The sequence below is a fragment of the Halichoerus grypus genome, chromosome 12, assembly GCF_964656455.1.
Source record: "Halichoerus grypus chromosome 12, mHalGry1.hap1.1, whole genome shotgun sequence".
In the NCBI taxonomy this organism is placed as follows: domain Eukaryota; kingdom Metazoa; phylum Chordata; class Mammalia; order Carnivora; family Phocidae; genus Halichoerus; species Halichoerus grypus.
Genome location: NC_135723.1, coordinates 36,613,710 through 37,146,098, shown reverse-complemented (window position 1 = coordinate 37,146,098; position 532,389 = coordinate 36,613,710). Strand labels below are relative to the sequence as shown.

General features: G+C 39.6%; 3 protein-coding genes, 2 non-coding genes and 4 pseudogenes across 12 annotated transcripts; 7 read left to right on the top strand and 2 right to left on the bottom strand.

The window, feature by feature from the left end:
* The first annotated feature begins 25,780 nt into the window (after positions 1 to 25,780).
* SAMD9L (sterile alpha motif domain containing 9 like) lies at positions 25,781 to 44,628 on the top strand. 2 transcript variants are annotated; one of them, XM_036113303.2, is made up of 4 exons: positions 25,781 to 25,984; positions 26,466 to 26,831; positions 29,314 to 29,516; positions 39,396 to 44,628. In XM_036113303.2, exon 4 carries the CDS (start codon positions 39,416 to 39,418, stop codon positions 44,168 to 44,170), a length of 4,755 nt encoding a protein of 1,584 aa, XP_035969196.2. In that variant the 5' UTR covers positions 25,781 to 25,984; positions 26,466 to 26,831; positions 29,314 to 29,516; positions 39,396 to 39,415; the 3' UTR covers positions 44,171 to 44,628. The 2 variants fall into 2 exon arrangements, with proteins under 2 accessions (XP_035969196.2, XP_077915391.1); XM_078059265.1 differs by lacking the exon at positions 26,466 to 26,831.
* Positions 44,629 to 68,565: 23,937 nt separating this feature from the next.
* On the top strand, positions 68,566 to 72,651 carry LOC118549073 (sterile alpha motif domain-containing protein 9-like; annotated as a pseudogene).
* A 63,258-nt stretch (positions 72,652 to 135,909) lies between these two features.
* On the bottom strand, positions 135,910 to 144,315 carry LOC118549075 (glyceraldehyde-3-phosphate dehydrogenase pseudogene; annotated as a pseudogene).
* A 9,250-nt stretch (positions 144,316 to 153,565) lies between these two features.
* On the bottom strand, positions 153,566 to 154,352 carry LOC118549019 (chromobox protein homolog 3-like; annotated as a pseudogene).
* Positions 154,353 to 238,984: 84,632 nt separating this feature from the next.
* LOC118549103 (U6 spliceosomal RNA) lies at positions 238,985 to 239,082 on the top strand. Its single transcript, XR_004923899.1, has one exon. It is a non-coding gene; the product is annotated as a U6 spliceosomal RNA (small nuclear RNA).
* Positions 239,083 to 254,971: 15,889 nt separating this feature from the next.
* CDK6 (cyclin dependent kinase 6) lies at positions 254,972 to 495,315 on the top strand. Of its 2 annotated transcripts, none has more exons than XM_036113304.2 (8): positions 254,972 to 255,100; positions 257,936 to 258,542; positions 320,353 to 320,488; positions 367,292 to 367,459; positions 423,596 to 423,705; positions 473,581 to 473,631; positions 479,172 to 479,307; positions 484,932 to 495,315. In XM_036113304.2, exons 2-8 carry the CDS (start codon positions 258,310 to 258,312, stop codon positions 485,076 to 485,078), a joined length of 981 nt encoding a protein of 326 aa, XP_035969197.1. In that variant the 5' UTR covers positions 254,972 to 255,100; positions 257,936 to 258,309; the 3' UTR covers positions 485,079 to 495,315. The 2 variants fall into 2 exon arrangements, with proteins under 2 accessions (XP_035969197.1, XP_035969198.1); XM_036113305.2 differs by lacking the exon at positions 254,972 to 255,100 and adding an exon at positions 257,684 to 257,825.
* LOC118549102 (U6 spliceosomal RNA) lies at positions 294,099 to 294,201 on the top strand. The gene has a single exon (XR_004923898.1). It is a non-coding gene; the product is annotated as a U6 spliceosomal RNA (small nuclear RNA).
* Positions 314,782 to 315,814, top strand: LOC118549076 (ubiquitin-like modifier-activating enzyme 5 pseudogene; annotated as a pseudogene).
* Positions 495,316 to 506,589: 11,274 nt separating the features above from the next.
* Positions 506,590 to 532,086, top strand: FAM133B (family with sequence similarity 133 member B). Of its 6 annotated transcripts, XM_078059263.1 has the most exons (12): positions 506,590 to 506,731; positions 512,912 to 513,099; positions 514,462 to 514,559; positions 516,318 to 516,396; positions 517,723 to 517,797; positions 517,929 to 517,961; positions 518,405 to 518,467; positions 519,071 to 519,163; positions 520,428 to 520,478; positions 525,500 to 525,592; positions 527,359 to 527,406; positions 530,514 to 532,086. In XM_078059263.1, the coding sequence occupies exons 3-12, from the start codon at positions 514,468 to 514,470 to the stop codon at positions 530,598 to 530,600; spliced, it is 714 nt and encodes a 237-aa protein (XP_077915389.1). In that variant the 5' UTR covers positions 506,590 to 506,731; positions 512,912 to 513,099; positions 514,462 to 514,467; the 3' UTR covers positions 530,601 to 532,086. The 6 variants fall into 6 exon arrangements, 5 of the variants coding, with proteins under 5 accessions (XP_077915389.1, XP_035969203.2, XP_035969202.2 ...); XR_013442754.1 differs by lacking the exons at positions 512,912 to 513,099; positions 530,514 to 532,086 and adding an exon at positions 523,842 to 524,060 and having other exon boundaries at positions 527,359 to 527,404; XM_036113310.2 differs by lacking the exon at positions 512,912 to 513,099 and having other exon boundaries at positions 527,359 to 527,400.
* Positions 532,087 to 532,389: the final 303 nt, after the last annotated feature.

Genomic DNA, 532,389 nt, shown 5'->3' with positions numbered 1-532,389 from the left:
ATTTTACAACCTCCAGGGGAAATAACTGATTCAGATCACAATCGTCTTTAGCCAAGACTGCTAGATAAATGACACCAGATAAAACTAGATGACCAAGGATCAGGTTGCAGAAACTCTGTGAAGGGAAGGTCTGAGACCTAGAGAGAAGTAGGTGTACGAAGTAGCACAGAGGCAACTGTGCAGGATGCAAGAGGCCCAGGGAGTGGGCACAGAAAGGTCATCTGAGTGTTGTAGGTCTTGAAGATGAAAGATGAATATTTATGTGTAATGACATTGGCTACAAACACTCTGACCTGACAATACCACACTTTAAGATTTCATTCTGGCCAAATAAAGGTAGAAACAACCCAAATATTCAACAATAGGGGATTTTTAAGTGACATTAGATCCATACAATGGTTCACACTGCAACTATTAAAAAAGAAGGTATACACCTGTATTTACTGACTTTAAACTATGTCTCATGACCTATTATTTTATACACGAGAAAGAAATCACAAGAAGAGCATTTCTTTTTCAAAGTGTTTCAAAGGAACCACTGTATTTACACTGTACTTCCCGCCTTTTCATAGAAGCACATGGTGAAAGGAAAATTAAGACAAAGTCCCACAACCCCTTTCTGGTCTTCTTTCTCTACCACCTCATGTATTTCTCTGCTGGAAAAGTCCACCAGTCCTACCACAAACATTTTCTTTTGCATTTGGTATAATATATGATCATATATATGTGATATATATTACATGATTATATAATTAGATTATATAGAGAGATTTTATATATATGTATAATCAGAAAAGGAATTAATGCCCACTATAAATAAATATATAATATATATACATACATACTTGGAAATGCAGATGGCTAACCATAAGATAATTAAAATCACCTACAGAGAGTAGATCTTAAACAGTCTCACAACAGCAAAAAAGAAAATTGCAATCATGTGAGGTGATGATTGTGTTAACTAACCTTATTGTGGTCAATTATTTCACAGTATGTACATGTACCAAATCATCACACCTTAAACTTACACAATGTTATATGTCAATTATATTGCAATAAGGCTAGAAAAATAATATAAAATCACTTGTATTCTCACCTCTCAGAAATAACCTGTTAACGTTTTCCTAAACTAGTTATGCATGTATTCTTTCATACACCTTCTAGTTCCAGAAAGGATTTATGGTAGCTCATATAAATGCATAATGTAACAAGATAAAATACACCCAAAAAATAAAGTTGATAAAGAAAACAGGGTGAAGGAACAATGAGAGTTTACAAAGGCAAATTGAAAGCAGAAATGAGGTTAATAACCAGTATGATGAATTCCCCTTCATCTCTGAGTATTATTTTATTACACCAAGATCACACAGCATATGCAGTGGATGTCTAAGGAGGGACTTCTAAACTGAATGCAATTTGTAACTGTCAGAGCCAAAGAAAGGTTGCAATCCCCTCACAGGGCTGGAAAAGAGCAGGTCAGCTTTCCCAGCCGCCACTCACCGAAGTTCCATCTGCCTCTCTCCTTCCTCAATCTTGAATTCCCTCCCTCCCCAAGGCTCTTGCTGGTCTTACTTGAAGAGCAGATTAACTACAATGAGCAACAGCTGTATCTCTGTGTTCGCCTTCCAAGACCCAACCCTGGAACACTTTCAGTCACAGACCATCTTATACAGCCTTTTCTTGAATAGGTAATAATACATTCACATGGCTCACAATCAAAATCTTATAAAAAGTATGTGCCAAGACAGCTGTTTGTATTCGTTTTTGGTTTTGGTTTTTGGTTTGGCTAATTTTGTATCTCCCTCCAGAGTATCTTACCACAAACCAAAGGAAATACAAACACATATTTTTATTTTTTCAAACTCACTTTTCAGTCACTTGTAATTCCTCTCATTTTTGTATTGCTCTCTCTCACACACAAATATACAGACTCTCTTAGAGCATGGTTCCACTCAAAGCAACAAGGAATTGCTTAAGGGAGAAACGTGAAAGGGTCTAGAATCCAATTAACTTTTGCCGTCAATGGTGTATAACACCGGGTGACTCACTGCTTTTTTAGTATATGGGGATGAAAATCTCATAAATTAATCAAGGTTTCCAAGGCAAGTGATGAACCAAACCCAGATGTTTACCTAACAAATTAATCTTTTAAAACCAGCCTAAAGTTCTTTCCTTATTACTAAACGTAATCTTAGCTGAGCTCTTGTTAAAATTTTTAACTTTCTATTACTGCTTCTAACTTGGAATAGAATTGTATTCCTAGTGTTCATTAAAGAATATATCCTACTGATAGACTTTTAAACAAAAATAAATAAAATACTTGTGAATAAAAGTTTCCCTTGTTTTTGACATTTGTGCACTTCCATGTTAATAAGACAATTTCAGCTAAAACAAACTGCATACATACACTCAAAGATAGTCCATGTGATCACTCAGTTTTATGAGATCATAACACCTTATAAAGTTTTGTTAAAATAATAAAATTGAATGATAACACAGTGCATGGCATATGGGTAGTAGTTTATATATTATTAAAGATTTAATTTATTTTTAGGAAGTTTTTATTTTCTGTTTCTATATTGCTGTGTATCCCTGTGAATTCTTATGTTATTCTTATATATTCCTCTAAAGTTCATGTTCAAATATACATGAATGTGTATGTTTTAATTTCATGAGGCAGTAAGAAAGCAAAAGTTTCTATCTCACAAGCAGATGTGGAAATCAGACAGAGCACTTGGATTTAACACTGTTACTCTCATCTCCGAGATAGTGTTTATTGGCATTACCATGTTAGCCTTGAGGTTTATAAACATTTTCATATTCATTACTGACTTTGATCTTCACAAGAACCTTGTGGGCTAAAACAAGCATGCCCATTTTATAGATGAAGAGAGATTCAGGAAGTGAAAAGACTGAAAATCACCAAACCATCGAGTGGCAGAGCTGATCCTTAAACTGCACTTCTGGCTCCAAGTCCAGGGTCTTTTCCATTGTACCACATGATTTCTCTGGACAGGGCACCATGGAGTGGAGTGCACACAAATTTTTCTTCTGTTATCCCTACTTTAGGAACTTCATTAGTTTCAAATACCACTGGGCCTCCAGTGAACAGGTTATTTCCTTTTTGTGTCTGAGAACTTTCTCACTTGAATATGCTCCTAAGAAAGATGACAGCTCAATTGCTTGCCATTCAATAGGGCATAAACTGGCAGATTGCTTCTTCCCTGCAGCAGAATTCCACCTTAGGTTAATGACAAGGTTTCTGAAGCTTCATAGCAGTCCCTTATATTCTACATAAAGCAGTTGTCCCAGGAGGTGGGGACTTCAGAGACCCCCATGATAGCATACTCTTCTGAGTGTCCCATATGGCATCCATCCCAGCATATGTACTTTAGAACACAGACAATAAATGTTTTTTTGAACTGTACTGAATTAGATTACCTGCCCTCTGTATATTTAATGAAGACTCCATTTAAAGGAGGCAAATAAATTACTGTGTTTCCAATAACCAAGTTCCTCTGAGACTGATTCTCAGGGGCACTTGATAACTTTGAGAACTATTTTTCCTGCAGTTCACTGAGACCCTATCAAACTATTTAGTTCTTCAGAAAGAAGAGTTATCAGGGTCTGACTGTAACTACAAAATTTTATTCTTATTACTTATAAAATAACTAGTTTATGACCTACAGATCACTTGTCAGGACTAGTTTAGGATTCCAAATAGAAATGCCTGATAAACAGTTGTATATGCAACATGAGACTGAGGAGAGGCCTGGGTTTAAGAAATAAATTTGAATCATTTTTATATACTTACAATGCCTTTGGCAGCAAATAACAGAAAATTCTGACTAAAACTGACTTAAATAATTTATTATCCCAAATGACAGGAAGTTCAAATGCAAGGTAGACTCCAGGATTGGTTAATTTAATGACTGAACAGTATCATCAAGAACCCAAGTTCTCTTCCATTTCTCTGCTCTCATGGTTACAGATGGCTGCAGCAATTCCAGAAATTATATCTAGACACCACAAAATCCAGAACATGGAAAAAAACCACCTATTCCTAGGTTGTTTTCTTATAAATAAGAAAACCTTTCCTGGCAGCCTCCACCAGAATTCCAGTAGTTTTTCCTTGGCTATACTACATGTCCTCTCCTAAAGGAATTACTGGCAAGAGGTATGAGATTAGATTGATACAATACTCAGAATTTAATCCTCTGGAGATGGAGATGAAGTCAACAGTCCCAGAAGCACATGGCTGGATGGAGGAAGAATGGACATCCAAATAAAATTGAAGTTTTTTATGGAAATGAGCAACAAGTGGAAATGGATGCAAGAGGATGAGATCGAGAGCAAACAAGGAGGGAAACACCCTTGGAAAGACCAACTTCAGGAAATTAAAGAGAAGCCAAGGAAGGTTAAGAAGCAAGAGAACTTTTTTTTTTTTTTAACATATAATGTATTATTTGCAGGAGGGGAAGAATGAAGGGGGGGAATCGGAGCGGGAGACGAACCATGAGAGGCTATGGACTCTGAGAAACAAACTGAGGGTTCTAGAGGGGAGGGGGTGGGGGGATGAGTGAGCCTGGTGATGGGTATTAAAGAGGGCACGTTCTGCATGGAGCACTGGTTGTTATATGCAAACAATGAATCATGGAACACCACATCAAAAACTAATGATGTAATGTATGGTGATTAACATAACATAATAATAAAAAAAAAAGCAAGAGAACTTGGAAAGAAATTTTTTTAAAAAAAGATTTTATTTATTTATTTGAGAGAGAGAGAGCACAAGCGGGGGGGAAAGGGGCAGAGGGAGAGGGAGAAGCAGACTCCTAGCTGAGCAGGGAGACCAACACGGACCTCTATCCCAGGACCCCGAGATCATGACCTAAGCTGAAGGCAGACGCTTAACCAGCTGAGCCACCCAGGCGCCCCAGAAAGAAACATTAAGGATAATCTGGGCACACTTTAAAAAGGCAGTGAGAGAGAGAAATTGAACACAAATTTTATCATTGTGTATCTATAAATATCTAAGAAAGAGGGTGGTCCTATATATTTGTGTCTCTAGTGAAGGAGGTTCCTGGATTTACAGTGACCACCACCTAAAACCACATTTTCTCAGTTTCTTTTATTGAAATTTTATTAGTCTAATTAACATATAACTTAATTTTTTTAATTTAATTTTCTAACTTTATGATTTTTCATTTTAAGAAATTTACCAACCAGGAGTTCTGATTCTTAGTTTCAAGCCCTCAGTAGTAGAGACTAACCAGCCAAGTAGTCATAATTGGATGTTGATGGACAAAGATATTTGCTTGATTCTATATCCATCAAATAATCTCAAACCTTGATTTAGTTTCCCATCTCATGAAATTGTTCATCACCTCTCCAATGTTCCAGCATACACACTTAAAATTGCATTGTTTTAAGATGTCTACTCTCAAAAATGTCCCAGTAAATGTCCCATGATAAAATATATCATGACTGTACATGGAAAACCTCCATGATCTGTCTCCTTGTCCTTCTGAAAATGCCTGTTCATTTTTCAAGAATCTCAGTGCCAATATTACCTCTGCTGTGCAGCTGTCCCAATAACACCCAAGACTCTTATGTAGGCCCATAGTGCTACCCACAGAACTCTGTTGGAGCCCTGGTCTTATGTCTGCTTACCCCTGCAAGACAATGGATGAAATAATTTTAAATAAATGAAATATTCTCCCTCTCCCACTCCCCTTGCTTGTGTTCCCTCTCTCGCTGTGTGTGTCTCTCTCTCAAATAAATAAATAAAATCTTTAAAAATAATAATAATCAATAAATAAGTGAAATAATATTCAGTTACTAGGTTACAAACGTAGAAATGATATTAGCAAAATACTAGTGTATATGTCCAGGCAAAACCAAACACAGTTTTTCTGTGCCCAGCCACAGTTGTCTAATCTCTAATATGAGAGGGTAGGTAGGACCAAACAAGCTCTTTAATTTCTTTAAATTCCGTAGCCTATGATTTTAACTTACTAAAAATATCTATATCTTCTTTTTCTTTTTTTAAGATTTTATTTATTTATTTGACAGAGAGAGACACAGCGACAGAAGGAACACAAGCAGGGGGAGTGGGAGAGGGAGAAGCAGGCTTCCCGCTGAGCAGGGAGCCCGATGCGGGGCTCGATCCCAGGAACGTGGGATCATGACCTGAGCCGAAGGCAGACGCTTAACGACTGAGCCACCCAGGCGCCCCTGAAAATATCTATATCTTCTTAGCAGACAGATATTGTCAGATCCAAATCTTAACTAAACTGCTGCCTTTGTTTAAATAACTGAACCAGGAACTAGACATAAAAGGTTTGTTTTCTCATTTGAGAACTCAGCATGTCACCTCACTCGTACCCTTCTCATTTTTATGCCCACTCCTTAGTGGAGACACTGGTAAGTAATTATACACACTATAGTGTTGCCAAAAACTTATTATGTCAGTAAAATGTTCAGACGTTTTCTAGAACATTTTTGGATTTTTTTCCTTTTTAAATTATTTATTTAAAGGAAGAGAACAAAAAACCAGCCTAAACACTTATCAACAGGTGACCAGGTAAATCCTGGTCAAATAGAGTTCAGGTACTCCGTGGCTATTAAAAAGCAAGAGATAAATCTATATGTAATACATGGGAGAAAGTCCCGTACATATTTTTAGCTGAAAAATAATATGTCACAGGTCAGTTTTATGCTATGATTCTTCATGTGAATAAAATATTTTATTCTTTATGTGAAGAGAAAATTCAGTAGGAAACATACTAAACTATGAATGGTTAGCAACCATTGGAAAGAAGAAAGGAGTAGTGGGTGAAGAGGCTTACATATTTTTCTTTTTTACTTTACATAAATTTGTACTGCTTGATATATATGTTTACAAAAATAAAAGACAAAAACATTTATATAAGGAGAATCTAACACTCTAAATCATTTATTTGACTGGAATTCCATTTGTTTAACATTGTTATGTCCTTTTCATTTACTTTCTTTTCTTTTTCTCCATTTTTCTTGTCCCTTTCCTCCTGGTTTTCCTTTTTTTTTTTCTTTTCTGATTCATTTCTTCTTGTTTTAATTCCTGCCTTTAATTCCTTTCTCCCTGCCCCCAAACTGGATCCCAGAAAGGTAGAAATCAGAGACTGTGAATAGGGGACATTTCTGTCAGCTGGTGCCTCTGGGCATGGAGGGCTCCCCGAATGGAGGATTCTGAACTATGTGGTTCTGGCCACCTGAGAGGAACTGTGCCCAAGAGGGAAGGACATCAAGATTCAGAGCACAGCAATAAGATATTTAAAACAAAATTTTATTGCTGAAACCCAGAATTTTCTTTCTTCATCAGAATGTATAGACATTTGGCTTTAACGGCCTGGTCATTTCTCCTACTGGACTATAGAAGAAGGAAGAAGGGTGAAACTTGGAGTAAAGAAGCCTCTGTCACCAAGAGAGGATGGGCTATTGGCTACCAAGGCAACTGCAAGGTTAGTCAGAGGCTTAGTGAAAGATACAAAATAACTGGGGTCTTGCTTCTTATGGCTGAAAGTTTATGTCATTGAAGTGAATTGAGCTAAATTGAATTGAAACACTGAATTGGATCCACAAGACTAACCTGAGGAAGAGGCCTTTCATAGATTCACTTAATTAATTTATTGTTAAATAAATGCCATCCTCTTCTGGGTACTTAAAATATATTCTCCCCAAAAATTCAAATCAAAACCACAATGAGATATCACCTTACACCTGTCAGAATGGCTAGTATCAGAAAGACAAGAAATAACAAGTGTTGGAGAGGATGTGAAGCAAAAGGAACCCTCATGTCCTGTTGGTAAGAATGTAAATTGGTGCAGCCACTGTGGAAATCAGTAGGCGATTCCTCAAAAATTAAAAATAGAAATGCCGTACTATCCAGTAATTCCACTACTGGGTATTTACCCAAAGAAAATGAAAACACTAATTCAAAAAGATATATGCACCCCTATGTTTATTGCAGCATTATTTATAATAGCAAAGATATGGAAACAACCCATAGATGAATGGATAAAATGTCCATCCATGGATGAATGGATAAAGAAGACATGGGGCATGTGTGTGTCTGTGTGTGTATATTACTCAGTCAAAAAAGAATGAGATCTTGCCATTTGCAACAAAATGGATGGACCTACAGCGTATTAGGCTAAGTGAAATAACTCAAACAAAGACAAATACGGTATGATTTCACTTATATGTGGAATCTAAAAACCAAAACGAATGAACAAAGTGGAAATTTTGGGGGAAGAGAATGGGCAAAAAGAAGTGAAAGGGAGTAGGAGGTACAGGCTTCCAGTTATGGAATGAGTAAGTCACGAGAATGAAAGGCACAGTATAAGGAATATAGTCAGTGATATTGCAATAGCGTTGCATGGTGACAGATGGTAGCTACACTTGCAGTGAGCATAGCATAACCTACAGAGTTGTTAAATCACTATGTTGTATACCTGAAAGAAACTAATATAAGACTGTGTGTCAACTATACTTCAATTTTAAAAAGGCAAATACATATATATGTATATATATAAATGTATATATATTTTTTCTCCCTTAATCATCAGAATAACGTTATAACTTAATCATCAGAATTTCTCCCTTTATCATCAGAATAACTTTATGAACTTTTCCCCCTTAATCATCAGTATCATCCCTTAATCATCAGAATAACTCCCTTAATCATCAGAATAACATTATCCCTACTTTATAGATGAACAAACAGAGTTTCAGGGAAGTTAGGTCACCCATCCAATAGCATTAACTGGTGAGTAAATGTCTGTGTCTCTCTCAGCTCCCTCTCAGCCAATCCAGCAAAGACTGCTTTGTGAAATTGTATGAGAGGTTTCATGAAGCCATGTGTTTATTTACAATGTCCCCAGCTAAAGCCTCTAAACTCTCTGGAATTAAAGAGTTGTGGAACTGTTTAATTTGTTCAGTGCTCAGGTGGTTTTCACTTTTCAGAAGGAAACTAGAAAACGTGGAAATGTTTAAAGCAGAATCAACAAACTAATCAAAAGGAGTGTATCTCCCTTGCTATGTGTATAATACATACACATATATATATAAATATATTTATTTCCATATATAATCATCTATATGCATATTTATATGTATTCAGGCAATGTTTCCATTGCAGTTAAGCAGACCTGTAAACTACTTTGCCTGCAGAGAGAAAAATAGAAGGCAGTGTTCTTGAAAGTTCTAGAATTGGGTACCCAGAATTTTAACTTACATTTCTGATACCAAGCTTCTCCCAGAATGTTGTCAGTAAGCCCTTTATTTATACAGAAACAAGAAGGCCCAGCTGAAGGATGTGTGTATGTGTGTGTATTTAATGTGACTCTGAAAGATCTCTGAAGCAGTGGGTACTTGTTTAAACTAGTGTAAAGCAGTTTTAATGGGTAGACTCAATTCCTGTGTCCTCTGAATCTAATGCATTTTTATTGTAAGTGGCAAGGTAGTAAGGGTTAGCATTTTGTGACATATCTTTGAAAAGGCATTAACACAAATGCTTCCTATTGCTTCTCTTCCCTTCCTGTCTTCCAACCATAAATCGGTGGTGATAAAACCATTTTCTACTGTCATCCCTGAAGGAAGTTACAGAGGGAAAGCCAACTACGAGATTCTCGTTTCAAACTAGGTCAAGGCAAGCAGTATTTAATGCATGTCCCATCTATATCAGTAGGAGCCATTTGGTCTTCTAAGAAAAGCAGGTGCTCTGCAAGCCTGTTTGCTTTTCAGTCATTGGCCTATTGAAATCCAGAAGTGTTGGGTCAGAACTCACATGGATGGCAAGAATAGCTGAGCAATTCCCACTACCAGTATAAACAGTGGACAGTGGGAACATGCAAAACCATTTCTACCAAGACACATCAGTTTGGCATTTATATGTTTGTTTAAAACACAATTTTCACACCGCAAAACTAGAAGGTTACTATACAATTTAAGAAATTAAATATATCACATGAATTCGTATTCAGAGTGGTATAGTGCTAATCGTTATGACCAGGTCATGTGAGATTTCTTTGCTTTTCTGACCCATGACTTATGTTTTCTTCTTGGAACAAACAAAAGTTATAGAAGCAGAAGAATGAAAAATACCGCGTAAGACAATTGGCATTTTAAGGAATAGTTTGCAAATGGTATGGTGAAGTGTATCCCACAGCCTAGAGGACGAGATCCATGCAAGTAGGCTTACATTGTAAAAAGTCTCAAGTATGTCAATTAAGACTAAAAGTGTAAGATTAGAAGGTGGTTTTTAGATAATATTAAGAACAGAAAGGATTTTTTTTTCTAGAAATATAGTTTGCCTGCTATAAAATGTGGCTGAGATGTCCATTCATAATCCCTGCCAACCCAGGATTCTGGAAGTGGTTCCTTTCCTCGATGCTTTACTGCCACCTATGGTTCCAAGTTAGAAACTGGAAACCGTATCCTGGTTTTAAATTAGCATACTTATCACTCAATTACATTTTGCCTTTGGGGTTTGACTAGATGAACTGAATATCTTTCTGGAGGACAATTTGACAATATGCATTATGAGATTTTAAAAATGTTTAGTAATTTCAGGTTTAGGAAATGATGAGAGACAAAGACACATGTATAAGAATATATATTATGGTGTTATTTAAAAGAAATTAATGTCCAAAGGATTATAATGCATATATAAGATGGAACATGATGCAGCCATTTAAAAATACATCAAAAAATCACCTTTAGTTGTAATTTCTATAATTTTTCTCCTTACAGAAAGATTTTAGGTCTTTTATAAACTGCTAAAAACCTAAAGAGGTATATAACTCTATAGTGTGCAATAGTACACCAAAAATAATATAATCCATAAACCACAAAACTAAACTACTATGTATCTAAAAAGTTGAATTGATAAATATGCTGGAAGAGATTGCTTTATTTTACATATACACCAGTCAAGATAAATGAGATTAAAGTCCCTACTTTGTAGAGAAAACAGCAGTCATCAGATAGAAACTTCTTCATCTTTCTAAAATAAAACATACACACCTCCCTTGTGTTTCTGTCCTGGTCTGCATCTCTCCAGTTATCATAGAGGGACCTAATCTCTCCACCTCTGCTTGGAGTTCTTCCCCTTCTCCTACTCAACAACTTTACACTATCCATTATCCCTTTTCTTCTGATTAATATAGTCAACCTTTCCTCTCAATTGGACATTTTCCACCAGCTTTAAGAGATACTCAAGTGTCTGTTATTTAAAACAATAATTCCTCACTCAAACTCATGTTCTCCACCTCCCAACTTCTAGCAAACTACATTTTTCTCTCTCTCAATTCATAGTGTTCTTAATTTTCTATATTTGTTATCGTAATTTTCACACCTTCTGCTCAACCCTATGAGTTAGGATGTGTTCCCTCAACCTCTGTTTTCTGGAAAAGATTGCATTACCACCAGTATTGTTTCCTTTTAAAATGTCTGATAGAAATCACCAATAAAACCATCTAGGTCTGGTGCTTTCTTTTTTTGAAGATTATTAATTATTGATTTGATATCTTAAAAAATATATAGGCCTATTCTGATTATCTGTTTCTCCTTTTGTGAATTTTGATAGTTTGTCTTGCAGAAATTGGTCCATTTCATCAAAGATCCCAAATTAGTAACAAAAGAGTCGTTTGTGGTATTCTTCTATTAACTTTTTATTGTAAGTGGGATAAGTAGTGATGACCTCTCTCTTTTTTGTTGTTCACTGTTCTTTCTTTCCTTATTTATTTTGAAGTTTTTATTTTAATTTCAGTTAGTTAACATGCAGCGTATGATGACCTCTCTTTTATTTCTGATATTATCAATTTATGTTTTCTTTGTTTATTATTTTGTTAGTCTGTGTAATGGGTTGAATTGTGTACCTCCAAAATTCATATATTTAAGTCCTAATCCCTAGTACCTAGGAATGTTACCTTTTTGGAAACAAGGTCATTGCAGATTTAATTTGTTAAGGTGAAGTCCTACTGGAGTAGGGTGGGTCTCCAATCCAATATGATTGGTGACCTTGTGAGGAAGCAGAGACACATACAGGGAAGACTATGTGAAGACACAAGGAGAACACCATGTACAAACCAAGAGATGCCTGAAGCTACCAGAAGTTAGGCTAGAGGCATGGAACAGATTCTCCCTTGCAGCCCTCAGAAGAAACCAACCCTGCCAACACCTCCATCTTGGACTTCTGGCCTCCAGAACTGTGAGATAATAAATATCTGTTGTTTGTAAGCCACCCAGTTTGTGCTAATTTGTTTCAGTGACCCAGAAAATTAATATACTGGGCCCTGGGAATGCATGAGCTATATAGATTTCAGAGGCTTTAAATTCCTCTAGTATCCTTGATTTTGCATCCTCCTTAAATTAAGTTAAATTAAATTAAGTCTGTATTTTGAAGTTCTTTTAGCTATAATCCACTGTGATTATAGAGGAGCCCTGTTAATGTGGTGCTAAGGTGTGGAGGAGAAAAAGCATTCTATAATTCTGTAATTAAATCCCAGGCTTTTAGTGGGCCTGTGTTCCTTGGCTGTGACTTTCACAACTGTTTCTTAACTTCTCCCCCTTAGGTAAGACAGGAAGGCAAAAGTGAGCTGGAGTTGGGTAAAAGCCTTTCCTAGTAGGTGGGATAAGACCCTGAAAAAGTCTTTTCCACTAGAGAGTAGGCCTTTGTTTTGAAGAGTGCTCCTGGTGTATTTCAAAATGGTTGCTTTTCTTTTCCCCACCCCCCTCCCACCCTCCCAGCCTGAGCTAGGAGGCAGAATTTTCTTGGCTCTTCACATGGAGGTAAAACCTATGGAAGTGTGGGTCCCACCTAAGACTTGAGAGTTTCTCATTCTCATGCTAGTCTACACTTAGCCTCTAGCAGTTCATCAAAATTACCACTTAAGTGTCCTCACCATTTTATGGCTTCATTAGCTTCTGCTCCAGGTAAGCAGATCTCAACTATGATTCTCTGTATTTGCCTGTGTGTCTAGATTTCAGTTTGGCAATTTGCCCTGTGACCCCAGTTCTTTGGTGGGTCCAAGAAAAGTCACTGATTTTTATTTCATTCAACATTTTTCTTATTGTAAGGATGGGAACAATTACTTCAGAGCCTTATACATGTCAATGCTGAAACCAGAAGTCAGAATAATATTTTAAACACAATATAACACCTAAAATTTCTTTTTTTTTTTTAAAGTAGGCTCCATGGGGCTTGAACTCATGACCCTGAGATTGAGACCTGAGCTGAGATTAAGAGTCAGATGCTTAACTGAATGAACCACCCAGGCACCCCCACCTAAAATTTCTTTTACATTCATTTAAGATTATAATGTTAAAAAGAAAACCACAGGTCCAAAATGGCATCTCTTTGGCTGAGTCCCCATGCTGGGGCTTAATATGTAATCTGATTTCAGTTTCAACGTCCGCCCAAAATCTAGTCTTAACTGGTCTGTCAGAAATTTTCAGATGGGTGCCAATGAGTTTACCACATGGGCCTTTTCATTCCCCAAAGAAAGATGAGGTAATCTTCATGATAACACCCCCTTTACTTGCTAGATGGGATACTTACTGCCTGATTCATGAATCAACTAATAAAGCCAATTATGTCTTTAAAATTTATTCAGTCGAATTTTTGTTATTTAACAGTAATCATAAGCAATTTATAGTATTGTTTTCAAGTTTTTAAAATTTTAAATGAATGGTGCCATATTATAGATACTTTCTAACTCACCTTTATCATGAATAATAAATTTTGGAAATTTATTCATGTTGATACATGTCAGCCTAGTTTATCCATCTTAATTGTTGTATAATATTAAATTGTATGAACATCTCACAATGTATTTATCTTTCCTCTGACTGTTGCATGTTTGAATTTTTTCTTTTCTTCTCTAGAACAATAAATATTCTCATTCATTTATTTCATGAACTTACGTGAGAGTTTCTCTATGGTATAAACCTAGAAACTGAAAATCCACTTTAGGGTCATTGAAATCTTTGGCTTCTCTAATACTGACTAATTGCTCTCCTTACAACTTTTATTCCCACCAGGAACCTATGAGTGTTTTGTTGTACCAACTCTTTCTATTATTTTTCTTATATAATAGATGTGAAATAGTACCTCATATAGTTTTGATATATATTTCCCTGATTACTAGTGAGGATGAAATCTTTTCTTATGTTTATTGGCCATTCAGATTTTCTCCCCTTCACATCTTTTTCCATTTTTCTAATAAAATGTCCTTTTTATTGATTTGTAGAAGCTCTTTGCATACTGGTTATTAATCCTTTATTGATTTTATAATCTTATTTTGATTATGTGACTTGTGTTTTCTCTCTTATATGATATATTTGTTAGCTAGGGTGCAGTGGGAAGTTACTCAAATAAGAGGCCTGAAAGCTCTAAGCAGAAGGGAGAAAGAGGAAGGGACAAAGCAGGGAAGGAGTGTGTTTTGGTTTGCAGAACCAATAGCTGCAGCCGAGGAGACCTCATGTAGGTGTTTCACCTGATCACCCCTTGCTGATAGCACCCCTGATAGCCCCTTACATGAGCCAGTTTGAGCCAGATTGGAATTGAGGACCTGTGCAGAAGCCTCTCTGAGTTGTCCTGAAGTTACCTTTAGCTCATTATAATACTAAGATCTCCTCCTAAAGGTGTGAAAACTAAGATTTTTCTGCCATTTTTTTTAATATACAATGTATGCAACTAGCGTGTTGACATGCTAGGCATGCACAGTTAAACCGAAGTGTTTGTGCAAACTTCCTGCACCCACCCTCTAATACACTGAATAAAAGCTCCCAGTACTAACCCCATAAGAGACAGTGCTTTGAGAGCTATCTCCCTGTCCCCTTACTTGTAACAAGTACTAAAAAATTTCTTTGCTTTCAATGTTTCCTTGGGTTGTGTTCAATTCAATGCGCCCCAAGTGATGAACCCCTTGAGTTTGGTCACATCTTCTAACAAGGCTTTTTTAATGTAAAAAAATTTAGTATTTTCCTTTATGGTTTGTGTTTTTGTGCTTTGTGACGAAAATCCTTTTTCAAGTCCCATGTTTTAAATATTTTTCTGAAATCCTCTCATGTCATGTTTAGGTTTTTAATTCAACTACATCGTGTTTTGTCAATTTCACCATGTAATTTAGTTTTTGCTTTATATGTAAGGTTATATTTTTAGATGCCCACAAATTCATTATTATATTTTCTTGGTAGAATGTTCTTCATTCCTATCAAAGTCTTTTGTCTTACATTCTATTTTATTTTATTTGATATTAACATTGATATATCCTTTGGTTATTTTCCTGGTATATTTTTAAATAATTTATATTCAATCTGTGTGATTTTTATTTTAGTTGGGTCTCTTGTAAAACTACATATAACCATCATGGCAGACAATTTCACTAAGTGAGTTTAATCCATTCATATTCACTGTGATCAGTATATATTTGCATTTTCTATTTTGATCAGTATATATTTGCATTTTCTCTTCATATTTTATGTTTTCTCCTCATCATCCTTTCTCTGTTTCTTTTTTTTGTTTTCCTGTCTCCTGTTAAATTGATAAAGTTTCCTACATTTCTTATAACCCCTACTCTCATGGAAGATGTAGAAGGTATTTCTCTTCCCTTAGTGGTACCCTGTATTTTTTCAATCACTTTTAAAAAAAAAAATTGAAGTTAATCCGTATCTTTATAGCCATCCCTGAAAAATACAATGCTTTAATATTCCTTCATCAGAACACACACACACACAACATACACACACACCTTATTATTGCTGGCTAGAGTTTTAGTTAGAGAATTAATTTTTCAGCATATTTTATCAATTTGTGTGCCTCCATATGTTTCTCAATGTCCTATGTGTTTCCAATTTTTTAAGTTATGTATGTTCCCTCTAGGTTTACTTCTCTTACTATTACAATTCACCATGTAATCATTTTTTTTCAATAAGAATCAATTAGTGACAAATTCTCTAGAAATTTTATGTCTGAAAAATGTCTTAATTTCATTTTTACCTTTGAATTATGGTTTACCCGAGTGTACGTTTCTAGGCTAAAGCCTACTTTCTCTCAAAATATTGAATATGTTACTCCATTGTCTTTTCTCATCAGATGTTTCTGATGAAAGTTTTGTCCCCAGTCTTTTGTAGATTATTTGGGACTTTTCCTGTGGGAGTTTACATTTTTTGTATTTATACTTCATGTTTTTCAGTTTCATTTATGCTATGTCCAGCCATAGATTTATTTTCATTTCTTCTGCTTTTGTCATTTTTCTTTATATTCAACCAAAGATGTCATGTTTTTCTCCAAACCTGGAAAGTATCTGCCATTATCTCAGTAAATATTACATTGCCATTATTTTCTCTCTTCAGTTTTTCTAGAATAATTAGACATATGTTGAAGTCTCTCCAACTATTCACCATGTATTTTTATGGTTCTTTCATATAGTTTTATTTATTGTTTTCTCTGTGCTTCATTTGAAGAAATTTCTCAAAACTATCTTTCCATGCACAAATTTTCTTTTTTACTATAATCAGAAATTATCATGTTTATTGAATATATACAAATATACATAACATACATATTAAATGCATGTACATATTCAGTTATGTATAATACATACATAACATGTATGCATAGATCATGTATAACATAAAATGTACATATACAACAAAATTGACATATGTATTATTTATGTATTTACTTATATAATATGTAAGTATTGATATATATGTATATATATGTGTGTGTGTGTGTATAATTTCCAAGATTTTCAATTAACTATTTCCTCCCTATTTTTTCTAACTTTTTCATAAATTCTTATTGCATTTATGGGTAGTATCTCTTCATTTATCTCTTTAACAACCCTAAAGATGCTTGTCAAAATTTTGGCTACTTTTGTTTGGAATGAATTCATAGTCAATTTTCTTGTCTATCTTTTTGACATTAGCTGCTTGGTGCATTGTGGAATTGGGGTTTGTGACCTCATTTCAAGTGGACTCATTCTCTTTCTCCCTCACTCTCACTCTCTCTCTAACTCTCAGTTTCTCTTCTCTCTTCACCAGTTTACCAGTCCCAGTTTGGCAGACTTGCAATTGCCTCCATGTGGCATTCAAGATTCCCATTGTATTATTGAAGTTGTCACTGCTAGAGTCCTAAGCCAGTTGTGTCGTTTCAGTTTCTGGTTGTGAGATGATGTCTGGGTTCTCCCAATTCCCTGAATAGGCCCAGCTTCACAGAAAGACTGACAACATCCCTGTCTAATGTGCAGTGGCCCTCCAATGATTGTGGCCTGTTCTTGCTGCATGGGTGATTCTGTGTTGGCTAGAGAGTGGCCCATGGAATTTCTTCATAGCTCCCTGGTGGGAATGATTCAGAGCATTACAGCAACTCCTCTCTCTATGGGCAATTTGAGTTCATTCCCCAGTGCCATCCCTTAATTTACCAAATCACCTCGTGGCGTTGACACAGTGGAACCCTTGGCCAGCTCACTTCACAACTCTTGAAATTATGATCCTAGGTGGCCTGGACCCTATTCCTACTGTCTATCAATCCTCGTGCCCTGTGCCCCACCCCTATTGTCCTAGTGAGTGGGAGGGAGCTTCCCACTGCCCTTTACTCACTCTACTGAGAGTATGTTAGGCTCTTTCCTCCAACCTCCACACTACCTTCTCCCACGAAACTCCTAGGCAACCTTGGTCCCTGGGCAGGGTAATTTTTTAAGATAGTCTGATCTGATCCCATCTTTTTCAAATTCTCAAGGGTCTGCACTGTCCTTCAAGGTATGACACAGGAAAATTGAACTTTTTTGAATACTGAGAGTAAAGTGAGTAGTACCTACTAACTGCTGGGTTCTAATAACTACTACCCCCAACATATGCCCTCAGAAAACAGTGTCAATAAATCCCCTTTTCTCCACAGATAATAATTTGGCTGGGATGATGCAAGGAATAAAAACACAACAGATCTTTTTATTTTTCCAGTTATTTGTTTCTGCATAGTTGTTCTCTGCCATTTACATAATATCTACACAGAAGCTTACATGAAAAGTTTAATACATATCCAACCAAACACTTTTCTGCTCAGTATGTTCAAGGATAATTCAGGAAGAAGGACATATGTATGACTATTTAAGGAGCTGTAAAACTGAGGGGTATGGTCATTAGGAGCCTCTGGTGCTCATAGGCTCTGTCCTTTGGAAGACCTGGGTCAGATTGTGCAACCTGAATGAGGCAGAACTTCAACTATGAACACTGATTCTCATGGGCTCATGACTCAGCCAGTCAATTTCAAGCTCCAAAATTCTTGAATCCCTGAGAAAGTTTTCATTTACAACAGAAAGAGACAGCCTCCAAGATAGTTCTTTTGCAGGAAACTGGACAGAGTCCAGGTATTCAGAGAAAACAAAGGGAGCACACCAACTTGGAATGATTACTATACATGAAAGTTGCCTGAGAAAACAAAGCAAAAACCTGCCTCCACCTGGAATCTGTTCCTAAACACTAGAAGAAACCACAGGATCTCAGGGCCATAGGAACTGCTGCAGGCACATTTCCTTCCCTTACCAGATGGCAAATCCTGTAACGGATAATACCACTTTCCCCACAAGCTCCTCCTGTAGACCACAGCTCCACATCCAGAATGCATTCCTATCATTATACCTGATGGTATCTGAAGGGCTTTTTTACACATTGCCTCATCTCACATGATCTTAACAGGATCCCTGTCATCTTCATCTTAATAGATGGATAGACTGAGACAAAAAGAGATTAAATAACTTGGCCAAGATCACAAGGCTAATATATTGTTGGGTCAGAACTTCCTAGGTCTTTTCAGGACAATAAATCTTCTCTGTCTTAAAATGGATCTCTTGAGTCTGATGCATTTTTGTGTGGAATCCCATGTCAGTAAATCATACATTCTTAATCGCTATGATGGTATAAACTCCAGAGGCACTTTAGTCAGGAAGACAAACACATATGCAAAAGGGTGTCAATTTCAGGATAAATAGTCCAGGGTGGAAAAGGCTTGATATAATCAACCTATCCCTAAGTGCCTGTCTGGTATCCTCGAAAGATGATGTCATATTGAGGGCACGGCACTGGTCTATGCTGTGGGCAGTTAGGTCAATAAGCAGGGGCGGTAGCTATACCCAGCTTTCTAAGAGGAGTCCATGTTATTGGGTACATGAATAGCCTCCAAGCCTGCCATTATGGCCACTCTATTCAAGGGCCTATTGTATAAGCACTACAGTGGCTGAGAACAGAAGACCTGACATGAGTTGCCCTGTCTGGTAAGACTCTTTGGTTGTTTAGTGCCTTCTCTTCAGTAGATGCTCCCTGGTGGACATAACATAAGGCAAAAGGATCCACAGAGTTTCTGATCTCTCCCAGAGGTCCATCCATATGCTTCTTCCTCAAATTCTCTTGTTTCCAAGATTCCATTTTGCTCTTCCAAGGCCCTGAACAGCCACCTAAGCCATTTGTCACTGTTCGGGGGGAGGTCCATGTATATCCATACTTTAGATCATTTCCCCCTCTATACAAATTAATGACCAGCTGTGCTACTTTTACCTCTGCCCACTGGAAGGATTTCTTCATTTTTTTTTTTGTCAAGGTTACATTGAGTGTAGCTGTAGGGTGGTGACAGTCCATTTTTGATTAGCACCAATACGTTGAGCTGACTCATGAGTACCACCAATATATTCAGCCAACTTATTTGTGGACTGAGCCTTATTTTCTACCTTTTATCTCAGTTTGTCATGAGGAATCCTCCATGATATCAGAAAGATAATTTAAGGGAGAGGCAACAGTGCAATTGGGATAGATGATGTGGAATTCTGGGCCTGTTTCTGATACTAATACACCTGTGTCTGTAATTACTTGTGAACTCTGGACCTCCTCCAATATGATCTAAGTGTAGCATTCCAATGTTTGACAGAGTGCTGTTTCACCAGCTTGACCTCATGACTCCTTGGATCTGATGGCATATATCTTGTGTTGTGAAATTCTGTTCACATAATCACTCAATATCCTGTGGTCAGGCACCCAGTGTCTTTCAGGGCTCTTTTTCAAACATCAGGTAGTCCTCTGCTGCGAAATTCCTGCCACTAGTCCACAACCCTGGAGAATCTACAATGTGTCTCTCATATTAGGCCTTTCTAGGGACTCCACGAAGTATTTTTACCTACAATGGATAGCTCTAGCATCATGGGATCTGTTGGGCAACATGGCCTGAATAGCAGGACAGCTTACACCACAGTTTGGATCTTCTGCAGAGCTTCTTCTTCCTCTAAATTCCCTAGACCATATAATCCTTTAAAACTGTTGATGTGACAGGGCCCTGAATTTGTGTGGTATATCTTCCACCTCTGGCCTGTATTTGTCTTACTAAAGAATCCAGAGTACTTGCTATGTACCGTACACTAAATCTAATTAGCATGATGTTACCAACATAGTGGACAAATGTGATGTTCTATGAAATTACAATATGATCTGGGTTCTCGCAGGCCATATTAAAACTACATTAAGAGACTTATTATAACCCTGGAGCAACTGCATGGATATGTACTGCTCTCCTTCCAGTGTAAAAGCAAACTGGTTTTGATTGTCGTTACTGATATAGATTGAAAGGAGTACATTAACCAGATCAGTAGCTGTATATCAAGTCCCAGAGGTTGCGTTGATCAGTTGCAGTAAAGATACCAAATCTGGCAGAGCAGCTATGGTTGGGACTACCACATACTTAAGCTTATGATAGTCCACCACCATATGCTTGATTTATCTACTTTTGCCAAGGTCATATAGGAGATCTGAATGGAAAAATGAAGACCACTACTCATTCTTTTGTTAAGTTTTTGATAGGAGTGCTAATATCTGCAACTCTCTTCAAGATGACATATCGCTTCAGGTTCACTGTCTTGGCAGAACGATGTATGGGCAATTTTAGGAGCTTCTACTTGGTCCATTCTACTGTAATGGATCTTGTTCAATAGGTCACGAAACCAATGTGAGAGTTTTGCCAGCTGATAAGAATATTTATCACAGTTATGTACTCAGGTACTGAAGAAATAACCAATGTGAGTTTGCAAATGCATTGAACCCCCCTGTGAGATGGACTTGTGCCATGACTTTATTAATCTGTTTTCTCCATAAGCCCCCACTCTAACCAGAGCACCACAATGACATTTAGGATCCTTGACATCAGTGTCAGCTCAGAACTTATATCCAGCAATCCTCAAGAGGCCTAGGTAATCCCCCTTTCTTCACTGCACATTCAGGTAAATGTGTGCAGGTCCCCGTGGGGAAGAATTGAGAAAATATTTGTCATATTTATTTGCTGTAACATTGCAGGGCCTTTATGAATTGAAAGTTGGCTTAGATCTCAAAACTGGCTATAGGGACATAGTTATCTAATGTGCTGACTGACATCTGCTCTCCAGCTGCTAATCTTCTGGATTATGCAAGTCTGGTTATACTTGTCATAGTTATCATAGTTTTGGGTTGCTCATGCGTCTTCTTCCTAGGAACACACTGAGATCTCTTAAACGACAACCATTCTGTTCTTGCTGCTTGCTCTTATTTTTTTCCACCTTGCTTCTCCGTATAAGTGCTACCCCTGGGGCACTGCCATTCCAGAACTCCATCATCTTTCTTGAGCCCAGGTCTATGGTTGTATCTCCTCCTATTAATGCTGATTTTCAGCAGACAGCTATCACTGAGTTCTTAAAGATGCTGGTTCCACCTTTAGCAGTGCATTCCATATTGCCTTAATTAAAGGAGTGTCCTCTGGCAAGTTGCCAGGGAAAAGAAACAAATAGTGGGTTCTCTGGGATCATATAATAAATGTATTTCCTCTGTGAACCTTGTGATCTCTTTTTCAATATTCTTCCAAGGTAATTCCATCATTTCTACCTGTTTTACTATAGAATAAGACATTATATCTTGACCAGGACATTAAATCTAGAGTCTGGAAAGTGTCCTCTTGGCAATGAATTTCCCCAGTCAGGCTTATATTCTGCCATTCTCACACCACTATGCAATGCCCTTAAGATCTACTATCACATGTGTTACCCTTGTTTCTGATGGTAAATATGACAGATACTTTTGGGGGGTATGTATTCTCAGGCTCTAATTTTCCTGCTCAATCTATATTGAGACCTGACTCTAGCTATTGGTCCTCAGTGTACTGTTTTATTGAGTCTGAGTTTGGCCCATCATAATGTGAAATGTAAAAACATTCTGTCAATAGTAGTGTTGTTGTATGGTGATAGATGGTGGCTACACTTATGGTGAACATAGCAGAAGGCATAGACTGGGAAAATCACTATGTTGTACATCTGAAACTAATGTAACATTGTGTATCAACAATACTTGAATGACAAAAGTTTAAAAAAATTTTTTTAAAACACATTTTGTCCCAACTTCCCTCTTCACAGAGGCCATCAGTACTTCTACTCTCTTCTATCTTTCCACATGCTAAAAGACTTCATTGTACAAACCCCAACTTCTTCTGTGTCATGTGTTCTCATTTTCTCATCCCACTTTTTACTGCACTAGACAAGCATATTGGACCTGAAAACTTTGAATCGTATGGAAGGCAGTTTTCATAGATTCCAATCTCACTTAAGGGAATATATGCAATTGAGGAGTCAAAGAGTTGTGAATAGACATCTCTGGAAGACATGGCTAATTGTCTATTCTCCCTTGATACATAGCAATAGAATATTTAGCTGCATTGCTAGATGTGACCCTGTGTCTGTACTTCTCTATTATGCTCTCAAAATAAAGTAGTGCCTGCCATTTCCCTATCCCACCTACCAGGGCTGTAACACAGACATTATGGTAGCAGTCAGAGCAGCCAACTTGGGTCCCACAATGGAAGCCATGCATTGAGGATGACAGAATAAAAAGATGGAAGTTATGCAGTTTCCATACCAGCCTTAGTCCATCTACCTGGATTTTTATATGAAAAGAAAAATAAACTTCTATCCTTATTAAGCCTCTGTTACTTGGGGTAACAGTTTGAGCAAATGAACTAATGTTCTATCTGATCCAACAGCATTAATGTACACTGTCATTAATAATAAATTCTATGGCTAAAATTAACAACTCAAGAAACAACAGACATTGGTGAGGATGCAGAGAAAGGGGAACCCTCCTATACTGTTGGTGGGAATGCAAGCTGGTGCAACCACTCTGGAAAATAGTAGAGAGGTTCCTCAAAAAGTTAAAAATAGGGCTACCCTACAACCCAGCAATTGCACTACTAGGTATTTATTAAAAGGATACAAACATAGTGATTCTAAGGGACACGTGCACACCAATGTTTATAGCAACAATGTCCACAATAGCCAAACTATGGAAGGAGCCCAGATGTCCATCGACAGATGAATGGATAAAGAAGATGTAATACACACACACACACACACACACACACACACACACAATGGAATATTACTCAGCCATCAAAAAGAATGAAATCTTGCCATTTGCAATGATATGGATGGAACTAGAGGGTATTATGCTAAGCAAAATAAGTCAGTCAGAGAAAAACAAATATATGATTTCATTCATATGTGGAATTTAAAAAGCAAAACAGATGAACATAGGGGAAGGGAAGGAAAAATAAAATAAGGTGAAATCAGAGAGGGAGACAAACCATAAGAGACTCTTAACTTAGGAAACAAACTGAGGGTTGCTAGAGGGGAGGAGGTTGGGAGGATGGGGTAATTGGGTGATGGGCTTTAAGGAGGGCACTTGATGTAATGAGCACTGGGTGTTCTATGCAACTGATGAATCACTAAACTCTACTTCTGAAACTAATAATACACTATATTAATTAATCAATTTTAAATAAATAACAAAAATAAATAAATAATAAATTCTATACTTTCTGTCACAAAGTGTGGGCAAGAAATTCCACAATTTATTTCCCTGGTACTACTACTATGAAAAGATGAGCCCAAGGATAGATTTTTCTCTAAGGAACATTACATATAAAAGAAGCAACAGGTAAGACAATTGACACAGGCTTAAAATAATCTTGAAACTTAACTCATAATCCTGACCCCCCCCCCAAGATGCTTCTCCCCTGTATTCCCTTCCTTGATTTGTTGGACTACCATTCAACCTGTTTCTCAAATTTAAAAATTTAGAAATGATCCAAGACTTCTCCCTCTCTTCACACATGTATATCTAAGCATACATTCTAACAAGTCCAAATTTTTCATAAATAAATAAAATATAAATAAAAGTAATATATGACATGAAAAAAATAGAACTGAAAAAAATATAATTAAAAGTAAATCTCAGGGTGCCTGGGTAGCTCAGTCAGTTAGGCCTCTGACTCTTGATTTCCGCTCAGGTCATGATCTCAGGGTGGTGAGATTGAGCCCTGCATGGGGCTCTGCGCTCAGCGTGGAGTTTGCTTGAGATTCTCCCTCTCTCTCTAAAATAAATAAATCTTAAAAAAAAAAAAAAAGTAAATCTATTCTTACCCTTAAGCACCAATCTCTTTCCTCAGATGCAACCATGTAATTTCCTGCTCTCTCTCAAAAGTTTTCATGCATATACTAGCTTATGTGTACATGTTTATGTGCAGTCTATATTTATGTACTGTTACATTCTACAAAAAAAATTTTTTCATGAATGGGATTATACAATAGATCCTATTCTACTCCTGAATTGTTTCCCTTGGATTCTGGAAATCATTCCATTTCAATAGGGATATATTAAAATTATTTTTGATGGCTATATTTTAGTTTTATGACTACACTACCAATTCGTATTTATGGCCAATTAGGTTATTGCCAATTTTTCTTTGGAATTACCAAAATGCTTCAGTAAATATCTTTGTAAAAATATCTTGAAATTTTTCATAAAGTATTTTGAAATACTTTGAAATTTTTCATAAAGTCTTAGCTGGAAAATCACTGGAAATTTTCTAGTATGAATTCATAAATAAAGCATCCTAAAACAAATAGGAGAAACATGACCAATTTGATAGAAAAAATATGCAAAAGAAATGAATGGGAATTTCATAGAAGAGGAAACATAAACAGCCCTAAATATATGAACAATTTTTCAAAATTTGAAATTTGGATTTTACTGAATGCATATCACTTTTGTACCATTGTAAACATTTTTGACCTCACTAGTAATGAGGGAAATGGAAATTAAAACCACAACAAGATATGATTTCACATGGACTTGAATTACAAAAATTAGAAAGTCTCATAATACCAAGAGTTAGCAAGGATGTAGAATAAGGAGAATTTATAATCCACTACTAACTGAGTGTAAACTGGTGTGACAGTTTTGGGATTTATAGATAGCTCTCTTTTCCCTGTATTTTCACGTGGTCTTTTCTGTTTCTGTGTGTTTGTCTGTGTCCTAATCTCCTTTTAACTGTCTCTTTAAAGACCAGATCTCCAAATACAGTCACATTCTGTTAGGACTTCAACGTACGAATTTTGGAGGAGCACAAGTCATCCCATAACAGGCACTTAGATTGAGATTTTAATGTTCTCCCCTGTATTTATTTTTTTTCCTGTAAGTGTCTTCCCACTGCAATTTCTTAACTTTTATGACTTAAAATTCTGTCTGATGAACAGTTTCTAAACAATGGTTCAAATTTTTTGATAATATTCTGTGATGTTAACTTTTTGATATTTACATCCTTCCAAATCCAAATAAACCACTCTTAAGCAAAACTGAAACTCCCTGCATTTCTACTTCCTCATTCTATCCCTTCACAGCACATCTTACACACCCTCAGAGGAGTCAGAGTATCCAGACCAGAGAACTCCACAACTTAGTTTGCTTAGTTTTTCAAAAGGATCTTACAATCTTTTGTCTCCTGGCCATCAGGAAAGGATTAAGAAAACGAAGGTTAAAATCAACTGCTTCAAGTTCCTGATATAAAAAGAAGGAAGTTTTCAGGAAAATCCTGGTAAGTTACTGCATCATTAAACCTTTATATTTTCTGCCTATGGGACAGCTATTTTTTTTTTTTAAACTCCAGCTGTACTTTTTATATAAACACATGTGTTCCTAGATAAATGATTGCTTGTAAAGATATTGAAAGTAATTAGAAATATCAATAGATTAAATACATACCGATATATTTAACTGAGGCTAACTTTGTAAATGCTTCTCTAAAAAGAAATGTACTGTTACGTGTACTCGGAGTGGTGAGAAGTTTTCCCGGATCGTGGAGGGCAGTAGGAAAAACAACGGAGAAACAATGCAAAGTTCAGGAATGGAAACCTTAAACGTTGTAAAGGAACCTGTGGTCGTGTACAATTATACAAAATTCTGTCTTCCATAACTTAAGATGTTATTAGAGGTTTTACATTTAGTCAAAGATCACACTCTCCAAAGTGTTTTTTTTCTTTGTAAGAATTCCCTTCACATTCGTTTTTTTTTTACAGCAATCTGGTTGAAAACTGAAATGGAAACTTAACTTCAGGAAATGAAACTTAACTTGCTTGTGTGTGGTTTCATTTCGTCAGACCTGCAGAAGGGGTGTGTGTAGCCCTCCCAGACTAGCATCAGGATTCTACAGCATCTCTCCCCAGGGTCAGCTCTAAGAGTCCTGCAGAACAGAACTCCTCAGGGCATCGATACCTGGGGTGCTCCGAGGACCCCCTGAGATGAGAGTGGGTGGGCACCAGTGCTTGACCCTAAGTGCTCTGATGATTTGGTGCTTCTTGCTCGATACTAGAGAGAGAAAACTGGAGTAGTTGCTGGAGAATGGCATTCTATAACTCCTTTGCCAATAATTAATGTTATTACCGGTAAGATCTGTGTTTATCATTGTTTCAAACAGGAAGATGAGGGCCCCTCGGAAGCCAAGAATTATGTCAAGTCAGCCTCAAAATTTGACCACACCAGTCATTTTGATCTTTACTTAGCTCCAACAATATATATGCAGATGCTCTTATGACTGATAGAGTATAAACTATTTTAAAAGTATTATTGAATGTAATAGGTTCAAATCGTTATATGTTTACACTGCTGTCATGAGCTGGAGAGGGGGGTTGAGAAACTTTTGACATTATAATAGGTCCAAGGATATTATTAAAGAGTTTAGTATATCATATTAAGACAAGGTATTGCTGATTTTTCCATTTAACAAAAAAAGGCTCCAGATTTGGGGAATAAATGTCTGCGATCTTATCTGAGGAGAGTGTTTCTGTCTCCCTGGTATCTATTGGCAGAAACTGAACAAAAAGAAGTGAGAGAAAGCTGCGGTCTATTAGGTAGCACAAAATTCCCCCTTGCAGCACTGAACACAGCACACAGTGAGTCACTGGCTGTGTACAAAGGCCTGAAGGCTATAAGAAAAAGCGATGTACTGCAGAGGGAAATCCCTGATGTGCTGCTTCATTTCTAGCATGTTAGGCCTTAAAAAAATAAAAAAATTAACTTTAAAAAAAAATTAAAAAGGGGCACCTGACTGGCTCAATCAGAAGAGTGTGCAACTCTTGATCTCTGGGTCGTGAGTTTGAGCCCCACGTTGGGTGTAGAGCTTACTAAAAATTTAAAAAAAAACAAAAAACAAACAAACAAAAAAGTGTAGAATGTTGGGCCTTATTGGAAATAATCACCTGTCTAAAACAAAAGAGAGAATTTGGAATCTGTCCTCTCAGTCTTTAGGATACCCTGAGAGAGGGTACTTGGTTAAAGTACTGCAAGAGGACTCTGGCTAAGAGAAGGTATTGCAGCAGATCTGAAAAGACCGTGTCTATGGGAAGGGGTAAGGCCCTCCCCAGGAGATCCGCTCCCTGGAACACCAGCGGCAGATGAGAACGACAGCGGTGCTAAGGCTCCAGAAGAGAGGCCCAGCCCAGTATGAGAAATGACCTTATTTGGGAACTCTGAGTGACACAGCAGAAATGTTACAGGATGTTGTGAAACTGGGGTACCTAGAAGGACTGCAGGAGACACATACTTATTAAGTTTTCTTTCCTTTTGACAAAATTTCCTTTCCCTTCTTTGTGCCCAGATGATTGAAGCTAGAGTTAGCTGTGGCCTAATGAGCAACACAGTAAACAAATATTCTTAGATTTCTGTCTGGGATTCAAGCCAAGTGAAAGAATTGCCCTAGTGATTCAACCGCCCTAGTGAAACGAGCAAAGTCCTTTGGTCCTTTGACGCACAGACCCGGCTAACTCAAGAGTTTTCAAAAATTCCTTATTTTAAACGACCCCGAGAAAATGTTATTCATTCAACAAATTTTTGTTAAGCAGCTACTCTGTGCTAGGCACTGTAAGATAGCGAACAAAACGAACAAATGTACAAAATTCTTGTCCTCATGAAGCACACAGAATAATGGGTGGGGACAGAAAAAGAAACAAGATAAATAAGTAGGAATATTTGGAATACTTTATTGTGATAAATCCTAAGTATATATATTTAAAGGAAGAAAAAAAAAGAAAGAAAGAAAGAAACCAGAGGAGGGATCAGAAATATTGGAGATGGAATAAAGTTTTCTTGTAGGCTGGCCAAGCAGGCCTCAGTGAGAAGATAGGAGATGAAAGGCCTGAGGGAAGGGAGGGAAGGGGCCCCACGGGTATCCAGGAACCTCCCGGGGAGACAAAAGGAACTGGAGGCCAGAAGCAGTAACAACAAGGGGGCTGGACCAGCTTTAGAAAGGGAAATGAAAGTAAGATGTAATACCAGAAGGGTAGCAGGGTGCCAGGTCATGTGAGGCTTTATAGTTTATAATAAGGAGCTGGGCTTTCACTCTGAGTCAAACGGAGAGCCACTGGAGGGACTGAACAGAGTATTGGCATGTTATTTACATTTGGACAGGGCCACTCTGGCTGCTATTTTGAGGAAGTCCCCAGCAGGATCAATAATAGCAAGAAGGAAACAAGTGAGGGAGCCACTCTTGTCATCCAGGAGAGAGGTGGGGGCTTGGACGGGTTGGTAGCAGTGGAGGTGGTGGTTGGTGGTCAGATGTGGGATGTGTTTTGAAGAGACCACATCCCTACAGGATTTGTTCCACATTGAATGTGGAATGTGGGAGGAAAGAGAATGCCTGCAACATATATTGGACATTTATCTAATTTATTAAAAGTATTTAAATATAGGAAGAGATGCCCTCTCCGTGGAGGATGTTCTTTTCGTTATTCTTTCAAATCTTCTATATGTTTGAAATTTTTCACAATGGAAAGTTAGTGGGAAAATCTGTCTCATAAACATTTCCTAAGCAATGGTCCAATCAATTGCATTTTAATTTTCTGTGATATCATTTTTTTTTTAATGTAACAGATCCTCAACAAAAGGCAAAACTGGAAAAGGACCAGATCTGTTCTGCCTACATCTTTACTTCCTCATACATAGATGTTTTCTAGGACATGACTCTTGCAAATTTTCAAGAAAAGACAACTAATCTAACAGCTTGAGATCAAAGCACCTCATAAAGACTTATTTCAGGTTGCTGATATAAAAAGGAAGTTTTCAGAAAAGCCCTGGTAAGTTTCTAATCATTAAAGATACCTGCTTCATCAACTTGCTTTAAAAGTTTTCTTTAAAAACGGATTCTAAAAACTAAAGCAGAACTTTGAAAGTGAATATATTTTCAAGTGTACATGAGCTCCTTCTAATGAAACAATTCTAAAAAGAATGAGAAATCTTGCTGTTTTCACGTTTATCTATCACTAGCTGTAACTTACACTGACTGTAGAATTCTTTAAAAAATGGGTGGCTCAGTCAGTTGGGTGTCAAACTCTTGATTTCAGCTCAGATCGTGATCTCAGGGGTAGAGTCATGCTCTGTGCTCAGCAGGGAGTCTGTTTCTCTCATTTTCTCCCTCTGCCCCTCCCCTACCTCCCTCTCTCTCAAATGAATATATAAATCTTAAAAAGAAAAAAAAAGGAAACCTTCCAGCAACTGTGGTGCACAGTGTTTCTAGATTTGGAACACTCTGGAGATGAGGCTAGAAAGACCTAACCAAGACAACACTGGTTCTATTCCCACATTCTTATACAATTAAAACAGGTTGGCTGAGAGGAGACACATTTGATCGTGATATTATTTTCTTGATCATGACCCCTTCCCCTTTATTTACACTATGTAGCTTCTTGCCAAACATAAATGTCCCTCGTGTTTAAAAAATATGCCAACACTCCAGGATGTAAATCTAATCAAAGAATGTTCATGAAAGGCCTTTGAACAGTGAAACACATTAAATTCTATATAAATATTCACAAATCGTCACCCAAAACAAGGTTGAAGACACTGATTGGGCCACAGAGTTACACCAAAGCATTATTAAAACGTTTTTGCCCAAATCCTGGTCACCTTGAATTAAATACATAGTTCCAGCCAAATATGGATCATAGATTAAGATGCTTGTATAACTGACAGAGTGGAAAATTCATGTGACGGTGTTACCAAATATACAGTAACCTCAAATCATTATGTATCTTCTCAGTTCCCATCAAAGCAGTGAGCAGCTGAGAAATGTTTTGATGTTATAAAGAGTCTTCATCTTTGGGGGCGCCTGGGTGGCTCAGTTGTTAAGCGTCTGCCTTCGGCTCAGGTCATGATCCCAGGGTCCTGGGATCGAGCCCCGCATCGGGCTCCCTGCTCGGCCAGGAGCCTGCTTCTCCCTCTCCCACTCCGCCTGCTTGTGTTCCCTCTCTAGCTGTCTCTCTCTCTGTCAAATAAATAAAATAAAATCTTTTAAAAAAAAAAAAATAAAATAAAGAGTCTTCATCTTTGAACAGTGGGGGAACCTGTGAGATAGAGATAAAAAGACAGATTTGGGGAGGACAAATGCCATTCCGATTTGAGAAGAGTGCTCCCATAGCCCTGTGGTTCCTAACAGAATTCAAACAATAAAGGAGAAAATGAGGGGGATGCTGTCTCCCTGGGAGGTAGCACAAAGACAAGCCCTCCCACCATCCCCACATTAAACACACACACACACAAACACACACACACAACTCTGAGCATCTAGTAGCTGATAAGCAGGAAACCCTTCATATGTTGCTTCTTGGAGAGTGCTGGAGTCTAGTGGAATTACTGTAATCACTGGCCAAATCAGAAGAGAAAATCTACAGTTTTTCCTTATAATATTTGGGGTGCCCAGAGGACAAGGTGAGAGAGGACTCTGACTAAGAGAAGATATTGCCACAGACCTGGACAGAGCAAGTCTGTGGAGAGTGATGAGAACATCTCCAGAGGAGATGCCCAGAGATGTGCGGATCTCCTCTCCAGAGCAAGAGGTGTGGACAGTCCATTCAGAGAACAGAAACTAAAATAGAATGTGTGGACCTAGTAACAGAAGAAAAGTCAAGAAGCAGGACAGTGGTAGATACGGTTTTAAGAGCTCGGGGAAGCTCTCTTCTGATTGCTTTAATTTCCCAGTTACAATAGGAAGCAGGGTTACAGTGGAAAATGACAACGGTGAGGAGGTGTTGGAGATTTGATGAGAGAGGAGAATGTGTGTCAAGCTAGTTACAAGGGAGAGGCAGTGAGGAGATGCAGGGACAGGGGGACAGGAGTGAGAGAGTAATAGAATCTAGAATCAGTAAGTTATAGGTCTTGGTGTTAAAGAAATATTAGAATTTGAGCACTAAAGGCAGTGAGTCTAGGGGTGCCTGGGTGGCTCAGTTAGTCAAGCATCTGACTCTTGATTTCAGTTCAGGTCATGATCTCAGGGTTGTGAGATCCAGCCCCACGTGGGGCTCCCTGCTAGGCAGGAAGTCTGCTTGAGATTCTCTCTCTTGCTCTCCCTCTCCCTCTCTCCCTCCCTCCTCCCTGCTCCCTCTATCTCTCTCTCTCAAATAAATAAAATTTTTTTTTTTTAAATAAATAAAGGTAGTGAGTCTAAGGGGCAGGAGATCCTGGTGAGAGGGAGATATTTGAATCTGAGATGCTGGAAGGCTGGTAGCCACTGGTGATTCTATTAGTTTCCTAGGGCTGCTGTAACAAAGTACCACAAACTGTGTGGCTTAAACCACAGAAATATATTGTCTTATAGTTCTGGGGGCTGGAGTTCTTCGAGATCAAGATGTTGGCGGGGTCGGTTCCTTCTGTGGGCTGTGAAAGAGAATGAATTCCCTGCCTCTCCTTTAGTTTCTGGTGGTTTGCTGGCAACCTCTGGCATTCCTTGGCTTAGCGATCACCCCCCAATCTCTGCCTTCTTCCACATGTGGCATTCTCACTGTGTCTGTGCCTCTGTGGCTAAATTCCCCCTTCCTATAAAGATACCAGTCATACTGAATTAGGGCCCACTCTAACAGCTTCATGTTAACATCTGCAACGACCCTATGTCCAAAAAGGTCACATTCCAAGGTACTGGGGCTAGGACTTCATCACATCAACTAAATTTGGCAGGAGGTGATCATTAAGCAAGAGAGTTTATTTGGGATCAAAGAGTTGCAATTTGGAGTACACAGATTTGGGTAACAACCAAATAGTGTCCCACTAAGCAAAAGTCAGGGATTTTTCAGACAAAAAGGGAATGCCTGTATACATGCTTACAAAGAATTTTTGATTGGTGTTGGCAGCAGAAAACTAATCTTGACTGAATATAATTGATTGCTGTGGCTATCACTAAGCAAAAGCCTCTTGCTAGCAAGTAGCAAATTGTAAGTGTTAGGACTGAGTCCTTGGAATATTTTCCATCTGGCACAGTTTAAAAGTTCATGGTTCAACCAGTGAGGACATGTGTAAGGCCCATCTCCTTAATGGCCTCCTGACTCCAGCTTAAACCCCTTGACACAAGTGACCCCATTTCAACCTATCACAAACACATGAGTTTGTGGGGGGGGGGGTCACAATTCAACCCATAACAGTTTGCGATAAGGTCAATGGTGTGACCATAACAGTGGAATTGGGGGGCGGTCGAGATCATTGGACGAGAGGCAGTCAAGAGGGAGAAAGGCCAGTGTATTGAAGGATCATCTAGGTGTCTATGGAGCCACCAAAAATTGTGATGAGAATAGCGTCTGAGGCCATGAGTACCTCTTCCCCTCAGCTGCCTACAGAAAGGGGGTCAAAATATATTAAAAGATGTAAAAAGCAAGTATTCAGCAAATTTTTAAGGTATGAGACATTTTAAGACTAAATTTAAAAATAATACAACAGTCATTTTTTTATTCAGCCTTTTCTCCAAAGTGACTTCAAAAACTCTTTCATTAGGAATATGCTTATTAATAACTGTTTATCCTATTGGTTCCATATAGTGCTTGTAAAGAGGTAAGGCAGAATCTCTCCCTTCAGTCTTATCCGAAATGACACTTAGGGACTCTGCAGAGGCGACAGGAGGATCAGGGATGAGGCTCCAGTCTCCTGGGTTCGAAGAGTCATCTCCTGGTCAGTAATTCCCTCTGCCCAGGAATTCTTTTTGGCAGGCCCAGCACCTGGCTCTGGGGGCAGAAGCAGGGACAGCCCACTGCAGAGCACCACCACACCCATTTCCTTGGACCCACTAGATAGGCCCTTGGAAATCCCACCAGGTAGACTATTCCTTATTCCCTTCACTCTGTCCCCCAGACTTGCTCCCTCTACCTTCCTCCTACCCTACTCCAGAAGCTCCACTTTAACTTCACCTGCCCAGTGTCCCCACTTTCCTCCTAGTGACACTCCTCTCCTCCTCACAGATCCCAATCCTTTGCCCCTTATTGTGTCTTACACAAAGCGCTATCGCAGTTTGTCATGATAAACTGTTTTGAATATATGTGTGTATGGTTCTTCTTTCTTTTTAAAATTTCCTCCACTGGACTCTAAGTCCTATGAAAGAACTTCATATCTCTTTTAGTCACCACTAGTTTTCTTGAGCATGATGCCTAATACATGCTCAATAAATATTTGTCGAGTGAATAAACAAATGATATTTATCTCTGGTTGCAATATGTATGCTAATTCTAAGACCTCTTCCATCTACACTGTAAGTGAATGGAATTGATAATCCAAAATATGTTTATAATGTTCATTGTGCCAGTTGCTTAGTTCTGCTAATTGGCTCAGGACTAGGTGTGTCCTGCAGAATGAAGCCAAAGTGACTAAGAGGATTCAGGATACTAAGGCACTAGGAAAAGTTTTATACAAGCAAGCAGAAGCTGCTATGCCCAGCGGTAGCATGCCTATAGACAGGGTAAATTATTCTAAAGTGCCTATGGTATTCACACCATAAATGACTGGCATGGGTTTCTTCTCTGGCTGGTCACAAGGCTATAGGCTGAGGCCTCAGTTTAGCTCATCCTTCACATACGACCTCAAGAAGACCTTCTGGAAAAGCTTCTGCAAGAAACCCCAAACACAGATGGGTCAAATTTACAATTTAGCTAGACTTTGTGACTTATTATATAAAAACCTAGGATCTATAAATCTTTCATTTAAAATGATCTTTTTTAAACTAGGATCTGTAAATCTTTCATTTAAAAAATTACAAATCTTTTTAAATGTTTGTATTTTCTCTTTATAGTTTAATATTTTTGTTTGATACTTAATACTTTTAATCTACTCATCCTCATAATATTTTCACCTTCTTGTTTTCCCTTATTTAAACCATCCTATTGATTCCCTTTTTAATTCTGATTCACTAGGTTGGGGGTGGGACCTGAGAATTTACATTTTTACCATGCTTCCAAGTGGTGCTAATGATGCTGATCTGGAGACTACATTTTGAGAACCGCTCTCACCTCATCTGCACAAGAGAATGTCACTGACAGATTTTAAAAAGTACTATGCTTGAACTCTACTCCCACACACTCAACCAATTAAATTATCAGAATGTGGAGTCCCAGGCGATTCTAATGCTCAGCCCAAGTTGAGAATCCCTGCTCTAGGATGTTCCAGGATATTCAGTTCTTGCAATTCAGCAAAGTCCCACAATTATGTGGGACCTTCATTAGTCTCACATCAATAACTTTGGCTGAAATTGTTTTTTTTATTTTAGTTTAATTACAGTATAATTTTAATTCCAGTATACTTAACATACAGTGTTATATTAGTTTCAGGTATATACTATAGTGATTCAACAATTCTGTACATTACTCAGTGCTCATCATGATAAGTGTACTTTTCATTCCCATCACCTACTTCACCCATCCCACCTCCCACCTCCCCTCTAGTAACCATCAGTTTGTTCTCTATAGTTAAAATTCTGTTTTTTGGGTTTGTCTCTTTTTTCCTTGTTCTTTTGTTTTGTTTCTTAAATTCCACATATGGGTGAAATCATATTGTATTTGTTTTTCTTTGATTTATCTCACTTAGCATTATACACTATCCCCTCTAGATTTATCCATGTTGTTGCAAATGGCAAGATCTCATTCCTTTTTATGACTGAGTAATATTTCATTGTGTGTATATACCACATCTTCTTTATCCATTCAACTATCAATGGACACTTGGATTGCTTCCATAATTTGGCTATTATAAATAATGCTGCAATAAACATAGAGGTGCATATATTTTTTCAAATTAGTGTTACCATAGTCTTTGGGTAAATACTCAGTAGTGGAATTACTGGATAATATAGTAGTTTTAATTTTTAATTTTTTGAGGAACCTCCATACTATTTTCCAGAGTAGCTGCACCAGTTTGCATTCCCACCAGCATTGTAAGAGGGTTCCCCTTTTTCCACATCCTGACCTGTTTCTTGGGTTGTTTAACCATTCTGACAGGTGTGAGGAGATATCTCATTGTAGTTTTGATTCCTATTTGCTGATGATCAGTGATGTTGAGCATCTTTTCATGTGTCTGTTGGTCATCTGGATGTCTTCTTTGGAAAAATGTCTATTGATGTCTTCTGCCCGTTTTTAACTGGATTATTAATTTTTTCAGCATTGAGTTCTGTAAGTTCTTTATATGTTTTGGATACTAACCTTTCATCAGATAGTCTTCTCCCATTCAGTAGGTTGTCTTTTAGTTTTGTTGATTGTTTCCTTCACTGTGTGGAAGATGAAGTCCCAATAGTTTATTTTTGCTTTTTTTCCTTTGCCTCAGGAGACATATCTAGAAAGAAGTTGCTACAGCTGATGTCAAAGAGATTACTGCCTGTGTTCTCCTCCAGGATTTTTTGTGGTTTCAGGTCTCACATTTAGGTCTTTAATCCATTTTGAATTTATTTTTGTTCAGTGTAAGAAAGTAGTCCAATTTCATTCTTTTGCATATGGCTGTCCAGTTTTCCCAACACCATTTGTTTAAGAGACTTTTTCCCACTGGATAGTCTTTCCTGCTTTGTTGAAGATTAATTGACCATATAGTTGTGGGTTCATTTCTGGGTTTTCCATTCTGTTCCACTGATCTATGTGTTTATTTTTGTGCCAGTACCATTACTGTTTTGATCACTAAAGCTTTGTAATATAACTTGAAGTCCAGAATTGTGATGCCTCCAGCTTTGCTTTTCTTTTACAAGGTTTCTTTGACTGTTTGGGGTCTTTTGTGGTTCCATACAAATTTCAGGATTGTTCGTTCTAGTTCTGTGAAAAATGCTGTTGGTATTTTCATAGGGATTGCATTAAATGTGTAGATTTCTTTGGGTAGTATAGACATTTTAACAATCTTTGTTTTTCCAATCCATGAGCATGGAATGTCTTTCCATTTCTTTGTATCACCTTCAGTTTCTTTCATCAGTATTTTATACTTTTCAGAGTACAAGTTTTTCACCTCTTTGGTTAGGTTTATTACTAGGTATCTTATTGTTTTTGGTGTAAATGGGATTGATTCCTTAATTTCTCTTTCTGCTGCTTCATTATTGCTGTATAGAAATGCAACAGATTTCTGTACTTTGATTTTGTATCCTACAACTCTACTGAATTTGTTTATCAGTTCTAGCAGTTTTTTGGTGGAGTCTTTTAGGTTTTCTATATAGAGTATCATGTCATCTGCAAATAGTGAAAGTCTTACTTCTTTCTTAAGATTTGAATCCCTTTACTTCTTTGTGTTGTCTGATTGCTGTGGTTAGGACTTCCAGTACTATGTTAAATAACAGTGGTGAGTGTGGACATCCCTGTTCCTGACCTTGGAGGAAAAACTCTCAGTTTTGCCCCATTGAGGATGGTATTAGTTGTGGGTTTTTCATATATGGTCTTTATTATGTTGAGGTATGTTCCCTCAAAACCTACTTTGTTGAGAGTTTTTTATCATGAATGGATGTTGTACATTGTCAAGTGCTTTTTTTGCATCCATTGAAATGATCATATGGTTCTTATCCATTCCTTTCTTTTGTTGCGGGGGGAGGAAGGAGGGGTAGAGGGAAAGAGAGAATTTTAAGCAGGCTCCATGCCCAGCTGAGAGCCCTATGCAGGGCTGGATCTCACAACCCTGAGACCATGACCTGAGCCAAAATCAAGAGTCAGACACTTAACTGACTGAGCCACACAGGTGCCCCAGGTATCCATTCTTTTATTAATGTGATGTATCATGCTGATTGATTTGCAAATATTGAACTACCTTGCAACCCAGGAATAAATATCACTTGATCATGGTGAATTATTTGGGTCCTTTTTGTTTTCTTTTTGATAAGTCTGGCTAGAGGTTTATTTTATTTATTAATTTTATTAATTTTTTCAAAGAACCAGCTCCTGGTTTCATTGATCTGTTCTATTGTGTTTTTTGTTTCTATAACATTTATTTCTGCTCTAATCTTTATTATGTCTTTCCTTCTGGGGCTTTAGGCTTTTTTTGTTGTTGTTCTTCTAGCTCCTTTAGGTGTAAGATTAGGTTGTTTATTTTGAGATTTTTCTTGCTTTTTGAGATAAGCCTGTGGTGCTATTATTTCCCTCTTAGGACCACTTTTGCTACATCTCAAAGGTTTTGGACAATCGTGTTTTCATTTTCATTTGTTCCCATGTATTTTTTAATTTCTTCTTTGATTTCCTGATTAACCCATTCATTGTTTAGTAGCATGTTATTTAACCTCCAGGTATGTGTGATCTTTCCAATTTTTTTCTTGTGGTTGACTTCTAGTTTCATACTGCTGTGGTCAGAAAAGGTGCATCGTATGATTTGAATCTTTTTGTATTTGTTGAGGCCTGTTTTGTGACCTAATATGTGATCTATTCTGGAGAATGTTGTGTGTACACTTGAAAAAAATGTGTGTTCTGCTGTTTTAGGTTGATTCCTGGGATATTTAGGATGATTTGATAATTATCCAGTTGTGTTCATGGGATGTGACAAACCTAGGTCCTCCTATTCTGCTGCCATCTTCCTCTTCTTTCTCATTAGAGTTTTGATTTTCATTTCCCTGATGATGATGAGCATCTTTTCGTGTGTCTGTTGGCCATCTGTATGTCTTCTTTGGAGAAATGTCTATTCATGTCTTCTGCCCATTTTTAATTAGATTATTTGTTTTTTTGGTAATGAGTTGTATTAAGTTCTTTATATGTTTTAAATATGAACCCTTTATCAGATATGTCATTTACAAATATCTTCTCTCATTCAATAGGTTATCTTTTAATTTTGTTGATTGTTTCTTTTGCTGTGCAGAAGCTTTTTATTTTGAAGAAGTCCCAATAGTTTGTTTTTGCTTTTGTTTCACTTGCTTCAGCAGACATATCTAGAAAAATGTTGCTACATAGGCTGAATGGGTTTTAACAAAGTTAAAAACTCATATTATTTTCCTTATCTAATTTCAGTCAGGCCAGGCCAGTTTGAACTACAGCTAACTCTTTTGGTACCTCTGAGAGCCACAAGAATTAGCAAACCAAATTGATTATCCTGACATTTTGCTGCCACATCTCTTTCCACCTTGGTGGCCTAACAGCTTGAGTTCCAAAAGACAGTGGGTGATGAGGTAACTGGTTGCTTCATCACTGTGTAACAAAGATGGCCATCTTCCTAGTTGAGAAGGGAGGTTCCTGTTCCCCAACCCACCTCCACTTACCCAGTTTTTTTTTTTAAGTTTTCTTTAATTAATCTCTACACCCAATCTGGGGCTCAAACTCACAACCCGGAGATCAAGAGTCACACACTCTACCAACTGAGCCAGCCAGGCACCCCTCCCCCCACTTATCCAGTTTTATATTTTAAAGTTTATTTGCAATATTCAGCTATGGGAACCAATGCCTGTGGTACTTAAGATTCTGGGTTTAAGTTACAAAAACCCAACCTTCACCAAGTTAAGCCTAAACAGGAAAATTACTATGTGAATAAAGGTATATGTCACCCTAGTTAGCAGCTGCTGCTCATTTCACAATCACAATTATAATCATCTAGGGAATAAGGGCACTAATTGGGACTATAAAACATTAAGAATAAGTACCAAGTAGTTTTAAAAGTCAGCCTTGAACAATATTTTATATATGTTGTTTATATCAAATTACATACATAATTGAATATGTGATTTCCATGATAAAGTATAATACTAAAATACTTATTGTATTACTTTTTCCAAGGAAGAAAATTGCAAGTTGACATGAGTGAACAAGTAAATCTACCTGAAATTATCAACGACTGGACCAAAGAACATGTGAAACAATGGGTAACAAAAGACCTTAAGATTGATGAAAAATATGGGCAGATTCTGCTCACTGAAGAAGTAACTGGATTAGTCCTGCAGGAATTAACTGAGAATGACCTTAGAGAAATGGGACTACCACGGGGTCCAGCACTTTTGATAAAACGTACATATAACAGATTGAATAACAGTTCCTCTGAAAGTAACAATCAGGATTCTGGACAATTAGATCATACAAAACCCTCCAAAAAAGAACACCCAAAAAAGCCACAAAAGACAAAAAAGGAAGAGGAAAAATCAGTGTTATCCAATATTGATCATGATCTCAGAGAGACCAGAGATACCAAAGAACAAGAATCGATTCTTATGAAAGAAGATGCATTAAATGAAGGAGCGACCACTGAAGACCAAAATGAGGATAGGCTAGAAACTGAACAGTTGACTTGTATGCCATATCCTTTTGATCAGTTCCATAACAGCCAACGTTACATAGAACATAGTATTCTACAACCTGAAACTGGCCCACTCAATCTCATAGACCCAATACATGAGTTCAAAGCCCTCACAAATACAGAAGCAGCCACAGAAAAGGACATTAAGATGAAATTTAGCAATGAAGTCTTCCGATTTGCATCAGCTTGTATGAATTCACGCACCAATGGCACTATCCATTTTGGAGTCAAGAACAGACCCCACGGACAAATTGTTGGTGTGAAAGTCACCAGTAAGGATGCCTTCATTGACCACTTTAATATAATGATCAGACAATACTTTGAAGAAAGTGAGATCAATGAAGCGAAGAAGTGCATTCGGGAGCCAAGGTTTGTGGAAGTCCTACTACAGAACAATACACCATCTGACAGATTTGTCATTGAAGTAGATGTTATTCCAAAACATTCTGTATGTGAAGAAAAATATTTCTTAATTAAGATGCAAAATTGTAAAAATGGAACATGGAAACCTAACCAAGATTCTTCACTGTTTGTGAGAGATGGGCCCAGCTCTAAGGATGTCCTGGCCAATGTCAAACAACGGGACATAGCTTACAAAAATTTTTCACAAAATCTTAAGTCAGTAGTAGCATCTAGAAAAGTGGCTGAAGAAGAATATGTAGTGAAGGCAAATAAGGAGAGTGAAGGACAAAAGCTGGTTAAACTTCTCATAGGCAACCGAGACTCACTGGATAATTCATACTACAGCTGGTACATTCTTGTAACAAATAAATGCCATCCAAATCAAATGAAGAACTTAGATTTTCTAAAGGAAATGAAATGGTTTGCTGTGCTGGAATTTGATCCTGAATCTGTGAGCAAGGGGGTGGTCAAAGCTTACAAAAAAAGCCGAGTAGCAAATCTTCACTTTCCAAATCAGTTTGAAGAAAAGACAAATAACATAAGGGAGAAAATTTCTAGTTTGAATCTTTACGAGCAGACCAGCTGGATCTTCTGCAATGGCAGGTCAGACTTGAAAAATGAGAGCTATAAGCCTCTAGAACCACATTTATGGCACAGAGAAAGAGCTTCTGAAGTCAGGAAGTTGATTTTATTTCTCACAGGTGAAAATATAATGACAAGAGGGAAGTTTTTGGTAGTGTTTCTATTACTCTCTCCAGTGGAAAGCCCAGGAGATCCCCTCATTGAAACTTTCTGGGCTTTCTACCAAGCTCTCAAAGGAATGGAAAATATATTGTGTATTTGTGTAAACCCACAGATTTATCAACGATGGAAAGATCTGCTACAAACAAGACTGACAACAGCAGATGAATTAACAAACCACAGTATTTCCACTTTAAATTTAGAACTGATAAACAGTACTATCCTTAAACTAAAACCAGTGACTCAGTCATCAAGAAGATTTTTGCCCTCCCATGGACTTTCTTCGGTTATCTTAGAGAAAAAGGAAGAGGATATCTTGACTGCACTAGAAATCCTCTGTGAAAATGAGTGTAAAGACACAGACATAGAGAAAGACAAATCTAAATTCCAAGAATTTAAGACATCAAAAGAGGAACACTTTTATCGAGGTGGCAAAGTATCCTGGTGGAACTTCTATTTTTCTTCTGAAAACTATTCTTCAGCTTTTGTCAAAAGAGATATTTATGAAAAGCTTAAAGATCTGATACAGTGCTGGGCAGACTCTCCTAAACCAGTATTTGCAAAAATTATCAATCTTTATCACCATCCAGGCTGTGGGGGTACTACATTGGCTATGAATGTTCTCTGGGACCTAAAGAAGAATTTTAGATGTGCTGTGTTAAAAAACAAAACAACTGATTTTGGAGAAATTGTAGAACAAGTGACCAAATTGATTACCTATAAGGCAACCAGCCATGAAGATTACTTTCCTGTTCTTCTCCTTGTAGATGATTTTGAAGACCAGGAAAACATTTATGTCCTGCAGAATGCCATCGATTCCATTTTAGCAGAGAAGGGTTTGAGATATGAAAAAACACTAGTTATTATCTTAAACTGCATGAGATCCCAGAATCCTGATGAAACTGCAAAATTAGCGGACAGTGTTGCCCTAACCTACCAACTTTCTCCCAAGGAACAAAGAGCTTTTGAGGCCAAACTGGAAGAAATTGAAAAGCAACACAAGAACTGTGAAAACTTTTATTCCTTCATGATCTTGAAGACCAGTTTTAATGATATGTATATAGAAAAGGTAGTCCGGAATATCCTAAAAGGACAGAATGTGGACAGCAAGGAAGGACAACTCATTTCTTTCCTGGCTCTACTCAACTCTTATGTCACTGATTCTACAATCTCAGTATCACAGTGTGAAATATTTTTGGGAATCATATACACTAGTACCCCCTGGGAACCCGAAAGCCTAGACCACAAGATGGGAGCCTATTCTACACTTCTAATAAACACGGAAGTCGCAGAATATGGGAGATACACAGGTGTGCGCATCATTCACCCTTTGATTGCCATCTGCTGTCTGAAAGAACTGAAAAAAAGCTATAACTTGAGTACGTGTCAAATTGCACTGAAGATCTTAAAGGAGGATTTATTCTATGTTTCTGGAATAGGAAGAGAAAAATTTCAACACGACGTGCAAACTCTTCTGCTTATAAGACAGCGCAAAGAGTACGGGGATGAAACAGACACTTTGTTTGCTCCATTAATGGAAGCTTTACAGAATGAAGAAATTGAAATGGTCTTGACCGCCGGGACTCATCGATTCCCACAAAATGCGTTCATTTGTCAGGCCTTAGCAAGATATTTTTACATTAAAGAGAAGAATTTCAGCAATGCTCTGGATTGGGCAAACGAGGCCAAAAAGAGAGCACCTAAAAATTCCTATATCTCAGATACACTTGGTCAAGTCTACAAAAATCAAATCAAATGGTGGTTGGATGAAAAGAAAAAAGCCAAGGATATTACAGTTAATGATCTAAAATACCTCCTGGAAGCCGCTGAAAACGCCTCAAAAGCTTTTAAAAAATCCCAAGAACAAGCCGAGAGGAAAGCCTGTGAAACGGAGGCCTGGGCACCACAGAAGTTGCAAAGAAAATATGACACATACAACACGGCCGGTTTCGTGGGTGAAATAGAAGTTGGTCTTTACGCTATTCAGATTCTCCAGCTCACGCCCTGTTTCCTCAAAGAAAATGAATTATCTAAAAGAGATATGGTAGACTTTTTATCAGGAAAGGGGATGATTCCCACAAATCCAAAATGTGAATATTATTTGGCTCTTAGCAAGTTCACATCCTACTTAGAAAATTTACAATCAGATTTGAAAAGGTGCTTTGACTTTTTTGCTGATTATATTGTTCTTTTGCAAATGAGAAACACCCAAAAAGAAACAGTAGAAATCTCATTAAACAAGAAAATCACTCGTTCTTTCAAGAAATATGGGGAACTTTTCTGCTCTTCGGATTTGGGTTTGCTACAAAGCAAAGAGAGTCAGTTACTCCAAGAGGAGAATTGCAGGAAAGGTCTAGAAGCTTTGAGAGCAGATAGGTTTTCTGGACTCCTGGAATATCTTAATCCAAATCACAGAGAGGCTGCAACCAACATGGAAAATATAGTGAACAAGTATCTTTTCCTACTGAAGCAAAACCCAAATAAGCAGCTGACAAAGGAGAAACTAAATTTCATTTTAGCCAACATTATTCTTAATTGTCTAAAACCCCACTCCAAGTACATCCAACCACTTAGCATGCTGAAAAAACAGCTCCGAGAAGTGTTGCAATCCATAGGACCAACTCATCAACATCCAGACCCTTATTTTTTGGCCTGCCTTCTGTTCTGGCCAGAAAATCAAGAACTAGATGAAGAGTCCAAACTCATGGAAAAGTATGTTTCATCCTTAAACAGAACCTTCAAAAGGCAGTACAGGAGCATGTGCGGGTCCAAGCAGGCAAGCACCCTGTTTTATCTGGGGAAGAAGAAGGGGCTCCACAGTCTTATTTGCAAGGCCGAGATAGAGCAATACGTTAATAAAGCACAAAATGTAAATTCCCTCTTGTCGAGTGGAGACGCGTGGAAAAAAAAAGAAGTCAAAGACCTCCTGTGCCGTCTAACTGGTCAGGCGGAAGGCAAGCTGATCTCTATGGAATATGGAACAGAGAAAAAAATTAAAATACCAGTGATACCTGTTTATTCGGGTCCACTCAGAAGTGGTGGGAACATAGAAAGAGTGTCCTTCTACCTAGGATTTTCCATTGAAGGCCCCCAAGCATATGACATAGAAATAATTTAAGAAGCTACATTAACTTGAATATGTTTATTCATAATCTATGATTTTATTCCCTCTCTCTATTCCCTTGGCATTTGGATAACATTATTGGCTTACCTGTAAATCACAGATTTTGCTTTTGTGTCCCTGAATGATTTATAAGGTTTTTGAGGGCATGAAATGTGTCTACACACAGAGTTTGGCACACAGTAGAGTTGATTGTTCAATGTCTTAAAATGCATTTTCAGACTAACATATTCAGTTGGTATCTGCTGGTCACATCATAACTGATTATAGATCAATAAAATCTGTTATGAATATTCTGAATTGTGAATTATTTAGTCACTGTGAAAGCAGAGATTTAAATAAGATGAATATGGAAGGAAAAGCCCCTCCTCAGTTTTTGGAAATCAAACTGAGGAAGCCAGACCCGTGTGCCACTTACCTCATCTTGGTATCAATAAAAATGTATGGAAGATAAATATTTTGTTCTCTTCCTCCATCCACCCCTCCACCTATACACATACATACACAATTCCTTGGACTCCTTACCCTTCTCCCAACTCCTTGCTTCAGGAGGGGGAAGAGAACAGAAAACAAAAGAGTCACAAGCCTGGACTCCCTCTGCCCTCTCCCTCCCATTTCCAGATACATCTCTTTCTTTGGCCATTCTTGCTTCCTATCAATGTGGTCTTATCTCCACCTGTTCTTTAGAGCCCATCTCTCCTGTCTTCTGTTTTCCACTGCCCTCTTTTCCCTCATGCTATTCTCTCTATCAAATATTCCCTTATTTTCATCCTTTCACACTTTCCATATGGCTCTTCTGCTTTGTCCATCACAACTCAGTTTGAATCAGCTCCACCAGAAAATTTTCCCTGACCCTTATAACCTATGCCTGACTTCCTAAGATGACTTCCTTGTGGCAGTATGCGTGCCCAACTTTCCAGTGCCAGGAATGCCATCCCAGAACCTTGTCCCTAGACTTACATGAGCCAGAACAGCCTCGAGCTTGGATTTTAAAGAGATATCCATTGCCTATAAAGCGAAACACATGTTAATGTAGATTAAGTCAAATACTTAATAAATAGATGTTTATTTACCTACTTCTTCATATCTCCTTATAAGTAACTTAGGTATTTCAGATTTCAAATGCAATTCCTCCTGTCATCGAGATGTCTATTCCCTATCAGGGTTCTTCTCACCAATATTTCTATGAATCTCTGGGGAATGCTCCCGTGGTCCATGAACATGTCTCTGTTGCTGGAAGCCACATCTACTGCTGCTCTCGCTCCAAACTGCTGCCTCCTTCTTCCACGGCCCACCTGTCCATCTGGTAGCAGCCTGTCCCACATGGCCGCACCCCCTGGACACAGGCCCAACCCTTAAACCTTCACAACTCAGCTAAGACTGGGCTACAACATTTAGCAAGACTAAACTAACAGCTTGACATAAAAGAAAAAGGTTATAATAAAAGGAGGAAAAATTGTTAAATATCCCTGTTATTCATGAATATCCTCCTAGTTCACAGACCCAGCTCCTCTACAAGGTTTTTTAGGGAGCTTCTCTCTTCTCAGCCCCCTTTCAACAGCCATGTCATAGGATGGCCCTTGCTCAGCTCTCCCACATGAGACAACCCCTAAACAGGAATCATTGACTTAGAGATTAGGCTACCAACCTTCTGAGGTCTCCAGAAAGAATTATGTTTTTTTCTGAAAAGAACTATAATATGCAGAGATGTCACCTACACAGTAGGGTGGACAGAGTTTTACATGATTATATAGAGAAGTTCAACTCTCTATTTCAGAATAGATTCTTTGCTTTACCCTTCTAGAATCAAAGAGCCCATTAAAATGTTTTCCCCAAAATAAATGCCTAGTCTTCCTTCAAAGGTGAATTTGTGTTCTACCTATAGAAAATCATGAAAATTTATAGTAGCCTTAAATTCCAGTTTACCCCATATCTACCATCTATGTTTCAAATATACTGGGATCCAATTTCTGCTCAGGGAAGTCCACTGAAAAATAAAAACAATAACTTTTAGCATATTCTTTTATTCAAACATCCTCCTTTTTTTCTCTCTTTCTCTTTTTTCCAAGTTGCCATCAGGGAAAACTGAGTGTAAAAACAAAAAAAAATGTTGGGTTGAGCACTTATCAGTTTGTGATACTGTGTGTTTCCTCAGCTCCCTACCTGTGAGGCTCCATGCCCTCATGTCATCTCCTGCCTGTTCAGGGTTCCACCTAGTTCATAAATCGCTAGCCCTACCCGCACAGGTAAATTACCTCACCACTAGTAGCAGCGCAGCAAATGATTACCCAGTAGGTCTTATCACTTGGAAGGATGATTCCAAGACAGCCACTGATGAACCAAGACCGCCAATGGGAAAAGCTCATACTTAGAAAGTAGACAGGCTTTCAAAGCAAACCTCATGGTGCCAGTCATTCCTCAAGTCAGTGTATACAGGTGACTCAGAACCTGATTTCTCATTTGTTTGTTTGTTTTTTACAGTTGATACAGATACATTTAATTAAAGGGAAGCAGAATTTTATTATTTTTTAAAATATTTATCCATTTATTTTAGAGAGAGAACATGCAAGTGGGGGGAGGGGCAGAGGGAAAGGAAGAGAGAGACTCTCAAGCAGACTCCCCACTGAGTGTGGAGCCTGCCGTGGGGCTCAACCTCAAGACCTCGAGATCAGGACCTGAGCTGAAGTCAAGAGTCAGCCGCTCAACCGACTGAGCCACCCAGGTGCCCCTAAGTGAAACAAAATTTTAAACAAGGTAAAGAAAATTCTGAGTTATAAACTTAAAAACTATGTTTAGGCCCCTGGATTTATATCTATTTTTGCTATGAATTTGTGGTTGATCTAAGACAAGTTATCTGCTGTTTTTAATTTCAATATACCAGTTTACAAGTTTATCTTACTGGGGTTTTATGAAAATTTCGTAAGGATTTCAGGTTATATTTTTTTCGATAGGTGTGCTTATATTTGTATTTCTACATACAATAAAAATGACCAATAGGAAAAATGAAAAGTAGGGGTGCCTGGGTGGCTCAGTCGTTAAGCGTCTGCCTTCGGCTCAGGTCATGATCCCAGGGTCCTGGGATCGAGCCCCACATCGGGCTCCCTGCTCAGCGGGAAGCCTGCTTCTCCTTCTCCTACTCCCCCTGCTTGTGTTCCTGCTCTTGCTATCTCTCTCTCTCTGTCAAGTAAATAAATAAAATCTTTTAAAAAAATGTAAAAAAATAAAATAAAATAATAAATTAAATTAAATTAAAAAAGAAAAATGAAAAGTAAAGAAAATGATGAGTTAAACTAACCCAGTACTTGGAACTTAATTCAAACTTGAATTGAATGAAGTTAAGTCATTTGTACTTTTCATATACAATTAAACAAGCGTATCTTTCCCCTCCTCTAGAAGACAACTGTTTCTCAAACTATGGGGAAGTGTTGTTTCACATCCCTCCATTTTTCTTATTTGCAGTGTCCTTATTTTGTGTGTGTATTATTTTATCTTATTTTATCATTTTATCATACATACTTTTTTCATCATGATAAGTGTACTCTTTAATCTCCATCCCCTATTTCCCCCATTCCCCCACCCACTTCCCCTCCCCTCTGGTAACTATCAGTTTGTTCCCTAGAGTTAAGAGTCTGTTTCTTGGTTTGTCTCTCTCTCTTCCTCTCTCTTTTTCCTTTGTTCATTTGTTTTGTTTCCTGGTTTCCTCATTTGTAAGATGAGGAAAATAAACTTTGTTTGCAAGCATCTGATGAGGATTAAATTGGATAGCATAAGTCACATGTCTGGCACTTATTAGGAGGCAAATTAAACACTTTTATTAAAATAATTCACATACCATAGAATTCTCCCATTTTAAGTATACAATTCAGTGGTTTTTAGTATATTCTCATTGTACAGCCATCAGCACAACCAATTTTAGATCATTCTCATCACCCCCAAAGAAACCCTGTACCCAGTAGCAATCACCATCCACCCCTCCTCCAGCCCTTGGCAACCACTAATCTTCTCTCTGTCTCTATGGATTTGCCTATTTTGGACATTTCATATAAATGGAGTCATATAATATGTAGTAATAATTTTTTGTATGTGTGAATGGCTTCTTTCACTTTGCATAATGTTTTCAAGGTTCATCCATGTTGTATCACGTGTCAGTACTTCATTTCTTTTTACTGTCAAATAAAATTCCATTGTGTGGATATATGACATTTTGTTTATCCAGTCACGAAAGGCCATTTATTTTTATGAATCACTAAATGAGTGAGGTTTTATTGATCTAAGATGGGTACATTTTACCAAGTTTGCATTATTTCTTCCCCTTTTTTTTTCCTTTGAGAGAGAGAGAGCAGTGGGGAGGGGCAGGGGAAGACGGAGAGAGAATCTTCAGCAGGCTCCACGCCCAACACGGAGCCCAACTCAGGACTTGATCGCACAACCCTGAGATCACAACCTGAGCCGAAACCAAGAGTTGGATGCTTAATTGACTAAGCCCCCCAGGGGCCCCAGGCCATCTTGAATTTAAATACTAGCCATCTTTGTCACTCTGCGTCAGTCTTTGGTTAAAGGAGCTTATCCAAAGACACTCTAATTCGAGCCCTTGCCCCTAATCATACAACCTGGGTATTCTCACACTGTATTGTTTATCTCTTTTCCAATATTCATCTTCACAAGTAGGTACATTGCAGGATATCAGTTTATATAATTTTAAATAAAAACATTTCCCCAATAGTTGAAAAACTGTCACATTGGGAACAAGGAACTGAATAGTTAGACGAAAACAAAACAAAAAACAAAAAAACCCATAGTTCATTACTCATACCCAAGTCAAGTATGAACTGAAAAAAAATTATATCCCAGATGTTTCTTCGGACTATTTAAAATGTTTTATTTTTTCATTCTTATTTGAGAGAGAAAATATTATTCCTGAGTATCAAATACGTATGAGTGATCTGAGAGGCAGAATGTCTTTAAACACGGTTGGCTTACACTGAGCACTGTGAAGCCACCTTACACTATCTCCTGAGGGGTCGATAAACGCTGACCCTTCAGATCACCAAATCCCTTGGGGTACAATCATTCCGCTTTCCAGTATTAGCAATGCTTTTCGTATTTCCTCAGAACATAAGACTTGATAAACAAAGAGACTGGGTTAGAGAAAATTAAATTTACATTAAGCCAGGTATCACTCTGAAGGGATTACTGGTATATTAGTTGGGAAACACCTATCGTATGAAATACACAACCAGTGTGGGATTTATAATCATGTGAATAGTACTAAAGTTACCAGACTCTTAACAAACAGAAATGTAACAAGCAGGAAGAAATTTTTAAAGAGAAGTCAAAGGTCACAGTTTTCTGCTTAAAGCTGAATAACCCTTGGGTAATTAAAGCATACTGATATGCTCTGACTCTAACTAATCTTTTTTTTTTTTTTTTTTTTAACGTTCTGTGAAATAGAGACTCTGTTGTCCGAGCATGACTTGCCCTTGTGGGAAAGTTGGGCCTTCCAAGATGGACAGTTGGCAATGTTGTATCTGATTCTCACAGGGCACAAGCCAGTTCCTAAAGGGAGTCAGCTCCTCAAGGAACCTCATGTGTCCAAAGACTGAAAGTATGTCCTGGCCATAAATAGCTACAGGAAAATACAGTCTTAGAAAAGTGGAAAGCAGCATTACAAGTAAGTCATGACACACAATTTATAGTTCCATCTAGAAAGTATAATCAGTAATAGCTAGAGAATAAATAGGCAATATCCATGTGGTCTGCTATTATTTAAAAAGTATCAACGGTGTACAAAGGAACAATATCTGCTTGGTAGGATACAATATCCATATGTGACCCTCCTAACATCACTTTACCTTGTTCTTTCAACCAATTGTATTAAATTTCTAACTGCTCACTCAATATGTTTAAAGCACATTCGTTTTACTGGCTCATCTTGGGAGTTCTGAAATGATGTTCACTACAGATACTGTAAAAATATAAACATTTGCTAACATGGTGCCACATCTTACCACTCCTAAGATGGTAAGAACATAGAGACAATTCTAACATCAGGCCAAGTATTATGGGTACCAATTAAACTAAAACATCTGTTACTCACAGATGTGGTGGGGTAAAATTGTAATGTTTGGCAGTCTTAGACTCTTGATGTGGATGTGCTGAGTATAATTATTTCTTTATTTCAAAACTTGGCAGGTGAGATGACATCAGTTCCTTGTTTCATTTTTGACTTATACAAAAGATTGACACAAAGACACCATGTCTTAAAGAGTCTTGCTCCTGGTACAAATTTAGACAAAGGCTTGACAGTTTCCTATAAAGTTAAACATGTGCCTATTTTGTCCAGTAATCCCTTGCTAAGGTATTTACATAATAGAATGAAGACGTATGTCCACAAAGAGACTTGTACAAAAATAGTCACAGCAGGTTTATGTGTGACTGCCAAAAATGGGAATAACTCAAATGTCTATTTAAAGGAAATTGGATAAGCAAATTGTGATATATTGACAAAACACAATACTACTCAACAATAAGAAGGAGCGAACTACTGATACATGCAACAGTAGGACCAATCACAATGACATTATGTTGGACAAAAGAAACCAGCCACAGAAGAATTCATACTATATGCTTCCATGTATATGAACACCTGGAAACTAACCTATGGTGAAAAAAAATCAGAAGAGCGGTTTCCTCTGCAGGGGGTTGGTTAGTAGTAACTGGGGAGTGACATGCTATTACAGAAATATTCTATATCTAGATTGGGGCATGGGTTACTCCAGTTTGTCAAGCCATTTGTCATAATTTTACATTTAATAAGCATGACTCCAATTTTACCTCAGGGGAGGTATAGTTAAAACAGGAGTAGAAGAATAAAAAAAGAGAGAGAATAGCAGAATATTGATAGCTTTGAAACTGGGTGATATATCCAAGGGGGCTCATCACGCTATTTTCTTTCCTTTGCTTATATTTGAAATTTTCCAAAGAAAAGGGTTTTTAAATTATGCTGTAAAAGTCTATTTAATGATGTAAGAGCAATTGAAGGTATATTATGCTGAGTAAAAATCTCAATATTGAATGGCCCATGCTTCTACTATTGGGTGAATATTTGCCTACTCTTAAAAAACTGGGAGATTTTATACTAAAGTGTTAATAATTTTGAATGGGGAATGGGATCCAGGTGTCTTATGTTTTTCATTCTTTCTAGTTGTTTCTGATTTTTTTTAATTGAACACATATTCGTTTTTTTTAATTAGAAAAATATAACATAAATGTTACTTAAAAGAAATAACCAAGAACATAGGCTAAGAGGTTTCTTGGTATTATAATTTGGCAATACTTCCTTCATCAAAGAGAAAGAGGAACATGATAAAATGCAAAACCTTTGATGGTTCTGTCTCCAAGATAAATTTCATATAAAAACAAGAGAAAGGAATAAAAGCAAGAGATATTCTACAAGGTCTTTCTAGGTCATAAAAAAAAATTTCTGTGCTTGCTATTTTATAATTTTGTAATAAGGAAACATATTATAAAATTATAATTTTATAATAAGGAAACACCTCCTTACGCCAGCCCCCCCCCCCCGCAAAAGACCATAAATGAAATAAAAGAAAAAATTATCCAGGGATGTTATCCAGGGAGCTAAACTTTAAACAATCTTCTCTTATGAAAGGGACCTCACTGTCTGGGTTATGAAAATAATTTCTAAAAGATAACATGCACCCTGATGTTTATAGCAGCATTATCTACCGTAATCAAATTATGGCAGCAGCCTAGTGTCCATCGATAGACGAACAGATAAAGAAGTGATATATAGGGGCCACTGGGTGGCTCAGTTGGTTAAGTGTCTGACTATTGAGGTCATGATCTCAGGGTCGTGAGATTGAGCCCCACCGCTGGCTCTGTGCTGAGCATGGAGCCTGCTTGGGATTCTCTCTCTCTGTCTCACTCTGCCCCTCCCCCTGCTTTCTCTCTCTCTCAAAAAAAAAAAAAAGTGGAACATACATATATACAATGGAATATTACTCAGCCACAAAAAAGAATGAAATCTTGCCATTTGCAACAATGTGTATGGAGCTAGAGAGTATAATGTTAAGCAAAATAAGTCAGTCAGAAAAAGACAAATGCCATATGATTTCACTCATATGTGGAATTTAAGAAACAAAACAAATGAACATAGGAGGAAAAAAGAGAGAGGCAAACCAAGAAACAGAGTCTTAACTATAGAGAACAATAGAGGGTTACCAGAGGGGAGGTGGAGGGAGGATAGGGGTGATGGGGTTAAGGACTGCACTTGTGATGAGCACCGGGTGTTGTATGGAAGTGTTGAATCACTATATTGCACACCTGAAACTAATAGTACCCTGTATGTTAACTCTACTGGAATTTAAATTAAAACTTAAAAAAAAAACCAGGATAACAAAATCTCATTCCAACAAGTCGCTTATAAGACCTGGAAAAGGGAAGGAACTTCCCCTGATCCTTAACAGAGAATTTCCCTCAAACACAGAGCATGGGCACACCCCCAAATTAAGCAGAGGCTTACTCAAAGTGGGAAATGGCTGATGGGTGGAGTACCAGGCTAAGGTCCAAAATGGAGGGACAGTGAGGTGGTAGATAACCTCAGAAGTCAACAGCAGAACCCATTCTCTCCCATGGCAAGGCATAACTGGTGTTAGTGCAAAATGAACAAACTTTTTAGAATTACTAAAAAAAAGGAAAAAGTTTTATTTGAGCCTCAGCTAGGATAGCTGCCCAGGATACACAATCTTCACAAAGAGAGTGCTCTGACCAATTTCACTACTAGGAATTTACCCCAAAGATACAAATGTAGTGATCTGAAGGGACACCCCAATGTTTATAGCAGCAATGTCCACATTAACCAAACTATGGAAAGAGCCCAGATGTCCATCGACACATAAATGGATAAAGAAGATGTGTCGTATATGTATAATGGAATACTACCCAGCCATCAAAAAATGAAATCTTGCCATTTGCAACTACATGGATGCAACTAGAGGGTATTATGCTGAGCGAAATAAGTCAGTCAGAGAAAGACAATTATCAAATGATCTCACTCGTATGTGGAATTTAAGAAACAAAACAGAGGACCATAGGGGAAGAGAGGAAAAATAAAACACGATGAAATCAGAGAGGGAGACAAACCATAAGAGACTCTTAATCATAGGAAACAAAACTGAGGGTTGCTGGAGGAGAGGTGGGTGACAGATGGGGTGGGATGATGGACATTAAGGAGGGCACATGATGTAATGAGCACTGGGTGTTAGGTGTTATATAAGACCAATGAATCACTGACTTCTACCTCTGAAACTAATAATACATTATATGTTGATTAATTGAATTTAAATTTTAAAAAATTTTTAAAAAGGAGAGTGCTCTGGTAAGGGAACATATGGTGTAGGTTACATATATTTTTACATAAAATGTTGCAAATCATTAGACAAAGAACATTCAGAAAGTTGCAGTTCTTAAGTTTCTAGTATATTCAGAGCTGTATGACTTTAATCTTATGGGAATGAGGGAAGTTTATTCCTTTTTCTTACCTTTTGTGTTCAGAATACTCCTTTTTGGTTATTTTCTTTAATGAAGCAGATGTTCAATGTGTGCTTGGGGCAGAATTAAGAGCCCATGCTTTGAGGTTTTGCTGAGTCATTTTGACCTTGGTAAATGTTGAAGTATAACTTCTCTGGAAGCCCAGGAGCAGGGCCCACAAACATTAATAGTTGAACATGTCCTTTATCACTGGTTTCCATTTCCTGCAGGATTGTTTCAGGAAACAATTGCCCCAAGAAATTTATATGCAATAGCAGGATTGAGCCAACAGGGTGGGTGAAATAATAAGAAATCCCAACAGTCGATATATGCAAATCTAGATCATGCATTCTCAGCTGGGGCAGTATCAGCTTCAAGGGGGTGAAAATTGGTTCTTGGGAGCAAAAAAATGTTGTACCTTTTTTTATAGACTTTCTTTTTTAGTATAGTCGATACACAATGTTACATTAGTTTCAGGTGTACAACATAGTGATTCAACAACTCTATAGCTTATGCTATACTCACAAGCAGAGCCACCATCGTTTACCATGCAATGAATGCTATTACAATACCATTGACTACATTCTCTGTGCTGCACCTTTTATTCCCGTGACTTATTCATTCCATAACTGAAGCTTGATCTCCGACTCCCCTATGCCCATTTTGCACAACCTCTCACCCCCTTCCCTCTGGCAACCATCAGTTTGTTCTCTTTATTTATAGGTCTGACTCTGCTTTTTGTTTTTTTATTAAAAAATGGGCAGAGGACCTGACTAGACATTTTCCCAAAAAAGACATACAGGGTGCCTGGATGGCTCAGTTGGTTGAACAACTGCCTTCTGCTCAGGTCATGATCCCAGAGTCCTGGGATCAAGTCCCGCGTCGGGCTCCCGGCTCGGTGGGGAGCCTGTCTCTCCCTCTGACCCTCTCCCCTCTCATGCTGTTTCTCTCTCTCTCTCTCAAATAAATACATAAAATCTTTAAAAAAAACCCAAAAAACAAAAAAGACATACAGAGGGCCAACAGACACATGAAAAGCTACTCAACATCACTATTCATCAGGGAAATCCAAATCAAAACCAAAATGAAATATCACCTTACACCCGTGAGAATCGCTAGTAGTAAAAACACAAGAAACAAGTGTTGACAAGGATGTGGAAAAAAGGAACCCACATGAACTGTGGGTGGGAATGTAAATTAGTATGGCCATTGTGGGAAACAGTATAAAGTTTCATCAAAAAATTAAAAATATAAATATGATATGATCCAATAATTCCACTACTGGATATTTACTCAAAGAAAACAAACACAAATTCAAAAAGACATATGCACTCCTATGTTTATGGCAGCATTATTTATAATAGCCAAGATATGGAAGCAGCCCAAATGTCCATCAATAGACAAATGGATAAAGAAGATGTGGTACACACACACACACAAACACACACACAATGGAATATCACTCAGTCATGAAAAAGGAAAGACTTACTTTTCAGAGCAGTTTTAGGTCCACAGCAAAATTGAAAGGCAAGTACAGAGATTTCATATACCCTCTGCCTGCCCACCACCCCCTGCACACACACAACCTCCTCCATTATCAACATCCAGCATCAGAGCAACATGCTTGTTATAGCTGATGAACATACACTGACACATCATCATCACCCAACGTCCATATTTTACATTAGGGTTCACAGTGTTGTATATTCTATGGGTTTTGGCAAATATATACCATATATATGTATATATGTATGTGTGTGTATCTACAGAAAGGTATCCACCATTAGTATCATACAGAATAATTTCATTATCTTAAAAATCCTCTGTATTCCACAAATTCATCCCTGAGAACCACTGATCTTTTTGCTGTCTCCATAGCTCTGTCTTTTCCAGAATATCATATAATTGGAATCATATAGTAAGCAACATTTTCAGATTGGCTTCTTTCACTTAATAATATGCACTTAATATCTTTCCATGTCTTTTCATGGCTTGACAGATCAATTCTTTTCAGTATTGAATAATGTTCCATGGTCTGGATGCACCACAGTTTATTAATTCATACACCTACTGAAGGACATCTTGGTTGCTCCCAGGTTTTGGCCATTATAAATAAAGCTGTTACAAACATTAGTGTGCAGGTTTTTGTGTGGACATAAGTTTTCAACTCCTTTGGCTAAATACTGAGAAGTGCAATTGCTGGGTTGTATGGTAAGAGTACGTTTAGTTTTGTAAGGAACCACCAACTGTCTTCTCAAGTGTCCTACCATTTTGCATTCCCACCAGCGACGAATGAGATATCCTATTGCCGCACATACTTGTCATCACTTGGTGTTATCAGTGTTCTGGATTTTGGCCATTTTAATAGATGTGTAGTGGTATCTTGTTTTAATTTGCTGTTCTCTGGTGACATATGATGTTGTCCTTTTTATGTGTAAAGCACAGATATATAGTATATCTGTAGCATTAAAATTTCAAGGGGGTCAGGGAACAACTAAGTTGTTCCTTAAGGGGCAATAATGGGATTTTTTAAAAATTGAGAAGAACTGGTCTGGTGGTGAGAGAGGCAGCATAAGGAAAGAGACACAGGACAGAAAAGGGGGCTCGCTCATACTGAAGGCCTAGGACCCAGCTTCGCAGGGAGCTCGAGCCACTGAATAAGCTACTGGAATAAAACTCAGTATGGAGAGCAGAGCAGATGTTAATTTTTATAATCTTGATTGTATTAGGGTTCTTCAGAGAAACAGAGTCCATAGGATAGATATATAGATATATGTGTATATATATACATAAATGCATAAACATTTAAACATGCATATATAGAGAAAGAGAGAGAAAGAGAGAATCACATTATTTAACATCTCTGTGCCTCAGTTTCTTCTGCTATAAAATGGAGATAATAGTAGCACCTACCTCAGAGGATGGTTGTGAACAGTGAAGATGTTCATATAAAACACCTGGAACAGTGCCTGGTACATAGTAAGTGCAAGATAAATGTTTAAAATCCATATAAGAGCAGTGTGAATCAACAGTGGAATGAGGAAACCAAAAGCTAATTGAGCATGCACCACTAGCACTTGATGTTAATCTTTAAAATGTTGACTAGTTTTGTCGCTCTCATTCAGGCCATTCTCTACCTGGCCCTGAGGCTGACCTTAAAAAGAGAAATCCCTGAAATGTGGCCATCTAACCCTGGTCTGCCCTCCAGAACTAACACAGAGGACTTTAGCATGTATAGGGACCTCAAAGAGTCCCCAAAAGCCATTCCTTTACACTTGAAAACAAAGATGGATGATTAGTCCACTCTGGAAGGCCGATGATAAACCAACATATGCTGTTCCTTACCCGGAGCTCCACAGGCTCCCAAGGGCAAGGAAAATCATTATCCCAAAGGGATCCACTCAGAATATCTGGGACTTTGCAGCCAAGACAATAGGGCTCTCTGCAGTCCTCAAAAACTCTCAAACAAAGAACAGATTTTAAAACCTTTGGATGTTGACCAAATAGACCAGACTGTGACAGAATAATTAATGACTTATTGAAAAAGCATTTCATAGAGAAAAGTCACTTCTGTAAACTCAGATCTAGGAAACCAAAACTGAAATCAGCTCTGCAGGCTTCCTTCCCCCCACCTGCCAGTTTTCAGCACACTCATTTCTGAAACACACCCCATAGTTTCTAAGCCAACTGACGTAGAAGCAGAGGATAAATAAACTTTCATAAAAACTAGAACGAAGAAAATATTTTCCTCTAAAATTGTAGGAGGAAGAAAACACAGATGTTAGATGTTTTCTGCACTGACATACATGGTTTCCCCCCTTATTTATGCAGAAGAAATTTGCAAGACAGTCTGGATGAGTATAATATCTATTATTAATATTATTGTTACTATTACAGCATTTCGTTGAATAGGAAGGAGTCTACTTCTCAATTAGAAGATTGAAATACACCCCGAAACAAAAAATAATATTTTAAGCCTAGAAATTCTAGACTATTCATTACTGTGACAGGAATCTGCTTTGCATTAGTTGAAAAATGAGTCATAACATTCCATAAAAGATGTCATTGAAAACTAGAGGCACTTTTATTGATGAAATCCCCCAAGGCATTAGCAGCATCTTCAGAAAGAACATATGATGACAATTTAAAGATGTATTTCACATTGATCAAATGTATCTTCCACCATCTACTCTAAGGAGTAGGCAACTGCTGGAAAATAAAACTCCCCAATAGCTTCTCAGATGTTAGGATCATATGATATATAGAGAGGGACAGACAGACAGACAGAGGCAGAGACAGACAGAGACAGAGACAGACAGACTACCACAGGAAGTCCTTGAAATTATGGCAGCTTTCTCTTCCTGGTAAAAAGCCTAGGTTTATGTGTAACTTCCCCCAAAGCAAGGAACAAGGTAATGCAAGGGGTGAGAGGGTTACATTTCTGAACAAAGGCCTGATCTTCAACTGACTTTAGAAAAGCTAGCAAACCCTACAGTTAACACTAGAGTTAAAAAATGTATGGGGCAGTTGTCTAACAAATTGTGTGTCCTTTTTTATTTATTTTTTTAAAATATTTTTATTAACATATAATGTATTATTTGTTTCAGGGGTACAGGTCTGTGATTCATCAGTCTTACACAATTCACAGCACTCACCATAGCACATACCCTCCCCAATGTCCATCACCCAGCCTCCCCATTCCTCCCACCCACCCTTCACTCCAGCAACCCTCAGTTTGTTTCCTGAGATTAAGAGTCTCTTATGGTTTGTCTCCCTCTCCGGGTTCATCTTGTTTCATTTTTCCCTTCCTTCCCCTATGATCCTCTGTCTTGTTTCTCAAATTCCTCATATCAGTGAGATTATATGATAATTGTTTTTCTCTGATTGACTTATTTTGCTCAGCATAATACCCTCTAGTTCCATCCATGTCATTGCAAATGGCAAGATTTCATTTTTGATGGCTGCATAATATTCCATTGTGTATATATACCACATCTTCTTTATCCGTTCATCTGTTGATGGACATCTAGGCTCTTTCCATAGTTTGGCTATTGTGGGCATTGCTGCTATAAACGTTGGGGTGCACATGCCCCTTCAGATTGTGTTTCATTTTTTTATACTGTATGCTGAGCTCAGACCCAAAATTTCAGGCCACTTCTAGTAAAGCATATAGAATTGCAAACAGTTATTTTAGGCACTCACTTTACTCTATGGCTTTCTTTCCCTTCCTAATTTCCCCCTTTAGCCTTCCCCTGATCTCATTACCCAAGGGTTTTCATATATGCGTGATCCCATATCACTTCCTAAATTATATAAAAACTCTTTTGGGGACAAGAAGGGTATAAAGAGATCATGACTACGTGAAATACCTATGAGCGGTGGCATAAATGGAGAAAACCCAGATGGTAGACAGCAGTTATTCTTCAAGGGTATATTCGCCCAGAGTGGCATCTTCAACAATTTTTTGAAAAGTTAAGTTATTGAAACGTAGGCCTATCAAGAAAGACTCTGACAAAGCCTATAAGGGAAGCAGCGCGAAAGTGAAAGCTGTTCGATTGCAATGTAAAGATCCATAATCTGGTAGAGAAAATTGTCGAAAGTCATTCCTTTTTCATTTGCTCACATTCCCAACCAAACATTCAGGCCTAGCTCCCCATCGCCCAACTCTTATTTGAGAACCTGGCTTTTTATGTTTACATGTGTATGGTATGCAGTTTGTGCATAAGGGCTGAACTCATATAATTTCTCATGAGAGAAAGTCAGGGAGACCCCAAGAGATGTATACTGGTAGGATGGGGCAAGAGGTGGGGCATACAGAATACAGGAGTCTGATGAGGCAGCAGAGTGATCAGGCTCCCCGCTTCAGGTGTTACAGTGGTGTGGGTGCAACCGAAGTGAGCTGTACTTGATGGAGCAGAGTAGATGGCACTTAGCAGATGGACAAATGAAAATGACTTAGATAACAAGTATCATATGATCTCACTGATATGAGGAATTCTTAATCTCAGGAAACAAACAGAGTTGCTCGAGTGGTGGGGGGTGGGAGGGATGGGGTGGCTGGGTGATAGACATTGGGGAGGGTATGTGCTGTGGTGAGCGCTGTGAATTGTGCAAGACTGTTGAATCACAGACCTGTACCCCTGAAACAAATAATACATTATATGTTTAAAAAAAAAAAAAGAAGATAGTAGGAAGGGAAAAACGAAGGGGGGGGAATCGGAGGGGGAGACGAACCATGAGAGACTATGGACTCTGAGAAACAAACTGAGGGTTTTAGAGGGGAAGAGGGGTGGGGGGATGGGTTAGCCCGGTGATGGGTATTAAGGAGGGCACGTATTGCATGGAGCACTGGGTGTCATACGCAAACAATGAATCATGGAATACTACATCAAAAAAAAATTTTTTTTTTTAAATGACTTAGGGGCGCCTGGGTGGCTCAGTTGTTAAGCGTCTGCCTTCGGCTCAGGTCATGATCCCAGGGTCCTGAGATCGAGCCCCGCATTGGGCTCCCTGCTCGGCGGGAAGCCTGCTTCTCCTTCTCCCACTCCCCCTGCTTGTGTTCCCTCTCTCACTGTGTCTCTATCAAATAAATAAATAAAATCTTTAAAAAAAAAATGACTTAGATAGCAGAGTAACTGGAGGAGGGTTGGGTAAAAAGACAACTATAAGACCGGTATGAATCAACAGTGGTATGTGAAACCAAGAGCTTTCTGAGGCCACAATTATATCTGCATAATCTGAGGCTGCAATTATAAATCTCCAGGGAAACTTTTAGTCCTCAGATGCCCCAAATTGTATTAATCATTATCCTTGATTGCTAATACATCATCATTTTTTTTCTATGCAAGTACCTCTTTTATTTTATTCATCTGTTTATTTTATCATGCATTTTGGAGGATTGTTGCCTTTGAAATGAAGCATAGTGTTTATGAAAGGAACAAATCTGCAGGATACAGCGCTACAAATTTTTTATATGTATTCATCAATGTAACCACTGACCAGATCAAGACATAAACATTTTTATCCTATCAGTTTTCCTTGTATCCTTTCCCAGAAAATATCTTCCTCCCAATAGGTAACCACTATTCTGACTTCTGTTACAATAGACTAATTTGCCTGTTCTTAAATTTCATATAAATGGAGTCCTACAATATGTTTTCTGTTGTTACTGGCTTCTTTTGCTCGACATCATATGTGTGCGATTCAGACTCTTAAGTTTTTTCTTTATAATTGCTCAGTCATAGGGTTGGTATACACTTAACTTTATTAAAACTGCCAAATCATTTCCCAAATTGGCTGAAACAATTTATATTCCCACCAGCACTGTGTGAGAGTTCCACTGACTCCACATTTTCACCAACATTTGGTACTGTCAGTCTATAATTTCAGCCATACTGCTGGGTATATAGTATTACCTCATTGTAGTTTTACTTTGCATTCTGTTAATAGTTAAAAATTTTGGAGCACTTCTAGATTCCAATCCATCATATCCACCCATGTGACTGTCAAAAACCCTACTGGTTTCTCCCTCTCCCAGTAGGCCAAGTCTGGTCCTCAACTCTAGCCCAGAATCAACAAATGCTCTAAAGCTTACTTACCTAGGGAGGGATCTCCCCTCTCTGGAATTTTAGCTCATCCAGTCCTTGTCATCAAGTCTGTGATAACTTCAAAAATAAGTTTTATAATTTGTCTGATTTTTTTCTAGTTGTTGCAGTGGGAGTGTTGGTGGCCTGCTGTGATCTATGATATCACACTGGGAACTGGGACCTTTTCCATTTGTTCTTGGGTCAGTTTTGGTAAGTTCTATTTTTCAAGGAATGTTTTCAGTTCATCTCAGTATTCAGACTTATTCATAAAGTTGTTTGCAATATCCTCTAATCCTTAGAATTTTTACAGCATGCAATATTGGTTAGTTGTGTCATCATTTTTATTTCTTGGTTACTCTTTCCACAGATGTGTCAATTTTATTATTCTTTTTTAAATATATTTTTTAAATATTTTATTTATTTGAGAGAGAGAGACAGAGAGCACAAGTGGGGAGGTGAGGGAGAAGCAGGCTCCCCACTGAGCAGGGAGTCCCATTGGGGGCTGGATCCCAGGACCCTGGAATCATGATCTGAGCCAAAGGCAGATGTTTAACTGACTGAGCCACCCAGGCACACCTCAATTTTATTACTCTTTATCAAGAACAACTTTTGGGCTTCTTTGATTCTATTGTAACTTTTTTCCCCGTTCTGCTCTCATCTTTATTTTCTCCTTTCTCTACTTCCTTCAGGTTTATTCTATTCTTCTATTCTATTCTTTCCTGAGTTTATTCAGTTGACATTTAGTTCATTCAGTTGAATGACTTTTCAACCATTCTTCTAAATTTATAAAAGCATATAGGCCATAAATTCTCTCCAAGTATTGTTGACGCTGTATCTTACAAGTTTTCAAATGCAGCATTTTAAATAAAAATTGTACATATTTAGAGTGATCAACATGATGATTTGATATATATATACACAGTGAAATGATTATGACAGTCAAGCTAATAACATATCATCTCTTCACAGTTACCATTTATTATGTGTGATAAATGTACTTGAAATCTACTCTCAGCATATTTCCAGTGTTCAATGCAGTATTATTAGATACAGTTGTCATGCTTGTACATTAGATCTCTGGCATATTCATCTTACAGAACTACAGATTTATACCTTTGATCTACCTCTGCCCATCCCTTCTCCCTCCAGCCCCTGGTAGCCACTGTTCCATGATTTTTACTTTGTTTTGTTTTGTTTTTAGATTCCCCATAAAGGTGAGATCATATAGTATTTGTGTTTCTCTTTCTGGCTTATTTCTTATGTCTTCCAGGTTCATCTATGTTGTCACAATGGCAGGATTTCCTTCTTTCTCATGGCTGAGTAGTATATAGCATATCTTCTTTATCCATTCATCCACTGATGAACACTAAGTTTGCTTCCTTATCTTGGCTATTGTGAATAATGCTGCAGTGAATATGGGAGGACAGATGTCTCTTCAAGATCTTGATTTCATTTCCTTCGGATATATACCCAGACGTGGGATTATTGGATCATATGGTGGTTCTATTTTTAATTTTTGAGGAATATCCATACTGTTTTTCATAGTGTATGTACCAATTTACATTCCCACCAAGAGTGCATAAGTGTTCCCTTTTCTCTACATCCTCACCAACACTTGCTGTCTCTTGTGTTTTTTCTTTTTTTTATTTGGCATGGTGCTGAGGCAGGCCATGTGCCTGGGTCCATGGGAGCCAATCTTGAGTCTGGATCTTATGGGCCCTGGCCCCACACTGAGGCAAGCTGAGAGCCTAAGTCCACAGGAGCTGGCCTGGCATTGGGGTGAAGCAGGAACCTGGGTCTGTGGAAGCCCTCCTGGAGGCTGGGTCTGCAGGGATTTTGCTATCAGGATTAAACTACAGTATAAAATAAATTTGGAAATATTCCCTCTTTTATTGTTTCCTAGAAAAGATTGTGTAGAATCAGTGTTAATTATTTAAATATTCAGTAGAATTCTCCAGTGAATCTATCTGGGCCTAGAGAGTTTTCTTTGGGGGGAGTTTTTGTTTTGTTTTGTTTTGTTTTAACTTAAAAAAGTTTTCTATGAAGTTATGGGACTATTCAAAGGATCTATTTCATATTGAGTGAGTTGAGGGAGTTGAGTTGTGGAAGGTTGTGGTTTTTGAGGAATTGGTCCATTTTAATTGGGTTGCCAAATTTATGTGTTTGAAACTGTTCATAATACTCCCTTATTGTCCTTTTGATGCCTACTGGGTTTTAAATGATACCCACTGTTTCATTTCTGGTGTTGGTAAATTGTGTCTATCCTTTTTCATTCTTTGTCATTCTTAGAGGTTTATCAATTATACTGATCTTTTCAAGAAAGCAAATCTTTGTTTCATTTATTTTCTCCGTTATTTTTCTATTTTCAATTTAATTGGTTTCTGCTCTTTATTATTTCCTTCCTTCTGCTTGCTTTGGGTTTATTTTGCTCTTCTTTTTCAAGCTTTTCTAGGTTTTTGAGGTAAGAACTTAGATGATTGTTTTGCAAGTTTTCTTCTTTTCCAATTTATCTAATTTCTATCTATCTAATCTCTTCTATCTAATTTATCACTATAAATTTTCCTTTCAAAACTGCTTTAACTGTGCCGCACAAATTTTGACATGTTATATTTTCATTTTTATTTATTGCAATGTATTTTTTAATTTCACTTGAGACTTTTCTTTGATCCATGAATTATTTAAGAATGTGTGGTTTTAGTATTTAGCAGTTTTCCTCTTATCTTTCTGGTATCCATTTCTAATAAGATTCCATCATGATTGGTAAATAAATTCTGTATGATTTCAGTTCTTTTAAATTGTTGAAATTTGTTTTATCATTTAGGATGTGGTCTATCTTGGGCACTTGAAAAAAATGATTTTCTGCTGTTGTTGGATGAACTATTCTATAATTGTGGTTTGGAACCTGTTGGTTGATGATGTTAAATTCTTCTATATCCTCACTTACATTCCGGCTTCTTGTTCTATCAGTTGTTAAGAGAAAGGTGCTGAAATATCCAACTATAATTGTGGATTTGTCTAAAATAACAAGTTTTATCACTGTTTCCTTCAAACATTTTGCAACTTCCTTCTTTGGCATATATACACTTTTAGGATTGCTGTGTCATCTTGTTGGATTGATTTATCATTAAATAATATTCTTCTGTCTCTGGTCATTTTCTTTGCTCTGTAGTTTACTTTATCTGACATTAATATAGCCACTCCTGTGCTTATTACATATCTTTATCTATATTTTTACTTTCAACCTACCTATATTGTTATATTTCAAGTGAGTATCTTACAAAAAGGATATAGTTGGATCATGTTTTTAATCCACTCTACTAATTCTGTCTTTTAATTTCTGTCTCTAGGCAATTTATATTTAATATAATTGTTGGCATTTTGGGACTTATGTCTACCATTTTATTTTTTCTTTCTATTTGTTCTCTCTGGTTTTCATTTCCCTGTCTTATTTTCCTGACCTCATGTGGTAACTTGAAAATTTTTTTACAATTCTACTTTTATCTACAGTGTTTTTTTTTTTTAAAGATTTTATTTATTTATTTGACGGAGAGAGAGACAGCGAGAGAGGGAACAAAAGCAGGGGGAGTGGGAGAGGGAGAAGCAGGCTTCCCGCTGAGCAGGGAGCCCAACGTGGGACTCAATCCCAGGACCCTGAGATCATGACCTGAGCTGAAGGCAGATGCTTAACGACTGAGCCACCCAGGTGCCCTACAGTGTTTTTGAGTGTATGATTTCATATAGCTTTTTCCAGCGGTTGCTATAGATGCTACATTATATATGCATAACTTACAGCAGTCTAATGGTGTTATCTTACCAGCTTGAATGAAGTGTAAAAAACTTACTTCCCTTTTTATCCCCTTACACTATCCACTTACAGTTATCCCACATATATAATTATCTTAAATATTTCCACTACATACATTTAGAACCATATCAGACGGTGCTTCAACAAACATAATTTAGAAAATGGAAGAGGAGAAAGTTTATTGTAATTACCAACATTTTTGCTTAGTGTGTTCTTTTTTCCTTCTTCATGTTTCAAGGTTCCTTTTCTTTTTTTTTTTAAAGATTTATTTATTTTGGAGAGAGTCGGGGGGGGAGGGGCAGAGGGAGAAGGAGAGAAATCCTCAAGCAGACTCCCCGCTGAGTGTGGAACCTGATGTGAGGCTTGACATGGGGCTTGGATCTCCTGAACCGAAATCAAGAGTCTGACGCTTAACTGGACTGAGCCACCCAGGTGCCCCTCAAGGTTCCTTCTCTTATCATTTCCCTTCTGTTTAGAGAGCTTCCTTTGAGCATTCTTTTAAGGTAGGTTGTGTAGATTACACCATTTTACATTTCCACCAACAGTGCACAAGGGTTTCTTCCAGTTTCTCCATATCCTAACCAATACTCATTATTTACTGTTTTTTAATAGGAGTCATCATAATGGATGTGAAATGATATATCATTGTGGTGTGAGTTTGCATTTCTCTAATGATTAGTGATGTTGGTCATTTTTCATATGCTTGTTGGGCATTTGTATATCATTTTTGGAGAAATGTTTATTCAAGTCTTTGACTATTTTTAATTAGCTTATTTGTGTTATTGAGTTGTAGGAAGTTTTTTTATATATATATTCTGGATATTAACCCCTTATTAGATATATAATTTGCAAATATTTTCCCCCATTCCATAGCTTGCCTTTTCATTCTGTTGTGTCTTTTTTTTTATTATGTTATGTTAGTCACCATACAGTACATCATTAGTTTTTGATGTAGTGTTCAATGATTCATTATTTGCATATAACACCCAATGCTCATTACAACATGTGCCCTCCTTAATACCCATCACTGCTCTACCTCCCCCCCAACCCCCGAAACTCTCAGATTGTTTCCCAGAGTCCATAGTCTCTCACGGTTTGTCTCCCCCTCTGATTTCCACCCCCTCTCCAGTTTTCCCTTCCTTCCCCTAATGTCCTCCATGCCATTCCTTATGTTCCACATATTAGTGAAACCATATGGTAACTGTCTTTCTCTGCTTGACTTATTTCATTTAGTGTAATCCCCTCCAGTTCCATCCATGTCAATACAAATGGTGGGTATTCATCTTTTCTGATGGCTGAGTAATATTCCATTGTATATATTGACCATATCTTCTTTATCCATTCATCTGTTGTGTCTTTTGCTGAAATTTTTTAAGTTTGATGTAGTCCTACGAAAAGGGTTTACTTTAAAGATTAGTATACCTAAAGCAATTTTCCTCCCTTCATTTTCTTTTTTCTCTGCCCAGCCTATTTTAAATGTGAGCTTCCTGATCTCTATAGGCCAAATTACTGAAAGAAATTTCACCTAACTCACTTTTTTTAGAAGGCATTAAATCTTCTAGGTTTTTGGTTGTCATCGTATTGTAGGGAATCAAATTTCCACCCGTTTTGCATACCTTGGCCTATTTGGCATTAATGTAGCTGTAAGGTATGTTTTTTTTTATTCACTTTCTATGCATACAGGAGTTACTAACCAAAAAAACAATAGCCTTTAGCTTTGGACAATTGTTGTGTCACAGGAAGGTAAATCCTAATCTGAATTTATATCTACCACTGGGAGGCAATATTCCTATATATTATTTCATGGAAGTGGGCTTATATAATCTATTTGCCATAATTCTCCAGGCTTATCTCCTCTGTTAATTTGATTTCTCTCATGACTGATTCATTGGAATGGCTCATATTTTTTGAGCCATTTTTGGATCATACTTAAAGCTAGCTAACTATTATTATTTGGATTTTGTTTATTCTAACCATTGCTATGTTTCTTTCTTTTTTTTTTTTTTTTAAAGACTTCATCCATTTATTTGGCAGAGAGAGACACAGCGAGAGAGGGAACACAAGCAGGGGAAGTGGGAGAGGGAGAAGCAGGCTTCCCGCGGAGCGGGGAGCCCAATGCGGGGCTCGATCCCAGGACTCTGGGATCACGACCCAAGCCGAAGGCAGACGCCTAACGACTGAGCCACCCAGGCGCCCCCATTGCTATGTTTCTATAACCCTGAATGCCACTAATTTTCTAAATAGCAGACTGCCAATTTGCAGACCAAATATTGCCCAAGAATCAGCCATTATCAGTTATTATGTGAAAAAAGTAACTCTGATATAGTAGTAGCCTCCAAGACCACTACCCAAGAAGCTATCTCAGAAATCATGGGACAGAATGGCTCACAGACCAAATTAAGATGCTTGAGACATATGCTTTTTAAATCAATTAAAATACACAGCAAAAAGTAGGGGGGAAGATATGGGTAACATGCTTTGGATAAGGCACAAGAGGGGTAGAAGAATCTTATTACCAGAGTTATGCAAGTTCATATATCCTCTCTCTCCCTCTCTGCTGTATCAGCATTCTCCACTGATTGTGAAATTTTGAGAGTTGAAGTCTGTCCAAGGAGCTTCCACAGGTGGAAGTCAATGCATACATTTGTCCTAATCAGAGAGATGCAGAGAGGCACATATGGCTGACCACAGATATAATTCATCAGTTAGCCTGATAAGCTACTGTGGATCTTGTCTATGTTCCTTGAGTAGAGGATACAAGGGATCAGAATGGGTGTCACCAATGGGTAACCCAATTAGGACTTCAAAAATATCAAATGCTTCAAGTGTGTCTTATGAAAATTTGATATCTATTTGGTGCTTCCATCCCTTCCTAACTATGTTTAACACTCATATGCTCTATTTACTTTATCTACATCTACCATAATATAATTCACAAATTATTTGCTTCTACACTTAGTTTCTATATCCTCCTTACTTCATACAACCTTCTCTATTCAGTTTCATATATCTTCCTTTGTTTCTCTTATTTTCCATAGCTGAAATGAGTATTTTCAAGTAATACAGCTAACACACATTATAGCAAACAACCATTAATAAGGATAAAACATCTATTTATATTGACTAGAAGTATCCCCAAGGTACAGTTAGTGAATAAAACAAGTAAAGGGAATTGTGTATAGCATATTGCCATTTGTGTGGGGAAAAAAAAGTGCTTATGTATTTGTTTGGAAGTATTTTTCTGATAGGATACAGAAGAAACCAGTAATGGTAATTTCCTCTCAGGAGGAGAAGTTGATGGCATGCATATCTTTTAAACATTCTGAATTTTACAAGAAAATTTTATAATTATACATATATTTACATATAACCTATTAAAATTAGTTAATTATTTGAAATTTTATTTATAAAAATACTAAATCATTTTTCTTTTTCTATATACAGCTCTCAGAATGGCAGCACAACTGAGCCTGACAGAAAACACAGATGACTGGCAAAAAGAGATGTAAATCCATGGTTGGAAAATCATAGAATTCATCAAAAGCACAGGGAAATGTTGACTGCAAAAGATGTGCATGGAGCAATCTTGGAGTGGTTAACTAAAAATTATCTTGTTGATATGGGCATAACACATGGATGAGCTATCCAACTAGAACAGCTATTCAAAGAATTGCAGAAAACATCCTCTGAAGATCTTATTCAGACATGTAAGATGAAAAAGGTAGTAGGGGCGCCTGGGTGGCTCAGTCGTTAAGCGTCTGCCTTCAACTCAGGTCATGATCTCAGGGTCCTGGGATCGAGCCCGACATCAGGCTCCCTGCTCCGCGGGAAGCCTGCTTCTCCCTCTCCCGCTCCCCCTGCTTGTGTTCCCTCTCTCGCTGTGTCTCTCTCTCTCAAATATCTTTAAAAAAAAAGAAAAGAAAAGAAAAAGGTAGTAAAACATAAATACAACTAAACTAAAATACAACTTTGGTGCAAGAGGAAAATGGAGAAATTTCAAAGCAAAAGCAAAATGATGAAGAGAAATCAGCAATGGCTAATGCCTCTACAATTCGTACAGTTACTAAAGGTTCTCAGCCACTAAAAACTAAATTTGTGAAAGATTAAATAGATGACACAAAGGAAAAGCAGTCATCCAGAGAACTGACATGTGTATCATACCTTTCTGATGAATTCGTGACCCATATTACTACAAATTGAATTTTAGTCTACAGCCTGAAACAGGACCACTACTCAATCTCATTTATCCAATACATGAATTCAAAGCCTTCACAAATAAACACCCACAGAAGAAATGTTAAGGTGAAATTTAGCAATGAAGTTTTTCAATTTTCTTCAGTTTGTAAGAAAATTCACTTACTAATGGCACCATTCATTTTGGAGTCAAAGGCAAACCTCATGGAAAAACTTTTGACATGAAAGTCACCAATTGCACCAAGGAAGCTCTCATTGACCACTTCAAACTGATGATCCACCAGTATTTTGAAGACCATCAGGTCTCAAAAGCAATGACGTACAATTGAGAGCCAAGATTTGTAGACATTTTACTGCCAAACAGTAAGTATTCTGACAGATTTGTTATTGAAGTGAATGTCATTCAAAAGTACTCTGAATGTGAACATGATTACTTCCAGACTAAAATGCAAAATCACAACAACAGAACATGGAAACAAAATCCAAAATACTTAGTCTTCATGCAAGAGAGGGGCAGATCTAAGGACATCATGAAAAATAATGCAGATTTCAGAGCATTTAAATTAGATTTAAAAGCACTGGCAGATCTAGAAAAGAGGCAGAAGAAAAATGCAAAATAAAAATGAATAAAAAGGAGAGTAAGGGACCAACACTTGTTAAATTGTTGAAAGGAAATCAGGGTTTGTTTGATAATTCATACCACAACTAGTACACATTCTTGTAACAAATAAATGCCATCTGAATCAAATAAAACATCTAGATCTCCTAAAGGAAATTAAATTGTTTGCTCTGTTGGAGTTTAATCCCAAGTCTGTGAGCAAGGGGTCAGTCAAAGCTTACAAAAAAAGCCAAGTAGCAAACCTTCACTTTCCAAGTCTGTACATGGAGGGGAAAGCTATACAAAATTCAAAGATTTCTAGTCTGAATCTTTTCAACAATGCAGCTGGATTTTCAGCAATGGCAGGTTAGACCTTAACAGTGAAAAATATAAATCCTTAGATCCAAGTTCCTGGCAAAGAGAAAGACTATTACTCTCTATTACTCTATTATTCTCCTCCATGGGTGACCCAAGAGACCTCCTCCTTTCTACCAAGATCTCAAACGACTGAAAAATATATTGTGTATTTGTGTACACTTACACATATGTCAGGGATGTAAAGATCTACTTGAAGCAAAATTAACAAACCAGTAAAATGAATTATCAAGCTAATGTATTTCTGACTTAAATCTTGAAGAGATAAATGGCACTATTCTTAAACTAAAATCTGTCACTCAACCTTTAAAGAGATTTTTGCTCCATTGATTCATCTAACTGTCCTTCTGAAAAAGGAAGAAAGTTGTCATGACCACTCTGGAAATTCTCTGTAAAATGAATATGAAAGTACAGTCTTAGAGAAGGACAAAAATAAAGTATTTGAATTCTGGCATGAAAAGAGGAAGACTTCTATCGAGGTGGTAAAGTATCACGGTAGAACTTCAATTTTTCTTCTATAAAATGAATAAATAAGAAAGGCTTGAAGCAACTACTGGGTATTTACCCCAAAGATACAAATGTAGGGATCCGAAGGGGTACATGCACCCCGATGTTTATAGCAGCAATGTCCACAATAGCCAAACTATGGAAAGAGCCAAGATGTCCATCGACAGATGAATGGATAAAGAAGATGTGGTGTATATATACAATGGAATATTGTGCAGCCATCAAAAGGAATGAAATCTTGCCATTTGCAACGACGTGGATGGAACTGGAGGGTATTATGCTGAGCGAAATAAGTCAATCACAGAAAGACATAGGGGAGGGTATGTGCTGTGGTAAGCGCTGTGAATTGTGTAAGACTGTTGAATCACAGACCTGTACCTCTGAAACAAATAATACATTATATGTTAAAAAAAAAAAAGAAGAAGAAGAAGAAAATAGCAGGAAGGGAAAAATGAAGGGGGGGAATCAGAGGGGGAGACAAACCATGAGAGACTATGGACTCTGAGAAACAAACTGAGGGTTCTAGAAGGGAGGCGGGTGGGGGGATGGGTTAGCCTGGTGATGGGTATTAAAGAGGGCACATTCTGCATGGAGCACTGGGTGTTATATGCAAACAATGAATCATGGAACACTACATCAAAAACTAATGATGTAATGTATGGTGATTAACATAACATAATAAAATTTTTTAAAAAAGAAAGAAAAGCTTGAAGCAATGATTCAAAACTGGACAGATTCTCCTAAACCAACATGTGACAAAATTATTCATCCATATCATCATCCAGGCTGTGGTGGGACTGCCTTGGCTGTGCACATTCTTTGGCAAATAAGGAAGAAATTTAGATGTGCTATGCTGAAGAACAAAACAGGATTTTTCTGAAATTGGAGAACAGTGACTAATTTAATCACCTTTGGGGCAACCAACCATTAGGAAAACTTACTTGGACTGCTCCTTGTTGATGATTTAAAGAACAAAATAAGGGCACCTGGGTGGCTCAGATGGTTAAGCGTCTGCCTTCTGCCCGGGTTGTGATCTCCAGGTCCTGGGATTGAGCCTCGAGTTGGGCTCCTGGCTCAGCAGAGAATCTGCTTCTCCCTCTCCTTTTGCCCTCCCCCCCCCCCACTTATGCACACACAGCTCTCGCTCTCTCTCTCCTCCCCTCAAATAAATAAATAAAATCTTTAAAAAAGATAAAGAACAAAATAATGTCTATCTTCTCCAGGCCTCTATTAGCCATAGCTAATAAGTACATTTGGTATGAGAAACCTCCAGTGATCCTCCTAATTTGCATGAGATCACAGAGTCCTGAAAAAAGTGCCAAGATCTCATGATAACATCCTAGTATAACAACTATCTCCCAAAGAACAGAGCTTAAATAGAAAAAAATTGAAGCACAACATAAAAATTTTAAAGATTTTTATTTCTCCATGATTATGAGAAACAATTTTTAATAAAAAGTACATAGAAAATGTGGCCAGAAAAAAAAATAAAAAGAAATTTAAAAAAGAAAATGTGGCCAGGAACATCCTGAAAAGACAAAATACTTCCACCAAGGAAACAAAACTCTTTTCTTTGCTGGCTCTTCCTAATTCATATATGCCTGATAGCACTATTTTACTATCATAGTGTGAAAAATTCTTAGGAATCACAAACAAGAAGGTTTTCTGGGGAACAGAAAAACTTGAAGACAAGATAGGCACTAACTCTACAATTCGGATAAAAATTGGAATGTGGGAAGTACTGTGTAGTGCGTATTATTCGCCCTTTGAATGCCATTTGCTCACTGGAAGAACTGAAGATAAGCTATCATTTGGATTAAAGTCAAATTATGCTGGATATGCTAACAGAAAATGTGTTCTATGATACTGGTATAGGAAAAAGTAAATTTTTCCAAGATGTGCAAACACTGCTGCTCCCCCGACAGCATAATGAACATGAAGGTGAAACTGGAACTTGATTTTCCCCATTTATTAAAGCACACATAAAAATGAGGGAAATATGTCAATCAAATAAGCGTTGCTTGAAGGTATTCAGTCAAAATACATTTGTTTACCAAGCTTTGCAAGACACTTGCACATTAAAGAGGATTTTGCAATACTCTAAATGAGGCAAATCAAAAAAAAAAAGAGAGAGAGAGAGAGAGAGATAGAACCTGAGAATTCGTATACCTCAGATACACTGGGTCTTATACCTCAGCTATACTGGGTCAAGTCTACAAAAGTAAAATAAGATGGGGAATAGAGGATAATGGAAGAAACAAGAACATTTCACTTGATGATTTAACTGATCTTCTGGATGTAGCTGTATATGCCTCCAGTACATTCAAAGAATCTCAACAGCAAAGTGAAGATAGAGACTATGAAGTGAAGGAAAGGTTTTCAGAAGTAAAAAATATGGTACGAGACTTACAATATAGCTGGATATCAAGGGGAGATAGAAGTTGGGCTCTACACAATCCAGATTCTCCAGCTCATTCCTTTTTTTTTTTTTTTTTTTGACAATAAAAATGAAATGTCTGAAAGAAATTTGATCAATTTCATGTCAATACTGACATTCCTGGAGATCCAAAGAATGAATTTAAATTTGCCCTTAAGAACTTTATTCCTTATCTAATTAACTTGCAATTTTCTTTGAAAGAATCCTTTGACTTTTTTTGATGGTTATTCTGTCCTTCTGAAAGTGAGGAACAACATTAAGCACAAAGAACAGGCCAAAACTCAGAGAAAGATGGCTGTATATTTTAAAAATTTGCAGATATATTTCATCCCTTAGGGAAAGCACAAAACAAAGATCTCAAATCAAGGCTTAGTTTGCCACTTCAAGTAGAACTGTATCAGAGAAGTCTACAAGTTTTAAAAGCAGACAAGTTTTCTGGGCTGGTGGGATAGATGTCTTATTGAAAGTGAAGAAGATGCTATGAATGTATACTCTTGTCCACTTCTGATCCTTTTTTCTGATAGGGCTAGAAAACAGGCAATAGCTAAAATACCTGACATCATTTTAATGTTCTCTAGCAAAGATGCCACAATTGTCAAAGAAGTTGCAATTAGGGCTAGTATTTGGTTGAGTTTGTGGTAATTTATTGCCTAGAGATGAAGTCTTAATCAGCTTCAAGTAATAAGCTTAATAGAGACTCACATGCTCTGACTGTAATGAAAGAAAGTTTGAAATGGATAATAAAAATAACTAAATAGAACGACCACTATATATTTGGAAGTTAAAAAGAGCTCATGAGGTAAAGAGAAAATCAAAAAGGAAATTTTAAAGTGCTTATAGCTGAATAAAAATTTAAAAATTACATTTCAAAATTTATGAAATATAGCAAAAGTATTGCATGGTGAGAAATGTATGGCCTTAATTATTTATTCCAAATAATAAGAAAAGAATGAAAAATAATCAATTAGGTATAAACTTTTGAAATTAGAAAATATAGAATAAACCCAAAGAAAATAAAAGATAGATTATAATAAGGATAAAAGCAGAAATTAATGTTACAGAAAAGAAGAAAACAGAAGAGCTCAATAAAGCAAAAACTAGTTCTTTGAAAAAACTAATAAAATAGGAAAAATTCTGATATAATTAATCAAAGACTATTAAAGATACAATGAATGAAGAAGAAACGTAATTACAGTTAAAGTGAAAAAGATAGATTTCATCTTCTAGGAAGATGGAGTAAACATACTTTTTCTTATTCCTTCCGCTAAGTATAAAAGTTGGCTCTGAAAGGTAGAGAAAGAAAGGTAAACTAACTAGACACTTAGAGATCAAAGAAATAACACAATGCCAGGGCGTTATCAGCACTTATTGGGAAACCAGAACTTTCACCCTTATTCAGTAATAATGTCCCCAATCAAGTGTCAATGGAAACCAAGGAGGAAAGCTGGATCTCCATCCCCACTTGGGAGTAATGAGGCAAGGGACACCCCTCTTTCTCTGACAGAGTGGTATCAAAAAGCCAAATAAAACATGTTTAAATAAGATTTAAAGCCTCAGGACATAATACCCAGATACCAGGTTTTAATGTAAAAATTATTCATCATACCAAGAACCAGGGAAACATTAACATGAATGAAAAACTACAATTGGTTGATGTCAACACCAAGATAACAAAAAGATTAGAATGTTCTTTCTTGGGGTGCCTGGGTGGCTCAGTCGTTAAGCATCCGCCTTCGGCTCAGGTCATGATCCTGGTGTCCTGGGATCAAGCCCACATCCGGCTCCTTGCTCTGCAGGAAACCTGCTTCTCCCTCTCCCACTCCCCCTGCTTGTGTTCCCTCTCTCGCTGTCTCTCTCTGTCAAATAATAAATAAATAAATAAATAAATAAATAAATAAATAAATAAATAAAAGAATGTTCTTTCTTTCTTTCTTTTTCATTTTTAAGTAGGCTCTACGCCCAATGTGGGGCTTGAACTCATGACCCCGAGATCAAGAGTCACATGATTTTTCAATAGAGCCAGCCAGGTGCCCCCAAAATTAGAATTTTCTAACAAAGATTTTAAAACAGCTATCATAAAAATACTTTAATGAGGAATTATGAAGATGCTTAAAACAAATGAAAAAAATAGAAAGTTTCAGCAAAGAAATAGATTCAGGAAGGAAATGGAAGATATAAAAAAGAACCAGATGGAAATTTTAGAGCTAAAAACACAATACTGAAAATAGAAAACTAAACGGATGGACACAGCAGTAGAGTTCAGGGGACAGGAGAAAAAATTAGTGAACTTAGAGATAGAACAATAGAAATCACCCCCTCTGAATAAGAAAGAGAAAATAGACTGGGTGGGGAGAGGGTGGGTGCAGAGAGACTCAGGACCTATGGGACCATAACAAAAATATCTATTATTTCTTTAATGGGAATCCTGGAAGGAGTAGAGAAAGAGGGTGATACTGTAAAAGTGCTGGAAGAAGTAATGGTTGAAAACTTTCTAAATTTGGCAAAGCGAAGAAATCTACAGATTCAAAACACTGAGCAAACTTCAACTGAAAACCCAAAGACAACCACAGCAAGACATACTATAGTCAAAGGTAAGAGCAGAATTCAGTGAAATTGAATGCAGAATAAAAATAGAGGCAATCAACTTTTTTAAAAAGCTGGTAATTAGGGGTACCTGGGTGGCTCAGTCAGTTAAGTGTCTGTCTTCAGCTTAGGTCATGATCTTAGGGTCCTGGGATAGAGGCCCCCCACCCCCACTTCCCTGCCCCAGGTGAGTCAGGCTCCCTGCTCAGCAGGGAGTCTGCTTCTCCCTCTCCTCCCTCTGCCCCTCTCCCCAACTCATGCTCTCTCTCAAATAAATAAATAAAATCTTTAAAATAAATAAATAAAATTAAAAGCTGGTAATTAGAAAAGATCCATTAAATGGACAAAACTCTAGCAAGACTGACAAAGGGGGAAAAAAAGAGAGAAAAGAAATAAATCACCTATATCAAGAATGAAAGAGGCATATCACCACATATTCTGAAGACATCAAAAGAATAATAAGGGAATACTACATACAAGTAAAATAAGGGAACACATAAATTGGACAACTTAGATGAAGCAGATCAATTCTCGGAAAAGCACAAACTCTTATATCTCACTCAATGTGAAATAGATCATTTGAACAACCCTATAACTCCTAAGGAAATTGAATGTATAATTTGGAACTCCCAAAATGAAGTCTCTAGGCCGAGATAGTTTCACTGGAGAATTCTACCAAGAAATTAAAAAAGAATTAACACCAATTCTAAACAGTCTCTTTTAGAAAATAAAAGATAAAGAAGATGTGGTCCATATATACAATGGAATATTACTCAGCCATCAGAAAGGATGAATACCCAACTTTTACATCAACATGGATGGGACTGGAGGAGATTATGCTAAGTGAAGTCAGTCGAGCAGAGAAAGTCAATTATCATATGGTTTCACTTATTTGTGGAACATAAGGAATAGCATGGAGGACATTAGGAGAAGGAAGGGAAGAATGTGGCAGGGGGAATTGGAGGGAGAGATGAAGCATGAGAGACTATGGGCTCTGAGAAACAAATAGGGTTTTAGAGGGAGGCGGGAGGGGGATTGGTTAGCCGGTGATGGGTATTAAGGAGGGCACGTACTGCATGGAGCACTGGGTGTTATATGAAAACAATGGATCATGGATAACCATATCAAAAACCAATGATGTATTATATGGTGACTAACATAACATAATAAAATTAAAAAAAAAAAAAGACAGCACTCAAACATGAGAGCTAAGAAGGGTTTCAGTTAAAAAAAAAAAAAGAAAAACTCCCAATTTATTTTATGAAACTGAAATTCCCCAACACCAAAACCAGACAGAGAATGCCTTCCTCCAAAAAAGTAGAGACTGATATTCCTCATGAACATGAACACAAAGATTCTTAACAAAATATAAGCAAATACAATCCAGCAACATATGAAAGAATCATATACCATGGCAAGTGTGGCTTATACCAGGGATGTAAGGCTGATTAAATACTCGAATATTAATCAGCTACCAAAAAACATGAATCAATTGCCATTATTAGCAGGCTATAGTGGAAAATCACATGATCATATCAACTGACAGAAAAAGTATGTGATAATATTCAACATTCATTTGTGGTAATCTCACAGAAAACTAGGAATAGAGGGGACTTCCTCAACCTAATAAAGATCATCTACCAAAAAAAAAAAAAAAAGCCTACACTTAACACCATACTTAATGTAAAAGACTGAATGAATCCTTTCCCCCTAAGACTGATAACAAGGCAAAGATCACTGCTCCTACCACTCTTATTCAGCATTAAACTAGAAACCTGAGCTAATGCAATAAGGCAAATAAAAACATACAGATCAGAAAAGAAGAGATAGATTTGTTACCATTTGAAAATAACATGATTTTCTACATACAAGATCCAAAGGAATCTATTAAAAAAAAACCATCTTGAACTAAGAAGTGAGTTCAGCAAGGTCGGTCACAGGATACAAAATAAACCTACAAAAATCAACATCACTAATCATCAGGGGAATGCATATTAAAATCACAATGAGACCTTACACTTACCAGAATGGCTAAAATAAAAAAGATAAGAAACAATGAGTATTGATAGAGAAGTGGAGAAAAAGAACCCCTCATGCACTGTTGGTGGGAATGTAAATTGATAGAGCTGCTATGAAAAACAGTATGGAGATTCCTCAAGACTTTAAAAATAGAAATACCATATGATCCCATAATTCTACTACCGTGTATTTGCCCAAAAAACATAAACCTTAATTCAAAAAATATATGCATCTCTATGTCTATTGTAGTATCATTCACAATAGCCAAGATATGGAAGCAACCTAAGTGTCCACTGGTAGATGAGTGGATGAAGAAGATGTTGGGGTTAGGGGCGGTGCACATGAACATGATGGAATACTACACAGACATAAAAAGGGGATGAGATCTTGCCATTTGTGACAACATGGATGGACCTGGAGCATGTTATGCTATGCAAAATACATCAGACTGAGAGTCAAATACCACATGATTTCATTTACATGTGGAATCTAAAAAACAAAACAAATGAATAAACAAAGAGCAGAATCAAACCTATAAATACAGTGAACAAACTGATGGTTTCCAGAAAGAAAGGGGTGAAGGTATGGCCTAAATGGGCAAAGGCAAGTGGAAGACACAGGCTTCCAGTTACGGAATGAATAAGTTGCAGGAATAAAAGACACGGTACAGGGAATATAGTCAACGGTATTGTAATAGCATTGCATGGTGACAGATGGTGGCTATACTTGCGGTAGGCATAGCATAACATACAGAGATGTTGAATGACTATGTTGTACCTGAAAATAATGTAACCCCGGTCAACTATACTCAAAAAATTATCTTTCTATATATGAAATCTATATCTTTCTATACATGGACACTAAAATAAAACATCAATACCTTTTGTAATCACTCAAAAAAACTGAAACACTTAAATGTAAATCTAACAAAATATGTGCATAGCTCTTACGCTGAAAATTATAAAATGCTAACAAAAGAAATCAGAGTTCTAAGTAAATGGAAAGACACACTATGTTCATGAATTAGAAGACTGAATGTAGTATATGTATGTATCTATTCTTCCCAAATTGATATATAGTTTTTTCTATCAAAATCTTAGCAAGATTCTTTGTAGATATAGACAAGATTGTTGCAAAATTTATATGGAAAGGCAAAGGAAGTAGCTAAAACAATTTTTAAAAAGAAAAAAAGAAGGTGGGAGAAATCAATATATCTGATTTCAAGATTTATACAGTGGTCAAAGCTGTGTAGTGTTGGCAGAGAGAGAGATACATAAACCAATGGGACAGAATAGAGAACTTATACATAGACCAAAATAAGTTTTTGACAAAGTTGTAAAAGTAATTCAATGGAGGAAGGATAGCCTTTTTAGCAAATGGTGCTGGAGTGATTGGACATCCATAAGCTGAAAAAAATGAGCCTCAACCTAAACTTCATACCTTATGCAAAAATTAACTCAAAATGAGTCAAAGGTTTAGGTTTAATAATAAATACTTTAACTTTATAAAATTATAAACTTTTAGGAAAAAAAATAGGAGAAAATCTTTAGTATCTAGAGCCAGGCAAAGCATTCTTAGACCTGATATCAAAAGCACCATCCATGAAAAGAATTGATAAATTGGACTTAATCAAAATAAGAAAAAACTTTGTATATGAAGGTGAAAAGACAGGATACAGAATGGAAGAAAATATTAGCAAACTACATGTCTGACAAAGGACTATTATCCAGAATATATAAAGAACCCTCAAATCTCAACTGTTGAAAAACAAAACACCCATTTCAATTAGAAACAGACGAGGGACATAAAAAGACATTGAGACACTTCATTCAAAGATGACATACAGATGGCAAATAAGCACATGAAAAGATGCTCAACCTCATTAGCCATTAGGGAAATGCAGACTAAAACTACAATGTTTTATCACTACATACCTATCAGAATGTCTAAAATAAAAAAAAACAATAGTGCCAACACCAAATCCTGGCAGAATGCAGAGAAACTCATGCATCACAGATGGGATATAAAATAATAGCTACTCTGGAAGACAGTTGGGTAGTTCCTTAAAAATCTAACTGTGCAACTATTATGCAATCCAACAACTGCACTCCTGGGAAGTTATCCCAGAGAAACAAAAACTTACTTTCATCCCCAAACCTGTACATAAATGTTTAAAGCAGCTTTACTCATAATATTCCCAAACTGGAAATAACCCAGATGTCCTTCAATAGGTAAATAGCTTAACAAACTATAGAACATCCATACTACGAAATATTACTCAGCAATAAAATGAAACAAACTATTTATACACTCAACAACTTGGGAGAATTGGCAGAGTATTTTCTTAAAAACCTGATCCCAAAAGCTTATATACTGAGTGATTCGATTCATATAACATTCTTGAAGTGACAAAATGATAGAATTAGAGAACAAGTTTATTGGTTGCCACGAGTTAAGTCCCAGACTGGGGAAGTAGGAAGAAAAACGGGTTATAAAAGGGTAATAGAAGTAATCCTTATAGGGATAAAATTATCTGTATCTTGACTGTATCACTGGATCTCTCTGTATTATTTAACAACTGCATGTGAATCTCTAATCTTCCCCTCCAGAGTTTTTTAATTAAAAAAAGTTAAGAGAATACTATCAATAATTTACACCAACTGTGAAAACAATTAATACATTTGTATATATAAATTTACATTTACAAAACTTATTCACACACACATAAGTTTATATACATATGTATATAATTTATAATTTCCTGAAATTGTACGTAAGCCTGTTTGGCTTATCAGTTGTCTTAGTAGAAAGACTTAAAACCATGATTTCCGTTTCCTTAGTGGTCATAAGACTTTTCAAACTTACCTTTTTTAGTCAATTTTGTAAGTTTTCTATAACTTAGGTAAGCTCAAGTAAATGAATAAATGTGTATATAATTGCACATACGTGTGTGTGTCACACATGCATAATATATATATGGAATATGACTTAAAATAACTATTAATAGCCCCTGGAATGTTATAGCACTGCAGTTACTTTCATCTGTGGTAAATTTGGATGGGCTACAGTGGAAGGAGATCCACTCCCCTGTATCATACTTCTGGCATTTGAGACATAGCGGGAAAACAGTAAGGATGAAGCTTGCGGGATTAGTTGGTGCTCTGGGCTCTATTGACGCAATGAGAATGGCATGCTCATGTCACCGCGGGGCTGTAGAAGCTGGAGTGCACTGGTCAACACCCCAAAGCCCAGCAGTCCTCTCATCTGAATCATTGCTGAAGGTTTTGGAAAACTGAAGAATAATTTCCTCCTCTGCTCTATATTTAGTGCATTCTTTTGGACTAGCCAGCATTCGAACCCTGTTTGCTAGTCAGTAGATTTTATTCTCCAACGGTTTTTATTGTCCTGATAACTTCCATTTGCCCCATGGGTCTGCTCTCCACCTTCTTCACCCTCCTTTCTGCCCAAGATGCTCGCTTGTATGGACCACATCAAGAGGCGTACTCTCACCCGCTGCTCTCCAGTTGGGCTTGGCTGTTAGGATGCCTCAATAAGAAACTAGGGGGAAGGTCAAGAGTAAGGGTATTTATTACCCTGCTTCCTCTTTGCAAAGTCACCTTTCTGGCTGTGTTCCTGACTAAAGGGAACAACTTTCCAGTGAGCCTGCTTGACAAGACTCTCTCCTTTTGGGTTCTAAAACCTTCCCCTGTATTCATTTCTTTAGGCCTCAAGGGGAACAGCTCTGTTGACGTGAAGTCCAGGACAGTGCTTATGGTTTCCTATACTAACACCTCTGTATATGTTCCCTTTAATAATCTTCCCCAAATTATCCTAGTTTGCATGTGTCATCCATTCCCTCCCGGGATCTTACTGATGCATGTACACTCTTTGCCTTGCCCTGAAGCATCTCCTAGGGGTTGGATATGATTAACTTGGAACGAGGTGCGCCAGTTCCAAAAGGGATGCAAACGTTAAAGCGAAGTCTCGTTCTTGGCACTAGGAAGCCTAGAGCCTCAGGCTTACCAAAATGAGAAAACAGGAAAAATTTGCATCTGGCTTTTTTCCTCCTCCCCACCCCTCATGTCAGACATTCTGTATTACCCTCCCTTAACTGATTGCTGACAGTAATTCTGTAGACTGTTTTCTAATCTTTACCCTGAAGAACCCAAAATTTTGGTGGAGGGTCTTTCAAGAATAAAGTACAGTGAAAAATGAAGACAACCTCAGTAGGTAGAGCTTTCCATTTTATCTAGAACACTTCCCATTTTTTAGAAAAATATATATGCTATTGTCCCATATAAATTTTTATTTGAAAAAAATTTTCATTCCACCAATTAAAAAATTTTTAAGCACTGGTTTAATTCACTTTAATAAGTAACCACTGATGAATAAAAACTGTTTAAGATTTAAAAAGAAACTTTAATGGTAGAATTTCAGGTAACAGTGGATCTGGTGACAATGTAGAGATTTAGAGTCAGGTTATTCCAGTCCAGTGTATTTCAAGTTATGTCTCATAAGGGGCTGCTTATTAGGAACAGCCACTCAAAAGCTCTGATGATCCATTTCTTTGTCAACAGAGATGCCTCCTTGGTTATTTACAAATCCTGACCTCCAGCTGAGTTGATTTGAGTCCAATTATTTTTATCTTCCTCTAGGAACCCTACCTAGGCTAAGTGGTAATTAGGCTTAAGCATACCATCTGGTATAACTTAGTGGCTTCCAATTTGTGAGTTGTCGAATCCCAGAAACCTGGAGGTAGAACGGGTTTTTCAAGACCACTTAGCCCAATTTCCCTTCCCTGCTGGAAGCCCTGCTCTCATTTCCATGACAAGTGGTCATTCAGCCACCTGAATGCTTACTTTGGCATTATTATTTCGCCAGGCACTCCACGTGTGAGAGAGTTTTTCCCTGTATGAAGTTCAAAATGTATGATCCTGTGTATGACACCAGCTAGTACCAAGCATTCCTTCTAAAACAAAGAACAGGTCCCCTCCTTATTTACAGGGCAGTTTAAATATTAGCCAACAGTAATCATGTCTTCACTTAAAATCATCCACAAAAATCACCCATCATCACCAGATCTCAAACTATGAGGACACGGGATAGTTTCCAGACCCCTCACTATGCTTGTAGCTCTTTCCTGGCCGCACTCCAGGGTTCCTTCATTCTTAAAAATTCATGCTCAGTGTAAAACACAATTCAGGAGACATGTTTTAACCAGTTGAACCCACAGGCTACCTTGCTATACAGACATTAAACTGCTTAATGTCACCAAGACTATACATGCCTTCTTTTTTAGCAGCCAGTCCACATCATCATCCTGACTGATACTGAACCAACTACAACACTCGCATCTTTTTCATGCAAATCATTACAAAGCCAGGTAACTCCTGTTCTATATTCATATCTAAATTCAAATCTCACAAGGTAGATACACTCATCCTAGTATTCAGGTGGGGAAAATGGCACTCAAAGAAGCTAAGTACTTCGCAGGGTCACACAGTTACTAAGTGGCTTAACAGAGATTGATTACAGATCAAAATCTGTGTATTTTTTGCTAGGTCATACAGACTCTTCATTCATTTACACCACTCATTATTCCAAGCCCTGAGCTTAAGTGGTGATGAAGACATGTCCCTTATGGAAAGTATATTCCAGTAGGGAATATAATTTACAATCTTGAAAACATTTAAATGCATGTAGGAAAGATATCCAAAAAAACAGGAGAGAAAATGAATAGTAAAAAATGTAAACAGCCAAAACACATCAAATTTTATACTTTAAATGTGTACAGTTAATTGTGTCACTTAACCCTGAATTTAAGGGGGAGAAAGTGCAAGGGAGTTCTACTTTCAGTTTAGATGTAGGATATAGAAGACCACCCTATGCATGGTAACAGGAAAACACCAGAAAATTTAAGAGTATTCTTTTCATTAAAACTATAAAGAGCAATGGATGCTGTTACTCTTAATGAAGTATATTCTTCAGAGGAACAAGCCCTAATAGGTGAGCAAAGAATAGCAGTCACTTCCACACCTGGAGAAAAGTGATTGGGCCAGGTACAGTCAGAGAAGCAAACTTTCCAAAGACAAGGAGAAACCAGTCATGTTTTCAATGACAATGTGGAGGAGCATGACAGATTAGAATCTGGAAGACCTCCAAAAGCAAAAAAATAAATAAATTATTCCTTCCCCATGGTAATTTTTGCTGAGTAAGTGGCAGTAGAACTAGAGCAAAGAGCAGAAAACAGTTTTTCAGTCTCATGTAGTCTTGCTGTGTTTAAATTCCTGGGCCATTCTGAAACTGAACTCCATTTTTTTGTGCTAATAACATTTAAGGTTTACTATCTTAACTTTTAAGTATCTTGTACCTGTTGAGGTACATTCCTTCTATATCTAATTTGTTGAAAATATTTATCATGAAATATTTATCTATTGATACACTCATGATTTTTATCTTTCATTCTATTATTGTGGTATATTTTATTTTTGATTTGTGTATGTTGAACCATCCTTTCATCCCAAGGATAACTCCCACTTGATAATGTTGTATAATTCTTTTAATGTGCTGTTGAATTTGGTCTGCTGGTATTTTGTTGAGAATTTTTGCATCTATTTTCATCAAGAATGTTGGCCTGTAGTGTTTTTATAGTGTCCTTATCTGGCTTTGGTATCGGGGTAATTCTGGCTTTGTAAAATGAGTTTGGGAGTGTCACCTCCTTTTCAATGTTTTGGAAGAGTTTGAGAAGAATTGGCATTAATTGTTCTATAAATGTTTGGTAGAATTCACCAGTGAAGCCACCTGGTCCTGGAATTTGCTGGGAGGTTTTTGATTATTGACTCAATCTCCTTACTCATTATTGGTCTGTTCAGATTATCTATTTCTTCATGATTCAGTTTTTATAGTTTCTAGGAATTTCTCTCTTCTAGGTTATCCAATTTATTGGCTTATAATTGTTTGCAGTAGTCACTTATGATCCTTTGTATTCTGTGCTATCAGTTGTGATGTCTCCTCTTTCACTTCTGATTTTACTTATTTGAGTCTTCCTTTTCTTTTCTTAGTCTAGCTAAAGATGTGTCAATTTTGTTTATCTTTTAAAATAAGCAAAATCTCTTTGTTTTATTGTTTTTCTGGTCTCTATTTCATTTATTTCTACTCTGATTTTTGTTATTTCCTTTCTTCTGCTAATGTTGGACTTAGTTTGCTCTTCATTTTTTAGTCCCCTGAGGTGTAAAGTTTGGTTGTTTATTGGAGATCTTTCTTTTTTCTTAATATAAGCATTTATTGTTATAAACTTCCCATGTAGAACTGTTTTTGCTGCGTCTCATGAGTTTTAAATTTTTGCATGTTATATTTTTGAATTTGCATGTTGAGCCTTTGAATTTTTTATGTTGTGTTGCCAACTTCACTTATTTCGAGATATTTTTTGATTCCTCTTTTGAGTTCTTCTTTTACCTCTTGGTTGTTCAGGAGTGTGTTGTTTAATTTCGCCTTATTGTGAATTTTCCAGTTTCCTCCTGTTATTGGTTTCTAGTTTCATACCATTTGGATCAGAAAAGATACTTGGTATGATTTCAGTCTTCTTGCTTTGTAACCTAGCATATGACCTATCCTTAAGAATGTCGAATGTGCATTTGAGAAGAATATGTGTTTTGCAGCTGTTCGATAGAATGTTCTGTATATGTCTGTAAGGTTCATTTGGCCTAAAATATATTTCAAGTCCAATGTTTCCCTATCAATTTTTGGTCTATATGATCTGTTGATTGTTGAAAGTGATATATTGAAGTCCCTTACTATCACTGTATTATTTCTCCCTTCAGATCTATTAGTATTTGCTTAATATCTTTAGGTGCTCTGATGGTACGTGCATATTTAGAAAAATGAATTTCAAAATAATAAAAATGTTTTTAAAAATCTATGAGAGTAAAAGTGCTATCTAAGTGGGAGGAAATCTTAAGACAGGAAACTAGAAGCTATAAAAGAAAATATGCATATATTTGTTTGTATAAAAGCAAAATATTTTTTATTTACTCATTCCAAGATTGTTGAATTCCTACTCTGCATTAGTTCTAGATGCTAGGAATATAACAGTGAACAAAACACAAAATTGTCAGATGAGTGGAATAGAGAACCCAGAAATGGACCCTCAACTCTATAGTCAACTAATCTTCGACAAAACAGGAAAGAATATCCAATGGAAGGGAGTCCTGGGTGGCTCAGTCGGTTAAGTGTCTGCCTTCAGCTAGGTCATGATCTCAGGGTCCTGGGATCGAGTCACACATCAGGATCCTTGCTCAGTGGGGAACCTGCTTCTCCTTCTACCTGCTGCTCCCTCTTCTTGTACTCTCTCTCTCTGACAAATAAATAAAATCTTAAAAATAAAGAATAAAGAAGAAAAAATATCCAATGGAAAAAAAGACAATCTCTTCAACAAATGGTGTTGGGAAAATTGGACAGCCACATGAAGAAGAATGAAACTGGACCATTTCCTTACTCCATATCCAAAAATAGACTCAGAATGGATGAAAGACCTCAATGTGAGACAGGAATCCATCAAAATCTTAGAGGAGAACACAGGCAGCAACCTCTGTGACCTTAGCCACAGCAACTTCTTACTAGACACGTCTCCAAGGGCAAGGGAAACAAAGGCAAAAATGAACTATTGGGACTTCATCAAGATAAAAGCTTTTGCACAGCAAAGGAAACAGTCGACAAAACCAAAACACAACCAACAGACTGGGAGAAGATATTTGCAAATGACATACCAGATAAAGGGCTAGTATCTAAAATCTATAAAGAACTTATCAAACTCAACACCCAAAGAACAAACAATCTAATCAAGAAATGGGCAGAAGATATGAACAGATATTTCTCCAAAGAAGAATCCAAATGGCCAACAGATACATGAAAAATGCTCAACATAACTCGGCATCAGGGAAATATAAATCAAAACCATAATGAGATACCACCTCACACTGGTCAGAATGGCTAAAATTAACAAGTCAGGAAACAACAGATTTTGGCGAGGATGTGGAGAAAGGGGAACCCTCTTACATTGTTGGAGGGAATGCAAGCTGGTGGAGCCACTCTGGAAAACAGTATGGAGGTTCCTCAAAAAGTTAAAAATAGAGGTACCCTACAACCCAGCAATTGCACTACTAGGGATTTACCCCAAAGATAGAAATGTAGTGATCTGAAGGGACACCTGCACCCCAATGTTTATAGCAGCAATGTTCACAATAGCCCAACTATGGAAAGAGTCCAGATGTCCATTGACACACAATTGGATAAAGAAGATGTGGTGTATATATATATATATATATATATATATATATATATATATAATGGAATATTACTCAGCCATCAAAAAAATGAAATCTTGCCATTTGCAACAACGTGGATGGAACTAGAGGGTATTATGCTAAGCGAAATAAGTCAATCAGAGAAAGACAATCATCATATGATCTCACTCATAGGTGGAATTTAAGAAACAAAACAGAGGATCCCAGGGGAAGGAAGGCAAAAATAAAACAAAACGAAATCAGAGAGGGAGACAAACCATAAGAGACCCTTAATCATAGGGAACAAGCTGAGGGTTGTTGGAGGGGAGGTGGGTGGGGAATGGGGTAACTGGGTGATGGACATTAAGGAGGGCACATGATGTAATGAGCACTGGATGTTAGGTGTTATATAAGACTGATGAATCACTGACTTCTACCTCTGAAACTAATAACACATTATATGTTAATTAATTGAATTTAAATTAAAATATAAATAAATCTTTTAAAAAAGAACAAAGTTGGAGAAAAAAATTAAAAAAAATTTTTAAATAAAGATTTAATTTTTGTTATTATGGTTTATAGTTTGCTATATTATTTATGTCATCTACCTTATTTATTATATTTTAGTCTTTTTATAGCTTTTTTGAGGCATAATTAATATATGAAACACCACACATATATAATGTATACAATTTGATGAATTGGGACATATGTCCACACTTGTGATACCATCACCACCATCAAAGTAATAAACATAACCATCATGTACAAAAACAAAACAAAACAAAACCCCACAAAATTGTCCACCCTCTCAGTGCTTGGGTTTTAGTAGAAGGAGTCAGAAAATAAACAAATAAGTTAATTATCTTATAGTGTAAGTCTAAGGAGAAAACTAAAGCAGAGAAAGGATATAAAGAATGGCAGGCCAGAGAGTGTGGGTGGAAGGTTCATTACAATTTAAAACAAGGTGTTCTGGAAAGGCATCACTGAAAAGGTGATTAACGTAAACTGAACCCAAGCTTTGCAGGAAATAAGAGAGCAGGTTATGTGGGATCTACAAAGCAGAAGAGATGATAAGTGCAAAGGCCATGAAGCGGGAACAGACTGGGCATATTTGAACAACAAAAAGGAAGCCAATGTAGCTGGAGCAGAATAAGCAAGTGGGAAAGTGACAGGGCATGAAGTTGGATGGTAGACAGAGGCCAGACCTGAGGAGTTTGCATAAGCCACGATAGGACATTGGATTTTACTCTGAGTAAGATGGAAACCATTTTGCTTTTAGCAAAAATTATCATATTAGCAAAGCTTTGTTGAAATTAGCCATCTTTTTTATTTTCCCAAACCTTTATTTTGAGAGTAGACTGGATTTAGAGGAGAGGGTGTGCAGGAACAAGGAGGGAGAGAGACAGGGAGACAAGCTATGGGCTATGGACTATTGTGATTATCCAGGCCAGAGATGATGGTGACTAAATGTAGTCAGATTCTGGTATATTTTTAAAGTATAGTTAATAGAATTTGCTGCCAGATGCAATATAGATTGGGAGAAAATGAGAACAGTAAATGATAATTCTAAGAGTTTCAGCCAAATTGGAAAGATGGAGCTTCCAGTAACTGAAATGGGAAAGACTGCAGATGAAGTTGGTATTGAGGGAAGATCAGGAATTCCATGTTGGCCATAGTAGGTCTAAGATGAATATAAAAGAAAGATATCCAAGTGAAGATACTGAGTAAGCAGGAGGATAAATGAGGCATATATATGTTTGTATATATGTAAAGGTATAATACAAGAATATTTTACACATTGACAAGAAAAAGACCCCTCCCCCCAAAAAAAATCTATGGGAAAAAGGGACAAAAGAAACAACAATTTACAGAAGAAATCTGAATGCCCAACAAAGACATGAACAGATGCTCCAACTCAGTAGCAAGGAGAAAAATGTGAGTCTTACTATAACAAAGAGATAATAAATCACACCTATCAGATTGGCAAAAATTTTGAAAGACTGCTAATAGTAGGTGTTGGCAAGGATGTAGGACAAAGGGAATGCTGATTCACTGTCAATGGAAGTGAAAATTGGAACAAACACTAGTGCAGTCATTTAGCAATATACTACACAGTTGAAGATGTACATGTTCTAATCCAGCAATTCCACTTCTAATTATATTCTCTTGAACTGTGGATCTTCAAACCAAGGTACTTGTGTTTTTTGAGGGTATATGGAAGCCTTTCAATGCATACCTGGGCAAGGGAAAAGAAATTAGTTTTAGACTTTCAATTTTCATATCTATTCTTTCCTAAAAGTGATCTACCTAAAAACAATGCCTGTTTCACTCACTCTAAGACTCATTTAATGTTTCCTGTTCTTCCGACCCTTTCACAAACGTTCTTCCCACTTTACAAGGCTCGGAGCATTGACTTACCAGAGCAAACCACTCCAGAGCAATTTTTCCTTTGCTACAATGACTGGCGACACCCCAGATGGAAGCAGCTATATCAGCTTGGGGCCCGGAGTGGGGATAATGTACAGCAGAGCCCCACTAACCCAAGATGGAATGTGGAAGGGGAAATAATGAAACTTTGTTGTTTTAAGCCGCTGAAATGTGGGGGTTGTTTGTTACTGCAGCATAAATTGACTATCCTGGCTGATACAGAGACATGGCTCTTCCCATTCTAAACTTTATTATGGTGTCTGGCCCCCAGTGTAAAAACCTCAGGGGCACCAAACAAAGAAGCAATTTGAGTTATTGGTTTCTTCTTTAATAACTGACTAATGTACCATAACCCAAAGGTCTTTTAGTGCCTTCTACATAATTGTTTTAAGATAGAGAAGCAGAGTGTAAAAAACAGGATCTTTTGGCTCATGCTGGGATATTGTGAACTTAAATTGTGGCGGAGGAAGATGGAAGAAATGACGTTCATTTGACGACTTCATCTCTTTAGTCACGCTCCCGTCACCACACAATCCTTCTTGAGGAAAGTCCCATAAGAGCAGTGCAAGGAGAACATTAGTAAGAAATAATGAATGCCAAAAAGGGTTTTCTCACATATTTACATAAAGTTAACTCTTTTTTTAAAGATTTTATTTATTTTATCTGAGAGAGCATGCATGCCCATGAGCAAAGGGGTGTGGGGTGGGAGGGGCAGAAGGAGAGGGAGAGAATCTTAAGCAGATTCCATGCTGACAAAAGTAGGGCTCCATCTCAGGACCCCGAGATCATGACCTGAGCCGAAATCAGGAGTCAGATGCTTAATGGACTGAGCCACCCAGGAGCCCCACATGTAATTAACTCTTATCAGCTAGTCTCAAAATCCTAGGAAGTGCCTTCATCTGAAAAGAAACGAGTCTTTGAACAGCTGAAGCAGAACAAGTTAGTGATGTTGCTTCATTTACAAGAAACTGGAAATATATTTAAATTACCTCATATTTCAAAATATACTGCAAGGAATTAGGAATGACAATTGAATGGCTGTCTTTCAGATTCAATGTACATTGTTCAATATAAACTTACTGTGACTCTCACTACCTGTGTAAGTGGTCAAGGTACTTCTCTGTGTCTTAGTCTCCTTGGCTATAAAATGGGAATAAATAGGGGCGCCTGGGTGGCTCAGTCGTTAAGCGTCTGCCTTCAGCTCAGGTCATGGTTCCAGGGTCCTGGGATCGAGCCCCGCATCGGGCTCCCTGCTCGGCGGGAAGCCTGCTTCTCCCTCTCCCACTCCCCCTGCTTGTGTTCCCTCTCTCGCTGTCTCTGTCTGTCAAATAAATAAATAAAATCTTTAAAAAAAAAAAAATGGGAATAAATACAAGAGCTGTCTCATAAGATTGTTATGAGAAATAGATCAGTTAATATTTGCAGAGCGCTTGGAATAGAATAAACACTATTTTCTCTTAAACAACAAATAAAGTAGTAAAGAAATATTCCATAAGATAGTTAAAACATATTTATCAAATTGTATTATGAATTATACCACTTACATAATTGTATAATTATTATATAAGATTATATAAGATGATCTGATGTCACCTTATAAAATGTTTCTGGTTCCTATTAAATTGTGGTTCAATGTATTTACAACAAATATACCCTTTTTTTTTAAAGATTTTATTTATTTGAGAGAGAGAGAGAGTGTGGGCAAGCAGGGGGAGGGGCAGAAGGAGAGGGAGAGAATCTCAAGGAGACTCCGCACTGAGTGTGGAGCTGAAACCAAGAGTCAGACACTTAATGAACTGAGCCGCCCAGGTGCCCCAAACCTTATTTTTTTAATAGTGAGAAAAAACATGATGTCTATTGAAAGTATTAAAATTATTTCTAATTTTTTACATGATTCCTAATTATTTCCAGAAGATAAAAATGGGAGTTTCAACACACACACACACTTTCTTACCAAAAGAAGTCCCATGTCTTTGCTTACTCCTTCTCACATATATCATGTTATTTTGGCTACATATTACATTGTGTTACTTCAAATTAAATAATGAAAAACATTGCTACTGTCCTACTTTATATTACGACTTATGAAAATAATAATTTATATTAGAGCTATATATATATAGTTATATATATCACAGTGATATATATATCACATTAACCTCCTCTTCTTCTATTAGTCTATTTTACAAGATGCATTTTTATTTCTCATTGGCTTTCATAATATACCTTGAAACGCGTATTAACACACTTATAAATTTTTTAAAATGAAGTCACATTTTTCTAACAGAAGCTTTAATTGGCTGATAGCTTTGCAAATTAAATTTCAGGTTGCCATTTTCAATGAATTGCATTAGATAAATAGATATTGATGAAAATATCTTTAAAACATGAAATTATAGCTGTTTATAAAAATTATCATAATAGCAAAGCTGTATTGAAATTAACAATATATTTATTTTCCCCAAACTTTCTTTTTTTTTTTTTTTAAAGATTTTATTTATTTATTTGACAGAGAGATAGAGAGCGCAAGTAGGCAGAGCGGCAGGCAGAGGGGGAGGGAGAAGCAGGCTCTCTTCTGAGCAGGGAGCCCGATGCGGGGCTCGATCCCAGGACCCCGGGATCATGACCTGAGCCGAAGGCAGCCACTTAACCAACTGAGCCACCCAGGCGCCCCTATTTTCCCCAAACTTTCTGATTATATTTGTTTAAACAAGATGCCTCTAAGTAAAACAGCAACAGGTATGATTTTTCCATAGGACCGCTAAAACCTTTCTGGTATATTTCCCAAAATCTGAGAAAGTAAATGACTATAGTAACTGTATGACAAAATATTTTGTAAGTCGGGGTGTTTCCAAATCTTTGCTTTCAACAAAATTGAAGGCAGATCTAATTGAGCTGTCAGCTGATAGACCATTAACATTTATGATAGATAATTACATTATTTTTTACAGTATAACTCATCATAAGTTCAAATAATTGACATAGTTTTGGCAAAATACTCCATTCTCATCCACTTCTTTATATAAACAAGATTCTCAGCAGCTTCAGCTATAAAAATAAAAAGCAGGAATAGGATTGATGCTGATCTCATAACTTCCTAGCGATAATTATTATTTTTTCATAGATATATAAACTAATGGAAAAACACTCAAATATATTTTATCAAATATGCTTTTAGTAAAATTTTAATATTTTTGCTTAATAACCATTCGCCAAAATAATTATTTTGTTGCCTTGATCAATTTTGTATTGCTTATAATGGTGCTAATAACTCAATTCAGAGTAAAAGGTTTTAATATTCAGAGTTTTTGGTCACAGAGAAAAAAACATTTTTAAATTTTTGACGTATATTTTGTTGTAGAGAAATATGATAGGGCAATAGAGAAAATATTTTCAAACAGCAAAAAATGTATTAGGATAAAACTCTGTAGCGTGCATTGGAAACCTGAGTTGAAGCTGGAAAAGGAGCAATGTGAAATTTCAGATTATATAATAGAACTTCTTACGTATCTTTATATTGGTGGTGATGGTGCCTATCAATCTGCTTTGACATTTATATATTTTGAACAGCTGTATTTTAAAATAGTGATATTTACAATAAACTGAAAATCACCTCATTTGCCACTATTCATATTTTAAATGAAAACATATAAATACTATCTTTAAAATGTCCAAGAGGGGCGCCTGGGTGGCTCAGTCGTTAAGCGTCTGCCTTCGGCTCGGGTCATGATCTCAGGGTCCTGGGATCGAGCCCCGCATCTGGCTCCCTGCTCAGCGGGAAGCCTGCTTCTCCCTCTCCCACTCTCCCTGCTTGTGTTCCTGCTCTCGCTGTGTCTCTCTCTGTCAAATAAATAAATAAAAATCTTTAATAAAAAAAAAAAATGTCCAAGAAATTACATAGTTTGTCAAGACTATTTTAGGGGTACATAGACAAAAACAGTTGCTTTAAAGAAATTCTCACACGTGTGCACATGGAGAAAGGTGAAAGAACATCATTCTAACATTACTTGAAATAAAAACTTAGGGAAAAACTATCCATCAACAGGAGAAAAGGTAGAACAAAAATGTGTATATAACAAATGGAATACTACAACTTAGGAATTAAAGGGGTAAAACAGATGCATATCAATAAACACAAATGGATGTCAAAACCATAATGTTGATAAGAAAGATATTCATGTAGATGTTTAAACCAGAAAAAAAAAAACATTTAAAACTAGAAAATACAAAATAAAATTTTAAAGCAAATGTAGAATTAATAAACATCAAATTCATAATAGAGGTGAGTCCTTGAGAGAGAGAAAAGGAAAAATGAGATTGAAGAGGGGTATACAAAGACTTTAACTGAATCTGTAATTTTTTTCTTATTTAATAAACCTGAGGCAGTTACAGCCAAATCCTAGGGCTATTAAAACTTCTTCAACCTCGGAGGAGGGCACGGGGGGTGTCATATACTTATCTTTATCGTTGAACAATTTCATGTTAAAAAGAGCTAAAAGAGGGGCACCTGGTGGCTCGGTCAGTTGAGCACCTGACTCTTGATCTCAGCTCAGGTCTTGATCTCAGGGTCATGAGTTCAAGCCCCATGTTAGGCTACACAGTGGGCATGGAGGCTACTTAAAAAAAAAAGACAGCTAAAAGAAAACTAGTAGTACAATGTATCCTAAAACGGTAGAGAAAAGAATACACACACACACACACACACACACACACACCCAACAGATCATAGGAAAAAAGAAAAATAAAGTACAAAGAAAAAACAGTAAATAAAAAAACCCACAAAAATAAGGTGATGGAAGTAAGTTTACATATATCAGTGACCACTATTTGTAAAAAGAATAAGATCACTATTGAAATCACAGTATTTGTAAAAAGAATAAACTCACTGTTGAAAAACAGATCCTCAGATTTTTTTTTAAAGCCAGCCATGTAAGGCTTACAAGAGACACAACTTAGATAAAAGGGCATAGAAAGGTCAATAACGATAAAAGGACTTAAGAAATATAGGCAAATGATTTCCCAAGGGAAGCTATTGTAGCAATACTAACAATATATAAAATGGAATTTAAGGCAAAAGGCAATAATGGGGATAAAGAAGACACTACATAATTTAAAAGACCATTTCATTAAGATTTAAAAACCATGAATTTAGGTGCATTTAACAATGCACATACAAAAAGCAAAAGACCTGACAAAAGTGTAATGAGATTTGGATAAATCACAATCATGGGGGAAGACTTTTATCTTATTTGTATCACAATATAATAAATTGAGTAACTCCCTCACCCCCCACCCCATCCTTAGGATATAGAAACCTGGACAACCAAATTAGTATTTAGACTGCATGGTTATATATAAGAACTCTGCAGAAAACAAAAACAAACAAAAAGAAACAAGAGTATATTTTCTTTCAAGCGGACATAGAACAATGACAAGAAGCTAGCACAGGTTAGCTTTCAAAGGAGTCCCAACAAATTCCAAGTCACTATCACATAGATCACATTCTGTTCCCACAGTAAAATTAAATTAGAAAACAACAATAAAATAACAATTCTTAAGTGCTAACATATGTTTGGAAACTTTTTTTTAATGTACTCTTAAAATAAGAAGGGACTCTCAGGTCCAATCCAGTCCAATTTCTGACACTGGAGCTAAATTTGAGTTTAAGCTCCACCTCAAACAATGGCAGTAACACAGGGAATCCACTAGATGTCAGTGTTACTTCATATTTATTTTCATTTGCCCCCATGGTGGAGTAAAATTACAGGTTAGACGACCCAGTCCAAAGAATTAGGTTTCGGACCCAGTCCAAAGCCCTTTTAGGTTTCATTCAAATATCTATAAATAATAACATTTATAATAAATAATTCTAATGTGCTATACAAAAGTAAATTTTTATCACACAATACTTTTCTAAATCTCTCCCTGTGTATTTCCCATGGATTATTTTTTAGCTTGCTAAAGCTGTTTTGTATGATTTTATAGGCCTTTAAAGAGACAAAGTCAAGACAAAAAGTATTTCCTATTGCTTTGGGAACAAATATCCCTCTATATTCTTTAATTCATAAATGTGCATAAAGTGAGTGCCTCTTAGAAACACAGCCTGTGACAAAAGTAATATTAATATTAAAAGAGATCTTGAAAAACCGTCTATTCTAACTGCCTGCATCTTAAAAACTGAAAAAGTGGGCAACTATTCTATTTTTAAGGACTGCAGGGAAGGAAATCATCAGTCAGGAAGTTCTTCTTCCCGTCTAATCTAAATCCCTCCTGGTGAAAATAATCCCATTTCCTTTAGCGTGAACCTTTCTAGAGAGGTTGAAGGAATAAACTGCCCACCATCCTCAGGTAGAGAATAACCCTTTACATTCTGGAATAGGTGTACATTAGTCCTCCCACCCCTTAACCATGGGGGATACGTTCTAAGACCCCCCCTAAAACTGCGGACACTACTGAACCCTATACATACTGTTTTTCCCTATGCATACATTCCTATGATAACATTTAATTTATAAATTAGGCACAGTAAGAGATTAAAAATAATAACTAATAATAAAATAGAACAATTATAATAGTTACTATCATAGAAGTTACGTGAATGTGGTCTCTTTCTCAAAATATCTTATTGTACAGTGCTCTCCCCTCTTCCCGGGATGTGAGATGATAAAATGCCTACGTAATGAGACTAAGTGAGGGGAATGACGTAGGCACTGCGGCGGGGGCGCCTCAGTAGGAGGATCATCCGCTTCCGGGTCGCGGTTGTCCGGAAGTGCGCGGGAAATTGAAACCACAGAGAGCCAGGGGCGGATAAGCCGGGACTACTGTATGTAAGGCTCTCCTCAACTACAAAGTGGGTCCCAACACGGGAGGCAGCAGTGAGCAACGGTCAGGTAAGGTAGTAACAGCCCGAAAGTTATCGTGGTCAGAGACTCTCTAACAGAAACCCTGTAAGGTAGAGACCAATGCTTGACCTAGAGATGTGAGTTCTGACCTCCGCTCTACTCCACTAGCGCTCTTGGTTACCTTAGAGGGTTCCCGATTGAGCGCCTACTACGAGCAGGTGCTTTAACCAGTTCTTACAATTCTTACAACTGGCCTGCAAGGTAGAAGGGATTATTACCACCAGCACCATCACCATTATGATTGTAATCACTTCCAGCTGAGGAGACGGAGGTTTAGGAGCGTTCATTGCTTTGCCCAAGGGCACGCAGGTGTCGGAGACAGAGCGGGACTGCAGGGCTGTGCCTGTGCAGTGCTTCAGGTTCTTGAGCTTTGCAGTGATGGACTCTAAAAAAGGAACCATGAAAATAGGAAGTGGGGGTGCGTTTCCTTATCCAAGTCACTGCTCCTCCCTTAACCTTAGTATGGGTAATTGGAAGTTAACACTGTGTTAACATGTGGTGATCAGCTGTTCCGTTTCTACACTAGGGACAGAGGTACTCAGATATAAGAAAGTAATATTCATTGTAAAGATCATTACAAATGGAAATGGTGACCAGGGTGCCTGGGTGGCTCAGTCAGTTAGGCATCTGACTCCTGGTTTCGGCTCAGGTCCTGATCTCAGGGTCGTGAGATGGAGCTGCGCTCCCTGCTCAGCGGAGAGTCTGGGGCAAGATTCTCTCCCTCTGCCCCTCCCCCACTCACTCTCGCTCTCTCTAAAATAAATAAATATTTTAAAAATAAAAAAAAAATGAAAATGGTTACCAAGGGAAGTTGTGGGATCTCCTATTCTGTCTTTAAAAACAAGAACTATTTGCAGTTGGGATAGAATCTGGCCCTACCTGAAGCCATTCTTCCAAGTCCTGGTCAATCACGAACACTGACGATTAGGGGTCCTTTGGCTCTGCAAGTACAGATAACCGTCGTCTCCTTTCCTCCTTCCTTCCATCCTCTCCCTTCCTTTCCTTTTCCTCCTTTCTTTTTGAAACAACCAGAGGTGAGGTGGGGCCAGGAAGAGGGGGTGATAGGGAAATGAATGAAAGTGGTCAAAAGGTACGAACTTCTAGCTATAAGATAAATTAAGTTCTGGGGATGTAATGTAGTGTGGTGACTATAGTAAAGAATACTGTATTGTATATTTGTAAATTGCTAAAAGAACAGATCTTAAAAGTTCTCATCACAAGGAAAAAAAAGTCTATGTGAGCTGATGGATGTTAACTAAGCTTACTGTGGAAATCATTTTGCAATCCGTACATATACCAAATCATTCCGCTGTACACCTTAAACTAATACAATATGTCAATTACATCTCAAGAAAATTAGAAAATTAGGAAAAATGTTAATTACAAAACAACCATACATTCATTGAGAAGAAAAATTAAAGTATGTAGGCATATAGAACGTAAAAAAAGATTAAAGTTCTCACCTGCCATCTTTCCACTCCCTTTCTCCAGGTGGTAACCACTGATAATATTTTGATGTGTATCCTTTATGGCATTTCCTATGCATTTACAAAGAAAAAGGAAGGAGAGAAGCAAAGAGAAGGAAGGGAGTTATTTTTACAGAACTGAGATAATATTATTCATGTTGTTCTATAGCCCGGTTCTTTCACATGAAACTATCTCATACACATAATATTTGTACTTTCTTGTAGCAGCTGCACAGTATTTATTAACCTAGATGGCCATAATTTGTTAACCATGGCCCTATATTTTTTAAAGATTTTATTTATTTATTTGACAGAGAGAGAGACAGCGAGAGAGGGAACACAAGCAGAGGGGGTGGGAGAGGGAGAAGCAGGCTTCCCGCTGAGCAGGGAGCCCGATGGGGGGCTCGATCCCCGGACCCTGGGATCATGACCCGAGCCGAAGGCAGATGCTTAACGACTGAGCCACCCAGGCGCCCCAACCATGGCCCTATTGATAGACGTTTAACTGTCTCCAGTTTGTTCTTATTCCAAGCCATGCTACAGTGAGGTCATTGCCCATATTTCTTTTTGTACTTAATGTGAATATTTCTAGGGACAGGTTTCTACAAGGGGGATAGCTGGGTCAAAAGTATAGCAGTTACAGTTTTGATAGGCCCTGTCAAAGTGTCCTCCCAAGTCTCTAAGAAGTTACAGATCTACCAGTTATTAGTTTAGGGGTTTTTTTCTTTTTAATTCTTTCTGTGTAATAGAAACAATTCTTACTTCCACAAAACAAGCAAATGGAAGTGATGAATAGAGAATATACAAAGGCTTAAGGATCATCATTTAAGAATCCCTTTACATCTTTCTTTCAATGTTTTATGAAATTGTTACTTTATCTCATAAAGAGTGGCAAGGAGGAAACTGGTTTGTTTCTTGGCTTTTTTTTTTTTTAAAGACTTTTTTTTTTTTCAGAGTAATTTCAGGTTCACTGCAAAATTAAGGGGAAAGTACATAGATTTCCCATATATTCCCTGCCCCATAGACTCCCCCATTATCAATAGCCCCAACCAGAGTGGTACATTTGTTACAACTGATAAACCCACACTGACACATTATAATTACCCAAAGTCCATAGTAGACGTTAGGGTTCACTCTTGGTGTTGTATATTCTATGGGTTTGAGCAAATGATAAATATCCATCATTATAATTTCCCCCCTCCCCAATCCCTGGCAACCAGTAATCTTTTTATTGCCTGCATAGTTTTGCCTTTTCCAGAATATCATATAGTTAGAATCATATCGTGTGTAGCCAATTTCAGACTGTTTCTTTCACTTAGAAATATACATTCAAGGTTCTTCCATGTCTTTTCATGGCTTGATAGCCCTTTTTTTTTTTATTATGTTATGTTAATCACCATACATTACATCATTAGTTTTTGATGTAGTGTTCTATGATTCATTGTTTGCATATAACACCCAGTGCTCCATGCAGAATGTGCCCTCTTTAATACCCATCACCAGGCTAACCCATCCCCCCACCCCCCTCCCCTCTAGAACCCTCAGTTTGTTTTTCAGAGTCCATAGTCTCTCATGGTTCGTCTCCCCCTCCGATTCCCCCCCTTCATTCTTCCCCTCTTACTATCTTCTTCTTCTTTTTTTTTTAACATATAATGTATTATTTGCTTCAGAGCACTGTGAAGTGTGCAAGACTGTTGAATCCCAGATCTGTACCTCTGATAGCCCATTTATTTTTAGTGCTGAATAATATTCTGTTGTCTGGATGTACCATTATTTATCCGTTCACCTACTGAAGGACACCTTGGTTGCTTCTAGGTTTTAGCACTTACCAATAAAACATCTTCATGCAGGATTTTGTGTGAGCATAAGTGTTCAGCTCCTTTGGGTAAATGCCAAGGAGTGCAACTGCTGGATCATATGCTAAGAGTATGTTTAGTTTCATAAGAAATCACCAAACTGTCTTCCACAGTGCCTGTGCCATTTTGCATTCCCACCAATGATCAATGAGAGTTCCTGTTCCTCCAAATCCTTGTCAGCATTTGGTGTTGTCTGTGTTCTGGATTTTAGCCATTCTAATAGATGTGTAGTGATAGCTCGTTGTTGTTTTAATTTGCAATTCCCCAATGACATGTGATGTGAAGCATCTTTTCCTGTGCCTATTTGCCATCTGTATGCCTTCTTTGGTAAGGTGTCAAGGTATTATCCCATCTTTTAATCAGGTTGTTTTATTATTGAGTTTTAAGTGTTCTTTGTATATTTTGCATATATATTTTTTATATAATGCATATTTTGCATTTCTTTATCAGATGTGTCTTTTGCAAATATTTTCTCCCAGTCTCTGGCTGGTCTTCTCATTCTCTTGACATTATTTTTCAGAGAGTGAAAGTTTTTAATTTTCATGAAGTTTAGCTTATCCATTATTTCTTTCATGGATCATGCTTTTGGTATTGTATCTAAAAATTCATCACCATACCCAAGGTCATCCAGGTTTTCTCCTACATTATCTTTTATAATTTCAGTTTTATAGTTTCACATTTTACATTTAGGTTTTTGATCCGTTTTGAGTTAATTTTTGTGAAGGATGTATCTGGATTCATTTTTTTTTTTTTTTTTTTTTTTGCATGTGGATGTCCAGTTTTTCCAACACCATTGGTTGAGGAGATTATCTTCTCTCCGTTGTATTGCATTTGCTCCTATGTCAAAGATCAGTTGACTCTGTTTATGTGAATCTACTTCTGGCCTCTCTATTCTGTTCCACTGATCTGCCTGTTTTCTCACTAATAGTACACTGTCGTGATTATTACAGCTTTTATAGTAGGTTTTAAAGCCAGGTAGTGTCCATCCTCCAATTTGTTCTTCCATGTTGTGTGAGCTATTCTGGGTCTTATGCATCTCCATAAAAACTTTGTAATCAGTTTGTCAGTGTCCACAAAATAACTTGCTGGAACTTTTGGGGGGTTGCGTGGTATCTATAGATCGAGTTTAGGAAGAACTGACATTTTGACAATGTTGTTGGCTTTTTAAAATTTTTTTTGAAGTAAAATTCATATACAGTGAAGCTTAATATCTAAAGTGTACAATTCAATGAGTTTTGATAACTATAATAGAGAATATTTGTATCACCTCAGAAAATTCCATGTCAGCCTCTTCCAGTAAATCCCAACCTCCATGCATATTCTCTTACACATCTTTTTGTGGACATATTTTCAATTCCTTTGAGTAAGTACCTAGGAGTAAAATTACTGAATGATACAGTAGTTGTATATTTAACTTCTTAAGATAATACCATATAGATGGTGCCATTTTATATTCCCACTAACACAGTATGATAGTTTTAGGTATTGCACGGTCTCACCAAGATTTGGTATGAAATGATATATTACTATGGTTTTAGTTTGCAATTCTCTGACAATGAATGACATTTGAGTATTCTTGTACATATCTTTTCTTTTGTGAAGTATCTGTTCTAGTATTTTATGAATTTTTAAATTTTTGTCTGGTTTTTAATTGTCGATTTGTAGGAGTTCTTTATGTATTCCCTATATAAGTCTTTTCTCAGACATGTGCATTATATTTTTTCACAGTCTGTGGCTTATTGTTTTATTTTATTAATGGGTCTTTTAGATAAGCAGAAGTTTAGAAATTTTGACAAAGTCCAATTTATAAATTTCCCTTTTATGTCTAATGTTTTTGTCTCCTCATAAGAAATTGTTGCCAACCCATGGTCTCAAAGATATTCTCCTATGTTTTCTTCTAGAAACTTTTCTAGTTTTAGATTCTAGATTTAGGAATATTATGCAGCCATCAAAAGGAATAAGATCTTGCCATTTGCAACGACGTGGATAGAACTGGAGGGTATTATGCTGAGCGAAATAAGTCAAACAGAGAAAGACATGTATCATATGACCTCACTGATATGAGGAATTCTTAATCTCAGGAAACAAACTGAGGGTTGCTGGAGTGGGGGTGGGGTGGGAGGGATGGGGTGACTGGGTGATGGACACTGGGGAGGGTATGTGTTCTGGTAAGCGCTGTGAATTGTGCAAGACTGTTGAATCTCAGATCTGTACCTCTGAAACAAATAATGCAATATATGTTAAGAAAGAAAAAAAGAAGAAGAAGAATGTAGCAGGAGGGGAAGAATGAAGGGGGGGAAATCGGAGGGGGAGAAGAACCATGAGAGACAATGGACTCTGAAAAACAAACTGAGGGTTCTAGAGGGGAGGGGGTTGGGAGGATGGGTTAGCCTGGTGATGGGTATTGAGGAGGGCACGTTCTGCATGGAGCACTGGGTGTTATGCACAAACAATGAATCATGGAACACTGTATCTAAAACTAATGATGTAATGTATGGGGATTAACATAACAATAAAAAAATTAAAAAAAATAGATTCTAGATTTAGATCTAAAAACTATCTCAATTAATTTCTGTGCGTGGTGAGGTGGGAGCTGAGGTTCCTATGGTTTTGATATGTTTATCCAGTTGTTCCAGTACTATTCATTAGCATAAAGGTATAATACTCCCTTATTTTCTTTTATTATCATTTTAATATCTATAGGATCAATAGTATTATTCTCTATTTCATTCCTGATATTGGTCATTTGTGCTTCTCTTTTTTTCTTGATCAGCTTTGCTAGTTTATAAATTTTATTTAATCTTTTCAAAGTAACTTCTTTTGTCTTTTGTTAACTTCTATTTTCTATTTTATTGATTTTTGCTCTTTTAAAAAATTTTTATAAGTGAAATTTATATATATGGCTTAATTTCTTCTTTTTTTAGAGCAATTTAAACTGAAATCTTACATCATTGGTTTTATCTCTTTCTTTTATTAAAATATAATCATTTAATGTTTATTCCCTCTAAACACTGACTTAGCTGCATTGCACACATTTTGATATGTTATATGTTCACTATCATTTTTTTTAAATAGTTTCTAATTTTCCTTTTTTATTTCTCCTTTGACCCACAGTTCCTTTTGCAGTCTTCAAAGTATCTTACTGTTAAGTTCTACTTTAACTCCACTGTGTAAGAAAATAACTTGGTAAAATGTCAATCCTTTGAAATTTGACTTACTTTATGGCTCAGCATATTGTCTATCCTGATGAATATTCTATGTGTACTTGAAAAGAACATGTATTCTGAAGTTTTGGGGTGTAGCATTTTATAAATGTCCATTAGGTCAAACTGGTTGATAATGTTCAAATCTTCTATAGTCTTGACTTTTCATCTAGTTCTTCTATCAATTACTGAAACCGTGATGTTCAAGTCTCTAACTGTGATTGTTGATTTGTTTATTTCTCTCCTTAGTTCTGTCAGTTTTTGCTTCATGTATTTTAAGACTATATTATTAACTGAATAAACATTTATGATTATTATGTCTTCCTATTGAATTGAGCATTTTGTCATTATGGAATGCCTTTAAATTCTGGTAATACCCTTTGTGCAAAGTCCACATTTGCTTGGGTTAATATAGCCACACCATATTTCTTTTGCTTATAGTTTGCATGAATGTCTCTTCATTTTTATTCTCAACCTACTAGTCTTTTTATAGCTCTTATAGACTACATATGGTTGAATCTTGCTTTTTTTAATGCTATTTGGCAATATCTATCTTTTAATTGGTGCTGAGTTTATTTATATTTAATATTGATATAATTGAATTTAAGCTTACCATTTTTCTATTTGTTTTCTATTTGCCCTGTTTCCCTTTGTTTCTCCTTCCTTACACTATTTTGGGTTAATCACATTTTTAGAATATTCATTTTAATTCTGTATGGATTTAAACTCTACCTTTTTGTGTTGTTTAAGTTATTGCTCTAGGAATTAAACTATGCATTCTTAACTTACCATGGCCTTAGAGTGAATATTTTACTCCCTCATGTAAAATGTAAAAATCCAGCAACAGTAAAATTCCATAAATGCCCAGTTATATATTACATATGTGTGTATTATAAATACCAAAATACAATGTTATAAACTTTGCTTTAAACAGTGAGCTCTTTTTTTTTTTAACTGGAAGAAAACATATTTTACATTTATCAACTTTTGTATAACTATTTCTGGTATTCTTTCTTGCTTCCAGTGATCTGAGTTTGTCCCTGTGATCATTTCCAATTAGCCTGAAAAGTTTTATTCAACGTATCTTTAGGAAGTCAGACATTACCTTCATTTCTGAAGGATAGTTTTGCTGGATGTAGAATTCTAGATGAGCCAAATTTATCATTCAGCACTTTAAAGACGTTCAGTTGTTTCTGTTGAAAAGCCAGTGATAATCTGCATCACTGTCCCTTTATGTGATGGCTTTTTCCTCTGACAGCTTTTCAGGATTTTCTCTTTATTGTTGGTTTTCAGAAACTTGGCTAAACTGGGCCTAGATGTGGGGTTTTTTGTACTTACCTTGCTGAGCTGCTTGGATCTATAATTTGATGTTTTCTAACAAATTTGGGTGATTTTCCTCTATTTCTTAATTTTTTTTCTCTTCCTCTCTCCTCTTCTTCTGGGAACCCAAGTAAATTATTTTTAGACTGATATTTTCCTACAGGACCCTAAAGTTCTTTTCACATGCTTGTAAAACTTTTTTTTGTCTATTCTTCAGATTGGATAGTTTCTATTGATGTCTTTAAATTTCCTGACCCTTTTTACTACTCTTAAGCCTATCTGTTGAATTTTATTTTAAATATTATATTTTTCAGTTCTAGAATTTCCATTTGCTTCATTTTTATAGTTTTCGTATCTTGGCTGTAATTCCCAACATGTCTGCCCATTATTATTATCTTATTCTTTAAGTCCTTTTAAAATTTATAATAGCTGCATTAAAGTCTTTGTAGCATCTTGGTCATCTTTCGTCATTTACTATTTTATCACATTTTTTTTGTTTCTTCATATGTCTAGTAATTTTTTATTATATACTGGACATTGTAAAGGATTCATTATAGACTCTGGTTTCTGTTATTTTCCTCTGAACAGTATTGAATTTTGTTCTAGTTGGTAATTATATTGCTGGCTGATCACCCTGAACTTGGAGAGACTTGGTTTGAGGCTTTGATGGGGTCTGTTTCAGTTTTGTCATTAGGCCTAGGGCAAATCCCTTAAATATGATATCTAGTCTTTACACGTAGGGTATGACTTTCTAGAGTTTAAGTAAAAATCTTGAAAAATTACGAAGCTCCTCAAACTCGGCATGACTCAGATTCTACACTCTGTCTCCATGCAGTGGACAGAAGCTGAATCTCTGTTCTATTCTTTCAGCCTCCCAGCTGTAGTTTTCCATGGGGCAACTTGGAATCTCCCCTGCATGTGTGTAGTTCAGGGGTTAGCCAAGGATTTGAGAGGATGATATAAGTAGATTTGGGGACTACTCCCTCTATAGTCCCTCTTTCTGGGATTTTCACTCCTCAATTTCCAATCACTATGATAGCTCCCAAACTCCATTGTCCAAATCTTCAGGCCAATAAGACTATGACTTTCTGCTTGAGTTTTAGTTGTCTTGTACCAAGTGGACTCTAGAGCATCCTCAAGAAAATCCATAAACATATGGATCTTATCCGGTATGGTTCCTTACTTCAAGGATCAAACTCCCTCTGGTTTCTGCCTGCTTTTGTCTCTGTCCAATACGTTTAAATAGCTGTCCTTTAATATTTTTGTCTAGACTTTATAACTGCTATCTGTAGGGAGGATAGTCTAGTACATGGTACTCCGTTATGACCAGAACCAGAACACACACCCATAACTTTTTCATTTGATTTCATCCAAGTAAGAGCTGTCTTCTTTACTTGCAGCAAAGATTGCAGCAGTTTGAAATTTGGGATGAGCCTTTCATTTTTCAGTCAGTGGTTTCCACTGGTAGATCATCATTGCTTTACTAAAAGGTAGATGCTCCAAACAGAGAACCAAATGCTTGCCTTCCTTGAGACAAGCTCAAAAGAAATACCAAGTCTGCTTTTGCTTAATTTAGAATTTGTCATAGGGAGAAGCTGAGGACAATAGCCTTCTAAAACTCTTCAGCCTGAAAGATGGGAGTTTACTGTCCATGTGGCCTCTCCGTTTTACAAATAATCCTTTGAAAGCATCTCTATGACTGACCATTTATGTAAATAAGGGAAGCCTTTGTTTTAATTCGTTTTACTGGGTATACTAGACAAATTAAGGGAAGGAGAGCCAGGTAAAAGAATTTAGTAAGCTGGGAAGTGCCGGGTGTTTCTTTTGTAGGATGTGGTTTAGAGATTCCTGGTTGGAATGGCCCATACCATAAGAGTTCCGGGTGGGTGCCATGCCACACAGGAGACAATTGTACCCTGCCCCTGGGAGTAAGCCAGAGAGCTAACAAATTCAGTGTGCATTGAAATGCTTCATCAGCAGGCCTTCTGCAGGGCCTGCCCTCTCTGCTGGGTCACTGACCTTTATAAGTGCACAGTCATGGCCACCGCCTGACAGGCATGAAAAGAAGACAGACAATGGACGAGAAGGAGACATGCACAGAGGGGGAAAATGCACTCATTCAAGGGATTTACTGGTCAGAGATGTCATGTCCTATGTCCCAACTCCAGAAGGCAAGTGACGGTGTTTAAACCGTGCACACCAGGCCAAAGAAGTATAAAAAAATGATTATTATTAACATAAAAATATCTCTGAAAATCATGATCAGTTTTGCGGCAGCAAAGAAAAATGTAGAAAGTTGTTCTTTGCTATAAAATTCTTTTACCAACTTCTAAAAGCTGTAGATCATTAAAATTGATTAGAGTGTCATACAGTCTGATTTCAAAGGCATTCCAGACTCCAAAGACAGCATCATACGGTGGCTTGCAAGTGGGAGAAAAAAAATGAATTTGGGTCCTGCGTTTGTCACAAAGTAGTTGTGTAACCTTTGGCGACTTGCTGCAAACCCTCGTTCTCCGTCTCTGTATTAAGTGCTCATATAGTACAACGACCCTATTTCCCTAATATTTGAGGACGTCTGTTTGTTACTGTCCTTTTGCATTCTCAGGTGATTTGTACAGCTTCCTGTTCAGGAAGTTTGAAAACCATGTTCACACAGTGGTTTTCAAAACAAGCTTCTGGACCCTAAATTTTTCCTCATTCAATAAGATGCCCTGGTGTTATTTTACATATTAGAATTCCGTGTAGGCCTGTATTTATTTTTATGTTATTTTTTAAAGGAATCTACTACGAGGGGGAAAAGCATCTGAAAACCCATTCTCAAGGATGTTCTTTCTATCTCCAAAGGCCTGTAATTCCTGTAGTAAAAAAGGAATGCATAAATTTGTACCTTTTATTGATAAACATTTTTCAGAGACTTCTATCAGTGATAATAAATTACATGGCTCTATTATTCTTGGGCAAAATACTATTCTGATAGAAAAATAATGTATTATAGATCCATATGGAGAGAGACGTGTTCTGAGAAGCCTAGTCTGGAATAGGAGCCCTGTCCTAGATTGCTTTTACACCCCTCCCCACTACAGAGACAGGTCCCATCGAGTGATTTTGTCAGCTAGTTCTGTCCATATTTCATGGTCTCTAAGTCTCACCACCCTCATCTGGTTACATTAGCCTAAGGACATCTCAAAAATGGCAAGATGCCTGGGCTTCCACCCCTCACAACCCACCTTGCTTCTTGGAGAACTTCTCTCGATGATCAGTGATTCAGGGAAAGTAATCTACTTTTAACACTAACTGAACCCAGACATAATTATGTGCATATGTCTGCAGAAAGAACGAGCATATGATGCATTTCAAAACCAAATACAAGTGATTTCTATTATTGATCATCAAGAAATAATCTTTCTTACTACTCCCTTCTACAAATACATGGTAACTAAAGAGGTAAAGTGTGTGAGCAATCTGCAAGTGGGTTCCCAAATCCAAAGCACATAGCTGATACTTACAGTAGTTTTCACCCAAGAACCTACTCCCATATGAGGTAGTAATTCTTTATTCCCAATGTGCAAAAGTAAAGAAATTTAGTTCTGGAAAGGATGACGTCCAAGTTCATTTTAAGATGCAGGTAATCATCCTTCTCTGCTAAAGAGACTGAACCATCTATGACAGAACAGAACTGTCTGATTAAGAGTTAAGGTGAAAGCCTTGTTCATCTTCTGGAAGAAGAGGATGATGCTTTCTTGTTAGTCCCTAAGCCTGTGTGATTGGAATAACCATTCCCGGGGCTTCATGAGAAATGCTGGAAGGGCAATCCTTGTCTTTAATATCTTTAGTCCCCAGATACAAAGGTGCTGGACCACCCTCTAGGAGCTTTTATTCTGTTGCATGAAGACTCTTGGAAGATTCATGTAACCTAAAATATCACAGTCATATACTGAATACTTTGCACAGTTAGGTTTTTTAGATACATTTTCCGTTTAGATACAATTTCTCCATTCCTTTTTTGATTTCTCTATTACTAAAGATTTTCTTGCTGGGGCAGAGGGGGAGCCGCATTTAAATGTAATAGAGAGGACTGTTAGAATTCTGAGGGAAGTGAGTATGCTAACCCCACCCACGTCATCAGGAGAAGCTTCCTGTGTGAGGTGGGATTTAAGTCATATTAATTTGTCCCAGACCACACCAAAATTAAGCTGTTCACATCCAAAACATTCCATGAATTCAGTTGCGAGGAGGAATTTTTTCAGCCATGTTATGGATTCATATTTCTCTCCTCTCCCAAGAAGGTCTGGGTGTCCTTAGAAGGGAGAACGCCCCTGTTTCCCACAGTGTGGAGAGCTAAATAAATACTCTCTCACAGTCAATGCAGAGGTAACTTTTTTTTAATGGATTAGAAAAAAAAAAAAAAGGCAGTTCTGAGAGCCCATCACTGTTTCAGCATCCCCATTCAGAGAGGGGGCTTTTGTCTCTCTCTCAGTGGGAGCTGCCATTTTAATGGGGCCTCCAGCGGGGGCCCAGTTTGATGATGTGAAGTAGGTCTGGAAGAATTGAGGGATTTTTTTTTTTTAATTTAGATTTTGCTTAATTTAACTATCCCAGCTTTCAAATGAACTGAAATTTTAAAAATAAATACATGGTAAATGTCCCTCAAAAGCTGCTACCAGATAATTTCAACAATTTCTCATTTCTGAAGTTCTCTCACTTGAAAACCAACTCCTTGAAGTTCTGACAAGCATTAGGGCACCCCCCCCCATTCTGTTTGCAAAAATGAAAATCAAGAGAGTTCATTCTTAAAAATAGGCCTACAGTATACACACGTCCTTGGACACAAGCATGCACTCCTAAGCGCTAGATGAAAGCATCTTCCAAAAATTGCTTTTAGCTGATTGGTGATGCCAGGCCAGAACTGGAATGGCTTTGTGGTAATTCTGGGGTTTCCCTTTGGCCTGAGTCAAGAGCACAGAGGTACGCTGAGTCCTCCCCCGCCCCATAGCCCCAGGCATGCCAACGTTACACCCCGAGCCCTGGTCCCACGGTGGGGGGGGGGGATTCCAACCCCCCACAACACACTTTCTAGATAAAACTGTTGCTCTCGGTAACAAGGCCGGAACCTGTAGAGCCAAACCGGCCCACAGGCGGCTTTCTGAACGCCTTAGCCTGGGGCGTGCCCTCCTCCCCCCCCCCCGCTCCCCACCCCGGCCCACGCCAAGACCTCAAGGCCACACACTGGCTGCTCCTGGCAGCTGTGCTCCCAGATGCCAACCGCTGGAATGTGTTTTATGTTCCTGAGCCTCTGCCTGGCTGGCCTCACTGGCTTCAGCGCTGGGCTGCGGCAGCAGGCGGACTGGGATGAGATCAGTTTACAGATGGGCCTTTCACCCTCCCAGGAACTGCCTGCCTGCACAGATTCTGAGCAGGGGGCACACGTGAGCTCCTCCCTGGGGCTACAGGACCACGGTCCTCTTCGGCCTGAGTTTCTGTAGTACGTGGCTGACTGCGTGGGCCTGCCGCACCATCCCAGTACCCGGGAGAGAGCGTGTGTGCGCGCCTATGTGAGCTCATGTGTATACATACAGGGGCTCGTTCTTTGCAGAAATGAATGAATGGATGAATTAATGAATTTTTTTAAGTCCAGTTGGCACATAATGTTACATCAGCTTCCGCTGTACAACACAGCGATTCAACAACTCTGCGTTATGCTGTGCTCCTCACAAGCGCAGCTGCATCTGTCGCGGTGAGACACTACTACAGAGTCGTAGCATTAGCTCTAGTCCCTGTGCTGTGCCTTTTATTCCCGTGAATAATGAATTTTTAAAAAGAGAGTGGAAGAACGGACGCATTTCTGAAAAAAGCAGATACCTAGGAAAGTGCAACAGGCCCATATGTGTTTTTATAACCTACCTCTCCGAGACTGCATTCTTGGGGAATTCCCTCCCATAAAGATATCTTGCAGTCAAGCAACCCATAAACAAGAAAGCTCTCCTTGATGGGGTTGAAAGTGGGGAGAGAAAAACAAAAGAAGAAAAACTGTCCCTGTGAAATAATTTGAAATTAACTTTGCATGTTTCTCAGTAACTGAGTTCCCAGGAATTGGGGGATGAGAGTGGCAGTGGAAAAACCCATCGGTCTTAGTGCTGCACGTCTTAGAAGCAACGGTGACGTCTGGCTGGTGGTCTGCAGTACGTGTTTGTGTCACACACAAAGTTCTCACTCATCATATATAATAACATTTGCTCTCATGTCATTGCATCATGTCATCCATTGGCAAGTTGGTCCAAAGCTTCTCCTGCCTGCCAACGTAGCCCTTTGGAATGTTAAAGTATGAGGCCTTCCACCAGCAAGAGCTGGGATGATGATAAAACAACCATGTTACCTCTTTTTTGCCTTTTCTACGCTTCCCATAGAAAATGACAGTGGCAGGGTCCGGACGCTAGGAAACAGCTGAGCGAGGGATGAAAAGTCAGGCACTGCAGTCCCAGTTTCACTCGCAACGCACTTTTGGAGAAGACACGTAAAAGTGGACATCCACTCATAACGCACAGCCTTGCCAGCGGATATGCCACGGGTAGTATCTTTAAAATCCAATTAACTGTCCATCACCTGTCATGCAGGAGCCTGGATCATTTCTATACTATAAATACTGATTTCGGATTTCAAATACCTCTGTAGTAGGTTTTAGCTTATCATTATTCCTGGTTTGTGTGGTGTTTGGCATTATCAAATGCAATACAGGTCTGGACATATATCCAAGGTAAAATTGGTCTATCACATTAGTTTCTGCACTGGATAGAAATGGAAATTAACAGGTTATTGTTTGCACATACTCGAAACCAAGTGTTATATATTTCTAGGACTCATCCAGAATCTTACCATGTTGTGCAGTTTTAGTTTGTGTAGGAGTATGAATACAGAGTATTAAGTTTCAGCGAGCCTCCTACTGTAAGAAGTATCTGAACTCTAATGCCCACTCTTTTCCCAGTGAAGAGTCCTGATACCACTCTAGCTGCATTCCCAGTATAAAAGTTTATAGGGCCTTCGTGAGCCTACATTAGGCAGGTAACCATGTCCTGAAGGACTGAGTACGGGTCTCTCACTCATTCATTTGGAATTTCTCATAGGAATCAGAGTACATTACTCCTTGCTGCTACACCAAAAGCTTTTTATTCTCTTTACTTGCTCTTTGCCCACCCTTCCCCTCTTTTTTTTTTTTTTCTTCTTACAACCCAGGATTCACATCATAATGGATTTTATGGTTTTGCCATACAGAGGTGGTTCAAACTCCCTTTAAACCAGACTGATTGCTTCCATGGAATAACTTCATCCCCATCCTTTGCAGATTATAAATCATCAGAGAATAAACTATAAGCCATTTTCAGATAAAAGGGAAAATAAACTGCCAGGATCGTTAGCCACAGAGACTTGTGTACCACCGCTTGGTTTGGTGAACAAAACCCTAGGCTGGAGGTGTAGGTGCTGGTTCTCCCACCTACGAGGCAGGTGACCTTGGGCCACTCTTAACCTCTCTAAGCCTCAGTTCCCTGTCAGTGAAATGAGCATAAAATCTACTTCACTGGATGATGTCAATGATTAAATGAGATTAAAAGAGAAAAGCTCTATAAATGTGCCTACCACAGTGCCCGGTCCACTGTGGAAGGGGCCAATAGTGTTTATGAAATCTAATTCCTTTTAAAAAACAATCTCATTTAGAGAATAATAAAACTACACGTTGCACGAAAATGATTAGCCCTTCCAAAGCTCCAAGATTTTGATTTATAATAAAAGATTTTGTTCTTATATAATACCATTTTAAGTGAAATATGGTGGTTTTATACAAAGTAACTGGTGAAGGTTTGAATAATTTTGTGAGTGTTTATGTAATTTCATTAGGTTTTTGTATATCCTAATTTAATAAGAGAAGGCAAAGGAAGTACACTCATTTGATTACTGAAGGAGAAGAGAATTTTTTCAATCAAGTTCTTACAAGCCAATTTTCATTATTCCAGAATATTCATTTTTATGGAATGACTCTAGTCCTCAGTCAGGTCATAAAGGTGTGTTTGACTGAATTTGAGACCCAGTTACTTTCGGGGAGCTAGTGTGCAATCTTGAATCTCAATCAAGAGAGGATTTGAAATTAGGGCTGCTTGTATGTGATTATTTTCACCCTGTCAGAATGATATTTTACTTAGAATTCCAATTGTTCACTTAGTTTTTTTCCTTTAATCCATTATTCACCATCTTTTTTCCTAATTCCTCTAAAACTCTCTCCTCTATCATCCCTACCAAATCATGAAATAAAGTGATTTGTGAGAGGAGGATGCTCGGGTGTCCTTCACATACCGCACTATCATGGGTATTTGAAATCCCATTCTTCTCATTTTTTGGTTTGTTAGATTCAGAGTTCCACAAGTACAGAAATTTTATCAGCTTCTAATACTTCTGTACATATAGTGAGCACTTAACACAGGACCTGATATAAAGCAGGTGCCCAATAAGAGTTTGTTGAATGAATGAGACACTTTTAAGTTTCTTACCATGATTTAATAATGCAAATACCTTCAGTAATAATAATATAATCTGCATATCCCTCACTAGAACCTCAATGGACTCAAGGTATTTAGATGTCCACTATATGCCACAACCATGCTAGTCCCCTCCGTACAATGCACTTAGCAGCTATGATAAGGAATCGTTTTTTTCTGAGAGCAGGTATTATTTGGGGGGGGGAGGAAAAGGATGTGTCTAGGGACCCAGAGCATCTTGGGAGGGAGAATCATACAAGGGAAAGCTAATAATAACAATAATGGCTTTCATTTACTGAGTTCTAACTGTGGAATAGACATTATCCCATTTAACCTTCGTGCCAACACTATGAGGTTATTTCCATTTGACAGATAAAGAAACTGAGGTTTACAAATGTTAAGGAACTCCCCAAGGTCATGCAGTTGATCTATGGCAAGGCTTAGCTTTGAAACAATTTTCTCACCCCAAAGCCTTGTCTCTGGTCACAATGTTCCTGGCCTTTAATTCTATGGGGTCAGAGGGCTCCCGGGATAGGGTGAGGTGGGGGTAGAAGCAAAGGGAGGTGTAAGCTGCTGGTGCCACCAGACCAACCTCATCTACATCATAAGGTTGTTTAGAATATGCTCCATTCAGGAGGGAAGATAATTAATATTCATAGAGTTTAATTATCCAGTCTTACTCTTTCTGAAAGTCACTTGGGACAACCCAGGATACTAGACAACATGCTCACCCTTGGAGGCTTATAACTGAACCTTGGGATTTGCGTGGGAAATAGCAAGGTCCTGAGATCTAGAACTATTTTAGCAAGTATGTATTAGCCATAATGTGAGAACCTTATATTCCCTACCACTGAAGTTGACTCAACTGCTTACCTCAGCTGCTTCCCAGTCTTCTGAGAAAGCAATGGCAAATTCTAGAAAGTTACATGTGTTAGGGCAGTGAGTACAAGGTGTCTCCTGCTGTCTACACAGATTCTGAGGCTTTAAACCAAGCCAGCGAATGCCTGCATATGGACGTAAACCCCAGAAGCAGAGAGGCCTGACTTTCCACACAGTGGGATAAGGCGTATCAGCTGTGTCTAATGAAGCAGTGAAACTGGTCCCAGGAATTTGTCTGCATGAGGGTTTGTGTCTGAAGAACAGAGAGAGTGGGCTTTTGGAGGGAGAACACAAAGAAGAATGTGGTGTGAATCGCGGGTTCTAGTTCCTTACCTCAGCCCCTTAGACTCATATCTGAGCCCTGAGGAGGCAAAACTTGAAGGAAGAGTTTTCCTGAGAAACTCTGTGAGGCTGGAGGTATGAGCCATACTGCTTGGGGCCTGGTGGCCAAGTAGGACAGTCAGATAGGAAGAATACTCTCTCCATATTGGGGGGTTAGAGACAGCAGCATTCTCTCCTTCACAGAGAGCTCAGGGCACTGCACCTGCCCTGGCACATTAAGGACTGGCAGCTTGAAAAGCACTGAGGGACCTCTGTCCCAGACAAAGGCATCAGTGCCCGCAGGTGGGCTATGGCCTTGGGATGGTGGTACCATTCAATGCCTTCAGAGGTGTCTGAAACCAACAGAGAAGCTATAGAAATATCCCATGAAGATATTGGGTGTGAGTTCCCATTAGATAGCCCTACAGCCTTCTGTGAATAAATTCCAAAGTTGCTGAAGATTCTGTGTTGGGAGGTAGTTCAAAGAGCCAAATGCCTTGAATAATGACTTCAAATGGGACCCACAAAGGCTTGTGTTATCCAGAAAATGGAATTTTATGCTACTAAAAATAAGTTTTGAGAATCCCAGACCCACTCATAGAAAAATGGCCTGGAGCCTCTCACTTCCTTACCTTTCTTATCAACTCCTGCCCCCTTCTATCATCCCAGCCTTTCTTGTCCTGGGCTATCCATATCCGCTCTTCCCTGATGAAGGATGCACTGGGCTTCTCCCGATTTGATCTTTCCCTTTCTTGAACACTGTTGACTATGGATTACTCCACCCCTCCCCAGTGTTGGTCCCTCTCAGAAGGAGCCCCATTCCTCTGCCTCGCTTCGTCCTGCCTCTCACAAGGGGAATCAAACATATAGAGAGAAACTTTCCACACTAAGCTTTAGTGAAAGCAGACAGCAAGTAATTGAGACCCTCCACATAAAAGCAAAAAAACAGACATCTGTAGTTTACATGATACATGCTTCTAGGTTAAAGGACAGTATATTACAAACATAAATGACACTTTCAGAGAAGCATATTGTATATATTATAATTCTTAACATTGTAAAACAAGAATGTTAAAGTCCCCTAAAGAGAAAAGAGACCATCTGTTGGTTTGTGACGTGAAGCAGAGGGAACAGTATCTGAGAAGGGCTTAAGTTTCTATTCCTAATATTGTCATCAATTCAGTCATAACTTGAGTGGTCTGAGAAGGATGTTTTCAAATCCTCAGGTGACATGGTATTTAGGAGGCGCCACAGAAATAATGGAGTACTTCAGAATTCACCCCAGTGATTGAGCATCAGTTGTGTTCCTGGCATACACATCATCCCATGTGTTGTCAAATGTCACCCTGTACCTACCCAGGCAAAGAAATTATGAGAACCAAACTTTTTCCCTCCTAGTTTTTCCCTGATGTCGCTGTTCCCATTATTGTCTGGCACAAGATTATTTCAAAGCTTTTGCATTGCGTTCCGAGGTCTTCCAGTGGAAAGAATCAAATAAGGGAAGCCCATAATCTCACCCTCTCATCCAAAGGGACTTTGGCTCTATGATACAGACTACTTATGGCTGTCTTAAAGTGCAGCAGCCACCAGCTCTCCCATGGGCCCTCTGAATGAGAGCCCCGAGGGTCTGGGAATCTGCATTTTAACGTACTCCACGGGTATTCTGAAATTCGAAAACAACTGCCCCAGAATATCTCATTTGCTATAAAAATATGAAACAATGCTCCACAAACACCATGTTATTATGTTTTCATATAATCTTAGAGGTTGAAATGAATAGAATCAGGATATTTGTTGTTTTGTTTGTGAAGCTTTGTTTCTTTTTTAAGGAGTGAAAGATATGCGAATAGTTGGAGAGGAAAGCATGTATGACGAAGATCTAAGGAAATGAATTGTACATGTCCTCCAAAAGGGGATTAATACAGTAGGACCTACACATTTTTACAACCTGGATTAAGCCTGTTCTTATGGCATCATACAATTAGAATTTGTGAGAGAAGGATTACTTCACTGGGAAATCAAAGCAAAACAGCTTTCAAAATATCATATGTCTTTTCTCACAGACATAATACACAAAAAAAACTAGGCAAATTCACCCGGTGGACACTGTTTATTACAACATACTTTCAGTAAAGCCTCTTTGGACTAGATCAGCTCATAGCAGCTTGACATGAATGCCCAAACATCGGAACAGCTGCTCTATAAGTAAAAGATCTTGTTACATTTTCGTTAACCAACCAACTGTTCAGAATATCTCATCAGTGTGTCCCACAAACATACAAAATCCCACGAAACTATTCAAAATCTGCTAAATTCCAATGAACAAGAATGGATACTTCTCCAAAGATGGTTCACATTCAGTCACAATGCCCTTTCCACCTTACTTTGCTCAGGTTTACAGAATGAATTAGCTTGTTTGTTTGTTTGTTTGTTTGTTTCACCTTGGACTACAGCTAGCCTCAGAAGCTCTTTGAAGCTCCCTGTAATGGTCTGGCCTGTTCCTTGGTTCTAGGGGGCCCTACCAGGCCTCAGAGTGGCACCTGATTTCTCCTGCACCAAATGGTCTCACCCTCCAGCTCCAAACCCAAAAGATTCAGGTTCTCTTGTAGAAGGTTCCCGGAAAGACTATGACTACCCAGGTGACCCAATTTACCCCTGAGCTTCCCTGAGAAAGAGACTCTGAAGGCACTGACCATTAGCCAAGCCATATCTAGTCCCTTCTTTCCTGCCTTTGGAAGGAATTGTAACCTAATGCAGAAATCCTTAACAAGGGCTTCGTGGATGGGCTTCGCTGATTTCATAAAATGCTTGAGATAGTGTGTGAAGATTTTTTGTGTAAACGTGCATATGCATTTCCCTAAGGAGGTTGTCTACAGCTTCCTACAGTTTCTCGAACGGGTTCGTGACATTAACAGTTATGACATTCACTTCCAAAGGTTGAATGTAATAGCACCAAGTTAGAACCTACCGCTTATGTTTATTCACTGACTTTATAGTCTGAGCAGTCACTTCTTTGTGTTCCGTGTACTACCCATGCACCGAGAAAAAAGTAAGCAGCTTGCCTTCTGTACCAGTCAAGAATTGGCTTTGCCTGATAGTAACGCAGATCCTGTCACAGTGGCTTAAACAAATCAGGGATTTATTCTTTCTTGTAAAGGAAATCTGGGAAGGGAAACCCAGAGTCTTTATGCAACCACCGAGACACCATTAGAGATGCAGGCTTTCTGCCTTCCTGCTCTGGCATCCTCAGGACCTAGCTTGGTACTTTACAGTGACAAGAGAGCTGCCATCTGTCTGTTTTCCTAGATGTTCCACCAAATAAATTCACTTTACATCCTATTGGCCAGAACTCAGCAACAAGGGAGGTAGAGAAATAAAAGCTTCTTAGGCAACTTGCTTCGACCACACCCCCCAAAATCAGGTTTTGGTTACTAAGGAAGAAGAGGAAAACATGTTCAGTAGGCAACTAGCAGTCTTCTTTATCTTTTATGAGAACAGATGTTAATGAAGTGCTTATTTTCTGCTGAGGTTTCTTTTTTGTAACACCTATCCATTCAGGAAGGCAGAAGCATGTCTATGAAATACCCTGTTCCACATGTTTGTGAATCTGTCTCTCTGCCTCTTAGTCTCCCTCACAAGCAGGCACATGCTCACAGCCACACATACAACGTACACACATGCACACGTGCACAACACTGCCAAGGCACTTGAGGCTGATTCAAGAACTGCTGACAGAACCCAGCACCCACATTCACCTGCCCCAAGCTCACCTGCCCTCACATAGCCTTCCACCTGCTGCCACACACCACTGAAGGAAGGAGGGGAGACTCCCCTCCTCCTGCAGCTCCGTTTCTCTATCTTAGAGAATTCCTTTGCTTTTCCCCCCATACCATGGATGTGCTCAGCCTTTCCTTGGATCCACCTGAGCTTCATGAGTTGGGATCACTTTATTCAAAGCCAGCTCAGCCTATTTGTAGGATGGGATTGGAATCCCGAACTCTGGGTCTCTTTCCATATTCTGCCTCACTTACTGGGATTTACACGGTGGACCAGATGGGTTGCTTTCCTGTCTTTTGTGAGAAAACACCCAGAACCCCATTTATCCTTCTTCCCCTCGAAGGCTTCTGATTTATTACCCAGAATGAGTTCTCAAGATGACATCAGCCAGTCCATAGGAGCAGGGTGCTTGTGGCCTCCAGGGGCCAGACGGGATAGGAGTGTTCTAAGGCCAAATATTTCTGCATCCTTGAGCAAATCACTGCTGCTCACTAAGCCCCCTGTTTCCTTGTAGGTAAAATGGCAATGTTGGTATCTGCTCCACAAAGGTGGGGAGATGAGCCCTTTCACCTGAAAGGTAGTATTTTCCACGAGTGGTTTCATCCTTGTAGCTCCGTCAGTGTGCAGAGAGCATCCCACGTGAGTGCAGGCCCTGGGGCTGTGGAATTTGTCCCACAGAGTTTCACTTCCAGTCCTTGCAAGTGAGGGGAGCTTTGGCTTCTGCCGGGGAAACAGGGGAGAGGCCAGCCCCCAGTCCACTGGGCAAAGGACAGACCGTGTTCCGAGCTCCGTGGGTGGTCTGACATGTCCTCTCAGGCCAAGAAACTAATGGCCGTTAGGATGAGCCCTGAGCACCCCGAGAGGTGCAGTTAGGGGAGGAAATGGTACCCCCTGGAAACGATGTGGTCATCCTCGGGACAGATGGGAACGGCTTTCATGCAGAAGGGTTTCTCTATTTGGTTTTCCGCCTCGGGAACTGCATGTATAAGGGTAACGAATGCTGCATGGAAGGGGGCTCTTTAAAAACAATTGAACTGCAAGTCCGTAGATGCTGCCGGCTGAGCGGTCTCTCCTCTCTCCCTGCCAGAGAATCCAAACCCTGTCTGACTTCCTGTGAAGCTAGTCAGGGCAGAACATCTTTGCTCCGGATCCTCTTCTCAGCAGAGGCCTCAGCAGTAAATCTTCAGAGGCCTCATTAGGCAAGTTCCTTTTTGAGCTCCCTCCACCCCCCAGACCTCTCGAAACCACCACTGCCACTCCAGCATGTTATTATTTTTTCCTTCTAAGCTTGCATTTTCCTCGATCCTGGCACCTAGGCCTCCCCACACTGCTCTCGCTTTCCTTCACGGACTCTTCTCTAGCTGGAATCTCTCCAAAGGGTGTGTTCGTGCAATCAAAAACTTCCCTTTTTGTTTTATCGCATCACTGAACATACCAGATAAGGCCCAGCGGAGGGAGGGAGCCAGGGCGAGTGGGAGCGAGTGAGAGAGGGGGGTCTGGTTGGTTTGCGCTGGGAAGGGGGGGGCAGGTGCAGGGTGCACAGGAAGAAAGCAGGGGAAATCTTCACATCAGCTCTTAGGACCAGGAAGGACAGCAGACAGACACATGGGTGTCTGGTGTGGGCTCTCCCCACAAGACCCCGGCCGCCTTTCAGGAAGCTGCGCACCGGCCTTCAAACCTGCAGCCGACGACTGTCCACCACTTGAAAAGAGCCTGTAGAACAAACCAGACACAAGATACAGTGAGACGCAGACACCAGGGCATTCAATAGTTAATTTTTAGCAAACCCAAAATTGCATTTCCATCATGTGCAAGCAGTCAGCTGCTATTGTAGGTCACCGAGATACAACGCATTATTTCTACAGTTTGTGGAAAACATTAGGCAGCTGTAATAAAGTCAATGGTATTTCCTTCCTTACTGAAACATGACTTCAGTAAATCCCTGTTTAAATTTTTTCCCCTTTCTAAACATTTCTCTCCATCTGCACGATAAGTCAATAAAAGAAATTAAAAGTTAAAATGCCTAATGAAATTTTATCAGGCATGAAATGGCCTTTAAACCAGAGTTGCCATCCGGGCTTAGATGCATGAAAGCTGACCCGAACTTGAGGGGTTTATAAAAAGCAGGGGGAGGGTAACAGCAAGTTTCAGTGGCCTTTATGTATTGCAGCCACTGAAAAAGAAAATCATTCCAGAGAGGCATTCCATGAAACCGAGACTCGTGGAACAGTTAAGATTTTTACAGGAGGTACATCATTTCTGTAAACCTCTGCGTTCTTTCAGGCCGCCATTCGGTTTTTCTTTATTCACATCTCTGCGCCCACATGCTTATTTTGAAATCAATCTTCATCTGTGTTCCTCTGTCATGAGCCCAGGAAGAGTGGCAGGAAGAAAGCCTGAGAACTTTTTTAAGAAGAAGAAACAGATGGAAAGGGTAGGGGACTTAATTCTTAACCTTCCTTGAGGAAGAGCCTTGGGATCTGCCAGGTAGGCTCAGGAAGGGTTTTAAATAAATGGGCACAGAGGGGGGAAAAATCATTCTCCTTTGTATAAAATTGTTTATTTTGATAATTACTTATCCCCCCATACTTAGGACATAACAGACATCTCATTTTCATAGGAGTCTGAAAATAAAAGAAGCCATTTGATGGGTGTGAGGATGGTTCTCAGACTTATCAACTGAAAACATTAAACTTCTTTAAAAGTAAATCCCAGAGTCTTCCTTCATGCAAAACATCCCCTGAAGTCAAGGAGCATTCCATCTAAGGAGAGACAGCAGTGGCAGACTCTCATTGGAGAACATATTCAGAACTTTCGAGAAACTTCCTATAGTTTGTAGCCAGAGGGCTGGGTTTCAAAGTGGTTGTCCTTACTGACTGTCTTGGCAGAAGGAAGCTGTTGTCCAGCCCGCAGAACAGGGAGAGGCACTGTCCCTTTCTAATGGCTCTGCAAATCAGCCTGGGATAGTGGTTTTCTCACACTGTGTTCCATTCAGCTGCACTTGAAAAGCCAGCTGTCGGAGTGCCGAGCCCAAGCAATGTGGAAGAGAATCCTTGTCTCTCTCCGGACCCTGGCCATCAGGTAGATAGGGAAGTATGTTTGTAAACTGCTAACAGCATCACAGCACCACCACGATTATGAATGGATCTTACCAGCACCCACCTAAACTGACAGTATTAAATTCCCTTAATTCAGACAAGGTGATACACTTTTCAAATATTTGCACCAATTTCAGTGTCTCCCAAGTTTTTTAAATCATCAAAGAAAGCTGGGTCTGCAAGTCCAGAAAGATGTGTTCAATTTTATTAAAAAAAAAAAAAAATCCTGGCTTTCTGTCATAACAAAACAACATGCCCTAAATTTTCCAACTTTTGCCTTCCCAGTCTAACCCCAGAAATCCTATAGTATTAGGGGTTCTATGACACTGAAACACACAAAACACTTCCAGCGATGTACTTGGTAATATTTGGAGGGACAGTTGACTCAGAGAAAAATAGTTGCAGATTCTATGCAACAAGTACGCACAGCTCCAAGGATGAGGAGCACGAGATATTTGCACATATGCACAAAGTCTCCCATGTTTAACAGCCCAGACACCAAACCCCACACAAGGCTGTCACCCATCTGCACCAGACCAGCTTCGAGCAGAATGCCTGAGCTGCTGCCGACTGCGGGGGAGATTCATGACTTACCCTGAAATCTAAGAGGCAGAGGGACAGGTCTGACACACAGAAACTCTGACTTAGGGAAATGTTTTTTTGGATGGTGTGAAGATAGTTGCAGACTGGGAGGCAACAGTAGGGGCAGAAACAAAACCAAGTCAGACAAACAGTGGAAACAAAAGGGTGATGTTTAGATGTGCGTGGCGTAGAGAAAACTGTTACTCACAAATCCACCATTTCTGTCACATCCTCCACAGGTAGAAACCCCACTAGTAACAGCTGGGCGAAGCCATGTCTTATGGACCAGTTGCTTGTATAATATTGGGGCCTTCTTTCAGGGAAAAAAAAAATTAATACAAAATAATGTATTAATGTGAAAATTTATTTAGAAGGGGCCCTTGGAGGGGAAGAAGGGCCCTGAGGTTTAAGCTTCATTGACTTACCAGTACATCCACCACTGGTAACAGACAAGATGAAGGCTGCGTGAACACAGCGGGAGTCAATTGTGCGATGCCCAGACTAATGAGGGGCTATGTCTCTGCAGGACGAGGTCTGCTACAGTTTTACAAAGATTCAGGTCCTGTTAACATTTCCATATCGTAAGGTTACCTCTTTATCAAGTCTTTCCAACTGACAGGGTGGGGGCACTTAATCTCGAATTTGAGTCCCAGCGGATATCTCAACCTCGGGATTATTTTGATTAGAAGGACATGCAAATTTGGGCTGTTGAGGGCTAGATCATCCAAGCGATCAGAGATTGTCTGAGGTTTCGAGGTGGAGTCTTTCAGGAGATGCTGTATTCTGTGTTCTCCCTCCCTGTAATCTTTTCCCCAAGGATCACAGCATGATCCAAGCAGTCACTTGGGGCTGATACAACTTGTTGTCAGTAAAGTAAGTTGATTCAAAATCAGAGTCAACTTCAAGCAATTTGGAGATCTAAACTAGTCATTTTAAGCATCAAGGTACATTAGCATAATTTAGAAGAGGATATGAATGCAAAACCAATCTAATAAACATTAAAAGGAGAAGTATTACAGATACCATTGGAAATAACTGGTCCTTCATGGATGAAGACACCCAAATATCATTAAAAAAGGATAAAAAATAATGGAAATAATTTTTAAGCAAGACTCCATCAAATCAAATATCTTATTTCATGGTAGAGACAGTCTGATTTTATTATTCTTAATTTTATTATTTATCTTGGATGAAATCAGTGGAATGTGGGGGCCCAGATCCTCCTCCACTCTCAGACCAACTGTGTTTTACTGGTTGATTCCAGGAGGAAAATACAGCTAATTGCTTCTAAATCATTACATTCTACTTTCATTTCTTGACTCAATAGCATTAGCAGTTAGAGAATCCACTCCCCTTCAATCCAACAGCGGTATGAAAATCTTGGTGCTGCAACTGCCTTTGATATTAATATTCTGAATGACATTTTGTTAACTAGAAAGTGGCAAATAAGCTTTTTCTTTTTTGAGGAAAATTAGATGGAAGGCGCCCCTGGTCCCTAGAGAGGGGTTTTGAGCTGGGTGGGCACGAGTGGAACAGTTAACACCCTTCTACACAAAGCTAGTTGCCTGGAAGTTTAGCCCCCAAAGCTGGTGTAGCCAGTGGTCATTACAATGTTAAAATAGCCATCTCTCTTCCAGAAGGAATTGGGGCGTCATTCCAGGGTGACAGAACACATTTCCCACGTTGCAGGAAGAATTGTAAAATTGTCAAAGTTGCTATGACTATTACCTATCAATACATGCCAAGTCTAAACATTTTTTAATTCATTCAACTAACATTTATTGAGGGATTAGTTTATACCAGACACAGGTATGTAGAGATACTCTTGAGGAACTTAAAATACATATTAATTGTATATATCCATGTATTTACCTCTCACATATTTAGCACACAGATACCACACCAGACCTTCTTACACACACACACACACACACACACACACACACACACACACACAATTGGTTATTTCCAGTGATTTTCACTATCTATTACAAAGCCAAGAACCTCTGAGTCACTTGGGAAGCAGAACATGTCACAAAGTTTAATGAAAAGAAATCATGAGAAGCCTTTGGGCCCCACACAGAACCCATGTGCTCTTACTTCTCTCACAGTTCCAGCAAGCTCGATTATCTCATGTCCAATATAGCAGTTTGCAAAATAAAAGGCCAATACCAAAAGGAGGGGAGGGAAGCTATTAAATGAACACAGGAAGTAAAAAGTACAATAATTTCACACGAGAACAAACACCAGTACATCCTCAATAGTGCCTGAGTTATCAGGCAAGATTAAATCTGTTCAGCATATTCCATTATGAAGACAAGGAAGTGTACAATTCATTTTAGAAAAAATGTTTTGAAGCTGGTACTTTGTTACATTTCTTCAACAGAGTTGCTAAACAAATGAGCTGTTATTATGCAAAGGCATTTGTCACATTTATTAAGTTTTGTCTGTCACTAGTTTGGGGTGAGAAAATTATGGGTAGGAAAATAATTATAGAGTGGGAAGTGTGATATAATATACACTTCTTCCACTATGAAAATGCTCTAGCCAAAAAAAAAAGTTTCTGTCCAAAAGAATCCTTTGGTGACAGAGGGGAGGTTTCGTGCATTCAAAAGACAAGGCCAGGGCTCTGTCTTCAGCATAAATCCCCTTGCTTTGTGACATAATAGTTTGCATGACTAATGTTTTTGATTCCTCATCTCCATGGACTGAATTGGTGCAAGTGATTCTACTTTCCCTGGAATTCCTAAGACTTAAAAGTGAGCTCTTCGCCATTTCAAATGGAACCTGCACAACCTGTTTTGAAAGCCTCTGAAATGAGGCGCCAGGCTCCCATGCGTCAGGAAACCATGGGAGAGCAAGATAACCGGACAGTCTGAACAGTAGAGCTGTTCCGTAATGCTGCCCACTTGCCTCCCACAGTGCTGGATACCTGGTATTAGTGACTCTCCATGACAAATCGCACGCATCATGGACATGAAGTGATTCATCTAAGGGGTTCATTCGCAAGAGAATATGAAAGCAAGAACTTATAATGAATTCTTAGGATACTTAAGGCTTAATAGCAACTGATGTAAATTATTATAAGAAGCAAAGGGAGGCTTCCAGAATATGTACAAGTGTTCAGAGTAATTATGTGAGAAAAAGTTCCGCTCTCGGTATTTCCAAATTTGACGACTCTATAAAGAGTATAGTGAAAGCTAAAGGTTGTCCACCATCTGATTTCAAGATTTAGGATAAAGCTGTAATAATTAAGGTAATGTGGTATTTGCATAAGGATAAACAGAAGACTGTCAGAAATAGATCGACACATATACAACTGATTAATTTTTTAAAAAGATATTATTTATTTGAGAGAGAGCAAGAGACAGAGCATGAGTGGGGGGAGGAGCAGAGAGAGGGGGAGAAGCTGAGCAGGGAGCCTGATGCAAGGCTCGATCCCCAGACTCCAGGATCATGATCTGAGCTAATGGCATACGCTTAACTGACTGAGCCACCCAGGTGCCCTTATAACTGATTAATTTTTGACAAAGATTACTCAATGTGGGAAAATAATCTTTTCAATAAATCGTGTAAGAAAAATTTATATCCATTGGCAAAAATCATGAACATTGGTCTTTGCCATCATATACAAAAATTAACTCAAAACGGTTCAAAGAATTAAGCATAGGTGCTAATACTATAAAACTTCTTGGGAAAAAAGAATGGGTGAAAATCTTTACTTGGGTTAGACAAAGATTTCTTAAGACGTAGATATCATGAACCATGAAGAAAAAAAATTGGTAAATTGGACTTCATTAAGTCACTTCATTAAAGATGCCTCCTCTTTGGGGCACCTGGGTGGCTCAGTTGTTAAGCATCTGCTTTCGGCTCAGGTCATGATCCCAGGGCCCTGGGATCGAGCCCTGCATCGGGCTCCCTGCTCAGCAAGAAGCCTGCTTATCCCTCTCCCACTCCCCCTGCTTGTGTTCCCTCTCTCGCTGTCTCTCTCTCTCTGTCAAATAAATAAATAATATCTTTTTAAAAAATGCCTCCTCTTTGAAACACAATGTTAAGGAAACTAAAAAGCAAGACACAGACTGGGAAAAATATTTACAAATTACATATCTGATAAAGAACTTGTATCAGGAGAACCCTCAAAACTTGTAAGAAAGCAAATTACCCAATTTAAAAAAATAGGCAAAAGATTTGAATAGACAATTCACTAAAGAAATATAAATATGGCAAAAAGAAATATAAATATGGCAAATAAGCATAAGAAAAGATGCTCAGTGTCATTAGTCATTGCAAAAATACAAATAGTATCACAAACCAGGATGTGATACCATTACACAACCATCAGAGTGGCTAAAATATTTTTTAAAGATGTATTTATTTATTTATTTATTTGAGAGACAGAGAGAGAGAGAGAGAGAGAGAGCACGAGCAGGGGGAGGGGCAGAGGGAGAAGCAGAGAAACAGACTCCCAGCTGAGCAAGGAGCCCAATGCGGGGCTCCACACAGGCTTGATCTCACAACCTGAGATCATGACCCTGAGATCATGACCTGAGCCGAAAACAAGAGTTGGTTGCTTAATCGACTGAGCCACCCAGACACCCCTAGAGTGGCTAAAATTTTAAAATAGCAAGTGTTTAGGCTTTGGAACAACTGCAATTCTCATACAGTGTTGGTGGGAATGTAAAATGACACAGCCATGTTTAAATGAGTTTAGCAGTTAAACATTAAATTTAAGCATAAACTTACCATATAATATAGGAATTCCATTCCCAGGAATTTACTCAAGAGAAATAATGTACCTCCACACAAAAACCTATATACAAATGTCTATAACAGGTTTATGCATAGCCACCAAAAGTTGGAAACAACTTAAATGCTCAACAGCTGGTGAATGGATAAACAAATTTTGGTACCTCCATACAATAGAATACTGCTCTGTAATAAAAAATATCAAACTACTGATGGGCAAAATGGTGTGAGTCTCAAGAACTTTGTGCTGAGTAAAAGCCAGAGGCTTCCTACTATATGATTTCATGCTTCTGAACTTAACCTCTTTAACATAATTAAAATTGCCACACAACACAGACACATTGCAGACTGCAAGGTTTTTGTGTTCATTTTCTTTTTGGTAAAACTCATAGTTGTTGTTTTCTCCTTAATTAAATTGCTTTTCAACGGAAGTTAAAGAGCTTCTCCTGAAAGTCAGCCAAAAGCTTTTTACCCTCAGATGTTCAGAGCTTAAAATTAGTTCTTGGCCAGTTCAAACAGCTTCTCTCCACTTTGAAAATGCCCTGACTTCTACCTTGTTTCTGAGTCTAATCCCATCAAAGAAGACAAATGGGGACAGTATGATCGATAAGGTTTGGGAAGAAAGGAATTTGAGAATTGAGAAGAAAGATGGTAGCTGGTACCAGATTGGAACTTCACAATTTAGAATAGGAAGATCTGGTCTGGTGGTGGTACTTGTCACCCACCAAATCTTCAGTGAACTGTCCATTTCTAGTTAATGTCCTAGGCAATTTAACCCATTTCTACAAGGCATCTAAGCACTTAGTCCTTCTTCAAAGTGGGAGTAGAGGAAAATGAAGGTCACCACTATGGTACAGTCATGTGCAATTACAAAAATAATACAATTTGCTTCTCTAAATTATTTTGAGAATTAAATAAGATATTGAAATACCTTGTGTAATACCAGGCACTCAATATATGTTTACCAAGTTTTTATGTCCTTTAACTTCTTTTAGAAAAAGGAGAATGTTTTTAAAAGATTTATTTATTTGACAGAGAGAAAGAGAGAGAGAGAACAAGTAGGCAGAGAGGCAGGCAGAGGGAGAGGGAGAAGCAGGCTCCCTGCGCAGGGAGCCTGATGCGGGGCTCGATCCCAGGACCCTGGGATCATGACCTGAGCCTAAGGCAGCCGCTTAACCGACTGAGCCACCCAGGCACCCCAAGAAAAAGGGGAATATTTTTAGAACTGGAAAGACCTTAGAGGTTATCATGTCCAGTGTTTTAACTTTACAAGTAAGAAAACCAGATTCAATGAGATTAAGTGTATTGCTCAAGCTTACACAGAGTTGGAAGTCCAACTTCCAGTTCACACAGATCCTTTTCCTAAAGCACCTGCCTTCAGTAGTAACGCTGCAAGTAGCAAAGCCTGAGGGAGATCTGAGGGACAAGAGTTTTGCTCTATATTATTTAGGGAGCATGGACTGCTTTGCTTCTGGCTCTATGTTTGCTTTAGCTATTTTCATTTATTCTTTACTTCAAGAATGGGAGGAATGGGAAGCCTTTCTCCTCAGAGATTGCCAGATTTAGCAAATAAAATACAGTACACACGATAAGATTTAGATTTCAGGTAAACAGTGTATAGTTTTTAGTCCCATGAAATATTTAGAACATATTTATACTGGCAACTTATCTGTCAATGCTATTAGGAATCAAACAATATGTTGCTCACAACTGTAAAGATTTTTTTTTTTTTGCCTTAAAGCAAATGAACAATGACAAAATGGTCACCAACCTCATGCATAAATCTTGGCTTCATGACCATTTCCTCCCCATGAACAATTTTTCCTCACCTAGGATCAGGACAACTATGATGAGCAGACTCTGTGGCTGAGGCTGAGTCTGATGAGGATGGTGATGGGGCAAGAAAAAGTTGATGATGTGCCTGAGCAGCAGGGGGAAGACATGTTTTGCCAAACAGGAAGGAGTACATAATTGTAGTCAGACAGACCAGAAGTCAAATCCCTCTCTTACTAGCTGTGTGGCTATAATGACTTTGAGCAACTTACTTAAACTCCACCACACCCACCCAGCCACCCTTGGAGTCCACAAAATAAGGGTACCTTAAGATATTGTGAAGATCAAATATGATAATAGGAAGAAGGCACTGTGATCACTGTGCCTAGAATATAAAAGCCACTCTTACAATTACCCTATCTTAAACTGTACATATATGTTTTATATACTTTTCTATGCATTTGGTATAGTTCACAATAAAAAATGTTTAAGCAAAATTGCTAGATTAGAGACAGACTGGTGAGGGTCTTGAATGCCAAAATGTAGAGTTTGGATGCTAAATTTTATCCTGTAGTTATGGAGGAACCATTGCTGTCTGCACAGTACTTGGGGTCCTGAGTCCAGGAACCTCTTTCTAAGTTCCCTTAAAAACTACCTGGAAAATGTTGTAGCATATGATTTCCAAGCACATGTTAACTGACACAGGGTGAACTGACCTGCCTCCTGTAAGCATCTTCTGCTGCTCCATCTGCTCTAATCTTGACAGAGAAGAAAATGAGAAGTTGTACCTCTTCCCATTAGTCTACTTTGTGGTGTATGCGAAATTGACAAGCATCAGATACAACCAGGAATAATTCCTATCCATCACTTATTTATTACCAGAATGGCCCCATCCAAATCAACCAATCCTTTCTGAGGTCTATACAATAGGGATAACATCAGGGTAGGTCTTAGAATTAAGACTCTAGAGATTACCTATTCTAGGAGATGCTTTAGATCTATATTTTTATTTTCCACTTCGTTAGAACACTACCCTTAAGTTATGAGTCATAGATCCCTGGAGTGCTCTTTCTCACACCTAGCATAAAAGTCTGTTGGGCGCCTGGGTGGCTCAGTCAGTTGAGCTTCTGACTCTTGATTTCGGCTTGGGCCATGATCTCAGGGTCATGAGATTGGGCCCCTGCACTGGGCTCCTGCTTGTCAGGGAGTCTGCATGGGATTCTCTCTCCCTGTCCCTCTGCCCCACCCCCAGCTCACATGCTCTCAAAAGGAAGGAAGGAAGGAAGGAAGGAAGGAAGGAAGAAAAAATCTTTAAAAAATAAGTCTTGTGACTCAGTTTCAGAAGACTGTCCAAAACTGAGAACTAGTCATTTAGACCAACTTTGTTTAGAAAACTGTTTTACCTAGGGGTACCTGGGTGGCTCAGTCGGTTAAGCTTCTGACTCTTGATTTCGGCTCAGGTCATGATCTCAGGGTTGTGAGATTGAGCCCCTGCTGGAACTCTGCGCTGGGTGTGGAGCCTGCTTAGGATTCTCTCTCCCTTTGCCCCTCACCCCCACCCCCACCCCCATGGGCACACGCTTAGTCTCTCTCAAAAAAAAAAGAAAAGAAAGAAAACTGTTTTACCAAAATATCTTAGACAGTTGACACCTGATTGAGTCAGATTCTTACTCAACCTTCCATGTGTGTAGGCTGCAGTCCTAAGGTTCACCCTTCCCTTGCTCATGCCTTTAGAACCTGCAGATGTGTGTTATCTGCTCCTTCTGTTTGGTTAACTTCAAGAGCTTCTAATCTTTTTATAACCAGTTCTGTTGGCTGTTATCTAGATTCCCTGTAGTGCCTTGTCTATTGTACAGTTTAACAGATCTCCACCCTCCTCCCTGGCTATTAGAAGAGCAATATAATTATTTAACAATGTGGTAGAGTCTTCTGTCAGATAAGCTCCTTAATTGGACCTTTATAGCCTTTGCTATTTGTGTGTGTGTGTGTGTGTGTGTGTGTGTGTGTGTGAAAAATATCACCTGAAGGTTTTTCTTAAAGTTGGATTTTTACACAATTTTCTGGGCTAAACACCAAATAAGGGCCCAGAGCACCCTTCTGTCAATAATCCCCCCTCCTCCTCTCTCCATGCTTGGAGAGACAGCTGTTGTTTTCTACAACCTGAAAAAATTAATCAGACCTATTATTTCAGTTTTGCAGCTCTGTGTTATTTTCTCATATAATCTTACCTCTTTTTCTATGCTGGTGTCTTTATCTGTGTGGCTCCAGAGACACTGTAATCTCCAATTCCATACCTCATCACAGGATAACATAGGATACTGGAAAAAGTAATGGGCTTTGGGTAAAGAGAGGTAAGTGTTCATCCAGGCTCTGCCCCTAATGATGTGACCTTGCCAAGGCAGTTAACTGCTTTGGCTTTCAAATTCCTTACTTATAAAATACCTAGAGAACACATATTCTCCTTTAGGTTTGTACTCTGTACACCTTCACCTCTGAAACACCCATCCTCACATTTATGGGTTTTCTGATTCATTCCCAATCACCCAGCAGAGAACTGCTTTTACTTTAGTTCAGTATTTGACTCTTAATTTTGCCAAATTTCTACTCATATGCTTTCTTACTAACTCCAAGTGGCTCAGCTTAAACTTAACATGAAGCATCTCATACATATTTCTAAATATTAGTGATAGATCTGCGAACTATTCTCTGTCATTTAAAAAAAGTAGTCACAAAATTTTTTAAATAAATAAAAATGTTAGTTATATAAATTTGGAAGTATAATTCATAATTTAAAACTGAAATTGTATATTTCTTGATCAACTTGTGAAGTTATTGACAACATTTTTTCTTAAGAAAAACAGGTGGAGTGATAGAGGAGGGTTAGCTATAAACTAGGTTAGTTATCCTCATTCTATACAGGATGGATTAGGAGGGCAATAACTAGGTGTATTATGTTCATGGAAAGGCAAAAAATAAATTCCAAATATGAATTTGAAAACCCTCTCAGTCTCTGGAAAACAGTATGGAGTTTCCTCAAAAAGTCGAAAATAGAGCTACCCTATAACCCAGCAATTGCACTACTGGCTATTTACCCCAAAGATACAAATGTAGTGCTCCGAAGGGGCACATGCACCCCAATGTTTATAGCAGTAATGTCCACAATGGCCAAACTATGGAAAGAGTCTAGATGTCCATCAACAGATGAATGAATAAAGAAGATGTGGTGTATATATACAATGGAATATTATGCAGCCATCAAAAAAAATGAAATCTTGCCATTTGCAATGATGTGGATGGAACTAGAGGGTATTATGCTAAGAGAAGTAAGTCAATCAGAGAAAGACAAGTATCATATGATCTCACTGATATGAGGAATTTGAGAAATAAGACAGAGGATCATAGGGGAAGGAAGGGAAAAATGAAACAAGATGAAACCAGAGAGGGAGATAAGCTGTAAGAGACTCTTAATCTCAGGAAACAAACTGAGGGTTGCTAGAGTGGAGGGGGGTGGGAGGGACAGGGTGGCTGGGTGATGGACATTGGGGAGGTTATGTGCTATGGTGAGCACTGTGAATTGTGTAAGGCTGATGAATCACAGACCTGTACCCCTGAAACAAATAATATATTATATGTTAATAAAATTTTTTAAGAAAGAAAGAAAAGAAAACCCTCTCAGTCTTTCTTGAGACTTACAGGGTCTTTTCTCCTCAGAGCCCATCTCTCCCTGGTTGCCATTTCAAGGAGAGCTGATTAGAGTATAGCAATAGAGCTCAGTGTTCCAGGAAACTCCCCAGGGTCTGGGCAGGAGCCTTAAGATAGGAGGTACCTACAACTCGAGTCCAAATCCTTGCTTTATCAGATACCTCCAGCCAGGGTGAGGACCAGCTAACCACAGTGACACGCAGAAAGTAGCCCACAAATTTTACTGACCACAAGCTACACCCAGCTCTGGAATAACAGCCTCCTACCCTCATCCCCTGGTTATTCTAGGGGAAACAAAAAGGAGGGGCATCTTAACTTCCAAGGCGAACCTATGTGAAAATTGAGATAAGTGTGTCCTTGGTGGTGTCTTCCTTTGAATGTAAGTGTATATCATTAAGTTAATCCCTATAAACTTGAGGAGAGGTGATGCAGAAACTCCTTATTGCTCTGGTTGATCTCCTCTCCAGCCCTTCTTTCTTGGCTAGATTCGAGCCCCCTCCATCTCAGTGGCTCACCTGTAGTGCTTGAGGGGTCATCCGGTCTTCAGCCTCACCTGGCCTTCAGGGTCAAAGTGCTCTCCCTAAAAACTGTAATTCAACCGGGATTTCCCCTATCCTTCACTCACTCCTGATCACCCTCAGGATTCAGTCAAAGGTCTTCACCATTACCTACCCAAAGTCCTCTATAATCTTGACCCTTCATACTTACCTTGGCTCACTCTACATTCTTCTTCTCCCTCTTGCATAGTAAACTCCAGCAGTGTAGTACTTTTCAAGTACTACTTCAAACTTCTAGTACTCTAGATCTTCTCTTGGATCCTCACCCTCTTGTCCACTTCATTAATTCACATCCAACTCATCTGATAGATATATAGATACAACTTATACACAAACTTCAAAACCCAATTCATAAAAAGTTAATGGGAAAAATAGTATTTTGTTGTTATTTGTAGTTGCAAAAATTCTTACTAGTAATATTCAAGGTTTTTCATGTTTATCAGCCACATACGTTTCTTATTTGAATCATTCTTAACTTTTATCTATTTTTCTATTTTTATAGTATTTTTTTTAAAAGCAATGCATATGAAAAAGTAAAGTAAAATAAAACCAGGGGCGCCTAGGTAGCTCAGTCGGGTAAGCGTCTGCCTTCGGCTCAGGTCATGATCTCTGGACCCTGGGATTGAGCCCCACATCACACCGAGCTCCCTGCTCAGTGGGGAGTCTTCTTCTCCCTGTCCCTCTGCCCCTCCCCGCCTGCTCATGCGCTCTCTCTCTCTCTCAAATTAAAAAGAAAAAAAAATCTTAAAAAAAATAAAAACAATGCATATGATATTTCTCTACAAAGAAGATCCATTTGTTTGCCATGTATGGACAAAATTTTTCTTCCAACTTATTGTCTTTTAACATCCTATTTCAGTGAATACTTTTATTTCACTGTGAAGAATTTGCTTGTAGTTAAATTCTATCAAAGTTCTATTGCTCATGTTAGCTGCTTTGAATTATTAATTATAACAGTAATAAAGCAATTATTTTCTAATTTTTAATAAATTGATACATGCAATTGACAAGAATAATAACAAAACCCAATTTATAAGTCACAGCCCCAACACAGAGTCAGGGTTCAATAAACCATTGCTGAGTGAAATAATGCACAGAAAGCCAGAATCCAAGTGATGAAGTTACAAGCTTTCTGTTTTTGTTTAAATCCCATCTTTCTTCTGACTTCCATGGCTTCAGAAGTATCAAATACCAGGTGCCAAAACAAGTATCTAAGCAAGTGCTATTTTACCTCCAGTTCCTAGTATCTCTCAGAAGATGACTGTGCCATCTGGAAGAGACCTTAAGTTTTCTCCATTCTGGAAGAACACAGGAAGTACAATTTCAACCTTACCTCAGCTGGTCAGCCAAACTGTATGGATATTTTCCTTGTTCTTTTGATTATACTTGGTCCAGAACTTCTAAAGCCATCAGTTACTAGTACCTGCCCCCAGACCTGCTATGATAGTCTGGCCTCTTGAGCATTTACATAGTTAAATTTGGGCGAACTTGGCCAGAATTTTTAGGGCTGTTTCCATCCCACACACTACCAGGACCTAGGTCCTGCATTAGGTCATGACTGGTATCCACACTGAGTGGGGGAAGGAGGTTCAATAGTGGCCTCTGGCCTCAGTTTTCCTCATGTGATAGATTGCTTAAGGTCCTGAATCGTATTTTCCCAATACCTTTCATATAATGTGAGAGATTAGCTTTTCTGGGAGAAATTTAACATCAAAGATATTCACAAATCATACCAAACAATATAGAAAACCTTTTGGATTCCATTTTAAAGATGACACAAAAACATAAAATTCATGCAATTACCGGATATGTGTTGAGCACTTCTCTGGGGATAGAGTAGATCTGGAGATACATAAAGCATGGATACTTGTAATAAGTCATAGTAAATACATATAAAAGATGAAAATAAAAAAGCTAAAACTTTTAAAGTATAATAGCTTAAGAGTCTAAAGTAAAAAAGGCAGCTCAAAAGGATGTAATATAATAGTCTTAAAAGTCACCTTTTTATAAGCAATGCCTTCGCCAATATTCTCCAGCAACATGACATGCTACACTGTTTGGATCTGACCCAAATTCTTATCTCCAGCCCCAGCCTCTCCCCTGAACTCCAGACTCCCTGAGGAATTGAGTCTGTACGCCACCAAATGCTGCCTTCTCCACTCGGGAGCTAATGGGTTTCTCAAACTTAACACATCCAAAAGGAAACCCCAAATCTCTATCCTAACGCTTGTTCCTCCAGTGACCTCCTTCATCTCCGTTAATGGCTACTGTCATTTTAAGTGCTCCAAAAACAAAACCTTATCCTCTTTCTCTCTAACATCCAATCCATCACCAAATCCTGTTGCATCTATGTTTAAGGTATACCCATACCTCTCTCCACCTCCATTGTTATCATCCTGGTCCAAGTTATCTTTTTCCTGGACTATTGCAGTCTTCTCTTAACTGATCTTCCTGCTTCTGTCCTTGCCTTCTATAGTCTATTCTTAACGCAGTAATCAGGGTGGTTGCTTTAATATATAAGCCAGGTTATATCACTCCTCTACTCTGACCCCTTCAGTGGTTTTCCACATCACTCAAGGAAATATCCAATGTCTACAGCCTACTATCATCCTCCACCACCTCCCAAACCTATTTTGCTCCTTCTCTGCTTTGTGAAGAACTGCTATGATCTTGATATGTTACTACTTTCTAGAATATAAAGTTAGTCTTCCAACTAAGACTAACCATATAGCACAGAGTTGCATATCAGAACAAGAAATACATGTCAACTGAAACTAACACTCCTGGTATAGGAGGATAAATAAAGTTGTATCTTGTGTTATCCGATAACATACATTCAAACTTAACAGGGACCTTCAGAGCCAGATGGGAACAACTCATCAAACTCTGCTATAGCTTTTTGGGGGGTAAGGGACAGAGTCATCTATTAATTTATACACACACATACATGTCATTTCTTTTGTATAGTGAAAACATGTAAGATCTAGTCTTTTAGCACTTTGGAAGTATGTAATAGAGCATTGTCTATAATCAGTATGCTATGTGTTAGATCTTCAAAATTCATTCATCTTTTAGTTGCAAGTTTGTATCTTTTATCAACATCTCCCCAGTTCCCCCAGCCCCTGGTAACCATCATTCTACTCTCTGTTTCTACAAATTTGTCTGTTCTACAAGTTCCACATATAAGAGATACCATACAATATTTATCTTTCTTTGGCTTATCTCACTAAGCATAATGCCCTAAAGGTCCATCCATTTTGTAGCTAATGGCAGGATTTTCTTTTTTCTCATGGCTGAATAATATTTCATTGTATATGTACCACATCTTCTTTATCCATTCATCCATTGATAGACATTTAGGTTGTTTCCATATCTTGGCTATTGTGAATAATACTGTAATAAACACAGGAATGCAGATTTCTTTTCTTCTTCTTCTTCTTCTTCTTCTTCTTCTTCTTCTTGGCTGGGTACAGTATACTTTATTGATGGTACATGACAAGGCAGGGTTCCTCAAGTCCCTCCTTTTCTTCAGGGGGTCTGGGATGAAAACTACGGAGGTTGGAAGATACTCAGTATGTTGGAGGATGAGTTGGGGCAAGGACTCCCCAACAGCTGAGGGCCTCTCTCTTCCTCTTACTCTTGCTAGGCTGGTGGTCCCGGGGAGGCTTTTACTCTTTGGAGGCCATGTGGACCATAAGTTTTACCACCTGGTTGCTGTAGCCAAATTCATTGTCATACCAGGAAATGAGCTTGACAAAGTGGTCATTGAGAGCAATGCCAGCCCCAGCATCAAAGGTGGAGGAGTGGCTGTCACTGTTAAAGTTGCAGGAGACAACCTGGTCCTCAGTGTAGCCCAGGAGGCCCTTGATAAAGCCCTGTGGTGCCTGCTTCACCTGATTCTTGATGTCTTCATATTTGGCAGCTTTCTCTAAGCAACAGGTCAGATCCACAACTGACACGTTGGGGGTGGGAACACAGAAGGCCATGCCAGTGAGCTTCCCATTCAGCTCAGGGATGACCTTGCCTACAGACTTGGCAGTGCCAGTAGAAGCAGAGATGATGCTCTGGGCAGCCCCTCAGCCATTACACCACAGCTTCCCAGAGGGGCTGTCCATGATCTTCTGGGTGGCACTGATGGCAAGGACTGTAGTCAGAAGTCCTCCCCATGATACCAAAGTTGGCATAGATGACCTTGGCCAGAGGGGCCAAGCAGTTGGTGGTGCAGGAGGCATTGATGATAATCTTGAGGGAGTTGTCATACTTCTCATGGTTCACACCCATCACAGCAGAAGGGGCAGAGATGGTGACCCTCTTAACCCCATGCTTCAAGTGAACCCCAGCCTTCTCCATGGTTGTGAAGACCCCAGTGGACTCCACAACATACTCGGCACCAGCATCACCCCATTTGATGTTGGCAGGATCTCACTCCTGGAAGAAGGAGATGGGCTTTCCATTGATAACGTTCCTGTTCTCAGCCTTGACTGTGCCATGGAACCTGCCATGAGCGGAATCATACTAGAATGTGTAGACCATGTAGTTGAGGTTAATGAAAGGGTCATTGATGGTGACAATATCCACTCTGCCAGAGTTAAAAGCAGCTCTGGTGACCAGGCGCACAATATGGCCAAATCCATTTACTCCAATCTTCACCACCGTATCTTGGGGATGTGGCTGGTACTGCACCAGAAGATGCGGCTATCTGTCAAACAGGGAGGAGCAAAGAGCCCAGATATCTTTTCAAAATCCTGTTTTCATTTCCTTTGGATACATACCCAAGAATGGGATGGCTGGATCATATGGTAGTTGTATTTTTATTTATTTATTTTTAGAGAGAGCGAGCATGAGTAGGGAGGGGCAGCGGTAGAGGAAGAGAGAGAATCCCAAGCAGGCTCCAAGCCCATCACAGAGCCTGATGCTGGGCTCTATCTCATGACCCGGAGATCTTGACCTGAGCCAAAATCAAGAGTGGGCCACTCAACCAACTGAGCCACTCAGGCACCCCTGGTAGTTGTATCTTTAATTTTTTGAGAAACCTCAATAATATTCTCTACAGTGACTTAACCAATTATATTCCCACCAATAGTGCACAAAGTTTTCTTTTCCTCCACATCCTCGCCAACACTTGTTAACTCGTCTTTCTGGTGATAGCCATTCTAACAGGTGTGTGGTGATTTTTTAATGTGGTTTTGATTTGCATTTCCCCGATAATTAGTGATGTTGAACATTCTTTCATGTACCTGTTGACCATTTGGATGTCTTCTCTGGAAAAATATCTACTAAGGTCCTCTGCCTATTTTTAATCAGGTTATTCGTTTTTTGTTGTTTTTATTGAGTTGCATGAGTTCTTTATATATTTTAGATATTAACCTTCTACCCAATATGTAGTTTGCAAGTATTTTCTCAGTTCTATAGGTTGCCTTTTAATTTTACTATTTTTTTTTTCTGTGCAGAAGTTTTTAGTTTGATGTAGTCCCACTTGTTGATTTTTGTTTAGATTGCTTGTGCTTTTGATATCATGTCCAAAAACTTATTGCCAAAACCAATGTCAAGGAGATTTTTCCCTGTTTTCTTCTAGGAGTTTTACATACCAGGTCTTTCTTATGCTTAAGTCTTTAATCTACTTCAAGTTAATTTTTATGAGTGGTATTAAGATAAGGATACATACTTTCCTTTTATCTTCCTTTTCTATAATCCTTCCTTCTCCTTGCCTCCTTCCTTCCTTCCTACACTCCCTCTCTCCCACTCATTTTCTTGTTCTTGTTCTTCTTGTTCTTCTTCTGTTTATAAAGTTTTCTTTTTGTCTTTAAATCAAAACCGTGTGTGTGTGTGTGTGTGTGTGTGTGCGCGCGCATTTGTGTGTTGGGGGGGGTAGGCTTTTTAAAGGGGTTTTCCAGTATTTACTTTATGAAAAATTTTTTAAGTTTTTCTCTAACTTTTAATGAAAGCCAAATGTTAGAAATAGTAATTAAAATGTTTACATTGAAGTAGATTGCTAGATCTGCAGTGTAGCCAAGCCTGGCAGGTTTTGATAAATTAGAATGAGCCACACAGGCTGGTCTTTTTTTTTTTTGCTAAAATGCCACAGTGTCCAGAAAGCAGTTCCACCCCACACACCACCCTTATTTCAGATCAGATGAACTGAGCAAAGAAAATGCCTCCCAACATGGCAAATTACCCACTGTATCAAAAGAAACCGGAAGATGTTATCAATGAGACGGATGGCTTTAGAGAGCATGAACATCAGGATTTGATGTAAAGTGTGATCTTTGGGCTTTTACCAAACCGCCATTCATTAGGGGAAACATCATTCCAGGTCATTCATGTGACTGTCATTATACCTTGATCAGTCCAGTTTCCAAGGACACATTTCAGAAAATAAAAACAGAAAGGGAGGCAAGGAACCTTTCCTAGCTTCATTTCCCATAAATGCCCTATGTAAAAAGCTTTCCCAGACCCCCAGAAGCACTTGTTTCATATGCTCCTGAGTGAATAAACCTTCTGTAGTCTGGAAACATATCATTTTGAAAAGTTTCCACACTTTCTGGTGCCACAGACTTCTGGCAAAATATCTATGGAGCCTTCACATAACCCCCCATGCAGCACTGCCTTCTTAATGAAATAAAGGAATTGCCAGTGAGCAAACCTTGCTGATTGCCTTCCATATTTAAATCAGACCTTCTGATCAAGGAATAAATCATTCCACACTTCCCCAGAATTTGTAATGTGTTGAGAAATTATCATGTAGATCTGTGGTCCTTAACACTGGCCACACACCGAGATTATCTGGAGAGCTTTGAAAAATTTGTTGTCTCGGAAGGACAGGTCATCAGTATTTATTGAAAGCATTCACACACACTCCCTCCCACTAATTCTGATAGATAGCTGGACTAAGAAACGCTGACTATTGAAGGATTTCTAATATTTAGAACTCTGTGTTTTCATTGTTGTGAGATCTTCTTTGCTGTCGCCCACTAACGTAACTAACTTAAGCCTCTCATTTGGCCAAATCAGTTTCATTATGTATGGTAGGGCCAGAAACTTGAAACTATTGTTTTTCAAGTGATCTTTAGGTATACATGTCATTACCGTGTCTGTGGAATGTTCTAAGTTTCTCTAATGGTAGCCAGGTTCTTCAAAAGAAAGAGATATAACTTGATTATTTTGGAAATATTCAGTAAGTCCAGGTGTTAATATATAAATAGTTTTCAAGTCCATGTTTAGCACCTTAAAAATCTATCATTCATTGCATAAAAAAACCAAAAATGGCCAAAGACTCATTCTCAGATATTAGAGGGCTTCTTCTCTCAAGGAAACTCAGTGAGAAAAACACAGGTTTTAGTTTGGTTTACATAAATATGTGTGTGTGTGTGTGTGTGTGTGTGTGTGTGTATGTGTGTGATTTAGATTTTGTTAAAAAGAAAAAAAAGAGCAGTATCAGCAATATTGTCCACACTTTCATAAACATGAAAAAATATATAGCCTTATGCAGGTAAGAGTCATACAAATGAAATGTGTCTTAATGCTGCTTCTGTGCATTTGGGGCAGATTAATTAAATAAACCGTGCCGATCCATTAATGCTTAAGCAAACCAAAAAATGATGCTCTCCCCCACAATAATCATAATCCTTTTCAAATTCCATCTGAAAAGCTATAAGAGAAAAATTTTAAAGGCAAATTTTTTAATGAAATAAAAGGTTTTTGTTTTTTTGTAAAGATTCCCACGGTCTGAGTTTTGCTGATTGCACACTCATGATGTAGTTCAACATTTTCTCTGCCCTCCATATTTCCGCAAATTGGAAGCTGAATCCAGAGGCTTGATCAGACTCAGGTTGTACACCTTTGGCAAGTTCATAGGTGGTGATGTATTCTTTTATCAGGAGGCACATGATCTAACTCTTTCTGTGATGTAAGTAGCCTTTTGATGCTTGATGCCTAGATACATGAATTGATTAGGGATTGAAAGATGATGATATTCTACCTTTATCATCTTTTACATTTATTGGCTGGAATACTTATATAAAGAAATACTTCTTTCATCTACTTTAGATTACTCAGTAGTAAAATTCATACAGAAAAGACAGGGTAATTGCTTGATTCTTTCCTCTTACTTACCAGTGTTCAAAATAATTAATTGACTCTTTATCATCATTTAAAGGTGACTAATTAGGGGTTTTGTTCAGATTATTATGAACCCATGAATTTAAACATATTTGATGGTTCTGGCTGTTTTTATCAGACTGTTCCCATGTGTATCAAGCTACCCGTCCAGTGTTTTAAAGACAATGATTGATACCTATGCCAGATACGTATTTATTTATTATGTCTTTTCTTGTATGTACCATCAAAAGGTTGGAGTTGGATAGATTTGCTAATCCTTGATAACACAACTTTGATAAAACCTAGTTTTATGAACCTGTCCTTCTCATTTGTGCTAAATAAAATGACAACTCTTCCAAATACTGGAAAACATACAATATCACAAATCCATTCTAAGTTGGCCATTCTCTAAAAAAATACACATAATTTTCAACTTCACTCAAGTAAGTAAATAAGTCAATTATCAGTTAATTAATTAATCTTAGTGCCTGAGAGTCATGGAAAGAGAAATATGAGCCATTCAACCAGCAGAGGGAGTACAAGTTAACTGACAAATCCAACCTCTCAAACTCTGCTTTCCTATTGGTGAACTCACTGATAATGTTTTGGAGAGAAGGAAGATACCAGGAACAAGACAGGACATATCTGTGCTTCCCTGCTCTCTGTTGGATGCAAAGAAACAACACTGATTCTTAATGAAGGGAAAATACAACAATAAGGGGAAAAAAGTATTCCCCTGAATTTCATCAGAGCCTTCTTTCTCAGAATTCATTGCCTATATCATCATTGCCTATAGCCTGATTGATAACTGTCTTGGTGGATTAAAAAGGAGGAAGATATGATTACCTCTCTCTTTGTAAATTTAAACAATAGAGGCATCCAGAGGTGATATGAATTCTCTATGGTCACATCAATTCAGAAGTAGAGGCAAAATTTAATATAAATCATCCAAGTCCCATCCCAGCTTTTCTCATGGGGCGTTAATCAATGACAACTATTTTAAAGGGAAAGAAGTTACAAAAATATTTTGCAGATTTTCTACTTCCCTCTGCTAATAATGATCCAGTCAAGGCAAGAATAAGAGCTTGAGAATATAGAACACAAGAGCGCTCCCTGATTTCTTTGCAAATTTTCCTCTGGGGTTGGTGCGTTAATTTCTAATCAGTCTGAGTCAATAACATATGGTTGTCAGTGCCATTGTTGACTCTCAGGATTTCTTGTCTCAGTCCCATAGATCCTAAAGCTTGGGGCTTGGGGTCACTGGCAGGGGTTTCGATTTGGGGCTTTCTGTGTTTACACAATAGGGCAAGTCAATATCTCTCCTGTATCAGTGAATTCTGGACTAAACGGATCTATCAAGCATTGTAGACAAATGAAGACCTTTAGGGATGGAAAGAAGGCTCTCTGGAAGTCTCCTCTGCTTTTACATTTCATTGAATCCACAGACTCTCACTTGCTCCCCACAGAGATCTGAATGCAGCTGAATAAGAAAGGAAGAAAAGTCTCATGAGAAGAATGGAATGCTCTTACAATATTTTTAGGCTGCAGTGTATACTGAATTCCATTCACACGGTCCTGCAGGAGGTTTGGCCCATCTTCACAGAGCATGCCACAACTCCTGCTTATTGCAACAGATATGTACATTTCTCAAGGACTAACAATAATTAAAGAAAAAACAAACTGGGAGGTTCTTTGCATAGGATTGTTGAGGCAGGCTTTCCCTTTTTTCTTTTGTTGATACCTGTTTTATAAAAAAGGATGATAGGGGCGCCTGGGTGGCTCAGTCGTTAAGCGTCTGCCTTCAGCTCAGGTCATGATCCCAGGGTCCTGGGATCAAGCCCCGCATCGGGCTCCCTGCTCCGCGGGAAGCCTGTTTCTCCCTCTCCCTCTCCCCCTGCTTGTGATCCTGCTCTCACTGTGTCTCTCTGTCAAATAAATAAAATCTTTAAAAAAAAAAAAAAAAAAAAAAAAAAAAGGATGATAAAGCGGTGTTGGAAAGTTCAAATTTCTCTCCAACTTGATGGACTCCTAATTGTATACCTAATTCAAACCAATTTTGGAGATAATGGGGCTACTTCTAACTTTCCAAGAAGCTAATAAAAAGACTAAGAAGTTTTTGAAAAATCGACCATCATTTTTAAAGAAATAAAATTAATGTGGAAATAACTTTTTTATGAAAAAAATGAAAATTTTTCCATGGAGACACAGGTTGAATAAATGAGGACTTCTTGGTGGAGGCCATAAATGAATGAGTTCCATTCTTGCTTTCATTGAACTCAGAGGGTGCAGGTTTCTACTTGCATGTTCATTTGCCTTTATTCTGTGAATCTAATTTGTCTATTCCACATCAACAGACAGCAGGGCCTCCTGAAGTCCATTCCTTCCCAGCCCAGGAGCCTTCAAACTAGAGGCAAGACTTTAATCACTTCCAAGTGTTCTAAGACACCCAAGTCTGTGTTAAGCTCATTTAGCTGTGTGAAATACTGAGTTAATGAAGTCAAAGTCATTGGTTCAGCTATACATAAGATGATTCTGCTAATCTTGTCCTCCTATGTGTCAAATAAACACATTATTACCAAACATATCTATCCCCCCTGGCATTGTATATCCATTACTCACTAAGAGGAGAGGATAGGTAGATATGGATGTAGAGAGATTGTACTAAACTTGTCTCAGCCATTTATAGCTGTGTGAACTTATGTAGATTTTTTGATGCTTCTGTTTCCTCACCATAAAATAGGGATAATAATAGCAACTACCTCATAGGGTTGTTGTAAGGATTTAGTAGATTATTCATGTTATGTGTTTAACACAAAGATAGGTACATAGAAAATGCTCAATAAATGTTATTTTAATTTCAATTTAATGCTGTTGGTATTGTTGTTGTTATTACTGTTATTCTTGTTGGACATTTTAAAGCCTGAGTTCCAATGTGCTAATTGTCCATAAGTACATATATGTTATTATATGTATATTATAGCTCAAGTTCCTTTAGCATTAGTACATCCTGGCTTTAAAACTCAGATCCACAAGGTACACAGAATCCAGAGAAGGCCATACACATTCACGAAAGCACAAGAGAGGCAGTAAACCTCTACTGTCAGAACCACTTCACATATCACACACTTAAATCAACTAACAAAGCTGACCAGCAAGTAACTCACTGGTGCTCACTATGACTTTTCAATCTACTGAGGATGTCTTCTAGTGATGAAGCTTAAACAGATATTTAGTAATGAGGAGTGTGGGTATAAATAGAGACATGAAAAATATGGTCTCCCCTCCTAACAAATCCAGAGTACAGCCATTTATCTGTTTTGCCTTTTGGGAGAAAAAAAGAAATGAATTAGAAGAGTTTTCTGTTTTGTTTTCATTTGTCCTCTTTTAAAAATAAAACATGACATTAGTTCTAGAAGTCACAAAAGTCCAACAAGGGAATGAATAATTCCCTGATGGTTTAGAGAAGTATCAATATCTATTTTAGATCATCCCCATACCATTTTCAAGTGCACATCTACACAACTTAATTGTAGTCAATAATTGTTCACTCTTCTTTAGCTTGGGTGTGTAGCCTAGCTGAGAAGTGCCTCTTTAAGATAGATGGAAAAAGAGAATATTCCAAGTACTTGTTTACACTGTAGTAGAAGCAGTGACAAAAGGGGAGCAGTCATGAATACTATTAAAAATACCAATTTCTAGACAACTCCTCCTCTAAGTGATTCTGATTCAATAAGAATGGGGGAGCACCCAGGAATCTGTTTTCAACACTTGTTCTGTGATTCTCATGATCTGACATATCGGGGACATCGATCATTTGATGCTTCTGCTTGCCCATCATCTCTTCTTTCTTCTGATAAAAGCACCTCAATTTTCCTTTGAGAAAGCCCTCCTCCCCAGCTCTCAGCTCCTGTGGGTGGTTGGGGCTGATTCCACCACCAGCTCCATAGGCGGTCTCGGTCCCAGTCCTGTTCAATCATTCTAATCAATCAGTATCTCTGCTCACACTGGTTCAGAGATAGGTGTAAAACTGAATCCTGGAATGTTGAAACCATTGAAAAAAAAGACCTCTTTTTTCTCTGGCTTTAGGAAAATTTACCCACCTGAAAAAGAAGCCAACACCAAGATGGAATAAATGGAAAAAGGAAAGAGAGATTGATACAGAGAAAGAGAGAGAGAATGAGAGTGAATATCTAGATGACTTTGTTTAGATTCCCAGATTCAGGCAATTTTTGTTTGTTTTCAGGAAAAAACACAACCCACAATGACAGCAATCAAAGAAACAAAATGGAAACATAACTCAAAGTTTACAAATTCAGATGGAAATGTAAAAGACTTAAGCTATATGACCCATTAATGACTATTTTCTAAGAGTTTATTAAATAAGACATAGGAAACTATGGTGATCAGATATACAACATAAGAATAAGTGTATTGTGGGTTTTTTCTTAAATATTTTTTAAGTTTATTTATTTAAGTAATAAATAAACCAATGTGGGGCTTGAATTCATGACCCAGAGATCAAGAGTCACATGCTCCTCGGACTGAGCTAGTCAGGTACCCCAAGAGTGTATTGTGGTTTTCATAGAGTTTTTCAAACAAGAAAATTGCATTTAAAATGAAATGGCAAAATTCAGATGTAGTATGTCAAAAAAATATATGTGTGTGTATATGTGTGTGTGTGTGTGTGTGTGTGTGTGTATATATATATATATATATATACACACACACAATAACAGAGCTCCCAAATACATGAAGCAAAAACAGATAGAAATGAAGAAAGAAAAGCACAGTTTAATAATAATAATTGGAAATTCCAATATCCCACTTTAAATAATAAATAGAACAAATAGAAGATCAACAAGGAAATAGAAAACTTAATGCTATACACCAAATAGAACTAACATATATCTATAGAACAATCTAAACAACAACAGAATACACATTCTTCTCAAGTACACGTGAAATATTCTCCATTATAGACCATATATTAGGGCACAAAACAAATCTAAATAAATTTAAAAGATTGAAATAATACAAAGGATGATCTCTAACCACAATAAATTGAAATTAGAAATTAGGAACAGAAAAAAATTTGGGAAATTCGCAAATGTGTAGAAATTAAACAACTCACTGCTAAAGAATCAATAGGTAAAAGACTAAACCAAAAGCAAAATTAAAAATACTTCGAGGTGAATGAAAATGAAAACAGAACGTGTCCAAATTTAGGAAATGCAGCTAAAGCAGCACTTAGAGAGAAATTTATAGCAATAAACACTGGTTAAAAAAGAAGAAAAGCCTCAGATCAATAACCTAACTTTCCAGTTCAAGAAACTGGAAAAAGAAGAGGAACTATATGCAAAGAAAGCAGAAGGAAGAAAATAATAATGATTAGAGCAAAAATAAATGAGCTAAAGAATAGAAAAACAAATAAAACCAATGAAAGTTTATTCTTTGAAAACATCATCCAAATTGGCAAACCTTTAGTCAAACAACCAAAAAAAGAGAAGACTCAGATGATTTTTTTTCCTTTTTTATGACTCAGATGATTTTTTAAAAAAGATTTATTTATTTTAGAGAGAGAGAGTGCAGGGCAAGGGGCAGAGAGAGGGGGAGAGTCTTAAGTAGACTCTGTGCTGACCATGGAGCCTGACGCAGGGCTCAATCTCACGACCCTGATATCATGATCTGAGCTGAAACCAAGAGTCAGAGGCTTAACTGACTACACCACGCAGGTGCCTCTAAAAATAAGATTTTAAAATAGTAATTACTTTCTGACCTATAGAAATAGGAAGAATTATAAGGGAATACTATGAATTATTGTATGTCAACAAATTAGATAACCCAGTTGAGATTATCACCAATCATTCACAAATTCTTTCAAAAAATAAGAAAGGAAACACTTCCAAATTCAATCTCTGAGGTCAATTTTACTCTGCTACCAAAACCAGACAAAGACTTCATGAGAAAACAAAAAAGTCCTCAACAAAAATACCAGCAAACTGAATCCAGCAACATGTAAGGAGTATATACCATAACCGAGTAAAATGGATCCCAGTGAGGCAAGGTTGGCTCAACATATAAAAATCAATCAATCTAATATATCATACTAATTGAAGAAAATACAAAACCACATGACTGTCTCAAATGATGCAGGAAAAGTATTTGGCAAAATTCAACACTCTTGAAGGATAAAAAAAAAAAAAAAAACAACCTCAACGGATTAGAAATAAAAGGCAGCTTCCCCAACCTGATAAAGAACATCTATGAAAATTCACAGCTAATATCATTCTTGGTGGTGAAATCATTTTGCAGACCATAATTCCATCAAAGAATACATTGAAAATGCTGCAAGCCCTGGAGTTTTCTAGGTCAAGATTTCAGATTTTATTCTGATCGTGATGAGAAGTCATTATAGGAATTTCAAGCAAGGGAGGGTTATGATGTGATTTTTATTTTTATAAAAAGTACTCTGGTTACCACATATCCATTCCACTTGGATTCCATTTGACCTGGGGGTAGGGAATAGGAGAAAGCCCTGGTATGGTTAGCAGATTATGGAAATAGTCCAGAAGAGAGATTCTGGTGGGTGGGATGAAAGGGTACAGTGGAAACAGAGAAAAGTGGAAGTTTTCAGAATACTTTTAGAGAGAAAGTCAGTGGGATTTACAATGGGTTCAGATGTGAGGATGAGTGAGGAAGGAGAAGAATCAATGTTGACTCCTAGAATTTTGGCTTCAGCAACTAGGTAAATGGTGATGCCATATACTGAAAAAAGAAAAAAGACCCAGTGGGGTTGTACTTGAGAAAGAAAAATAAAAGGTTTATTTGGTCCATGTTAAATTGAAGATACCCATTTAAAATTAATGTGGAGATGTCTAATAGGGACTTAGATACATAATTTGGAGCTCAGAAGAGAAGTCGGAGCTGAACATAAAAATTTGGAAATCATCAGCATACAGTATTTAAAGCCATGGGATTAATGAGGTTGATTTGAAGAATTGCATAAATAGAGCAAAGAAGGAAGACCAAGATAGAGCCCTGGATTGCTCATACCTATAGCATGCAGACACAGGAGAAGATGGAGCTCACAAAGGAGACTAAGAAAAGTAGCCAGTGAAATAGAAGCAAACCAGGAGAGTATGGTGTCATGGACTCCAAGAATAGTAACTGTTTCATGAAGGAAGATGAATACATTCTCGGGATCTGCTGTAAAACATTGTGCCTATAGATAAAAATACCATATCCTATACTTCAAAAATTGGTTAGGAGGGTAGATCTCGGGTTAAGTGTTCTTACCACATAAATTTTTTAAAAAGATTTTATTTATTTATTTGAGGAGAGCATGAGAGAGAGAAAGAGAGCAGGCACACACAAGCAGTGGGGAGGGGCTTAGGGAGGGGGAGAAGCAGACTCCCCACTGAGCAGGGAACCCAATGTGGGGCTCGACCCTGGAACTCCAGGATCATGACCTGAGCCAAAGGCAGACGTTTGACCAACTGAGCCACCCAAGTTCCCCCACAATAATTTTTTTTTAATAAATAAATATTTTTTTTTTAGAAAAAAGGAAGGAAGTGGTGATCAACTTTGCTGAATACTGCTGAGAGGGCAAGCAAAAAAGGAATGGTAGAATGGCCCCTAATGTTTAATTTGCAGTGGTTATCAATAATCTTGACAAGCACAGAGTCGATGATGTTATAGGGACAGATGTCCAATAGAGGTCTGTTAGGAAAGAATGTGAGTTGAAAAAGTAAAGGCAGCAACTCTAGATAACTCTGAAGAAAATTTTAATGAAGAGGAGCAGAAAGATGGAATGGAAATCCAAAGGACAGGATCTGAGAGCAAATAATTATAGAAACTAAGTCACCAGCAAGCATCTGGAACACCGTGGAAGTCTTTGACCAGGCTGTCTTTTGATGTGGGCCAAGACACATCATCGATAGCAAAGAGTAGGAAGTTGTAGGAGTCACGAGGCAAGTTTTCATGGGAGAAGATGAGGGAGTTCCTGTCTAAGTGCTTCTGCTTTCCTAATAAATATAAGCTTACAGTGAGCAGGAAGGTTGTGGAGAGACTGAGTAAGAAAAAAAAAAAATAACAGTTTCAAAGAGAAGGAGTGAAATGATCACTTGAGAATTGCTATGGACCGAATTGTGTCTCCCCTGAATTTTTATGTTGAAGCCCTAACCATCAGTGTGACTCTATCCAGAGATAGGGTCTTTAGGAGCTAATTAAGCTGAAATGAGGCCACAAATGTGGGACACTGACATGACAGGACTATGGCTTTATAAGGAGAGAGAGGGAGAGGGAGAGAGAGAAAGAGGGAGAAAATCTGTGCCATGTGAAGACAGCAAGAAGGCGGCCATCTGCAAACCAGGAAGGATGCCCTCACCAGATACTGGAATTAGCCAACATTGATCTTAGACTTCCTACCTTTGGAACTATGAGAAATTAATTTCTGTGTTTAAGCCACTCAGTCTATGGTATTTTTTTATCTTAATAGCCTGAGCAGACAAAGATAGGAATGTAGGAAGGTGAAAATATTATTCAAGTTGAGTGAGATTCTGGACATTTTGAGTGCCCAGCTTAGATTTGCAGCTATGGAACTTCAAGAGAGACCAAGACACACAGTTGTGTGTGTGTGTTTGGGGGGGGGTTCCAGCCATTTCAGCTGCTCAGATGCCAGCACAGCGTCAGCAGACAGATGGGTTTAACCCAGATCATGACTTTGGAAGACAAGTCCAGCCAAGAGAAGACAGAGAATTAAGGGTATTCATAAGACAGTGTTTGGTCTGATGAGGTGAGATGAGACAAAAGTATTGATGATGACAACTTTAGAAATAAGTTCCTCTGCCTCCTCTCTGATATAAAGATGAGCTTTCTTTTTTTTTTTTTTTTTAAGATTTTATTTATTTATTTGAGAGAGAGAGACTGAGAGAGAGAGCACATGAGAGGGGGGAGGGTCAGGAGGGTCAGAGGGAGCAGCAGACCCCCCGCCGAGCAGGGAGCCCGATGCGGGACTCGATCCAGGGACTCCAGGACCATGACCTGAGCCGAAGGCAGTTGCTTAACCAACTGAGCCACCCAGGCGCCCCTAAAGATGAGCTTTCTTAAGAGAGCTTAGGCTAGATATTCTTTACCCATATTTGCAGTGCAATATATAAAATTTTGAACCTATGGCCATATTAATACCAAATAACGTCATTACGACTGATAGTGCATCACTTTTAAATAATAATTGATGCAATTCATGTGTATTTTGCACTGCAAACTCCCAAATAGATTGGAAATCCAGGTAGACAAGAATCAAGTGAGTACGTATTTGTTTAAGAAACTCTTTCAGAATAGAACTTTGGGTAACTCTATCTCTCCTCATCCATTAGATTTTTCACTTCTAACATTATTTTTTTTTCCTTCAGAGTTTAATATGTTTGATCTCAGACTGGTATCGGTATACATAAAAGGAAGTGAAATTTTACAGATGAAATTTTGCCTTGGAAATCAAACTATCTTCCAGTCTTCCTTCCTGTCCAAATTTTGAGCTAACATCCTGAAAATGAAAATCATTTCTAGACTCCATGAATGCCCAAATCCTAAATTCTTCCTGAATTGTGAAGTGGAAAATTAAATCATTTTTGTTGGAAAACTCCCTGTTCAATGGGTCCAGATCAACACTCAGATGATGTCAGCAAATGTTACATTTTTTTCCAATTATGAAATGAATTATGGGGCGCTCGCTAACCACAGTCAGTCATTAAATAAAGCTATTTTTGCTGATACATTGTTGTCCTGCCAGAAAACACAGGTGTTTTGTTTTTAAAGAAGTTTTTAAAAATTGCTTTAAGAAAAGATTGCATTAACAATCCTTTAGCACAAGCAATATAAGAGCATAAATAAGAAGGTGCCATTTGTAGCAAATTTGTGCGGCAAGGGTAGAGATTCTATTTTCACACACGAAATAAAGAGCTGCTTTATGTCCATGGAATTGAAACATTTGGGCTGTGATGTACGAAGACAGTGATATATGACCATGCATATTTAAACACATCTATACACAGAGTCTTAAGAGTTGAATGAAAGGCACCTTATAAACATGAATTATTATTGTGAACAAACTTCCTTGGACTGGTATTTTCAAAGACTGTTAGTTCACTCATTCTATGATGATTCCTGAGGGTTTCAAATTCCTAGTCTCAAAAATGATGACATGTACATGTCAATAACAAACATGTACTTGTTAATAGTGGAATTAGAACTGTACTTTCATTTGAAAGATGAATGAGCATAACATTTTTTAATTGACCTAACAGTCATAATGATGATTTTTAATCATTTTGCTTTTTCAGTAATAACTTTACACTGATGCATTTTTTCTCTTTCAATCAACTGTCTTCAATTTACGTATCTCCAAATCATTTCTAAACTAAGCAGCTGCTTTCAGTTGCTTCATCTAGGAATCTGATTATCTCATCCAAACTATGACATCCTGGATCATGCATTAATGGCATGCTTATGGAATGAAGCAGTTTTCCATTTCAAAATGACTTTTTTTCTCTGTGTGTGCAAGAGAGTATAAATGGCACATATCTATAATCCTCAGAACTCAAAAACTAATGCAACAATCAACTTCTCATCTGGGTTAAAACTATGTTTAAAAAGAATAATGATCTATTGACAAGCATACCTTAATAAACTGTTGTTGGAAATAAATCCTAGGGTTTAATGTTGAAAATGCCATTTTAAATGTATTCTAAAATCCATTTCCAAGAACTAAATTGCCCAGGTTTTATTTCAGAGTTCCTAAATTCTTTTATTGCAGACTTCAGAAAAATCCCCTCCTCAAAGTAATTATGGACATCTCATTTTTGAATACTGATACCAGGATTCTTCAAATTTTCAAGAATTTCTTAAAAACACATTTTAATCAATATTCCATTTAGAATTTCACTAATTAGTTATTCACAAATATGTGGAATTCACCTGAGGTACAAAGATATTTTTAAAAAAATATTGAAAAGACTTAAATTATTTGTGAAACAATTATTGCTCATACAAAATTGAATGATTCAGTAACAGCCTAGTAGAGAGAACCACAAGTTAGCTGTTGTTCAACTAAATATTAAGGACAATTTGTAAAATGAGAGAACTCAGATCAATGACCAGATTTTATACTATGGTGACATGATTAAAAAAAAAAAAACCACATTATTTTTCTCTGAACATGTAACTCCTCCATCACTTCATCCTTTCGATTTTAAGTGTGGCAAATTCTGTCATCAAGTGTAATTGGCAATATGTTCTTAATCAAAGGTTCAGGTTAAATGACCGTGTAACAAAAGTTTTATATAAAAATATAGTATATAACTAGATACATAATAGATATGTAACATATATGCACATGTATATAACAACTTTCAAAGAAGTTCAGTGCCCAGGTGAGCCACTAAGACTCACTTAACCACAAATAAGTGGTTAAACACTATCATCCTAGTATTCTAGAACTTAATCTACATGTATGACAATGTTCCCAAGGAAAAACACATATATAATAATTCTTGTCTGTGGTGACTAAAACTTTGTTCTTAGGTAGAAGACTTTCCTTACTACTCCCTGTTCCACTTGCCGCCCCTGACCCTAGGCAGGCAATGGGGACCGCCTTCCCATAGTTTCCCAATGATGGTAGCCTCTACGGCCTGATGACCCAGTTGAGGAGGTGCAGAGGTAAAGGGTGAACTCCAGAAGGCTGAAGAGCTATGATGGAGTGACCAGTGGTTTTCCTCAAAATTCCAGGGAAATTTTAGGGGAGGGGGGCACACACAAAATACTTAACTACCTAAAGATAAATTTGCAAGCTGATAGATTAAAGGATGAGATTATTCCCATAGCAGAAGAGTTATAATGGGTCCCAGGAACATTTGAAGAATCCATTTTCAAACGTTTGCTTATAACTCTTTAAATAATTAACAAAGGAGGACATTAAAAGCAAAAATGTTAGAAACTACTGATGATTTTCAAAAGTAAAACTCACATATTCATTTTTTAAAATATAAAACTATTGACCACTGTTCACCACTATTTATAATAAACAATACACAGTTGGAGAGCATTCTCATTACTACGAAGTTATGTTTTTCCAGGCCTCTGCTGAACCAGTAACCCAAATACTGAAAAGATTGAGCCCACATGTAAAGAATGAGTTGTGGGTAAAGAAAAACATGCGGATCAATAGTTTAGATTACAAAAGTTGGTTCACTCATCCATTCCAGCAGATCCTAAATTGCCAGCATCTCTGATCATCTGATTAGGTTTCCACAAACTAAGACTAATACATTAACCTTTTAGTGGTTATAGCACAGAGATTTCAACTCCTTGTAAAAGAAAGTTTTGCTAGAAGGAAACTTTAGATGTCCATTTAACTAAGTCTTGATTGGATAATTAAAACACACTGGGATTTGTCTAGTGTTCTCTTCTGGGGGTGGGGGGAGATTGTTGGTATTGATCAAATTTTCCTGTGAGAGGTTTTGCAAATAAACTTGCATTTATATGACTGTAGATATAGATATGAATTCTGATAAGGCCATTTTTAAATTGTCCAATTTGAGTTGTCTACAATACATTTAAGTTGTTCAATTAATGACAGAATCATCTATTTAATTTGAAATATTAAGATGCCAGGAAAATTTTCCATGTAGCTCGAAGTGATTTATTTCTCAGGTTGCTTAGAGTGATGGCATTCCAAAAACACAGGCTTGTCCATGGTTGCGAAAGGGTGTTTTTGTTTTAGCTTTGGTGAAAGTTAAAAAAAAGAAAACCATCTACATGTGTATTTTATGTGTATGCCCACAAAAAGACAAATAAAAAAAAATGTCAGACTGGTCCTTATGCATATATGAGTTAAACAAAAATTCTGATTGAGTAATGACCATGGAGATCTTCCCCAACATTTAGAAAAATCTGTTCTCTAATGCAGAGGAAATAGTGTACCATGGTATCAAATGTTCTTTCCTGATAAAGGAAGCAACTAAGAAAGTTTTATTTATTTATCCAAAGCAACCAGTGCTACAGATAAAACCCCAACTCCCACAATACTACTTCAGAACAAAAATATCAAATTTGGCTTTCATTAGAATATAGTTATTTCTTCACACTAATAAATCAAAAATTAAGACCCAGATTTTATGTATAATCAAATAAATAATTATATAATATAATTGCATATATAGTTGAGAACAATTATTGAGCTTCATTTTCCAGACAAGAATGCCAAGTTAGTCTCTCTTCTTAAACTGGGATTGCAATTTTTTTTTTACAATAGTATTACTTTAGAAAAAAAAAAGATTTTATTTATTTGAGAGAGAGAGAGCATGAGAGAGAGTGAGAGAGAGAGAGAGAGCATGAGCAGGGAGGAGGTGTAGAGGGAGAAGCAGACTCTCTGCTGAGCAGGGAGCCCAATGCAGGGCTCGATCCCAGGACCCTGGGATCATGACGCAAGCCGAAGGCAGACGATTAACCAGCTGAGCCACCCAGGCGCCCTAAAAAGGGATGGCAATTTGACAACATTTCATATTTGCCTCTTTTGCTGATACTAAGTCTGCCTCATCTGATCTTCCCATATCATGAGAAACATTAAGTCTCCACTGCTGACTGTGACCCCCATTATTCATTGGAGACCCTGACCTCTGGCAAAGCCTCTTGTTTTGTCAGCAATAGTTCTTTATCTGATTTGCTATCATCAGATTCACTGACAGATAAAGATCTTCTTTGTGTACCATCTTTTTCTTTACCCAGTTCTTTGATAATTAAGAAATATTTTGACGAACTCTGGACAATCTGTTTCTTCAAGTTGCCCATATTGTCTGCATGCCTAGCACCTTCCACTTCAGGAAATACCCCTCTCCCTTTCCAGTCACTACACATCGTCGGTCCTGTGCTTTTTCCACCACAAGTTCTTCGGGACTTTTTGACTGTTTCCATTCTGGTTCTTTCCCATTTTTGGCAGCGTAATTTTATCAGAGGCCATGTTTTGTTACAAACCTGAAAAGCTATTATTCTCCTTCTCCAAGATGCCTCGAGGTGTGACACTTCTCCAGCCCATTTGGAGCTCACACTCCATTTTATTTTTAATTTTCATGTTACTGGACATCTTTTTTTAAGATTTATTTATTTACTCGAGAGAGAGGGAGAGAGGCGGGGAAGGGCAGAGGGAGAGGGAGAGTCTCAAGTCTCCACTCAGAGCAGAGCCTGATGCAGAGCTCGATCTCACGACTCTGAGATCACAACCTGAGCCAAAATCAAGAGTCAACGCTCAACCAACTGTGCCACCCAGGTGTCCTTGGATATCTTATTTTTAATTTTCTTGTTTCAGGCTGTACGGTACAATCCCAGCGTCCTGGCAAAGCAAGATATGAGGGCTACCTTGGGTCTCGTCGTCTCTCCTTTGGCCCTAGCCCCACGCCCCCTGCCATACCACACCTCACTGCTCACAACATCCAGTCACTGCCTTTGTCCACACAGGCAGAAAAGCAGAATGGAGGGCTCTTAGGACACGTGTCCCTCATATTTTGGGGATAGTAATAAAGTCATCTTTATGCAGAGAGCTCTCCCAATTCCTCAGACCCCTTTGACCATCACTTTCACAGGCCTCCCTCCCTCCTCCGCCCTCACACTGCAGGCCTACCTCTACCCTGGTTTTCTTTCTGATTCAAGGCTCACCACTGGACAGAAACCTGAGGAATTATGTACATTTCCCAGGAATACCCGTGTACAACTGCTCTCCTTTTCTCATCGGGACATCTTTGGTGAACATTTCCTGACAGAGCTGCGCTGGGAACAGCCCCGGGAAATTTATCCTTCTTGTCTTTGACCTTGTTTTCTCAAGAGACTGCTAGGGGTCAAATGATAAAGGTAAGCAAATTCCTGAAGCTTCATAAAACATATTTATAAGGAGGTTTTTTTCCTGCTTTATCGAAGATTAATTGACCATATCGTTGTGGGTTCATTTCTGGGTTTTCTATTCTGTTCCATTGATCTATGTGTCTATTTTTGTGCCAGGACCATACTGTCTTAATGATGACAGCTTTGTAATATAGCCTGAAGTCCAGAATTGTGGTGCCTCTGGCTTTGCTTTGCTTTTTCAAGGTTACTTTGGCTATTCGGAGTCTTTTGTGGTTCCATACGAATTTTAGGATTGTTTGTTCTAGCTCTGTGAAAAATGCTGCTGGCATTTTGATCAGGATTGCATTAAATGTGTAGATTGCTTTGGGTAGCATGGACATTTTAACAATATCTGTTCTTCTGGCCCATGAGCGTGGAATGTCTTTCCATTTCTTTATGCCCTCTTCAATTTCTTTCATTGGTGTTTCATAATTTTCAGGGTACAGGTCTTTCACCTCCTTGTTTGGGTGTATTCCTAGGTATATTATGGGTTTTGGTACAATTGTAAATGGGGTGTTTCTTAATTTCCCTTTCTGCTGGTTCATAATAAGGAGGCGTTTCTAGGCTGTGTAGCACAGGCCGGCTACAGGCTGGAGCTGCTGTAACTGCCTTTCTTTCCAGCACATTCAGCATCCCAACTAAAACCCCTCAGCATTTGGTAGCGTGTTACTGGGCAAGCGGTGCAAGAAAAGATGCTATGTGGCTCAGTTAGACTGATATCGTTTCTAAAAATGTTTGTATCAATGAGTTCCCCGTGTGGGAAGGAATCTTTTAAAAGAGCATTTACTAGGTTTTTGTCTGCTCGCGAAAGTAATGGAAGCTCAACTTTAGAAAAGCCCCAAAAGCATAAGAAGGAAAATAAAAATCATCTGTCATTCCACCTCACAGAGACAACTGATGTTAACATTTTAAAGTATTTCCTCTCAGCTGTGAGAGACAAGAGAGAGAGTTACCACAATTGGGATCGTGTTAAATTATAAATGCATGTTGTACACGGGTATAAATGCATTTTTCATAGCTTACTTTTTTATTTAACACTGCAGCATTCATTTAACATTCAACAAATATGAATGGACTGTTGTTATAAATCAGAACTGTACTTGTCTCTAAAAATTACAACCATTTTCTGATGACATTAACTACTGTTCAAAAGCATGATTTTTAAAAGCTATAGTGTTCAAAAAATTTACTTTTATGTAACATAATTAAATTCTTCTCCGACTTTTGAACATACATGTTCTTTCTTTTATTGTAACAGGTTTATTGAAGTATCATAAACTGCACGTATTTAAGGTGTACAGTTTGTTAAGTTATGACCTATGAATGTACCTGTGAAACCTCACCACAATCAAGACAATGAACATGTGCCTCATCCAGAAAACAAGAGTTTTCTTTTTTTTTTAAGATTTTATTTATTTATTTGAGAGAGAGAGAGACATGAGACAGGGGAGGGTCAAAGGGAGAAGCAGACTCCCCGCTGAGCAGGGAGCCCGATGCATGACTCGATCCCGGGACTCCAGGATCATGACCTGAGCCGAAGGCAGACACTTAAACAACTGAGGCACCCAGGCGCCCAACAAGAGTTTTCTTGTGCTCTTCAGTAATCCTTCCCTCCTGCCCTTTCCCACCCCTACCACTATCTCCAGGCAACCTCATATCTGCTGTCTGTCGTGCTAAATAGGTTTGGATTTTCTAGACTATTTTATGAATGAAACAATACACTGTGTACCCTCTTTTGTCTGACTTCTTTCACTCATCGTAAGTGTTTGAGATTCATCTGCTGCTGTGCAATCAGTAGTTTATTTCCTTTTATTGCCAAGCAGTATTCCATTGTATGGATATACCATAGCGTATTTATCCATTCACCTGTTGATAGGCATTGTTGTTTCCGGTTGTTGGTTATTACAAATAAAACTGCTATGAACATTGCATGTGTCTTTGTGTAGCCATATATATGTTTTTCTTTTAGATAGTCTACACAAAGACTTCTACACAAATGTTTAGCATCTGAGGATGAAATATCTTGGTCATATGATGTGTGCATGTGCGTGTGTGTGTGTGTGTGTTTTAAGATTTATTTGTTTATTTGAGAGAGAGAGAGAGAGAGAGAGCAAGAGGAGGGGCAGAGAAAGAAAAAGAGGGAGAATCCCAAGTAGACTCCCCACTGAGCACAGAGCCCCACACAGGGCTCAATCTCATGACCCTGAGATCACAACCCAAGTAGAAATCAAGAGTCAAACACCCAACCAGTTGAGCCACCCAGGCACCCTGGGTGTGTGTGTCTAAGAAACTACCAAACTGTTTTCCAAAGTAGTTGAACCATTTCCATCCCCCCAGCAGTTCGGGGGAGCTCCAATGCTCCACAGCCTTGCCAGCACCTGGCATGTTCAGTCTTAAATGTTAGATATTCTAAAAGGTATATGGTGGTATCTCATTGTGGTTTTATTTTGTATATCCCTGATGACTGACTAATACTATTGAATATCCTTTCATGTCCTTAACTCAATCGGTTGAACAGATTTCTCAAATCAGGTTTAACCTAAAACGATGACTTTCGGTCGCAGAAGAATACTTCAAAATGTAAGTTCTTAGAACATTCCTTCTTTAATGATACACTTCTGCCATTTTGTCTCATTCCTATTCAAAGCACTCAAGGATGCAGTATAAATAAAAGATTAATGTTATTAATAGATGATTATCAGGTGATGATGATGATGATTTAAAAGTCTTACCTAATCATCAGGTGGGACAGCTCCAAAACAAATATATTTTAAGGAAGAACATCACCATTATGCATACTGACTACCACTTTCTAAAAGGCCAAAGATCCCAAGGTCATGGCAGTTATGATATTACTTTATGCCTTTCCTCAGAAATCTCCCCGTTTCTTCAAGGTGAATTTTACTTAGCAATTCTGATATGGGTCTCTGATCACTTCTGGCTCATTTCCCCCAACCTATTTCTTCCTCAAACTTCTTACCCCACCCTATTTTACCCCCAACCCATTCTCCCTTCTCTCAACAGATGGTCTGTTTCTTCTATCATCAAGAATATCATCTATTGGCTATGATTTCTACTTCCTTCTTTTCCTCAATTTACAAACACATCTACTTCTTCACTCATGCTTTCCTCCTTTGCCTTGTGTAAGAAACACATACTTCTCATCTTATCTAAGGCCAGCCTGCCTCTAAGACTCTGGATCTTTCTCCTCAAAATCTGTAGGCATCAGTATTGAGTACTTGTCTCTTTCTTGTATCTTGAAGTCTTGCCTAACCATTGACTCCTTTCCTTCTGCATCCAAACCTGCTTAAGATTCTTGCAGCTTAAGATCAAAATCTCCCTCCATTTTGTGTTCTTCAGATAAAACCTTCCTTCCCTTCAGAGCCAAACTCCCAGAAACCACAGACTACCCCTGCTGCAATATGGCCCCAGTTCACCCCTTGGCCTATTTTTGCTAAGGACATCAAAGGTCTCCTAAAGGTCAGAACCACTGGACATGCCTCAGCACTGATCTTACGTGACATGATAGCTGCTTTTGATCCTGTTGATCCTGCTTTTGATCCTTCATTTGGTTTCTCTTCCACGTCTCTCAACAATTCTGTGCCAAAATTCTCTTAAAATTGCTGAAGTAGTTTCTGTTATATGCACCTGAATTCTAAATGATCCCGCCTCCTTCTACACTTTATACTGCAAGAGGACTAAGCAAACTCTGTGCTGCCTCCACACACCACGCTCATACTTCCCAAGCTCTGTTTATGGTGTTACTTCCACCTGGGAGGCCTTTCCCTCCTGATTTGCCGAGGTTACTTTAGTGAAATGGGAAACTTTGCACACAATTAAGGAGCTGTCAAAGAACTATGGTAGGTAAATGTGTCCTTGGGCTTGGAAAGCTAAAAGTTTCCCTGTACCATTTCTCCTAAATCTTTCTCCTGTTCCTGATTTACTAGTGACAACATGTCACCTCAATCATCAGTTCCTTTTACATCCACAAAATTCTGGCTGATTTTCCATGGCTAGCTACCATCCAATTACTATCTCTTCTTTTAAAAAAAAAAAATTATGTTTTTAATTCCATTTCTATTTGTCTACCTCAAATTCCTAGGAACAAACCAAAAATAAAAATCTCTGAGAAATACCTATTTTTGTCCCAGAAATCCATTTTCTATGGTATTCATGGAAACCTGCAACAGCACAAAGAGAAATAGAAGTGACTAGAGGCTTTTTGGAAAATACAAAATGAATTCTTTCATTCAATTCCCTGTGACCATGAACCTGAAGATTTCATTCCTGTGAAGAGCTAGATCTCTCAAGATCATGACACGGCCTCTGTTGTATGTGAAATTAAAATAGATTTTTCACTGAGTAGTAGAACATTAGTGCTAGAAGGAATTCTAGCAACCGTCCCTTTCCCTCTATGAATGAGGAGACAGAGACTGAGAAGAGAGAAACACCATACCTGTAAAAGTCTAGCACACTTATGGCAGAGTTGTGTCCCCTAATGCCAATTAAAGTATCATTTTCACTATTTTTCAATGCCTTTCTTTTTCAACATTTGCAATACTGATTAATAGTCTACAGGATTCAGTTGTTAAACTATTCATTTTGGAGCAACTGAGAAATGGAGAATTTTACGCCATGCAAGCGAAAGCAAAGAACAACATATTCAAAACCTGGAAACCAGATGAATCTTTTCAAATAATCACTCATTCTCTCCTAGGCTGGGAGGGAGCAGGCCTTGGAGAATTAGTACATGATACAGGACAATTTAATTCAATCTCATCTTCTATTTCTGCTGAGCTGGAATAGGCAGACTTTCCAGTGACTGCTTAGATTCAAAGCTATCCTTCGTATGTACTAAAACATGAGTCTCTGACTTCTGTGATTTCAAATGTATTTTGGGCTTTCCACAAGGGTTTCCAAATATGTATTATTTCTCAACTGAATTAACATAGCCATCATGTGAGGCCTCTTGCTTAACCAAGTAAAAAGTAAATCTCTTTCAACCAGACCTGTTTTATCACCATTCCCACTGCCTGATTTTGGAGCTTCCTAACTACCTAGGCATCAAGACAAGATCGATAATAATTTGTGAACCTCCACAAGTTAAGAAACTGGGAAAGAGCCAGGGAAAGTAACTTGGCACTGTCCCAGAGGCTCACGTGCAATCTCATACATATTGGTCCCTTAGAGGATCAAGCCTGAATTGCCACCCCAAAGCTGAGGGGTAGGTCACCATCAGACTCCAACTCAGATAGCAGTTTTTACAGATCTAATGACTGTTGCTCAACTGGGTGTCCATGGAAACTAAAAAATTGGTTTGTTGCCTAGAGAAGTGGAAAGAAAACCAAGTCATTTGGTTTCTATGTGGTTTCTATGAAGCTAAGGAAATTTTTTGGCAAATGATAAAAACAAGGATGGCTAAAGCTACATGATTCCCTTGGTCAATTCTTGATCTTATCAGGAAATATTCCCTATGTTTATTATTCAAAAATATGAAAATATTCTAAATGAAGGAGTACCAGATTCTCAGTTTATTTGATTTTTGGCTGAATTGGAAACAATTCCTTAAAAGAGTGACCAATATATGCAACAAAATCTAATAGGTTAAAAAGTCCTTGGATTCATTACATATGGAAAATGTTTCTCATCCACAAATTCAACAGAGTTCCAAGTATGAAAGAAAAAGCTAGTATTTAATAAGGGTGGAGGAGACTGAAACACCTATTCATTAATCCTATGGAAATATTTGTCACTCATATGTGGTTTAGGGAATTGGGTAAAAATAGCAACTACCTAAGAATTTGTTCATCTGGTCATAGACCTTTATCTATTTGAGCAAGTAAATATGACATAACAGTAGACAGGGGACTTGTACAATGAACCCCTGATAAACAGGGACACAGAGTGACAACTTAGCACATGTGGGCATGATTTGATAGCATCTGTTGGCTTGCCATCAGATCAAAAACAACCCCTGGCACAAAACTAGCCAGGCCAAGAAAGGTGGTATACATGAGTTACAACCGAGAGTTGGCCTGACCTTAGCTGTTCAGAATTTAGGATAATTAATACTGCTTTTTAGCTTGTCTTAGAATACTTAGAAGAAATACCTATAAAAATTCAACTTCAGACAGGAAAAATAGAAATTGGTTTTATCCATGAGTCATGAGCTAACATGCCCACAGGGCCAAGTAAGGAATGGAAATCAATATATGGAACTGAGTAGACACAAAACAATAGCACTAGTGTGATGATAAACATCATTGACACGGAGGCTCAGGGTTGGAGAATAGCAGGAAGTAATGATGAAAACTGTAGCAAAGTATGGAACACATTTCTTCTCGGAAGGAAACAGTCCCTGTTCCAGTCTAGATATTTGATGCCACAGCTTCACATATTGCAAAGGAGGCTAGTTTTCGCTTGCCCACATCTTGCTGGAGTCCCCACAATGATCTATTTACTTAAGGAAAGAATAGTAAAAGGGATGTGGACCCCACCAACTATAACAAATTCATAAATCATTAAAATTGCTGTGTAATTTGGTACAAAGAACAAGTTTGTATGAAACAATGTAATTTTGCCTAAATTTATACACTGCTAAAAATATATATATATGTATATATGTATACAAACACACAATACACACACACACACACACACACACACACACACATACACACACACACTGGTTCATGGCTTAGAGATAAAGGAAAGCTGACTTGGTTAAAACACCAAAAATTGAAACATGGGCTCTCAGTCCAATGGGGAGAAGGAAGACGTTCTCTGGCTTCACTTTCTTTCTTCATGCTCCTGGGCCTTCTCCTATGTGTGTCTTGGCTTTGTGTTTTGGGTTTAAGTCAGCAAGAGGTTACAGTAAAGGAGCACCTGGGATGATTGCTTATTCTTCTCTGCCTATAGAAGAGTTATTCATTATAAGCCATCCCATCTCATTCACATTAATTCCCAATCTGAGATCTTCCCTGGTTTATCAGTGCCTTTGAAACAAAGTCCCAACTCCTTGGTTCAGGTCTCCGTGAGCTTTCCATATGGGCTGCACTACCACACACACCTTCACCTTTCACCTGACCCTCCTCTTCACAGTCCCTGGTAACCTCCAGCCACAGTGCTCTCTTCTAGCTCAGTATCATAACGTTACTCTGTTCCTCTGCATCAGACACCTACTTGGCCTTTAAGATCCACTTAAAATCTTATGTAGGAATCCCTCCTAGACCAGCCCAATCCAAGATGATATCTCTCTCCTCTAAATTTCACATGCAATCATAACAATGATGGTGGTCCCAGCTGGAATCTGTGTTAAATGCTCTATTTGCTTTACCTTATTCACTCCTAGCCCCTGCTTCTCTATGAAACAGATACTATTTTTTATCCCCATTTTACAGGTGAATAATAGGTGAGGATTCTGGGAAACAGAGATATGTAAACTAGTGATCTCTTCACTGATAGAAAAATAGGGGCTCCTGGGGGCTCAGTCGGTTAAGTGTCTGCCTTGGGCTCAGGTCATGATCCTGGAGTCCTGGGATCAAGCCCTGTGTCTGGTTCCCTTCTCAGTGGACAGTGTGCTTCTCCCTCTGCCCCTCCCCCTGCCCGTGCACTCTCTCTCTCTCTCTCTTATTATATCCTGATAAAGCTGTATAAAAAAAATATTTCTAAAACCCATAAAGTTGGCTTAGAAATTTTTAATTTGGAATTCTCACTTAAATAAAAAACTGTTAAGTGTAATATAAACATTTATTGAGATGATCTGGATGACCAGCCTATAACCAACACCAGGAAATCTTAGGTCCCATGCTCTGTTCTTGTTTACAATCTCATTCTCACCACATGAAAAGCCAATAGGCCTCAAAGTAAATAGCACAAATTAGAGGTTCAGAGTCATTTAAGTAGTGAAAAATGGTGGGAACACCCAGCCATGACACAGTGTATGGTAATAAAGGGAAACCAGGCTCCCAGAACCCACCCGCAGGAGCTGGGACCACACTTACCCTGGTGTGGATCTACTGTGGGTTCCTGGTCTGTCCGTACCCTCTCGTTAGCTATTAGCAGTGAGAGTAATAGCAAACCTACTGTGAAGGATTTGTTATAAAGCAACTCTTTCAGAGTCTTTAATGTTGTTTTGGGGGTATATTCAAATGATTGGGATTCAAATGATCTTGTGAAAAACAAGGTCATTAAGAGGAAAACTAATGATATTGATAATGATAATAATAATGATTCAAACCATGGTTTGTAGTGCTCAAAATCAAAAGAATCTAGTTTACATAAAGATTTCTTTCCGTACTGAGCCCAAAGTTCAAACAGACCATCCATCACATCACTGTTTTGCAATTTTATTTGTAGTAGATTCCTAAATTTGTCTTTGTTGTGTTATTTGAATAAGAGCTCTAAGTATTGTGAGTTTAAATCTAGCTTGATCACTGTACCTATTATATAAGTATGATATTAAAAATAATTGACCTCAGCATTAGAAGTCCATGTAAATTATTTTCCTCTAGAAAGGTTCTACACAGGGCACCTGGGTGGCTCAGTTGTTAAGCATCTGCCTTCGGCTCAGGTCATGATCCCAGGGTCCTGGGATCAAGCGCCGCATCGGGCTCCCTGCTCCGTGGGAAGCCTGCTTCTCCCTCTCCCACTCCCCCTGCTTGTGTTCCCTCTCTTGCTATCTCTCTCTCTCTATCAAATAAATAAAATCTTTAAAAAAATAAATAAAAAATAAAAAAATAAAAAGGTTCTACACATTTCTTTGTTGTGGGGATTCAGTGAGGCAGTTTGTAAAGTGCTAAGGCAAGAAATGCAGATTTTAGGGGTGCCTGGGTGGCTCAGTAGTTGGGCATCGGACTCTTGATTTTCAGCTCAGGTTGTGATCTCAGGGTCACGAGATCAAGTCCTGTATCAAGCTCTGTGCTCAGCAGGGAGTCAACCTCAATTAACTAGAATGTTGGAGACTGATGTGTTTTAAATAACCAGAAATTCAATCTTCAGTTTCAAGACTCCTTGGAAGCATCTGTTAAGGTATTTGGGATGCTTTTCCCATTGTAGAAGATAATTTTGCCTTTATTTTATGACATAGAAACTGTGAGTACCTCAGTTTTATCTTTCAATAATAAATTCTTATAGATCCATAATTACAGAAAACAAAAAAAATTACTCTTTAAAAAATACAGGGTATAGGATTTTTTATGCAATTTCCCTCCCCTCCCCCCCCTTTTTTAAGCAATGGAGTGTCTAACATGAGGTTTCTCATTGGAGTCCAGTTAATTGCAGTTTTATTGTGCATATACAGCTCCTTTGATGTAGGATAGATAGGCCTAACTGCGGGGGGAAGGAAAGGAGGTGAGTCATTTGTCCCTATGTGCAAAGCAGCCAGGAAAGTTTATATTCCATTTTATACACTTAAATTGAATGCCTGCTATGGAAGAAACTGGGGGAGGGATGAAGAGAGACATAAAGAGATGAGTGAGATACTATCTCCAATTTAGAAATTTATAGCCAAAAGAGAAATTGAAACTTTGTAATCCTGTTGCTTCAGTGGACCTGAACACAGAGTCGCGGTGAGTAATCCTAAAGCTGAGAGAACCCTGGATTCCGACCTCATGCACAGTGGTGGTGACAGTTCTGTCTACTAGACAGTAACACTGTAAACCCACCTGCTTAAGGAACTGATGTCAAGACAGGGCCACGTCCTGAGCGGGTGCCTCAGGCTCTGCACAGAGCCCAGTCCTGCTAACACTTTTTGCAAAAATGAGAATAAAAAGCTGTTTTGCAAATTTATCAGATTTGCAGTTAAAAACAAACCAGAAAGGACAGCAAACACAGGATGAGACTCAGGATCCAAAAAGCTGAAACATTTGGCTGAATTTAACAAGATGATTACAAAGGGGAAAATGTAAGTTCCTGCACTCTGGCCCATAAAAAACAAAACAAAACAAAACAAAAAACACTGTGCACAAATGCAGGATGGGAGAGGCATGGAACAGTGTGTGTGTGTGTGTGTGCGCGCGCGCACGCACGTGTGTGTGTACGTGTGTGTTTTAAAGAGTCAGACTTGAACTGGTTTGAACTGACAACCATACGAAGAAGACACATGAATGATTAATAAATAAACAAAACTATCTATCTTCATTATTAATCAAAGAAATGAAAATTAAAACAGTAATCCCTCGATCTACCAAATGGATAAAGATGATAAGGAAAGAATGGTAGTCCTCATAAGTCCTTCTGCAACAGTTTGGCAACATGTATTAAAAATCATTACACAAATACCTGGGCGGTTCAGTCGGGTAGGCATCCAAGTCTTGATTTCGTCTCAGTCATGATCTCAGGCTCGTGGGATCAAGCAGACACTCAGCAGGAGTCTGCTCCAGATTCTCTCCCTCTTTCTCTGTGTCTCTCCCCAATCTCAAATAAGTAAATAAATCTTTTTTTAAAAAAAAGAGAATCAGGGGTGCCTGGATGACTCAGTCATTAAGCGTCTGCCTTCGGCTCAGGTCATGATCCCAGGGTCCTGGGATCGAGCCCCACATCGGGCTCCCTGCTCAGCAGGAGCCTGCTTCTCCCTCTCCCGCTCCCCCTGCTTGTGTTCCCTCTCTCACTGTCTCTCTCGCTGTCAAATAAATAAATAAAATCTTTTAAAAAAAAATCATACTACCATGCAAACCTTTGATCCTAATTACACTTCCAGGAATTTTCTTAAATAATTAAGGGTACACATAGTGTTCAGCTACTAGAATATTAATCACAGCATTTATTTTTTCCAGCTCCACTGAGATATTATTGACACATAACATGTGAGTTTAAGGTATGGAACACACACACACACACATATATATAAATCACATATATATATTTTTGTAAAATAATTACCTCAATAAGGATAGTTAACACATCCATCACCTCATATAATTACCTTTTTTTTTTTGGTAGTAACATTTAAGATTTACTTAACCACTTACAACTTACAAGTGTATAATACAGTATTGTTAACTATAGTCACCATGATGTACATAGATCCCTGGAATTTATTCATCTTAAAACTGGGAGTTTGTATCCTCTGAGCAACATCTCCCCATTTCTCCCAACCCCTAGCCCTTGGCAACCACCATTCTACTCTATATTTCTATAAGTTTCTCTTAGATTCCACCTATAAGTGAAAACATACAGTATTTGTCTTTCTCTGACTTATTTCATTTAGCATAATGTCCTTAAGGTACATCCATGTTGTCACAAAAAGCAGGATTTCCTTCTTTTTTATGACTGAATAATATACCTGTGTGTGTGTGTGTGTGTGTGTGTGTGTGTGTGTATACACCACATTTTCTTTATCCGTCCATCTGTTATTTCCATATCTTTGCTATTATGCATAATGCTGCAATGAACATGGGTGTACATATTTCTCTTTGAGATCCTGTTTTCATGTCCTTTGTATATATACCCAGAAGTGAGGTTGTATATATACTGGATCATATGGTAGTTGTATTTTTAATTTTTGAGGACCCTCCCTACTGTTTTCCATAGTAGCTGGTAGTATCAATTTACATTCCTAGCAGTGCACAAGATTCCCTTTTCTCTACATCCTCGCCAACACTTACCTATTATCTTTTTAAAAATACGTATCCTAACAGGTATGAGGTGACATTTCATTGTGGTTTTGATTTGCATTTCTTGATGATTGGTGATGTTGAGTGTGTACCTGTTGGTCATGTGGATATCTTCTTTGGAAAATGTCTATTTATATCCTCTGCTCATTTTTAATCAAATTATATGGGTTCTTCTGTTATTGAGTTGCATGAGTTCCTTATATATTTTGGATATTAATTCTTTATCAGTATATGGTTTGCAAATATTTTCTCTCATTCCATAGGTTGCCTTTTCATTTTGTTGATTGTTTCTTTTGCTGTGCAGAAGCATTTTAGTTTGATATAGTCCCACTTTTTTGTTGTTGCTTTTTTTGTTTGAACTTTTGGTGTCATATTCAAAACTCATAGCTAAGACCAGTGTCAAGGAGATTTTTCCCCATGTTTTCCTCTTTCACAGTTTCAGGTCTTATATTTTAAGTCTTTAATCCATTTCAAGTTAATTTTTATAAGTCCACTTTATAAAGGTCCACTTTTATTCTTTTGCTTGGGAATATCCAGTTTCCTAGCACATGAAGAGACTATCACAGCATTGTTAAGAGTGGTACCACAGATAGACACATAGACACTCGTAAGCACACAAACGTCCCGAGGTGGGGATGGGTATATACATTGTGGTTTTTTATATATACAACAATTTCAAATGAATTTGTTGAAATAAATGCATTGAAACTGGTGAAATGCAAATAAGATCTATAGTCTAGTTAATGGTATACTAATACCAATTTTCTGATTTGGATAATGTAGCATCCTAGATAAGATGTTACCATTGGGGAAAGCTAACTGGGGATACACAAGACCTCTCTATAATATTTTTGCAATTTCTTGTGAGTTGTTAATAATTTCAAAATCAAAAATAGAAAAAATAAACTTATTAAAACAGAAAGCTGTTCATAATATACCTTTGAGGAGAAGCAATAAATCAGAAAGTGTAATTATTTTTTAATAAAATATACATGTAATTCATGTGATTATGATGATGACAATAGAGTACCATTTTCTGAAGTCACGTTTTGTGGTTTACAAACAATATCTCATTTAAATCTCACAACAATAAGGTAAATGTTATTATTTCCACTTTCCCAGCGAGGAATGGGATTAGGAGAGATTATACAACCTTCCAAATGTTAAGCAGCTAGCCAGTATTTCAGAATGCATGCTCTTGGCTATGTTCCACAAAACTTACATGATTTTTTTTCACAGTCTAGGAAGGTACATACCAAAATTTTTACCATAGTTATCTCTATACTGAATATCAGTAGCATTATTTTTCTTTTTTCTTATCAGATGTGTGCCATTTGTGTAATTAAAAATAATAGGTATTTTAAGAGACTTTAGTATTTTAGTTGAAAGCAAGGTCAACATGAGTTCATAGTCTGAAACAAGTGTCAAAATACCTAAGTTTGGCTATGTTGACAGAAAAATAGCATCTAAAATAAAGAGGCCATTATAGTGTTCTGTGATGCAGAGATAAGATGTGCTCTGGCTTGTAGAGCCACTCTTTGATAAGGACATCCATGTAGAGACTGAAGGTTATTTATAGAAAAGCAATCAGAATGGTGAGAGAATCCAAAATCACATCATAATACGGGTGGTGGAGAGAACTGGGGACATCTGGTTTAGAAAGAGACAGACTCAGAGACAACCTGATAGCTGTCTTAAAATTTTAAAAGGGTCCAGACAATAACAATCATAAACAACTACCATTTATGGAGTGCTCACCGTGTGCTAAGTACATGCGATCCTCACCACAAACAGATAGGGTATGTAGGAAGATATTAATATTATTCTCCTTTTACAGATGAGGAAACTGAAGCTCAGAGAGGTCAGATGAGCTGCCCAAAGTCACACATGCAATAATGATAAAATCTCCATTCAAGCCCAGAACCTGTCTGTGCTGTTGACCTTCAGAGAGGGCTATCTCACGTCCCAACAAAGGACAAGGGACTGGGCTTGTTTGCATGACTCCTCATGAGTAGAATTAGGACCACAGAAGAGAGATTCAGGGACACAGATATCAGCTTAATACTCAAAAGATTTATCTCAGAAAAATCAAAGCTGTCCAACTATGGGTTGGGATGTCTTGAAAGATAATGAATGTGTCTCTGTACATTTCGTGTAGGTTCAGTAACTCAACAGTGATATCAGAAAGATCTCAAACTTCAGTATGTATCAGAATCACTGGGGAGAGCTTTATAAAACACAGACTGCCATGGTCCACCTTCGGAGATTCTGATTTAAGTGTCCTAAGGTGGTGAGATTTGTGAATTGACAATTCTCTCAAGCTCCCAGGCAAAGCCAGTGCTGCTGGTGGTCCGGGATCACCCATTGAGATCCCTTCAAACCCTCAATGTCTATGACTTTTTAAAAAGTATACTCTATCGATGGGATACATTTTGTGTCCTTCACAACCTCTCTCCTACAATGGCTGCCATAATGCCCCTAAGCCAGATGACAGGTTTATTTCTTTGTTTTTTCCTATTCAAGTTCCCAGTCAATAGAGTGCATCCTACATCTTTTAAAATAAACTTTCATAGCTATCGTTTTTTGTTTTTTTTAATTCCCAGAGTTTGCTAATATATTAGAGACCAGGTCTTTTGGGGTTTTGTTGTTGTTGTTTTAGAAATCCATCTATATTTCTGATAAAGAATGAATAAAACCAAACCTCATTAAATTATTAGATAAGACTCTGATAAATCTGAGCATGTTCAGATAGTCCAAGAGGAAATGTACTTTTCTAATATGATTCACTCTTCAGCTGTGAAGAGCTGAATTTAGCTCAATTTGGAATGGGAAGTGGAGACACCATTGTTTGCCAAGAAATAAGGACGATGGCCATACGTTATAAACTGTGCTTTATTATTTTCAACATTGGCAAACTTAGCATTAAATAGCGTTAATTTTTCGGAACTTCTGAACTCAATTCCCGTCTACCTTCAGGGCAGCTTCCCCCCCCCCCCGCCCCCACTTTGCGATGAAGTTAAAAACTGCCAAGTGTTTTTAAAGTAGGCCAAAACACTCCAAACTCAAATATTCAGAAGAAAGAATAGTTGCCTGTGGACCGCACCACTGGCCCTGTGCTTTCTGGAAGGCAGCTGATACAAGGCCCCAGCTGCTCCTTGACACACGGGCTTGTCCCCGCCAACCTGAACAGCCAGTGTCCCCATACAGGAACCACAAGTGGCTTTTGAGGCGATAAGAGAGAGTTAAGCTGCTGTATTTTATGACAGAATTCAGTCGGCGTTCCTTTATAGAATACCACTGGCTGCTTGACTTTAAACAGTCATAAACATTTGATTGTAGAGTAATTTAATTTAATGATTTATTTGATCTTCAAATCACAAGAGGCTGTTTTCAAAACACTTTGTTGCCACGTTGATCCTCTTTTAACCTACGGGATTAATAATTGATGTTGAAATACGGTTGGGAAAAAAAATTGACAATGGACTTCTTTCTAAAGGAAACGACACCTGCATGAAATAGCAGATTTATACAATGACTCCCCCAGATAAGGGACACCTTTAAGTGAACACACTTTTTAAGTCACAGTCACAGGCACTTGGGATCGAAACCTTTTTAAAATGTCTTACTGCTTTCTTACCATCTTCAAGAGAGTAATAGAACATGCTTACACATCCTCTGATAGATCAACATAATCCTTATAAGTAAGTATAATTCTATGGTATGACTGAATAGTATTCTCAGAGAGCATAGTCAAGATTTGATCAACTCTTTGCCTCTAAAATGCCTTCAGAACCTTACACCATGTGAGCCTTCGCCTGAATTTTTATAGTATTACACTTGGCGTTTCACTTAAATGTACTGACCACTGTTAATTTTTCCTTCCCTTTTGATTTGCTGTTAAATTTATTGTGCGCTAGGAATCGAGGTTACTAAATTGACTGGAAGTGTGTACAAGTGAGTAAGGAGAGTGTGAGAACTGTGTGTGGCACCTAGTGGGTATAGAACTTGTGCCATAAGTTTTAGCCTCTCAAGGAGTTTATTTTTAATTATACCTGCTTCTTATCTATTGTCCTATAACTCAGGTTGCCAGATATGACGCCCTACTTAAGGAAAGTCTAGGGGTAGCTGGGTGGCTCAGTCGGTTAAGTATCTGATTCTTGATTTCAGCTCAGTTCATGACCTCAGGGTCATGAGATCAAGCCCCGTGTCAGGCTCTGCACTCAGCTCAGAGTCTGCTTGAGATTCTTTACCCCTCCCTCCCCCTCTGCTCCTCCTCCCACTCACTCTCTCTCTAAAATAAATAAATCAATAAAATCTTTTTTTTTTTTTTAAAGTCTAACTGTCATCAAGCAATGACAATAACTGACACTTGTTTTATCACCATGCTGCCCTAGCCAGGGCAACTCTTGCTATTCAAATCTACATCTTAGAATGTAGCACCCACAGCCGCAAGTAGAATCGAGACGCCTTTTCTTTTTAAAACCTGGCATCCCTCCATCCCTTGATCCGTTAGAACTCAGAAACAAAACCAGAGTAAGAGAAGAAGATATGACTTCAGATAGGGGTTTTACAACTCAGCCCTTAATACCTCATGAACTGAAGAAAGTCCCTAAATTGTAGTTTTTCATCCCTCCTAATTTCAGAGATTAAGGAAGGAACAGGAATAGGAAAACAAGGGAAAATATATCATTTTACCCTCCTGAAAGTTGTGATTCTTTGAAATTCTTTTCAAGTTATAGGCACTTATTCTGTGTGCTACTGTGAGAAATGGCTTTCATCAAGTTAAAAAAAAGGGGGGGTCTAAATCTGGCCCTCAAAGGCCTTTATGACATGGCTCAATCCACCTTTCTGAGCCCATCTTCCACTGCTCTCTTTATGCCAGAACAAATCCTCCCTGGATCCCACATCTCTTTCACTTCTCTGCTTTTGGAGCACTTATTAGGGGCTACTGTGTGCTCCTCAAAGGGGGAAAAAAAACAGGGTGGGTGTTCCGCGGTCAAATAAATTTGGGCAATTCTGGATTAACCAGTATAAAACAGCTTTCTTTACTAGAGTACTTCTCAGAACCTTTTAAAATCCTAATGTTCATTTAAATCTCCAAAAGGAGATTATGGTATAGAATAAGAGTTCATCCCTCTTTGTTTGGGACAGTCCCAATGTACACCTGTTGTCCATTGTAATTAATAGTGGCTCTTCAGCTTTTAAAGTGCTTCATGCCGTACAATATGGCTTTCCTGTTTATAGCACTTCTTTTTTTTTTAAGATTTTATTTATTTATTATTTGAGAGAGAGAGAGAGTGCATGAGAGGGGGTAGTGTCAGAGGGAGAAGCAGACTCCCCACTGAGCAGGGAGCCCGATGCGGGACTCGATCCCGGGACTCCAGGATCATGACCTGAGCCAACGGCAGTCGCTTAACCAACTGAGCCACCCAGGTGACCTTTATAGCACTTTCTAAATTAATTTGACCACCATACCTGTTTCTCATACAATACCTAAGTATCCTGTAGAACGGTTTGGAAAATGTGAACTTTGCCCCATTTTGCTGGCTGTCAATGCCAACCTAGATCTCAAATCTTATCTCAAATCATTGACTCTCTGGTGAAGGTTTCCCTTATTGTTGGTCCTCCACACCTGGAATTACTTTCTCCCTCTGCTGAAGGTCACAATACCTTCTCTGTATCTTTCCCTTGTGACATTTAGCATTTTCCGCCCTATTTTTAGTTTGGGGGTTCAAGCCTTCCTTCCTCTACTGTACCATTCATAGTAAAATCCAGGTAGTGTTTCACTTTGTATTCCTCTACAATGCCAAACTCAAAAGATATCTTTGAATGATTAAACTTAGTTGCACCTGAGGCTGTCCTGCTCTCTTTCCCTCATTCCACAGAAGCACACCCTCAATGTAGTCCAAGGCGACCCCACCATGGCCCTCTCCTGCTTTCTTGGAGACCTCTGCTGATTATCACCACACCCATTTCTGTCTCCCACGAGCACTTAAACATACTCGAGATTCTCCCATCTTAAAAAAGCCTGTTCTCAGTTTTGTCCCTCCAGCTACTACGTTACCTTTTTCCCACCTTTCAATCTTTCACAGACCACATTCTCAAAAGACTTGAACAAATGGCTAGCTCTAAAAAAAATTAAAAATAAATAAGAATGGTTATCCCTACCTATTCACTTCCCTTTCACTTGCCAACCTACTGTCATCTGGCTTCTAACTCTACCCCTTCACCCAAACTGCTCACATTAGGGTCACCAATCACTTCTTTTCGTTTTTTCCTAAATCCAGTTGGCACTTCTCATTTAGGTTTGAAAAGCTCAGATTCTGAAACGAGTTTGCCTCTGTGATTGATAGTCTTTAAAAGTTTCCAAAGTTTCTCAAAAAGTTAAACCTAGAATTACCATATGATCCAGCAATTCCACTTCTAAGTATGCACCCAAAGGAATTGAAAGCAAGGACAAACAGATACTTGTACACTGATGTTCATGGTAGGAGTCACAAGAGCTAAAAGGTAGAAATGACACAAATAGACTTCAACGGTGAATGGGATCATCAAAATGTGGTATGTACATACAACAGAATGTTTATTCAGCCTTAAAAAGGAATGAAAGTCTAATACATGCCACAACATGGGGCGAACCTTGAAGACATTATATTTAATGTCTTATTTTGCTCACATAAAAGGACAAATACTGTATGATTCCGCTTATATGACGTACCTAAAAACGGCAAATTCATAGAGACAGAAAATAGAATAGAGGTTACCAGGGGCCAGGAGAAGGAGCTATTGTTAAATGTATATAGAGTTTCTCTTTGGGATGACAAAAAAAATTCTGGAAATGAATAGTTGTAATGGTTGCACAACATCGTGAAGTATTTAATGCCAGTGAATTAGACACTTTAAAAATGATTAGAATGATAAATTTTATGTCGTGTATATTTCATCACAGTGGGGGAGAGAAAGAAAAGAAAAGAAAAGAAAGGAAAGGAAAAGAAAGAGAACAGAACAGAAAAGTGCCCAAAGTATTGAAGTCCCCGAAATTAAAACTTTTGCAATAAATAGAGAAAAATCAGTTTCATAACTCCCTTCTGTTCAATTAGAATCTCATTCTGGGGGAAAAAACTACACAGTGGGGAATTCCCAACCCAGGTAGGCGTCCTGAGTAGGCATCTTGGAAAGAGCTTTCCACTTAACCTTATCTCTAGCCTTTCCGGTTACACAGCCACACCTCCTTTTACCAGCTAAAGCCTATTTTCCCAATAATTTACATTATATAGTCAAAGAGGTTTTATGTCATTTATAATTGCTCTTCGGGTGGCATTGCTTGAATAGTTTTCCCTTCAGGTTTCCTCAGTACTCTCTTACCTTCCCCAAGGTCTCCCTCTCCAAGAGGCAGTGATTTGTAAATGGATAGCCAAGGAGAGAACCAGCCACTTGCAAAGTCAAGTAGAAGAGGTACGTGTGATGTGAATGGTCATGGGTGGTTGGGGAAGGGTGTAGGAGTCCAGTCCTGCTTGCAATGCCCAGATGAAATCTCATCGAGCCTTATGTTATCAGGGCTCAAGTTGCCTGCTCACAGGATATTTTCTATTTGTGTAATATTCTCTGTTGTCAATGGGGAATGGCCTGCTCCCTATGCCCAGATTTTCTAAAACAACAGGGAGCCAAACTTGTAAAAGTGATTTCTCTGGCTTTGCAGAGGTAACACCTTACTTGTTAGTATTTGGTAACAACGTACCCATTGCCTGATATGAAAGTCCTTATTCCCAAACCTTATAACTCTCAATCCCCGAGTAAAGCATCCTGCTCCCTCACAGAGTTTGCTCTAAGTCTGTTGTGGGAGAAAGCCCCTAGTGTTTCAAAGTGTGAGCTTTTATTTGGTCTGGTAGCACTTGGGAGCTCCTTGCAAAATTCTCACTCAAGGGTAAGTGAGATGTCCAAAATCCTGCCCAGGGTGATTTTTACCGCTGGGAATTCGGGAAATTTGAGGGAGGACAGATAAAAGCTCTGAGGCTTTTCAGTACACCAAGTTACTAAGGCTTGCACGTGGGCTGTGGTAGTGGAAAAGGAAGGATTCCAAAAATATTAAAAACATGAAAAAGGAGGGTACTTTGTATCTCAAACATTCATTTCTCTGAGCACCTTAGCCTTAGCTCTTCCGAGCTACCTGATTCCATGGGAGAGAGTTCCCCAGTAGAATAAAGTTACAGGACCTTTTCTCCCTTTTTTTCTCCTTAAAAATAATTGCCACAAGAGCTCTTTACTCCCATGGAATTTCGAGGCGATCCCATGAAACTGTGCCTGAATTGTGCCTCCTCCAAGGACACTCCCTCACGCACACGACGCCGGCCGGATTTTGTAACTGCCTTTATGACTGATTTACGGAACTTTTACTTGGCAGGCCCCGCTGTTACTGTTAGCTGGTTACTATGGATCTTTCAACATGCCACTCTGGCATGTTGCATTAAAAATAACCTCCCAGGACTGTACAGAATACATAGAACAAGGGGAATACAGTCATAGCTGCGGACCCAGGCTCTGCTTTGGAGCCTATGTATTCCCATGTGCTCCTCTATGAAGCGACTGCAGGGAAAGAAACTCAAACACCTTCTAAAATGTCTGGTTGCACCATAATTTTTCTAAGCTTCCCCAGAGCAGAAGTTCTCAGAGATCAGCAACATCCCAAAAAACTGTAGACCAAAAAAATAACAAAACACAAATTATAAGTATTTGTTAAGGGCGCAGATCCAAAGACAGACTGTCTGGGTTTGAATCCTGACTCTAGGACTAACTAGCTCTGGGATCTTAGCAAGTTCTACCACAACCACAGTTCTGTCCTCTGCAAAACAGGGTGATAACATCATCAATCCCAAAGGGTCCTTCTGAGGATGAAAAGAGATATTCGGGTAAAAGTTCTTGGTGAGTAGTGGCACATAGAAGGTGCTCAATAGGGTGCCTGGGTGGCTCAGTCGTTAAGCGTCTGCCTTCGGCTCAGGTCATGATCCCGGGGTCCTGGGATCAAGTCCCGCATCGGGCTCCCTGCTTGGCAGGGAGTCTGCTTCTCCCTCTCCCACTCCCCCTGCTTGTGTTCCCTCTCTCGCTGTGTCTCTCTCTGTCAAATAGATAAATCTTTAAAAAAAAAAAAAAAAAAGAAATTATAAAAAAAAAAGAAGAAGGTGCTCAATAAATAGATTATTACCATTTGAAGGCCGTTCTTTTAGCACGTATCAACATGCAGCTTAGGTCACAGTGCCTGGCATTGAGTAGGTTCTTAACAAATCTCTGTTGACTGCAGGAGTGATGACCGGGTACTTCCGTACATGTCTGACACCCTTTCCTAGATTATATACTTCTTAAGATAAGAGCTACATTTGATTCGTCTTCGTATTCTCCACAGCTCCCTGGTGGGTACTGAATAAATATTTATTGAAATAAATGGAAAGAGCAAAGCTGTTACAATGTAAGAGGCCACAGTTAGTATGTAAACTGGTAGTAGAAAAAGAATTTTTTTAAAATCACGGCTTCAAGTGCAAGTAGAATCCAGTGCCAAGAAAACCCTGATGTTCCCTGAAACCAAATGAATATATCAAGCTACATATGAATACAATATTTGTAATGCTGGGTCTGGTTCAGTGAGTCTGGTTCTAGCTGGGTACTGCAGAGGGGAGAAAAGCTTTTATCTCTATCCCACCCCTGGCCTCAGCCCATGACTCAAGGGAAGAATTGCTCTCCCAGAGCCAGACACCACAGTCACCACAAGCAAAGTCGTTTCCTTATGCCACTTCAAGCATCACTGGATTCGGTGGCAGCAGCATAAGCAGAAGACTTGCGCTGAGAGACGTGGGGCCAGGAGAGTATAGACTCTGCCCCAGTTTCCCCCAGTGGTGCTTGAACCAGCATGAACAGAGCTGTGCCCACGTAGAGGTGAGAGAAGGATGCCTCCTCCTGATAGGAAAGCCAGCAGACCGTTCTGGATCCTTAGCAGAGAAAACAGTAATAGTGTTCTGTGACTGTGGACTCCTGTCTGATCCTCAGAGCAAAAATGAAAATAATAAATTGGGGGTGTGTGCATGTGGATGCACACACGAACATGTGAAAAATACCTTCTTTTCTGGCAGGGTGTGAATGCGCTCCAACCAAAGGCCAGCAGGAACACACCTGTAGTTGACCACGCTGGGTTTATTGCTTGTTACAGCAAGGGATAGCATTCACTAGGGGGAAACCAGGGCGCATGTTAGTAAGTGGATGTTAGAAAGAACCTTTGTAGAATTTGCGCCTTGGATAGGTGATTTGGGGAAGGCTCTGGAAAAGTGGGACTTTATTCTAGATTTGATAGTATCAGAGAGCAGGGGTATTTCCATGACGAGGTATCTCAATAAATCTTATCTACAGAAAGAATGGACTAGAGCGAGGGTAAAGCCATCAACGCCAAAGAAGCAGTAGTCACATGAGGGGGACGTTTGGTCATCTGTGGCTTGGACAACATTCATGTTTTGTTTGTGTTCGCACATAATTACAGACTCATTGTCTTGATCCACCATGGCCGGAGAGTGGTCTGGTCTGATCTTGATGTTCTGTGAAATTGTTCATGCCCAACAGGTGAACACCAAAACGTGCCTATGGCTGCCAGGCCAGTTGGCAACACCTAGACTGGCTGATTATGCCTGGCATGGAGTCGGATGTCCGTTACTAATGTAGTAGAGGAGAAAAGTGCTGAACTAAGTGGAAATGTGTTTCAGTAGTATCCCAATAAAAGTCTCTTGGAGCTTGGTACAACCAAATCAGCATTTTAACTGATTGATGATGGTACCCAGTGAGACTTGATTACCAGGTTGAGATCAAACTGGGCTATCTCTTGGTTTGCCAAGGCACCATCCTTGGTTCTACCTTGTCAATTTGCTTATCGTTGAAGACGTGATCAAAATCTAAACATACAGTAAATACATTAGGTGGCAGATTTTTGAATTAAAAAAAAAAAATCTCATGGGCCTTAATGATGGCCTGAGTCAGATAAGATGAAGTTCAATAACAATGAAAAGCACTTAATTTGGGTTCAAAAAATCAGTACTAAGGACAGGATGAGAAAGACCTGGCTGAGAAGCAAAAGAAGGGGGGGGGGGATACTAATGGTTGGCTGACTCTAAGTTTTATTACAATCAACAGTTAAATAAATAAACAATAACATAATTTTAGACTACATTAATGGAAGTATGGACTCACTAGTGAGGGAATTGACAATCCGATCCATTCTGGACTGACCTGACAATACCTAAAATACTGTGTCCGGGTTTGGGCACCACAGTTTTGAAGGATATAATTCCTCAATCAGAGAAAGTGACTGACTGTCCCCCTTCACTTAGAATCTAAATACGGGCCATGTCAAACAAAACAAAAATACAGAATCCTAGAAGGAATGATTGATGACGTAGTAGACATTCAGCCTGGAGCACAGGAGATCCAGGGGAAACATGAAAACTACCTTAAGCATTTTAAGGACCATCATGTAGAAGAGGGATTAGACCATTTTTAGCTGGTTTAGGGATCTAGGATCAGTTAAAGTTAAAGGCGGGCAGATTTTGCTTTTAAAACACACACACAAGCACTCACACACAATGACATCAGAAATCGTCTTTCTATTAAAGAAGCAAATTCCCCGTGATTAGAATTCTGCAAACAGGAGCTAAAGGACCACTGGTAAGGATAGTGTAGGAGGCTATCAGGTGTAGAAAATTAAATTTTTAACTCCCCTATGAGAGCTTTTATATCATAAATACCTATACTATGGTATTCTCTTATATCTTCCCAGATTCTGAATCCGCTTGACATTTCTAGTAGAAGTTATTTTTTTCTAGGCACACATTCCATTCAGAACCTTGTAGAACAGTCTGCGTGTTTATCAAATTTCTGTATAACTCAGCAAGAATCTTAACAGGAACTTAAGTTTGTTCTCAAACAATCCAATGATTTTGAACTTGGTTAACTGATTTGGCTCTATTCCACCGGACTCCTTCTATCTATTTGTATCTTAAATTATTTGTTTTATATCTGAATATGAAATATTCTGAGTTATAAATTCTACTTATTGTTTCATAGCTACACTGATCCGTGCTACCTCCTGCTCTTGTGTAATGACTAGATTTACCTTCACAATATAGTTCTAGTTCTGTAGAACTTGAGAGTTATAAACTTTTATATGATCTGAAAGTCCCTAAAACTCTGTATCCCTCCCAACTTGACAGTGAAAGATCACCAAATACTAAAAGGAATCCTTTCTGAATATACACAATTGTCTCAACTTATAACCAAATAAACTTATTCTGTAAGTTTTCTCAGTGTAAATCTTGCATGCAACTGGTATTTTTAAACCATAAATAAGCTTGTATATATTTTTTAAGTAGGCCCCACACCCAGTGTCTGGCTTGAGCTCATGACCCTGAGATCAAGAGTCGCATGTTCTACTGACTGAGCCAGCCAGGCACCTAAGCTTGTATAATATTAATTCATTTTGCATGAAGGCTTCTTTTAGTCTGGGATCTCTAGAAAGCAGAGCCTAATCTCTGATGTGTTGATGTTTGTTATATTGTGATATAATAAGAAATATATATATTTGAGATTTTGTCCCTGGCTCCTGGCCAGAGCTCCTAAAACCAGTGTAATTCCCTAAGCAGTAAGGGTGCTAGGGGCATCTTTTGTTCTAATATTTGGTCTTTGACCCTGGATCCTGACACAAAGCTCCTAAACCCCTTGAAATTTCCTGGGTGATAGGAGAATCTCTTTTGTTGTTGTTGTTGTTTTAAGATTTTATTTATTTATTTGAGAGAGAGAGAGAGAGAGCATGAGCAGGGGGAAGGGCAGAGAAGAGAGAGAAGCAGACTGCCTGCAGAGCAGGGAGCCTGATGCAGGACTTGATCCCAGGACCCTGGGACCATGACCTGAGCTGAAGGCAGACACTTAACCAACTGAGCCACCCTGGCGCCCAAGAAGCTTTTGTTTTAATGAGGTAACTCTTGGTACGTTCCTGGATAGCTTCAGAATGGTTGTTGGTCACCAGAAAGACCAAGCCATGATTAGAAATTTGGAATTTTCAGCCCAATCCCCCATTCTCTGAGGAGGGGAGAGGGCTGGAGATTGAGTTAATAATTAATCATACCTATGTGAGAAGCTTCCGTAAAAATCCCTGGTCTATGGGTTCAGAGAGTTTCTGGCTTAGTGAACACATACATGTGCCAAAAGGGTGACACATCCCAACTTCACGGGGACAGAAGCCCCAACTCTCGGGACCCTTCTGAACCTTGCACTACATATCTCTTCACCTGGCTATTCATCGACATCCTTTATCACAGCCTTCATTATATAGTAAACCAGTAAATGAAAGTGTTTCCCTGAGTTCTGTTAGCTGTTCCAGCAAATTACTGAACTTGAAAAGAGGGTCCTGGGAACCCTGAATGATAGCCAGTGGGCCAGAAGTGCAGGTGACAACCTGGGTCTTTTAATTGGCCTCTAAAGTGGTGACAGTCTCATGGGACTGAGCCCTGATCTTGTGGGATCTGATGATAACTCAAGGTAGATAGTGTCAGAACTGAATATAATTGTAGGACATTCAGCAGGTGTCCATCAAGAATTGGGTAAATGCTTAATGTGTGGGGAAAAACCCCACACATTTGGTGGTCAGAAGTGTGAGGATGGCAGTGCTAGAAAGTAAAGTAATAGAGGAGGAAACTGAGGTTTTTCTTACAAGGTTTTATTTGGGAATACAATCCCAAGCCAGCAAGAGTAAGGGAAAAAGAAAATGAAACAGAAGAAAATGGAAAGCCATAGAACATGAAGGATTTCCATGTGGGCCACTGCTTTGCAATGGGCCAGATGCAGCAGGTCTCCTGACTGACCTTCTGGAAAAACTGTGCCTCAAGGGCAGGAGGAATAAGAGGGGATGTATCTGCCTACTTTCCTCCTGACTCCTGGTTTCCATTAGTCAGAATGTGACCCACAGGCAGTTAGCCTCCTAGCCCTTCCAGGTTGCCACACGCAGCCCCTATGGCATTCTCTTGGAAAGCCAGACCACACACCCTGCCCAGGCAGCATTTCATTCAAGTCCAGAAGAGACAGGAGAAGCTCCGCAGCCCAGCCCTCCCAGTGACTGGTCAGCACCAGGTGCTAGAATCACTTATATTCTAGTCGAGACTGAGGCCGAGCGCATGGCTAAGGGACCAGGAGACCCTGGTACAGAGTAACTCTGAGGAAGCAGTGGCTGTTGTTGATCCACTTTCTCTGCCTCTTTAAGCTTTTCTCGCTTTCCCCCTTTAGTGAACTTTTAGCACTCAATCTTAACTCTCGATGGCACAGATGTCTGGTGTCTCCCATACGTAAATCTCTCCCTCCTAGATACACAGGAAGATGACACTTCCTGCCTCCTTGCTGTCAGGTGGGGCCATGTGACTGGTTCTGGCTAATGGTCATGAGAGGAAGTGCTTTGTGTGCTTCTGGGCCAAGGCATGTGAGCAAGCAGAAGTTCTCACATTCTTTTCTGCTGCAGCAACCTGGGAAGCCATGCTCAAATAGTGGAGCCACAAGATGGAGACAGACTGAAAGCCTGAGACAGCATGTGTGGAAAAGAGCCGAATCTGTACTTCATTCATCAGACTTAGCTGATAAGCAACAGAAAACTTGCTCTAACCAACTCAGGCAAAATACAAAGGGAGGCTGGAGAAGCAGAGTCAGAGAGCAGACGGGAACCAGAGACGCGGTAATGAGAATCACATCAAGTTCAGGCCACAGGAACTATCTGGCTAAGATACTGTTACGGGCCACACCGTCCCTGCCTCAACAGATACCACTGCTCTGTGCTATTCCTTATGTTCCACAAATAAGTGAAACCATATGATAATTGTCTTTCCCTGCTTGACTTATTTCACTTAGCATAATCTCCTCCAGTCCCATCCATGTTGATGCAAAAGTTGGGTGTTCATCCTTTCTGATGGGTGATGGGTACTAAGGAGGGCACGTACTACATGGAGCACTGGGTGTTATACACAAACAATGAATCATGAACTAATGATGTAATGTATGGTGATTAACATAACATAATAAAATTTAAAAAACAAGAGAGAGAGAAAGAAATAAAAATTGATCTTGAAAACTGAGCTAAAAAAACAAAAAAACAAAAAACAGACACCACTGCTGCTGGACTCTCTATGCTGCCATAAATAATTTCTAAACAATCCCAAAGTCTTTGTATTACTGCTGGCAGGGTGAAAGTAGCAAGGGGAGAAATTATCTCAGCCTACATCATGATGTCCACACTGTAGCTACAAGAAGGACAGGAAGAAGGGACATCTGTCGCACTCTCCTTACATCCCACCAATACCACACACTAGGGCATTCCCACACGTAGGAAGGGGCTTGAATACTGAGCAGCCAATAAGAAAATCTTCTTAAATCCTTCAAAGGTCCACTGCAGTCATATGCTGCTTTATTTGCGCTGTTGTAGTCAATGCAGTAGTCAGTGAATAAATACTTGTAATGGATGAAGAGCTGAGTAGTTTAAATTTAACTATATAGGAAATAAATGGGAAGCTGCAGAATTCAGCATCTCAATCCTCTATTTCTGATGAGCACAAATCACGATTCAAAAAGAGAATGAAACTTAGGGACAGAAGGTTCTAAGTCAATGGTACCTATTGAGATAGTCATTACTATCCTCCCTACCTAAAGGTAGGGCTTTATCATTTCTCTGTGGGCCTAGATACCATCTTGCTTTTTCTTTCTGAAGTCCCATTTTCTGGGAGAAACAGAAATCACCAGGTCAGCATTTTTCTCCTCACTTCTTCACTGAAATAAACGCATGATCTCAGTTTTCACCCATCCCAAGCTCAAGCACTCTAGCTACCCTGCCTTAGGTGACAGTTTCCCATTCTCTACAGAGACCTTGAGATTAACGAGAAAAGATCCATATCCTTTCTCCTTTGGGACTCTCTCTACCACACAGTATGTGACTATCTATATCAAGAAACCAATCCTAAAGAAACAAATTCTAGCTATATCAGTAGTAGGTTATTAGGGAATTGTTGGAGATAACGAAGATATTTTCATAACCTTTTGAGACTTCCCATATAATTTTCCCTGATGTAGAAACAAAATACTGATACGGGTGGGCCCATAATCTGACAGGTTAACACATCTTATCTCTTAAATTCTTGAAAGGGGTAATTAAACACTGAACTCATTATTTGAAGAGGATTTTCCTGGTTATTTGTATGGGAAGAACTGGAACAAGTTCAGTGAAGGTAGATGATAAAGACCAGGATGTAGGCTGTGGAGATTTAAAAAAGACAGCCATAGATCTAAGAAAATTCTGGTGTCCGCTCCAACAGGATTTGTATGATAAACACCAGGGGGAAACAGTACCAGTGGAAGCAAGATGGCTTCAGATAGATAAAAGTTGCGTGCAGCTCCCTGTTGCAACACATGGTAACATCCCCAGAGAAGAGAGCTAACATAAGTGATTGTTTCGGCAATAATCGGCAGGACAACAGTCAGAAGCAGCATGCCCCAAGGAAACAACCTGAAATGTGCTCACTGCTTACTTAGTGCCCTAAAAATGTATGGAATGGTTTCAAGTGTCCTAATTAAGGACAACTAGAAGACAATTGGATTTTTGCCCTTCATAATAACTAGCATTCATTGAGTAGCCACCATATGAGGACCACTATATTAGGTACTTGACATACACTACCTTCTACACTGTTTCTATCATTCTTACAGATGAGGAACTGAGGCTCAGAAAGGTTCTATAATTTTTTCAGGATCACACAGCAATAAGTAGCCGAACTAGGAACTGAAGGATGCCTGATTCCAAGTGCATCCTCTCTTTACTGAACCACAGTGTCTCAAAACAAATATGCTGGAAGAGAGGGCACTTGACATATGGTTAAAAAATAATGTCATTGTGGATTACATTGATGGGTGGTTAAAATGGTATTTCCTTTGGTGGCATAGTAACTCACCAATGACAAAGCAAAAAACACTTTCATGGTAATATTTTCATAATTTTTAAGTAAATGTAAGGATCTTTTGTCAATGGTACTGGGAATTTCTACATACCCTTTGACAAGCTGACCATTGTTTTGTAGATATGTATTCTTTATTTAACATGAAACTTCTGCTTGGAAAAATCAATTTATAATTTATTAAATGCCCCCCAAACAAAGGTTAATTAGGCATAATTATTTTTTTAAACATTTTATGTATTTATTTGAAAGAGAGTGAGTGAGAGAGAGAGTATGAGCAGGGGAAAGGGGAGAAGCAGACTCGCCTGCTGAGCAGGGAGCCTGATGCAGGGCTCAATCCCAGGACTCCAGGATCACGACCTGAGCCAAAAGCAGTCACTTAGCTCACTGAGCCACCCAAGTGCCCCAGTTAGGCATAATTAGATCTAAACACTGCTTCCCTAAGAATGTGTTTGCCTTTTCCTTTTGTTAATGATAATGTGATTTTCTGTGTTTCTCTTTTTTTCCTAGCTTCCAGAGCCAAACTTGATGCCCCAAAACAAAAATATATATTAATCTATAGTTTAGAATACTTGCTTTCTTTTATTTTCTTTGATTCTGATTTTTAATCATTTATTTATTCAATAACTATTTGAGTACCTAACACGTGTCAGATACTTTGCAAAGTACAGTACATATAAAGATGAACACAACTTGATTCCTACCTGCAAGGACCTCATAGTGTAATAAGAAAACTTACATGAAACAGCTAACTGTAAGACGATATGATAAATGCTGTAATAAAATTATATGCTTGGAATGGCAGTAGGACACGATAGAAGGGTCAGATTGATGAGGAGTTTTAAGTTGGATCTTTAAGTATGAGATTGAGTTAATGGGTGATTGACCAGGGGTAAGGAGTTAGGAAACAGCATTGTAGGTAAGTTTGTAATTATTTCACTTTTATTAACCTTATTGGGCAGATATATTTTGTTCAAAATTGCTTTAATCCTTTGGGACAAGAAATGGGAGATGATAGAAAGATAGGCAAATTTCCATGCCAATGGATTCCTATGCAGTTGGGGCAAAAAAGAGGCAGGCAGCCAATACAGCCTGATCATAGATTCATAAATGAAAGGTCCATCCATATTGTCACAAATGGCAAGATCTCACTCACTTTAATGGCAGAGTAATGTTCCATTGTATGGATATACTGCAACTTCTTCATCCATTCATATATGATGGACACTTAGGTTGCTTCCATATCTTAGCTATTGTAAATAATGTTGCAATGAATATAGGGGTGCATATATCTTTTCAAATTAGTGTTTTCATTTTCTTTGGGTAAATACCCAATAGTGGAATTAGTGAATTATATGGTATTTCTATTTTTAATTTTTTGAGGAACCTCCATACTGTTTTCCAACAATGGTTGTACCAATTTTTTTTTTTTTTTTTTTTTTTTGCTTGCACCAATTTATATTCCCACCAACAGGGTTCCTTTTCTTCCACATCCTTGCCCACATTTGTTATTTCTTATCTCTCTGATATTAGCCATTCTTACAGGTATAAAGTGATATCTCATTGTGATTTTGATTTGCATTCGCCTGATGATGAATGATGTTGAGCATTTTTGTGTGTCTGCTGGCCATCTGTAATAGCACTGTATGGTTACAGAGGGCAGCTACCCTTGTGGTGAGCATAACATAATGTATAGAATTGTCCGTTCACTATGTTGCACACCTGAAACTAATGTAACATTGTGTGTCAACTATACTTCAATAATTAAAAAAAGAATGAAAGATACATTTACTTGCAAATCCAGAGCTCTTAAAATTTCCACTGGTTTTGGGGGTGATTTTTGTTTTGTTCTGGTTTTTTTGTTGTTTTTGTTTTGTTTTTTTAGAGAGAGAGTGTGTGAGTGGGAGGGGAGGGGCAGAGAAAGAAGGGGAGAGAGAGAGAATCTCAAGCAGGCTCCATGTCCAGCACAGAGCCTGACTCAATCAGGGGCTCGATCTCACGACCCTGAGATCATGACCTGAGCTATAATCAAGAGTTGGACGCTTAACCTACTGAGCCACCCAAGTGCTCCATGTTCACTTCCTGAGGAAGTTTGAAGCTTTTCCTGTTCATCTTTCCTCATTGCCCTTTTTTTCCACGGTCATACCATATGTTTCTACTCTCTGACTGCTCTACCTGTGCGTTAGCATAAATCTCAACAGATTTTTCTTTCTTAATATACTAGTGATAAATGCAAAATTGTTCAGTCATTTAACTTACCAGTTAACTTAGCCTTAAATGCTGAGGTGGTTGCACTGTATTGTTGCTAAGGGTGTACACCTAGCCTATGTTTTAATCCTCCTGTCTGTTTCTCATTTCTTGATGTTCTCTTTGCTTCGTGGGGAATGTAGAGTAAAAAGCATGGACTTTGGAGTCAAAACTGACTTTGATTTCATGCTCATCCACTTACGAGCTGTGGCATCCTGGACAAGGTACCTAACCTCTCTGAACCTCAGTTTCCACATATGTAAAGTGATGACACTAAAATCGGCTTTTTGGACTTGGTGACATAATATACACGAGGAGTCTAGTACATTGCATATGGCGGCTTCAGTACATGGTGGCTGCTACAGAAGTACTAATGCTTCTGCATTATTCATCTTATTGTCAAAATCTTCACCCTTGCTCTCACCAAGTTTTTTCAAGGGCATTATACTGACTGACCATCATGCTTACTTTTAAAGGATTTCTTTAAAAGTCCTCCATTCCCTCCACATTCCCATCCCCACTTTTCCAGAGATTTCAGCTTCTCTTCCCTCCTACCTAGGCAGCCTCTCCCTGGCTGCCAAGTCTTCCCCAAGTCAAGATCCTACCCCTCTGTTCTATTTGTGTGCATTGGAACATAAACTCCCCAGGGCAGGAAACTTGTCTTTCTACATATTTGTCAAGTATCGTGTACATTGAGAGAGATAAATAAATAACAAATATTACACAGTCAGAGTGAAAGTGTTTAATAAATACCTTGGGTATTATCGCTAGGCTCTAATTATACAAAATCTAGGGACATGAGATATATAAACAGAGGGCTGACTACAAAATAATAAAATTACATTTTTGGTTGCTCTATATTGGTAACAGGCTGCCAGTGTGGATGGGTAGCTGAGGTGTTTCCTATCCTCCACTCCTTAAGAACAGAGCCTAAGCTATCACTCACACCAGAGATCATACTCAAAGGGCTAGCCATCGCTCAGAGATTAGCCCCGTACAGTTTCCTTCCCCTGCTACGTTGCCCAGAGCCGAGCTGCTGAAACCACGCAGGTGGGATTCCTCCAGCAGGAGTAGGTTGTCCTTCACAATTCCTTGCCTGCGCCTGTGTTATTTCTGAATTGTTGTATGGGTCTGGCTCTGTCTCCTTAACTAATCTCTAGGCTCCTAGAAAGTACCTCTCCTTCACAATATTGAGCACTTAATCTGTGCTAGAGAATTACTTTGTTTTCACTTGAAAAGCCCCCCAAATGATGATCCCTCCCTGTAAGGTTTTTGGCTAATTTCTCATTTCTTTGGGATGTTTCCAAATTGCATATATAAAATATTTCCAACATATAAACAAGAATGAAAACATAACATGATACTTATGGAGCCAGTACCCGCATTAAACAAATATTCATATTTTGCCATGTTTTCATCTACCATCTCCTTTGTGCTTAAATGTGACAAACCCAGAGAAAATCACCCTCATTCCTTCCCGCTCCCTCTATCCCTCAAGATATCTTTCAGTTGATCTAGTTCATTCACGTCTAAGATTTTTAACTACTACAGGTATAAAACTATCTAGAAACTATGTATTATTGTTTCTTAAGTTTTAAAATTTTACATCCCTGGTGTTATTGTATAGCTCTCGCTGCACCTTGCTTTTTTCATACATGAGTCTATTTCTGAGATTAGTCCACCTTGATACTCGTGGATCCAGTTCATTCCTTTTGGCTTCTGCATAGTAGTCCACAGAGAGACCCGCCCATCCACCCTTGGGAAGGGCAGTGTATTTGCTCACACCTTTTGGTGTCCTCAGTGCTGCAGTGAACATTCATATACATCGCTCCTGGGGTATGAGCTTCTCCAGGAAGTCTGGTGGATAACAGCTTAGGCTCAGAAGCCCAATTGCCCCCTCCAGATCCAAGCTCCTCCAGAGTCCAACAGTGTGATCTTGGGCGTGTGTCTTCATTTCTCTGTGCCTCCTTCAGTAAAATTAGGATAACGGAAGCACCTCCTTCAAGAGAATAAAGCAGGGAGAACAGCGTCTTAACCAAGTAAACACTCAGTATATGACAACAATTATTATCAGGGCGACCACCTAGGTAGCAAGAGGGTCTGAGCATCTTTGGCTTGACAAAGTATTGCCAAATTGATTTCCAATTGCTTGTACCAATTTAACTTTCCCCAGCTCTATGTGACTTTCTGTTCCTCACATCTTCACCAGGATTTGGCATTAGCAGGGTGGCTTCCTAATCTTTTCAAATGCAAGAAGATCCAAGAATGAGACAGAGAATGGGAGGAGGCAGAGGTGTGTTGGTAATGAGTTATCGGAGAGATCAGGTGACCAGCAGGAGGAAAGGAATCAGTGGGGAGGTTTGCAAAAGGGGAGGAAAGTGAATTCTGTTAGGTAAGAAATTTAAAAATCATTTAGAATCAGACTCAGTGGAAATTGGAGACTTACAGAAAATAAGGAGGCATGGTACTAAAGAATAATGTCAGCAGAGTGTGTCATGTGAGTAAAGGAGAAGCTCAGTAGACCACGGGCCTTTGGGGAATGTGTTGGTGATTTCTCAGAAAGGGTCTATTAGGTGGTGTAAGTAGGGACAGGATAACCCTTTCTGAAGAGGGACAAGGCAAGAGAGAGAGTAGCAAAATGTCAGGGTTTGTAGAGTAGCCAAGGAAAGGAGACTGAGTTTCAGGGAAAGAAGTCAGTTGGCAGGACTATTTTTTCCGGACACCGGAGGACTAGAGTCACCCGTATGATGCAGCACCAGCCTCTGCAGCATCTCGCTGCTTTCTTTCTTCCACTCGGTTTCTGTAGGCCCTGCTGCTCTCCAGATGCCGATTTCATTACACTCATGTGGCTGCAGTGGCTGTCAGTGGTGCGCTGAGCCATCCCTATTTACGAATGCAAGAACTTAAGGCTCAGATGATTCACTCACTTGCTCAAGATCACATGTCTTGAAAATGGTGAAACCAAGACCAGAGCCGAGGTGTTCTGATTCCAAGTCTAGGGCTCTTTGCATCAAAAAGAATTCATGGTCATCTTAAATCTTTAATTCTCAACCCTAAAGAGGGTCCCATTTTTCTCCCAAGACCATCACAACCCCACTGTTTGACCTGTAAGGACTTCCACTAGTTGGCACTTGTCTCTCAGTCCTATTTCCCAAAATGCTCTTGGCCATCCTCTCCACCCAAAGCATGGCTGATTCGTGAGGTCACCAAGTTCATTCTCACCTCTGTGCCTGTGTTCATGCTATTCCCCTCTCTCAGAGACACATCCTCACATTCTCCTTTCTCCATCATTCCTCTAGGCCCTGCTCAAGTCATATACATTCTGCGATGGCTTCAATGCGCACTCTTTGAACTGCCATTCTGGCTGTTTCATCATGTAACAGGATTCCATCATACATTCTCTTGAATTGTCCTCAAATTTTACCCCATGCGATAAAACACAAAGTGAATCACCACAGGCAATTATTTGCTTGCTTTGTATTTTCTTACCAGTCTTTCTTGTTATATAGGAATTTTTCAATTACTCTTAGCCTAACACCGAACACATATCAGGCCCTCCATAAATACTTGATAACTGATGAAATATGGAAGAATCCGAATTAATAGAAAATATGAAGTATGACGACTTTGGAAGTTATGATAAAATTGGTAATCAAGATTAAAGTCTATTGGACATGGTAGGAAATTTAAATGACAAAGTTATAAGGCCAACTGTTTAAAAAGATGCAGAGACAGAAATCAGCCCCAGACCAAACCATAGCGTTTTCTGTTCCCTCTGTGATGACCCTGGTTTTCTGGCACTCTGCAAAACCAGGGAAGTGACTTCTAATCACTATTGGCAAAAGGCTCACCCATGCTCAGAAATAATCAGTATTATCTGCAAATGAGGATCACACTCTGTGTTCACGCAGCCAAAGTTGTATTTAACATTTTATGAAGTGATGCAAAAGATTGTGTGTGTGTTCACTTCTAATTTAATGAGCAGCTTATTGGTGACGAGATAGCAAGAAGATCACACCCCCTACTCTCAGGGAGTTGCAAATGTGCGTAATTAGGGGAAAGTACTCCTATCTGTGCACAAGTAAATGGGTTTACATGCAGAGCAACATGTAGACAAATCCCAGTTCATATAACCCTGGATGTATTTCCCTGTTGAGGTGATACTGATAAAAAGGAATAAAAAGAATTATGTGGAAGATTTCCAAAACACAGTCAGTAAAAAAGAAGAACGTAATTTCTTGGAGAGGAAAGAGGAAACATTCTTGTGTGTACAAGGTCAGAGAAGTGGGAGCAAATAGTTTATCAGAGTGTACCTAGCAAGAATATGGTGGTGGTGGTGGTAGCAGTAATATTCCCATTTAATAATAGGAGCTGGATGGCTGGACACTTACATTAACTTGCCCTAAGTCATACAGCGAGTTACTGGCACAGCTAAAACCAGTGGTATTTTGGGAACAGTTTACATCATGAAACACTGAGGCTGTATGTTTTTTCAAGACATGCCAGTACTCCTAGGTACTTCTTGGACAACAATGAGTAGAGATTAAAATATATGCTTAAAATGCCTGCTTCATAAGTATTGCAAATGACAAGACAAGGAACCTTCTTATTCCCCTGCTGCAGGAAATTGGAGTATTAAAAAAAAAAAAAAAAAAAGAATCATTAGCAATATTTCCCGAGGGAGAATATAGATTCCAGCCTGTGCCAGAATTCTACACTATTACCTGAATTCAGAGATGATGGGTGTGTTTTGCCCACACCCTACATTTTTGGGAACACAGGCCCTGCCATTATGTAAGATCTACTGGGACGAGAACGTGCCTCATCTCTTCACGAGAGAGTCCTCCTCCTGATCCATGATCTATATTTTTTTAAATGTGCTTCCATTAGCCCAGCTGACAGACTGCCACCCGGACTGACACCTGTCTATTCGTCTCTGTGGCTGCCCACTCCAGTAAATGGGAACCCTGACACAAGACAGAAAAATCTCTTGGAATGACTGGTCTACTTCTTTTAATCATCTATAGAACGATAAAATGGGGAGGACTCAGCATAGAGGAGTAGCTGGTTTTAAATACAATATAATTTTCCTCCCACACCGCTGCCGAGAGCCCAGCACACTCCTATATAGTGTGGGCCTTTGTTGAGACTTATATTTCCCACCTGTATTTCTTTTCCTTTTTCCAGCAACAGTCTGTCTTTGTGCCAGCTCCTAAATAGCCATAAATTTTGTTCTTATAAACCTTAATGAATGCCAGGCCAAGATGCTGTAACTATTGGCTTCTACATTGGAGCATAAGTGGAAAGGGGGGGGGGAAGAAAAGTGTGCACAGTGAAAAACTGGATAAAAATGGAAAAAAGATCACAGCAAACCCCAAAGTCGCAATTTGCCTTTAATGTGAAGGAGGCCTTGTTTTCACGGTGTGGCAGCTTTCAGGGGTTTGAATCTCCAAGTGGCTGATCAATTTAAGGTAAGTGGCAGGCATTTGGCCTGGTTCCCAGGCTTGGCTTTGCTGTTCTGAGAAAAGAAAGGATTCAGTCAGACATACAGACAACAGGCATCATTGGCGGCTCCCACATTCCAAGCATTTTAACACAGATTAGGTTGGCATGATTCTACTGTTTACTGAAATCTCCTAGGTGTTGCATTTTTCCCTCTCCTTGCGTGGTTGTCCAAGATGGTTTTCTCAGGTCAGGACCTTCATAGGCCAAATAGCTTGCAGGGCTGTGAAGGGAAAAAGAAGAGCATGGGTCAAGACTTCTGATTAAAATGCTATTTCACTTGCTCCCTGCAAAATCGGAGACTTCAGACAGCAGGTAATTGAGTACTGAACTTTTTGCCTTAGGCGTACATCGAGACAGGAACTGTTTTACATGCATTCCTGAGGGGTGAAAAAAAAACGAAGATAATTTCTTTAACAAGGACAAACTTAATTCAGCTAGAAATGCCCAATGGATTAACAGGGTGATTTGTAGTTATTTTCTCTTCCGATTTTATAAGCATGAGCCCGTCACATAGGTGGAGCGATATTGCAACTGATAGTCTGGTTTTTTAAATTAACATTTTCACATTAAATATTCTCTACTTTTTCAAAGCAGTTAATATTAAAAGAGCTCGACAGATCCCTTACCACTATCTCATTTTTTATGTTAGCAAAAGGGAATTTTCTAGGAATTTGACCTAAGTTAAATAAAATACGCATTCAATTGATCTCATAAAAAAATATGTTAATTGTCTTTCATGTGCTTTTGGCTGTATCATGCCTATGGAAGTTTTATATTTTTAAATACATTTTCACAGCTTTTAAAAATACTTTATCTCACTTTAATATATTCAACCCTTTTCCTTTAGTCATCTTCATGACAGATTTCCTCATTTTTTTTCTAAGAAATTTTGTTAAAATAATTGTGTATTTTAAAAAATAATTTCCAGCTATTAAACTTTTCAAAAGCAATGTCCAAATTATTATACTTAACTATACCCAGAAATGCCTTCTTAACATTTCATAAATTTACATTGACAAAATTCTTCCAAATTAACATTGTTGCAACTGAGTAAAATTATATTAAGAATGTGTCTATGAGGTTTGAACTTATTTTATCCTTTGTTTTAATTTCTGTTGTTATATGTGCAAGTGTGGTTTTTAAAAATCAATATAGGATTCCTCATTGATTAGAGAAAAAAATGAGACAAATGGGATGCCTGGAACTGCAGCAGCCATCTTGCAACCAAGAAGAGAGCTAGCTATACCATACCAAGCTGGTATGCTGAGGGTGGCAGACAGGGAAGATGAAGAAAACATGGCTCTCAGTTATGTCATTGAGCCACAGAATTAACAATCCTGAAACAACCCAACTCGGGACTTCATCTTACATGAGATAATAAGTTCCCTTTCATTCACTCAGCAATATTTGTTGAGCACCTACCATGTGGGATGTTCTAGGTGTCCTGTTCTAGGTGCTTGAATATCGCATTGAACAAAATACATAAGGGTCCTGCCCTTGTGGAACTAACATTCTAGCCAAGAGACATAATAAACTAAAAGCATAAATAAGAAAATTCTACGGTATGTTAAGAAGTAGTGAGTGGATAAAATGTAAAAGTCAGGCATGATAAGGACACAGGTGTTGGTGTTGAATACAGTGAAGGTTGGTCAGCCTCACTGAGGAAGTGAGATTTGAACAAACACTTGAAGGAAATGAAGAAATTATTCTTTAAGCCAATAAGAAGTAGGTTTTTTGATTTTTAATTTTTCTTATTATTAAAAATCCTCTAAATGAGAGGGTGGGCAGAGAGAGATGGATATTTGCAATATATCTGATGCCAGTTACACTCATTCCTTCCTAGTTCTTGCGAGCCAAAACATTTCTTTCTTTAAGTTTGAGTTGGGTTTCTGTCTCTTGCCACTGAAAGAGACATACTAGTACATTTTAAGTTGGTCACAAATAAACTAGCTCTGGGTCCACAGACAACAAGTCTAAATAGACACTGGGCCATAATTCCATCCTCTATGTAATGAGCTTGATTTTCCACACTGGGGATATTTAGGCATCCATAAAAACATGACTTAGTAATCCAGACAGAGTGGTATTGATAAAGGAAGAAATAAGCCAGTGGAAGAGAACAAAGAGCTTGGAAGTAACTCCAATAAATGTAGTTAACTAATCTTTGACAAGGGAGCAAAAGCAATACGATAGAGAAAAGAGAGTCTCTTCCAACAAATGGTGCTGGAACAACTGGACATCCATATGCAAGAAAAGTAAATCTACACACAGACCCTGTACCCTTTACAAAAATCAACTGAAAATGAACCACAGAGCTAAATGTAAAACAAAAAACTATAAAATTCCTAGAGCATGCCATAGGAGAAAACCTAGATGACCTTGGGTACATCAGTGGCTTTTTACAGAGGCATTATCCATGGGGAAAAAATGGATAATGTGGGCTTCATTAAATTTAAAAACTTCTGCTCTATGAGAGACAATGTCAAGAAAATGAGAAGACCAGCCACAGATTGGGAGAAAATATTTGCAAAAGACACATCTGATAAAGAACTGTTATCCAAAATATATAAAAAAACTCTTAAAAGTCAATAAGAAAACAAACATCCTAATTTTAAAAGAGCCAGGAGTACCTGGGTGGTTCAATCAGTTAAGTGTCCGACTCATGATTTCAGCTCAGAGCGTGATCTCAGGGTTGTGAGATGGAGCCTCACACTGGGCTCTCACTCATGCATGTGCGTGCTCTCTCCCTCTCTCTCTCTCTGAGCCAAAGACCCTAACAGACACCTCACCAAAGAATATATACAGCTTGAAAAATGAACATATGAAAAAGATGCTCCACAACATATGTCATCAAGAATATGCAAATTAAAATGGCAATGAGCTACCACTACACAACAATTAGAATGGTCAAAATCCAGAATATGAATGATACCAAATGCTGGCAAAGATATGGGGCAACAGGAACTCTCATTCATTGCTGGTGGGAATGCAAAATAGTACAGCCACTTTGGAAAATAATCTGATGGTTTCATGCAAAACTAAGCATACTCTTATCACATGATCCAGCTATTACAAAGAAATTGAAAACTTATGATTACACAAAAACCTATACACAAATGTTCATAGAAACTTTGTTCATAATTGCAAAAACTTGGAAGCCACCAAGATGTCTTTCAGTTACTGAATGGTTAAATAAACTATGGTACATCCAGTCAATGGGATATTATGGAGTGCTAAAAAGAAATGAAAAGACATGGAAGAACCTTAAATGCATATTATTGAGTGAAAGAAGGAAGTCCGAAAAGTCTACACACCACATGATTCCACCAATCTGACATTCTGGAAAAGGCAAAACTATGGAGACAGTAAAAAGATCAGCAGTTGTCAGGAGCTGGGGAGGAATGAAGAGGTGGAGCACAGGGGATTTTTAGGGCAGTGAAACTATTCTATATGATACTCTAATGGTTGATAAATAACATTATGCATTTGTCAAAACCAAAAAAAGTGTACAACACTTTCACAATGTGTTCACACTTTTTCACAGTGATGAACCCTTATGTAAAGTATGAACTTTAGTTAATAATAATGTATTAATATTAGTTCATCTGTTGTAACAAATGCACCACACCAATGTAGGGTGTTAATAATAGGGGGAGTTGGGGAGGGGGGAGAAATATATGGGAATCTCTGTTCTTTCTGCTCATTTTTCTGTAAACCTAAAACTGCTTTTTAATAAATTCTACTGGGGTACCTGGCTGTCTCAGTTGGTAGAGCATGCAACTCTTGCTCTTAGGGTTGTGAGTTCAAGCCCCACATTGGGTATAGAGATTACTTTAAAACTTATAATAAAAAAAGTATTGTTATTTTTTAAAAAGCATAATAGGAAAGATTGATCATTTGGACTTATTACAATTTAAAACGTCTATTCATCATGGGACGCCTGGGTGGCTCAGTCAGTTGGGCGTCCGACTCTTGATTTTGGCTCAGGTTATGATTTTGTGGTCATGAGATCAACCCGCATGGGATCAAGCCCCACTGAGTGCAGAGTTTGCTTGTTCTTCTCCCTTTGCTCCTCCCCAACTCGCTCACTCTCTCTCTTTCTCTCTCAAATGAATAGAATCTTAAAAAAAAAAAACCTCTATTCATCAAAAGACACCATTAAGAGAATGAAAAGACAAGAAGCAATGTGGGAGAAGATATTTTACATGGATAAATCACACAAAGAACTATTTCTAGACTATATAAAGATCTCTTATAAATCAATAAGAAAAAAATGACAGACTCAATTATTTTTTAAGAAAGGATAAAAAACACAAATAGGTTTTTTACAAAAGAGAATATCCAAATGGCCAATGACCATGAAAATGTGCTCAACATAATTAGTTATCAGGAAAATGCAAATTGAAAACAAAACAAGATATCACACCACAGAATGACTAAATTTTAAAAGGTTGACCATACCAAGTGTTAGACTGCCAGAAACTCTTAATGCTGTAGCACTGCAAATTGGCAAAACTACTTTGGGAATTTTGTTGCCAGTAAAGTTAAGCCTACACCCACTCTATAACTCAGCAATTCAACCCCTAGGTATAAATCCAAAAGAAATGCATACATATGAGCATGAAAAGATAGTTACAAAAATATTCTTAGTACATTATTCTTAATAGAATCAAGGGGCGCCTGGGTGACTCAGTTGGTTAAGTGTCTGCTTTCGGCTCAGGTCATGATCTCCATGTCCTGTGATGGAGCAGGACATCGAGCTCCCTACTCGGCAGGGAGCCTGCTTCTCCCTCTCCGTCTGCCTGCAACTCCCCCTGCTTGTTCTCTCTCTCTCTCTGTCAAATAAATAAAATCTTTTAAAAAAAATAGAATCAAACTAGAAGTTACCCAAATGTCCATTAACAATGGATGGATAAATAAAGTATATGTATAATGCAATACTCTGCAGCAGTGAAGAAAACTATTTCTATGCATAACAACATGGTTGAATTTCAAAGATACCATATTTAGCAAAAAAAGAGTACCTACTATATAATCTGGTTTATTTAAAGTCCAAAAATAGGCAAAACTAATTTATGGCAAGAGAAATCTGTGTAGTGGTTACCTTTGGATGATGGGAACACAAAGTAGACCTTTGTAATATTAGCAATGATCAATATCTTACTTTGTGTGATAATCAAGCTATAAACTTAAGATTTGTGCCCCCTCCAGTCAATATGTTAAATTTAAATAAGTAAAACTAAAGATATATGCTTGCCTAAATCAACCAACTATAAATTAAAGCCATGAACCGTAAAAATTCCTAGCTTACATTTAATCCTATCATTGCAATAAAGAGAATTATTTCTTCTACATAACCATTCAGATGGGATCACTCTATATGAATCTTGAAAACTAACATATAATAACCTTTAATTTCTAAGACTCCAAGCTATCATTCCTGACTCTAAGGTAAATGGCAAGAAACTCCTCACACCAAAATTCACTCTTACTATAGACACTCCAATATTACTCTAATGCCCAACAAATTATTAATAATAACAGCTAATATTTTAGGGACTCTTGCTATGGGCCAGTACCATACTGAGTACTGTATATGCACGTATTTGCATATTTAAGTCTGTCATTAACCCTAAAAGAGATAGGTATTACTGAGCTACTTTACAGATGAAAAAATAGGTTGAGAAAATGTAATAAATGTTCCTCAGGTCATTGAATCAGTCAATATCCTTAGTTACCTTTTTTTTTAAGATTTTATTTATTCATTTGACAGAGACAAAGAGAGAGAGAGTGGCAGCGGCAGAGAGAGAAGCAGGCTCGATGTGGGACTCGATCCCAGGACCCCAGGGTCATGACTTGAGCCGAAGGCAGATGCTTAACTGACTGAGCCACCCAGGCGCCCTATCCTTAGTTACACTTAAAAGCAACCAAAAGTTTGGTTTAAGCAAAAAAGAATGTATTAAAAGGTCGTCGTATAACTCCCAGAATGGGCAGCCTGGTGAGTTGAGGCTTCTGCAGTCTTGACCAGTGTCCCAAATGGAGTCACAGAAAGTTAATGCCCAGCCCTGGATGGCGCGATCCGCTCGGCCGGCCAGGAACCCAGACACAGCCATCAGCAGAACCGCCGCTGCTCTGCTGGAGGTCGCTGCGACCTCTGCCACTGGTGCACCAACGAGGATGACTCTCAGTTTCCACTGCACACAATTCATGTCCTAGGGCGAAAAAGAATGATATGTGCACACTGCTAAAATGAGAAGTCCAGGGGTGGCGGGCAGGGATTTGAACCCAGCCGGCTTGGCTCCAGCGCCCAGGTTCTCAACTACTAGGCTAGGCTGCCCACAGATGTGTGATATTATTTTACCATTTGAAGAACTAGGTGAGGCAAGCAAGTATGAAAACGCCCAAAAACACTTCATGCCACCATATCATGTAGATCAGAAAGCTTCAACAATTTCTTGCTTGACTAATTGAGAAAGACAGAATAAAACTACTCATATGTAAATTGGGCTTCTAAAATCACCAACTGCTTTAATAAAGGCAAGTATAGAGGGCCTGGGATGACAGCTCATCAAGAGCCATCATGCACCATGTGGGGCCATGTGGTTGCATGCTGACTCAGATTGGTGGTGGAGAAGGGGGGCTACTTCTGAATCACCAAGACCACATCCTGCCCCTCCCTCATTTTTTCCCCTGGAAGCTGCCCATCAATCTTCTAGCTGAGATCTCCACCCAGGCATGAGGCTCAGGTATTTGTAGGAAATGTCTGTGAAGCTAAGAAGTCCCATTTTCCAGGAACATTTGGCCCTGGTTCTTTCAGTGGTGTCTGTGTGTGAAGTTGGCTATGACTAAGTGTGAAATCGATAGTCTGTGCATGAGGACTCCAGGCTCAGTTCTTGTCATTTCTTATTTCTCACTGTGTTGTGGTGGGCACAACATAACATCTAACATCACATATACTCGCCTTTGACAAAATTTTTGAACTTATTTAAGCTAAAAGAAAAGTCATAATCTAAACACATGATGCTAACTAGCTAATGACTTGGGAGAAATGTGTTCTTCCTGAAAATTGTGCCATAGATACATATTCATTATAGCCAAAGACTAAGCAGGCATTTCATCCTGTGCTGATTCATCTTAGAAAAATGTGTGGTAAGCAATTCAAAATTCTCCCCCATTTACTCTCAAATAAAGAACAAGAGGAAAAGTCTTTTTTTTTTTTTTTTTTTTTTTTGGTAAAGGCAATTTAGTAAAATTAGTATCTGTTGGGGCTTTTTTGTTTTGTTTTGTTTTGTTTGGGGGTTTTTTTGGCTTCCAGTGAAGACAGTAGTAGGAGTAGGATTACAAAGGCTGAGGTAGTCAGTATATGGAGGAATTTAAATGTGGAGGAGTCTGACCTTTATTCTGTAGGCAGGAAGTAATTCATACAAGTCTTTTTCATCTAATTTATTTTTAACAATTTTTAAGTCAAATACAACAAACAGAAAAGTAAATTTAATTTAGCAAATGATAAAGCAAAATCTGTGCAACCACTACAGGTGATAGGTTGGAGGTGGTAGGTAATACAGTTGACCCTCAAAAATGCTGGGTTTGGGGTGCTGACCATCTTTCCCCAAGCCCCTACTCCCTGCACAGCCAAAAATTCAAGTATAATTTTTGACTTCCCCAAACCTTAACTACTAATAGCCTACTGTTGACCAGAAGACTTACCAATAACAGTCAATTAACACCTATTTTGTATGTTATATGTGTTATATAGTGTATGCTTACAACAAAGTAAGCTAGAGAAAAGAAAATTAAGAAAATCATAAGGAAGAGGAAATACATTTATAGGAATGTACTATATTGAAAAACATCCACATGTAAGAGGACCCATGAAGTTCAAACCTGTATTGTTCAAGGGCCAACTGTACTATGGTGGTAATCATTTTGCAATTTATAAGTGTATTGAATCAACACATTGTACACTTTAAACTATACAATGTTAACACGTTAATTATATCTCAATAAAGCTGGGGGAAAAGAGAAATAGGAGACTGCCAGCTCCTCAGAAAGTTCCCTAGTGGCATTTTTTTTTAAATCATGATAATAGAGACAAAGCATAAAGCATGTATGTTCAGCTGAACATGTTATCCTCATCAAGGTCAGAAAGTCCAAGATCAACAGCATCCCAGAGGTCTCCTGAATTCACCTCCCTAATCACAACTCCCTTCTTCACTGAGCTAAGGTAATCTCTATCCTAACATCTGGAATAATCATTTATTTCATTTTTCTTTATGATTTTACTACCTCGCTATGCATCTCTAAATAACATACTTTAATTTAGCTTTTTTTAAATTTTGTTTAAATGGAATCATACTTTGTTTTCTTTAGTTTTTGTTTTTTTTGCTCACAAATATTTTTTGAGTCATCCATGTTAATGTTTATAATCTATAGTCCATTCATTTTCTTTATTGTAAATATTCCATTGCATAAATATATCACAAATTGTTTATCCATGCTATATTAGTTAGACATTTGGGTTGTTTCCAACTTGAGGCTGTTACAAACAATGCTATGGGGTGTGTGTGTGTGTGTGTGTAAGAGAAAAAAAGAGGATTAGGAAGATCTATCTAACAGTAGTGTGTAAGTTGAATTCAGATAGGGAGAGAAGGATCAGGGAATTCAGTTGGGTTCATCAGTCATATAAGACTAACACTGGAAGTTGGTGATTAACAGAAGGAATAAGAGGCAATAGATTCATGGCAGTAGTTCACCAAGTAAAAGTTATATTTATATAAAATTTTCATAGGTACTGCTACATTTCCTTTTTAAAAGCTTTATCCAAAAAAAAAAAAAAAAAAAAAAAGGCTTTAACAGTGTATACTCTCACCAAAGGATTGTGTGTGAATGAGAATGCCCATTCTTCTGCATTTTTGCCAACTTTAGATATTATCCACCTTTTTAAACGTTTGCCAAGGGGCACCTGGGTGGCTCAGTCAGTTAAGCATCTGACTTAATTTTGACTCAGGTCATGATCTCAAGGTTATGAGATCAGGCCCCTTGTCAGACTGCACGCTCAGTGTGGAGCCTGCTTGAGATTCTCTCTCTCTCTCTCTCTCTCCTTTGCCTCTCCCACTGCTTGTGTGCCCGCACATGCACTCTGTCTCTCTCTCTCTCATGCAAATAAATAAATAAATAAATAACCTTAAAAAATGTTTGCCAAAATTATTAGGAAAATTTTAAATTTTATTTTTTTAATTTTGAAAATTTAAATCATTTTACCTTTTATTTTCTTAATTCTTAATGAGTTTGAGCATTTTCTTACATTTTTCCATCAGACTATTGTATTTTATGTATGAATTTCCTATTCATATCTTTTGCCCATTTTTCTATCAGCCGCTTCTTGACTTTCTTGTTGATTTGGGGGAACTCAATAAATTTTGAATATTAATACTTTTATTATCTATATTGTAAATATATTTACCTATCTGTTGTCTTTTTATTTACAGTGTCTTTTGCTATACATAAATTTTTAATTTTTGATGTGTCAACTTGGCTTGGCTATAGTATCCAGTTATTCAATCAAATACTAATCTTGGTTTTGCTGTAAAGGTGTTTTGCAGATGTAATTAAAACTCCTAATCAGTTGACTTTAGGTAAGGGACATTATCCTGGATAATCTGGGTGAGCCTGATTCAGTCAGTTGAAAAGCCTTAAAAATAGAACAGAGGCTTTTCCCAAAAGAAGATATAGTTCCAACCTACCTATGATACTCCCTTCCTGAGGACCTGCCCTGCTCATTTCAGACTTCCTTAACTATCCCCAAAAATCACATAAATCTATCTATCAATCTATCTATCTAATACTTTTATTTATTTATTTTTCCTATTGGCTCTGATTCTCAGGTTGAACCCAGACTGATACAGTATATATTTTTACATAGCCAGTCTATCATTCTTCTCATTTATAGCATCCAGGTTTCATGTCTTGCTGAGGTAGGTTTTATACAAAGATGTGTGCAAATCATGTTCATGCAGCATTGGCAGTAATGGCTAAAAACTGAAAAGTTCTCCTTCATTCCCCTTTTCCGTACTTTCTCCATCTAAATGCATCTATTGTCAATAAGATGGGGATATATTTGTCTAGCCTACATTTTATTTTATTTTATTTACATTCAATTAATTAACATACAGTTTATTATCAGTTTCAGAGGTAAAGTTCAGTGATTCATCAGTTGTATATAACACCCAGTGCTCATTACATCATGTGCCCTCCCTAATGCCCATCACCCAGTTACCCCACCCTGGGTACTCCTCCAGCAACCCTCAGTTTGTATCCTATGGTCAAGAATCTCTTATGGTTTGTCTTCCTTTCTGATTTCGTCTTGTTTTATTTTTCCCTCCCTTCCTCTATGCTCCTGTGTTTTGTTTCTTAAGTTCTACCTATGAGTGAAATCATATGATAATTGTCTTTTTCTGATTGACTTATTTTGCTTATCATAATACCCTCTAGTTCCATCCACGTCATTGCAAATGGCAAGATTTCTTTTTTTTTTTTTTTTTTTTTTGATGGCTGAGTTACATTCCATTGTGTGTGTGTGTATATATCATATCTTCTTTATCCATTCATCTGTCAGTGGACATCTGGGCTCTTTCCATAGTTTGGCTATTGTGGACATTGCTGCTATAAACATTGGGGTACAGGTGCCCCTTCAGATCACTACATTTGTATCTTTGGGGTAAATACCTATTAGTACAATTGCTGAGTGGTAGGGTAGCTCTATTTTCAACTTTTTGAGTAACTTCCATATTGTTTTCCCAGCCTACTTTTCATGTAAAAAACCTAATAGCCTGTGTGTGTGACCATGTGTGTGTGTGTATTTGTGTGTAAAAGTCTATAAAGTGGGCCAGAAGATTATACTCCAATTTAGTGACAATAATTATCTGTAGATGGGGTAGGGTTGGTAGAGAGAATTGAAAGAAGACTTTCAGAGCTTTTGTACTTTGATTGTCTAAATCTTATACAAGGAGAATCTTTTTTTTTTTTTTAATTTTTTTATTGTTATGTTAATCCCCATACATTACATCATTAGTTTTAGATATAGTGTTCCATGATTCATTGTTTGTGCATAACACCCAGTGCTCCATGCAGAACGTGCCCTCCTCAATACCCATCACCAGGCTAACCCATCCACCCAACCCCCTCCCCTCTAGAACCCTCAGTTTGTTTTTCAGAGTCCATCGTCTCTCATGGTTCTTCTCCCCCTCCGATTTCCCCCCCTTCATTCTTCCCCTCCTGCTACATTCTTCTTCTTCTTTTTTTCTTTCTTAACATATATTGCATTATTTGTTTCAGAGGTACAGATCTGAGATTCAACAGTCTTGCACAATTCACAGCGCTTACCAGAACACATACCCTCCCCAGTGTCCATCACCCAGTCACCCCATCCCTCCCACCCCACCCCCCACTCCAGCAACCCTCAGTTTGTTTCCTGAGATTAAGAATTCCTCATATCAGTGAGGTCATATGATACATGTCTTTCTCTGTTTGACTTATTTCGCTCAGCATAATACCCTCCAGTTCCATCCACGTCGTTGCAAATGGCAAGATCTCATTCCTTTTGATGGCTGCATAATATTCCATTGTATATATATACCACATCTTCTTTATCCATTCATCTGTTGATGGACATTAAATCTTATACAAGGAGAATCTATGTGTATTTAATATGGGTGTTTTTTTTTTTACAATCTTAACCATTTTTAAGTATAGTTCAGTGCTGTTAAATACATAGGGTGATGATTTTAAAGGGTAAAAAAAACTTTACAAAATTTATCAACAATGACTGCAAGATTTTAAAGTTTAGTGACCAGGAAATGACTCCACTGAGATAAATAAATATGCCAAAAGCAAGATGGTTTATTACAAGCATTACCAACTTCAAAGCCTTTAAATACCTGGCTTAAATGCAGAATGGAAGAAATATGCAGAATATAAATATAAAAATATAAAAAATACAGAATAGAAAGATTGAATGTGGTGTCTGCATAGAGAACACACCCTTGGCCTAAATTTCAAAAGCCTATATAGACACAGGGGAAGAGCATTTGACTGCAAAAGTCTATATAGACCAAATAAAACATACCTACAGGCCAAATTTGACTAATAAGCCATATGCATATCACCCTTGCAACTGTATAGGAAAAAGTGAGGTTCGTTTTAAACCAAGAAAAATAGAATTTGAGCCTTAGAGAAATCGAAAAATCACAAACTATGACTCTAGAAAAAACACTTGTCAAGTGTTTTTAAATCTGAGTTGAGTAGGTACAAGAATGGATAGTAGCCCAGGAATGCAAGGTTGGCTTAATGGCCAGCAATCAATTAACGTAGGTTGGAAGATGGTGGTAGAGTAGGAGGACCCTAGGCTTGCCTCATCCCATGAATACAACTAGATAACTATCAAATCATCCTAAATACCCCAGTAATTGACCTGAAAACTGGCAAACAAACTCCACAACTAAAGGTAAAGAAGAGGGTCATCACATCAAAGAAGGTGGGAAGTGTGGAGATGCAGTTTGGGAGAAAAACAGATCATGGCAACTGCAGAGAGGAGGGAGCTGTGATTGCAGAGAAGGGCAAGAGACAGACTAGCACACAGCGGGGCTCATAGGGAAAATGAATCCCCATAGCAATTGGCTTGGAAAGCAAGAGGGGATAAATTTTGTTAGTTATTACAACCAGCAGGGCTTAAAGCCTGGAGTTTTAAAGATCAGTTGGCATGGCTGAGATACAGCCCAGAGGGCACTGCACTGCTCTTGGAGAGAAGGCAGGCAAACAACCACAGACATACAGTGTGGAAACAGCAATCTGAAGTGCACCTGGGGCACATATTGGGGGGTTATTTGCTCACCTTGCAGTGTATCCCAGAGAGTCAGCATTCACAGAGAGATCCCTCCAAGAACAAAGGAACTGGCAAGTGCCATTTTCTTCCCCTGCCCCTCAACATAAGCACCAGGCCACCTGCAGGAACCAGCACAGCACCGACACTCACTACACTAAGCCCTTCCCCCACCACACCATGGTTGAACTGCCCCTCCCAGCCATGTTTGCCTCAGTGCCAGCACAGCAGGCCCCCTCCCCCAGAAGATCAACCCAAACCCCTGCTCACACCATGTCTCCCGACCCAGGAGTTATGCAAGGCTTTGGTTCTGGTGGTGGTGGTGGTGACAGGTCTCATTTCATAAGCTGAGAACACCTAGTTAAAATGTGCCACATTCAGGCCAGGGACCAAACACTGCCCACAACAGGCAAAGAAAGCCTCTGCAGACAAATGGCCTGAAGGATAAAGTGGCCAGGACAAAATAACAGAGCACCAGAGCACACATTGGAGATACTCCTAGAAACACCAGGCCCTGACGAACAGGAGACACCAGATGGCAGGACACTACAGTACTTCTTCATAAGACCATTACCCTCAAGAACAGGAGACATAGCTGACTTCCTAACACGGAGAAATAGGCACAGAGACTTAGGCAAAATGAGAAGACAGAGAATTTTATCCCAAATGAAAGAATAGGACAAGGCTACAGGCAGAGATATAAGCGAGACAGATACAAGTAACATGCCTGATAGGGAAATTAAAGTAATGAGCATAAGAGTACTCACTGGAGTTGAGAAAAGAGTGGAAGACATGAATGAGACCCTTAATACAGAGATAAGGAATAACATAGCAGAGATAAAGGGCTCAATAAATGAAATGAGAAACGTGCTTGATGGAATGAACATCAAGATTTCAATCAGCAGAGGAATGAATTAGTGAACTAGAAGACAGTAATGGAAAGTAATCAAGCTGAACAAAAGAGAGAAAAGAGAATTATGCAAAACAAGAATAGATTTAAGGAACTCAGTAAGTCCATCAAACATAATGACATTCATATTATGGGAGTCCCAGAAGAAGAAGAAGAGAGAAAATTTATTTGAAGAAATAATAGCTGAAAACTTCCCTAATCTGGGAAAGGAAATAGATATCCAGATCCAGGAGGCACAGAGAACTCCCATGAAAATCAACAAAAGCAAAACTACACCAAGATATATTGTAATTAAATTGGCAAAATATAGTGATAAAGAAAAAAATTTTTAAAGCAGCAAGACAAAAGAAGATAGTAACTTCCAAGGGAAAACCCATAAGGCTAGCAGAAGATTTTTCAGCAGAAAATTTTCAAGCCAGAAGAGAGTGGCATGATTATTCAAAGTGCTAAATGGGAAAAATCTGCAGCCCAGAATATTCTATCCAGCAAGGCTATCATTCAGAATAGGAGAGAGTTTCCCAGACAAACAAAAACTAAAGGAGTTCATGACCACTAAACCAGCCAAGCAAGAAATATTAAAGGGAACTCTTTGAGTGGAAAGAAGAGACCAAAAGTAACCATATAAAGGTAGAAAACACAAAAGCAGTAAAAATGAATGTTTCTGTAAAAAAAAAAAAATCAAAGTACTCACAAAATAAAAGGATATAAAATATAAAAACATATACCTAAAATGTGGGGAGGAGAGGAGTAAAGAATGGGTTCAAACTTAGTGACCATCAAATTAATATAGACTGCTTTATGCAGGAGAGGTTATATACAAACCTAATGGTAACCATATATGCAAAGAATAAAGAGAAAGAAATCCAAATATATCACTAAAGAAAAATCAGCAGACCAGGAAAGAAAGAAAAACAAGAAGGGATCAGAGAAAATCTTCAGAAACAACCACAAAACAAATAATAAAATGACATTAACTACATATCTTATCAGTTAATTACTTTGAATGTAAATGGACTAAATGCTCCAATCAAAAGACACAGCATGACAGAATGGATAAAAAAACAAGACCCAGGGCGCCTGGGTGGCTCAGTTGGTTAAGCAACTGCCTTCGGCTCAGGTCATGATCCTGGAGTCCCGGGATCGAGTCCCACATCGGGCTCCCTGCTCAGCAGGGAGTCTGCTTCTCCCTCTGACCCTCCTCTCTCTCATGCTCTCTGTCTCTCATTTTCTCTCTCTCAAATAAATAAAATCTTAAAAAAAAAAAAAAACAAGACCCATCTATATGCTGCCTGTAAGACTACTCATTTTAGACCTAAAGACACCTGCAGATTGAAAGTGAGAGGAAGGAGAACCATCGATCATGCAAATGGCAAAAGAAAGCCAGAGTAACTATACTTATATTGGATACGATAGACTTTTAAAACAAAGACTGTAACACAAGACAAAGAAGGACACTATATAATAATAGTAAGGACAATCCAACAGGATTTAACAACTGTAAATATTTATGCACCCAACATAGGGGCACCCAAATACATATAACAGTTAATAACAAACATAAGGAACCAATTGATAATAATATAGTAATAGCACAAGACTTTAGCACCCCACTTATATCAATGGAGAGATTAAACCAAAACTCAACAAAGAAACAATGGCTTTGAATGACACACTGGACCAGATGGATTTAACAGATGTATTCAAAACATTCCATCCTAAAACAACAGAATACACATTCTTTTCCAGGACACATGGAACATTCTCCAGAATAGATCATATATTAGCCCACAAAAAAACCTTAACAAATTCAACAAGATTGAAGTCATACCATGCATCTTTTCTAATCACCAATCCTATGAAAATAGAATACAACCACCAAAAAAATCTGGAAAGACCACAAATACATGAAGGTTAAATAACACGCTACTAAACAATGACTGGGCCAGCCAGAAAATAAAAGAAGAAATTAAAAAGTACAAGGAAACTAATGAAAATGAAAACACTTATCAGCAATACATTAAAAAAATCAGTCCAAAACCTTTGAGATGTAGCAAAAGTGATTCTAAAAGTTTATTGAATACATGTCTACATCAAGAAGCAAAAAAACCCAACCAAACAAACAAAAAAACTCAAATAGACAACCTAATCTTACACCTAAAGGAGCTAGAAAAAGAATAAACAAAACCTAAAACCAGCAAAAGAAAGGAAATAATAAAGATTAGAGCAGAAATAAATGATACCAAAACTAAAAAAGCAATAGAACAGATCGATGAAACCAGGAGCTGGTTCTTTGGAAAAAATCAATAAAATTGATAAACCTCTAACCAGACTTATCAAGAAAAAAAGAGAAAGGACTCAAATAAATAAAATCACAAATGAGAGAGGAGAAATAACAACCAGTACCACAGAAATACAATTTTAAGAGAATATTATGAAAAACTGTATGCCAACTAATTGGACAACTTGGAAGAAATGGATAAATTCCTAGAAACATATAAACTACCAAAATTGAAACAGAAAAAAATAGAAAATTTGAACAGACTGATAACCGGTGAAAAATTGAATCAGTAATCAAAAAAACTCCCAACAAACAGAAGTCTAGGACCCGATGGCTTCACAGGTGAATTCTACTGAACATTTAAAGAAGAGTTAATGCCTATTCTTCTCAAACTATTCTAAAAAATGGAAGAGGAAGGAATACTTCCAAATTTCTCCTATGAGGCTGGCGTTACTCTGATACCCAAAACCAGATAAAGACATCACTAAAAAAGAACTACAGGCCAATACCCCTGATGAACATAGATGCAAAAATCCTCAACAAAATACTAGCAAAATAAATTCAGCAATACATTAAAAAAAGCATTCACGGGGCTCCTGGGTGGCTCAGTCGGTTAAGTGTCTGGCTCTTGATTTTGGCTCAGGTCATGATCTTGGGGTAGTGGGATCAAGCCCCGTGACGGACTCTGCACTCAGTGAGGAATCTGCATGACATTCTCTCCTTCTTGCTTTGTCCCTCCCCCAGCTCATGCTCTCTCTCTCTCTCTCTCAAATAAATAAATAAACAAATACATAAATAAAATATTTTTAAAAAATACACTCAGCACCATCAAGTAGGATTTATTCCTAAGTTGCTAGGGTGGTTCAATATTTGCAAATCAATCAACATGATACACCACATTAATAAAAGAAAGGATAAGAACCATATGATCATTTAAATAGTTGGAGAAAAAACATTTGACAAAGTACAACATCCATTCATGATAAAAGCCTTCAACAAAGTAGGTTTAGAGGGAACATACCTCAACATAATAAAGGTTATATATGGAAAACCCCCAGCTAACATCATCCTTAATGGGGAAAAACAGAGCTTTTTCCCCTAAGGTCAGGAACAAGACAACAATGTCCACTCTCATCACTTTTATTCAACATAATACTAGAAGTCCTAGATGCAGCAATCAAACAATAAAATAAATAAAAGATATCCAAATTGGTAAGGAAGAATTAAAACTTCCACTATTTGCAGTATGACAGGATACTATATATAGAAAACCCTAATGACTCCACCAAAAAAACTGCTAGAACTGACACACGAATTCAGTAAAATCACAGGATACAAAATCAATGTACAGGAATTTGTTGCATCTCTATACACCAATAATGAAGGAGCAAAAAGAGAAATTAAGAAAACAACTCCATTTACATTGCACCAAAAATAGTATCTTATTAGGAATAAACCTACCAAAGGGTGAGGGACCTGTACTCTGAAAACTATAAAACACTGATGAAAGAAATTGAAGACAACAAAAGAAATGGAAAGACATTCCATGTTCATAGATTGGAAGAACAAATATTTTTAAAATGTCTTTACTACCCATAGTGACCTACACATTTAATGCAATCCATATCAAAATACCAATAGCATTTTTCACAGAACTAGAACAAACAATTCTAAAATTTGTATGGAACCACAAAAGACCCCAAATAGCCAAAGAAACCTTGAAAAAGGAAAGCAAAGCTATAGGCATCACAAAAAAACAGCTCCATCTACTATAGCATCAAAAGAATAAAACACTTAGAAATAAACTTAAGAAAGGAAGTGTAAAACTTGTATTGTGGAAACTATGAAACATTGTGAAAGAAACAATAGACGATGTAAATAAATGAAAAGATGTGTAATTTTCATGGATTAGATACGATGGATACACTCTTATTCATTGGTAATGCTCCCCAAATTGACTTACAGATTCAATTCAATCTTTATCAAAACCCCAAGTGGTTTCTTTACAGATATTAAAAAACTGATCCTGAAATTCATAGGGAAATCCTAGTGATCCAGAATAGGCAAAAAAAATATCTTGAAGTAGAAGAACAAAGTTGGAGGACTCACACTTGCCAATTTTAAAACTTACTATAAAGCTACAATAATAAAATAAGGATGGTATTGGCATAAAGACAGACATATAGATCAATGGAATAGAATTTAGAGTCCAGAAATAAAGCCTTGCATTCACAGTCATTTAATTGTTAAGACAATTCAGTAGGGAAAGAATAATGTTTGCAACAAATGGGTCTGAGACAACTGGATATCCACATGCAAAATAATGAAGTTGGACTTTTGTCTCACATTGTATACAAAAATTAACTCAAAATAGATTTTTAAAAATAAACATAAGAGCTAAAACTATAAAACTCATTAAAAAGGCCTAAATTTTCATGACCTTAAAGAAGACCACGGTTTCTTAGGTTTGACACCAAAAGCACAGGCAATAAGAGAAAAAAAAAAATAGATAAGTTGAATTGCATCAAAATGAAAAACTTGTGTTGCAAAAGTTACATCAAAAAAAGTGAAAAGAAAACCCACAAAATGGGAGAAAATATTTGCAAATTGTGCACCTGTTAAGGACTTATACCTAGAATATATAAAGAACTCTTACAACTCAATAATAAAATAACTTCATTTTAAAATGTGCAGAGTATCTGAATAGACATTTCTCCATAGAAGATATACAAATGGCCAATAAGCACATGAAAAAATGTTCAACATCATTAGCCATGATAAATAAAACTCAAAACCACAATGAGTTACCACTTTACAACCCACTAGGTTGGCTATAATCAAAAAGACAACAGCAAGTGTTGTGGGGATGTGGGAAAACTGAAGTCTCATAATTGCCAGTGGCAGTCTAAAATGGTGCAGCCATTTTGAAAAAGAGAAGGGCAGAGACACCTGGGTGGCTCAGTCGGTTAAGCGTCTGCCTTTGGCTCAGGTCATGGTCCCAGGGTCCTGGGATCGAGTCCTGTATCAGGCTCCCTGCTCAGTGGGGAGCCTGTTTCTCCCTCTGCCTGCTCTGCCTGCTTGTGCTCTCTTTCTCTGACAAGTAAATAAATAAAATCTTTAAAAGAAAAGAAAAACAGAACAGCAGCTCCTCAAAATGTTAAACATAGAGTTACCATGTATTCCAACAATTCCACACCTTGGTATACATTCAAGAGAAATGAAAACATATGTCCACATAAAAACTTTCATGGGAATGTTCATAGCAGCACTATTCATAACAGCCAACAAGTGGAAACAACCCAAAAATCCATCAACTAATGAATGGATAAATAAAATGTGGTATATGCAAACAATGGAATATTATTTAGCAGTAAAAGGGGATAAAGTAATAATGCATGTACAACATAGATGACCTTTGAAAATGCTAGATGAAAGAAGCCCAACACAAAATACCAGATATTGTATGATTCCATTTATATGAAATGTCCCTAATAGGCAAATATATAAATACATATAAAATATATAAAACCAGAAAATAAGTTAGTGGTTGCCTAGGGCTGGAGGGTAGGGGTTGGTGAGAAATAGGGAATAACTAGCAATTGGTACAGAGTTTTGCGGGGGGAGATGATGAAAGTATTCTGGAATTAGTAGTGTTGGCTGCACAATTCTATGAATATACTGAAAACCATTGAATTGTACACTTTAAGTGAAGTGTATAGACATGAATTATATCTCAATCAAGTGGTTGTTTTTTAAAACACAATAAATTAAGTTAAAAACTAGATGGCAGGAAGACTGCCCAGTCATAGCCCTACAGAGAGTGGGATGAGGTAACTATAAAGGTGCACTGCGCTATCGTTGGGCAGGTGGAAACTGGTTAACTCTAACATCCAAGTCTTTATATAAACTCCAGAGATTTCTGAATTTTCTCCTACAGCGCCCTAACCTCCAGTTGAGTTCGGTATAATACAATTTCGCCTAACCAAAGTGTTGAACCATCCTCTGGGAGTTTTGGCACACTAGAAGATTAAATAAGATCATACATAAAAATCAGGGTTGCAGGGTGCCTGCATGGCTCAGTCAAGCATCTGACTCTTGGTTTCCACTCAGGTCATGATCTCAGGGTCCTGCATGAGATGGAGCTCCCTGCAATGGGCTCTTGCTCAGCGCGGGACTCTGCTTGTCCCTCTTCTTCCCCCTCCCCCTACTTGCATACGCATGTGTTCTCTCTCTCTCTCTCTCTCTCTCTTAAATAAATAAATAAATAAATAAATAAATAAATAAATAAATAAAATAATTTTAAAAATCAAGGTTGGGCAGACTTTTGGACAGAGGTACCAGACAAAAGTTTAAAGGCAGAAAAGAAGTTTCAAACATTGTCAGCCTGTTTATAGCTGTATCTGCAAGCCACATGTAGTTTCTCCATTCACTTCCCATTGAAAAGACCTTGGGTCCATGGTAATGAAGGTGTACCTACTGAGTGCCACACACTCTACCAGGTGCTGGAGATGTCAGCATGAAATAAGCAAGTTCTGTGCTTCTGAGACGTTCCCAGCTTAAAGGGAAGCAAATAACTACACTAAAGTAATAGACATCTGCTATGGGGGAGGTCTAGACTAAGTGCTGTGGGAGCAGAGAGGAGGCAACAGTTGACTTTGCATTAGTAAAGCTGAGAAAGCTTCCTGTGATGGTGACCTTCCAACTGGGTCTCGGAGAATGAGCAAAACCAATGCCTGCAATGCCCTCTTGGCAGTTTTTCTCTGCATATAAAATCCTTGTTATGCTATTAAGCCATTGTTATATATATATATATACCCTTATCTAAAAATGAAGCAGAATTAAATAAATACCCAAAGGCACTAAATATGCTATAAAGCTATTCAGAGAATAAGACATGGATATGTGGTTTGAGACATTTACGTGCATTCTTTATCCTGCATTTGTACAAGAACACAGTTCATTAAGAAAATAATCTATTGTCGACCATAATTTATCCACTAATAGTTAAGATTTTTCTGTTCTATTTTGCTTTATCAAACAATAGACTCATTTCTGAATGAAAGACTAAGTGGAACCACAAAATCATTTAATTATAAGGCTAGAGATGATTCCACTATGTAGTCTGTGCATCTTGACTTTAGGCCCGGCTGGGTTTAATTACTCCTGGTTTAAGATCTTTCTTTTCTTAAAATAGTTTAGAAGGATTTTCCGTAACTTCCCTTGATAATCTGTCTTTTGTCATCTACGGTCTCACATGTCATCTGTTAAGTGAAACAAAGTGGAGTTTTAATGTGCAATTACTAGTAAAAACAAACCGGCAACCCAAAAGAATACTACATGGGACTTTTCTCCAAAGCTTGAATTCCTCTGACATAGAAGCTGATCAGCAAATGGCCTATGAACCAGTTTGGGCCCCCAAATATTTTGCTGCATCTCTGAATAAGCGAAGTGCTTGTATCTTAATATGATTTGTCAAGCAATTTCAAAGACACCCTACCATTTGATTTCTAGGATGACCATCTCCTCTTGTGATAAAATTGAAATTTCTTCTGTCAGTTTAGTGGGAAAGGGGCAAAAATATAACAGGAAGAAAAGTTTTCTTTCAGGAAACAGCAAGAAACTACCCCCTCATAGAAGAGCATTTTCGTGCCCCCCATCCTTGGACTTGGCTGCTAATGTCTTAGGAACAGATAAATACGCTCTCTCACCTCCTATGCCTGGTTACACCCCAAATTAGCCAAATAGATTTACTACTTATATTTGTAAGTTCCCTTTGATTTTGTGTAACTAACAGTGTTATATGGTTTTGTTAAAACTATGTCTGCTGGTCAAAGGTCTGACTTTAATTTCAACTCCTCTCTACTTACTTTCTTAAGATTTACTTCTTGCTTTAATTTCTTTAAATTCAATATTTCAATCACCCCTTCCCACCCCAAGGGGATTGGCTTTGGTATGCTTAAAAAAAAAAAAAACTGATTATGATTGAAACACAGGATGAACTTTGAAGGTATCCAGAGGTACTTGGAAGTGTTTTTCCCAATATAATTTGGCCACAACACACAGGAGCAGAACAATCTTGGACTTAAATTAGTACTGAAGGTTTACAGACCTTCTACTAGTGGCAAATAATTATTTCAGTGGAGGACAACTGAGTCACTGGTTTTATGTGAGCAGTTTCTTAACAAGCACAAAAGCAGAATGTTATTTTTCTCTAATGAAAGGTTCTTTCCATATGACAGCCTAAGAATTCAACAGAGAATTGGGGAGGAGGCCCAATTAGGGGTCAGCAGTTCTCTGTCCCCACTCCCACCAGCTCTGCCCACCACCCCAGCCTCAGCCACTAGCCAGCACTAATCTAACCACTTCCCAGAAGCCTTTGTGACAAGAGCCTTGAAACCAGAGCCTCTCCCAGAGTAAATCCTGACCAAGATGTTAGTCCATCCTAGCCAGCTCCTTCCAGAGAGACTGGAGGTAGACTCTCCCCGTGAGTCCATGGTTCCTTAGAAGTGTGGTCAGTCCATACCTTGGTGCCTCCTTTCAAAGAGGATTCACCCTGGGCTCTTACTATTTCCAAAGTCTGTGGAGAGTTCATGACGTCTTGTGGTGGGACCAAGCCTGGGAAACAGTCAATCCTGGTCAGGTGAACCCTTGCTGAATAGTTTCAGAGCACCTCAATCCATTATTCATTCTTCAGACAAGTCTATAGGTGGCCAATCCAAACATGCAGCCATAAATTGAGTTATGACAGGCCATGCCAGCTATAAGGAGCCCATGAGAGAGCAGCACAGCAGAGTGGCCAAAGACTTGAGCTCTGAGCCAAACTGTATGATCTTGGACAAGCGACACAACCCTCTGTGGCTCAGTACCTTCATCCATAAAATGGGGATAATAATAGTAATTACCTTATAGGCAATTTTGAAGAATGAATGAGTTAACATCCAAAAGTGCTTAGAATAGTACCTAAAACATGGTAAATGCCACATAAATATTTGCTATTGTTATTTTTGAGCATGCCCAACAGACTGAGGTATTGAAAAATCAGTATGATATAATTAAAAACAAATGAAATTGTACTTCAATAGGCTTCAGCTTTGATTGGATTTCCTATATATGCAAATACTTCTTAAACTGGCCTTGACAGAAGATTATTCCAGGAGATGTTAATTAGGTGTGCCAGACAAAATGTTCCTGCAACAAACCAATTTGTTTGTTCATCCATTAAACAAAATTTAATTGATTTCTTGACTCCAGGATTTCTTAGTCTTTCATGTGATACATACATTATGAAACACAGGAGATAGATTTGGTATGCAAGGCTTACCAAGTGTAATTGAATGCAAAATCCTTTGTTCTTAGAGTTCTCATACAACCACTAGCTTCCCCAAACTGTGTTCCAAAAGGAATGTTAGTGGATGTTACTTGGCAGCTGACAAAAAGTCTATTAAGTCAAGTAACATTTTAGTCCTATCTTCCTAATTCCTAATTACTATGAACAAATTATATCACACTGAAAAAAAAATATTCACAAGTGTAGAAACTGATGAGCAGTTTCCAGATTTGGAGTTTTCAAAGACCAGTAAAATCAATAGGTTGCCACTATTTTATCTTACCAAAAAAGATCATTTAGATAAATTGTCATTTATTATTACCATCGTTTCATAAAAGAACCAATTTTAACAACCAAAAAATGAAGGAATAATATAACTTAAGAGTAAAGAACTGTTATTAAAATTGAATATATTCAGCCATTATTGAATTGAAATAATAATCATCATTATTGCAAAATTCAGTACATTATTTGCATTTTTGTCATTTTGCCCAAATCAGGGAAAATTTTTTCTTGATCTGTTATTTGGGAATCACTGAATCACTATATATATATATATATATATATATATATATATATATATATAGCAGCTTATGGAGCTTGTCACATTAAACCTATGTATTTCAGATTTGTTTTATTTTGCAAAATACCTCTTCTTACTTATTGGCCCCATTGGTCACTGTCATGGAGTCCTTCATGTCTGGCTGACTGTCATCCATATGTCTGGATATTATTATTCAGAGAGATGGTGCTTTTGTCTTGCTGGTATGTTAAGAACACTGTGCTGGTGGTAGGAGGAATGGACCCTACGAACACATCTCCATGCCTCTCTGGGCATTTTGTCCAAACTTACAACTACATCTTCTGGAAATCCCTTCTGTAATAAAGGAAAACCCACTCTTTTCTCAGAATGTGTACCACCTTGCCTTAATTACGATGTGGTTCTCCCGTGAGGAGGCTACACCTCTGCTGTCTTTCAAGTAGAAGTTATACTTTTGCCCCACTCCATCCAGGTTTGAAGGAGGGGGCAATGTCTTCCTCATTCCCTAATACAATTTCCAGACCCTTCTTGCTCCACTTTTATCTAAAAATTGCCTGAAACACTCCCTTCTCAGATTTCAGGAGTATTCCCCTTCTTGTGGTTTTTTTCTCTCTCTCCTGCTCTTCAGACTCCTTCGTAGGATCCTTTCTTCACCATCCGTCCAAATATGTCATTCCTTGCTTTGGTCTGTGACCCTACTCTTTCTCACTTTATGTTCTTTCCCTAAAATTTCTCAATCAATCCCATAGGATCGACGATCATCTACTTACTAATGAATCTCACATTTTTATTTCTTGTGCAAAACTCTCTTCTGGGCTTCAGACCCGTATATCCTGTTACTCATCCTCCCCCTACATATCTCACAGGTTCCTCAAATTCAACATGTTCATAACTAACCTCATTCTCTTCTCCTGGAACTGTGTTTCCTATCCCAGACACTGTACCATCAGTCATCCAGCCAATGCTAAAAACTAAGGGACACTTTAACTCTTCTTTTTCCTTCACCTTCCCCACCCCCCAGAGCCCAAATCCCATCTTTCCTTGAGATCAGTTGAATCTACTTTATAAGCATCTCTCAAAATCTACAGTTTTCTCTTTCTCTGGACTAGCCCCTGCCATGATGCAAGGCACTATCGTCTCTTGGCTGCATCTCTAGGACTCCAGCCTCACCCCTTCAGTATTTTTTCCTACACTGTGGAATGATCTTTCTGATTACAGCATCCCCAGGCCTGAAGCCCTTCTTTAACATGAAAGCAAAGTTCTTCGTGATCTGGCTGCTGCTTGCTTCTGTAACCTGCGCTATCTCCCCTCTATACCCAATGACCCTCAGGGTCTTAAAGAAGCCAAGCCCTCTTAGGACTCTAGGCCTTTGCACATGTTACTCCCTTTTCTGAAACACTTCTCCCCACCATACACATATACCCCACACCTCCCTTTGCCTGGCTCATTTTTTCTCTGACTTCAGGCTTCAGCTTGGATATCTCTTCCTCCAGGAAGTTTTCCCAGATGTCTCAACTCAGTATTGGGTTAGGAGCCCCTCCTCTGCACTCTCATAGTGTGCTATCCTTTCCCTCCTGTAGAATTTCCTACACAAATAATCATTATTTGTTGATTTGTCTACCTCCCCCTCCAAACTATAAGCTCATGAAGACACAGACGATGTTGTTTCTATTAACCGTCATATTCCTTGAGCTTTGCACTTGGCCAGCTCATAATAGGCACTTGATAATATCTCAAAAAAATGGATTAGTGCATTTGATTATTGTTTTCTAATTAAAGTGTTCTTATTAGTGGATGTATCACTTAGGTCCCAAGAGGAAACAACATGCTCAAAATAGGTTGATTTGGGTGCAAGTGACTTACAAAGGGATTATGTACAAGTATGGGGTATGCAAACTTATAGTAATGATTCAGTAACTCAGGCTGTTGCCACCCTTAGCCCAGAAGCAGTTGCAGAACAGGAAGGAGAGAGAGTCATCTAGAGCCAGTCACTTGACAGGAGCATTGGTCTTTGGTTAAGAGACACAGCCAGCTCAAGGCTACTGTATCAGTCAGGATTCAACCAGAGAAACAGAACTAGTAGGAGAGAAACAGTAAGACATTAAATGCAACGAATTGGCTTATGTAATTGTGGAGACTAGCAAGGCCAGGCCAAAATGGGTATAATAGGTCTTCAGGAAAGGCGGGCTGGAACTCTCAGACACAGAATGAAGCTCCTGTCCACGGACAGAATTTGATCTTCTGGGTAGCCTCACTTCTGCTCTTAAGCGCTGAAGTGACTGAGTCAGGCCTGCCCAGATTACCTAGGAGAATCTTCCTTACATAAAGTCTATTTAATTATAGACTTTAATCACATCTAAAAAATGCTGTCACAGCAAAGCCTAGATAAGTATTTGATTAAATAACTGGGAAATTATAGCTAAATTGACACGTAAAACTGACTGTCTCAGCTAATTTGAAGGGAGGGAGCCAGGGAATGCACATCCTGTCCTCACTCTCCAGGCTCTGCATTGGCTGAGCCCTATTGGTTCTCAGTCAGAAGGCAGAAGCTATTGATGGAATCCTGATGGGTTACTGGATTCCTCACATGGCCTGGAGTGTGAGACAGGGAGATGGAACCAAGCTCCAGACCATGCTCTGTGGGTGGAGTGTGAAATTTCTCAAAAAAAACACGTGAATGAGGATTCAGACTGAGCAGTTTTGAAGAAAGAAGCTCCTTGAAGAGGAGAGGAGTCTCAAAATTAGGGAGTGAAGTGAAAAACTAGGGTGTTTCTAATCCAGGGCTCCCATGTAAAAGGTTTGTCTTTTTTTAATGCTTTTCCTTTGGGCTATAGGGATAGACCCATGTAATATACAGTTCCACATATTGCCCTCTTAAGTCAGAAATCCCATACTCACACCAAGACTTTCTGACGATTTTAATGCACCTCTACAAGCTCATGGGGCATGTTGTGAGGAATAGAGTGGGGGCAGCACAGAGGGATGTGGCCTGACCCGCATCCTTTCTCCTGTGCTATCCACTAGGGAAGCTGCAGTCTGGTGAACTAGGGCCAACCAGTCCCGAAGTGGGAGTAAAGCAGCCGGGTGGGCAATTCAGGAACTCTGAGGTAAGCCCACCTGCCAGTCTTTGCCCAGTGCAAAATAATAAGGTGATACTGGAAAAGGGTTAACTGTCTCCTGGGTAATAGTTACTTTTCACAGTTAAAAGTTCAGACTCCAAAATTAAACTGTTAGGATGCAAATCCCTGCTTCACTATGTGCTGAGTCTGAGATTTTAGACAGGTTAGTTAACCTATAGAAAGAAAATCAGTATGGAGATTAAATGAATTCATGAACATTTCAGAACAGAACCTGGCACATAGTGTCCAATGAATGCTAGCTATTATTATCATCGAAAGCAAATTGATGTTTTCAATTTCCTAAATACAACAACCTTCAAGAACTCTAACACAGGGGTCAGCAAACAGAGCCAAATCCAGTCTGTCACCTGTTTTTGTAAATAAAGTTTTATTGGAACATAGCCATGCTCAATCATTTACATACTGTCTATGGCTACATTTACTCAGCACAGTTACATAGTTGTCACAGAGATGGTGTGACCCACAAAAACTAAAATATTTATTATCTGGCCCTTCATAGGAACCCCAGATTTAGAAAATCCAAGTGATAACTTGAAAGAGGTTAAGTGGAACTGCTTTATACCCACAAGAATAGATACCCTATTACAATACATAAAGCTTGATTTTTCCCAAAGAAATCTTATCACTCATTACACAATACTCAGGAACAAGTGTAAAGGATGTTCCCTCACCCTCCTCTTTTTTGCCTTGACTAAAAAGAAAAGCCTGAGATAAGATTTCAGAACTGAATTTTAAAAACAAAGACCCAGAAAATTCCCTTTCCCTTGGTTCTGTATGCACAACTTTGGCCACAATCTGTCTATGGCAAGTTAGTTCAGTAGATTAAAGAAGGGTGCTACTGAAACCCAGGTCAAGACTTTGACCTATAACTGGTCAAAGCTGATGTTTTATTCTGTCCGATGACCTTGAATATAGACCAATAGCTAACTCTGGTCAATTGTTTTACCAAGCCATGTACCAGGTGCTCACAATGCTATCCCAAGTGACACTTTATCCCTCCAAAATGTATCATCACTACTAATACAATCAATCAAGAAATATACCTTCATATGGTGGCTCAGAAACACTCTGTTTACTTGCAACAGATGGCTGGTTTTCATGGGCCATACTATTATGTGTATTCAGAGAAACACATGGGTTGACCATATAAGGGCTTCTCTGATAGGTGAGGTCAGTTGGGAGATACAAGAATTATTAAACTCCCTAAAACCCTCTCTTCCTGCAATCTGCCTATCCTTTGTTGCACTGTTTCCCTTAACTTGTCCTACTTTACTAATTACTACATGCTTCTGACCTTGACTTGGCAAATCTGGTTTTGTTTTCTAAGTCCTGATTTAAACATAGCAACTGCTTCTGCTCTCCATCTTTCCTAGATTCTCCCCTCCGTGACTTTATTCAAACCTGGTAATTTGACCCTTTATCTCTGTTACTTTCTTTGTTATTTGGTTTCGGAGAGAGGGATAAGCCCCTCCACACACATAAAACAGTGCTCCATTGAAAAGAGCCTATCAGTGCAAAACAGGATCAAATGTGGAGAAGGACAAATACTGACTATTGTATTTCTTCACTTCCTACTGTGGATGTATCACATCCATGATCAATGTGCAATAAAATCTACACATGGATTACATGTATGAAAAGTAGACATTCGGGAAACTGCTTTATTTTTAAAACACAATGTTCTGTCTCTTAGCCAAGCATACTTATTTTAAAGAGTTGGTATGCAATTAATGTATTTGGAACACATGACTGATTAAAAATAGCAGCACTGTTAAGTTCTAACTTTGTTCTTTTGCCAGTTTTGAAGTTCCATGAGAGCAAAGGATTTAACGATCGTAGTAACTAGATAAAACTGAAGCTTATGTAAGTTTGCCTGCTTTGTCTCATTGAACATGTCCAAATCTGCATATGTAATCCCAATCAGGTACTGCTATAGGCATACATTTTTCAGTTCAGTAGATCATTTACGACACTGACATCACTTAAAGTTTTCTTTTTTTTTTTTTTTTAAAGATTTTATTCATGTATTTGACAGAGAGAGAGACAACGAGAGAGGGAACACAAGCAGGGGGAGCGGGAGCGGGAGAAGCAGGCTTCCCGCGGAGCAGGGAGCCCGATGCGGGGCTCGATCCCAGGACCCTGGAATCACGACCTGAGCCGAAGGCAGACGCTTAACGACTGAGCCACCCAGGCGCCCCCACTTAAAGTTTTCTAATGTATTTTATGTTAGCTTACTATATTATATATACTTGTTTTCAGTGGAACTCGATATTTTTATTATTGAAGTATAATCAACATACAATGTTATGTTAGTTTCAGGTGTTCAACATATTGATTCTACAATTCTATACATTACTAATGCTCACTACAATAAGCATAGTCACCATCTGTCACCATCCAGCATTATTACGGTTATTTATTCTTTTTTTTTTTTTTCGAGAGAGGGAAAGTGTAAACAGGGTGGGGGCGGGGGAGAGGTAGAGAGAGAGAGAGAGAGAGAGAGAGTATTAAGCAGGCTCCACGCCCAGCATGGAGCCCCACTCAGGGCTCGATCTCAGGATCCTGAGAGCATGACCTGAGCCGAAATCAAGAGTTGGCCGCTTAACCATCTAAGCCACCCAGGCACCCCACATTGTTACAATTATTATTGACTCTATTTCCTCTCCTGTACTTTCCATTTTCGTGACTTACTTATTTTATAACTGGAAGTTTGTACTTTTTAATCGCCTTTATCTATTTCACCCATTTGCCCACCCACCTCCCCGCTGGCAACTGCTAGTTTGTTCTCTGTAGGTAATTCTACTACTGGATAAGGGGTTAAGAACCTGTTTTAGGGGTGTCTGGGTAGCTTAGTTGGTTAAACATCCGACTCTGGATTTCCCCTTAGGTCATGATCTCAGGGGCATGGAGTTGAGCCCCAGGTCAGCCTGCTTGGGATTCCCCCCCTCTCCTTCTGCCCCTCCCCCCCATCCTGTTCACTCTCTCTCTAAAAAAAAAGAATCTGTTTTATTGTTCGTTTGTTTTGTTTCTTAGATTCCACATATAAGTGAAATCATATAGTATTTGTCTTTTTCTCTAACATTTCACTTAGCATACTATCCTCTAGATCCAGCCATGTTGCTACAAATGACAAGATTTTGTGCTTTTTGATGGCTGAGTAATATTTCTGTGTGTGTGTGTGTGTATTCTTTATCCATTCATCTATCAATAGATGGTTAGGTTGCTTCCATATCTTGGTTATTATAAATAATGCTGCAATAAATATAAAGGTGCATGTATCTTTTCAAATTAGTGTTAGTTTTCTTTGGATAAATATCCAGTAGTAGAATTACCTAGATCATAAGGTATTTCTATTTTTAGTTTTTTGAGGAACCTCTACACTGTTTTCCAAAGTGGCTGCACTGATTTACATTCCCACCAACAGTGCACGAGAGTTCCCTTTTCTCCACATCCTCACCATCACTTGTTATTTCTTGTCTCTCTGATACTAGCCATTCTGACAGGTGTAAGATGATATCTCATTGTGGTTTTGATTTGCATTTTCCTGATGATTAGTGATGTTGAGCATCTTTTCATGTGTCTGTTGGCCATCTGCATGTCCTCTTTGAAAAAAAAAGTCTATTCATGTCCTCTGCCTATTTTTTAATTGGATTTTGTTTTTTTGTGTTGGGTTGTGTAAGTTTTTTAAATATATTTTGTATATTAACCCCTTATTAGATATATCATTTGCAAATTCCTTCTCCCATTCACTAGGTTACATTTTAGTTTTATTGATGGTTTCCATTGCTGTGCAAAACCTTTTATTTTCATGTAGTCCTAATAGTTTGTTTTTGCTTCTGTTTCTTTTGCCTGAGGAGACATATTCATAAAAATGTTGCTAAGGGCAACATCCAAGAGACCACTGCTATGTTTTCTTTTAGAATTTTTATGGCTTTAGGTCTCACATTTAGGTTTTTAATCCATTTTGGGTTTATACTTGTGTATGGTATAAAAGTGGTCCAGTTTCCCTCTTTTGGATGTAGCTGCCCAGTTTTTCCTGCACCATTTATTGAAAAGATTGTCTTTTCCCCATTGTATAATCTTGCCTCCTTTGTCATAGATTAATTGACCATGTAGGCATGGAGTTTTTTCTGGGCAACAGGATAGAGATATTCTGTTCCACTGATCTTTGTGTCTATTTTTGCTCCAGTATAACATACTGTTTTGATTACTATAGCTTTGCAGTGTATCTTGAAATCTGGGATTGTGATGCCTCCAGCTTTGTTCTTCTTTCTCAAGATTGCTTTAGCTGTCGAGGCCTTTTGTGGCTCCACACAAATTTTAGGGTTATTTGTCCTAGATCTGTGAAAAATGCTATTGGTATTTTTATAGGACTTGCATTGAATCTGTAGATTGCTTGGGGTAATATGGACATTTTAATTATATCAATTCTTCTAATCCATGAGCACGTTTATCTTTCCATTTCTTTGTGTTGTCTTCAATTTCCTTCATCAATGTCTTACAGTGTTCAGAATACAAGTCTTTCATCTGCTTGGTTTCATTTATTCCTAGATATTTTATTTCTTTTGGTGCAATTGTAAATGGGATTGTTTTCTTAATTTCTCCTTCTGCTACTCTGTTACTAGTGTATAGAAGCAGAACAGATTTCAGTATAATGATTTTGTATCCTGCGACTTTACTGTATTCATTTATTAATTCTAATAGGGTTTTTTGTGTGTGGAGTCTTTAGGGTTTTCTATATATAGTATCACATCATCTGCAAATAGTGGCAGTTTTATTTCTTCCTTATCAATTCAATGTCTTTTATTTCTTTTTCTTGTCTGATTGCTGCAGCTAGGACTTCCAGTACTACATTGAATAAAAGTGGTGAGAGTGGACATCCTTGTCTTATTCCTGATCTTACAGGAAAAGTCTTCAGTTTTTTACCCCTGAGTATGATGTTAGCTCTGGGATTTTCATATATGGCCTTTATTATATTGAGGTATATTCCCTCAAAACCCAGTTTGTTGAGAGTTTTTATCATGAACAGATGTTGTTTTGTCAAATGCTTTTTCTGCATCTATTGAGATTATTATATGGTTTTTATCCATCCTCTTGTTAATGTAATGTATCACATGGATTGATTTGCAAATACTGAACCACCTTTGCATCCCTAGAATAAATCCCACTTGATTGTGGTGAATGATCCTTTTAATGTACTGTTGAATTTGATTTGCTAATATTTGTTGAGGACTTTTGTATCTATGTTCATTCGAGATATTGGCCTGCACTTTTCTTTTTTGTCATGTCTTTGGTTTTGGTATCAGAGTAAAGCCAGCCTCATAGGATAAATTTGGAAGTTTTCCTTCTTCTTCCATTTTTTAGAATAGTCTGAGAAGAATAGGCATTAGCTCTTCTTTAAATGTTCAGTAGAATTCACCTGGAAGCCATCTGGTCTTGGACTTTTGTTTGTTGGGAGTTTTTTTTTTTATTACCAATTCAATTTCATTACTAGTAATCAGTTTGTTCAAATTTTCTGTTTCTTCCTGATTCCGTTTTGGAAGATTGAATGTTGCTAGGAAATTTATCCATTTCTTCTAGGTTGTCCAATTTGTTGGCATATAATTTTTCATAATATTCTCTTAAAATCCTTTGTATTTCTGGACATCAATTGTTATTTCTTCTCCTTCATTTTTGATTTTATTTATCTGAGTCTGTCTCTTTTTTGTTGATGAGTCTGGCTAGATGTTTATCAATTTTATCTTTTTAAAGAACCAGTTCTTGGTTTCATGGTATTTTATACTGTTTGTTTGCTTGCTTATAGTCTCTATTTCATTTATATTCACTCTAGTCTTTACTATTTCCTTTCTACTACTAGCTTTGGGCTTTGTTCTTCATTTTCTAGTTCCTTTAGATGAAATTTTAGGTTGTTTCATTGAGATTTTTTTTTATTTCTATATTTTTCTTCTTTCTATAAACTTGCCTCTTTGAACTGCTTTGGCTACATTGCAAATATTTTGGACCACTCTATCTTCATTTTCTATTTTCTTCATGTATTTTTGGATTTCCTCTTTGATTTTTTTGTTAACCCATTGGTTGTTGTAGCATGTTGTTTAGCTTCCATGTGTTTGCATTTTTTCTAGATTTTTTCTTGTAATTAATTTCTAGTCTCATACCATTGTAGTCAGAAAAGATGCTTGATATGATTTCCATTTTCTTAAATTTATTGAGACCTGTTTCATGGCCTGACATGTGATCCATCCTGGAGAATGTGGAACTAGACTTTAGTAATAACAATCAGGCATAATTTAGAAGCTTGCTCAACAAAATAAACCTTTATTTTTCAAATTTACCAAGCCATAAGCCTTCTTCCCAAATTCCTTTTGAATTTTATCCTCTAGAACAGGTTTCTTTTCAGAAAAAAACTTTATCTGTTAAATTTTATTTTTTAAATTTAAAAGTTTCATTTATTTATTTTAGAGAGAGAGAGTGTGTGTGTGCAAGCGGGGTGAGGGCCTGAGGGAGAAAGGGAGAATCCTTAAGCTGACTCCCCGCTGAGCACAACCCCGATGTGGGGCTCTATCCTAGGGCCCTGAGATTATGTCCTGAGCTGCTTAACTGACTGAGTCACCCAGGCACCCCTATCTGTTACATTTTATTTATTTTATTTGTTTGTGTGCTTTTGCCCAATCCTCTGCTTCTATATGTTATTATCTTGGAGGGTTTTTTTCCTGTTTAATGTAAGACAGCTGGTGGCATGTACTCTCAATTTTTATTTGTCTGAAAATGACTTACTTCACTTCTATTTTTAAAGGGTATTTTCACTGGGCATAGAATTCTAGACTGGCATTTTCTCCCCAACACTTTGAAGACATCATTCCATATATTTTTTGTAGTCCAGTGTTTCTGTTGAGAATTCAGTTATCATAATTTTTGTTCCTTTAAAGGTAATATGTATTTTGGCCCACTTCTGACTGCTAAGATTTTTTTTAATTGCCTTTTATTTTCAAAGTTTTACTAAGATGTACCTAGATACAGTTTTCTAAGCATTTATCCTGCTGTCATTCCAAGAACTTCCTGAGTAATGTGCATTGGTTTTGAACATTTTCAGACATGATTTCTTCCTGGTTCCTTCTCTTGCAACCAGGTTGCTTCTCCTGCCCCATTAGTCACCCATTAGTCACCTTAGAAAGTTAGACATTTTCACTCTGCCTCCTATATTTCTTATTCCATTATTTTTTATATTCCATTCTTTTTTACTCCATGCTGTTTTAGATTTTTTCCCCTACCCACCTTCTAGTTCTTTATTACTTACTTCAACTGTATCTAATCTAAGGTTATTAATAAAAAAAAAAATACATAAATAAAATGAACAAAAGAGATCCCACAGAGCTCCCTAGCGCCTTCCACCCTGTGAAAATACAAGGAGAAATGTGTGACCCAGAAGAGAGCCCTCATCTGACCATGCTGGTACCCTGATCTTGGACTTCCAGCCTCCAGAACTGTCAGCAACAGATTCCTATTGTTTATAAGCTACTCAGTCTATGGTATTTTGTAATAGCAGCCCAAAATAGACTAAGACAGAAAATTCATCCTAAAATGGAGTTGCTGCTATAACAAATACCTAAAAATGTGCAAGCAGCTTTGGAACTGGATAATGGGCAAAGGCTGAAAGAGTTTTGAAGTGTGTACGAAAGAAAGCCTACATTGCTATGAATGGACTGTAAAGAGCAAGTCTGGCAAGAGCTCAGAAGAGGAAAGCTGTAGGGGCACCTGGCTGGCTCAGTCAGTAGAGCATGCAACTCTTGATCTCGGGGTTTTGAGTTCGAGCCCCAGGTTGGATGTAGAGATAACTTAAAAATAAAATATTTTAAAAAAATAAAAAGAAGAGGAGGAAAGCTGTAGAGAGAGAATACCCAAGTAGTTGTTAGCAGAATGTTGGTAGAAACATGGATAATAAAGGTCATCCTGTTGAGGTCTCAGACAGAAATGAGGAACATGCTTGTGTTAACTCTAGAAAAAGTGATCTTTGTTATAACGTGGATAAGAGCTTAACTAAATTGTGTCCCTGTCCTAGTGTTTTGTGGAAGGTAGAATTTGTAAGCAATGAAAAGTAGATATTTGGTGAAGAAATTTCTAAGCAAAGTGTTGAAGGAGCAGCCTGGTTTCTTTTGAATGTTTTTAGTAAAATTCAAAAAGAGAAATGATTTAAAGGTGGAATTATTAATCAAAAAGAATGCAGAATTTTAAAATTTGGAAAATTCTCAGCCTATCCATTTTGAAAGAAATAAGAAAACTGGGATGCCTGGGTGGCTCAGTCGGTTCAGTGTCTGCTTTCAGCTCAGGTCATGATCCCAGGGTCCTGGGATTGAGTCCCGCATCGGGCTCCTTGCTTGGCGGGGAGCCTACTTCTCCCTCTGCCTGCCACTCCCCCTGCTTGTGCTCTCTCTCTCTGACAAATAAATAATAAATAAAAATCTTAAAAAAAAAAAAAAAGAAAGAAGAAAGCTTGTTTGGGAGAGAACACAAAGTGTGGCCAAATTTGATAAGGAAATTGGTGTGGATTGACCATCTCAACAGAAGATAAGAGCTATTCATCAAGACAATTGGCAGATTGGTGGTCCTTCCAAACAGAAGCCAGGACTTATTGTTCAAGACAGTAGAAGAATGACCTGAAGGCAGTTCCAGACTTGCCCTAACTCCACAGGTCCAGAGTTCAAGGGTCTCTGGGGCAGATCTCTTTCAAACGAGGGGCACTGTCTGCCTCACAGTGCTGGCTGTGCTCCCCTAAAAGCCTGAGCTGCACCCCTTAACCTCCAGGTGCTGTGGAAGGGGGCCCAGGGGGCTGTCCCACCAGAAAGCATAGGTAGTAAACCCTGGCAGAGCCCCTATAGAGATCAGAGTACCCTCACCTGAAGCAGGGTGAATGGCAAGGCCAGGTAAGAATCACAGGATTGAGACATGTTTCAAATACCCATGTAGCGTCAACATTAAATTCATGAATCATACAGTTTATTGCACAACTTTATCACACAAGTTAGTCACACAAGAAAAGTTAGGTGGGAATTAGTGAACCACTCTGAAGATCTGGGAAGGAGGCATCACAACATGATCGGGGAGACACGGGCCCCATCATAGGTCCTGCAACAAGTGTTAGCCTAGATGGCAGTCAGGTGGTCTTCTGTGCCCGCAGAGCCTCTGGCAGTGCCCGAGTGGAGCAGCTGTGGACACATACAGCATGGGAGGCCGGTCAGCCCTCCAGCTGCTGCTAGACAGCTGCTTCTTTTAAGGGTCCTCTGAGTAGGGTGTAACGGTTCTGCCCGATGGTCTTTGCCGTATCAGCTCAGTCCACTCGGTTTCACCCAAGTCTCTCCATGGACCTTTCCTAACAAGTTTTACTTATCTATCAGTCACACAGCTTATCTATAGAGGCACACTCAAAGTCCTATATCCAAAGTTGACAACTAATATGGGAGTTCACATTGGCCACTGTGACTCCATCTTGTCTTACTCTAACTTAGCTTATTCTCCTTCTTCTATGACTAGGAATCACAAACAAAGTATCACACACCATGACATAGCCACTAGCCATCAGCCAGTGGGACCATGGCTATCTCCCATAGATTTGAAAAGATGGAGCCTCCCAGAGCAGCAGGCTCAGGGGAGGGGCCACTGCAGAGAAATCTGTCTAGAGCGATGACCATCTGAGTCCTAGGGCAATGACCCCAGCCCCAGAGAGGGAGGGGCAGACGTGGGACTCCAACCTATGAGAGCTGCTGTGTGGGCTGCACCCAGCAAAGCTGTAGGGGGCGGAACCACTTGGAGCCTTGGAGGCCCAACTTCCACCCCAGTGTGTCCAGAAGGTGGGACCTCTGCCCTATTGTGCTTTAAGGTTTTGGACGTGCTGAGAAATTATTACCCATTTCTTCTTTCCTATTTCTCCCTTTTGGAATGGAAATGTCTATCCCACTCCTGTCCCTTCCTTATACTTTGGAAGCGTGTATTATTTGGTTTCATAGGTTCATAGCTGGAGAGCAATTTGTCCAAAGAGGACTGTCTCACATATCTAATTCAGATGATATTTAGATGAGATTTTGGACTTAGACTTTTGAGTTGATGCTGGAACAAGTTAAGACTTCTGGGGCTATTGGGATGGAATGCATGTACTCTGCATATGAGAAGGACATGAATTTTGGGGAGCAGGGAGTAAAAGGCTGTGTTCTGAATGTTTGTGTCCCCCTCCAAATTCATATGTGGAAATCCTAACCCCCCAAAGATGATAGTATTAGGAGGCTGGTCCTTTAGGAAGTGATTAGTTCATGAAGGTAAAGCCCTCATGAATGTAGTTAATGCCCTTACAAAAAAAGAGGATCCAGAGAGATCCTTTGCCCCTTCCTGCAAGAGAGGACACAGCTCAAAGGGTCCAGCTATGAGCCAGGAAGAGGTCCCTCCCCTGACCATGCTGGCACTCTGATCTTGGACTTTCCAGCTTCCAGAACTGTGAGAAATACATTTCTGTTGTTTATAAGACACCCACTCCGTGGTATCTTGTTACAGTAGCTGAACAAACCAGGATGCAACTAATAGAGTCTTACTAGATAAAGCCAAGTACAAAGTTAAATGACAAAGAGCAGATGAAAACACTTGCTACAAACATAACCAACATAACAGAACGTAATGTACTTCTTCAAATTAAGCCAACTACCTACTAGAAAAATAGGCAAAGGAAATAAGCAATTTATAGAAGTAATACAAATGAAGCATGTGAAAAAAAGTTCAACATCACTACTAACCTAGGAAATGTTAAAACAACAATGTGATGTAATTTTAAAAATATAATTGGCATACTTTTAAAAGATTGATAAGGTCTAATATTATTAAGATTGTGAGCAAACGGTCTCTTCTATACTGTTTGGCACAAGAGTAAACTAGTGAAGCCTTTTTTAGAAGCCGGCATGGCGGTATCCTCCACAATTCTAGAGATGCACCCCCTTCATCCAGGATTTCTATGTCTAAGTATCAGTCCTTAAGAAGCACCCACATATAGTATACGCCAAGAGAGAAGTACAAAGGCATTTACTACAGCATTGTTTGTAATACCCCAAAATCAGGAATGGTCAAATAAATGCATCATTTAAAAAGGTTGAAGGTGATCTTTATATACTAACTTGGAAACATCTCCAAAATATGTATTTAAAATAAAAACAGATTAAGTATAAAATAATAGATATATGCAGAAATATCCTATTTATGTAATAAAAATTATTTAGCGGATAAATATATACCTATATTAAAAAAAACAGGAAAGATACATATCAATTCTCAACAGAGTTGATTAACATTTATTAACATGAAGACATGGGCAAAGTGTGATGCCAACTTCTTACCCTGTACTTCCGGAGAAAATCTCTGTTAATATCTTTCTATTCTTCAAGACCTTGTCTAAGCATTTATTACCCAAATATCACCAGACTTCATAGTATTATGGCTTTCATGAGCTTGTTAGTACCATGTGAAAAAATCTAAGAACATGTGCCTTCCTTTGCCCAGGGCCACCTGCACTGCTGGAGTCGCTAATCTTAGCAAAGTTCTGCTCAAGCCTCAGCAGCCCCCAGTACGTCTGGCTTCCCATTTGAACGACATCCCCGTGCTTCACTCAGGCCAATATCTCCACTCCAATGTCACCACTCAGCAACTTTTAGGACCTATACTCATGCTTCCCCTGAAAGGCAACAGAAATATGGCTCTTCTTCCTGGGTTAGGCTCTCTTAGGGGGTTCCTATGGCTTGGTCCCTACGGTGTTATAGCTCTTTTTAGTTCTACACATACACATCCTTTCTCCCACTGGGGTACAGCTCAGAGAGGATAGTTAAGTGGTCACTTTCAAATTAACAAAAGCCACTAAAGACTCAGAAATACTTGTGGAGGAATTTATCATGCAGATATTCGTGCACAGGTGAGAAATGACTTTGATGCAAAGTTATTCACTGTAGCATTGTTTGTAATAGCCAAAGATTAGAAACAACCCAACTGGTTGTAACTGGTAAATACATGATAATATATCTGTATCATAGAAAATTAAACAACCTTAAAAAAGAGTCAGGAAACTTTCTTTATACCAATAGGAAAAGAAGCCCAAGATAAACATACAAACAAAAAACAAGGTGCAGAATGGTATTAAAATATGCTGTCTTTGTAAGCAAATGAAGAGAAAGAAAAACCTATTTGTTTTTGCTTATATATGCTTAAAGAAACTATGGAAATTTACATAGGAAATTAAGGACAGGGATTACTAATGGTAAAGACTGGGTAAGAATTGGTCAAATGAATGGTAAGAATGATAGGGAGACATTTTATTGTTTATCTTTTAATAGTCTTTGGTTTTTAAGTCATATTTATGTTTATTCTGCCTTCAGATTTTCTTAAAGTCAAGGCCTTGCCATGGACCCATGTCAGTAAAATCCTTGCAAGTTGGCTTCCTGGCCCCAATCCTTGTTAAGTTTTTGCTTTTCTTTTCTTTTCTTTTTTTTTTTTTTTTAATTTTATTTATTTATTTGACAGAGAGAGACACAGTGAGAGAGGGAACACAAGCAGGGGGAGTGGGAGAGGGAGAAGCAGGCTTCCCGCGGAGCAGGGAGCCCGATGCGGGGCTCGATCCCAGGACCCCGGGATTATGACCCGAGCCGAAGGCAGATGCCTAATGACTGAGCCACCCAGGCGCCCCTGCTTTGCTTTTCTTCTCCTGGGAGGTTCCTTTAGGAATTTTTAAATTTAATCAATGTAAATGGGTATGGGACAGATAGAGCACAGGCCTTTTCAATCTGATCTCCCCTTGCCCAGGATATACTCTGTTTTACACACCCATAATGACCTCTGTGTACATAATAACATGTATCATGTTTACATAAATGAATACTCCTTGGGTTACAAATACCAGAAATTCAACTCAAACTCTTAGACTAATCCTGAAATCTCCCTGCACACCAAGGGCAAGAAAGCACTTAATAAAACTAACTTCTAGGGTTGATAGAAAGATGAAGTAAATTAATGCACATGAAGAACTTGGTCATGCACCCACTTCATAGTAAATAGAAAATAAATGTTAGTTGTTATTATCATTTGTAGACATTTTAAAGCATAATATTTGTTTTTCTGTGCCATATGTCTCAATAGTGTTTATAAATGTGCAAGATCTATTATACAAGTTATAAAATAAGTCTTAGGTTTTAAGGTTAGTCTTTATTTACACACAGTAGTTTCTATAGGGAAAGACAAAAAAAAAGTCCACAATAAATTTTGAACTCAAAATTTTTAAATGGTTAAACAAACTTAATTCAGACTTCCAAGTGTAATTGAGACCAAGGGCATATGAAAATGCCAAACAAGAGAAAATAGGAGATTCCAAATGGTGCTTCACAAACACTCATTCAAGATCTCAAATACTCACACAGGGGAAAAGATGAATGATTTGATTGGGCAGCAGTTATTGTTAAAGGAAAATAAAGTGGAAGAAACTGAAATATTTAGGTACCTATCAAGAAGTGATGAAAGCCAGCTGTGGAAAAAGATTCTGTAAGGGAGTTTCTGTATTACAAAGGAAATAGCTGTACAATGTCAAGAAGGGAATCAGTGAGACAGAAAGCAAGGAAACCCACCACAGTAATATGCCATCTTCGCAAAAGCATTATTCACACATAATCTCAACATTTTCTTTCTACTGTGCTGTGGTTTGAAAATTTTGCTTCATCACTCATGAATTTACCTCCAAACGTTTGTGACTATCTCATTAATTTTAATATTTGTCTTCTAAAATATTTTACTATTTGTCTCTTGGGGTCCCAGGAATGTACTGTGGTATGTCTCTTTTTCCACAGGTTGTATTTATTAGTTGAGAAGGGACTGGAGAGCGGAATGTCTATGGTGATTTTCAGAAGGTAATATGTCAGTGCTAAAAGCTGAATGTCTAGATTCCTACACATTTGTGATGACAATAAATCAATGATTCTGAATTATTCTTAACATATAATTAAATACTCAACAGTGTTTATAGACTGGCAGATAGGCCTGTTGGCATCACCTTTCTTATAATAAATGCAGTAACGGTGATGGCATTGATGATAGCAACTATCATTACCTAAAATTTTCTGTTTTTACAAGAATATTTTGAGTTTTAGCTATAAGTAGTCCACTGAAAAGTTTTGCCATAAGATGTGTGACAACTAGAATATGAAACTAACTCTACACATAGCCACGGTTGATGTTTGTGCTCTTCGAAACTTCAAGTGTTTTGAAGCGGCAATGTGGACTGGAAAACCATGATAAGCACACTGAAACTGGCTCATTTCAAAGATCCCCCAACGGCGTTTTGATGGTTAATTTTATGTGTCCACTTCAATGGGCCTCCGGGTGCCCAGATATTTGGTTCAACATTACTTCTGGGTGTGCCTGTGAGGATGTCTCTGGGTAAGACTAACATTTGAATTGGTAAACTGAGTAAAGCTTGGTTGCCTTCCCCATTGTGGGTGGGTCTTGTCCATCTGTTGAAGACGTACACAGAATAAAAAATGAAGAAGGAATTCTTTCTCTCTGCCTGTCTTTGAGCCAAAACACTGGTCTTCCCCTGCCTTTGGATTTGGACTTGGAATGGAACTTACACTGTTGGTTCTGCTGGCCCCCAGACTCGGACTAGAATTATCCCACAGTTACAGTAACTTACAGCTTACAGTAACTCTGTGTGTGTGTGTGTGTGTGTGTGTGTGTGTGTGTGTACTTTTTTTTTTTTCCTCCAGTTGGTTCTGTTTCTCTGGAGAACCCTGACAAATACAAACATAAAATACTCTTTGGGGTCTTAAAATCAGGCTAGACATCATGAAGGAACAGACAGTCTTGCAAGATTTCCAGGACTTCCTGTGCTCAGTTAAGGCAGCAACGCCACGAGATGAGCCTTTCTTCTTTATTTTTATACTTCCACTTCCTGTCAAGTGCTCTTAACCAGTGAATTCAGAGGTGCATGAACATTTAAATAAACTCAAAGTGTGCATAATTATGTGTTTAGTATCCACCCCCCCAATTAAGTTCAATTTCTTTAGAGATTTCTGTAATTGATTGACAGGCAGAATTTTTACTTTAATTCAAAAGTGATTACCATTACCTCTGTCACTTCTCTAAGGACACATGTAAAGGTAGTGTTCTTTCTTGCGTAATAACCATAGTGATAAAAACTGTAACACCACCTATCAGTTCGTAATGACTTGTGTCAGTGTTTCTCAAAATTCTGCTCCCTAGACCGGCAGCGTTATCATTACGTGAGAATTTCTCAGAAATGTAAATTCTCAAGGTCCACTCCAGACCTTCTGAACCAGAAACTCTTTAAAGTTTGAGAACCACTGGTTTATAGAATCACTTCATAAGCATTATCTCATTAAATCTATGAAACACAAGGTTGGTACTATTACCTCCATTTTACAGAAGAAGAAAATAAGGCTCAGAGAAACTAAAAGGACTTCGATTATCACACCAATAAAAGGCAGAGTTGAGGCTTGAACCAAATTCTTGTGACCCAAACCAATGCTCTTTCCACAACATGTAGTTCTCTCCTTAAATAACTCAGGTATATTCCTAACACGTACCCCCACTGCCACATAAGACTTGGGATACTTTACATAATAACTCCACATAATGGAAATGTGCCTGACCTCATAGGAAAACAACAGTAAGTGGCCGTCTCATAGAGCTCCTGTGTGTTTTCCCCCATGTATGCATGGCAATGAGGCACACAGAGAAGCAGAACCTAAAAATGTTTGGTTCATATGAGAACAACAGTTCATTCTGTCCTACGCTGCCTCCAACCCTCCCATCAGGAGGTTTTCATGTTGTTCTTTCTGCTCAACTATGATGCAGTATAGTTTTGTAACAGCAGAAGAATGCAGAGTACCTGAACGTCCATCAGAAGGGAATGGTTAATTAAATTTTGCAGTGGTTGTAAAGCATAAGGCAGCTCTATTTGGACTCTTAAGGAAAACATCTCTAAGACACATCAATCAGAGGAAAAAGTAAGGTGCAGACAGTGCATATAGTTTGCTATCATTCATGTGGCAAAATAAAGAATAACTCACACACATATATGTTTGTGAATGCACAGACTTTCTCCAGAAGGATAAATAACAACTAGATAATTGTGGTTTTGTCCAGCAAAGGGAACCAGGGGAGAGGGGAAAGGAGACTATGCTTAGGAAGGGAAAGATGGGGACTTACTTTTTATTGTAAACCCTTTTGTATTGTTTGAATTCTTTCAAAGCCATAATTAAAATTACCTATTAAATCTATCTTTATTGGGGCGCCTGGGTGGCTCAGATGGTTAAGCATCTGCCTTCAGCTCATGTCATGATCCCAGGGTGCTGGGATCGAGTCCTGCATCGGGCTCCCTGCTCCTTGGGAGCCTGCTTCTCCCTCTGCCTCTCTCTCTCTCTCTCTGTCTCTCATGAATAAATAAAAAAAAATCTTTAAGAAATAAAAAAAATAAATCTATCTTTATTAAACATATTTATTTTTTTAATGGACTGGAAAGGACAATTATGAACTCCCAAGCATTCCATCTACACTTCATAATCAGTTATATTTTCATTCCCAAGAAGCTTCTTATAATTTTAGCCTAAACTACCTCTTTATGTAAATTCCCAGATCTCATCTCATTGGGTGAAGCTGAATTTATTCTTCTTAAATGTGAAGCGTTGCCTCCTAATTCTAACATACTAGGGGTGCTTTCTTCATCTTTCAAAAGCTGTTAAAAACTCCCAAATCCAAAATCCTCTTGCAAGCCTGGCACATCTCTGAGCCTAGGGCTCTCCCTCTTGATTCGTTTCTAATGCGGACAAATTGCTTTCCACCCTGGTTCCTCCAGTCTCAAATCCCAACAACCTGCCTAATACTCTTTAAATGAGCCAATGCCCAATAGATAATTAATGAGTTGTGAAGTGCCCTCACCACCAGGCGCCTTCTCCCTAGGAGGGAACTCCCCCCAGCCCCTCACCCTGTACAAAAAATAAAAAGGATGAGTAAGGGAAAAACAAAGAAAAAAAGAGTCTTGATAATTACTTATAAGAGCCCCCTATAATTATGCAAACCAGGATGAGCCATGGTGAGTTCATTTAGAACAAGTGTTAAAAAATATTTCAAATAAGGGAGGAAGAATGGCTGTTATATACTGAAAAGTAAATGTGTAATTTCTGGAATGTAAAATTTTGAGTGATTCATGAATAAAACTTAGAAGAGTGTAGGAAGCAGGATATGGGCTAAGTAAAAATGTATGTACAGGGGTTGGTAATTTATGGAAATACCCATAACGTACCTCAGCCTGACTCAAGGTGGGGGAAGAAGAAAAGGGGAAAAATACAGTGAGAGTAGATGTACTGGTTTGGCTGAAACAGCCCTATTTTGAGAGGACTCACCAGGCTAAAAGAAAATGTGGAGTTATCTTATTAACATAACTACTAATTTGTATTATCAGTGATTTAAATCACCTACCTAAAAAGGTACTAGAGCATTCACAAAATAACTCACAGTTTGTTAGCGCATAGAAAATGAGAGTTCTGGAGCCAGACTCACGCAGATCAATATTCCAGCTTATAGCCCAGGGACTTATCCATGTTGACTGATTGTTATAGAGTGAATAGACATTATCTGTGCGAATCCACAAGGGTAAAGGTTTTCCTGATAGTTTCCTGGTTTCCCCAGTTCACCCTCACACCAACCTCAGCTGTTGAAAAATAAGATTATGTTTTCTTCTGTCCCATAACTTGACAATTATGGGGAAAGCTCTAATAGGAAGACACTCTGCAGATAGATACACTATGGTTCTGGGACTAAGGGGATTTTTAGTATAGCTTTTTAAGTTGGTTTTTAGCCTAAATTTGTTAAGTAACTTCAGTTACCTTCCATTTGATTTTCTCTTTTCTAATTGATGAGATTAATAATTATTATAAAAAAATAATAACTCCAGCCTGTGGAATGTTACATATTCATTGGCATTCCAATGCCATGAGTAAGCACTTTATATCACTCTATGTGCTCACTGTTTTTCTTTTAATTCAGCTCTCTCTGAGGCTCAGTTTCCCATAAATCAAGGTTGTTTTCAACCAACGTAACGTGATCTTTCTTTAGCAATCGAGATTTTCCAATGACCTACTACACAGGTGGTGGTCATTGTAGGTGAAATATTCATAGTAAAATTAATAGGCACTTAAAATATATCCTATATAGGTGTTCAAAACAAAAGCACCAATTCACATCTAAAAATAACTCCACTACAAGTAATAAAGACTTAGGGGGGGTGACAGTTGATTTAACAAACATTTACTTGGTACCTATTGTGTTCTGGGCACTGTGCTAGCCATTTGGATGGCAATGATGAATAGGATGAGGTCCCTGCTTTGAGATACTCTCAGTCTAGTGGAAGAAATGGAAAAGTAAACACATAACTTCAATATAACAAGTGCTGTAGGAAAGTACATGAATACAAAATTGTGGCAGGACAGAGGAACCCTAATGCCACCTGAGGCAGTCAGCTAAGGCTTGCTTTCTTTCTTTCTTTCTTAATTTATTTATTTGAAAGAGAGTGTGTATATGTGCACAAGTGGGGGGAGGGGCAGAGGGGGAGGGAGAGAGTCTTCAGCCGACTCCGTGCTGAGCACAGAGCCCCACATGGGGCTTGATCCCAGGACCCTGAGATCATTACCTGAGCAGAAATCAAGAGTCAGACACTTGGGGTGCTTGGGTGGCTCAACTGGTTAAGCGCCTGCTTTGAGCTCAGGTCATGATCTCTGGGTCCTGGGATCAAGCCCTTCCTTGGGCTCCCTGCTCAGCAGGGCATCCACTCTCTCTCTCCCTCTGCCCCTCCCCACTGCTTGTTCTCTCTCTCTCCCTCTCTCACTCTCTCAAATAAATAAATAAAACCTTAAAAAAAAAAAAAGCTGGACACTTTACCGGCTGAGCCACCCAGTTGTCCCACTTAGGCTTTTTATTTTATCTTGAAGACATAGTTGGAGTTTGGTGAGCATCTTTGGCGTAGCGGGAAAGGTGAACATGACTTTAGAAGAACGGTAGTCTGGTAGAGGAGACAGAGCAGCAGAAAAATAGCTATAAGACAATGAGACAAGGACTTTCAGTGGAAGCCTGCATAAAATGCTCTGGAACAGCAAAGGCATAACAATTCGTTTTGTGAAAGAGGGGGGAATGGGGTGGAGGCTGTGGTCAGCAAAGACCAGTGGAATAGAAAGGAGGCGACACGGCAGCTTCACATAAAAGGAGGAATCGGGATTTGCCAGGCAGAAAGAGGAGAGAAGGAACAGGAACATTTCAGGGAAAGCAGCACCTTGATCTTAGCTATGAAGGCACAAATGGGGAACATTCTGGAGTGTGTAAGGCATATGGGGGTGGGAGACCAAAGAGTAAATAGAAAATCAGACTTGGCTACATTCTGAAGGGGATCTTATGCTGCACTAAGGAGTTTGGGCTAAAGCATATCCTGCAGGCAGATGGAAATTGAAAACAGTCCTTAATCCTGGTAGTGATGTGATCCGATCTGGTTGTAGAAATATGACTAAGGAAAAGCCTAGATGCAACCTTCCAGGTATGAAGTGATGAGCTCTGACCTAGACTGGAGCAGTGGAATGAAGAATGAAGGGGCAGGAGACGGCTTCTCAGGAGGTAGAACTGAAAGGAAGTAAGGAAGTTAGGGGAGGGGCACGGTTCACTCTTGGGCATCTGGGAGAAGGATGGGGTTCTGGCTGAGCTAGGGAGAAAGGGAGAAGAAATCTGTGTGAACAATTTGTAGGGAGAATGCCCGTCAGTTCTTTACTGTGTGCTGAATTTTGAGGTGCCTCAAGGGGAACTCCTATGAGTAGTTGGAGATACAGATCTATGGCTGGAGAAGAAATCAGGCCAAAGCATGAGATTGCCTCGGGGTGAGGGGGATGAGGAGGGGAAGGAGGAGAAAGGGTAAGAAACAAACCCTAGGGAACCCCAACTTCTCAGGGATGGACAGAGGGACAAAAAATAATTGAAGAGGCAAAACGCTTAGAAGGATACACAAGGGGGACCAGGAGAAGGAAGTAAAGCAGAGCTCAGAAGAGAAGACGACTTTCCTGATGGAAATACTAACCGTTAGTGGCAAATGGACAAGAGAGGCAAGTAGACAGTGTCCATTGAATGGTAACTCAATGTTCTTACCCTCCCTGGTGAGAGCAGCAGTGAGCGCAGAAATCAGACGGCAGTGGATTAAAAAGAGAATGGGACCGTGCTCCCGTCAGCAGCACATACCCTAAAATTAGAACAATACGGAGAAGATCCCTGAGCAAGGATGACAAACAAATCTGCAAAGCATTCCCTGTTTTTGTCTTCTGGAGGAGCAGCTCCAGCAGGGCAAGCTTCTTGCATGCATCGCTTCAAGACCAGGCCGGTGTGGCTGAGTAGATGGCTCCACACCAGAAGGCAAGGAGCTAGAGTCCTATCTGAGGAAAATCAAAGCCTAGAAAGGCAAATAAATCTTCCTCCCTCTTATCTTCGGTCATGGAATAATGGTGTTTATTGTTAAAAAAAAAAAAAAAAAAAGAGGGCGCCTGGGTGGCTCAGTTGTTAAGCATCTGCCTTTGACTCAGGTCATGATCCCAGGGTCCTGGGATCGAGCCCCACATCGGGCTCCCTGCTCAGCGGGAAGCCTGCTTCTCCCTCTCCCTCTGCCTGCCGATTCCCCTGCTTGTGCTCTCTCTCTCTATCAAATAAATAAATAAATAAATAAATAAATAAATAAATAAATAAAATCTTTAAAAAAGAGAGAGAGAATAGGACCTAATGAATAGAATAAGTCATGTAGTCTTCTTTCTTGAGAATCTGATGATGAAAAGGTGAAATGTAAGGCATTAGCCCAGAAAAAAAGGAAGTTGAGCTAAAGAAAGAATGGTTGTTTTTGTCACTGTTTTTTATTTCTTTAACGTCTGGTGGAGTCTCGAGCACATGTGTACCCAGAAGAGAAAGGATGGGTCACAAACATGAGAGGAGGGGAGATACTGAGGAAGCCAGATTTTGAGGGCTCAGGGTAAAGGTCAAGACTTGGAAAGTGGTAGAAGTTTTTCTTCTGGGATAAGAGGGAAGAAGGAATAGGTTTAAGCCTAGAGACGTCTGAAGATGGTGAGGAAGACGAAGTCGGTGAGTTGATGCCTGACGACCTTTTTTTCTTGACAAAGCAGCTGGCGAGGAAATCTCTGAAAGTAAAGACAGAGTGAACAGGTGGAGAGAGGATGTTGTTAATAAATACCAGTGTGTTGTTTACTCCTTTAAATACATTGCTTCACTTTCTCCAGTGAGATCATTAAATACTCATCTCAAGAAAGTTGGTTAAGCGGCTCCTCGGTGGCACAGTCGGTTAAGCATCTGCTTTCTGCTCAGTTCTTGATCTCCAAGTCCCGGGATCGAGCCCCGCATCTGGCTCCCTGCTCAGCAGGGAGTCTGCTTCTCTCTCTCTCTCTCTCTCTCTCTCCCTCTGCCCCTCCCCACTGCTCATTCTCTCTCTCTCTCTCAAATAAATAAATAAAATCTTAAAAAAAAAAAAGGTGGTTAAATATGACAGTGGAAAATGCAGACCACAAACTTCTAGATACAGAAAAATCTCTGTACAGCAAAACTAACACTGGGCTTATATAGCTTTGCCTGGAGCTCCGCAAATGCTTTTGATAATGCTTCCTTTAAGCAACTTGGAGGTACATTTGGGGTATAAGATTTAGAATTTATTTGGAGTAAAATATTCTGGTACTTGGTATCCTACCAAAAAAAAAAAAAAAAAGAAAGAAAGAAAAATCAAAGAAACAACCACAGAAAGCTGGACTTTGCCTAAGTAGGGGAAATATCTTAAGCCTGCGAGAGAATTGATGTGTCTTTCCAGCCTTTTTAGAAACTCAAACCACTGATTATCAGGTCTGCTGTGTGCTGCATGGTTGCCCTGAACAAATGAGCCTCAGACACAACCATAAAAAAAAGACATCAGACTAGACAAACTATCATTTAGAAAGAATTAAGACAGCCATATTGTATGCTAACCATCAGCTCATCTATGGCTGTTCTGGTGTCACTACTCTCCAGAGGCTACTTAATCTCATTGAGACAAGACAGCCAGCCTAATTGATACAGAAAATGAAAGCCCTTTGATCTCATATCAAACAGAGTCAGACTAAGAGAAGGATCCAGCAGGCAAGACAACTGTCTTCCAAAGGAGAATTAACACGGCAGGCAGGAAAGTAGAAAGTGGTAATATCTTACTTTCGAATTCCGTGGACTTGGTTTACTTAAATAAGGAATGAAAAGTAATAAATTCATCTCAATGCATGAATAGGGTTTGTTTGCTCTTAGTGCTATGAAATCTTTCAGATTATCAACATTTGTTATAGTAGTGATGGAAAGCACAATAGAAGCATAATAAATGTAAGAACACTTGTCTTTTATTTTATTTTATTTTATTTTTTTATTTGAGAGAGAGAATGAGAGAGAGCAAGCACATGAGAGGGGGGAGGGTCAGAGGGAGAAGCAGACTCCCCGCCGAGCAGGGAGCCCGATGCGGGACTCGATCCAGGGACTCCAGGATCATGACCTGAGCCGAAGGCAGTCGCTCAACCAACTGAGCCACCCAGGCGCCCAGAACACCTATCTTTTAGCACGTAACTATAAAGGACAGGTGTTTGTCAACGACAACCTTTACTGCTATGATCTGCTGCCCCTACTAAAGAAGTTCCTTGGAAGGGGTTTATTATATTGTGATTTAAATAGCATTCTCTATGCTTTGTAAACAATTTAGGTAGCTACCCATGCAAAAAAAAAAAAAAACTGACTTTGCAATAATCAGAATATCTATGAATATACTGATATGTCTGTAAAGTTATCAGAGCACTTGTTCATATGTCAGGAAACTCATCAAAATTTGTGTTCTCCATTCTAATGCAAAAAGTATACACTTCAATAATCATATCAGTTGTATTTTACATACTTAATATAATGGTGGTTTTGAAAACCAGTCCAAGACTATGATTATATAAGTAAGATTAAATAAATTATGGTATTTAGAAAGAAAAAAAGGATTAATACAGTGTTTTTCTTTCAGATACAGAGGATTACTTTGAAAAATAACATACTCTCTAGTTTAGTTGGCTCGCCAACGGGATCTCATTTTTGATATATGTAAAAAGCCTTGAGTATCTGATATTTGGGAAAGCGTGTCCTCCCTCCCACTATGCGACATCTTTAAAGCTGAGAGACCATGAAAAAAATACAACCAAAGAAGTGTCAGAAAGGAATCAAGGCAGAATATAAAATAACATCTTTTTCTTTTTCTCACCCAAGACAGTATCCATAATGATGAATAATCAAATCAACAGCTAATAAATTAACATGTATTTGAATGAACCTAGAAAAACTGTGGCTGATCGTATACAGTATCTGGATGTCTTCAAAGTAAGCTCTGGCCCTCTTGGGATTTTCCTTCCAGTGATTTACAAGCCCAGACTTCAGACTTCTGGACTACTCAACTGTCCACTTCTTTTTCCTCCTCATTTAAAAGTGACACCAGGTCTCTGTCCCACCACCTCAGAGGAACCACAGTTGTTGTTCACTGACCTCCATGAGACCCACTTGCATCTTTCTAAATGAATACAGCACCTGGCTTAGGATCTTCCTGCATGTCCTCATTCCTCATCACCACTTTCTGACAACTTCAAAATGCATGCTAGGGTCCCATCGATTACCTCAGCTGTCGAGTCCCACGATCCTGTTCCCTGCAGTCCTCCAATTGCAGCCTCCTTCAGCCATGCACCAGCAGGATCATTCCCTGAATTTAACCACAACAGGCACTTGGAATATTTGGTTTTTATACGCAGCCCCCAATTGTACCACTGCACTCCTCCCCTTCCCAGCCTTCTCCCTGCTTTCTGCTGAGTTCAATAAATGCGAAATCCTTCATAGTTTAATCCATCCATGAGCTCTCTTCTCAGCCCATTATTGCCCTCTCCACCTAGGCCCCTGTCATATCCTTGTGACCCACGACATCAGTGGGCAAAACCACATCATACACGCTATCCAGTGTTTCCATGTATGCCCAGGAGCATTGCTGGAGGAAAGCCGGGACTACTCCGGCTCACCATTCCACACTCATGCTTGCTTCCATTATGCCACAATGCCGACAACAGTCCCCTGACTCGGCGCTGGGAACATCTCCCCAACAACTCTACACACATAATTCTCTCTCCTCAAAATCTCCTGTATCTTCTCTGTAGCATTCATAGCAGAGACTTCCCAAAGCAACTGAAGAACGTAACTGGTCTCGTATCTCCTCCGCATCTCAACATACACCTGTCTCTTCATTTAACTTCCCTCAATTTTCATCTGCTTCAAAGGCACTTCTTACACCATGTATCTGACTTCCAATTCTATATTTTGAACTTCAAGCTCTCTCCAGAAGTCCAATGCCACTTTAACAACTTTCTATAACATGTCCCCCCACTGAGTACTGAGGTGGCACATGGTAGGCACTCGGTAGGATTTGTTGAATGAATGAGGAAGTAGATAAATCTACACCTGGATGTTTTATTTTTGATTTGACTCTAGATAATGGGCATTAACTAGAGGAGAAAAGGATCGTCAAAGAGGAAAACTGCTTTCTGCTTCTTCCACTCCAGCTGTTGCTAGTGCCTTCAACTCTAATCTTTGGTGCTCAATTGATTTTTCAACAGAGGTGGGTTTTGGGGGGAAGTAATTGGAACAGGGAACCAAGCCCACATAGGATTACTCTAAATGAAATAAAAACAACTTGATTGCACACACAGTGTTTTAAAGGGCAATAGTTAAACGTATATTACTTCAGTACACAGTATGCATAAAGTAACCTACTTACAAAATCAAAAGGGCATCACATCACCTCCAGACCATCTTGATCACTAGCATTCCTTTGCTACATTCAAATTCTTATAACCTGATGACTACTGTTTTTGTGTTCTTCAAATGTATGGGGTCGTTATGATGGTGTAAAAATGGTCACCCACCACATCGTTCTATATGTTTTCCTACATGCGGTTTCTATTATGTATGCTATTTTAAATTTCTTATGATCTTGTTAAAAATATGTGTTTATAAATTGTAAATTCTGGGGGTTTTTTTGTTTCTTCGGCTATGATTTTTTCCCCCTCTAATATGGATGGATTCCAGAAAACCCAGAAACAATATCTAACAAGATCAGAGCAGAGGAAGGAGAGGAATGGCAAATAAACATTTTCCAGTGTCGAGTTAGGAAGATATTCGATCTTTCAATGTGCTCAACAAATGCGTTTAATAATGCACATTTCAGTATAAAACAGTTCACAACAGAAATATTTGCTACTCAGCCCATTTATCCTGGGAATTACACAACATGGACCATTTTCAATAACTCTTTTCATTATAATGATTTCCTCCTGCTCAAGCAACAGAGATGTACAAACCATTTTGGTCTAGAAATATAATATGTCGAGATACAAATGTATTAAAGAAAAATTAAAATATAATCATTCTCATCACCTTGGTTCTATGTTATGTTGTCTTTCTCAAGGTACTTTTTAGCCTTCTAAAATCCTTCCAGCCAGAATATAAAATTGCTTTTTATTCAGAATCCATACAACTAGACAACTTGACAAAGCAGATTTATTTAAAAGTCATGGTAAACTACTGGTAGACCAAAACAAGAGATGAAGATATGTTTTTAGGAAATCAATTGGTTTCTCTTCATTTTATAAGTTAAAGATACTTGAAGTGCCTTTTGAATCATAAAAAATATATTGTTTGGTGTAATTTTGACTTATAGAATTTTATATTTTAATGTCAATCCATATATATTATATAGATAATAACTTTTACTTAATAAGACCATTGAATTATGTGAAACCTCTTTGAACATTCTGAATGAGTGGAAGTATAATCATCCATTTCATCATTTATTCATCAAACAGGCATTAGAATCATATGATGTGTATAGCACAACAGTAGAAACTAATTCCCCAAGGAGTTTAACAAGTAATAGAGAGAATTAGGATATATTTCTATATCACTATAATTCACAGTACAGTAGTCCCCCGTTATCCACTCGGGATACTTTCCAAGACGCCCAGTGGATGCCTAAAACCACGGATAGAACCAAACCCCATATATACTGGTTTTTCCTATGCATACATACCTATGATAAAGTTTAATTTATAAAGTAGGCACAGTATGAGATGAACAACAGTAACTCATAATATAATAGAACAATAATAACAATACACTGCAATAAGGCAATAAAAGTTATGTGAATGTGGTCTCTCTTTCTCTCTCAGAGTACCTTCTTTTATGGTACTCATCTTCCTTTTTGTGATGATTGTGAGATGAGAAAATGTCTACGTGATGAGAGGAAGTGAGGTGAATGACGAAGGCATTGTGACCTAGCGTTAGTCTACTCTTGAACTTCTGAGGATAGGTCAAAAGGAGGATCATCTGCTTCCTGACAATGGTTGACCGCAGGTAATTAAAACTGTGGAAAGCGAAACCATGAATAAGGGGGTCTACTGTAATAATTGCCACAAAAGATATGCCGTAAACGTTTACGGGACTATTGAGATTTGTGATAATTTTTTTTTAACGGTCTGACAATTTAGTGCTTAGAATTGTATGTTTTACAAAACATACAAATTGTATGTTTTAACGGTCTGACAATTTAGTGCTTAGAATTGTATGTTTTACAATTGTATGTGAATGACAAGCACGTACAGCACTTCATTCATTCTTTTAGCCTTTGTGTACTCAGAATTTTTGACCACATTTGTCTAGTACTTGGAAAGCAAAAATTCAGGGAGTGTTTAATGACTGAGCACATATTGTGAATAAGGCACTAAGCTGGGCACTGATCCTAAACATTACAAATGAAGACAGCAGACATGGTCCCTTTGCTCGAGGAGTTCCTAATCTAATAGGGCAACAAGGGAAAAAAAAAAAAAAACCACATTCCTTCCTACATTCTCACCATCACTGGAATTGAACTTTATTAGGCATCAAAGCAACCACATTATTTCATCCATGCCCCCTAGGAGCAGCAAGCAATACAATTGGTTATGGTTGATTTTATGGTTCGCCCATGATTGTTGATAAGACACGTCAGTGTTTTCTAAAGCACTGGATGCTGCTGGTATAACCCACACATGGGTTAAAAGTGCTGAGATGGCATTTCTGATCCACTTGAGCAGCAAGCAGTCTTTGATAAAGGGCTTCAGATCGCAGAGGCAGAGGCCCCTTGAAGGAGCAAAATTCTACCCAGGAAGTGAGAGCTCCGAAAGATTTGCTTCTGGGGACTCTTCCTGGTGACATGACGGCTCCATCCCGTCCAGAGCTTTCCTCTGTGGATGAGAACAGAAACAGCACGAGAATGGAGGAGAAGACAGGGAGAGCTAATGCAGAACAGACCGTACAATGTATGAGAAAGTGTAGAAGAAAGGAAGAAAAGGCAGGATTTATGAGGAGAATGGGAGGGAAGAGGGGGAAGGAAGGACGTAGGGCAGGAGGGAGGAGAGGGGGAGGGGGAGAGAAAAGTCGGAAAGGAGAAGACGGAGCCTATAACACTAGCAGCAAGGGATCCAAGGGTGTGGTGGTTGTACCGATTGAACACAGAGTACTGTGCAGTAAATCCTGGGCCAGGTGCCCAGGAAAAAGGACAGTAAAACTCTAAGAAGTGACAGCTGTTTTATCAGGAGGAATATTAGTAATAATCATAGCTAATATGTACTTTCCATGGGCCAATCCCGTAAGTGCTCTGCATGGATTAACTCATTAAATCCTCAGGACGACCCTGGAGGCGGGGAGTCTGAACGCTGTTTCAGAGTTTCAGAGACGTTAAGTAACTTACCCAAGGACACAGAGCCACTGAGCAGCAGGGCCTGGATTTGAATCAATAAAGCCTGGCTCCAGTGTTGCAACTTTTTAAGCACCATGCTCCCCCTCACTGGCTCTCACCTGGCATGTGAGAACCTGGAGTAGGAATACGGTAGGAAAAAAGGCATGATGGATTGAGACATGAATCTGGCCACCCCTGGCTTCCAAACCGCTTCCCACTCTTGACATGAGGAGGGACAAATATTTTGAACAAAACTCACGTTTATCACATACACGTTCCAGTGTAAGACATACATTCCAGTGTAATTTTGATTAACTGAATAACTATAATTTTAATGATTTTAGGTAAAATCTTATCTGGGGGGTGTTGAATCAAATTATCCTTAAGGAACGCCTTTGTGAACAATCCCAGCTGAAGCCCCCTAGCAGAATATTGGTTGCGTGTAAAATACCTAAATTTAGACAGATTGCACTAAGGTATGTATTATAGATAAGGTATGTATAGATAGATAGCAGGAGCTCTTGCAGATAGATAGTTATTCTTAATTAATAAACCGTCAGCTAGCTAAGGACTGGCTGGTTGTAAGCCTGGATAAGAGGAGAGCTCATTTATTCATTCATTTGACAAATATTTATTGCCCACTATGTGCCAAGGGATTATTTTAGTGATACAAGAGAATATAAAACAAAATTGAAGCTCTTCTGTAGATTACATTCTGGAGGTGGGGGGACACTGATACTAAACAAACAAATAAATAAAGCTCTAATGTGTCAGAGGGAAATGAGTGCTAAGAAAAAAAAAAGTGAAATAAGACAGATAGAGATGGGAGTAGATGCAATTCATGTCGGGTGGTCAGAGAACGTCCCTTTGATGACGTTTGAGTGAGACCTGAAGGAAGTGAGGAAGACAGCCGCGCAAATGTGTGGGTGGAAGAGCACTTCAGCCAGAGGGAACAGCAAACACAAACCTCAGAGATGGGAATGTGCTCGGTGAGTTTGAGGAACAGTAACGAGGCCAGTGTGGCTGCCACAGAGGGAGCAAGGGGGAGAGCGACGAGAAGAATCAGAAAAGGCAGTGTAGGGCAAGACGGAGATTTTATTCTGAGAGAAACGGGGTGACACTGGAGGGTCCGACACTGGAGAGCAGTGATATGAACTGTGGAAATATCCCTGGGAAGTTGAAAAAGAAAAGAAAAAAGAGGGTAGGGGAGGTGGGGTAGCGCCCCTCGCGTGTTTCTAGGGAGAGAGTATGGGGTAGGAAATACAACGTCATCTAAGGCCAAGTAAACTTCTGCTAAGCTAAGAAGACAAGGCCGAAAGGTAGAGAAGAGACTGATAGGATGACAAACAGTTCTTAGAGCAAGAAAAGTGGGAGCCAGGGACTGTGGGAGAGTGATGGGGGAGGGGGTGGGAGCTCTTGCAGGGAGGCAACATAGTGTATAGCTTTTAATACAAATGTCAGCACATATGGGCCACACGAAAGCAGTGGGAAGGAAGAACAGAGAGCCAAACAGAAGGAAGAGGGTGAGGAAGACAGGGAGGTACAGACTAAGAGGTTGAGCAGTACTGGGGTAAGGTCTCAGGTGAGACAACCCACTCTCTCCTCCATCCCTCACAGACCCATAGACGGTTGTGGTTTTGTCAAAGCCTAAGATAATTTCGAGTGTGCTCTGTTTCTGGGGTTGTTCTTCCTGCAATGGGTAGACGTTTCAATCCAGTTGAAAAAGAAAATCGTGTCAGTCAAAGGGTTAGCTGTCTTTAAAAAGAGATAGATTAGGAAATGTGATTTCATGAAAAGGAATGTCGATTGTGTATTAATATTTATTAAAGGTCTGTTAAATGCAAAATACACATAGTTGGCACTGACTGAATTCTCAGACCAGATTATGGTGGATAATTTATCCCTACTCTACGGGTGAGGGAAACTGGGGATCTGAAAGTTTAAGAACCTACTCCAAGGTCACATGGTGGCCAAACTTCTAATCCAGGACCATCTGGTTCCAACTGCGTAAATGTCCCTGCACATCTAGGGAAAACCTTAAAACCAACCATGCACATGAGCCAATGTTGTAGAAAACAAGAACACAGAGGCAACAGCCTGTTCCTCTGCACACATTTTAATACCGGCTTTGGGTCAGCAGTACTCAGGATGTCTGATATTGCTGGAGCCCCTCAGATTCACAGCACGCTGCCTTTTACCACCCCCACCCCCGCCCCAGCCCCTCACTTCCCACCGCCTCACAGGAGGTTGGCTGCCACATTTTCAATGGTTTACAGATATGTCACATCTCCCAAAATTATGCTTCATGATATCTTTGAAGAATTTCTGTGATCACCCAAGATTTCTAATCTTTAGTATCCCGGTTCTGTGAGTACTATCGTAATTTATTTATCATATTTTATTAATGAGCGTTGATTAATTTAATCAATCACATTTCGTTTTAGCCAAGTAATTAAAAACCTGGCTCCTGTCTCCCTATCTGGTGAATTTTTCTAATGTTTTCCTAGAAGTCTTCATTTCTATTCAGTCTTGAAAATCCAGAGGCTTATCTTAGAGAAACCCCGCTATATTTCACATTTGAGGTCCAGAACCCTCTCTGGATTGCTAACATCAGAGTCCCATCCACTGGCGCTATTCTTATTTAGGGTATTTCTAAGAACAGATGTATAATGACAGTGCCAGACTATAGCATTTTCAAGCTACAGCACCTATACCCATCGTTGAGCCTAATCATCTTTTTTATTGACAAAGACCTTAAGGTCCAGCCACTGAAGTGTGTTGCCCGAGGTCACACAGGTAGTTCATGGCCAACTTCAGGTTAAATTTCAGGTCTTCTGACCTGCAGATGAGCAATCTCAATTACCTTTCTGTATCTTCTCTCGTGAAGATAAAACTCTCTGTTGCATCTCTCCAAACTATTTTCGTAACATCTTCCTGAATGATTAGCAAAGCCATTAAATAGGTATAGACACTGAAAGTCAGAAAGTTTAAATGACTGGTAACTGAGGAGTACAGTGAGCATTGCTGTGGAGGAAGAACAGGTAATAAAACACAAGTTCTTGGCTTAGAAATCAAGGATTCGCTCCTTTAAAATGCACTCACATAGATGATAAGGATATTGCTCAATAAAATTAGCAATCTTTCTCAGTTCTGGGCTCTATAGTGTCTCACCTACCTCAGAGTTTAGTACTTGCTCTTTTTAAAGAAAAATCGTTTAATTGGAATTCTCAGGGGAAGACAATGCAGAAAATTACCTAAGCATATTTCTCGTAGGTCAGATTTTAGAATATGCCTTTCAGACAAATTTAGAAATTTATCTGAACACATTTTCTTTCAGACAAAAATGTTTTCAATGACCAATATCTGCAACACAAGAGAAAACATAACAAATCCACACCAAGTAACAGGATGACCTGGTTCTTTCCTGTTTAAGCTAAGCGGAACACTGTCCTCAACTTTTCACGTGTTATTCTAGTTATGCCACGCTGTTCCAGTCAGTCTGTGCCTGCTTGATACCGTAACTCTCATGCAGAGAGACAAGAACCATTGCTGCCTTCACTGACCACCTACTATGGCCAGATGGCACAGCCAGGAGCTGGATCATGGCCAAGGGAACAAGGCACGGTGGACGCACTTGGGGAGCTCAGGGTGGTGGAGAGCAGAGCATCGAGCTTTTAAGGGGAGTAGAAGGCAGATGGCCTCAAGGAGTCAGAGCCTGGAGGGATGTCATTCAGCTGAAGGAATCTCCTAGGTTTTAAGAGCTGGGCCTTAAAAAGATGATCGGATTTAGAGGAGAGGGCTAAGAGGAAGGGAACTGCAGGTAGAGGAGAAACGGTTCTGAAAGTCCGGACATCAGCACACCGATCCTTCAACTTTGCTGGCATTATATAAAACATTATTATCATATATCTCCCTGAAGGAAATAGGAAGAAGTAGTCCCAAAGGAGAGGGATGAAGGGTCTAAAGCCAACTTCCCGTTGACTAACATTTATTGACATAAAATACTTGCCAGTCACTGTACTAGGTATTAAGGACACTAAGATCTGAGTAACCCAACAAATTTATAACAGGGTTTAAAAATCGGACTCGCTCTTCAATTTGTGGAAAACTGATCCACAGAGCTACGCGATTAGATACTTTCTTCTAGAAATCCAAAGAACCCTGCCAAGAATTCCATTCTATATTATTTTTAGGAAAAATCCATAATGAGACAAGGTAAAATAGTTACATGAATATAGACAGACATTATATAATCTCATTTAAGAAGACAGATTTCAATGCACAATAGGATAGACCTAGAACACCGTTCATTCTAGAAGAATTAGGTTGCATGGACACTCCATACTTAGAGCCCAGAGGCTACATCGCTTGACCCGGGAACCTGGGCATGTATTTTCTTCACTTGCTCCTGCTGCCAGGCCATTCACAGAAGTTTCTCTCAGGTGCCTTTCTTTGCCCTTCCTCCTACCTCCCAGACCCCACTTTATCATGATGTCCCCCCACTGTGTTGTACCTTCTCTGCTTCATCTGAACAGTCTACCTAAAACACGGACGCGCCTTTTAGCTCAACGGAAAGCAGCTATGGCAACACAATTGTTAGGCCACGGGTACAGTTGAGATGCTGGTATTATCTTAGAAAAGAAATGCTAGAAATCAGTGAAAACGATAGGGCACTATAAATCAAAAGAAAATGTAGGTATTTCATTGTAAGTGTATGTCCATGGTTATTTTTCTGATTACTCATCATACTACTATAGATGATGAAAGGATCTTAAGAACACGCTTTGAACATGTCACGACAATATGCTAAGAACATACAGGTATTCACACACACACACACACACACACACACAGGACAAAGAAGATATGAGTATCTATCGAAAGGGAAAAAAAGAAAATATGATGACAATTATACAAATATGAACATAGTACTGACATGTTGCAGAGGGAGCCCAGGGATAATTATAGAACAGTAGGACCCATGAAAACGGAAAGTTTCAAAAAAAATAATAATGTCTGGTTTTTTCTTCTTAAATTTTTAAGCTACTACCTGATATATTTTTTCCCCTCATGGCAAATATCAAAATCTTTGCAAGTTTCACCGCGTCAGTGCAATACACTAGATCACATGCAACAAGAAAAGAGAAAACCCCAGGTCATTTCCAAATTGACAGGAAGTAATTTATTTAGAAGATTGAATTTAAAAATCATTTAAAATTCAGAATTTTACAATTGAAAAAGTTGGTAGTACAATTAAGTTTTCCTAGGATATTGAGTACATTTTCAATATTTTAAGGGACAACCTAAGAAAACATCTTGGAAATGCCTGGGGAAGAAAGAATGCACTAAAATGCACTGCATTACATTATACTATTTCTGTTAAAATTATAGTTTTTCGTAGTAATTACTCAATAAAGATAACATTTACATACTCATATAAATCAAGTTAAAGATAAGGGTAACTGATTTTGAAGTTATTAAGCCAGAAAAGTTGTTTTTTTAATCAAAACAATAAACAGGAGATCTTTATAGACTAAAAGTATACATTTACGTGGAACTCCAATTAAAATTATTGTGTAGTAGGTTATAGCAAAACCTTATTTCCAAATTTCTTGAAAATACATTTTATAAATTCAAATAGCCAACATAAATCAGAGGTGATTTAGAATTCTATGTACATTATAAAATTACTAATTTTAAATAAATTACTCATTCCTTAAACAAGATTACAAATTATAGAGCAGAACTTTAAATTTTATTTTTATTTTAGGGAAAAACAAAAGTTTAAAGATATTTGATATGAAGTGTTCACACATAGAATGCATCTCTTATGTGACACTAGGAAAATTTTCAGTATAAGCTATAATATCATATTTGAAGATAAATCCATGAATTCTAATTTTTAAAAACCTGTAAGATGATTTGCAAATTTAGGATATCAGATACATGGCATGCAAATCATTATTCTTGAATGCTATGTATTCATTCATAAAAGACTTCTAAACAAAGGAGTCTGAATTTGGTTCACAGTTTATAAACTTTGCACAAATTTTGTTATGATAACCTGTTACCCACAGAGGAAGTTATCCATAAACAAAAACAATCTGGTATTTACTAATTTTACACAATCCATTGTAAAACTTCCTGGTCTAAGGCTTTAACCAACTGGGATTTCATATGAACCATAACCAGAGAGAGTGAACAATGATAAATTAACAGTATCAGAGAAAGCAGATGACATAGAGTTAACATTCAGTGTATATAATTAAATAAAGTTTCTTTCTTTTTTTCTTTCTTTCTACCTCATACAAGTGATCTAGTGATCTAAATCATGGAATTTCAAATCCATCTATGGTTGTTGTCAAATTCAGTAATTAAAAATACAACCCAGTGTAGAAAGGACATTTTTCTCTTAATTTTAAAGATATTTATGTCTTACTATTTTTTAAACAAATTATTTACCCAAATAAATTCTTGCAATCACCTGCTGGTTCCTATGAGTATTTATTGACAATTATTTCTAAATTACATAAATGTGTTAGTCACCAACAAGTAAATCTTGTTTTAAAAATCATTGATAAGTGTAGCAATTATAAAAATGTAAGATTCTCATTTGTATCTCTGGTTTAAAGTCTAATTAGTGATTTGTACTGATCCAATATTTTATATAAATACAAAATCTCACAATTTGTTTTCTTAATCCTATATGAGGTTATAGATATCTTTACAAATTTTGTTCAGAAACTGAATTTTAGAAGACATGCTCCTGAACACAAAACGTATTTTATGAATTATCTTAAGCATAAAGAAACACAAATATCCACTTTTATCATTCAACAACACATTACTATAATGCATTGCAAAATATTTGCTAATGGAAATGCAACAATTTTTATTTACCTAACCTGTTACTTCACACTGTAGTACAGAATAAATTTTATAAAGGCAAAATTTTGATTTATTCTGACATTAGCAACATGATTTAATTCAAAAAGTCAAAAGATTTATAGAGGTAATATTTCCAATTCAAACAGTATTTTGCTGGATTTCAATTTTTCCACAGAGCTCTGAAATAAATAGATGTTTTTAAACTTTGCTTTAAGATGTTTAAAGGGGTTTCAAGTATTCTACAGATACAGACTTTAGAGAACACTGAATTCTTAAAAAAAAAAAAAAAGGCTTTTTTTTTACTCCATTGTAGGGTCTTGAAGACTTTTTTTTTGTCCAAAATCTCATTTTCACCTGCAATAATTGTATTCAGGTTTTCTAGCAGGTAAAGTGTACATTCTTACAAGGTTTCAAATTTCAGAATTCCAATAATGCATTTAAACTGAGCACCCACTGAATCACGTTCTGTTCTCTTTGTTGTGTGTGTGTGTATGTGTGTCTATTATCTTCCAATTCTAATATTTATATTAAATTTTAGTCTTTTTAGCTCCCCAGAAATACCTTAGTGAACCCTCAGCAATTGCTAACCACTTAATAATTGTGAACCGGTGAGTCCCTTCAAGCAGATCGTTAACCACAGACTGCCTGACAATTTCCAAATCCTATCCTCTGTCCAAAAGGAAAAGATAGGGCTTTGTGAGGCCGAAAGGAAGCGAAGGAAAACAAAACAAATGTAGCTCATGCTGAAAGTGAAAAGTGCTTGGACAGATTAGTATTTTCTTTTCTGCAAGGCGCCCTGCCAGATTTTTTTTTTTTTTTTTAATAGAGAAGAGTTATTTTTTGGTCTGATTTTTCAGTTTCTTGGAAAGTGTTGGTATTTACCATCCCCACCGGCCCCTCATAATTGTGGTTGGTTGGTTGTGTTTTTTCCATCCGTCCACATCACAGACTGCTGATCCCCCCGCCTCACTCTGTCAAAACCCCAACTCTGGGCGACCCTGGGTTTGGAAACTCCGCGGACTCCCGACGACACATCCCACTCGTACTCTCACGCCTCTTATTTTGGTTGCAAGATCCCTCACTCCAGTTGCAGTGAAAGCCGGAAATTTTCATTTAACTACCCCCCCCTTCCTTCTCGCCCCCCACTCGGAGCCGAGAGCTGGGGAGCTGAGAGGCTCAGAGCACAGCCGGGTCTCGGCCGCCTCCCCTCTCTCCGGAAGGCTTTAATTTGCACACTTGCTTGCCACTGCGCAGCGAGCCCCTAACCCCGCCGCCGCCGGGTGGGTCTCCGGCAGAGTCGGCCTCCGGGGCCCCCGCCCTCGCCCCCGCCCCCGCTGCTTCCCCGGCTCGGCCCCGAGCCCCGGCCTGAGCCCCGCAGCCCCCGTCCGCCCCCAGCGAGCGGCGCGGGCGGCGCCCTCCGCCGTCCCTCCGCCGTCCCTCCGCCCTCCGCCGCTGTGCCCACCCCTTCGCGGGAGAGAGTGCTGGTAACTCCTTCCTCCGAGCGGGTTACCTGCTCGGCGCCGCGGTGGACACGTGCGAAGGTCCGACAGACACTCGCAGCCCACTCGGGAGGCCCGAAGCTGCCGGGCCCCTCAGGTAAGGAGCTCTGCGTTCGGGTGGGTGGGCTGCGGGGTAGGGGGTCCCCCGGGGAGATTTGGGAGCGTGGCCAGGGTCGGAAGCGAGGGTGTGGGTGGGGGTGACTGCAGTGGGGGGGTGTATGTCTTCGGCATTGGCTTTAGTTAACCCCTTACGAGCCGAGGCAGGCTAGTTACGGGGACCAGTTTTGAGGAGCTAGAGGAGTCTCTGCTAATCTGGCAAGAGAAGGACATCCCACACCAGGGACACCCCCAACACTAAGATCCTGTGCCTGCTCCCACATAGCCGTGCGCACAAACACCCACACACTCATCAAGCTTCTTAAAGCGGAATATAAACTCCACTCGGACACACAGAATAGTCCACACTTTAGGGTTTAAACTGCATTGCCTCTGGGGACTCCATGCGGGACTTTGTGTTTCCGTGCCCCACATTCATTTCCCCACTAAAGCTCACTCTCAAGCTCGCGGAGGTGTGGGTGTGGCCTCCACCTACTTCACCACGAGATAAATGTTAACGCAGGCTTCTTGCTGCCACCCCCTGCGGGGGTGTTATGCACACTTATAGGAGTGCACATAGGCGGCCAGTGCACAGGCTTGGAGCCCCACAAGGACGCACGTTTGCTTTAGTTTCCCAGTTTAATTTTATAATTTAAAATATCCGAGTTAAAACGCACACCCGGCGGTGCGCAGCTCCGGGCCCCGCAGCGCGCCCCACAGTCTGCACGTGGGGCGCATCTGCGTGTGCGCACACGCGGGAGTCGTGGTCCCAGTGCGGCCTCTTGTCGCTGCGCTGGTGGCGACCCTTGCGGTGCTTGGCAGGCTTCGGGAGAGGCACATGAAGGATTTCATTGAGTGTGAAGACAGAGAGCAGAGACAGAAAGCAGAAGGAGGCGGCTGCAGCCTTTGTAGTCGCGGAGGAATGCGGAAATGTTGAAGCACTATGTCAAACTTTTTTGAAATGGGGTCAAGTCACATTCAGCCAGCGTGGGAAAGCAACAACAACAACAAAAAAAAGTGGAGGAGAGGGGGGGAAAAGGCACTGTTGCTCCCGTTTCTCTCCGCCGGAGCCGACCGTCCGGGGAGCGAGGGGGGAGAGCCAGGGCGGGCGGTGCGGGGCCGGGCTGGGGCAGCGGGCGCAGCTCCCTGCGGGGGTGGGACGTCCGCGACGCTGCCTTAGCTGCTGAGCCTCCGGTTGGACTGGGGCGGGAGGGGGATGCGGGAGGGGCGGGCTGCGCAGCCGGCGGCGGCTCCTCGGCTACCTGTGTGGCCCTAGGCCTGGCTCAGACCCCCGTGCAGGCTGGGGGTGGGGGCTCGGTCCTTGGCTCCCCCAGGATTTGCTTTCACCTTTTAAGGAGAGTTTTGAATGGAGTGAGTGTGAGGGGCTCTGCGCTCGCTGCGGTCCCCTCTGCCATCACACCGTGGGGATCGCGCCATTTGTTTCTTTTAATTCCTGGCAGAAGGCGAGCGGGCCAGCGGTTGCGGGGCAGGTAATTCCGAGGTGTCCCGGGAATTCCAGACACGCGGCCGGCGTAGCGAATGTCCGGCGGAGGCCGCGGCGGCCATGGGTTGGAGGCTTCCTAGGTCCTGGATTGCAACTGAAAGGGGAGGGAAGTGTGCCCCTACACCCCCTACCCACCCCCGCACTTTGTTGTGCGGAGGGCTTGGGGGGGGGGGCATTTGGCTTTTGATGAGACCAGGCCTTAAGCCGAAAGAGGAATGGAGCAGCCACCTCTGCTACTTAAGATCCAGAAGATCTGGAAAAGATCCAGGGAGTGGGAAAAGGTTCACGAGTCCTGGCCCCGAGGGCGCAGCCCCTTCTCTCTCACCCCCGAGGTTTGGCATTTACTCCCCCCACCCCCAGCCTTTTTAAGACGAGGGTGAGTTTTGATGAGGTTGAAATTAGTTGAGAATTTCAGAGCGAGACGCGGTTATGCTACCTTCCTCCCGAAGTTATTCTTTAAGGAGATGACAAGCTAAAGTGCGACGAATACCCCTTTCTCCCACCCTTATGGTCCCCTGGGCGACTCCCCCCTCCAGGGCCCCCCTGTTCCTCCACTCCCGAGTAGCGGGAGCCCCAGCCCTCCCCGACCTCATGGGTTTCCACCAGGGAGGTCCTCCGAGTCGGAGGAAGAATTCCGTTTCCAATCCAGACTTCTTTACCCCAAAAAGACCATTTGTGTGTGCAAGTCGTTTTTAAATGTCTCCTCGTAGAAAAACTGAAAGTAGAAAGAAAGGAAGCAATTTCCTAGCAGATGTCTGACCACCCCTTCTCGCACACTCCCAGCATCGGGTTACAGGGTCCTGGGAGCCCCCACCCACATTCTGCAGCCCCACACGGGTGGACCCACAGACCCTCCACAGCAGCTTGTGCACAATCCCTGAAAGCCCCACGGCACCCCGGGAGCCCCTCTCCTTGCACGTCCAGGCCCGGGGAGGAGGGGTGGGTAGCAGTGCAACACAATGATGTAGGGATAAATATTAAGCCGTGACATTGACGTGCCCGGCACCTCCCCTCCCCCGCGCTCCCGGCACACTCTGGGCTGCTCGGCACGCCCCCTCCCGTTCCACTGCGTCCCGCGCCGCGCGCTCATCCCCGAGGGGCCCCTGCAACCTCTCCGCGCGAAGACGGCTCCAGCTCTGCAGGGAAAGAAAAGTAACTTCGCTTTTCTCGGAGGAACCAGGAAGGATTAAGCAGCCTGGGAGAGGGCAGGAGCGCGCCGAGGGTAGCGATGGGGGCTTTCTGAAGTAGGAGGAGGGGAGTCTGCGGGAACCCGGAGGAAGGCGCCTGGGATGTCTGATTGCACTTTTCTTGTCCTCTGGTCTCTTCTTTTAGGTGGAAGGATTGTGGACTGAGACGCGCTGGGGCAGAGACTATGTAATCGCTTCGGTGTCTGTGCAGAAGACTGCGCTTCGGGGAGGGAAGAGGAGGGATCGGCTCGCTCCTTGGCGACTCGGCAGGCGGAGTTTCGCGGCGGCACCGGGGTTGCGCCCGCCCGCGGGGAGGTCTCTCCATCCAGCCCCAGCGGCCGCGAGAACCCGAGCGCCGGAGCGCGGTAGTCGGCGGGGGCGAGGGAGAGCGAGACCGAGCCCCGGGGCGCGAGGGAGCGGGCCGGGGAGTCCGGGAAGAGGCGAGCGGCGGCCGCGAGCGAGCCGAGCGCGCCCCCCCGCCCGCCCCAGCGGTGCCGCGCCGGGCGGCGTCCGGGCGGCATGGAGAAGGACGGCCTGAGCCGCGCAGACCAGCAGTACGAGTGCGTGGCGGAGATCGGGGAGGGCGCCTATGGGAAGGTGTTCAAGGCCCGGGACCTGAAGAACGGAGGCCGTTTCGTGGCGCTGAAGCGCGTGCGGGTGCAGACGGGCGAGGAGGGCATGCCGCTCTCTACCATCCGCGAGGTGGCGGTGCTGAGGCACCTGGAGACCTTCGAGCACCCCAACGTGGTCAGGTGAGCCGGGGAGCGGCGCCCGCGCCGTCGGAGGCCGCGCGTGCCCGGGGAGGGCCGGGGATCCTTGGGGCGGGAGGGCGGCCGGGGAGGCATGGCCCGTTGCCCTTACAGAGTGAGAGTAAGTTTTGTCGACAGAGCTGCAAGCCAGAGCCGGCGACCTTGCCAGACAGCGAGCAGAAAGACGAGTCAGGCAATGTGACCTGCGCAGGCTTCCCCGCCGCGGTGCAAGTTGTGTTTTCTCCCTGCTGTCCCTGAAAGGGGGTCCAGGAAGTTGGGTGCCTTTTGGGTGCCTTTTAGGGAACGAGCCAACCTGAGACGTGCCCTGCCAGCCCCTGCATATTTTCCCTGGCCATTGGGGAATTTTTGAGAGGCTGAGAATAAGAGAAGTGGCAGGATTCGGTGAAAATTAGTAGGATGAGAACTTTCCTCCTGGAGCCTCGTATAAATAAAGTTTTACGAAAAAATAGCAACTTAAGAATATTATTGCCAGTCACGTCCAGTTTTTCTTACTGAAGTTATATAATGGTAAATAAGTGTCCAACAGAGTCGCCTAAAAATTTTTTTCCATGAATTGCCTATTTGTGTGTATTACTTTATGTCTCTAGGCTAACGTGGTCTTCAGACTACTTCTCAAAAGTAGTGATGTGTGTGAATCTAAGATGTGGAATCTCTGGATTCTAAACGTTCTGCTTTTGCTTTTTCTGGAGGGGATGTGGAAAGTGGATGGGGAGACAGCATTTCTTAAAGCCTCTCCTGTGTGGTAACCAGTAATTAAAGTGTGTGTGACTAGGATAATGGTGTTTTCTTAGTGATCCTGGAATTTCCCCATTGTGTGGTTGACATTGTGTGGTGTGTCATGCTTTTCTTTTCTAAACAGATATGCGTAGTTTTAAGTAGAAAAGGAATGCACAGAAACATCTATAAATTAGGGTGTGATTTTTACCTATCTCAATTCTTAGGAGGGTGTGTTTGAAAAAGGAAGTCTTGGGGTGTTCTTTCTGTCGTCTCATCTATCTGGGAAGTCTGTTCAACAAATACATACCTACTGTGTGCGCTGTAGATGAAATTATGTAAATAAGTACAACTAAATATTTTTGTAAAAAGTCAAACAATTTAATATTAGTCATCAAAGTCAAGAGACCCAAGACTGACCTTTGAAATACCAAGACCTCCAGAGACTCAGGGAGCCCAAGTGTCTACCAGATCTTCCTGGGAGGCTTTGACTTGTCTCCCCTTATCCTGTGTGATTTGTGTGGTGCTTTGTTTCCCAACACAGTTAGGCTAAGGCTAGAAGGCTGCAAAGAATCATAAATACGTAAGTAAGATAGTAAATGGCTATGAAAATAGGACCCCCGTTATAAACCTCTGCTTTAGCCTGTAAGAGAAGAGGGGGCAAAGGATAATGAGGCCAGGAGAATGAGTGTTTTAAGGAAGATGGGATTATACATAACAGCAATAGATTACCTTTTGTGCATGTTTTCTTTGTTGAAAACCCAGAAAAACACTTCCTGTGAGTCTTTGTGATATTGGAGGGAAAGGGGAGAGTACATTTTGTGCCCTGTAACTTAGTTATCTTCCTGGAGGAATCACCTAGTGCTTCCCAAAAGATAAATTCCACCCCTAGAATTTTAGGATCCAAGTTCTTGTTTTATTTTGTCTGTTGCCTGTGGAGTGTGTCCATTTAAGGACCCTTATGTGTAAATAAATAAAATACTGTCTTTCCAACCTAGAGGTGTTATAGAGGCACCCCTGTGTAACGCTGTCTTTTACAAAGCACGATTCCTGTAACAGGATGGTTTTTGCCATTGTGTTGGTAGATTTTGGCTGATCCATTCTTATTCTCTTGATTTATCCTCTTGCATTTGGTTTGTCTTTAAAGATTTCTAACTGACCCATGACTTGGATTCTGTCCTGAGAAATTTCAGGAGACTATACTTAAAAATTCAAGACGAAGTTACCTAAAAGTTTTTTAAAACCTTATTTTTACAGATTAGGTGGTGATGATGATGCCTACCTCTTAGGAGTTGTGAGGAAGAGCTGAGATAGTGTAGATGAGAGCACTTTGTAAATTTAAAAATGCTTCAAATGTCCAAGTATTATTTGTTTTCATGCTGACTAGTGGGGCCCTCATCTGGAAAAAAGTTCCCAGTAAAGCATCAGTTCCCCTGACCTTTTCTATTGAACAAATCATTCTCAAACCCAGACATTACAGGCTCTGAAACCAAGAAACTACTTGAATATAATGGTCAGAAAAGACCATCAGTCATATGTCATGAAATTCAGTGACTCTTGAGAAAATTATTGATGATGTCATCTTCACGAGCTACATATCTCCGTTCCATTTTGTTTCCTTCCTGTTCTCTTCTTCCTCTGCCTTGGGGCTGTCATTGGTCCCCATGACTTGCTTCACTAGACTAGGAATTCAGGATTTTGAAGGTTGCTAATATTTGTTCAGGCAGGGTCAGCAATCAAGGACAGGTGACAATAATTCTTTTCTTTCCAAGGGAGAGTGGTCAAAGTTGGACCCCCCCCCAATACCTGTGACTTATTGGTGCCCCACAGGACCAGTGTTAACAGTGCTATGGCTGTTTCTTTAAAGGCTTTTTAAAAGGACAGATGTCTTTGTAAGTGCCTTCAAGTCATAAGTAATTGATCATAATTATAGGCCCTTTCCACAGGTAGTTAAGCCTCTAAGCTTGAGGGAGCATAATAAACATATTAGTTTTTTCGAAAGTTTAAGATTTAATTTTGATGGATATGCCAGAAAGGCTGACTTGTTGTTGCTCGTACCGGCACTGCCCTTATGCACAGGGGTAAGGACTTGAAATTCTTGTTTACCTGTGCTTGATGTATCCCAGGCCCGGGCTTGATCGGCCGGTCAGTGTCTAGGATGTAAATTTACTCTTATTTTATAGTCGGTAATCCCAAATCCTAGAGCCTTTGCCAGAATCAGACTTCTGTGTGAACCTGTGTTGGAGCTTCTGCACTCCACAAAGGACTCCTCTGTTCTACCTTCTGAACTCAATCTGTATGTGGTTAGATAAAATAATAATACGTCCTATCAGCAGTTTGTTGATGCACCAGATAGGTAATGATGGCTTATTGTGTACTGGGGATTCATCAATGAACAAGTCAGAAAAAGTCTCCATACTTTTAGAACTTACTTGGTCATAAAGTCATTCTTTTTTCTCTTTAAAAATTCACTTCTCTTTATTTCCGTGGGCTTGTTGTGCTGTATTTAGGCTCACTAGTTGTGTAGAGCAGCTAATATTTATGATAATTTGGTTCCCAGGAATTTGCTGATTAACTAACAGATAACCAAAACACTAATCAGAATCAAATGCTTTTTGAAGCATTAGGGAGAGACCTACAAATAGATGTCTACAGGATGATATTGACATGGAACTAATAGATAGGAACTTTTGGGCTCCATGTATTTAAGAAGGATTTAGGAAGGACCTACTGTTTAAAAACCGTGGGGTTAGCTGCTGGGAAAGATACTTGGGTAAATCACGCCTACTTCCCTCAAGTAATTCCCCTCCCATGTTTGAAGGAATAAGATGATCCCCAAATGCTGATACATGACAGTCTTGTGTCATTACAAAGAGATTGGTAAGAACTACCAGTGTTGTCCCCAGGCATTAAATTTATTAGTGTAATTCAAATCGAGTACTGGTTCAGAAACTAAAACTTATGGCATTTCAGTGGATAAACTTATGATATCTGAATATGTTAAATTATTGTTGGCATATTTAATCACTGCTTTGAGAAAAACAACAGAAAAATCCATGCAGCTCAGTGATTATTATACAAGGAGAGTTTTCCAAGTTTCTCTTTTTAAAGAGCTCAGTAACATGGCACAAAAGGAAAATAATAATATGATTTTTCTCTGGGAAAACTCAGTCATTAACAGGGTACAAGAAACATGGCGTATTATTTGATGCAGCATAAAGCTGAATCCTCAGGTGGGTTGGTTCATGGGAATCCTTGTGAATAAAAGTGTTACTTTGTGGGTGAATAATGTGTCTTTTAGGGCTTGTTTTAGTGAAAGCAGGAAAAACGGGTTTTTAAATTCCAGTGTGTTAGACGTATGTTTGGCCCTTCATTCTCTAAGAGTCCCTTGAAAAGTTCCCAATTTATCAAGGTTGTTTAAGAAATAAACATTTTCACAATTATGTTCTGCCCATTCCTTGTTCCTGCTGAAGAACTTGGTGATGCTGAATTGTTGGTATTGCACTTGTATCCTTTTTACATAACTGTTATCATTCTGGAATTATTAGAATTTCTCTATTAAGGAGGAAATGGCTTAAAGAAGGGGAATCTGTATAAACTTGACTATCTCTTGGTGTATTTCCCTATGTTTAACATATGGACAAGTGAATATCTGAAAACAGACTCCTTGTTAAACATAAATTATCTGTTGTTGTTTTTTTAAATGCCTCACTATCAATGATTCCTTAGGAATGTTCTTTCAGATTGAAACCTCTAATACTTAAATTATGTCATTGTAAATTCATGGGCATTAGAGTTGGAAGGACTTTGGAAGTCTTTCAGCTCTTTTATGTTATAGATAAAGAAATAAAGTTCAGAGGTCAAGCAGCTTGTCCATAGTGCAATTTTTAAGTTGTTGACTTGTTCTAAAATCTGAGTAGCAATTAAAAAAAAAAAACACAACTATTTTTGTTTGTTGGAAGAAGTTTAAACAAGTGAGTACATTTCTAGTTTGGAAAAAATGTAAACAAAGGTGCTGGTTTGCTGGGAATAAATGATATATCAATTCAGGAAATTCCTGAATTCTGTGGTATGCCCTGCTGAAGTCTGTCTATAAAAAGTGTGATGATTATCCCTTAAATTCTGCCTTTTAAGAATTTGAGTAATAACTATGATCATATAAATAACTATAGTTAAAAAATAATATAGGTTAATAATATACTTAAGTAATAATAGTGAATTCATTTTAGACAAAACAATAGGAGAAATCAAAATGCTTGTCTGATGAATGAATTGTTACATAATGTGGGTCTGGTATCTACTACCCATATAATGAAATAAACATCATAATACTTGAAAATTAGGCAGCATAACAACCTCTAGATACATAAGCAAATATGGTACTAATGCTTCTTGAAGAACTAACCACACTATTGTTGTATTTGTCAGGAGGTTCAGATGAGCTTGTCTTCCTAGGAAGGAAATTGTGAGTTTCTTGGTGTAATAGAACATGGCAGAAATGAAATCTGGATGCAGGAGATTTGGTAATAGGACAAGGTGGTGTGCTTAGTGTTGGGCTTTGTCCAAGGGCCAAGAGGCACCATTGAAAGTGGGTACTGGTGGTGGTTGGTAACAAGCATGCCTACATAAAGGTCACCGTTTGTGTGATGAGCTATGGATGCTAAGTCTGCTGGGGCAGGTAGGTCAGCAGTCAGAGGGAGGAGTTTTATAAGAGACCCTGGGCAGTTGTTTTGAATATCACCAGTTTGCTGCCATACTTGATTTCGTTTTACCATCTGCACATGCAGCTCTCCACTGAGAGGTGAAGTAAAAGTACCTTACGGCACGTGGCAGGAATCTCTGTGAGTGTGCCGTAGTGGCCTGGAGGTCCATGTGGGATAGGATAATTATTAAGCATTTAGTAGTCTACCTAAATTTGAGCAACTATTGGCTTTGTCATTTAAGTAGCCATTTTAATTTTTAATTCTTATTATCTGGGCTTCCTAAAGGATTTTAATGCAGTAGAATTAGAATCACAGTATATGGATTTCTGAATTGAAAGGGATCTTAGATATAACCTAGTCTAACCCCCTTTGGTCTGTGTAGGAATTGTTTTGTAAATGTGAAAAGCAATCATCTCACTTTTAGTCAAGTGTGTCGTTCCACGGTTGTATGCATTGTAGATATAAACTGAGGATGGCCAAGGTTCAGATGCAGGTTGATGGGCAGTGTTTGCAGGACAGGATGATTAGTGGTCATTGCATATCAGAAAACACTCCCTTGGGATGTAAAAATTATTTTCAGTTTAACGACCGTATGTTTTTTTCTGACTTGAGCACAGGATTATATCTTTTATATCTATAAATAATACAGTGTCTGTAAATATTAGTTGCCCGGTATATATTTTCTGAATGAATGAAGTAGAATAAATTAAATTATATACCCCTGAGGTGAGAACTTTTCATCCTTTTAGAGCTCCATACGGCGTTAGCAAGTATCTCCAGCTAAACACTGGGAAATTATTGGGTATTAACTGCAATGCATGTGCACACCGAGACTATTTAGTAAGAACTTTCAAATACTTCTGTCCATTTTTAAATTATACAAATACCCATTTTTTTGGTCTTCAATACTAGTCTCGGCTCTGGAAGGATTTTCGTGTGTTCTTCCTGTGCATTTGCTACGTGTATCCTACAGGCATGCAGACGACTTCATTTACCCTCACGTTGCTCCCTGCCATCTACCTCTGCAACTTTAATTGGGGCTGATTTCAGAATATGCACTCAGTGCCCTTCCCTGTACTCCTGTTTCTACCTGTTGAAATGCTACCCATCCTTCAGAGTCAAGTCCTAATGCTACCTTTTTTGTGTGTGTTCTACTCCTTAATACCTACATTTGGATAAAATTTCTGTTTCCGTTGAACCCTGACATCTTTGGCCTCCTTTGTGACACTCCGTATATGTCTGCCCCTTAATATTATTATGTCTGTTATATAAGATACACTATTAATCTTCCTCCCAACCACCCTCTTAGGATCCTCTACCTTTCCACACCCTAATTGTAAGCTCCTTAAGGGAGAGAGTATCTTGTGGTCATGTCCACTTGCATCCTATATCTAGTGGAAATAAAATGAATAAATGAACAAATAATGGAAAAGAGTTCCAGTCATTAAGGAGGGGACCATATGGATTATTTCTATCACATGAATGTTAAAACTAAGGAGTGTCAAAAAGGGAAAATGGATCTGTATATAGGATTATATTTACTTGGTTTCGTGGGAATAATAAAGAAATACTGAAAAGAAAACATTTCATTTTTGTTTTACTCCAATCTGTATAGCTTATATTGAAGTGAGTTTCAAACTTTAAGTAATTCCCATCATTAACTGAACAGTCTTGGACTTGATTTATATACTGTAATGAAGACATGAACATTAGGAAATGTGCACACATTCAGTAAAAGTTGAAAATGATTTGAGCATTTTTAAATACAAGAATGGAAGTTATTCTAAATACATTTTAATCGCTTGAATTATTTTGTTTTTTTCCCCCCACTAATTTTAATATTGTTAGCTTTCTTTACTGGAAAAGCTCAGGAGGAGCAAAATTAAGCAAAACCGTCCTAATAGTTTCTAAAAGAATATCAAGATTCGGAATTCTGTTAAAACTTAGTCTTCCACTCCATTTCATAATTTGTGTACAGAGAATATGGATTCCACCTTGACAAACTGGTAGGTTTAGTTAAGAAGTATTCTTCCAGGGGCGCCTGGGTGGCTCAGTTGGTTAAGCGACTGCCTTCGGCTCAGGTCATGATCCTGGAGTCCTGGGATCGAGTCCCACATCGGGCTCCCTGCTCGGCAGGGAGTCTGCTTCTCCCTCTGACCCTCCTCCCTCTCATGCTCTCTGTCTCTCATTCTCTCTCTCGCAAATAAATAAAATCTTAAAAAAAAAAAAAAAAAAAAAAGAAGTATTCTTCCAGTCTAACTAATTCCAGTTCCTCAAGACACACGTGGTTGATGTGTGTATGTGCCCGCACGCACGCGCATGTGTGCATATCCAGAACAGTTGAATGCAAGATCCCTGAAAGAAGGAACGGTAGTTTTCTTGTTCCGTTTGCTGTATCCCAAGCACTTAGCATGGTGACTGGCATCTTGTAGCCCAGTATAAATATTGTGAATGAGTGAATGAATGAAATGTAACGTCTAGGAATTCAGATTTGATTTTTTTAGTCAGAATTGGGTAATAATGTCTGAAAGCATATGTGAGATCGATAGCATTAAACAAGTATTTATTGGTTATCTGTTACATTCAACATTTTGTTCAATATGATTGACCTACATCTTGAAATATTTACCCAAAAAGTGATATTAGATCTGGAAGCTGTTTCAAAATGGAGTCCAACTGAAACAAGTTGATCATTGTTAAAGCTGTAGAAGTTCATTGTACTGTTCTCTCTTCATTTATATGTGTTTGAAATTTTTCATCATCATAAGCTTTAAAAATGTTCCTAGTCAGTGGAATAGTAGAATACTTTGCTTCTATTCTGACTTTCTCTACCTACTAGCTGAGTGACCTAGAGTAAATTCTTATGTTTCTTCATTATGGGTTTCCCACCATAAAATCAGGAATTATTACTACTCTTTTGACCTTAGAGAGTAACTATGATCAAATGAAGATCAAATGTTATGCAGATACAAGTGTTATTAACAAAACGAATTCCTGCCCTCAAGAAGTTTATAATTTTGTGGAGGAAACCAACATGTACCCAGGTCTCTGGATTGCAGATTGGGAGTATGTACTTTATTTTTTTCACCCCACAGGGTGAGAGTATATGAATGGAGCTAGTTATTTCTGAAAAGACATACATTGGATTTATACTAATTATAGTAAAATACAATCTTTAATCTGGGTATTGGTAATTAGTGTCAAGTTTACCCAATGCTGTATCTTTTTCATTAATGGATTGTTATAGGAGGATCTGAGGACAAAGTGCTCCCAGGAACACGCTGTCAAAACTGATGGGAGTTTGATGATTTCTTTTGTATTTCACTATTCAGATTAAGGAGAAGTCAAATTCTTTGCTTGTTTTCTCTCTTTCACTCTGTCTTTTTTAAAGATTTTATTTTTAAGTAATCTGTATACCCAACATGGGGCTCGAACTCATGACCCCAAGATCAGTAGTTGCCCGCTTGTCAGCCAGGTGCCCCTTTCTTTCTTTTTAAATATCAAATCGGGCACCGGGTGCTTCAGTGGTTAAGCGTCTGCCTTCGGCTCAGGTCATGATCCCAGGGTCCTGGGATCGAGTCCCACATCGGGCTTATTGCTCAGCGGGGAGTCTGGTTCTCCCTCTCCCTCTGCCCCTGCTTGTGTCCCCTCTCTTGCTGTGTCTCTGTCGAATAAATAAATAAAATCTTTAAAAAAAAAAATTTCAAATCTCAAATAGAATTATTCCTTTTTATGTTACACATTGGCATTTCTTTTTTTTTTTTTTAAGATTATTTATTTGAGAGAGAGAGTGGGGGGGGTGGGCAGAGGGAGAGAGAGAGAATCCCAGACAGACTCCCTGCTGAGTGCAGATCTGTCGCAGGGCTCAGTCTCACAACCCTGAGATCATGATCCGAAGTGAAGAGTTGGATGCTTAACTGAGCCACTCATGTGCCCCTAAAACTTTTTTTTTAAGATTTATTTATTTGAGAGAGAGAGAGAAGCAGGGATGGGGGCAGGGACAGAGGAGATGGAGAGAGAATCTCAAGCTGACTCCCCGCTAAGCATGGAGCCCATCTCGGGGCTCAATCTCACACCCTGAGATCATGACCCGAACCGAAATCAAGAGTCAGACGCTCAACCGACTGAGCCACCTAGGCGCCCCCATTTTTAAAACTTTTTAGTGGAAACCAAGAAACTATCTGAGTGGTTTCAAGTTAGGAGTTTTAGATAATGTCTACGTTCCAACCATGTAGAATCATTTAAGGAAGTTACTAAGTAGCCTTGGGTAAAAATGGGGTATTTTCTTGTTGAGCCATGAGACCAAGAGACAGATTGAAAGATTGGGCTAGAAGGGACTCCTAGTGCTAATCATGAATGAAGTGTATTTAAATTATGGAAGTCCCCTTAAAGAACTGGGAAGAAAAGCATCCTTTCTTTGAAATAACACATTTTTTACACATTAAGACACAAATGAAAAGTTGTGACATCCTGCTAGTCATTACAAATTATTTTAAGCCCATGGGATTTAATCAGTGGTAATTTAGCTAACTGCTAGTACATTAGACTAGAAATTGGGGATGTTGATGCCAGTTGGGTTCTCAGCTAAACCGGTTGTATTGCAAAGAGAAAAACTCCATTTCAGAGGCATTACTCTCTATCCTCTAAATGTCAGCTAACTCAGAATGATGGGATTCATCTCAGGGAGAACCATATAAGAGCATGGTTGAGGGGTGCCTGGGTGGCTCAGGTTAAGCATCTGCCTTCGGCTCAGGTCATGATCCCAGGGTCCTAGGATTGGGATCCTGCTCGGCAGGGAGCCTGCTTCTCCCTCTTCCTCTGCCTCTTCCCTCCTCGCTTGTGTTCTCGCACGCGCTCTCTCTCTCTCTCTCAAATGAATAAAAAAAATCTTAAAAAAAAAAAAAGCATGGTTGACTCAGTGGTACCAATTCTGAATCCTAGAAAAACAGGACTTTTGAAATTAGTTAAGAGTAGCGTCATTGTTGATGAAAAATGGTAGATTTATCCCTGCCTTAGTTGATAAAATAAAATTGGGAGGTGAATCCATCATTGGGCAAATAGAGAACAGTCTGGAGCTGTATCTTGTGATCTGAAAGGACCACACACTTTCAAGGTGTGGCAGAAGATGAACTAAGTTGAGGTAGAGGTGAGACATACAGTGAGGTGAAGATGTAATATGGTGATAGAACCTGGGATAGTTTAGGTGAATCTGAAGTCTTTAGACTTCAAAATCTAAAACCTCGTGATCTGAAAGTAGATGAAAATTCTGGCCGTGTTTAGGAAGGCCTTCACAAGTACTTGTTGAAAAAGTAAACTCAGTATCGTTCTTTAATTCCATAATAATAAAATGGAATTTTATTTTCTGATGGCTTTTTCTTGGGAACTTTATTTTCACCATCTTCACGTTGTCCTTTGTGCCTAGCACTCAAATATTTGTGGAAGTGATGATGCATGAAGTAATGTAGAACGTATGCTTCCCATCAGAACATAAGCTTCATATGGGCAGGAATTTTTGTCTGTTTTGTTCACTGCTTTATTCCCAATTTCTAGAACAGTACCTGGCAGATAGTTCAGCAAATGTCTGCTGAAGGACCAACCGAATGAATAGTTAAACTGTGACTAAAGATTACTCTTTTTACAGTAATTTTATTGACAGTAAAAATGTAAATTAATACCAAAATTTAGCAGATACGTTATTTTTCTATTCACTCATTAGTATTGCACTTAAAACTCTTCAGGATTATATAGTCTCTGATAATTATAGTAGTAAATTGGATTCTGACTTAGGAAGTAGGAGTTATTTAATAATTTAGTGGTTAGCAAGTAGATTGGATACTAAGATAATTTCCTTCTAAGCTAATTCTTCCACTAGTGTTTTCATTAGTTTTGAGTTATGAGTATAATTTTAAATAAAAATATTAAGTGATACCTTAAATGGTTATATCATTTGCAGCAGAATTGATTTAGATGTTTTGGTGGAAATTTTAAGACATGGTTTCAGATTCCCTGGGTTATGAAGTTTTATAAAAAGCGTTGATACACACGCTCCTAAAGAGTTTGATGTAAGCTGTCAAGCCTTTGTATAAGTGGCTATAGCTGTCCTAACAAGTAGTGAAGCCCAAATGGCCAGTCCCATTGTGAATGTCACCCCAGTACCCCTGTTTGATACTACCATTACAAACACCTTCCTTCTCCACTTGAATCAGTTCATTGTGATCATATAAGGAATCTGACATTACTTAGTCATGACCAGCTATAAAGAATAACAGTAATAATGATAAGAAAAGGGAGGAAGATGAGGAGAAGGGGGGGGAGGAAAGGAAGGAAAGAAGGAAGAGTAGAATAGAATATCAGGTATGTTCCTGGGAGTTGTTACTAAAGTAGAATACCAGGGGACTTGTTTGCAGTTTTTTATTTAAAGTAATTAAAATTTTCTGTAAATTGTTCTGGTTCTTTTTGCTGTGTAGTAAATTGGCCCAAAATTTAGGGGCTTAAAGCAACCATTTTCTTATGTTCAAAGATTCGTGGGTAGGGAATTTCGACAGAGCACAGTGAGAATGGTTTATCTCTGGTTCATGATGCCTGAAAGTTTCAAGTGGGGATAAAGTAGCAGCTAGGGGTTTTATTCAGCTGGAGAAGTCTTCACCCTCAAATCTGTTGTTTCCTATGGGCTGGATGATGTAGGATAGGACTCGAGCTGGGACTGTAGTCCACCTTACCTCTCCGTGTGGTCTGGGGTCCTTCTCAGCATCAAGGCTTCAGAGTAGTTGGACTTAGATGGTGGCTCATGGCTCCAAAAGCCCGTCAGTGTCCCTAGGAACAGGCAGTGTCATTTCTGCCACATTCTGTTGGTTACAAGTGAGTTCAAAGCCTTACAGATACAAAGGGATGGGACATAAATTATCTATTATTGGAAAGAATGTTAAAGAATGTGTGTCTTCATCTCTCTCTGTCTCTCTTTTGTAATCATGACAGTAGTACTTGGTGATTAGTACAGAAGGATTTATGATAAAAAAGCAAGGCTCCTGCCCCAGTTATCCATATTTCCAGTACTCAGGTACAACTTCTAACCCTGTTTTTGGTGCTTCTGGAAGTTTGATCTGTTAATCTAGATAAAATGCTCTGCTCTATTTCTTGATATTTAAACTTCAGATACCTGTTGACTTCCTGCTCTGAAAGATGAGTATTTAGCTCATTAATACTGCTCCCTGTTCATTTCCTTCACCTTTTGTTAGCTAGGACTATTTTTATTTCGTATAATAACTTAAGATAATTTATCCTTAAACATCAGTTTTTTGTTCTTTCATTTTTGGCAGTATCTCTTGATTCCCCGTTTAATAAGAGAAGGGTATTTTATCCCCCTATCCTTTGTACTCCTATTAACATTACAACTTTTATTGTCTCCTTTGTTAAAGTTGTTAAACATTTGCATTCTGTTCTGCAGCCACAACTGTATGTCCAGTGTTATAACTCCATGAGGTCAGAGGAGTCTTTCTTTCTTAAATACAGACATCTGGATTCTCATTTCTTACTCTGCATCACTTTTTAAAAATTGTACTCTCTTTTAGTGCGCTTCTTATTTAGACCATGACGTTTTCATGCTGTTTTGTTTTTCCTGGAGTTTACAATTGCCTTTCTATTTTTTCATGCACTGTTTGCCTTTATCACAGCCTAAACTTTTTTTCCAAACACTATCATACCACCCGTTTCTGTTGAATTGCCCATTTCCTGAAGTTTCTCTGAAGTTTTGGTTTACTCTTGACTGGTTATTTACTGGGCCTGATGAACAGTTCTCTTCCTGAGACTTTTTCACTGCTCCTTGGGTTAGAGCCACTTATTCCTGCATCCTGGCCTTTCCTCTTTTGTGGTTCACACCCTTGTTTTGCTAGTATATGTTTGCAAGTAACTTCCTAAGAAATTGTGTATGGAAGATAAGCTTTCTGAATCCTCACCAATTTGGAAACATTTTTATTGTTCCTCACATTTGATTATAGTTTGACTGTTTTTAGAAGTCTAGGATGAAAAATTTTACCACTGAACTTGAAAGCCATTGTTCTCTCTGTGTTCGTTGTTGCCAGTGAGAAATCATCTGCCAATATGATTTTCTAATTAGTTTTTAGTAACTTTTCTGTGTGGGAACTACTAGGATGTGTTCTTCAGAAATATGTGTCTATGTGTGGTCCTTTTTTAAATTAAATTTGCTGGGGGTGCCTGGGTGGCCCTTCAGGTTGAGCGTTCCACTCCTGGTTTTGGCTCTGGTCATGGTCTCGGGATCATAGGATCAAAGCCTGCATTTGGGCTCCACACTCAGTGGGGAGTCTGGGAGTCTGCTTAGGATTCTCTCTCCCTCTCCCGCTCCCACTTGTGCTCGCTCTCTAAGATGAATAAATAAGTCTTTAAAAATAAATTAATTAATTAATGAATTAAACTTGCTGGGCATTCCAGGAGATCTGTATGCAGGTTTGTTTCATTTTACTTTTAAAAATTACTTCTTTATTTATTCTATTCTTTCTTTCTGAGGTTCTCCTGCTAGTCAGATATTTGATCTTTTAGTTGGGACCTTGAAGTCTCTTAAAGTTCAGTTTTACAAATTGGATCTCTATGTGTGTCTTGCCTTCTTTTCCTCTATTTTCTAACTATTCTATTTGCTTTGGTTTTGTTTTGCTCTATATTCTAAAGAAATCTTCTCTATTATTTTCCCAACTGTTTATTGAATTTACTCTTGGCAATTATATTTTAACCTCAAAGTATTTTTGTTGTTGTTGTTCTCGGCTTGCTTTTTTTTTTTTTAAAGCATTTTGTTCTGGTTTTATGGGTGTAATATGTCCTTGAATAGCTCTAAATGTTTAAAAACTTCTCCATATTATCTTTGTTTTAGTAAATGTTTAGTTTTTAACTTTGTTTTCCTATTGCTGGATTCTTTCAATGCCTGGTGATGTTTGGCTATCCTTTGCTTTTTGAAAAAAAAAAAATCAAGTTTATTGAGATGTAGTTTTTATGCAGTAAAAGACATCCATTTTAAGAGTGTATTTTTTGAGTCCTGACAAATTTATATGCCCACATAACCACTGTCAAAATCAAGATTTAAATAATTCCATTACCCGAAAAGTGCCCTCAGGCCTCTTTGCAATCTCTTCCCCCCACCTGGACCCCTGGCAATCACTACTTTCTGTCATTATAGATTTTATTTGTCCTTTCTAGGGTTCTATATACATGGTATCAAACAGCATTGTGTTCTTTTGTATCTGCCTTTCATCACTAATTTTGAAATTCTTTCGTGTTTACTATATCAGTAGTTCATTCTTTCCCAGTAAATGGCTTTGACACAATTTGTATATCCGTCCACATGTTGATGGTTATTTGTGTTGCTTCCAGTTTGGGGCTATTATGAATAATGGTGCTGTAAACATTCATATACAGGTCTTTGTGTTGATATGACATATGCATTCATTTCATTTGCATAAATACCTAGATGTGGTTTGCTGGCTTGTATGGCAAATGTTGTGTTCAATTTTTAAAGAAATTGCCAAACTTTTCCAAACTGGTTGTACCATTTTACATTTCCACCAGCAATGTGTGAAGATTTCATTTGATTTGTGTTCTGTTCAACACTTGGTATTGTCAGTCTTTTAATTTTAACCATTCCGTATAAGGTGTGAACTGATATTACATTGTGGTTTTAATTTGCATTTACCTGATGACTAATGTTGTTGAACATCTTTTCATTTTCTTATTGGCAAGTCTCTTACCTTCCTTTGGGAAATATCTATTCAAATATTTGACCATTATTTAAAATTGGGTTATCTTACTGTATTGTGAAAGTTATTTATATGTTTTGGAAAAGTCTTTTGCCAGATATATGTATTGCAGATATACTCTCCAGGCTTATGGCTAGCCTTTTTCTTTCTTTCTTTTCTTTTTAAACTGATAAGAACAGATACTACACTTGATCTTAGGCAAAACAGACAATCTTAATTTTTTCTAAAGTCTGACTTAATCATTCTTTTCTCTGATGGTTTGTCCTTCTTTTATATCCCATCTAAGAAATCTTTGCTTACCCCAAAGACATATATACATGTATTTTTTCTTATGTTTTCTTCTAGGATTTTACAGTTTTTGCTTTTACGTTAACTCTGTGATACATTCAAGTTAAATCTTTGTGTGTGGCTTGAGGTAAGAGTTCATTTTTCTCCTTGTAGATACCCAGCTGTCCTAGGACCATTTGTTGAAAAGTCCTGTGCTTTCTTCACTTTGGATTACATTGGCAACTTTGTAAAAAATCAATTGACCATAGACATTTGGGTCTACTTCTGGACTCTGTTTTGTTCCATTGATTTATATATCTGTCTTTTTGCCACTGCCATGATGTTTTATTTACTGTAGTTTTACAGTAGGTCTTGAAATTAGGTAGTGTAAGTTTTCCAACTTTGTTCTTCTTTTTTAAAATTGTTTTTTGCAATTTTGCCTTTTGAAATTTTGCTAAGAATTTTTACATCTCTGTTTATGAAGGATATTATTCTGTAATTGTCTTTTTTCATGAAGTCTCAGATTTTGGTTTTGAGGTAATGCTGGCCTTATAAAATGAGTTGATAAGTGTTTATAGCTCCTCTGAAAGATTTTGTGTAGCATTAATATTAATTCCTTCTTATACCTTTAATAGAATTTACAGGGAAGTTATCTGGCCCTATTATTTCATTATGGGAAGGTTTTAACTACAGTTTCTATTTCCTTAATGGACATCAGGCCATGTAGGTAGAATTACTTTTTGTAATTTGTATTTTTCAAGGTATGTGTGTATGTAGGTTTTTTAGTTTATTGGCATAAATTCTTTATTCTTTTATCTTTAATGTCTGCAGAATCTATAGTGATGACCCTTCTTTCATTCTTCATATTGGTAATTTGTATGTTTTCCCTTTTTTTTTTCTTAATCATACAGGTAGAATTTTGGCAGTTTTATTGATGATAAATCAGTTTTTGGTTAATTTCCTTTGTCATTTGTCTATTGTCTAGTTTATATTTACTTTTATTTTTATTTCCTTTTCCTACTTACTTTGGGTTTAATTTTCTCTTTTAGCTTCCTGAAATAGAAGCTTAGCTCATTGATTTTAGAATTTTCTTCTTTTCTAACATAAGCATTTATGTTGTTTTATTCTCCTCCCATAAATTTTGGTATATTTTGGTTCCATTTTCATTCAGTTCAAAACACTTTAACTTTATTTTGGTGATCCTTCTTTGACTCATGGGTTACTTAGATTTGTGTTCTTTAATTGTCGAACACGTACAGGATTTTTCCTTTCCTTTCTGTCTAATATTGTGTTGTGATCAGAGAACAACTCTGTATGATTTTAATCCTTTTTCAATTTATTAAGACTTCTTTTGGTCCATGTAGTTTATCTTGGTACATTTTACATTTGATTCTTTTTAAGATATTTTTCATTTCCCCCCTCATTATGTTCACGTTTTCCTTTAGGCCTTTTAGCATATTTATAATATTTAAAAGAGTTGCTTTTATGTCTTTGGTATTCCATAATCTCGGTCTTTTTTTGGGTCTCTTTCTGTTGACTGAATTTTCTCCTGGTTATGGGCTACATTTTCCTGTATGTCTGCATGTTTAATACTTTTTTATTGGATGCCAAACATTATGAATGTTACATTGTTGACAGCTGGATTTTGTTCTGTTCCTTTAAAGGGTGTTGGACTTTGTTCTGATGGACAGTAAAGTTACTTGTGGTTCAGTTTGATCCTTCAAGGCTTATTTTTAGTTTTTAGTTTTTGTTTTTGTTCTTTTTATGGGGAGGGGATCTAGTGTAGGCTTTCTTTAGTGTAGGCTGACTACTAAGGCATTAGCCTTTTGTAGTCTTTTTTTCTCTGGCTGGTGGGAACAAACTAAAAAGATTTCTTGCCCTTTGTGAGCTCTAGGAATCATTCAGTTTACAATTTCCTGGTCCTTGTTCTTTCCTCAGAAGCAGTTTTTGCCTGGTCTTGTGCAGTTCCCTATGTGCAGGTTGATATTCAGGAAAGGACTCAGTAGACCCCCCACTTCCCCATGTAGATTTCTGAAGCTCTTTTTCTGGGTGGCTTTTTTGTTCAGTACTCTGTCTTACAAATTTTAGTCACCTCAGCCTCCTTGTCTTCTTAGCTTCTTGATATCTTCCTACTCACCTCAGTGGTACTATAGTCCTCACTTTGGTTCCTCCTCCGTGTGCCTGTGGTCTGGAAATTGCCTCCACACAGAAAGCCGCCAGGGCAGTTTTGGGCTTCCCTCATTGATATCCCTTCTCTCAGGGATCACCAATCTATACTGCCTAGTCTGGTATCTGAAAACAGTTGTTTTATATATTTGTCCAGTTCCTAGTTGTTTGTGGCAGGTAAGTCTGAACCCTCTTGCTCTCTTACTGCCTTGTATATCCATTAGTTTTTTTTGTTGTTGTTTTGTTTTTTGTTTTTTATAAAAACTGGGTAGCTATTATGGCTGTTAAATAAGACTCTCCCTGCTAGATCTCATTTCTTTATTCTTTTTTTTTTTTTTTTTAGATTTTATTCATTTATTTGAGAGAGAGAGCACAAGCCGGGGGTAGGAGCAGAGGGAGAAGGAGAAGCAGACTCCCCGCTGAGCAGGGAGCCCAATGCAGGGCTTGATCCCGGGACTCCGAGATCATGACCCGAGCTGAAGGCAGACGCCTAATTGACTGAGCCACCCAGGTGCCCCAAGATCTCATTTCTGAGTAGAAATTCTGGGAGGCTCATTTGGAGTAGGGATGGAGTATCTTTTATCAGGCTCAGTTGGAGTAGGGGTGAGAGTATCTTTTATCAGGCTTTACTTTTAAGTGAATGGGAAAACTGGCTGTCAGGATGAGGAAGAACCCCCAAATGCCATAACAAGAAGGGTTTTATCCCAACGTCTTTGGTATGGGGATGACAGTGGGGATGCCGACCAGTGCAGTTACCTGGTACAGACCTTCCTTCAGTTGACTCCCCTGCTTTGGCTGCGTTTCTCTCTCCCTTTCTCCTCCATCACACCTGCTGGCTCAGTCCGGCTCCTGCTTCCTCCACAGTGCCCTCATAGCTTGTTCTAGGGCACTGGCCTTCCCTTCAGTAAAAATATTTGAGCATGCCCCTGATACTCACTGACTTACAAAAATTATCTCTGAAACAATGAATCATGGAACACTACATCTAAAACTAATGATGTAATGTATGGTGATTAACGTAACAATAAAAAAATTTTTAAAAATTACCTCTGTATGCAGATATGTATATATATAAATGCACAAAAGTGATGATTTTGAAATGAAGAAATAAAAAATAGTCCATAATTAAAAAGTATTTTCTTAATGTGGTTCCTGAATTACATGTTCACCAATCTAGAGACCACTGTCTTTTTGGTGACTTTCTCTGCCAATTTCCTCCATCAACTTGCTTCTATTTATTTTCAGTCATCCAGAAAATCTACTAAACTCTCAGTTTTTTGATGGCATCTTTCTTTACTTACGGGTTTTATTTCTCTTTCTCTAGCAGTATATTGAGAAAGACTGGAGGCAAATGTTTGCAATGGGTCTGCCATTTTTTTTTGTCGTTGTTGTTCTTTTTTTTAGAGAGGGAGTGGGGAGGGGCAGAGGGAGAGAGAGAATCTTAAGCAGGCTCCACGCCCAGCACAGAACCCTAAGCAGGGCTTGATCCCCCAACCCTGAGATCATGCCCTGAGCCGAAATCAAGAGCTGGACACTTAGTGGACTGACCCGCCCAGGCGCCCTGCATCTGCCATTTTGAAGTGGAAGTCCCATCTGATATATTTCTTAAAATAAAACATTAAATAATTAAAATGTCATTATTTCTTGCAATTCAGTTTGCTTTCCTGAGTGGGAGCAAAAGGATGTCGCCTGAGAATTGCTTATAACCTGTAGGAGGTTTTATTTATGCAGCAGTCTTCACATTTGGATAGATCAGTAGTAGTGTGAGTCAGGGAAGTAGCCCATACATTTCACCAGGAGCAAAAATAAGTTGAAGAACACATGCTCTGGAGACATATGGAAATCATGTGAGATAGACTTTTCCCCTATTTCTGTGACATTCTTTAATTTTGCAGACAGCCTGGAAAAGAGCTGTATATGTAGAAAGAACATTGTCACCATCTTCCATTTGCCTGTTGCACCTGGTGATCTACAATCATAGTCATTCTCGGTTTTCATACTGTCATTTCTAGGTTTTCATATAGCATCCCAACAGCTGGTGTAAACCCGTAACATGCAGTAACTAATTTGACATCATAGTGGGAATGTTAGCCAATTGATTTTTCTTCAGAGAAACCAACTGAAAAAAAAGCCCACTATGAATTAATTCTTTGCAGGAATTTCCCATGTCTGATGATTTAAAAGAATAAATTCTGCATGTAAATGAATCATTACAAGCTTAATTGAAGCTTGTTGGATACTCAAGATTACTCACTGTGGTGTGTTTCTGATGGAGACAGGAAGTGAAAAAGCAAGGTCTATGAGATTTTTTTTGTGCATGAAGTCTCAGCCAGTCTTTTAATGTTTCTCATTGAGGCTTTGGTCGCTAGGGTAAATGACTCAAGGTATCTATTGCCGCTTAGCTGTTTTTTAAGGGGGAATTTCCCCCCACGCTCCTCCCTTCCCCAAAATAGCTAATTATATACTGGAAGTTTCAGTACATTGTTCACAGTTTGTGAAGTCAGCATATTTCTGGAAGCTCGCTGTGAATGTAGTTCTTAGCTGTACTGATGCTTTTGTTTCTCCATCTCTGCAGCCAGCACTGTACTGTAAGGACACAATTCTATCGCTATTTTTTCCCTCACATTTGATGTGGTAGTTTGCATACAGCTGCAGAGTAGACAGTTACCTTTGAAAGGAACATTTGGCTGCTCTAATTTGATTAAAGAAAACCACCTCAATCATTTCTAGACTGAGAACGTTTTCATTTTAACTTGGCAGTGGGAGTTGGGAATGTACTCACTGCACTTAGATATGTGGGGGAGCAGCCGGAACAAAACCAACTGCTCGAATGGAGACAGCTTTGGTGCAGTTGTTTTTGTTTTTTTTGTTTTGTTTTGTTTTTTTGGTTTTTTTTAAGGCAAGCAGTGTTATATACGATTGATTCTCTTTCTCCCTCCCTCCCAAATTTTCTACAGCCTTGATTTTCACCTCTGTTCCCTTTTCACAGGCTTTTCCTTAGCATTTCCAGTAAGCTGATTGTGGCAGGGGTAGAATGCTACCCTAAAGTGATCTGAAGGACTTGGAGGTCCTCAAAAAATTCTCCCATTTCTATATAAAAAGAAAACCCCAAGTCGTAAATGATTATGAGTTGGACATGCTTTCTTGGCCACCGTTGAGTGGCTAAAAAAGGTTTTCGACCATGCATGCACAGACCAAGGTTGGGAATTCAGTTGAAAGTTGCACAGAAGAGAATTGCTTGCCGTCAGAAGCCTGCAGCCCTAGTGCTAGACTATTATTAATTATCTCACATATGTCTCCTTCTGAGATAGAAGAAAGTCCGATCACCCGGTCAGTGTGACAGTTGAAATACATTCTGCTGATTGTGGGTTGGTATCCACTTTATCCATGTGTTATTGGAAACAGTTGAGCAGGGGCTTAGTCTGTAGGGTAAACCATGAATGAATTCATGAACCACAGTTCAGCAATGTAATATATGGTGTTCTTGGGAGGGTACTATGGTGGCATCCTAAAAAGTTTGTGAAATTTTAAATAAAAAGTATGAGGGTACACATGGAGTTTTGGAAATACAACCACATTATTATTAATTGAGCCTTGGATATTATTGATAACCTAAGAGTCGAAGTCAAATGTGGGCTCACATTCACATTCTCCCCCATGACAGTATGACTTGACCACATTATACTTCTCACCTGTCTAAGCTTTAGTTTCTTCATTTGTAAAATTAGGACACATATTAAATGATGTTTCTGAATTTAGGTTCCTGTTACGTGTTTGACACTTGGCAAATACTTAGTTACCTCACTGCCTCTTCCTCTCCTCCTTCGTATCACCATTCAACTACTTGGAATGTTTTGAGGGAGAGTGGTGGTGTTCATGGAATGTGTGGCCGAACTCAACAAAGTCCTCTTGAAATTCTGATATTATGTGCAGCTCTCATTCTCTTAGACATAAATTATTAAGGCCAGCAGGACTCTGTCAAGTCCACCTAGCTTTCCTATGGATAATAAGCCCTAGGCAGACATTATATCAGGTACTAGTTAAGATACGAGCACAGTGGATATGGAAATTGTTCAGCAAATGTTAGCTGTTGGATAGAGTTATGTTGTCATCTTAAATTCTTTTCCATCTTGTGTCATCTCTGGGTGCTAAAATCATTTCCACATTTAAACTCAAGGTTTAATGAAGTCACCCTGGTCTGTTCTTCCTTTTGAGAGTTAAGGCCAAGAGGCAATCTTCCTGTTTTGTTTTCACACACAGTCGGGAGAATGTAAATCTTTTCAGTCACGTCTGGGTCATCTAAGTGTACAAAGACTGAAAAGGGACTGAAAGGTAATTGTCCAAAGGCCACTGCTAAATCTGGATTTGGCGACCCAAGATTTCCAGTAGATACAGCTTGGTAAATGTAGTTGAATCCCTGGCGAGCTCACAATGCTGATTTGTTCCATAATATAACTGAAAAAATTACCTCAATGCAATAAAATTTTTTGCAAAAAGTAATGCTTGCTGTGTTTGTTTTGTTCAGTTACCGAAATTATAACATTAAACAAGATTTTAAAAGTTAATTACCAGTGATTGAGGAAAAGTTTATTTAATTTGAATACGTTTTGGAGACCTGTAGAGATTCTGCAGAGAAATGCTGAGGACTAATTCTTGATGTCACTTCAAACTTTCTTTTTCCTCAATAAAGTATTATTGTGATATTTCTCATATATAATCGCCTTTTAAAAAACACACTTTTATATAGCCCAGTACTACTGAATACTGTCCATGTCCTGCTGTTAGTGTTCCCAGATTTGTCTTCTTGTGTGGACTCTAATCTAGGTGACAATGTAAACATTCAAATCCAGTGAAATTATTGAATGTGTCTAATGAATTGCTTGGAACCTGAGACCAAGATTTGGTTTTATTCCGTTTTTTAATAATGAATGTCTAATTCCTTTTTTGCATGGTGGTTGTCTACTTAGGTGCTATTAATAGAGTTATTCTCACAGCTGGGGGGATTGTTATTCCCATTTTATAGATAATGAAACTGACATAGAATTTAAATGTCCTGTTCAAGGTCACCTCAACTCCAGGTGTTATTTCCCACATCTTAGGGTTTTCTGTCTAGTACTACAGGTGTTTTAGTCATGCCGGGATCATTTGGATATGACTGTTTTGGTAATGCCTGTTTGGGAATTAAATGCAAATAAACTGGATGCTAGCAAGGGCACACTGATTATTTCAGGAGGAAACTGGCTTCTGTTACCAGGAATTGGGGTATAATCACTTAATTTGACATATTAAATGCCATCTATATTTTAATTTAATTTTTCTAACAATTTGTTTTAATAGTCATACGTAGAGACAAATGCTCATGGAATTGGGACTGTTAAGTGAGGTTGTTAGGGTTCATGCTGCTCTTTAATGTGGTAGCAGTCGGCTTTCCAGGGCCTTGCCTCCCCTAGGCAGTGAGAAAAGGAAGAGCGTGGCAGGTCAAAGGAAGTACACTCACCTCTGAACCTGGCACCAGAAGTGCTGACGAGCGTGTCACTTACGCTCCTGATGACTCAGCACTTCCTGGTTTCTCTCTGTCGCTGTGCTAGGGCTAATAATATCGAATGACCTTGGTCCAGACTGAGCGTTTCAGGGAACCTTTGGTTTCCTCATCATCAGACATTTGAAATCAGAAATGATTCTTTCCTTTCTGTTGCACGTTAAAATTAATGGTACTAGGTATGAGCCGTTGTATTCTGCGATGGATTACATGCTTTTTGTTCTTAAGATTAGAAGTAGCTTTGGCTCTGGAGTATAATAAATAAATACATCCTTACCTCTCAACGTAAGGCAGTCCTGTTATATATAAAATTCATTTGGTCTTTGTATTGTTTCTGTGCAGTCTGATGACTGGGGCAGAGGTGGAAGGAAATGAAGTTCAAATTACATTTGAAGTGTATTTGCTACATTGATTTTAGGCAAGGCTTAGGGACCCAAGGTGCCGAGCAGGGAGGGAAACTGTGGATCTGTTCCATCGGGACCCTCATTGCTCTCTGAAGAGTCCAGCACAGCCCCCTCTGTGAGTGAAACCAAATTGTATTTACTAATTAGTTTTATATTTAGAACTAGCCAAAATTATTAGACTAAAAAGCTATTAGTATTGAGACATCTGGAGATGAAGCATTTCAGAAAGCCTTGAAAATTTTAGAAAACCTTGAAAATGTTTTACCTGTTTTCCCGGGCTGTTACAACATTAATTATAGGACATGGTTGAGAGTTTATCCATGTCGACAGCCAATTTGTTTAAAAATTTATGAAGCAGTTTGAAAGTTATTTTATACATTATCCAGACATAAAGTTTCTCTAGAAATGTTTTTATTATTAAAGACAATTTTAAAACAGTAGTTTTACAGTAGTTTTAAAACAGTAGTTTACAGTGAAGAGATACAGCAAAAATAATGCTGTGTTTGGGGCACCTGGGTGGCTCAGTCATTAAGCGTCTGCCTTCGGCTTAGGTCATGGCCCCAGGGTCCTGGGATCGAGCCCCACATTGGGCTCCCTGCTCAGCGGGAAGCCTACTTCTCTTCCCCTTCCCATTCCCCCTGCTTGTGTTCCCTCTCTCGCTGTGTCTCTCTCTGTCAAATAAATAAAATCTTAAAAACACATAATGCTGTGTTTAAAACAGGTATTTATTATCAAATGCTTCTTTATGTGTTTTAATCTTTACAGAGGCCCCTAAATAGCAGGAATTTAACTGCTTCTAAGTAAGCAAAAGTAAAAATTCCTACAGAAAACATAGCCCTGACCTTTTTGCACATGTAATCCAAACAGAAAGTTTGCTTTGAAGTGGTGTCTTGTTACATAATCATACTGAAAGTATGCAGTAATATGTATTCCTTTGAATGTTTTTCATTCAGAAACATATTTTTGTTTATTTGACTATCTTACCAGCTGAAAATGGATTATGTTCTGGTTGTTTCATCTAACCACCCAACTTCAAAATACTTGAGAAATTACATGAAGAGCTTCATTCCAAAGCATAACATTTTCAGAGAGATTCAGACCATTGGAAAATTGACCATGGAATTTCACTCCATAGATGATTAAAATAAAAAACAAATAATGGGAGAAAATAAGCAGAATTTAGAAACCCAGGTTTTGCCAGACAGAACACCTGTCCAATCAGCAGTAAATTATTTTAAAGAGCATTTACTTTCTAGAAGGTACTTAGTGTGGGTCATTTGTTTCAGACATGTCTACAAGCATTTCTACCAGACTGTTTGGCCAACTCAGCATTAAGGAATAGAGCATTCAGAAGCATCACAAATCATTACAAAGAGTATGAGAATTATGACCAGTACAGGCAAAAACAAATGAAACCCCTTCTTTTCTTGGGTGTTCTCTGAGATGCTGCTATAGGAATCTGAGGATTGGTAGCATTTGCTTAAGACTCCCAAGTTTCTGGTGCTGCCCACAGTACAAAAACTGACATTTGATGCCTTTTGCATTTCCTCATCTGCTGATTTAGTGAGCATTCTGCATATTGAGAATTTCTCTGCAAGAAATTCTACTTATCACTAAAAAAGAAAACTGTATGAGATTTTTTTTTTTAAGATTTTATTTATTTGAGAGAGAGAGTGCACAAGCAGGACTGGGCGGAGGGGCAGAGGGAGAGGCTTGGGCTCGAGCCTAGTGTTGGGCTCGAGTCCAGGTCCCTGGGATCATGACCAAGCTGAAGGCAGACACTTCACCAACCAACTGAGTCACCCAGGCACCCCTCCCCATATGAGATTTCTAATTTTTGTAATTGTTTCATTTTTAGGGAAGTCTTTTTGTTGAGTTGCCTAATTGAGGAACACTCCAATTAATAAGAAAACCTAGTTAATTGAAAGTTGTCATCTCTTCTGACCATTAAGACCCATTTTCAAAGAATTAGAATATGACAGATACGTTGAACACTAAAACTTATAATTTAATACTTTGTTGATTATTGAGAAAATATTTCAAGATTTATACTTTATTGTAATCCTTCCCAACTACGGTTATGATGAACATGTCCTATTTCTGCTATTTAGATAATTGCAGTTAATAAAATATTAACTTGGTTATATGACTTGGCTATCCATGAAAGAGGAGAGGATGCCTTACGTCTTGTCTGTTGAAGAAACAAAATCTATTGTGTTATGTTTTGGTTAGATATAAAATTTATTTATTTATTTATTTTAAGAGAGGGAGGGGAGGGACATAGGGAGAGAGAATCTTAAGCAGACTCCACGCTAAGCTTGGAACCCAACGTGAGGCTCGATCTCACAACCCTGAGATCATGACCTGACCCAAATCAAGAGTCGGATGTTTATCTGACTGGGCCACCCAGGCGCCCCTAAAATTTGACTCTTTAAATCTAGGAATTATGGAGGTTGAGAGGTTGAGATGGAAGTAGTGAAGAGCAAGCAGGGAGTTTAGGTAAAGAATAAACTCCTAAACACTGAGAAGACAAATGTATAAGATGAAGAAAATTCTGAATGTATAGAGGTAAATAGAGAATGACCCCCAAAAATTAGAGGTCAAATTAAAGAAATAAATTATTTCTTAAAGTTTTGAAATATCATGAGTAGGTCAAAATTAAGATGGCAAAAAACTCCTGGTTCTGAGAGAGTTTCCCTAGACTAGACAGAAATGACGTTAAAGAAAGTAGAAGGAAAGGAAAAAACACCTAAAAGTGCCAGAGAGTAATTAAGAATTAAAATGAGTTTGGATCCAAAATTGGTGAGAGCTACAACTTCACTGTGGTTTATCTTAAATTGTTGACCTGTTACCCAAAACCTACATTTGTTTGTTCTTTTCATATTATGTTTTTGGTGGGAAATAAAGTAAATTCATCTTACATTCATCAGCTTTTGGTCTTATAGTAAAAAAAAATGGATGAAAATGTTGTTTTACTTGACATGCAAATAAGAGTTTTTGGTCTGTTCTACATGTAAAATTCCTGTTGGTTTTCATTATTGGCATTATTATATGTGGTATCTTATGCCTGTTATCCAGTTACAGACAAACTCTTGCATATGTTAAAACGTGAACTGACTTCTTTAAACAGGTAAGTGGTAATCAATTTAGGACGTTGGATTCTTCATTTCTCCTTCACATCCCCACCACTCTTCATGTGGGAACATGTACGTATCCATTCTGCACTTAATTGCATGTGTTTATAAAGACGCTAATCAAGTGGTTAAGTAGTGATAAAAATAAAGGAATAGTGGTGGTGGGGAATCACTAAAAAACCATCACTAACGAGTCTGCAGTTGGTAGGGGCGCCTGGGTGGCCCAGTCGGTTAAGTGTCTGCCTTCAGCTCAAGTCATGATCCCAGGGTGGTGGGATCGAGTCCCACATCTGGCTCCCTGCTCACAGCGGGGAGCCTGCTTCTCCCTCTCCCGCTCCCCCTGTTTGTGCTCTCTGTCTTTCTGTCAAATAAATAAGTAAAATCTTTTTAAAAAAATAAATGGTCCTACATACATTCTCAAAATACATTGTTAAATTTGGGGGGAGTTTGGAAGAGAGAGATATATACATACATATTTTAAAGATTTATTTGAGAGAAAGCGCGTGTGCACAAGCAGGAGCAGAGGGAGAGAAACTCAAGCAGACTCCGTGCTGAGCACAGAGCCCCTGCATTGGGCTCTGTGCTCAGTCCCACGACCCTGAGATCAAGACCTGAGCCAAAATCAAGAGTCTGATGCTCAACTGACTGAGCCACCCAGGCGCTCCTGGAAGATATATTTTCTATATATTTTGTAAGGGGAAAATAACTATCTAGTTTTACTTGATGTCGAGGATAAGAAGCTTCTATGGATAGGATATTGTAATCATACCTTTTTCAAAAAGGTAGGTTTTCTTAACTTTTTTTTTAGTAAAATATGCGTAACATAAAAGTTACCATTTTAACCATTTTCAGGTGTACAATTCAGTTGCATTAAATACATCCACATTGTTGTGGAGCCATCACCTCTATCCAGCCCCAGAGTTTTATTTCTCCCTCTCTCACAAAAAGATAGATTTTTGTTTATTTTATTTATTTATTTATTTTAAGATTTTATTTATTTATTTGACGAGAGAGAGCGCACAAGCAGGGGGAGCAGCAGGCAGAGGGAGAGGGAGAAGCAGGCCCCCCGCTGAGCAGGGAGCCCGATGTGGGGCTCGATCCCAGGACCCTGGGATCATGACCTGAGCCGAAGGCAGACACTTAACCCACTGAGCCACCCAGGCACCCCAAGAAGATAGATTTTTTTTTTAAAGATTTTATTTATTTATTTGACAGAGCACAAGTAGGCAGAGAGGCAGGCAGAGGGAGAGGGAGAAATAGGCTCTCCACTGAGCAGGGAGCCCGATGCGGGGCTCGATCCCAGAACCGTGGGATCATGACCTGAGCCGAAGGCAGGCACTTAACCGACTGAGCCACCCAGGTGCCCAAGAAGATAGATTTTTAAATGACATTTTGTCACCAGATGAGAACCAGGCAGTAGTTCATGATACAGACAGCAGGTTTAGTGTTAGGAATAGAAATAATAGAGACCCACTAAAGCTAGCCCAAGAAAGAAGGATATTACTGTAAATGCACAGGCCCTTCATGAGAATCTTTACACATTTGTCTTCTTAAGGCAGGGGATCTGGACTCTAGGACCCTATAAGGAGTGCCTGTGGTCTGTCTTGCACCAGGGAGTTGCCTCTGAGTGTTTGTCCTCACTACTTCCTGTGTGTCTTCATACCCAGGGCTTCCTCATAACCTTCACATCCAAGGGCCTGTGGTGGTCTTCACAGTTTCTGCGTCTGTGTGAGGTTTTTGGTGTGGTGCCCCACAGCAGCATGCAAACACTGGTTTTTAGTTCATATTTCAGAGAGTCTGAGGCATGGTGTGGGGTGGGGAAATAAGCCCCAGTCTAGGAAAGACTGGATTTTCGCCCTGGTTTTCACATGGTGAAGAAAATTGGTTGACATTTGATTCTTTGTTGTTCTAGCTAACGTCTGAGTCTTTAATAAGCAAAATACCGTGTTTGTCATGAAAATGCAGCTTTAGGATAATTCTTTTTTTTTTTTTTTAAGATTTTATTTATTTGACAGGGGTTGGGGGGGGAGAAAGGACAAGCAGGGGGAGTGGCAGGCAGAGGGAGAAGCAGACTCCCCGCCTAGCAGGGAGCCTGATGCAGGACTCGATCCCAGGACCCTGGGATCATAACCTGAGCCCAAGGCAGACGCTTAACCGACTGAGCCACCCAGACGCCCTGCTTTAGGATAGTTCTTAAATCGTTTTGAAGTTTGACTAAGCGTTTCAAAGCCATATGTGTGTTCCTAAACAGGTTTAAAATTGCATGCCAACACCTAACAGCTCTTAGCGACAGACACTTGAAGAAGTTTCAACTTGAGAACACTGAAGATGTTCACGAAGAGTAGGTTGCATGGATGAGCATAATCAGTTCCTGGCCACAGCGATGCATAGAGCTTACTCATTCTGGCGGGAAAGTCATGCTCTTCGGATTGAAAAATTGGAACATCATTACAGAAAATGGATTTTTATTTTAAACCATTGAGCAGAAATGCTGCCTGGCTTCATGATGGCTAGAAGACACCTTACGTATAATCAACTCAGTGGCAAATGCTTTTATCAACACACCCAAATGAGCAGCATCTCTTCTGATCCTGGATGACTTGAGCTCAGAGAAGGGGCAACATGGCGGTGATGCTGGAGGGGCAGGCAGCTCCACAGATCAGCTTCCGACCCCTCCCAGGTTTAGCCCTGCCACTCTGTATGTGCCTACTTTGGGGGCACTGGTTATGTGACCAGTCCTCTTCCACTGATGCTGCAAGCACCCTTGAATTGAGAGAAAGGGCCATATGTTTTTTAAAGTTGAAGAAATTACAGACTTTCAGAGCTACTCATATTCATTTGTTCAGTCTTTGAACCGGGATTATCTATACAAGCACTGCTTGACCAGTATTTCTCTCCCAAGATCCGATTACAGCAGTGGTCTTCAGCTGGGAGCAGTTTTACCTCTCGGGGGATATTTGGCAATCTCTGGATGCATTTTCTTTGTCATAGCTGGGGAAGGGTATTGCTACTAGCATCTAATAGGGGAAGGTCATGGATTCTGTTAAATATCCTGCGAGGCACAGGACAGCCCCTGCTGCAAAGACAACGCAAAATGTTGGTAGTGCTGAGGTTCAGAAGGCCTGCATTACAGAAAGGCACTGGTTAACATCAATTTGTAGGAGGCAAAAGATAGTAAAAGTCTGTGGTATAAATTAGGGGAAACACAGAGGCCCAACACTATTTAGCATTGATAAGGTTAACATTCATCTAATCAGCACCCTGATGTTAGTCTTTCCCTTACCATCAATGGGTGAGAAGAGGAAAACCCAGAGTAGGGATAACTTTCTTCCTTACTTGTTTAATTGGGAGTGAGATGAGATGGCTGAGATGAATGGAGCTAAGGTCAACTGGAAAATTTGGGATTTCCTTAAGAATGTGGTTTGGGACTGGAATCCACAATGAAGGGCAGGAACTAAAAGGTTGTTGCATTTGTCCGTTTATTGAATTTTCATCAGTTTTATTTTATTCCTGCTAGGGAATCAGAGGTTTCTGAAAAAGGACTAAGGAAGTGGGACAGCTCCTTTGACCCTTCCTTACAAGAGGATATACTTATCCTCAAGTGAAGAAAGCCTCAGGTAGTTCCAGACAACTGACACCTCTGATTAGAGCCCTCTCCAGCTTCTGGATGCATCGCCTCCTGTCTATTCTTTACTGTCTTTCGTATCACAGTGCCTGGCCTATCAGGTTTTATGGTTTTCCTTCCAATGCCTCCATTTATAAAATGTCATTAACCCATATGAGGGGATTAAATAAGATAACCAGTGGAGAAGAACTCCCAAGATGAATTGAAGTGAGTGATTCTGAAGTTTATGAATGTGGTAGATGGCATCGATAGGTTGAGTCTTCACCTGTTTTTCTCTTCATCTAGACTTGACCCTGGAAGATTAGTTTCCCTTCTACTTGACGTGGTCTGATATTAACCAAGTCCGAGAGGTTTACCTGTATAGTATGCACTTGTCTTCAAAGGTTAGGCTCTGATCTCATCAGCTCCATTAAGAGCATTTCTGGAAATGTGAGTCTTCGTTGATCATTAAGTTTGTTCCCCCTGGTTTAACTCTGTGTTCTGTCTTGTCCTGCGGGGCCCATGCTTATGTCACATGTGCATGTCTTCTTTCCTCAACTCTAATGAAAGATCTTTGTGGATAGAGCTCATGACTTTTTCTTTGGTGGTTGGCATGCTGCTGAGCATACTGCAGGTGCTTAATAAATGCTTCTTTGGTGGATTGTGTGAGATAATTCTATTTCTTTAGAAATTACATCAAAATAATATGCACAAAGGCAGTCACAATGATGGGGTATTAAAAAAACTTGAAAAGATTAATTACTACCAGCCATCCTAACATGGGGTAACACGGGGAACGGTAGCTTTTAAAAATAGTATGAGAACATATGCAGAAGTGAACACTATCCCTCAATAGCAGTAGTTTCTCAACTGAGGGAGATTTTGCCCCCAGAGGACATTTGGCAATGTCTATAGATATTTTTTGGTTGACAGTTGGAGGGATACTACTGGTATCTAGTGGGTAGAGCCAAGTATGCAGCTAAACACCCTGAATGCACAGGCCAGTTCCCCACAACAAAGAGTTGTCTGGCCTCAAATGTGAATAGTGCCCTGGTTGAGACATCCCAGTCCATAGCCTTGTGTGGACACCACCATGAACGTCCTTTACCACCTAAAGGAATGAGAACAAGCAAAAAAGCAGTGCCTATTTTTATACGGAAGAAACTATTATATATTATAAACTCCTAAACAGTGCGAACTGCAGCTATATACATAAACCAGAATGGTCTGACAGTTAAAAAGATGTGTGATAGCTGCTTATGTAATAAACGGGTGCCTTATGTCTTTGGCCGTGACTTTGGGAGGAGAGGACAGTAAGTTGAAAGAATTCTCTTAAGGATGTATGCACCTTTCCACGATTTTAGAAAATGAGAGGCCTTTGCTAACCCAGAAAGATGTATTTGAATATTACATTTTTGAAAGTCACATTTTTAATAGGCTGGAATTCCTCCGACAGGTTTGATAGTTAGAACGCTGTGAAGCATGCATCCTTCTGTTTTTTCAAATATTTTTAAAGCTTCCTTGAAGAATGCTTGATAATTTCTAAGGTATAAGAATAATGTGCTTTCCCTCCTGGAATTAACTTTGGGAGGTACTTGTGCTGCATTCAGTGGCAGAATGGTACAGTGGGAAGGACCTTTCACAGAGGGATCCTAGGTGGGTCACCTTAACCATGCCCACCCCACACCCCCCACCCCCCAGTTTGCTCATTTTCAAAAAGGAGGACTAAGACTTGATGACCTTGGCTTTAAAATTCTATGTTCCTATAATTTTAGTATCAAATAGTAAAAAAAGAGATTGTTTGTGCAAAGTCTTTTATGAGAGAAATTTTGAAGGCATAAATTATTCCAGTTTGTTTCTTAGAAACTGAAGAAATAATCCTTTTCTACAAAGGCTCACTCCCAGTGTTTAAAGAAAGAAAGGAATTCCTGTTATAAGTAAAAGTTGTCCCCACCTCCAAACAAAATAAAAAGGGTCAAGTAAAATTTACAACTGATTTTAAAATGTCATTGTTAGCTAATTTTGAAAATTTTTGCCTATTTTCTTCTATGTGTTTATACTTAAGTATAAAGAAAACATTTTAATAGTACTAATAATGCTGAGTTTTTCACACTAGCTTCCAGAAATTTGCTGTTTGTAGAGGTAAAACCCATTTGAAAGCTTTATTAAGGTTTTTAGTCTACCATTTAGTAAGTTATTGGGCTCTGAATGAAAGGATGAAGCTTTCCTGTCTGCTGCATGGAAAATTAAATGGAACCTTGAAATTTCCTCCTTTTTCCTAAAGTGGCAATTCAGATATTCACAAAATTGAGGATGTTATAATATGCCAAGAAATGAAGCTTGCTTTTGTGGTGTCTCTATTCTGAAGAGACTGGGAATTTGGTTCTGGCATATTCCAGTTTCCACAGGGGCGTATTCTAGAACTTGGTATCAGGATTGCCTGATTTGAAGATGCTTTTTGGATGGACCCAAAGATGCTAAGGCATCCAGTTACAGTTTGGATCTCATTCCCAGAGTTAATGTTGCCTACAGAGAATAGCAGTATGTGACATGGGATACATTCATAAAATAGTGTCTTTCCACCTAGCAGAGGTTAACTGAGAACCTCTTTCCACCTAGCAGAGGTTAACTGAGAACCTCCTGAGTGCAAGGCACTTAATATAAACAATATGTACAGTGGGGAATCAAAAAGTGTATTAACGGTCCCTATTTTCAATGAGTTCATGACCTAGCAGGAGGAAAGACAGAAGGGACCCATGCAAACTACTATAATACAAAGAGTAAAGTAATACGGACTGTTCGGAGTCACAGATACAATTCTAGGCTACCTCAGAAGAAGAAATTGTTTTAACTTGTGGGAGCAAGAAAGTTAGACTCCACAGAAGAGGTGAACAATGAGCAGAATCACAAAAGTGGAGATGAATGACGTATGATGCATGGCAGATGAGTCTGAGGTGTTGAGTTGACCAGAGCGAGAGGGGAAGGGAAGGAAGTAGTAGAGATATGCACAAGTGATGGGAATAATAAGAGAATAATAGAATAAGCCAGGTTGAAATAGAATCTAGAGACAAGCAAACTAGTTAGGAGATGGACCATTTCTTGGGGAGAGAGAAAAAAAATGGTGGCCTAAATCGGGATAGTTTCCTCGAAATGAGAGGAAAGTATGAGAGAGTTGAGTGCAAGAATTGGCCAGTCTGGGTAGCTGGTTGGGTGTGTGGGTGAGCAGGGCCATAGAGTCAGCAAGATGAATTGGGGTTGGTTAGCCTGAGTAAGAGAATGGTGGTCTACTCTTAGAAATAGGACTCCCAGGAGAAGGGGTGGGTTTGAAGGACACCAATGAGTTCTGTTTTGAACAGGTTAAGTTATATGTGCTCTTAGGAAGTAGCCAAGGCAGAGTTATAGTTGAAGTACAGGAAATTGCAAGCTCCAGAGAGGAATCCAGAAAACCTGTAACATTCTTAAAGGAGACATAGATCTTTTTGAGCCCCACATTTGGAATACCATATTGTGCATAATGTGTCCCACCGCAGGGAGCAACCCACAAACACCCCATGTGCAAACTGAGCACACGAGTAGGCTTGTGTCACCAGCTAAAATGACTTGTTAACACACAGCAGTTTTCACAAGCACAGGTTTTTTTCAAATCATGCCTCAAACAATTGCTGTCCGTAGTTGATCTTGAGGTCACTGTCAAATTGGATACAACATATTAAATCAGTGACTGAGCAAGAGCACCCATATGTTGAGGGGAAAAGTAAGACTGAGAATGGAACCTCAAGATTACCTGCATTTAGGATTGAAAGAGAAAAAAGAGAGAAGAAGGCAGAGACCAGAGAAGGAGAGGGAGAAAAGCAAGATAATTCAGGGAAGTCTTGGGAGGGGAGAGTTTCAAGGAGAAGGAGGCATTTCCTTCAGGTATCTCAAGTGCTGCCAAGAGGTTGAAAAGACTGCATTTAGTAGTGGGAAGTTAGCAGTATCTCTCTGAGAGACAGATTTTGCTGGAAGAGAGAGAAAGGGGGGAAGCCAGGTCACAGATAACAAAGGAATGAGAAAGTGTAGCACAGAGTAGACTATCATTAAGTAAATTGAGGGGATGGAATGTTGTTAGAATGACAACCAGGTTGAAATAAAAGTGGTTTAACTTTTTTGGTGTCATTATACAAAGGAAATATGAGTGTGTTTGTAGATGCAGAGGAGAGATTGGAGAGGAATGATAAAGAATAAAAATTGAGGGGCTCCTGGGTGGCTCAGTTGGTTAAGCATCTGCCTTCGGCTCAGGTCATGATCCCAGGGTCCTGGGGTCAAGCCCTCTATCGGGCTCTCCGCTTGGTGGGGAGTCTACTTCTCCCTTAAGTTCTCTGTGTGTGCTCTCTCTCTCTCTCTCTCTCAAATAAATCTTTTTAGAAAAAGTAAAAATTGATGAAATGAGGACTTAGCAGAGGGTGGAGGGCACAGTTGGTGGGGGGATACCTTTTCTTGGAGAGGATACTTTCGTCTGAAACATGAGGGATAGAAGACCCAGGAATGAGGCAAATGGCTTTGATTTTCTTCTCTTACAAGAAAAGACCATATGCAGAGAGCAGGGAGGAATTGGGAGCCCTAAGTGAAGGCTGAAGGAAGTGTCTGGAATTAGGCAGAGAGGGTGGAGGAAGAAAAGCCACATGTTGAAGACCAGGAAGTGGAGAAATTGGGTGTCCTAAGAGGGTGGAAGAAGCTAAAGTGATTAACATCCCTGAAGCCCCTTAGCCATAGAGTGTCCTTCATTCAGCTATAAATGAAGGCTTTATAATGTGCTAAAGGTATGCATCAAGAGAAACCTTATGCTTTAAGAAAAAATTGTTCTAATACGTGAAATAAAAACTAAAATTCTTAAGAATAAGTCATATTCATCATCATCTCACAACTAATCTTTAATTGAACACTTAACATGTCCCAAGCCCGATTTTGCCTATCATGAATGGTTTCATCTTTACAGCAACCCTGCTGAGTTTACCTTAAAGTAAGTAGTTTCCTTGTTTTGTGTTCTTTGTTTATTGTTTAAAAGCTAGACGTATATATATAAACACACACACACATAATATATATACACACAGATCATTTTTTGGCATATGCTAAGAGTGGATTAATTAACTTATGTGTAGACACTTCAAAATTGGGTATGATATTTGTAAAAGGGTGATATATTTTATAAAAATATAGATACAAAGTATTTTTAAGAACTCTTCATAAAAGAGCTCAGTCTGTCAATTATGCTCATTCAGCAGCACATATACTAAAATTGGAGTGATACAAAGATTAGTATGGCCCCTGAGCAAGGATGACACGCAAATTCGTGAAGCTCTCCATATTAAAAAAAAATTAATGCACTTGACTGGGCTTAGTAAGAGTTGGGTGAGCCTTCCATAAAACAGTTACTATTTGTTGAATTTCTTTTTCCTCAAAATGTTAACTTAGAGTTGAAATGCAAAAGAAGAGATTTGATACAGCATTTTGACATTTGACATTTTAAAGTAATTTCATTAGATCATCAAGCTCTGAATTATTGAAGATTGTTCTACTGTAAACAGTTCTTTCCATTATCTTTCTTTGAATTAGAAACAAGTTGCTTGCCATCTGCCTGGAAAAAGATAAATGTATTATGCGCTAAAATATACAAAGATTTTGGCATTATGTCTTCTCTGCTTTTTATTAATGAATGCTTTTGTTTAGTCTTACATCAGACCGAATAGAACAGATTTGTGTTTGGAATAGTTTAAAGACAGGAACAAAATTCTCTGTAACCGCGTTGACAAAAATTCGAATCTCACCTGGGAAGAGTCATTTTCTTTTTTTTTTTTTTTAAGATTATTTATTTATTTATTTGACAGAGAGAGACACAGCGAGAGAGGGAACACAAGCAGGGGGAGCGGGAGAGGGAGAAGCAGGCTTCCCATGGAGCAGGGAGCCCGATGCGGGGCTCGATCCCAGGACCCCGGGATCATGACCTGAGCCGAAGGCAGACGCCTAGCGACGGAGCCACCCAGGCGCCCCGGAAGAGTCCTTTTCAATGTTATTTCTACCCCAGCACACCCAAGGAAGGAAGTAGACTCCCAAAGTGGCTCCCAAAGACAGTGATTCCAGTCATGTGGAGACAGTTTTGCTATCTGCACTATCTCCACTGTTGGCTCATCCAAGGTGCCCAAGAACCTACTCTTGATTAATTGGCTGGTTCTCAGTGGAGGGTGAGGAAGAGGTGTTTGACAAGGCCCCCAAGGGATTCTGTATTATTTAGTCCTCACCCTTCAGCATTACCCACCCATGAGGCAATTCATAATTAAAACATTTCAGTATAAACTAAGTCTAGTATTAGCCTTCTCAAAAGTGCTTCTATGTGCTGCCCAAAGAGATGGTCGCTTTCGAAGTTCTTCTAGCAAACCCAGGTAAATATGTGCTGAGGTATTGTCCTTATTCTTACAGTGTAAAGATTGCATGCATTAGAAGTCAAAATGCAGAAACATTCTGTGACAGTGTGGAGAAAAAGTATGTCTCAAGGTCAAGGTAACCACTGTTGCCTTTTCAGGAGTCAGTCAGAATGATGGCTGGCTGCCCAGAGACAGGGAGCCAATTCTGTGGTGTGGTTGCCATGTTCCAGGATCTGCCTGGCATTAAAGGCTGGAAGCCCAATTTTATTAGTATACCTAGAGGGATTGAGAGTCCAGGGATGACCGACTCATGCCAGCCTCATAAGAAACCGAGGTTTGAACCAAAATGTTGATTTACTCTTTTCCAATAAAAGCTGTACTTTTCGAGTGTGCTCAGATCTGCCAACCAAGGCATTGCCTTCCCTGCATGCTTATCTGTGGGAGAGCCAGATTATAGTGGGACAGTGGCACCGTGCGTGTGGGGCCCATGCGGGGAGTGGGCTGATGATCTTAATGTCTGATGGCCTCCAACCCTGTGCTCAGTGCACCTGTTTTGACTGTAGGGGAGGAAGTTCTTTTTGTCGCACAAATTCCCTCACCTGTCACGGTCTGAGCCACACTGCCAAGTGGGGTCTTTTCCAGAGTTTGCTTTTGTAAAGATGAAATATTGGCGTTTTGTAGAAGTAAGTTCGATTGATTACACTGTGCTCTATTAGTTGCTGTCACAGCTCTGTCCCTTAGATTTGGAGCACTCCTCGTCTCTCAGGTCTTTGCTGTTGGCAGCTCATCCTCAACACTTACATTGTGATTTTCCCAGCTTCTCTCTTAGAGTTGTTCCTTCATTTGAAGGAACAGGGGCTAACACGTTTTCTGTCCCACGTCCTACTTAGGCATACTTTTGTGTCTCTTCATTCAACTGAGATCCCGGACTGAAAACCAACCTCCAACAGATAACTTTTTGGCATATCATTTAACAGTGGCATTTGAAAAATGTGCAACTGGTATATAAGTGAAGTATTTTAGAGTTCTCTAGTATTTTACTTACCTCCGTGGTTAACAAGTACTAAATTATAAATTCTGTACTTTGCTGTTTTAGAATTTCCATGGATGATTTTCTTTTGAGTATCTAAAAAATAATATGTATCTATTTAAGGGGGAAATGTCCTACTCTTACCAACTCAGTTTTTCTTTAAGAAACCGCTATTCTAATTCTGAAAGGGAAGCATATGCTGCATCTGAAAAACATAGAGAAGAGAAGTGAAATATCAAAGAAGGAGGTCAGAAACAATAAAATACAGTAAATAAACAATATACATTTAGCCACTTGCAAAATAGGGTTATATCTCAGGTCATTCTGTAAGGATGATTAGAAAGACTGAGAAGAGACTGTGAACTATCAGGTGTATTATCCTTTTAGCGTGTCAGATCAGGTCAGTAAAAACGTGACCTCATAGAGCAACTTATTACCTGCTCATTTCTCTGTTAGTTAAAGGGGCTATGTAGCCAGTTTTGCTTTTTGGTTTTACTTTTAACAAAGAAATAGAAGCTTAAGAGGGCAGTGATTAAATATCTACATGTCTGTAACCTTTTAGAAGTTGTGTAAGTATTGTGTGTTCCCGGGGTCATATTTTTCAAAACTATTGTTCATTACCTAACAAAATGAAAATATTTTAAGTGATATCCTATTAACAGCCAGGAAACACTTGTCCTGACATTAGTAGATTCGTGTTTAGCAGGCCAATGCTGAGCTCTAACCTTTGTATATACTACTTCCATATGCATAATGTAAAAATCTGTAAAATTCTGACACAAGAGAAACTGGTTACATTAAAATATATGGGCAGTTGTGCTTAGAGAATTGGACAGAATCACGGATGGGTTTATTGGTGTGTCAAGATTGAGACTTGGAAGAAACTGAAAGATCAAATGTGTGCTACGGCGCAGGTTAGTTATCTTTTATTGTTTTCATAGTGCTCTGAATCCAAATTGGGGCAGGGCTTATCTCGGATGTGATTTAGGATATTGAAGTTGTTTGTTTCAGGAAGCTCTCTTTCTGTAGTTCCTTGGAAATTTTTCAAGATGTTGGAAGAGTAAAACATGTTGTCATGTTAAAACATTTTGTGACCTAGTTTTGGCCTAAGTATAATTTTGTACTGGCAAATACACAGGGGATTTAGGCTTTTACTCTAATAGCTAAATGAACTCAAATATATACTGAATGTAAATTGCTTTGAAGGCGATGGATCACAAGTTAATAGATTCTGGACCTTGTTTTTCCTTTCATGCGCAAGACATTCCTTGGAGTTAAGGGGAGATTTATATTAAAGAGTAGCAAATTGTTTCCCTCTTTTGGAAATAAGCAAAATCACCCTCTGATGATAAAATATTTCTTTAGCCTGTCAAGATAGTTACTGAGGAAAGAAGCAGGAGGGGGGAAATGAGGATAACTTATTTTGTAGCTTACTGTTTAGGAAATGAAATATATTTAATAAAAGTGCAATTGCCTTATAATACCATGTGACTCAAAAATAATGAGACAAAGAAAAAAATGAAAAACACCATACTAGAACTTATATGACCAAATAAATCTTGTCCCACAGGAGGCAGTCCAGTTTTTCTAGCTCTGTTCTAATTGAACAAAACATTTTCAGACTCTTTTGGAATTGTCTTCAGAACTGTTTTATGAGCCAAACCCCAAAATCAACATCTTTACTTTATTATCACACCTCTTTTTGGACCCAAAAGAATATTACTCAGCCTGATCCCCCACTTAATTTATCAGACTTGGCTCAGGCTATTTCCAAAAATACAGTGTGCTCTTTTATAGGACAATCAAATATTTTTATTCATTTGTGTATTCATTCAGTGATGGAGGCTCAGTGCCTCCAGTGAGTCAGGTATGTTGTGGTGACACAGAGGAGTCTGGGTCTGGAAGTGGGAGGGGAGAAGGGAGACAAGTGGGGATCACAGAAGATGCTCACCCCTCAGTAGCCTTTGCAGATGAGCAGGAGGTTACCAGATGGACAGAGGAGAGCTTTGTAGACGGAGGTATCAGGCACAGAGCAAAAATCACGCACATTTCAGGAACTGCAAGTATTTCAGGATGGGTAGAATCTAGTTAAAAGATGAGAATGAGGGGCGCCTGGGTGGCTCAGTCGGTTAAGCATCTGCCTTCAGCTCAGGTCATGATCCCCGGGTCCTGGGATCGAACCCACAGTTGGGCTTCCTGCTCAGTGGGGTGTCTGCTTTTCCCTCTCCCTCGGCCCCTCTCATGTGCTCTCTCTTGCTCTGCTCTTTTTCTCAAAGGAATAAAATTTTTTTAAAAATGATGAGAATGGATTGGTAATTGGGGCGAGATCGTGAAGGCCTTAGTAAGCCATGGGATGGAGGAATACAGTGGTTAAGAGTGAGGGTTCTCCTGCCTGATTATCTGAGTTCAAATTCTGGCTCCTTCATTTATAAGCTTTATGACACTGGGCCATCTCTGAATCTTCCAGCCTTAGTTCTTTTCATCTGTAAAAGAGATGATGACTACTTTATAGGGTTAAGAGGTTTAAGTACGTAGACACAGATTAAGTTCTTTTAGAAATTTTTTATTTATTTAATTTTTTTTTTCAGATTAAGTTCTTAGTACCATGCCTGGCATATAGTAACCACTCAATAAATGTTAGATTTTTATACTGCTACTTTTTCCTGTGGGCAAGAAACAATAATGGAAGTATTTTAAACAGCAGAATATACTTTTTTGCCTTGTGTAGCATTTGCCTACTCACTTCTTGAGATAGTCTCTTCCCTTGTTTTTTTTCTTTTTCAAATAGCTTTTTGACAAGTAATTGATATGCCATACAGTTTACCCAATTGAAGTGGGTGATTCATTGATTTTAGTATATTCACAGGTTGTGCTAACCCATCACCATAATCTAATTTTAGAACATTTTCATTCCCCCTAAAAGAAGCCTCATCCCCATTAGCAGTCAATCCCCATTTCTTCTATCCCCCTGCTACCGCTCATCCTAGGCAACCTCTAATTTACTTTCTGTTCTTATATTTGCCTACTCTAGCCATTTCATATGAATGGAATCATTCAGTATGTAGTCTTTTATGACTGGCTTCTTTGACTTAGCATAAGGTTTTCAAGAGTTATCCACATTGTAGCATGTATCAGTCCTTTTTTTGTGACTGAATGCTATTCCACTGTATGTATATTACACATTTTATTTATTCCTTCAACCTCTGATGGACATTTGGGTTGTTTCCATTTGTTGGCTATTATGAATAATGGAGCTGTGAACATTCCTATACTAGTTGTTGTGTGGACATATGTTTTCATTTCTCTTAGGCATATATCGAGGAGTAGAATTGCTAGATCATAAGTTTGAGGAACTGCCAAACTCTTGCAGAGTGGCTGTACCTAATTACATCACTAATGTAGCACTATATGAGGGTTCCACTTTCTCTACATCTTTGCCAATATTTTTATTATCTTTTTAATTTTAGCAATCTTGGTATATATGGTTTTGCTTTGCATTTCTCTAGTGACTAATGATGTGTGAACATCTTCTCCTGTGCTTTTTGGCCCTTATTCTATCTTTAGAGAAATGTCTGTTCAAATCCTTTGCCCATTTTTATTTTACTTTATTTTCACGTTTATTGAGGTATATTTCACAACCTTGGCCCATTTTTAAGTTGGGTTGTCTTTTGATTATTGAGTAGCAAGAGTTTTTAATGTATTCTGGTTGCATGTCCCTGGGATAGGTGATTTGCAAATAGTGTGTCCCATTCTTTGGGCTGTCTTTTCATTTTCTTGATGATGTCCTTTATAGCACAAATGGCTCTAATTTTGATGAATCCAATTTACCTATTCTGTCTTCTGTTGTTTGTGCCTTTGGTGTCGTATCTAAGATTATCATTGCCTAACTCAGGGTCATGGAGCTTTACTCCTATGTTGTTTTCCAAGAGTTTTATAGTTTTTAGCTCTCACAATTAGGTTTGTGATCCATTTTGAGTTCATTTTTATGTATGTTGTGAGGTGTAGGGGTCCAACTTCAGTATTTTGCGTGTGAATATCCAGTTATCCGGGCATGAATCGTTGAAAAGTGTATCCTTTCCCCAACTTTTTGGCACACTTGTTGAAAATCAGTGAGGCATAAACATGAGAGTTAATTTCCAGACTCTTCATTCTATTCCATTGCTCTATACGTGTATCTTTATGGTAGTACCACACTGTCTTGAGGATAGTAGCATATAGTAAGTTTTAAAATTGAGAAGTCCTACAACTTTTTCTTTTTCAAGATTATTTTGGCTGGGGAGCACCTGGGTGGCTCAGTCGTTAGGCATCTGCCTTCCGCTCAGGTCATGATCCCATGGTCCTGGGATCGAGCCCCACATCGGGCTCCCTGCTCCGCGGGAAGCCTGCTTCTCCCTCTCCCACTCCCCCTGCTTGTGTTCCCTCTCTCGCTGTCTCTCTCTCTGCAAAGTAAATAAATAAAATCTTGAAAATAAAAAAAAAATTAAAAAAATTTTTAAAGTATATAACTTTTGATTTTTGCAGTGTCACTTAGAGAAATTTATCGTAAGGTAACAAGCCAATGTTACAAGAATAGGGGAATGGTTTAATAAGCTACATAAATTTAGTGCAATTTAAAATGGTTTTATTATATATAAACATGCATATATAGAGACTTGTGAAAGCATTTGATACATGGTGAAATTTTTTAATTGCAAAACATTTATGTAAAATGTGATTCTCTTTTTGTTGAACAACAGTAGAAAATAAGCTCCAAGGGAGCAGGGATCTTGTCTCATTGACATTGATATCCCCGGAAGAGAGTAGGAGCTCAGTAAATATTTGTTGGTTGCATTGGTCTCTCTCTTTACTGCTTCTCTTGCCTTAATCTATCTCTATTTCTTACCTGAGCTTTTGCAGACCCTACCAACTTGTTTTCCTCGCCTCCAGTTTTATCCCCTATAGTCCAACTTCTGTTCTACAGTCAGAGTGGTATTTCCAAGTGGTACATCTGGCCATGACATTGCCTACTGAAACATCCTTTGGTTCTTCCCCAGTGCTCCTAAGATAATTTCCAGACTTCCTAGCCTGGATTACCAACCCCTTCGTAATTTCACTTCTGTGTACTTTTCCAGCTCTTCTCTTGCCATTTTCCAAGATAATCACCAAGTCATGCCAAACTATCCACAATTCCCCAAATATGAATTTTCCTGCATACCTACATACCTTTGGACATACTGTTCCTTCTCCCCGGACCATGCCAAACTTCCCTTGTTTATCTGGCAAATTCCAGATCATCCTTTGAGATTCGGAGCCCCAGCTACATCCCCTCTAGGCACATAGGAGTGCCTCTTCTGCAGGGCTTCCATAACTCCAGAACTCTTTTGTAACCCTTAATATATAGGAGACAGACGTCTCTTTAGGGCTAGAGAGTTAGTGAGGGCAGGGACTATATAGTCTTCTGCCTTCAGCTCATCATCTAACTGCTGAACGGACTTCTGCTCTATCTCCATCTCAGGGCTTCCCAGTTTTGGTCTGAGGCCTGGTACCAATTTTCTATCATCTGTGATGAAATTAGAAAAATAAGAGCCCTGTGGTGAATTTTTCAGAAAGCTAAATCTGTTTACATTTTGGGTGTTAAAATGTGCTTTTTCTAATGAAATGATGTTGATAGTAGATGGTAGGGTATATTTATGTCTTTAGTTGACAACATTCTGTCAGAGCCCAAAATTTGCTGGAAATTTTACAGTTCCCTGAAAACCAAAGGTCTGGGAACAGTGCTGTATCTCATGGGGTGGCACCAAGTCCCCAAAGTCAAAAGCCTATGAGTCATCCTTGGCTTCTCCTCCTTCCTCATCCCTCCACCCCCGCCACATTCAGACACTTAGCAAGTCCTGCCAATTCAACCTCCTAAATATTTCTGGAATCTGTACTCTCCTCTCCATCCTTGCTGCCAATTCCTTAGGACAGGCCCTCTTTATTTTCCCTGTACAACTGCAACAGTCTCCTGACTGGTCTTCTTGCCACTGTTCCCCTCTTACCCATGCCCATCAGAACGAGCTATTTAAAAATTAGAAATAGATACCCATTTTCCACGGGATAAAAGTTCCTTATGGCATACAAGGTTTTTCTCTAGTGGGATTTCTTGCTTTCCTTTGTTCACACTGTCTCCTGGTTTTGAGTGCCCTTTCTTTTCCACTGTCTTGGGTAACTCCTGTGTAAGTTCAGTTGTCACTTCCTCTACGGACCCTTTCTTACAAGTCTGAGTTAGGTGCCCCCTTGCCTATATCCCTACCTCAGCATTTCCAGATTAGTTGGTAGTTCATCTTTTCATGTCTGCCTGCCCACTAGACTCCGAACAACTTAAGAAAATGTCTTTTATCCTTTGATCTTTCTATCCCTAGCACCCAGTACAATGCTAGAAAATAACAAATATTGAGTAAATGTTTGTTGGCCGAATGCATTTGTTTGGTATTATGATCAGGTGTACACTGTGGAAGATTTATGGGCCAGATGGGGCTGAGTACAGGAAGTCTGCATGAGGCAGGGAACAGGGTAAAGGCCCTCTATAGAAGTTTAGACAAGAGTGATGAGTACCTGAACTCAGGAAATAGCAGTGGATAGAGAAACATTTAGGTGGTGGAATTGGTGCTTGATTTAGATGTATGGGGTCATGGAAGAACCTAGGATTACTTGAAGGTTTCTGGGCTTAGAAAATTGGTTGGTTGGTGGTGTGGTTCACCGAAGTGTCTGTTCTAGACACTTTGAAATTGAAATGTTTAGAATATTGGTTAAAGTTGTCCAAGCGGTGAGTGGGTATAGTGTTTGGGGAGAGAACTGTCTTGGAGAGACAGGTTGGGGATTCTGCAGCCTTTAGGTACTATATGAAGCCTTGGCCGCAAGGGAGATAATGATCAGTTGTTGTTGGCTGTGTCGTAGAGGTGGTGGTGCATTGGGTGGGAAGAGAATGGGATCATGAGATTCTAGATGTTGGAGGTCGAGATCAAGGAGAAAGAAGCATGTGAAGGTTCTGATTGAAGTCCTGATTGTGTGTGTTGCAGGTCTATCATCTGGGCAAATTACTGTGTTTGCCTCCACTTCTCCATCTGTAAAATGAGAATAATAACGCCTACTTAATTGGGATATTAAAAGAATTCAATGAGTTTGCATATGAGAGGTCTCGAGTATAGCCCTAGGCTCACTCTAGGGGCTCATAAATGATAGAAGATTCAAGAAAATATTTCTCAGGACCTGAAGATAGTTTCAAAACAAAGAATTTTTCTTAGTGATTACATTGGAGATTATAGTTAACATCTTAAACCTAAAACATTTTAGTTTTAAACAATACAACTTAGCTTCTATAGTGTATAAAAACCTTTTTTCCTATACAGCTCCGTCCATCCCCTTTTGTGCTATTATTGTCACACATTTCATCTTTACACATTGTAGGATCATTACCATAGATTGATACTTATCATCATAATGCATTTGTCTTTTTAATCGTATTAGGAAAAAAAGAGTTCCAAAACCAAACTACAATAATACTGGCTTTTTAAATTTTTACTGTGTAGTTAGTTACCTTTGTCAGTGTTCTTTCTTTCTTCACGTGGCTTTGAGTTACTCTCTCCTGTCCTTTCATTTCAACCTGAAGGCCTCCCTGTAGCATTTCTTTTTTTTTTTATGTTATGTTAATCACCATAGATTACATCATTAGTTTTTGATGTAGTGTTCCATGATTCATTGTTTGCGTATAACACCCAGTGCTCCATTCAGTACGTGCCCTCTTTAATACCCATCACCAGGCTAACCCATCCCCCCACCCCCCTCCCCTCTAGAACTCTCAGTTTGTTTTTCAGAGTCCATAGTCTCTCATGGTTCATCTCCCTGTAGCACTTCTTCGAGGGCAGGTCTCCTGGCAACAGACTCCCTCAGCTTTTGTTTATCGGAGCATGTCTTAATTTCACCTTCGTTTTTTTGAAGGGTAGTTTCTCTGGATATAGAATTCTTGGTTAACAGTTTTTCTCTCAGCACTTTAAATGTGTCATCCACTGCCTTCTGTCTTCCATGGTTCTTTTTTCTTTCCCTCTAATTTATTTATTAATTTGGCCGGGGTCGGGGGGGGGTTGAAGGGGGGTGTGGAGAGCGAGAGCACACAAGCAGGGGAAGCAGCAGGCAGAGGGAGAAGCAGGCTCCCCGCTGAGCAGGGAGCCTGATGCGGGGCTCAATCCCAGGACCCCGGGATCGTGACCTGAGCCGAAGGCAGACGCTTAACTGACTGAGCCACCCAGGCGCCCCTATCTTCTATGGTTCTGATGAGGTGTTGGCTATTAAACAACGTTAGGTGGTGAGTAGCTTATCCTTGCTGCTTTCCAGATTCTTTTTTTGCTTTTTGACAGTTTGATTTATAATGTGTCTCAGTGTGGATCTCCTGGCCTCACGTTAATGTGCCTAGAAAGCACTCAAATAAAGGATTGTAATAATGCAGCCAGATTAAACGATTGTAATTTTGTAATAACAATGACTGCGAATTATCCATCGGTAGAAGACAATCAGTATATTGTGCTTAAAAAGTCAAGAAAATGTTCAATGTATGCTACAGAGAATTCCATTAAAAACTTTAATTTTTAAAAATTGTTTGAGGGCTTACAATGGGTAAGAATCAGATATCAAAATTCTCACTTTCGTGGATAATTGCCTGATAGAGTCCCAGTATGAGTTGTTCCTGTGGTTCTTTGCAAAAGAAACATTCTTCCTTGGGGGACATGTAGTTGGAGCTACATTTACAAATTCTTCTCCTTTAGTTTTTCATTGCTCTCAATGCCATGAAATATTTACCTTATTATATGAAATATTCCTAGAACAAAGATTAAACTCTAAAATAAAATTTGTATGGAGGCATACTAAATCATAACTTAATATTACACATTTTTACATCTGAACAAAACAACCTAATTCCAGATGCCTAAGTTTGGCAGTTGATAGAGCTATCAGTTCTTTTTTAACTTTTCCAACTATGTTCTATTTTCTTATCTTTTAATATGGTTTCCTGATGGTGTCCTTAAAATATATTTATAGATTTTTTTCAGTTCTTTTTTTTTTTTTAATATTTTATTTATTTATTTGAGATAGAGTGAGAGAGAGGGAGATTGAGAAAGCACAAGCCAAGGGGAGGGGCAGAGGGAGAGGGAGAAGAAGGCTCCCCACTGGGCAGGGAGTCCGATGGGGGGCTCAATCCCAGGACCCTGGGATCATGACCTGAGCCAAAGGCAGACACTTCACCAACTGAGCCACCTAGGTGCCCCTTTTTTTTCAGTTCTTAACACAGTAGTTCCTGGAAATTTTGCTTGAATAGATCTAATTTTAAAATGTAAGATGTCAGAGGCGCCTGGGTGGCTCAGTTGGTTGGGGAGCCAACTCTTGATTGTGGCTCAGGTCATGATCTCAGGGTCCTGGGATCGAGCCCCGCATCCTCTCTGTGCTCAGTGGGGAGTCTGTTTGAGGATTCTCTCTCCCCTTCTCCCTCTCGCTCTCTAATAAATAAATAAATCTTAAAAAAATAAAATAGAATGTAAGATGTTAGATGTTAATTTTTATAATGACTTTTAAAAAAAATGCTTTTATCATTTTGGTTGCTTATACCTTGTTATATTAGAAAGGGTGCTGAATTCTTAGCCATGAGACCCAGTTTTCTTACTCCTTCAGTTGCTTTGCCCATCTGCATTCTCTTGGCCTATGCTTATTTATCTGTAAAACGATTGTACAGAACCAGATAATCTCTGAAGTGCCCCATACTTTCAAAGTTCCATAATTCTACCATGCAGGATTTTTCTCTGGCTTGTCTGATAAAAACCTTAGAGCAGTTTGAAGAATTTGTGAGCTGTCACTGTTTCTCTTTTATTTCATGGTAATTCTGTTACTTTTGACCTAACAATTAGCCAAGCATCAGAAAAGTAGTTTTATTTTTCCTACATGCTTTTTTATGGGGTTGCTCCATATGGGAGAAAGATTAAAATCTCATCCCTTCAGTGAGACAATAATGCATACATAGTATTTTTTTTCTCCTAGAACCAATTTAAGAACTTAAGTTGTTAACATATTTAATTTTAAAAACTTGCCATTTCTGGATTGAGGATCAGGATTTTCTCAGTAACTCAGAGGAGCAGATTGAAGAAAAGTATATGAGTGATGGAAGAAAGAAGACTTAAATGAGAAAAGAAGCTTTTATAACTCTTGTTTTTAAAATGGCGATTTTTTTATTATTAAAAATTGATACGCTCTCATTGTAGAAAGTCTAGATAGGCAAATAACAGGAAACACAGCTCAGTAATCTCATCACTGAGAGATAACCACTGTTAGCATCTTGATTTATCTTTCTACCATTTTGTTTATATATGCAGAATCAAACTGTACATATTTTTCTGAAACCTTCATTTTCTTTTAATAATAGATTATGAACACCTTTCCATGTTCAGTAAATATGAATCTGAATCATCTTTTTAAAGGCCACATAATCTGTGTATCTATTTATGTATCTACCTACCTATCTTGCCAGATTACTCTCCAGAAGGTTTTTGTTTGTTTGTTTGGTTGGTTGGTTGGTGGGTTTTTTTGTTGTTGTTTTTACCGATTTGTACTCCCACAGTGATGTGGGTCCATTTCACAAACCCTCACAGACGCTATGCCATTTTACCATTTAAAAATTCCTTACCCAGTTTGAAGGGCTTAAATAGTATATTGCTGATGTTTTCATTTGTTTCATTAAGTTATTACTATAGTTTAACATTTTCTCATATGTTTATAGTCATTTATGTTTCCTTAAAAGGAACTAACTTCAGTGGTTGTTTTATTAGATAAGAACCTAATCCTAAGTACCTGAGTGAATTAGTGCTAGGCTAAATTTACTCACCTCAGAAGGATGTGATTATGAAAGAGTTTTGGCTTACGGTGTAGGTAAAGTTTGGTTAGTTTTCTTCTAAGACCCAGCAGACGGCCTTCAGCACAGACAGCTGCCTAGTTTTGGCTGATTCGTCGTTTTTCCTCAAGAGAGGCCCAAAGCTGGAGAACGGGGCTTTTACAGGTCAGAAATGGAGACAGAACTGAATGTTGAAAGTTTTCCAGAATCCAGCACTCCTTCTGACTCAAGCCAGAGCTGTTGACTTTACTTTCAAAAATATCATTTAACTCTTGTATTTTTGAGATGAGACTATCTTTTTCTACCTCTATTGGGTGAACTAAAGTGGGTTATTTTTCTAACTAGTTAAGGGAAGGATGTAAGAGGGCCTGGGGGATCAAGTCTTTAACTTTATTTTTCCCGTGAATTTTCTGAACATTTATTGTTTTCAGTCCAGCATGGAAAGCATATACTGCTATATCCAGGTTTACCAAAGGCATTTGGGGATCCTGTCAGCCAGTGTGTCTCCTCTGCCATAGAGAGGTCTCTGACCCAAATGCTGCAGAGGTAGGATTGCACAATGGTTAGGAAATCCGACTCTGGAAGACAGCTGACTTCAGATCCTATCTCCACCACTTACCCTCCTGTGCTTTAGGCAAAGTACTAAACCTCTCTCTGGCTCTTTCTTTCCTCCTTTTGTTTCTAAACAGCGTTATTGAGATACACTTTACATACCATCAAATTTATCTGTATAAACAGTTCAGTGGTTTTTGGTCTATTTACTGAGCTGCCCAACCATCACCATGATCTAATTTTAGACCATTTTATCACCCTGAAAATATCCCGGTACCCATTAGTGGTCATTTTCTATTCCTCTCCCTGCCCCAGCACCTCCAGCCCTAGGCAACCACTGATCCACTTTCTGTCTATGGACCTGCCTACTCTGGACCTTCCATGTAAAAGAAATCGTGCAATATATGGCTTTTCCTTACTGGTTCTTTTCACTTGGTGTAATCTTTTCAAGATTTATCCACGTCATACCATGTATCTCTACTTCATTCCTTTTTTTAATCAAATGATACTCCGTTGTATGGATATACTGCATTCTGTTTATCCATGCATCCATTGATGGACACTTGGGTTGTGACTACTTTTTTAGCTAGTGTGAATGAGGCTGCAGTGTTGTTTACGTACATCTGTTTCTTTATTCATAAAGTGAGCACCATCTCATACAGTTGTTGTGAGGACTAAAAAAGTCCAAGTATGTGGAAGTAGCGAGTGGATAGGGAGCAAACTAACAGTGTTAGTTAATAAGTGCAACTTAGGAGTGTGTGTCCTCACTTAACATCAGTTACAAGATTTGACTTACTCAGGGTGCCATGCTTTCTTTCCTAACGACCTCTCCGAAGATCCTCTCTTTCCCTTTGCTGCTAACTTTTCCCTGAGTTACAATTCTGAAAAGTTCAATTCATTCAGCAAAACATTTATTGAATACCTGCTGTGTGTTAGATGGTTACGCCAGGTGCATAGAGAACTAAAAGAACAGGATAAACAGAAGTGTGCAGAGGCATTTCCAGTTTAAGGCTGTCTTTAGTTTGCTAATCGGTAGCCTCTGACCTGCCGGTAGGGTTTAGGACTTAGAGCCCCTGAACCCCACCTTCACACCAGATGCCACGGGTTTGGGGTCTCTTAATCCTTTCACTCTTGTCAAGCCCTTGTTTTGACCAGCATATCTGTGTTTGTCAAGTGGCTGATGGAAGCTGACTGTTGTGTACAGTAATTGAGTCTCGGTGGAGACCTCAACAGGTAAAAGAGTAGTTAGTATCTCACTCCTGCGCTGTCCCTGGGGTTGCCGAATGGTGTCTATTCTAATCCATATGGAAAAGTCCCTAATTTTTTCAATTTGCAGGTTTCTTCTTTTTTGTAGAGTTGACTTCACGTTTTTTCTGAACTAATACGTGTTGGAACTGGACTCAGCAAAAATATCGACTCAGCATTGTCTAGCTACCTGTGTTTTTTATCTCTTGACTTTGGGTGGGTAGTGATTTGCATGGTGACTTAGAATACACTTGTTGGATATTTTGCCTCTGCCACCGTCCTCTGCCCTATAAGAGAACAAATACGTTTTTATGATTTCCTTATTTGTTTGAGCTCTGAAGTAGTGTTTCCTTTTTCCCGTAATAGCATAGAGTTAGCATAACGGAGTGATGCTACTACCTCATTCTTCTCTCTTTCATTCAGACAAAATGCATTAGCAGTTTAAAGAACTGTTTGATAACAGAAGAGTGCCTCTAGTGTTTGCTGGAGGACTATGAAAGCAGTTTGAATTCTGGGGGCGCCTGGGTAGCTCAGTGGGTTAAGCGTCTGCCTCTCTGCCTACTTGTGCTGTCTCTATCTCTGTGAAATAAATAAAATCTTTAAAAAAAAAAAAAAAAAGTTTGAATTCTGTTGCTTAATGTCCATTTCAGGAATTCGTCTTGAATATGAGCAGAGTAGTCTACAGGTATGCCATATTCCCATTAGGACTTCCACAGAGCTTATTTGGGGCCTCGCTAACAGTATACCAATTTTGTACCATATGCCATCATATGGTAGCAGTGTGTTTCCATATATAGGAGTTTTACTGTTTGCTCTGTTTTAAATATTTACTGTCGTGCGAGCCGTATCTTGTAAACTTGCCCAATTTGGGGGATTCCCACTTAACTTGTAAAACATTTTTTGGTTAATGGATGCAAAGATATTAGCTCATAGGTCCAGATTGCCACCTCTATATAGATAGAAGCTGAAACCAGATTAGTAGAAACTCTAAAGATGAACTAGAAGAAGATGAACCACTTAATTTTCTTATGAACACTCTCAAGGCTATAAAGAATCAAGTGATTTAGTAAATAAAGGATGTTGACTTTGCTTTCCCTTGTCAGATGATGGTAGTCTTAAACTTAGCAGCACGAACAGATTTCCCTGCTTTAGAGTTGCAATTTGACATTTCACTTGACCCTTGGATAACACAGGTTCGAATGCATGCATCCACGTATATGCAGATTTTTCCCTATTAATACAGTACTGTAAATGTATTTTCTCTTCCTTACTATTTTAATTCCTAATAACATTTTCTTTGGTCTACTTTATTATTTTTTTAAATGTGGAACATTTCACTAATTTGCGTGTCATCCTTGCATGGGGGCCAATTTTAGTATATGTGCTGTGGAAGCGAACACCAGCTCTATTTTAAAAATTCAATATGTAATACATATAACACAAAATATGTGTTAATCGACTGTGTTCTCAGTAATGCCTCCGGTCAACAGTAGACTATTAGAAGTTAAGTTTTGGGGGAATCAGAAGTTACACATGGATTTTTGACTGCAGGGAGGTCAGCACCCCTAAACTCTGCACTGCCCAAGGGTCAGCTTCCCTGGGCATTGTCCCCTTTTCAGCAGTAAGTAATGAGGTTGCTTAATTCAGGGTTCTAGGAAAACATATCTCCGAGCGTTGGGATTCAGCCTTTAAATTAAACTCTGTATCCTTGTGTTATTTTTAAATACTTCTCCTTGCCTCCTCACTTCCTCTTACCCCACTGAGTCCCTTCCTGTTCTAGGTTACATATTCCTGTTTGCTATGAACTCATCTGTGTGTCTTCTTCTGCCTTTCTCTGCTTTTTCTCCACAAAACGTTTCTGCAGTCAGACCAGGAACCTCAAATAGGACTCCTTGGGAGAGATGAATTCATCTGCTCTGGGCCTGTCAATTACTCTTGCCCAGTGGTCATACTCCTGGAGGGACCATTTAAAGGGAAATTGTCTCCCAGCAAGTCAGGTCTGGTGCAGTCACCTAGAGGAAACTACTACTATTTATATGCTTGACCTTAATTCATTGTGTCTAATATATAAGACGTATTTGAGGTCAGATATTGATGTTTCAGAATCATTTAACCATTTCAAGATATGTAGAAATGTCCTAGGATTATTTTTTTTGTGTGAGTAATAAAAGCCCAGCCCAAACTGGGTAAGCACAAAAGTGACATTACTGGCTGACGTAACTAATAAATCCCAGGTTATGTCGGCACAAGTGGGGCCGGTGCTTACCAGTGTCGTCCAGAATCTCTCGCCTGTATCGTTTCTCTGCTCTGGCTCTCTTCCCCGTTGGCTGCATTCCATGGTATGCTCACTAAAGTGGTGGCAAAGACAGCCATCAGCAGCTGCAGGCTTCTCTGTTGCCGGTTTGGTAATCCCAGAATAAAGAGAGCGATCTCTACTCTCCCAGAAGTTCTAGTAAAAGTCCTGGGACTGAATCATATGGTGCTGTCCATCCCTAAATCAATCAGTGTCACTCTGTCCAGAGCAGGTTACGTGCTATGCTGCGCTCATGCCCCCAAAACCATATTGCCTGAGTAGGAGTGATTCGTCAACAAAATATGAGGATATGGTTTATAGAGGAGGTAATAGGTGTTGGAAAGGCAGACATCGCACATGTCTACTGAATATTAGGGTGTAGAATGAATGTACTTTGATGTGATATGTAGTTTCATGTTCTGTGTATAGAATTTATTTGGAATTAATGCACAGCCATACACCATTACTTACAGTTTGATATATCAGTCTTCTCTCCCCTAATTGGATAGTAAAGCTCTTAAAGACCATACCCATCTTAGATCTTTTGGAATCTCCAAGACTTAGTACCACCCCTGCACATGGTAGGTACTCATAAATGTTTATGGACACTGCAGAAATGGCAAGTTCCTTCTAGCAGCATTTTCATTATTGTTGGTGGCAAATACCTCTGGAGTTACACCATTCAGTGTTGGTTTAGAACAAGTGCACACACAGTCCATATTTAATGAGCAAATGGAGAACACCCTGGCCAGTATCCAGTATGCGTGAACATAACCTCGGGTACATGCAAGCTACACGCCCAGAATGTGCTTCGTGGACTATATAGAGAAAGAGAGAGAAAAAAGAATTCTTCTCAATTCCAAAGACTGGCCGTAGTTCAAATAAAATTTTGTTTAGCGCCCTTAGGCAGCGGTGCCAGACTTCTCTCAGCTCTTGAACTATTTGATGTCCAAACATTGAAGAGTATGAAAAAAAAGTGACAGGAAAAAAAATCCTCATAGAACTTCCTGTGACAGGTCAAAGTTTAATCGCAGCAAATAATGCAGATTTCCCTTTTCTTATAACCACAACAGAAAGGCGGGGCTTGTGTTTACAAAGCATGTTGTTTGGGAGACCTTTGTAAATTGTAGTCTTTGGAAATCCCAAACCTATTGGATGTAATCCCATCCATTAGACAAAGGCAACTTGCCTATGCAGTAGATCCAGAATAGCAAGTTAAATGGAAAACATGAACAGGAAGCAGTCATTAAGAATTACAATGGGTAGGATGCAGAGTTAATTCACGAGAAATTTTGTTATGAGATAATGACATCACTAGGACAGCTGGAAAGCTCAGGGCTGTGCTGGACCCTGTGCTTTGCTCTCTGCCCCGCAGCTGAGGGGTCAGGACTATAGAGACAGGGAGAGAACTTTATGGGATAGTTAGCGGCTTGGCTGACTTAATTGTGAAATGGTAATGACCTATCTGGCTTTTTTGGATTGCCTTTTGCGTAGCTAAACTGGATTCATAGACTTAGTGAATGCTGAGAACCACTTTTCATTTCCCCTTTCTGAACATTCACTTGGATCACATGAAGCTAAGCTCTAATGGATACGTATCGAATGGTAGCTTTGATTTCCTCCAAACGTCCTCTGAGATATTTTGTTCATATTCAACACAGTGTGAATATATTTCTCTTATGGAACTGCAGTCATGCAATCATTGAAATGGTGTTTTTGTCAGTTTACTGAATAGCAAAAAAAAAAAAAAAGTTTTCGGAAGTCTTAAGATGTTGGTCAACACAAGGAATCATACAGTTGAAGTTATTTTCCAGTGTTTATTTTCAAATGTTCAGACCTGTCTGGCTCTTTCATTTTGCAAGTGTAGGGGTTATAGGCAGCCTGGCCACATTCCTCATTGATTTATATAAATATATTACAGATTGTTAACCTCCTGCCAAATACCAGGGATTTCAGTTCTTGTTTAGCTCAGTTGCTTTATGTGAGACTTATTTGTTATATTAAAACATCTATGTTCTCTTTATTGCCCACCACATTGACTATTATTTATTTGATTTGGGGTAATTCCAGAGGGAGTCATTGTAGACCGAAAAGCATCATAAATATTATGTTCTAAAATTCCTCAGATGAATACAGGCCTTTCCTGCTATTTGAAAGTAGAATGTTCCTGGGAAACCTTTTGTAGGCTGAAATGGTGTAAAGTGAAGAAGCAGTTACCATTAATTTATGTGGAAAATTTTTTGAGTGTTCCCAGACCCAAAAAGTAACCTCTCCTAGGCTTTTCTGATACCTTAGGACACATCTTGCTAACGGGTGCACAAAATAAATCGAGGTAAAGCACAGATGCTCACCGAGAGCCTCCAAAGCTAAGGCGGCTTAATGCCCAGAGGCTGAGTAGCATTGTGAGGAAGGAGCTTGGGGGTGCCCCCTTCACTGTTTGGGATGCGTGCTGCCTCTATAAAGGCTCACTACAAAACAAGTATTGAGGGGCACCTGGGTGGCTCAGTCGTTAAGCGTCTGCCTTCGGCTCAGGTCATGGTCCCAGGGTCCTGGGATCGAGCCCCACATCGGGCTCCCTGCTCAGTGGGAAGCCTGCTTCTCCCTCTCCCACTCCCCCTGCTTGTGTTCCCTCTCTCGCTGTGTCTCTCTCTGTCAAATAAATAAAATCTTAAAAAAAAAACAAGTATTGAATGCTATTTTCACTTTTCTCCCTTTTTCCTAAAAGCACAAATCCTCTTTGAGATTTCTTCAGTTAGTGAGAACAGCTGTACTAATGTAGGACTTTTGTAAAAGGGCAGTGGCGTGAACTTTCGAAGACTGGGGAATACCTGTATTTATAATTGTTGACTCAAAATGCATTTCCTACACATAATATAGTGTAGACTATATAAACTAGCATAACTTTTTTTTTTTTTTTACAGTGAAAATGTTCACTAAACAAGTCAGACTGAATTTTGTATTTTAGCGTGGAGCAGCATTTCCCAAAATGTCTTCGGTGGAGTCCTGGCTCTGTAAGATGTTGACCATCAGCATTGGAGCCAAAGAAGGGGGGGGAGTATCCTCCAGGTCCTTCCAGGACCTCTCCTTCCCTTCATGTTACTTGTGAATTTCTAAGGAGGAAGTAATACGCTGCATTTTGCAGCATCCTAAGTGGCTGGAAAGGCAGCCCCGCAGGCTGCCGGCTCCAGACACTGATGACCCTGGCCCTGCTGTGGCCCGTCTCTCAAGCCCTGGAGAGCGAGGAGGCTGTAAGAGGGTTTGTTCGGAGGGGAGTGATGGCTGCAGGGCACCGGAGGCGGTAGGGTGGGAGGCCCAAGGGAGTGGCAGGGACTTGGGAGCACTTCCCCAGGGTTCAGGGCTGGGAGAGCGGCAGCCAGGGTCCCAGCCACGGCCGAGTCTGGGGAGGGAGCGGCCGCAGCAGTGGGCAGAGGAGCTGGAGTGGAAACCGGCCCGGGAGAGAAGCCGGTGGGCTGTGGGTGGCCTTCCCATCAAGAAGCTGGGCCCGGCGGCCGTGGACCCCAACCCCTGCAGGCGCCTGATGGCACTGAACCGAGTGGGCATCGGAAGCGACTGCGAGGAGGAAATCTGTACCTTTGCTGTAGCCATAGTGGGGTCGGCGGAGTCGGTAGCGTGCCTGCTGATGTGGCCTTGCTACGTTGCTACTCTTTGACCACGACAAGGAGGAACTGGCGCATATGAATAGACATTTCTTCCAACCTATCCTTCCAATCAAGCAGGATTAAGTAAAGTTCAAGCAGCAGAATATGCTTTGAGGGACATTAACCCAGATACTCTTTAGGAAGTATGTAACTGCAATATAACCACAGTAGAAGACTTTCAGCATTTCATGGATGAGAGTAAGTAATGGTGGATGAGAAGAGGGAAAACCCCTTAACCTAATTCTTAGCTGTGCGGACGGTTTTGAACCTCGGATGACAAACACAGCCTGTAATGAACTTGGGCAAACGTGGCTGGCATCTGGGGTCAGTGAAAATGCAGTTTCAGGGCATATACAGCTCATAATTCCTGGAGGGTCTGCTTGTTTTGCACGTGCTCCACCAAAGTGCTGCAAATACTGATGAGAAGACTCAATGAGACGGTATGTGTGCCCCCAGTCTTCCTACCACTGTCGGCATGGTTGCTAGGAGCTTGGTACAAAATGTGTTAAAGTTTCTGTTAAACTTTCGTACTGTGAGTTTTTACCTTGGATATAATGCAGTGCAGGATTTTTTTCCTGCTGGGTCCATGAAGCCAAATCCTCAGTGTGTTGACAGAAATTGCAGGAAGCAGCAGGAAGACTACAAGGACAAGAGGTTGCTCAAGAAGAAGAAGAGGAGATAATATGTGAAGATAAGGGATGGGGTATTGAGTTGGTATCTGAGGTTTCAGAGGAGGAACTGCAGAATTCCTTCAGGTCCAGTTCCTGACTTACCTGAAGGAATGACCCTGCCGTAAACAATTCCCGAAAAGCAAGAAGGTTCTATACCTGAGGTGTAACTGTGGAAGATTCTGGTGAAAGCTTGGAAGACATCATGGCCAAGATGAAGAATATGTAGATAATAGACTGACCTATATTTTATTTCCCGAGTTTAAGCCTATTCCCTTGCAATTAAAAAAAAAATCATTTAAAAACTGGCAAAGCTTAGGGCAACATTAACTGATAATAATCTTCACAAAATTGTTAACACTCTTCGAAAATACTGTTACTCGTTGCTTTCTCCCTTCAACTAAATCAGTAATTCCCCTAAAACTTTCTAGTTAAGAAAACTTGAAAACTTAGCCACTGAACTGTTTTGGCCTTTTGGGAGGGGTGCGAAGAAATGACCAATTTGATGCCATATTTCCTTCCTTTCCAGTAAGCCTTTGTGGTCTGTTACCTGAGGCATGGACAATAAAGTAGTATGTGGTTCTCAAATATAGGATGAGAGCTAGCAGGCATCTACTCACTGTGTTTAGAATCACTCTCTACAAGAAAACTACTACTATTAACTTGGCTAACAGTGAATTTAAAATTATATATAGTTAACCTATAAAATAAAAATACCCTCTCAAATGTTACCTGATGAAATAAACGCTGAAATGAAGTCACTAGAAAAGTTTATAAACCTGTGAATTATATAGTCAAAATAAGAGAAAGGCAAAAAAAGGAAGCTCTCTTCATGGATAAACAGATGAAGGTGCTTTCGGGAAGTACAAATTATATTTCTGCACTGACCAAGGAAAAGAAATCATTGCACCTGTGGAATATGTATCTGGAGTCACTGTTCTTTATTGAGAAGCAAGGAATAAATTTAGGCTAAGATCATCTAGATTATACCATCATATGAGCTACCTTTTGGATATTTCATTTAAATTTGATTCTCTAGATAATTCGATAGTTGTCCTGTACTGGGGGCATAAAAGAGACCTAAATTACCTGTGCAATGACTGACATGTATTTATTCACTGGAAGAGTGTCATTTACCCTGATATGAGCACTACATTATAATTGACAAACTGGTTTTCTCTGGAGTTGCACACAAATAATAAAAGCTTAGAGAGCCTTGGTTAAATAAACTCCCATTGGTTTGGAGACCAATAAAAAACATGCATGTATAACCATTATCAGTAGGATGTGACTATGCTATGCTAATCTTCTATTTTGATGATTTTTTGCTTTGAAGATATGAATGTCTAAATTGTATCTGTGGGGAAGAAATGTTGGCACAAAATGAAAACTGCGATCTTCACTTGTAAAATAAAGTTCTAAAATCTGATTTGAGAAAGTCCACCCCCAAAATAATAGCACCTTAAAAAATAAAAAGAATTATCTCCTTGAACCAGCATGAGCCACTTCTACCTAATGCCATTCTTTTTGTAACCTTGAAAAATAAAATAATTATATACATTAAAATTTATACAGGAATGTTGTATGCTATGCACGGTCACATTTATCTCTTTAAAATTCCACATTTTAAAAATTGCCAATTAGTGGCGCCTGGGTGGCTCAGTTGGTTAAGCGTCTGCCTTTGGCTCAGGGCGTAATCCCAGGGTCCTGGGATCGAGTCCTGCATCGGGCTCCCTGCTCAGCGGGGAGGGGAGTCTGCTTGTCCCTCCCCTCGCCCCTCCCCGTGCTCATGTGTGCGCTCGCGCGCACTCTCTCTCTCTCATTCTCTCTCTCTCTCATTCTCTCTCTCAAATAAATAAAATCTTTAAAAAATTGCCAATTAAAATGAGTGCCTTTTCTCCATGGCTTATGATTTAGAGCAATTGGCAGTGAGTGGCTTCATGGGCTCACCTTTGCCCATTTCGTGTGTGGAGTCCGGTTGCTTCAGGTACCATCGGTGAGTCTTCATATTTTGAAGAGAATGTTATAACTTTGAGGAAAATAACTTGGGTGGGTTAGATGTTATTCTTGAATTGTGTCATACAAACAGTGTTCGGAAGCAAAATGAAGCAACATAGCATGCTGCCACGACGGTTAGGTAACTAACAACGGTTTGGAAGCAGGCCTTTTGGTTCAGCAGTGTTTTATGATCATTTTATTCTCCAGTTATGTCCCCGTCAAATTTTTTTTTCTTTTGGAAATTACTAAAATGTCATATATTACAAACTATAAGTGCAGGAAGAACTGGAGTTACTAAAATCAGTGTTGACCTGAGGCAGGGGTAAAAAAAAAATGTATTTTTTTTCATGAAGGAAATGTATTAATTATAATGGAAAACATTTTAAAAGTAATATTTAAGAAGCACTACTGTAGTGGTGCAGTTCCCATGTTTGTGTTTGAATTTAGTGCATGTCATTTTTGATTCATTGCTGTTTTATTTTATTACAAAAATAGAAGTAACCTATACAAAGAAGCTTGGTGATTGTGGAACTCCTTTTTCTTCTTCAAAAGGAAGAAAAAAAGTGAAGCTGGCGAAGTATATGGGTTTTATAATGGAAAGAAGATGGTTCAAAGGAGCCCATGAATAAATGGGTTCATTCTACCAAACTGAAGTTGTTTTCATAAACTTCCCAGGTGTCGAATTCATGCATGATAGTGATCATCATTGTCATAGTATGGCACTCATATGATGATTTATCTTTAATAAATTTATTAGGAGTTTTTACTTTATTAGAATAGTTTTCCAGAATAAGTCACATTAGTGACATCAGAAGACTTTGGAATTTGAAAAAAATCAAGTTTAGAAGTAGATGATTAAAACTTAGAAATCAGGGCGCCTGGATGGCTTAGTTGGTTAAGCATCTGCCTTTGGCTCAGGTCATGATCCCAGAGTCCCAGGATCGAGCCCCGCATCGGGCTGTCTGATCACCAGGCAGTCTGTTTCTCCCTCTGCCCCTCACCTTGCTCTCATGCTCTCTCTCTCTTCTCTCTCTCTCAAATAAATAAATAAAATCTTTAAAAAAATGTTTTTTAAATAAAACTTAGAAATCAGGGGCACCTGGGTGGCTTAGTCGGTTGGGCGTCTGACTGTTGGTTTCAGCTCAGGTTATCATCTCATGGTCCTGGGATCCACCCCAGTCGGGCTCAACTCTGCTTCACATTCTCTCTCTCTCTCTCCCTCTCCCTCCCCCTCTGCCCCTCTCCCCCTGCTCACAGGCATGTGTTTGTGTGTGTGTGTGTGTGTGTGTGTGTGTACACACACACACTCTCGCTCTCTTTCAAATAAATAATAAAATCTTTAAAACTTAGAAATTGGAATATTTAGAAGTAAATAAACGTGAGAAGAAATTCAGTTGATCTTAATTGATTTTAGTGGAGTTGTAGAACTCATCCCAACCTGCCCATAATTAAAAAGTAGCGTGGATCTGGCTGTGAAGTGTGTGTGGTTGGTGGCGGTGTCCATCCCACCAGATTTAACTTAATTACAGTGTTCTTTAGTTTATTTTAAAGCTTAGTTTAAATTCACAGAGAAGTACCAAATGTTGTGGGGCCCCATTTAGCTCAGAAATGCAGTGGGGTGGCCTGGTGAACCAGCTCGGCATTAAAAATTCAACAGAGGTAATAATACAAAGTACATAATTGAGAGTCAACCCTGCATTTTAGTGACGGGTTATATGCACATTTGTAGTTAGTTTCTTTGAAGAGAAAGAAAGAGTATTTATTCGGTTTTTAAAAATGAAAGAAAAGACTAACAATAGCATTTTATTAGCCTTTTCTTAGTATTTATATTACATTCTTGTCAAATTACTTACAGCTTGTTTACAGGTGGTTTGTTTAATTATTCAAACATGTGGTGAGCATCTCATGTGCTGGATAGCGTCCTGTGTGTGGCTGAAAGTAAAGAAGAATTTGTCCTTGGGCTTGAAAATGCTTTTGACTACTGAAGGCTTCACTTATTTTAAAACTTGAATTTTGACTTAGTCATGGAATTGTATGGAAGACATTAGATTCACCCATCCAAACTTAATTATAAAGTCTGTTACTCTGTATCAGTTAAAGGTAATGTAGCTTACTAATGCAGTTTCAAATACCCCTTCTCTCCCCCCAAAAATGTTAAAATTTCAGTTTTCATTAGCATGATATTTGGAATTTTTAAACCAAGAATTTATGTCCTTTCCAGGGAAATGATTTGATTCACCAGGATGAGAAGTCCCTCTTAGAAATAACCCAAATTTCTCTGTATTTCATCATCCTTATTTTCACAGGCATGATTGTAACACCTTAAATTCCAGGAAAATCTTCACTGCAGAGTCCAGCATCTCCAAAGAATGCTTAATCTGTCTCTTTAATAATTCTTGAACTGTGTGCTAAGAAGAACCATATTTTTCCTAGGCTGCAGTTTTTTAAACTATCTCTGTTGGCAAGTTGTATGTAAGTAAGGTCTTAACTAAGGAAACTCTCCAGGCAGACATTCTTATTCTCCAGTCATGTTGTTTTCTCTTTGCTGCTATGGATTTTGTCATCACTTAATCAAGTGCTTCTCTCCTGAATCTCATATTGCTATTAGAGTATCAGATCCCATTAGGCATCCTTACATATTATCACTATGATGAACACTAGTATTTTTTTTTCCTATTGTATGATTGAATTGCAGGATATATGTAAGACATACAGGTTACTTCTTTGCTTATTGTCGCCTACTTAATATCTCTTTCTTTTTTCTTTTAGGTTGTTTGATGTATGCACAGTGTCACGGACAGACAGAGAAACCAAACTAACATTAGTGTTTGAACATGTTGATCAAGACTTGACCACTTACTTGGATAAAGTCCCGGAGCCTGGAGTGCCCACTGAAACCATAAAGGTACCAAGAATCATCTCTCTGCTTGATTAAATAGTCACACTATTATAGACCATTAAGCAATCGCATTTCTTACATATGAAAATTGCCAGAGGGGCGCCTAGCTGGCTCAGTCAGTAGAGCATATGACTCTTGATCTCAGGGTCGTGAGTTCAAGGCCCACGTTGGGTGTAGAGCTTACTTAAAATATTGACAGAATTAGAGCTTTTGGAACTCAGTATATAATTAAGTATATCAACTAAGTGAGATGTTCAAAGAATGAGATAAATTCTAGTTCATTAATTTTAGGACTCAGTGAAAAAAACCTTTTTAGTTTTAATACATATTAAAACTACTGAAAAGTATCTATATGTACATTATCTGGCCCTAACTTTAGAAGGTATAGTGTCGTAAATACAGCTCAGTCTTTTTCTGATCATTCACAGACTCTGAGGGACATAATTTGAAACTTCAGGCATAAGCATATTGCATATTATAATTGTATGCTGACTCCAGGATGTAAATTATACTATGTAAATCTGAAATATGGTTCTTAGGCCCTTCTTCCTCCATTTTTTTTCTCATTCATGAAACACTTATAGGAAGCCACAGTACCCCACTATCCTAAACCCTTGGGATTCAGGGATGACTTAAGACTCCTTAGAGATCAGCAAGCTAGATGTGCTGGATTGACCAGAAGTCCTTTCTTCCTTTAAATCTAACGGAAAAACCTACATAGGACGTTTTGTTGGTCATACTTCTGTTCTGGTTAGTGGAACTTCCCAGTACATCTCTTAGATCAGTGAGCATCGCATGCAGGTCTTCATGAAGACCCTTTCTTTCATTTATGTGTTTTAGGTGACTTAACTAAACAGACTCCTTACCTAATCATTCATTGTTTAGAAATGGGTTCTGAAATTCAGCATCATTTTAGATAGGAGGTAATAGCTGGAAATACTTCATCTTGTCTTTTCGTGATAGCTAGGTGGTGTTTTTAGATACTGACACATTTAGAACTTGACATACTGAATGATTTATTCCTTTGGTTTTAGATTGATAAAGGGTTTATGTTCCCATCTGCCTTCCATAAAAGAATATGATGCTCAGTAGTGCACTCATTTCTTCCTCAGCAGTTTCAGGGACTTGAAGGCCCTTGAAATGTAGGTATTCCTGCGGTGCCTGGGTGGCTCGGTCAGTTAAGTGTCTGATTCTTGATTTCAGCTCAGGTTATGATGTCAGGGTCATGAGATCAAGCCCCGAGCGGGCTCAGCACAGAGTCAGCTTGAGATGATCTCTCTCCCTCTGCCCCTCCCGCCCCTGGCTCACGTGCCCGTGCTCTCTAAATAAATGAATAAAATCTTTTTAAAAAAGTGAATGTAGGTATTCCTTCTTACCTGTTCTTGGCCCTCTTCTCCTCTATCCCAGCACCCCTCTTTCCTCTCGCTTTCTAGTCCAGTGTGGCTTCAGTTCTCTCCTCTATGAGTTTGTCTGAAACCCCTTGTTCATCCTGCAGGGCATAGCCCCTTCTCATGGACTCTGTCTGCCAAATTAGACTCTTTGTGTGATTCATGATTTCCTACCTATGTGGTCCCCCTCCTCAGTGTCATTTCTTTGCCCCCCTCCACCAATAACTATCTGCTGAAATGTGAGGCCCACCCCAGATAGCATTTGATCAGCTTTTATAGCTGGATGCAGTCTCATTGGTCTTACAGCGCTGGTTCTACACATCTCCCCCTCTTGGTCCTCTTTTCTACCTTTAATTGTGATTATTTATGTCCATATTCATTCATCTTTGTATCCTGACATTCGCTATGCAATGATCTTTACACATAAGTACTCAATAAATAAGACACATTAACAACCTTTCTTCAGATATGATTATTTAAAAATTATTTTTAAATGACTTCCAACAGCTTAAATATATACTGTCAGAAACATCACCAGCTTCTTCGGATGTAGTTAGTTCTAAGTTCAAAATTATTTTGAGGGGAGGGTCATTTTTAAGCAGCAAGACAAGGTAACTATATATTTATGCCATACGTTACCACCTGCATAGATAACTTGAGCTGCACATTAAATTCTCCTGGCGTTAGAGGCTGCTGAGTGGAATCATTTACAGAAGTATCTGTGTAGTTAAAATGGGTGATAAGCCAGAGTGATGCATTGTGCTAAAGTTTGATCAGGCAGGTGTAGAAACGAAGTGGGTTGGGGGGAATTCTTTCTTCTTTCTTTCTTTCTTTCTTTTTCTTTCTTTCTTTCTCTCTTTTTTTTTTTTAGAGAGAGAGGGTGGGGGTGTGGTGGGGTGGGTGCAGAGTGAGAGGGAGAACCTTAAGCAGGCTCTACGCCCCAGTGTGGAGCCCAATGCAGGGCTCAATCTCTTGACCCTGAGATCATGACCTGAGCCAAAATCTAGAGTTGGATGCTTAACGGACTGAGCCACCCAAGCGCCCCAGGTTGGGGGGAATTCTTGAGGGTGGGGATGCCTGGGTGGCTCAGTCCGTTAAGTATCTGCCTTTGGCTCAGGTCATGATCTTAGGGTCCTGGGATCAAGTTCTGCATAGAGCTCCCTGCCCAGTGGGAGTCTGCTTCTTTCTCCCTCTGCCTGCTTCTCCCCCTGCTTGTGCTTGCTCTTTCTCTCTCTCTCTCTCTCTGACAAATAAATAAATAAATAAAATCTAAAAAAAAAAGTTGGTATTCAGGATAAACATCTGTTAGTTTCTGGTTAGTTGGGGTTCTGGTTAGTTGGGGTTCTGGTTAATTGAATTTTGTAAGGACTCAGCCAGAAAACAAATATTTTGTTTTTGTATAGGTTTATTTATAGGCAGTCTCAATAACCAGATAACTAGATCAAGAGAGTATTGTTATTATGAACAACCTATTGGGAGAACAATTGGATTCTTATATAGAATGTTTTGTGTAATAAGAGTTTTTCTGAGTATATTGGTACAAATATTTATTGAATATTTACAGAGTTTTGTGCTTTGGGGAACATAAAGATGAATCAGTCAAGCAGCTTACTCTCAAGGACCTTAGAAGAGATAAAGTACACCCAGAAGCATGTGGTACACATTTTCTTATGGTTATTTCAATAGTTTAGGGAGTGTTTTCAGGTTAAAAAAAAAAAACAACACTTATGAATGAGCACTGTCTACAGCTGATTCTTTGTATTATGGTACCAAAATATTTTCTAAAATGTTCTTCAAAAACACAGATATTAGTACTGACATTGTCTTGCAAGTGTCAGAACATGCCATATTGTAAAATAATTATAAATATGCAAAAAATCTTAACATGAAATAGATACAAAACAGAAAAATCAAGAAAAGACCTCCTATAAGATCATTTAAGCTAAGGGAATTTTCCTCAATGCCCTGTCCTCCACCACGTTTTCTGGGGCGCTGTTTACCTGTTACCCACTTAAGTTCAGGATATTCTAGTGCCCCCTCAGGACATAAATTACAGGAGGTGAGCAGAACTTGGGTAAAACTGGAATGCTCCGTGGTCTCTGAGTAGGTATGACAGAGGTAAAATCTTTTTGTTTAGTATTTTCATCAACATGTTTATTGGAAAAGAACCCAGGATGGGCTTATTTGATCTGCTTGTTACATAGATCACGTAACAATTTTTCAAATTCTTTTAAATACCATTTGTTATTTTTAAAAAAATTAGAAAAGCACCCTGAAGCCCTAAGTATTTGTGAAGGTTGATGGTCGGGTGAACTCACTGGGAGAAGCCTGCGATTACTGTGTGGTATTCATGTCAGGCTTTGATAAAGTAAGTGTGAAGTATGGTATAGGCCTGAACGGGAAATTGCCGTTGAGAGGCTCATGAGAATAAAATAAAATCACGGGTGGTTCCTTCCAACATTAAAATACACCTTACTCTAAAAATATAAATAAATAAACGCATGTCTACATCTAATGCATACTTCATCTCGAGGTCTTCGTCACCTCTTCTTGACATTGTAAGGCACATCCGTTGGTGTTGATAATGACATTTGTTTAGAGGAGCCTGCTGACTGCTGTACTTGGAAGTCAACAGATACTCACATTTTGCCTCATAGACTTACCTAGTATCTAGTTTTCCTCTTTCTAATTCAGAATGTTATCTTTCAGTTTACTTGATTATGGGCAAATTCAGTGCCATCTTTATTTTTCTTCGAGATGTGACATTGTCTTCTGGGACTTCCATGCTTTAACTTATGAGACAATTGACACCTTAATGATTGGCTTTTTTTTTTTTTTTTTTTTTAGGGTTCATGATAAATTTAGAGTTTCTGTGCTTAATATAGCACTTTTTATTTATGAGGGCTTTATGGGAAAAGGGGGCTTCCAGATTTTTTTTCTCTTTCATGCCTTTATCTGCTGCCCTGTGAGAGGGAATCAGAAAGAACCTATAAATAAAATCTGTCTCCTTGTTCCTTAAGGAGGTTTATAGGGTTTTAGAATGAAATGCCCTATTTTACTGAACTACTCATTTGGTACTTAGGCTTGGCTATAATGGTACGGTGTATTTGCTAGTATATGACCTGGCTTCTCAACATCTTATAAACTCCCTCTTGAGAACCTAATATCTTTCTTTGGACATTCTGTGCATATGACATGTTTGATGAAATTGGCAGTATAATTTCACAAGTTAGAAATTCAAGGCACTGAAAGATCAGTCAGAAGAGATCAGCTGCCTCTCCAAAATAGGACAGGGTTCTTTTAGTTCAGGACCATATGGCCCCTTTGTATGACTCAATCTTGGAATAAAAATTACATTTTACTTATGTATTTCTGTGATAAATGAATTCTATAGGGCTTGAGAAGGCCAAAAAGCTCAAGGTTTATGTGTCTGTGTGGGTCATTTTCCCTGTGAATTAGATTTCATTTTATCTTCAATTGAATGTTTCTTACAGATTTCTGTTGGTTGTAATCTTTTCACTAAGAGATAAAATATACTATTAGGTTTATTTTACAAAACCCAGACTTCAGAGACTGACACACACTCTTAATAGCACCTGTTTTCTGCCTCTGGGAAATGTCTGTTTTCATGAATAATATCTGCTTGCAGTAAACAGTGGCTCTGGTGTCAGTATGGGATGCCCAGGGGTGATTCATCTTTCTCCATCTGACATAATGCAAAGTGACTGATGGGTCCCCCTCCACTGCAAATGAGGAAGAGTCTCCCAGACCCTTCTCTCCTCTCACCCCTAAAGGAATCGAGCCATTACCCCCTCTCAGCTCCTGGTGGTCTCTACTTTGCCTGAATTATGAGCAGGTGATTTGTCTCATCTTTGCAGGACACAGAGCAAATTAACATGAAAATATCGCTTCTCAGAAAACAAGGCAGGCTTGAATGCCCTGTCGCTGCTGGTCATTAGCCATCTGCCACCGACACTCATACTCTGTTTATCACATTTGAAATTCAGAGCAGATGTTGCATAATAAGGTGATCCCAAAAACAAGGCAAGAAATTCAAAGAACACATACTCCACAATAACGATAAGGATCCTGGAAGGACATTTTTTTCCATCTAATATCATGGCTGGACTAATTGAATAGACCATGTTTTTAAAAACACACATGCACACACACATCTGTCCTTGTGTTTAATGCTGCTTTTTTGTAGTAACATGAAGTAATTTCAAAAGAAAACGCATATGTGAAAGATGCCTGAGAGGACTGTTTAATAAAATTAATTTTAATAAGCAAAGTACAGTGTCGTAATAACACTAGTTCTGGGGCAAAGGACCTCATAGGTCAGTCATGCCAGTGTTGATTTTTACTCTAGGATGGGCCTCAGCTTAGAGCAATTTAACTTAAAGAGTTCACTCCTATGGTACGGTTGGATCACTTGGGCTCATTGCTCACCAGTGCTGTTTCCCAGACAGTAAATTTTCTTCTTAGTACTCAAGATCCTATGTTCCCTATACCCTTGCCCTCCACTGCTCCTCCCACCATCACTGTCACCACACCCCCACTTTCCACTTAACCAGCTGAGCCACCGAGGCGCCCTTTCCTGGTTCTGCATAGCTCTGCACCAGCCCTCTTTTCTGTCCCTGGCTTTGGGCTCTCTCCAGCCTGTGTCCTAGGAGTCTTTCATTTTAGTTCCGCTACCTTTCCACATTGATGTAATACTTTACGGGATCCGCCGTTACAGTGTTTTGTCTAATCCATGTATGCACATTCTAGACCCTTATTATGCCTTAAAAGAAGCACAGCATTCAGGGTGCCTGGGTGGCTCAGTTGGTTAGGCGTCCAACTCTTTTTTTTTTTTAAGAATTCCCCATTTTTTCTTTTTTTTTTTTTTAAGATTTTATTTATTTATTTAACAGACAGAGAGAGACAGCGAGAGAGGAAACACAAGCAGGGGGAGTGGGAAAGGGAGAAGCAGGCTTCCCGCTGAGCAGGGAGCCCCATGTGGGGCTCGATCCCAGGACCCTGGGATCATGACCCGAGCTGAAGGCAGACGCTTAACGACTGAGCCACCCAGGCGCCCCAGGCGTCCAACTCTTGATTTTGGCTCAGGTCATGATCTCAGGGTTATGGGATGGAGCCCTGTGTGGGGCTTCTCGATCAGCAGGAGTCTGCTTGAGATTCTCTTTCTCCCTCTGCCCCTCTCCTGTGCTCACTCTCGCTCTCTCTCGCTCACTCGCTCTCTCTCTTTCTCTCTCTAAAATAAATAAATAAATCTTTAGGGGCACGTGAGTGGCTCAGTCGTTGGGCATCTGCCTTCGGCTCAGGTCATGATCCCGGTGTCCTGGGATCGAGCCTCGCATCAGGCTCCCTGCTCGGCGGGAAGCCTGCTTCTCCCTCTCCCACTCCCCCTGCTTGTGTTCCCTCTCTCACTATGTCTCTCTCTGTCAAATAAATAAAATCTTTAATAAATAAATAAATAAATCTTAAAAAAAAAAAAAAGGCACGTCATTCATGGTGTATTTAAACCATTGTGCTTGGAGGCATTCTATTCTTTTTTTTTAAAGCAGGCATCTGGACTTGCCATCAGGAATGCATCCTAGATTATAGTTTTTTCCTATGGAAAGTCAGCTTCAAATATAGTCTTTTGACTTAACAGAAGTGTTTTCCCCACACAGACCACACCCTTCCCTATATATGTGCTCTCCCGACACAGACACACACAACTGGGAGGGAATATCTTTAAGAGGAACATCAGCTACCTTGCTCTGAGGAAGAGTTAAGTGGCCAGCAGAGTAGCACCCGCAGTTGGCCATCGACCTCCAGTAGGAGAGATCGTCAGAAGGAAGTGAGTCAGCCCTGAGTTTTCCCCAAATTTTGGGGGAAATATAGAGTGTATGAGCTATAAGTGTGTGGTAACTTCCAATGAATCAAGAAACTTCTTCACGGAGAACATATTCAGATAATCTAGATTTTGAGGACTCCCCCAGAAAGAAATCCTTAGGCAGTTTCCCAAGCCCTGGAGTAGCTGGAAACATCAGGAGAAAAAGGACAGAATTATGCAAGTACATGATTATCTACAAGTATGTAATAACAAACTATAACAGTTATTTAGTGGTTTGGATTTTTTTTTTCCTAACAGGAAATAGGGGTTAAAAAAAAAAAAAAAGCTAGTGTCTTTCTAAAGGTACTGTAAGACTGACTCACTTAAAATAAATACTGACTCACTAAAATAAGCAAATGACACTTTCATCAAGCTCATAACAGGTAAGTTGGAATCGCTTTAGAAAACGTTTCTTCACCTTAGGCATTGAATCTGTTTATAGAGCCCATTAAAAAGTTGCAGGCTGTGTATACCCAGTGTGTATCACCATGGTGACCCATAGCAGAGGGATGCTCTGCATAGAAGAGGGATATTCCTCATCTAAATTTAGCATGTGCCTAAGCTCCCTGGTTATAGTCTTTTTGCTGGCTCTCTTCCTCTAAATGTTGGAACATTCAAGGCTTCACCCTTAGCCCTCTTTTCTTCGTTTCTATACTTTCTGGCCAGGTGATGTCATTCAATCCACAATCTTCAGATATCATATATCCTCCAGACTGACCTCCCCCCCCATGCTCTAAATGCACCATATGATATCTCATAACCAAAACATTGCCCAAGGATCCTCTTCCCAGTTGAAGCCTTCCCCATTGGCCCCATTGTTTGAGCCCTAAACCTAGGCATTATTCTTGGTTTCTTGCTTTCCTTCACAGTCTTCATCCAGTCCATTAGCAAGTACTTTTGGCTTTATCCCCCAAAGATATCCCCAGCCCAACTACTTTTCAGTATCTTTATTGCTAAAGCTCTAGTCTAACCCATCAAACCAGCTTCCTAACCCAATATGCTGTCTTCCATTCCTGCCCCTTTATCAATCATCCTCAGTGTAACAACCAGAGGGACCTTACTAAAAAACATAAGTCAAAGTGTTACTCCCCTATTGAAAACTTTTCTCCAGTGGTTTCCTATGACCTGTAGAATAAAATCAAAAGTCCTACATGATCTAGGGCTCTTTCTAACTACACCCTCCAAATTCCAATCTGCCTCCACCCTTCTGGTTCACTGTTCTTTGGCCACACTTGCTTTCTTTCTGTTCTTCCGCCATGCTTCCAGCTCAGAGTGTATGTACTGACTGTTCGTGCTGTTTGGAATGTTCCACGCCTCTCCCTCCCACATGGTTCTGTTTTATCTTCTTCATAACACTGAGCTGAAATTGTCTCATTCATTTTTTATGTGTTTGTCTTTCCCAACTAGAAGGTAAGAGCTTTGAAGTCAGCACTCTAGCTTATTGCACTTACCCAGTGTTAGCATACTGTCTAGAATGTAAGGGACACTCAATAAACATATGTTGGTCACTATACTAATGTGCTTACCTCACTAATCCTCTAACTAATTCTGAAATGTAGGAATCATTTAACCCATTGTACAAGTGAGTAAATTGTATTTTTTCAAGGACAGATTTTATATGTAAATATGCATACACACATACATAGGACATCAGTACATGCACTTTGTGCTTTCACATTCAACTCTTTATGATGGGCAGGGGCGTTGCGATTATCCACATTGTAACTAAGGATTCGCTTCATTGGCTTGGTTTAGATGTAGTCTAAAACCAATAACTGATCTCCGCTAGAACTATAAAATATTTTTTCTGTTCATATAGTACTAACTTAACAAAATTCCAGAAATTATCGTCTTTCAATGTTGGATTCTAAGGATGGGAAACCAAATCCAATGAAGAGAATGATGGATGCAATGAATCGCAGACCCTATTCTCATCTCCCAGGGATATATATCTAAAAGATAATTCAGTAGTTACACATTTTTTAAAATTTGAAGCTAAGTTTGCTGTAAAGATATATTCAGGATCATGTGCAAAGTTCCTCCCTATCCCCACCAGGAGAAGTAGCAGCTTTGAAGTTAAGTTACTTTACAAAATCTAATTGGAAATACTCTCCTGTGTTTATTCATTTGCATTTTTATCCTTTTTATCCAAAAATTGCAGATACTCATATGCATTGTGGAGTTTGGAAGTTAAGAAAGCACCATTCTGCTAGAGCGATTGCTTAACAATTTACAATCAGTGTATTTTAAATTAGTGAAAGGCATATAAAGATGGTATCTATCAGTTATCTAAGATGGTATTTTATTCCTCATTCCTAAGCAAGGTGGAAAGGACTAATCAATCCTTTCATTGCAGTTAAGAAAATCATTCTTGGTTCTGGTAAATATTTGTTAAATGAATAATGCTTTCACAAACACTTGTGTAACGAACCCTTGAAAACCTGATAGTGGCGGTCATAAGAATCAAATACTTCCAGTGTATGAAATATTGTTGCGATTCCTCTCGTTCTGCTTTTCCTCTTTCTCATCATTCTCAAAGAGCAAAATTCTCCAAAAAGTTCGACTCCAGTAGAATATCAAATGAGGAGAGTTTGACCTGAATTTGGACTTCTGTATCTAAATCAGGGCCTGATGGCCAAGCATCTGGATACTGTGACACTTGAAGTCTTAGGAAGTGAAAGATAATTCCTTGAATATTAGAAATAATGAAGTATAAATCTAATCTCTAAAAATTCTCGCTACTACCATACAATGGTAAGCTTAATTTAGATGCCTGGAAAATAGACTAAACCCAACAAATTTTGCAGAACATGAGTTCTATCTAATAAAGGGTTAATGAAGTTAGGTAAACATGATGCTCTGTTTTTCCAAGTGTGGTCCTGAATCACCCACATAACTGCTTGCCTCGGGTGCACACTATATCAAAACTAATGAAGTACTGTATGGTGCCTAACATAATAAAAAAAAATAAATATAAATATAAACAAACAAATAAATAAATAAAAACAGTAGTCCTGCCCTAACCAGTTCCTCTAGTAAGTACCCTCTGGTGATGCTTATAGACACTGCAGTTTAAAAAAATACTCTCCTTCAGTGTGACATATGACAAGACTGGAATGGGGAATGGAATACATTCTGAGATGACTCAAACCTCTGGAATATTTGCTTGCTGTGCCTGGGTAACCCCAGCCACAAGAAGGTTCAAATCTAAGCCCAGGTGAAGTCAGGTGTGGCATTTTAACTGAAGTCGCCCATACATACAACACCTGCTTAATAACACCGAGGTTTTAGGAGTGTCTGGGTGGCTCAGTTGGTTAAGCATCTGCCTTCGGCTCAGATCATGATCTCAGGGTCCTGAGGTTGAGCCCCACATCGGGCTCCCTGCTTCTCCCTCTCCCTCTGCCGCTCCCCCTGCTCGGGCTCACTCTCGCGCTCTCTCTCTTTCTCTCTGTCAAATAAATAAATAAATAAAATCTTTAAAAAAAAAACAAAACACCGAGGTTTTATTCCTTAAGATGTTCTCTTGGCAAATGCTAACTCGCTAATAAAAATTAAAAAGAAAACACTTAGGAATATGAGAATTCTAACTAGAAATTCTTAAGCCACCCTAAAATCTTATTCTTTAAAAAAAATTGTTCATGACACATCATGATTTGACCTTTGAAAGATGCTTTTTGTTTCATTTCGCTTATGTTTTCACAGTCGTCTGTGGTCTTGAATTAATAAACTGTTACCAGACTTGCAAGTGTGTAACTGGTTCAGAACTCTTAACCGTGTTTTATAGATAAGGAACCAAAGCCATGTGAAAGTTAGGTGGATGATAGCTTTTTTAGCACGGACAGCAGTGCCAGACATAGTATTCAGGTACTTCCTTTGAGGCACATGTATTAGAAGCAATGAGTGCTCAGAAATTCTTCCAGTTATCATTATAAGCTTTTTTTTTTTAAAGATTTATTTGAGAGAGAAAGAGAGGGTACATGAGCAGGGGTGGGGGACAAAGGGAAGTGGAAAGAGGGAATCTCCAGCAGACTCCCCACTGAGCACGGAGCCGACGCGGGGCTCGATCCCAGAACCCTGAGATCATGTCGTTATAAGCTTTTAACAAATATAAGCTGGTAGCTTTGTTGATTTTTATATTTACCATTGCTCTCTGCTGTCCCTAACCATACTTGTTCATTTTTCCTTTCTTGGACAAAACCAAAGAAATATTTATCATTCTATTCTAGTATAGTCATACCACTTTTAGATTGGAAAGCTAAAATAGAACATAGCAGGAAATTGGGGACCACAGGGCACAGGAGGTTTCACTATGAATTAAGTTTGGGAACTGTGACATTACAGGTTAATTAAGTCTACATTGAGCAATCAGATTTTGATTGATCTGGAAACAGTTATCCTCAGTTTAAGATGTTCTTTGGATATGGTTAGTATGGAATGAACACTTGAAGTGCTCCTTGTTGACATTTTAATATCACTTATATATGATGTTTTAATGTTCAAATCTGGGACTGAGAAATTCACATCACCCATAGCTGAAGACCTGAAGTGTTTGTTGAGACTAATTTGGTGTAAAGGCCGTAGGCAAGGGCCCCGCTTCCCTCTGCCCCCTCCTGTGAAAATATATTCCTGTCAGCAGGATGGGGTACAAGAAAGGGAAGAAATAAGATGGTGGTAACGAAAGGAGAATTAATTGAATAGGTCTCAGGGAAAAAGAAGAAATTTATAACCCACAATAACCCCCCCAAAAGTAGTTTTTTAAAAAGCATGTGATTACGTATAAATATCTGAAACATTACGTTATTCTTATTCCCAATCACAGCAATTTATCTTGTAAACCTAATTAGTTCTTTAATATTTTCAACCAGATTTAAAGGATTGGTTGATTCATGTCTTCAGTGCAAAAACTATATGAATGCCAGTAAATGACATAGAAGGACAAAAATATCGGTTAAGTTTTGTCTTTAACATCATCTGTTCTAAATGTGGCAACTGTACTAATGGCCCTTGACGTGCATCTCATCATTGCTGTTCAGGCCTTGATTGAAAGCACTTAGGAACTGGAAGAAAGTGAAATATAAATTACATTAGAATGAATTAAAGAAAAGAGTTGCATTTTGGTATCCTCCCAAGCAGAGAGATTTATGAAAGCATCACCCACTGAGAGAAAGGACTTCTTTCCTTTTCTGTTTCAATTCTACCATCACTTTGACCAGCAAGGTTTCTCAGGACCTTCTTACTTTATTTATCACTGAGTTCCATAATTAACATATGGTTCATGTTATTGATTTCTCAGGTTTCAAAGTAAAATAAATTGAGCTTTCTTCCACATTTAGAATATACAGTTTTTTTAGGGAACTCTAAACAAAGACACGCATTATTTGTAAGTCAGACAGCAGCTGCCAGAAAACAGAAAATTAGGAATGGAGTCATGGGTGAAATAATGGAGATACTGTTCAGAGGTAACCCTTTGTACAGCAGGAAATTTTCCTTAGGAAAGAGACAGCTGAGTTTGCTTGTAAATTTTGCTAGAAACAGGCATGATTTAGTAACATTTAGTGCTGGTTAGGAGGCTGAAGACAGCACTTTCAGCTTTGGATACCAAGCAAGTGCCCTCTTTTATGGTTTTGTATAAAGTCTAATAAACACTTTATAGTTTAAAAAGGCATGTGTGTATGGGGGGTCACTATTAATTTTTTTAATGAATAGAATAACGTATAAGCAAATATCAGATCTGGGAGTAGAGTTTTCTAAGCAAAGCACTAGATATTATAACAAAGGAAACAATTCATGGATTAGACTATAAAAATTTTAAACTTAAATTATTATAAATAAAACTAAAAGGCAAATAAAATACTTATAAAAATGTGACAAGTTTAGTATCCTTAACATATAAAAAGCTTTTATAATCTAATAAGAATTTACCCAGTTTAGATATGGAGAAGGAATATGCACAGAGTCATGAAGAAATACATCTACACAGAATGGATGAAACATAGGGGAAATACTCAACCTTACAAATAATCAGAGAAATACACATGAAAAAGGAGGATGTACTAAGATTAAATAAATTATGAAAATTCATCTACAATGATTTCTGCAAAAAAAAATCATATTTTTGAAGAATAATTGCCCAAAGAAAGACAAGCTCCAAACTGTTTATATAATATCCTAAGTTTGAAGTCCATCTCAAGTACAGGTATAGAAAACTAGAAGGAAACATACTAAAATACTAATAATAGTGTGTATCTCTGTGGAGGTATTACGGGTTGTTTATATTTATGGTCTAAAGTGAGCACGTACTATTACTACACGAAGCCATATGAATTGCCAGTAGTTGACTGCTTTTGCCCTACAAAAATAGTAATTTCGTATGATTCAACCTAATATTCTTATAATCCAACAAGGGTGTTTTTTTATGGGGAAATACCCTCTATTACAGAGGAGTTTAAGTTCTTACATCTGAATCTTTTCTTTATAGCCCAACATAAGAATAGCAACTAGTATCATTTCCTTTGCTGTTAGGCAACACAGTAAGACCAATTTTGTAAAATAATCAGTGTATATACATTAAAAGCATTTAGTACATGCCTGTTGATGCTGATATTGATAAAATGACAAACATTGAAAGAGTAGAAAAAAATGATAGGTTTTCTAATAAGACTTACTGACCCCATTGTTGTCTCCTTTAATCTTATTGTCATTTTACCATTAAATAGTAATACTTAATTGGGCTATGGAGGAATTTCACTTGATTGTAAATGGAGGTAATTACTACTGAGTAGTAAACTCTATAGAAAGAAGTTACAAGTCTGTTTGTACTACGGTGGCAGGCATAGGTGTGGGTTTCTTTAATGCACATTGAATGTTTTCACTATTTTTTACCTAAAATCAACTTTTCATTCTCTTGTTAAAATGAGCTCATAACAATTAACATTGTATAGTTAAGCAAAGGCTTTTTTGGACATCTGTGTTTATTCTGTACCTGCTTTAAAAAAAAAAAAAAGTAACGTTTCTTTCAAACCCTGGATTGGCCTGTACAAGGAGATTACCCAGAAATAGATATTATGAATGCAAAATTAATTTAATGAAGGGTTGTCAGATGTCTTTCCAGTTTTTCCTGAAGTAAGATATTTGAGACTCGAAATGCTAACCCTGATCTTTGGACCACACATTTGCCCTTACAGTAACATGAATAACACTTACGACAACCTGTATTTCTTCAAAGTTAAAGGGGGGAAAGTGATGCCAAATGGAATTTGGGTGTATGTTTATTATTTTCTAAATTTTGGGCGGGGGGGGGAGGGGACCTTCCTTTAAAGTCTGTCATCCTTTTCCATTGCACTCCTTTTGAACATATGAAGATGAAAATAGACCAGTACCTGCAGCTTTGGTAGTCCCCTTGTTGGGTTTAGAAAACTGGCATCACCAAGCAAGCCATTCCAACTAGCTTTTATCCCAGCCTGAATCATCTGTACAGTAGGTAAAATTGCTGTGTTCAGCTGAGCCCTGTGAGCCGTAAGCCATCAAAGGCAAATATTCTCAAGGTAGAGGCAGCACGCCCTTGATAGTAACCTAAAGCATCGATCGCACGGGAGAGAGCCTCATTTCACTGGGCTAGAAACCACTGAGCTCTCTTTCCTCTAGTCAGAATAACCAAGTTCTAGCCTCTGGTGATTGATGAGCATGTTGCCAGGGGAAATGGACTGGAAAATCATCGCCTTGTCTTTTACTTGCCACAGGAAGAGGCCATAACAGAGATCTCTATTCTTCTTGTTCTGATAAGAGGCCTAACGAAGCATCCAGAAGGGCTGGGAAGCCTGGAAATGTTATATCCAGCCGCTTGCTGGATTGCCTTTTAAAATACGGTTCGTAGTTCCCTGACTCATAAATCAAACGTGTGTGCAGGTGGATAGCCTTTAACAAGCTGTGCAACTTGTGGACCACGACAATGTGGCATTTGAGCTGAGAGAGGCTATTTTAATAAGTACAGGTATCCCTTGTTTAACTTAAAAATATGCATTTCTAGAACATGTCTCTGTAATGAAATTACACATGCAGAGTTCTTTTACTCCTTCTGGCATTGTTAAATTGGGTATTTATAGTCTGGAAAAACTTGGGAGTTCAGAAATGTAAGCTGGAGCTAAATTCATAAATGCAAATAACAGTTAATGGGAAATGAGGTGAGACGCACCCCCCAAAGCACCCCTCTTTTTTTTTTTTTAAAGATTATTTATTTGAGAGAGCGAGAATGAGAGAGAGAAAGATTACATGAGAGGGGGGAGGGTTAGAGGGAGAAGCAGGCTCCTCGCCAAGCAGGGAGCCCGATGCGGGACTCGATCCCGGGACTCCAGGATCATGACCTGAGCCGAAGGCAGTTGCTTAACCAACTGAGCCACCCAGGCGCCCCTAAAGCACCCCTCTTGACAGAACCTTTGGTGGGAGGCTGCAGAGTTGCAGCAGAGCCTGTGGGCATCACACCTCAAGCTCAGGATTTCACCTGCACATTTCACCTGTAATATTTGCAGAATTGATTCTGAGAGATTCCAATTCATACCATCCAGTTGTCACATAAGAGAGAATGTCTGAAGTTGAATGGGATTCCTATCTATTAACATTTCCACATGGATCTTGGCCATAATGACCTATTATTTAGATAGTATGTTCTCAGCATCCCTTGGTTTCAGAATGTTTGAATTTTCATTAAAATACTACTTTGTGGGGTCACCTGGGTGGCTCAGTCGGTTGGGCGTCTGCCTTTGGCTCAGGTCATGGTCTCGGGGTCCTGGGATCGAGCCCCACATTGGGCTCCCTGCTTGTGCTCTCTCGCTCTCTCTCTCAAATAAATAAATCAAATCTTTAAAAAAAATACTACTTTGTGATCAGAAAGCAGGGGTCCTTAAAGACTATGCTGGCAATGATTGTTTCAGAAAGGTTCAGTATAATACTACAGGGGTGCCTGGGTGGTGCAGTTGGTTAAGCGTTTGACTTGGTTTGACTTGGTTTGTCTTGATTTCAGCCCAAGTCATGATCTCAGGGTCCTGAGATCGAGCCCTGCATTGGGCTCTGTGCTCAGAGGGGAATCTGCTTACCCCTCTTCTCTGCTCCTCCCTCCTGCTCTCTCTCTCTCAAATAAGTAAATCTTCCCAAAATTAAAAGGCTCGGTAGAGTACTATGTAGTTTATTATATAGCATTATGTAGTATATTTTAGAAATATGTTTAAGAAATTAGCATTTCCATTTCCATAACCTCTTGCTCTGTGTTTTTTCCAGACCTACGGTCCAGTTCTGAGTTAGAAACATTTTATACCTTTCCTAAATGCAGTAGATCTCTCACACATTATATTTACAGAAATAACAGCCCGTCCACTATTTGGTGAAGGGCGGCCATGCATACTATTTCATTCTCTCTCTGGTCTTGTGCTTCTTGTCAGGGTGAGTTGGAGAATTTCATTAATTCCATTTACTGGTGGAAAGATAGAATGACTGTTCCCTGCAACTAACTCTTTGTGGCCAAAGAATGACCATCCTGAGGCCACCACTCTCACGTTGGCTTTGAGAGGTCCCCTCGGAAGTGGATGCACACGTCCTCGCATTCTGCAGGGTCCGCTCGGTAATGCCATAGGTTATTGTGTTCTCTTCCCCCTTTATTCCCTGCCTTCCCCCCCCCCCCCGCCAAAAAATGCGAGGCCTGTCTAACTTAGACCAAAATCTGCACATTGTTCATTTGCTGGATCCCCTGGTTGCTGTGAGTGTTCCTCAGTTTCTCAGAAACTGGCTACATCTTTACATCATCTAGGACACTTTAAAACTTTGGATGGAAGAAAAACGTGAGTTGAATAGATTCTTGTTTTTATGAGAGTATCCACTACTTCAGAGCACCAAAATTTCACTCCATGCCATGTCCAGACACAAAATTGAGGAGCCTCTTTGTTGTGCCTTTTTGAAATGCCCTTAGGGCTTCCCAAGTTTGTTAAAAAACACGAAGCAGTACAGTTTTCCTATTACAGCTTTCCGTGTTTCTCCCTAAACTTGACTTTTTGAGTTGTACCCAAGATCATGGTTAGGTGATTTTTCTACCATGCCTGCTTTTGTTTTTGTTTTTTAATTTATGAGCCTTTATTTGTTTGAGCCGAAATCAGCAGGGCCTAATCTCTAACAGAGCCACCATTTTAAGTGACCACCGGCAGAGTCTGATTTCTGATTCTATTAAGAGGAGAAAGTGGATCTTGCCAAGGTTGGGGCAGATTCCCCAACCTTGTAAAACGTTGCAGACAAATAGCGGCTTGAACGCGAGATTCTTTTGTGTGTGTGCTTGTATGTGTGAGAAAGAGTGAAAGAGACCCCCGGGCATAGAATTTTTAAACTGGACAGCACCATGGTAGTTAGCTAGAGGCAAGAGATACCCTGTTAGCTCCTAGGCCTTCCTGGAAGCTGCCTGCTGGAAAAGCCTCCTTGGAGATGATTCTCCCGTGGCTTCCCTTTGCCCGAATGATGTTCCTGCCCCAAACCTGAGAAGGCCTCGGGAGAGGAATACTTCTTCCGTCTAAAGTACTTTTGTTTGCACCTGGGAGTCTTGCGGTTTGTCACTCAGGAAAATAAAGCGGCATATGAACTCCCGGCAAGTGCTACGTCCGTCCTTGGTTGGAAGCGGTTTGTAAAGCGTTTTCTTCCGGGGTTGTGCGCGCTCCGTTGCTGCCGTTCCTGTCATCACTGACCAGCTGGCTGGTTGGTGAATAGAGCTGTGGGCCCCTCGCCATGTTTCATGTGAGGTCTTGGCTGGGTGGCAAACAGGCAGCCTGTAGTCAGTGTCAGCAATTCAAGAGGAATTGGCACAGCAGTGTCCCCATTAATTTCTGCTTGTCACATACTGTCATGCAAGTTACACCAGAGAGGAAATGACCGTTAAAAAAAAAAAAAGGTACCCTTGTGGCACTGGGTCCCCTCCAGACGTTCCCCGAGGTTAAACAAGTGGATACAATTAGCTCTACACAGACAGCTGCAGGGATGGGAAAGCCTAGAAGTGGGCCCCACAGCAATGTGTCTTTCCTGTTAGCAAGAAGTGTCAGCTATCAACATCTGCCAGATTTTAACCCTTCAAAGGGACCGGTAAATTAAGGGGAGCTATTATCCCACGCTCGGCTGATCATTATCAATCATAATGCCTTGGGAAATTACCACAGCGCTGCTGCCTTGGTGGCAGGTTTTGTCCTTTGGGGAGCGTTTTTTATGCTTTCGCCGGGAGCAGAGGGGAGTGGTGGAGGCAAGGAGGGTGAGGGGAAACTGGCCCTTTAATCGTGGGTAATTTACTGCCCCAGGGAAGGGGGCTGGAGGGCAATAAACTCCTCTTCGGTTCAAACCCAAGTCGTTAAAATTGGTGGGCTCCAGACAGCTTCCATTTCCAAAGAGATCCATCTTGCCGACTGACTTTTGTCAAGCCCACTTCACCAAGAGCTATGGCGGCTTTGAGAACACAGACCAGCACTTGGGTGAACGAGAGCCAGTTTTAGAGGAGGAGGGCCGTCCAAGATGAGCAAAGAAAACTCTGAGATAAATTAGAAGCTTCCAAAAACTGTTTTTATTTTTTGAAAGATTGAAATGCTTAAGGTGCGAGTCCTGGCTGACCTTTGTAAGCACATACTTTGCATTGGGGTAGATTTTTTTTTTTCCCACAAAAATCGGATTGCTGTTATGGAAGGATGGATAATGAGATGGTTCCATGTGGAACTGTGTTTGTTGAAATTTATTTGTCTGAACTCATCATTAGAAGTGGTTTAGAGAAAAATAGAGAATGTTTATTACAGTTTTTAACCTCCAACAGGTACTGAGTTCATATTTGTGTCCTTGGAATGTTTCTCTTCTGAAAAGATACCGTTTTGCTCGAGGGGGTTGAGTGTTTATCAGACAGGTGTTCTGAAAGTGATCGGCAGTGATGATCGTACGACTAGGAGCTGATGGTCGCCTGTGTGATTGCACCGAGGACAAGCCATTGGAGGGAATAATCACACTTTGGATTTCACGGAGTTCTTACTTAATGTTACTGAGGAAAATTCTGGCACCATTTAACATAATTTTAAGTGAGGGCTAGAGGCAACCAGTAGGATGACTGAGTCGAAGTAACACTGTGTCACGGTATCTGGACTTCATCTCTTTGCTCTGGAGAAGAAGAGGTAGCATGATCACCAAGGACAACTTGGAGATAGTGTCACTGATTAATGTTAGAGCTGTTCCAATTCTATCGCATCATCTAGTCGAAGACCCTCATTTTATAGATTGAAAAACAGAAGCTCAGATTGGTTAGGGACTTATCTGAGATCTCACAGTGAAGCAGAGAGAACTCAAGTCACTCCTGCCCAGGTAAACTGTTCATATCGTTCCATAGGCTGACTCAGTACACCACCAGGAGTCCTGGCCAATCTCAGCCGCAACAGAGGGGTCCCCCCGCCCTGTTGACAGCAGGGAGTAGGAGGGAACCACAAATCTGGGGTAGAGGTGACGGTCTTCAGTAAAGCCACAGTCAACTTCTGCCATGATGTCAGGCTGACATGTGATGTACCCATTTTAAGTTGGCCCTGTTGGAGCAAGAGATACTAATTTTAAAAGACAGTCTTCCTGTCCAATTTTAAATGTATCTAGTAACACATAAAAAATATTTCTTAATTTTAATGTCAAAATATTATATAGACAGGGAAATTTGCCTCTTTAGGTATTCATAATATTTTACATACTAGATTGCAAAGGAGAATCAGTGAAGTATATATAAATGTGAGTTCACGTAAATATATGTTCAGTCCCTAACTATGGGGTCTCTTCCTGTCTTGAAGATGGGTAGACTATATGTGAGTTTTTCTATTATTCATGTTATTGAACTCTGATTTTAGGGATAATCGGTAATTAACTTCTGCTTGAGCTTAGGTGAATATTGAAGCATATAATTTAATAAGCTAATAAATGTCACATTTTGATGTTCAGAAATGGATTTATTCACTATAAAGGAGATTTTTATTTCAGTTAAAAAGGAAAACAGGAACTAAATTATACTTATTCATGTTTATTTTATTATTTTTTAAAGATTTTATTTATTTATCTGACAGAAAGCACAAGCTCAGGGGGAGCGGCAGGCAGAGGGAGGAGAAAAAGCAAGCTCCCCACTTAGCAGAGAGCCCAACGTGGGGCTCAATCCCAGGACCCTGGGATCATGACCTGAGCCAAAGGCAGACGCTTAACCAGCTGAGCCACCCATCTGCCCTTACTTACTCATGTTTAAATAGCATTGTTTTGTCAAAATTGTTTCTTAGGCCTGATTTCAGGATCTGTCATACAATGTCAGGCTTTAATTAAAGCCCATACCTGAAGATTGTGTAGGCTCCAGAGGAATACCAGATGATTGGAAACAGGATAGTAGAGAAAATACCAATTTAGTGAACAATGATGAGCCAATTTGACAAAAAAAAAACACTGGATTGAATTTCATGGGAAGTCACTGAATCATTACTAACTCCCGTGGTATTCAGAATCATAACACCAATCATGATGAACCACTTTGGTAGTCATGTGTCCGTAGTATGTAATTCCATAAAAATTCTCTGGGTTTTGGAATTAATTAATAGTGCTATATTTTAAAAAATGGCAAATTTCATTGAAAACACTTACATTTACTTGTCAACCAAGAACTTGAAAATCTTTCCTAGTATTCATTAAAATTATAATTACCGAGTTCTCACGGGAAAAAGTAGTTTCTCATTTTAAGTTCTAACGTTTTGACAGGATTTGGTATAGTGTTTCGTTTCACTTCTAGTCCTAATGATTCACTGCATTCTATTCCCCAGAACTTATCCCCTGTTCACCCTCAGCCTTCTCTCTCATGTTAAACACAAGCCTAGGGAATCAATAAGCGTGACTATTTTCATGAACAGTTGAAGAGTTCAACGTCAGTAATGCCATTGGAAGACATTAGCTAGTCTGCAAATTTCAGGAGAATTAGTATTTCCTGTACATTTATATCTTAATTGGATTTGGCTTTTTAAAAGGATTAAATTCTGGAGGAAGCTTCTCGAAGCTGAGCCTGTGACATTCTCATGCAGTTGAGAAGTAGCACTGTCCTCATTTTACAGATGGAGGCAGTTGGCACAACCAGCTAATTAATGACTTGCCCAAGTTCACACAAGTAAAAAGCCAGGAGCTAGATTTGTGACTCTTGCACAATCCACTAGACGGTTTTCATCTAAGTCACCATAGTAGAATTAAATATAATTTATATGGCTTTGTCAGTGCTATTTAATGAGTAAGTCCTATTTACATAAATGTTTTAGTATTCCTATACCCTCCGGGTCATTAAGGCAATTTATTTTTATAATTTTAATTATTATAAGCCTCTAAGTATATAAAATAAATTCAGAAAGAAAATGAAGACAGATACATTTAATTTTATTATTATTATTAAGCCCCATGGTGTCAGTGATGGGATTCCAAAATAAAAGCTTTTCAATAGATCCTGGCTGTTCATTTCATAGATTATGTTTTGTTTAACACCTCTAAAATTAGATGCAGAGTTAAGGAGAATATCCTCTTATTTCTGCAGATTTACTTTTAAACCATTAAGGAATACATAGCATGTTTTCAGAGATACAGCTTGTTTCTTTAACATAAGAATCCTGTAAAAAGCAGAACTGCCTACGTGATCACTACTTTTATGATGTTTCCTCAGAAATCTGTCAATTGTCACTCATTCCTGGTTGCTGTTGCCATACGGTTGTCACAGAGAAAAGAGTCCCCATGAGGATAATCTCTAGTGAAGTTCTCTTCTCTCCGGTGAAAGGATCCTGCCTTTTCCTTTTTTTTTTTCAATTCTGGGAGAATGACAGGCAAATTTTAACACAGTTGTGAATTAGAGCCCAGCTTAGTTCAAGACAAAAATGTATCCCATTCCCACTCCTTTTCTCCTTAAAATATCAGTCATAATCTAACATCTGAAAAAGAAGATTCATTATCACCTGAAGACTTCTTAGCAGTTTTTCTTGTGTGACTTAGTATTTAATGCTTTTACTTGAGAACAAATGAAGATTGTGAGAGACCACTGAAAATAGAGTCTTAGTATTCTGAAGGAATGATTGTATTGCATTGTTCCCCCAAGCAGTTCAGAAACCACTCCTGGGATTTCTTTGTTTACTTTGTCTTGTAGATATTAGAATCTGTGTCTACTTCCTTTGTTAAAAATAGGAAGGCCTCCCAGGCTGTAATTTTTACTATCAACTTTTGTAAGGAGCAAATACAATGCCCCTGTAGAAGATAGATATTATAGTTGTTTAGCTAGTAATCCAAAATTTAGGAATTATTTTAATAAGCCATTATAAAATCTTTCATTAAATATCAATAAGTCCTTTTTTAAAAACCTTAATTTATGCCAGGTAAATTCTTATATGGTGACAGCTGCACTAAACCAAAGCACACCTTGTAAAAATCTATTAGAATGTGCTTGAAATTTCCATTGCAAATATAACAGGACAGATTTTCCCAAAGGCAGCAATCTAGTTGGTCCGTCAGGTCCCCGAAGGCGACTAGAATGTTAAAAGGCCCACCTTCTACCATGTGACATAAATCCACTTCTTTGTTCTACTTTTCTTCAGAAATGGCTTGTTGCAGTATGGATCTGTCATCGTGACTCTGTGTTACTCTTTACAGAGGGTGTACGTACAGACCAGTCCCATCTTACTCTTCCTTGTAATTTTCTAAATATGGTATAGTACCAATTCAACTTGAAATCTCAAGAAGTTGACCAAGTTTATCTAGTAGGATCTGTCAATTAAAATAGTCAACAAAACTGGAGGAATCATTTTAAATCTACTCAGGAGGGTGTTTTTAGAGGGTTGAAGACATCACTTGTCCACAAATTAGTGAAATTATAAAAATTTTCAAAATTGGAAAATGCCTTGGAATGTATATAGCCCAGTTTCCACACAGTACATTTAAGGAAATGAGGCCCACAGTAGTAGGGTGAGCTGCCCAAAGTCATGTAGTTAGAACTGGTGCTAGAACAGTAACTCAAGTCCTATTATTATAGTCTAGTGGACTTCCCAAAGGCTATATAAATGTGGTTTTGTTCTCATTTATATAGAAATATTTGCTGAATAAAGACCTATGCTGGAAACATCCTGTTACTGGTTTGAATGAGTTACCATACTTACTTGCACCTTCTTCTAAAAACAATATTAGTTTGAACTTTGCCCTTGTTTTTACTGACCTGACATCAGAATTTGTAATGTTTCCTTTGCTAGAACTTTGATTCTTAACATTTTATTCTCTTCAACTAGAGCCTCATTCCAAATGTGCTTCTTTTTGTCCATGAAGAGTTGTAATGATTTCTGTATTACCTATTACATTTCAGTCATGCTCAGGCAGAAGTTATTTCTTACTCTTTTTCTGGTAGCTTCTAGCACAGCTGCTGGCAGATTTGCCAAATAAGGATATATGTCAAATTAACACATGGCTTTTATTCAATTCAGTGAACATTTATTGTGCATCTTCTATATGCGAAGCACTGTGCCATCAAAGGACTAGAGATGTCTGAAATAAATAAAGCAGAATGCCTTCAAAAACTCACAGGGTGCCCAGGACAGGTGTTGCCAAGCATCAGACATTCCCAATGGCATACATAAAAGCGGGAAAGGAAGTGCAGTAGAAGCTAAAAGGTTTGAAAATGCACACATCGGGGCGCCTGAGTGGCTGAGTCAGTTAAGCGTCCGACTCTTGGTTTCAGCTCAGGTCATGATCTCAGGGTTGTGAGATCGAGCCCCGTGTCAGGCTCAGTGCAGTCTGCTTGTCCCTCTCCCTCTGTTCCTCTCTCTCTCTAATAACTAAATATAATCTTTTAAAAAAATGCACATGTGGTTAAAGGAATGAAAATTTAGCATGCCTACCAAGAAGAATTTCTGGTTTCATCTTTGGACACTGACATATATTTTATTTCTCAGTTGACCTTTTTTTTTTTAACCTTTGTTAAAGACATGTTTATTACAGCTCTTTCTAAAGGCTTCACTGCATACATTATGGAATTTGTATCACTTCCATTCTTTGAAAAACACTGTGCTGTTTTTGAAAGCTGCAAGTAGCTTGTTAGAATCCATTGACTTTAAGTTGCAAAAATCACCTTGCAAACTTTGCATTAACGTTCATTAATTCTACAGGTATGGATGGGGAAGTGTAGGGGAGGGGAGTAGAAATAGTTACATATTTTTGACTTCTATGGAGTCTCAGGAAGCAATGCCTCAACTAGATTTAGGGAAGTACTGCAATACTTGAAGGTCTTAAGGCCCAGGAGACACCACTTATTTCATTTTATTTATTTGATATGGAGAAAGAGAGTCCCATGGCAACAAGATGGTTTCTGGCCATGTGACCTGAGCAAGTCACTTAACTTCTCCAAGCCTCGGTTTTCATATCTATAAACAAGGATTAAAATGTGCAAATCAAATTAGTTACAAATGTATAAAATACTTTTAAAGGGTGCAGCCTGTTACTCATAGAAGGGATGGTGATTGCTCACCTAGGTACTTTGTAGTTATCTGCATGTACTTTTCAAACATAGAGGCCCAGACAGATCATAGCACTATGCCAAGATCTGACCAGTGATGACAGTGGCTTATCTAAAATACCAAGTAGATGATGAATGGAGGCCTTGATGGCCCACAAAGATCACTTGATCTATTTGGTGTCCCTGATGGTCTTTCTTCCTTCTGGTTTGGGCCTTCATTGACTATGAAATGCCTTTTTGCATGTCCTTCCATCTATTTCTTGCTGCTACTATAACAGTTACCTCCTGAATTACTGTAAAAAAAAAAATCTGCAGATTCTCTGGAATATTAAATCCTATAAACTTTAATCTCTGAAATTTCTAAGTACAGAGCACACAATGTGCCATCATGATTCTAGGGAGTTGGTTTTAAGAGTTTTCCCTTGTATTCTGGCACACCTAAAAAGTAAAGGCCTGAGAATGGTATATTTAACATCTGTGCATTTTCCCTCAATTTTTAATTATGTTTTCCTGATGGCAGCTGACCAAATTGAAATGTGGGTACCTGGGTGGCTCAGTTGGTTGGGCGTCCAACTCTTGGTTTTGGCTCAAGTCATGATCTCCCGGTCGTGCGATCGAGCCCCACATCGGACTTTGTGCTCCATGCTCAGTGTGGAGTCTGCTTCCAATTCCCGTTCCCACCCCTTCTGCTCCTCCCCCTGCTCACTCACTCTCTCTCAAATAAATAAAGTCTTTAAAAAAATAAAAAATAAAATATTCTAATATTTGATGTACCTCAAATGCACCTTTTATTGGATGGTTTAAACGGGAACAAGGAAGCCTATCTAGCCAGGAGATATGTTCCAGTTTTGTATCTAATTTATTCTCTAAGCTCTTGTACAGCAGAACATCAAGCCACTGTGCTAAATAATGCGAATATACCATATGAACACAATTTATGCATGGTTTAAAATCTAGAAAGGGAAAGTAAACTGTAGACAGAAATAGCTACCACGTAAGGCAGCAGTGTATGACAATTGCCACATGAGTGTTACAAATGGTAAGTGCTGCAGGAACTCCGAGGAGGGATAAATAAAGGCTGGCTTCATGAAGAAACTAGCACTGGTGTAGTACGTTGGTGATGTCACTCTAAGGCACAAGTGACACAAACCAGAAGCCAGGACTTGGACATCTGACTCAGGAGTGGCCCACTTCCACTTGAGGAAAGACAGCATGAGGCTGGGCACATCCGAGAGATAAGGACAAGAAGTCAGTTAAGTAAGAGAGAGACGGACTTGATCATGTAGGCACTGGGGAATAATGGCAGGTTTTGGGTGGGTGGCTGATTCTATCGTCGTGTTTTAAACAGATTGATTTGGTGGTGATGTCCTCATTTAGGAGCAATTACAACAGGAGTTCAATCAAAGAAGTTGCTCCAGTAGTTTGGGAAGGAGAGGATCAGGGTCTCTACTAGAAGGGTAGCAGTGGTCTACTGTGGGTGGGAATATAAATGGATACAGAATTTTGGAGGCAATCTGACAGTATCTATTAAAACTAAAAATGAATATATTCAGTGACCAAGCAGTTTCATCTCTCAGAGATACCCTGACACTTGTGCAAAAGGAGGTATGAGTAAGAAAGTTGCTGTAACATTAATTATAATGGAAAAACATGGAAATAACCTAAAGGCTCATCAGTAAGGTGATGGCCAAATAGACTGATATCGTATGAAATTCTGTGTGACAATTAAAAAGAATGATGTTAATCTGGAAGGAATTACCTTTAAAGCATAGTGCTGAATGAGGTAAAGGAGAAAAGAGCCAGTTTTAGAACTGTGAGGACAGCTTGGTTCCATTTTTCTGAAATACATATGTATCTCATATAATTATAAAACCAAGTCTGGAAGAGTGTGCAACAAACCGATGATAGTGGGTATCTCTTTGGAAGACACTAAGGTTAGAATAGGTGGTAAGTTTACCAGATTCAGCAAATTTTAAAAAAAGATATCTGGTTAAATTCCAGTATCAGATAAACAACAACACAAATGTTTAGTATAGGGACGCCTGGGTGGCTCAGTCAGTTAAGCGTCTGCCTTCAGCTCAGGTTATGATCCTAGGGTCCTGGGATTGAGCCCCGCATAGGGCTCCCTGCTCAGCCAGGAGCCTGTTTCTCCCTCTGCCTGCCACTCCCCCTGCTTGTGCTCTCCCTCTCTGACAAATAAATAAATAAAATCGTTTTAAAAAATGTTTAGTGTAAGTATGTTCCATGCCCTATTTGGGACAGGCTTACACTAAAAGATTATTCGTTGTACATCTGAAATTCAAATTCATCTGAACATCATATATTTTATCTGACAATCCTAGTAGGTCGTCAAGTAGAATTTCTACTCTTTTTGTCTCTTTTCATAACACAGATATTTTCTCATAGTCTTTATGTGATAAAAAAAAATCAGACTTAATTGTATATAAAGGAAAACATGATAATCACTAGGAGTTAGCTTAGTTTCATTCAGAAATTATCCTCAGGTCTAGTCTCATTTTCGTTTCAGATAAGATTGCCAAACGGGTACATTAAAGAATATTATAGTGATACAAGATTTTTATTGACAAAGACTAATTTAGTATCCCCCACATTTTTCAGAATGCCCACCATATTCTTTTGCTGTGTATTTTGTGAATGTTTATTGTGATGTCTGGATGGATAAAGTGTATGGAGCATATTTTGACCCAAAGTGTGAAAAACAACATTTATCAGCAGCATGGATTCCTGGAAACAATGGAGCTGCATCTTAAATTTTCTCATGGAAAATTATTTTCACACCAGAAAATGCCACCACAACATTATCTGATTTAATCTTTATAACAGTTCTGTGAGGGGACACCTGGGTGGCTCAGTCGGTTAAGCGTCTGCCTTTGGCTCAGGTCGTGATCCCAGGGTCCTGGGATCGAGCCCCACATCGGGCTCCCTGCTCATCGGGGAGCCTGCTTCTCCCTCTGCCTGCCGCTCCCCCCTGCTTTGTGTGTGCTCTCTCTCTCTGACAAATAAATAAATAAAATCTTAAACAAAAATAAATAACAATGCTGTCAGGATAACTGTTGTTTTATTAAAGAGGAAACCGAGGTTCAAAGAGATTAAGTATCGTATTTCATCAATTCTAAGATGCCCATTTGGAGTGCATTGTACAGTCACTGCCAGTGGGCTCCAGTCACGACTGAGTAGTTACTGACTGTACACATGCTAGAGAACTTGCAGAATTAGTCAGTGACTTGGATGAAAATCCTGCCGATACAGTGGCGTGGCGCTCTTGATCGCACAGAGGACAGAACTGTGTGGGAAAACACAGACATCGAAAACTCCTGAATGGAAAAGTGATGTGAAAGAACAGAACTGTGAGGGAGAAGACATTTTTGGAATACCTTCATCAGATTATTTCACTCAAATTTTAATTGTGATTTATGTTCAAGAACGATATATAGTAAAAATCCAAACCTGAAGAAGTCTAAGGAGCCCTTTTACTAAGTATAACTAAAACTTCTGTGTGATGAAAAAGAGTTGTGTCATAGTTTAATTGGCTGTTGTCTTCCTTCTTTAGTGGTCCATTAAAATAATAGTAGATCTTAAAATAGATGGTGTTTTAGATTCTGTGAAATACACAAACATGCCTAGCGTCACCTAGCGGGAAGGGTACAGTCAGAACCTCATAAGCCCGTCCCCTGAGGCACTGCAGTGAACTGTGAAGGGACTAGGATTGGACACTTTTTAATCTTACTCATAATTAACGTCTGATGTTTTGTATTTCAAGAATTTGAGAATTGTCACGGGGAGATGGCAGTGATAAAAAATCTTGTGTCTTTAAAAAACAAAACAAAACATTGTTGTCTTTAACATTATTTGGAGAAACCTCGAGTCTCCCAGATGCGGGATAAACAATGGTAACATTACATCCATATAACACATGGTACTTTTCAGAGCACTTACATACATGCATATTACCTGATTATTGTAACAAGTTGTGTCACCCTGTGTCATCCTCCCATCGACCAGTGAAGACACTGATACAAGTGGAAATTAGGCGAAATGATTATACTGCTAAGAAGTAAGAATGAACAGATCCCAAAGGAGAACCGAGAGCGTAGTCCATGAAGCCTCTAATGCTGAGCCTGGCAGACAGGTCCTGAATAGCATGACTGAACTGGATAACTTCCCAGATTTGGATGGATATTGGAAAGACAGGGTTTTTTTTTTTTTCTAATTGAAGTATAAGAAACATAAAGAAGTGCACTTATCTCAAGCATGCATGCAACTTGATGGCTTTTTACTAATGTAATTGCCACCCAGATCAAGAAAGAGGACTTTTCCAAAGGCTTCTTCATGCCCCTTCCCAGACCATAACCCTCTCCCCAGAAGTAATGACTACACGGGTTGTTTATTATAAAAGTTTGCACTTTTCTTGTGTATAGCTTTGATTACTCAACATCGTATCTGTGAGAGAAGTTTTTGTTCTCCGTGTACCAGTAGTTGTGCTAAACAGTTTCCTAAGTGGTTTAAACTAGTTTGTAGTTTTCCATCAGTGCCGTGAGAGGGTCAGTTGCTCCATATCTTTTTCAACACTTGGTGTTGTCACCTTAAGCCATTGTAATGGTGTCTAGTTATGCTTTTAATTTTCAATTCCATGGTGACTAATAAGGGTAAGCACTTTGGGCGCCTGGGTGGCTCAGTTGGTTAAGCGACTGCCTTCGGCTCAGGTCATGATCCCGGAGTCCCGGGATCGAGTCCCGCATCGGGCTCCCTGCTCAGCAGGGAGTCTGCTTCTCCCTCTGACCTTCCCCCCTCTCATGCTCTCTCTCTCTCTCTCATTCTCTCTCTCAAATAAATAAATAAAATCTTTTTAAAAAAAAAAAGGGTAAGCACCTTTTCGTAAGCTCCTGGACATTTGGATTTCCTCTTTTGTGAAGTGCCTATTCACATCTTCCACCATTTTTAAAGATTGTGTTATATGTCTTTTTCTGATTGATTTGTAGGAGTTCTTTATATGTTGAGGGTGTAAGTCCTTTGTCAGATAATGTGCAGTGCTAAAATCTTTACCCAGTGTGTAGGAACTTGAATGGGATCCTTCTCCTCTCCACTCAGAACGTCAGACATGATTTGAACATAACTTGCATCTCTCTTACCCAAGCACTTTAAAATACAGAGAGGCAGGACATTTCCCTAATGCCTTTTTAGCCTATTTTGACCATTTTAAGTATCTAGTAAAATATTTTTAACTACAAACTAAACATATGTGGCAGATCGTGAAGCCTCATAACTAGGCTTTTAAATGTTAGAAACTTCATTTGCAATGTGCATTTTATATACCCTCAATATGCTGAAAATACAATGCTAAATGAGAAGAGTTTTATGAACTTTAAGTATGAGAAACAATTCTTTTGCCCACTGTTCTACTTTATAAATACATTGTGTGTGTGTGTGTGTGTGTGTGTGTGTGTGTGTTGGGGGGTATAAATACCATATTCCTCTTAGATGTATAATAGTATAAAATAAAAGTAAATCACATTCAAGTATAAGCTATTAAGGAAACCTCTTGGCAAACCAACAGGTGTCATGTCTGACAGATTCATTTAAATGACCCTAAAACCTGTGCTGAAAGTTGCCTGGTGCCCCTATTTTTTATATTTTCCAAAGATTGCTCCCTATTAACTTAAACATGTGGTTGGCAAAAGGGACATTTATATATATAATTATATTAAATTGTATTAAATATTAAAATTATTTATCATTACATTATATAAATTTTATAAAAATATATTTTTATAAATATATATGTATATATAATTTTAACTGGGAACCACAGAAGAACACCAAAAAGTAAAAATCAGGGGTGGCAGGTGGCTTAGTAGGTTGAATGTCCCGACTCTTGACCTCAGCTCAGGTCTTGATCTTAGGGTCGTGAGTTCAAGCCCCGCATTGGGCTCCATGCTGGACGTGAAGCCTACTTTTAAAAAAAAGGTTTGGGGGCGCCTGAGTGGCTCAGTGGGTTAAGTGTGGACTCTTGATTTTGGCTGGGGTCATAATCTCAGGGTCTGGAGATTGAGCCCTGCATGGGGCTCTGCACTGGGCATGGAGCCTGCTTAAGATTCTCTCTCCCTCTACCCCTCCCCCATGGCTCACATGCATGTTCTCTCTCTCTCTCTCTCAAAAAAAAAGTAAAAATCACCCACAATCCTACCAATTTAAACACTTGACAGAAAAAAGCAGAAGTTTCTTCCTTTTGTTCCTCCTTCCTGCCTCCACCTCCGGTGGTAACAACTTTTAACTGTAGCTATATCTCCTTCCAAAAATTTTTATATGTGTTCAAATAAGGTTGCCAGATTTAGCAGATAAAGATACTCAGTTAAATTTGAATTTCAGATAGACAACAACTACTTCTCCATATAAATATATCTCACATATCGCGTGGGACATAGTTAAACTAAAAGAGTATTTGTTGTTTATCTGAAATTCAAATTTAACTGAGTGTTGTGTGTTTTCTCTGGCCACCCAGATGCAGACACAGCGACACATACATTAACACGTACACTTGCCTTTTATCAAACTCAAATCAAGCTGTATGTATTACCCTAAGGCTTATTTATGCCTTTTGCGGTTGGTTTATCCAGCTTACAGAAATATCCAGGTTCTTCCGAATGGCTGCTTCATATTACACTGTATTTATCTCTCCTCCTGTTGGTAGACATCTTAGGTATTTCCTTTTTTTTACTATTTCGAACAACCTACCATTGACTGTGGATTGACTTATGATAGACCTGTGCTGTTGCTTCTGTAAGATGAGTTCCTAGAAGTGGAATTACTAGGTCAGAGCATATTTTAAAAACATTGTTTGTTCAATTCCTGTATACTTACTCAGTGAGGCCCACGGCGTGGGCCGCTGAGGGCCAGGTGCACCTGACACACCAGGTCAGGAGGAGCCCAGGCGAAGCTCATGTTTCAGTGTGAGCACCTTGCTTGACCTCTCAGAACCGGCCTCCCCTCCTCCACTGTCCGCCCCAGGAGACCAGGCCCTGTTGTTCTTCAGTGGGGCACAGCGCCTGCCATGAAAGGTACCATGTGACACTAATTTAGAATGAATGACTGTGGATTTACTCAAGGGCTTGTTGGGAGGATTAAACGAAATAATGTCTGCGGAGTGCCTGGGATGCTTATTTGTCTCATCCACCCCCATTTCCCGTTTCTCCCTTAGCGTTAAGGGCCTCTAACTTAGTAAGGAAGACACCATGGTACAGTAAAGTAGGATAAGTTCTGTAATAGAACCATACGTAGAGGGCCGTGGGATTACAGAAGGTGACACCTACCTTAGCCTGGGGGTGTGAGGAAAGTTACCCAGGACCTGGCCAAGATCTACTGAAAGTATGTCTTGAAAAATAAATTGGAAAGAGCCAGACAGACAAGATGTGGGTGTGTTGGGGGGAAAGGGCAATGGAGGGAACATCCCAGGCAGAGGAGACAGCATTGAAGGCGGGCAAGATAGGGGCGCCTGGGTGGCTCAGTTGTTAAGTGTCTGCCTTCGGCTCAGGTCGTGGGATCGAGCCCTGCATCGGGCTCCCTGCTCAGCAGGTAGCCTGCTTCTCCCTCTCCCACTCCCCCTGCTTGTGTTCCCTCTCTCGCTGTGTCTCTCTCTGTCAAATAAATAAATAAAATCTTTAAAAAAGAAAAGAAAAGGGACAAGATATTGGGGAGCCTAGGTGCCTCAGTCGGTTAAGCGTCTGCCTTTGGCTCAGGTCATGATCCTGGGGTCCTGGGATCGAGCCCCATGTCAGGCTCCCAGCTCAGTGGGAAGTCTGCTTCTCCCTCTGCCCCTCCCCCCTGCTCGTCCTGCTCTCTCTCTCACGCTCTTTGTCTCTCTCTCAAATAAATAAATAAAATCTTAAAAAAAAAAAGATATAATAGAGTTCGTCACCTTTGGACCATAGAAACAGCCAGAAATAAAACCAGAGGTGGTTAGGGATCCGACATTAAAATGCTTTAGGTAGCAAGCTAAGCTCTGCCTTTGTCTTATAGTGAACAGTAGAGGACTTCTGTATGATTCAGATTTATATTTTAGATATATTTTGAGTCGACACTGTGGAGAAAAGATTAAAGATGCTTCAGTCCAGAGATAGATAGCTTATTTGTGTTGGAACACTATTAACAATCATCCAGGCAAGAGATACTGGCAACTTGACAAGGACCTTGGAAATGGGAGAAAAGGGCTGATTTCATATATAATTTAGGAACTATAATTACCAGGATTTGGTGACTGATTAGCTATGTGGTCGGAAGAAGAGAAGGAATCTAAAATGTCTGTCAGATTTTGACTTGATCATTTAGGTGGGTGGTGATACCATTTATAAGGTAAGAAATATATAGGCTGAAGAACAGAGTTTGATGGGGATGGAAAAACTATTATTATTTGGGGACATACCGAGATTGCAGTTGCTGTGGAATATTCCAGAAAATGTGAATAGCAAGCTTTGAAGTCTGCATGTCTGAAACTCAAGAGAGCGGTCCCAGCTGCCATTATGACTTGGGATACATCAGAATATGACCAAATGTTGGAGCCATGAATGAATACGGTGAGGAGGTTAAGGCAGAATTTAGAATTTAAGATACTTTTGAGATACATAATTGGGAACACAAACAAATGGTGAATGTAAACACTGTAGGCAAAAGAACAGGGAGCTTACCAGAGACCCAGAGAAGGTAATACTGAAAAGTCCAGATGAAAGTGGAGAACATGATGTGGTGATTTTGTCTCAGCAGCTTTAATTGTAGGAGTAGGGCTGGGCAGGTAGTTACTAGAATGAGGCCTTGGAGAATCAGCATGAGGAGAAGTGCGAGAGAGGATTTCGTGGTGCCTAGAAAGAGAATGATCAGAAATACTGACTGGGAGTTTCGGGTGCGCCAGGAAAAGATTGGGAGGCAAAAGAGGGGCAGGTTTGAGACAACGATCAGTCCCGGAAGTTTTGGGGAGGGACATCCTTAACCCAGAGCCACACTCAGTGTATATATGTACCTATACCTGGATCTCTTAAAATATTAAGTTCTCCAGCCCATCTTTCCTGGACAATTCCTATTGCACTGCCTATTTTAATGGTTAACTTCCTGAATTCTTTGTAAGACAATTAGATTCTTAACCTCATTTTCATTTTTGCCTTGGTGCATAGCTCTTCGATTCTATTTAGCTCAAAGATCCCTTTTCTCTTGACCTCAATGCTTTTCCTGACAAGATATGACCACCCAGAGCCTCTTCTTCCTGTATCGAAGGAGTTATTAGTGAGGAGCATATGGTTCTCCTCCCCCTGGAGATGCATTTGCTCTCTCCTTACAGGCTCAGCTTAAAAATTCAGTCCTTGCAACAACATGGAATAAAAAATGTTGAGCCCCCATAAACAGCTGTGCATGCAGCTTTACCCAAAACAGATAATATGCACAGATGTGTTTATGGGAAGGAAGCATGAATACACAGTGTGTTGTTTTCAGCTTCTCGCCACTGCAAGGATTTCTTTTCTTTTTCAAGGAAAGAGGTACATTGTGGTAAGCAGTGTTTTACGACCTATAATAAAAACCCTTGTAAAGACCATTTTTTGACCAAATGAAGCTAAGTGTTCTTTTCAGAGTTCTCATTTGCTCCTCCTCTCCCCCTCTCTGTATTGGAATGCACATAGTTCAGCATTAATGGATAACATAAGGAAATAACATCACAAATTCTAATTCTTATTTGTTAAGCTGGGAGAGCAACCAAAGTTAATTATGTAATAAAGTTCATTAGTAATGTTTTTCCCTACTCAGTAGTAGCTTCTGAATATATATGTTGATTAAGTAAAAAATTATATTGCATTCTTAGAGTAAATGATTATGATCACATGAAAACAACCATCAGAGAGTTTGAGGGAACGTCCCCAGTTGGAGGCCTTGTAGAAAAATCACTTCAGGTACAAAGTAAAAAGCAACTTAAAACCACCTTAGAAAGTTGGGTTATTTACAAAAAGAGGCCTATAATGCATTCCATGAATATTAACAGTTAATTTCTGAGGATGCTTCTAGATCTAAGATGCTAGCGATCTTTAGACTTTCAAAATAAAGAACAGGCAACACAACACTTGATTTAGTTAAAATAAATATTTTAAAATTTGTACCGTTTAATATGCACACAGTAGTGTTTGTTGATCTTAATAATGACTGTTTGGGAAGATGAGAGGCTGTCCATGTACTACCAAGAGAAAACTAGATGGATCTGAACTTAGCCAGATGCCATTGCTAATGATGGGTCCTCTTCTTGACTTAGTGGCACCAGTCCCGAAGCTGGGAGGTTCACACACTAGTTTTAGTCTTCACAACCACCCTGCAAGAAAGTGTTATCCCCATTTTATGGATGAGGAGACTAGGGCTTGATGCTAGGGGAGGGGAGCTTAAATAACAGGCCCAAGGCCACCCAGCATGTAACCTGGAGATGTAGCAGAGCCCTCAAAAGATGGCCTGTTGAAGTTGACCCGTGAAAACACTCACATATTGCATTTGACTCTTGAATTGACTTTCCTCTTGTTTTCCCTTTCTGGTGTTCTAATGCAGACCTTACTGTCTTATGTCTAGAGTAGAATAATAGCCTCCTTATAGCACCTCCCATCTATTCTGTATGCTAAACCATCAATAACGACACACCATTCTTTTACACAGTTTCACTAGTTTCCTGCTGACTGCAAGATAAGGCTCTATAAACTCCCACAGGCTCAGCAGTAAAACCCTTTGCGGGGCGGTCCCATTCAGCAGTGGCCCCTCTGCAGGGGCTGTTGCTGGTCCTCGAACACCTAGGCAGTTGTCCTCCAAAACCTCTGCTAATGAGGTCTTCCAGGCAGATGCTTCCCCAACACCTAGTAGTACTCCAAGGTCAGTGTCTGTGCTGCCGCCTCCTCAGTGCTTAGCTCAGTGCTTGGAGCACCTACGCCCTTCGTCGTCCTTGCCGTATACTGACTTGAAGGGTGTAGGTGTACATTTACATCTTCTCTCCCCATCCAAACAAGGGTGCCCTGAGCCTCTGTCTTAGGTGTGTGTGTGTAACATCACCTACACAATGCCTGACACGTAGTAGGGACTTCCTATTTCTTTGGAATAAGTGGTAGCAATGCGTTGTGTTCACTTTACACCATATAAAGTACTTAAATATGTCATGTCCTACTTATTATACGTAATTATATATTATTACAATATATGTAATTATATATAAATATATAATATCTTATTAAGTCTCTTCAAGGTTATTTCCATTTTTATAGATGTGAAAACCAAGGCCTGCAACCGTTGCAAATGACTTGCCTTAAATTATATAACTAGTAAGTAGAAATTCACATGCAATGCTCTTAGCTCTAAATTCAGTGGCCTTTCTTTTAAATCATACTGCCCTCAAAAATGGAAATTTGCATCTCACATGTAGGTGGCTTGCTTAGGTTATATACATTTGCAAGAGAAATTTCTTTTGTCTTTCCACTTGGCAAATACTCAATAAATTCTTGGTGAATAACTGATAAACCACAATGGAAAATTGTAGCCTTTTCACTAACGACTCAGGAATCAGCTTAATTAGTGAGGATGTTTTATATAACTCCTGTACACAGAGCCGAGAGCAAAAGTCATTATATTTCATCTTCATGCCTGTCTGTGCACTGTTAAGTAATTCATCAAATCAAGTAAAATCAACAGATTTCCTTGTGTAAGGTGCCTTGTTGGATTCCATGGAGAGTATAAACAAGCCCCACATTCCTATTTCTCAAGAAATTTACAGTCTAGCTCAATAGCACTTGACAATTTAAAAAACAAATCAAATATTTAATAATAATTATATCTCTGCAGCTCTGTGATGGAGGCAGGGCAGAATTTATCCTGATTTTTTAAAAGATTTTATTCATTTATTTGAGAGAGAGAGAGTGCAGAAGCACAAGCAGGGGGAGAGGCAGAGGGAGAAGAGGAAGAAGCAGACTCCCTGCTGAGCTCGGAGACCCATGCAGGGCTCCATCCCAGGACCCTGAGATCATGACCTGAGCCAAAGTCAGACACCTAACCGACTGAGCGACCCAGATGCCCCATCCTGATTTTTATGAATAAAAAACTGAGGTTCAGAAAAGTTGGGCCTTGGTTAGTCAGTTGGCTAGTGGCGAAGAGGAAATGGAACTTAGTCGGTAGCACTGGATTAAGAGACCACACTTTGAGAAACATTGATGTGGTGATATGAAATTAAAGGATTAGAAGATTTAGCCAGTGGTCTGATTCTGCACCCAAGTGATGTCTTAAGCAAAGTAATTTGATCTATAGAATGCTTCTCTTAGGGATGAGAGAGAGAAGTGACTTACTTAGAGTCATACCTCTAACTGTGGAACTGTGTGCTAAAATCCATGTCTCTTGATGATCAGGTTGCAGGAATTTTGGATAGAGTTGGTAAGATAGAAAGAAAACATCTTTCACTGTTTTTATTCCATGCTTCAGTGTTCATTATAGACCTAGGGGTATTATATTTCTGAAATAATGAACCAAAAGTCTTAACACACATATGAAGATGCTCTAATGGCTAACAGGTAGGAATACTGATTTCTGTCCTATGCCTCTTTGGTCCCTATCCCCTAATCCACACCTACTTTTTCTGTTTCCCTAGAGCTTTATCACCTGCCAGAGTATTCCTCCTTGGGAAGAGAGTCAGTGAGTTCTTTTTAAGCTCATGGTTTTTATAGACTTCATAGTCATTTCCAATGCAGTTTGGGTCTCACTCCTCTGTGAAAAGTCATTGAACATTTACAGACACCTATTAATACAGTGTCCTAGAAGTCTAGTATATCTGAAGGAAGAGTGATTAAAGCAGAGGCCTCTTTCAGAAGATGGGGCCACAGAGCAGTGAGTGAGTAAAGTTGGAGGAAGTCCTCAGGAGTCCAAGATCAAAGACCAGAGAGCCAGATGGGCTTTGTCTGAGGGCATTCAAGCATGAGAATGATCTGATGGGATCAGGTCTGCATGTTAAAAAGATCAGGCTAAGGGCACCTGGGTGGCTCAGTCTGTTAAAAACCCAACTCTTGATTTCAGCTCAGGTCATGATCTCAGGGTCGTGAAATGGAGCCCGGCATTGGGCTCCACACTCAGCGGGGAGTCTGCTCCAGATTCTCTCTCTCTCCCTCTCCCCCTGTCTCTCCCCCTCCAACTCCCACTCACTCTCTCCCTCTCTCTAAAAATAAATAAATCTTTAAAAAAACGTTTGGCTAAAGATAGTATACAAATAAAAGTAGAATAGCACATGACCATTAAAAATTGGGCAGTAGATCTGTATTCCTTGACATGCAAATGAGTTCAGTATACATTATGATGTGAAAAAGGAAATTACAGAATCATATACACTAGTATTCCATTTATAAAACAGAAAATAACTTTCTGTTTGAGAATACATGTATAGAAAAATTAGGGAAGGATACACCAGTATGTTAATTGTGGTTATCTTTGGATGGGAGAATTGTGGGTGGTATTTATGTTTTTCCTTGTGTTTTGATTTTTTTTATATTAACAGTGAATATGTGTTACATTTCTAATCAGAAACATAGAAGATCTTTTTCTTTTGGAGAACAGCGAAGGGGAGGGAGGGATCCAGTGTGAAATGCCATGGCAGGGTTAAGTTAGGAGTAGAATGTCCCATTGGTTGTGGCAAACGAGTGGTTATTAGTGATCTTGCACGAGCTGCCACAGCTCCATTCACTGTAGTGACGTGATGTGGATGAGAAATAGGAAAATGTGCATTGCTGTGTAAAGATCATTGTCTGAGAAAAGAAGGGGAGGGACGCCTGGCTGCCTCAGTTGGTGGAACATATGACTCTTGGTCTCAAGGTGGTAAGTTCGAGCCCCATGTTGGGTGTAGAGATTCCTTAAAAATAAAATCTTAAAAAAAAGAAGGGGGTCACTTGGGTTGTTTATTGGTCAAGGGACAATAGAGAGGGTAAGGGAATGGCTAGTTAGAGCAATGGCGACTTGAATAAGCTGAATTGAATGTGACCCAGAGTGTAGGAGGAAGATGAATACTATGTAGGAGGAAGGAAATCTTTCCTATCAGAAGATAAAGGAGAGGACTAGGTGCCAGTGCTTATAAATTTATAGGTGGACACAAGGGAGGTAATAGCATTCCCTTGATGGTCTGCATTTCTCCCTGTAGTGGAGCGTAGGCTAGAGTGCTAAGAGAAGAAAGGGAGATGATAATGTAGGGAGACAGTGGTAAAAATTCAGACTAGCTTATAAGGACAGCAAGAGGGCTTATTAGGGACCAGTAGGATTACCTGGCACTATGATAATCAGGATTGGAGGCTGACTTCATATTGATAATGGACACATACATGATCATTCCCCCCTCAACCCAAACAGCTCTCTGCAATATAGGTATAACAGCCAAGAAAGAAAGAGTGGTTGGGCTAATTGAGGATTAAGCTTTGTATAGAAGATAAGATAAAATGACCAACAAGAGAGAGGAGGGAATTGGCAGATCTAGCAAATGGTGTGTGAAGAAGTTGCTCTCCAAATTTACTTAGTTATGCTGTCTAATAAGCTTATGTAAATTTAAGTGATATATTGATATCCAAATAAATGTAATTAAAGTAATTTAAACATTTTTTAATTAAAATATTTTATATCAGAGTTGAGTGATCACACATTCCTGTTTTTAGCCATGGAAATAAATGGCAAATAATGGAATGGGGTTGAAGAAGTCAAAGGTCTCTGAGGTTAAGGTGCTAGCTAGGGCATCCTGCATAATGTTGAAGTCATGCAGGAGAATGGTGAATGTAGGGTAGAGGGGATGAGACCCTGAGGAATATGGAGGATTGATAGCAAGTGATAGCGATGAAGAAGAGGATGTTGTGACAATAAATGGAAGGAGGTGTAAGTTTCAAAGAGAAAAAGATAACCACCTGGAAGTGATAACAGGCACCAAGAAAGGAATGTTGGTACAGGCCCTGTGACGGGGGAGGGGGTGTCGGGCAAAGAGAGCTGTAAATGAAAGATAGTGACCTTAACAGGTTTTAGTTAATATAATTTTAGTTAAGTTTGATTGGTTAGAATAATTTTCAACTGCACATTATAGAACACTCAATGAAAAAATAGCTTTAAATAAGGGCATTATTGCTGTAACTACAGGGCTAGAGGTGGGCAGCCCGAGTTGATGCAGCTATTCAGCAATATCCTCGAAAACCCACTCTTTCCCTCATTACACTCTGCAGATGATGTCTCCCTTTGTGTTTCAAGAGGGTTGCTACAGCTGCAAGGTCCTATCCTCAAGCAGTAGCACTTCTAGTGTAAGATGCCCTGTTGGGGGTTGGGGCTGGGAGGTGAGGAGGAAGTACAGCAAGAATTTTCTACTGTCGTCCTCTTATAAAGGGGAAAAATACTTCCCGAAACTCTGGAGCAGATTTGCCCATACGTCTCATTGGCTAACACTAGGTCTCATGTCCATCCCTGGATCAGTTCCTAACAAATGGGAATGTGATTACCTTGGACCAATCCTTCATGGCTGGCAACCAACAATGTCTTACAGGAGGCAAATAATAATATGCTCCACTCTGGAGCAGAAAACCAACTTTTGTAATACATTACCTCATTTGGAGAGGAGGGAAGTACTTAAGTGAGGGGAAAATTCTCAAAAGAGGGAAATGAGAAGGAGAATGGGGAAAAAGATAAGAAGGTATTTTTCCAAATGCAGCCATTAAAAAGCATATTGTTAAAAAAAAATTATTATGAAGAATATGCGGTGAAATGGGGAAATATCCACAGTGTGTTGTTAAATGTTTTAAAAAGATCACAAAACAATGTGCATAGGACAAAAACCATTTGGATCATTAGTCAATAACCTCTAGGCACTTGTGCTTTGTATTTTTTTATTTATGCAATGCTGATTTTTATATCCTGCTCTGAAAAAAGTTATAATTAACATTGCTATTTGTAGTTTCAATTCCCGATGACTTTCCACTGTGGGTTAATAATAGCCATCATGGTGACATAATGATTCCTTCTTTCAGACTGTCCATTTAGTCATTGCATTGTCCTTCAAATACCAACATTTCCAGGCTCGGTGAAAATTAGTTGTTCTTTTCTTATTTCTAGTTAGTTGAGACCGATTCTTTACTTACTTCAGCATTATCATCACTTCCAGGAATGAATAATATATGGATTCTTTTCATTCTCTCTTTAGAATACATATTTTATTAATAAAATTGGCATACAAAGCCACTTTTATTATGCTTTTATCCAGTTGCCTAGAAGCAGTAAAAATAGAAAGTCAGCACTTGCAATTAGGGGCCTTGCCTTTGTTTCTGCCGAAGAGTCCCAAGGCGATGTGTTGCCCTTACTCAGTTATCCCATTCCCACCCACCCCACCCCCGGCTGGGGCACAGTGTGATGAAGTGACAGAGAATAGGAGACAGCTTGACTGGAACAAAGCTCACATGTGACTCTTGCAGCTCATCTCCAGGTCCTCCCATTTATTGTTTGCTTTGAATTCATGAATTACAGCTTTCCAGGTGATCTGAAGTTTTAAGGAACCGGCTTTAACCCCCCTCTTGCTTTGTCAGAATTTGTTTTGCCCTTTGTGATTTAGATGTGATTTTAGGCATTCTTTGGGGACTCCTGAGGACCAAAATGAGAAGTGGGGGGAACCTGTTGATAAAGCAGTCTTTGCAGCCCATTGTTGTTGTTAGGAATTGATCAGTGGAAGCATGAAGGAGCTTCTGTCAAGTTTTGAAGTAGAATAAAGGTGTGTACCATACAGTCAGCTTGATGTGGAGACATTCAGCAGATTCCCCCTGTGCACAGAAATAGGAGTGAGTGAAGTCACCAGTGTTTGAAGGACATGCCAGCTGACCCAGACGTGGCTTCGTTATTCACTACTCCATTGCTCTGTGCAGTAATATCATACCATACTTTACAGGTGAACTGTGATTTTAAAAGATCCTAGGACTAAATCTGGCAATTCCACTTCTGGGTATGTATATCCCAAATAATTGAAAGCAGGGTTGCAAAGAGATATTTGTACGCACATGTTCGTAGCAGCATTATTCACAGTAGCCAAAAGGTGGAAACGACCCATATGTCCATCAACAGATGAATGGATAAGCAAAATGTGGAATATACATACAATGGAATATCATTCGGCCTTAAAAAGGAAGGACATTCTGACATACGCTACCACGTGATTGAATCTTGAGGACATTTTGCTAAGTGAAGTAAGCAAGTCACAAAAAGACAAATACAGTATGATTCCAGTCCACTGAGGTATCTGGAGTAGTCAGATTCATAGAAATAGAGAGTTAGGAGAGTGGTTGCCAGGGTCTGGAGAGGAGGGAGAAATGGGGAATTGTTCAATGGGTATAGTTTTAAGTTTTGCAAGATGGAAAAATTCTGGAGCTTGGTAGCACCACAGTGTGAATAAACTCAGTACTGAACTCTACACTCAAGAATGGTTAAGATGGTCAGTTTTATGTTATTTGTATTTCACCACGATAAAGAATTTTAAAACATATAGTCATGATCCACAAAAACAAAAAAAGATTCTAGGACTAGCCCTGGAATTGTCATTATTATTATTGTCATTATTATTAAAGGGCTCTTCTTTCTTTATGGCTTTTACCATCACCCTTTATGTGTAAGCGATCATGATCTTTTATTTCTATTCCTAATCATAACCCCTACCTTAAACCAACATGGTGTCAGTTTAATGTAAAATACCTTTGTTGTATGTGATCCATTTTAGACTCTAGACTCCTGTAATACCCTCCATAGAAAACAAGCTAGATAGGAGGCCTTTGTAGGAAACAACAAATCATTATGAAGATACTTGAAACTTGAATAACAAATTTGAAAACACTGTAATTTACACATTATAAGGAGGACAAAAATGATTGACTACAGGTTGTGTATGTCTTATTTTTAGTTTTTAAATAGATAGGCTGTTGATGTACATTTTTGTCACTAAAACCTTGAGGACATGACTGTGTCAACATAGATAAAGCCAAAAATCCAGAATTGTCCATTGAAAGTTGTTATTTGTGTGATTTACTATATGGTATATAAATTGGGTGTTTTAGTATCTTTTGGAACTAATTACACTATGTAGTTGGAAAAAAAGACCCAATGATAAAAGTTTTTCCCATTAGAAAACCTTGAGGTAAGTTTTCAGTTTGTTTGTTTGTTTGTTTTTTGAAGAAATAACAGGATTGAACCTTTAGAACACCTATAAGAAATTATTACACAGCTTTACAGATTTCTAGTATTCAGACTGAAGTCCAGAATCTTCTAAGGGGGTGACCAAGGACAAAACCCCACCCAAAATCACTGGGAGCCAGACTTCATTCCATGATGGTGTCCTGTTGAAACATGCTTCAGAAAGATACAGAGTGAGGGCCCCAAGTGACTAGTAGGTATCCTAAGTATGACTAGATGTTTAAACCTTTGCTACCAGAATTGTGCACTGTAACGTAAAAATCTCTGTTTAACATAAAGAGCCTTAATTGGCAGTATCCGTTGCCTTGTATCACCAGGATTACTGTGAAATATGTATCTTGTATAAGATTAATTTAGATTAAAATCTTGAGGAGCTAATTTAAAAGTATGTCTCACAATACTATAAACTGAGATCGAACAGATAATAAACTTAAGTAAAGAATCCTTTGAAATGTCTTTGATCCAAGCACTTCTTGTGATTCTGAAGGAAAGGTGTTTTTCCTGCCTTGTTTAGTGTTACAGTTTCATTCATTCATATCATTCTCAGGAATTGGGACCATGTCTTATTCTTCTTTGTGATTGGAGTCCCTGACATAGCGGAGTATATTCTCCCTTCGAGATTAGGTGTTCCAGTGAATGACAGTTAAAGATTGAGGAGGGTTCCCACATAACACTTATTGTAAGTCTATAACGTGCATCAACCTACCTCACAGGTGAATTACTGAAGATAATGAGACTTGGGCAAAAAATTTATAAATCATTTAATTTAAAGCTCACATAGTTCCCCTGGATATTGTAGGGGAACTGTAGCTGGATATTGTAGGTTTAAAAGAAAACCCTGTTTGCTCACCGAAAAAATTTTTTAAATAGCCTAATAAAATCTAAAGAATGGTGATCCTTATGTAAAATCAACTTCCCATACATCTATAAGCATCATTTACATGGAATCAGCGTTAGTGCACTTATATGGCTTGGCACTACTTAAACCGTGCTGGTTGTAATAGATACAATGGTGACAAGTCATTTTAATGTACCCCAGCCTTTAAATGAAGGGGAACTAGACTCTCAGTATAAGTTCCAAAATAACGCAACTAAAACCAAATAATAATGATTATGGCATATCCCAGGGAGGAAAACCATGCCGCTATTAAAAATCATGTTGCATTAAAAAAAAAAAAAGATACATTGTAGAAGAATTTTGTTGACGTGGCAAAAATATTCATAATGAATCATTAAGTGTTTTTAAAACAACCACAAAATGATGTGTACAGAATAATAATCATTTTTATTTATAAATACAAGTGTATATTAATATTCTTTATATGTGCTATACGTTATATATAATATTTATATATGTAAATACGATATACTTATACTTACAAATATAGCAACATCTGTAATTTTTGAAAGACCAGAAAGACAAAAATTATTTAACAGTGAAGTTTTCTCTGTTCTCTGAATGGTAGGATTTTGAGTGATTTCTGTTCTTCCTCTGGATTTTTTTAAAAATATTTTATTTATTTATTTATTTATTTATTTGAGAGAACGCGCGCTCACACGTGAGCAGAGAGAGAGGGACAAGCATACTGCGCACTGCCATCTCATGACCCGGAGATCATGGCCTGAGCCAAAATCAAGAGTTAGACATTTAACCGACTGAGCCACCCAGGCACCACCTTCCTCTGGATTTTTTAAAAAATTTTATGTTTCTGCATTAAGCATGTACCAATTTAATAAGAAAGACGTAGTACGTCCTATATAAATAAATACCGAAATAAAAGCAATACACACTTTTTTTTTTCCTCTGGTTCAGGCTTTTTATAAACTTTAGATGGGCTTTATTATTAATTACTTCAAATTTTAACATTTTTATTCTGCTAATTGTCTGCTTAAAGCATCTGAACACTGAAAAATGAACCAAACAGATTTATTCTTTGTACAGTGTTAAATGGGTGGTGTTTAGCATATATAAGAAGGGAAAGATGATAGGCCGGCATGGCATTACTTTAGGTTAATCATGCTGTTTAAAATCCAGGGCTTACAAGTCACGTGCATACGTTTCCAGTAATGACTGATTGGCCCCAGTGCTTTCGTTAACATTGCATGCTTCATTTTCACACTGGAAGTGTGTGTATTGTGAGGTGTGTGACTTGCCATGGTTCTCAGGTCCTGAAGGACTGACCCTCACCAGTGCAGTTTTTGCCAAGAGTTTTGCCTTCGAAAACCTAGAATGTAAACCCTCCCAGCCGGAATGTCCATGGAGGTGCATCTCAAAGGGATTCTGGTACACCTGTGACATTGCATACCTCTGCTCAGTGCTTTGTTTCCAATGCTAAGGATTCGGCAAGTTCCTGATGGCACTGGCCACATTGTCTTACAGTTGTTTTTGACTGTCTCCCCTGGGGAAACAGGACACTTGAATGATTGTCATTCATTGAATGCTTACCACGTGCCGGAACTGCACCACCCACTTTGCATACGTTACTTCATGTAATCTCATAATACTATAAAAAATAAGCACTATCTTCTCTTCATTTTATGGAAAACTGAGGCTTTGGTTTTCAACAAGCTGGCATGTAAAGACAGAACTCCCAGCTCTGAACGAAAAACCAGGACCGTGAACCAATAACCAAATATGGTCCAGCTGGTGAACAAGTGTGTCCTTACAGTCTCAGCCAGCTCTGAAGCCCATGATGCTGCCCTCCCATTTTTCTAATCCTTATATGAACAAAATAATTCCATCCTCCCTTGTGTACACCATTTGCACAATATCTTGGAGGGTGGGTCAATCTTGTTAACCCGAGATTTCGAAGGATCCAGTGGTCAGCATCTTAAATTCCTACTTTCAGACACTTTCTGAGGTTTAAATCTTCTCTCTAATTTTACCGGTTCCAAAGTTAGAAAAAGATGTGACACTGGTTTATTTTTTGAACACCCCCCCCCACCCCGTCTCCATGCCAGTTGATAATGATAGCAATAAGAGCTGCCATTTATTGAACGCTTACTACTACGCTACGTGCTTTACAAACAGTGATCCTCTGAAGTAGGTTTTGTTGCTTCCCCATTTTACAGACGGGAGAATGGAGGCTTGGCGAGATTAAATGGCTTACCTGGCTTCACGTACTCATTCGAACATTGATCTAATAAAGGAGTGCTTTGAGGATTTGAACCCACTTTTTCTAGGCTATAGTTGGAATCAAGACTTATCTCTTGGCTAGTGCTGTTACTTGGGGCTAATTATTTACACCTGGGAATCAGTTTCTAGACCTATGAAATGGAGGTAATGCTATTATTTACCTCAGTGTTGGGTTGTATATTGAGTTACTAAACAGAATGTGTTTAGAACAGTGCTTGACATGTAGTGACTGCTTAGTGTTCGGTGCTATAAAAGTAGTAGGAATTACCATTAATATTATTATCATTTACTGGATTTTAATTGTTGAAATAACATATTGAACCATATAAAGGTGTATGAAATAAAAAATGTCTCCCTCTTACCACTTACTTCCTCTCCCCAGTTCACTACAGACACCAGTTTGGTATTTATCTTCCAGAATATTTCCCATACCATCTGAAACTATTTTTAAAGTTTACTTTCATTAATAAAATACAGGTCAATGTGAAATTTTTTGTTAGTGACCTTGAGAATGGGAGACTGGAGAGGTAGGAAAGGAGACAAATTCATTTATTCATCGAATGCTTTCCAGCACTGAGGATTCAGCCTGTTGAATCTCTGTTGGGACAGTCTATTGATTTTCTTTTTTGGTTTTATTTAGGATATGATGTTTCAGCTTCTCCGAGGTCTAGACTTTCTTCATTCTCACCGAGTAGTGCATCGTGATCTAAAACCACAGAACATTCTGGTGACCAGCAGTGGACAAATAAAGCTGGCTGACTTCGGCCTTGCCCGCATCTACAGTTTCCAGATGGCTCTTACCTCAGTGGTGAGTGAGAAAGTGCTATTCTTTGATTAAGCTCATGTTTCTTCTTTTAAATGACAAACTGCCCCCATACCATGCCCCTAAGATTATTACTGCCTGTGCTCAGTTGGTGGACAGAATGTCTTTGCACTTTTTAAAAAGCAGGGCTAGAAAGAAAGGATTTTGCTTACAATTACAGACGCATCCCGACCGGGCTTGTCCCAGAAGGACCCATTGCAGAAACCCTCCGTTACATTGTCACCACTAGAAAGGAATCAGTTACAAGTTTCCAAATGCTTTTTGCTGTAACCACTGTTTTCAGAGCTGCATACACAAAATCTGGGGAAACACAGCTCAAGGGTTTAGGGAAGCAGAGTCCCAGGAACGCTGATCTGTCTGTAGGATCCTGGTTTGAGAAACAGCCAGGCACCTGCACAGGTGTGTGAGAGCACTCTTCTGAAGCTGTGGTGCTGACTATGAAGACGAAATTGAATTTACAGTGAACTAGGTTGCCCCACGAATAAGCAGCAGCCTCCCCCCACCCCACCTCCGCTGCTGGGTGATGCCTTTGTCCAAGCCAAAATACAAAGGGTAAACCCAAGGGCCTGTTTTGTCAAAGAATGACAGTTATGGTATCCTAGGGTTTTTTTGTCTCCTTCAGACACAAAACCGTGAAGTAGGCACTAAGAACTTTTATCTTTGAAAGACCTGTTTTACATGCAGTGAATTCATGCAGAGATACAAAAAGCCAGGGAATGTCCCTTTACTGTGCTACTTACTTGGGGTAGGAGGTTGATGCCAAGAATCCCCTTGGGTCCATGAAGACTATAAAAATTGTCCTCAAAGCTTTAGATGAAGCCTTAAAAAAAAAGACTCTTCTTGGGTCAATATGTCATTTTTCACGTAGTCCATCTCTAGCGTTGAAGCGATTCTCCGTCAGGGGCGGCACTGCCCTGGGGGGAGGGCATTGCTGAGAAATGTATGGCAGCATCTTTGGTCATCCTAATGACTTGGGGGATGGCAGTGACCACTAGGAGGCTGATATTCTGCCCACCAAAGAATTGTTTACCCGAATTCGCTAATGCCTCAGCTGAGGAATAGACAGAAGGGGAGTTGGAAATTCTCTGAGATATCTTGGCTTAGGAAAACATTCAGTTTACAAAAGTGTTCCATTTCCCCACCGCCAAAATATGGTTACTACAACCTGGACACTAAGACCGCATACTTTCCCATCATTTTATGCTTTACCTAGGGCGTCAGAATTTTTACAGAGGTTTCCTTGGAGTGTGTCACCATTGTTGAAAGAGAAATCATGGTTTTGAGAAGACAAAGCACAAGACGGTATTTCAAGGATACGCCTCAGCTTTGGGCTGGTTCGAGTGAGCCCTTGTATTCTTATATAATCACAGCCGAACTGCTGAGTCTGTGTGTTTCCCCAGTGGGAAGGGTTAGGTAGGCTGTGGGCTTCCCTAGAATATAGTTGTGCATGTTGTTTGGCATCCCTGAGGAAAAGTTTAAATAGGCTTTGTGATTCCAGTGGTCATCGGGGAAGCAAATGGAAGGAACTGATCTCCTTGGGTACTTTAATTGAGGGAAGGATGAGGCATAACTGAGACAACTCTTTATTTTGATTCCCCCGAAATGGGCACAAAAAACCATAAATAAAAACAGGAAACCCAGTTGGGTTTTTTTTATTTTTTTTATTTTTATTTTTTTGCTTATTAAATTTGAGGAATGATAGCCCAGCTTGTGCGTAACATCAATTAACATTCCATTCTTGCTGAAAGTTGATATGTTCAGACAGGAAAATGTAGACAAATTATTTCACAGAGAAAAGGGGAAAGGCAGTCATAAATACCTGATTTTTCAGTGTCTAATTTGTACTGCATACTCTGTATTTCATATGGTGACATAAAGTAAAAAATCCTAGCAACTGGGAAAGACACTGGAACAAATTTAACATTATTTGCAAGAACGATAGCTGGAATTTAATGTCAGTAATAAAGGTTATGATTCCTAAAGGGTACTGCATTTAAAATTTTTCCCATTGTTTTGTGTTTTTCTATTTAAGGAAAAGTCCGTTTAGTATAGTGATGCATTAGTTACCGTATACGTGGTGATATATAAAGACTTAGAATCAGTTTTTCAGACTGAACTGGTATTTATTTTTAGAATTTCTTGAAGAGAAAAAGACTGCGCTCCACTTCCTGGAAATACACATTTTTTAGAGGGTTATGTCATACAGGACCTGGGAATCAACTTAATCTGTGGAATGTTAAAGGAATTACAAGTTAACTGATTCGAAACTGGCATCGTACAGCCACGAGAAATGCTAATATATTAGTTCTCTTCCAAAGCCTGACTTAAATGTCCCCTTCTGGTACTCCCTGCAGAAATCAGTCCCACCTTCCTCCTTCAGTGGTTCAGAATGACATCTTACTCATGTCTTTCATAACACCGTTTTCTCTCTCGGTTGTAATTATTTTTAGGGTCTTCTATATCAGGCTGTATGCTCCTGGAAGGAATTGGCCTTTTGGGAAGAAATTTAGGACAGTTTAAGAGTGGACGATTGTCGTAGCTGTGGGTGGTGCGTAACTTAGGGTGTGTAACAAATACCTATTTATTTAAAGGTTGTAGAATGAAGACGTGAATGGCTACAGTGAATGCCTCACAGACTCAGGCAGGAGGGGCCCCTGGCCTGGATGTCATACTTTAGAGGAGCCTGCACTGGCCCTGTACCAGCCGGGCCTCCCTTCGTGGAGCATCGAATCCAGGCTGCCAGGGAGATGCTCCAGCTAGAGTCTGAGACCCCCCTCCCCCTTCCCGCCACACTCAGGGCATTGCAATTCCCTGACCCGAATGGGTCCTTCCTCCTGACAGCAGATTGTACCACTTGTGTGTCCACCCAAGTCTGAGGGCAACAGTTTGCAGCCAAACGGGCAGAGTGTGCACATTGGGATGGGAATGCATGTAAATATGTGTGTGAGACCTCTTGTGGTGTAGGAACGAGCTGGGGACTGTGGAGAGAGCGGTGGGACCCTGTTACACTTAATACCTGATGTGGGTTATTTCTATCAGAAATTTCTCTGAAGCCATGAAAATCCACTCCTGTGACCAGTATTGAAATACTACTACGTTTGTGGAAAAACAAAGAGAGTAGGTTACAGGAGGTTCTTTCCATTGCACATAAGTGATGTGTGTAAGGATCATGACTCACGGGGTTATATAATCTTGGTGACAGAAGGGTTTCAATAATATATGCTTATTCAACAGAATGACAACAAGGCTAGCTAAAATTATATTTAGGGTCATTCTAAAGTCGGCATTTCTGAGTACTTCCCGTGTCAAATGCAGTGTATGGTGCAACTCGTTTTGTCTGTCAGGATAAAAAGAGAAAAATAGAGAGCAACCGCTCAGCCAGCAGTTTTGGCCACACCTGGTTGTGCTCGCAGGTCTGACCCGGAGAGTCTGAGGAGCAGAACCTGGGACATCACCAGCAGTGTGATGATGACTTTGATCATCATGAAGCGCTATGAACAGCAGCTCAGGGAGGGAGCAGTCTTCACATCTCTTCACATCTCTGTGATGCAAAATCGTTATTAACCGCTTTTCCGAATTGGACCGTACGGCACGCAGGGTGATACGGTGCTATTGCTGTTAGATGCGGTATTTGGAGAACTCCTCACCAACCACCTTTGCAAGTGGGGAAACTGAGACTCAAGACAAGCAGTTTGTGACCAGGTTAAGTCTGAATTCACCAAGTAGATCATAAATAGCTCAGGAAAATCAAACGTCTGTATTTCTGGCTCTCCACCTACCATCCCCTCTCCCTTCCTCCTCTCCACAACGTAGGCTCCAGTACGTCAGAGGGGTATGAGACTATGTTCTGTGGAATTACTGGGTTCTACAAAGGGCATCCAGAGATTCCACAAATGTTTCCAATAGTCTGTTTTTTAAAATATATTTTAAGTCTTGTTAAAATTGTAATCAAAAAACAACTAGCTCATGCCACAATTTTGACACAGTGGAGAACACTAAGGCATGAACTTGTACCTTCTGGCTAACTTACCTTTTTTGTTGTTGAGAAGAGAGAGCAGGGGAGGGGCAGAGGGAGAGAGAGAATCCCAAGCAGGCTCAGTCTTACGACCCTGAGATCATGACCTGAGCCGAAATCAGGAGTCAGATGCTCAAGGTACTGAGCCACCCAGGCTTCCCCTGGCTAACTTATTTTTTTATGTAGACCTCATAATAAAACTTCTGCCAGGCGCCTGGGTGGCTCAGTTGGTTAAGCGACTGCCTTCGGCTCAGGTCATGATCCTGGAGTCCCTGGATCGAGTCCCGCATCGGGCTCCCTGCTCGGCAGGGAGTCTGCTTCTCCTCTGACCCTCCCCCCGTCTCATGTGCTCTCTCTCATTCTCTCTCTCTCAAATAAATAAATAAAATCTTTAAAAAAAAAAAAAAAAACTTCTGCCAAACTTGTGCAGACTTGAACGTCTCGTAAATGGATTGTTTGCTTAGGAAAAGCCAGACATTCTCTTGATTCACTCCTGTGTGTGTCCACCCCCTTAAAATCACCCGGTTGCATAATTGCAGCAGTGCACACACCATGCTACGCTCACCGTACATGAGACTTTTTCGAGGGCCGCCCAGAGCACTGCCAGTATTGATGGTTTTACGTCCACATGTATTTGCCAGACCACCCAGACACTCCCCCAGGACCGTCGCTAGGAAGCTGCCTGTGGATAGAGAGAAGTCTACACCTGAAAATGAGGTCGTTCCTTTTCGTGTCTCTGTAACTCCACGTGCTGAGATAAAGTCCAGGAATGGCCTGCTGCAAACCCGTCTCTGCTCTGCAGTGAGCAGCCTTACAGTGACTTTTCAGTGCAGTTGGAGGGCCTTTCTACAACCATTAGACAAAAGGTACAATTCGCATTTTTCCTCCAGTGCTTGTGTGTAAGACACATAGTTTGGAGGAAAATTCCACTTTGTACCATAATGGAAGAGTAAGAAATTTCTCCCGTCTTTTTAGTGACTTAATGAAATTCTCACTAAGTGAATTATATTCCCCTTCGCCAAGGGTCTTTTTTTTCCCCACATCATCTATCCTATTAAGACACACTTGTTGTGGGGGCGCCTGGGTGGCTCAGCCTGTTAAGCATCCAACTCTTGATTTCAGCGTGGATTGTGATCTCAGGGTCATGGGATCCAGCCCCGTGACCGGCTCCCTGGTCAGTGTGGAGTCTGCTTGGAATTCTCTCTCTGTCCCTCCCCCCGAGCTCGCTTGCTCACTCGCTCTCTTCTCTCTCTCAAATAAACAAATAAAATCTTTAAAAAAAGAGAGAGAGAGACACTTGTGTTCTGAAAACATCTTCCTCTCTGTAGAAATCACCAAAGGACAACAAGTAAACAGTAAACCTGGGAAGACTTTCATTTCACAGCTCCACAAATTAGAAAAACTCACTTGGGGAATAAATGATTCTCCAAATTACTTTACTTCAGATCATTCATTTATTTAACACCACAGTTATTACAAAAACTCAGAATTCCTCACATCCCAATCTCATGCCTCTAGCAGTGGATGATTTCCTACTCTAACCCTAGTTTGGTACCATTTAGTAAACCCTGGAGGAACTTTGCGGATTCAGAAACTTTTTGATGAGCCTAAGGGAGAAGAGTAATGAAATGGAGTCGTAGCATTCAGTCAACAAATAATTACTGATCACTTCCCGTGTGCCAAGCACTGTCAGCGAACCTGAGGGGTAATGGGGACTAGGACAAGGTCTTTGCTCTCATGGAGCTCCTCATCAAAATGAGGAGACAGATCTTCATAAAATAACCACAAAAAGCAATGTATAGTTAGCGACGGACGTGCATTAAGGGGAAGGGACACAGTCCGATCAAGTCCTGTGTCTCAGGAGCCCTCCTGGGCTGGGGGTCAGGCCAGGAAGCAAGATGCCCAGGGAGGTCAGCAGCATCGTCCTGTCGGAACCTGCCTGGAGGCAGGCCCCCTGGATATGCACATCACAGAGTCTGTGCTCATTTTCTCTGTCTGTGTCTGGAATAGTTCACTTTAGAGCACCCCGCCGGCACCACCAACTTGACAAAGTGAAGCGGGACCAGAGATGGGAGAACAATGTCATCTTTTACGGGAGAAAATAAATTGTTTATGCTTGTTTCCTCTTCGTGCGTGCTGTATTTCCTATGGAGACCTGGCAGGGCTTGTGCCTCAGCTCGGGCAGCCGAGTTGCTCCCCCAGAAGCCTGCAGACACTGCCAGTGCATGCTGAGTAAATCAGCCCAAGAGCATGAGTCGAGTATAATGGAAAAAACCCAAAGCCCTGTCGCCTCAGCACCTCAGCGAAAGTGCAGGACGCACCTCTGAAGCCGGAAAGGCGCCCGTAACTCCCCCCTCCCCCCCACTCCACGTCCCCTCGCCATGACACAACCAGGTCTGTTTTGTGAACATTTCCAGTTGCCAGTACATATTTCATAGTGAACAATGGAGTGTTTGTGCTGGTTTCGTTTTCACTTTCACCAGTGAGGAAAGTGGAACACAATGGGGCAGTGCACAGCGCTGGGAACAGGACACGTCTTCTTCAGGATTCCCAGGGCTGGGTACGTGGAAAATGCCGGCGCCAACACAAACATGAAAACCCGTCCAGATCCTTCGTTGCGCATTCTCCGCGGCAGTAAAACCCATTTTGAGCTACCATCTGATAGGTGAACTCTGCCTCCCGAAGTGAAGGCAATCATTGATGACCACGGTGAGAATTTCTCCCATGCCGGAAGCTAATGTATCTCCGTGTGTGTGTCTGCATGTGGGTGTGTGGCTGTACCACGTGTACTTGTGAAGTTAATCAAAAGACTGCTTTCCTTGTGTATAAAAGATACTCATTTGACTCACCTAATTCTAGCTTCTTCATAAGTGGTCACTGTTGCCAATTAGTTCTGGACGAAAAGGTTTTAACTGTAATGCTACCCCCTGGAGGGTGTTTTACTCAAAGAAAGGACAGGATGTTCTTTGATTCCATACATCCATTTGGCCACCATGTCCTATCAAGGTACCACAGAGACGTGATCTGGTTGTCACCTGGTTTTTTATATTCTATCGTATGGACACCCTGTATGGTGCTGTTCAGATCTCAGAACTTGAGGCCAAGTCTGAGTGTCCAGACCAAGCATTGTCTGAAGGTTCACAAGACCAAGTGCTTTAGAAAGGTTTTGCAGGCAAAGGGTTTCTCAGGGATCCAGAAGATGGAAAAGGTTTTATTGGGTCTTAGTTTAACATTCTTTTTTTTTTTTTTTTTACATTTTTTAAATTTTATTATGTTATGTTAATCACCATACATTACATCATTAGTTTTTGATGTAGTGTTCCATGATTCATTGTTTGTGTATAACACCCAGTGCTCCATTCAGTATGTGCCCTCTTTAATACCCATCACCAGGCTAACCCATTCTTAAGGGGAATGTGCCTTCTTTGCTTGGTTAGGGGCTAGTCTGACAAACTATTTAATGGGATCATTTTATCTCCCCTAAATTTGCCTAACTCGGTTGTGTTAATGTTCATCCAAAGGAGTATAAGACACAATCCTTGGAATTGAATATAAAGCAGTGTTTCTGTAACTTGCATTTTTACCTCCTCTTTCACATATTCTTTGGATATGTGAGCTGCTTGTGTTTTACAAATGTCACTACTTACTTCCAGGGGAGGAAGGACAGGTGGCAGTATCTTCATTTTGCTTGGGCTTTGGCAGACTCATGGTGTAAGTTCCTGTGTTGAGATATGTTATTGAGCTTCTGTTACATTGGATATATCCATTTTTATACCCTCAATCCAAATCTTATACTATTTTAGTGTTTCCCACAGCGCCTTTCTGGCACATGGTGGGCACTTGATAAATACATGATGAGTGAATGAAATGAATCCTCATGATTCTCCAGTGTCTAAAGAATGAATTCCAACTCTGTAAGCATGGCATGCAAAGTTTTTTTGTAGTGTAGCCCCAACCTACTCTTCTGTCCTCCCACTCAGAGATCACCCCCATTCACATAAACACCTACTCCCGGTCATCTAACCGCACCAAATTTCTCACTACTCCTTGAACTTCATTAAGTTCTTTCCCAGCTCCCTGTTTTCACCTGTGAATCAATGAATGAATTTTTTTTTTTTTTTAAAGATTTTATTTATTTATTTTAGAGAGAGAATGAGAGAGAGCGAGTACATGAGAGGGGGGAGGGTCAGAGGGAGAAGCAGACTCCCCGCTGAGCAGGGAGCCCGATGCGGGACTCGATCCAGGGACTCCAGGATCATGACCTGAGCCGAAGGCAGTTGCCCAACCAACTGAGCCACCCAGGCGCCCCAATGAATGAATTTTTAACCACATTTCCCATGTTGCTTCTTGGGTCACTGCATCATCAAAGTGACATCTAAAGTGTTTTTGTTTATGTGTGTGTGTGTGGTTGTTTTTTGTTTTTGTTTTATTTTTTTTTGTTTTTTGTTTTGGTTTTGGTTTTTTGTGTGTTTGGTTGGTTGGGTTTTGTTTTGTTTTGTCTTTTGGGGTTTTTGTTTTGTTTTGGTTTTTTGCTTTAGACACAACTTTTAGCTAATCTTCCCAGTTGCCTGCTTCACTCCCTCATAGCAACTTTTGAGCCCTGAGGAAGTAACATTTGTACTTTGAATGTCTGTCTGGTCAACCATTCCTAACTTACTGATAATCAGTGTCCTTCATCCCTCCTTCTTCGAGATCATAAACCTCCATACACCTCCCCAGCTTGTGCACTTAACATTTTCTGTAGGATATGTTTTAATTAAAAATTAAGATCTCTTGGATCTTCGGAGGAACCATGATGTTATAGGAAAAGGTTGAGAATGTCTGCATTGTAGTTTCTTTTGGTTATTTAGTCTACTTGGGTTCTTATGGAGATCAGGTACATGTTTATGTTAATCTGTAAAGGTCTTTCTAAAAGTGAAGCTCAAACTTTTATATGATTGCTTTGTGATGCTGGATTTTCTTTAATATTTTATTGACCATATTGCTAATATGCCAAATTTGTTTCTAAATGATGCTCTTTGGGTTGCTGAGCTATTCCTCTTGTTGCTCTCTCTGTTTTCCTTTTCTCTGATGATTGAAGCACAGAGTTTGAGTGACATCGTTGCCCCCAATAGTCTGTAAGGATACTGATGATTTTTAAATCCCTCATAAATTTGAATGTTAAACTTTACAGTTGGCTGCGGAGGAATAATCTACCTTCAAGACTCAGGGAAGCATCCAAAAGAAAGAAGGGGAAAGCGTAGGAGAATTTACTTTAGCACTGCTCATGTATTTATTTTGAAGGTTGGCAGAATCTAAAAGTGGGGCTATAAATTTAACAACTCAGCCATAAAAGCCCCAAAATAAGGGAGAAAAGTCTCTACTACTTCTAGGTTTGGTTACTAATACAAAGCTACAAGGTTTCTGTTCTTCTGCCATCTTAATTTTTTTTTTTTAATTTCTAAAGCCACCCTTGCCTTTCTTTTTCTCATTTTTATTTTGATTATTTACTTTTGAAAGGTTACGATGCTTTGAAATGTATAGAAGGAAGCGTTTTCTGAAGACTTGCTGGTAGACTCTAGTTGATAGATTTCGCAGTGACGTTGAATGCTCTCTGTACCTTATGTAACGCTGGGTGATTGCAGTGAGGTGGGGACCGCACATGGTATCAGTTCTTGTGGGAAAATATGCTTCAGTGGCTTATTGGCACCGCTCTTGGAATGTGGCATTTAAAAGTACCTTTTTACAGTGGGAAAGAATTCTGTCAAGAATAAACAGTCTGACCTTGTTAAATGGGCCAAAGTCTGTCTGTAACCTAGTTCCAGAAAACTAGCTTTTACTAGTTTAGAAAAAAAAAAAAAGCAGATTAGAAAAATTACAATTAAAACTTTCTAAAGAATGGAAAAAGTTACTGTGAGGAAGATGAGATAAATTCCAAAAATGATGGTCTTCACATATATGCATGAACATTTCTTTAGATGACTGTGAAATCCCACTCTTCCAGAGTGGATGAAAGATCAGGACTATAGTCTGAAAAGCTGATGTTCTTTTTCCTGGAAAGCCAAGACTGGCTTGTAGAAAGGAGCTGTGGGAGCGGCCATGTAGCGTGGACCAACCGTGGGAAACCAGTAAGCTTGGGGAGATGAAGAAGGAGTAAAAACCGCCACTGATTCCCCATTGCCCACAGGTTAAAAAGTCTAGATACTCTGCAGCGGTTTGTTCCTAACTTTTCTCTCCATCCCTACTGACCCACACACCCCAAACCCATCCACACACCCCTGTGATCTCACCACTCCAGACCTCTGTCCTCCTGCTTGAAACAGCATGCGATTAGATTTTGTGCCTCCATGCCTTAGACCTTCTCTCCACTTAGCTTGCCTCTCCCCTTCTCAGCCTAACAAATGCCTACTCATTCTTCAAGACTCCACACAAATGGCATCTCCTCCCTGAAGTCAGCCTGACTCTCCAGGATAAAGCTAGGCATTCCTTTCCCATGCACTTTTGATTTGCCTCTAATGTAAGTAGCTGTCATATCTGTTTCAGCAGTTGGGGTAACAACACACAGGCACACGGTGCTGCTCTGTGAATGTAAAGAGCGTGTGTGTGTGTGTGTGTGTGTGTGTGTGTTCTGAAATAAGAGGTTTCTGAGTAGAGGAGGTGGAGGGAGGCTGCACTAGGGGGTACTGAGTGCGTTTGGAAGCGATGCTTCCCCTAAACATCAGCTTCCCTGAAAGGTGTCATTACAACTTGTAGCTGCATCCATTTTGAAGTTACAGCACCAGGAATCAAGCTTGTTTTATTGATCACTTTCATTGCTAAAACCTTGTGTTACGGGGCGCCTGGGTGGCTCAGTTGTTAAGCTTCTGCTTTCAGCTCAGGTCATGATCCCAGGGTCCTGGGATCAAGCACCGCATCAGGCTCTCCCTGCTCAGCGGGAAGCCTGCTTCTCCCTCTCCCACTCCCCCTGCTTGCGTTCCTTCTCTTGCTTTGCCTCTCTCTGTCAAATAAGTAAAATCTTTAGAAAAAAAAACCTTGTTAATATTTCAGTGGTATTCTGGAAGACAAAGACTTGATTGCTTTTACTCAGATGTATGACTGATAGTTGGTTAGGTATTATCAGAATGTGCTAGATCTTGATGATGCTTTTTCCAGTCATAACCATTTTTAACGTTAAATAGCTAATTTATCAGTAGTAAGTTGGGGAGATTGTTGTAGTGGAGTTACAGTAGTAACCAAATCTTGTGTTCTAAAACATAATATAGCTTTAAGAGAACTGTATTATTTAAAAAAAAAAACCTAATGTGTAAAATAGATAAATAATCAAGTACTTTGCAGATGGCTGTGGCAAAGTTTTTCAAAAGGAGCCTCTGCAATTTAAAATATAATTTAATAGGGGCACCTGGGTGGCTCACTCGGTTAAGTGACTGACTCTTGATTTTGACTCAGGGTCATGAGATCCAGCCCCAGCACCAGGCTCCCTGCTCTACAGGGAGTGTGCTCTAGATTCTCTCTGCCCCTTCCCACTGCCCCCCCTCGCTCTCGCTCACTCTCTCTCTCGAATAAATAAATAAATCCTTAAAAAAATATAATATAATTAATTTAATAGATTAATATGCATTTTCTTAAACCATTTCAGGATTATATATATTATGTAAAGCTTCTTATTCTGTCTGGCCACTCAGTTTCTTACTGCGTGTCTGTACAAAGGTAGTTAACAACAGCCAGTAGAGTCCATTGGGAGTTTAAAAATGTTAAGAAAAAAGGGCGGGGGAGGGGGTTTGCCTGGGTGGCTCAGTCGGTTAAGGATCCAACTCTTGATTTTAGTTCAGGTCATGATCTCGGGGTCTTGAGATCAAGCCCCGCATCTGGGTTCGTGCTGGGTGTGGAGCCTGCTCAAGATTCTCTCTCCCTCTGCCCCTCCCCCCCCAAAAATAAATAAATAAAATGAAATAAAAGTGTTAAAGTCCAGGAAAAAAGAGACTCACGTGTTCTTCTCTTACCCAAACACAAATTGGCCACAAGCATGCCTTTTACTGGCAAGTTCAGGTTAAAAATGTAGCAGAACACTTAAGATTTTGACAAGGTTGAGTAATCAATCCATTTGAAGTAAGTAAAGCTTCTTCAAGTGTGAACTTTCTTTACTAATTTTATAGCAAGTCGAAATATAATCTTTGTCTTTATATCTGTTGTTCTACTTTCACATCTAAAAGGACTCCTTGATTTTAGGACATGTGGCTGAAATGCCACATCTGAGTGCCATGTTGCTGCTACCATACCTAGAGTATCAGCTCATTTGTATTTTCCATCAGGTTTCTTTTTCACTGGTGGTTTATGTGCGCCTGTTTTTAAAAGCATCAAATTTTCTCAGTATTTGATTATAGTTGACAAGTATTGTTAGTCATGTAACACTGAAGAAAAATACGATATTCATCAGTTGCTTTAAATATGTGATATTTATAGCATCCAGTTGCTCTGTAATTTTATTTTTAGAAATTTGATATCAAGGGGCGCCTGGGTGGCTCAGTCGTTAGGCGTATGCCTTAGCTCAGGTCGTGATCCCAGGGTCCTGGGATCGAGCCCTGCGTCGGGCTCCCTGCTCAGCAGGAAGCCTGCTTCTCCTTCTCCCACTCCCCCTGCTTGTGTTCCTGCTCTCGCTCTCTCTCTCTGTGTCAAATAAATAAATAAAATCTTAAAAAAAAAAAATAAATTTGATATCAAGAGACATTTTGAAAGAGAAATAGCATTAGAGTTATCCCTGCCTTATCCACGGGGGTATGTCTGGGAACATACCCCCGTGGATGCCTGAAAATGCGGACAGTTCCCAACCCTATCTAGGCTGTTGTTTCTTCCTATACATACATACCTATGATAAAGTTGAATTTATAAACTAGTCACACTAAGAGATTAACAACAATAATAAAATAGAATAATAATAATATATGTGATAGAAGTTACATGAATGTGGTCTCTCTCAGCATATCTTCTTGTACTGTACATTTACCCTTTCTCCTCTTGTTTGTGACAGTGAGGTGATAAAATGCCTATGTGATGTGATGACATGAGGAGAATGACTGTGACGTAGCATTAGGTTTCTGTTGACCTTTTGACGATACCTCAGAACGATCATATGCTTCCAGACCACCGTTGATCACTGGTAACTGAAACCACAGAAGACAAAACCACAGATAAGGGGGGCCCACTGTATTTGTAAGACACAGTTCACCAAATCCAGAGGCATGTTCTGCCATTTCATTCTGCATTGCCTTTGTGGTATTTGTATGCATGAGTCAGAACCCTCCTCTAAACCCTTCTCCTTCCCCAACTTTTTATTTTTTTTAAAGATTTTATTTATTTATTTGACAGAGAGAGAGACAGCAAGAGAAGGAACACAAGCAGGAGGAGAGGGAGAGGGAGAAGCAGGCTTCCCGCTGAGCAGGGACCCCGATGCGGGGCTCGATCCCAGGACCCTGGGACCATGACCTGAGCCGAAGGCAGACGCTTAACGACTGAGCCACCCAGGCGCCACTCAATCAATTTTTTAAGTCTACATTCTTTTTTAATTGCTACAATTATTTTAAAATTCAAACATCCCATATAGGTTAAAAAAAAGGGGGGGGGGTGTAAAGGGAAGCTCCTCAATAATGTTTCCTCCCAGAAAAAGCCACTGTTGACTGTTTGGTGAATAAACTTTCACACCTTTTTGTATTTGTTTGCAACTAATTGCATGTGGAGGCAGTGTGCTTCTAGTATACATGTACATTATTTTTGTTTGGAGTCTTTTGTGGACTTTTTCCAATTTATCTTGCACATTTTTCCATATCTAACATTGTAGCTTGTTTATTTTTCCCTTACCTTCACTGTATGAATATGCCTAACGTTTTTTACCCAGTCTCCTAGGATGAACCTTACAGTTTCTCATCGTTTGGTTGCCATGAGCATCCTTGGGCTTGTACCTTTTCGGCCAAATACTAATATTTTTGTAGGCTTAAGTTTCAAGAAATTGCAGTATCAAAAGATGAAAAATATGCACATTATTTCCCTTTTTTTTTATGTTTTGCTTATAAGAAACTGCCAAACTGTCAATTTTATTTTTATTTTTTTAAGTAGGCTCCATGCCCAGCATGGAGCCCAGCACATGGCCTGAACTCATGACCCTGAGATCAAGAGTCAGATGCTTAACGGACTGAGCCACAGGCGCCCCAAGAAAGTGCCAAACTGTCTTTTAAAGTAGCTGTAACATTTTCCATGCCCCGCCCCCAGCAGTGAACAAGAGTTCCTGTTGCTCCACATCTTCATCAGCATTTGGTGGTGTCAGTGTTTTGAATCTTGGCCCTTCTAATAGGTGTGTGAGTGAATATGGCCATTTCAAAATCTGATAGTGCTAAGCTGTTAATATTAAAGCTTATTTTAAAAACTCTTATAACAATTCAACTTTAGCCAGCTTGATTACACCACGTAAAATCCTCTCTCTCTTTTTCTTTCTCTCTCTTGCCAACTTTCTATACCATTCTGTCCCTTATTCTCCTCTTTCCCATTCTGAAATAGCCCAGTTTTATTTTAGGACAAATTTACTTTCTTTTCCTTTACAAACTAATCTCCATACCTTGTACGCTTTTTTTAGCCAAAAACACATCCTGCTTTCCTGATAGACAGAGGTGTTGCCCTTATTATTTATAGTATCTTAATTACATATATTAGTTAAAATTTTTGACCTTCCTTTAGAAACCTTAATTTCTAGTGAAAACTAGTAAGTGAGCAGTTATGAACTGTCATACCAGCGTTCTTTAGATTGGGAAATTTATAAATACATTTCATGATTTCTAATAGCATGTACTCCTTTTTAATAGTACAGTCTTTCAGGGGTGCCTGAATGGTTCAGTTGGTTAAGTGCCTGACTTTGGCTCAGGTCATGATTTCGGGGTCCTGGGATCAGGATAGAGCCATGCATCCAGCTCCCTGCTGGTCAGGGAGTCTGCTTCTCCCTCTCCCTCTGCCCCTCCCACCCACTTGTGCTCTCTTAAATAAATGATCTTTTAAAAAAAAATAGTACAGTCTTTCAGTATGACACAAGACATGTTTACAAACAGACCCAAATTTATCTTTAGTTCTTTATAATAAGAAAACCAAAAGTAGATAAACTAATGTTCCATAATTAGTGTTCAATATTTTGTCTTATTTGGAAATGATCTAGATATTCATTGAGCTTCCCATCATTTAATTTAACTTAGCAAAACTTTAAAGTTTCAAGTTAACAAAGAGATTTGGGAAACTGTTTTTAAGTATAGAAACCATTAAACATAATTATTGGTAAAAAGTTCACCTAAAAACTCTTATCCTACTTACATCTGTCTAAATCACTTGCTCCCAACAATTACGTTTCAACTACTCACAAAAACTTCATGAGACATTAGACAAAGCCTGCTATCATCCCAAGCTATTTCTCTTGCTGACAACAATATAACATGAACTTGTTTGACTAGTAAACTCAGGAAGAGTAGAAGTTAATGCCTGCATTATATTCCATATTGGTAACTCTAAAGACATGTCTATTTTAATTAAAACAATGAACTTAAACTAGCTTTAATACTTAGTATTTTCGGGGGCGCCTGGGTGGCTCAGTTTGGTTAAGCGACTGCCTTCGGCTCAGGTCATGATCCTGGAGTCCCGGGATCGAGTCCCGCATTGGGCTCCCTGCTCAGCAGGGAGTCTGCTTCTCCCTCTGACCCTCCCCCCCTCATGCTCTCTATCTCATTCTCTCTCTCAAAAAAATAAATAAAAATCTTTTTAAAAAAAATAGTATTTTCAGATCATGTAAACCCGAAAAACATTCTGTTATATTTCTGAGAACTTTAGGGAATATTTAATCTATAAGTGCTTAATTTTAAGCCAGTTAAATAAAGCTCTTAGCAATGTTAATTTTGGCAATACCATCCAGAGACAGAAAAATATCACACATCTGTAACACACACACACACACACACACACACACACACACACACACACACACAGAGGCAGATGCAAACAGAGACTTACAGCTTTTGCTTAACATTTTAGCCATGGGGCGCCTGGGTAGCTCAGTCAGTTAAGCGTCGATGTCTGCCTTCAGCTCAGGTCATGATCCCAGGGTCCTGGGAACAAGCCCCACGTGGGGCTTCCTGCTCAGTGGGGAGTCTGCTTCTCCCTCTCCCTCTGCCTGACCCCACTTGTGCTCTGTCTTGCTAATCTCTGTCTCTTTCAAATAAATAGATAAAATCTTTTAAAAAATAAAATAAAGAGGGATGCCTGGCTGGCTCAGTCGCTAAGTGTCTGCCTTCCGCTCAGGTCATGATCTCAGGGTCCTGGGATCCAGCACAGCATCGGGCTCCCTGCTCAGCGGGAAGCCTGCTTCTCCCTCTCCCATCCCCCCTGCTTGTGCGCGCGCGCTCTCTCTCTCTCTCTCTCTGTCAAATAAATAAATAAAATCTTTTTAAAAAATAAAAATAAATAAAATAAAATTTTAGCCATGAGTCAGGTACAACAATACAAAACTCACTAGTTTATAGAAGAACAGTTGAATTCAAATTTTGTTTTGGCAGTTGGTTTAGTTCACCTCAGATGGCTAAAGCTTTTTACAAATATTTGTAGAGAGGACATGCAGGATTTTTTCATTTGCCCAATATACAAATACCTCCTCCTGCCTTTTCGATTCTTCAGATGAGAACCATCTCCATAAAATTTGCCTTTTAAAGAATGGCTGTTAGGTCCTAGAGAAGATGAGGGTAGAAAATCTACATCACAAAGGCACAGAGAAAATATACAAATTTTCTCCTGGATGGAGTTTTGGAAACAGACTTGACTTTTATCAGAAGTCTAGGGTAATTACTATTTAAAGTTTTCCTTTGCTTAAGTGCAGGACAATTCTGTTTAACGTTTACAATATCTGTATTTTGCATGAATAGAAGAGGTTTGGGGATTCGTAAGGATGGGTTAGCTTTGAATTGCTTCTTAGAGCCACATTTCTGGCTGTGAAGAAATTTGCAAGATGAGAGGTTCTAATTTCTCAAAAAACTGGGTTGTATCCTAAATATCAAGAGAGTGACCAGGCCATCCACTTAAACTTGCTTCTTTATATCAGGGGGATTTCCAGCTAAGAAATCAAGAGATTTCTAGAACTTCAGGGTTTAATGCAGTACGTCTTTAAAAAGTTTATGTTGGGGCGCCTGGGCGGCTCAGTCGTTAAGCGTCTGCCTTCGGCTCAGGTCATGATCCCAGGGTCTTGGGATCGAGCCCCGCATCGGGCTCCCAGCTCGGCAGGAAGCCTGCTTCTCCCTCTCCCACTCCCCCTACTTGTGTTCCCTCTCTCGCTGCCTCTCTCTAGCAAATAAATAAATAAAATCTTCAAAAAAAAAAAAAAGTCTATGTAAAGTGTTTAACAGAGGCCTCCTCTCTGAGGGCACAGTTCAGCGTTGGACCAAATCACATTAGAGGAAAAGGGCTTTACTATTGCTTCTATCAGCCCCTGAACGTTGGCCTTGTCTGCTCCATGTCCCTGATCGTTTGTTAGGAGGGCCTGGGAGAAATTCTGGTAATCTCTTTCCTCTGTGAAAGGAAGGCTTTCCCTAGGAGCCCATCTGGCTTCTCTGGTACCCGCAGTACAATCATGGGTGACAAGAGCACCCCTTCGCAGTCAAGGACCCTGTGAGTTGGGTTGGGAATGGCCACTCATCTTTGCAGTTCCTCTATGAATTTGGCAGGATATTCTGAAAGTAGAGGTAACAGGGCTTTGTAATTTCAAAGATCTGCTCTTTTCCAGCAGACATGAATTCTTTGAGGTGGGGGCCGAGGGTACATTTGCAAAGGACATTGCGTGGGAAGGCCCAAAGCTAGAAGACCCTGATTACAGAGCCCTGGAAAGTAGAAGGAATCATTAGCCCTACCACCCATATCTGGTGCTTCTGCTAAATTTTTGTCCTGGCTTTTATTATTTACATGAGTAACCTGTACACCCCAGGTCTGAAGATCAGGCTGGAGTGCTTTCTGTAAATCTTGTAAAGAAAGGGAAGTCAGAGGGATTTTCTGTGGAAGTTAGAGGAGTTTGAGGATCCAAGAGAATTGGCTGAAGCAGTGGGGCTGGATTTTGAGAAGGAGGTTTTTGGACCAGGGGCCAAGAGATTCAGAAGATCTTCTGGAGTGTCGGGGAAAAGGAGTTGAGGATAAAGGCTTGTATTAAGAGGGTAGAGAAGGGGAATTTACATTAGATGGTGGGTTTTAATTTTTGTTCTTCCATCTTATTAAGGGAGTCCCTACAGCTAGTCATTATACTCCTCTGTATTCACTTTTCAACTTGGTCTTTCTTTAGGTACCAATAAAACAATTGTTGAGGATGAGAGCTCTCTTTAAAAAAAAAAAAAATTCTTTCAAATGTAGCCAAGTCAGAGGATCCATTGTCTGACCACTGATAAGTAGGATCTTAGGTTAATCTAAATAGCAACTCAAATCAGTAAGCCTTCTTATGGCTTAATCGTGGATGCAAGAGGCAACCCAAAGGAGACTAGAAAACATGCGGCCATCCCAGGATCCAGAATGAGACAGTGAAGGCTAAGGCCATATGGGCCCCTTATGGATCAGGACACCTTATGACAGACTTTCCTGAGAGCTGGCCCAGTCAGACAAAGATGCAGTTGGAAGGCCAGGTTGTTACCTGTGATTCTGACTCACCAGCTACTGCTAAACTTACCCTAACACGGGAGTCCCGGAGTTGGGTGGCAAGTGCCCTAACAGCTAAGTGCTCAGCCTGTGCCCACCAATTTCGTGGCGTTTTGCTTCCCATTAGGAATAGTCTTTACCGCACGTGCCATTAACTCACGGTCAAGTTTGTGTAAACAGTGCTGGTCTGGCAAGAACCACGAACGCACGGGTCTGTGAACAAATTTTTACCAGAGTCGCTAGACTCAAGGAATGAGTTCACCCAGGTATTTTCTCCTGTTAATCGAAACTGAGAAAAAAGCAAAGGTCTCTCACCACTCTCGCTCGCATCGGACCCTTCAGGGGGAGTCCCGGCAGACTGGCGCGGTCAAGAATTCTTACCTTCTGCCTGTCTTGTCGGAGGTCCCAGGATCTCTCAGCTGCACAGTCCACGAGCCAGCAGTGTCCAGCCACTGAAGGTCCATCCCTTCGTGGTCACCAGCCGTAGGGGCGGAAAAATTTTCCCCACCCCGCCCCCTTCTAGGATCTCTGGCTGGTCTAATAATTTAAATTGATATGATTAACAGGAGAAAAACAAATTTTGTACATACAGGAGCCCCGTAAAAATAGGACACCCAAAAGGCAGCGTTAAGGTAATTGAGGCTGATAGAATTATCCTGCACTAAGGAAAGGGGTAGGGGTCTGGGGATACAAAGAAGAGGAAGGCCATTCACGGGAAGGCAGAGCCGATCTCTAGAAAGCAAAGGTGGCCCCTATTACGCAGATAAGTTTCTCCAATAAAACGGTTATCTCTGGTAATAATGCTCCTCCCGATGCAGGCCCCTTCTCCAGTGTAAATGTAGGCAGTTGAGGGGAAGGTAAGGAGCTTTTCCTGAATCTGCTGGGTTTTGAATACTTTTAGCTCCAAGTAGCATGCTTTTGGTCGCTTTAGCCAAAGTGACGTGTTTTGGGGTGACAAATTCTGCTTCCCTTCACTTTATATCTCCGCTTGGTGTCCATGAGCAACAGAAACAAGACATGACAAAAAAATGTCAGTCACTGCCCCGGGCAGTTCTGCTTCATTTTCCTTTCTTTCTTACTAGTGATCACCAAAGCTAGAATCCTCAGGGTTTTTTCTGGCTCCATTTGTGTCAGCATTTCATTCGGTTGCAAGTACAGAATACTCAATCAAATGTGTCTTGGATAATAATTTAAAAATAAAGTATCTTGAGGGGCGCCTGGGTGACTCAGCTGGTTAAGCGACTGCCTTCGGCTCAGGTCATGATCCTGGAGTCCCGGGATCGAGTCCCACATCGGGCTCCCTGCTCAGCAGGGAGTCTGCTTCTCCCTCTGACCCTCCTCCCTCTCATGCTCTCTGTCTCTCATTCTCTCTCTCGCAAATAAATAAAATCTTAAAAAAAAATAAAATAAAATAAAATTTTAAAAAAATAAAGTATCTTGAAATAATTTAAAAATCTGACCTAAGAAGTCTGGAGATAAACTAGTGCACTTTCTCAGTGGTGTCCCTTTGATTCCTGTAACCAAATTAGGAAAATTCCCCTCTTCCCTCCTCAGTGAATTATGTTTTCTCTCGTGGTCTCAGGATGCTGCAGCCTCAAGCATCACCTCCTCATACGGCAGTAGTCTAAGCAGTGAGTAGGGAAGCAGGGGCCAGAGAGGGTTTCACTGCCCTTTTGATCCGGGAAGACGATCTTTTCCAAAGGCTCTTTTCAGACTCTCCCTTACATTTCATCCCCCAGAACTGGATCATTTACCTACCCATAGACCAATCACACGGCAGGTAAGCATACTGCTACCCAAAGAAAATCAGATTATGTTAGCCAGGATGAGGGGGGACGGCTGTTGGTAGAAAACCCGCAAAGACAGGCCTTCATTGATCAGAAAACTCCCCAAGGCAGCGGGGCCGCTGGATAGGTAGAAACTTGTACTGTTCTTTCCTTTCAGAGGTACACAGATCGAGTCAGTGATCCCTAATAAAATATTTTATGAAGTGTACGGTGCTTTTTTCCTTAGTGCTCCACATATGTCAAAAGCAGAAAGCTTTAGAATTTTATGGGAAATGTTAATAAGGCTAAGAAGGAATGCTAAACCATGCCCACCAGGACTGTGATTGCTTGGATTCTTTAGTAACAGTAATTAACATACATTTAGGGAGCATTAATAACCTACAAGTAATCTGCAGGTTAATATCTTCACATGCAAATTCGATTAAGTATATCAGAAGCCAAGGGTGGTTTTTAGAACAGCGAAGCAGCAAGAAATATTTTGTTAAACTAATTACTTTCTAAAAGATTTTACTTTCACTAATATATTATTTAAATACATTACTATATTAATGTTTCTATTACTCAACTAATATATTAATATATGTTTTTAAAGTAAGACTACTTTGGGGACGCCTGGGTGGCTCAGTCAGTTAAGTGGCTGCCTTCGGCTCAAATCATGATCTCGGGGTCCTGGGATCAAGCCCCGCATCAGGCTCCCTGCTCAGCGGGGAGCCTGCTTCTCCCTCTGCCTGCCACTCCCCCTGCTTGTCCTCTGTCTCTCTCCCTCTGGCAAATAAATAAATAAAATCTTTTTAAAAATAAATAATAAAGTGAGACTATTTTTTAAAACTTGTGTGTACCTGTGAGTCTGAAGTTGCCTCTCCATCTGGTATCTAGCCTAATAAACCTAGTAGGTAAGTGTTGTTACACCTAGAGGTCAGGGAATGCTTCACGGAGGAGTGACTGTTGAGCCAGGTCTTCAAGAACAAGGAAGAGTGCCTGGCAGACAAAGGAGAAATGTGGTGTCTAGTAGAGAATTGAGAAAGGGCAGAGCATGTTCCCAAAGCAGAAGTGTGTGACTCGATGAGCAGGGTGTCTTGGGAGAGAATATGATCAGACTCTTTCTTTCTTTTTTGTTTTTTTGGTTTTTTTCTTTCCAAAAAGATCACTCTAATGCAATGTGATGAGTGGATCGATAAGGAGGGTTTGGCGTGAATTAAGAAATCGCGGGCAGGAGGAACAGCGTGGAGGCTGTTTTAAGAGAGATACAGGATGAGGGTCGAAGTGAAGGCAGGAAAGAGGAGATAGAAACTGGACGTATTTCAATGTAGATACGGAGAAAAGGAGGGAAACACATCACATGCCAAAGTCTGATATGAATTTACCTTATAAAAAAAAGAAATAGTTTATTTCTTTAAGTCGGGTAAGTATCTGTCATCATAATTCTCTTCATATTACACTATTGTGCATAATCACGTAGACAACATGCTCAGGACATAGCGGCAACAAATTGGTGTAATCATTACTGTTTTTATTGGCGGTTGTATAAATATACATAGTAATGTCTCTTAATATGATGAACATGTCCATTCAAAATAGATTGTGTAATTTAGAGTCTGCATAAGACATCTCACTAGTAGTGTGAATCAGAAATTTTCTAATGGTTTCACATTTAATCCCAATTGTAGTTAAGATGAATCGATCATAAAATTACTTTTTTTCCGTTTACAAACACAACCTTTTTCTAAAAATATGTCTTTTCATCAGGACTTAGATGCTTTAGCTTATTAGGCCTAAAGACCCTTAACATGGTTATGTTCTAGCTAATTAGCCACCTGTCTTTCTGTTTCTCTGTTTTCATCCCCATAATCCAGCTTTTGCTAAAGTTGGCAAATTATGTACCTCACATGTGGTCATTATATGACTAAGTCCTAATGAGGTTATGTAATGTAAACAGCCACAAAATGCCACAATTTACTCTTCCTTAGACAACAAGTGCCTTGAGGGAAGAAACTGGGCATCACATATATTGTGCTCACTAAAGAGTAATTGGTGATGATGATGTACTTTTCAGATGTTTATGTCTATTATCAAAGTAGTATATACTCATTATAGGCAAATTTGTGTGGTCTTGAGTTATCCCCTTCTCCATCCTCTTGGCTCAGCTTGTCCCTTTTTTAAAAATGGTAACATGGATTTGTTTTTCAGTTTTCAAAGTCAGAAAGCCAAAGCGAAGTCTGAAAGAAAGATGTCAGTAAATAAAGGTAAAAATATTTTTCTAGCCCTTTGTTAGATTGTTCTCCTCTTGGGGCTACTTACCTTCATCTTTCTTCCTTCAGTGCTCCTAAGGAATATCAAGTTTAGAAATTAGATAGTGGGTAGAATTCCAGTAAGTCTGCTGAATTTGAGGATTTTTTAAAAATTAAAAAATTTCACCATCAGCATCATGCGCCCCCCTTACTCCCCCAAATAGTATACACTTGATAGTAGCCATTTCTCTTAAAAGAACAATGTCACTTTGTTGGGGCCAGATGTTGTTAAGTTGGAGAAGTTTGGGAAGACATCAGAATTTAAAACATTATATATGCCTGGTGTTCTTTCTAATATTGCATTGGTTTACCTGTGTGAGTGTGTGTGTGTGTGTGTGTGTGTGTGTGTGTGTGTGTGTGTGTTTTATATCTCATCATTGTTGAATACACACACTCCCAAGAGAATAAGGTCTTTCATTTCTTTAAACAGTGACTCCATTGATTCTGTTTTAGAATTTCTTCCCTTGTTTCTCTTTTCCTTCTTGGCAGCATTGTTTTTGAAGTCTTAAATTGGTTCAAGTGTTCCTGGAATATTCCTTTTTCTCTTCTACCATTTTCAACTATAGGCAAAGAGTTCCCCCCCCAAAAAAAAATCTTGCTTCATTCAAGAGGTGGTGCAGCACGGCACTTGTACATTGTACAGGAGATTGGTTAAGAGGACAGATTTTGGAACCAGACTTTTTGGTGGAAGTTTATCTTGCTATTTAAAAAGCTGAGTGAGCTTAAGTAAATTCTTTAGCCTCTCTGTATTCTGGGTTTCTTATTTGTTAAAATGGGGAAAATAATTGTACCTACATTATAGCGTCATTATGGGAATTAAATAAGAATAAGCACTCAGTACAGTGTTAGAATTGAATTACATAGTAGTGATATTCATCTTTGCACCTGAACATGAAGAAAGGTACAGAAATGAGTATAACTAATTAAATCACTTTCCTACTGCTAGGTAGTTACTTGGGACCACTCATATTAGAGTTCAGGTTACTAGCATCCCAGGGAGACCACTCTCTCCTTTTTCATTATTACGTAAGTGTTTCTCAAAAGGGAGACTTTCTAGTATTTCTGAAATGAGTATGTTGAGGAAACCTTTTCGCTCTCAGTATTCTTTAAACAATGCTGAAGTTTAGGAAAAGTAAAATACATTCTTTCCAAGAGTATACATACACCTGGTCTTTGAATATCAAAAACCAAATATGCAAATCCAAACAGTTGCAGAATTTTCACTAAGACTGAGAATGGGTGAACATGTTACTGTGGATGAATTTCATGGACAGTATAAACTATCTAATTTTCAGGCACCATCTCTCAGTGTAAGACCTCAGTCCCAGAAACACAGTGCTTCAACCCAGTAATAGAAGGTAGGAAAAGAGAAACTGAGTTTTGACCCTATAGCACAAATCTTCATGAGTCTTTCTTCTTTACCACCTACACGACAAACTCTAGAAAGATAAGAAAAAGTTTTTTCGGGCACCTGGGTGGCTCAGTTGGTTAAGCATCTGCCTTCGGCTCAGGTCATGATCCCAGAGTCCTGGGATTGCGTCTCACATTCGGCTTCCGGCTCAGCGGGGAGCCTGCTTCTCCCTCTGACCCTCTCCCCTCTCGTGCTGTTTCTCTCTCTCTCTCTCTCAAATAAATAAATAAATAGCTTCAAAAAAAGAAAATGTTTTTTCAGGAAGGACATGTTCCGTATTTAATCTCTATAGAGAGGAAGGTAGGTGACTGAAAAGTAACAATTTTTTTTTTTTTTTAAGAGAGAGAGCCCTCTCTGGGGTGATGGGGGAGGGGCAGAAGCAGAGAGAATTTTTTTTTTTTTTAAGATTTTGTTTATTTATTTGAGAGAGAGAATGAGAGAGAGAGAGAGAGAGAGAGCACATGAGAGGGGGGAGGGTCAGAGGGAGAAGCAGACTCCCTGCTGAGCAGGGAGCCCGATGTGGGACTCGATCCCGGGACTCCAGGATCATGACCTGAGCCGAAGGCAGTCGCTCAACCAACTGAGCCACCCAGGCGCCCGAGAGAGAATCTTAAGTAGGCTCCATGCTCAGCGCAGAGCTCAGTGCGCGGCTCCATCTCATGACCCTGAGATCATGACCTGAGCCGAAGTCAAGAGTTAGATGTCCAACCAACTGAGCCACCCAGGCACCCTGAACAGTAAGAGTTCCTAAATTACAAAAGTAAATTTCTTTCCTTATTGTAGTCAAAATGGGCCCTTTAATCTTATTTCTGGACTAAGCCATTTTGTATTCCAGTCATCACTTTCCTCTTGGGAGTAAGTGCTCAGTAGTTAATATTCAGAAAGTTTCATTTCCCAGATAGGTTAGATTCTTCTCTGGTCAATAAGTGACTCACTGTACCAACCCCGGATTAAGAATTAATGTCACAAATAACATACGCTTCTTTTCCATAGTCTGCTTAAGATGCATGCTATTAGAAGTCTTCCAGCTATTAACCTTTCAGAAAAATTAGTTAAAAGAAATTCCTGAGGCTTTCAGCCCAGCCCTTAGGTAACCTGCACTGTCTTGTTTTGTTCTACAAAGTCATGCAGGAATGCCCCCCCATTCACAAAAGGAGTTGGTACCTGAGCTGATAACTCAGTGGCATATTCAACCTGCCATTCAGGGAATTTGTGTGCGGATTTTTTTTTTTAAGCATTTTATTTATTTATTTGAGAGCGAGAGTGAGTTAGAGAGCACAAGCAGGGGTAGCAGCAGAGGAAGAGGGAGAAGCAGGCTCCCCAGTGAGGAGGGAGCCCGATGCGGGGCTCGATCCCAGGACCCTGGGATCATGACCTGAGCTGAAGGCAGACGCTTACCGACTGAGCCACCCAGGCGCCCCTGTGTGCGGAATTTGATACAGTTGCTTACTCTCTAGTTTTTAAGAACATTTGTCTTAGTATTGCTCTTATCTACCTCGTGCCCAATTCAGGATTCAGATTAAATCATGATACTGTCTCTGAAGAAAATGTACTCTGGGATTTTCTTAAATTCAGGGGAAAGGTGTGGTTTGGCCACAGAAACGGTGTTGTGTGGAAATGTAATTCAGGAGCTTCTGCAACATGACCTGACTAGAATCCAGCTCTCTTTAGACACTTCCTGCTCTGAACTCCTGAAGCCCTTCTTAAGCCACCCAGCTCAGCCTTTACATGAAGCTTCACCCTCTGCTTAAGTTTCCTGTAGCTTCCTTTTTTTTCCCCCCATGCTGCTCAAAGCTCCTTGAGATCAGGAACGATGACTTGTGTTTGCTATGCAGGCCTAGCATCGTTAGAGTGGACCGGAAACTAAGGAGAAGGTTGATTGCTTGGTAAATAACTACTTCTTTATACTCTTCTCTCTTGGTGCCTGTAGGACATTGTAGTGGAAATACCACCACTATTCCACATACTCTATTACTCTTACTGTGTATATGTAGAATTCTAAGTACAGAATACACTCATGAGATAGACATTTTCAGATAACTTGAAACCTAGAGAGTTTACCACCAGCTTTTCACTAAAGGAACTTCTAAGGGATGTGCTTCAAAAAGAATGAAACTAACTAAAAGGAATATCTGATATGCAAGAAAGAATGGTGAGTACATAAACTGGTAAATATGTCCAAATAAATTGTTAACCACGTTAAGTGTAAAATGTACAGAACTCACCAGTTAAAAGATAGAGAATGTTAGAAGCACCTGGGTGACTCAGTTCAGCATCCAACTCTTGATCTCCGCTCAGGTCATGATCTCAGGGTCCTGGGATAGAGCCCTGTATCGGGTCTACGCACTCAGTGGGGGTCTGCTTCTCTCCTTTTCCCTCTTCCCTCTCTCGCTCCCCCCTGCTCAATCTCTCAGTCTCTCTCTCTCAAATAAATAAATAAATCTTTAAAAAAGAGAGAGAATGTTAGTTTGGATTTTTAAAATATTTACCTAGGGGCGCCTGGGTAGCTCAGTCGTTGGGCGTCTGCCTTCGGCTCGGGTCATGGTCTCAAGGTCCTGGGATCGAGCCCCGCATCGGGCTCCCTGCTCCGCGGGAAGCCTGGTTCTCCCTCTCCCACTCCCCCTGCTTGTGTTCCCTCTCTCGCTATATCTCTCTCTGTCAAATAAATAAATAAAATCTTTAAAAAAAAAAAATATTTACCTAATACCAAGCAACGCCTGAAACTTTGGTCCTCTGCTGGCGGGAACGTGAAATAGGACACTGCTTTGGAAAGTGATTTGATATTAACTATGTAGTTTAACATGCTCATAGCATGAAACCCTGCAGTTCCGTGCCCAATTACATATGTTAGAAAAGTTTGCACAGGGCGCCTGGGTGGCTCAGTTGGTTAAGCGACTGCCTTCGGCTCAGGTCATGATCCTGGAGTCCCTGGATCGAGTCCCGCATCGGGCTCCCTGCTCGGCAGGGAGCCTGCTTCTCCCTCTGACCCTCCCCCCTCTCATGTGCTCTCTCTCTCATTCTCTCTGTCTCAAATAAATAAATAAAATCTTTAAAAAAAAAAAAAAAGAAAAGTTTGCACAGATGTACACCAAGAGTCACATTGAGGAATATTCAGAGCAGCATTGTTCTTAACAGCAAAAAGCGGAAACAACCCCAGTGTTCATGGACAGAAGAATGATTAAGTCAGCTCTGGTTTCTTCACACAGTGGAAGTATACAACAGTGAAAATGAGAATGAACTACAGCTGTAGGCAGTAACATGGGTGAATGTTGGGGCGTGGGGCAATGAGGGTAAGGAGGCAAGGGCGGAAGGGAGGAGAGCAGAGTCTGTGCGAACAGAAAGGGAGGAGGGCTCTCAGGACCCAGGAGCTGCAACAGCATGACAGCCTTACGCTTACCTCCTTGGGCTTTTATTTAGACTCCTACTCTTCTATAGCATGATTTCTTAAAGTTCTGCTCTCTGGTTTCAGCTGGGCAGGCACTGAATTGAAAGTGTCGATTGAGGACACAGATGAAAATCACTCCTCACTCTGGTGGGGGAAGATGGATGGGATAAAGAGGTAAACAAACTAGTATGTAATTTCAGGCAGTGATAAGTTCTAGGAGGCACGGTGATGGGATAGAGTATGAGAGACCAGGAATCTATTTCAAAGAAGGAGAGTGGTCAGAGAAAAGGTCTCTTAGGATGGAAGTGAGGGGCAGATGCATGCTAAGATCCAGCAAAGAGCATTCCAGGCAGGAGGGAGTTTGGCCTATCCAAGGAAAGCAAGGTCAGAGTGGCTGAGGAGGAGTAGGTGGGAGGAACAGTGGTCAAGGCTGAGGTCAAGGAGGTAGTTGGGGTTCCTGCTCTGGGGGGGCCCACTGAAAGTGTTCAAATTGGTTTTAAGTATAATAGGAAGCCACCTGAGGGCTTTGGATAGCATCCTAGTCCAAAAACACAGGCCCCCTAACAGCAGAAAAAAAGACAGTTGGTAATAGGAAACAAGCAAGAAAAAATGTAAATGATTACAATACATTTTCAGAGCTTGAAAAGAGAAATCTAAATAATCTGGGAAATTTTGTTATATCTAGTTCTTCATTCATCTTCCCACGTAAGTGAGATGTTAAAATACCAGTCACTTGCATGTTTACTTACGCACACACACGTGCACACGCACAAACACTACCTAGTCTTTTCATGACACATCCATGTCATAAAAATGTAACATTTTTATCCAGAGAATTGAGGATACTCATTTTGTGCTTTAATTACTTAACTGGAAATGATACTGTAATGATTAGTGAGGACATTTGAAATGTGTTTTTGCCCATCCTGAGATTTGCAATATGTGTATGAAATGAGTAGTAGTATCATTAATTATTATGCAGTATAAAAAGAGAACTTAAAAAAAATCCGTCATTACTCATTACTAAATAGAGTTCAGCTGGAACTCTTGATGATCAGAAGTGGATGTACTGTGCCTAATGGGTTTTCAGTTCAGAGCCCCTCACTTACAGCCCCCACCCACACCAAGGCCACGGGAAAGGCCCCAACAGTGTGTTCATATGGTCTTTATTTTAATTGCAGAGTAAACTCTTTTCAATGCAATTGATCCCCCACACACACCTCCATCCCATCACATTTCCCCTTATGTCAGGTGGCATGGGGAAGGGGTGGGGTGGCCTTCACTCTAGATACCATTAACCCTTCGGTTTCATGCAGGCAGCCTTCTGCTCCCACCGTGTTACTACAGTAAATATTCTAAGGTCCTCATCTGGCTTAGCATCTGCTGGTACATGTCTACTACTCTGTTCTTTATTTCTTGTAAATATCCACCTTGGCTTCTTTGACACCATAATTTCCTGCTTTTGCTCCTACCCATCTCACACTTCCGCTGAATGCCCTCCTCTCTTGTCCCCATGGGTTCTGTCCTAGGTGTGCTCTCTCCCTCAGCAATCTCCCCTGCTTCCTCGAGATGATCCTGAAGGAAGAGAGCTCATCTTCTGTCCAACTCAGCCCTCTCCCTTGAGCCCCGGACCTGTATCTCCAACTTGTGATGTCATCACAAGCAGCAAGCCAGATCCCCATTCAGGTCTTGGCCCCACCATCCACTCCATTTTCTCTCCCCTTGGGCTTCATTTGACTTTTTAAGATTATTTCTCTTGCTTCTGCTCTCCTCACTGTTACAGGTCTGTAAGTCCTCTTCCCTGGGCACCTGGATCATCACATTTTGATGGCGCTCCCTGCCTCAAGGGTCACCTCCTGCTTCATTCCACACAGTTACCAGAATGTCCATTCTAAAGTGCAAATGTACCTCACTGATATGAGGAATTCTTAATCTCAGGAAACAAACTGAGGGTTGCTGGAGTGGAGGGGGGTGGGAGGGATGGGGTGGCTGGGTGATAGACATTGGGGAGGGTATGTGCTATGGTGAGCGCTGTGAATTGTGTAAGACTGATGAATCACAGACCTGTACCTCTGAAACAAATAATACATTATATGTTAAAAAAAAATAAAAAGAAGAAGAAGATAGCAGGAAGGGAAAAATGAAGGGGGGAAATCGGAGGGGAGACGAACCATGAGAGACTATGGACTCTGAGAAACAAACTGAGGGTTCTAGAGGGGAGGGGGGTGGGGGCAAGGGTTAGCCTGGTGATGGGTATTAAAGAGGGCACATACTGCATGGAGCACTGGGTGTTATACGCAATGAATCATGGAACACTACATCAAAAACTAATGATGTAATGTATGGTGATTAACATAACATAATAAAAAAAAAAACTCACAACATCAAGTGGGAGTAAAAGCAAAAAAATAAATAAAGTGCAAATGTGACATACATCCCCTGCATAAAACTGCATAAAACTCTTCAGTGCCTCCCTTCCCTTCAGTATAAAGTCTAGGCTCTATCATCTGATCCTTTGTGATCTGGTCCATGTGATCAGGCTCCTCAGCTTTGTGCTCAAGTTTCTCCCTCTGCCAGTCATGCCTTTGCATTTCCTCTCTGAGGCCTTGACCACTGTATATCCCTGTCCTGCACCCTGCCCTTCCCTGTGGAGTCAACATATATATTTGCTTAGAGCCAGGCATGTGCAAAGTACTTCATGGACCTTACATCATATAATTCTCCAATTGTCCTATGAAGTAGGTAGTATGATTCTCCATTTTGCAGATGACGAAACAGAGGCATGGAGAGGCTACAGTATTTGGCCAAGGTGATGCAGCTCATAAAAGAGGGGCCAGGATTTGAACCCGGTCTCTTAAATCATACACTTCTACCTGGTACAGGAACTTACGCAGTTGGGAGTTACACGTGTGCCTCCCCTACTCAGCTGTGAGCTTCTGAGTGCAGATACCAATATCATCTTCATAACTGGGATCCCGACCTCATCACAGAGCAGGCACATTAGTGTGTGAATGAATGAATGGATGGATGAATGAATGGATGAATGAATCATTGAAGTGTCATTGTAAATGTCCCATAAACTGCATGAGAAGTGATACTAAGAGTATGTAGGGGTAGTAGAGATATTTGTGTGTTTCACCCACCATGAATTTTGTCCAGGAGGACCTAACAGAAGTGAAAGTGTTGTTACTGCCTTTGAGGAGAGTTTGGTTTAACTGAGAAACTTAAATAATGGAAAGAACTTGAATATTGAGCTTTTTATAAAAGCCATTTTTATTCCTGTTAGCAGTGAACATTATTAATATTTATAGGATACAACTTATCTTTTAAAGGGTTCATCATGTGCTAATAGCTAACAGCATTGGCAGTTTAATTACTGATTTAATCGAGATCTAGAGCAGACAGACTTTCTGGTACTTTGGGAAGTGCTGGTCACTTTCCGTATCGGCCCTGCTTTGTAAGGGATCTTAAATAAGTGTAAGCTTTCCATCTTCCAGGGGTAAACTCGTTTATCAGTTAAAATGGAAAGGATGCTTCCCAGATAAAGTTAGCAACCTTATTCATCTTGCATAGATCAAATGTATACATCAGAAAGATTTCAGCTATTTTTTTAAATGCAAGAATAATATGCTTAAAATATAGGCATGGGCATATGGCGGTTTCTGGAACTGTCCTTGCTTGTGGAGAATCATTGAAACATGGCCTCCGATGTTCTTTGTAATAGTAACATGCTTATTTCATAAACCAGAGCCCATATAGGAAAGAGCTTTTTTTTTTTCTCCCCATGCAAAGGCTTCTAACTGAATGAGAAAAAAATTAATTAATTACATGAATATTAAGAGGTTACTTATCTATTATAACATTGGGCCACAAGTTGACTAATTAAAAGGAATGCGGGTTGGAAAACTGCCACAAATCTGCTCCTTTCATTTAGAGGACCACAGGCTGAAACCAGTGATTGTGCGTGACAGACTCTGGGAACAATGGTGCAGCGCACAGACCGTCCAGATGAAGCATGCTCGTCTGAATTACACCGACGACGGGGTGGCCTACAGGCAAACAAAATGGTTAAACAATACATAATCAGGTTTTTATTTGGTATTTCCTGCGAGGCTGTACCAGTTGCCAGGGAGTGTACTGTATTTTTTCTTCGGCTGTATTAATTGTTGACCGTGGTTGGCAGAGCACCAAACAGGGACAGATAAGGGGGAAAATGGCATCTGGACATTAAAGCCCCAAGCGTACTGGGGGGAAAAAAAAGCACAAAAAAATTACAGCATATATCAGGAATTTTCCAACTAACGATGTGCGGATGTGGTAGCGCGAGGGAAAAAGAGCCAAACTGAGCTTGCTTTGTTCGCTAAGAGAGGCCCCCCTGTAACATTCCTTTTAGCTGTGCATATTTTGGCTTCATTTGTACAGTTTTAACTTTATACTGCGTGTGGAGAAGCTCAGTTGTAACTAGTTGTTCCTAATAATTATATTGCAATAATTAAAGTTCATGGTTGGCTGTTATGATCTTCGTTATTTAGAAGCTGCTCCAAAAACCAAGTCTTAAGTCGAAAACCATTTTTAAGTGACATGTCATTACTGTATAAAAGATGGCAACAATTATTTTCTTTGATTTCACAAGTTGTTTGTTTTTTTTTTTAAGTCGATTCATTTGTGGAGACAAATAAGAAACAAGGTCTTAAAATCTTGGGAGAGGAGCAGCGGGTCCAGACTGAAAGCGATGAGATTTTGTAGCCCACAAATAAAATATTGCCCAGCTGGTTTGTAAAACATGAAAATTTGTGATACGGATAATCCCCTTTGCTGCTTTGAGATTCCATTTAAAATGCAAACATAACGTATACATGTTAGCAAATCTGTCGCAGAAACCAAGTATTACAGTTTCAGGAGCTCAGTGAGGAATCACACGTTACTGTTTTAATTCAGTAATAGAATGAGAAATCTCCAGCTGCACACAGCTCTCTTCTTGATAGATTGATAAGCCTTGGAGTCCCCAGTAATAATAATAATCATGTGTATCGCAGTGTTAGAGCTGTGAAGTACGTCTGCTGGGGGTTTCTCTTGCAGGGGCAGTGATCTGTCTGCGCGTGTGGCTCTCAGGCCCCGCGACTCCACTGCAGCCTCTGGGTTTGGTTCTAGCTCCAGCACGTGGCTGGCTGTGGGGCTTTGCTACAGTGATTAGCGTGTTCTGAGCATCAGTGTCTTCACCTCGAATGCAGGTAAAAAATGCAGTGCCCACCTCCCAAGTTATTACAGGATTTAAATGACCTAAAATTTGTGAAGTCTTCAGTGAAGTGCCAGGCATATGGAAAACTCACAGTAAACTTCGGCTGTTATTATTACATCTTCTCTGTGGTGGAGCTCTGGGGTTTCTTTTATATTCTGGAAACATTACTTCTGTTTGAGTTGAATATATGTACTTCATCGCCATTGGCTTCTACAGGGACAGCAAGGAACACATTGTTCGGTGGGTAATGAAAACTGGGAGGGTGGTTTTGATGATTCCTAAACATTCTTGGTGAAGCCAACATTCTAATAACTTTTCAGAAGACCTTATTATGACCCAGTTATTAGTTGAGGAAAACTGAAAAGCTGTATTCTCAAATAGCGTCATTCTTCTGGGAATGGACTTCTAACTACAGGATACGCATACTTTATGATGTTCGAGGCAGCTGCCTGGTAGTACAAAGGCCATGACTTCATCTCCAAACGTTAAGAGAAAATCCTCCCTTATTACTGTCTCATATTTGATTAAATGATTTTCATAAGGCTTATTTTAATGACTTTTGTGCACAGCAATTACACTGGTGTTTGCTGTTGGTCATTTGCATCTCCAGAAGTCTTAACCCTTAACCTTAAACCTGTGTGAGGGGTTCGTTGACTCAGAACATTACGACTGCACGATTCATTCCCATACCCCAGGAATTCAGTGTGCTGTCCCTTCAATAAAGGGACAACAGTATTGATGATCAACGTATGGGTCCCAAACATTTTTAAATCCACAAAATGTCTCACAGGCCAAAGCGTTTGTTAAAACAGACATGAGTGCTTGCCACTCAACTTTTCTCAAAGTAAATCTTACATCCAGCAAACGTTTTGAGGCCTTAAATAATATTACTGTTGAATCACATCTTTTGAGTCATTTAGTAAAGACTGTAATAAAACATGCATATATGTAGTAAGTTTTTTTGTGGGATCTTTACTTCTCAGCATTCGGAATAAAAGATGATTAATTCTCCCTCACCGAAACAGTAACAGCAACTATAATAATAAGGCGAATGTGGTCAGCTTTAACTTAAGAACTGGAAAACTCCCTTTTCATTTCTACAATTGGCTTTTTCTCTTCCGCTGCTTTTTAAGTTGGGCTGTTAGCAATTTCGCCTGTCCTTAATTTTAAGCACCATTCTTCCAGTCCGGAGATCCTTATAGGAAGCCCCCCTCTCGTAACCTTGCCTCTCATTGGCTAGCTGGGAAAAGAGCATTTCTGCATAAATTGGATGCTTCCTTCTCCCCTGGAGACCGAATATGCTCATGTTTCACAGTCCCCTGGTTTGTAAGCTTGAGTCCATTGCCTGAAGCTGGAAACTTTCACTTTGTAGAACACAGCACACATCGAAATCCAGATCCAATACCCCTGACGTGCCCGTGGGTCCGATAGCAGATTGAATACATGCTTCTCAGGCCAGTGTTTCTGAGCTGCTCCGACTGAAATCAGAAACCGATGTGCGTGAGAGAGGTGTCCTTCAAAGAAAGGTATTTCCTTTGTGCAGCACCAGTGCGCACAGAATCCAAGGGGTTAACCTGAGAGCTGCTTTGAAAACAGAGGCGAAGGTCACTGGCGGCAACAGCAAAGACTTTTAAAGCCTGCCGTCCTGAGCCTTTCACCCTGCCTTTCCCACCCAGGGGATTGTAAACATTGGCTCCCAGCCACCATGTCCCACAGCACAAAACTTCTCTGTGCTTTCAGCATATACATTTATGCTTTTCTGTGGCAGCTGAAGCAAAGGCGCGTTATTGCCGTGAACACAGAGAACGTGTTTCTGTTCAGTGGATGGGGAGGAATCCTGTCCTGCTGGAATGTGAAAGCCCACAGATACGCTTATTTAGCGGTGCTTCCCCTGTAACTGACCTGCTGCTCTCTTAGTCTGACTTTCTCAAGTCAAAAGAATGTGTAGAATGCTGTCACTTAATCAGAACCCAGAAGAGCTCTTTTATCTGCCATTTGTTAGTAACTAGCAATATTGCCCTTATCTCTTTGTCCTTTCGCTTGATCCAGTGCCCTTGGATATGCAAACTGGTAACATGAAAGCACTTACTACCTTGAGCATTGCTTCTTGTTTTTCTTCTGTAAAACTCAGAGTTCTCCAGTCACCAACAAAAAGTTGGGGGGGTTCTTTAAAATTTCAATACAGCTGTCTTCGTCCTCGGACCATAATCGCTTCGTGATGTTTAAAAGAAACCGAGGGGATTCATAGGTTTACGCTGCCATTTGTACCAGATTCCTCAAAAGTCTGTTATCCGTGCGACTTATCATCATAACCTTCATTGGTTAAGTTGCATGAAAACAGAATGGAATTTCCAGAGATATCGTGGGCAGCTTAAATTTCTCCCTCCTGAACTTAATAATATATTGTGTGTGGGTTCATATCCTTCCATCTATTAGTAATTTCATGTAATTGCAGTCACTTGATCTAATAACTCTTTGGTAATTTCTAAAGACATGAATGGAGAATTCATGTTGAGAGATCCATATGTTGTAGTAGGTAGGGGCGGGAAAAGTACACACACTATCCCAGTCCTTTCTCCTGTGGCTTTTTTTTAGAAGGGACTGTACTTCACAAGCAGACCTATTCTGAAATGGCTATTATGAGCATATTTTTTAACAAATGTGATTGCTTGCCTACCTGAAGTGCAGCCAGTCACTATACATTCCTGTGTGAATAATGATGCTGGATTCTAAGAAGAATCCAAGACAGACAACAGCCCCTACCGCACTGCACGGACATGCAGACATGACTGTTCTCTGGCCTATAACTGCAGTTGATAAGAGATAATAATATGCCTTCGCCTTTTGGCTTTCAGTGGAATGACTCGTTAAGGTTCTTCACAGTCTCTTCTGGAATTCCAGTTTTGCTTTATGGAATCAAAAACTCTATTGGGGGGCGCCTGGGTGGCTCAGTCGATTAAGCGTCTGCCTTCGGCTCAGGTCATGATCCCAGGGTCCTGGGATGGAGCCCCGTGTTGGGCTCCCTGCTCAGTGGGTGTCTGCTTCTCCCTCTCCCTCTAACCCTCCCCCCCTGCTCGAGCTCACTCTCTCTCTCTCTCAAATAAATAAAATCTTAAAAAAAACAATTGGGTACTAATTAATGTCCTTTAAATTTTCATCTTGATCCACGCTCCATTTCTTTAAATATAGAGTTTCTCTGAACAGCGTCATTGACCTAGATGAATGGGTACACAGTACAATGTCCAGAGAGTGTCATTCTAGAGTTGAAAGGACTTTAGGAATAATCTAATGTGACCTCTTGATTTTGTAGTTGGGGAACCGAGGGCCAATGGTATAAAATTACTTTTTTTGCAAGCTAATTCACAGAGGTTATTTAGTGGTGTATCTGAGACTAAAACCCAGGTCTCCAGATCTCAGTGCAGGACTCTTTCCTTTATTCCGTCCAGTCCTGGACCCCCTGGACTGTATGAGGAGTTCACGGATGACCAAAGATGAGATGAGTGGACGTCTGATGTTTGCATCACGGGTGTACCTCAGCAGGAAGAAGTTCGCCTAAGTGATTATGAGCAGATGTTATGTACACTGAGCAGGTGGTAACATGAAGTCTCGGTCTTTACTTGTTTCCCAGGCATTTGGTGACTGGCGTTTCAACTGTTCAGCTCATCAGCTTGTCACACCTCAATTTCACTGCAATAAGTTTCTCACGATTTCTGTAGAATCTTCTTTTTCTTTCGCCTGTTTAACTTGTCCTGAAGTGCCAGTGACTTCACGGTGTAACGGTGAACTCTACCTCAAAGCTGACAATATTACCAGAGCCGTGCACAGAGGCTAATTGAGAGCGCTAAATGCTCTTACGACTAGATAAGAGGGTTGAACATAAAGGTAAAAGCCTTCAATCCAAGGACCATAAAAGAAAAGGGATTCTTTTCAACAAGCATCTATTGAACAGTATTGTTTTTTATAAGACAAATGTTATATATACTCATTATGAAACATAATGATAAATTAGAGAAATACCTTTATAAATCAGGAGACAGGAGTAAATAAAGTTTTAAATATAAATGAATAACCGCTGCATGGGTTAAGCGTGCCTTTGCCTCAGGTCGTGATCCCAGGGTTCTGGGATCGAGTCCCGCCTCGGGCTCCCTGCTCAGCGGGGGGCCCGCTTCTCCCCCTGCCCCTCCTCCCCACCCTCCCACCCCCCAGTCCCACCCCCTGCTCATGTGCACACGTGTGTGCTCTCTCTCAAAAATAAATAAATATAAATGAATTAGAAAACAAAGTAAGAGTAGAATGGAAAAATAAACCTAAGAATTAGTCACTCATGGAGACTAATAGCAAAGGCAATTCTCTGACAAAGCTAATCAAGAAAAAAGAGAATACAGTCATGGAGCGTATCACTCAGCTTTGCTACTGGGTAGCAGAGCTCTGGAAAGAACTGGCCACCTATAAGACTGGGTCAGATAGAAGAGGAGGGAATGCTGATCAGAGGAACCTAGAGCCTCAGGGCTTCTCCTGTGAACTCAGCCTATCACCAGATCTCAAACTCGGTACCCCCATTTCTCCCTCTGTATGTGTCCCTTTCCATTAATCTGGGTGAGAAAAGCAGATATCCCTGATCTACATGTGCTGTTCATTCTCATGCAAGCAAGAAAATGGAGAAAATATATCCTACAAAAAAAGGAGTTTGGGACTGAGCAAAACAGACACTCCGGTTCGAATTTTCCAAACTCCTTTATTTAAGTCCTTCTCGGCAAACACTGACCACACATCACCTCTGTGTAAGGCATGAGGTGCTAACTCAGTACTGAGGGTATGCAGTGTTAGGAGACATGGAATATGCTTGAGAGGTTTGTAGTTTGGTGGGTGAACCAAATGTGGGAAAAATACCAGCTGGAAAGGTACAGCAAGTGCCCTGTAAAGGGGGAGAATGATAAAATATTATGGATATACCAGAAGTGAATGGCTAAAACTTTTGTCACAATACTCCCCATGAGGAAAATCATAGAAAGGCTTAGTCCCGTGTAGCTCTGTTTTAAAATGAATTTGTTCTAAGAGTCACAGAGGATTTGGGAACACCAAAGTGAAAGCTTCCATTCTCTTCATAGGTTGCAGTTTCTCAGTCTTGGAAATTGAGGCAGAAATGTACTGTGACTGGTATATATGGACTTCTCTTTAGAGTGAAACTGGCATTCTGCAGACGGTAGCTCTAGCTCTTGCTAATTAGTGATTGCACGATTGACATTCCTTCCTATTCATGCCAATTAGTTAGATTTTGCTGCGGGGGGATGTGTTTTACAGAAATTTGTGATTGCCATCACTTTCAGATGGGAGAGTTCATACATTTAGTTCTGTGGATCTCATTAGAGCAATAAGATGACATCCTTCAGTTGATTCAATGATGGCTTATGACTCTTGCATTATGTTTCAGGAATTTAAAAAATATAGTTAAGTTATTTACCTATTTTTGAAATGTGTGTCTCTGCACCCTCTTCTTTTATGTAAAAGGTTTTCTTTACATCTGAAGTCTTAAATTTCTCCATATATACTTGAGGCTTTTCTTCGACAGGGTTGACTCCCTCTGCTGGCTCTAACTGCTAAATGATTGCACATCCCAGGGATTGTTTGCATATGATGTCCTTTGCCTTAGACTTTTTCCAAAGTGTAAAATTAAACTTTAGTTTGGCTCCCTCTAATTCTGGATGTAAAATCGCCCGAGAATCTGAGAAATATTTTACATTCCTTTTGAGAACAATATGAAATTCTGTGAGACTGGTGGTAATTTGACATTTGAGAAAGTCTGGCACGCAGATTTATAGTATATAATAGGTGCTCAATAAATATTTATTAATGTCTTGATTGCAGTCATATTTTTATTGTATACAGACAGATTGTGTGTGCTTTATTGTAGGAGCAGTAAATCACCCATTCTCTTTAATGAAGTCATCTGTGTTTCCATGGCACTTTCTCCATGTCTTATTATAGTTCCAGCCACACTGTATTACAGCTATTTCTTTTTATATTTGCCTCACTAGACCATGAACTCCTCCAGAACAGACATTGTCTATTATTTGTCTTTATAGTCTCAATCCCTTTCATGGTAGGTTGCCCCGTAAATGTTGGTTAACTTCAACATTACACTACAATAAACTTCTTCCCAAATGGGGTGCATACAGACAGAGAGTTGAAGTAACCAGAATTTTTTCTGCATTCTACTTTTACCCTAAATAGGTGACGAAGTAAATGAAGTATTTATTCAAAACAGCCACTTTCTAAATGTGAGCCTATCTGTCCTAACAGAAAGAGTATAGTTAATTCAGACATAGCAAGACTTCTTCACCATCTACGTCCGTAATATTATATAGGGATAAAGTTATAATGGTTATACCCTAGCCCTGAGGGGTACCTTTGCGACTTTTATGTACATTTTATGCTTTCGTTTTCACTGCAAAACCAGGTTTTCATAAACGTTGCTGGCCTAAAGCAAGATATACCAGCTCGTATTTTTTAGGATGATGTTAGTTTAGGATGTTGAGTTTGCATGCATGCATACATTCCAAATTTATTTTGGATTATTTGTGCTCCTAACCCTGTACACTGTCATAGACTATTGCTTTTCAAAGCATTTTCCAGGGAAATCTAATTCTATAGGATGGTTATAGGTATTTGGGCGGGGGGTGGGGGGTGGGAATCATTCCACGGACAATGCTTGGGAAATGTTAAATTAAATAGGTTTCTGTTTTGACTGTAGAATTTCTCAGCGCCTTTAACATGTCAGGGTAAAAATTTGAATTTCACGAGTGGATCCAGCATATTCCCAAATGTGTTTGATTTAGAACTGTTTTTCATGAAACATCCCTGGGCATTATTGTCCTCTGAACTCCCTTTGGGAAACAGGTGTGGGACAATGAGGACTTAACGGTATAACCAAATGGCTTCCTCCCACATCTTCTCCGAGATCCTATCAATATTTGCCTCTTCCCTGAAATGTCTTTATTAATAGAAAATATTGATGGAAAAATTTTTTTGTATCCGTTTCTTTTCGAAGTTGGATGTAGAATCTCACAGATTCTATAGGTTTCCCTCAATAAACTTGACTTTCGGGGCTGAGTCAACTACCTTCCGGTCTTTCCCACTCCACTTCTGCAGTCAGTCAGGCCATAAGCCCCATCAGGGCAGGAACCATGGTTCATTCACTAGCAGTGAGGGCCAGCCACCATGCAGCACCCGGCAGATGTTTATCCACTGAATGAAGAGTCACTCCGAGTTTCTAAACAAGGGAGAACGGTGCCACATGCACGCTGATTATTGTCCTGCAGCCCACCCCACCCCCGATACTGTTGCCCAGTTCCCCATGTTTAAATTTCATGCCTGGGTGAATGTGAACGCAGGCTCAGCACAGATGGAAACGTGACTGCATGACCTCTTCCGAAGGAAATGAGGCCACAGGGGCTAATGGCTTAGGGTTTGCCTCTGAAGTCAGCCATGGGACTGTATACTGACAGTATGGGTCTGTAATTTAGTTCATAATGATGTGTCCGAATCTTGTCCATAGAGGAAATCTGGTAAAAACCACCATCCAGCAGCTTCTAAAATTTTTACATTATTAATATTGTAACTTAGAATCTTGGCACCAACATATCAAAATACTTTCCAGTTTAGGGGCGCCTGGGTGGCTCAGTTGGTTAAGCGTCTGCCTTCGGCTCAGGTCGTGATCCCGGGGTCCTGGGATCGAGCCCCGCATCGGGCTCCCTGCTCAGCGGGGAGCCTGCTTCTCCCTCTCCCACTCCCCCTGCTTGTGTTCCCTCTCTCGCTGTGTGTCTCTCTCTCTCTGTCAATTAAATAAATAAATAAAATCTTTAAAAAAAAAAATACTTTCCAGTTTAGTTCCCCTGTTCAGTGCGCAGATTGTCTAAGAATTCTGTATAATTATATAGCCTATACACCTCAGGAAAAGAACAAACAGATGCTTAAAGGGTTGGGAATTTGCTACGATTCAGATGTAGCAGGGGCAAAAGTGAGAAGAGAAACCTGACATTTTAAAAATTATCTTAAACTATTGAGTCATGCATCTATACAGAAATGATAGATACCATTATTTATTCTATCATTACAAAGAGAATCTAATTAGTGTTTTAATAAATCCAGACTCTCTTACCATTTTTTAGAACCTTATATTGTTATAAATCGGTTAGTCAAAAGCATGTGAGGTGACACTACGCACTAACCAGGATGGTTGGGAATATCAAACTACAAGTGTCCTACATTCCCAATGGGACTGTAAAATGGTTCACCTACTTGGAAAAACTATTTTGTAGTATCTACCAAACATATGCCTACTCCCTTTTTCTCTCGTAGATGAATGGATAGAGAGAGAGAGAGGTAAATATATATACCCAAGAGAAATTAGCGGGTATGTCCAACAAGAGACCTTGACACAGAGATGTTCATGGCAGAATGTTCATTCACCATAGCCAAGAACTAGAAACACCCATCAACAGAAGACAAAAATGGCTAAATAAGGGCACCTGAGTGGCTCAGTCATTAAGCGTCTGCCTTCGGCTCAGGTCATGATCCCAGGGTCCTGGGATCCAGCCCCGCATCGGGCTCCCTGCTCGGCAGGAAGCCTGCTTCTCCCTCTCCCACTCCCCCTGCTTGTGTTCCTGCTCTTGCTATCTCTCTCTCTCTGTCAAATAAATAATAAATAAAACCTTTAAAAAAAATGGCTAAATAAATTCTGGCAGGTTGACACAATGGACCACTGCATAACAGGAAGGAAACAAACTACTGATATGTACAACCACATGGACAATTTGCATGTTAGGTTGAGCGAAAGAAGTCAGACACAAATTGGTTGAGTCCTTTGATATGAAGTTCAAGAACTGGCAACATTAATCCATGGTGATGTGTGTGAGAAAAGTCATACAGGATTCCTCGTATTGACTAGGAAAGGTACAAGAGGGCCTTTTGTGGTGATAAAAATATTCCATATCTTTGGTGTAAGTAGTGGTTACATAGGTGTGTGTGTATGTAAAAATACACTGTACACTTTAAGGTTTGTGTACAGCTTAATATAAGTAAATGAATGAATGCTTTAAGCAATAAATAGGCAGGTAGAGACGTACACACGCATATCTATATGTATAGATGCCAGTAGGTAGCTAAAACTTACTTGCTCTTTACAAGAAATTTCCTCTAAGGTATGATGGATAAATTTGATTCTCTTGCCATGTTTATGAATCTGGAGCACCTTTTGTGCCTGCAGAATAATTCAAAGATGCATGAATTTGTTTTTTCCTTTCTGCTTTTGGTTTGATTTTGCAGCTTAGGAGCAAATTTGAACTTCTTGGTCATACATTTAACAGATAGTCATTGGATGCCTGATGTATCAACCAGACACTGTGCCAAGCTTTGGAGATCCAAAGATAATTAAGTCCCAGTCCCTGTCATTCAGTCTTGTGGGGGTGATAGAGATGGAAGCAGATTCTTGCAGTCACACAAGGTATCGTCAGGGGCCATAAGAGCTGTGTGCTGTGGAAGTGTAGAGCAGGGAGCTTCTCCCTGACTCAGAATGTTCTGGAAGTCTTTCACAGAAGGGTCGCTGGGCCCTGCTTTTGTTTTTGCCACAAATTAGGGTCCTCTCTATTTTTACCATCTATAATGATGATTTAAGACTACTTTTCAGTTACTAAAGAGTCATTAAAATATGTTGTATAATCTACATGTTTTCTTAGATATCACTGTAATCACTTCTTAGGCCAGTTCAAAGTCCTAGCAGTTTCAAGGATAAAAGAAGCTACCTACCACAGATTTCTAGAAAGCAGCAACATTCTTTGAAATGTTTGTAAGTGGAAAAGTAGTATTTCTTTGAATTAGTTCTGAGGTAAAAGCCAAGTTTTACTCAAACTGGAGGGTTATTTTTCCTTTCAAGTAATGTTTGCATGCAGCAACCACACTGCCCTGAACACATGTGCAGCATGAGCCCTGAGCCTAGGTGAGAAGCCTTCCGCTGGTTTTTATGTTCACACATGTATTTCTCCTTATAGCGGATGTACCTAGAAATACTCTGTAAAGTCCTTGGTATTAGTGTGGTTCTTCCTAGAAACAGACAATTTTAAGACAAGCATTGCAGCTCATCAAGAGCAATGAATTTATATGTTTTATAATTACCTATTTAATTAACAGAACTGCATTCTTTTAAAGTGATCCTTTCCTTCCCCTCAGTTCAGAGAAGATATAAAGATATTAAAAATCCTAGGAGTGTAGAAAAGTGTTTTATAAAAGAAAGGAGGGGGAAATTATGTAAATTAACAAAAGATTAAAAGAATAAAATTTATAAAAGAAAGGAGGAAAATCAAGAGCTAGGACACTGTTTGCATGTCACTTTTCTTGTTTTTAGTAACTTTGAAATCAGATAGTAAAATCTAAAGTGATGTCGTCGCATCCATACAATAGCACGGAGTCTTCAAACCTGAAAATTTCTTGTGCCCAGTGATGTGAATTTTTCCTTTAACTTGGGGACAGCGTTTTAAAATGGGTGATGAAAGTGAGGAGGTTCTCCAAATGTTATTTTCCATTGTCCTGTTTCCACAACTCTAGTCAAATGTACATTTTGCTCTCTTGTAGAGACAAGAAAGCACCCTCTTCACACTGAGTCTGCATATAGATGGATGAGGGGTGAGTTTGAGGAAGAGCCTGACTTGGGGAACTGGTTAGATCGTGCCGTCATTTGCAGAGATAGGGAATACAAAAGAAGAACAAGTTTGGGAGGAAGGACGTTGTTGTGGTCTCAAGGGAAGGAATGTTCTGAAAGGACAGGCATGAAACTTCTGTCAGCAGAAACAAGCCCGTACACACGGTGTCAGACCCAGGTCCCTGTGCGGAGCATGTGGGTAGGGAGACTTTCTCTGCCCTGCACCCACGCCCTAGCCATTTGCACATCCATGACCTTGATGCCTCAAGTGATGGCCATCTAGGTGAAATCCTTTGGGACGCCATCGTTCTAGAAAGACGATTTTCTTTTATTCTTGTCAGCCTTTCTGTTAAACCTCCATTGCTATGGAAATGATTGTTCTGTAAATACAGACTTTTAAAATTTTTCATTTGGCTTAAGACAAACAAGAAAAAGACCGGAGGTCATTCAGTCTGCTCTGTGAGAGCCAACCTGAGTCAGATAAGCCCTACTTCAAATCCTTGTTCTACCATTTATTAGCTGATTAGTCCTGGACAAGTTACTTCACTTCTTTGAGTCTCAATTTCCTTATCTTTAAAGATAGATTCACTGGTACTCACCTCATACCATTAAACTGAAGATTGTATAAGGCTAGAGAGGAAGTCAATCCAGCACAGTACTTTACCTCTTCTGTACCCCATCAATGTATTCTTCCCCTCCTTCCCTAGCCCACTTCTTTGCCCCCAGATAGGATGAAAATAAAAAGGTTTTGGAGGAAGGATCACAAAATCCCACAATCATCCATCTGCCATTTAACAGTTCTTGTCAGAAAATAACTTCCTTCTGTCTAACTACCCTGTTCCTAATGCTGCAAGCTAAGTGTTTCTCTCGGTCACGTCCTTCTTCTTTTCTGTTTGCAGTTGGAATCTTACTAAATGCACAGCATGAGACCAATCTCATCTTCAGAAGCATATTTTCTTTCATTCTTGCCTTTAATAGCTGAAAGTGCAAAATATAGTGGGAGCTCGAGAATCCTTGGTAGTTCTTTTCTGGTGGCCCAGATCAGGTGGAAACTGCATGGCTGGTTTTCTTTTCCTGCATGCATCTTTGTGAGCATGTGGATTTGTAGCTTTGTGAGCATGGAGATGTGCAGCTGAAACAATGGGGGCAGGGACAACTGAAGAATGAACCTTTACCTTTTTTAGCTCCTTCCTGTTAAGGATCTCCAAAGCCTTCTCATTTAAGGAAGGCAGTGCCCACTGAATTTTAAGATGTTGGGGAATGTTTGAGGCTGAACTTAGATTTTAAAACCATGCTTTCCGATTTCCCTGGTGACTCGCACTGACTGTATAACTTTCCCAGTGCTCATTCAGTAAGTTTACAAAGGAGGCATGGACTTCAGAGACATTTGTTTTCATGATAAGAAGTCAGGTTTTAAATTCTCTTACAAATCTGAGTGATTAAGTTGACTCCCAGAGCATATAGATTTTCATGAGTTAAAACAACGTTCAAAAGGAAACGATGAGCTCCACAGCCTGCCATATCCTGTGCTCAGAATAATTTCATTTCTACTTATCTGTGAAGGTTGAAGGAATGTCTACAAATATTTGCTTGGTTTCTATGGTGAAGGCAGAGAGAGATCAAGTGTGTGATTGTTTAGTGTCAAAATCAAAACTACACTATACTGTACTTCGAAAAAGAGAGTCAGTTTGTTACTTGAAACGTAATAGATATTTAGCAAGTGGTAACTATTTTAAGTTTCATAAGTTCAAGATGAAATTTAAACAATACAGCCTGAAGGAAAACATGGGCCCTTTAGGCATTTTGAAACTTCATTTTACAAAACTGAAATGGTCTTCAACTTTATTAAAAAGTCATGTGTTGACTGAAGTTGGTGTTGGTGGACCCTCAGAATACCTGGGGTAGGTATGGGGACATGACCATGGTTTGTAAATTTATGCTGTAATAGAAGCCTAACCTCCTAATCCTGTAATCCTCCATTCTGCTATGTTCTGGCTACCCATACATTTGTTGGAATATGCATTTATTTTGTGTCTACTATATGCAGTGCTCTGGGAGGTGCCATGGGTGGAAAGTGCACTTAGAAATGGTCTCTACCCTCAAATGGCTTTGGGTCTAGTAGGCAGTAAGTACACAATGAATGGGATACAGTGTGATTAAGTGCTGGAATTATGTGTCACTAAGGAAGGACTAGGTGGGGCAAGGTTCACAAGAATTAAGAATGGTATTGTGAGAAGACATTCCAGAGAAAGGTCTCAGCATATGGCAAGGCCATGAGGCATGACACAGCATGCATATTGAACACCATAAAGCCTCTGAGTAGGTTGAGGAAAGCATTCGTGTGAAGGAGGAACAGGTGATAAAACCAGAGAGGGCAAGAGCCAGATCATAAGGGCATTGTGTGTAAACTGGACTTGAACTGGACCCCAAAAGCTCTGGAGAATGGATGGCTTTTAAGCAGAAGTATGGTGAGCACGGCTTCAGATGCAATAGAGAGGACAGAGTGGAAGGAGGCCAACTGGTAGGAGAAGAGCCCAGAGGAAGTTGATGTGGCCATCAGGAGAGGACACAGGTGTGCACAATGGAACTGTCAGGATCTGGTGGCCTCATGGATAGTGGAGATGAGTGGGGAACCTGGGTAGGTGGCAATTTTGCTTGTAGAGAGAGAGGGAATCTAAGAGGAGAAGCAAGTTTCAGGGGAAAGATAATGCATGCATTTTGAAATTGAAATACCTCTGGGAGTACTACATGGTGATGTGCAGGAGACAGTTGGATCTGTGGGTCTGCAGAGTTCTGGCTACAGTGTGGTCCTGGAGGGCATCCACGTATGACACTCCCCAGAGGTTGTACATCACGGAAGAAGAGTAACTGCCTGAGGATCTTAGCCTTCGAGAAAAGAATTATATTAAGGGACTTTGGGGGAAGAGACTCTAAGGAGTGGGAGGGACTCTAGAACAGGACCCTCGAATTCCTCATTTAAATCACTACAGCCCATTCCCCACTCCCATTGTTTTTCAGCCAACTCATTTGACTTGCTGCTTTCCTAATGTGTGACCCCCTGTCCAGGACTGACAGTGGGCACTCACATGATGAATCGAAGTGAAGCTCACTTGGACCTTTAAGGCTTGATGTCTGGAGTAAAGCCTTTTTTAGGTTGATCTGTTGAAACATTAGCTAAATGAGAGAGAAGTATAAGACTCAAGAGATGGTAAGGACCGCTGGTATCAATGAAAGGTCAGAAGCCTGGATCCCTGAACTCCACCTTTGTCCATCCTTCAGTGGGCCGTTGTCATCGCTCCTGGAGCACAGAATGCAGGCCCCTGACTTCGGAGTGTCTCGTCCCCAAAGATTCCTTCCATCTCCACATTGGAGGGAACCCCCATCTCAGCTAGGTTACCCTGTTCCATTGCCCTTTGAATCTTCTTAACACATCCCCCGAATCAAATTGGGTTCAGCCTCACCTCCCTCCACAGTTCCCATTTCTTTTTTAAAGATACATGATTACTCTAAAGTACCCAATTATTATTAGACATTATTGTCCCCATATTCTCCAGACTAGCTGAGTGCCTCTGTCCACCATCAATACTGCCCTTGAGAGTTCCCTGTGCTTCATTCATGTATTCAGTCATCAGATAATTGCTGAGCACCTTTCAGGCATGACACTGATCATACACTGTGACCGATAAGTCGAATGACTATAGTGGAAAATAGAAGTTCAAGTGCTATAGAAATGCAGGGAAGTTGGGGCACCTGGGTGGCTCAGTCGGTTAAGCGTCTGACTCTTGATTTCGGCTCAGGTTGTGATCTCAGGGTCGTGGGATGGAGCCCCACCTCAGGCTCCGCACTCAGCAAAGAGTCTGCTTGAGATTCTCTCTCTCCCTCTCCCTCCGCCCCTTCCTCTTTGTGTGTGTACATGCTCCTTCCCTCTCTTTCTGTGTCTAAAAATAAAATCTTTTTTAAAAAATTAAAAAATAAAATAAAGAAATGTGATGGAAGTTCAGGCGACAGCGATCATTTCCAGATGGGAGAGCAGGAAAGGCTTCGTGGAAGAAGTGATAGGTGAGGATTCAGACCTGCAGAGACTCAGGGAAAGAATATCCCACAGAGAGAACCACAGAAGCAATGGCCAAGTGGTTGGAAATCAGCACATCTAGATGGGAACCAGCAGCTCCATTTGTGAGCCGGGACAATTCTAGGTCCTGGGAAGAACAGACAGCCTTGCTCCTGATAATGGATACATCAGAGCAGAGGCCAATATCGTTACTGGTACAGTGCTCGGTGCTGAGAATCTCTTTTTTGTGTAGACCTTGGCCATTTTTTGTCATCTCATCTATCAAAACATCTTGTTCTGGCCCTTAGATTATAAATGAGTCTATTTGAGATGACTCCATTATTATTTGCTGAAAAGTACTTTGTATGTTAACTGTTACTGGTATTTAATTCTTAATAGTTTCCATTGAACTGGCTTGGCAGAATTAAAATTCTGATTATGATATTAATTTAAATGTATAACTTTAAAGAACTGAACTTTGAGACCAAAGTTTATGAAAAGTCAGTGAAATTGCCACTAATTTTGATTTTCACTTTGTACAACCATAGTAGTCTTCTGGAATGAAAAAGCATACATACCAGAGAGTTTTATATTGGTTTGAAGCAAATAAACGGCTTAGAGCATAGTTCAGAAAGCCTTCACTTTGGCCTTGTATCCATATTCCTCAGAAATCCTTATCTATGTTTGCATTTGAGATGTGATGTTGAAGCGGACCCCAAAAGGAGACTATCACTGCACTGATATCCCCCCCAAGTAATTACTAACCCAAAGGACAGGCAAGGATGTCCAAAGAGTTCTTGGCTCTCTACAGTATATACCTCGTTAAAGCTCCATGACCATTGCCACATCATGTAGGGACTCTTCAAATGCCAAGAGAAGTCACCTTACAGATCATCTAGTCTAAATGCCCTCATTGACAGAGAGAAAAATGAGGCTTAGACAAGAATTTGCCATCCATGCTTATTTCTTCATCTGCAAACTGAATGTATTAGTCAAGGTCCCACCAGGAAATGGGTTCCAGTGCACACTCAAAATAATTCAAGGAAGTTTTGTTTACAGAGACAAGATTTACAAAGGGGGCTTAGGGGAAGTGCAGTGGATGGTGCTGAAATTTGGGTCTCAGTTGCAGGCAAGCTTTTACCATTCCCAAGCTTGACGGGAAGAGGGGGAGCAGTTCCTGGAATCAGGTAGTGCCCAGGATGGACAGAGATTTTGCAATGGCCGCACAGCCAGCTCTAGACAACGAGGAAATCAGGGAGTTCAAGACTGCCTTGCTCTTGTGCCTCTCCCTGAGCTCCTGCCTAGGCTTCCCATTGGCCAAACCCAGTAAGAAGCTGGAGGCATGTGGGTGCGTACAGACCCACCCCCACCACCCAGGGCAGAGATCATCGGAGAGGCAAAAGGAAGATGGACCCGCACAGTGTTCGTGACATGCTTTTCTGCTCTTCATGCATGTAGCCGCATAATAAGGATGCTTCAGATAACATCTACAAAGTATTTTTAGGATCTTGGTGAAAAGAACATGAATAAAAGACTGTTAAATCGAATATTAAGTAAGAGTGGTTTACTCTGATATATTTTGAGTCAGAGTTGGCTTTGGCTCTACTTTATCTTATACTGTTATTGGACTGGTTCAAAAATTGTGAATAGAGATCAAAGCAGTTTAAACAGATACATCCACTTGGGTAAATATCCTTGAAGTCCCCTTCTTCCCTGTCTTCCGTTCCCCCTCCTGTTGCCAAATCCATTCAGCACCTCTAGAGGCTGTTAATACATGTGATGATTGTAATAAACATAGTATTTGCTTTGGTTCCAGCTGGCTCCAGCCACTAAACTCTGTCCATAGTTCCTATTGTTGTCTTTGCTTGTAGACAACTGCATTGTTATCATGTATCAAAGAGGCTACCTTTGTCATAGATTTCTAAATGTTGATCTTTATACATTGCGTTCATTGATTCTCTCTACATGTTTTTAAATTTAAACTCACCGTGATATTTTGTTTTTAAGAATGTTTAGAATTATTAAACACAGAGAACTTTTGGGCAGAATTGATTCCATTGTTGAGAACATTCCTTACTTGATGCACTAAAACCTTGAAACGTTTTTTTCAGTTTTGTCCATTCCTTAAAAAGCTTTGAAGTAAAAATCAAATCTGCTTACGTGTGACAAACTGGTTTTAAGTTGGGCAGTCTTCCATAAGAAAGTGGTAGAGGCACAGAAGTGTAATAATTCCCAAGCAAACAGGATTTATATTTTACTGTCAGGAAAAATTGTTACAATTTGTTCTCAAAAACTTGTAACTTATATATTTTAAATCCCATGAAATTACAGAAATTGTCATCATTGGAGATATTTTAAATTACAGTGATATAAAGTGAGGACTGAAGGACTCTGGATCAGAGAATGTGGAACCGCCACATATATTAGCAAATTAAAACTGGGGACACTGCTGACGTATGAGATGATATTACATAAACTAAGGAACAACTATTAGATTTGTATCTATTGCAAAAAGTAGTAATTTGTTATTTTTAAATAAAGGCCTTGGACATTGTTGGCTTTATTTTTTTAGATAATTAACTAGAAAGGTAAGTCTTGTACAATTCATACTTCCTTTTGGAATTCAAGCATGTTGAATTCCACAAGATTAAAAAACCAAAAAGGTGTCTCTGTAGTCGAATGCTAATAGTTCAAATAGAGGATAAGCCACACACCTAATTAATAAATCTGATTCCTCTCACTGTTAAAATGACTTACGCATAGACCAACCAAAAATCTTAGGGCTACCCAAGAGATTTATAAATCTTTTTTTTTAATTGTAATTATTAAATGGGAATTTGACGAATAGATGTCCTACCATTCAGAGCACTGGTATTGTTCAGAACTAAATTTTGGAAACCTTTTTCTTAACCTTTTTTTTTTTTTTTTTTTTTTTTTAAGGAAATCATTTAACCCCAAAGGATAGCCAAGTTTTTGAGATCTGGAACTGTAAACTCTTTTAAATTTCCCAGTAAGATAGCTCCATGTAAATTTAAAATATTTTCGTCTTGGTTATCTATTTACAACCTGCATGCTTGCCTGTTGATTTGTGGATGTTTGGAATGCCAAGCTGAAGGTCTTGTGTTGGATGTTGAGGAAGGAGCACAGAGTTGAAAAGCAGAGGGTCCTGGTGAAAATCCCAGCTCCCTCATATCTCAGCTCAGTGTTTCTGGCCAAATGACTCAGCCCCTCTGAAATTCAGTTTTCTCAGCTATAAAATGTGCTTACTGACAGCAACTGACTGATCTCGTGCCCTGAAATCGTCCTCAAGCCCCTTTTCCTTTCCACATTTCACCTCCTGCTCTACCATGTATCTCTGGCAACTATTCATTGAAAGCTTCGTGTCTGTGTAGAGAGTCCTGGCAGACATTTCTGTATGCGTGTATGATTATTGTATTACACCCACACATAATCTGTTAATCAAAATTAGAATATATTTCCCACTGTTCCAAAACATCTTCATTCACTTAACAGTATATCATAGATATCTTTCTATGGGAGCACAAATGAGCGGGAATGAGAAGTAGCTCGTCCTTTTTGATGGCTTGATGGCTGAATAATATTCCCCTATTGGAAATTATTGTGGGGTAAACATCCTTGTGAATACCTCTCTGTATACTAGACTGAATATTTCAGGTAAATTCCTGCAAGTGGAACTCTGGTTCGGCGACATGGTCACTATTCATCTTATAAATACTGTCAGACTGACCTCTAAAGAGGTTGTGCCAATTTATGGTTTGAAACAGTTTCCCCATACCATGGCCAACCGGGAATAGTGTCATTCTGTTCATTTCTGCTAACCAGGCAAAAATGATACCCCTTTATTGTGATGACTTTCTTCCTTCATTCCTTGCTTTCTTTTAATGAGATGAAGTATCTTTGATAGTGTGTTTCTTCTTGTGAACTATCTTTTTATACTTTTTATCCATTTTTCTGTTGTTTTGTTTATGTCATTTGTTTTAGATGTTTTATCCCAGGTTGTTACTTGTCTTTGCCTTTATTTTATAGTATTTGCCAAAGAGAATTGCAGTCTGAAATAGCTGGATCTGTTCATCTTTTCGTCTCAAGTTTCTAGATTTCCCTTCATGCTGAAAAAGGCCTCCATATCCCAAGGTCCTCTTCCGTTTTCTTCTAATATGTTTTTTTAGCTCTACTTCATATGCTTAGATTTTTTGTGAATATACAATTTCTTCTTATACATGGTGTAAAGTAGGGATCAAACTTACTTCCTTCCATATGGATGGCCAGTGCTCGCTTCGGCAGCACATATACTAAAATTGGAACATATGGATGGCCAGTTGTCTTGCTTTGAAGTACATTTTCTCTGTTGCTAAGATGAAAATCCAGACCCAGATGGTTTTATGAGTGAGTCCTTTTAAGAGACTGATTATTTTGATGTTGTTTATAATATTCCAGAATATAGAGAAGGATGGGATCCTTCCGTATTTCTAATACCAAAACATGAAAAATTAACACAAAAAATAAAATAGTAGGTCAGACTGACTTAGGAATATAAATTAATACTCTAAGTATTAGCAAATAGAATCCAAGGGTCTATTAAAAGAGTAATATACCCGTGCACCTGGGTGGCTCAGTTGCTTAAGCGTCTGCCTTCGGCTCAGGTCATGATGCCAGGGTGCTGGGATCGAGGCCCGCGTCGGGCTCCCTGCCCAGCAGGAAGCCTGCTTCTCCCTCTCCCACTCCCCCTGCTTGTGTTCCCTCTCTCGCTGTCTCTCTCTGTGTGTCAGATGAATAAATAAAATCTTTAGAAAATGATAATAAAAATAAAAGAGTAATACACCAATATTAAAAGAATAATACATTGAGATTTAGGAATGATTTATTCCAAAAAGGCAAGGATTGTACAGTATTAGCATATTTACTAATGTAATTAATATACCATTCATAGAATGAAGGAGAATGATCATACGGTCATTATTAATAGATATTTTTAAAATATTTGATAAAAACTAATTACCATTTTGAGTGGTAACTGATTTTTGAAAGGAACTTCCTAAACCTATCAATAGAGTTATTATATTATTATTTTAATTCCCTAAACATTTGTTTGATGATCATAGTAGGTACACTGATTAAAGTATTAAAAATGACAACAGTCCTACTAAAGTGTTTTAGGATGGGTAATCAGTCAGAAATCACAGCCTCTTTAGGACAGCTTAAAACAGTGCAATAGTCAGATTAAAATTTTCATCCCCTATGATGCTAGGCTTTATTTCAAATGTTGGCGAGAAGATGGGTGTGTGCCCGTATGCTGTGTATGTCTATAAACCACTGAGCGGAACTTTACGGACCGTTTACACCTGCCCCTTTTTTTGCAGTATATCAGAGAAGCAGGGAAATGTTCCCCCAGCTAGAAATATTAATAAAGCAGAAATAAATTATGCGGGCGCCTGGGTGGCTCAGTCGTTAAGCGTCTGCCTTCGGCTCAGGTCATGATCTTAGGGTCCTGGGATCGAGCCCCGCATCGGGCTCCCTGCTCTGCGGGAGGCCTGCTTCTCCCTCTCCCGCTCCCCCTGCTTGTGTTCCCTCTCTCGCTGTGTCTCTCTCTGTCAAATAAATAAATAAAATCTTTAAAAAAAAAAAAAAAAAAAGAAAGAAATTATGCAAGTAAAAACTAGAGCCCAGAACTGGATGCTCTTCTTAGCAAATGTAGTAAGTACCTTCTTTCTGGGGAATGACTGATAATTGAATTTTGCCCGGTTATCTTCTGGCAATAATTGCCTTAAAATTGTCAATTTGGTGTTTGTTAAGCCCCAGTTGTTATGTGAGCAGTATCGTGATGGGTATTTACAGACGTAACCTTGGATAGAATCGGGTCCATGCCTCCCAGAACGAACCATATTATGAACTATGTTCCAAGGTACGATTTTCAGGGGGCGGGGGGTTCAGGGAGGTGGGGGCATCAGAGCCAGCCTTTTGTAGGATAAGTAGGATTTCCACACATGGAGAGAAGGAAGAGCTTCCCAGACTAGAACAGTGCCAACTAAAGCATGGAGGCAGGAGCTGCTAGAAGGTATGTTTATATAATTGAGTGGTGCTCAGACCTAGCCAAGGGTTAGTGTTACTTGAAAAACTTTGTTAAAAAAAAAAAGAGAGAGAGAAGAAATAAAAAGTGAAGGAAGCACTCCAGGCCTCCCACCATGGAGATCTAATTTAATGAGGGAGAGATAAGGGCAAGACACATGTTGTTTTTTGGGTTGTTTTCTTTTTTTAAGATTTATTTATTTATTTATTTGAGAGAGAGAGAGAGAGAGAGCAGGGAGAGGGAGAGAATCTCAAGCAGGCTCCCTACTGAGCGGGGAGCCAGCCACGGGGCTTGATCTCACAACCCTGAGATCATGACCTGAGCCAAAATCAAAAGTCAGTCGCTCAACCTACTGAGCCACCCAGGCGCCCCTGGACACATATTTTTCTAAAATCCCCATGGATGATTCTGATGCGCAGAGTGGATACTGTGCTGTGGTCTAGTATGTGACAAGTCTGTAAGGGTTATGGAGATACTATGGGATATGCTGCTGGAAAGATATATCGGAGCCAGTGATAACTGAGTAACACTGTTTGGTTTTTGTTTGCTTCTTTTTTTTAAATTTCTGTTACATCACTACCGTTCCTCCATTAGATATCAACCAGATATCCCTTACACAAAATTTGACCTCTTGTGTGAATTCAAAACAAAACCTATTAAACGAGATGAGGAGGAGGAACCAGTCAAGAATCTTGTTTCAGTAAGATATTGCTGTATAATCTCCCCCAAAACTTAAAACAACAATCATTTTATTATCACTTATAATCCTGTGAGTTGACTGGACTCAGCTGGGCAGTTCTGCTCCCTGGGACATTGGCAGGGGCGGGCCATAGTCATCTGGCAGATCGGTCCAACTTGAATGTCCAAGATGGCTCATCCGCATGGCTTTCAGCTGAGAATTCAGCTGGGGCTGTCCTCTGGAACATCTTCGTGGGCTTCTCACTGCATGGCATTTGGACTCCAGAGGAAGCATCTCAAAAGCAAGCATTCAAAAAGGCCCAGACTACTGGATGCCTGGCTGGCTCAGTCAGTGGAGCGTGCGACTGACTTTTGATCTCGGGGTTGTGAGTTCAAGCCCCACGTTGGGTGTAGAGATTACTTAAAAATAAAATCTTTAAAAAAAAAAAAAGGCCCAGACTACTAGGCTTCTTCCAACCTAGTTTTGGTAGTTCAGATACATTCTGTTAGTTTAGTCGACCGACTCACTGAGACCAATTTAAGTCACAATGGAATGTGACTTAAACTCTGTCTCTTTCTTTTTTATGATTTTTAAAATTTATTTATTTGAGAGAGAGAGAGCGGGAGGGAAAGGGGGAGAGAATCAGAGGGAGAAGCAGACTCCACGCTGAGCACAGAGCCCGACATGGGGCTCAGTCTCACGACCACGAGATCATGATCTGAGCCGAAACCAAGAATCTAACACTTCACCGACTGAGCCACCCAGGTGCCCCAGACTCCATCTCTTGCTGGGAAGAGCAGCGTGCGTCTACAAGGAAGGAAGTAGATGGCAATCATGTTCTGGAGAATCGCGCCTGCGATCTGAATGCACCAAGTACTACAGCGTCAAAATACATAAAGGAGAATTGTAGGAAATTTAGATAGATGTCAACAAAAGTGCAATTAGACAAAACAATAAGTAAGGATAAAAGGAATCTGAATAGTATAAAATGCTTATGTAGATTTATATATTGAATTCCTTATCTGACAGTAAAGAATATTCCTTTATTTCAGGCATCCATAGAATCTCTGCTCCCCCCCAAAAGAGAAGCACTTGAACCCCTCTATACTGGTCTGTTTCCTGGCCTCTCAGCGTTGCAGAAATAGTTAATGGTGGTGTTTGTTTCATCTGTTACCACACACTGCTCTTGTGTTAAGTGAGGTTCTTCCTGCTGAGGAATCCTATCCTCTGGATGACTTTTTTTACACATAGTGTAAACAATTGAGTTATACATTCTCTCTTAAGTTCTTGGTTTCTTATTTGTTTTCTGAAAAGAGTGGCATTGAAGGGGGCTTTATTTTGATTCTCCACAGTCTCATGATAAGAGTAGTTTTGACTTGTTCTGGGTACTCTTTATACTTCAAGGTCAACATCCAGCAACCACTGGAATCCTCTTGTAATTTCCCAATAATGCTGACGTAGGAACTGAGCTGGAATCCTTGCCAACACTTGTTTTCCATGTATTGTTTTTTTTTTAAGCCCCTTCAGAAAAAAAATAATAGTGTTAAGATCCATGTTTTTTTTAAGTCTTTGCTTTGCTTTCTGAAACTCAGTTATTTTACCATCCTCGTAAGAATCTAGAGTCTGAGGTGGGAACCCAGGTTGTGGGGATGATGTCATTTCCTGGCCCGTCAGCGATGAATCTGAGTTACTTACTGCTTCTGTCTCAGTGTCCCCATATGATGCCAGGCACTCTTTCTGAACTGGCATTAAACCGGCTGAGATGAGAAGTTTAAGCAACCAGCCATCTTCCTCAGTAACAGTCCGATCCGTTTGCCATTGCAGGTCGTCACGCTGTGGTACAGAGCTCCAGAAGTCTTGCTTCAGTCCAGCTACGCCACCCCTGTGGACCTCTGGAGTGTTGGCTGCATATTTGCAGAAATGTTTCGTAGAAAGTAAGACATGCCTTTTGTTTCACTCTGTCTTCCTTAGAAAGAGACTTTTTGGGTCTTCGATAATTAAAGTGGCAGCATAGCATTTCTCTTGCAAGTAAGGTCATGATATATAGATATATAGATATCCAGATCCACCTGCTTCGGGCTACCACGTCCAAGCCTGTCCTGGAAACGCTTTCTCAGTCCTGATTAGTGTAGTTCTGTGGGACTCTTAACTTCCAGCTCTTGGAAACTCTGTTTGGAAAGAAACATGCCATTGTTCTTACAACTTATTTTTGTTGGTGATGATAGGACCTAGAAATATCCTCAAGGTGGACCTTGTCCACAGGAGAAGGACCAGGGCTATTACATGTATGGAAATTTGGATGGTGAGGATAGTTGCTTACGCAGAATATTCAGACTGAAAAGGACAAGGCAAGGAAGATGTCAGCCCTGCTTCAGGATGCTGAAAATGCTGTCAGCGTGAGGAGAGATTAGGCATATTCAGGCACGACAGAGAGCAAAACAAGGACCAGGGATATAGAAATGACAGAAGTAAAGGTTTTTGCTCAGACGTGGGAAAATCTAATATTAGACAGTTATCTGAAGAGAAGATTGGGGTTCGTGAAAATAGTGCATTCTCATTGGGTGTCCAAGAAGAAACCGGACCACCACACATTGGAGGTGTTTTCAGTGGCATTAATAGAGTGGGTGGGTGGGCGACATGACCTCCGGGGACCTCTGACTCTGAGAGTCTGTGATTCATTTGTTTGATTTTCAGGTCACAAGAAATAGCCAAACAGTATAATAAAGATCTGCCCAGAAAATAATCCATACCTGGGTACTAAATTCAGCAAATCAAAATTAAGCAGAGAACCTCATCATAATCTATTAACTCCTTGTTTTCTATTTTTATTTCCATGGGAAACGTGAGTTGGAAAGTTGAGTATATTCCTATTGCACATGTTACGTTCAAAATGTTAGCTACATGGTAGGTCACAAGGAAAAGAAGTGGTCAGCCATTCCTTCCTTGCCTGTCTGTTTGTTCTTTTGTTTTAACCAAATGAAGTTTGGTGCATGTCATAAATTTTGGGACCTATTTTTAGAACTCAGCATTGTTTAATATGTAGCTCACAGGAGGGGATCATGCCAGAGAACTCAGAGTACATAGATGTTCTGTGCTGGCCTACTGTGTGCCAAGTACAGGACCAAACCTCTTCCCTTCTGTTACTTTTTATGCCTCCCCATGGAAGATAACTGAGATGCAGTGATAAATTTATTTGTCTAACATCAAGCAGCTAAAAAGTAGCAGGGGTACTGCTCCAAATGAAGTCTTGTGCCTTTTAATCCAGTGTTGTTTTTCTACCAAGGAGGGAGGAGAAAAAGTAATATTGAATTCAGCTTCAATGTTTGCCAAACAGGCTAAATAAGTGGTTTGGAAGTGTAGTTCTTGGACCAACAACATCAGCATCTCTAAAGACCTTGGTAGAAATGCAAATTCCCACCTCCCACGGCCCACTGGATCAGAAGTTCTTGGGCTGGGGCTCAGCAACCTGTGTTTGAACAAGCCCTTGAGGTGATCCTAATTCACCCTTGAGGGTAAGAACCACTGGGTTGGATGACAGGATCACCAGGGATGAGCAATCTTTAAATGTGCAACTCCCAGACCTCTCCCTTAGAGATTCTGATTCATAACTGGGCTGGGGCCAGGCATTCTTGTTTTTAAAAGCACCTCATGTAATTCTTTTCATCAGACAAGTGTAGAAAACATTGGGTTAAAGGATTATGGTCAGGAGTGCCTGGGTCGCTCAGTCAGTTAAGCGTCCGACTCTTAATTTGGACTCAGGTCATGATCTCAGGGTTGTGAGATCAAGCCCCGCGGCTGGCTCCCCGCTTGGCTGGGAGTCTGCTTATCCTTCTCCCCCTGATCCCCCCACCAGCCTGCTCGAGGGTGTACACGTGCTCTCTCTCTCTCTCTCAAATAAATAAATAAATAAAATATTTTTAAAAAATAAAGGATTATGGTCAGAACAGAAAAATAAGCAGGGTGGAAGTCAGGACAGTCATTCTAGTTCATCCCATAAATAAGTTCATTCAGCTGAGAGCTGATTAGAGAAATGTATATTAGAATTATATTTATATATCTAGAATTGTCCTCAAATACAAAGATTGAGTCCTTCTTTTGTAATGGGAGGAGAGCAGTCAGTTATTTTTCAATAGTATAAGACTTGAATACCAGCCACTCTTGACGATAAAACCAATATTTTCCTGAAAGATGTTAAAAGAAAATAAAATTTAAGATATGTAGTGTTAGGCATTTACTAGTAAGGAATTTGCTGTATTTCTAAGTATAGCTAGTCACTACTTATGGAACAATTGCAAGCTGAATTTTCATTTTATAGCATTAAAACATTTTCCCACTGAAGTGGCCCAGTCTAGCTTGCAGAATTCTATATAACCTGGAATATATATGAAACGTTATTTGTGCTAATTCATCAAAACCTATTTTCTGTTTGTAACATTTTTTCTATGGAAAAATTCATTCTCTGTTCCAATCCAAGAGGACAGGGATACCCTTCTCTTCACCCCAGCACGGGAAGGGGGGACTCAATGTTGGAGGCTCAGGGAAAGGCTCCTTTCATGATGGCAGCTAGAGCTGGCTTCAGTTTGCTGAGAAAGTGAGGTGGTGGGTAGAGACCCACCATTGGCTCTTTAGATGTGCACAAAAGAAAGTTACCCTCTCTCCGAGCCTTGCGTAGAGGTAGTAAATTGAGAATTAATTGCCTGAAGGAGGAAGCAATATCAGAATCCAGGCCCATGTGCCTTTATGGCTGAAGGAGGATGAATCCAGGCCTACCACACATCATTCCTGGGCTGGGTGCCCTGTCTCCTAGGTAGTTCCTGCTGGTTTGGCTTTGACCTTGAATATGGCCGTGGAATCTGACCCTTGTTCCTGCTCTGTTCATGTTTGGTATTTCCTATGATAACACCAAGATATCTGAATGTGCATGCTTCTTACTCATGCCAGATGAGTTCTGGGGTCCAGCCCCCAGCTTGACCTGATTCTAGCTTGACTCCTGAGTCCATGTTGGCACATCTATTGCAGTGTCCAGCTGAGAATTTACAAGCCATAGATTCTGAAAGCAGACTCCCTCATTACCTTAGGCTAACCCTCAATCAGAGCATCGTGGCATGTGTCCACTCTGGGTTCCTACTTGTTACTATGGCAATATTTCCCAAATGTTGTCATCTTTTTTAACACCTTCATGGTTTTTGCCATATTCTTGCAACAACTATACTTACATAATTTTTTACCCTAAACAATTTACCTTTCCTTAATTGAAGTATAATTGACATACAATATTATATTAGTTTCAGATGTACAACCTAGTGATTGAACATTCATGTGTGTTACAAAGCAGTCACCATGTTAAATCTAGCTACTATTTGTCACCATTCAAAGTTGTGGGAATACCTCATTTTATTGTGTTTTGCAGATACTGCATTTTTTACAAATTAAGGTTTGTGGCGATCCTGACTCAAGCAAGTCTGTCAGCAACATTTTTCCAACAGCATTTGTTTATGAATTCATGTCTCTGTCACATTTTGGTAGTTCTTGCAGTATTTCAGACTTTGTCATTATTATCATGTTTGTTATGGTGATCTATGATCAGTGATTATGACTCACTAAAAACTCATGATGGTTAGCATTTTTTAGCAATAAAGTATTTTTAATTAAGGTATATACATGGGTTTTTTTTAGACATAGTGCTATTCATTGCACACTTAATAGACAAGAGCATATGTAAAAACATGACTCTTACATGCCCTAGGAAACCAAAAAATTCATTTGATTTCCTTTACTGATACTCACTTTATTATAGTGGTCTGGAACCAAACCCGCAATATCTCCGAGATTTGCCTGTATTTCATTTATTTCTGCTCTCATCTTTATTATTATCTTCCTCCTACTAACTTTACGCTTTGTTCTTTTTCTGTTCCTTTAGCTTGTTCTTGAGGTGTAGTAGACCTGTATCACTGTAAAATTCTGTCATAGAGGGATGCCTGGGTGGCTCAGTCGGTTAAGTGTCTGCCTTCGGCTCAGGTCATGGTCCCAGGGTCCTGGGATCGAGCCCCGCATCGGGCTCCCTGCTCAGCAGGAAGCCTGCTGCTCCCTCTCCCACTCCCCCTGCTTGTGTTCCCTCTCTCGCTGTGTCTCTCTCTGTCAAATAAATAAATAAAATCTTTAAAAAAAAAAAAAATTCCAGGGGTGCCTGGGTGGCTCAGTCGTTAAGTGTCTGCCTTCGGCTCAGGTCATGATCCCAGGGTCCTGGGATCGAGCCCCGCATCGGGCTCCCTGCTCAGCGGGAAGCCTGCTTCTCCCTCTCCCACTCCCCCTGCTTGTGTTCCCTCTCTCACTGTGTCTCTCTCTGTCAAATAAATAAATAAAATCTTTAAAAAAAAAAAAAATTCTGTCGTAGAACTGCTTTTGCTGTGTCTCTTAGATTTTGGACTATCGTGTTTACCTTTTCATTTGTCGCAAGGCATATTTTGATTTCCTCTTTGATTTTTTTCATTGACCCATGGGTTGTTTAGTAGCTTGTTGTTTAGCCTCCAAGTGTTTGTGTTTTTTCTAGTTTTCTTCTTGTAATTGATTTTTAGTTTCATACCACTGTGGTTTGAAAAGATGCTTTTATATGCTTTTAATCCTTAATTTATTAAAACTTGTTCTGTGGCTTAACCCGTGATCTATCCTGGAGAATGTTCCATGTGCACTTGAAAAGAATGTGTATTCTGCTGCTTTGGGATGTTATGTTCTGTAAATATCTGTGAAGTTCATCTGGTCTAATGTGTCATTTAGGCCAGTGTTTCCTTATCAATTTTCTGTCTAAATGATCTATCCATTGGTGTAAGTGGAGTGTTAAAAGTCCCCTGCTATTATTGTATTACTGTCAGTTTCTCCCTTTATGTTTGCTAATATTTGCTTTATATGTTTTGGTGCCCCATGTTGGGTGCATAGATATTTACATGTGTTATATCGTCTTGTTGGATTGATCCCTTTATGATTATATTTTCTTTGTCTCTTATTACAGTCTTTGGGTTTTTTTTAAAGATTTTATTTATTTGAGAGAAAGAGCACAAGCAGGGGGAGCAGCAGAGGTGGGAGAGAAGCAGGGAGCCCGATGCAGGGCTCGATCCCAGGACCAGAGATCATGACCTGAGCCGAAGGCAGACACTTAACCGACTGAGCCACCAAGGCGCCCCTACAGTTTTTGTTTTAAAGCCTGTTTTATACGATACGAATATTGCTACTTTAGCTTTCTTTTCATTTCCATTTGCATGGAATATCTTTTTCCATTCCTTCATTTTCAGTCTGTGTGTGTCTTTAGATCTGAAGTGAGTCTTTTGTAGGCAGCATATAGATAGGTCTTGATTTTTTATCCTTTCAGCCACTCTGTGTGTTTTGATTGGAGCATCTAGTCCATTTACTTTTAAAGAAATTATTGGTAGATATGAACTTATTGCCATTTTGTTGATTGTTTTCTGGTTGTTTCTGTAGTTCTAGTTCCTTTCTTCTTTTGTTCTCTTCCCTTGTGACTTGGTGACTTTCCTTAGTGTTTATATTTCTTTCTTTTTATGTTTTGCATATCTATTAAAGCTATTTGGCTTGTAGGTCCCTATATAAGATCCTATCTATTATAGCAGTCTATTTTAAGTTGATGGTTACTTAAGTTCAAGCACATTCTAAAAGCACTACATTTTGGGGGCATCTGGGTGGCAGGGTCGTTAGGGTCTGCCTTCGGCTCAGGTCATGATCCCAGGGTCCTGGGATCAAGCCCCACATCGGGCTCTGCTCAGCGGGAAGCCTGCTTTTCCCTCTCCCACTCCTCCTGCTTGTGTTCCCTCTCTCGCTGTGTCTTTCTCTGTCAAATGAATAAATTAAATCTTTTAAAAATAAATAAATAAAAAATAATAAAAGCACTACATTTTTACTCCCTCCCATCCATGTTTTAGTTTTTTGATGTTATATTTTACATATTATTTTGTGTGTTCCTCGACTAATTATTATAGCTCTAGGTGATTTTACTACTTTTGCCTTTTAACCTTCATACTAGCTATGTAGGTTGTTGATCCACTACCTTTACTATAAATTTACCTTTACCAGTGAGATTTTTTTTCTTTCATAATTTTCTTTTCTAGTTATGCCATTTTCTTTGCCATTTAAAGAAATCTCTTTAACATTTCTTGTAAAGCCAGTTTGCTGTTGATAAACTCCTTTAGCTTTTGCTTATCTGAAAAACTCTTTATCTCTCCTTCTATTCTGAATAATAATCTTGCTGGGTAGAGTATTCTTGGTTGTCAGATTTTCCCTTTTAGCACTTTGAATATACCTGTAAAGTTTCTGCTGAAAAATCAGCTCATAGTCTTATGGGGGTTCCCATGTTCATAACTAGTTGTTTCTCACTTGTTGCTTTTAAGATTCTCTCTTTGTTGATACTTTGAATATAATGTGTCTTGGTGTGGATCTCTTTGAGTTCATATTATTTGGGACTCTCTGTGTGCTTCCTGGACTTGGATGTCTTTTCCTTTACCAGGTTAGGGAAGATTTTAGCCTTTTTTTTTTTTTTCCAAATTGGTTTTCTGTCCCTTTCTGTCTCTTTTCTCCTTCTAGGATCCCCATAATATGAATGTTAGTATACTTGATGGTGCCCCAGAGGTCCCTTAAACTATCCTCATTTTTTCTCATTCTTTTTTCTTTTTGCTGTTCCAGTTGGGTAATTTCCACTTGCCTTGTCATCCAGATCACTGATCGATTCTTCTGTATCCTCTAATCTGCTGTTGATTCCCTCTAATGTATTTTTCATTTCAGTTATTGTATTCTTCAGCTCCAGTTGGTTCTTTTTTATATTTTTAGACAATTTGCTTTTTTAGCCTCATCCAAAGCAAAAATATGTAAAATCACAGATTTGATGAGCCAGTTATTTATTTGTCTAGTGCACACTCAAATAAATATATAACCATTAAAATTATTGAGAAACTTAGTCCATGTTCAACCCCTAAAATCATCTTTCTCACATATCACCAGTAGTATATGTCACATGTTGGAAACTTTGTAACCGGTGTTTAATTTAGTCTACAAATAACTTACTGGATGGCCACTATATGCAAGACCCTTTTCTAAAGAGAGAAATTAAATCCTAGTGGGGAAGAGAGGCATTGCATGCACGATTAGTTGATTAGCCTCAGCCAGGGTAAGTGCTATGAAGAAGCATGGGGTTCTGTGAATAGGTATAATGAGAAGACTGTTTCCCGGAGAGGGAAAGAGGTTTCTCAGTGTAAGGCCAGAAGTCACGATTAACCTTCCTCAGAGGTCACATCCTAGTTGTTTATATAAAATCATTGAGGAATAAGCATTTCTGTATTAGTAAGGCCATTCTCCATAACCTGGAGAGAAAAATAAGAAACAAAGGGAGGTAACACTTGTCTGTCATGTGACAGACCCAGGACCAGGCCCTTCACATGCATTATCTCAGTAAACCCACATTCTGAGGACTATTATCCAGAGTTTCCAGATGACGAACCAAAGTGTTCTTCAAGGAGAGTAAATAACTTGTCCGTGGGCACACAGATCTTAAATGGCAGAGCCAAATTAGAACCCAGGTCTGCCTGACTCTGTACCCTTTGATTTTTTTTTTCCCCTCTGTCATGTTTCTGCCCTTGCTGTTGTTTTACCTACTAGGTTATATTTTTATCTGGAATGTTTTATGCATTATTGCAGAGTAGCAACAGTGACATTTTAGAAAGGTCGAGAAGCAAACCATACGTTTAACAGCTTTGATTTCCAGTCTCTCCTATATTAGAAAGGTTGACCGATTCTCTGTGATATGAAGGGTTGCCAGGGAGTTGTAATACTATCTGTCTCTGTTATCTGGGTTTAATCATTGCCACCAATGACTTCAGTGGCTGCTACAAAATGGATAAGAATTGACGTTTTTTATCTTCCTCCTTTAGCTCTTTGCCTATGGGTGGTCCATCTGAACTCCACATTGAGTTACAGTTTAATACTAAAAAACATTGCCATGAATTTGGTCAGTAGACAACTAGTCAGGTTGAAGGATGACATGAGATGGGATAGGAGGGATGGATGGAGGGATGGATGAGATAGATTGATTTTTAACTTGATAGCAAATTAAATTCACAGTTGCTAGCTATCCAGGTATCTTGTGCTCCTGCTCGGAACTCTTGTCTGTGGTTTGAAAGTTATGGGGTTTTCCAAGTTATAGCAAACTCATAAAAAGAACATGCACGTTTAAAAAATAAAGCATGCTAATTCTTTGAAAAGAAAAAAAAGCTAATTCTAAAACTAGTTCTTTGAATATGGAGATTGTGGTAAGCAGATAGTAATTCTTAGAAGTTCTGAATTGCTAACTCTACTGATCCCTAGCTAAGAAATGCCAAATGCCACCAGGAAGAATATAATAAACGCAGTCCCTGTTGGAAGGAAACAAACAAGGCTTCATGGTTATATTATCCCATGTATGGTGGCCTCTCTAGGCTTGTCGTCATTGATTTCTATGAATTAAACACCCAGTAGCTGAGAAACTGACAGTGAAACTGTCCTTTGTGGCTGAGTGGTCTGTGAACAAATGTCTTTGAAATGTCACTGAGTGCTTTGCCAATTTTCCCATTGGTTACTATGTTGGTATTTCCCTTTATTTGAGTGCTCTCTTCAGTGACATCAGTAAAATGAGGTCCTTAACTGACCTGAACACGAAGGCACCAGAAGGCAAGCCCTAGCCTGTGAGTGGAAACCTGTCGCCTCGGGTTAGGTCAGAACACATGTATGGAAACCAGGGCACTGTGCTGGACCTTGAGATTTCTTACCTCTTCTGGGATGCTTTCCTAGGCCTTTTTTTTTTTTTTTTTTCCTTTAAAGAACCAACCAAATAGGAAGAATTTTAAAGAAGCATGTTCTTGAGTAAGGAAATACCCAAGATGGTACTTAGGAAAAGAACTGATCTTGGTTGAATAATGCATGAGGGTAGTTCTAAGAGTGAATGGGTACTTTTTAATGTAATCGATGTTGATTTCTCTTATTCTTTTTTGAAAAATTTTTCAAAGATTTTATTTATTTATTTGTCAGAGAGAGAGCACAAGCAGGGGGAGCGGCAGGCAGAGGGAGAAGCAGGCTCCCTGCTGAGCAAGGAGCTGATGTGGGGCTTGATCCTGGGACCCTGGGATCATGACCCCAATCGAAGGCAGATGCTTAACTGACTGAGCCACCCAGGCGCCCCATGATTTCTCTTATCTTTAATATGTATCTTACTTTAACATGAATTTGAAAAAACATTTGTTTTCATGATGTATACTGAGAAGCCAGCGTTAGGCATGGCCCTTCCCTGTCAGGGCAGCTCTGTGGGACTCCAGCGTCCCAACCCAGTGCCACTCCAGTCTGGCACCCTAGGACTGCCTGTTCTGCGGTCTTCTCTGCAAACTAGATTCTGTCTTTATAGGACCCTTCCTGCCACTTCTGCCATCATGTCCTTCCCTCCAACTGCCCAAGTCGTCACTTCCCTTTTACTGACAATCACGGGTCTGTGACTTCTCCCCATGGTCTTCTCCCTGTTCTGAGCAACATGCTTCCCCCTTCTCTGGCTCCCCCAACTCCTATTAACCCTTTCCACTCTGTCCCTTGGAATCCCTGTTCTGAGCCACAGTTGCCCCCCTTCACTGAACTGTTCCTCGAAATCTCCTTCTTCAGGCCCTTTTCTGTCAATGCTCTAGTCCCCTCAGAAGAGGACTGGGATATTCTTGGCCATCTGGTGCCGAGGGCACTATTCTGCCAAAGCCTCTCAGCTTCTTTTTGCCACCCTCTCCCCCTTCTGTCTCCCCCACCTTAATTACATCACCTGTCACATAGAGAACCAGTGATTTTTTTTTTTTTTGAAACATAGAGCTTTTGTGTAAGCATAGTCGCTTTTTTAAAGCTACTCCAGGGTAAGAAGAACTGTTACTGATGGAAGTCTCAAGACCCTGAGATCATGACCTGAGCCGAAATCAAGAGTTGGGTCCTTAACAGACTGAGCCACCCATGCGCCCCCTTCTCTCCCTTTTCAAAGAAGGATGCATTCTCCCCCCTTACAAGATGAGTCCTTTGACTTGTGTCCTTGATGCTACCCTGCTTCTGGACTCCCCCCCCCCCCCGAGCCCCCCATCCATCATCCCCTTCTGATTTGCCACTTCAGAATCTCCCTGTCCACTAGCTTTTGTGACTCCATCCTAGAAAGGACCTCACTCCCCCTTTCCATGCCCTCAGTCTTTCTCCTTCCCTTTATGGCCAAACTTCTAAAAAGAACAGGGTCTCTACACACAGCCTCCACTTCTTCACCATGTGCCATTCCTTAAATCCTTCCATTGATAAAAATGATAGATAATAGTTACTAGGCACTTGCTGTGAGCTATATTCAGTGCCTCAAAATGCATAATTTCATTTAAATCTCAGAATAACCTCAAGGGATACCGTTATCCCCCATTTTACAGGTAAGAAAACTGAGGCCCGAAAAGGTTACTCACTAGAGTACCACAGCTAGTGAATGATGAGGAGAGGCTCTGAACGCAGGCTTATCTGACCGCACCGCACCATCCTCCTGGCAGTCCCATCTGCTGCCTTCAGAGCTGATAGGGACCATCTCTCCATTCTCCTCTTGCTCCGTGTCTTCAGCATCTGAATCTTGTGACCACTGATTCCATTAAACCCTCCCTGCCCTTGCTGTTGGTGAAGAGCACACTGCTGGGTGCCTCTGCCTTTATCTCTGTCACCGGCTCTTCTGCTTTCTCTCCCAAACCTAGATGTTCCCGAAGACTATCTGTCTAGATCAGATGCAAATGGGTCCCAGAGCCACGTTTCAGTTCCCTGATGGACTGACGCTCCACCGACCATCTCACAGAAACGCTACCTTCACCAGACCCCCAAACCAGCAATTCCTCTCGCCATTTCTTTTCCTGTTAATGGAACCCACATCCCCCCAGTTACCCAGCTGCGTCCCTAAAGTCACTTGGGATCCTCCTCATCCTTCTCATATATCCAAGATCCCGTGGATCCTGTCTGCACAGGATCCCTCAGACCTCGACTTCCATTACCTCAGTTTGGCCCTTAGCAGCCGAAAGCAGTAACCTGGCAGCCTGCTTTCCTGTCTCCTGCCTCCTCATGGATTTAGCATAAGTTCATCTTCCTGTTGTCACCCCTTTGCAAAAACTTATGAAAACCGGTGTAGGATCCTTGGCTCTCAAGACCTTCTAAAGAAATCCCACCTCTCCTCTGGCCTCAGCACATACTCCTCTCCAAGATGTAACTGTATGTTAGTGAAAATGACTTACCTTGGGACGCCTGGGTGGCTCAGTTGGTTAAGCGGCTGCCTTCAGCCCAGGTCATGATCCCAGGGTCCTGGGATCGAGTCCCACATCAGGCTCCTTGCTCAACAGGGAACCTGCTTCTCCCTCTCTCTCCGTCTGCTTGTGCTCTCTCTGTCAAATAAATTAAAAAAAAAAAAAGAAAATGACTTACCTTTTGACTCCAAAATTTTGACTCCAAAAGCCTCAAGGTTTTCCTCTTAGAACCCACACGCTTCTCTTGACCTGGGTGCCCACCTGCCCCCTTCCATTTCCCAGAGCTACACGTAGAGGCTGCTCCTCAGAAAGAGACCTGCCGCATTCCCCCCACCTCAGTGGCTCCTCAGCATTCTGGCTGGCCCTGTCTCGTGGCCACTTTCCTTCTGTGCACACAGGTTGTCTACCACGGCAGCAGTAATGATGTGATGCAGAGCAGTGTTCTTTCTTAGGAACCAGCTACTTCACTCTGCTTCAGCCCCTGCCTCCTCCTCTGTGACTGAAGGCAAGTCATCAACCTGGAGCTTCGTGTCTTTATCCGTAAAAGGGAGAGCCCCAGTTAAGATACCACATCCATGGTGTTCAGACTCCTCTGGAGAGCTCGGGAGTTACCATCCTTTCTTGCTCCCACACTCAGTTTTATTCAGAGCAGCTTGATTTCATCTTTTTTATATATCGGGCTTCTGAGATTTACAAGGGTTTTTTAAAACATAGCAGTGGATACTGTCCAAGATTCATTCTAACTCTGGTATTGTTTGCTTCCGGGTAGAAGCGTGATTTGGTGATTTCTGGGACTCTCACCCATGTCTAGCACAGCTAACACTTGTCGACAGAGCTTATTACATACCCTTGTACATGGTCAATTTAATCTCCCCAAGTGACTTGCCCCAGGATCCCACATCTGGTCACTGGCAGAGCTTGAACTCAGAGCTGTATGGCCTATAACAGGTACCCTGAATTGTAGCAAGAACACTAAAAATCAGAAAGGCATCGAGATCATAGAGGGTAGCATTACAACAGTCGGTGTGTGTGTGTGTTCAGTCATGCCTCCCTCTCCATCCTGCTATTCTCTTTTTTAAACATTTAAATATATAAACATTCCATCCATGAAGGTCTAAAGCCGCTGTATCCAATAGAAATATAATGTGAGCCACAGTGGAATTTAAAATTTTCTAGTAGCCACCTTAAAAAAAGGTGAAAAGAAACAGGTAAAATTAGGTTTAATCGTATATTCTATTTAACACAATATATCCAAAATATTATTTCAATATGTAATGAATATTTTAAAAATGTGAATGAAATATTTTACATTCTTCAGAATCGGTCTTCAGAGTCGAGTGGTGTATTTGCACTTATAGCCCGTGTCAGTTCAGACTTGCCGCATTTCAAGTGCTCAGTAGTCACCTGGACTGGACCAGACCGCACAGGTCTAAACCATCAAATAGAAAGAAAGTAAAGAAAAAACAGACTGCCGTTTATTGGAAAGGGAAGAAAAAGTGAGTCAGTGTCCTTCTACCCGAGGCTCGTTGAATCTCAGTGAGGTTCCTCATTCTTCTTCCTCCTACGTTGTTTCTAGTTTGGTGGAGGCTATAAAAGTTGGGGTCCTTGTATATAGAATTGAGAGAGTTGATGTTGATGCAGCTGCTTGGCCTTTGTCCCTGAATTGTGGCACTTGAACACCAACCTGCACATGGGTTTGTCAGCGCCGGCAGATCGTCCCCACCGCGTCCTCTTCTAAAATTGCTCGCACCTGGAGCCTCGACATCTCTGATCTCTCCGCCTGCCACTTTCAGAAACAAGGACTGCTGAGGGCAGGAACAAATGAGGAGATTTAGACTCCAATTAGCTTTTTTAAAAGAAAAGAAAAGTCTTTAACCACAAGGTAGAATAGTCTGGTTGCAAAAAATGCCAAGTGGCACAAAAGTATAAAAGTGAGTATTATCTTTTCTGCACTCTCATCCAAAATCCGCTTCCCAAAGATAACCCCCTGGATATACTTCCAGATCTCCTTTATTGCAAATTCAAAAGTGTGTGTGTGTGTTTACAAATACATATATATATACTTACACATGCACATCTGTAAATTATCTCACGGAGATGGGCTTACACTATACACCATACTCCTGAACATTGCCTTATTCGCTTTATTTTATTATAATGTATTTTATCAGTTCATAGAGATCTAACTCATGTTTAAACTGCTGAATAATTGTCAGTTCATTTATTTCATAATTTAATTTCCCATTGATGGGCATTTAGGGGTTATTTGGTTTTGGTCTTATGCAAACAAGTCTGCAATAAAATCCTTGGGGTTATTTTGTGGAACATTTGTCCAAGTATTTCTGTATGGTGAATTCCAGAAGCGAAATTAGAGGGTCGGATAACATGCATATTTAAAATTCTGCCGGCTAAAACAAATAGCCCTCCAAAAAGCTTCCATTAAATTCTGTTTTAAGTCTAAGGTGGGAGACAGGATTGAGGTTCTCAAAGATTAAGAAGCGCTGTCAAGAGTAAAATAAGACAGGGGCGCCTAGGTGGCTCAGTCGCTTAAGCGTCTGCCTTCAGCTCAGGTCATGATCTCAGGGTCCTGGGATCGAGTCCCACATCAGGCTCCCTACTCAGCGGGGAGTCTGCTTCTCCCTCTCCCTCTGCCCCTCACCCCCAATTGTGTGTGCGTGCTTGCTCTCTTGCACTCTCTCTCTCTCAAGTAAATCAATAAAATCTTTAAAAAAAAAAAAAAAGGTAAAACACTACAGGGACTCCTGTAAGCCCCAGCTATCTCCTCCATCCATATTTAAAAATAATATCAAGAGGGAAATACAAGTGAATATGGTAATTTTATAAAAGCTGTTGTTATTAAGCTTGGTTTGAAGCATAAGAGACCTCCTTCAACTGTAAAATGCACTGTGGGTTTCCTTTTATCAGTTGTGTAGTGATAGGGAAGAAATCCACCTCCTTTTGTCAGTTAAAAAAAAAAAATTATCTTAAGATTAAAGTCCCAAGCAGTTTTTCAGACTTGTTTTTTTCCAGGGCACAGACAACATGAAGGTCATTCTGCAGAGCTCCAGAGCACCTCGGCTTGGAGAATAATGTGTACTGAGTTGTGATCTTCCTTCCAGGCAGGACTTGGAACCTGGCCCTGTCTTCACCTTGCCCTTCCTTCTTAGTCATCTTCTTCTCCAGACCTCAGGCATCTTTGCTTCAGATTTTGCCTTCCGGGTCTACTCATTGGATTTGCTTTGAAAGCGCTTGCATTAACACTCATGGTCTGCGTTCTACCTTGGTCATAAAGTCTCAGGTCTTCCTGGTCACATCTTTCTTTCTTTTTTTTTTTTTTTGTTAAGATTTTATTTATTTATTTGACAGAGAGAGACACAATGAGAGAGGGAACACAAGCAGGGGAGTGGGAGAGGGAGAAGCAGGCTTCCCGCGGAGCAGAGAGCCTGATGCAGGGCTCGATCCCAGGACCCCGGGATCATGACCTGAGCCGAGGGCAGCCGCTTAATGACTGAGCCACCCAGGCGCCCCTGGTCACATCTTTCAACCATTGCTTTGGATGGAGATATTTGGTTTGAGACAAGAAGCCATCCACTTTTTTTTTTTTTTTAAGATTTTATTTATTTGAGAGAGAGTGAGAAAGAGAGAGTGCACGAGAGGGGGTAGGGTCAGAGGCAGAAGCAGACTCCCCACAGGGCAGGGAGCCTGATATAGGACTCCATCCTGGGACTCCAGGATCATGACCTGAGCTGAAGGCAGTCGCTTAACCAACTGAGCCACCCAGGTGCCTCTAGAAGCCATCCACTTTTTATTATAAAACACCAGCAGAGAAAACAGCTATTTTTGTACAGTGAGAGCCAGTTCTTACTAGTCTAATCTTTGGTTGGTGGCAGACTTGTCTTTGTTGTCCCCTGGCTCCCATGAACAGGAGGTGACTCCCAGCCCTGCAAAATGAAAAGTACCAGGCCTGTGCAGAATTACTTTAGCTGGAGTTTGGACCTCTGATCTGAGCTGCGTCTGGCCTTGGTAATTCCTTCAAAGCATAATGTTAACATTACATTTGTTGCTTTATAATATTCATACAGATTTACCAGACAGGACAGTAGACACTATAATGAAGACTACACGGTATTTGAGATAAATATAAATTCAGGAGATTTTATTATATACCTGAATAGTTTTCCACAGAACAGTAGTAAGCACCAAATTACAACAAATGGTAAGATGTGACAAATGATTCCATTTGGTCTTGTCCTAAAAAGATAGGATGTAGTGACAATCTGTCAGTAACTCCATGTGGCCCAGTGCTGTGGGGTGGTCTGGTCTGTCTGATACCCATGATCCATTGTTTCGCACTGAGCTTCTGCCTCCCATCTGGCTTTCTCCCGGTGACTGGAGGAGCTCGTCGCCTGATAAGACCCAGCATTTGGCTTCACTGAGAAGCAATGGACTTTTTTTCTTATAAAAATTTAAGAAGTGTCCTAGTTTTTCTTCTTTCTCTCCTTTCATCTTGTCTCCTCTTGTCTCCCTTCAGACTTCTCTCCTCTTCTGCTCCTCTTTCTCCTTCTTCCACTCTTCCCTGTGTCACTCTCCTGTTTAACCATAGGAGACACAGGGCATTTAACATGGCCTCCCATATATGCCTTCTCTGATAATACCTAGTGGTACTGAGTTTCTGGTTTATTGTTCCAGTTTTGCTGGCTAAATTAAATTTTTAGAGATTAGAATCTATTCAGAGATAGGCCTAAGCGTTGCTTGGGGGGGGGTGTGTGTGTGTACATACGTGTACACATTTGTGCATATATGTGCCTGTGTGCTTTTATAGAAGCAGGAAGCTGGTTGATCACTTCTAGATCTTTTCTTGTTTTCTTACAGACATTTCACAAAATCTTAATATGTGAAAGAAAGGTGGGACAGAGACTGCTACAGACATGTGGGCTGTATTTACTTGCTAATTGAAATAGTGCAAGGGACAATTCAGAATGGCAGGTTTCCGTTGGAAATTAGATTTTATATGAGCTGAATTGGATACTACTAGCTCTTTTCCCTTCACTGGCACAGTTCGAGTTTGCTGGACATTCTCAGTCCGAAACCTGGGAGAAAATCCAAAACCTTGGAAGTCAAGCATCAGGAGCCTGCCAAATGTGTGTGTGCGATGTTGCCCAACCATTTACTAATCATACGACATACTAGTATTTTGATATTTGGAAATAATTTGAAAGCCAATTACTATCTGTTTTGCTGGTCAGAGTCATATATTGAATTCTACAGGTATCAGCATGCAAGAAAGTTAATTTTAAAGGCACTCAGTTAAGTGGTATATGGTCCTGATTAAAAATGGGAGTGAACTGAATATGTGGACATTTTGCATTTTTTTCCCCTCTAAACTGGTACCTTTTTTTTTAAAGATTGCATATTAATAGCTTCTTGTATTTTGTCTGTGAGCCCTCAGTCAGAAGTCAATAAAAATGTTTAGGAGCTTTTAGTTTAAAATGATACCTACTGCCCCTCTCTCAGTCTCCTACTTATTAATAAGACAAACCCTCCAACACCGGAAGTTCACACTGGCTGTGAAATAATTATCAAAATTATTTGGAAAAATTCCCGTTTAGCCAGAACTAGATTTAAAAACCCATTTGGTGACTCAGTGTTGTTATGTGCACCTAAAAATAGTTTAGATAGACCTTTATCCCCCTCCCCCCTTCGTGTCAGAAACACAAAGTTGACTCCCAGTTCAAAAAACGGTCAGCTGTTCCCAAGCACCGTTCCTGGTGAGAGCTCCACAGTGTGTTGCCTCCCGTCTGCTGTCGGCATTGTATCTGTTTCATATGAGTACATATCCTGGATAAACAGGTGCAAAAAGGGAGCAGGGGAGCTGAGAAGAATGGGATATTTAGGAGGTAGACACATGAGAGCAATATTCGATGAAACGTGGTAGCTGTTAAAATTGATCTAAGAGCTACGCAGAGAGTATTTCAGTGTTTACAGAGTGAGTTCAAAGTAATGTCTACATTTTGTTGACTACAACTTGTCCGGGTTGATTGCCCCTCTCAGAATGAGAACACCAACTAAAAGAATACAATTCTTGTGGCTTTTGAAAAAATACTAGTGCTCAAGGCAAGTAACACTATCCAGAAGCCCAAGGAAAAAGATAGAAAACTGAAAAGGATTAGCAAATTCAGAAGAAAATTTCCAAGAATTAGTAGACTTAACTCAAAAGAAGACTGGAAGACATGCTCCAGAAACAGAAACAAAGGCGCCAAGCATTGAGCATTCTGAAATGTAAACTGAGATGGGAAGGGAGGTGGATGCTATGTGGAGCTGTAAGGAAACCCCGTACAGGGACCTGATGAACATCTGGGCGGAGGGAGGGGCGTCCCCGGTGGCTCAGTGGGTTGAGCGTCCCACTCTTCGTTTCTGCTTGGTCATTATCTCAGGGTCATGGGATCGAGCCCAGAGTCAGGCTCCACGCTGAGGGTGGAGTCTGCTGGGAGTCTCCTGCTTCTTCTCCCTCTGTCCCTCCCCACCATACACTGCTCGTGCTCTCTCTCTCAAAAAAAAAAAAAAAATCTGGTCAGAAGGCGTAAAAAGCAGAATTAATACTATAGGACATGGAATCATCGATTTAAAGGACAGTATTGAGATGTTCTCACACAATGCTGAGGAAAAGAACAAAAGGTTTGAAATGGTGAGAAAATGACAAATAGGGAGGATAAAGAGTAGAAACGTGGCTTAAGAAATTGATGGCCTCGAAATGCAGTAATCAGAAACATAATTATAGAAACGTGTTCCTGAACAGAGACAAGATTTGAGTATGTGGATTAAAAGGTCTCAGAACATTTGGGGGGAAATCATTGAAAAAGAGACCCTAGTAGTTGGGGTGCTCAGGGCTATGAGTACAGAAAATTCAGTTTGGATTGACTAAAAAATAAGGAATTTATTAGCTCACATGAACAGTGATTCCAGAGATAGGTGAGCTTCAGGGTTGGCTTGATCCAGAGGCTGCAGCTCCATTTCACTAAGATTCCCTTGGCTATGTCTTGGCATCTTGGAAGACTGTCTTCCCTCATGGCAAAGTGGTTACAGCGGTTCCAGGTGTCACATCCGCAACACCAGGACACTCAAAGAACACATTCTTCTGTAGCTGGGCTCCAAAGACAAGTGCCGAAATTCATCCTTAGTACTGCTTCTGGTGGTATATGGCTGCACTTGAACCAGGGACTGAGACCAGAGACATGGATTCTGTTGACCAGATAGATGGTGGTCTGAAGAACATCAAATTCTCTTACAAGGTGAAAGGGAAAGATGAATACTGGGGAGGCAACCCATGGAATCTGCCACGAAGACTGACACAGAACACATCTGGCAAACGTTTGAGCTTCACAGGGAAAGAGAAAAGCTTACAAGGAACAAACACATTTATTTGAAAGCTATACAAAACGGTAGGGAAATCAGGCTGGCCGCAGACTTCTCTTTTATTTAACTAAAAGACACAAGAGAATAAAGAAAAATCTTTAGCTTTGGGGCGGTAGGGAGTCTGTGCCCAAGACCTTTGTAGTCAGTTGAGTTGTCTTAAACAGATGAAGGCAACAGAAAGGTTCATATGTGCAGGGATGCAGTTACTGTTTGTTTGTTTGTTTGTTTGTTGAATACAATTTGGGCAAACTTGAGCTAACTGAAAGAGATGTCAAAATTAGCACATCAAGAATGAGAGGCCACAGTATGAAAGGACTGGCATTCCCTGAGGGGCTCTCTGCAGATCCAACACCCAACTCTTCACAGACGTTCTGAGGGGAACGGTGACTTCAGCAGACCTCACCTGTTTGTACTGGCCATACTAATGACCCTATAGGAATGTGGTTGGGTTAGTATATTTTTCACAACAGGATCTGGATGAAGCTTAAAAGCAGATAATTTCATTATGAATTAATAGTCCTTATTATGAGACTAGCCCTGTAATTGGACTTCAGAAATTCCCCTGAAAAAGCTTCAGGCTGAGTGTACCATCAGATTTAAAAGTCTAATTAAATATGACTAGAATTACGTTTCATTTTAGCCCATTTATAACTAGAAAGAAATGGTCTCTAAAGACCTTTAAAAATAAGAGTAAGTCAAAGTGAAAAACTAAAGATGAAATAGAAAGGGCGATGAATGGGATAAGAAACAATTTTAAAGACATAAAATGGAATAATCAAATTACAGTCCCCTCGAGGAGGCACAGAGAGCCGAATAGACACTTAAGAAAATTGCGGAAGTGACGCAAAAGGCAGCCTGAGTTAAGTTTTCAGATGGGTGATTTGTTCCTTCTGATATCAATTTCTGGCATCTTCCCATTCTTCCTAAACACGGACTTTTTCTATTTAAAGATTATCTATATTAATACAAAAAGTCGAATCGATCAAAATGTTCAACATTGGTGGAATTGCTTAATAATAGTGTATCAATATAACTTATAAAGAGTTATAAATTATAATTTATAACTCCCATGGTATTCACATTGTTGGATATCTTAGGGTCGCTAATATTACTGCATCCCATAGCCATTGCTAAAATATTGGCATACTTCCATACCCATTGGTACAAAGGCCACTACCCAGGGTACTCTAGCTGCCTAGATGTCCCTGCCTCTCTCCCAAGATCCCCAGGGCCTCCCTAGGATCCACATAAAGGGTCACCATCTGGCATGCCAGAGTTGGTCCGGAATCCTGCTCCTCCCTTCCATGTTAAAATTTTTTTTTTTACTATTATCTCAGTCAGTGGAGATGCACTCCTAGGAATATACATTTGCACTAATCCCTGTACTCTCTTTAAGTCCCTTGAAGTCATCCTGTGCTTCTGGCAGTCATTTCTTCCAGCTACCGTTTGAACAACTGCTGATCTCAGGCAATTCATTATGCATTTTATGTCAAAGACCTCCCACCTGTCCCTAATTGGCTATTGATCTTTACCTCATTTCCTGGACCTAAAGGCTTCTGGAAACGGAGTAAAACTTGGAATTTAGCATCAGGCTGTGAAATTCTTCCTTTGTTTCATTTGAGGGTTTTTGTTGTTGTTGTTGTTTTTAATCTTTTTGAGTCAGGGTTAGCATTATCATTCACCACTGTTAGCGATCTTGGCACAGAAATGTTCACTAAAAGTTGTACCTACAGTGGTCCATAAATATGTCTACATCCTAATTCCTATGAATTTCTTTCCCTTAAAGGGATTTGGTAGATGTAATTAAGGTTATGAACCTTAAAATAGGGAGATTATTCTGGATTATCTGGGTGGGCCTAATCTAATCGCGGGAGCCCTTTCTCAGGCTAGAGGCAGAGAGATTCCAAGTGTGAGAAGGATTGAGCCCATTGTTGCTACCTCTGAGATGTAGAGGCCACATTAAGAACCAGAGTGAGGTCTCCAGGAGCTAAGTAGCCTCCACTAGACAGCCAGCAAGGAAGTAGGACCCTCAGTACAACAACTATATGGAACTGAATTCAGCCAACTCCCTGAATGAGATGAGAAGCCGAGTCTTCCCCAGAAGCTCCAGAATGGATTACAGCCAGGCCAACACCTCAATTTCAGCTTTGTAAGACGCTAACAGAGAACCAACCAGCTAAGCCAAGCCATCCCTAGATTTTTGATCTACAGAACTGAGAGATGAATCATGGGTGTTGTTTTAAGCCACTAAATTTATGGTGATGTGTTATAGCAGCAATAGAAAATTAACAAACACACCAGCATATAAAAAAATAGCAATACATCAACAACAAAGCCAGTGGAATAAACAGTAAACATTGCAGAATACACAATTCAGAAAGACTGTTGAGTTGCTCTCTGGCTAAGAATGTCTGCACACTGAGGAGCACCAGTTCCAAGGACCAAAAAGACCTAGCAGTAGCCTGCACTCAACCAGCACTCCACACTCAACTAAGAGCATACAAAGGGTTGTGTTGGGGGCTGGGGGAGGGGCAGGGGGATATTTATGCAGTGTATATCATTTTTGTGTGTGTGTGAGAAAAATATTTTAGAGATGAACCATTTCAACAAAGTGGCCTTGCGCATTGCTGTAATCAAAAGAGGATGAGTATCTTAGTAGTTTCTTGTTTGTTTACTTAAGGTTAGTGTTGTATACAGTAACAAATCAGGGATAAGAAATTATGGGAGGGGGAGATTGTTTTGACAGTGGATACATGTGATCCCATTTGTATTTTATTTCTTCTGGTACAACTGTAAAACTTTGACAAGCTTTTCAAGATGTGTTAGCATGTGTTCTGGGTATAATTTTATGTTCCCTGAGTTCTGCAGGCTACTTACTTAAGGCTTTGACCCAACTGGAAGATACGGTGGATTGCACTGTGATATGAATTGCACCTGTAATATGGAAGTTTGCAGATATGTGCTGTAATTCCAAATGTAGTAGAGCATAAGGATTGACCCTCTGGAGTCAAATAGCCTGGGTTTAAATCTCAGTTCTTTCACTTAACCAGCTGTGTAGCCTTGGGCCAGTTATTTAACCTCCTGTGCCTCAGTTTCCTTTTCTGTGGAAACAGATAGTAAGAGTACCTCTCTCCTAATTTATTGTGAGAATTCAATGTAAAGTGCTCAAAATAGCACCTCGCATATTGATAGGCAGCAGTAAATGTTCAGCTATCATTATGATTGTTATGCTTTGCTGAAAAATATAAATATTCCTGAAAGTGGGGCTTTCTGACTTCTTGGACCCAAGAAACCAAAGATACCCAGAATCCCCCCAAGTAGAGATGACCCTACCCATCCTGTATTAGCTACCCAAACCAGGAAATCTTTTCTGTCCCTGTCCACTGTTATTTTCCACTTCAAATTAGTGAGGTTTTATAGATAATGTTGCCATTACAATATATTACTTACCATAAAAATCTTTATTTTTTAACATCTTTAGAGGACATTTCTTTATCTGCTATTTCGAAGAATAGTGATGTATAAGGCATGCTGTGAAATGGTCGGATAACACTAAAATAATCGGATAAATGCTGGGTTAAACACAAGTTTCCCTACTCAGGACTACTCAGAGCTCTTAATGTTAATGTAGATTTTGGAATTTCCAGGATATTTAGTGCAAGGCTCCCCAAACGTATTTAACCATGGAACTTTTTTTTCAAGATATATGTCTGTTCAAATTTCCTAGAAGTGTTCTGCACATCCGTTTGGGAGAAAACTGCCCTAAAATATGAGCATACTTTACCAAGATTATTTCAGATTTATGAATTAAGATTTTTGTGAATTGCATCTTGTTCCAAAGGAGATTTTATAGTTACATATTCCAAATATATGTCTCTGTGTATGTGTATCCAAATTAGACTTCGATAAAGCAGTGAAGAGTTCTGATTCTTATTTTGTAGATTAAAAATGGCCCTGGCTAGGTCAGATTAATCATCTTTCCCAATAGTCCTACCCTGACAGGTAATGAGGATTGTGTTCTAGAGGGACATGATCCTCCACTTGGCCAAGACCATCAAGAGTCATCAAATACATACTGAATTGGGCATGCCAGGTCTGTCATCCATAAGTCGAGTGAGGCCTTTTTAAAACAGTTTGCATTTTCAGCCAGCACCATTTATTGGGATGGTAAATTCTATAAGGTCAGTATCCTCTGTGTGAAGAAATTCCTTTCTTTTGTCCCAGACTTACCTCTCCCACATGTTAGGGATTGACCCCTTAATTTGATGTTCAGGATTGGTGAACACAACCAAGTTTCCTCCGATGGATTTGTAGACGTCCGCCTTATCCCCCCTCTTGGGATTTGCCTTTGTAAACTAACAAGTCCCCGTTCTTCAGTCTGTCAGTTGGCTGATGGCAAGAACTGGGAAGCGTCTGCGATTTGACCCTCCTTGCAAGCTAACAGCCATGTGTACCAGCTCCCGTAGGGAAGTGCGAAGAGGGCTGAGTGACGCGTGCATACACAACGGCTTGTGTTACCCAAATCCACCTCCAGGCTTCTTTGGGAACCTGGCACTTCCGACGGGCCACGTGTCCGCCTTACCTTTGCCCCAGCGGGAGACATTCTGTTCAAGAGTAAACAGACCTGCTGGTGCCCCAGAGGGACACACTGTGTCTATCTTCCAAGGCTGCTCACGTGAAAATCTAGTCCAGGACCAAAGCTGGTCTAACTCACAAGATGTAGAATTGTAACAGCTGTCTCCTCCATCCCTTGCATCACGGTTCTTTCCTCTGCTTTCATCATAGACATCCCACGGTCTGTGGCCAGCCCTGCAGTATTTAGATGAATGTAAGTTAATGCTTTTATGTCTTGTCACAGAACATGAAACTCCACAGGGTGGGGACATTTGCTTTGTTTACTTGGATATCCCAAGAGCGTAGAACTGTATCTCGCACATAGTCGACATTTCATAAATATCTGTTGAAGGCGTCCATGGATTTCCTATCTCCTTTGTACTGGGATCCGTACTTGTATTGGCTTTGCCAATGCAGATGTCCCAGTTATTGCCGTGGCTTGGAGAGACTGCTCGCAGTGATTCCTGAAGTCCTGGCCTGATCTGTTCCCCGCCGACTCCCCAGTTCACCTCCTCACTGCGCCATTTCATCCTTCAAATCTCATCTTAAATGTTATTTCCTCAAACAGGCCTTCTCTAACACAGAATAAAATCAGAACCCTGTGATATTTTCACTGCAATAGCACCTTGTTCTTTTCCTTTGTAGCACTTATCACAGTTTGCAAAGACATATTTTTTATAGTGTCTTCTGGTTTAAAACCTGTTTATGCCATCGTTCGTGAATCTGTGGGGCATCTCTATTTTGCTCACCGCCGTACACCTCGCATCTAATAGCATGGCATAAAGCAGGCCCTGAGCAAACAAGGAATGAATGCATGAGTGCATTGGACATGCAGCCTGCGGTTCAGAGCCTATCATTCTGAGTAGTTTGGGCATAAAGAGGGCCAGATGCAGTATTCAGTCCTTGCCTTCCTCAAAACAGTTTTGCCATATTTCTCCCTGGTCACACAATCTCAAAATTTTTCTTCAGTAAAGTTTGGGTTTTATTTTATGTTCCCAGAAAGCACTTAATTTTAAATTTAGAAACGTTACATCATTTGTATGTATGTAAGCATATTAAATAGATACTGGTTCTAGCATTTTTCCTCCAGGTAAGTCTAATGTTTACACTTATATGTATATATTCAACCCACTTACATCATAAGGAAATGAAACTTACCAAAACCAGGGATTCCTATGGTTTTTCTTTGAAAAACCTAGCAGGTGGTTAAGATTATTCTGGGCACTATGGGAGATAGCAAAGAAGTGAAAGAGCACTTCTCACTTAATATCTACCAAGGTCTGTGGCCAGGACCTCAAGGAGGTTGTAACCTACGTAAGCAAATAAGAAAAATGGATCTGGGGGCGCCTGGGTGGCTCAGTTGGTTAGGCGGCTGCCTTCGGCTCGGGTCATGATCCCAGGGTCCCCGGAATCGAGCCCCACATCGGGCTCCCTGCTCGGCAGGGAGCCTGCCTCTCCCTCTCCCTCTGCCTGCCTCTCTGCCTACCTGTTCTCTCTCTCTATCTCTCTGTCAAATAAATAAATAAAATCTTAAAAAAAAAAGAAAGAAAAGAAAAATGGATCTGATGTGTCAGCATGCAGTAATTAGCAAGCAGTACCAGCGTCTGTGCGTGCTCAAGGGCTAAGCTACGTGGGACAGATTTAAATATTACAAGAGCTTAGAAAAGTTTGATATTACTCCGAACTGGACTAGAAAAATAGAGGCTTCATGAAGTTAGTCCTGAGCTGGATTTTGGAGATAATCGATTGGCTCTTTAACAAGAACTGCATTAGACAACCCACAGAAATAACAGTGTGTTCTGGGAAAAGCACGATCTGGCTAGAGTGGCAGGTATAAGTTGGGAAATAGTGTGTTTTATGCACAATCACTGTTGGACTACAAGAACTGCACACACAATCTTTATGACTTGTTTTCCAGTCTATTTAACAGTGCACAGCGATGAAGCCACGCCTTTGGGCAAATACAGCTGGGATAAGAGAGGCCAAAAGATGGAGAGCCCTTCTAAGGAGTATCCACGAAGTAAATAAACTCTAAAGGAAAGACTTGGAAGGTCATCCAGTGTACTCATAAATTCCAGCTATTACCAGAGATGAAAGGGAAGTGAGAGGCATGAAGAACAATAGGAAGGAGTGTTCCCCAGGCCCCTCTAACTGCCTGTTTACAGCAGGGCTGCCCAGATGGCAGAGCCCACGTTAGCATGAAGCTTCCCTGCCCCGAGACCTCTTGAGGAAATCCTGTTTGTGACGGTGGTTTCCCTGCAAAGTTAATCAGAAGCCCTCCCTGTGTCGGAGAAGCTGCTTCTGGATCGAGCAGCAGTTTCTAATGAGTTCGAAACCTTAGTATCATGTGCACACCGTAAGACAGAAACTGCCTATCAGGTGAGGCTTGGGCCAGACCTTATTTTGCAAGCATTTACTTATCTTTCTTGTGCCATTGAAATGCTGGTAACGCAATAGCTTAAAAACAAGATAAGCCTCCTCTTTTTTCCTGAACGGGTATATAAGGGAATGATGGTTTTGATGGCCTTTAAAAAGCAGGAAAGGGCAAAGCCCGGTGATGCCATTTCTCTGGCATTGCGTGACTTCGTTAAGAGAATTCTCTTAAAAGCCTGGGAAAGGCAGCTTCAGATCGAAGAGAGCTGAGGGAGAACACCCCGGAGCCCAAACCAAATTAACCAGAGGGTTCATCTCCAGACAGATCCACTCTGACATCCGCACCTGGGGTCTGTGCTCTCCTCCTTCGCTTCTGCCACTCAAGTGCTTTTGGATACGGGGACAGACAATCTGCTTTCTGTGCCAGACCTCGTAAAATAGGATTTGTCTTCCCTCGCAGACAGGTGGCCAAGCCGTGACAGAGAGGGCTCTGCCTGGCTGCTGGCCCCTTTGGAGACACAGCCCTGCCCCGGCGCAGCGCCAGGCCACGTATCTGACTCTGGGGGCCCACGTTGGCAGCCGCGGGTGCTGACAGCTTCGGTCAGTTGGTGTGGAGTTCCACTGGCAGACAGAGAGCAGGACGGCATGCTGCTCCATGTCACTTCTGTGTGACGGAAGAAACCTAAGGCCCTGGATGTGTGTGGAACCATGAAATGGCTGCTCCAATCATTGGAGTACAGGCTCTCTCCTTCTCCCTCTTTTTTGGGCGGGGGGGGGGGGGGGTACCCAGGCCTTGGAAAAGAAAGTTTGGACTTCTCAGGCTGTACACACTACTTGATGGGTAATTCTGCACTTACTCTGTGCCTCAGGAGCAGATTTCGCAAGCCTTTTTCATAGGAGACTACATTAGTCCTTAGGGTTAATTATTCGGTATAGAGGAAGTAGTATAATGCAGAAAAAATAGACTTCTGGAAGCCAGGGAGGAAAGGGTCTCAGAATATCAAATTGCTCCACGAAGAGAGCACACGACCATTTTATTACAGGCTTAGAACACAAGAAAATAATCATGATTTGAATTCTCTAAACATCAAAAATATTCTCTTCTTAGTTATATATGGCCTCTGGTCCCAGTCCCCCATATCCTTAGGGAGCTTCCCTTCTCCCAGAGAAAATGCAGCCAGATTCTAATAAAGAAGGACCCTATGTCTTCGGTGCTGCTGCCTTCAGCAGACTCTCCAGAATCTCTGCGTGTGAGATAATAAAATGACTACTTTCAGAAATAGGAAGAAGCTGGGTCAGGACTTCACCAGTTCGGACTGAAAAAGCCTTTGGGTTCTAAGTGCTGCATCTGGCCACTACACAGGCAGCATTGATGGGGGAAGAAAAACTGGACCCCGTTCCCTGCTTTTTTGCCTTCTCCTGTCCCCCTCAGGGCCCACGTGAATAGCACACTTGGCCTTGTTTTCTTAGGACCCTCCGGACCCATTTCTTTTCTTTCATCATCTTTCCTAGAACTGATATGACCATTCCGCAGGGAAGAAACAAATGGTACACTTGGATGAACTCTGCAAAGCACAAAGAGCTTCTCTCTTATCCCTGCTTCTGAAGTGATTTTCTGTATTAAAAAAAAAAAAAACTGAGGACAGTCCTAGGCCGAATAGTAAAACCTCGTTTGTATCTTATCTGGGATGTTTTGAACTGTGTGGAGAAAGCACTAGTGATAAAGCACATGGATTGTAAAGTAGTGGTTGACCTGCTTAACAGAACCCAAAGAAGACATTCTTGAAAAGTACTTGAGAATTCCTGCTACTATGGAAGATGAAAGGGACGCAAATAGACCTCATCAGCTCTGCCTCTTCTGTGTCATCCTCGAGGTTAAATGGCAGCTCCTCAGGTGGCCATTCCTCACTGGTCTGTTCTTCGTCACCAGAACATCTTACTTTCTTCACAGCACACACTGCCTGTGTAATGATTCTTTTCCCTTCTCCCTCCCTGAACTGTCAGCCCCACGAGGTCAGGGACCACGTAGCCCCTGCGCTCAGCACACTGAGGAGTTCGTCACAGACCCACAAATGTGCAGAAGGAGCGGATGGGCTACTGCAGGGCAGGGTGGCAGACTGTCCCCGAGTCCCCCGCAGACTCGCAGTGCCTCGGGATCCTCTTCTCTTCTTAGCTTCGACTGAAGAACATTACTTGGTCTCAACATCAAGCTTACCAGGGTGGTTTCCATGGGCTCATTTTTCTTTTTAAAAAAACGGAATTTTTGTTCCGGCAGAGACTCACGTCCACTAAGCGTTCCATAGTCATCTCTGAAGGACACGGTATTGTGAAGCTGTCACAAAAAGCGGCTTTGGAGTGTCGGGTTCTGCCTCCACCACTTCTCAGCTGGGTGACAGTGACTCATTATTAACCATCATCTCTCAACCTTCGTTTCCTCAACTGTAAAATGAGAGTATTAACGTAGACTTCCCACCTCGGGTTGATCTGAGGTCAAATGAAAGAGTGCATCTACAAAGCACTGAGCTTTGGGTTCTGCATTGCATCTGCATAGGACAGCTTAGCCACTCTTACTATGGTTCGTGTTGTTAAAGGACCTTGGTGTATCATTTTTCTAGAGCAGGATAAGGGGTGGCTTCTTGTCAAAAGTAACATCAGACGTGGGAAGAATTCAGGCAAAAAGCCTAGGACCCGGAGTGCTGGGATTCTAGGCAGAACCTCACACCTAGGGCACAAAGCATGACCTTAGGTCACAGCTGACTGGGCGGTATGGCCAAATGACTCAATACTTAAGTAATGACTAATCGTCGCAGGGCTCCCTGTGTCCCCTCCACCCCACCACAGTCACCACAAAGGCTAAAACTGATCCTGGCGTCTGCCGGGAGGCAGAGCGTACGTACCGTACAATGAGTTTCAGTAAACCCCTCTAACAAGGCGAGAGAAACCAGGCATGGCGGTCTTGGGTGAGGGGTCTACTCACTCCTTGAAAGGCAGGAAGGGGGCCTCGGGTTTTATTTTCCTTGGTGCCGCACGGAATGCAGAGTGCAGTCCCCGAGGCCTGTCAGCCCTCGTGGAGTCTTGTTCTGAGCCACAGGAAGCGGTGCCTCACACCAGCTCAGAGGGAAACTCCAAACAGTCAGCAGGAAGAAACTCAATCACAGATGAAAATGATTTTGTCTCACTATTTCTTCTATGCAGTTTCCTGAGGGGGAAGAGGGAGGGACGAAGAGACATTTGGCTATGAGAAATTCATTGAACAGAATGTACTTTAACTGTTTCCTTTCATATCTGGGGTCGTGTGGCTGCCTCCCTGTTTTCAATCAAGGAAAGAGCCATGACTTACGCATTTAAGGATCTTACTGGATATAATTGCCTTTCAGACTGATTTGTAAGGCAGATGCTCCCCTCTCCCATCTCAGTTGGAATTCAGGAGCCCCGTTTGTTTTGTTTTGTTTTGTTTCGTTTTAAGATTTATTTTATTTCTTTGAGAGAGAGAGAGAGAGCACGAGCGGGGGTAGAAACAGAGGGAAAGGGAGAGAATCCTCAAGCAGGCTCCCCGATGAGCAAGGAGCCCGACATGGGACTCATCCCAGGACCCCTCATGACCTAAGCGGAAGGCAGACGCCTAACCAACTGAGCCACCCGGGCGCCCCTGGACTTTTTAAATAATCTTACATTCTATGTAAGTTTTATTTTTTTAATAGTACATATTCTTTCATTTAACAAAAGTAATACATGGTTATTGTACAACAGTTTTTAAAATATGAGTAAAGGGGCGCCTGGGTGGCTCAGTCGTTAAGTGTCTGCCTTCCGCTCGGGTCATGATCCCAGGGTCCTGGGATCGAGCCCCGTGTTGGGCTCCTTGCTCGGCGGGAAGCCCGCTTCTCCCTCTCCCACTCCCCCTGCTTGTGTTCCTGCCCTCGCTATCTCTCTTTCTCTGTCAAATAAATAAATAAAATCTTTAAAAAAATAAAATATGAGTAAAGAATGTAAGATAAGCCTAGAGCATCTTGTTGTACTAGGAAGTAAGGAAATGTTTGAAAAATAATAATAAAAATGGAGGGCGCCTGGGTGGTTCAGTTGGTTGAGCTTCTGACTCTTGGTTTTGGCTCAGGTCATGGGGCTCATGGTCTCAGGGCCGTGAGACCGAACCCCACTCAGGCTCCCTGATGAGCACGGAGTCTGCTTGTCCCTCTCCCTGCTCCTTTGCCCCTCCCCCTGTTCTCTCGCTCGCTCTCAAATAAACAAATAAATATAATAATAATGGGAACATACAAAAGGACACAGAATATGGCTTGGGGAGACCCCTGGACAAATCTGAGACCATTTGAACATGAAAATGCATAATTATAGTAATGGATTATAACCCATTAAAATAATGAATCCTTTTACTGAATAAAACAAAATCTGTGAGTCCATACTGATATAACTAGATAAACAGAGAAGAGAAAGCTCTTTCTTAATAGTAGAATGCTAACTAATAAATACAGAACGAATTGATAAAATTAGAAAGTCATCAATGGATGCTAAAACTTTGAGTGAACATTTGGTACAGATCAGGAGATTTACATAATTTCAAAATTGCTCTCCGCAAAATGCTTTCTTTTTTAGAAAGGTAAGAAGAAAGAAAAATAAACCATAAACTGGTGACCCAAAGATTACCATTATTAATGGTTTAACAAGTATCTTTTGACTGTGTTCCTATGCATTATAATGTTTCAATTTTCTTTAAAAAGTGAGCTCACGCTTTTTTTGTAACCTGCTTTTCTCATGTAAAAATATATCCTGATCTTATGTGTATTTAAATACTCCCCAGCACATAGTAAGCATGTAGTAAATATTTATTGAATGAATGAAATTTGTAAGGATTTTTAAAGCAAGATTGTGGTATCTTTTCTGGTAGCTAATGTTTTCCATCTTCCCATGACTATTTTCTCAGGACTAATTCCTGGACGTGGAATATTGAGGTAAAGAATATTCAAAAACCTAATTGATGGGGTGCCTGGGTGGCTCAGTCAGTAAAGCATCTGCCTTCAGCTCAGGTCATTAACCCGGGTTCCTGGGATCGAGCCCCGCATCGGGTTCCCTGCTCAGCGGGGAGTTTACTTCTCCTTCTGCCTCCCCGCCATTCATGCTCGCTCTCTCTCTCTCACAAATAAATAAAAATCTTAAAAAAAAAAAAAAAAGAAAAGAAAAAAACCCTAATTGATGCACGGAACCAGTTTGTCCTCCAGAAAGACTTTTCTACTTTATTTTCCCACCAGTGGTATATTAAGTACATGCCTTTCACTACATTTTTAAGGAGAAAAATTGAGATTAATGTGTGTGAAACACCATCCAGAGTAGGACCTAACAGTTGTCAGTTAGAAAATAACAGCTGTCAAGGCCTCTTCTCTCTGCATGCAGATAGATTCTGTCAGGGCCAAAAGATGGGGACCACTGACAGTTTCCCAAAGCCTTTACTCATATGATGGAGTTTCTGTTCATGTAGAAAGCTCCAAGGTGGGATAGAATCTGATTTTAGTTGAGCCAGTCCTATGCCCTATCCTATACCATACCATCCTCTCTTAGTATCAATTGGAAAAACCGGTCGCCTGCTCTAGGTCTGGAGTCTGCTACATCAAAGTAAATGATGAAGAGAAAAACCAGGTTCCTGATTGTGATAGGCTAGCATTGAGCAGCTCCACCATCGTCAATACAGAACCTCCAGGAGGGCGGTCCTTCATTTGGACTTTGATGCTGGACACTTAACATGCTTGAACACCAGCATCCAGTGCAGTTTGCAGAGGTGGACAGTGCAAGGTGCAGGATACAGACGTACTCCGTAGGCAGCTGGTGCCCGTGGCAACACTGACCAGCTGACTTCAGCCTCCAGCTCATTGAAGCAGGAGGGTATTATGTCCTGATCCATACATGATACAGATCATTTAGGAGAACCAAGAAGAGGATATTGAGAGAGCTACTTCTGGATTCAAAAGATGAGAAATTAATAAAACTATACCATCATTTGGATTTGCTTCTGTTTTCCCTTTTGGCTTTACAAGCTCTCATGTTCTCCAGTGATGACAGTTGGGCTGATTGAGAGCCGTTAGTCAAATCCAGTAATAGTATTAATCTGTGGTTGGAAATGACTGTTAAAGTGAGTGCCCGCCTATTCAGTTGCGGTTTTTCTTCCAGCTTCCAATTGTGCCAGGCTTCCAGCAGGAGAGGCTGTGGTAAAGGAAACCGTTGATAAACGAAAGAAACCAGGAACTGTCACTACCCATAACAACGAAACAACAACAACAAAAAAAAAATTAGAGAAAAGGTGGGGGAGACAAAGGAAATTGTACAAAGCGGTTTAAGCCTGCTAGCGTGGTGGTTGCTCGGGCACTGACTCCCGGTTTTCCAGTGAGAACAGGAAGGCTTTAAGTACCAAACCCAGCTCTCTGGTAATACTGCTGAGCAAGAAAGTTTCTCTTGAGGGAAGAGAATGACTGGAGCTTAACTGACTATTTTTATCAACTTCCTAACATGCTCCTCCGATCACTAATACACAAAGGAAGCTGGAGGTCTGGTCACCAAATTGTGTTAAAAGAGTTTACCCCATAATCCTCTTCATTGAATTTTCCATCACAAATACTCAGTAGAGTTGCTACCGTTGATCAGTGATCAAGAAATGCATGTTGTGGGGCACCTGGGTGGCTCAGTCGGTTAAGCATCAGACTCTTGGTTTCAGCTCAGGTCATGATCTCAGGGTCCTGAGATTGAGCCCCACAATGGGCTCTGTCTCAGCGGGGAACCCCACCCCCCGGGCTCACACTCTCTCTCTCTCTCTCTCAAACAAATAAATAAATCTTTAAAAAAAAAAATGTGTGTTGTAACTGAGAAGTGCTTAGCAATCAAGGTCCTCATTTGCTATTTTTATTTTAAGAACTTTAGACTGGCGGCTCTCCATGTTTTTTCGCCAAAGCTCCAAAAATTTTTTAATACTTTAAAAAGAAAAAGAACTTTAAGTAAATCTGTATTCAGTGAACTGGGAAATTAAATGGATCTATATAGAAACAGAAGGCATAAGTTCCAGAGTTATATTGAGGAGAGTCTGAACACAGGACACCTGGTACATTTCACTATCTCCCAACGAGGAAATAACTATTTTATCAGCTATTCTACCATATTTCAGTGTTTCTGAAATGTTCATTTTTTTCATTATTTGATTGATTCTAGAATCAGGATGTAACTTGCGATCAATTGGTAGCATCTTACATTTGATGAGATATGGTAGTTCTTCTTGAAAAGCAGAAGTTAGTCACTTTCTTCATATCATTGGTATCCAAGAGCTGGTTAACTTTGGGGGTCAAAAGACGTTTTCAAGCAGTAGTGGGGAAATTTCATTTGTGGACATTTTTATTTATAATTTAGTATGTAAGTGACGTTCCCTCGGACATTCAAGAAGTAAACTAAGGAAACTGAGGCTCAGGGTTCATGTTGCCGGCTGGCGGCAGAGCAGGATTGGAGTCCATGCCTGGCCAGGAGGGTCCACACGGGGTGGGTTGTCCTACTGCATGTCAGAGCCCACGCCTTGCAGAGCAAGACTCTGCAAGGCAAACCCCACATTTGCTCTGAAGTGTCCTTCTATCAGGGCATTGGCAGAACTCCCAAACAAGTGGGGAGAGGTACCAGGAAAGTTCAGCCTGAAATGAGGGGATCAGTGAAACCTGACACAGTAGGACGTTGTTCTGTGACAGGACTGTGGGATTGGTGTGGCCGTGGTACCTCACTGCTCCAAGCTCAGCCTGCAGAGACTTCCCTGGTATGGGGGACTTCTCTTCTCAGGGGCCAGGTTTATTTTATGAAATTAATCATGTGTAAAAAAAATAGTACTCATGCTAACAAAATAATAACATCAAAGATGTACCGAAGATATATTTAGGGAAATTAGAGGAGAGCAGTTTGGCTACCACATAAAGAAAAATTTAAATGCCCCTTAGACTTCTTAGCATGCAAAACCAAAGTAATCAAAGGTGTGTATTCGTTGCACACTAAAGTTGACACAACCTGAAAGTGCTTTTTTTAACCAAATGTTTCATTTTGTATGGCTGACATAAAACCTCTTGCCCATGATACCCTTCTCTCGTAAAGTCAAAGACATGGCAGATAGAATCATACCCCTCTAGAGAATAGGCAGAGCAAACAGATCATAAGTAGAGTCATATGCCCTCAACCTCCTCATTCTTATAAATTCATTTGTTTCGTAAATAAAGACTTCATGCTGAGGCCAAAGATTGACTTTAATATTTGTTTGGTAACATACGTTTTTTAATGTGCTGTGGTAGGTTGCATTTAATGTATGATAAAACAGTATCAATAAGCAGTTATGATTCGCAATATTGATTCCAGCTCCTGCACTTACCACATACGTGACTGTTGTCTAAGTTACAAAACTCTCCTGAGCACCAGCTTCCTCCTCTGTACAATTAGGCTAGTAATGACTGTGTTTCAGAGTTGCTTGTTAGCATTAGCAAAATAGGTCTTACCTATAGTTCTTATCCCATTTCATTAAGCAAAATGTATATCGCTGTGTTAGAACTGAGACGTAGAAATTCACAGAAGTGTTGCCAATGATAAACATAAGAATTAAAATGTTCAAACTCACGGCTGATTGGGGAAATGCACATTCTAATATTGATTTATTCATGCGTTCAGAAAGAGGGAGTGTATTTAATTTACTACTATATCGAAGGGGTGGGGGGAATGGTCTAACTGATTAGTTTCACTGCCATGGATACTGAATAAGAAAACACATTTCCCCCCATGTTTGTCATTTTCCTGACTGCATCATCTCTAAATTTTCTGAGCCGGTGATGTCTGTGAATAGCCCAGCAGAATATCACAGGTAAATTAAATTCTGAGATTTCGTCCAGAGATACAGCCAGACAACAGCACTGAATCTTCTTTGCACGTTTAGACACTGTGAGAAAAAGAGGAGAAACCATGGAGGGGTGTGGATGGGGACAGGTAACACAGTTAGTAAGCAAACATGAATGACTCTGGAGTGAGAGTTCACTGTCTTTGCTCCTTGGTTGATGGATTCTCTACTGAGGAGCCGATTTTACTTCTCAGCAGTTCTAACTGCTCCATCCACATAGTTTATTATTTTTGTGGCACGTCTGGGGTATAGAGCGGGGCAGAAGCCGTGATATCTGTCCTTTAACAGATGAGCAGAGGTGAAGTGCCTACCTGCACTCAGTGATTCGTTAATCAGTTACAGAGTCAGCTTTAGGAGCTGGGGCTTTGTTCTCCTTTCCATTCCATGTGGCTAAGTGCTTCTGTCTTCTTCTAAAGAAGTCTCTACAGGGAACACAACGTGACCCTGTTCTAGAAATAGCATTGTTACCTGACAGGCAGGTCTGCCAGGATGACCGTTTGCAAGTGTTCTAGGGAGCTAGGATTTAATAAGTTGGTTTTTTTTTTCCCCAAGAGGAAGTAGCGATGAATCCTGCACCAAAAATAACGCCTTAACTGCTAATTCTGCTTAGTAGGTGGTTTCCCAGGGATGATCCAATGCAATGAGTCATCACTCTGATTGCTTATTAGCACATTATTTCTCTTTTTTACTAACCCCAGTGCTTTGGGTTGCATGTTTTTAAACCTTTTACAGCCTTTCTGGGAGGCTTACAGTCTTCATACTATTGAATATAAACCACTCCCCCCAATATGTCCCTCTTTTCCTTCTTCCACTCTTCAAATCTAAAATAATCCATGACTCAAGAGAACAGTCAGGATTGTGACCTCAGACAACAGAGACAGTTTCTCCGGTTGGTAGCAGCTCCATTTCATTCCCAGTAAAAATTAAAAAATGTAGACTAATGTAAACAAATGTGTGGGACCTATATCAAGAAACCTATAAATTTGACTGAGAGATAAAATACCTGCACAGATGTGGAGAATAGTTAAATGTTAGGAAGATGATGTGTTTTCCTGAATGAGAAGATTGAATATTGAAAAGATATAAGATCTCTTCAAATTAACTCATGGGTTTATGCAACTTCAATCAGAATCTCAGTGGGATCTTCTAAAATGCATTTGAAGAGTTAAATTGGTGAAAATAGCAAAGAATTAAAAAAAAAATTATGAAGGGAAACTTTTCCACCCCAAAGCACTAAAATGCAGCTACAATAATAAAAACAATCTAGGGGCACCTGGATAGCTCAGTCGGTTGAGCATCTGCCTTCGGCTCAGGTCATGATGCCAGGATCCTGGGATCAAGCCCCACGTCAGGTTCCCTGCTTAGTGGGGAGCCTGCTTCTCCCTCTCCCTCTGCTGCTCCCCCTGCTTGTACTCTCTCTCCCTCAAATAAATAAAATCTTTAAAAAATATGTGTAGGTTTAAAACAAAACTAGTGGGCGCCTGGGTGGCTCAGTTGGTTAAGCGACTGCCTTCGGCTCAGGTCATGATCCTGGAGTCCCGGGATCGAGTCCCGCATCGGGCTCCCTGCTCGGCAGGGAGTCTGCTTCTCCCTCTGACCCTCCTCCCTCTCATGCTCTCTGTCTCTCATTCTCTCTCTCAAATAAATAAATAAAATCTTTAAAAAAAAATAAAAATAAAAATAAAAAAATAAAAAAATAAAAAAATAAAACAAAACTAGTACCAGCAGAAGAAATGATAGACATTTATGGAACAGAATAGAGAACTCAGCAAAAGACCCCAATTTAGAAAGTGATGTGACTTATCAAAATCACAAATCCTGTAGGACAGAATGGCTTGTTCAACAAATAAGGGTAACTAGTCAACTTGTTGGGGTGGGGGAGGGAAATGGTAATCTGATTAGAGTCTCTGTTCCTTACCATGGAGCAAATTAACAGGTAGTTAAAAGAATTAAGTATTAAAAATGAAACCATAGGGGGCGCCTGGGTGGCTCAGTTGTTGGGCGTCTGCCTTCGGCTCGGGTCATGATCCCAGGGTCCTGGGATCGAGTCCCGCATCGGGCTCCCTGCTTGGCGGGGAGTCTGCTTCTCCCTCTCCCACTCCCCCTGCTTGTGTTCCCTCTCTCGCTGTGTCTCTCTCTGTCAAATAAATAAATAAATAATCTTTAAAAAAAAAAATGAAACCATAAAAGGATAAAGAAACTATAGGAAATATTTCTGACCCTAGAATGGAATAGGCTTTCAGAGCATTAAAAAGTCACAAAAGGGGGCACCTGGGTGGTGCAGACAGTTAAGCGTCGGACTCTCAGTTTAGGCTTAGGTCATGATCTCAGGGTCCTGAGAGCCGGAGTCTGCTTAAGACTTTCTCTGCCTCTCCCTGGGCCCCTCCCCCACCTCAAATAAAGAAATAAATCTTTTTTTTTTAAGTCACAAAGAAAATATCAATATACTTGACTATATACAAATTGAAAACTTCAAAAAATTAAAATACCTCAGAGTTAAAAAGGACAGGGTAATCTTGGAGAAAATGTATGCAATGAATATGACAAAGGCATAATTTCCTTAATGAATAAAGAGCTCTTAAAATGTATTGGGAAACCAGTAGCCTACCTCAGTGTAGCTATACCACTTTCCTATCACATCATGCCCAGGCCACAGTGCTAAGTAGGTTTTATAAACAGAATACAGTTCATACGACCCAAAAGAATGAGAGAAATGTAGATCTTATTTTTCATTCACATACTCTTTGTTCAAAGACAGTTTAAGGAAACTACACATTATGCTATAAATACTTGAGGACAGTTTGTCCACACTGACACTTCCATTTCCTAAAATGAAACCCTCACTGGCCCACAGGGAGAAAAAAGCTGGCTTTGTTAACCAGCTTTATTTCAACAAGCACATCCATATGGTAAGAACTTCCTCTGATGAGTCATCCACAGTTGTCAAACACCAGCTTTCCTTTGTTTGACCCGTGCAGAAATAAGGTCTGTGGAAGCAAAACGCAAGAGTCTGAATCATTTAATTGTGTTTTTTTTCCATATCTGAATTTGCATCCGTCACAAACCCAGTGTGTCCACCCTGAAAAATTGCATTCTTCAAATATCACTGAAAAAATCCCATTCATATGGGTCTGTTCTGTCTAGATAGTCTGTGAAATTTCTAAGGAATGTTGTGGGCTTTGCTTCCTGTGCTAAATTGTTGAGTTATCACACATTATTGGATTCTACCCAAAATGCGCTGGATAGGAATATTATATTCATACAGGATACCAGTTGTCTGTACCATTCAGAAAGGAAAAAAAAAGATTATTACTGTTTCTTGTCATAAGATAAAACTCTATCTAAAAGGGTAGGTAGAAATGTGTGTGCAAATAATTTTTTTAAGATACGTCCTTGATTCTTGTCTTCATAGAGGCTGGAATCTTATTCAGTCACAGCTTTGTTATGACTGCTAGCCACTTTCTTGTCTCTTTGTTCTGGTTCAAACCAAGGACTATAGAGCCCGGATTCAGATCCTGCTCTGGGGGATGGTGCCATCCTTAGTTTGGGGGAAGGGAGGAGATCTTTAGAGATACCATTTTATCCATTTGTATATAAAAAGAGAAAAGAATTGAGGTGATGCTTTGTGATTTTTTTTTTTTAAGTACCCACCCATCATTAAAAATATAAATGCACTAAAGAAGCCTTTAAAAAAATTAAGGTGGCTCTTGGGTCAGTAAAATTTTATCCTGAGAAAATAAATGCTAACTTTTGCACCCATATTTGTATGCTAAGCAGACTTTTTTTTTTTTTTTTAGGGAAAAAATGAAAAAAATCAGTCTTCTGCTATTTGGAATATTTTTAACCAAAGATTGAATACAATTTGAGGATATTTCTGGATCATTTGTAATACTCTCTGAGTTGATACTTTTGGTTCTTTTTTGAGCAAAACTGCCTTTTTTCTTTTTTTAATAAGCCACTTCAATTAACAGACACTTCTATTTGAGAAAATTTCTAGTGATTATTTTCCCCCAAAATCAACATTAAAACTGTCAGCCCTGGATTATGTCATTTCGATGACAGATGGTTGATGTCAATATTGGAGTGTTTGCAAGAGAAAGCATGTGTTCATGAGCATGGAGGTGCTCAGAATTATATACTAAAAGACATACCCACAATAGAGCTTGTAAGACTCTCTTTGGTGAACATGTTGTGTCAAAGACAAAGCCTGGTGGATTCCTAGAATAAATGTAAGAAGTGGCTTTGAAAGCCACATTTTGTGACCCTAATATATGTAACATTTGCTCTTGGAGTGTGTCATTAGATGGGCTAACTTTTACGTTTGCTAACTTTTATTCCTTGTATATTGCTTTGATGTCAGTGTATCAGAGAGAGAAAACTTGATTCACTTGGGTCACCTTGAGTCCATGTGGCTAGTTTGTTTTCCATATTATCTTGCTGGTTACAGCCCTCTCTCCTGCTACACCTAGGCAGCACTTCGAATCCTTTCTCAGCCCAGCTCGAAGCCTGTTGCTACCAATGAATTAGATTGGACGAGATAAAAATACTTCTTGTCGGTCTTAGATAAGTAGCCCCGCCCCAGTCTCTATTGGTGGCTGCCTTTTTAGATCGTGCACTTCCCTTAGACTGCTGCACCATGTAGACTGGCAGTGCTTTTTCCTTAGGCAAGATGGACAGTTGACCCTTGAACAACAACACGAGGGTTGAGTGCACCAAACCCTTCCCCGATGCAGTTGAAAATGGATGTCTAACTTTTGACCTCCCCTCGAACTTAACTACTAATAGCCTACTGTTGACTGAAAGCCCTACCGACAACATCGATCAACATGTTTTGTATTTTACATGTGTTATATACTCTAGCCTTCCAATAAAGGTAGACAAAAGAAAATGTTACTAAGAAAATCACAAGAGAAAATATGTTTACAGTACTGTGAAAAACAAAAAATCCACATATAAGTGAGCCCATGTAGTTCACACCTGTGTTGCTCAAGGGTCAACTGTATATAGTTTCACACAGTCATTTGCTAAGAGAGAGTAATAGCACTTGGATTATGGTATGAGGAGGGAGCTTACCGATAATCTAGTCCCTTATCACATAGTAGCAGTGAGTTGTTAGGAAAAAAGAGAATGAAACCTGTCTGGACCACCTTCATTCTTACCGTTTTGAGAGATGCTCATCTGATTTTTCAAAAAAGCCCTTGGAAATAACAATGATAATTTTTTTTTAAGATTTCTCTCTCTCTCTCTCTCTTTAATTTCTTTTTCTACAACCTCTTGTTCTGGGTCTCCTGTAGAGGGTGACCAACCATCCCGTTTAGCCTGGGACAGAGAGGCTTCCTGGGATACAGGACTTTCAGTACTGACACTAGGGCCATCATGGGCAGATTGCGCTGGTTGGTCACCCTATTCCTGGGTACTCTACCCAAATGGCCAAGTATAGAGGAGCATGGGTACCAAGGTTCTCACTCATGGACCAACTAACTCCCTGTTACAGCTTTTCTTTCTCTCCTAGGAAGGCACAATATAAAGAAAGGCTAGGGATTGTAGACAGATGATTTTATGATGGGGTCTGATGAGCTTCCAGTTTGGTTGAGGGATGTCTCTAGTTCACAGTTCTTTTGCAGAGTGAAGGTAATTGATAAACCCTGAGCCCAGTTAATAATCAATGCCTGACTAATCTATGGCGCTCATTCAGCCAGGTGTCCTAGTAATCTCTGATCATTTTTCCACACACCACCATTACCCTTGCCCCAGATGATCTTCCAGCATGTTATCCTTAAAGTTTCTCAACACCAAGCCCATTATAGCTAGAATTTCCATACAGGAGAAAGATCCCTGCTCTGGGTTTATATGACAGCCAGAAGACAGCTTACCCCAGGATGCTGAGCCTGAGATGTCTGGCTGTTAATGAAGCTTCTTGCCCATGAGAAGTGAGGTGATTCCAGTGGGGGCGTCCCACATTCTGGACTTGCCTCCGGTTTCCTGGTAATGAGGATACTAATAGAAATGCTTCACCCTTGTGAGTTCCTGCTTCTTAGGTTTGACTCAGATTTCTTTTACCTCTGCCAAAACTTTCTTTCAAATGCAAAGTTTTGTAGTACTTGGTCTGCCATCAGGGTGAGAGTGAGGATGAAAATGTAATAATACAACGAGGAACCCAGCCTGTAGAAAGTACTCAATGCGTGACTATTTCTTTCCTGCCTTAAGAACTCCCCTGAGCAGGGGCACCTGGGTGGCTCAGTCGGTCAGGCGTCTGCCTTCAGCTCAGGTCATGATCCCAGGGTCCTGGGATCGAGCACCATGTCAGGCTCCCTGCGCTGTGAAGAGTCTGCTTCTCCCTCTCTCCCTGCTGTTCTCCTTGCTTGTACTCTCTCTCTCTCTCTCTGTCTCTCCCTCTGTTAAATAAAATCTAAAAAATACATATATTTTTAAAGAACTCCACTGAGCAGTGTGAACAGAGAGCAAGAGATAAGGGAGGCACTATGAGAGTAATGAACATGTAATTCGGCAAGAAAACTTACCAGAAAGTATACAAAATGAGTACTTGGATCCCAGGCACAGAATGAGACAAATCATGTTTTTTGCTCCTGTTGGACAAGAACATTCTCAGAGAGAGAAAACTTGATTCACTTGGGTCACCTTGAGTCCATGTGGCTAGTTTGTTTCTCATTCTAAAGGTCAGAAAGATACTGTATTTAGTAACATGAGGAAGGAAGTGTTACAGCCTGAATGTTCGAGTCTTACCACCATAACTACCAAACTCAGATGTTGAAGCCCTATCCCCCAATTTTGATGTTATTTGGGATTATTTAGGGATTAGATTTGGGATTATTTAGGATTCTTTAGGTCAGGAGGGTGGGGCCCCCACGATGACATTAGTGCCCTTGTAAGAGAGACCCAAGGGAGCTTGGTCTCTCTCCACCACGTGAGTACAGAGCAAGCAAGTGGCCATCTGCAAACCAGGGAGACAGTCCTCACCAGACACCGATACCTTGTCAGCATCTTCATCCAGGACGTCCAGCCTCCAGAACTAGGGGAAATAAATGTCTGTTGTTTAACCCACCCAGCCTGTGGTATTTTGTTAGGGCAGCCCAAGTCGGCTGAGACAAGAAAAGATAGCACTGCAACAACAGAAAGGCAGTGCTTTAATTAAATAAGTATTTGAGAGCAATAATTATTTCTGGCAAACAATAGATAATACTTGTTGAAGTGGTTAGAAATAATTTTTTTTTAATCTTAATGACCACTTAGGCTTCTTGAGTCATCTGTAAAATTGACTAAGTCAGTAAGTATATTAATTTGTAAGTTTTGTAATGTTTCAGGAGTCTCAATTGAGTCTTCAACTCAATTTTGAATTGAAAAATGATGGGGTTTTCCTCTCTGCCTCAGTGTGCTCACTGTCTCTCAAGGAAGTTACTCATACATAGTCCAGTAAAATATGAGCCTTCTATGGAGAAATAAATTATTCACATCTGGTAACAAGGAAAAATTAATTCAGCTATTTATTTGTAAGGAAACGACCAGACTCCGAGTCCCCTACTGTGGACAGATAGGGCAGCAACTTTCTAAATTGTAATTATCTGCTCTGTCCTGTGAGTGGCCCCTCCCTTCTCTGGTAGGGGTTTTTTCCTATCCGTCTCTGTCTCAGTTGACAGAACTTCATCTCAGATTCTTCTTTTTGCCCTGGTCCTTGCCTTGTATTACTTGGGCTTTAAATTTTTTTGTCTCCCATATGCTCTTTCCCACCAGAGCCCCTTCCTTTCTGGGCTGGTTTCCTTCAGGAGCCTCTTTCCCCTCCACACCCTTTTTAATCCCTCACTCTTGTTGGCCTTTGCTACACTTCTTCTCAACCCTTCTCTTTCTTTGTCTTCCAAGAAGCCCATCCCTGACCTGCATACCTGGGTGAAGTAAAGCACCTGAGGGCAAAGTTCCTATCCGGCATTCCTCATGCTGCTTCTCTGATGGTTTTGGTGAGATTTTAGATGTAGGAGACTAATTGTCACACCAGCCCCCCACCCCCGTTTTTAAACACCCATTATTTGTAGGATGATATTGTCTAGTGCCACAGACCAGTTAAAGCATAAACAGATACAACAATATCAATCAAATCGGTTTTAGCTCTAAATGTGTATGCATCTACTCATATATACATACCTGCACAAATACACATGCTCGCACTTGAATTACCCAGAGATGAACCAAGGGTGCGAATTTTGAGGGACTGAAGTTGATGGGAAGAAGGGAGAGAAGGCCTTCTCAGTGGGAGGAACGGTAACCATTCCTGTTTATTAATCATGACCTGAGCCGAAGGCAGACGCTTAACCTACTGAGCCACCCAGGCGTCCCCCGCTTCATTCCTTTTTATGACTGAACCACACTCCATTGTATGGCTATACAACATTCTGTTATCACATTGTCAGCTGATGGACATTTGGGTTGTTTCCACTTCTGGGCTATCATGAATAATGCTGCTACACACATTCATGTCCAAGTGTTTGTGTGCACATACATTGCCAGTATTGTTGGGTATATACCTAGGTATGCTTAACTAATCTTTTGCATGTTTTTCATTCTCAGATTTCAAAGCATTGTTTTATACATTATTTTTTATCATAAAGGAACATGTTTAAAATTAAGTCAATTATCTTCCAATCTTCTCCTCCCCACACCACCCTCTCCCCACCTTTCTCATTCGGCCTGGAATCTTAAAACCATGCTGCTTCTCGCAGGGCATGTTGAGTCTTTTACCAAATTCAGATCACCTTCCCTTATATGTCTTTGCATCCTTTCCCATCTGCTCTGTCCTCCTGGGTTAGGTCCTTGTGCAGTGACCTCACCGCTGGCCTCCCTAGCTCTGTCTTCATCCCCTCTTAGTGACTCAGTAAACCTCTGCCATATTAATCTTTCTAAAACACTGCTTCTGTTTGCTGCTCATTGGAGTCAGACAGACCAACTCAGCCACTTAGTGAGCAGTTTCCTTGATGAAGTTACTTTACTTCTCATCTATAAAAAACAGTTAATCAGACCACCTCCCAACATTCTAGTAAAGATTAAATGATTGCCTTGAGCTTTCGTCTCCCAGGGTAAAATGAGATAAACTTCTTTATTTCAAGATCCTGCATTTGTATCTCGTGTCTCCCACAGAGGCAAGGATCATTATGGTAGTATGTAATATATATATTTATTTATAAATATTATAAATTCATATTTTAATATATTTGTATTAAAATGTGTAATTTACTTTAAATATATGTATATTATATATTAAGACCGTATATTATATAATATTTATATTTAATACATATCTTGGGGGAAGGGTTATCTCCCAGCACCTAATGCAGCCCTGTGTGCTTAGTGGGTGATCACTCAATTAATGTTTATGAAGCAAATCAGTTAATTGATTTTCTGCTTAATCTGGTTATTTGAATAGGTGGTAATTGTGAAGTGATAGGTTAACATTTTTAACTTAACAGATAACAGCTCTCTCTAGAACTGAACACGGGAGCAAGCATAAAATAGTAAGCAATATTTTTTGAAAGGTCATGTTATGAACATGGAAAATTCCTCTGCTAATCAAGAAAGATAGCAACTAAAGCATAACTGCAGGTCAAATGCAGGTTACAGAGGTGTTCTATAGGGTGATCCATGACTTCCTCATCTTTTTAGTACAATGGGAGTATTGTAACTAAATGAAACCTTTCATCTTCCCTTATGCATGAATCATTTCCTTTCCATAACAGACCGATCAGCATACACGTCTCATCTGCTAGAAAACATACCCTACTTCTAAATGTTTTCCACTGTTTATTGAGCTTATAAATGATAGTTATATGTTCTTTTCGTTTGTTTAAAAAGGCATGTAATCTGAAACTTGGTACCCTTTGTAATTCGACCCAAGAAAATGCACTTCACGCTTAAAAGAGGGGGTGAGTGTTGCTAAAACTACATACAGAGGAAGAAATAATATTGCCAATTCAAAGTTAATCAAACTTTATTTGACATTCATTCTTTCTCTTCTTGATGGTAAAGGTGTAAGAGTTGTAACAGGTATAGAGAATAGTGACCCCAGAGGAGGAATTATTAGCCTTTACTACGATTTGGGCATCCACCATGTGGTGACAAGTGTCCCCTTCCTTTCTTGTTCACTGCGTGAAACACTTTGGTATCTTTTGTGTATAGCAGTGGCCAGGAACAAGAGAGATGTCTAACACGTATGAGTGTGAAAAAGTATGTGTGTGTTTAGTTGGCACCTAACTGTAGGTCTCCTATAAACTGGACATTTTACGGATTCTAAGAGGCTAAGTGACTTTCCTAAGGTCATTCAGAGAGAAATGGCTGTGGGGATTCATACCCAGGACAGTTCATCACCAAAGCCTATGATACCCTTTCCCCAGTCAACAAATATCCTCTAAAATCAACATGTTGGGGGGGAATGGGGGTGGTGTGCATTAAGGCTGAAATTCTCACAAATTCAAAAAAAGCTTTGAGAAAAATCCTTGCTAAAGAAAACCCCAAGAACCATACTTGTTTTGGCATGACAGCGCCTACGGTCATATGAGAAGAAAATTGACTTTGCTATGGTTTGAAATGAATGCAGTTTGTTACTGTATTTTGCAATGATCTCCTTTTAGTTTAAAAAAAAAAACGCTTATATGTATATATTAAAATTTATTGTTTGCAGAAAGAGTTTTTTTAATCAGCATTAACTATTATCAAGTATAAGAGTGAAGGAAGATATTTGAAGAAAATACTTGGAAATAACCTAAAATTCTCTTTCATAAAAACATAGCAATGTCCAGTTTCAGATATTTTCCCCCAAATATTATTTATCTTGTCAAATAAATTGGCTTCAAAGGGTAGAATGGCAAAGTCTTCCAGTAGGGTCCTCTGTAGTGGGAATTCAAAAATAGAAAAGAGGTTGAGGGCCATGAGAGACAGAAGGAGGTTTATGCAAAAGAATGTAATCGTCCCAAGAAGTGAGTGTGGAGAAAATCTGAAGAAAAAGGAGGATCATAGGCTAGGTGAAGAGAAAAGAAATGTATGAAATTAGAAATGGATCCATGAAATGTAGATTCAACAAAGGTCTTTCACCGATAATGTTTATGCACCATTATCCAAACACTCGGTTAAATTACTGAAAAGTCATCTGAAGTAATTAATTATAGTTTTTGATATAGTAAAATACATAAAAGTTACTATCCTTCAGTAATGCCCCATATAATAGAGGGATTTTTTTAGTATATTAATCCAATAAAACAATTGCACAGTTTTTATTTGGGGATGTTCTTGGTAGGTATAGTCTTTCCATTTTGCTAGTTAACCCCCCAAGAAATGTGTATATAAAGAAGAAGTGTTTTAAAAAATACAAAACCAGGCTTCAGATTTACTGCTTTCAGTAGAATATCTCTTTTGTTAATTTTATTTTTAAGTAGTTAGTTTAAAAGAATTACTAAGTATGTCACCTGGGATGGGAGGCTTCTGGGATAGCTTAGTGGATCCTCTCCCTGCAGTGACTCAAAAAAAAAATACGTGACTTTTTAATTTTTATGAGCCTTTGTCTCATGATATATAATAGAATATTCCCCTTCCAGCTTCAGTCTTCGTGAAGGGCCCATATAAATATACCCTGAGATTTCCAGGAGAGGTAGATGTTTAGGCGCAATAGGAAGAAACGGAGTTCAAAGTTATTTTGGACCACCTCAGATTGTCTCTGTCTGACCATCTGTAGCTCAGTTTGTCTTTCAGTCTTTCTGTGTCTTACTCTCCCCCATGTTGGTCCTTCAACCCTCTGCTTCCTTCCAGCTCAGCCCTATGTCATAGTAATAAAGAACCAGCCAAGTTTGACTCATGTATGTGTGTGTTTTAGCTGAATCATTCCTACAATTATAAAATTATTCAAGGCAGTAGAATTAAACTCTCCCTTACCACTAAACCAAAGAATATAGTCAAAGATGTCCATAAATGTCCACCTAAAATATATTTTAGGCCATAAATTACATGACTTGAAGGATATTTAACTCAGCTTATCTGAGGAAGGAAGAAATACGCAGAATAACTTCAGTGAAAATACAGTCCTAGTACATGATGCACACAGGTCAGAGACCTGATACAGCCAAGGCTTTTGACCACAGAGCCTTATTTAAAGACAGATTGTATCATATAATTGGGACAATCTTCTTCTTACATATCAGTATTCCACCATAGCACCCCCAGGAGGTCATCATGATGAAAACTTTTCATCTTTCTTCTAAATCCATTGTTAACTCTCCATGCTTCTAATGAATGTAGCATCTTCTATCACAAAACCGACTCCTACAGACTTGAGCATTTTCAGCCCCAAACTGAATGGGTGGTCCTAAGAATTTGATCACATTCATGACCACTTTTTGGTCAACTAAGAGTACCAGTTCCGGGTAGGCTGTTCCCCCTTTCATGTGACTCATTGCCATTGTCTTGTGACGATCCAGAGATCTATTTTATGGGAGTTAATTGCATGCTGTCAGGATTTAGTGGTTCTGTATAACTCAAGCCAATCCATATCCATCCTAAAGCCAAATTAGTAGACCTCACAGTCCCATGCCAGGCCTTCCTACGTGACAAAAGTCATTCTGAGCCGTATACTGAATAGTTGCTTCCGAGTTCCCAGTATTCCCCACAGCAGGTCACAGAGAAGTGGTTATGATTCAGACCTTTCTGCTTCTTACCCTCATTAAAGCAGGCCAAACTAATGGGCCAATTCTAACTCAAGGATGTAAAGCACATTTCATTCTGTGGGGCCAAGTCCAGCCAAGAGAGGCAAGACTCCAGGCTCTGGCAGTATGGTGGACTACATGATTTGAAAGCGCTCTGCTAAACATGTAGCAAATGTAAGGTAAAATAGAGCAAGCACTTACTTAAATGCACAGTGGAGCTAGCAAAAATGTTACAGTATTGCCAAGGGAGAAAAACAAAAAGGGAGCCGAAAACCAAACCAGTAAGGGCATGAGCCCCTGTGCTGCGGGAGCTGAGCTTCAGGGTCTCAGTACCCACCTCAGGAAAGAGAAGGGCTTGTGCTTTTGCCTGGGAACAACGTCCACTCAAGGTAGTCTGCCTTGTTTGTTTCCCAGTAGCCATGGCCAGTTTCTTTTAAGCTGCTCCATGATCCTCAAAGATAATTTCACTGTGCATACCAGTCTTCTTCATGCAGGGTGAGGGGCTTGGCATGTTTACCAAGCTGCTTCACCAGCTCATCAGTTAAAGGTGTGCCCTCGGTTCCCTCTGCACCTGCTACCCGGCATGCCCAGCGCTCGAGCCATTTGAGATACGTGCTATGCAAAGAGGGGTCGTTTGTGTTTGTCCAAACCTCATAATGCTGGTTATACTTAGTTTTGTAATTTTATACCTTAATACTAAGGAAACAGGAGTGTGAAAAGAAAGGGCACTGTTGTTTCTGTGCAGTCCAAGTTCTGCGCTTTGGAAAGGAAAAGAAAAATGGTGCTATCAATTAAGATGTGAGCAAAACAGCTGTAAAAGATTGCACAGGGGGCAGAACGTAAAAATCTAGAAGGGCCTAACACTGTATGTCAACTACACTGGAATTAAAATTAAAAACCTAATTAAGGGGCGCCTAGCTGGCTCAGTCAGTAGAGTGTGTGACTCTTGACCTCAGGGTTGTAAGTTCGAGCCCTGTGTTGAGTATAGAGAGTCTTTAAAAATAAAATTTAAAAAAAAAAAAAAACAACTTAAAAAAAATTTAGAAGGGCCATCAGCAGGAAGTGTATGGAAAGAATAGAGAACTTCAATCAGTCTGGTAAATTGCTTTGTTCCTTGTTAAAGAGGGCAAGAATTTAAAGACACTGGACATTTGCAGAGCAATGAGTACAGAATCCCACAGGCACCTGCTTGTGAGACACTGGGTTCTCTCTAAAGTGCTCTTCACACAGTCTCCGTGCTATTTCACCCCAAAGGCTCACTGTAGGGACTGTCTGTGAGTGTGGAGAACATTAGTAACCAAAATAAAGCATTACAATATAATAATGAAGCAGATAGGCTTTGGGGCAAGGTGGACCTCGTTTGAATTTTAATAAAAGTCTGCATTTTGTTATTTGTCCTTAGGTAAGTCTAGAACATCTCTAATCCTAGCTGCTCATCAGAAAATAGGGATGATAATAATACTACCTTGCTCCTGAAATTTTTGTGATAATTAAATGAGGTGTTTGGGGAGCACGTGGTATTATATTAGAGTCAACATTACTGTTCTAGAAATAATAGCTGTTAAGATTCCATTGTTTGGCTTTTCTAAAATTGATATATAATATTTATATTTATAATTGATATACAACATTTTAAAAATATGGTCTCTGGTAATAGGCTACAAATATTTTTTAAAGCCCGTTATTGTTGAAAAATATCTGTCAGTCATTGAGCAAGGGGTTAGGAAACATTTCCATGTGTGCCATAGGAATATATTAAATAAAATATTTATTAACTGAGCACCTGTTCAGGTAAAGCACTAGGCCAAAGATCAGGGGCAAACCTAGAGAAGTCCTTGCCCTCTAGGGGTACTGACCTACTTGGGAAAATGCCAGAAATGTGACCAAGTGAGCTCACTTAATTGCCAGTTAAATGCTCCGTGTAGACACTCCGTGTAGACACTGTGTGTTCCTCTGAAGCCCAGAGTGATGGCTAACTACCATAATGCTGTCAGAAAGGAAAGTGATAAAATCAAAAAAATAGGTCCAGACGTATGTCACTGCAGCATCAGGACCCTTGGAAAGAGAGAGCCCCCTGAGGACGTCCTGTGATAGCAGAGAGGTGAGGAAAGGGTGCTCGGAGAAGAATCTGACCAAGAACAGTTTCAAAGAAGCCCACGAACCCTTCGGTCCAGACTAGAACAGCGATGTGTTCCACCCTATCAGGAAGTTGGGTAGGACTTTGAAACCAGGGCCGTGTGTCCCCTGTAGCACTGCTGTTGCAGTGAGTGCGAATAGAATACCCACGGTGACAAAACAGGGGAGTCAGGGACCCCAGATACTTAGGAGAGATCCTTACCACGAAGTCAAATGCAAGAAAATCCTTCATTGACCAAAGGAAAGATGTCTCACTTCTTGACTCCTTCCTCACCCTTAAAGAATGTTTTGCTTCCTGTAAACAGTGGTAATGACCAATATGATTGAAATGTAATGAGAAAATTCCCTGTTTGATATGTATCTTTATTCTTGTAGGCCTCTTTTTCGTGGAAGTTCAGATGTCGATCAGCTTGGAAAAATCTTGGAGTAAGTAGTAACTGTGATTTTACATCAGCGTTCATAGCATGAAAACATTTACAGTGCCTTTCCTCTGACACTCACATAAAATGTTTACCTCTTGTCTTTCCTCCTCCAAGCTGCGGCCCCAGTCAGTGTTACTATTTGTGTGGTGAGTGGGGACGTGGCAGACATGCTGTTTTATGCAGAGCCCATCATGACGTGTGGCCGAACCGGTCTGCTCTGGAAGCTTGTATGTTGCTCACGTGGATCTTTTCGAGGATCCTCCTTCTCCACTTGGCTGAGCTCCATTTCTTGAGTTCAGATGTGTTGTCTGCTTGGGCCCATTTCAGATGCATCCACCGTCAGTGGTGGGGCGCTTGATTGCCTGGTAGCCCATCGTTGCCCACTGGGCTTCCTGTCCCCATTGAGTATCCCCATTGAGTCATCTAGATTGATTTTGCCTTGTTTTGTTTTGGATGGTATGCTACACAACCCATTTTTCTTTGGAGCCCCAAAATAGGAAATGAGAATCCTAGGTTCTAACCCTATGTCTGTTGCTAAATTCTATGCAGTCTTGAGAAAGTCATTTAAAATGCCCTGTAAAGTGCATACACGGTGACTGGTGCATAGTGAATGCTTTTAAAATGGCAGCTATGATTATAATTCATCATTAATTGTTTAACCTTTTTGTTCCTTAACTTCTTCACCTGAATACTGAAACTTAGGACGTAAATTCTAAGATCCTTTCTTGCGCTCAAATTCTTTGGTTCTAATTGTCTGTTACTTAGCTCGTTGATGATTTGCAGAGTTCCATTCATGTCTACATGTTTGTGACTGTGGGGGTATGTATGCTTTCGTGTTTCTAGAATGTTAAGAAGGGGCCTTTCCTCTCACAAAGCATGAAGTATGGCATCCTTTTGGGATAGGTGCCTTTGCCAAGCCCCCTCAGAATTGGGGTGAAGTAAGAAAAAAGTGGGAGTTTTAGAACCAAAAGCAGCCCCAATCATTGGTCTGTAACATTTCATAGGAATCCCAGTGATTTTTATGATAATTTCCAGTCCGTAAAACTGGTGAAAAGTACCCCTAAAGAAAATAATTATATGTTAACGCTATCTACTCGAGCATGACTGCTTAAAACAGTTGGTATAAAACTGGAACCTCAATTTGTTCTCCTAGTGACTGGAAAGCTCCACTAGATTTCTAATGATGCCAGCAGCCCTGCTGAATCAGAACTCAGTGGCTTTAAGGCCTGAAAAATATTTGCTGGTTTTATTGTGTGAGGGCTTCCCAGGTCCAGGGCAGCTGCCGAGACTCCCATTGCTCCTCCTCCTGCCACTCCATAAAATAGACAGATTCAGGACAAACTCATGTTCTGTCTGCTTCTGGATGTCAACTCGTCTTTGCTCATAGGGTGATGAACCCCCATCTATTCTTCCCCACCATTGTTGAATATAGTTTGTGTGCGGTGCGAACTTGAAGCAGGAACTAGGAAAGTCAGACGCACCAGTGACTCTGTTAAAGGGAAAAGTGATCTTGACAGAAGCCAGCTTGCCAGACGTTCAACCCATCACCACCTGTCCCTTACTGACATCACCTGGGCGTTCTGTCCAGCTCCAGCCCTGGGGTCTGCGAACTTGTTAGCCTTGTTAGTGCCCCTTTGTATCGGAAGCCAGGGAGTTGGACCCGAGAGAACCCCTGACAAACAAGTTTGACTTGTGTCCAAGGGAGAGCCAGTTCCACTTTTGGCAAAGGCCTGAGACCCTAGGTTGCCAGCAGAAAAGAAGCCATAAAGTTCTATAGGTCTTAGGCCTTTAGCATTTACTTCTTGTTTCTGGCCTTGTTTCGCTGAAATTATGTTCTGTTTACTCTGCCTTGGTTCCTTTGGCATAAAGAAAAGGGACAATGCTGCACCCTACTGTCATTTCTAAAGTACTTGAAAAATGATTTCTGTTCCCTCTGCCATTTATAGATTTTGTGCTGTCAGTCTTTATGGTACAAATGTCAACTTTTAAGGCTTATGTTCAGCTGTCCAAATACTGAAACTTGATGCAAGCACTTTTTAATGGACCTATCAGAGTTTCACAACGTTTGTATATGGGCCATAAAAGTTCATACTGGATATTAAGGGGATTTTTTTTTTTTTCTTTTTTTAAGGAAAGCCATATTCACATTCTCTTATGGGGGAGAACTGTTTCTGCATTTAGAAAGATTTATACTTTCAAAGAATAGCAAGTACTTTGAAAGTGAAACTGAATGCTTTTAGCTCGTGACATTTTAGAGCATTTTTTGGAGCAGAGTCATAGTTAAATGGAAACAAAATATTGGATTTGGAATAAGGAGAGCTGGGTTCACTCCCACTCTGTGGCTGAACTTACTGTGTGTGACTTTGGCAGTTGATTTCACTCCTCATCCCTTTGTTTCCACATCTATAAAAAGGAAGTAATAACTGACCTGCATGTCTCAGGAGGTCGTTAGGGGATCAGAGGAGGGGGAGATTTAAAAATACTTTTGAAAGTTATTTATATAGATAGCTATGTACACATATATATAATTATGCACCACACATACATGTACACACAGAGACTCTTTTTTGCTTTTGGCACTCAGCCACCCATATCACCAGATTTATTTCAATATAAATATATTCAAAGCTGCAAATAAAAAGATTTTTTTAAAGATTTTAAATTATTGCTAAGAATTTTTATAATTGATTTCTAGATGACTGGCAACGATACGCCAGAAAAAGATATAAAAATGGCTAAAAAATAAAAGTGAAGGAAATTGTTAAAGTTCTTTCATAAGCGTTCTCTTTTTCTTTCTTTGCCTATCCCACTCTTTCCAAGCATACACATTTATGTCCTTTAATAATTAATAGTGGTATTTTTTTTTCTACTCTTACTCTAGATCTCATTATTAAGCAAATTTGTGTGTTGCCCAAGCTGCATTTCCATTCCCTTGTCCTGGTAAATATGTCCATGAGTCTGTCTTTATTTGCCTCAACAATGTGGCTCTCCCAGCATGTCCAACAGAGGTAGGACTGCAGGGTCTTTTCCCGGACACCCGTGACAGGTGCAATCATGATACAGGTGTCTGCTCTCCCCAGGTGAGGTCTGTGACCTGGGCTCTGTTGAGGGAATAAAAGGGGGGAGAAAGCCTCACAGAGGGAGCCTGTGACGTTCGCCACCACATCTTCCTGAAACCTGGAAATCCATTCAGGAGAACACATTTTCTCAACCTGTGTCCCAGTGAGCGCAGGCCAAGGAGAAGACTCTAACACAGGCCAGCACCATTGCTATCTAGTTAAAATAATTGGGTCAGGGCGTGCCTGTCTGGCTCAGTTGGTAGAGCATGCAACTCTTGATCTCAGGGTTGTGAGTTCAAGCCCCACGTTGGGTGTAAAGATTACTTAAAAATAAAATCTTTAAAAAAAAAAGTTTGGTAAATTTGAATAGCCATATGTTCTGTCCACTACATTATGACTTTTTAGTTTGGAGTTAATCAGAGTCTATAAGTGAGATATAAGTTCTTGCATCCCCTGATTTCCCTTGTTCAAACCTACCTACTCTCTCTATATAAACTTTATTTTTTTTAAGATTTTATTTATTTATTTGAGAGAGAGTGAAAGTGAGAGAGATCACAGAGGGGAGAGGGAGAAGCAGACTCGCCGCTGAGCGGGGAGCCCGATGCAGGGCTGGATCCCAGGACCCTGAGATCATGACCTAAGTCGAAGGCAGACGCTCAGCCGAGTCACCCAGGTGCCCCTGTATACATAAACTTTAAATAATACCTCCATATTGTAGGGGCGCGAGGGTGGCTCAGTCCATTGAGCATACCACTCTTGGTTTCCACTGGGTCATGATCTTGAGGTCGTGGGCTTGGCCTCCCGTCAGGTTCCCTGCTGAGCGTGGGGTCTGCTTGACTCCGCTGCCGCTCCCCCCCACCTCATGTGTGTGAGCTCTCTCTTTCAAATAAGTAAATAAGTTATGTAAAGCCACTGACCTATTAATATTTCTGAAGAACCTCAAGTCACACATCAATAGGACTCAAGCAGTTCATATTTTTAGTGTAGTAGTGATGCATTGCCTATGCATTTTAGATTAATAATACTATTTTCCTCTAATAATAGTAATAATAATGGGTGGGGGCTCCTGAGTGGCTCAGTTGGTTGGGCATCTGCCTTCAGCTCAGGTCATGATCTCAGGGTCCTGGGATCTGGCCCCATGTCAGGCTCCCTGCTCATCAGGGGAGTCTGCTTCTCCTCCCTCCGCCTCTCCCCCCATCTTGTGCTCTCTCTGTGTCTCAATAAATAAATAAAAATCTTTAAAATAATAATACTAATAATGGGTAATGTATTGATACTAACAAGTACTGTGTGTCAGGCACTGTGCTATGCACTTTATATAAATTCTCACTGTGAATTATGATTGTTAATAAGTAAAGACACTGAGGCTCACAGAAGTTAAGTAATTTGTCCTTACCTACCAATAAGTTGTAGGTGTAGAATCTGAACCCAGGTCTGCCTTTTCCGAAGTCTACGCTATTTTGTTAATTTATTTTTTGTATTTGAATATAGTTGACATACAATGCCTGTGCTGTTTCTATATCACTTGATCCTTTCTCCACGTTTTTCGGATCCCAGAGTAATTTTCAGGGGAAGCATAAATGATACTGTCTTTATTTATTGTTTGCTCACTTTGGAATACTATAAAATAGTTTTGTAGGGGCGCCTGGGTGGCTCAGTCGGTTGACCGTCCGGCTATTGATTTTGGCTCAGGTCATGATCTCAGGGTTGTGAAATCGAGCCCTGCGTCAGGCTCTGTGCTCAGCCTGGAGTCTGCTTATCTCTCTCCCTCTCTGCTCCTGCCCCTACTTGCTCGCTCTCTCTAAAATAAATAAATAGTAAATAAATAAAATCTTTTAAAATAAAAAAATTAGTTTTGTAATACAAAATATATATCAACTATATTTAACTTAATGAATTTAATTTGAAATTAAATTATAAAATAGTGTTTGCCTAGCACAGGATTAGCATATCTTTTAGCCTCTTTTTGGCCTGATTCTTACATTATGTAATTACCGTTTGGGGAATTATTCTTTAACCAAAAGTGCAACCAAATTTGTGTGTTAATGAATCGTGTTAGATGAGCATTATAAAAGCATGGCAATATGAGAGTGTTGGATCAGAACCCAAAAAGCACTCTTGGGCATAAAGGAAAATATATGCCCATATAGGCCTCCTACTCTGTCAGTATGTCAGGACTTACTGGTAATATACTATTTTCTATTTCCGCATCATCTCATGCATTTAGTATCTGCTACTAGAGGAATTTCTTATCTCTTCCCAGTGAATTTTACAGTTCTCCTGGGAGATCACCCTCTACCCTGTAATCATCATACTGCAGTAGGACAGAGATGAGAGACCTGCCAGTAATATAAGTGAGGGGCCCCCTGGGCTCTGTGTCCCCCATGCCTGCCTCTCAGACTTTACCATCATCTGGACTTTGGTGGGAAAACAGCTTCAGCATAGCAGCTAATGATGCTTATGTTCACACATGGTTCTTTTGTAGCGTCATTGGACTCCCAGGAGAAGAGGACTGGCCTCGAGATGTCGCCCTTCCCAGGCAGGCTTTTCACTCAAAATCTCCTCAACCGATTGAGAAGTTTGTAACAGATATTGATGAACAAGGCAAAGACCTACTTCTGGTAAGTGCTGTGGTGCAGAGTTGGTCTTGTGCGGTGCTGATGAGAGACGCGACCTGTCCGCTGGGTGGTCTCCTGGGGGGTGGGCACAGCATCAGTTCAGCATCATGGACCACAGCCACGCAGAGCAAGAGGCCACAACCTCTCTGCAGCTTTCATTTCCACACCTGCCACAGCTGGTGGCTTTTGATTCTGGAATGTCTTCGTTTCCTACAGAAAGAGAAAGAGTCTGACCCACACACTTTCAGTCTGCCATCTTTAAATGTTCATTTGAATGCAGCCGCAGAAGCCTCTCGATTCATCTAGACATATGCTTCCAATGAGTAGTCAAGGTGGCATGCACATAGAAAATACCTCACTGAAAATAAGGACTTGTGTTCTGTTTGAGATTCAAACTCGTAACACTTGGCCTTATACATCCTTCCCTACTCTTGGCGGACAGAAAAATAGAAGAGTTGACCTGTTGAGCTACCCTTGGTGTTCAGAACTCAATGAATAATAAGTGTATCCTTTACCTACTGACTAACAACCTTTGATATCTCACCAAGTAGGTGCTCCTAGACCTGGAGGCACTAGTGCTCCCGTTCTGTCAATGTATTCTAAATTTCCGATATAGACCTAAGAGTCTGTAGGCTCTAGTAGAAGTGTTCTACTTCAGCTCTGTGTGGACACAGCCATTGATTGGCATGTTCGCAGAGCCATGAGTCTCCCAGTGAAAGCCCTAATTCCATCTTCACCTGATGGTGGCTCATTTTCTGGCTTACTCAAAAATTCCCTCCCCTGCCACATTACAGAGAAGGACAGCTATATTCCCTCCCCACTGTTCATTTCTAAGACACTCACTAAGGACTTTTGGCTCATATCCTTTGAAATACATTGTTATTAGAAGGGAGAATATAGTGTCCTATAGAGAGGCTCACTATATATACACACTTGCTGGCTCACCTACTATTTAGGAAAATTTTTCCTGGGTTTCATATAACAGACAAGTACTTGGATTACCTTAAGAAAAGGGGGTTTGATGGAACGTTTCATGTGGCCCGGCAGTGAAAAGCCATCCCAAGTGTAAATGCTCTCTCGGTCCTGCTAAGAGCATCACCATCTGCTTGTCTCTGCTCTGCAGGCCTTTTTCTCCCCTTCAGTGCCTCTTTTCGGTAGTACTGTCTGCTCCCCTTAACTGCGGCTGGCCCCTTGACTCTCAGAACTTCGGCCAACTCCTGGATCCTTTCAGCTCTAACCCCCACTGCTCACATTTGCTCTGTTAGTATTTCCTACATCAGATTCCTAAAAGGAAGAATGTGGCTGACACACCTCACCTTTTTGCCAAGCCATGATAGGAGTTGCTGCCGAGGGCCAGGTCACCATTCTGGGTCCAGTCAGCTGTGCTGGGAGGGGGTAGGGACGATGTGTTATAAAATACGGCCACCATCAGCTTTCCTTTTCAGCAAGAACTTCGAATGGAATGCTCCTCTTAGAAGAAGATTCTGGACACAGAATCACAGTGATAGCCAATTTTAGTTGTGAAGCATCCCACTCCTTCAGCTACTGGGACACCCAAAGACAGCTCAAAGTATCTCCTAGCTCCAACATCAGTAGGAATCACCAGGAGGAACTCAAAATGTTACGATAGCAGATGATGCCACATGCTCATTCAGTGTCTCCCACTAGAAGGGGGCGGCTTTCCAAGTCAGACCACACACTAGTGCTGGACTAGAGAAGCAGCAGGAGACAGAGAAGAAATAGGAACAAAGAAACTACCAGAGAGAGAAGGAAGAGGGTAGACGATGAGTGTCAGCAGGGATTAGAAAAAGCAAAGGAAAAGAATAAGAGGCAGCCCCAGTGACGTCAGGACTAGAAGAAACTTAAGGACAAAACGTAATAATCCATGGGCGTTCCGGGAAAGGACAGACCAGGACCGCAAAGCTCAGAAACCCCTGAAAGTTCTCCCTGTTTCCTGCTAGAGGGACACGGGGCAGAACTGTCGAGCAGAAGAAAGAGCCATTTGGTACCAGAGAAGCAGCTGAGATCCCAGCAGTATTTGTTGCCTCTACTCAAAATGATTTAGTGAGGGTGAAAAGGGAAAGGTATTTTAGGAAGTTGTTTCCTTTAAGAAACAACATTTCAATTTTAGCACTTTAAGAATCGTCCTTTGTTTTATCTGAAAACAAGGCTGACGCTATCATGTCTCAGCTATGGATGGATGGATGTATACGTTGGCATATGTAAATGCTCTGACATACACACATAAGTAATGCACAGTAATAAGACCATTCAGGGGGAAGACTATTTTTAACATCCAAAACCTACCCATCTTTACACATTTTGTCCCCTTCGTCGTGGTTAACTTGAGAGGCTGAGTACTTATTCCAAATATGATGCTCTTGCTGAAAAAAGTTTTAGAGTTTCTGCTGTTTTCAGAGCCTTAAGGCACATATTGGGGGAGGGGGTATTCCTCGGATTAGTCTACTTTTGCCGCATAACACACAACCCAAAAATCTCCCTAGAATAACAGCAGTAAGCATTTGTTTCTTGCTTATGGGTCTGCAGATTGGCAGAAGACAGCTGTGCTGCAGCCTGTGGGTCAAGGACAAGTGTTCTCCATGTGCTTCATTCCGGGACCCAGAACAAGAGGGGCTTTGGCTCCCTGGGGCAGGTTTTTCTCATAATAGAAGGTGGATGCTCCCAGAAAGGCAAGCAGAAACACATGATGGCCCCAATGGCCTAGGCTTGGGAGAGGCACCCTGCTGCTTCTGTCCACATTCCTTTGGCCAAAGTAAGTTACATGGCCAAGGCCAACTCCAACTCCAATAGAGGAAAGAATACTCCTCCCGTGAAGGGAGGAGTGGGAAGGAGGAGGATACGTGCTGGAAAATGATCCAGTCCGTCATAGTATTCAACTCTTGACTAAATAACAGTTCCAAAAGTCCATTTTATCAGTCAGTTATTTGGCAAGTAAATTAGATTTTCTTGGAGAAACAATATTCTTACACAAGATTTTGAATTAATTCTCAAGTCATCCGGTTGCCCTGTTGAAGTAGAGCAGTGATAGAACTTAGCCACCATGTCTAACAATGTTTCTGTAGCACATAAAGTATTAAGACTTCCATCTTGGGGCGCCTGGGTGGCTCAGTCGTTAAGCGTCTGCCTTGGGCTCAAGTCATGATCCCAGGGTCCTGGGATCGAGCCCGGCATCAGGCTCCCTGCTCGGCAGGGATTCTGCTTCTCCCTCCCCTTTTGTCCCGCCCCCGCTGGTGTGCTCTCTCTCTCCCTCTCTCTCTCTGTCTCAAATAAATAAAATCTTAAAAAAAAAGACTTCCAGCTTGAGATTCTCACACACTTCCACGTTAGGCTAAGGAGTTCTCCTTCTCTCCACCCTCTTCCCAGCTCTAAGCCATCAGGATAGCTGTGAGGATGGGCTTCCTCCCACACAGTCCTCTAGGGACATGTCTCTCTATCTTGAACATATTCCCACAGCTTTTTTTTTCTTCGTTCCTATGTCCCGGGGATTAAACCAGCTGCTTCCTTTTCTAATGTCACTGCCTAATTTTCTCCTTCCTGGACTCTGGGGAAGAGAGACCTCAGGCTCAAGGATTTTGCTCCTGCTCTTCTGTCCTGGAGGAATTCAGCCCATGCAAAACTTCTCTTAAGATGTTTATTGGTATTAGAGACAGTAGGACCATTCTACCAACAAGCTCTTCCTCTGCTTGCCCTTTGGCTCTTTGGTTTTCAGGACACATTATGAGAAACCGGCCTCCATGGACTTGGTGGGGAGCTCAGCATAAATAAGATTTCAGGGGACCCAAAAATTTGCCTGGAATTATATATAGAATTTTCCAGGTGAGTAGTGTTCCACAGAGTGTTAGAGAGGGTCCTAATCTAGTCAGGACCTGACTGAGACTCTGAGCTCCTTGAGGGCAAAAACCCAGGTTACATGGAAGAGGTCAGCATAACCAAGATAACGTACAGAGGGGACTGAAATTGATAGACATTTCGGGTGCCCAGCTCACTTCAGTGGGCACTGCATCACACGGATGGGGAAGCTGGTGGAGCTTCTCTGCTGCTTGTGTGTCGCTGGGCAATGGGCGGGTCTTCCTCATCCTTCACTAGTGCTGGCCACCTGCTAGGCACTCTGGAGGTGTTGGTGAAAGAACAGGAGGAGGATTTGAAGAACAGGATCACCTGGGGTTGGACTGGAAATGGAACTGAGGTTAGGGAAGCGTTCTGCCTACTTGATGATGAATCGGCTAGTTTGGGAACGGAGATTGCAGCTCCAGAGGTTCACCTTCCCCGCCTTTCACCTTCTGCCTGCACTGGAGTTGTCAGCCTGGAATAGAGTTTGGTACCAGAACTGAACCTAGAGGATGGTTCAGCCCTGGGGCAGAGTCCACAGCTGGCTGGTGATCTGGATAAGCTGGGCCTAGGTGTTAGCCCTTACTTGCCCCTTCCTTAATAAGGAAAACTTATTTCCTGGTTTAAAATGTGTTTCCTTTCTTGTTCCTTTTGTTGTTGTTTTGGTTTGGTCTTGATTTTAGAAATATGTCAGAAACTGTTACTATCATTTAGTAATTAGCCTTTTACCCCTGAACAAGGTAACCCCCTTCCATTCCTGACTCATCAGTAAGTAAACCTTGGGGTAGGGTAAAAAGTTCAGGTGATGTCGCTGACGATAGGACTACGTTGGCTGGCATTAGAAAAATCACTATCTAAATAAAGTTGTATACATACTACAGTAATAATAATATTTTTTAAAGGATGTGGGGTGGGTTGAAGAGAAGGCCTGGGGAGGTAACAGTCCACAGGCAACCCAAAAGCTGTTGCGTTTTCCTGAAGGGCAGTTTATACATTGAGCCCATATATAAGATGGCAATGTCTACATTTTGTTTAGTTCCCTTTTTTTAAAGATTTACTTTTTTTTTTTTTTAAGATTTTATTTATTTATTTGAGAGAGAGAGAGAGACAGCGAGAGAGGAAACACAAGCAGGGGGAGTGGGAGAGGGAGAAGCAGGCCTCCTGTGGAGCAGGGAGCCCGATGCGGGGCTCGATCCCAGGACCCCAGGATCACGACCTGAGCCAAAGGCAGACGCCCAACGACTGAGCCACCCAGGCGCCCCTATTTTTTTATTTTTTTAAAGATTTTATTTATTTATCTGAGAGAGCGCAAAAGCAAGAGATCACAGAGGGAGAGGGAGAAGCAGACTTTCCAGTGAGCGGAGAGCCCGATGCAGGGCTCGATCCCAGGACCCTGACATCATGACCTGAGCCAAAGGCAGATGCTTAACTGACTGAGCCACCCAGGCGCCCCTTACTTATTTATTTGAGAAAGAGAGAGAGCATGAGCAGGAGGAGGGAGAGAGAGAATCTCAAACAGTCAGACTCCCCGCTGAGCACGGAGCCCCACGCAGGGCTCCATCCCATCACCGTGAGATCGTGACCTGAGCTGAAACCAAGAGGTGGCCGCTCAACCGCCTGAGCCACCCAGGCTGCCCGTAGTGCCCCTTGAAGTAGATATTCATTCTCTTTCTAGACACACTTAATTGATGGTGGTGAATAAATGTGTAACTGTGTAAACAGATTATTTTAAATGGACATGTTTTACGTGAATCAATGATTTTTTTTCTTCATCACAGAAGTGCTTAACATTTAATCCAGCCAAAAGGATATCCGCCTACAGCGCCCTGTCTCACCCATACTTCCACGACCTGGAGAGGTGCAAGGAGAACCTGGATGCCCATCTGCCTCCCAGCCAGAACAGCTCAGAGATGAATACAGCCTGAGGTGCCGGCCGCTGCCTTGAGCTGATCACCCAGAGAACACCCTTGGGGGCTGATGCCCCCCCACACCCTGAGTAAGCGCCAGCAGAGGTGCTGAGGATCACTGGCTGGGGATCTTCTAGTTGCCGTCTTCTGGACGGGCCCTGCTTCTCCATGGAAACCACCTCGTGTACTGTTTCGAAATCAATGCAAGAATGTTTGCAGCTTTATGTTTGTTCGTTTGTTTGTTTGTCTGTTTGTTTGTTTGTTTCAAGAACCTGGAAAGATTCCAGAAGAAGAGAAGCTGCTGACCAATTGTGCTGCCATTTCATTTTTCTAACCTTGAATGCTGCCAGTGTGAAGTGAGCAATCCAGGCACAGCTGAGTTATGATGTAATCTCCCTGCAGCTGCCCGAGCCTGATTCGGTACTTTTGAGTGAGAATGTGAGTGTGTGTGTGTGTGTGTGTGTGTGTGTGTGTGTGTGATTCTTGTTCTCTTAAAGTGTTACTTTCTGTAAACAACAAGAATAATTGAATTTTAAAGACTCAAAGTGACCTATAAATAACAGGTGTCTGTTGACTAAAGGTGATTTACCAGAATGGGCTTCTCAAATTAGAAAGTTAAGCCTATGTCCTCAGAATTTCATGGCCAAAAGCAGTAATTTGCTAGCAGTAAAAGGTTCACTATCTAGATGACGTTTTATACACACAACAAAAGGGAAAAAATGCTAGTATCTTTTAAGAGACCTGTTTTTTAAAGCACACATTCTATTTACTGTTCAAAAAGCTGAATTTACTCAATATAAGTCCATTTTAATCTGTATTATATGCTTTATTGTTTCTTTTGAAAAATACCCTATAAGCTTTTTCTTACTTGCTATAGATTTAGGGAGTGTACCTCAAATAGGTAAAATTGTCAAAAAAAAATTAGAGAAGGCCTTTATTTCCTGATTTGAAATCTATTTCCTTTTTGGGTTTTGTTGTTACTTTGTTTTGTTTTTGATTTTAGGAATTTGTCAGAAACTGTTTCCTGTTTTAGTGTGGAGAGTAGTTCTCTCTGACAAGAGACAAGAACACCATTTAAGTTTTCCCTATTACACTGTACTTTTTCTACCATGCACTGCCTTGTTTGCAAAGTATCCATCTTATCTATCCCCCAGGGCCTCTAATATATATTACTGCCTTTACATAACTAATAACAGATTGCTTAAGCTTTTCCCATGCACCTCCTGCTTGCTTGCTTTCAATGAACCTTTTGTAAATAGTTAGATTCAGATTGTGGTTTATGGCTCCGATTTCGCTATCCTAACAGGGTCACCCCCCCCCCCCCCCCCCGCCCCGTATGTTCTTGCTCTGATGCGATCTTCCTACCTGGCATTCATTGTTGTTACCTAGGCAGTGAGTAGAGGACCGGTTCTTCTCTATCACCAGCACATAGATTGCTTTAAACTGTTACTTAGTGTTCTACGATTTTTTTTTAGAATATATTGTCAGTGTAGAATCAGAGGGGAATGTCTTTAACTATTTTTTAGAAATATATATTTACTGTATAAAATGATCTTTTCTCCATCCCCCAGGCTGTGCTTGTTTCTAGTGCCTTGTGCATACTCCTCTCTCTGCAGAGCCAGCCTGCCCTGGGCATTGTGAACAGCTTTATTTTTTTTCTCTTGCCGTTTTCTCTACTGTTCCTTATATTCCAATGTCCTCTCTGCCTTCTATGTGGTTAGTGCTGAAAGACACAGTGATTAAGTATCTTTTTGGAAGTTTAGCTATCTTTGCTTTCTGACTCATGTTTTGAGTGCATGCAACAGTTAGACCGCGTTTAGAGTTAGGGTTTTCAAAGAATGAACATTGCTTCCCCCAGTAGAAAATGTTCCAGATGATGTTTATATATTGTCAGGCCTTCCTGAATTCTTCACAGCTCAATATTTCTTATACTACCATCTTGAACAAGAGTAAAATTAGGAGACTTTTCTCCTTGAAAGCTTTTTGGGGTGGGAATTACTCTTTTTTAATACATAATGTTGTTTAACATTTTTCTAACTCGGTAACTTGAAGAGCAGGAAGATTTGTCTAAAACCAGATACGAATGAGAAGATGGGCCATAAGAATGTTCTACGCTTTCTTCATTGTTGACAGCATTGATTATGTTTCGTCATCACTGTAAATGCTTGAGATATAATGAATCCAGAGAATTCGGGGCGATGTCTCCCCTGGAACAGTGAGTTCTGCCTTTCCTTTGATCGGGGGTCAAAATACAAAGACGTTTTTGCTGGGGCCTAGAAATTGAATTTTAAAACTTACTGCCCTGATTCGTCATGTGCTTTTTGGTTAGAGTGGACATAACTTGAGTTTCTGCTTTTTTAAGTTTTTCACAAGTTCTCCCAAGAAAAATGCAGCTGTTCTAAACTGGAATTTTTCAGCATTCTTGAGAATTTTAAACAAGTAGAGAGCTTCACTTTATTTCTAGCATATACTTTTGGGTCATTTCTCGGTAGTGTTTATGAAGAAAACTTAAAGCACAAACATTTCCGCATTGGATACTTGGCAGATTATCCTTGGAGAGGCAGAAGGAGGGGGCACCTCGGCCTCTCTGAACTTGAGTCTGACCCCAGCGCGCCCATCTGTAGTTCTTGTAGTTGAGTGGTTACCCTCTTGTTTTATGGCTTTTATATCCGGGCTCACCAGTTCTGAAATCCAGATCCCACACCAGCACCCTTGCCACTGGGGCACTGGGAAGCATATAGCAGCATAGCAATTTACTGAATACAGCTTATTCTTCTGTGACAGATGGTTTCAAACGTCTTTGCCAAAAGCAAAGGCGTGGTTAGCTGCAAAGGTCATACTGCCCCCAGGGTTATACTGAAGCCGCTTATAGCAGTAAAAATCTGGTGTCAGATTGAAAATCACTTTTGAATCTCCTACCGAGGACTGGGGCTGGCGTGTGCCTGATAGTTTCTACATGGCAATTGTTCTAGGGGCCCAGGCAATGTGGGAACTGTTGTGCAGGCTGGAGTTGTAACAATCCCAGACACCTGTCCATTTCAGCATCATAAGCTATCATGGGGCAAAGGTAATAAGGCCCTAATCTTATAACCTTAAAAACACAATTTCCAAGAGCTTTTAAGAACCCAGTGCCTTGGCGCCTCCCACTTTGTCTCTCCTTTAAAGTGGATAGGAACCCAAGAAGCAAAGAACCTGTTTTGGACAAGAGCTCCAAGCCTTTTCATCCCTCTGTATTCTCATGATTTTCTCTCAGGACTCACACAGTAGGAATGGCACACTCTTCATTTAGCCCAAGGTGTCTTACTAAAAATAGTTCAAAATATTTACCTAAGACTAGAATCTCAGCCTTTTAGTTGTAAGTAAAAATGAAAATTTCAGAATGCACGGGCTATCTTAAAGAAAATTTGTACCCCTTACTAAAGATTTTATCGTTTGACTCCAGAATGTGGTACTATCCATCTTGATGAAAAAAAGCCTAAATAGTACCAAATATTTTGAACCTTAAATTATGTATTGCAATTGAGCTTTTAACTACAGCTGCTTCTCTTAAAAGCGGTGCCTATTAAAGTCGGTAATGGCAATCCTCATTCCTTTATAGAAATTAAAATCATGTAAGCTTCTAATTTAAACATATTAAAATTCTTCTCTTCAAAGAATTGCTTCTTTTAAATGACAACTGGACAATTTTTATGATAAGCACACAAGAGAATGTCTCACATTTTCCAAAAGCAGTCTTGTGTTGCATCGTTGGGTCTAGGAAAGAGTAATATAAAAAGTTAATAAGCCACTGTAATTACTTAATTGTGTTAGTACAGAAACTGTAGAATATCTACCTTGGAAAGAAAATGTTGAGACATTATAAATTCTTAGGTATTGATAGAATTCAGGAGAATGCATGTTTTACATTGTGACACATAAAAACAGTGTCTCTATTTTGTAAAAATAAAGATGTGATGTGATTTCTAAATCTTTTAAAGTCCTAAAACAGTGGACAATGGATAGAGGAAATTCAGGAGAAAACGAAGGTATTCAAAGAAGGATAGTTTCAAAGTTAGATATATTCTGAAGGATGGATGGATGGATGTTAACAAATACATTGTAAGAATTTATATTAAAGTCACCTGGCAACTATGAAGTTGATACGTTCAAAAACATGTTTTTATGGAAAAGCTGTTCCAAGCAGTTGCCATTTCAGATGTCGGCCTTCACAAACTCAATCATCCGTACTCCTTATTTCATGGGAGGAAGCAGCAACGTGAAGCTACCGTCTTTATACAAGCCTAAGAATGGGTCACTGTAAAAGTATATATATATATATATATATATATATATTAAATTTTAAAACGGCACAGACTTCCTGTGCCACCAGGATTTTTTGAAAAATTGTGAAGCCCAAATCATGTGCATCCAGTACATTCAGATGTATGATTAGAAACATAGCTACGTGCTCCTTCCCCACCGTGGGAAAGCTTGAGGCTACCAAAAGCCTGTCAGGCAATGTGAGCCCCCAGATCATTTGTTTTCCTCAAAAGCACAAGAAAATAGCGTTTTCATTTCTTACCAATGCAGTTTGCAACGTAGTTGTGTTACATACCTATATCTCAAGCATTTCTAACTTGTACTTTTTCAGAAAATAAACCAGAATATTCCTTTGGCCTTTTCTATCTTCTGATGTTTATATACAACAGGAAGGTAAAAGAGAAGGGGTCTGATTTTTAACTGTGTGGGTTTTTTTCTTCAATTAACTGTTTGTTTGTTTGTTTTAATGAAGTATGAATCAGCTTTTCAAAATGTTTTCTATTTCTTAGCATTCCCAGGGAGTTTAGATAAATGCATGAACTTCCATCGACCTATGGATGTTTCCCTGATACTGGTGCTCTGGCCTTCAAGAAGAAAACAGGAGCCTCTTGAAAATTAATACAGGCTTTTTTTCAAGCATCTACTTAAATATTAATACAGCAGGTTGAAGGTTATATGGTAGGGAAGGGAAACGATTTTTCTTGCAGATGTCAGTTTTAAATTTCACACTGTCCTCAGACATGGGTTTTCTTGTTTTATTCCAGTGTATTCCACAAGGTGGCGCTCTCAGGGGGGAGAAAAAAGTCTGAGCAAGGCTAAAGAGGTACTTCTCAAGACTTCATTCTAACTTTATTTTTCTGCACATATGTTACTCTTGCTTAGCACTTGTTTGTTGGGATGATTAAGAGTCTTCCTAACACTCTGTAACCTGGGTATTTTAGTTGTTCTCTAGGTTCTGAATAATTGTCTGCGAGTAAGTTGTTCTTGAGAATGGATAACACACCCATTTTGATCATTTAAGTGCATAAAGAGAGCCAAGACATTATATGTTTCAAGAAGCCTTTTTTTTTTTTTTTTTTTTTTTTGAGGTACCTAATTACCTCACTCTCCTAGGGGTGCAGAAGTTACAAAGATGGACAGGCTTACTAGTTAAAAGGCAGCACTCATCTGTGACCAGGATAGTTTTGTTAGGAGTATAAAACCTCCAGTGGCCTCAGCCAAAATACCTATACCCCCGTCTGCTGTTTTCACATTTCCTACCATGATGGTCTTTAGACATTGACTAAAATCTTAAATCCTCATTTAAAAATCAGATGAGTAAAATAAGTAACATTGGTATTTAAGTAGGCAAAACTGGTTGTTTTGTTGTTGTTTTTTTTCTGAAGAAATGCCATGCTGAAACAGAGCCCTTAAATACCAAAAGACCTGGTCATGTTTTACATCTGTGTAATCACAAGTGTAAATTCACAAGAAATGCTAATTTTTAAAAATCCTGTCCAAGCATGTGAGCATGATAACTTAGGAGTATATTTACATAAATCTTTCATTTCTCCACTTGGGAAGTTCTTTGACTCTCTCTCTCTATATATATAGATCCATACACTCCTACGTTTTAATTCACAGGTCTGCTCAGAGACTGATCATCCCCCAGATGGTTTTAGTTAATTTTAGAAGTGGTTTTCCTCAGTAAGTGTTACAGAAATTTAGGAGGAAGGCAATGATAGTACTTTTCAGAGTTTCCTTAACACGGTGTAACAGAAGGCCGTTCATTCCTTCGGAGTGGCAGAAACTCGACAGTGCCTGCTTAACTTCCCTGCAGAGTAGCCGACAAGCAAGTCTCACGAATTCATTCTGAATCAAAATACCGCACACACTAGGGGCTGGCCAAAGCTCTCTGGGGACCCGTCGGCCTCATCCCTCTGCTTAAAACCCCACCGAAGTTGATTCTAATTTAAGCCCCTAAATGGAAGGCCGATTCAAACCTCGAGTTTGTTATCAGTTGGGCCAGTCTGAACTCTATTTGCTCGTGGCCAACACTTGACGCCCGCCTGAAAACCTTCTGGGTGCGCCGGCCCTTTGGCAGTAGAGTGGCAGTGGGCGGAGCTGGCTGGGACCCGCCCGCCGCTCACCTGGTGGTGCCTGAAACGTAGTACAGACCCGGCGGGATGCTGTCCGAGGTCCATGTGCCCTGCTGCTGTCTCAGAGGCATCTGTTCTGCAATCTTAGGAAGTGACATGTCCCTAGAAGCAAAACGGGTGTCTTCTGTGCATAAATAAGTACAACACAGTTCTTTGAAAGTTCGGGTATAAAGAGATGCTGCTCTGTATGAAGCGTCTACCAGGCATCTCTCAAGCTCTAAGCTCAGCTTTTTTTTTTTTTTTTAAGAGAAGATGTATAATTACAGGAAAGATTTTTTATTTTTTTATTTTCTATCATTCTACATATATGATGGCAAAAGATATGCGTGGAAAAGTTTTGTTTTGAAAATTTATTTTCTGCCTAGGCGAAAGCTCCTAACTTTCTAGTTTCTACTTTCTTCTTTCTCTTTTTTCTTTGTCAAATAGTTAAAGGTATGTAAGCCAATTATCTCACATAGTAGGGGATTTTCCTGTTTAGAGGACCTTTTGTGTGAATTGTTTCATCAAGCAAATAATCAACTCCTTCTCTACTTTAGGAGTTTGGATTGTCAAATGTAGGTTTCCTTAATAAAGGGGGCACATAACTACATATTGCAATAAAGAACCATGACTGTAGCACTAAAGGGCAAGCACAGAGCCACACAGTTACTTAATTTCTAACGCTCTGTGGTTTCTGGCCAGATTCCGTTGACATGCGTAGGTTACAGTCCTGAAGTTACCCACTGAACCCTTACCTTAAAAGTTTCTAATCTTAAGTTTTTTGAAATGCAATAATATGTATTAGCTAGCAATACTTCTGTGATCACCAGCAACTCCTACTTTAACCTTGAAGTCTCCGAATAATGAAAATAGATCCCAGCAGTAACACATTTCTTGAACGGCCCCCCCCCCCAAGTACATTATATAGCTTCTCATTTTGGTCCTGTGTTTGCAACAACGGTGACTATTACAGTTCTTCACTTATTTTGTATTAATGTGTTTTACTATGACCAGTAGTAAATATATTAGTTAGTACATGGGATGAATAGCAGCAACTACCCCTAGAATCAGCACTTAACAAGGTGGGGAATTTCTATTTCAAGTTGTTCTACACTTGCATAAATTATTTCTATTATTATTCGTGTATGTTATTTATTTCTGAATCACACTAGTCCTGTGAAAGTACAGCTGAAAGGAGATGGCATTAGGATTTGCATTTAATGTTCATTATCATGGTCTCGATGGAGCGAAGTAAATTAAAATTAGACTAAGCCCCCAAATAAGCTGCATGCATTTTAACATGATGAGTAGAATTTAAGTCTGTAGGTGTAGTATTTTTGTGTCTAGATGTTTTATCATTATGTAAAGGAATTAAAGCAAAGGACTTTGTAGTTCTTTTGTCAAATATGCATATAGTATAGCGTGAAAATACAGCAAAAAAATTAAAACCAGATAGAAAGCATCAGATACTGCCTTAATTTAGGAACTCGGCCAGACGGCCGTCGGAGTAGATGCCCGGCAGAGACAGGTACCTGGGTGGTGCCTCCTCGTATCTGGCCTCGAGAAGAAGCTTCCTCCCTGCAATCTCGTACCCTCATAGGTGTCCTGTGCAGTAGTGGGAACAGGTAGTAACCGTTGCAAGGAGAACAGTGTGAGAGTTTTCTGTAGAAGCAAACCGTCAGCTTGTGCCTTGGGGCCTCCAGAATGTGTCAGATGGAGAAATTCAAGTTTCTGTGCTTCAAGCAATGTGTTTTTGTACAGAAGCAATTCAGTCTGGTAATAAACACAAGGACTGGATGTACAGTAATCAGCAGGGATGGTGACAACCAACAGTCCCCAACACCTCAGAAGCTTGTTGCATTTCTGGTATTTCAGGTTTGGATCTGAAGGTTAATTGGCAAGTGTTTGGTATAGAAGAGCAGTACGTGTTAAGAAAAGCACAATATCGGTTCCCGTAGAGTGCAGATTAGAACTAGAGGGTTTTATAGGATTACCATGTCAGAGATGTGTCAATGCATGTTTTCACTGTAAAATGTATTAGTGTAGTGTTTCTGCATTCCCATAGGGCTTAGGTAAAACTTTATTCTAGGTTTTCAGCAAGGCTGTCCTACCCAGTAAGCTTTTTTTTTTTTTTTTTTTTGGAACTTTTATAGTAGACAATGTGTTAAACGTAGGAAAAAAAAAAAACCTTAATTTGGACATTTGACTTGTTGGTTTCTGTGTTTGAAATCACGGTTCTGGAGATGTAGAGATTGTGCATGCACATGTCAGATACTAATCTAGGCTGTGTGAACCAGCCCAGGATAACCAAGGTCCTCCTGTCCCCTGCATCCTTCCTCCCTCCCACCCCCATCCCAGCCTGTCTGTGTGGTGCTCTTTATCCTCTTCTGCCGCTCTTTGGGCGTCAGGGACACGATGAGAGGGAGGCTTTAGGCATCACGGGTGTGCCTGCTCAGGCTTGGCCACCACTATTACTTGACCTTTGGCTGGGCACAGAGTGTGCTCACAACACCCATCACAAATGCCCTCCAGCATGTTTGTGTGCATCGTGATTTTAAAACCAAGTCATCCTACAGAGCATTCAATTTTGGCTGTGGTGCAAGGAGAGAAACTAAACAAGACTATAAACCACATTCCAGGCTGCTGTTTTCTATCCATCTACAGGCCATAGTTTTACTGTATTTCTTCATACTTGAAACTCATTCTGCTATTTTAATATCAGGGTACAGACTCATAAGGGTGCATGTTCCTTAAAGGTGCAAAATTACTCTCATTCCGTTTGCTCATATCGCTACAGAATGCTGTTTTGGTGCTTTGGATTGAGCAGGTCAAAGGAGCAGTGTGGAAATTCACTGCCTGGAACACAGTCTTACAAGAATGTTAGCAGATGGCTTGGTAGTAGATAGTGCTTCTGCTCTTTTCTCCATACACAAGGTTGAGAGTTACCACACTGGCCTGTCAGGTTCACCTGGGTATCCTTTGTCACAGAGTACAGAAACCCTGTGCTCTCCCCAAATGTGGGTGCGGTGCAGCTCTCTGAAAGCAGAGACCTTCCTATGTGCCGGATCATTTAGCCCCCAAAGAAGAATGGCCGTGGGTGTAGACAGGAGCAGAATGGGAAGGGCTCTCTCTCGCTCTGGCGACCATCCCTCCAATACACAAAAAGCTCTCCTGGGGCAAAAAAAAAAAAGAAAAAAGAAAGAAAGAAAGAAAGCTTATCTGTAAAGTTACCCCCTTTTTAGCACCCTGAGCTAAATGATCTTGCTTCTTTACCCTTTAGGTAGATGAAAATACAGGTCAGTTTATCTAGACTCTTCTCACCTGAAGAGGAAAATAGAAAAGTAGATTGTTTGTATCATGTAAGATATATAATCCAAGGACTACCAAAACTTACATTAAATCCCCCATCACTAGCAGTCTGTTTTAAAAAGTAGCTCAAGTCAAAGATTCTTTATGATCTGGACTACCCGAGGTCAGGGACAGTCATTCTAGCATGCGCCTTACTCTAGGACTTGACTTGGAGAATGACAACTGCCAGTGTTGACTCTGTGGCAATGGCAAAGGTGACCCGTCAGAAAATGCGGAGGGTTGCAGATCACAAATCCTTTGGAAACTGGATGTCTTACTGGGTGCTAGAATGCAAATTTAGGTATTTATTGTCAGATAATGGAATTCATTGTTTTTTAAGAATTAGTGTTGAAACGTCACTGTCCAGTTCATTGTTTTCACATATGCACAAGCTAAATTGAAGCAAAAAGAGAATGGTTTGTATATTTGTCATACCTTTTGTATTTCTTACAATAAAAATATTGGTAGCAAATAAAAATAATAAAAACAGCCGTCTTAGACTGCTTTCTTGGAAACAAATTACTGTCATAGCTATTTTTCTTTTTACTTAATGTAAAATGAATATAATTACGGTGACTAAAATAACTTATAATTAAATAGCAAGTTTTAGCAGAATGCGTTTTAAACTTTTGTTGTAAGAGACTCCTTTTCAGAAAAACTAAGTAGCAGCTCATTGCGCTTAAAGCCTCAGCAACAAATGTTTAGTAACCTCTTACTAGTTGATTATGCTAAACTCTGACAACCCAAAACTAAGTGAGGCACGGCAGTCCTTCCCAGAGCTTGCAGATGGGGACCATGAAAAGGTTTGTGTAACCCAACTGCTGATAACCTACAGATGAGCAAAGGAGTCGCACTGGAAGTGATAGTTGAATGGACTCAAAACCGAAAATCACTGTCCCCCAGGCGTACAAGCAGAAATACTGTGCATGTGCAAAGGCATGCAGTGATGTAAGAGCAAGCTGTAAGACTGATGAGGTCACCCCTGGGCCAGTGGCTTTAACATCTGGATCATAAGCTACAGAAAGAAATCCAATCTCCCCACATGATCTGGTGTGTGCGTGCGCGCGCACAGATGCACACAGGTATATACCAGGAACTGAGATGTCACAAAATGATGTTGAGTGCCCCACAGGTTCTCTTTTCTATTTTATTATCCTGCACTCTGAAAATACTGGTGGCAGGGCGCCTGGGTGGCTCAGTTGTTAAGCAACTGCTTTCGGCTCAGGTCATGGTCCCAGGGTCCTGGGATCGAGTCCCATATCGGGCTCCCTGCTCGGCGGGAAGCCTGCTTCTCCCTCTCCCACTCCCCCTGCTTGTGTTCCCTCTCTCGCTGTGTCTCTCTCTGTCAAATAAATAAATAAAATCTTTAAAAAAAAAAAAAAATGAAAATACTGGTGGCAACCCACTAAACTGATTCCACAACCCCACTAATAGGCCGTGACTTAATGTTTGAAAACAATTAGTAAGGGGGGGGGGTGGGTATGCGAAGGAGTCTGGAGGTGATGTTGGGAAGCGTTTAATATGCTTTATAAAGAAATTTGGAACCACTGAAGGGTGTTAAAGAGGAAGACCATTTCTATTAATGTGTGTTCCTCTTCGTTCAACCGCTTATATACTGATGCAGAATGATAGACGAAGCAGCTAATGAGATACACAACAAATCAGAAGTGTGATACATTCCCCTCTTCGTGTATTATACCAGGTACTTTTTTAAAGATTTATTTATTTATTTTAGAGAGCACACGCAAGTGTGGCAGGGAGGGACAGAGGGAGAGAGAAAATCTCAAGCAGACTCCCCACTGAGCGCGGAGCCTGATGCAGGGCTCCATCCCAGGACCCTGAAATCATGACCTGAGCTGAAATCAAGAGTTGACCATTTTACTGACTGAGCCACCCAGGCGCTCTGATACCAGGTATTTTTAAATTAGTCCTCCAGAATTCTCTGGGAGCTCTCATGAGGACTTGCCTTAATTTTGTTTAACAGGCCCTAAATTGCATCTACATTTTTTAAATTTACATGAAATATTCAGGAGGGATAATACAGAAAGACAAGAGTAGGATTTTTTACTAAGAAATTTGAAAGTTTGTAGGGGCACCTGGTTGGCTCAGTCAGAAGAGCATGTGACTCTTGATCTTGGGGTCCTGAGTTCAAGCCCAACATGGGGTGTAGAGATTACTTCAATAAATAAAACCTCAAAACAATTTTTTTAAAAATTGAAAGTTTGTAGTTTTAAAGGTCACTCATAACTACACATATTTCCACAAACCGTGGGCATCTACAATCACATTTGACTGGACCGTTAACTTCAAAGCAGCGTACAGAAAGATCCTTCAGCTGATCCCTAGCTATCTCTGCTATTCTCACTTAGAACTTCATTGAAAGCCCGAAGGTCTTTGCCACTTATTTGCCTTTTTAAGTGTCAGCCCAGTTTACCGGCTCTCTAGGGAAGAACTCATGGCAGGGGTGGGCCCCAGGAGGTCACACTTGTTCTCCAAATGCCCCTTTCCTGGATATAGCTGATGGAGCAACCATAGTATCCCATGGATTGTGGGACCAAGAGATGGTGCATCCATCTCTTAGATGTCTGCGAGCGCTACCTGTAAATTCGGAGCTGCAGATAGCTGTATTTCTCCCTGCATGCACAGGGGATCTTGGGGTGCTGACCCATGGAGAGAGATGGTCATGTGCAGAGGCTGAATCCAGACAGCTTTCTGACTCTTCCCCAGGCTAGGGAACTCCCCATATCCTTATAATGAAGTCTGTCTGTAGCTTTTTTTTTTTCTCTCCATTTAACTTCGGTGGCTCAGGAAAATTTCTATCAATTGCAGCAGAAATCCTAACACAGCTCCCTCTCCTCTAGTAGTACTATAGTTGGAGGCCACTGCTCTGCACTGTAATTTCAGTAGTGTCCTTATTTAAGTGTGGATAAAAACAATGATAGCAGAGCCTGTACTTTTCAAGTGGGGATTCCCAGAAACCTGGAGTATACAGAGGAGAATACAAAGCTACCGCTAAAAAGATCTACTTTCCTCAAGCATCAACTTTGTTTAAAATAAAAAAGTGTTTTTCATTAAAGAAAGACACTATTTTTAAAATATAAAAAAAACATTGTGGAATAGAATGCAAAATTCAAATTTTTTTAAATAATGTAGAAGACTTCGAAGACATTTCATGACTTCAGTCACCGCACAAGACTACCCCATCACCAGACTGCACCCCCGCTAGAACTCACTCTCCTGCACATTTTTGAGAAGTACTGCATCATCAGAGAGGAGACATGAGCACTTGGCATGGGGCCCGTTATTCTAAATCCTGTACTTCCTGTGATCTCCAGGATTCCTCACTGGAAAATGACATCTATTATGACAGTGTATTCAGAAAGCTGATCAAGAAAGTCAAGTTCACTCACATTCACTCAACATCTACCGGCCTCAGCTTTCCAAACAGCACCTGATGCAAAGAGGCAGCAATAGCCCCTCCCTCCTGCCTGTTGGATTGCACGGTGATACAGTGTTATTTAGCTGTAGGTGCAGCAAAAATGGCTCTCTCAAGAGGAGAAGGGAGGCAATTAACATTCAAAGAGCCATCCCCCAAGTGCCAGACATTCGGACATGCCACAAATACAAACTATCTTATTTCCTCAAGTCATTCTCTCTAAGTCAGAAGAGGTAGATGGTGGTGTCAGCTTCAAACAGTCCTAAAATAAGGCTGCAGACAACACAAGAAAGAAATGTGATTGGGGCGCCTGGTTGGCTCAGTCAGTTGAGCAACCGACTCTTGGTTTTGTCTCAGGTCATAATCTCAAAGTCATGAGATTGAGCCCCAAGTGGGGCTCCTGTTTAGATGGGAGTCTGCTTGAGATTCTCTCTCCTCCCTCTGCCCCTCCCCCTGCTCTCATGCACACTGTCTCTATCTCTCTCTCTCAAATAAATAAATCTTGAAAGAAAGAAAGAAAAAAGAGAAAGAAAGAAGGAAAAGAAAAGAAAAAGAAAAATGTGATTGTATGCTCTAGGGTCTAGAGGTGCCTGAAACTGAGTGGAAGTTCAATAGTGTTGAATGAATGAGTGAATGAGTCAAACAATTTATATGTAACTGGTGAAATAAAATGCTTGCATGTTGACCATAAAATACTTTAAAAATACAAAAACTAAAGAAAACATGTGTTAACTGAAATCCTACCACCTAGATAAAACTACTGTTAATATTTTCATAAATAATTCCTACATATCTAGCTTTACAAAGACACGGGTTAGATAGAATATATTTTATTCCACAGAAGTGGACTGTGCCATCCATTCAGTAAATTGTGCTTTCAAGGTTGTTTATTTGTTGCTTTATATAATATCCTGGATAATTCATCATTTCAATAAATACAAATTTACATCACCACGTAGTATGGCTGCATAGTATGCCATTGTGTAAATGTACTATCATTTACTTAGCAGATCCCCAACTGATAGACATTTCTCCCCAGCCCACCCCATTTTTTCAATATATGAAATACTGCTTCCAGGAGCAGTACTGTGAATGCATCTATTTGCACATGTCAGTTAGATTTAAGTCCTCTGTCTGGTCACTGGAAACTCACTCATTCACTCAACACTTATTGAACCTTTACTCTGTTCCAGGCACCACTAGACTCTAGAGATGCAGCTGTGAACAAAACACTTGCTCTCGTGGCGCTAACATTTTAGTGGGAGACAGACCATAAATAAATATGTGCACAAGGTAATTACATTATAAGCACCATAAGGAAAATAAACAGGTCATAAGCTAGAAAGTACTTGGGACATGGTGGGCAGGAAAGGCCCTGTGAAAAGCTTTGAGTAAAGGATGAGATAGCCAGCTGAAGTACTGAAGGCAGAGGAGCAGAAAGGATGCCCTTGTGCTCAGGGCATACAGAATGAGGGGGAAGAGTGGTCAGAGCTGAGATTAGGGAGGTGGAGAGAGAATGTAGACAACCTGTTTGAGAAGCTTAGCCATAAAGTGGAACAGAGAAATGGAGGTACAACTTGAAGAGGATGTGCTATCAAAGGAGAATTTTTTTCTCAGATGAAAGATAGTCCACGGGGTGGGGGTGGGGGGACAGGGTGATTGAAGGTGAGGGAGAGAGATGGAATAGCAGCAGGTATGAAGTCAGTAAGAAGGGGAAAAGGGAGGGGACAAGGAGCACAAGAAAAAGAGTAGCACTTGGATAGAGGAAAGCTCTAATAGGAGGGCAAGCAAAGACAGTGGGTACAGATTTAGAGATTTGGTGGTGGGAATATTCATCGATTCACTGAGTAAATATTTATTGAGCACCTGCTATGTGCCAAGCACTATCCCAGGCCCTGGGAAATGGCAATGCACAAAATATTTAAGATTTATTGCCTTTATGGAGCTTATTTCTAGTGAGGGGAGGCAAACAAATAACTATCATAAAATATCTAGGATGTTCCATGAGTGCTGTAGAAAAAACAAAACAGAGAAAAGGCATAGAAAGTACTATGGGATGCGATTTTATTTTTTTGTTTTCTTTTTTAAGATTTTATGTATTTATTTTGAGAGAGAGAGAGCATGAGCTGGGGGAGGGACAGAGGGAGAGGGAGAAGCAGGCTCCCCACTGAGCAGGGAGCCCGATGTGGGACTCGATCCCAGGACCCCAGGATCATGAACTGAGCCAAAGGCAGCTGCTTAACCAACTGAGCCACCCAGGCACCCCCGGGATGCAATTTTAAGCAGGATGGTCAGTGAAGGCCTCATGGAGAAAGGGGACATTTGAACGTCCCTTAAAGAAAAGGAGCCAGGTAGAGATGTGATGAAGGAAATAGCAAGTGCAAATGCCTTAAGGCAGGAGCATGATAAGCATTTTCATAGACCAGCAGGAGGCTGATGCAGCTGCAACTGATGGCTAGAAGAAAAGGCTAAGAGATATTACAGAGAAGTAAATGACAGGGAGAAGCATATCTTGTAGGGGCTTGTTGGTCAATGTAAAGAATTTGACATTGGGGCGCCTGGATGGCTCAGTTGGTTAAGCGTCTGATTCTTGGTTTCTGTTCTGGATGATCTCAGGGTTTTGAGATCAAATCCTGAGTCTGGCTCCACGCTCAGTGGGGAGTCTGCTTAAAATTCCCTACTTTTCCCTCTGCCCCTTCCCCCACCCCACATGCACATGCTCTCACACACTCTCTCTCTCTCTCAAATAAATAAATAAACCTTTTATAAAAAGAATTTGACATTTACTCTGAATAAGATGGGAAGCCATTGAAAGGTGAGATGAACAGAATTGGCATACAATCTGATGTGTGTTTTAAAGTACCATGGCTGCTCTGTTGAGAATAGACTTTAGCGTAGCAAGAGTGGAAACAGGGAGACCATTTAAGTGGCTCTTGAAATAATCCAGGTGAGAGATAACTTTAATCAAAGTGAAAACAGTGGAGAAGTGAGAGATTATATTTTGATAGTAAAGCTGACAGTATGTGCAGATGAATTGGATATACAATGAGAAGCAGCTAGAACATCTCTAAGGATTTTGACTTGAGCAATTGGAAAGATCAAATTGCCATTTACTGAGATGAGAAGAACCAGAACCAAGCCATGGAGTATAACCTGATATTTATAGACCAGGAGATAAAGAAGAATAAGCAGCAAAGACTAAATGGCCTTTATTTTTATTAAGATTTTATTTATTTATTTATTTACTTATTTGAGAGGGAAAGAGAGCAGGGGGATGACCAGAGGGAGGGGGACAAGTAGACTCCGCACTCAGCACAGAGCCTGATGTGAGCCTTGATCTCAAGACCCTGAGATCATGACCTGAGCTGAAATCAAGTGTCGGACACTTAACAAACTGAGCCACCAAGGCACGCCCTAAATGGCCTTCAGAAGGAACATGTGATGTCAGATGAACGTGATGTCAGATTAACATGATGTCTGGAAAGTGAAGAAAATTTTTTGAGGAAAAGAGAGTGATCATTGTGACAAATGCCACTGGCAGGTCAAAAAAAATGAGGGCTGAGAAATGACATTGATTAAACAATATGGAAAATATGAGTGACCTCAAAGAGAAGTCCTGATGAAGTGGTGCAGTGGTAAAAATTCTCTTCAGAGTGGATTCAGGAAGAATTGATCGGTACATGGATGAGGACAATGTTAGATGTAAAATGAGAGGTACTAAGTGTATTGTAAAAGGTGTGAGGTGCAAAGTAGACCTGGTATGGTGTTGAGCCTAAATAGAATTTAAGTTCAACTTACTTTCCTCTTAGGTTCAAGAATAAGCCAAGGCCGTCAGTTTTCAGCACTTCTATTCAATATTGTGTTAGGGGTCCTAGTAGTACAATAGGCAAGAAAACAGAAGGCATAAGATTGGAAAGAAAATAAAGTTGTCCTTAGTCACAGACAACATGAGTCTGTGGAGAAACTCCTAAAGAATCTACCAAAAAAAAAGCTACCAGAACAGAGGCACCTGGATGGCTCAGTTGATTAAGCATCAGACTCGCGATTTTGGCTCAGGTCACGATCTCAGTTTCCTGGGACTGAGCCCTGCATCAGGTTCCATGCTCAGCGGGGAGTCTGCTTGGGAGTCTCTCTCTCTCTCTGCCTCTGCCCCTCCCCCCCACCGCCCGCTCATGCTCTCTCTCTCTCTCAAATAAATAAAACCTTTTTAAAAAATTTCAAACTTTTGTTCTTGGAAAGAAATCATTAAGAAAATGAAAAGACAGGGGCGCCTGGGTGGCTCAGTCGTTAAGCATCTGCCTTCGGCTCAGGTCATAATCCCAGGGTGCTGGGATCGAGCCCCGCATCGGGCTCCCTGCTCCGCGGGAAGCCTGCTTCTCCCTCTCCCAGTCCCCCTGCTTGTGTTCCCTCTCTCACTGTCTCTCTCTCTGTCAAAAAATAAATAAAATCTTTAAAAAAAAAAAAAAGAAAATGAAAAGACAAACCACAGATTGGGGGAAAAAATTGTGAAACATATTCTGGCAAAGGATTAGTATTCAGACAAATAATCCAGTTTTTTGAATAAGCAAAAGATTTGAAATAAAATTTCACCAAAGAAGATAAATAAAATAAGTACCTGAAAAGATGAAAAATTATATTAGTCATTAGGGAAACAAAAATTAAAACCACAATGAGATATCACTGCACACCTCCCAGAAGGGCTAAAATTTTTAAATTTGATAACACCAAGTGTTGGTGAGGACATGGAACAACTGAAATTCTCACCATTGATCTCACTAATGCAAAATGATACAGGATGCCATTTTGGAAAGAGCTGGGAGTTAAACATACACTTCCAATTCAATCCAGCCACCCCACTGGTACGTATTTACTCGAAGAAAATTAAAACGTATGTGCACACCAACACTTATATTTGAATGTTCATAGAGCTCTATTCACAATAGGCAAAAACTGTAAATAATCCAAATGACACAATGTCAATGAAGAAGCAAATTATGATTTATAAATAAGTGGAATACTATACAGCAATAAAAAGGAACAACTGTTGCTATGCACAGCACAGGTGAATCTCAAAAGTATCATGATAAGTGGAAGAAATCAGACACAAAAGGATACCTCTTAGTTGATTGCACTTATATGAAATTCTAGAAAAGGCGAAGCTACAGTGACAGAAAATAGATCAGTTTCTCCCAGGCTGGGAGACAGGGAAGGGGATTAACTGCAAGAAGGCACAAGGGAACTTTTTAGAGAAATGAAAATGTTCTATATTTTGACTGTCGTGGTACTTACATGACTATGCGTTTATCAAAACTCAACAAACTACATTTTAAACTGGTGAATTTTATTATATGTAAGCTATACCTGAATCAAGTTAATTTTTAAAATTAAAGGTGTTCTCTTTCATTGCTAACAAAAGCCAACCTGAAATAATTGGAGAAGATCTTTCATAGCTCATGAGTCACCTCAGTAGAGATGGAACAAGAGGAGAATTAGAGTAAAATTATAACGCATTGATTTAGTTGAAGCTCTAATGAACATCAGGAATTTTCCCTTCTGACTCACTGTACTTGGTAACTTCCACTGTCTCTGCCCATTAATAGCACTGAACCACGGGTTTACAAAAGGAAATGTAATTAAAGTGAACGGCTCCCTTTTGGCTGGAACCACCATCTTCCAGTAATTCACCAAAATGACCAACACAAAGGGAAAGAGGAGAGACACCCACTATATGTTCTCTAGGCCTTTTTAGAAAACACAGAGTGGTTCCTTTGGCCAATCTATAAGAAAGGTGATATTGTAGCCATCAGGAGAATGGCACTGTTCAAAAAGGAATGCCCCACAAACGTTACCATAGCAAAACTGGAAGAGTCTACAATGTTACCCAGCATGCTGTTGACATGGTTGTAAGCAAACAAGTTAAAGGTAAGATTCTTGCCAAGAGATTTAATGTACGTATTGAGTATATTAAGCACTCAAAGAGCCAAGATGGCTTCCTGAAGTGTGTTATCAGGAAAAAAAGGAAGCCAAAGAGAAAGGTACTTGGGTTCAACTGAAATGCCAGCCTGCTCCAGCTGGAGAAGCACACTTTGTGAGAACCAGTGGAAAGGAGCCTGAGCTGCTGGAACCCATTCCCTATGAATTCATGGCATGATAAGTGTAAAAAATAAAAGACCTCAAGACTGTTAAGTAAGTAAATAAATTAAAGCCTCCTCTGTGGAGTATGCCCACCTTCCCAATCCACCTGTAATGCTACTTCTCAATTATCCCTCATCCCCCCAAAGCAGTGTGATATTGTAAGGAAAGCAAAGGCTCTCAAGTTTGTCACACCTGTTTGAAGCCCCAGCTTCTTCACTTTCTAGAGATGGGACCCGGGGCAAATTATCTGGCTTACCTTAGCCTCAGTTTTTTCTCATCTGAAAAATGGAATGTAATGGCTTAGTCACGTCTAGGACATTTGGGAGGAGGAATAAGTCCATAGCTAGAAGGAAAACGTGTTTATTAGCAGATCACCCTTGTATAGAGGATGGATAAAGCATTTCTTTATTCTTCTGATTGAGTCACTGTAAGTTATATTATGAGAAAGCCAGAACCGATCCAGTTTTTATGGAGTCCACTCAGATGAGCTCCCAATAGCTCTGGCCTTCCTCATTATTTCTACAGGTCATTTTCCTGTTTCTCTGTCCTCCCATGGGATCTATGTGCCATCTGGAAAGTGCTGTGTACATTGCTAGAGGGGGACATATCTACAGGAAACAAAAAATTTCCTGTTGAATTATAGCAGTATAATATTTTTAAAATCTCTGTACTTTGTATAACCAGCCAAAGGAAGTCAAAGGTAAGAAGGAGCTAAAAAGGAAAAAAAAGGCGGGGGGCGCCTGAGTTACTCAGTCATTAAGCGTCTGCTTTCGGCTTGGGTCATGATCCCAGGGTCCTGGGATCGAGCCCCACGTTGGGCTCCCTGCTTGGCAGGAAGCCTGCTTCTCCCTCTCCCACTCCCCCTGCTTGTGTTCCCTCTCTCGCTGTGTCTCTCTCTGTCAAATAAATAAAATCTTTAAAAAAATAAAAGAAAAAAGAAAAAAAAACTATATTCTTTCACAATCGCTATCATGTTTATGTTGGAGCATTGGAAATAATGTATGTTAAGTTCCTGGAATATTAAAAACACTGTAACTGAGCCATGAAAAAAAAAAAACCAACCTTACTATTCACAGATTCTTCTCTTCCTCTTGTGCATACAGAGAAGCCTCTCTTTGGTCAGACAGTCCCCAGCTTCAATCAGGGGTAATGGAGGAGGAGGAGAAATGAGATTCACAGCAAAAAGCAAAATGGGTTACTCAGGAGAATGAACATCTATTGAGGAGTAGCACCACAAATGGCTACATTTGAGAGAGTTTGGGGAAATTTTTGAGAGAAAATGGGAGCGGGCAGCATCTGTTGTGCAATGCAGTGTGAGAAAGGGAAGGAGAGAGAGAGACAGACATTGGGAAAGATAATTTTAAGGAGTTTTTATGTGTGTATGAGTGTAAGCCTGTTTTGCCTTTTTCCAAGAATCCAAAAAAGATCTAAGTTGATTTTCAGTTACTTCCTAATGACATCATGCTTAGATGGACCCAGAGTGGCCCAGCTTTAACCATGTCTATAAATACTTAATAAATATAATGGCTCCCTCTCTGGAGCCCAGATCAACTCCCTTGAAGTTATAGTATTGTACTTTCATTATTACGACACATCGTGCACTAAAGTTGGCCCTGTGTGTGTATATCTCCCCTACCAGGTTGTAGACAGGCGCTTTGAAGGCAGGGCTTGTGTCTTAATCGTCTTTGTGTCCTGCAGCCTATCCAGCTTCCAGGCACCTCATCAGTGAACTGTGCAAAATAGATTTCAACAATTAGTGTGAAATAAACGCATGGGTGGTGGATGAATGGAACTGAACTTAAAGGGCCATTTCTTTAGCAACATCTATGACAGCACCGTCTTCTCCCCCACCACCTGATGGACTCTGTTGAGGGACCATGTCTGTCCTCGTCGTCACTTTACCGCCAGCACTTGCACTATGTTAAGCCCACAGTAAGCACTGGAATCATTTTCGTATCCCCTAGAATGAGGATTTCAGCGCATCAGGAATGGAAGTAAATCAGTCCAAGGCCGAACGGAAGTGGGTCGTCTTGGTGAGACCGCTGGACGAAGAGCAGTGCCCGCCTGCCTTGGGCTGGGTGGTAAAGAACAGGAATCCACCAGGAGACGCCTGGGAACGGCGGGTGATCGCCGGCGCCCGCCTCTCCTCCGCAGCGGCAGGTGGCGCTGTGGCCCGGTGCGGCAGCTAGGGCCGCGCGGCGCCTCTCTCTGGGCAGGGTGGGGAGTCGGCCGGAGGACCTGCGGCGGGCCCTCTTCGGCCGCTCTCTGGCCCCATCTCCCTCGGCGTCTGACTGTGCGCTCAGGCCTGCACCATGGGGAAGCGGGACAATCGGGTGGTGAGTACCCGGTGGGAAGAGCAGTGGGGCGACGCGGGACCCGGCGGCAGGATAGCGGAGCCCCTTGCTCTTCCCGACGGGGCCTGAGGGTCAGCGGCGGCGCTTGGACCTCGAGCCGGGCGACCCAGCTCCCCCCATCCCCGCCGGCCCCAGACGCGCGTGCGCCGCGCACGCAGTTGGCGCCTTTGGGCCCCCCACTCTCTCCTCCCTCTTTCCTCCTCTCTCGAGTCCCCAGTTTTTCTCAACCCCGCCGCACCTTCTGGCAGTGCTCCGTGGCTCCCTTCCCTCCCGCACTCGGGCTAGCAGTGCCCAGTTTTTGAAGCCACAAGGGCTCAAGGAGTTCTGACTCCTCTTGTATGTTTGTGCTAAGTCTGAGGCCCCTGGAGGCGCCGGGACTCGCCCTCTCCTCGGGTTCGCCCACCCTGGCTCCGCGCCCCTGTGGTGCGCACGCAGGTGGGATGGAGGCGTGGAGGCCTCGGGCGCGGCTCCTCTCCGCCGGCCTGCCGCGCGCCCAGGTCCGGCGGCAGGCAGGTTCCCGTTTGAGGACCAGGATCGAAGCGTTTGGCTTCGTGTCCTCAGCACCTAGCACTGCCTGGCACCTAGTAGGCCCTGTGTAGGAATGAAGGGTGAAAACAGTTGTCTTTGGAGTCCGGCGTGGACTGGAATGTCAATTTTGGACCCTCGGGAGTTGAGTGACCAAGACGAGTTGCTTTTCTTCTCCGAGCTTCAGTTTCTTCATCTATAAAGGGGCATCAGTGTTATCCACAACTTTGCAGAATAGTTAAAACCGCAAAAGGCAAATGGCCAGGGAATGCTTGGCCTGAAAGTTGTTCTAGTAAATGAGATAAAGGAGACACAGGAATAAGTAATGGCAGAAAGTAAGAAATACTTTGTGATGGAGATTCGCGGTTCTGAAGGCATTCAAAACAGAAGGTGCTTTTGACAGGAGGAGATGGGAGGAAGGCATTCTGCATGGCTACTAGTTTGGTTTGGAAAATCCCGATAATGAATCAGACTAGATGGACGGTAAACATAATAGGTTGGAGCCTTACAGTTCCTGGATTTGTCTTTGACAGAGTTTTAGCCACTGAGCAGCAAAACAAAAGTAAATATATAAATACATGCATACATTCATAGATACATAAAGTTATTAAAGTTAATATACTAAATTTAATGAACTATTTTGTTAAGTGATTTTTGCCTTTTCGGGTAATGGGGAGCTGCTAAAAGAGCTTTACTTTTATGAAATGGTGGCATTTCTTAACTTCAGAACGTTTGTTTTAATTTTGTATAGGCTTCATAATCAAAGATGTCTAGGAACCACAGTGGTGAGCCTTAATTACAAGGTTAAGGAATGTTCTTTTCTTCTGCTTTCTTGACTGTAGGTCAGACCTTGTTGTGGTATCCTGATTATCATAGAGTTGAAATGGTGTTCTGCTAGAGCATCCTTAGGTTTGAGGTGTTAAGGAGTGTTTTGATTCTTTAATGACTGAGGGTTTGAATGTTTAGAGATCACCAGACCTTGGATACAGTTTCATACAGAGGTCTAAGATGTTTTGTTTTTGTTTTACTGGGAAGTGTTGGTTTACACATCCCTTTGAAGCATTTGAAACTTTTCCAAATTAGCTTCATTTACCAGAACATTTTGATAACTCTGGGCTCTACTTATTACTTGGTATGCTTTCGTGGCACAGAGTGTTCTGGTAACTTTTATTTGCACTTGAAAGGTTGTGGGAATGAAAACATGAAATCAAGAGGTAGAAGACAGATTGTCTAATTTAGTCTCCTCATTGCATGGAGGAGGAGATGGAACTGTTTAAACTCGGACCAAAACTTGGGTTGTCTGATGCTTAGTTCAGTACATCGTAACTCTTGGTTTTAAATAAAAGGATTCTTTGCCTGTGAAAATAATGGCATTTTTTTTTCTTCTTACATTGATGGTAAAATCATATGCTAGAATTGCTTTCTAAAAAAAGTCATAAAATCTAGGTTGCAAGTTTTGTTTTGTTTTGTTTTGTTTTGTTTTCAAAAAAGACTTTGCTTTGGGGTGCCTAACTGGCTCAGTCGGCAGAACAAGCTACTCTTGAGCTCAGGGTTTTAAGTTCAAGCCCCACCTTGGGTGTAGAGATTACTTTTTTAAAAAGGTACACTTTACTTTTTAGAGCAGTTTTGGATTCATAGGAAAATTGAGCAGTAAGTACAGAGAGCTCTCATATATTCCGTGACATAGCCTCCCCTACATTCAAAGCTGCTCCAGAGTGGTACATTTGTTACAGTTTTTTGTTTGTTTGTTTGTTTTGTTTTGTTTTTGCATTGTTAAAATGAATGAACCTATCTTGACACATCATTTTCACCTGAAGTCCATACTTTACATCAGGGTTCACTCTAGATATTTGTACATTCTTGAACATTTTCTTTTTTTTTTAACTGAACATTTTAGTTCTCAAGATTTGTAAAGGGTTCTTAAATTCATGATGGCCACCGTTTGTCCCCATTGTTTTCCAGAAGTTTCCTTCATGTTCTTTTTGTTACTTTGTGCCCTCTAAAACAGATGCATCCTCTAGATAAAAATAGGTAATCAAAGTAACAAATGAAGGTCTGCACATTTGTTCTTGCATCTCTCTTTTCAGTACCTGCCCACTTACCTATTCCCTTGAGCCCAATTTGCCATCCTGAGTTTCTTTTTTAAGATTTTATTTTTAAGTACTCTCTACACCCAGTGTGGGGCTCGACCTGGCCACCCCGAGATCAAGAGTTGCGTGCTTCACTGACTGAGGCAGCTGGGTGCCCCGATATCCTGAGTTTCAAAAAGAGATTGTTTTCTGTTACCCAAACTCATGTAGCAGTTTGGAGACATTTCTAATTACATATGAATACAAGTGTTTGATTTATAAGATCACAGTATTTAAAGTGATTAAGTCATAGTGAGACAGTTCAAGAAATTGCACGATTTCTGTATTTTAACTGATGTCTGACCACTCACCCCCTTAAGGTTAAGAACATTGTTTTTCATACTGATACATAGTAAGTGAAAAGGTTTTATCTTTGTAAGAAAATTAACTCTTCTGTTTTAAAAACCTTTCTATTGTGCACAGTAAAAGGAAGCATTGTTGCTTAATGATTATGAGCATAGACCATCAACTGTTTTGCAAAGGAGCCTCTTAATAAATATTGCTTTTACAATTGAAATAAATAATTGAAATATTTGGAATGTATTTAAGCAGACTAAGGATAGTGTTTATGGCCAAAAACTTGAAAGTTAAACCTTATTGCATAGACAATGATAGCTCATGTGATTGTACCATAAGTTGTCTATAATTAATAGCCTTAGCATGTGAATATACTACTTTACTATTTAATTTTCCTCTGAAAAGTAAACCCTAAGACAGACTGGTATGTACTTTGGGGAAGCACTTTCACAATAGATATTAAGGCACATAAAAATGTTAATTAATGTAGTTTTAAGATACATGCTAGAATATTTGAAGACTGTAAAACATGGTAAACGTGTTTTGATTTTTTTTTTTAAGTAGTCTCGACACCCAGCCTGAGGCTTAAACTCATGACCTCAAGATCAAGAGTCCGATCAAGAGTAGCATGCTCTATTGACGAAGCCAGCCAGGCGCCCCACAATTTTTTTTTAATGAGAGTGAAAAGTTACCACTGTACTCTTTGTGAATTTTTACTTGAAGACAGTTCAGCTTCTGAATTGGAGTAGCAGCATTGTGGTTGAATTTTTCTCATTTTTTTTTTTACCTTTAATATTATGATAATGTTTGTGTGTAGTTTCTTTGTTTTAATTTTTGTTTTTCTTTTATAAAGGTAATGGGTTGTTGTTGTTGTTGTTTTTAATCTCGCCAGTGTATGAAATGATGAAAGTGGACCTCTCCCTGTACATGTTGGTGCATCTGGATTTTTAAAAAAATTGTAACTGTTCATTAAAATGGTATCTTATTTTTTGGCAACTTGCTTTTGCTTTTCATTTGAGAAATCTTGGGCATCTTTCCATATGAGTAACTATAGATCTCTTTTTAGTGGCTGCATAGTATTTCATTTTGAGGGTATACTTTATAGTGCATCTCAATTTGATGGCTCTTTGTGTATTTTCAGTTTTCCCTATTTTAGTAATTTAGTTGTGAACATCCTTGTATATATTTGCATTCTTTGGAAATAAACAGTTTTTACAATTTTAAACTTAAGATATTTTATCCTTAACTGCTACTAAAATTATGACATGGTACCAAAGAAATGAGATGTTAGATAGATAGATAGATAATCTCCTGTTTTAACAATGATGAGCTTGGCTTTGCACATTTTACCTGCTTCTGGTTACTAGGATTGTCAGTGTCATTAGTAGGGCCAACATCTCCTCTATTGCAGCCTCCATTGGTTGTCATATTTCTCCACATGAACTGAGTGAATTTTCAGCAGAGGCAGTTGAATGAAATGTTTGAGAACATAACAGTTGATGTAAAAAATGTGACTATATGCCTCTCTCTAAAGAGAGTTGAATTTGATACTCACATCTAGCCCTGATTTTGTAAACATCCCTGACATAAGAGCTCTAGCATTAATTCCTGCCTGTAAGCAAATTGTTGTTAATGGATTTTTTCATCCGAAGTAATTAAGCAGTATCCAGTTGAATGGAAGTAGTTCTCAGTATGTGTTGTTTATAATGGTTTTATATTGTTTGCTCTGCCCGAGAAATCTGGAAATATATAACCCATATTTGTTATTTGGGAAATGTTGGTCATTTTCACAAGTTTTGCTAAATACAATGCAACAAATACATTAATATCCTTTCACTTCCTTGGGAACATTAAGTTGTAGGTTTAAGGCCTGATAGTAGTCGTGTTTGACCACAATTCTTTTTATTTAAAAAGTGGAAGAGTTTTGGGGTGCCTGGGTGGCTCAGTTAAGCATCCAACTCTTGATTTCAGCTCAGAGTTGTGGGATTGAGCCCAGTGTGGGGCTTCGGGCTCAGCGCGGAGTTTGCTTGTCCCTCTCCCTCTGCTCCTCCCCAGCTCGCGCTCTCACACTCTCTCTCAAATAAATAAATGAAATCTTTAAAAAAAAAAAAAAATAGAAGAGAGGTGCCTGGTGGCTCAGTCGGTTAAGCCTTTGCCTTCAGCTGAGGTCATGGTCCCAGGGTCCTGGGATTGAGCCCCGCGTCGGTCTCCCTGCTCAGGGGGAAGCCTGCTTCTCCCTCTCCCCTTGTCCCTCTCCCCTGCTTATGCTCACATGTGCTCTCTCAAATAAATAAATAAAATCTTTAAAAAAAAAAAAAAGGTAGAAGAGTTTTTGTAAATGCTTGTTGACTTGGATTAAATTTGGAAAACCAAATATGAGGATCAAGGGATTGAGACTAAATTCAAGACCAAATTTTATGTATGTAGCACAGTTAATTTTATTTATTTTTGAAGATTTATGTACTTATTTGAGAGAGAGTGTGCGCATGTGCGGGCAGGCAAGCAGGGGGAGGGGCAGAGAGAGGGAGAAAGAGAATCTTAAGCAGGCTTCATGCCCAGCACTGAGCCCAACTTGGGGCTCAGTCTCACAACCCTGAGATCATGACCTGAACCAAACCAGCAGTCGGATGCTTAACTGATAGAGCTACCCATGCACCCCTATGTAGCAGTTAATTTTAGTAAAACAGCATCTCTTTGCTAGATACTGTCATTAACAAAGAAGCCTGCTTTATTTTGTCTGGATATTTTTGAAAACATCTAAAAATGTGGTTTTCTGCTATAATAAGTACAATATACAGAGCATAATTTGATTTTGGGGGTTCTTTATTGTGCAAAAATAAACATAACAAGGTTCACTGTCGTAGCCATTTTTAAGTGTTTAAGTCAGTGGCATTAAGTACATTCACAGTGTTATGCAACTGTTGCCACTATCCATTTCCAGAACTTTTTATCATCCCAAACAAGAAGCTCTGTACCCATTAAATAGTAACTCCCAAGCACCTATTCCCTCCCTCCCCCCCCCCCACCAGCCCCTGGAAACCTCTTTTTACTTTCTGTCTCTGTGAATTTGCTTATTTTAGGTACCTCATATAAGTTGAATCATACAATATTTGCCCTTTTGTGTCTAGATGGTTTCACTTAGCATGTTAACAAGGTTCATTCATGTTGTAGCATATTAAGAATTTCATTTCTTTTTTCTTTTTTTTTTAAGGGGGTGCAGGGGAAGAGGGAGAGAGAATCTTAAGCAGGCTCCCCGGCCAGCACGAAGGCAGACTCGGGGCTCAATCTCGTGACCCTGAGATCAGGACCTGAGCTGAAATCAAGAGTCGAACACTTAACCAACTGAGCCACCCAGGCACACAAATTTCATTTCTTTCTAAGGCTGAATAATACTCCATTGTGTGTATATGCCACATTTTGTTTATCCATTCATCAGTAGATGGATATTTGGATTGTTTCCACCTTTTGGCTATTGTGTATAACGCTGCTCTGAACATGAGTGTACAAGTATCTGTTTGAGTCCCAGCTTTCAGTTAGTTTTCAATTCCAGTTAGAGATGGAATTGCTGGATCGTCAGCAATTCAGCAGTTCAATCTGTATTGAACTTTTTGAGGAAATCATACTTTTCTACAACAGCTGCACCCTTTTATATTCTCACCAGCAATATCCAAAGGTTCCAGTTTCTCCCTGTTTTTGACAGCACTTGTTATTTTCTGCTTTTGATAATAGTCATCCTAATGGGTGCAAGGTAGCATCTCATTGTAGTTTGATTTGCATCTCCCCAATGACTAGCGAGTTGAACATCTCTTCATGTGCTCTTGGACATTTGAATATCTTTGGAGAAATGTTTCTTTCAAGTGCTTTGCACATTTAATTGGGTCTTTGGGTTTTTTGCTGTTGAGTTGTAGGATTTCTTTATGCATTCTGGATATTAATTCCATATCAAATGTATGAGTTGCAAATATTTTCTCTCATTCTGTGGATTGTCTTTTCACTCTTGGTATGTTCTTTAATACACAAATGTTTTAATTTTGATAAAGTCCTATTTGTCTGTTTTTTCTTTTGTTTGTGCCTAAATTAATTTCAGGTGTTAACAATTGACGAGTAAAATTGCCATCAGTATGGCATAGTATTTCCTGAGATAAAAGATGTAGTAGAGGGATGCGTGGGTGGCTCAGTTGTTAAGCGTCTGTCTTCGGCTCAGGTCGTGATCCTAGGGTCCTGGGATCAAGCCCCACATCAGGCTCCCTGCTCAACGGGAGGCCTGCTTCTCCCTCTCCCACTCCCCCTGCTTGTGTTCCCTCTCTCGCTGTGTCTTTCTCTGTCAAATAAATCTTAAAAAAAAAAAAAAAAAGATGTAGAATAAGCAATGGATTTAATGTTAGATCTTTAGCTTCTTTGCAACTGAGTTTCTTCATTTGCCAGTGAGCATAGTGTTATTAGCCTTACAGGGTTATTGGGCTTTAGGAGAAAACATTATAAAGTCATCTTACAGTAAGAAAGAGGTATCATTATTATTTTCATTAAATCTCTGGTGAAAAAAATTTTTTTCTGTGAAGTAGCGATATTACTCATCTCCCAAACTTGTGAGACTTGGTAGACCATTAAATTTAGTTTTTGTAATGAAAATTTGGTTAGTCAGATTGTTCATGCTTAGTTAGACATAGTATGCATTTATAATAAAGCATGCTTGGTGAGTAAGTGAGCATTTGCATTTTTGATGTTTTTTTTAATTGAGTTAATTTTTGTTCTTTCCTCGAGGCCTATATGAACCCAATAGCAATGGCCAGATCAAGGGGTCCAATCCAGTCTTCGGGGCCAACGATCCAAGATTATCTGAATCGACCAAGGCCTACCTGGTATTTGTGAAACAATTTAGACATTCATAAGGTTTTTGTAAATTTTTTAAAGGTTACTGTTACAGCTCTTATTGCTTGCAAAGCATAATTTTTTGAAGTGATGTTCACAGGTGCTTTCTTTTCAAAGTATGAAACACATGCATCAGTGTAAAGCAAATATTTGAGAATCCTGTGTAGCTACCAGACAACCTTTCATACCGATCTCTTCTCTATGCCCTAAAGGGACCTTAACCTTGCAGTGTTTTAAGCTATTTAAAATGGTAGGTTTGACTAATCTTGCCCTTCATTGAGGTGTAACTAGGTGTTAGGAAGGATAATGTTAGGCCGTGTTTCTATTCATATCTGGTAGCTTTTCGATAAGTTAGAATTTCCCACTGTAAAATTTTGTTTTAAATTGTTTTTGGGGTTTTTATTTGCCCTCATTGAGTAGCTCTGATCATTTATAAATAAAGCATCACGGCACTGGCCTTGTTATTTTTTAGTATGTCTTATTATTAAATGTCACAGTTGTTAGCTTCATAATCCTTCTAAGTGCCCCTAAAGGTTGGGCAACTATAGCTGAAATCTATGCTTACATATAACAGGGGATCTTTCCTTTGAGTTAAATAGAAAGTAAGCCATGTCTGCCTCTGAGAGTATTCATGAGTGGTGCTGCTGTTGACTGTTGCAGCATACCAGAAAACTATCCCGAAACAAAATATATTTTACCTTTAAAACTGGGGAGAAGAAATGACCATTAAAGAGGAAGTGCTCAAGCAAGTATATTATTTGTGTGTCAGAGTCCCCCAAGACAGCCCTCAGATTAGGTAATTTGCTAGAAGGACTCCCAGATAGATGCACTTTGGATAAGATTTATTGCAAAGGGTACCAGCCACAATCAGCAAAGGGAAAAGGTGCGTGGGGTAAAGTGTGGGGGAGACTAGGCTCAGACTTGTATGACTTCTTGTTCTCTTGTGGAATCACATAGGACACATTTAATCCCCTCAGCAATGAGTTGTAACACATATGAGATGTTGCCAACCAGGGGAGTTCATGAAAGACTCCATGTGCCCAGGGTTTTTACTGGAGACTGGTCAGCCTCTGCCTATCAGGTGCCAAAATTCCAGACTCCTAGAAGTAATTCAGGTGTTCAGCCTCAACAGTAGTATTTGTATGGTGAGCCATTCTTAGGAGGGAATGGTAAGGACCTGTCCAAAATCCAAGTTCCCAGATGCCAGCCAGGCCCAAACTTGTAAGCAGGCCTTTCTAGGAATAAGCAGTCAGGCATGCAGTAGCTTTTCTGTGCAATATGTGCGGTGCATTATAAAATAGATGTTTAGTAATAAAAATAGTAGTTTACATAGACCCTAACGCTGAAACTACTAGCTTTGGGAATCTAGGCAGATTTCTTACCTTCCGCGAGCTTCCCTTCTTTATCTGTATAATAGGGGTAATAATACTGTGTTTTCTCACAGGATTGTTATGAGGATTAAAGGAAAATGTATTAAAAACAGTGCCACTTGTGTGTAAGTGCTCAAATGTTTGGTGTATTAGCTCTTATAATCCATGCTTAGAAAAGGAACGATCAGTGGTATCTAACAGACTGTATTCATGATAATTGATTTACAGGGATGTGAACAAAAAATTTTTAAATGTATTAACACTGAAATGGAGGTTTATTAGGATATTAAGAAAATTTTATTTATGAAGTTTTGTTTGTAAGCATCCATCTCTAATTTGAATTGCTTGGAAACTTATTTGTATATTCTATTTTTTAAGGGAAGAAGTGAAAGAACAACTAGAAAAGAAAAAGAAAGGCTCCAAGGCATTGGCTGAATTTGAAGAAAAAATGAATGAGGTTTGTATAGAACCTGTTTGAAAAAATAGGTGCCCCAAATGTATGATTTCTTTAAAATAAAAAGAGGGAAACCGTATTATAGTAATTTATGTCATCTTAAGTTTTCTAAAACTGGGTTCTTCTCTTTATCTTCCCGTGCCCTCATGTGCCCATATTACCCTGATGTTCCATGATGTTTGCCTGGTTTGATTACAAACATGTATGTAGTATTTCAGCTACAATATAGATTAATGCAGGGTTGCCTAGCTAGTTCAGTCAGTAGAGTAAGCAACTCTTGAACTCAGGGTTGTGAGTTCGAGCCCCATGTTGGGTAGAGAGATTACTTAAAACCTTTAAAATATATATATGGATGGATAGATAGATAAGTTCAGCTTTTACTGTCTGGAAAGAGAATCTAACCATCTTCGTTAAAAAGAAAAAAGTTCTCAGCCTCAGTGATAATACCAACTCCTCCTCTCAACATATAGTGGAGAACTCCCACTCTTTAATACCCTCTTTGAGGGGCGCCTGGGTGGCTCAGGCCTTAAGCGTCTGCCTTCGGCTCAGGTCATGAACCCAGGGTCCTGGGATCGAGCCCCGCATCGGGCTCCCTGCTCAGCGGGAAGCCTGCTTCTCTCTCTCCCACTCCCCCTGCTTGTGTTCCTTCTCTGGCTGTGTCTCTCTGTCAAATAAATAAATAAAATCTTAAAAAAAAAAAAAATACCCTCTTTGAAAAGAGCTACTGGGGCCAGGCGCCTGGGTGGTTCAGTTCGTTAAGCGGCCAACTCTTGATTTCAGCTGAGGTTGTGATCTCAGGGTTGTGGGATCGAGCCCCATGTCCGGCACTAGGCTCAGCTGGAAGTCTGCTTGTCCATCTCCCTCCCCCTCTGTCCTTCTGCCTGCTCACATGCACAAGCACTCTCTCTCAAATAAATAAATAAAATCTTTTTTAAAAAAAGAAAGGAAAAGAACTAGTGTGGCGCCTGGGTGGCTCAGTGGGTTAAGTGGCTGACTCTTGATTTTGGTTCAGGTCACAATCTCAGGGTTGTGAGATCGAGCCCCATATCAGGCTCTGTGCAGAGTCTGCTTAAGATTCTCTCTCTCACTCTCCTCCCCACTGTACGCCCCACCCCCATTCACGCTCTCAAAAGAAGGAAATAAAGAAAGGAGTTAGTAAAGGATCCTTTGGTGACCGGGTTCTGGCACCTGGCGTACCTTTTCCCTGTACTTAGAGGCCGAGATGGTGAGAAGTAGTAGAAGACAGAGGGAAGGAAGTAGTGGCTGTCTATATCAGGTGTATTAGAAGGGGATAGATAGCCTCTGATGGTGTTTATAACCTTTTTGCAGAACTGGAAGAAAGAACTAGAAAAACACAGGGAGAAATTATTAAGTGGAAGTGAGAGCTCATCCAAAAAAAGACAGGTAATACTATTTAGAGCTTAATGCTGTTTTTAATGTCACATTTGGGTTTTCATAATCTGTGTACTACTATCAATAGATAATTTTAAAAACTCACATCAACTTATTTAGATTTGTACTTTGTTTGCTTTTAGAGAAAGAAAAAAGAAAAGAAGAAATCTGGTAGGGTGAGCAAAAGTTTTCCATTTTTCTAAATGTTACAGTTAAGAGCCTACAAGAAAAGTAAGAATAATTTATATGATCTGTATGCTAACTGTAAATGAGTCAAGGAGCCTTGAATTCCTTTGGTAGTTACGGGTGGGTTTTGTTATATTAGCAATATAAAGAAAAGCACCAACCTCCTTATAACCTAGTAACTCCTCTATTGCTGTCAGGGAGAGAAAGAGGGGAAAATTGACTACCATTGGCATATCTGTTGTTACTTTGTTGAGCCTTTTGTGTGTGTGTGAGGGAGTGTGGGGAGTGTGACATTTGACATTTTAATATTTAAGTCTTCTGAATATGATATCTGTCAGACACCAGGTTGATTTTGTTAAGTTTTTGAGAGACTTAGTGATAAGAAAAAAATTCCTGCATCTCACAAGCTTTAATTGTTTTGTGCTTGGTCAAGTATTCATCTTCTTCTTCATCAAGCTCTGATTCTTCCAGCAGTTCTTCGGATTCTGAAGATGAGGTAAGGTTTGCCTGTAACAGTTCGTGAAATAATAGTCTCTAGTTTATTTAATGACAAGAGGAAATCCATTATGAAATATCTGTTAGAAACTTTGACTTCTAGGTTTTGGTTAATTATCCATAAACTGAGAGCATTGACATGAATAAATAACTAGATATTTAAATATTTTTATCTAATACATATATATATATGTTTTAGGTTCCTAAATTTGTCTTCTTCTCTTCAAAATACCAGTAGAAGAAATGGAGTTTAAAAATCTAAAATGCTATTTGACTAGATGCTAGAGGTTTCATGTGACTCGAATTACTCGACTTTTTTTTATAGAGCAAGAAGGTTAATATAAGTTACATTTTAAGTATTAATTATTAAGGGGGCACTGGGCTGGCTCAGTCAGTAGAGTACGTGACTGTTGATCTCGGGGTTGTGAGCTCGAGCCCCACATTTGGCATAGAGTTTACTTAAAAAAATTATTAAGTAAAACCTGCATTTACAAGCTGGTTCTTTCATTTAAGCTTTGTTCATTGATAAAGGTTTTGTATTAAAAAATACGTCAATTATATTTTTGAAACAGAAAGCAAATGTTTCTAAAAATGTTTTATATAGGATAAAAAACAAGGAAAAAGGAAAAAGAAAAAGAAGAACCGTTCACATAAATCTTCTGAAAGCTCCATGTCAGAAACTGAATCGGACAGTAAGGTAAAATTACTCAAATTAGTAACATTTTGGATAGCAAACACATTTTTTTCTTTTAGGTCATCCTGTCTTAAATTGTTGTCAGTTTAGAAATGAGATGCTATTTTCTGTACTTTGATGGGCTGTGCCACTCAGTTGATACACTTAATAATATCTTATATATGCCATTTTATTGTTCTCTAAATACTTCCTCATATGCCTCCATGTCTCAGCATTTCCGTGACAGCTTTATAATAAATATGGCAGACATTATTTTTCCCATTTCCATATAGAAGTGAGAGTTCAGAGGAGAAAACATACTCCACTATCTGGTCCAGTGTCCTTTCCATTATACCTAAATCTGCTCTGTATGTCTAGAATTGTGAAACATAATTGGCTCTCAAACAATTGTGGTAATAACAAATACATGCAGGTTGCAATGAAAGTGTAGATTCCTGGGCTTCATGTTGAGAGGGTCTGATGTAGTAAGTCTGCTTAGGCTCAGAAGTCTACATTTTTAATAGATAACCTCTGTGATTCTGATACAGGTGTGTCCTTGGACCACAATTTCACAAACACTATCCTAGAAGCCCAGGAGGACAAAACAACTGGTTTTGGGAGGTCTCTACTTGTCCTAGTGTGATTTCTTCTGACAAAATGCCTGGCGTCTAGAAAGTATTTAGTAAACGTTGGTTTTCTCTTTGTCCTTTAAGATAGAAGAGTCAATCTAATGATACCGATAGCCAGTCTTCATCAGGTGGCTACTATATGTTAGGCACAGTTCCAAGCACTTGACATTTTTTTAGCTCAGTGCTCTCAATAGTCCTCATTCACTTCATGGATGAGGAAGGCTCAGGGAGGTTAGTGGCTAGAACTGAAAGAATCAAAAGCAGAAATTCTCACCTCTCCTCCTTATAGGTAGAGAGGAAAATCAGATTGGGGGATGTCTGAGGACAGTGTGAATGAGAACCCCAGTGCGTATGACCACTACAGGCAAAAATAAGCAAATGGCATTAAGTCTTATTTTAAAAGAAACCATGTGGTTATGACAGACAATGTCTATCATTTTCAGTATACATAGATTTGATATACAGCCAGATGAAGAAGCTTCATTTCCTTACAAGCACATATATATGTGACGTACATTTCTCTTATTTTCAGAATAAAATTCTGGTATTGAAATAAACTTTTTTCAGTCATAGAGCAAATCACCTTTTTGCTGTTTTTGTCCTTATGCTCTATCTTTTACATTTAAAATTGATATGTATATATATGTTTGTTTGCTTAGGATAGTTTAAAAAAGAGAAAGAAGTCAAAGGATGCAACTGAGAAAGAAAAGGTAATTATAATTTTACTTTAGTCTGTCATACAATTCTTCATTTACTTCTAGAAATTAACAATAATGTATTCTTCCTTTTAACTTGAGATTTATTTCTTTTGCTTTTAGAGCATTTTGTGTTGATTTAAGGAAATTATTTATTGAATTCATTATCAAAGGTTAGACGATCAGAAAAGTATTCCTACCGAGTTTGAATTAATACAGATTAATATATTATCTCATTAAAAATTCAAAATAATGGAGATTAAATATTTCCTTTGTTTTTTCAAGTCATTTTGAAAGAAGCCCTTTTAATAACAGAACATGGAGTTCTGTTTCAAATTGAGTGTAGCATAGATAAGTTTTGAAAAAATTTTTTACTGTAAGTATATGTTTTATCTTCATTTATGCTTAACTATAATTAATGCTAAATTTATCCCTGTGTTTCTGATTTACATTTAAAAATCTGTTTCTGGGGCGCCTGGGTGGCTCAGTTGGTTAAGCGACTGCCTTCGGCTCAGGTCATGATCCTGGAGTCCCAGGATCGAGTCCCGCATCGGGCTCCCTGCTCAGCGAGGAGTCTGCTTCTCCCTCTGACCCTCCCCCGCTCATGCTCTCTCTCTCATTCTCTCTCTCTCAAATAAATAAATACAATCTTTAAAAAAAAATAAAATAAAATAAAAAATAGAAATCTGTTTCTGGGGGCACCTGGGTGGCTCAGTTGATTAAGCATCTGCCTTTGTTCAGCTTGGGTCATGATCCCAGGGTCCTGGGATTGAGCCTTGCGTCGGACTCTGTGCTCAGCAGGGCTCAATCTCCTCTCCCTCTGCTGCTCCCCCTTCTCTCTCTCTCTCAAATAAAATAAATAAAATCTTGGGGAAAAAAATCTTTTTCTGGTTCTTAAAAACCTAAAGACAGCAGTTATTAGTGAAAGAAAACTATAGACCAGAGTCACTATATTTTACTCAGTATTTTTACATATTTTTTTAATTGAGGTACAATTTACATAATATGCTATTAATCATTTTAAAATTACAATTTGGGGGAATATTGTATATGTACAGTGTTGTACAGTGACCACCTCTCTAGTTTAAAAACTTTTTCATCACCCCCTTAAAAACAACCCATACTCATTAACTAATTCCCATTCTTCCTGCCCCCCACACCCCCTAGTAACTTCTAGTCTGCTTTCTATCTCTATGGATTTACATATTCTGGATATATCATTTGTTCTGTTTTGTTTTTATGAATCAAAAATAGGAACTTTAGGGGCACCTGGTGGGCTCAGTCATTGTAGCATGGGACTCTTGGACATATTAGACTTGGGAGAGGGAAAGGGAAAGAATCTTAAGCAGACTCCATGCTGAGCATGGAGCCCAGCGCCGGGCTTGATCTCATGATCCTGAGATTACGACCTGAGCCAAAACCAAGAGCGGGACACTTAACCAACTGCGACACCCAGGCGCCCCAGGAGTTTCATATTTTAAATACTACTCATCTTTTATACACATGATGAACATTTTTTGGTCCATGGCTTCTTTTAATCTTGTTTAGGATGTCTGTTACAATCGTAAAAGAAAAATCGTATAATTTTTCTTCTCCCTGGGCAATATTCTGTTTTGTTTTTTAAGTTTTTTGCTTTAATTCCAGTATAGTTAATGTAGAGTGTTACAAAAAGGGTGTAATTTTAAGGGGCACCTGGATGGCTCAGTCAGTTAAGCGTCTGACTCTTGGCTCTGGTTCAGGTCATGATCTCAGGATCCTGGATCGAGCCAGCACTGGGCTCTGCACTCTGCGCTCAGCAGGGAGTCCACTTGAGGATTTTCTCTCTCTCTCCCTCTCCCACTGCCCCTCCTCCTGCCCATGCTCCTGTGCTTTCTCTCTCTCTCTAAAATAAATCTTTTTTTGGGCGCCTGGGTGGCTCAGTTGGTTAAGCAACTGCCTTCGGCTCAGGTCATGATCCTGGAGTCCCGGGATTGAGTCCCACATCGGGCTCCCTGCTCGGCAGGGAGTCTGCTTCTCCCTCTGACCCTCCTCCCTCTCACTCCCTCTCATGCTCTCTGTCTCTCGTTCTCTCTCTCGCAAATAAATAAAATCTTAAAAAAATAAATAAATAAATAAATAAATAAAATAAAATAAAATAAATCTTTTTTTAAAAGGGTGTAATTGTAAGTCATGTATCAGTCATCGTTTTCAGCTCTTTTTTAAGTTGTGAAAATGACAGTGTAATACCTAACAATGGACGAAAATATCCCATTTCTAACAGTAACAAAGAATATATAGGAAAAATTTAAAGAACCGATCAGGACTTCTCTGAAGAAAATCATGCAAATCTATTCAGAGAAGCACATGAAGATTTAATAAATGTTCCTGGGTAGACATTAAACATTTTTTAAACTCTTTGATTAAAATATTTTTTAAACGCTTTGATTAAAATAGTGTGGTATGGTGCAGGAATAGGGAGAAAAAAAAAAAGGCAGTGGAACAGTGTAGAACCCAAGTAAAAATTTATAAGTATTTGTGGGGTTTAATATATGGTAAAAGTGGCTTTTCTTGGGACAAAATGACTAGCCATTTGGAAAGTATAAAGCTGGACCCTCCTTAAGGCCAAATAAATCATAGGTAAGTCAGTTTTAAATGTATGAAAGTATAACTAGAGAAAGACAGGGGTGAATATAATTTGGGGTAGGGAAGGCCCATGCCTCAAAACTCAAAAACTTTTTTTTTTTTTTTTAAGATTTTATTTATTTCTTTGACAGAGAGAGACACAGCAAGAGAGGGAATACAAGCAGGGGGAGTGGGAGAGGGAGAAGCAGGCTTCCTGCTGAGCAGGGAGCCCGATGCGGGCCTCAATCCCAGGACCCTTGGATCATGACCTGAGCCGAAGGCAGACGCTTAACGACTGAGCCACCCAGGCGCCCCAAAAATCAGAAACTTTTGACCACATAATTCTAATTCTGAATGATGAGATCACAAAAAAATCATGAGCAAAATTTAAATATAATGAACAGATTTAGGAAAAACTAGAAATAATTAAAAACTAATCTTTAGTAATTGAGAATTTCTACTTCACGTACAGAAAAAGTGGTAAAATGCATGTTTAGGCAGTTCTAAAAGAAAATATGGACTGTATTTCAGTAATCTGAGACTGAGATGATTGATAAAAGAGCCTGAAACAGAGGTTTCTTGATAAAGTGTGATTCCTAAGTGAAATAAACAATTGGGGGGGGAGGTGGGAGAGTAAGCAAATCATTTGGGTAAAGGCTACTTTGGTCTTTGATTTAGACGTTATTATTAGGTAAAGATTTTGCACTCATGTGCCCATCACTCCATTTCAAGTTTTTTTGTTTGTTTGTTTTAATTTTATTTTTTTATTTATTTCAGAGAGAGAGAGCACACAAGCAGGGGGAGGGGCAAAGAGAGGGAGAAGCACACTCCCTGCTGAGCAAGGAGCCCAATGCGGGACTCGATCCCAGGACCCTGGGATCATGACCCAAGCCGAAGGCAGACACTCAACCTGCTGAGCCACCCAGGCGCCCCTCAACTGTTTTTAATAGCAAATAACCCATATATATTCCTGCCCTCCAGAAAGAGTTGGGTTAAGTAAGTTGTGGCATATGCTTTCAGTGAATGTCAAAGGCAACCATAAATGATGATGTAGTTGGCATGGAAAGATTGGATGACAAGAGCGGGTTCCAAACAGCAAGTATTTATGTAAAATTGTAAATGTACACATAGTGAGATATTTCCAAAAATCTTCATGATGTTTAATTCGTGGTAGTGGGATTCGGGTAAATTCGCTTACAGTGAACATTTATCATTTCTATCAAAGTAATAAAGCTATTTGCAGAAACAAAATTAAATCACCTGTAATATAACACAGATCACTTTATTTTCTATGTGATTTTTTGTTTGTTTAATAATCTTCAAAATTGGCTTCCTGTATATAAAGTTTTATATTGTTTTTTTCTGTACAATTAGGTAGTGAGCATTTTTTTTCATTGTGTGGTTTTGTTGTCTTGTTATGAAGTATTCAGACATACAGAAAAAGCGTATGGAAAATAATAAGATGATAACCAGCACATCCACTGTGAAGCTTTAATAAATCTTAACATTGGGGTGCCTGGGTGGCTCAGTCGGTTGAGCGTCTGACTCTTGGGTTTTATTTCGGCTCAGGTCATGATCTCAGGTTTCTGGGATCAAGCCCCACCTTGGGCTCCACGCTCAGTGGGGAGTCTGCTGCCCCCTTTCTCTCTCTCCCTCTGCCCCTCCCCCCCACTTGTTCTTGTGTTTTCTCTCTCTCTCTTAAGTAAATAAATAAATCTTTTTTAAAAACCTTAACATTTTGCCATACTTGCTTCAGATGTTTTTGAAATTTTTATTCCTCAGAACATATATTTAAGTCCCTAAGTACTCCTCTGGTCTTTCTTCTTCCCCAGAGTTACATGTTTTCTCATCATTAAAAATACTTAGAGATGAAGTTTTTTTTAATGTGAATTTAATACTTGTAACACATAAAAGGAATTACTACTGTGTAGAGATCTTTTTAGATCACAAATAATTACCCATTGTTTTTCTTTTCTGCAGCACTAGGCCTGTCTGATCCAATACTGGGTAGAAACAAAACCATTAGAATACAAGGGACTCGAATCTTACACCATCTCTAGGGTTTCTTATGACACTTTAGAGTTTAATTAACTTTGGCTGGCTCAGTCAGAATAGCATGCTATTCTTAACCTCATGGTCGTTAGTTCAAGCCCCATGTTGGGTGTACACATTACTTAATAAATATTTTTTTTAAAAAAAAGAAAGAATATAACATCTCAATGGACATGTAATTATTTCTTTTTAGGTTATTTAATAAAAGCATTACTTTATTGGAATTAAAAACTGAATATTGGTAAACATCATCAATATTAGACATTTCTAAAATGAAAATGGTTAGTTTTTTTGATAATTGGAAAAACTGTTAATTAGAAACATAAAACTTGTGTGGCATAGCCTTACATCTTTTTGAGTCAAGGTACATGTATTTCTCTTAGGACATTAAAGGACTCAGCAAAAAAAGAAAGATGTATCCTGAAGATAAACCTTTATCATCTGAGTCTTTATCAGAATCAGATTATATTGAGGAGGTAAGTCTATGATCAAATTCATTTTCTTCACTTTAAAATGTTTAATAATTTGTTTTTAATAAATACAAATTAGTAAAAAGAAATATACTTCATGAATATTCAATTTACTCACTTTTCTAGTATGTGCACTGTGAAAAAGAATTGGAAGTTCCATTTCAGAATGAATTTTTCATTTTCTAGAAGATGATTATAGAGCTAATATGGTAATTAACCATACTTACAAATCTCTGCTCTGAGCTATTTTATTTTTATTCTTCTAATAGTTACTTTTTACTATTCTAGTATTATGATTACATGACAGATGCTGTTTGATGTGTACTGTATTGAAACCCAGCATTCCTTTGTTTTTGTTTGGAACTACTACTAGTGAGGGAGTAGAACGGTGATGAGGTAGAACAGAAATGTTAGCATGATCTTTTTTCCTATCTATAACGTAAGGAAGTAGAATTAGATAGTTTCTGTAGTCTCTTTAGTCCTTTTCAGCCCTGATATTCCTATCTTAGATTTTTTTTGTACTCTAAGTTAATTTTAGGTAAGTTATCATCTTTAAAGTATTTCTCTCTTGGACTTGGTTTCCTCATTTGTAAAATAGGGCCTTTTGTAGCAATATTTTGTAATGCCCCCTGAAATGAAATTGAAGTGAATTGAATTGAAACTTGTAGTGTGTGTATATAATGTATATAATCTACACATTTTAGATTAATATCCCCTAAGAAATTTTTTAAAGAAATATAAGAAAATATTAATGTATAATTTTACTAAATAATATTTGACTACATAAATGCTTGAGTGTGATAACTAGAAGACATAAAATCTTAAGACATAACAAAATTCAAGCTGTAGCAGGTGCATTATATATGCCCTTCAAAAACTGTACAGTGGCCTTGTCATCAATGACATTTTCCAAAATGATGAACAATTCGCAGTAAAGCTCTGAATGAATGAAACAAAATATAGTCTTTTCTATAAGTGGGTTTATTATACGAATGTCTGGCAGGCTGTCTAAAAGTCATGTCAGGGCTGTCTGGCAGTCTTGGACATCACATGACAGCATCCCCAGTCTTGGTCTCGCCAAATGTGGATGCAGCGCAACTACCACCATCCCCAGTCATTGTTATGACAAGACTAGCAGTAAGAAACAGTAATTTCCTACGTGTCCTCTAGAGCACTTAATATATGTTACACTTGGACTTAACATTAAGTATACATGAGCTTTAGCAACTTGTCTTAAATTCACACATTAAAAGATGAAAATACTAATGGGGTATTAAGCGTTACTTTAAAGGATTTTAATCAGTTGGTTTATACTGAATACACTATGCATATAGCTACCACTTATTGAACACCATAGAGTAAGAGAAATACTTAACTTTATTCCAGGCACTTCCCCTAGAGGGTGGATATTATCTCGATTTTACAGATGATGAAACTGAGGGTAGTACATAGCTGAGGTAGGATTCAGAGTTTGGTCTGTTTTATTTCAGAGCTCATGCTTTTTATCCACTGTATCTCACTGCTTTTTGGTGGTGGGGCGGGGGGGGTGCTGAAAGGGAATATAAGGAAGCCCTCTAGAGATTAAAAAATCTTAATTTTTTTCCTTTAAATGTTTCTCATTGACTTGTCATTATGATATAACGGGTTTGAGGTATCATCAAAATGTTTTTTACACGTAAATTCTAAAGATGTAAGGTACATTAGGGAATGAAAAAAATGTCTTGAGTACAAGTTACATATTTGTCTTCTCAATGAAAATTCAAACTTTTTAGGTACGAGCAAAAAAGAAGAAAAGCAGTGAAGAACGAGAAAAAGTAATAGCAAGTATCACTTATATTTTTTACATGACAGTAGTGTAGCTCTTTTTGTTTACTATATAATGAATCATGGTAAAGCATGACTTCATTTACTGGGTTCAAATAAATATTTATTGGGAAAAGTGTGGTTAAGTTTAGCTTTACTTAGTGGGTTGGAGCAAGTTAAATTGGCTCCAGAGAAAAGAAGAATATCCTGGTAGCAAACATCTCCTGTTTTCATTTCAGTATTTTATTCAGTATTTCATTTTATTTTATTCCGTACTCAGTACTGATAGAAATGAAAACTTGAACTTTTGTTTGACTTTTTTAAGCTATAATATGAAATATTAGGTATAGTGATTCCTTCCATCCTTAATAGTAGTGACTTCCAGGTTGGCCAAACCTGGTAACATTAGCAGAAAAAGCCTCTCAGCACAGGTTGCAATGAAAAATAAGCAGGAATGTGACAACATAAATGATTCAATAATAAAGATGATTCTTTTGGCCATTTCTAAAGCCAGCTCTGCTATTATGCAGATGGAGAAGTATAAAGGAGAAAGAAGGAAGAGGAGAATAAGGAAAATGGCAGGGATATCCAAATGAGAAGCAGACCAACCTAGGGAAAGTGGATAATAGATTATCAAAGAGTAATTGCAGACCATATCATTAAAGTCATTTAGGAGCACTCAGTATAAGCGTGGGTGATGGCCCTTGAAGGCATTTTCTTAGGAACAGGTAAAAGAAAAATGAGAACAGCGTCTTTTGTAGGTTTGAGGGTAACTTCCCCTTCCCAGAATTTCCCTCGCTCTGAAGATGAGGGTCCTTCTCTGATAGAAAGGTTCACCTGGTAGTGTATGACTCAGAGGTAGCATTTTATGTACTTCAAGACCAAGGTGACATTTGAGAGACTTTTCTTCTGAATGGGGAAGTAATTTGGGTGAAGACTGCTTTGGTCCTTGGTTCAGATTAATTAAGACATAATATTAATTAATTTTGGATAATTCTAATTTGTACTTGCATACCGCACTGTTTCGTGCATTCAGCTAGCATGTGTTTATTAAGCATCTCTATGCAGGCACCGTTGGTGTTGGTAGTGCTGTTCTAATGGAATACAAGATAAGTAAGAGGGTGACATGTGAGAGCGGCTTTGGGGAGGGAAAGCCTCTCTGAGGAAGTAAAATTAAGCTGAAATAGGATTTACCAGAAAGAGCTAACCATGTGAAGATCAAAGGAAGAATATCCTAGGCAGAGAGAAGAGCTAAGGACCTTTGGTAGGAATGAGCTTGATTTGTTTGAGGAACTGAAAGAGTAAGCGTGGCTTATACCTAGTAGATAAAGAGGAATAACATACAGTGAGTTGGGGAAGTAAGCAGAGGCCATATCACAAGCAGAGAGTTTGGGTTTTAATCAAAATGCTTTGGGAAGCTGTTTTGAGTGTTTTAAAAAAGAAGTGACCTGAACCAACTTTACATTTTTAGAATGCTTTGGCAGAGGAGGTGGAGTGGACAGAGGCAAGTTGTTCGTATCACAGTGGTAGTAATGGAGCTGGACTAGCCTGACGGATTTGAGATACATTGTGGACTTAGATGGTCGGGCTTGCTTACCTAGATGTAGAGGAGTTAAAACAGAAAGTGGTGTCAAACATAGCTTAGATTCTTTGCCTTAAGTAAAAGGACGAATTAGAGGTGCCATTTAACTAAGATGGCTAAGAGGAGTTGGAGAGAAAAATTAAGCATTGTTTATGGTAATTTTAGATATACCTATTAGGTATCCAGGTGGAACTCATAGTCTTGAATTCAGAACATAGGACTAGATATGAAGATTTGGTATGAAAATGGTATTTAAAGCATGGGAGATAGAGAGCCATGTGGAAGAGAAAGGAAGGAAACCCTGAAAGGTCAAGCAGAGGAAAATGAACAGCACAGGAGTTGAAGGGGTCTTTGCGATGGAAGAAAGCAGCAGACGGAGGTGTCGTGGAAGCCAAGAAGAAAAGTATTTTAAAAAGAGAGTAGTCAGCTGTCCTTTTATGAAAAAGTAACCTATACCCAAAACTTAACTTTTTAAAGGCCCAAATACAAGATTTGGGACTCTTTGTAAGATTCCATGTGTACTTGAGCTTGTCATGAAAAGAATTATGAAAGTTAGCTTAGAGCCACTAAGTGGTAGAGACCTTTGAGGGGCAGGGGAATTATGGAAAGTTGTAATTGATAAGGAAATGGATAGGGAACTCTGCTTTTGCTGTCTTTTCATGTCTCTTTTCTTGCTGAATATCAACAACTAGTCTGTCATTTGATACCACCTTCCTAAGTATCTGTTTCTAAAAGTTTTGCCCTCTCTTCTACATCAGAAATAGTCACAAGAGTCAGAGTGCAGCAAAATTATAGGTCTCTATCCAGTCACAATTTGATTACTTTTTCTAGGCTTCTAAAAATTAAGCATCTGGGTGCCTGCCTGGCTCAGTTGGTATAGCATGCGACTCTTGATCTTGGGGTTGTGAGTCCAAGCCCCATGTTGGGCGTAGAGCTTATATAAAAGTTTTTTTAAAAAAGAAAAAGCATCTGTTTCACTTAAAAGCTAAGTAGACTTTTCAACTGTACATCAATATTTTTTTTTACCAGTTGTTTTTTAGTTGTTAATTTAATAATTAAAATAGTGCTACCAGTTTAGACAGGACATAATAATTTGTGTTTCTGTTTACTTAAAAAATATCAGATTTAATATATCTGTTCCCCAAAACTGTCATTTTATAAAAACAATTGTGTTTTGCTGTGATGTGAGGATTTCTTTGTAGTAACTACAGTTACTTCACCTTTAGAAATTATACAATATGAAATACAGCAGTTGATATCATTATCCATAGAATTTATTTTCTGTGAATTTTGTTTAAAAGCTACATTTGTGTGCTAATGACTTAGAGTTTTTCCATATCTTTTTGAAAATCAACAAGCACTCTTAAGTCCTCATATGATACTGATTATTGAGACTTTTCAAGAAATGTTCTGAGTAGTTTCCTTGGTTGCCTGGATCGTTTGAAATAATTATATAGTAGCTTAGAAGGACCATGGTAAAGTTGTTGTTTTTAATTTGAGTATTTTCCTGTAGAAATGTCTAACAGGGAACTCTCTTTACAGGAAAAAACAAAAAAGAAAAAGAAACATAAGAAACACAGTAAGAAGAAGAAAAAGAAGGCTGCTAGTTCAAGTCCTGACTCACCGTAACATTAAGAAAAATCAGGATTCCCTTATAAAGAAAGTGCAATGTCTAAGGAAATTTCAACTGTGAAAATTATGACATAATTACTAAAGTGCATGAATTTTCTTGTTTTTAGAATTATTCCTGGACTGTTCAGTAGCCACTCGGATGCTGCTGTGTGAAAGGGCCATAATTTTTGCCTGCTGCTTGAACATCTGTTTTTTTCTCTTCCAGTGCTTAATAACTCTGGGAGATAATACATTGCAGTTGTGCTAGTGGTTAAGATATTTGGGGATAAAGTTAATATTTTTGACTAGAAGTATCTAATGATAAATCAACAGAAATCAAATCTGGATACATCATTAAGATGTAATTAGCAATGACCAGATGATTCTAGTTAACATTTTTGAAATAGGCACCACACTGATACTTCAAAATCCTTACTCTGTAGATAAGTGTATTTTAATTTTTTCCCCTTATATACTTTTATTTACCTGGGGAAGGAGCTTTTCGGGTGGGGGGGTGGTTTGCTATCTCTTTAGCTAGCAGAATAGCGTGCCTTTTATCCTCACACATCCTACTTTTGTGGACATAGTAGCCATGCTTCACGGGGAGGTCAGAGCTGAGTATAGCAGTCTTGCCGCTAGACATCCTTGGACTCTGTCGTTTGCTGCTCTAAGTGAACCAGAGAAACAGCCCTTTGCAGCATGACAGAGTCCCAGAAGCTCTGGGATTTACCTCCACTTCAATAATACTGAATGTTTTTTAGCATTAGAATGTGTTATAACATTTGAATTAATTTTGACTACACTTTGGCTTTGGAGAAGAATCATTTCAAATAGACACTGGTACTTTTTGAACTTGATAGCTGAAGATTTAAAATGCATGTTTTATACTGTTAAGTTTTAACCAGTCAGGAAAGTTTTATGTAACCAGTAATACTTATTTTATTTTTGTATGAATTTTGTTTAGGCTGCAGTGTTTAGCTTTTATTAACTCCTTATTCTTGCTATCTTAAATTCCTTACTGTGTTTAATGGCATACTTGCCAAGATACTTAGCATGTAAACAAAGCGGGCTTTTGATTTTTTTTTTTTTTTAACAGCTTCATATTGAAGCTGAGACTTACCATAAACAAGTTGAGTGGCAGGCCTGGTATGCTGTGTCTTGTTACATAAAGCTATTGCCAGAATCTTAGTAAATATAACATTTTAGAAATTTGTCTTTGTATATTCATAACAAATTATGACAAGTTAAGTGAAAATTACATTATTGCTCTTCCTGTGTCATATTTTACTAAGATTTTGTGCCTCATATCTACTGCTGAATTGTTTACTAGTAATGTTAAAAGGAATTGATAAATCATTTTCACTTTACATTTTTATATAATCAGGTAACATATAATTTGATGTACAATTTTGCCTGTTACAGAGGGTGTGCTAATTATAGTGGTATATGCACAGAACATTTTGGCATGACAAGAGGCTGAATAAATAGCTATTTTACTTAAAAATAGCTGTGTTCTTATCAGCTCCCTTTGAGTCCCAAGTAAAGTTCCAAAGATCAAGAAACACTAGTGGGTGGTAAGTGGATAAGACATGTCCCCAAATTTTTAGCTGTAAAAATAATATATTTCTTGGTAAGCTTCCTTAAATTTTATGCTTAAAAGCTTCATACTCTTTTTCCTAATAAATCTATATGATCTTGAGTACACAGCAAGTTTGAGGGACATTTTTTATCTGAAAGGAATTTTCTTAGGATTGTTCACAAAAATGCTAAAAGATAAATTTATCAGGTTATTTGGTGATCATTTTTG

Coding starts and splice junctions, on each gene's coding strand:
- SAMD9L (XM_078059265.1), top strand. CDS start 39,416: ATGAGTGAACAAGTAAATCTACCTGAAATTATCAACGACTGGACCAAA.
- CDK6 (XM_036113304.2), top strand. CDS start 258,310: ATGGAGAAGGACGGCCTGAGCCGCGCAGACCAGCAGTACGAGTGCGTG. Junction 258,543..320,352: donor GAGCACCCCAACGTGGTCAG/GTGAGCCGGGGA, acceptor TTTTTCTTTTAG/GTTGTTTGATGTATGCACAG. Junction 473,632..479,171: donor CAGCTTGGAAAAATCTTGGA/GTAAGTAGTAAC, acceptor GTTCTTTTGTAG/CGTCATTGGACTCCCAGGAG.
- FAM133B (XM_036113309.2), top strand. CDS start 506,708: ATGGGGAAGCGGGACAATCGGGTG. Junction 517,798..517,928: donor GCTCATCCAAAAAAAGACAG/GTAATACTATTT, acceptor GTTTGCTTTTAG/AGAAAGAAAAAAGAAAAGAA. Junction 517,962..518,404: donor AAAAGAAGAAATCTGGTAGG/GTGAGCAAAAGT, acceptor TGCTTGGTCAAG/TATTCATCTTCTTCTTCATC.